Raw genomic sequence first — 568,175 nt, 5'->3', positions numbered from 1 at the left:
GGTGTGTTGAAAAAACAATCTTTCAGCTTTCAAGTAATTTACTTACCATCTGTGAGCTGTTTAGGCAATTTGCTTGTCTAGCTTTTTTAGCTTTCACCATTTAATTCTGCTATATGTGCCTTTTCTTTATTATGCCTCCTACATGTGCATCTGTACAGGCAAAGAGTAGTGCATGGGTGTGTAACTCAGATCTTCCAATGCATAGAAAACAATCCTCACCAATGTGCTTTGAGGGCAGGAGGGGATAATGCTGGCTTGCTGTAGCCCATGCATGGACTGTAGTCATTTTGCTGCAGTGACCCACAGTCCGTTCTTCCCAGCAAGGGATTTTAGACAGACACCAAGTGCAAAATGCATTACTAAATAGAGCTTTGTCCAATGAAACACTAACTTTGGTATCCGTACAGCTTCCTGGGTTTTGTTTTGTGCTTTGATGTACCACACTCAGTTTGCTGTCGCATTTCAGATTTCGAAGTGAACATATTAAGTTGTCCTTAGCTCACCTAGCTCAGGCTGAGCATTCTATCTCAGATGATTTGTAAGATTTCCCTGGAACCCAAGGGTGTATCATTGTCATGGCAAGGCACTGCGAGTTGAGTTAATTAATAGCATTCCAACATGTCCCAGCCTTTATTGGCTAATACTGAAGAATCCCAGAAGAAGGAAAGCACTGTAATTTTGCCAGATCCATCCTGCATTTCCTATAGTTTGGTTCTTGAATTAGTTTCGTATATAATATTGTCTCGATGCCAGCGCTCATAGTCTTTTAAATTAGAAGCATTCCCATAAAGGGGATTACAGGATTAAAAATATTACTCATAAAGAGCACATTGATCCTCACTGGGAGGAGGATAGACTTAGAAACATCACATTACTGATGTCACTAAATAAAATCAATTTAGGAAATAACAGTGCATTTTTAAAGCAAAACTAGGGGCGTGTTAGATTTACAAACTGCAAGAGCTTCCCTTCCCAGTGAGCTCGTTCTTCATTTATCATTTTACAATAAGAAAACCCCTTGCACTTAAAGTTAGTCTCGTACAGATGTCACTTGCTTGCCTCCTTGCTAATCCAGAGGAAATATTATCCTAGTGGTCCCTGAGGACCAATGTCTAGGTGTTGGATACATGATAAACTTACTTGAAGTGTTCTTGGTGAGATATAGTCCTCTGGAGACAGCTGTGGATTTAATTTTTCAAGCTTTAGTACAACCTAACCCTTTAAAAGTAAGATTTAAGTTTCCCTTGTCAGATCACTTAAGAGTTTCTTCTTTTATTTTACCCTTTCTGTTTTTTTCCCTCCTCAGCTACTTGCCCAGACTTCTAATCCCCAGCCTCTGGAGGAAAACATTAACCATCTCAAGCTTTTCATCTTGTGATTGTTTTTCAGTTCCAAAGGACAACACGCGCTCGTTTGTTGTTTGAGCAGTTTTAGTCTGTCAGCTCAGATAGAAAGTGTTTGTGCAAAGGTGAGAATTTCTGGTCTTCCCCTTTTTGGTTTCTATTTTCAATGCTGAAATTTTTGAAGCACACCTCTGTGCAGGAGCTGTTTCACAAGGTGTGTTTATAGTCCCCACAGTTCATAGTATTTATGCTGTCAAGGAATAGGACTCAATCTAGGTTTTTTTTGTTACCCCTTCACATTTATCACTTAGTCATCCAGAAACTGAGTTCAATGTTCCTAGGTGTGCACAAGATATAACTGCACGGTTCCTGCTATTGTGAAATCACACCCTGCTCAGAGATAGTTTAAGAACGAAGGCCATTCAAGCAGCAGAACTGCAGATACACTGAAATGCTGGGTTCAGTATACTCATAATGTAGTATACTGCTGATTCAGTATACTGCTGATGTAGTAAAAATGCTGCTTACAGCTGCTGCTGCTCTCTAATCTCCAGTTCCCTGGGTCTCCCTGGCTTTTGCCAGACGTACCTTAGGGACTAAAGGTAGAAGAGATGGTCAGATTTGTTCCCTGCTGTCAACTCTTTCTTTTCCCTTTCAGCTTGTCTTCCTTTGGCTTTCTCAGGAAATGAATTGTATCCTGTCTTTCCTATCCCTGCATTCATCAGGTCTCTTCTTCCTCCCGCTAACAACTTCTTGGCATACTGGCCAAGTGCAGTCACCACTGAAAGATGTGTATAGAGGCTGAAGGTTAATCGAGTTTCTTGAGGTTTGTGCGTTCTGGCTGCCAGGTAGATGGGAGTGACCCATGATAGGGACTGCACCGAGGGAGAGTGAAGCAGAGTTCAGCTGTTTGGCAGCAGTAAGAGGTCAGTCACTCTTTGCATAACAGCTAGACAGCACAAATGAATGGACTGGCCAAGCTGTCCTAGAGCAGCTCCAGAATGGCTGCAGCACAGGCAGTTTCATGTCCAGGATGTATCTTTCACAATGGATGGCCAGTGGGAGTTGGTATGGAGGTCAGTTCTGGTGGAAGCAGTGAGACACAGACATCACATGACTCTACAGTTGTTATACATTGTTATCCTTTACTTCCTCAGATTGGAGTTCCTGTATTTTCATGCTGAGGTGGGCTGTGTCTCCCCGTGGCATCACCATCCTTATGTCGCATCACATCACTGTAATGTGTTGTGTGCTCTGGTATTCCCACAACAGGATCCTCTGTGCCTGGGCTTCTAAGAGTTTAGGGAAGTGCTTGGTCTGGCTGTGAGGAAGCAGCATGTAGATGCTAAGGGTCAGACACCATATTTCTCAGCTAATGGGTTTAGGCTGCTTTTCCTAGGCACTGCTGCCATTTGTTGTTAGAGATGAGATAACCAGGCAGGCTGCTCTTTGGTCTGAGCAGATGGGTCATCTTATGCCTTAGGTAGGAAGGATCCAACTGAGAGGAAGTGGGAGAGGGTTTTTTTTCTGGCAGTGCTGTGTGCAGAAGGAGCTTTGATGGTGTGGTTTACTATCTTTTGCTTTGGGACTTAAAATAAAGCCTCTGAGAGACTTTTTAGCAAAGTGCTTCTGGCAGTTACATGGCAGAGCTGCAAGAGACTGTGTAGTTTATCTCCCACTTTCCCTGTTCTCCCACAGATTTTCCATATTGCTTTTCATACTGTTTCGTGAGTGTGCAACATCCTCTTTATCCCTGCTCACCAAACCACTGTGCCCTCCAGTCACTCCTTAGAACTCTCTCCTTATGTGCAGTCCACAGTCTCCAGACCTTTTTCCTCCCTGCTTGAAGAGCTGTGCCTGCATTCTGAAAGGAAAGAGCTCTGGGGGAAGTGAGCTATGCACGCACACACAAGGCTGCAGCTAACTTGATCCTGCATTTTCCAATTCCACAAGCTGTGCCACTCAGGCAGAAGAAGGTTTCTGTTAGCTTTTACCTAGAGAAAGAGCTTTATCTTGCACTCAAGCCAACAGAGGGCAATGTACACAAAATACAACATCAAGAAGAAATGCTTTTATAACATGACTGTAAGCAGCCCAGCCCTTACTGTATCTGGAGTCACATATCACAGTGAAAGGCGGCATTCCATGCTGGACCTAAAACCTTCTCAGGCTCCATCAATTAAACCACCACATATGGGGTGGAAGAGACTCAGCAAGGGACTCTCACTAGGGTTCAATGAAAACCAGATGTTGTGGGCACAGCTGTCATGCTTATCAAGAACAACAGAGCAGCCCCTGCTGAAGTTTCATCAGGAACTCTGCCCTTCCTTTCCTCTAGCCCCAGCATTACTGAGAGTCCCTAACCAGAACCAAATAAAATCCTCACAACCAAAGCATGCAGAAGTCCCCCCCAGATATTACTATTTATGTTAGCATACTGTTCTATCTGATCTTCAGATCAGGGCCCCACTGTGGCTGTTGCCATGTTGAGACAGGATGAGACAGGCTTCATGCCCACCTAACAGCAACTTCTCTCTTAAAAACATAATTTAGTGTTGGCTCCAGAGCTGAAAGGATTTGAGGGGAAGAACTGTATTCCCTCCATAGGGATAAATCTCTGGCCAGTTTCATTTACATGCGTTATAATGTATTTACCCATAGGGCTCACATGCTATGTTTTGTTGCTTTAGATGGAAGTCCAGATTGCTAAATTCCAATTGTATAAATGATAACAGATTGCTGCTGTCAATGTACCCATGAAAGGGCACGGGAATTGTGCAGAATATGCCCTGAAGGGCATGAGTCATCCTGACCTATAGTCAGTGAACTTTGCTTTGGAAATGTGATTCAAACAGAGGATTTTTCTTGAGAGAACACAAGTCCTACCCTAGGAATTGGGTCTTTGCCCAAGGACCTGTTTTGCTCTTCATTTCCTTGGGTCCTTTTGCTATAGAATGATTTTCTGAGATTGACTGGTCCGCTGAAGTCCACAGTCACCTGTAAAGTCAGACAGTCAGCTCATCCATTGTTAGAGTCCTGTTTGTCAGCTCTGTGCCCTCATGCTGACATACCCCATTGCTCTGAATCAGCCACTGGAGCTGCAGTCAGAACAGCTTTTCAGGCTGCAGCCAAGTCATTTGTAAAGGTTACCACCTGCAGTCCAACGTGCAGCTGTTCTTCACTGCCCTCAGAACTGCACGTGTGCTCTCTGCCTGTGCCTCCTCTGTCAACATGATCCTGTGGTTTTCAGGAACTTTTAAAAACTTGTTGTCAGAGATAAAACAAAAATTACTTGCTTTAACCACATTTATCCCTGACATCATATGCCAGCTGTGCGCATGAGGGAGAAGAATTAATATAAAGGCCTTTTTAAGACAAAGAGACATCCTACAACAATCCCGATGGCTCGTCTGTGTGGAAATCGCATTGCACACCAGGTGTTCTCTAAGCAGAACACAGTAATTTAAAGGCCAAATTGACCCTTTGTGACCTGTGTGATAAGTAGTGCTGGTGCACATGTTCTTCTGTGCAGCTGATGTGTTTCAGAAGGAAGCAAATACAGTTCAGATCTGCAGAGACTGCTACCTACTAATATAGAAGTCCAGCTTCTCCCTGATGCTCCAACAAACAGATCTGCATTGAATCATAAAGCGTCTGATAACTGGTTTTAAACCGGCTACCCTCAGGCAGAGACCATTTGCTGGTAAGAGAAGGTAAGAACTGTTTCTTCATTTTCAACTGTGAAGAACTTGATGTCCTTGGACTGCTTGATCTTACAGGGAGGAGGAAGATGACAGATGGAGAATTATTTGTTTACTCTCTTAAATACCAACACATTCTTATTTTAGACCAGAAGCTGTTCAAGACAATGACAGTTATGCATTACGGCAGCCTCTAATGTTATTTTAGCGTAGGGCTTCAGTTTACCCAAAGCTTTGGACTCTTAGTTGTCTCTGCTATTGACAGAAAGGTGGACTTTCTGCCTCAGAAAGCTTCAGAAAGAAGTCATAAAGGTCATAAAGGAAACCAAAATGGAAAGGGATGTCTCATATTCCAACAGTGACACTAGAAGCACTATGGGTGCCACTGTGCCTATATTAAACCTCCACTCTTCTTGCTAGCAGAGATGTAGGCTATATAATAATGCATTACATGTTTGCAGCTCCTAGATGGAGAAGATCTGTGGCACAGTGTTAAAAAGGGAGTTGTCCTGAAATATGCCCAGTTTCCCTTGTGTATGTATTGGCTAGATTCTTGGCGAGTGTAAATCCAGAGATCTGCAGTGGAGACACAGTTGCTGGAGCATTCTTTAGAAAGGAATTCAAATGTGTGGACCCAAAGGGAGAGTTAAGCCCTGTTTGTGCACAGAAGGCAGGAGAAGCAATGCCCTTCTCTGCTTTTGTACCTTACCTCCTCTTAGCAGATGCATATGGACCTCATGACTGTCAAATCTATGGGGAGCCCTAAGCCTGAAATCTCAGCGTGCTCAACTGTGCTGTCCTAGCACTTGATTTCCCCTAGGACACGCCAAGGCTTAGGTTACATGCTTGGAGTCTCTGCAGTCTCTAAGCAGAGAGGTCACTTTGCTACACAATGGGTATTGCCAAAATGGCAGCCATGCCAAATGTGAAGCATGATGTCAAATGTGGAGCAGGTGGGCTGGGCGTTTGTCGGGCTGTCTTTCATCAGTGACAACATGTGAGCTCTTTCCAGAGCTTTCATGTGTTGTCTTGACACATCCAATACTGTTGCATTAACTGAATGTGGCTGAAAATAGACAAGCTAAAAGAAAGGGCCAGATTTGTGAGAGAACCAAGAGAGATACCAGGATTTTGTCAGGAGCCGTTTATTACAAAATGGGTGGGAAGAGAGTCGTACAATTCACTAATAGAAGTCAGGGAAAACAGAATTTCCAAGGATGGGTATAGAACACAGTTCAGGGGAGGTCTGTGCTCTGCTGCACTACTGGCACCAGAGTGGATCTCTGCCATGATCCCACTCTCCCTACTCCATCCTCAGCTGCTTGTTTCTGCCTTTTGTTTTGTTGTTTTTTCTTTTTAATGTTTCTGGTAACTCTAATCTCTGCACTGAGCTTGTTCACGGTGCTGACCAGACAGAGAAGGTGAGCTGATATAGCAAGCTGAAATGGCACAGCAGAGACCGCAACAGAGGAAATTTAAGAGCAGGGAGGAATCAGACCATAGAAATGCATCTTCCAGTACTTTGATTGCATTTGGCTTTTAGACAACCAGATCCAGCACTCACCTGACAGGATACAAGGAGGAGAGCTGCGTTATTGCAAAGGTTGCTGTGTTTTGTGACTCTTTTGCCACTGCCATCACATAAGTGTTCCAGCCTCGTGTTGTAGCATATGACAAATTCCCTTGTGTCAGCTGAAGGCTGGAATGGGGAATTGATGCCACTTGAAAGAAAAGTGCATTTTTCTGAATTCGATTTCATTATATCTATTCACTGATCTGTTCGCCAACATGTTTGCATGATCAAATAGACTGGATAAATGGCAGAGCAATGTGCCAATGCATCTAGGTGAGAATGTGCACTGGGAATGTTAACTAAAGAAATAAAACAGGCAGTAGTACCCAGTTTAGATGCTTTGCTAAATGCTGCTTAGCATCATCTCATAAAGGCAGAGTCTCTTTAAAAAATACACTGGTGCAGCCAAATACTAGAGATTTTTCTTGGCAGAAGCTCCTTGCTCAGAAGCTTGATCAGACATTTGTTGGTAATTGCAGCACTGCTTAGGACATATGGTAGGAAGATTTTTGTGTTGCAAACATCCAGCTTTCTCACCATGCCTTGCTGTGTTGTAGTGTGCTTACACTGCAGAAACTGGAAGAAAAAGCTTGAAAGAGGAGACCCTCACAAGCACAATGCCTGGAGGTCAGTGCCATCAGCACAAAATCCTCATCCCCTTGGCAAGTACCTTTGCAGCTCCGCAGGCTTGAAGCTGCACCACACCAAGTGTCTGAACCACCAAGTGGCAAACAGCTTTTGAAGCAGAGCAGCCCTCCTTGTTGAGGGGCTGATCCTCCTCTGGGATGTAATGCACTTAGAGGATACAGCTCCCTTGTGCTGTGTTCCGTTCTCTATCCTAAAAGCATTTCAGCCTTTGCCTCTACTCCCTTTCATCTTACAGTTTTGCTGTTGTAATAGCCTGAACCATCCCTCTTTTTACTTTATACGTTTGTCTAAGTTAATAAATGGCCAGTTTATCTCTTTTTGTTGTTCTGTGTGTTTTGATAGCTAAAACAAAAATCTCTTACCCTTCCCTGGCTGTACCATCCCTCTGCTCCCAGACAGCAGGTTCTTGAAGCCAGCCTCTGTGGATGAGAGTTGCTCTGTACCATTTAATCAGATTGCATGAACTTGCACAGCCTGTAGTGCTAGAAAGTGGTTTGCCCTGCTGTCTACAATGGCAAAGAATGATGTTGAACCTTGTATAAATGTAGAACCACTGATTCACTTGGGGAGAGGACCTGGTCAGCCCTGGGAGCACAGGTGAAGTCAATGCAGCTGGGTGACTGCAAGGGGTGAGGCCTGGCTGCACCATTCTGAAACTTCATTTAAGGGCTGAATGCCATTGGAGAAGGATCTCTGGTTGGAGATCCCTCCATTGTGGAGGTTTTCCTGTGAGCCTCAATCTTCAGAGGTGGGTGAGCACTTTCCCTTTGCCCCAGTCCCTTTGTTATCACACCTCCTGTATTACCATTCCCGTGCGTTGATCTTTCTGATTGTTACAAGCCTACTGTTTCCTTGTTGCATGCAGTCATTCCAGCTTATTAGGGCACCAAACTTGTACAGAGACATATGCCTCATTTTGATCTTCTGGCCTTCCTCTTGGTTTCCCTTGGACTGAAGAATACTGAGGGAGAGACAGAGAAACAAAATTGCCTTGTGAGATTAAAGAGAGGTGGGAGACCCTGGATAATATCTGAATTTCTTTGAAGTGAAGGCTGCACAGATTAAGAAAAGTGTAATTGAACTAAAGGCGCTCTTTTTTGAAGTCGATATACTTTTACCCTGGCTAAGCAATTTCCTGGTCGTGGTTTTTATCACTTTCCAGCACCTGCTTGCTTCAGAGGGCGACACTCCAGGGATTACTCTGAGGGAAGTGCCAAGAGCCAGCGTTTCTCACTGCCCTCTCGCCCGCCTCCGCCCCCTGCACTGCTGCACACACACCCCAATATAGAATGACAGCACACTGCCACAGTTTAAATGACTCTGCCTCTTCAGAAGGACAGGCCCTTCAGACGACACCAACCACAACACTGCCTACCCTTGCAAGAAACATCATGGCATATAAAGCAGCACATCTGGCTTTTAAGTCCCGCTGGCACAAGACAGATGAAGAACTCTGTCGCCACAGCATGTCGTTTGACTTACATAAGGCAATCCAGAATGACTTCTTTCAGTGTTACCTTTATCTGCTGGAAACGCTTCCCCTGGGTGAGTAACTGGTGGGCAGAAGTGTTTGTGTGTGCGTTACCATGATCTGGAAGGACGTGTCGTATTAGATAGCTGGGTGCAGCACTTGTGACAATAAGTAGTAGTTTTGAGAAGCCCTGCTTGAGAGATTACAGTCTAGCTTAAACCATTTGTTACTCTCTCAGCTAACTCTAATTCAGTATCCTGTTTTACTTTTTTACTTAAATACTCCATAGATTGGGGTGGGGGAGGAATGAGAAAGACCTCAAGAGCTTAAGAAAGTTTGATTTTGGGGTGAGGATACTTTCACCTTTAAATAAAACATGAATTGACCTACTTGGAACTTGGAAGGAACAAACTGAAAGCAGCAGAGCTGTCAGGCCTTACTTTCTGTTGCTTGATATTCGTCCTCAGCTTTGTATTATGCACTGCTGTGGATAAAGGCTTGAAAAGTAATGACTGTTATTATTTTTTCTTAATCAAAAGTCTCTGTGATCCAGATCTCTGCAGCACGCTGTCCAGACCAGTGTTTGTTATCTGGGAGCAAAGTGCTTCCAAAATATTTCTTTACAGTCAAATATGTGTGAAAGATACAGGATGCCAAAATATTTCATGTGCAGGGCTCCTTCCTGACTGGAATATCCACATGGGTAGGTGGGTTATCTTACCTGATGCTGTGAGATTGTACAGACCCCGGTGAGTACCCTGCTCAGGATGCTAGAATTCATGAGTCTGCAGAGAGAGAAAGTATTTCCATGTTTTCTTAGTATTCTGATGTGGCTTTTCACATACGGTGATATCTGCAGCTATCTAAAATGAAACATGCAAGGTAAATACTCCTGTCCCTAGTGGTAGGTAGCTAGGAACGATGGAAAGAAAGGGAAAATGGAAAGGAAGGGAAGTTAATTATAGGTCAATGTAATCTCAAGAAGTCTATGACAATGTTATTCTTTCATTTATTTTGAAAATAAACACAACATATTAGGAACCGAGCAGGATTTCCTACAGTGTAACTGTTAGTGTAAGTACTGGTAGAATACTTTATGGCTAGAAGGTACTGTTACGAATATCTAGCTTAAAATTTCACATAAAAGTTTCTGGATCGTGCCTGTAATTTATGAGTGAGTCACAGTATATATTTATGAAGACAAAAATAACTTGGCTTAAAGGCTGCAAATGACTGAGAACTCATCAGTATGTAATTAAGCTGTTTCCAGGTCTAATTGCTTCACTCTCTTAAACCCATATTTTATTTCTGGTCTGAATTTTATTTGAATTTCCATTCTCAGCCAACAAGCTCTCTAAAATGTTTACCTGTTAGACTCAAGTGTCCCTTTGCCAAATGTTTAATGCTCTGAGTCATTATTACAACTTCTCTCAAGTTTTCCATTTTGTTGCCAGTGTATCCAAATCAGTAAGACCCCAAGGAAAAGGTACCGTGAGTCTGGCCTCCATGTGAACATGGAGTTTATGCGTACTGCCACAGAGTAAAAGGGTGCATGAGGACAGACACTGAGAGGTAGCTTGTATGCTGTGAAGGCACATCTGAGAATCCTCTCAGTGTGGTGTGGATGGGTGCATAACCAGACAGGTAATGACAGTTTGGTCATTGGGCTTAGAAAGTCAGGGTTAATGCATTGTACTTGGTCTTGAGATCACTGGTGTTCACAGGCAGCTCTCCTGTTTAACATCTTTATCAATGATTTGAAGAGCCAAGCTCTTCAACTGTGCTCAGATGACAAGAGATGATGGACATAAATTCAAACTGCAGAAGTTCAGAGTGACTGTAAGGAAAAGCTTTCTGTTTGTGGATTGTCAGGGCGCTGGAAAAGGTTGCCCAGGGAGGCTGTGCAGTTCTGCATTGCTGCAGGCTCTCAGAACTGACCTGAATAAAGTCCAGGGGAACCTCAATCTTGTCCCTGCTGCAAGCAGAGGTTTGAACCAGCAACCTCCCTAGGTGCCTTCTGGTCTGGACTGTCCTGTGTTCCTGTGCTCTCTGTGATGTAGAGCTGAATATGGCAAGCCTGAACATACCTGCAAAATGCCATTTTGAAGTTCAGCTCAGAGTGGAACTGAGCAGAAATTAACTGTATTTTCAAGATGAGATCCAGAGACCTCTTACACAGAGTTAACAGTGTTAAACTGCTAAAACAACACTAAGGCTGTGACCTAGCGGAGCACTTTACAGGGTGCTTAACCCTAAGTGTGATTAACACCAAAATCGGGCCTCACATTGAAACTTGCTGAAGTCCAGGATCAGCAAGGTACAAAATTGACTTCAGTGCAAGACCCCTCACCCTCCTTTCCTAGGTTCAGTGGTGGAAAATTTAGCCAAGTTTACCTATGAGCACAGCATATCTGGTATCACAGCCTGTTAAGAGAATCATGTAAAATTAGCAGACTGGTGTGATGTTTATAAATAAAAAGCATTTTATTTAGGCCTAAATTCAACAGTGTACTCAAATGCGTATGAAAGCTTCTAAGCTAAGTGGACTTTAACAGAACTACTCAGATACTGGAAATTATGCATGTGGTTCCAAGGGCTGAGGGACGTGGTGCCAAGAGGGTGAGATCTGCAGTGGAAGACTCAGATGATTAGTCCAAGAGCCAAATATTTCAATATGTGAGGCACATGTCTGTAAGTAAAGCCTGCTTTGGGGGTGTGCTGATGTTCAGCCTCTATAAAACAGTTCTTAGTCCATAGAAGAGAGGTGGATCTTGCTCTGCACCCAGATAACAATTTTTCAACTGATGCGCAAAGCAGATGTTGCATTTAAAAGGGATGCTTAGCCAAAATGGAATTAGTTCAGTATCTTGCAGAAAGCAGTCGGAGCCACAAAATAATGTTCACAAATAAAAAGTTCAAAAAAATTATTCGCAACATTTGTTTCTGCCAGGGAGATTTAGCTGAGCAAGCTGTGCAACCAAGAGCTGTAAAATAGCCTGCTGCAGGTTGGGGCTGTGCCTGATCCAATGCATTAAGGGATCCCATTGCATCAGAGATTTAGACCAGATGCAGCAAAACACAATTTTGAGCTGGTCCATTTAAAAAAAAAAAAGATAAGATTTGGGACTCTGGGGGGTAGAAGGGCCGAGGTGGATGTTGTGTATCTAGTCTAGGGGAAGGCATTCAGCTCTGTTTGGCATTCAGACTGTTTGCTGCGACTGAAGATTTCTAACACCTCCTGACTGGGGGTGACCTTTAGGCAGGCAGTGTCTGTGCTCAGCGTGCTTTGCCAGTGGGCTCACTTTAGCCTTTGCTGCTTGGGGGTCTTGCCAGCAAGTTCAGCTGAGAGACAAAGAGCACCACGATAGAAGGTTCTGCTTGCTTTGCTTGAGACACATTTCTAACCTATCTTAACACTGAAAGTCTTGCCTGTGGAAGCTGCTCCCTGTGAGAGACTTACACCTCCATCATCCTGTCCTGTCTATGCCCTACTTTGCAAAGTATGTTGGAATCGGGCTGTGTATCAGTAACAGATCTCACAAGTATTTCATTTCCTGATGCAGGACATAGTCCCACATGGACTGTGGATTGGGAAGATGCCTCTGGCTAGGCAGGTCCTGTGATGAGGGGCAGGCACACTGGAGCAGAGCTGCAACACTAACTGCCACCAAGGACGTGCGTCTCCTCACACTTTGCTTTTTGAGGTAGATTCCTGCAAGCTGGCAAAGCTCCTGCTCCCTCTGGTCCCGCTGCTGGAGCCTGCATGCCAGGCACAGCTGCGAGGCAGATCAGAGGTGAGCTTGATTGGTTGTGTCTGGAAAATTGGGTTGTGGGTTGGGAGAGTTGGCACAGTTGCAAATTCAGGAGAGGGAGGAGAAATACTTGAGGAAGCAAGAAGTGGAAGTCTATAGATCACATACAGTGTGCGTGAGACTGTCACTGTGACGGGCTTTGGGTACAGGTCCTGTGTCCTTGCATGCCCTCAGGTGAGGCACTTGCATAAAAAGATCTTTGCACGTTTTGATGGGTACAGAAAATGCTCTAGTGTTCAGAGTGGAGCTGGTTTCAAATGCCAGCATGTCAGGCAGGGCTGTGGGGCCCCAGCTGGCCAGGGAGGAGCCGAAGTCAGCTGGTGTGTGCATGCAAATCCCTGCAGGCATCCTGTGAGTCTGATCCAGGTTCTGAGTGAGAAATCTGAGAGCACACGCCACAGATCTGATATCCTGATCAGCAGCATATCGGCTCCATGTGTTGTCTTGGGTTCAGCTCATGTATGGAGTAGAAAGACCCTGAATATTTGTTGTTTGTGCTGCCAGCTGCCTGCAGCACCCTGACCTAGTGTGCAGACAGCCTGTAAGTGCCTCTCCTTTCAATCAAGTGGAACAGGATAAATCTCTGTCCCCTGGTAGTTCCATTAAACAAGCCCTAGTAATGATCACTGGGCTCTCATAAAGCAGAGCTTGTAAAGCAAGCATCCAGAGGTTCAGTTCTTTTCACCAGACAGGCTGGCATCTGAAACGGAGAAAAAAGAGACCTGGAGAAAATAAGCTGGTGCCACTCCCAGGGGAGGATGGAGATCGTTTACTGGAAGAATCTCCACTGCCAATGGAGTCTTTATTTCTCATGCTCTGGGAGCCTCCCTGGCCAAGTTGCACAGTGGATTGGCTGCTGCCCCCTTCATATTAATTTCTTCAGCTAAATGGTTTCTTCTGAGTATGTGAATATAATCAGTGGAGTGTGTAAAACTCCCAGGTTTTGACCCTTGCTGGGCTCAGTGCTTCTTGTGGTATAAATTTCTCAGGCATAACATAAATGTGTAATGGATTAAAGCTTTAATAGTATCCGTTCGGCAGTTGACTTAAGCAGGTGATGACAAGAGGGGCTGGTAATGCTGCTTTTGTTGGATGAAGGATATGCTGGGCATGCTGCTGATGTGTAACCCAATAGCACTATTCTGTTCTGAGTGGTCCTTGGTGGTAATTATTCCTCATCCTACTTCCTTTGTCCCCCCTCATTTGCCGCCAAAATGTCATTCTCCTGCTGGGGATGGGCAGGCATACACTTATCATTCCCTGCTGAGCTTGCTTGCCTTCCATAAATACATTCCAGGCTTGTGTTCAGGTCTCTGGCCTAACTCTCATCCTGTGCACGGAGGGCATCATTCCTTTTCTGCAGGCAGTGTGAGCAAGGCATGGCTTTGTCAGACCCTTTGCCAGCAGTGCTTCTGGGCAAGTCTGGAAGCTGAAAGGTGCAGTGCACAGAAGGTAGATGCTTAATAGCATCTGGGTGCAGCTCTCTGTCTGCACAGCCCACAGCGACATCTCCCTTTATTAACCAGAAAGCTGTTTGCTGCTTGCTCATTTTCAGTTCCTTAAGCATGCTGAACATCTGCAGTGGAGCTGGTCTCTCAATGCAGAATGGTGCTTGCAGACTTATTCCCATTGTGACTCCTTACTGCTCAGCTTTCACACGTGGGCTTGTAGTTGTGTTTTTGCTGGAAGGCCTGGCTGGGAATAACTGCACGTGTGGGGAAGCACCTGTATGCTTGTATGTGCATGAGACAGCAGGGGAGCTTGTTTCCAAACAAACCATTTCTTGTCTCTCTGAATCTGAACTTTGAGATACAACACATAACTACTTTTGATATGCCAATGCATTTCAAATATGGAAAAACTTACATGCAGTTCATAGATCTCAGTTCTTCAGAGACTGGGGAGAGATCATCTTTAACCATACAAAACATGTTTGGATTGAATTGAATGGTCTCAGACTTATGATTGCTATGTATTACCAGCAAAGCAGCAGAGCGATGAAAGGAAAGACCCAACCCCCTGGCACACAGGAGCTTTCAGATATGACACCCTCTGATTATCTTGACCCGTGACAGAAGAATATTTAGGGCTGTTTCTAAATTGTCTCCCCACTGTACAGCCACTTAGGCCTGAGATTGCCATCTGCTCCTTGGTTCAACTTACTTACAGTGCCGCAGACTTTACAGTGTCACTAAAAATAAACCAAAGCAAGTGCCTCATTCATTCAGACTCCTCTTGTTGCTCTCTCTGTGCAGCTGTTGATGGCTAGGAAGCATATATGGCAATCTGCAGGCTGTAAGGAGCTGTTAGGTTTGTGACAGCGGAAGTGGTGACTGCGAACAGCAATAAACACTGCCCACAGCTCTTCTGGGGGTAAACTAATCCCACTGCTCTCTTTGGTATTAATGTTCATCTTCAAACCTGGAATGATTTTGCACTGATGTGAAAGAATACTGGGTAATGACAAATGAGTTCTGAGTGTGGCAGGCACAGAATATACTCCGGGGTGCTGTGCCCCTTCAGAGCCTTGCAGGATTAAATCTAACACCTTTCCTTCCACCTCAGCTTTGGAAGCAGAGGTTTGTTAATTTGGAACCTCATCTTAGGTTCACTGATTTTCATCACCATACCTCCAGAACAATAACCCAGACATGTGTCATTAACAGGAAAATAATGATTTATCTGCTTGCAGTGAAACTTTACGCCTTAACAAGCCAAGTTATCAATGGGGAGATGCAGTTCTACGCCAGGGCCAAACACTTCTACCAGGAGGTACCAGCCACAGAAGAGGGCATGATGGGAGACTACATTGAGCTCTCCAATATAGACATTGAATCCTCCAGGGAGTTTCTCAGGAAGTTTGTTGGGGTGAGTCATTTAATCCCATTTTTGGCAAGAGATAGCGGTGATGTGTCATAAATGACATGCAGCGTGCCCAGTCACGTGTATTTTAAATGGCACTGCATGTCATATTTCATATGCATGAAGCTCATGATGCAATTGACTGTGATAGGGCCCAGGAACATACTATTTACATGTGTTCTACCAGCTCACGCATCATCATGAGTGCACGTTTTGCTTGGCTGTGTGGTGTTGTTTACCTGTTTTGCATCCTTTTCTTACACTCTCAAGCTGCAAAGAGAATTGTGCAAGGACAGCACAGTCTTAGCTGGGGTGGGAGATTAATTAGCACTGTGGGACTGAGGCTTTCCATGATAAAATCCTTGCTAGTTTTCAGAGGGAGATACTTCTGTGCAAATTCCTGCATTCTGTTTGGGAAAATGGCTGAGACAAGATGCCAAGGTTCTGTTTTGTCTATTTATAGATGTCTTTCTCTGAGAATGCTGCAAGAAAATCCAATCCTCCTTCCCCTCTCATTGTTAGCAGCATGCAGAATAAGTACCCGTGTGGAAAAACATGATTTCCTGATCGCTGCAGTATTATCGTTTACCTTTGAAGGCAGATCTAAAGGTCTGTAAGGATCTTCAAAGGTTTGCTTTGACTTGGGGTGCAAAGAGATGCAAAGTGGGATTTTAGCAGTGATTAGAATAGCAGTTTCACTTTTGGCATTTGGGTTTCTATAAAACCCATTGATGCCTAAATGTGTTGTTAGGAATCTAATTTGTTTTAAAGTTTGGCCCAATAGTTTTCCAACTGCCTCTTTCTCTTCTTGTGGGATGAGAAGCCTGCTAAATTAGCTCAACAACTATATTAGATGCTAAGGAACCCACAAAGTTACAGGGAACTGTATTTCATAAGTTTTCCTACTCACAAAATTACAAGTTCTACATAATGCTACCATACAGCTTTCATTTTCTACTCAAATGTACAAATTTTGCTTAACTAGATGACTTTTTTTTTTTAGCCTTAATGACCTATTGTGGAAAAAATCTCAATAAGTTAATGGGATGTTGTGTGTAAAAAAAAAAAAAAATATGGGCACAGTTTAAATGGATTTGGATGAAAAATAAGTGTGGTTTAACAACAGATAGAAATCCTGGCTAGCAGCAAAGAGCAACTGATGGCAAAATTCACTGTATGTGCCAGACTCTAACACACAGTTACCTAAGTGAACAGCTACTTTATTTCTATTAACAGGCTTTTGTATTAATGGCTTCACAGCATTTTAAGGCCTCGCTGAGTCTGTGGGATTTTTGTAAAGCAGTTTCACTACATCTCAAAGCCTCACTGTATTCAGTTGTTTACAAAATAAGAAAACAGAAAGGAAATTCAGAAGATGAAGGATAGTAAAGTGGTACTTTCAGTAAAAACTAAACGTAACTTGTAAACTCAGAGCCAGCCCCAGGCTTATCCCTTACATCTTACATGTCTTATTTTAAGGATATTTGGAATTCACGTGGTGGACAAGCCTGTCCTCAGGGAAAGATTTCACACTTCCTAGACATCACACAGATTCAGTTTCCTGAACAGCGAGTTTATATCACACGGTTAAGCTTTCTCATCTCCAAGACCCAAAAAGGAAAGAAGTGCAGTCTGTAGCAGAGTTTCACATGCCAAAGAGAAATCATACCCAATGCATCAGGTGCGATGACAGATACAAAATACTCCAGAGCAGAGCTTCTGCTTCTACTATTAGCCAGGGATAGAAAGGATATTCTGAATGGCCAAGATCAAACAAGAAAAAAAATAAGAGAGAAAGGAATCTGCGTGTTTTGCTAATTCTGATTTAGTTTATTAGAGCCTGTCCTCTCTCAAGATCCAGTCAATTAGTTGTGTTACTTATGGTTTATTTTCCTTCCTTGCTACTGCAATTTGAATCCGACTTGATCAGATAAAGATATTTCCAGGCTTTCTGTAGTAGTGACCTTGTTGTACACATAATCTGAGACACATCTTCCCAAATTTACATATCTGAAGATTTTTTTTACCAATAAGGCGATCAAAGTAGAAGAAAACAATTTGCTGACCCAAATGTAAGCTATGCTTATAAACACAGTTCAACGAAATCAGAAAATTAGTCTCAGATCAACCGAACATATTGAATTTAGGTTGTTGATTTTTCGCCCTCTGATTTTTCCTGTTTTCTTAAGATAATGTCAGTTCCAAACTAAAAAATGCTGTTTAGAAATGAGAAGTTGACAAGTTATTTTCTTTCCTTGAACGCAGTCAAAAAGAAATATCTTAACATTTTCAACATTCTTTCCCATGTTTCTTGGCTAAAACTGCTCTCTAGATTTGAGGTATTGATATCACAGGGTTTTTTTCCTTCCAAAACCTTTTTTTTTTCTCTGGCAAAAGTTGTGCTCCTTAAAAAACAGTTGCCCAGTTCCACTCAAATTACCCTTCAGTTAGTTTGGCTGGTGTGGAAATGCCACACAGTGACATTTCCCTTCTATGACTGATGTTGCGTACCTTCTTGTATGGCATTTCTTAACATGTTTTTTAGCACCACTGTAAACTGAGCTATAGATTTCCTTACCATGGGAGAGTTTATCTTGCCTGGGTACATGGAAGGAATTACAGAAAGGCAGTAGAAAACTAAGGACTTCACTTATATTTTAGCCTGTCTCCTGCCCAGGTGAGTCAAACTGAGTTAAAAGTGCCACTGTGCTCAAGTTAAGAGGTTTTACGTGTGTGTGGGCAGAACTCGAACCAAGAGCAACATTTGAGTTAGAACATGAGCCAACAGTGCTATATAGACAAGCTATAGGTTGTCTTCAGTGCAGTCATACTTGAAGGGTTATCAGCAGAGCTGTACCATTGCAATGTATTCAGGCCAGTTCAAGCTTTGATGTCCATATAGACACTGTGTTTTCAAGTGCCTAATCCAGAGGTAATCTTTTAAAAAAAACAACAACAACAACAAAGAACCATTAATTGAAGAACATTCATGATCTATAGGTGGGTGAAATAGTACAGATGGGGATTGTATTGTTCCTTTCTACCCCCCCAAAACCTATCTTCCTTTCTGCCCTGTCTTTGGTTCAGCCTTCTAAATGGAAACCTGCTGAATGAAGAACTTCTGGAAAGTGATTTTTCTTCTGTTTGATCAGGGAGATGGAAGAGATTTTGTTCAAAACCTGATATTTGTATAAAGAAAGAAAATTACTGTTTTTTTTAAACTATATATTGAACTGTAATTTCTTTCCTTTCCCTTCATATCTAAACTGCCTTCCTGCCTTTCCAAGACCTGAAGTAGCAGCATCAAAAACATGCCACAGATCTTTTATACCTAATGAACTTTCGTGAGTGCCCTATTCAGTTCCACAGCAGAGCACATGGGTGTGTACATGTCCTCAATGACAGTGATTCAGAGCAACAGGAAGCATGTAAGCAGAGAAGCAGTCAATCTTAAATTTTGAAGGCTGCTCTGGCTTAAAATTTTCACTTACACTATTTCTTTAAATAAGAAGTCTAGTTTTCAACTCAATTAGGCTTTTGGGAAAATGATTGCCTTCCAAAGAAAATGTTAATACCCTGTCAAAGCTCTGAGCACTCCCAAACTGAAAATATATTAGCTGAACATGGAATTATGTCAACATTTTCATTGCAGACAGAGCTGTGGTGCTTTGCAGGGCTTCTTGTCTGACTGCCTGGTACTCTCGCTCCCTGTCAGTAAGTGTGGGATTGAGCCTCAGCTCCCATAGTTGTTTCCTTTCCTCCTTGATGACAAATGGAGATGTGTCATCACAGGTCCTTGCTGTGACACATCTCATGGGAGATGAACTCACAGTTTTTGGTAAGGTACTGTGACTATAGGTTCTCTGAAACACTGGTATCAAAGCCAGAGAAGTCATGTGGCTTTTAGGCTAATTTCTCTAGCTTTTTTGCTAAACAATTCCTGCTTTCTCACCAGCAGCTCTCTTGAAGTGTTTTACTTAATCACGTCAGCTTCGGCCTATGTGTATCTACTATCAAACAGTATGGAAATTGACCTCGTAAAGGTCTGAGACAAAGTTCCTTCTCTTTTCATGGACTCTGTTACAGCTTAGTCTGGTCCTCAGTAAAAGCCACATGCTCCTAGTGCAGCCTGTGAATGAAGAATAGCTCACATTTTCTGGCTAACTACAAACAGGTCGTCTCCAGAGTCCAATAAGGTTGGAGGCTTGTGGATTCTTGCACATATCAGGAGATTAATCTTCCTGGGTATACAAATTGGGACCAGCAGCTCCAGAGGCTGGTGAGAGCCTTTCGGGTCCTTGTGCTCTTTCTACTGTTACTCCGTGTAACTGTAGATGTTCAGCTGAGCTATTCATAGTCATGTCATTGACAGTACTGTCCTTTGACCTTAATAATTTCCTGAATTACCCACTGAAGCAAGGCCAAAAAAGCAGTGAGTTATGTGATTTATGCTTAATCATTACATGGGGGGTGGGGTTGGGGGGGTCTCCCAGTAAGCAGAAAGAGCTAGGCTCTTCCTGGCCTTATTTCATTTAAAAGCAGTGGAGTTGCGGCAGGGACTTTGGCCCATAGGTTTTGCTTCAGCTCTCACTTCCAGGGACAGGGAAAAGCTGTTTACATTTGCTTTTAATATATTTGTTTAACAGATAACTTTGGCCAGGGGAGCTCCAATTCCACAGCCACCGCCTGTACAGACTTATAATTTCTGTTTTACACAACAGCAGCACGCTCTTAAGAGCCTTTTTATAGCTAGAATGGAAGCTTTAGGAGTGAAATACAGCTTTCATTATGAAGATCCCTTTACAGTAACTCATTATTTTCTCACAGGCATATCCTTTGTGCCACAATTTTTTCTTGTCTGATCTCTATCCAGAGATGATATTTAGGAATAAAAAGAAAAAGAGAAGTTGGGCAAAGTCTACTCAGTCATCTTGCTTGTTTCTATGTTTAAAGAAGAAATTCTGAATATGCTCCAGTCCAAACTTTTGTGTTGTCATAAGTTAGCTAAATCTCCAAGATCTTTGTTCAAACACAACTTGTTTTGAAATCTGCACTCAGATCACAAGGACACTGTCTCTGCAGATATGTCCATGGATACCTTAGATGTTCTGTGCTCTGTAGTGTTTAGTATGTGCTTATTCTTTTGTTTGGTCTGGGCTCAGAATTTAATAAGACTGACCTAGCCATGCAGTTGGCTGTGAGATAAGGGTACATGGCTAATGGAGTTGTAAGGACATTATGAAGACCAGCAGCGGTTTTGAGAAAGCTGGGAATTTGTGCATCAAGCAAAAGCAGCAATAAATACAGGACTGCAATGGAGAAATCCCATCATCTTTTTAGACTGTGTTTTGCAGCTCCAAGTGCATGGTGTCTATTGGAGATCTGGGGTGCAGGGTGTTGAGGAGGAGAACTTGATGCAGACAATGTCAAGTCATAGGGGTGGGAAAAAGTGTGCCAGCTGGAGCACGAGAGGAGGTTTATCTTCACTCCTCTTACTGGCTTGGACACTTGGTGTGATGTTCTACAGGTCACTGGATTCCACTCCCAGCTGGGGAAAGTAATTATGGAGGAAAAAATGCATCTAGGTATTATCTGGGAATGCAGCATAGCTGCTTAATAGCTATCCAGAGGTGTACTGACAGCGTCCAAAGTTCTCACCAATCTTGTAACTGCTCTGAACAAGCAAAGAGACAAGATGCTAGGCTAGGTGGACAGAAGGCCGTAGCTGGTAACACAGTTGCTGTGATCTTTCAGGTAGTATTTTTAAGATTTCAAATGATTTTCTTGTGTTTCACAGGGGGTGGGGAAAGCTGGCACCAACCGCGCCCTGGACTGTGGCTCTGGGATAGGTCGGATCAGCAAGCATGTCCTGTTACCAATTTTCAAGAGTGTGGAACTGGTGGATATGATGGAAAATTTCCTGGCTGAGGTCCCGAACTACCTGCAGGGCGAGGAGGACAGAGTAGAAATGTATTATTGCAAAAGCCTCCAGGAATTCACTCCAGCCCCACAAAGATATGATGTCATCTGGATTCAGTGGGTTTCAGGTTAGTTCAGCGCTGTTCATCCAGCCCAGTGCCACAGAACTACGCAGCCTGTGCTGAAATTACTATTAAAAGAATGGTGCAGATGTAAAAAGAGATTTGATGTAAAAAAAGTTTTGATGATGCCAGGCCAAGACTGACAAGTGCTGGAAGCACAAAGTGCTGCCTTCATTCAGTTCCACTGCCTGATCCCATAGCAGCCAGGACAAGCAAGTAGGAAACAAAACAAAAAACTCCTGCAGTACTGTAGCTTTACTATGGAGTCAGTCAGTCCCCACAGCCCATATCTTCTCAAACTTGTCATCTTTCCCTGTAAAACTAGGGGGAAAAGAAAAACCTGCAGTGGTCTTATGAGAGTTCTCCCAGCCACATGCCCAGTGGCTACAGATCAGCTTACTTTTTTTTAGGCCATGTTCTGGAAAAAAGTACATGTACCAGGAGCAGTTTGCATACTATAGTGCAACTGGGCAGTAGGTCGTATATGTGGGCCTTATATATTGAGCAGGAATCCATCCTCCCTCATAGTTACCAATAATGCAGACAGATAGAGTTGGTTGACCATCTGTGTACAGTGATCTGTCAACACCTCTGCATCTGGCATGTGGTGGGAGAAAAGACTGTAACACCGTGGCAGTACCAATATGTGAGGATCAAGCTTGGCTACCTGAAAAAAAAAGCATATGAGAGAATTGTATGACCCTCATTCTTGGCCTCTTGAATATTGGCCAGTTTTGGACACCCCTTTGCCCATGAGTCATCAGGTGTTCTAGACATCCACACAGTCTCACAAGGAGAAAGAACCCTTTTGAGACATCTGTGCCCCTTTGCAGATAGGGCAGCCCCAGTATTTGGATGCAGAATGTGTGGTAGAGTTTTTTGCTTACAAGATTGACAGTACCCGCATTTAAGGATAGCTTCCTTTGGTCCTCTGCCAAAAGTCACTTTCCACCCAGGATTCACCACTTATGCATTGCAGCTTGGCATCCTGTTGGACGTTCCCAGCAAAGATCTTGTGGGAGTTACTGGCATGTCATATACCCGTCACACATAGAACACGTTAGGCTAAGTGCCCCTTCAGGGATATCCCTTTAGTCCTTTCTTCGCTCTGCCAGTGGGTGTCCCTCCTTCATACTGATGTTCCCAGGTGCATTTCTGAATCCGATGATCATTTATTGATACCCGGGAATGATTTAGGAAACAAGCTTTGAAAAAAACATGGTGAAATCACCAAAACCTATCTGCAGATGGCTGTGTCTGTTACATGCACTAATGCTTATCAAACAGGTTCACAAAGCAACTCCTCCACAAATAACAAATATCTGCTTCCTCTCCTCCATTCACCCCAGTGAGTGCACTGTAGCAGTAAGAGCAGCTGACAAGCAATTAGACAGTGTGGGTTCTGTTCCTTGCTCCATTTTTCCCCCCTTCTACCTAAAGCAATGGTATGAGAATTAATTACTTCCGTAAAGTGTGCAGTGATCCATGCATGAAAAGCGTTGTAAGGCTGTAAGTGAACAGAATATTCGTACAGCTACAAGAGAAGTGAATTGAAAGTGTTCTGGAAAGTCAACTTTTCATTCTCCTGTCTCAATCAGTCAGAAATACCATTTTTAATAGATATTTTTCCACGCTGTTTTTTTTAAAAACCTCTACCGCTGCAAAATGTCCTTTGTGCAGTTCCAGTGGGCAGGACTCATTATTCTAAAGCAGAAGAGGAGGCCTAAACAGCTCCATGTTAAAACCCTGGAAAAATCCTTTCTTGCTGGGCCAGGGCAGAAAGATTAATACAGGAGATCTTAAGAGCTGTCACTTTATACATAGTCTTAAAAAGTAATGAGATTGGTTTTAGCATAGGCTGTTCCTCTATAGCTATACAAGCAAGTTGCTTCAGAACAGTATCATTTTCCTTTGTACTTATGTTCTTTTCGAACAGCCAACCATTGCTCCTGCCTCATTGCATGAACAAACCCATCGCAACGTGAGGCAGAATGAATGAAGATGTGACTGAAGCTGTGCTTATTACTTGTGTGTTATCAATGACAAAAGCAGCACATGCCTTTAGGCTAGCAGATCTGGATCTCCTTCCACCTTTCAGCCATCAATTGCATGACTTAAATAGTGGTCTTAAGTATTAACCAAGTTTCTACCACCACCTTGAATTTGGATAAAAATGCCAACAAGCTCAATGCTTTTTGGTGGAATGGAGCAGTTAGCAACACAAGGAAGATCATCTCATTTTTGGAGGAGGAAACTGGGCTAAAAATTAGGCTAAGAGCAGCAAAATGCTTCAAAGAATCTAACCCATGCAATCCTGATTTGTCTTACATATACGTAATGAAATCAGCTCAGGTTCTTTCTTTTTAAAGGAGTAAAAATGAAAGTTTAAATTTCAAACTGAAACTGCAAATTTGGAAGGTATTCAGCTTTTTGGTTCTGAGTCTTTCTCGTTAGTGAGAGGGAAGTAGTTAAAATAAAACAAAACCAACTGACAAGCTATATCAAAATGTGGTTTTGAAATGACAGCTTGCATTTATAAAAGTTTAGGACTACCATGAAGAAAACTAAATATTTTGACTAGAAATTAGAAGCAACTTTTTGGAGTTTTTCATTCAGTTTTTGACCACCTGCCCTTGTTAATTCATTTTAAATAGCTTTCATATGTGAGAGTTCTCACTTTGCTCTTCTCTGAGCCCCCTCTTCTGATGTTAACAGGAATTATTGGTCTTTGAGAAGGAAGGGTACAAAATCTCAATAACATGTTAAAAAATACTGTATTTAAATGTTATATGCAGAAATCAGAACAGTATGGAGTAATATAGAGGGTTTATTTGGCAGTTTGGTTGTAATCCACGGCTGCTTTGATGGATGCATATAGAAATTTGTAGCATACAAAGCCAGAAGTTACTGTAGGTTATCAAATTTGGCCTATTTTATATCACTTGCCATTGTTTTACCCTTGTACTGAATGGTTTGTGTTCATTTAAATGTTAACTTGAGAAAGTCAGCTACACTGGATTTGAGGGCTTCAAGAGGTGGTAAATCCACCGCTTGTGTTGCTAGTTTCCAATTGGTAGCTACTTACACTGTTAAAACAGTTGTCTCTTATTTCCAGTTTGAATTTCTTTGGTTCCAGCTTCCTGCCAGTGATTCTTATTATGACTTTAACCACCAGATTAAAGAACCCTTCAGCACCCACTATTTTCTCTGCTATCCCCATTGACTTCTGTCTACATCTGTTGCTGCTGCTAATATGGATCATAAATATCAATTTGAGTTTGTAACCGTTGATCTTATTGATTTGCCCAGGTTTTCATTCTGAAGTCTGGCAGATCTGTAACTATTCCAGCAATGAAATGGTGAATCAAATCAAGGCACTGTTATGATATGTTCAGAGGAAGTCTGTGTGAGTGGTTAATAGTGATCTGTCTTCCATCTTTTCACCTGTAGGATATCTGACAGATAAAGATCTCCTGAAATTTCTCATCCGGTGCCAGAAAGGCTTGAAAGATAACGGTGTTATCATTCTCAAGGACAATGTAGCCAGGGAGGGCTGTATCCTGGATTGCCTGGACAGTAGTGTGATCCGAGACCTGAACATCCTCCGCAGCCTCATTGAAATGAGTGGACTCGTCATCCTGCAAGAGGAGAGGCAGGAAGGGTTCCCTGAGCAGTGTGTCCCTGTCTGGATGTTGGCCATGCAAAAACGTCCTGCCCATTCCTGATGGCAGTGGAGGATGGACTACAGATGAATGACAGAGCTGGGAAGGACAAAGGGGAAGAAAAGCACCTGCTAGAATACTACTAGCTATGTACTGCTACCACTGTAATTGTAAGGCAGCGACTTATGAAGGATCAAGAGAGAATTGAGCCAGCCTCTCCCGGCAAAAGTCTGCTTCTAAATCCTGCCTGCGTCACCATTTGTAAAAGACTTTCTGACTGCTCCTTGTCAGATTTCTCTTTCATTAAAGAGCCAATATTAAGACAAAACTCAACTAAGTAGAGTTTTTTGAGGGGTTAACAAATAAGGCTGATTTTCACTGTGGCATCTGTATTTTCCTGGAAGTTCATAAGAATCTGTCAGATCACTGAAGCTGAATACTCAAATAACTTCTGGAAAACCTAACATGCCTTGCTTATGTTTCTGCTGTATAACAGTAGTGGCGCATAAGGATATTCTTGCTCCAGGGAAAAGATTATAAGACATATAAGCATGTTTGCATTGAAAATCTGTGAAAAGATTACCCCACAATCCACTTTCTGGAAAATGTTTCTTCAAAATGTTCACAGTGGAAACCACTTGAAAGCATCTCTTTATTATTCATACCACTGTAAATTTCTTTCTTTCCCACATTCAGAGCAAATCTGGCACCATATGCAGAGCTAATGGGATTTCATGGGGTGTTAATCGTAAGACTGCAAGAAGAACTAATACAGTATTGTATTAATTAACAACTGTACTAAATTGCAGAGGGTGTTAGTAACCCAAAAGCATCTATGATTTATATTCAAACAGCAGCTGTATAAGCCTGCATTTGACAATACTAACACGCATACCGGCTCCTTAGAGCTCACAGAAATTGCACATTGAGATTCTTGTCCCTTTCATACAGGCACAGAAAGCACTTTGAGAGGACAGAGTTCCTTTTGCGAAGGACAAGTGCAAGAGGAGGCAGTTTTGAAATTCTCTGTAAACGAAGAACAGTCGTAGTCCTAATGAGAAATATGGATGGAATCAAACGTTTCCTTTGCATTAAAATAATTTGCTTTTTAAATATTTGTTATTATAATGCAGCAAAAATTGTAAATGAGATGAAATGTAAATATGGCTTGTTCAAAATGGACTGCTCTGACTCTTTCAGGATTATTGTCTTGTTTTATTCACCTGCCATCCTGGAACAACTCAATGGGCTTTTTGGAGAGTTGCATTATGACAGATGTCCATGTTCAGATGGAAAGGGTTCTATGAAGCATCCTCCACATGGCTGTATGCACAATTGTCTTTGTCAAATATTGTCATCTGTGTTAGATTAACTCGCATAGAAGCCCAACGATAACAAGACTGGGGAACTTCTCAGTTGTGTTTTAGTTCTTTTAGCCATCCTTCAATAACAAATCTCCAGTTTTGATTTAATTGTGTAGCTCATCTTCTCTGGCAATATGATAGCACACGTTGAGAGTTTCCAATTTATGGCATAGGGCTTCCTGCCATCAAATCTTACCCAGTAATTGTTGTTTTTTGTTTTTTTTAATGTGCCGTTACTAATTGTAGCATTAATGAAAACAGCTCTGGTGATTTGGTGAATATTCTGTCATGTCATGTAACATAGGAACCTATGGTTCCCATGACACAAATGCGTCTAGAATATCTTGGTTAATTCTTCTGTTTGAATCAGCTGGTAATGATTGTAAATGTAACATGCAGTGATAAAACACTAGGTGACAATTTTTGTTCCGGAATTGTCCCTTGGGATAAGGGCTTTTAATTCCCATTCAACCACTAGAATTCTTTCATTCCATTTTAGCACCAATTAAAAGCTGGTGCTATGATTGAGTGAATATGTGCAGAAATTCGAAGGAAAACCATTCATTTGTTTTGCAGGACAGACGTATCAGTCCTATAGTTAGCTACACTCATTAGCAATAACAAATATTTAAAAGTCCTAGGTATGCATTACGAATTAATTGGTTCTAAATCATTTTTTTCTTCCAGCCAGAAACTTCTGTCATGGCGCATGTTATAGTCTGGGGACTACTGGAAATCCTCATGTCTGTGCCAGGCTTATCTGAATGATCTTGGTCACTTCAATGGCAAGAGAACAGCACTGTGGAAATAGGGAGGTAAATAATTTTATACGACTCTAAGTTGTAGCTGCCAGCTATTACTTTATAGAATACATCAGCTCTTCACTTACGCGCTGGAGAGGTGCTGTCCCAAGGTGGACTTTCATGAGGACTACCTCATGAAAAGGGGTTAGAACGAAAGGTAGAATATAAATGTCTGCTATCACTATCAGTGAAATAGATTTTTCAAAGTAAAAGTTCTTTCTGAATTTTGTATGTCTTTCTTATTTTAATTTCTAGACTATACATGTGTAAACATGTAATGAAAATTAGTTATTTTAACTATGTTAATAGTTAATGGGGAATGGAGCCAAGTCAATTCTTAATTTAGTAGAAAAACGCATATTTCATGGTTACCACATTCCTGAAAATTAATGTTTCATGGCTATGTTGCTTCCACAGTAAAATATTAAAGCTTTTCTGGTGACATAATGAACCTCAAGAGTAAAGAAACACAAGCCCCCCAGGGGCACAGATGCATGGGATTGCTTATGACAGAATAATATTTTGTTTTCCTCCTTTTCCAAGTATATTTTAATTTAAAAATTCACAGTTAACCACCATAGGCAGTGTTACACTCTTACAAAAGTTCATGAATTTGGGTAAGGGCCATTCTTGGTTTAAAAGTTCTGGCCTCTCTGGACTTTACTGTAGAATGTAATAATAATAATAATGAATCACAAATTTCAAACAGAGGATCTTGCTTAGAAACCATGCATGCATCAGTTGCTCTTTGTTGTTCAAAGACTGAATAAGAACTCAGTTGCTCTGCCTCAACTTCCAGATTATTTCAAACATGCATTTAAATCTTTAGCTTATCAGTTTGCCAGTGGAATTTAATCCAATATCAGTACCCTAGCTGAAGCAAGTTTCACAGAACAAGCTCGAACCATCATTTACCACTGACAGGTAATTAACAAATTAACAAAATAGTCCTTCAATCAGATATTACTCCCAGGCAAACAGTACTTAAGCATTCTCTTAGCTAGAGCTCACCTCTGCCGTGCCACTGCCAAAGCTCTTCATAATGTCTGGTTGTCCCATATCAGGCCTGATGCTTATTTTCTACACGACTGAAAGCTGGTGTCATTTAATGTATGAATGAGGAATGTAACATAAGGAACAAGAGATTCCTTGCCAAAGAGATCCCTTAGCCCTGACAGTAGCCCCTATGTGCTACTGGAACCAAAACACAATACAGAACCAATTGTAACAGCAGTCTGAATAGCAATCCCAACTGTGAAGCTCCTGCAACCATCACAGCTCAAGCTATTTGTGTTCAGAAAGCAACTCAGACATTACAGATGTCTTCTAATTGGAAGGGAGAGCCATCGTTTTGAAACATGTTGCTGAATGGATATTCTAAAATATTTTGTTTCAGAAATGATCATATCAAAATTCTTAGTTTGACTTCCTTGTTTGGATATTTATATAATTTAATCTAAACTTAAAGGCTATGTGAGATGATATTTTAAATATTACATGATATAGTGTTGTAATAGTTGAAGTGAAGCATTAGTTTCCTACAAAATAATAAATTCCATACATTTCCTGGCCCCGAATTTAGTGAAACAATTCAGCAATTTCCAGAGGAAAGTAATTTCAAGCACTGTGCTGTCAAGAAGTATTTGCATGAGCTGTTTTTCTTCAGGTGTATTGCATCATTTCAGGCATCTTCGCTGTGCCTGGCCTAGGGAAAAGCCACCTTAGGCTCTTTGACAGGCAGGAAAATTGGCATCTCCAGAGCAATTCAGACCACCTCAGAGTGAACTGGCTTGAAGTAAGAGAGTATCCTCTCTCTTCAGTTGCTGTAGGAATGAAAGCACATCCTTATAACTGAGTTAGTAACTTCTTTATCAATGATAAGCAGAAGTGCAGTGTGACCTGCGGAGCTGTGTCTGTTGAAACCAGCCAAGAGTGTGGGCGTGGGTATTGAAACACCCATTAAAAGTCAGTTGTGGTACTGGGGCACAACATTAAAGTGAGGAATGTTATCATACTACCGTAATCAGTTGACATAGTGGCAACTGATAAAAGATGGATCAGTTACACCTCAAAGTGATCTGAGCACCTTTATACCATTTTCTTGTTTGTTTTCCATTCCCTTTATCCAGGTCTCCAGAGTGTTTAGGATGGCATATCAGACAGTAGGCCTGTCCAGAGGAACTTGACTGTTACGTGTAACTAAATTCAGTTGTCTTGCATCCCATTCTTCTTCTCTTCCTTTGATGTTTCTTCTAACTTGCCAAGGCATTCCTCCTCCACTTGTCAAAAGTGATTTGTTCTCTGTGGACATTGCCGCATCTCACTGAAATAAAATGAATTACCTTTGATTTTAAGAGGAGGTAATTCTGTTTATCTGGGAGCAATAACAACACACTGTATTTCAAATATGGGCGTTAATACCCATCTTTTTCAGTTGATGTCAAGTAGGCATTCCCAGACCTTTGTACAAAGCTCACATTCTCATCATCACCATAAATAACAATATTTGGTTGACAATGTACATCCCTGGACCTTGAAGCATATGTTGTCATTGTGACTTGGATGAGGAAACTGAGGCACAGAAGAGTGAGCTGGGCTGCATTACAGTTCTCTGTAAGTGGGAGCTGTGAGTGATTAACACCTCCACGAATTAGGCCACTACAGGAACTACGGAGTGTTTTGCAGGCAGACATGAACTTACTCTGTTTGTGCTCAGAGCAGATTGAAACAGCGTGTCTGTGGTTAGCCTGCTTACTGGGCCAACCTGGTATGTCCTGCAGAGAGGACTTAGGCTGAACATTGTGCTCACGAACATGTACAGCTTCTGATCGTGCTGAAGCATTAGTACAACCTGGTGTACACCTGCAGCAAAAATAAAACCAGAAAATCAGTGGAGCATCTCTCTTCCATGTGTCCTTTGGAGAAACGTTGAATTTTCAGGCTTTTTGAACCAGCCTGGTATTTTCAAGCTCCTAAGATTAAGGTTTTTGGAGATATTTGAAGGAATCTTATAAGTGCACTTAATGGACACTTGCTGGTCAGTGGATTCTTATAGGTCTCTGAAGATCTGGCTTCTAAGAACCTAAGCTTCATGCAAGAATAAGCTTACAGAATTATCTGGGAGACCAGATTTGGAAGCCCTTAAGTGCTTAAGTGGAGGTAGGAAGATACGTATTTGTGTGTGCACACAGTTAACAGTCTTACAGATGTGTTGCATATATGTTGAATAGACAGCTTGTATTTACTAGGGTGACCTGTGGTCCTTGAAATATATGTGGCTTGTCAGCTTTTAATGGATCATCAGCTGCAGAAGGATGGTGACTGTTGTGTAATCTGGATCCTCCAGCACACAAATAAATAGTCCAGCAGGGTTTGCCAAGAATATTTCCAGATCTGCATTGGATGTCATTTGCTGAACTTGGCTCCATCCCAGCACCCTGTGGCAGGATCTCCTGAGGGACACCTGGCATGTCTTACTTCCATGTGGGGCTACCCTAGTGTCTCTGAAGTACGGTGCCCAAATCTTACACCTCTCAATCATGAGGATTTGTGATGTGGTACGTAGGATCACCTAAGATGACCTAATGGCCTTGGGGCTAAAAGTTTCTACTGAGGACCAAAGTGAAGATTCTAGGTAGTACGCTGGGGTTTTATTTATGAATCAGTGCATGTGTGCATTGCTAAATAAACAAGTGGCTTCTCCTGAAATTAGGGTACCGTTGCAAACTCTTAAAAACACAACCCATAAAATAAACAGACTCCAGGAGTTACCTGTGATTCTTGCCACTGCAGAAACTTCAAGGTAACAAGAAGTCAATAAACCCCCATCAACAAAATCCCCACTGGGATCCAGCAGCAGAGAGTCTGAAGCAGCAGTCATCAAGAGAAACTAAGTGATTCAGTAAAACATTTATGTTCCCAGAGGAACCATTTTGGGGCTGCCTTGATTTGGTGAGAGGGGCAACTCTGACCGGTTATCAAAGGCAAAACAGGCCATTGGAAAGACTTCTCTTTGGGTGCTATCAGACTTGCCCCCTACTCTGGGATTAGGCTATATAACCCCCCTACCTTGCTGGATGCCAGGGTAGAGGGACTTGAGCAAAGAAGCACTTTCTCACCCTCCAATAAGTTTTTTCACTGCTCAGGTAGGATTCAGTCTTCGTCTTTCTGTCCCCCTTAATCTTTGCAGATCTCCTTAATGATGTCTGAAACAACCTTTAGTTCACAGCGTGCAGCAATTATGATTCAGTGGGCAGAGCAAACCCTGCCTGTTCCCTAACGTAGCTGAGATTAGTAACTGATTATTTCTTCTGGGCTCCTTCAACACAGGCAGTTTTGTCCTGTCATCCCCAGCAGACTTCATTCTCTACACAAAATACAAGTAGTGTCTCACAAAAGATGTGTGAGCACATCGTTCTGGTGACCTGAACCAGCCATGTAACAGGGAGTACAGGTACATGTACCAAACCATAAGGATTTAGGAATCAGTAGACTCATTTCCTTGATTGCCTTCTTGAGTAGTCGGATCTGCTATCAGTCAGGACTGTATGGCCTCCAGCATTCCAGCATCAGAGCATGTTGTAATAATTAGCAACAGAATCCTTTCCATCCCCCACAGTCAGATAGGGAAGGACTAGTTAGCTTCACTGCATATATAGGAAGCCCAGAAAGCAGACTTACATTCATCTCATTTTACTTGAGCTGCTTAGTCCAACTGGTTCTTACCGCTGCCTAGTAATCAGGGAAGTGAGGCCAGTACTGCTTGCAAGGCTTTCCAGTCTATCTGATGCTGATGGACAAATCTGTCATTGGGCAGATCCTGTCTCTGTTAACCAGCAATTTGGCATACACCTCATGTTAACAAGTTGAATCTCACACTGAGGGGAGGAGAGCCCTGGAGTGTTCTGTTCTGCACACTGGAGCAGAGAACAGAACTCAGCTCTCCTTAGTCACAGCAGTGTGCTCACACCACTGAGCCATTTTCTCTCTTATTTATGTAAACTGAGGGAGTTTTGTTTTCCAGCATGGTAAACAAAGATTTAACTACTTCCTCTCTCCATATAACTTTCTCTGAATGAACGTGGTAAATAGAACCCTGCTGCAGAAAAGCCTTTTCACTTGGTGTTGTTTCTGCAACCAATTCTCTTCTGGAAAACAAACACATTTCTACTAAAAGCAATCTAAGGGAACGTCTCAACAAAAATATTACAAGCTGCCTCACATACCCCTCTCCACTAGGTCCTGCGGCAAACAAGTGGACAAGCACCTGCAGATGGGTTAATTATCCTGTGAGATACAGAAAATCTAAGACAGCTGGCAGCATGAAGTGCCAGCTTCATGCCATTTGTCAGACAGAAGCAGACAGTGCTGTGCATAGTGCCCAGTATTGGGGACTAGAAACAAACTGTGACCTTATGGTAGGCATGTGCGAGTTGCAAAGGTAGTAGCTGTAGAGGAGAGAGATGGTTGGCATATAAGGCAGGAGAGCTGGCAGGCTAAAGTATTTTCTTCCTCACGGTCCCCACTGTGAGAATGACTTTCAGATAATGACATTTTAGGAAAATATAATCTTGTGTTTGTAGTTAACACCTATTAAGACTTAATTGAATTGTGAGAGGTTAGAAAATAGGTTTGTTTTTTTTCAAAATGAAAGTTTCCACATCAACAGAGGATACAGGAGTGGGTCCAACCTGGCTTTGCAGATTGTGTTTTTCTTCTCTGTCCCATAATGAGTGCACATAAATACTCTAATGTAATTTTTTGTTACTTTCAATCCATGGAATTGCAGTGGCAGAAATCTGAGATCAGGACAGAGGACTACGGAGGTGTTGTCATAGAAAGGAGAAAAAAGAGAGAATGTGCTGCCACTCCCTTTGAATGGGGAACAGCAAGAAACTTGCTGCCCATTGCAGTCTAGCAGGATGTACTGGGACTGCTCCTCCTAAATGCTTTTACTTGTGATTAGGCCTAAATGTAGAAACCAGTTTACAGCATTTTCATTCCTAGGATTTACTTTTCAGGGAAAAACATATGCTAATCTCTACTGAAGAAGGGTAGCAGTAGCCCAGAGCATTGAATCACCAAGTCAGGAAGTACATCTGTATCAGTCCTGTTTCTGGACAAACTTGTCACTTCCCTGCAAGTATAACAGGTACGTTTTTCACAGGCTGGATCTTGGTTTTCTTTGGCATGCCACATACCATAGTTACCAAGGGAGCTGGGAATTACAGTCCAACCAGTCCTCAGCCAGGGCCCCACTGCTAGAGGCAGAGCAGGGTCTGCAAGAGGAGTGTCTCAGTACGGTAGGACAGACGTTCCAGCCAGGACAGCTGAGGTGAAAATCCAGCCACAAATCCATATGAGACACCCTTGCAGCTCAAGACATCCATCAGCTAATCCTGCCTTTGGCAATTTCCCCACTTATTCCTTCCATCAAAGGAGCTTGGATTACAACGGCTGTTGACTTAATGAGTGAGACTTCGAAGGAAGCTGGTTTTTACAGTACAAAAATAAAGTACTTTGCGCTCTCTGGATCACCTTGCCTCTCAGAAGAAACAGGCATTTAACACGGTGTTACTGAGCCTCAGGAGGGAGTCAAGAACTAACCCAGAGTGCTGTGCACACAGATGAGTTGGGACTGAGAGAAGCTAATTGCTTTGCTCCATGCCACAAAGCAGTCCTGACCAGAACTGGGCACAGGATCTGCATGTCCCACCTTGCAAATTTTTGGGCAGATTGTGATGCCAAGGCCCTGGCCATTGGTTGTCATTACTGGCCAAGAGGTGTTTTTTGGCAGAGGAAAGGTGTTAACTCTCCTTTCCTGGCCGCACTACAGTTTGGCTGACTAGATTGTTGCTTTCCTAAGCTTCTGTCCAACATACCCAACCATGTTTGACTTTATCTGATTCCCAGAACCACTTGTTGCCCTTGGTTATGACACGGCCCCTTTTTCATGCTGGAACACCATGCGTTGTGTTGCTTAAATGATCTCAGGTTCTAAAGTTATCTACCATGACATATGCTGTTGTGAAGAAGCATGAGTGCAAGATGGGCTTTTTTCCTCCTTCCTTTCCAATCCACGGAAATGTGACTGTCACAGGAGAGGTGATGGAATAGGGTGGTCTTATGTGCAGTTGCAGAGCTGTTGTGCTTCGAGAGGATTTTCCAGTTTCTCAGTTCCCCTGTAACTATTGGAACAAACTGACTGTGCCCCTCTAATCAAAGAAATGTGAAGCTAGAAAGAGGCCCCAAATACATTTCCTGGCAACAAGACAAAAGTAAGTCTACTGAGAAGTTTATGCAAAGAGAATATTTCTAGTATATACAGTTCTGTCTTGTACTCAGATGCCCATACCAAAGCAATTACTATATGGGAGATGCCGACTGGCTGGAAGAACCTGCTCATTCTGGATCTGCGAGGAGCTTAGCTTCCTGGTGTGGAAGAAGGTGAGTGTGTGTAAGGAAGGGAGGCTGGGACTTGTTTATTTGGGAGGGCAACCTTTCTGGGCTGAAAGCCTGCTTTTTAATTTATTTGGTGGTCCAGAGAAATTCGTCACATCACATTCTCCAGCTCCTATTTCCAGAGGCGATTACATCACCCCAGAGCCTTAGCTAGCCAACAGGGAGGCAGCTGTATAAAGCACAGGCTGGCCATTCCATGATGGCAGCAATGCAGATTGTCCCTACGACAAAGATCCACAGGAGAGGTAGAATTCTGGATCCAGACAGAGAAATGCAGATCCACGGCCAACTTGGAACTCTGAGCCAGCTCATAGATCCTTTTTTCCATGTCTCCTCTTACCCCACCCTTGAGCTCCTTGCATCAGATTCAGGGATACACGTGGCCGCTATGTTCTTGTAAGCACGAGGGCTGCTGTTTCTGGGTTCCTGGGAGAAAAGCCTAGGGCAGGTGCCAGGGCTTTCTGAGGGATGAACAGTCTGAGCAGCATTTTACTGGGCTGGAGTTGCAGGGCATCTCAGCTACTTGACAACAGTATGTTTTGGAAAACAAGGATTAGTTCAAGGCCTGCAGGAGGTGAGGTGAGGGCTGGGACTCAGGGTTGTGGCAAAGCAAAGTGCTGAGAGCTGAGGAAGGCAGAAGAGCAGAATCCTGGGGTGTGAGGCTTCAACAGTAGAAAATCCATGGCTCTACCACTCATGTACTGGGTTTTTGGTGTCATCTCCCACCCAAGCATGCATAGAATAGGAAAGCTCAGCATCTGCTGGGTCACAGCAACTTGCTGTGGATTGCCTGGGTTTAAACTCAGCGTTCAAAGCGTCGCATGGGTATTTACTCACAGAGTCTCACAGCACCTCTGAGAGGTGTCCGAGTACACCAGCAGTCCTTCACTGGCAGCAGTATTAACACAGTGAGGGGCATTGCCTTTCACAGCCAGACAGTGAGGCCAGCATACAGCTGGGGGTTGCCTGGTGCTCAATGCATTGTGTTTTCCTCCAGAAGCCTCTGCTTCCTCTGGAGAATTCTGGGTTGATTTCTGAGCCCTGTGTCTCATATTTCCAGTCCATCTTTGCACCAAAATCTTAACAGTGATTTAAAGCTGGCATAGTTTATTTTGGTCAAATACGTCTCTAAGCTCTTGTGGGTAAGGGCTCTGTTTTCAAGAGCCGGCCTGTTTCTCCTGCAACGCAATGCAGCCACACTCTCAGGGAGTTAATAAATCCACGCGTGCCCTTTAAAAGAAGGAATCAGGAGGATTTTTTAGACATTTTTAGGCAAAGGTTCTTTTTTGCTTGCTTTCTTTCTTTCTTTTTTTTTTTTTTTTTATGAAGCCTCCTTGGTAACCATTTAAAACAAATTCCTCCAGACTGTAAACTAGAGATAATGGAGTTCGCCTTTAATCTCAGTTGCTGCAGATCAAGTTACCTCTTAGAAATTACTTATCCTGGCCAAGCAAATGAATTGGAATTGATGTTCTTAATTGTTTTCTAAATTGCTGTTCCCCACTCCCTTCCTCCCCTTCTCGGCACACAGCTGTTTTGCATCAGAGTCTTGTCTAATGGGTACTGTCACTCACACGAGGGGGTGAAGTCATGTGGTCATAAAAGGGAGAGATTGAGGGAAGAGAGGGAAATACCACCCAGTGCATTATCTGGCTGTGACACACACAAATTGAATAGAAATAATTCCTCCTGGGGGGCTAGTCCCAACAATGGACACAGTTTTGTCTTGGGCTAGAAAAATGTGGAGGCTCACTTTGTTCTCTAATACTCATTTCTCAGAGAAGGAGGATGATTAAGGTGTTATTTTGGGGTGCAAGAAACCTGGATTGAAACTGACTCTGCTGCAGCCTCCTTTGTCAGTTTTTGTCCAAGCTACTTTCTTTATGCTGCTTTAATGCCTGCGTTTGTAATGCATAAATAATGCAGCTCTCCTCCTTTCTCCTTGGGGCACCAATGGCATTTCATGGGAGTTGATTGGATGGCCTTCAGAGGTCCCTTCCCACTCTAAGGATTCTGTGATTAGCTGTATCTTGCAAAACGCTTAACCTGCTCTCCATTTCCAAAAAAGTGCATCAGCACTGCCTGTGTTTATATATATTAGTCTCTAGCTCACGTGGACCTTGAGTTGCAGAGGCTTTGGGAACATCAGGCCAGGCCTTAACACTGTAATCCCTTCCCTCTGCATCTTCTAAAGTAGAGATGGATCCCAAGTCTTAAGCAGGAACCAGCTCCTGAGGGTATTTTGCTCATGTAAAAATCATTTTTGCATGTGAAGTATAGATAAACAATTGCACGAATGTCTATGTCCTCCCACCCTATAAATGATCCATTCTCCCAGTTTTACAGCCAGCAGTTTTCCAGATCTCAGCTGTTCCCTTTCAAACCCTGTATTTTCACAGACTGGCAACTGTTTTCTGCTCCAATGTCCATTCAGAATAACTGTGAAGAGCAGAGGTTATCCTCATCCTAACCTTACCCAGAAGGTCTTTCTTGACAAAAAAACCAGTTAGTGTCATTTATTCTCGTTACATTGTTGTGAGAGACCAGGGAAACAGAATTTTCTACCCACGTAAAATCTTGAAATGCCTGCTGGAAAAGCAGCAGACTCTTGGATGGTTTGTAATATCTGAGAATGCCACGTGGAACTGAATCCAAGAAAGAATGGGAGGAAAGAAGGAATATTATGCAAAACGAGGTAAAAAATCATGCTAACTGCTGGAAGTGGGAAGGGAAGCCAACAATATCATAAGCGTGGAGATTTTTTTCTCCTTTTCAGTAAGGGGAAAATGGACTGTTTGGGCTTACTGCAGCACAGCACGCAACTGTCGTGTACCAGATCATTGTTGGCACTAGCAAAATCATGCACATGTATTCTGCAATCATCTGTCCTGGGGGAGCTACACAGTTGGTGTTCTTCAGGACTGGAAGAAGACTGATGTTAGCTGGCCTGTCCTTGCAGACACGGCTATTCTGGTTTAGCAGCCTTGTTTATTAGGAAGCGTAGTGCAAATAGTTCTGGTGGTTAATGTAAACATCGCAGTGCAGATATCATTGGCTTCCTGGATAAAGGACAAGGAAAAGAAAATCTACCTGACAAATACAGTTATGTGGTAGAGTGGTGGTTGTGATGTAGTTATGATTTCCAAGCCAAGTCAATCGGGTGCTTCTAACTATCTAAATTTGTGATTCATCCTGCTGCCTTTCTGCTGATAGACAGACAGACAGATAGATAGATAGATAGATAGATAGATAGATAGATAGATAGATAAGTTTCAAATAGTTTTCAGAGATCTCCCACAGGTCATTGTGGTGAGGTAGGCAGTTCATGAGTACGCCAGCCTGCTCATCACAGGCACTGTGTTAGAAAGCTTGTTGCCTCTGTCAGTAATCTCAGGAGTAGCCCTTTATCTTAAACTGGTCCTTGGCTTGGTCGAACTGATCCAGAACAGTGAATAGTTAGTATTTCAGTGACTTAGTGTCATGATGGCTTGCAGGAGGATGGCTTCTGGGACATGGCTACAAAAAGATGCAAGTGGGCAGTAACGCCTTTCTTCTGCTTTCACGTGAGGGCACTGTTTTCTGATCTGGGAGGGAAAACAGACAGAAAGTGATTAGAACAGGGCTCAGGAGGGAACCCTGACTTTCTCACCGTAGCTTCCTTTTATCACTGAATGATTTTTTTAGCTGTCAGGGCTATAAACTGAGCTCCTGCTCTTTTTGCTTCTTAGCTTATTACCAGTAAGGGTCTGCAACTGAAGTTTTGCTGAAGAGATGCCAGGAAGAAGGGAACCCAATGTGCTTTTGCTGTAGCTGTGTGTGCTAATAGCAGAAAGGAGAAAAAATAATTTGTGTCAGTGAAGCGAACAGATGTGACCCTTAGATGGTGCTACCCTTGCTGACATTAGGTGCTTGATGACTCCCTGAATAGCCCCATTCAAATGGGTCTAACTGCTCTTGGAGCAGGTTTTGCTCAGCATTAATGAAGATGTCAGAATCTGGCCCACAGGGAATAAATGTGTTGAGCAAGAACGGGCTCTTTTATAACCTCTTTCCTAGAACATGCTTGGAGTTCTTGCTAGGAGGCCTGCATTTGCAGCTGGTTCCTATCTCAAGGCTGGGCCAAACCAAGCTCCCCTCACCAGAAGATGCAAGCGTGCCCAGACTTCTGGAAGCTCAGCTCCAGATCCAAACTTTAGGTCTGATCTGAAGTTGAGAGACTCCCACTGACCTTAACAGACATTTGGACCAAGCCTTTGTGACTTGGAGCAGCCCTGACACAAAGCTAAACCAGTACTGCTGGAATGACTGGGCCCATGCTTGTCAGAATTCGGCCTGTTCTTCTTCTTTTTTTTTTTTTCCTCCTGCTTTTTAAACTTTTTTAGAGGAGGGATTGGTCTCAAGGAGGCATAAACTCCCTTCTTTTCCATCCCTGATTGAGTATCAAACTCCTTCGCTGAGATTTCTCCATGGAGACATTGGGTTTTCCTGGCAGGCAGGGTTGCAAACTACTCAGCGGAATGTCTACAGCTCTGCAGCTCCAGAGGAGCCAGGAGGCTGGGCATCCCAGCCAAGGGAAATACTGCTCTCGTCCCAAGAACACTTTCATGGAGACTGAGGTGCATACTGGATTAGAGACGGCTAAGCTGGGTTCTTGGGGTTTTTCGGTTGGTTTCTTTTTCCCCTTCGAAAATCTAAAGCATGGAGAAGAGAAATCCACAGACGAGAAATCTGGGGATCCTTATGGCTGTTGCAAAATGTGGTTTGTTAATGGATCTTTTTACTTCTGGTACTTCTGGCTTGTTCAACACACGCGCACATACACACATACAGAGAATAACTTGGCAAGCTCATGTTTTCGTGGCACAGCACCAGGAAATGGGAGTTCCCCTCCCAACAGAGAAGATCAGGGCAATGAGGCAAAGGTGGGGAATCAGACCCAGCCTGAGTCTCAGTGGAACGCTGGCCCGGACAACTCTTACACAAATAATCTCCAGGAGCTCTGAACCCGTACTTCATTGTGGACACAGACAGTGCTGTAGAAAAAACAGACTGAAATTGCTTCTCTTTCATGGCATCTGTAGTGTAAAAACGGTTTTCGTCCAAGACATTTGTGGTCGGAAAATCCTGACACCTCATAAATTATCTTAGAGGCGCAACAAAGCTTCAAAAAGATGAAACTCAATGCTGAGGTCAGCAGGAATTTTTTCGCATCTTCTGCAGTGGAGGAACGTTTTCAGTCTCAGGAAACCACCACAAAAAAAGGCAGCAAGAAGAGAGAATATTTCTTGGCGTGAGATCCTCAGCGTTCAGGGGAGCGAGGAGTCTTATATATTTATTTTTGGCCACCTCTGTGTTCGCACATCATCAGAACACGATCCAAATGACCAGAGGCAGCCTGATGGTGAGGTGGCTGCTGCAGTTAGGTGACACTTCAGGTCCACCCAAACACTCGGGGTAATTGCTCCTGCATAGTGCTGGGGGCTACTTGGGCCGTGAGCTTCCCAGGATTGGTCTGACAGTACTTTATAGGGAAGCTGGGCTTTGCGGTACTGCAAAACCACAGCATCTCTTGCTCTCTTCTTGGACATTTCTTCTTTAATATATAGAAGGCAATGTCCTTCTTCTAGATAAGAGGAAAGTGGGGAAGAGGACCCTAAGGTTGGTCCCATGCACAGGCTGTTATAACACAAGAACTTCTGCAGGTCCCCACTCACAGTCTTTTGCAGCAGATTAAGTCCTGTGTTGGTCAAACCAGAGAGACACTGGGATAATTCTTGGAAGGAGAATTAGGCACCTGGTATCCAGAATGATCTGCAGTCCCTGTGTTGTGGTGTGGAGTGGGAAGGACCCAGCCAGAGCCGGTTAGTTCAGAAAGGAAGGTTTTTTCAGGGGATGAAAAATCAAAGTGATGTTTCTGAGAAGGCAGACACAAAATTCCTGTGTCCTGTATCAGCCTCTGCTGCTAATCCTGGCGGTCTGAGACGTAGGTAAGCCTTGCCATGTCAAGCTGTGCCAGCCCTTGCCCTGCAGCACTGGTGGCAGGGGAGCTGCGTGCTGCGTGTGTGCTGGAGCTGTGCCTGCAGCCTGGCAAGGGCTCAAGGGCTGCCAAGGAAGGTGATGGCCATGCTGTGGCAGCCAGCCCGGCTGCAGGCTCCCCATGCAAGCAGGGTGCTGCCTCTCAAAGCCAGTTTCACAGGGACCCTCGGAACAAGCTCTGGGCTTCAGGGTTGTTATTTGTTCTCTTTGCTGAGTGATCATCAAAATGGTTCTGTTTTAATCTGTAGCACTGCCTGTTGCTTTCATGCGTCTTTCTTTGGAGAGTGAAGTTACAGGGTAAGATGTGAGCTGCTTTCCGTTCCTGTTCGAAACTTTCAGGTTTGAAACTTCTCTCCATATGTTCAGCCCTCTGAGTCCCTAGCAGGATCTGACCTCCCTGCCCACTTACTAAATCAATGGCTTCTAAGGCATGTAGAACTGATTTTATGGCAGCAAGATGCATTTCACTAGATTTATGTTATTAAACTGGAGGGGGGGAAGCCTCCTTTTATTTGGGGCAGTCCTTGAGTTTTACAGGCTTGTTTAAGTAAGTAATTATTTTGGTAATGCTGAGGCCTCCTTTATTGAATCGTAAATGCATCCTGAACAGCTCTCTGAATAACAAGAGGACCTTTCCCCTAAGTCTATGTGTTGCACTGATTAGCAAATCTGAACATTAGCAGTTTACTCTGCGATTAGCTTTGCTGCTGAGAGCTGCCTTGGTTCACTTCTCTGGGGCCACTCGAAAGATTAAGCCTGTATGTAAATGTTTGCAGGATCAGTGCCACAAAGGGAAAAAAACAACCCCAAGGCCCTTTCTTTGGAAACATCCTCTCTGACCATGTTAGGGAAAAGGATCAGATAATTGGGATCTTTATGATGCTTATTATAAAAAATGTTCTGGAACTAGTTCAAGCACCAATCAGAAACCACATTGTTCCACTAAATCACTTTCAGATGCCATTTCAGATACAGAATACAATTACTCCTCGTTTAAAAATATAAATGTTCCCTTCATAAAACACACACACACACACAAAACTATTTTAATTTATTTTATTTTTATCTGTCTTGGCTGGAGTTCAGGCCTTCCACAGATAATCTATCATCAGATTTTGTACCGTTTCTATCTGCTTGGTGTTGTGCAGAGCCCACTGTACAGTACAAGAGAGCTTTAGGACACGGACGTTGGGGCTTCACATGCAAAAGAGCCCTTGCACAAGCCAAGAGGCTGGAGGCCCCGGCTCAGATGTGTGTATGCTTAAGAAATCAGCTCAAAGCAAAACCTGGAACAAAGATTTTGCCCGCATGTTGCATTAAAAAGCCACCCGAAATGCCTGGAGGGCTTCTTGGCCTGTCTTTTTTTTTGTTGTTGGACAGCTATGGGTTTCGGGAAGCAAGCTCCCTTCCCTGTGTGCTGCCCACGTGCTGTCCTTGTTGTTAGGAGAGAGAACATGGAGGCCATTTGCCAACTCAAGCAATGAGCCTGGCCCTGCTGGTAATGGGGGACTCACCCACTCAAGGAGGCCCCACTCAGCTTGGCACAGCACAGGCCTGTTGGTTGAGGCACTTGGGGTTGGGAGATCCTTTTTGTACAGTTTTGGGTGCCACAGTACAAAAAGGACATAAAACTCTTAGACGGTGTCCAAAGGAGGGCTGTACAGATGGGGAAGGGTCTGAAGGGGAAGACTGTGATGAGTTGCTGAGCAAACTGGGTCTGTTCAGCCCTGAGCATAGGCTGAGGAGAGGCATCGTGGTGGCTTCAGCTCCTCACAGGGAGTAGTGGGGCAGCACAAAGTTCTGCTGTCTGGTCTGATTTTTGGGTGGTCCTGTGAGAAGCCGAGAGTTGGACTCCATGATCCTCATGGGTCCCTTCCAACTCAGGATATGCTGTGAACCTATGATAGCTAACCCCTGCGGTTCAGGGGGCAATCAGTAAGATGGTTGGAAGGGGTCCAGTCTGCCCTGTGGACAGGCTGAGGGCTGATTCCCAAGCCTCATGCTTTCACCATCTCACCACTGGACTTCTCCACCTCACTGGAGGACCATGCTGCCTCCAGGTTGGGACGTTTCTAATGGAAAGCTTTCCTCATCGTTAGGAAATTGTCCTTCGTCATTGCTGAAATCCTTCTCAGAGCCGTTCTGTTTTGGTGAGCTGCCACCCGGCCCCAGCCACGAGTCTGCGGGAGCACAGCCTGCTCTCCTGCCAGCGGCTGCCTTCTTTGGGGCCCCTGTGCTCTGCTCAGTCCTGCTGCGGGACAGAAAACCCACAGACACCCAGAGCGTTGCCCCAGAATCCGCACAACCCCCCCAGAGATTCTAGACCCCCGACAAGCTGGCACAAAGCCCTGGGAACCTGGATCAGAACGGGGCTAGCAAGAATTAGCTTTCTGCCCCAAGGCTAGGGATGTTTGAGGATGCTGCCATCTTTCAGGCGCTCTGCGGGTCGTCTTTCTTTTTTTTTCTCTTTCTGGTGCAAGCAGAGGGATTTCTCAGCATCGGGGCAACGTGAGAATCCTGAGGGCTGCATTTTGGAGAGAAAAAAAATTATATGGAAACATTTTCATGTTTTCCAAAACAAAAGATGCTAAGGGGTTTGTTACTAAGGGAAAATTCCTGCATCAGTTTCGCAAAGCCTGGGATTTCTGAGTTTTCTTAGCGCAGCTCATGGCTTCTTTAGGAGGACTGTAGTCATGACACTGAGAAGAATGGCCTTTGAACTCAGTGGTAGCATAAGTATTCGTGAAATCCTTGCCCCAAAGAAACTAGTGAACTCCCAATGGCTCATCCCAGCAGCCATGGTGAAATCTGGAACTTGGACATGGTCTGTTAGCTGGCGTTGCTTGGGCCTCATGGTGGAATGAGGGATCTGCTCTGAACCAAGCTCCCAGCTGGATGGGCAAAACCCGCTCTGCTCTTCCGTCTCAGATTGCTGGGAAGCAAAGTTAGAATGGAGAACAGGGCCGCTTCTGAAGAACCATCAGAACAATTATTCATTATTCTGAAGAATAAATGTTTAGGCTGACGCGCAGATTGAAGAGGCGTTTTATAACAGACCAAACTAAATCTTAGAAAGGGGACTTTCAGAAGCACAGGATATTCTTCTCACCACCAGTGACTGATGGTACAGTGGGAGCAGAGTCAGGCTGACTCAAGGTGTCTGCGGAAATTTGACCGTCGGTGCTCAGGGTTTTTAGTGTTTCTGGCCAGAAGACTGGAGCCCTTGCTGAGATGTGATTATTTCTGTGATGTTTTGTTGTTACAATAGAGTCACAGAGCCTTGTTCAAAGGCCAGGACCCCCTGTGCTCTGCCACGTCTCTAAATAACGTTCCAGAGACTTCCAGTCCAACCGGGCAGTGCTCAACTGTAGTCAAGAACGATTCACAATCCCTCGCAATATGTATTTTTTGACTATTTCTAATTAATGTCATTAATCACTTTGGTTTTAAGCCAGACGGCCATGACCCTTGTTACAACACGCTGATTCCTATTTAGAAGAGAAGCTGTTAACAAACATTTCACTACCCTTGCATTACAGCGTGCTTCCTACCTTAGAGATGCAAGCTTGCTGTGCAAACAGGAAACAACTTTCACTGATGAGGTGAGGAAATGTTATGTATCTTGATGTGGCTAACTAGAGGTTAGGGGCTATTCCTGAGGTGCTAGTCATTGGTGGTATGTGATTTTTCAAACCTCTGAGGTTTTCTGTTTTTCAACATTATATTTTTAGCCCTTATGGTTATAGAAAAATGTCTAGCTCAATAAGGCAACTATGCCTGAAAGCCTAAAAGAACTTAGAGAACCATTAGATTTGTTTTATATTTCTTGTCTATTACTCTTCCTTTCTTCTCTTTGTCTTTCCTCCTGACTTTTCATACAGAGATTCGTCAGCGTAGAAAACTACGATGGGAAGAGATCTGAGATTGTTTGTGCAGATGGATTTAAGCTCTGATATCAAAGGTGCAGCTCCAGTATCAGACCTAATTTTCATCGGAATTTGCTTTCTGTTCACACTGGTGGTTGAGTTTGAGCTCTGCACAACAAAGAAAGCTTAATTTACCTATACGGAGGTGTGGAAAACCAAGCGTCAGTAGTTATTAGCAGCAGTGGGACAAGTGTCATGTTTGTAGGTATGCGTCTCTTCTGAGGCTCACTCCTCATTCCATTGTAACACTGAAAAGGCCAGAGGAAGCAGAAGCAGCAGGAGCAGAGGTAATGGGCTCAGGATGGTGCCAGAATGCCACGGGTAAGTTTCCTTGCAAGCTGCCCATAGAGAGGGCCTGTCAGCATGCACGAACACAGCCATATTTCATCTGTGCAAAAGAACCCGGGATTGTCCTGGGAGGCTGCGTAAGAAATGAGGCTCCATGGTTGGTGCTAAACCAATAACAAATACTGCATTCCCCCCTGCCAAGAGATCAGAGCACAGCAGGCTGCCTGCAGCAGAGGAAAGCTGGGACAAGCGCACAGCAGCAAGGATGTTTGTTAGTTCTTCATTGTATCTCTTACTAAACATAACTAAACTCACCACCATCAATAGGGATTGTGACCATGGAATGAACCCAACTCTGGGACCTGCGGGGCATTTTTCATCAGAATGGTTTTAAACAAGACATGGTATTTTTCAGGCAGACATTAGAAATTACCTGTCTTTAATGTGTTTTGGAGAAAAGAAAAGCAAAGAAAACACAGCTTTTTACAAAGCGAAACATTTTTGTAATGCCAAAATGTTCTGCTTCTATAGTTGTTGAGTGTTAATTTTGTATTTTCCTGTGTATGTGGGGTTTGTTGTTGTTGTTTTTAATGTTTCAGAAAATCGGTGTCCAAATAGAAGGCAGGTGTGCTCGTGTATCAGTATAGTTTGGCTGACTGTTAGGAGCTTATTTTCAGTATTGACTTCTCACCAATATCAGATGTTTTTATCTACATTGCAAGAGCATGATGTGGAGAGGAAGAACATGGCTGGCAGGTGACAATGAAGAGAACTCAAGGAAAGGACTTTTGCAAGAATACAGGAGGATTTTAATGAGGACCCATCAAGGTTAAAAATGGGGGAAAAGCAGAATGAAACAGCTTGCAGGGTACATTGCTAGGTAGGGGTATGTCCTGCGTAAAGGGAAAGATTATCCACTGGATATGAACAAAGCTCAAGAAGTTGTGCAGCAATAGTGACAGAAAGGAGGGTGCTGATGCGCTGAACATTGCATTGCGGTAAAAAGTATCAGTGCTAAAACACTTTGCAATGCTCTCACATCACGGGCTTTGACTGTCAGGTGGCACTGAAGACATGACCCCTAACTTTGAGCTCCATGGCTGCAGAGTGGAGATGTGTGCTTTCATTACTGGGGTGAGCAGAGCAGAGAGGCCCGGAGGCCTGGTTTCCACTGTGCGGTGACAGGATGTGAGGGGGAGGCCACCAAAGGCGGCCGCGCTGTAGGCTTAGGAAACCTAAAGAGCACTGTGTCTGTATGCTGCTGGGAGCCTGGAGATTGTCCAGAAGATGGGCAGAGCCTGGCAGGCAGCACGGCTGCTTCTCCATGGCCAAGATGGAAGAGGATGAAGATGGAAGTGCTTTATTTCCAGCACCTCTCTGGCAAACAGGCAAACCTGTCCCACTGGGCACATTTTGCCGAGCCAGCTGCAGCCATCCCCTCAGCTAAATAAGCACACAGCGTGGGGGGTTTGGAGGTTTTCAGGGGCCTTCAGGACCACATCTTGGGTGTGCTCCAATTCTGAGTAAACACTCCAAGGACACCACCAAGGTCCTCTGCCTCTCAGGAAGCACAAGCCAAAGTGATAAAAACTGAAATAACCCCCCCCCCCCCCTCCCCAGAAAAAAGACAGGAAAGAGGGAAAAGAGGTTATGAGGCCCACAGGGCAAAGGATGTGGGTACTGCTGGGCTTAATTGTCTTCTTCCTTGCTCTGTGAGGAGGAATTCTGCTGGGACTGTCGCTGTCTTTTGGATTGTTATTGACTTTTTATTTTTAATATAGTTTTTTTTCCCCAAAGCAAACAGGCAAGTGACATAAAGCAAATGGAATTGTGGTTCTCAAGACAGCAGACTCAGAGATGATCCCAGGCTGCAAAATCCAGATCGGGATGTTGAGCTCCCTGTTGCCTAAGGCCTGCAGGTCTTTAGCTAGTTTGGGTCTGTAGCCTGGAAAGGGGGGGCAAGGTGCCAACTTCAGTGTCAGGTTCAGGCTTGAGTTCTGAAACAAACCTCCCTCACTGAAAGTTTAGCATTGTTCGTGGAGGCTCAGAGGGGGGAAGCACTGATTCCAGCTCTTCTCCTCTAACAAGGTTTGGACTTACTGTATCAATTCATCTGGGCCTCTAACCAGGAAAGCTGTCTGTTTTGTGATGACAGTTGAACATGTGCTCAGGCTCATTTCTCAAGGGTTTGTATTATAGAGTAACTTACAATTATTTCTGTGCCGTGGGAGGACTGTTGAGTTGAAGCAGGTAGATGTCTTCTCACAACCTGTGACCTTGTTTCTGTTATCAGCTTGAAGTCTATTGCCATTGATTTGTTCTACAGGGCTGTGAGGTGCTGGAAACATCTGGGAGTGAGACATAAAACAGGCTTTGAGCTTCAATGATCACTGCAAATCTGTGGTTACTCCCTGGATTGAAAGCTGCCATTCTCCCCGAATTCATGAGCTGATTGTACAGTCCATTGGATAATGGGAGAGAAAATGGTTACAATTTGATCAATATTTAAAAAAAAACAGCGGAGTTAATTAAAAGTGAGCTCAGATTGCATATTCATATTGTGGGGCAGGTCAGCCACAAAAAAGGCTGAAAAGTTGATCATGCCTCCTTGTCCCCCTGGCCTTTGTGGGCAAGAAGTCGAAGGGCAATTCAGGGAGATGGAGCTGGCATTCACAAAGTAACCCAGAGTCTGTGATTGACTCAGGATGGTGAAAGAGGAATAAAGGGAGTGCAGTTACTGCATAGGAAATAGGGTCTGTGAAGCTTACAGGGATTTCAGACACTGGGATTTTTTGCAGCATTTATTGGAACAGACAGGCTAAGAGCGCTAAGGGATAAAGGATCCCAAATCAAACAGCCTAATTGGTCTCAAATGGAGTGACTAAGGAACTCTCTCCCTTCCAAAATGGGTCAAATTGCATTTTAGAAAGGGATCTCTGAAATTTGAGTGGGAGGCCTCGATAGAAAAACGAATGGATGAACTCATAATTGACATGGATTCCATTATGGCTAATACCAATGTCAGAGCTGCCACCGAATATGTCCTGCAAATCCAGTCTGGGAGAATTCCCTTCAGAGATGTGACCCAGGTGAAGCAAACTATTTGCCATGAGCCTGTGAGGAACTGAGACTTTAATTGCAAACATATGGCTGGGTAACTTTCCAGCAAGTGAAACCTGGGGGATAGACAGAGACCTGCTCTGAAACTGATGATCCAGAAGAGCTTTCACTACCCCTGATCCTCACAGTCCTGAAAAGGGAATAGATTGCTGTGCTCTCATATCATTTTATGCTGACCAGAAAAGAGCAAAGAAAGGGAAGATGATGTCAAAATATAGTGTTGGCACAAAGAGTCCATTGATTTTAGGGAAGAAAAAAAAAATGAGGGTGAAATGAAGTTCCCTATAACTTTATTTGAAGATGATTGATGCCTTGTTTGTGTTTTCTTTTTAAAGGCAGTGGTCTGATCTTCAGCATCCTCCTGTCCTGATGCATTATGTCATGGACAGCTCTGCCTGGGGTCATTTGTGAAGAGATATCTTGGAGAACAGTATCATCACCAACTGGGGACCAGAGTGGCTGCTTGAATTGTCCATCCTAGTCTTTGCCAATAAGAGTAAGTGCATTGGTTCCAGCTCCTGGCTCTGATTGCTGAGGCAAAGACCAAAGGCAAGGGCCTGAGCTTTAAGGCAGCTCCCAGGTGAAATGGGTAAAGAATCCTGCAGAAGCTTCTCATGCTTTTTCATATTGTTTTTCACTGCAGTCTGTTTCTAGCTTTCAGTGGTACTGGCTGGTCTCTGTGACAGGCAGCTAAACACCAAGGAAGAAGCCCTGACAAGTCCAGCCCCTTGTTTTATCTTGTTTGTCATTATCTCTTTGAACTCTCCTTAAGATTTGTGGAGAAGAGTTTCCCATGAATATCTTGAATACTAGGCAGTCAGTGTGCATCTGTGCTTTCCTCTGGGACCTGGAAACACATCCCTGTGCATAACGAGGAGTTATAACTGTCCTGGGTGATTGGGAAAGAGGAAAGGGGAATGTGGGCTAACAACCTGAAGTGGTGAGCTCAGGGGAGTTTTCTTTTCAGAAATGTTTTTATTTGTTGGGTGGCCTTGACAGGACAAGAACTTAGCATTTCAAAGCAAGAATGGGTCTGAGTGAGCTGAGTTTCGTTAGGGTTGCTTCTATGTACTGGTATGTGCATGAAGTACTGGTTGGTCCATGGGGAACTTTGGACCTTCCCAGCAGTGGAGCTGTGATGACTCCTGAATGTCAGAGGCTCAAGATCTGTAGTGAATTGACCAGGGTCTGTACTTAAGGTGGAGAAAGAAGATTCCCTTTCTTGAGGAGGCATACAGGTAAGGCAAAAAGCGCATACCCAGTATCAGCTGGGCATTTAATTTGTGGAGAACCAAAGATGAGCTGGAACAAATGCGAGAGCCTGTGAGTACCACTTTTGTTTCCTACACTGATCCACGTGACCTAAATATTAAAGTGTAAAGAGGCGACGATTGTAAGGAACTTGCAGTGTAATTGGTGCTTTGTGATGATATTCAGTAGTTCACACAAGCCAAAGCACCAATTTTGGTCTGGATTATTTCTTAAAGAGCAGCATCTGGGACATCTGCGGCAAAGGCTCTTGTTATACTGAGTAGTCTTGAGAACGAAACCCAGAAAAGTTGGGTCTGCATAAACGGAGGCATTTAACAGTAAATATTCCCTAAACCAGTGACCACATGTCTGAAAAGGGAGATTTATGTGAAATGGGAAGTTTCATAACAGCGCTCTTTCATAAAATAACAACAGTGACGTATGCACACATGTACACACACTCATTCCAGATAAGATCAAATATCTAACACTCCAGAGATGAAATGCTTCTGTGTTTATTTTTCTCCTTCTGATTTTTAAATATAATTTCTCTGGGACCGACAGTTACAGGTGGAAATGCTGCAGAGAAGTCTTCCAGCCACTGCTGGAAGTGATCTCTCTCCCTTACATGTAAGGGAACATGTACACCTGACCACTGCTACCCATAACACTGCCTGTGTATTCCAATATTCCAGCCCCTCCAGTCCTGCTCTCTTTGCTATATATCCCTTTCCACAGCTCTGGAATGCATCTCTGCTAGGTGTTCCGTTGTTGGTGATTTTAGCAGATATGGTAGCAGTAGGGATAGGAGTGTTGCCATCAGAAGAGTATTTGGATCTGTTGGAAGGGATGAGATGCAGAAAGGAGAGTGAAGATAGGGTAAAAACATAGAGGGATGGAAGATGGAAGATGTGGGAATGAAAAGGTGGAGATGGAAGAAAAAGGATAGAAAAGGCAAGGATCCCAGAGGACAGATTCTTCTTCTGAGGAACATTAAATACTGCATAAATTACAGTAAATTGAAATACTGTTAATCTATAAAGGCTGTATTGTTCTCTTTTTCTCTTGCCCAACTACTGCTGACGTAAGGAGGAACTCTTCTCTAGGCTGAAGAAGCCTAAAGCCTAGCAAGCAAGCCTGGCGCCCAGACTAGGGCTGGAAGTGGGATTTGGCCTCTGCTATACAGAAAGACTTTGAGGATTCAGACTTAGAGGAACCCAGGGAATGTTAGGCTGCTGGGCAAGCTTCAGATAGAAGCATTTAGTCAGCGTTTCTTCTACAAAGACTAATAAAAATACATCTTTCAGTCTTTTCCAGGAAGATGTCAGAGCCCTTCTGTGGAGTTAGCATGCTTCACATGGACACCAGCTTAGTCATTAGAGAATAAAACAAAGGGGTTTAAATCCTGCAAGAAATTCATATATCCTGCAAGGCTATTTGGGGAGACGCCGCTGACTCCATGATGTGTATAAATGTATGTGTGTATACGTGTATGTGTATGTGTGTATCACTGGGTATAAACAGATGCAGCTCTCTGTTTTCTTCTAATAATTCCATAATTCTGCCTTCGGCTTTGCAGACTCCAGGATCCTGGCCAGCTGGAGCCAGAGAGGCTGCCAAGTCCGTCAGGTTGATGGAGCCAGCAGGCTGTTCCACCTGACTGTCTGGAAACATTCTTTTGCTCTCTTGAGAGTTTCCCAACGCGTCTCCATTTCCTTTGAAAGAAGGTTCACCCATGATTGCCAGTGTCTATGTCAGGTCTTCTTTGCATGGGTGCTGAGACTGCAAAACCCAGAGACCCGTGGCCCCTCTCAGCACTGTTTTAGCTATCTTCCAGCTGCACAGGCACTGAAAAGCTCCAAAAAATATCTAATGAGGCAGTTGAAAAGACACAGGCTCAGGCTCTTGGCTAGCGCTATAGCTGCTTTATATTGATAGAGAGGAGGATAGCAAGAATTCTTCATATCTCACAACCTGATGAGGTCAGTTACAACCCTGATTTTTCTGCACTCCTAAAGCAAAAGAGCTTCCTTGTCGACAGCTGAGAAGACCCTGAAGAATCCAAGGTGCGTGCGGAGGTAACAAGGGGACAGCTGAAATTTATGTTTTTCAAGTTTTTGTGCTTATCTCAAGAATGATATGCTGGGAAAGTAAATCCTTTGCAAACACTCATGAATCTCTGGTATTCAGGTGCCCTGCAGGAGAGATGCAGAGACACAGAAAAGATTTTTACCAGTTGATCTCACCATGTGGCTCTCATCTGGTGCTCTGTTCTGCCTACTTGCTTGGGATAGTGTTCAAAACAAATGGGGTTTTCAGAAGTGCTCCATATAAGGGACGCTAAGAAAATTAGTGTTTCTCCCCTCTGGTCAGTCTAAATCGCTTTATCCAACTACACCTCCCCCTTCTGGGTCCTCCTCCTAAGTACAGGTGAAGGTTTATTCCTCACAAAACTTGGAAACAGAGACAAACTTTCACATCACCTATTCTGACAGTCATGTTATCCATCTATAGTCATGGTGAGCCACTGGGCTGCCTAATGGTAGCATGGTCCATGCCTATGCTTCAGTCTGGTTTTGCCTTTGTAAGTCCTATCATCTGAGTGTACACAGCAGTGATGTGCAGTCCAAGAAGCGGAGAGAGGGAGAGTGGAGTTAAAGGAAAGGTGGGGGGAAAAAAGCATCAGCAAAATGCTGGGAAGTTCAATGAATCCCTATAGCAATACCATTAGGGCGTGCTTCTGAAATGAGGTGAAATATGTAAGATGTAGCAAAATGCAGCCTTACTGGTTCTGTCTGACTTGCACAGTAGGTTTCTTTTATGTGTTTTTAATGTGAGACCTGCCCTCTCAGTTAAGGAATTGTCACTTTTTGTTCAGCTCACTGTGGCTTTTCATGCATAGAAAAGACATGCAGCTCTATGCACTTTCTCTCTTCCTTAACAGAGGTTCCAAACCATGGTGGTGATCCCTGCCAACCTTCTTTATGTCTTTTGGAGCACTTACACTTTTATTGTTCAGCTTTGAATAGAGAGTCTTCGAGAAGCGTTATTATCCAGACCAGCTACAGACATTTCTAACCTCACCAACCATAACGTTGTTATGGGTAAGAAGTACTATTTTGGCCAGGAAGGTGCCATTTCCAAGGATCTCATTCTTTTCCCTTTGATTCTTGAAAATCAACGCATTCTGGTGAAGAAATCCATGTGAAATATGGAGCTGAGGATTAACAAAGAAGCAAAGAGAAGGTCTTTGTTTTTGCTTGCATGGAAAGGAAGACAAAATCTAACGGCTGCTTGTGGAAACATGGAAAGTCTCCAGTATAATGAATAATAAGAATAATTTCAACTATATTTTCAGAGATTTGAACAGTATTTATATGCAAATGCTATCTCAGAAGGTAGTGGAAAAAATCAATTTTCCTAACATTGGCTGGAAAACAGAATTTGCAGTTCTGGAAGAGTTGAGATTTCAATAGGAACTAAATGAGATGAAGTAGAAAGACTTAACAGAGGTGATTAAAAAGTATTTTGTGCTGAAAACAAGCTTTATAGCTGAATGACATACATAACATTGAAGGGAGCAAATGGCCTTTCTGGTAGGTTTAAAAAACCATGCCTGTATCTACCCCTTAGTAACTCTGTGTAAGAAGGCCTTGGAAAGCTGAGAGCTAGAATGCAGAGCACAACCTTGGGGGAACCACAGGCACATCTTTAGGGTGGCACGCTGAGCTGGTGTAAATCAAGCTTAAGCCCTCTGAATTTGAGGATCATGCTGATGTTGGTATGCACACAAAAGAAGCCTAACTTAGTAAATACGGAGAAGACCTTCACTGTTTTGCCTTGTTCTGAATTAAGGTTGGAGGTCATTGGAGTGGGCAGAATGCTTCATCCACACTATCTGATGTTTGGGAATTTTAGTGACAGAAATAATTATGGATGATAGCCTGCATTAAGGACTTGCCTCGTTTTGTGCTTTGTTTGGGCTTTTTTAGTAGTAGTGATTTTGTTGTTTCTATACTCACCTTCCCAGAGAACAGAGACATCACAAACAAGCAGGCTATTTCCTCTGCAGGACTATTTCCGTTTTCTTTTATTAGTGAGCCAGGGAAAGCTTTGATCTACACTCCAGCTTGATATCTAATGAGATATTTTCATCAAACTCTGCTCCTTATTGAACTCATGTTAATCTCAGCAAGATTCATGTAGACAGATGTTCTTATGTTTGTGGGCAGTGGAATGGGATCTTGCAGTTAGATCTTGCTGGTACGAGTTCAGGGGACACCATTGCAGGGACAGAGATCTTCCTATAGAGAATTCATTGTGGGATGGGGGCATAAGAGCAAATGCATTTGGCCTGAAGCGTGATTAATTAATGCATGGTTAAAGGTTGCATATATGTGTTGGTCCTTCTCCCACTGAAGTTGATGGCAAAACTCCCATGAAGTTCAGCAAAGCAGGATGGGATCTATACAGAAAGTATTTTTCCCAGAACAACTTTGCAATAACCAGTGGATTTGCAAACTCCTCTCTCTGACACATTGAAACAATTTGGGACTTTCATTCCATTTTGCTTTAATTGGACTTACGCTACATCTGAGTCTTCCTAAGTGGGTTGCTCTGCCTAAAATATGTGCAGGCATGTTTGCATTCTCTGAGGGAACGTGGAGGTTAAACTAGAAGGCGAGGTTATGTTAGCAAGGATATTTTCTTTTTATTCTGCTTCCAAAGGCAACCCTGTTCTGGGCTCACCACTCTGGCTTGACCGCTCTGTGCCTCTCCATACCAAATCATGCTGGGATTTGATGATAAAGCACATCCTCTTTCCAGGAGCCAAGCCAACCCCTACATCCTAACTCACTGGTGTTCTGGTACCTTAGGCACTTTGTGGTCACAAGGCAGACTGCAAATGTGGGTATGAGCTGTGGTGATGCTGGAATGTCCAAACCCTTTGTAGGAAGTTTGTTACAGAGCCGCTGTTGCCCATTCGATTGCCAATTCCTTTGTTTTTATGTTTCTCCAATGGTGCCAAGCTGAGACGGCTCTGAGCTGGATCCCAGTGCTTGCAGGGCTTGATTTGGTTCACATCTTCCATAAAAGTTTTCCATCTCTGACCAAGGAATTTCAGATCAGGGTAAAACTGTGAGTAAATCAGAGCTGGCACATATCCCAGACATATCAATTCCCCTAAATTCCCTTTTTCCTGTGGCTTTGAGACAATCAAAATAGGGAATGTTTCCATTGCTATACCTTTATGAAAGTACAAGATGTGAACGCTATATCCTGAGTGCATCTAGTGTGTTTCCTTACCTTGGTTGTTACCAACTGCACAGATTTCTCTGGCAATTATGTGAAACGGAGCACTGCAATAGAGTAAATCTATTGGCAGGGTTTGGCTCCGGGGAAGATCAAACCCTCCAACGTGACAGTTAATGAAACAAGGAGAAAGAAGAGGTAAACTATCAGTCCCAGCCAGCCAACACTAACAGACTCCTAAGGCAGCTGGAGGTGTCAAGGTATCTGCTTGCAAGGCTGGGAGAGAGCTGTGGGGGGTCAGACTGGGGGCCGCACCAAGGCTGGTTTCCTTCTGCTTTGGGTGACCAGGGAGCAGGGGAGAGAAGTCATCCTCTCCAAGACTTGTTATGACTGCTCTTTGCTAATGGACGTTGAATACATACTGTCATTTTTAGGATACAGAACAAGCTGGCATTATTCTGCATCCCTTAAGCAGCGGTACTTTGCCCTGGGACTGACCTGGCTGGAGTACCTGGATTGGATCCGGGGATACAAACTAAACGCACAGTAATGGCAAGGACAGGACAGCATGAAGTGAATGATGTGGAGCACATGGTCCCCAGGAAACGCAATCAGTGTCCCTCAGTGGGCATCATCAAAGAGTTAATGTGGCATTCTGCTGCAACACCAGCCACAAAGCAGAGCAGGGAGAGGAGCCGCCGGTAAGGAGCCCATTTATCTCTAAACCAGCATTTCCCAGAGTGTGATGCATGGCCCTTTGGTGATTTATAAAACATCCAGTGGGGGCTCGTGGAACAATAGTAAACCTTCTCTCTCCTCCCCTCCAATGGCCACAGAAGCAAGCACACAAGTTAAATGGGAGAAAAGAAAAGCTACTATAGATCAACTTTCAAATTGAAGTCTTTTGTTTATTTGAATTAATATACGAAAAATATACAAGTTGGTCTTTGGATTTTTATTATTATTTTTTTTTCTGAAAAAGGTTAATCCTCGAACTTGGGAAGATTAAGAAATGTGGCTCTGAGGGTGCTATTTTGGAGCCAATTACAACAGCACTGAAATGTTGAAAGATTCCTTTTGTTTGTTGAAAGATTAGGCTGAAGCCCTTCAGCCTATAAAAGAATAATAAACTTTAGTGGGATAAAATACTTCATTGCAGCGAAGATACAAAAGCCACCTCCAAGTGGTAAGTGGCTGGGAAGGAGGCATGATGCTGGCAATGAGAATTGCTGGAAGTATCTATGCCCAGAAAAGAAACGCTGTGAGCTCTTGCTTCATTTGAGTCGTATGTCACCCTCCACCTCCTGCCACGATCTAGAGCTGTGCAGGGTGTGTGAGAAGCACTGCCATCTGATTTGGCAGCACGTGCTAAACAATATGTGCGTGTAAAGCGTCCCCAGTTCCTCCTGGTTTCCTTCAATCTTGTATAATTTACTCTGAAAGAAGATTTGTTAGAATTGAAGGATTGGCACATTCACATCTCATGAAATCTTGGATTGAAAATGAGCTCTGAGTGACCTTTTCTTCCGTGCCAGTATTGTCATCTGGGATATCTGTGTTCGGAGGACCAGGCAGCGTGCATCTTGCAACTGTGCACTGTTGGCTTTGGATCCCATTTTGCAAAGCAGAGTTTCTGGGTTCCTTGTGAACTGCCATGCGGTTTGCTAGTAGTGAGGGTTGCATAGCCATGTCCTGCCTCTGGTTTTGTGCTGCCTGCAGGTACAGCTCACTGGGTGCATGGCTGATCTGAGGACTTTTCTCAAGGAAAGCTTTGAAGGGTTGCAGGCAGCCCAAGGCACAGAGGTTGCACAAGGGGATGGAGCTGGAGGGGAACAGGCTGGCACAGCTTTGTCTGGTCTGCTTGAAGCACTGGGCTTTCAGCAGTGAAAATGGTTTAAAGCACCTCGGGTGTGTGAGAGATAGAAGCAGCATGTGCCAGTGGTGTCCCATGGTTAGGGACTAAGTGCCCTTACATCCACCGGTAGCAAGAACCTCACAGCCCCAACCACGGTGGGTGCTGTTCTCCGACACCACCCAAACAAGTGGGCAGCAGTGGGGCCGTGCCTCACATTCCCACCCAGCCTGCTGCTTCTGGAGGTTGTGCCCAGCTCTTCCCCCTGCACTGAGCCCAGACTATGTCTCCCAGCCCCTTCTCATGGGGTACCTTCACACAGAGCTCTGAGCAGAGCCTGATGGAAATCACATGGTGCCTTTCCCCATTGTCTTCGCCAAGTTTCAGTGTGATTAATCACACCATTCCTGCCTAAACGTCCCCTCATTCACCACAGTTTTAATTCCTTTCATTTCTTTCCTGGCTAGTGTGTTATGTTGAGCAACGCTGTTCTCATGTGTTATAAGCTCTCTTCTACCCCATAAAGTGCCCCCTCTCCATAGCAATTGGAGGGGATTCCCCTGTGTCTCTTATTTCTTCCCAGGGCCATGGTGAGGATTAATAAGCAAACTTCTGCAAAGCACTTTGTGATCCTCTGATTAAAGGGTTTACACAGGGGTGAAATGTTGCCCTTAATACACCTTTTGCAGTGGACCAGGAGGTCAGACTGCAGCTGTGAGCGCCTTTCGGGCTGCAAACGGGTACAGCGTGTTACAAGCACAAAAGAGGAAGCTGTCCTCATTCCCCAGCCTGACCCGAGCCCGAATTATCTCACATGTCCTTGGACAGAAAACTGAGCCTGTGGCGCATTCAGTTGTAGCAAACCTGTCTCACATGGGATGCAGGGTGGAAGGAAATCTGCCCACCCTCAGTGTCTTCAGTTGGACAGCAGGGCAGAGTTGGGCCTCTGGGAGTGTCTGAGAAAGAACTCTAAAAGACTGATTTCTACCCCGTGCATCAATTCCAGAAGAAAGAAAGAAAAAGAGTCCAATCAGAAAGGTCCGTGAAGCAGACAAACCTCATAGGTCTCATAGGCATAATGCTGCAGCTCACACGATGCTGTGCCTTCTGTTGGGGTTAGGTTTTTCTTGTGTGACCCAGGCAGCTCCTGGCAGACTCTTAGTCCCATCTCGAGGAGCTTCGGACAGGAGTAAGAGTGATACAGCAAGGCCTAATCCACACCTATTGAGTTGGTTTTGAAACTTGGCCTCCTCTCCACACTGAAACAGAGCTATAAAAGCAAGTGGGTCTGTGAAATCAATGAAACCAGCTTTGCTGCGTCTACCTCCTGGTGTCTAATAAAAGTGAGGTTATTTGTCTTCCCTTTGCTTGGGCCCCCAGGTTGGATCTGTCTCCCCTGCAAGGGAATTTTGTTGTCATTAACTTACTTCTGCTGAGGTGCCTGCTTTTGTGACCAGATCAAAAGTGGGCAACTAGTTCAAAACTGGTAAGGGAGCAGATAGTTGTTTCCTTGGGTTGTTCCTTGGGTTGTTCCTTGTTGTTGTCTCCTTAGGAAACTTGCTTGAAAACTGCCCCATCCATCAGTTCCCACTTTCTCTGTTTTGGCTTTGTTTCAGCTTCCTGGCACTGAAGCCCCTTCCCTACCATGCACAGTCCTTCCAAATTAATTGCAGAAAGGCAGCCTTCATGGCAGCAGGAGAGGGCAGTCACACTTGATAATGCTTTGGCTTCAGCTTTTCTAGGAAGCTGCAGCCTGGAAGACTTCTTTTCTCTGCCAAATGAGAGCCAGCACAGTGGCACCCTTCCCTCAGGCCTCTACCCTCTGTAATGCAATGATGAGGAATGATGATGCTGTTGTGTGCCACATGCTAACTCTGCAGCTGCTGGAGCAGCCTTTCCATGTTGGATCCCTGCCACCCCAACAGCAATACTCCTGCAACCACAGCTCTGCCCACCACCCCAGAGAGATGGGATGAAGTGTTGAGCTCAGATCAAACCTTGACTCCCAAAATCCACGGCCGTGCTCAAGGCAGCAGAAAAGAGTGGGACGTGTATCTCCACAGTTCATATCTGTTCTCTAAGCTTGTAGCTGCTGAGCTCTGAGCTTGCACAGAAAGGCCCCTGCCTTTCCCACCACCCTCTTTCTTCCCCTATTGCCTGCCACGTCCTTTTTATCACTGCAGTGGGTCTGGGCTGTGCAGATTGAACTGGGAGTCTGCTCGGAATTAAAACCACCCTGTGGAGGTTGCAGCTCAGCCCCCGGCACACGCGGGCTTGCATGGCAGTGGAGATTAAATATACCTCCTGGGGCTTCTAGAGACACAAGCAACCAGCCAGGTGTTCCTGCCAAAAGGTGGGAGATCCACACGCCAGCATGGTTGTCCTCGCAGCTCCTGCCCAGAGGCTGTGAGGAGCCAGAGGTGGAGGTGCCTCTCCAGCGCCAGAGAAGCATTGCTTGATGCCACATGCCACATGTCTTGAATTTCCTTACTCTGCCCCCTTAGGGAGCTGAGGAGTGGCCTGGGAGCTGTTTTTCTGCTTCCCCCAAAGGGCAGCTCTGCTTGCTGATCCTCCTGCTTCATTTTAAAAGAAGTCCCTCTCTGAGGCACTCTGGGCATATGAGAATAATGTAGAGCCCACAGCGGTGGCTGAGCACTACATGACTACTGTGCGAGCCCGGCACAAACAAATCGGACTCATTTGTGACCACTGCCCCATGGAGAGCTCCACAAAGCACCACGGAGAGCTGGCTGCCGCCGCTCACCCCGCACACTGCTCAGGAGGAGCTGGCTGACATTCATCGTGTGCCATCCATCACGCCAGAGGACAGGCAGCAATGTCATTGTGGGCATTCCTGGCGTGTCACCACCGCCGGGATTCATTCCGTGTGGCTTCTCGGGTATAGCTTGGAGCCCATTGCAAGGAGTGGTGAGGGTGGGAGCTGCCCCCAGCAATGCTTGTGATGAGTCAAATAGGACTAGATGATCTTAGCAGTCTTTCTTACCTTAACGATTCTATGATTCTAAGTGCTGCATCCAAGCAGGACCTCTGGCAGCCCTCCAGGCATGAGTAGAGATTAGCATCAGCTTAGAGCACAAGCTTTGAGACCCTGTCTCTCCATCAGACCCCCTTTGTGCCTTATGCCATGCTTGTCCAAGCAGCGTTGCTCTCCTTGCTCACCAGTGGATGCCGCCAAGAAGTGAAGCACAGGCTCTGAGCAGGAGCCTCCTGCAGCGCGAAAGGGTTAAGCCGTGTTGTTCATTGTCACATGGTGCTGGGAATGCAGAGGCAGCGAGAGGCTGGGGAGCACATCTTGACTGCACATGTGGCCTCTACCACAAACACTTCAAAGTGCTTCCCTCAGACTGACGGAACAGCCTGACGCCGACTGTAAATGCCCTTGACACGCAGAGTGGAAAATATCAAACGCTTCGGCGGTCCCCCCGAAATGCAGCCTGTTTTCACTGGGGAAGGCCTTAATGAACCTGTGCGGGAGAGGAGGAGGAGGAGGGCCAGGCGGACGGTGGTGGGACGGGTGGTTCTCATTTAGCTCATGTATGGGTAAGCGCCAGCCTGGGCAACTGGACTTAATCGGAGGTGAAGCCAAGTGCTCTGGGATATTTTGAGTGGGGCTGGGATGTCGACTGCAGGCAGTTCCGTGTCAGGACCCCGCCATACTTACCCCCACTCACCCCATCACCTGAACACCACTGAACAATTAGGAACAAAGGGTCATCCAGGCTGGAGGATTTTCCCTTTCTTTCAGAAGTCTTCACCTCCTTCACCCTCAGCTGTGAAATGTCCTCCCCAGCCAGGTGCTCTGTGACACCAGTATCATGTCCAGCTCCAGAGGAAGCCGGACTCGCAAGGGACATCCTCACCTCAGGGAGTGAAGATCCATCCACCTTGGGCTGTGGAATGGGCAGGCCATGGTAGCATTGGACAGGGAATATTTGAAATGGACATAAGAAAGAAGTTTTTTACAATAAGGATGCTGAAGCACTGGCACAAGCTGCCCAGGGAGGTGGTGGTGCCCTGTGCCTGCAGACAGCCAAGGTCAGGCTGGATGGGCTCTGAACACCTGGTGGAGCTGTAGGTGTCCCTGTTCAGTGCAGGGAAGTTGGACCAGATGGCCTTTAATGTTTCCTTCCAACTCAAATGATTCTATGATTCCGTGACTGGGGACACACTTTATGAAGAAGGTGTCCCGCCTTGGTGACCCAGACCATCTTGTGTCACTGACAGCTGGTTTTGAGTAGATTTTACCCTTGCTGCATGAAAATGTTATGCTAAGTTATGGGCAGAAGGCATGGGCCTGTTCTGGTGGAAGAGATGCCAGGCACTAACATGTGGCTCTTGAGCACCTCTTAACCATGAATTACCGTCAAGACCACTAAAACCCTCCCCCATGACCCTTGTTGAGTTGGATCTTCATGAGTGGTGGCTGATAGGACATGACCTGTGACAGAGGAGGGGACAGCAAAGCAGCAGGCCTGCACGCGGTCTGCCTTGCTCTGGCATAGCTCACATTGCCGCACGGCTGAACAGCGCTTGGCTGGCTGCAGGCAGGGATCCATCACTTATGACACATTTGGCATGAGTGAAATTGCCTCATAAAATGCTTCTCAGATCAGCAACAACTTGAGGGACCTCAGGAGGGAAGAGAAAAAGTGGAAAGTTCAGATGTTCAGCTGCGAGGTCCCATACCTCTTGGTATGGGAGCAAACAGGGAGGGAGACCACCAAGGGGCAAAAGGTGTAATGAAGGGGTAAAGCAGAGGTGTTATAGCTCACAAAGCTTCATCAATGCTTTCGGAGGGAGCACAAAAGTTGGACCACCTCCATCTCCTTGGGAGAGCAACCAGTATTCCAGATAACAACAAGGTAGAGCAGTTAAGAGGGCTTTAATGGAGCATCTTTGGGGAACAATAATAAGAGGGTAAACAGAAGACGTAGGCGCCACCATAAACTGCTGACTGCTGGCAGCACGGATGTGAAAAAGCAAACCTGGAAGCCTGGGCAGTAAACAACAGGAGGTAGGAATAGCCACCAGTGGAGAAAAAATAATAATAAAAACGAGTTGGTATTTCAGAAACTACGTGGGAAGGTTCAGCCGTGGTTGGATTTCCCAGCACCGCTCTGTTTGGAGGAGATGTTGCTGCCTTCTTTAGGGTTACAGCTTTGGTGCTGGGGGCAGGGCTGGGGCGCAGGGTCCTGGCGTGCTGACGGCTGAAGATGGATGGATGGCCGAGCTGCAGATGGATGGCTGCTGTCAGCTGGTGGCCGGCCTCGCCAGCCCGGGAAGGGAAGCAGACTCCATGCCCAGTCCTTTTAAAGGCTTTTGCCTCGGGTTATGATTTATTGTTAGAAAACAAAGGATGTTTAAGAAAAAAAAAAAAAAAAAAACGAAAGAAAAGAAAAGAAAAGAAAGAAAGAAAGAAAAAAAAAAAAAAGGCAACACAAAATAAAACATCTCAATTGATGAAAGCTGTCTTCAGTCCCTAGTGGCTTTTCCCCCTCTTGTTGAGCCTGGGAGCCGAGGAGGGTTGCATCCCCCCACAAATCACTGCTCCTCCTGCCTTCTGGGCTTGTATCTCTCCAGCCTGGTTGATGAGCAGGGACTGCGTAACCTATCCCCAGGCTGTCAGTGTGCCAGCGAGCATGACACCATGCATGAGCTCCAACCACTACTATTTATATGCAGCGAGGGACCAGATTTTTAAAAGCACAGAGGTGCCCAGCTCTAGGCCCTAGCTCTGGAAAAAAAAAAAAAAAAGAAAGAACAACTTCCCTAGGCTGGAAATAGTTAGAAGCAAAATTAGGAGTGGAAAGAATTGTTTAAACAAACAAAAAAATGTAGAACAGCTGATAATGGGGAAGCGTTTAAGGCTGTTTTGTGAGATGCTCTCAGATAACTGCTATTCTGGGAGCCTTGGCACTGTTTTACATAAACAAGTCCCAGCTAAGTGAGAAGGTGGAACAGCGTTACTGTGGGTTTAACATACGTGCATGCTTAGATACAGCATAAATATGTGGCACCAATGTGCATGTGTGTTAATCTAATGCCTAATGTCTAATGTCAATGTTTTAATGATAATGGTCAATAAATGTGAGAAATCTGCAGTGGGTGTATGCAGGCACCTGGGAAGAGAACCCAAAGGCAGGAGTGGAAAATCTGTTGCTGCTGGGGTTAACGATAATAAGAAATTGTTACCATGTACTGAGAGAAGCCAAATCCTATAATGAGATCCCAGACAAGACTAGGAAAATATTCAGCCTGCGTGTAGAAAAGTGATTTGTTCAACATTTATTTTCTCTTTGGAAAGAAGTAGGATGACACACTCGTGCTTTAAGGAGATAATGAAATACTCCGTAGTCTGTCGGTGACGAAGCCATGTGTTAAACGGCAGTGATTAAAGTTAGACATTCTGCAGGATCAGATATCTTGCATCAAAGGGTAAACAAATTGGCCCAAGAGCTCTCTGAACCATTAGTGTTGATTTTTAAACAAATCTGGGAACGCTGGGGAAGTTCCAGGGAACTGGAAAAAAATGTAACGCTGAGCTAATGCAGCAGTAAACAAGGTGACCCAGGGAAACAAGGCGTGCTTGGCAGGACATGGGTCCAGAAAGACTGATTGTAAGGAAAGCCCTTGTGGGACCATCCATGTGGACTCACAGCATGGGAGTCAATCAGCTGCAGTTTGCAGGAAATGGGTCCATTGTGAAGCTGAAGATGTTGTGTTGTGGGGTTGTTCTTCATGGGACCTTGCAGAAGGCTATAAAATGTGGGAAACCGCTGGGAAAACAGACACTCCAGGTGTCCAGCTCCTTTGAGCTGTCTGCCAGATCTTGTGTTCTGGTCCCTGAGGAGCAAGGAGACATTGCAGTGCTCCAGCACTCCCATCTGGGTTCCCTTTGTGTGCAAACTGGGGCTCTGGGGTTGCTGGTGCGTACCCAATGCAGAGCTGGGACACAGCCAAAGCATGCCTCCAGACCGAAGATTTGGGAAGCATTCTAGAATAACCTCATCAAGGCACAGCTTGGTTCTCTTGGCCAGGATGACTCCCCTCAACAGGGCACGCTTTGGCCCAGCTGCATGCAGGGTCCTCCACAGTTTGAAGGTTTGGTCACCATTCAATTCTGGAAGCCTCAGAGCAATGCAACTCTGCAATCCTCCTGGGCTTGTGAGAAATGGGATTTCTCAGCCAGCAGAAAGGTACCTGTGATGTCAAGCGTTGCGTGTCCTTCCCGGAGCTGTCCCACATATTCAAATACAGCTGTTTGCAATCATGCCTGTTTATTCTTTCAAGTCGCGATAGTGATCATCTCAGCTTTGGTGTGTGTGATATTCTGTCAATTCCCTCCAGCCAAGTTTCCACAACAGCAGTATTTACAATCAGATGCTTGCATGGGCTGAAGTGCCAGGATGAACACTCATGGAAGCTGAAACCCCAACTATTCTGAGTATGCTGTCTTATACCTAGTATGCTTTCTGGAGTCCAAAATATTTTTCTTGAGCATTAGAGACCCCTGCCCCTTTTAGAAAAGCTTTACATGTGGATACATGCTGAGCACATATGAATGTTCTGTCCTTACTACAAGCTGCTGGGACACAGCCTGCAGTTCCATGGTTTAGAAAATAGAATTCCTGATCCTGCAGAGCATGGAGGAGATAAAAGAAGGCAGTAGCTCAGGTTGTGCATGATGCATCTTAGCCTGGGAGCTTCGAGATGTTTGACTTTGCAGAAGGTCTGCTCCAGGAATTGCTGGGATGCATCTGCCCAAGATGAGAAACAAAGACGTGTGGAAAGTTGTGTAGGCAGGTGGTGACCAATGCAGCTCTGCAGCATCTCCCCAGGGGCAGCCCCTTCCCCTGAGCAATGTTTTGATCCTCTGTGGTTTCATTAGTGATGGCTGTTGGGATGGCCATGAACGTATGTGTGTATGGTGTATTGGTGGGGTCAGCAGGACACAGCACGAAATTCTCTTTCCCTTGCAAGCTGTGTGCTCCATCACTCAGGAATGTGAACGGCCACATGTTTGGCTGAAAAATGATCGTCTTCAGGAAGGGAACAGGTCTATCAGGCTAAAGGAAGGGAGCAACTCAAAGCAGGAATGACAGGCAGGAATGACACCTCAGGGCTTCAAATTTGTTCCCCATCAATGAGGAGGAAGAAAATTGACCTCAACGCCATTGGGGTTGACAGATCTTAAATTTAATCTCCTCTAAAGGCAAGACATGACCCCGTTGCTGGGTGTTGTGCAGCTGCAGCTGTTTTACCCATTGGCTTTTCCTACTCTCTGGCCACCTCGCAACATCTCCAACAGAGCAGAGACGTATTCCTGCCTGCACATTGGCTGTCAAACACGAACTTCAGCAGGATTTCCTGCGTACATTTGCAGCTAGGACAGCTCATATCAACATTGGCACTGGGGAGGTGAGCGCAGCCCCCAACCCCTTTTCCTCAAATCAGGTATTTTTCTTCCTCTTTCGGTTTTCCTGGAGTCCTAAACCAGGGCTTTTTTGAGGGGTTGCTTTCTCTGCCATTGCTGTTTTTGCCTGTTTCTTCCTCTTTGTTTTGCATCATCAGGCAATTCCAATTTGTGGTCCTGGCAAGACTGGAAAACCAAACTGGTTAGAACCTGGGCAGTCTGTAGGACACAGGGTCTGGCTGGGGCTCCCACCCCAGTTGCTCCAGGAACTGAGGCTACCTGGATCGCATGTCTGAATAACTGTGGGGTTTTTTGTTCTACCTGTGGAGCCAAAGCAATGAAAGAAGAAAAGGTCCTGCCAAGTCAGCAGAACACATCCATCTTCCCAGTGAGACAAACAAAAAAGGATTTCAGGTTAATTGATCTACCCCAAACAAAATGTTTTGGTTTGGCCTCCTTCACTTCCCGGTCTCCTCCTCCATTCTCCTTTTGCGACTGTTTGGATTTAGGATCTGCTGAATTCAACCCAAAGCCACAGATGGGTCCAGTCCACTTGAATTAGTGCTTCCCAGCAGACAAAATCCGTATCTGAGAACTTGTGCAATTTTTAGGTTCAGTAATTTTCCCGATCACAAATTCCCTTTTTTGACCTTGGTCCAAATGCTCAAGCTCTGCGGGACCCTTGTTTATTTGTGTGAGATGCTCTTCTCTTTCAGCACTGGTTGTTCCTCAAGGCCAGCACTATATTTAAGCTGCACTCTGTGTTTACGCAGTTGGCTGGTGCGGTGTTGTGAAACCATTGCCTGAAGCCTACTTGAAGATGGAGGGCACTCAGTGCGGATGGGCTTTTTGCTCCATCAATCTGCCAAACTCCAGCCAACCCCTGCTATTTCGGAGGCTCGTGATCTGACCAACTACGGCGGCTGTCACAAGGATGGAGAAAGGCCCATCTCTTCACTCAGGGGACACTTTTTGCCAAGCCTCCAGGCAGTGCTGCTTCTCAGTAAAATGGTTGTAATAATGTTTTAACATGGGCATAAGAAAAAGGAAAAAAAAAAAAAAAAAAAAAAAAAAAAAGACCTCCCTAAACCTTGTTCAAAGGGCTGGTGGAAATGGAGTCATGGAAATTTTTGACAAATACAAAACAAAACACGGCCAGAGGCAGAAACCCAGCATGGAAAATTGGAGCCCGGTTAAAGTCTGGCAAAATTGTAAGTGGAGAAACATCTAGTCTATTCTCTTCTGTTCTGATCCTAAAAAGCTGCCTGATGTTTCTTCTCCTCTGGGAGAAGAGCTCTGAGGTGGATATTCTCCTCAGTGCATGACTGGGAGGTGTTTGCATTGGCTGTAGGGATGGTGGTGCGAGAGCCATGGAAGACAGTAGAGCATGACATAGTCATGGGGCGTTGAAGGCCTCATGGGAAGGGGAACTGAGGAAATGGTGTCCAGGCTCTGGTTCAGCCACTGATCCCGTGGTAGCAAGGGAAATGTCAGAGTTGACATCCTTAGTGCTTCAGGAAGGGAGCGTGGGGACAGAGAACTGAGTAAGGGTGGTGGCAGAGGGGAAATGCTTAGTAAGGCAGGGGGAAATGTGTTCATGGGGAGAATGAGAGACCAAGACCCTTTTCCTGCCAGGATCTTCATTCCTGTGCCCTGTACAACATCCCGGCATGCAGCCAGCAGGAAGGGATATTAACTATGACAATGCTTGCCCAGGGCCAGCCTGGCCACATCCAGCTTTCTCCATCTGGGATGTCTCCAGCTGATGACTCAGAGCCTGAGGAATGTGTGTTGGAGCCACTTCCCCTCGGCCATCTACAGAGCAGCCTCTCCCAAGAATCGTCTGGCCACTGCATCCAGTGAGACCATGCACATGGCATCTGCCTGAGTTCTGTCCTTGCACCTGGACCTGGGAGCTCCTGGGCTGCTCTTCCATCCTTCTGCAAAGAGGCTTCAGTCACTATCCCAAAGCTGGGCACAGGGGTCAGTCACAGTAGTGTGTCACTTGGGACAAGGCCATGGCATGTCCCAGACCTCAGTGCTTAAAGATGAGAGCCAGTGGGATTTCCAGAAGTTTCCAGGCACCAGACTGTGCTAGGGAAGCTGGGGAAGCAGGGAGGGGGTTGCTTTCTCTGGTGGGTACTCAGACGGGTCAGCAGGACATGCTGTTGCTGTAAGGGGTCAAAATGAACCCACTTGGGGTGCAGAAAAAATCTAATGTGTGCCTTTTCATGTACCACTTGTGTTCAATTTTCATAGAATGGCTGGGTTGGAAGGGGCCTCTAAGACCATCTACTCCAAACTCCATGCCATGGGTTGGTTGCCACCCACCAGATCAGGCAGCAAAAGTTCACGTTCACATAACCTTGTGCTGGAGCCAGCACATTACCAGTTGAGCTGTGTATGAAGGGGAAATGAACTTCATCTCCTGATTGTTTAAGCCTTTGCCACAAAAGGAATGAAACTAGGAGCTCCTACCTGCAGCCTTGCTCTGCTTTAAGATACCAAGACTCAGATCCAAAGTTACATTGGAATCTTATCACCCATGGGAGCCTTCATAGACTCCTCTGATCCAGGAATAACCTCCTGCTTCTTCATTTGCTGATTTGAGACATGTATTTAGGGCAGTCCCAAACTATCAAACCAGACTTGTTCTTGGTCTTTACTTGACAAAAGCCATGGTTTAGGCTGAGGTCCTCACTGGATGCTGCTGCCTGCAGACAGACCACAAAATGCTGTACCTGGTCTGGGCTGAAAGGGGACAAACCACCAGCTCCAGCGCCGGCACAGCCACGCCGCACCACGTGCGGTTAGAGCCAGCCCAGTGCTTAGACGGCAATGGTATTGAATGTGCTTGCAGCAGACAGACTGGTGCTAAAGCACTTACTGAGAACATTAATAAACCCTGGACCACCCTTCCTCATCATGTGATGTGGTTCTGTCTATAGGCAAGATATGTAAAAACAATTTAAAATTAATTTAGCTTTTAAACCTTCTAAAAACATATTAAAAAAAGACTCAACCTTTTGATATAGGATTGGGCTGTTTTTCCAAGTGGGAAAATGTTCACATCGGGATTGATTTAATTTCTTCTTTTTTTCCCCCCCTTTTAAATCATAAACAGTCCCGGTACAAGAAACAGTAGCTGTTATTGATTAAAAGTTCATTTGCCTTGTCTTTGCCGATGATTGATATTTGGGAAGGAGGGATAGAAGAAGGGAAGGGTGTTGTACTTTGGAGAGAAAAGGAAAACGTGTCACATGTTACCTGCATCTTAGAATAATGTTAGTTTTGGAAGGAGTGTGGCTTGCGAAAAATAATAATTGTTTTAAGGTTCAGCAGATCCCGGCGCTTTCCGCGCGTGCTTCAATGCTCTAGACGGGCCCCCTTGAAATAGCAGAGTGGTGCAGGAGGGGAGCAAGGCAATTGCATTTCCAAATGGGATTTTTATGGCCCGTTGAAGGAAAGCAGCTACCCACTGGATAGCGGCGCGCGGTTCCCAGCAGCGGTTTTTAAAATGCTTCCTTTTGCCAGCACGTGTGCTGCGCTGCCGAGCCGGAGCTGCTTCTAGGGTTGTACTACAGGCGCAAAGCCTCTGGAATTATCTGGGGTTCTCAAACCCCTGCAACAAGCTGGGGGTGCAGGATACAGACAGGGGTGAGATGGGCAGTGGTGGTATTTTGTCGGCATGGGCACCCATTGCCTACTCTGCCTTTACATTGTCAGCCTTCAGGATTTGCAAAACGTCTGACCTCCTGGAGGGCTCTGTCTTCAGCTGATTGACATGGAAACCGCACTGGCTTGCTGGAGGTGGGGGTCTCATAGGCTGCATGGTGTTCAAAGCAGCCAGGCTTAATGGGGCACGAAGGGCGTTTCTCAACCGGAACATGTTAGTGGGCATGGTGGGGACTGGATGGTGGTTGGACTGGATGGTCTTAGTGGTATTTTCCAACCATACCGACTCTATGATTCTGTGATTTTCTGGGTGAACAGGATGGATTTGGGAAAGGTAAAATTCTGTGAGTTTTTCCCCATTCCCCAAATTGTTGAAATGGAGAACACGATGAACAGGGAAACATTTTGCTTAGATGTTTTCAAAGTTTTTGTCTTGGCCCAGTCTTTGGCTTTGAAACCTCCTTTAGTTTCAGTAAGAAACAAAAATCTTAAAAAACAAAACAAAAAAAAACCAAACCTTAAAGCATCTGTCAAAACAGAAACTTCTCAGTAGAACTGAAATCTGCTTTTTCCAAGCCTTCACAATTTGCTGAAAATATTTGTGGCAGAATTTCTTCCCAGCTCATTCCTGGTGCAAAACTCTCCTGAAGCACTGGGGAAGGAACACGCCGGGATCTGCAGAGCTCATGGGTGCCTCATCTCAGCTCTGTTCTGGAGGTCCCTCAGCACCAGGGGAAACTGTAGCAAAAAAACCCAACAACTTTCCCCAAGGAGAGAAGTTAAGATTGCATTGTATGTGTCTTTAGACTGCTTTAATAGAAGTGCGTGGCACTGGTTTACATCTTGGCATGATGGAAACTAAACTTATGCTGGCCCAGAGGGAGGCACTAGGTTCCCACCTAAAAGGGCAGAGTTAAGGGTATCTCGGCCTTGGGCTGGTAACCTTGACTTCAGCTGATTCAGTAGACATTATCCAAAAATGATTATGTCCATAAGGCAGAGGCATCTGGCATTTTATTGCATTTTCTGATGTTTCAAATTGATCTGAAAGGAGGAGAGAGGAAGGGAAAGGCACCAGTGTCTGACACGTATGGCTGCTCTCCTGTTCTGCTACCTGTGTAAGGTCAGGTGTTTTTGTGTCCTCCTGACTTTATTGCTGACTTTCCCATAAACAACATGCCCTGCCTACTATTCCCTTACTTCCCATCACATCCTGCTCCTCTGAAGCACTTTATCCTTGGGAGAAGCAGAATCCAGAAAAGCCACAGATCCTGAGCAGGGTCCCCCTGCCCTGCTCAACTGCGCTGAACTCACAGGGAATGGGCTCAGCCCATAGCCCCTCCAGCTCATTTGTGTCTTGTGTTAATTATCATTAACCCTTTGCTTGGCCTGATGTCATCCCTACTGCCTCTCATGTCTCAGCACCAGGGTTGCATCCACATTGCTGCAGACCACCAGTGAAACAAGGCATAGGGGTGAAATCCCAGCCAGCAGTAGGTCCTGTATGGGGACAGGGGACAAGTGATGCAGAAGGGTCATCTCCCTGCCAAGTGTCACCCCATGGAGCTGGCACCAGCCCTGACCCTACAGGACTTCCCCTGCTCCAGAGGGGATGGAGTTTCTGGGCTTTGCAGCACACACACCCATGCCAAATCCCCTCTCCAATGCAGGCGTTCCTAATCATGCATAAATATGGCAGTGGATATAGCCGTCTGTGTTGCTCCAGAGAGAGCCTTTGATCCTGGATTGAGAGCTCATGTTTCAGGTGTTTGGGCAAATCAAAAGTACAAAATAGAAACTCCAAATTGCCTTGTAATTTTTAAGAGGCAGATCAGGAAGACACTGCTGGCTGGATGGGGAACAGATGTCTCCCCATCGGCTGCGCTGCTGTCCAGAGCTGAGAGGCAATGTGGATGCTGATGGTTTGAAGAACATCTCAGAGCTTATGGATCCTGTATGGGAAGGACAGCAACCCCCATCCTTTGTCTTTTCAAACACCAGCTCAGAGCTAGCCCTGACCCTCCTGCTCCTTGTCACCTGTGGAGAACCACCTCTTCACAGGGAGTGAAGGAAGCACTGGCCACAGGTGTGCCAGCAGCAGAAATGCTCCCTGAGCTGATGGAGCCACCTGGGGAACACTGGACCCTATAAAAGGGGGGCCAGGAAGGTTTGCCCTCCTCTTAGTACCGCCAGAAGCAGGATATGGAGGAGAATGAAGAGAGGAGGATGGAGAGCTTCCAGCTTGGGGAGTTTGGAGATTATTTCATGTTGCCTTGTTTGGAGAAGTTTTGGTACACCTTGTTGGGAAGCAAGTATGTAAAGGAATATGACACTTAGGGTGTCCATGAGGGGAGCCCCAAGGAGGACAGTTTGTGCTGGCTGGGTGCTTGGTGCATGTGATGCCCAGCTCCCCTTGGGTGGATGCTTTGGCTGACGCTCCAAACCACTTGAAAGGGGCTGGGTCTTGTTCTTGCCTCTGAGTCAGCGGAGCCTTGAGGTTAGGGCAGGGCTCTGAGTCATGGATGCTGGAGCTGCAGGGTGCCAAGATGTTTTCTGATGGAGCTGGCTTAAAACTGCCCTTGGCACTGAGAGAGAACCTGAGCAGGAACAGGCCAGGAGTCTGATTCAGGGATGGAAGGGGCAGCATGTTCTCAGTCCTAAAGCTGGTGGCTTAGGGACTTCCTGGTGCTTGTCTGGTCCTCAGTGTCCTGATGCTGGCTTGTCTCCAAAATATCCCTAATTAGAGGATTCCAGATAGAGGCTCCTGAGCTGGGCTAGAGGAGCTCCTTGTCCCCAGCATGGTGTTCTCTGCTAGACATGTTGGGTCCATCTTACCAGTCCACAACACAGCTCCTCCTCACCCTGTGCCTACCCACAGCCCCTGAACTGAGCTATGTGTCATCTCTATGGCCCCTTGGCATGGGATGCAGCTGCTCATGCCTTGGCCTGCACCACTGGTGATTGATGCTGCAGCAGGAGGCTGTCACTGAGCATGGCTTGGCCACCAGCCCTGGGTTGGATGCAGAGCTTCAGCACCTCTGCTCTTCAGTGCTATGTTTCCCTAAATCTCCTTGAGCCCAGGGAGGCATGCGGGGTGTGATGGGACAGCTGCTGCAAGTTAGTCCTTACTGCTAAATTGCCTCTGTGCCCTCCCCCGCTCCCTGAAAAGCAAGCTACAAACCCCTCTGAGTTTATGATCTGCGAGTTCAAGCAGCCTCCATTAATTTTATGAGTAGATTTTCCTATATCTGATCTCATATATCAGCTGCAGGAGCAGGAGGTGGAAGGGGGAGGGAGATGTGATGTAAGCCTGGGCTAGGATGTAGTGCTGCTGGCAGGGCAGGCATGTGAATGGTTGGCCTTGGGGCCATTGCTTCTTCAGCTTGTGGGGTTGCTTTGGGCCTCCCCAGGCAGCAAGGACTTTTGAAGCCCCCAGATTTGGTGCTCTATGGTGTGGGTTTATAATTGGAGAATCACAGTGATTCATGTTGGAGAAGCGTGAAGATCATTGGATAAACACCAGAAGTCTGTCAGTGCCACATCTCTCTAAATACCTCCAGGGATGGGGACTATATTGCTTCCCTGGGCAGCCCATTTCAATGCCTAGCTCCAATTTGCATGGAATTCTTCCTGACATCTGGTTGAAACAGAATCATTCAGGTTGGAAAAGACTCTAAAGATCATCAAGTAATTGTCCCATACCATCCCACCAAGAATCATCCCATCCTGCAGGATGGATTGCAAAACCATGACACCAGGGAAACCTGGTCAAATTGGGATAAGAACTGAGGATGTGGCCAGTATAGCCTAAATAGCCAAAGAGGTGGGAACCTGACAAGGCTCTGAGTCCTTGGTTGTATGCATGAAGTTGAGGGGGAGCTGGGGAGTCCATTTTCCAAGGAGGGAAGGAGCCTGGAGCTGGGGAGAGCTTTGTGGGCAGGGTGTAGGGCACCAGACTGGAAATGCTGACACCATCTCATGCTCATTTAATGAATGATGGCCTCAAGTTGGGCCAGGGAATGTTCAGGTTGAGTATTATGAACATTTCTTCTCGGGAAGAAAAGGTTGGGCACTGGCAGAGGCTGCCCAGGGAGGTGATGAGGTCAGTGTTCCCAGAGGTGTTTAAGAACCATGGAGATGTGGCACTGAGGGGGGTGGGATGGGGTTGGACCTGATGTTCCTAGAGGTCTTTCCAACCTCTATGATTCTGTTCCATTTCTTCTTTCCATCCTGTGGGCTCCAGCCCAGGTGCGATTTGTCCCCAAGGGATGTGGGCAGTGTTGCAGAGATGCTGCCTGGAGCAGGCCCTGCTCCCTGCCCTAACGTTTGTCTGAAGCTCTCCTAGGTTTTATTTATTTTTCCAGCAGTGCTTTGTTTCCACTGATTACCAGGGTCGTTTTTTTGATGATCTGGTCATTCCTTTTGAATTAAACCTGATGATTTTTATTCGCCTTGCCAGCGCTTTGTATTTGTTTCCCAACTGGCAGCACTTAGGAATTTTTTAGCAGCTTTATGTTGAAATACTTTGGGGATTTTTATTATTATTTTTTTTCTCCCAGGATCAATTTTGCAGTGGAAAAATCCCATTTTTCAGCTATCTCTGTGCATTGACTCCGACAGAGCGCCCTGTCCCAAACCAACAGTAACCAAACCGCAGAAATTGTTCTCAAAGAAGCGATCAAAAAGAAGAGGAAAAAGGAACCAACTAGAATTTCTTTTTTCTTTCTATATTCTGAGAAAGCATGTGAATTGTCCTGCTTTCAATTCTTCCCAGAACATCGTAGTGATGTTACAAATTTAGTCATAAAGCTGCGGTTGAATTATAGTTATCATTGTAAAACAATAATAACTATGCAGATACTTATTATGGTGAATTAAGTTACAATGATAGTAAATCTGTCATAATAACCATGGCAACTCTCTTAGCCACGCAGTAGGAATCCTGAGATGTTATTGATAAAATCTGCTGAACTCTGCTGTCTTACCCTCCGCAGAGCCGCTGCAGCGTTTTATTGTAAATGGTGATTAAATGATGCAAACCATATCTCCCCCAGCAGTCATTTGTTCTCTTCCTTTGCATGAAGGTCTGAGTCGGACCCATTAAATGCTCTATGATTTAGCAGGCGGGACTGGGGACTGCAGGTGGGATGTGGGCTTAGAATTAAAGAAAGGGTTTGGTTGGTGTATTGGGATGGCTGGTGTTGGATTGGACTGGAAATGGGGAGTCCTGGGTTTGGTTGGTGTATTGGAATGGCTGGCATCGGGTTGGACTGCACAGGAAGAGTACCCCCAAAATGTTTGGTGTTGAGGATGCTGAGCCCTCCTTAGGGCTGGAGGTGGCTGGTGGGGCTGAGGCTGGAGCATGTTGGTGACAATGGTGTGGTGATGCTCGGTCCTTTATGGCCCCGCATCACTTACCACTGGCCCCGCCCAGCCCCGCTAGTGCCAGGATAACCCACAAGAGAAGCTGTTCCCATGAATTTCCCAAACTTGTTTTCAGGATGAGGGAAAATCACACTTCTCCAGATGCCTCCAGGAGCCAAACCACAGCAGCTCCTTCCTAGTTTCCACCAACCTCATGGATGTGTAACCTTATGTGTGGATGGAGTAATGCTGGGGAAGGTGTCACGCTGCCCAGGCAGGGATGCACACAGAGGCATCCTGCCCCATCTCCATGGGCTGTGACAGTTCAGGGACCACCACCTGCGGCCTCCATCCCATTACAGAGTAGAGCAGCCTTGTCATCTCAGGCAGGCTTCAGCCTTAGCCTGGGGGATGGTGAGCAGAGATAGCAGCCAGCTGAGAAGCCCCAGGGCTTTGTGGCTGAGGCAGGCTCCAGCTCCATCACACCCGTCGTCCTCCCTGCCAGCGTTGCCAAAAATGGGTATGTTTCTCCTTTTGTCATTTTTCCATTGTAACGCTTTCACGCTGCTTCAGGAAAAAAGGCTAATAATTTATCACCATAATGAGGATTTTCTGGCTGGAGAAAAGCACATTAATGTCTCGCTGAGTATAGGAACCAAAGTTCTGTTGTGAGTGTTTATATTTTCTAATTACTCACAGATGACTCCAATTGTGTCAGTGTGCAGCTGGGTATTAGACTGTGAGCCCTCGCTGTTTTATGCCCCATTTGCTTACTGGCTACTCCACTGCAGCCTACCAAGCTCAGAAAGTCCAAGTTTTTGGAAAGTAGAGGTGCTGAGAAGTGCCAGGCTGCCCTGGTGCCACCTGGCTGAGTGTGCTGCTTCTGCAGGATGCTTTGGTGTTGGCCCATTTAATCAGGCCAGGGAAGGGGCTGTGAGGGTCAGCTGCTGCCCCAGAGCACAGCTGGTGTAGGCTGGGGAGGCTGTGATGGAGCCCGAGGGGAACCTCAGCAGTGTATTTCTGGAGTAAAAATGCTGTTTATTTTTCACATTTGAGAGCATTTTGGAATCTAATAACATTCAACAAGGCCAAATGCAAGGAGCTGAGTTTGTGTCGAGGCAATCATAGGTACACGTATAGACTGGGAGATGGACTTGGGGGGTCTAGGGGATGAAAAGCTGGACATGAGCCAGTAGTGTGCTCTTGCAGCCTGGACAGACTTTCTTTATTCACTGCTGATTGGAAACTTATCTATCAGTGTAATTACACAAACATGTTTTATAGGTTATGTATTAGCACTTTAAATGGCAATCTGGTATTTACTTTAAGTTATATTAACTGTTACTGATTACTTTTACAACAAATGCTGACAATTATTGAATGAAGCCCATTTTTAACTGTGAGCTCCCTATATAAGTCACTGTGCAGTGCTTTTCTCTCTGCCTTAACTGAGCAAAGTGTCTCCAAGTACCCAGACTCCTTGGTGCGCTGATGTGGCTAAAAGCACCATGGGTTTCATATGGAGTCCCTGTCCTTGGGGGTGTTCAAGAACTGTGGAGATGCGGTACTGAGGCACATGGTCAGTAGGGATAGAATGGAATTCTATCACCATGATACCATGATTCTGTATTGCAAAATGTGAATTTAAAAAGCGTATTCCTCCAGATTGCTTCTTCTGCTCAGTGCCTTTCTTCCTACTTACCTTGTACACCAAGAAACCCCAATATCCAGCACACCATTCACAGTGCCTGAACTCATCCAATACTGTATGGTTTGGGGGCTTTTTTTCCCCAAGGTTGCAGATGCTGAAAGACTATGGGCAAGGAAATGTCCTCATCCTGCTGTTCCCATGGCATTGTCCAGAGAGAGGCACTAGGGTTGCCACTAAGGGGAAGCTGTGAGGCTGCTAGGTTCAGTGTCACATCTGCTGCTCTGCATGGGGGCTGGTGGAGGACTGCATGCACCCTGAGAGCAGACACATTTGGGAGCATGTTGAATCAAGGAAGAATGTTGGCTTTATGAAGAGGAGCTCTAAAGGACTCAGGATGCAATGTAAGTTCTGTTTCCATTTATGTAGACTGAGTTACACTTCAGGTTGTGGAGGGAGTAAAATTTTGTGCCACTGGTCTGGTGTATGTCCACGTAGGGAATGGGCCTTTCTCCTGCCTGGGGATGAGCTGTGGTGCTGGAGCTCTTTGGTCTCTGCTCCACCCATTCATGGGATGGCAGCAGTACAGCTTCTGAGGGCTGCTTGTGGAGCAATGTGCTTTGGATATAGAGCACCTGGGAGCATTAACTGATGACTTAAACACTGGGCTTTATGAAAGTAAAGGCTCATTTTGTCTTGGATATAGCTCAACAAATGGAAGTGATCATCTCTTAGCTCTCTGGAGGGGTGAGAAGCAGGGGCTTCACCCCACCGTGTGCTTCCAGGTCTGACCTATGTGTATTGGGGAGCAGCAGAGGGGCTTGGGGCAGCCCAGACCCTCCCTGTACTTGTTTTGGTGGGGATGCAAATCCAGGATGTGGGGAGGAATCAGGAAGGCCAGCAGGTTTGGAGCTCACCTGGCACGTGGTGACACCATGAAGGAGATGGGTCCCTAAGCAAGGCACAGCCTATGGCCAGGAGGGTGGCAAGATGCTGAGCTCTGTTTCTGGCGTCCCTCTGGGTGGATTTATTTTCAGTATGGGCAGTGCTTGGTGACAGTGGGGTGCGGGGCCACCCCGTACCTGTTTGATCTTCCGGCGCAAAGATGTGTGTGCTGTGAGCGTGCGATCAAGTTGCTGTGATAACATGGTGACAATGCAACAGCTCCCAGCCCTGCTCTGGGATGCAGATGTTGGCTGTGCAAGGGATGCTCCCGGCAGTGCCTGTGGGAATATCGGGGGACTTGGTTCCTTTCCAATGGGAAATGGCATTGGTAATACTCTCTCTGCAGGGAATTGGAGCTGGGTTGTCACAGCACAACATCCGTGGTCCTGCATCCATCCCATCCATAGGAGCTGAGATGACAACGGGTAGGTTCTGGCTACTGCTCGCTTGCTGGAGGAGCAGAACCTTTGCTAAAAGTTTGGATCCCTTTGAACAGGCTGAGGGCTTTCCTTCAAACATTGTCTCTGTTCCACCACAATGACTGGGGACACCACTGCATTGGGCAATGCTGCCAGGCAGCCAGAGCTGTCCTCGCTCATTACCAGTCTGATGGCAGTTCCACTCCTAATAAGTTAATCTGATGGGCTTTGTCATGAGCGAAACAAGAAATCACATTTTTAATAATAATAATAAAAAGGGTCCTGCATCTTGTTAACATCTGGAGTTCAATCATTTCTGTGCTCAAAACTGTGGAATGCTTCAGCACGACATAAATCTTGCCACTTGCCGTACATGGGCTCCAGATGGGGAGGCAGCGGCTGTGCTTGCCTGCAGCCTGCATGGTGCCGTTGGGCAGGGCCACTGGCACCCCCAGGGGCTGCTGCTTTCACCCAAATTGTGGGGAAACACCTTAAATCCTGAAGGCGAGTTGGGGATGCCCTGACTATTGGGTTCCAGTTATTGCTGTTCCTGCCTGTCCTCACACCTGCTGCACAATTCCCTTCATGGTCTCCTGAGCTGGACTTGATGGAAACCTGAGTGTGGCCATTGTGGGTGTTGTTAGCAAGAGTTTGTTCTCTAAGTTTTCTTTCATCTTTTTCGTAAGCCTGAAAATCATGTTTTTATTTAAACCCAAGATTTTGCAGCTGGGGACTGAAATTTGAGCTTTTTGCCAGGCAGATCTTCATAAATGTTTTCTGATTTTGTTTTTGGTATTTATCATTGAAAATTGCATTTGAACTGAGAAATCCTTGGCTCCAAACTGCTATGGTGGGTGTTTCCATCTCCTGAAGGCAGGGCATTGCTGTGAGACACTCCGTAGCTGACGTGTGGGGATGGAAGACTTTGGGAGCTGTTTGTTGGCATGATAGGTTTGGCTTCTATGGATTGTAGGCACTTTTGGTTAGATATCTCTGGCTGATCCTAGGTGGGAGGCTGGGGATGCTCAAGAAGCATCTTTCCCATTCAAACTCTTGTGAGCACAAATATGAGCTCTGTTATCAGCTGGTGCCTAGGGCTTATCTGCAGGCATTCAGATGGCTTTAAACCAAGGAGCAAATGTTCCCTTCCCAGTGCATTCAAAGAGAGTTATGTATGTGCCTGCCCACGTTCCTCAATAGTGATGCTCTCAGTCTGCCTGTGACTGATGATGGGCTGCCCCATTGCACCATCCCCAGCTACCAGAGCTGCCATGTTTGTGAGGAAATGTGGGCTTGTGGCATAAGAAAATCACTTTTTGCCACTATGGATTTGGGTGGGGAAATGAAGCCACTGGTATGGGAGCTCAGTACTGCCCACAGTATGGGCAGCAGCAGCGGCACAAAGCAAGGACTCACAAATTCCTTTTTCCTCCCCAGAATGCTTGGCTTGTGCTGAGTAAATTCCCATATAGGGTGTCTGTCTTCTTCTTGGAGAACTCTGTTTTTAACTGGAAAGCAAAAAGGAGTTGAACTGGAAGTTGAAATATTTGAGCTGGGAAGCGTCAGATTGCCAAAAATTAAACAAAAAAAATCAGGGATAACTGTTCTGCTTCCTGTTCCCATCTTTTCCCTCTGGAATCCCATCTATCCATTGCTCTCCAGAGGAAGGAAGAGACAGACAAAATAAACACAATGTAAACTGATCTGGGGGGAATATTCCTTCCTGGCCCTAAAACCTAAGGTGTGCCCAGCCTCAAATATCAGTGGGTGCTGAAGCCCTCCCAGGATGTAGCAGGGAGAGGATGGTTGGAAGCCATCCTGTGTTTGAGAACCCACTGGGTCTGAGCAGGCACTTGGGTTTGCCCTTGGTTCCCCCCAGTCTGGGTTTGCTGTCACTGACCAGCAATGGGAAGGAGAGCTCGTGTCCTCTTCCTTGCCTCTTGCAGAAGAGGTGCTGGATGCTCAGCGTGTTGCCTATGGCTGAATGTTGCTGATGCTGTTTGCTAAACAAGAGTGCCGGTGGCAGAGGAATTAGAAGAAATCCCTTCTTAATTGGAAACAGTGAGTTTGTGTATTTTTTCAGTTGTCTATTTTGGGCCTTGTAAAATTAAAGTTATTAACTGTAATGCAGCGGTTTCCAGATTCCCACAGCCCTTTACAATAGTGGGGAAATTCATCCCAGGTCACTGGGAGCCTTTAATGAATACATTAAGACTTATTATTAAAATAAAGTACTTGCAGCTTTATGGGAGACATCTGGCGAGGATGCGCGGCTCCTGCAGGCAGCACAGCTCTGGGTGTCTCCTCCCAGCGTGCCCTGTGGTGCTGTGGGCTCGCTGCCACTGTGCCCACATGTGGGTTGGGGACAACGAGGGGACCTCAGGTGGTGATGGGAAGCATCAGGGCTGGGTTATGGAATCATTAAGGATGGGAAAAAAACACTGAGATCATCTAGTCCAACCATTGTGCCCGCTAGCTGTGTCCCTTTGCTCCTATGCATGCAGGATGCTTGGCACAGGGGATGCTGTTGACCAGCATCTTCATGGGGTAGGCTTGGGCTGAGTGCAGGAGCTGCCCTGGGTGCAGGCAGGTGGGTGTTCAGCCAGATGTTGGCACAGAAGTGCTGAGGTTTTGTGGAGCTCAGGGCAGCAGGGGTCCTGCAGTCCCAGCATGCCCATAGGATAGGCTCAGCTTCTGTCTCCACGGGCAGCGTGGTCGGCAGCAGCAGGCAGTCTTATCGCTGCTTTATCTCTATCCAGGCTTGATCTGTGCAGAAAGCAGAGCCACGTGGCAGTAATTGCATTAGGAAAACAAACTAATCTCTGAAGGGACAGAGAACAGCTGTTGGGCTATCGGAGGAGATGGAAGTGGCCTGCCAGCCTGCAGAGCTGGGGGAATAAAGTGGATTTTGGGCACAGGATTGATAGAATGGGGGAGAGCCAGGCTTGACACGCTTGTCTGAGTTTCTTTGGTTGTGTTGATTTGGGGCACAAAGCACCAGGAGGTGGACACCCTGAAAAGGAGACCGCCAAGCCCTGGCTGTGAGCACCTTTGGCCAATGGAAATGAGAAGGTCAGGGTTGCACCAGCCAGGAAGGCTGAATCCAGAGCCGAGTGCCTGGCCAGGTCCCAAAGCAAACATAGCTGTTGTTTCTGGATTATGTAGTTTAACAGAAAAGAAAATCCTATCGCTAATTCCGTGAGATACACGCTCGTGTCTTGTATTCTGTCCTATGAACTTTATTAAGGCTTGTGTAGAGAGGGATTATATAAAAAGAAATAAGGCCAGAATTATGCAGCTCCCAAAAGTTTTCCTAAAAATAAAGTTTTGCCATGTTCTTCCACAGCAGTTAATTATGGCTTCTATTAAATGCTGACAGGCGCTTGATAATGTTATATATTGCAGCAGGCTCTGTTCGTAGCGTTAAAATGATAGCAGTAAAACAGTTTCCATTAGAGTTGTTTTCACAGGCTAATAACTTCTGCAAACATTCATGTCTCAGGTTGAAGGTTTTGCATGCCTGGTCTTTGCCTGGTGGCAAACTCCTTGGAAACGTTCAGACATCTCATCCTTTGAGTTATGGAAGTGGGGGGGAGAAAGAAACAAGCAATTTCTCTTCAGCAGTAGATGGATGGCAGAGGCACGTGACACCAGAAACTCGCTTCAGAAAGCAGCGGGGCAGTTGTAAAATTGTAGCATCATCAAGGTAGGAGAAGATCTCCAAGGTCATCCCATCCAACCTATAACCAATATTCCCCACTAAACCATGTCCCTCAGTACAACACTTAAATGTTTCTAGAACACAAACTCTTTAGAGGTGCTCTCAGCTCTTGCCTATCTGTAACAACTGCTGGTCTGACTCTGTTAGCTTAGAGCCGGGGAATGTCCCACTCACTAAAATCTTCTCTGTCTTCAAAGCATTGATAAACTCAATGGCGGAGCCTCAAGGGAGTCCAGCTGCCATCTATGAGACATGACTGGTGGTCTCAGGTTAAAAATAGATGCTGGTAATTAATAACTTTTTCCTTCTGTTGGTGTTTTTCGAGATGCTGACAGTATTTCTCTCATGGAGATGAAGAGTCCCAAGAAATGTAGAAACCAAAAAACAAAAGGTTAAGAAATTACTTGGTCAATGAAAATATTGTTTTTTGATAATTTCAAGCTTCCTGTTGTGATTATTTTTTTTTTCCCTACAAGCAGCCTAACCATGCAGAGAAAAGACCTTTTCAATTAGAAACCCTGGGATGTGTCACTGATGGAAATACAGAAGCCAAATGTTTGGACAGTTTGGAAATGCGTGCCAATTTTTTCCCAAGATGAAACAAGTGTTTGAGCTCCCCTTGCCAGCAAGAAGCTCCACAAGCATTTTCCCACCAGCCCACTGCACTGGCAGCTATTCAGCTGGATCCCATTGGCAAGCTGCGGCCAAGGGGCAAATGAACCACGCTGACCTCTCGCTGCACTCTTTGTTGTTTCAGGGACAAATCCAGGTAAACAGGTGCTGAGCCAGTAACAGCATGGGACCAGCTCCCCTTCCTTGGGGATCGTCAAAGTTCAGCATCCTTTGTGGCTTCCAACACTGAGGTCCTGCAGGTATGACTTTGCTTCATGTGGGTCTCCCAGGTTGTTAAAGATGTTAATAGTGAACCTCTACTGCGGGGTCCGAAATCATCCAGGATGATGGCAGATCTTTCACAAATACTGCTCAGGCCAGGAAGGGCCTGCAGGGACAAAGCAGGAAGAAGCAAGAAGGATGCTTGTCCCATGCCCTACCCAACTACCTTCTCTGGAGTGGCTTTGAGGGGCCCCAAAGGTGGAAGAAATGGAAATCTGGCTCCAGGTGGCAGTCCTGATGTGCACGCCCACTCTTTGGAGCTCCCAGGCACATCCTTAGGCATTTGACTTGATCACGGGTAGTGGAGTACTGAGCCATGCTGGAGCCTCGCTTGCTATTGTAGCTGCAGCATGCTCTGGGGAGAAAAATAGGGAAGGGGGAGGCTCATATCCCCTTGGAAAAAGCTGGGGTGTGCATTTGGCTTTCTCCTCTGAGTATTCATGTGTTTTGCCTCTGAGCCGCCCCCTCCTCATGCATTCCTGCACAAACCCCCTTTGTTTGCTGCCCTCAGCCAGCATCCAGGCAGCAACAGCAGCCCAGATGTTCCCTATCAAACTCAGAGCCATGCCAACAAACTTTGGCACACATGAAAGTGTGCTGAGGAATGGGCCTCCGCAAATACCATTTTTTTTCCCCTCTTCCCATTCCTGCGAGTATTTTTAAATGTTAATGGCTTCCATGCTGCAACAGCCCATGGGGGGCTGTGAATTAGTGGTGAGGGGCAAATCTGCCTTGACTTGAAACCCTGCCCCTCGTTCCTGTGGTGTGGCTTTCCCATAGGTGATGGTGCTTGGAGGGAGCTCAGCCTGCGGAGGGGAAATCCCAGTGAAACTGGATGATTGCATGAGTCCAGTGGGTAGTCTCTGCCCATTGGTGCTGATGTTCCTTTCCCACCTCCCCACAGAGACAGGCTAAGGAGTGATGAATGAGGGTGAAGAACCCCTCACCTTTGTTCAGAGATGATCTCCTTGAAGAATGCATCCAGGTTTCCATCCTGGAACAGGACCCTTCTCTTTTTGCGCATGAAGGGATGGTGTGAGCCATAGGTCCTTATCTCAGACACGGCTGTGGAGATAAATGGAACCTTGAGGAAAATATGAAGTAAAGAGGCAAGAAAAGAAAAAGCAGTTTGAGCTGATGAAAGCTGCTTTCTTGCTCTGGAGAATGGGGAGGTGAGATTATGGATATTCACAACAGGTTTGCAGGGACTGCTTCTAGAAAGCAGAAGCTGAGCACCAGCCCTTGGTTCCCTTCATTAAGGAGGGAAGGCAGTACACTAAATTTGCCAGTAAAATAGTAATAATAATAATAATAATAATAAAAACCTTAGCCCTTAAACTATCCTGTTTAAAAATAATAAAAATTAAAAGGTACTTGCTATTTCGCAACGTCTGGTTTAGCTGCAGGGAGCAACGTGGCCCCTGAGAGCTAACCTGCTGGAGCAGATCCCCACTGTGTTCAAAGGCAGCAAGGAGACCTGAGTTTGCTTTCAGGCTGGGGCTGCTGAGGGTTTTGAAGCCCTGAGCAAGTTTTCAAAGATCTCTTTTTTTTTTTCCATGCCCGAGCAGTCTGAGTTAAAATATATTGCTGGGTTGGCATGAAGGGGAAGATCCAGATGCTCCCTGGGTTATGTTGTGGCTTCTGCAGAAACACTGTGATCTTGGGGGCTCTCTATAAAACCTGGAGGACAAAGGTCCTGTCTGTGAGCACAGTCAGTCTGCTTCCCTAAGTGAGGCCGATTCCAACAGTTGATCTTCATTTAATGCTCCCAAGCCAGATGAAAAAAAAATACAGGCAATCTCAACATGTGTATGTAAGAGGGTTTCTAGTTGCTGGTGCACAGGTGTTGCTACACAGATGATGTGGAAGTACCCTGATTCATGCTGGCTAAATAATCCTGCTTTTCCAAGCTAATCGCATTGGATTATAAGATAGTGCTGTCTTGGTCTCAGCTGCAAAGCTCAGGATATCAGTTTGTCCTCTTCAATCCATCTTCAGTCTGTTTGGGAGTGCATTGCTACACTGAGCACGCAGACAGGAATTGCGGAGTCTTTCCTCCTGCTAGGAGAGGAATCTGGAAACGATTACAAGCTGCTCATGCTTAATCATTGGGTGAATCTTAAATGCCTGGCTTAATATTTTGCAGGACCGAAGATGGCATCTGAATTTTTGTGGTGTGCAGGTTACATGGCAGAGCACGCGGGCTTGGGAGGTTTTGCTGTGTGTGTTTGAGGAGCGGCTGGTCCTGAGGACCATGTGCTTCCTCTGAAGTCCAGGTACAATTTCAAAGGAAACCCAAAATAGGGGGGGAGAAGAGGGGAGGGTAATGGAACAGTTTTTTTGCCTGATATTTGTGCAGACTGGCAGCTCAACCATGTTCTCATGAGCTTTACAGAGTCTGGTCATTTGTACTTCAAACTGAATTAGTAGAGAGCGTTACATGAGTTGGAAAATGAAATCTCCTGGGAAAACGAAGGCAACCAAAATAACTCCCAACCCTGGGCTGGAGTCAGTCAACGACGAGGCAAAACAATAGACGTCCTTCTTTCCTTCTTTAAATATCAGAATGCTTTGCATCAGCATTCTCAGGCTGAAGCCCTTTGCTTCACTGAAGATCACTGAGTTTTAAGGCAGGTTTTCTTCATTTTTTAGATGGACCTTAATTTAAAAGAAAAAAAAGTTGTGGGTTTCGGTTTGACTTTTTTTAAAGGATAAATAGGCTCTTTTGCTACTGGTCAGGCAGAATATTTCTCCTGGACCCAAAGTGAAATGAGTTTTTGATTGTACTAAAAATACTTCGCCTTCACCTTGGCTCCAAAACCAGGATTTTCCACCAATGCTTTTACTTTGGCGACCAGAAGAAACCCATCATCCTTGTTTTCACCTTACTGCTGCGGTAGTAAAGGGTCTAATTTTGGTTGCCCCTATTTTAATTGGAGCATTCCTTACTGAAGTGATAATTTATTGCCAGCTGAGATCTAGACATCCATGTTCACAGCCAGGGCGTGGTACAGATCTCTCTCCAGCGATCTTGGATTCCTCATCAAAGAGCTGCTAAGCTTCCCTGGCCTTCAGCCTGCTTATTTACAGACTTTATAGCTCAGGCTCAGAACTTGCAGTTGATGCTAACTAACGAAGATTTGGAAATCTTCATTAACACATGTGGCCCTGGTAAGCCTTGGGGGTGTCAGTCGGGCCTGTGGTTGTGCCAGGAATTAACTAAAGAAAACGCTGCCCTTGGTGAAACTGCTGTAAAGCAGCTTCTACCAGAATGATTTGGAAGGCAGCTCCTGCCCTGGAGGGATGATTTTTCAAAGCAATAAGAGGAAGTTGCCTTCTAGAGCCTTGAGTTTGGCTTCTAGAGCCATCAAGGTTTGGCATTGGGCATGTAACCTTAGCTGGCATCTTCAGTCCTTTCTTGCTAGGGCATGGGGAACTGCCCAGACCTTGGATGGAGCTGCTCATTTGAGTGTTCTTTCAGCCCCGCAGGCCAAAAATGAGCCAAAGCAGTGCAAGATGATTAATTGCTACATTTATGTACACCAGCAGCAGAGGTATCTTTTGGGCATACAGCAGGATGGGAGCAGGGCCCCGCATTGCTCTTTGAGAGCTACCACCACCTTACCTGCAAGTGGCAGTTGTGTAAACCCTGGTTGCTAAGTTATGATGGTGTCAGGCTGTGAGAGATGAGGAGACTGCATCCTCCAAGATGTGTAACTGAAAGTGGCCCTAACTCATTTTGGACTTGGTGGTCACGAGTGGGCATTCTGCAAGTAGTCAGAGGGCACTGAGGAAGCTATTTGGGGTGATCTTCACATTACATCATATAAAGGTCTACTGCTGGCTTTGGGTTAGGCGAACATCCATCCCTTCTGTCTTGCCATTAGAAGGGGTTGATTTCCCATGCTGACTGTTGTAAAGCTGGCTGCCACCAGGGATGGCACGGCCATGTCTGTGAGTGGAGTGACAAGGCTGTGACAGCTGAGGGACGAGGTGGGAATGATTTGGGAAGCATCCTGGTCGTGGGAACAAGACTGATTTCCAGTGGGCTGGCATAGAGAGGTCAGCATTTTTGTACAGCAGCCTGGACTCATGGGGCATCTATGGATCTGCATCTCCCCTAGAGTTTGGGTGGGGATCCACACATCTGAAACCACTGAAAACCACATCTTGTTATCCCAGGACTGCAGTGACCTCTGCTCTGTCTTGCCCAACAGATGTTTATTCTTAAAAATATCTGGTGGTGGAGACCCCGTGCTCTTCTAAAGCCAATTCTTCAACATTTTGCTGCCCTAAGTGCTGGGAAGTGCTTCCTCACATCCAGCTTTCTTCTCCCCTTCTCCACCCCGGACTTCTTTACAGCTGCGTTTTGTATGTTTAAAAGCTACTCTCATATCTTCTTCCCTGTAATTGTCTCTCATTGAGACTAAACAACCGCAACTTGTTCACCTGAGCGTGTAACAACAATCGCTTTGCTTGATGGAATTCAATTCTCTTAGCATAGTGGTTCTAATAACTCATTCTGTGCCAAAACAAACAAAGGTTTCACAATTTTCTCTTCAAATCTCTAGTTTTATCAATTGTTTTGACAATTAAGATTACAATTTTTAACACAAGTGGTTAAAATGAAAGCAATTGCTTTCTAACTTTACCATATAAGTGTTTGAATTATGACATCCATTGAGCGATGCAGTTAGGAAAATTAAAGAACCATCATGAAATATTTAACGTGGCTTTTAAAAAGTATTCATTTTGGACATTTATAGATATAATAATACCTCTTTTAGCCTATCCCGGAGCTGAGATCCTGTAATGCAGTGATTATCTTATGTGATTATCTTATGGCACATGGAGCCTCATCCTGCCATTTGCTGAGCTCCAAGTTCCCAGTGCTGGATTAGGGGTGTGTAAGTGCTGGGCCAAGTGTCTTGGCACTGCCCTGGTGAGGCTTGGTTAAAGGCTGTGGCTCTAGCACATGGCTGAGGTTAAGCACAGGCTCGCATGCTGGTTTGGATCAGGGGCTGGGGCTCAGTGAGACTGATTTCCACCTTTGTTTCTGCATCTGGTATTCCTTAATTGAGTTTTTGGGGTATTTAGCCAGTTAAAAATAATTTAAAAATAATAATAAAAAGCTGAACGCAGAGGCCAGTGTTGATGCTATGCTCTCAGTGGTCTAATCCACAGCCTGCTGGGTCATGGGAAAATCCCAATTTACCTTCACTGGGCTGCAGAGGAGGAGGGCCTCAAGTGCTCTCTTGTTTTCAGTGCCATGCTGAGAAGTTAATTACCCAAATTAATTACTCATCTTGGGTTCAGAACCTTCCTGAGAATCAGCAAAAGAAACTTCCCTGGCATGAATGTCAAAAGCATCCTTCAAAGGCAAAATTAATTCTCAAACATGAACATGAACAGCCTCCATTTTCTGAATCTGCTGCTGGTAAATGCCCTGTGAAATGACTTCACTGGGTTATAATTGTTCCTGGAGAAGGCTGGCCCAACTGCTGGTAATTAATCCTTTGGCTGATGGAAACTGTTAAAGTGGATTGCTGCTTTGCCTATAGCATTGTAGTTAACAACTCAAAAGTCTTTATACTTTTCCTATAAAACACATGGGAGTTTTATGCCTGGAATATCTGCTGCAATAAAGAGAATATGGTGCTTCATTTTTGTTTGCAGCATTAAAACTTGGAAGAGAAGAAAGAACTAAGGTTCAGGAATGAGGTCTGGAGTTGGTGCTTCATGGGGCTCGTTCAGTTGGTACCTGTGGTTTCAGCACAGCCCATGGCAGGGATTTAGGTATCAAGACGGATTTAGATTCCTGATTCCAATACAGGCATCTATGGAGGAATTAAGTGTCCTATGAGTCTGGCCAACACTGATGCATTGTAAAATTCCAGTTGACGCCTGGTTCTGCTATCTGGGTTTCATGGATTTTGAGGGCATGGGAGTCAAGGCAAAATTATGGTTCTCATTCAGTCTCTTCTGTGCTTGGTAAAGTTTCCCAGAGCAAGCTGTAATCCAGCCCGAGGGGCCACCCTGCACCCTCAAGCCCATGGCTGGTGATGACCATGAACAGACACAGTGATGTCTATGACAGAATGGAGATAAACATGCTCTGCTTCTTCTCCACTGGATATCTGCCATGTCTCTGTTTCACCCTGGCCCACAATCAAGCTGCTGGTGAAAAATAGTGATGTTTCTACTCCCCAAAGGCTAAATCCCAGCAGAGATGTTTGAAACCTGCCTGCAAGCAGCAGTCCAGGACTCCATCTCCTCTGAGCAGGGCTGGTATTTATGAGATGTTAGTCACACAGGAGCACTTAGAAGTGCTGCTGCAATGAATTGTGAACATGGCCATCAAATAATGAGTTTTTTCTAGGTGACAGCAATTCTTCAGAGCTTGACTAGTCCCTCACACATTGAAAACCATGAGGGATGTTGTTAGGCACTGAAAAACATCCCTCTTTTATTGCTGATGATGTATTTAAGCCTCCAGCCCACTGGACTGCTTCAGCTAAGACTGAGGCTTGTGTGTTCCACCTGATGTTCTCCCAAAGGGAGGTAGGCTCATCTGCAAGACCTGTGATAGGCTTCAAGCAGCCACCAGAGTTTGGGCTGGCTGCTAAACGTGCATGTTTTCATGGCTAGAGGGAGAATATTGCCTCATCAGGCTCTCATCCCTCCCAGAAAGGGATACCTGACTTTGTTAGCAGTGAAATAATCACTTCTCACATTTAACACCACATTTTGTTGTTATTTTGTGTAGGCTGGGTCTCTGCAATTCTTTGGCAGAGAACACATGCCCTGGGCTCACATCTCCCTTACTGAACAGGTTCCAGAAATGTGCTTTCTGTTCACAGTTCTAAGATGCTGCGGAGAAAATATCGCACTGAAACTGCATAACTACGGTCTATAAATGTCCAGGGCACCACGGTGTTGCCACTTTGATTCTGGAGGTGTCCCATAATTAAGGAGTCCCGCAGACGGGGCCCTGGACCTACCCTCCGCGGCCTACTTCTCGCATCCCTTAAGGCCGCCATCTTGCTCCATCGCGTCGCCATGGAAACTCAAAGCCCCCCCCCCCTCCCCCCCATTGCGTCGCCATGGAAACGGGAACCCTCATGGCGTCGCCATGGTAGCTCGAAGGCCCCCTCGCTGCCGGCCGGGGCTGTCCGCAGCGTTCGCCTGACGCGGGCGGTGCGGCGGTGTCGGGGCAGCCTCGGCCCGTGAGCGGAAGGAGGAAGCGCCATGGCCGGCGCTGAGGCCTGGGCCGGTTTCACACAGGAGGAGCTGCGGCGCCTGCAGCGAGGTACGGGTGCGGTTTGTTTGGCCATTTACAGCCTGTGTTTGATCTTCAGACCTTCCTTTCATTCTTTCTCTCCCTCCTCCCTTGGTAGATTTATCTGAGCCCTCGGAGCGGCCACGTCGTCCTCACCCTGCAAATAAGAATCGGAAGCAAGTTCAGCGAGCACAGGCTGTGCAGCAGCAATGGCAGCAGCTGGGCCTGCAGGGCGGAGCAGCCCCGGTGCCTCCTGAGCAGCTGCTGTCTGTGCCAGCACATAAACCTTGTGACCCCCAGCAGCCCGTGCCAACACCGCGTCATAACCCAGCAGATCAAAGGCAGCACGACAGCAGGGATGAGCAGAAGGAGCCAGTGCCAGCAGGGCCGTGTAATGGCAGTGACAGCACCCGGAATGTCACCGCAAAGACGAGCACCAAAGTGGAGAAAAAGAAAGTGGAATTGTTAGTAAGTCGGTACAATTGGGGGGTTGGTTTTAGTCTGTGTGGGTTTATTTTGTTCTACAGTGAAATGAAACTGAATATTGAACTTTATCTAATAGGGAGGTTTGAGAGATAATGTTTTCTTCCTCTGCTTTGAGCCTTTGCTTTTCATCTCTAGTCAGTTGGGTTAGAAGTGATTCACTACCAAATTCTGGCATGTAATCCATGCAGAAAAGCACCATGACAATTTCCTATAGCAGTGGGACTGTGGATGGAGGAGGTCTGTCTTAATGTTTTGTGAAGATCTAATCTCAGCCGGATCGTGTTGCATAGACATGCCAGCATCCACAACAGAGAGCAGCTGTACCTTTGGAAAGTAGATATATTGTGAATGGGAACTTACATAAATCACAGTGTTACTGTAGATTTATTAATATCTCCTGGTAAGGAGATAAAAACGTCCATTTTAAAGAGTTTTGTATCTTTGACAATTCAAGTTCTCGCGGTTTATCAGCCCATAGTGGGGTGTCTGTCTCTCTCCAAAGCATCAGACTGGTACCTGTGTGAGAGAGAAAGGAAAAAAGGATCTTAGAGGGGACTTCTGTGTGGGCTCAGAAAGTAGTTGAATCATAGCAGAGAAGCTTTTTGCTGTGTAAGGAGCAAATGACATCTAGCTGCCACAGCCACACACAAATCTGCTGAAGTTCTCCAAGTCTGTGCAGGTCAATTTAAATCTTGTCCAACATTTTTCTCAGTGTGTGGTTTTAGGAGTAGAATGGTGAGAAATCTGATGAGAGATTCTTGTGCAGAAATGGTTTTTAAAGTAAACAGAGCTGAGTTACTTTGGCATTGTTAAACCGAGCAAGGCCTTGGAACAGAGACTTCTTAGGAGAATGCATGAGGGATGGGAAAGCAAGATGGGAAAGCAACAAAGCAGGTTTTGTTTCCCCTTAATCCCACAAAGTTGTGTTCACACAGGTTGTCCCCTCCCACCAAGAACCTTGCCTTCCATCCTCTGAGATCAGTCATATCTCTCAGTAGTTGTTGTGCCCTAGGAGATGGAAGCCATGTAACTCTTTCCACAGTGATAAAAGGAAATTCTTGTTTTCCTCATTAATCAATTTCATTGTAATTTTTATCAGCTCTTCTTTCTATCAGTTTAATTGTCTGAGTGCTCTGGTATAAAGCAGACAGAGTGTCTGTCTGATAAGAAAAAGCAGCTGCAGTGGCGAATGGAACAGATAACTTATAGCAGCCAGTAAGAAATCTGGAGTTGCTTCTACCAGTGACAAAGCACGACCTTTAGATGAAAACTCCTACCCAATTCTGTGTTGAATGCTCTTTCTTTCAGCAATCATGGAGCCAGCAGCATGTTTGCATGTGGAGGTTTGTTTTCTGATCAGCATGTTTCATCTGAAGATGTTTATTGGTCTCAGTGACTCCTTGCAGAAACTTTTTTATTGTTCCTTTTTGGAGTTTGCTCCAGGAAACACGGTGTTTAATATCAATGTTGTGTGGAGGACAGGGAGCAAAATTGAACTTGCTATCAATTCTGATCTCTTTGTCAATGAGCAGGCAGGAAAAATCACGGTGGGAGATCCTCCAGCAAGAGCAGCGGCTGATAGAAGAGAAGAATAAACGCAAGAAGGCACTTCTGGCCAAAGCTATTGCTGAGAGGTAAGGGGCTGTCCTGCACTGTGGGCTGAGGCTGAGAAAGAGGTTTTCAATCTGCAACCAATTACATATCTTCTTTTAAGATCTCCTTTCCTCCTCTCTTTGCTATCCACGTTCAGCTCCACAAATTAGCAGCTGTGACATACGGTTCTCTGTGATTACTTACTTGCCACAAGTGATTAAGCATCTTGAGTCTGATTTTCTAGTATGTGAAAAGTGTTGGAAGGAGAAAACCATCAAACATTAAGAAGTTTTTTACACTTGGCTGATTAAAATACATAGAAATTCATGTGTTCTCAAAGTTGTTAGCTCTTGTTCATCCCATGACCAGACTTGAAGACAGTGTTGCCCAGCAAGATAGATAAGACTGCAAGTAAGGCAAGGTTTGTGAAGAAGAGCATTGGGGCAGCTGATAGCAGTGAGTCAAGGAAGGTGACGCACAGCTTTCTGGCTCACAGTCCTCTCCCAGGAACATGTCATGTTGTGCCCATTGAAGCTCTTGAGAAGCAAAGATGAATTAATATCAGTACTGTGCAGAAGATTCTCTTTGACGTCCTGAAGATTTAATTTTCTTTTGCCAGGCAGAGATAAGCAACAAGTAAGTCTGGTGTGAGTCACTGTGGGATGGTGCCACCAGGCTGGCATAAGGAGAGGGAGGAAGACGTGGAAGGTGGTAGACAAGAAGCTACATCTGAGATTTAAAGGCCTTCAGGCTCTAAGTAGTACTGAAAGATGTCTGTTTCTGTCCACCTGCATCAGCTGATGAAATGAGAGGTGGTGTCACTTTGTACCCCTGCTTTGGGATGAAGCAGTGGCTGAATAGCACGGTTTTGCTGGTGAGAAAGAATGACAGCGGCAAAGCGACCTGGTGTGAAATCTTGTTGGAAATTGCTTAGTTTGCCTGAGAGTGAAATCCACTGAAGCTTGCTGCCCTTAGCAGCATTCAGTGTTCAGAACTTGAGAATAAATAGTCTGGGTTGCATATGACTTGGTTGCAGTCCTTTGTATTTGAGATAAAACTTTCCATTGACTTCATTGGGATTTGGCCAGGACTTTTGGGAATGGTTTTACAAAAGGGAAATCAAGCTTAGGTTAGGTGGCTTTTTGGCCACTTCTAGCTGGACTTCTTTGAAAGGGGATATTTGTAGGACTAAATACCCTTCTCCCTCTTACCCCCCAAGCCTTTTCCTGTTTTCTTATGCTGAAAGCTACTTATTTGCAGCAACTTCTTCTGTGTTTCCTCAGTGAAGAAACACAATCCATTTTAGGCGCTTCCATTATAGTCATTACATAATTTTGCTGTAGTCCTTTAATAGCAGACATTTTAGATCCCTGTGGATATTAAGATCAGAGGTCTTAAACCATAAAGGAGTAGCCTTCTGAGTAGCTCTTAAAGACAGTAGTTGCTTTGCAAATGTAATGAAGCCCATTATGTCTAGAAAAGAGACCTGTGAAGGAGAAAAACCCATCTTCCTTTTTGCAGATCCAAAAGAACTCAAGCTGAAACAGTGAAGCTAAAAAGGATTCAGAAGGAGTTACAAGCTTTAGATGACATGGTGTCTGCTGACATCGGCATCCTAAGGAACCGCATTGATCAAGCCAGCTTGGACTACTCCTATGCCCGGTAAGTGCAGGGAGGAGGAGGGAACAGCCTTGTCTGAGTGGGGGGAGAAAATGCTGTTTCTACTCACTGAAGCAGTAATGGAGTTAGGTCGTTGTGATAGTGTGTATTTAAAGCTTCTCGGACTGTCTGCTTAGAAACCTTGAGGTAAAAGCATGCTTTTTATTTCCTCGTTTTTTCCTTTGGAATCTGGAAGCTGGGGTGGGTTTTCTGACTGCAGACTGTGCTTTCCAACTTCATGCTGTCATGAGGTGTACTTACTGCTTTAACTGTGCTGTTGTCCTTAAGCCCTGCTTTATTGTTTCAAGGTTGTTTATTTCTTCTTAGGGAAAAGCGGGCTTTTTATACAATCCTGAATTAAAGCCCATTTCAGGGAAACTTGCCTTCTGATGACAGGTCTGGTCCTGCTACAATCTATGGGACCAATTAAGCTTAAAACAGATTTCTGCTGAAGTACTCTTGGAACTGGAATGAAAAATGGAAGGAAAAAGTGAGCTTTTCCCCCCTTCACAATGTGCCTTTAATCACTGCGGTTTTGATGAGTTCCTTAAGTGCAAGAAATTAATTGGAACACCCTATTAGCTGTGGGTAAACCACAACATCAGTAGATAAACATCAGCTTGTTTATGTAGCCGTTTAATAAAATGGAAATGTTTGGTTGTGGTTTTTGGTTCAAGATTCAGTGTGTGAAACCCCTATTTCCACTTAAGGATTCTACTGTATATTGAGCACAGGCTAATAAGTGTGATTGGCCCTCAAGAAAATAGCTGTAGTAGCTGAAAAACAAGGATTTGGGTTGCAGAATTATCATTTGAAATATCAAAGGTTAACTGCAGTTTCAGTAGCTGAGTGCAAATGGGTGCTGAATTTCATATCCTGGAGAGGGAAACATTTCATTGTATTTTTGGCTTAACTCTGCTTTCTGAAACTGCTGAACGCTCTTGCAAATGTCCTTATCCAAATTTTCTAATAATGTGTCTCTTTGAAGTGCTAAATAGCAAAAGAGAAAGCAACAGTCAGCTCCGGCTTTTGGAAGGCAGTTTATGGTGAGGATAACAGAGGGGATATTGGTTGGGCAAAGGAGATGAAATTCTGGAGCAGTGATTTCAGTGGACTTAGTAAGTCTTTTTGTGAGGGAGCGATTTGGAAGTGTGAGTTAAATAATTGCAGTGCTGTAGTTTTTGTGCAGTGAGCCAAAGCTGATGTACTTCTGAGTGGTGGCTTTGAAAGCAATTTTTTTTCAGTCCTTGGCTTCTATTTTTGGGCTAAAATCCAGTCTTTTTCAGTGGGTCAAGAAGTGCAGTGTAAAGTAATTCTGAACACGTGGTTAATGGCATCTGGCAGTTACCGTGGAATGGAATCTTAATAATTATGATGTGGAGAAGATACGTGATTTTGGCCCAAATGTTTGACTGTGCAGAAGCTTCCAGCATAGTGTTGGCTCTTCCATTTTGGATACCTGGCCCAGGGAAATCTTGACTTTCTTGTCTTGTTCTCATTCCTGATGAGCAAGATTGCATCTCTCTCTCTAATAATTAAGCAGAATTAATATACAGTTTCAGTGAATATAGTTGAAGATGCATCACTGACATGGACACCAGCCATTAGAGAGCTACATATCCGGGATACGTCAACCCCAATAAATATTTGGAATATTTCCTCTTGGCTATATTTGCCATGACAGGAAACACAGATTGGCAGGAGGTATGTGCTGGGGGAATGCTTACAATGAAATTCTACATCTGTTGCCACACAAAAGTTGTGATCGCTATTGATGTCAGATGCTATGTCGATCTGTGGAGCTCAGAATGTGTATCTGGGTGGCCAGAAGAGTTTGCTTCTAGATGGGATCCAAGTGTAATTATGTATAGCACCATGGTAGCATCTGTATCTGTTGTGCTGATGGTTGGACTAGAAAAACACAAAACTGCTTTACAGTGTTGCAGTTTGATGGATGTTGTTCATTGGAAGTGTGAAAACACTGCAACTACTGATGGTTTCTTTGTCCTGCTAGTGTTGCATCTCTTAAAACAGGCAGTAAAAACGCTTGCTTAACAATTCAATCTTTGTATTTCAGACAAGCAAATTAACTCTTGCAATGTAGCAGCACTGTAGGCTGATGTGTCAAGAGAATATGGTTTAAAGCATTCATGCTTGGTTGGTTGTTTTCTCCCCCCCCTCCTTTAACTAAGGTAGCAGCATATCATGAAATAGCAGGCATAATGCATTCAGACCATGTTGCATTTCATGGATGCTTAAAGCATCTGTCCATGTGTCAGATTGCAAAGTGCTTTGAGAACTAACCCACAAGTAATGACACTGATTTTGCAGGAAGCGGTACGATAAGGCTGAGTCAGAGTACGTGGCAGCCAAGCTGGACCTCCAACACAAGACAGAGATCAAGGAGCACCTCACAGAGCACCTGTGCACGATCATACAGCAGAATGAGCTCCGCAAGGCCAGGAAGCTGGAGGAGTTAATGCAGCAGCTGGAAGTGGAGGCAGATGAGGAAAATCTGGAACTTGAGATAGAGGTGGAGCGGATGCTGCAGCAGCAGGAGGCAGAAGCAGGGAGACAAGCCAGCCAGTCGCACAGTCGTGCTGGGACAGCTAAAGAAAACTCAGCTCCCACTGTTACAACAAAGGAGAGTGAGCATGCTAACCATGCTGCTGCCTCTCCTGCTCCCTCTGAACAGTTGGTGCTGTCTGAAAACTCTGCGACCAAATCCTTCTCCAATATGGACAACCAGACTCAGGCAGTAAATGTGACTCCAGGAGACTCCCCAGCTCGCTCTGATACATGACTACTATTTTCAGACAAGCCAGCTGGTTATGGATGCAATACTCTGCAGGCTTCTGCGGTGCCAGTAATATGCACTTCATTTTAGAGGAATTTTTACTTATTTTTTTATTTTTATTTTTTGAGAAAGACCTCTTTTGGGGCTCACCATCTGTCCTTCTCGTTCTATTCTCTTAGGTTCACATTCTAATGCCCAGCTCTTCATGAGGCTTTATACCTTCCACATACAACACTCGGAGGCAAACAGTAGGGTTTTTCCAAAGGCTTTTCTGCATACCATTATCACAGATACCTGTTCCAAACCTTGTGCAAGAGATATGTATCTATAGGAGAAGGCTTTGCCACTTACGCTGCTTCTAAACACATTCTGTCCCCTGACAGATGCTTTGTATCCATAAGGGATAAGTTTTCAACAGTTTTTAATCCAGTGAAACCAAAGTGTATATTTTAATTATCTTCATAGCCTACGCTATTTCCTGTACCTGCTTTAAGGGATATTCATATATTGGGGGAAACTGCAAAGTTAATTGTAGTATTTCCTTTCTATTGCTTCCTGTTTCTTTCAGATCAGCTAAATCATGCAAAGCTCGTTATTGATAATAATAAATATATAATAAATAAGCTCATGAATGAGTTCATGAGCTCACAGCAGCTATGATTTAACTGAAATAATGGGTGCCAATTTAAGACGTGGCTGAATGTATGATGCAAAAATAGAAAAAAGAAAACAGTTATGATTAAAACTGTTCCATTATAAACATTTTCTTCTATCATCGTTGCCTCAGAATGCTCATAATCAGCAGGGACGTTGTGATGAATAATTCCCACAGCATATTGGAGTTGAGCCCATTTTCCTGTAATGATCAGCGCATTCTGTTGCCTGAAGAGTGGGTTTGTACCCCACAAGAAGTTGAGCTGTTTCCCTCTGTTGCTGTTGAAAGGCTTTAGTAACTCCTCCAGGTGGAGAAAGTCTCAGGAATTAAAACAGAGGATGTATGAAAGCCTCCAGTAGAGACTGATGCAGCTGCAAACCTTGGGGACATTGTGGGTATACACTTTGTAACACAGGGAAGCTGCTTTCGTTGTGGCGGTGTTTTCTGTTAATACCTGACCTGAATATGTCAGAGTTTGTGAATGAGTTACAGAATGATGCCATCAAGTGTGTAAATGGGACACCAATTGTCTCAATAGCTTTAATAGTGGAAACAAATATGTCACTACATTTCATTTTTATTCTATTAATAAATCAATGCATCTTCTTCGTGGTGTGTTTGCCTTCAGTTTTGATATCTGATACTAACTCCCATATCCAAGGCTGTTTTTCCACAGGAGGTGATAAATGACAGAATCAGATACGTCCCTTGGCGAGTTTCCTCTGTGTGAGAGTAAAACCTTGAAGAAGGCCGTTCCTAAGTATAAAAATGCATGGGGCAAAGCCATGGCAGGGGACGACTTGGCATGTCATTTTGTCTTCTAGCTGTGGTCTGAGACAGCAGTGACAAATCTCTGCTGGTGCCTCCCATACACAGGAGACAGGAGGATAAATATTTCTAGAGAAATCTTTCATGGTTATAACTGACTGAAGTTAGAAAAGTCCAAACCAACCTTTTTGATGCACATTAAGCACTGCTGTGTCGCTGATAGACTTCTTTCCCTGATGTTTTGCTGAACAAAAGTTGGCCTAACAACCAAATATTTGATTGCATTTTGAAATACAAAAACAAAATGGTGACGGGCTTCCTTTGCCCTGTCTGCAATTGCAGAGCAGCTTGTCACAACCTGATTGTGGTTTTCAAAGCTGGTTACTGGTAAGTGCAATAATAATTTAATCGTACTGTTCTTGTTTCCATCCTCTGCAGCTGTCCCTATTTGCTCCTCAAGAAAATCCTGAGTCTTACTGGGTAAGTCTGTTCCTCGTTACGGTTATATTCAGCTCATTGAGGGGCATAAAGAAGAGCATCTGATGGAAGATTGGAATTGTGATGGTGTTTACAAGGTACAAATACATACGCTTTGGCTTTGGAACTTGAGGGTCTATGGTAGGCTGACATGTTGAAATGGACCTACTGATTGCACCTTGTTGTTATTACCAACGTGGTTATTATTGCCTGAATCCCTCAAACCAAAAGAGGTGGAAAACTGGAAATCTGAAGATCTTTTTGACAGCTCCTCTGGAATATGAGTGTTCTAAAATGGAGCAAGCTTATAGAAAGGCTTATAAGGTGGAAAATCCTCATGCACCACGCCAATAGTGCTGGTGCTGTTTCTGCCTCTAGGGAAAAGCGTTCGAATCAGCAGTTTCTGCTCTCTCACTGGTCTCTCATCGAAGTTCTGGCCAGTTCTCTCTGTATTTAACTTCTGAGCTTGCAAAATGAACCAACTGGCTGCACGCCATATGAAACAGCCACGTGAAACAACAATAGGCAGCCCAACGTTTCGTTGCTCTCTGTAGGCAGGAAGCCGAAGGGTTAAATTGTTTGATCTGAGTTATGAAGCCTTTCTCTGACGTGTGATATAAACCACTACCGTGGTGTCAGTTCCACTTTGGAAATTTGCAAATGTTTTGATGGGTGCCAGTGTGCCGGTTTAACATTCCCCTTATGCCGGAGCCAAGCAGTCCAGTCATAATTGTAACAACATGTGTGCTGGTCAGAAATGCCAGGAGATGATTTTGGTGCAGCAGAGGAGTTGGTTTTTTTCTCGATTATTACTATTTTTTTCTTTCCTTGAAGGAAACAGAACAGTTGGAATTGAGGCTCTTCAAACAAAAGCCTTTTCTACCTTCGTAGCGGTCAACAGGTTTTATCTCACATTTGGCTCTGCTGTTGTTGGAAAGCACCAAAGGCAGGTGCGCTGCCCACCCAGCACGTTGCATCTCTTCAGCAAAGAGAACTGCAAAATTCAGCTGAAGCCAAGAGCAGGTAGGCAGGTTTTTGAGTGAGGGCCCCTTGCTTGTACAGGTAGAAGTCTGAATATGAAACATGCTGGGATTGAGCACTGTGGAAATGGAGTGATATCTAACAGCAGCACTGCAGGGCTCAGCGCTGGGGATTTGGTTTCTCCTCTGGCAGTGCAGCCATTTCTGTGTTGGGCTACAGCATTTCTGCTATGGGAAGAAGCGGAAAACACCAACGTATGCCACTGTGAGGGTGTTAAAAGAGTACAATATAATTGCCCATGTTGCAGTTTGGCCAGGATGTTGGGATTACTGCTCCTTCCTCTGTCAAGAAATGTTTAAATGAGCACAGATGGTCATGGCTCAGACAAAACTGCATTAACTCCAGCAGTCTAGGGTTCCCATGGATGTCTAGTGTGTGGTGTAAAACACTTGGACGGTCCCCAGTTTGATTGTATATCCAGCCAGCTAAGTTGAGCTCTTGAGAGGCTTCATCTTAGGGTAGCTGCCCAGTAGAGATTTAAGTTCTCAGTCAGCCATGTTTCTCCCTGATACCTTCTGCAACATTCTGAAGTCTTTGCTTTGAGCCCGTATCCCACCTAAAGAGGATGGGACACCTAAATAGACTAGGATAGACTAGCAAGAGTAGTTGGGGTCCTGCATTTCCTACAAGCAGTTTCAGCAACATGCTAGATGGGACTGCTGATAGGAAAGTCATCCTATTCAGGAGAAGCTGTAGATCCAGTGATGGGACAGAGCGCTTCCAAATTGCTCTCCAGGCTGGGACCCACTGTTTTGCATTTTTTGCTTAGGACTGTAGGATCTGCATGAGTTTCCATTCTCTGTAAAGGTTCAAACTTGAATGAAAACCCCCACAATATGGATTGTCCCAGCCTGAGGCCTGTTACTTTATCAGCCTCGCCTTGTGTGGGATCTGTGAGTGGTTCTTGTCTTAGTTTAGTACATGAGTGCAATGCTGTGTAGACACAGAGGCTTGGGGTAATACTAGCTGAGACATCTCTGTGCTCTGCTCCAATGCGTGCCACTGCTGTGTGTAAAGGTTCCTACGATGGCTGAGAACTAGATAAACTTTTTATGCAGGCCTGATTCAGCCCAGAGATTTTATGTTTGACACTTTGGTGTTGTGTCACGGTCCCTTTCCTAATGCTGTGCATACAGACAGGTGTGGGTACAAGGGACAAAGGGTTTTGGCAGTGGCAATGCAGGCAGAGTGTAGAGATGTGGGCTGGTATAATGGAAACCACATGCTTGTTAAGTGCCCTATTTAGGCTTGTCTGCGTGGTCCTATTAAAGCGAGTGTTGTTGGCTCCTTTGATGGGGCACGAGACTGGTTTCCTTCATCATTTACCCTGATTTATGTCCCAGCAGCAAACCTGTACCTCAGTGGGGAAAGACCAAGTAAGGAGAGAGGTTAGCCCAGCCTCACCCCCTCGGCATGACAGAACATCAGATCCTTCAAATCCTTGCCTTTGGCAGCCTGTTAGTTGCAGGGTTTAAATCATGCCTTTTAAGATGCAGGTAGAGACAGTAAAAAGCTTGGGCCTTTCTGAATTAGGGCCTGGATTGTGTAGTTAGAGTCATTTTCTCAATTAGCCAGGCATAAATCAATATAACGAGGCACTCGGGAGCATTGGGCAGTTTTAGTACCTTGTCTCTCCTGCCTCTGTCCTTACTGCTCCCACCTGGTTATTTGGCTGATCTGCTGGTGATTTTATTTTTCCACGCTGCCAGAGCTAAGCAGTGAGTTTTAGTGTCTGTGCTGGTTCTCACACCTGGCGCGTGTGTGAGAAGTGATAACTGGGAGAAATGGGTCTTAGACAGTAAGATCTATGTGGCATCATCCTTCAGGGAGTGGGGGCAGCGTCTTGTTGAGTAGGAAATGATGGTTGGTGGCACAAGCACAAAAAATATGACAGCAGTGTCCAGCACCATGTTTGTGCTCTCCAAGCCATAACTCCCTTTCCAGGCCTACACCATGGAAGAGCTGTGCTGCTTTCCAGAGATTGTTGGATATGAAAAATTCAGTGTGAAAGCTGCAGTGCTAGGGATACCTCCTCAGTCTCTTGCATCTTTCAGAGTGGGAGAGAGGATGTGCAAAGATAGCTGAATAAAGGAGCAGGATGCTGTTCACCCAGCCCAAGCATGGCCTGAAGTAATGGCTTTCCCTGAGTGGTGGAGCTGAAAAACACCCAAACCAACCTTGATTGCTTTGTGTAATAGAGGTGAAACTGAGGTCTGACTTTCCCCAGGGAGGAATCCTTGCTCTGTGCTGAAGCAGTGCTGGTGATGCGTTTGAACAAGTGATCATCTGATGCAGTCCTCTCGTGTTATCACTGCTGAATCTGACCCTTCTAATATCTCTTTAGCATTTCTTTTGTCAGTGAGAGCAGCAATGGGTCTTGGCTCTGATTCGCGAATGTTTTGGAGAGTGTAGGCAGTGTATAACAGCAGCTTGCTGTTGGTGTGATTCCTTCTCCAAGGGATGGAGCAGGTATCCTGCAGGTGCTACCTGAGCAAGGCATGCTGTCTTGCCTCTTTATTGTTTTATCATGCAGAAGTGTAACCCCTAGGCTATCCATCCCCAGGAGGTGGTGAGCCATCAGCCCAGCAAGGGGTGCCCTGCTAGTAATGTTTGGCTGCATCTGGTATGACTGAAGAGTCACAATCTGGCTGATCTGGCTGTCCCCCAGACTGTCAGTGTGGGCAACAAGCCCCATAAGCTCTCTGCAGACCCACGCTGTGAGCCTGCGCTCAGTGTTCTCACTGTGTTTGCAACATGAGCTAGTGTGAAACAGTCGTGTCTTTGCAGGCTCGAGTGACTTTTGCAGTACAGACAGATCTTTTCTCCCAAGGATGGGTTAATAGAATTCAGGCATCATGGTTTGGGGAGTTCTGTAGCTGCTGAAGTGTTGGCTCTTATTGCTGAATGTGCATATTCTGTGCTGGTGGTGTCCTAGAGGTTGTATCTCTGTCTTCACTATCACATGAGCTGCAGCTGGTCCCGCATCTTGGTGGTTAGTTTCACGGCAGAGAAGATAATACTGTTTGGCGTAAGGATGTGCTCATGAAGAACTTGGTCCATTCCAACATTTTTCTAGCATGCTTCTCTGATCCTCCAAGAAGAACATCTTGCAGCTGTTTAAAAAGTCAGGCCTGGTTCTCTGCAGGATTTTCTTCTTGCATCCAGATCTTCTTTCTTTCTTTTTTTTTTTTTTTTTAACGTCTGCTAAAATACCACTTGTTTTCTTTTCTGCTCTCCTCAAGTCAAAATATTTAGCCATGTACTTTTCTCTGTGACATCCTACTGCATCCCCCCCTAACTACTGTGGTGTGTCCATCAACCTCTCTGATGCTAAACAGGTCTGCAGGAAGCCCAGCACTGCCAAGCAGGCAGGCTCTCACTCCTGGCCTTGCTCAGCAATCTGGTATTCTCAGTGACACAGACCCTTTGTGAGTCTTTTGGGGGTGATGCTCTTCCTTTCAGAACCCAAGAAGCTATAGGAGGATTGTTTCTTTGACCTGGAATTTGCAGGATGTCATGCTTGGACGCTTATGATGCTTCAGGCCTCGGCATCCACAAAGCTAAATCTACTTTTTGTACAGGGGAATCATGCTTTGCTTTTCAGGTACCTCATCTGTCTCCTCTGTGCATATTGCTCACAACGCTGGAATTTTTCATTACTCAAACCTTTCCAAGCCACCAGGTTTTCTCCTTCAACCTCCTTTGCTTTCTCTTTCCAGCAGCTCCTGAGAAGCTTTCTGGACCCGTCTGCCTGGCAGGCCAGGCATCTAACCAGGGCTCAGAGCTGAGCAGAAGGCTGGGTGAGCATGTGATGCTATTGCAAGTGCTTTGATTCACAAAATTAATACTCAATAGAATTAAACTCAGAGGCAGATTCAGCAGCCCAGATTCCTGTTCTTCCCACTTGTAGGCTTTCAGGCTACCCACGTTTCACTGTTACACCCTTGCTCTCAGTAATCTTTCCTCTCGCTTCCACGTCTGTGATTCCTAAGAAAGCTGTTTTGAGTTGGTTACCTCCAGAGAGATGACAGATCACAATCCATCTGGGCAACCCTGGAGAGAGCCAAGGGGAGACTTCCTGGTGGGGGTGAGGCCTGGAGAAGGCATTTGGGATGGCTGCCATCCACAAACACATCAAAGGTGCAAATGGCTTTTATCAAGAGGCAATAAAACTTTAATCCAAAGCCCACTTTAATATATTTGCCACATATTTAAAAGGGAACTGATTTCACAAAATGCTTTTGTGAGTTTTATAAATTCTCTGGACCTGTGTCTTACAAGCGTCTACTCTGGAAACCTGAGTCTTTTGTTTGGGGATCCCAGATGTTCAGGACTGGTGACTAAGGAGAGAATGAGAACTAAAACCATTTCAAAACCTCTTTGAAACCTGGGCACAAGCAGTGTTGGTTTTTGGGTTTGTTGTTGTTTTTAGCTCTGGGCCTCTGTTATCTTTGCTGTTTGTTTGGCTTTAGCAGATAACATCTTCTCAGACAGAGAGCGAGACATCCTCCATTCAGCTGTCAGAAGTCCCCCAGTTCCAGCTCTAAGGCTACAAGGCACTGGCTTTTTGACCTGCTGGGATGCTTGCCTCTATAGGCCAGTCCTGTTTTACTGGAGGAAATCTCTTGCTGTCCCCACTAAAGGTAGAAATTCCCTTGCAAGATGAGGGGAATTGTAGGCTTTCTTTCCCCCACCGCCCCTTTCTCTTCTTCAGTGGAGAGTATAAAGATCACTGCTTTCATTTGGAAAGGGCAAGTGACTTTCCCATGCTGTAATACCCAGCAAGTGTTGAGAGAATGTGGTTACATAAAACCATATTTTTAATACAACCGACAGACTGTCTTGAGAGCTAAGTGTTTTTTGACAGTTTTTATGCACCTGTTAATTCAAAGCTCTTAACATGTGCCAGTTAAAAAGAGCTAGGCACTAAAACATCCAGCCTGTGGACTGCAGGGGCTCAGCTGCACACCAGAGCACCAGGATTCTGAGCAAGGTAGAAACTTTGCTTCTCTTACAGGACAGGCTGGTATACAACTAATTCAACTCGGAGCTTTTGTTTCCCACTCCTGCTTGGCCTTGAAGATTCCTGCTTCTCCTTCGGACCTGAAGAACAGCTGATGTTTCTTTGGGTTTCTTCACTTTCCCACCTATTGCAGTTACCAGAACTAGACAGCTAAGAAGATAGAAGAGAGGCACTGACAATAGCTCCCCAGGCTCCTCTGTGTGAGACCAAGAGCAGGGGTTCATCTGCTGCTCAGAGCTGTTGGCTGGGACTCTTCTGTTAGATAGTTCTGTGAAATGGTGCTGAGCATCAACGTTGTTTCGTGCATCTCTGCCAGGAGGCGTAAATCCCTTTCCTTACAAATTAGGTTTGAACATACAGATTGGTTACTCGAAAGTGGAAAAATTCATCAGGGGGAACTTCTTGGAATTTCATTAGTGTCTGTGAAGGGTGCATGTGAGCTTCAACCAGCATGAAGTTTGTTTGGGCTTCTTTTAAGCAGGAAATACTGGGTGGGGGCTTGACAGCCAAGCATCTGAGAGGGCGATAGATGGGGTTAGGATTCCCACATCATTAACACTCATTCCATGTCTTGCAAAATTACCTGACAGGACAAATATGATCCAGATCAGGTGTGTGCACACTGTTGCTTTGTGTTGAATTAGTTAGGACACGCTATATAGTATTTATATTGGCTTCATCTTGTACATTGACTGCAGGAAGACATATGATATTCCATCTGGCATAAATTCTGTTAGACTGAAGTTACCTCCTAACAAGTCAGAGGATAAATTTGATGAGGAAAGGGGTATATACGGCATCAGTGTTTGCTGCATGAATTCACAGCAGTTCCTGTCCTCGGTGCCATCAAATAAAACTTGCTGTCTTGTGTAGTTACTATGCGTGACACGGGGATGCTTCCATGAAGAAATGTGAATTCTGATTGTATTGGTGTAATGGTGATTTCTTAGATTGCTCCTTCAGTAATTGCTCTATGTGTACTTAACTGATAGACTGTTTTCTCAGGGTACACATTCAATGCCAAGCAAGACTGAGGTACCAAGCAGGGTGACCTCCTATTGTGGAACCACAAAGTGAGGAAAAGATCTCTAGATGTCCTCTAGCTGATAATCAAGTGCACTTCCATTCTTCCTGTCAGACAATTGTCCAGTAGTTCATGCACGCTGTGGTGATGGAAGACGTGTCTTTGAGCATTTTACCTCAATGTCTAACTTGAGTCTGCATCACTGCAGTTTAAACCCGAGTCTTCTTGCCCCATTAACTGAGTTTGAGAAGAACAGTTATTTCTCTTCTCCAAAGCACAACCATTTCTCCATGTAGCATTTGCACAGCATGCTCTACAGTGAGGCAGAAAGCAAAGCATGCATGGTGGGAAGCATCCAAAACCCCTTCGGTTCTGCACTAATTGAGCCATCTGTGACTCATCTTCATGCTTGTGCGTCAACTCATGCAGATAACTTCAGAGCAAGTAGAGCTCTGAATCACTGCACACACGCATGGGAGACAGCAGCAGGTTCCCTCATTGTTGTGCTCATGAGGGCACAGAGCTGTGGTGCACCAAACGTTCATAAGAAAAGTATGCTGGTTGTTCAGTGCTGTGTTCAAACTATGAAGCATGCTTGATTTGCAACTGCAAACAAATGAGAAGACTCATCATCCCTGCAGAGAGCCCAGATACTTTTGAAAACAAGTTTTCTCCCTTTCCATCTGATTTGAATTTGAGAGCCGCTCCATGTCCCAAAGCTGTGATTTTATCACCTCTTTGCCAGCCAGAGTACATGATGACAGATTTCTCCATCAAACTGAAGGGTAACTTTTCTGAAAGATCTCCTGGTTTTCACCCATCTGAGATGCTCTGGCGTTTGCTTAGCAGCCACTTGTCCTTTACTGCAGAGGTGCCTTGCTCAAAGTGCAGAACAGCTCTCTAGAGTCACAAGACAGCCTCCAGATCAAGCTTGGAGGTTCTTTTGAGAGCTTCTCAAAAAGCCTTTTCCTGTGGGGGTGATCTTACAGCCAGAAAGCACTTGGCAGAAAGGTAATGTGAATGTGACCTTAAACATCAGAAAGCAGCGAAGTACTTGAATGCCAAATGCACTTCTCCCAGCTGCTGCTGACAACTTCATTCCCAGGGCAGATGCTGTAGCTGATCTCTTGGACAGTTTTTCCTTCCCACAGCCACATGCAATGATGACAACAGCAATGTGCGGTGATTCCCTCTGCCCAAGAGTATGTTCTGTTGCAGATTTCATTCTCCTCACTCCAGCTCTCTCTGAGTCAAAGCTGGAAAGCACGTTGAGGATATGGCTTGGTCTTGGGCTGGAATTTCTCACCATCAGCTTTTGAAGAACAGTTAACTCAGATCTGGAATGGGCTTCTGCACAATAGCAATTGCCCACCTCAGAAGGAAACTGAATAGCCAGACCTGCAGGAAGGGCTGTACTCATCTGCTCCTTAAGGTTTCTGGCCAGTCATGTGCTGGGGTGAGTGATTGCAACCCTGGTGGGCAAAAGATGCTTTGTACCATGGTCATGTTCAGATACCTGGGGACAAAGGAAAGAGGCAGTTCACTTAGTTTTGGACCAACACAGAATTTAAAAAAAAAAAATAATAATAATAAAAAAATAAAAATAAAAAAAGAAAAGAAAAAGAAAGAAAGAAAAGGAAAAAAAAGAAAGAAAAAGAAGAAAAACAGAAATATTGAGTCAACCTAGGACATGGTGTCTAATCTGAAATGCAGTGTTCCATTTTACAGTTTCCTTTTTTTTTTTCTGGAGTCAGGTTTTTCAATGAAACCTCCAAAAGGCTCGTTTCAGAAACACCTACATGAAGTCAACCTCTTTCTTTTGAAAACACTTTGAAATGAAATGTTTTGAAGTTTAAAAAAGAGCCTCCTGTGTTAGGGTTGTTGGTTTTGTTTGTTTTTTTGGCAAAAGGTGCTTGTCCGGTTCAACCCAACTTTGGGAATGGTTTATGTCCCTCCAAATTGAAGCTCTGGTCTAAGTTACTGCACAAATTCACCCGCTGTGTCAGTGAATCTGCTGAGGGCAGAACAGAGCCTGTGACTGAGCCCGGAGCTGTTCCACCTCCTTGGAACCAGGGAGGAGAACCCGGGCCGTCCTCATAAAGGAAGCAATTCAGCTCTGGGTAATCAAAACCCAAGCCCTGCTTCCTTTCCAAGGGGATACGGAGTCCCCTTGCTGAGCATAGCCAAAATTCCCATTATCTCCATCAGGAGTTAATGCACACCCTGACACCAAATGAAAAAAAAATACAAGAGCAAGGGTTGAAATGGTCCCATTCCCTTTATCCCCTTTTACCGATCCGCTTCCAAGAACAAAAAGGAGCAAAAAGGCATGAGGTTTCCTTTCAGGCGCTCCCTAATGATGGCCGCGATGATCCAACCAAGCCACTGCGAGCAGCCAGCGGAGCGCTCTGCTCTGGAAGGGCAGAGGAGGATCTGCCAATGCAGCAGCTCTGCAGACGTGTGAGGCTGCTAAGCTCCTAATCCCACGTCTTATTTTTATGAATTTTCACACTAGTTGGGATATAACGAACGTTGAGCCCAAAGACGTTAATTACCCGGGTCCTTTTTTTTTCTTCTTTCATTATTTTTTTGGAGAGGCATTTCGATGGAGTGTAACGTTTTAAATTACAAGGTGTGAAATAAACCCTACAAAACTTACAGCTTTAGTGGAGGAACTCCAAAATCAAATAAAAATGCAAAACCGCCGATGAAGTCCAATTTACTGTAAAATGCTCTGGATCGTGGTGTTCCAGTAACTTTTTTTTTCCCCCTACATACTTTGGTTAAAATAATTTATATCCGCTGCAGTGTTTATGTACCTTAAGCTTTATTTATTAAAGGATATGTATATTTCAAGGCCAGTTTTAATGAGACATGCTGAAATCTGTAAGGTACAGTGCGACTTTTGTTCTAATCAGCACTAAATCTCTTCTCTTTACTTCTTCTGTGTTGAAAACATTCACGTTAGGAGGAAAGAGCCGTGTGCATGTGCATGCGTATATATTTCAGATGCGTATGAATATATATGTAAAGTAGCAAGCAAGATTTATTTATTGTTCTCTATCATCGGGGCAAATGCATCGGTCATTCTGAGCCCTAGTAATCACAAATGGATTTTTTCCCCTAAAGCAGTACAATTGCTTTCTTCATTTTTAGGCAAGTTATTCATCTGCTGGAGGTTGTGCTTGAGGTTGTCTAGAAAATGATTGTGGGTTCATATCAGCTTCAAGGAAAGGAAGAAGAAATCCAAGTGTTTGAGATTTCATATTGAAACAGCACCCGTAAACTAAAGCTAAATTAATGACAAAAATACTCTGAAAATTTAAAAGCTCCTTAAAATTGTGAATTAAGTGGTGCCTTAGGGATGGGATGTTCCTTGGAGGAGCTGCTTTGAAACTGTCTTCCTGGGTTTTCATTCTTGCAAGGCAATAGAAATTATTTCCACTCAGGTAGATGATTTTGAACACTGTGATTGTTGCAGCCATTTCGAAACAGTGTTAGGAGAAAGTTCTAAAAATTTTGTTAGGTATTAGGAATTTACTTGATCCCAAGCCCTGTTTTCAACACGCTGTAGAAAGCCTGGCTTTCCTTGACTCCTCAGGATAAGATAAAGGGTATTTAAGTGCTCAACCTTTACTGATATTATTGGGATACAGAGAAAAAATTGGTTGTGCTGATGCCCCTTTTAGTGCCTAGACTGCTTTTGAAAATGGTACATAGGTTCCTAAATCCCTGTTAGCACACTTTCCTTACAAAGATGGTTTTGATGAAAGATCCACTGCAGCCATTTTTTTTGTTTCTATTTGATGAAAGAATAAAATAGAAAATCCATTAAAGGTGCCCACTGCAAAGAGGGCAAAGTAAAATTTCAACTCTTTTTGGAGAAGGGAAAAATGGAAAATGCTGGGGACAGAGAGGGACGCTTGCCTCTGTTTCGTGGAAAATGTTTGCTGTAAATGTTGATATCTTTCTCGAAAGTGAACCCCAGCAATGGCCAAACAAGGAATGTAAAGGGGAAGTGCTCGAAGTCAGGGAGCAGAGTAATAAAGCACAGGTTTGTTCTGTAACAAATTCCAGCACTTGTGCGACTTTTTAGACATATGGGAGTCCATTTAGGAGGCAAATTGGTTGCAGCCGCCAATTCAGAACCTATTGGAATCAGTGGAAATATTCCCATAGTCTTCTGTCCTAGAGAAATGCTGTTTCTGTCCTTCCTTCCATCCCTAGCCCATGCTCTCTCTGTGAGCCATATGGAATTCATCTCCCTCCAAGACAGGTAAGGGAAGAGGCTTCGGCTGCTTAACGGTACGATGTAGCTATGTGGACAGGAACAGTTGATTTCTGCTTGGTTGGCCACAAATCAGGTAACCACCACATTGGGTTGGAGCTGCTGGCTTTGCAGGAGCTATCTCCTCTTCCTATGTCAGGGCTGAGTGTGGTTTTAATCACCTCAGCACACTAATTGTGTCGCTCAAAAAGAGCTTGGAAAAATGAGGGTCTGTGTTTCGACAATCATCGGATTTCTTTATTGAGCAAGGAAAGAGAGGGATACTCACAAGCACTCTTATTTCTCATAGAAGATTCATTGCCCATCCTTATGATGAAGACAGAAGTGCAGCCATCAGGCTGAGGACAGAGGGCTCCAGCTCAGTTTCCTAGAAAGGCTTGGGTTGGAAGGGACCTCAAGGATCATTAAGCCCCCTGTTCTCTTCCTTCCCTCTCCTTCATGTTTGCCTTGCCCCTCCGATGCTCTGAGTCCCTTGAGATGTGACCCCCTGTCTCCTCCTCCAGTTGGTGGTGGCAGCCCCAGGGCCACCATCACCTCCAGCAGAAGAACAAGAGCCGACAGGAAAACCTCCCCTGACAGTGCTGTGCTATCAGTGGCTCTGTCCCCTTCTCTGCTGAGCAGCAAGTTTCAAGGCAATCTTCTCCGAGTGTTCTGGACAATGAATGTGTTTCTTGCCATGTAATTAAATTATCCACTTTAGAAAGAAAAAGATGTGGTTTTGTTCCTATTACAAAAACAAACAAACAAGGACTGATATTTATTACAGGCCGATGCTACTCAACAAGTGTTTTCTGGAGCTCTAATAAATTGCTGAAGAAAGTTTACAGCTGAGCCCTAAAGATGGTTTAGTTTTCCAAGTGGCTGGGGCATATTTATTTCCCATTTTGTTAACCCACAGCATGGAGAACAGCTCAACGTGCTCTTGCCTGGGTTCAGACGGTGTCAAACTCACGCTCTTCACCCCGAAACAGTTAATGGCTTTTTAATTAAAACCACACCAATTATTCATTTTCAAGTTTTGCATTTATTTTTCCCCTCCATTGCGCCATCTGCTCTCTGCTTTTTCTTCTGCTTCATTAGAATGGCTTCCAAGAAAATATTAATAATAATAATAATTAAAAAGCAACCAAAAGACCTCAGCCACGCACCCAGAAAGCAAACAAGGTTCAAGGGCATGTGTGAGAAGTGAAGGACAGGGCAGGTTGGCAGCGATCCTTCTTGGTGGCATCTGGAGAGTAGTGGGCACAAGGAAGAGGCGCAGGAAACCCTGAGGACATCCATCTTAAGGCTCTCAGGGCTGCAGAAGGAGAGATCAGCCCCCATCAGGGAACCCATGTATAGCAATGTTGGAGTTCCCACTGCATTTTGGTCACGTTGCCCAAGCAGTAAGAAATTCAACAGCTCAGCAATCAGGTCTAGGAAACCTCATCTTCTAAGAGATTGAGAGCAGCCTTCATTTTAAACATGTCATCTGTGCATGAAGATGAGTGTGGACAGATGTCCCCAGGGAACTTAAGTGCAAGTTGTTGTTGAGCACATGCTTAAATATTTGGCTGGATTACCGAGCTGGTATTGAAGCGTTTGCTTTTGGAGAGAGATCCTCAAACACGAGAAAGCTGACTGTTTTCAGCTCATTACTGGATGCCAGTGACATCATTCGTTTGCAAGATGAGAAAAAGTGTTTAAACGAGATTAAAAAAAAAATAATAAAAAATTAAACAAGATGCAATTTTAATGACCACTTACAAAGGAGATTTATGGGCATGCATAAAGCTGCTTTCCACAGGAGAGGGACTAAGCTTTTAACAGTTACCTTCCTTTGCATTTTCCCCCCCTCTTGCAATGTAATACCCACAAATATTTGTGAGTTGTGACTGTGCTCCGAAGGGTTAGTCCTCTTCCAGGAGGGAGAAAAGCAGAAAAGAGTGGTGCCAATTTGTCTGCCCAGACTCTGATTGTGGGAGGGTTTTTTTTTTTCTTTTCCTGCAGGGGAGAGAAGCTGATGGGACTCTTTCTCTCTGCGGGGTTAGGGATATCTGATATCCAGCCCGAGTGCAGCGCTGCAGACTGAACTTTCATCTCCAGCAGCGAGGGACTTACCAAAAAGAAAGAAGAGTTTGTGGATAAAGGTCTTTGCTAAATTTGTGGGAGATCTCAGAGTTTCTGCTGGGGAAATGAGGGCTGTTCGAGTGTCTGATTGTAAAGAGCACAGACTTTTATAATGTGCACTGAGAGGGGGAGAGAGAGAGAGGCGATGGTTTGGAAGAGCGGAGGTGGTTTCAATACATCTATTTATTTATTTGAGTGCCCTGGGCTCTGCCCTCAGCCCGGCTGGGCCAGGTATCCAGTGACCCTTGGTGCTGATTAAAGTTCCCGGGTGACCTCTGAGTGCTTTTGTTACCCTGCCTGGTAATAAAACCCCGCTTAAACGCCTGGCTTATCCAAACCCGTGGCTCCTTCTGCAGGGAGCTCCACAGACAGCTCCACTCAGCCCCTGGGAACGCTCAGCTTAGCCTGGGTTAGCAAGCCCTGTTTAACTGGCCAGGAGGAGACCCTGGTGGCCATCTCAGTGTTCCCAAATAGCCATGTGGGTTGGGTGGATGACCTGAAGGTACCACCGCCTGCTTGTGCTGCTGTAGTGTTCTGTGTTGTTCTCATTGCTGGCAACCATAAGAAGAGCAAAGGCACGGCATGAAGAGCTGCCTCCAGCTCAGATCCACAGTCCTTGCAGGCTGGAAATGAGGATGTTCCCTCTCCCCCAGCCTCACTTCCACTTGGTGGAAAGCTTGCAGAAGAAAAATAGGAAATGAGTTCTCTCCATTGCCAGCTGGTAGATTTGCTTGTCATCTCTGATGAAAGTGAGGTGGCAGCAGCTGAAGCTCAATCTGCCTTTTAATCTGAAAACTGAGTGTTGTACAAAGAAACAAATGAGCAAATCTCCACTTTGCCTGCCTCCTCATCCTCCTCTGCTTTCTAAATGATGAGGCAAGGCCAGAGTCTTGTCCCAGCCTGGCTATGGGAGGTTTGGGCAGGGCAGATTTTACAAAGCAAAGAGCCCTTCCCATGGAAACAATAGCCCAGGTGCTTGTGCACTTTAATCGTGTACAGTGCCAATGTTGCGATCCCTAAGCAAGTTCCCAAAGCCTGATGGTTATCACCACTGTGCACCAGTAACAAGCCACCTCAGTCTGGCTGGAGATGTGATAGTCCTTCCAGGAATGATTGTGTCTGATGTGAACTCAGCCCTTGATTCAAAATATTATGCAGAGGAATAATAAATCTTGGTTTTAAATTGCTGCCCCACTTAAGCTTTGATTAGACTCTGATGGTCTGTTCACCCTGGAGCTGCTGGTATTAATCTGCATGCTAAACCCTAATTATAAACTGCTTGTGGCATTTCCAGATGATATCAAGATGTTTGGGATTAAAAGAAACCATGATGTTGACTTTACAGCTTAAAATGACCGTCGACTACCTGGTCCCCACAGATCTAATAACACAGGTCTGTGTGGGGAGGAGAGGGAGAAAAGAGGGAGATTTGGCCCAAGTGTGTAGCAGGGGTCTTGTGGGGGAGAGGGCTGCCTGCAGGCTGGCAATGTGTGCACACACTCGTGTAAGTCGATACACCTACACATATACGTCCTTGTGCAGGTGCCCTTTGTTTCCAGCTCAGCCTTGTTCTCATCCATCCCTAAACAGTGCTACAAAGAGGGTTTCATAGCTGCAGAGTTGTGCTTTGGCTCCTTGGCACTGGGGTATTGGCAGAAGAGAACTCAAGCAGTGGTGATATTGCTGGGAATGGGATGGGATAGGATGGGGTGGGGTGGCATGGGATGCAATGGGATGGGATGCAATGGGTTGGGATGGCATGGCACGGCATGGCATTTTGGTCTGGGTATGCTCCAGCTGCTTGTCTGCTCTGGGTATTTTTTGTGGGCTGCAAGACCTGTTGGAAGGTTGTCAGACAGGTTTTTAGGCAGGGTTCTGGGTGGTGAGCATGGGACCCAATTGGGGTTATGAGAACCCAGTTGGGGTTATGAGAACTGCTGTATCCTGTCACCTCTCTTTGGGTCTGCTGCCAAGGATAAACTGCCTGTGCACCAGTTTCCCCACCTGACAATGAGACGAGATGTGCTGAGATCTCTGGAACACAGCAGATTGAAATGTGTCTGTGCTTATTTATCCAGCACAAATGCATGAGTTGGCCATTGGACACTCAGAAAGGATGAAACTGAAGTATCTGAGTTGGGTAGCAAATACCTGATCCTCTTCTCCTGGAGAGGGACAAGGAGGTGATTTCCTTGAGAATTCACATAAGGTGACAAGCTTTGAATCAAGTAAAAAGAAATGGCTGATGAGGGGATGTTTCACGCTCATCCTGTGGAGATTATCCTACTCCTGTTGTAATAGCAGTGTGAGATCTGCAGTATTTCACTCAGGAGCTCAGAACATGTCTTCCATTCATTCCCTGTCCTCATCTCTCTGATTGTTTGTCTTTTGCTTGTGGTCTTCTGGGGCTGCTTTGGTCCATCACAGGATGAGTCTGGTAAGGAAATACTTCCTGCATGTCTGATCTTATCCGGGTTATGATCCCTGCCATGCTCTGAACATAGAGATAAAACAGCTGGACAAAGTAGCCTCAGGTGGGTTCTTTGAAAGCCTGGTCTCATAGGCCACAAAATGATGGGCATCAAACCCTCTAGGTGCTTGCAGCACCCTACCATCTCCTAGTGGGATTTCTTCCCATAAATGAAAGCTCCTGGAGCAGGATGCACTAATCCTGGCTTTGAGCTGCTGCTACGTCTATGTTGCTCTTCTGTGGAGGCTGTGCTTATGGGGAGCATCATGACTCATCTCAGGGTATCAGCTCAGAGCTGAGCCCCTCGTGGACTTGCCGGAGAAGCTCTGTCTTTGTAGTAGATGCATACGTGTTCATGTGGATATGAGGAACAATCTCTTCTCAGAAGGAGCAGTAGCAGGGGCTGCCAAGGGAGATGGTGGAGGGACATGGTCAGTGGGGATGGGCTGGGGTTGGACTTGAGGATCTTAGTGATCTTTTCCAACATCAAAGGTTGTATGATATGGAGACCCACAGTACCCACATGCTAAGTCATGGCCTGAAGCAGTGGCTGAGCACCTGGTGGGAAGGCAGGGCCAACCCAGGGGAGCTCAGGTGTATGCAGCGTACCTCAGTGACTGGAAGGGGTAGAGCCGGGATCCACCCCTTCCCTGACCTCACTTAAGGGTTGGCAGTGGAGGTGAGGGCATCGCTTGTTGGATATCCCTGTGTATCCTAGGCCTTCTAAGAGTAAGCAGCTCTTCTCCTTCGTTTCTGTATCTGCGGCTGCTGCATTTGGGCTCCTACTTGTTTGCTGTAATCAAAGACTTTGCCACTCTGCTATTATCATCCCACTGCAGCATTACACCAGTGCAAAGGGGATGGATGTTGTTCAGGCTCCCCAGCACAGCTGTCAGGTCAGCTGTAAAACTGATTAGAAGGAGAATGAGAAGAAAGAGGGTAAAAACTGTTTGAGAAGTGGTCCCTTACATTAATACCCACCCCAAAATGGGACACGCTGATATGCAGTGAGGCACTGCTGCTTGCACAAAGATGCATGTGCAGTATTTTGGGTGTAAGTATGCCCACATGTGTGCATACAGCTTTGCCCCACTGTCTGCCCTGGGTAGCTTTACTCTGCCCTAAGCTGAGCACAGCAGAGCCCCGCCACACTCTTTTGGGTCTTTGAGACTGCAAAGGGTAAACTGGGACTGGAGTGGGGGCCTGAAAGCAAACTAATGATGAAACTGTCTCCTCCATGCCTGTGCCTTAATTAAATGCATGGAGAGGCTCGGGGAAGCACATCTGTTTTCAATCTGGAGCTCTTTGATGGCATCAAATGTTCTTTCCCCAGATCAGGGGGGATGGAAATTCTGGGCTGGCTGTGGCAGCGCTGAGCCCAGGCTGCAGCCATTGGGATGTGGGGGTCTTGGGGGCCTGGTAGGAGTGTGCCAGCACCCGCACCCCTCTCTGCACCCACCGGGCTGCCTTCAGGCCCACTGAAAAGGCTGAGCACCGCCTGTCCTGCTTGTCTGCATCGCCAGGACCTGCTGGGACCTTGGCTCACTGGCTGCAGAGCCCTGAGGGGTCCTTCTCTTATCTTTCAGTCTCCTTTGCTCTTTTGGTTTTTTGTTCTGGCTGTTGTTGGATTTTTTGCTTCAATTTCCCATTTTTTCCCCCCTCCCTTTCCTACTTCTTGCTTTTCTTGTTTCTTAGTTCTGTTGTGCTTTTTCTTCCTCTCTACTTTATCCCCTTCTCTTTCCCATTTCTATCACATTTTTTCATCCTTATTTCTCATTTTGACCCTTTTTTTTTTTTTTTTTTTTTTGCTCCCAGCAGGGCCGTACCCACCCTTTTCCCACTGACCATACCCCCACCCTCACACCCCTCTAAAGGGGCCTGAGAGCCGCTTCTCCTCAACCCGGGGGTGGGGGGCTGACCGGTGCCCACCGTATCCGCCTCTCATCCCGGCCGGGGGTGGGGGGCCCCGCTCCGGTGCCACGTCCCGGCAGGGCCGCCCTCCCCGGGTACCCGGCGGGGCCGCCCCCGCCGTTTGAAGTGCGGCCCGGAGGGGCGGAGGGAGGAGAAGAAGGGAGGGGAGCGGAGCGGCCGGGCGGGGAGGCGGAGGGACGGGGCGCACCCGCCCCAGCCGCCCCACAGCCACCGTTCTCCTCCCGGCCGGCGGCAGCTCCCGGCGCCCCGAGCCGGCCTCTCTCTCCCCTCCGGCATGTTTTAAGGCCGGCCATAGCCGCTCTCCTTTGGGCTTTCCTTCCAGTCGCCTCACCGCCGTCGGGTCCCCGTTCCCCCCGCCCTCGGACCGTGAGCTTCCCCCTCGAAGGGCCGGCGGCTGGGGGGGGAGCGGGGGCGGTGGGCGCCGGGGGGGGGGCGAGGGCAGAAAAGCCCCCGCTCGGCACCATGGCGTCCAGCTATGCCCACGCTATGGAGAGGCAGGCCCTGCTGCCAGCCCGCCTCGACGGCCCCGCCGGCCTGGACAATTTACAAGCCAAGAAGAACTTTTCCGTGAGTCACCTGCTGGACCTGGAGGAGGCGGGCGACATGGTGGCCGCGCAGGGGGACGAGGGCGGCGGCGAGCCCGGCCGGAGCTTGTTGGAGTCCCCCGGGCTGACCAGCGGCAGCGATACTCCGCAGCAGGACAGTAAGTGCGGGGACAGCCCGCTGCCGTTCGTGGAGCGGAGCGGGGTCGGGGCAGAGCGCGGGGCTGAGCGGGACGGGGTCGGGGCAGAACATCCGTCATCCCTCCCTCTCATCCTCCGTCCATCTGTGCCGCCGTCCGTCCACCCGTCACCCGTCTATCCGTCCATCTATCGCCCGTCCCGTCGGAGCCGGCCGCAGCTTGGAGCTCTGCGCGCAGCCCCGAGCTTTCGTGCGGGGTCGCAAAGCCGAGCTCTGCTTCTCCCGGCGCCGTTTGCTTTGGGCCCCTGCAACCCAACCCAACCCACCCCCCGGGCGTGGGGCATCGGACAGTACAGGGCATCCCGTCTTAAAGTGCCGCAATAGAGCAGTGGGGAAGGCGCACGGGCTTGCGCGGTGTTTTCCAAGCGCGGCGCTGTGCGACGGGCGTGTCGCGGAGGACTGTGGTGAGGTAGGTGAGCAAGTGTCTCTGCCTTTCCACTTCACTCCTCGTTTGGGTTAAAAATGCCCCCCAGACTCGGTTTTCGTTGTGGGGCGGGTCTGGCGGCAGCCGCTGCGGAGAGCGGAGCGCAGCCAAGAACACGGGGTCCCTTCCGAGGGCTCCTGTGAGCACCCCCCCCCCTCCTCCCCGGGATCGGCCGTTCCGCCAGCGAGAGGCGAACAAAACGAGAAAAACGAAAATAGCCACTTTCGTTCCTTTTCGTTTTTTTCGCCTTTCTCTGGCGGCCGCCATAAATAAACGAGCGGCACCGCCGCGGTGCCAACATGGACCGGGGCAGCGGGACCGCCACCCATCCACGGCTGCAAGGAACCCTTCGAACCCTTCCCCTGTGCCCCCTGCCCTATCGCGGACTTTCCGCTGTGTTCTCGGAGCCGGCCCGCACCTCGCAGCACCCGCCGCCGCCCCGACCCGGCTTTGCTCGGCTTCCCCCGGCGGGGCTGACAAAAGGGTATCGCTCCCAAAAAGCGGCGATTTTCTCCCACCGTGAGACCCCCGAGCTTCAGCGCGGTGATCGAACGCTTCTGTCCGGCGGAGAGGCAGCGTCCCGGGGCGGCTTTTCTTTTGCGGTGGAAACGGGAGCGAATCGAACGCCGCAGGGAAACTGCTTTAAAAACGTCCCTTCCTGGGAGCCGCCGAAATGAATTTTCGGGCCCTAAAAGTGTGCGTTCAGTGGGTCGGGGAGGCTGCGATCGCCGTTGCCCCGTGGTTCGGCTCCTGTGCCTCCAGGCTGCGGCCGGGCAGCCCCCGAGATAAGCAACGAGTTCTGCCGACAGCTCTTTTTTCCCTGTTTGTTTTTGCCCCCAATTTCCTTGATGGTTTTTAACTGGGCCCCCGGTGGTTCTGCCCGCTGCTGAGCTCAGCCCGGAGCAGAGGGGCTGCATTCTCTCACTGCCCACGTTGCTCTCAGGGCATTGAACGCTTCATGTCCCGGTCCAGGGACGTGTTGCCCAACCAGCAATGCCGAGCAGGGGGAAACTGCCCCTTGAAGTCAGTCAGGGGTTCTCCAAATGCCTTAAAATCTTGGATCCCGTTGTGGTGAATTAGGAAGTTTTCGAAGTGTTTCAAAGCAAGCTGAAAAGAATAGCGAGGATAAATCCTCTCTGTCTCCGAGGGCAGAGCTGTCATCCGTGCCGTGTGGCTGTTTCACTGATGTGTTTAGCAGCCCCGGTGTGGTTCCGTGCCTCAGTTTCCCCACCTGCAGAGTGTCCTGCTGTGTGTGTATCTGAAAAGGCAGCACCCGAGCACAAAATGAGAGCTGATTCAGCGGGACAGCAAACATAGGGCTGTTGTTCTTTGTTACTGAGGGTGAGAAGAGAAAAGCTGCTTGGAGAAATCGTGGGATGTCTGCGGAGTAATGAAAACGTTCTTCTAATCTGGAGGAAAGTCGGCCTGCTGCTGTTCTCTGCCCCAACCTGCACCAAACCAAAGCGTTGGGTGACACCGATGATGAAGTCTTATCCAGACTTGTGAGACTGGAGGAATTACGTTACCATTAATTCATTGTAAAGGGGTTGAGGAGAAAGCTTTTTTCCTATTGGAAAAAAGAAGGGAAAACAGCATCTGTGAGAATAGCTCAGATCGTAATACGTGCGGGGAGAGCTGTCAGTGTGTAACAGGATTTCATCAGCGATGCTGCAAAACCATCACTGCGCTGAGTTCAAATCGCAGCTCTGCAAACATGAAAATCTGAATGGTGAGCATTGGTATCGCTGTCTTGCAGGCAGGAGCTGAGTTCCTCTTTGTTGCAAAACCACCTGATAGATACATCCGTGCTGTGTTTGCACTGAGGCCAACTGAAACTGGGATGGAAACACCATCCCAGTTCAGCAGGGAGGGCTCCCAAGTCTTCCCAGCAAAAGGATGTGGTGCCCTTTGGTAGTAGCAGGAGCCCGATGGTGGGTTCCCAAAGCTCGTGATGCTGAGCAGGGTCAGTCCTCTGAGCACAAAGCAGCAGAGCTCACAGCTTATTTTGGAGATGGCATTTTTGCCATCTGCTTTTTTTGTTTGCTTGTTTGAGTGTGACTGTTGACGGCTCGTAAAACACTGTGGAGAGTGAGCAGCAGAATTAAAATTGGTAGTGCTCTCAGTTCTCTTGTGAGGAAGGAATAAACCCCACTTTGATCCAGGACGTGCTCAACTTCTGCATGTTGGGGTTATTACTATCCCTTGATTTCTCTTGGATACGAGGGGGTGGCAGCCTGGGGCTGTGCTTCTCTCCCAGCCCAGGTTGGGCTGCTGGGGCTGGGCTGTGTTTAGGCAGCTCACCCGGTATGGGGATGGAGGGATGAACCAGGGCAGGGATGATTCCATTGCTGCCTGGGCTCCTGCCTGCCACCTCCATGTCTCATTGCTGGCTGTGGCAGGCAGGACCCCAAGCTGTGGGACACACGGCCGCTGTTTGTGCTGTTCTTCACTCCTTTTCACTTATAGCAAGTGCAGGTGCTGCGGGAAGATAAAATGATTTGTGTATATATTGAATTGTTTCTCCTTTTCTTGCTGATCTGGTGTTGTGGTGCCTCCCCACCCCGTGCAAAAAAAAAAAAAAAAATGACCAAAGCCATACTGTAGGTATGGTATTGTTGTAAAGAGAGGAAGAGCTCTGCCACTGCTTTGTAATGGGAAGAGCAATTCGGGCGCTGACGAGGTATGTGGGGAGAAAGCAGCAGGGCTGTGGGGTTTTTTTTCACAGACTTGTTTTCTCTTGAAGCTCCAAGGGACTCTTTCATTTGTGAAATGCAGCCTTTATTCACAGAAGTTGTTCAGACCGGGATGGGCGAAGAATGGGCAGGAGGCAGGAGCTCGTCTCACAACGAGAGAAGCGAAGCCTTAACCCCATGGCAGCTGTGAGCATCCATCCACGGTGCTGCCGGGAATGAGTTTCCCAAACCCAGCCTTCCCCTCCCAGCCACTCACACAAAAACTGGGGATGGGTGCTTGTTCTGAGGCGCTCCTTTGGGCCGTCTGCTTGGAAGAAATAGAGCAGCTCACTGCTTTGTGCAGGACTGATCTTGGTGCACACCAGCAGTGCGGCGAGCGTCCTGGAGCCTGCCTGCTTTGTCATTTTGCTCTCAGGCTGGTTGGTGTGTGATTGTTTGATGAAGCATTGCCCACTGTTTGATATTTCTCTTGCATCCTTGAATGCTGTGATTTGAAATTGGAAAAGCATTTGTTTTTCACATAGATTTCTCCATCTTCTGCCTTCCTGCAAAGAGGCGCGAGGGTGACCGTCGCAAGCATAGAGTGCTGAAGAGAAATAAAAAGGAAGCAAAGAATGGACAAAAATGGGCATCTTACTGTTTTTAATGGGGGGGGGGGGGGGGGGGGGGGAGGCTGTGTGAATGTGAAGGAGGGAGCTGAGTGGGTCTGAGGGTGCCGATCACGCTGCCCTCCTTTAGATGGACGAAGCCAGGCTTTTATTTGTGCCTTTCACTTTGTTTTATCGCGATCAGATTTGCTTCCTGGTTCTCATGGTCTCCTAATTTGCTGATGGCGTTTGTGTTTGCAGTCCATCCGCAAATGCTTCCAGCTCCTTAATTTGAACAAGGTTTTGCTGAAGGTTTTTACTTCTTTTTGTTTTAATTCCCCCCTTCCCCTGACGTAATGAAAACAGTGCCATGGAAATGAGATTCTGAAACGTCTCGTGAAAAAAGAAGCTGCAGAGTTTGGTCTAAACTTCCAGCAGGCTTTGAACGAATAGCCGCTTTCTGTCATCTGTGCTGAGTTTCCAACATTAGCCACTCCATTTTCTGTCCTTTTGGTGATATATGGAACAGTGATCATATGGGAAAATATTATCTCAGGGTTAATTTGGGCAGTCCCTACTCACACGAGTCATTGCATGCGATTCAGTGGGCTGCCTATGTCTATGCCAATTGATGACTATTAGTATTTAGAGGCTTGACCAGCAGCCTTGAGTCATGCAAAAAAAACCCCTCTCTTGAGGCCGGTGGAATATTTCTGTGCAGGGATGAGGCGTTGCTGTCTGTACTCAGGGGCACCATCCTTGTGCATTTTGGCATTGGTGTAGCACGCACCCAAATAAATAGTGATGGTAGGAAGCCTGAGTGCTCTGACAAGGCAGGCATGGAATTACAGCGTTGTAATTCCTTCGAGATGATGGTCTTTCTTTTTTTCCTTTCTTATTTTTCCCCCCCGGTAACTGAATATGTTCCTATAGTTTTTTGAGATCACCGAAATGGCTTGATGGGATTATAGGTGTTTATTCCTGGTTGCAAGTTGTTTATGGTATATTTAATCGTTTTGGAAAGCCGTATGAAGTAGCCCTGAGGGAGCTGTGCTCCTGCTGAGCCTCCGTTGCATAATGAAGCACATCACGAGTATGACCAAGTGTCACAATATCCCAGCCTCAGGCCTCTGTTTCTGGGGAGGATGAATCACTGCCTTTTGGTTCCCCACCCTGCTCCCTTTCTCTGCAGTGAAGTGAAAATCCCCACCGCCTGGCAGAGGAGCTGCTGTCCAGGGCTGTGTTCTGCCTTTGTCTGGACTGTCCTTGCAGCTTTACGCTCGGAACGCAGAGGTTTCAAACTCTGCATGGGTGGCAGAGCACAGAACATAGGTTTACAGTCTGGTTCTTTCAAGGAGGGTGCATTGCATGTTTTTTGTATGTGGGGTGTGATATCTGGAGCTGGTGAGGAGAGTCACCATCTCCGAGGGATGTGAGATGCCCTCAGTCCCAGTGATGCTTCCCTGAGGGGAAGGAGTATGAATTCAACCTCTCATGGGCCACGCAGGAAAGTCCTTCTGAACAGAACTAAGTTATAGACTCCATGGTTTGAAGCCCGTGTATATGGACCTCATTGCCACCCACTCTGCAGCACAGGGCTGCAGGGGTTTGTGCTGTCACCCTGTGCTGTGACAGCTGAGGGTCTGAGGTCTTTCAGCACCTCAGTTTGCTGCTTTGTCCCTTGGTACATCGGTGTGTGACGTGCCTGTCCTGCCATTTCCCTTCCTGCCTGGCTCTGCTCTACCATACAGCCACAGAAGGCATCATTTCTCTTAATGCGCTTTCTGCTGGGCCCCCTCCCTTATGGAAGGTGCCCTGAGGTGGGGATAGAGGTTACTGCACATCCATTGGGACCACTGCAGCATTGCTCACAGACAAGTTTCCCCAGAATGAGAACATTCCCAGGACGCTGACTGGGCTGGGAGCAGAGCAGCAGTGCTGGAGCTGGGATGGCCTCCCGCAGCGGAACGCCTGGCGTCTGCAGAGCCGAAGCCGGGAGGAGAGCTTGATGAGCAAGCCAGCTTTCATCTGTCTCAGCTTACGTAGCTTTCTGGGCTTCTCTCTCACTGCACAGGCTAAGGAAAGGCTACGGCAGCGCTTAGAGCACTGTCCCAGACAGTCTGGATTTGCTGTGCCCGGGACCTCCTGGTGCCGTGTGTTCCTGGAAGGGAAGGAGAGAGGAGAGGTGAGGGGAGCCAGCTGTGCTGTTAACAAGTCACTACATCCTATCGTGGCATCCAGTTCATATTCCACCCAAATTTTCCCAGCCCTGTCTTGTAGCCCATGTAGGTGCCAGACCAGTCATGACCGTGCAGGGGTTTTAGCTCATGGGAAGCTTTGTTAGTCTGAGTTTTGTTCTTGTTTCCGTCGTGTTGGAGGGTGGTGAGCTGGCAAAGCTGTAAAGACCTGCTCAGCGCTTCTGGAAATCATCTGCTTTTTGGAAGCTTCACTGATACAACCTGTATTTAGGAAAAAGAACCGTGGTTGCAGCTTTTGAAGATCTGCTGCTTCTTAGTGTCATCTCAGCTGCAGGGCTCTGCAGGGATGGATTTGACTTGGGTAGGAGAAGGTGCCTGTAATGGCTCTGCATGGCACCTTACTGGCTGTCTCCGATGAAGGGAGTAGCACAGAAGTGTGTGAACCCAGCATCAAGTCCTTTCTTGGGGTGGATGACTCTCGTGCTGACCATGCTGGAAGGAACTCGTGGATATTCTGAATCTCTTCCCTGAGCGTACTTACTCCATTTTGCCTCTGGGAAGTCCATCTCCACACCCAGGCTGGTAGCGCAGCCTATCTGGTCCAAGGTGCTTGAGGATGTTGGCAAAGGTGGCAGAGATTTTGCAGGAGGAAAAGCTTTCAGGACAGGGTTGGAACTGATCTCTGCATCTTACTTCCTTCACCTGAGTGCTGGTGGGATTCTGCACTCTGGGGACCTAAGGTGGTGGAACCACAGGTTTGGATTTTGTGCTCACATGAAAGAGAGCCCTTTAGGGAAGGTGGTGTTCTGCTCTGTGCACTCCCCAGGCTGCATGGGACTGATATGCATGGGGTGTTTGTAAGGTGCAGACTTTGTGCTGGATTTACACCCAAAATTTAAATAGAAAATGGTTTTTGGTGTGATTCTTCCTTCCCGGTGTCAGTAGATGTGACCCAGTTTTTTGTCGCTCCAAAATTCCTTAGTGCAATATTTATGTCATTTTTCCTGTGTTCTTGCTGCAGTAACTTGGCAAAGTTCACCTGGCTGTGCCTCAGTTTCTCTGCCCATGTAAGTAGGCCATGATCCCAACTCCTTAATAAGGGGCACTGAGATCTGTGGGATAGTTGGTATATAAGAGGTTGGGTTTAACGATTTGGGAATATTCTCCTCCCTCTGCATCCTCTCCCCAGCCAGTTGTTATTTAATTTCCCTCCATCTTTGCAGCTGACCACCTTCCTTCTTAATTAGCTGATTAGCTACAAGGAGATTCCCTTTCTATGAACCAGAGCAACTTCCAGCAAGTTCATTCTTGCAGGGAGCCCTCTCTGAGCCCAGCCACACCTGAACCCACCCCACTCCTTGTGCTCAGGTCTGCTGAACACCATGAGATGGTTGGGCTCTCCATGAGCCCAGAGGATGCAAAGAAGACCTGGTATCCAACAGAAATTGCCAGCAGCCCATTGGGATGATCATGCTCTTTTTCTTGGCTATTGCCTGGTCTGGAATGTTGGGCCAAAAAGATCTTTGCTTACATTTTGTTTCATTTGGACATTGATGTGTCTCATGGAAACTAAGGAAATTGCTCCGGAATAAGAGCTTGCTGTGTGTTGCTTGTTTGTGATTTGGTTTTCATTGTTTCTCCTTAAAAAAAAAAACAAAAAACAACAAAAAAAATGATAATAATAGAAAAAATCCCACAAAGAAACAGCTAATCAGTGAAGAGAAACAATCACCTGTGATTTAAGAGAGGGATCTCACTGTAAATAATAAATTAGTGTCAGGAGACCAGGCAGACAGAATGGTTGATGAATATCCTGCGGGCTGAAAGTTGTTTATCAAGCCTGTTTGAAGGCTTATGACTAACAAGCTCATTTACAGAGTTTGGAGCCTGTTCGTGAACTGTTCTCCAGCTGGGAGGATGTGAGAATCATCAGAAATTGTATTCACAAGTTACTTGATCATTGAAAAAAAAATGATCAAACAAACAAAAGACTGCTCTTTGGAATGGAACTGTGAATTCCTCTTCCTCCCCACTGGGTTTTCTGAGGCATTCCCCTCAGGAAAACGAGGGGCCTGGAGAAGAATGCAGAACCCCACGTTGCTCACTGATAGCTTCTTTGGTGTGAACCCTTCCTCTGCGTGGCACAGGATGCTCATTGTTGTATGTGGGGTGAGGTCTGGTTGTGATGCTGGATTGGTCCCATCCACACCAGTGGCTCCTAGCCAGTGACTGGCGCTCACCCCAAAGGAAAGCAATCACTCTTGTTTCTCTGCTAGGCTTATGGAGCAGATGTCTCCTCCAAACCATGGCCAAAGCCTTTCTGCGTGGTGCCCTGTAAGAAGGCAGTGAGGGAACTATCAACCTGCTGCTTCTATGGAGGGGGATGAATCTGGCCTAAGGAGTGCTGTAGCTCTGTACCCTTTGCAAATCATTAGGCCAACTCTCTAGCTCAATGCAAGAACTGCACCTTTGTGAGGAGAGGCAGATGTTTTTCACCCCCTGGTATCACCTGTAGTTCTGCTTCGCTTACAGTGTGTCCTCTCGTGCTTGGCTCCACTTCTGCTTGCTGAATGTCAAAGGCACCAACTGTGTGAAAAGCCCAGAGATAGAAAGCAGCAAGGAGAGCTGCAGAACCCATGGAGTCTAGGAGGAAAGAGAGCAGAAGATGACAGGAGAACAGCCTTCAAATATGCTCAAGGCAGATAAAGACTGATCTCCATGTGTATGTACTTGTGTTGCAGCAGGGGAGGTCCTTCCAGCTCTAGTCAGGGTGAGGAAGCCCTGGGAGAGATGATGGGAGTGTTCAGTGGAGACCCCAGCTGAAGATCTGATGAAGACAGACGTCTGAAGGAGTGAATATCATATAGCTGATCCTGCCTTAGGATCTCTTAGATGTCCCTGCCCCATGTTACAGTGACATTGGGACTTCAGTAGGCAACCTCCCGTGTTCTTAACCTGGTGCTCTGCCTGTCCTGGGCAACAAAGCTGCAGTGTTCATTGCAGGACTGGGTGCAGAGCTGTGGCTTCCTCGCAGTCCTGGGCTTCCCATGTCCCTGCCCCTCTGGTCACAGGCTGCCTCTATATAGGGCTTTGCTCTCCACTGGCTTTCTCCATTCCTGCTGGGTTTTGCTTGTGTTACATATCCCTTTCCCTCTCACTCAGTGCGTTGACGAGCCATTCCAGACACTTGCTATGCTGGGTTTGAATCCCTCTTTCTGTGACTCTCTAGGAATAGTTCTTTGTTTTCTCTTTAATCTATCAGAGGAAGGTAGAACAAGAGCCAAGGGGCTGTGAGCAAAAGCCAGATGAGCATTCAAAGAAGGCAGGAAACACATTTATTTTTTTACAGTGTGATATAGTCACTAGAACTAAGGAGGGTGTTGGCTTCTCCAACCACAAAGGCCTGGAAGCCCTTTTGGAAGATGCAAGTCACTGATCTTGCAATTGGGTAACCGGGTGAGATGCTGTGGCTGGGTTGCAGACCCCAATGGGCTGAGCAGCTCCGTTCTGGCTGGGAGATGGAGGGATGTGCTGCAGCATTCCTGTGTGATTCCATGTCAAGGATATTCCTGCCAGGAAATCAGCTCGCAGGACCAGATGGAGAATGCAGATCCATGCAGTGCAAAACTGTTTACAGGTTTGGAGCAAAACATAGTGAGAAACAAAAGGAAAAATGTGTCCTCATCACCAATTGTAACTCAAGCTCTTATGTGAAGCAGCTGCCACGCTCATTTGTAGGTCAGTCTCCTTTCCAAAATCCCACTGTTCCAAGTAGCAGAGGTAGGAAAACCTCTGCGGAGATACAAAGGGTGAATATTGGGCATGGAAGGGGCCTGACTTGATCTTGTATTTTGGGACCTCTTCAGACTTTACTGAGACTCTAAAGAAAATAGGCAGTTGCAGAAGATTTCTGGTATTTCTGGCCAAATTGGAGAGTCTGTGTGAGCAGCGTCGCTCATAATTGCAACAAGGTTGGCTTTGGGTGAAATGAGGAAAACAGGGAGAACTGCAAATCTAATCAGTGGGATGGGGGATAAGCGCACTCAATATCATCCAGGGACAGAGGGGCTCTGAATAGGTGGGCTGAGCAACCTGGAAGGGTCAGAGAGAGCACAGGGCTGGCACTGAGCACAGGGAGCAGTGGTGACAGCTGTCAGAGCCATCCCTCGCTGCTCACTTCTCTCCATTTTGTGTTTGCTTGTTGCCAGCCAGGGAGGAGCTCACTGAAACCAGGAATTACCAGAGAACAGCGGAGAGGTGGGTGGCTGGGCAGCGTTCACAGTGCATGGCCCTACCTCCCACCCTTTGCCTCACCATCCATCCCTCCATCCAGCCCGTAGGGACCAGAGCCATCCCTAACCAGTAGGTATTGCCCAGTGCTTACATCTGTGTGCTGCTGGACAAGGGGAATTCAGGCACAGTGGTTTCCAAATGTGTTCCTAAAAGTATCAGTAAGTAAAAGGTGCTGAGAAATGGTTTGGGAGATAGTTTGGAGGAACTGCACTTCCCTGGGATATGATTGATAGCAGGGAGAGGGGAAAGGTCAAATTAATCAAACTCCTCTTACGTTAATGGACTGAGTTCCAAAGTAAGTCCTGGGTGTGAAGAGTTGGAAGGTCTCTGAGTTTCTCCCAGATCTTCGGGGCACCCTATGTATGCAAAGGAGGCAGGTCTGTCCTAGGGGAAAGTGCCCAGCCATCAGGATCTGGTACCACTGCCCGTTCTGCACTCGGAGATACTGTCGCTGGTAATTGAAGAACCGGAGGGGCTTTGCTGTTATTCTGGTGCCATCTACTGGTGTGAGCCTACAGGAATGTGCCGAGGCAGCAGGAAAAGGGGAGGAAATGTTAGCGGATGGAGTCGATTGCAGGAGCCGGGTGCATCGTATCTCGTTGTTTGTACCAGGCTATCGGATTTTGGAAACTGTAGGAGTTACCTTTGCAGTTCGTGTTGTTTTCAAACTGTGGTTGAAGTTGGCCAATGACTCCCAAGACATCGAGGCAATTAGGGACTTAACACACGTTGCATCACAAATAATTGCTTAGGAAACCCAGGTGAAGGCAGCCGGAGCAGCTGGGCTGCCCTTTTGGAAGGCATCTCAAAGGGATTCAGTGTCAGAGCTCAGCTGGGAGGCATCTGCCTCTCCCCCACCACACTTTGGCTTTGCTGTTCTAGAGGTGGGGGCCAGGCTTACACAATGCATCCCCAAGGAGGTGTCCACTGCCTATTCTGGGCAGTGCTAGTGGGTGGTTGGGGTGGTTTGGGCACCCGTCATTGGGTGTTGCCGTGAGCAAGAGCTATGTGGATAACCCAAAATGGAAAGAGATGTTGGGGCTCAGACTTAGGCTGTAACCAGGGAAAGATGCAGTTTGTTCCCAAGAGGGAGGAGGTGATTTGAGAGGCTGAGAGACCTGGGGCTGTTGAGCCTGCAGAAAATAGGGTGGGGATCTGATCAGTGCTTACCAATGTCTGTATGGTGGGTGTCAGGTGGATGGGGCCAGGCTCTTTTTGGTGGTGCCCAACAACAGGACAAGGGGCAATGGCCACGAAGTGGAACACAGCAGAACATGAGAAAGAGCTTCTTCGCTTTGAGGGTGACAGAGCCCTGGGACAGGCTGCCCCGGGAAGTTGTGGTGTCTCATTTGGAGATATTCAAGACCCACGTGAGTGCTTTCCTATGCAACCTGCTGTAGGCAACCTGCTTTAGCAGGGGGTTTGAACTAGATGGCCTCCAGAGGTCCCTTCCAAGCCCTACAATTCTGTGATTTAATGTAAATGACGATCGCTGGGAGCATTCTGCCTCCCCTGTTCATGTAACGCAAGATCAGAGTGCTGTAAGCCAGAATGAAATGTACTATTTGTTTTAGCGACCCATCCATCCTTCAGCGGGGATGAGATGAATTCTCCAACTTAATAGGAGCTTTTCATCTGCTGCTCTTAGAGTCCTCCTAATGCTGGGAGCAGATTTAGTCGGAATATTTCTTGGGTTTAATTTATGTGATTACTTGAGCTGGGTGTTTTTTTCCTCTTGCTTTTGATTTATGAAAGCATCTCTTTTCATCAGGGGCACTTAAACTACCTGCAGAGTAAAAGCAGTGTCTGTGTAGGGAGCAATCCCTGTGTCCTTGGTGTTCTGCTGGCACTCACTCTGATACAACAAGCCCATGGCAGTGGGTGACGTGCAGCTTGATGCATTTCTTCCCTTTCAAATGCTGGAAGAGATTCCAATGCAATCATTAGGCAGTATTGGCCTGCAACTCTTGGGAGAGAAAATCTGAATGATTTTTTGTCTGATGAAAGGGGAGGAGAGGGCTCCCGAATCAGAAATGCTTTATGGGAGGGCTGTCACTTATGAGTGCCATAATGGTTCAGTGAGGCCCAAGTATGCTCTCCCTCTCATGGCTCTTGATTCTTTATTTCACCTATTTAGGTTGCAGATCCTGGGAGCATCCAGCTTGCTGCCTATGAACTTTTAGGTTGGTTGTGTTGTGACCATTTCCACTCTATGTGAGCAATACTGGGTGGTACCTGGGGCCAACTGAGGCCAGCTCCTCAACCCCAACTCAGAGCGGACTCACGGGCTCTCCTTCATCTCAAGCCAAGTGATAGCTCCTAGTTGGAAGGAGCACAGGAGCAGGGGTTAGTCAGAAGGCTGCAGGCACCACAGTGCTGGGCAGCACATGGCCTGCCCCATCCCATGGGCTGCAGCAATGCAAAAGGTTTTATTTCCCCTTCTCACGCATAAACCTGGTGAATGGTAAATACCGTGCCAGAGCAAGGTAAACTAGGGGCTTTTGCCCAATAAAACCCTGTCTTTGTATGTCTGCTGTAGCTGCACTGGGGAAGGAAGCAGTAAAGTTCCCGCAGAGCACAGGTCGGCAGTGCTTCAAAGCTCACTGAGTGGGCTCTGGGCTCACAGCAAGAGCACTGACTTTGGCTAAACTGTGCAGAGTTCACTCTGAAAGCTGGTGTGGGAACTTATTTTGAACCTATAGGCTCTGTCACTTTCTCTGGGCTAATTCCTTAGCACTAAGCTGCTGGGGGACAGTCGCCCTCTCGCCTCAGCAATGGGGCTCTCCTGCTTCCTACCGCAAGTGCCACATGGTGACCGGGTGACCCATTCATTCAGTTCCATGTCCTTGGACCTGCCATGCTGTTGACTTGAGCTGTGGCTTAGAGATTCTTCCCAGCCTGACCAGAGTTGCTTCCCCATCAGTTTTGCTGGTCCTCATGGAAATCAACGTGCAGTGCCTTGAGTCTGGTGGATGAACTCAGCAGCCCAATAAGGTTTGGGGACAGGGGTTCTCTGCCCTAAAACTGGTGGCATCCTCCTGAGCAGGGGCAGGACGCTCCTAGTGCCTTGCTGAACTGGCAGCTTGCACTGAGCATCGTAGCCAGGCACATTCATGGTGTTTTATAGGGCACAGTCTGTTGTCATCGAAGCTGATAGCAAATTCTGTACTTTCTGCAGCCGACGTTAAATGGATCTTTTGAAGGTTGTAATTTCTTGTTTAACCGATGCCAGCTGCAAATACTTTGTGCTGAGGAATAACCCCTTTGTGCCAAATAAAATACGGTGGAAGTCTGTGGCATGTTTTTCAGCATATTGTTAGTTACGGCCCTCCTGACAGAGCACATTCTATGCTGAAGATAAATGCTCGGCAGCCTTTTGCCAATTTATGTCCAAAAGGGCTTTTCTTGGATGTCCCCTTCTCAGTGGAAAATGCTTTTCTGTTTTTCCAGCAAACATTTAACGAGCTGCGTTCACAAGAAAAAAGAGAACTTATTGCAGGATCTTTTGCATCGTGTGTTAGCTCTCTCTGAGCTGGATCTGTAGCTCTTTGGATGCTGTGATCTTTGTTACGGTCCACACAACCAGTCCCATCTCAACGTTATCAGCATGAGCCTGGGACCTGGTCTGGCAGGAGGTGGCCTGGGCTGTGGCCTCCATCCTAGTGCCCCTTTCCAGGAGCTGTATGGAGAGCTGCATGAGGAGGAAGCCATGCGCTGATGTGTTTATTCCTGCAACTGGGTGGAGGCTGCCCAAGCAAAGTCAAAGGCTCTTGATGTTTCTGGGAGCAGCTGAGCTTTCTTGCCTCATGGTGGGGTGGCTTCAGAAGGCCTTCTTCAGGGATGCAGTTGATGAAGCAGAGTGGGAAGCTCATCCCTCAGCTGCTTGTCTGCATCATCACCGAAAGATGAGCTGCTGTGTGCAAGTACAAAACGGTAGTTTTGATCATGATTGTGATCACAATTGTGATATGACCAATTTCTGGTTTATTCTGAGGTGACTTCCTTGTTGTCCACACCCCTGTAAGTGCTGTGAATGAAGTGCCAGAATATATCCTCAGAGAGCAGTATATTAGATATATCCTAAATGGATGGGGGAAGCAAAGCAAGGAGGGAAATGGAGGCAGAGTCCCAACATGTGTTTCTCTAGCTCGTAAGGGCCTCTGGTGATGAATAAATCGGTTTAACATACTCTAATGACCTTCAAGAACTTAAATCTGGCTGAAAGTAATTTACTGATTACTGACTTCAGTAGGGCTCCAGCATGGAGCAGAAGCCCTCATCCCATTGTCATTGGGAGTCATCGGGAGAGAGGCTGGAGGGCGGTGGTCTTCAACCTGCCTCTAAGTGCTGTGTTGAGTGGGGGCCTGAGGGCATGGAAAACATTGTCTGACTCCCAGTGGTTTTCTTCAGTATTTTTTTATTACTTGGACAACTTTTTTTTCAGGTTTCTGTTGCAATTTATAGATGAATTCTGAAGTGTTTTGGCTTAAGAATGCTTTCTACAAGACTTATTTTATTTTTACATTAATTGTTAGCGAAAATAAGCGTAGCAAAATAACCAGCAAATGGTTTTGCCAGTGGGTTGATCGAAAAAATGTTTTTTCTAGGGGAAAGAATTCTGTTTAAGAATTTCTCAGTTAAAGTCATTGGCGTTTCTGGACATGAGTGACATGAGGGAGTATGGAAAAATGCCGGTGCTAACAGGCTGGGGGATGGGAATTTGTGTCTCTGACAGGCTGTATACAAGAAGGATGCAGCCCTGCAAATTCAGCTTCACAGCTTTGCCAATGTGTCTAGACAGCCCATCTCCATGGGGGAGAGGGAAGCTTATTTCCTGGACCCACTCCAGCTCTGGCTGCTCTGATGAGACATGGCCACATCCTTCTCTCCTTTACCAATGGAGACCACATCTTGTAGCATGGGGGTAGTGCTAAGCTTGCTCAGCCATAGTTGCTGATGACCAGTGTGGTGCTCCCACAGCGATGGGATGCAGTGGCTGGAGCAGGAGGTGGGACACACAACGAGTGCGTGGTTGTGTTAATTGTGTGCCCCTTTGGGTGGGCTATCAAATCTTATTTGGGGCGAGTTAATCCTCTGCTAGACAGGGATTGGTTGGCTGTAGGGTAAGTAAAAATGATGGATGCAATTAATTATCTAGAACCTCTAAAAACCCTTAGATTGTGTTAAATTAGGCTGGAAAAACAGCATTTGTCTGCTAGCCCTGCAGCAGGCTGAGAACAGCAACTTATGGCAGAAATATCCTGTGTTTCCATATGGCTTCCCTAAATCGTCTGATCCTCAAGGTTAGCATATCTGACTTTGCAGCGTGATGAAGGGCAGCAATAAGCAAAAATCTGCTAATATATTCATCACCTGGAGGCAAAGGTTATTAGTCCATGTTAGGGAGCACGGTTTCCAGCACATCACTCATTTGCCCCAATTCGCAGGAGCTCTGACAACAGTCATTCTGCCTCCTCTGCTGGGAGTTGGGCTTTTCAAACTGCAGTGAACTTTGTGGAAAGACAGAGGTTTCCATTTTTCAGCCTTTTGATTTAAAATCTCTAGATGATTGTTTGACTCTGGCAGGGAACCATTCAAAACACATTCCGAAATATTCATCATTCCAGCAGGCTAGGAAACATAAGATGTAGCAATTTATTAGCTAATGTGAAATGCATTTGCTGCCCAGAAGGGGCTGGGGATGGATGTGGGGCACAGCCCAGTTTCTCTTGGCGTGGCACAGAGAGGGAGCATGGGGCTCATGGGAGCCCTTGGAGCATCTCCTCCATGGTCCTGTTCTGCAGAATGCTGCTCTGTCAAGAAAGCTGCACTCTGAAATAGCTGTAAGGGCTTCAATGGCTTTGCCTCCTCGAGCAGTGTGGGATATAAAGGCCCTTTATCCCCACCCGAGGAATGTGTTCCCTGTCAGGATGCTCAGAAGAGGCAGGTGGGCTGGATTCTGACAGCCGGGCTTGTGTTCTGTTATTTCTGGACCTCTCATGTCATCGTTTTTCCAGTCGTGATCAAGAGGGACCCATAAAATGCATTAGTGGTCAAAATCTGGATTTCTGTGCGGAGCTCTGCAGCGGCTCCGCTCTGATTTGTGTGTTACCTGGTGGCCTGATCTGGTCAAAACCCATTTGTTCTTGGATGCTAATGAAAGGGGAGCACAGCCTTTGGGGAGCCGGTTTCCATGCTCTCGCCGTGCTCTGTGCCTTCCTTTCTTGTTGGTGCTCTGGGCTCCAGCAGCGGCCCTGGCCACCATGTGAGGTGAGGTGGAGCCCCGCTCTGCCATGCAGCTCCAAGGTCTGCTTGTCTGGATGACAAACAGATGAAATATCCATTGAGAACAGCGTTTCTATGCACCGCCAGGGCCAGCTGGCATGCATCCCACAGGTCGTTGTCTGCTTGCGCGGGTCCTATGTACAAAGCCCGCATCCAAGTGAATTTCCAGACCCGACTGGGGTAGGGCTGTGTGATAATGGCCCTGCTCAGCACAGTGGGGACCCAGCATGCTCAGATACTCATTGGGCAGGTGAGCCCGAGTTGAGCTTTGCCAATGTGGGTTGGTGGGCTCTGGTAATGTTTGCAGACTCTTGCAGTGGCTGCGGCATGTGGAAATGATCTGTCTGCCCCAAATGCCAATTAGCTCATTTGTAATCTGTATATGGTCTGGAAAGAAAAACAACCCAACAAACAAAATCCAAAGCAGCTCTTCCCTGCAGCTCTTCCCTGCCTCAGCAAAAGCATTTTTTTTTCCTTAATGCTTTAACTTTCCCTATTAGTAAGTGTCATTGGCTGAAATTCGTGGGGACTTTTGCCACCTTTTTTTTTTTTAAATACAGGAGAAAATGAATAATGAAAGCAGTGTTGCCCAGAGTTTGTGTGGGTGCTGGATGGGGGGAATGGTTTGAGGGGGGGCTGCAGGGCCACAGCTTCATGGCTTCTGCAGCCTCTTGAATGAGTACAAACACGGAGGCTCAGCACACTGAACCCACGGCCATCAGGAGAAGGAGGTTAAGTTGTTTTTGTCGACTCTTCCCTTCTGTGATGGGATGTGTACAAAAAGCAACCAAATTACCTGGCCGTGTCAGGCTCTGGTGGCAGCTTATAGTCACAGCCTTGAAGGCAGTTGGTGATGTCCAGGAGGATGTGGACACTTATGCTGGGCTGCTCCTGCCTGGAAGTGCTGGATAAGCATGTGGCCTGTCTGTAAGAGCAGCCTGGATTCTTAAGAGGGGCATTCTTTGTAATTGTGTGCATGTGGATGTACCACATGTGCGCAATGGGGTTAAAAGAGGCAGAGATACCTGGCTATACATGGCTGAGCTTCTGAGCTTCTTCAGAAAGGCCAAGAAAGGGTGCTGAGAAGATGGAAAGACGGATGTTATCTGGAATGAACTAGGGCAGGGAGGGGCTTTGGAAATGAGAAAATACCGACGGAGCAGGGCGGAGGTTGGGAAGTTTGATTTTGGCTGCACGAGTGCCGTTTCTAAGTTGAAACATCAGGACACATGGCATGGGAAGGGGAGCTGATGGGAAGAGGATGTGGGCGTTGGAAGCCATACCCTGACCTTGCAAAGGCATGACTTCATGTCCAGCCCTGCCCAACGCACCCCTTCCAGGTCTGACCCCAAAATGAGCTGGGAGCTGGGAAGGCGCAACCTCTTCAGGGTGCCATGGGTTCCGTGCCTTGTATATGGCAGTGGGGTTTGGCTGGAGAAGTCATGCGATTGTGTTTCTTCTCCTCGGTCTCAGGTCCAGTGTGCCTGTGGCATTGGGCTGCCCTAATGAGGGGCTCGGGGGTCCACAGCCCTGCTGGATCCTATCCCCACCCTGCCTGGCAAACCCACCCTGCTGGATCCCAGCCACGATCTGGTGGTTTGGTCTCTTTGTCAGTTACAAAATGCAGTCTCACAGAACATGATTTGCCGCTGGCAGGCTTTTAAACTATGTGTTTGCTTTTGATTATCTTTTTTTTTTTTTTTTTTTAAATTAATTTTCCAAGGATCAATGTGGTAATGCATATAAAAATTACAATATGTAAAACAAAGTATAAAAGCATACGACGAATTCCAAACACATAACATACTGTGCCTTGGAGCTTATGAGATCCATACAGCGCTTATTGTATTATGGGAACACTCTGACCCCAAGACCCGGTGGAAAGGCTTGTTAGAGGAGCTGGGCTAAGCCGTGAGCTGTAGGATGCCCAGGAGGAAAACCCTAGGAAATATCAAAGCAGAGCTGTTAGAGCAGAACTCAGGCTTGTCTCTGGGATCTAAGGGGACTCTCAGTGGCTCTGTACCAAATTCTGGAGAAGGATGTATACTTCCTCCCCCGCAAATATTGTTCTCCTAGTAATAAGCACTTAGCGTCATGCCTTTCTAGGAAGAATGTCTGGATTCCCATTGGGTCACAATTGCAAGTTTTTTGTCCAACTTCATTGCTGCTACTAAGTCAAGCTCCAAGCAGGAGCACTGACATGGGCAGGGAGAAGGCACATCTTATGGGTTTGCAACCGCAGGAGGCACAACCTATGGGCTCTGAGATTCCCTCTGGACGAGAGGCAGAGCACCAGCGCTGAAACCATCTCAAAGAGGAGTGCTGTCTTCCAGCTGGGATAGGACTCATGGTGCCCTGGTGAAGGGCTGTGCAGCACCTCAGCAAGTTCCCAGCCTGGAAGCAGAGCTGTGAGGCTGGAGGCACGCAATGCATGCAAGAGCTATTCACAGCTCCGTAATGATATGTAATTGTTTGTATGCGGTCAGCTAGAAATTACCCTGATAAGTTCCACATTGCAGACACTTTGGAGAGAAACTGCTGTCGTCTCCTGGGTAATGCTGAAAACGCACACGCTTTTCTATTTAATATTAAAACTTGGTTTTGATGTGAAAAATTCAGTATTGCCTTTCTGAAGTCCCACAGCCCATTCACAAAATTGCCGTTTTTTTTCTTGTGAATTTGACTAGTCCATGAGATCATCAAACCCGAAGATGTTTTAAAAAACGCAGCATCTGTTTCTTTCTATTTTCTTTTTTCCTTCTTGTGTTCCTGGTGATCCAAACAAGAGAGTTTCACATACTGTGATTTTCTGTGTAACTGAAATAATTTGAGGTCTTGTGTATGGGTGATGCATCTCATACCTGTGTCACCGTCCCATGGACACCTATCAGGACACAGGGGAAGGAGAATTAGCTTTGATTAAACCTTTCTAGCTCTTTTTTCCCTTCCTTTTCCTGTGTTGATTCCCTAGGAATGACAGTATTTTGGATGGAGGTAAGGAACTGAAAGCAAAGGAGAAAGCGGATAAAACTGCAAAGTGCGCCTGCGGTGGTCTTAAAATTCAACTTCAAACCCAAGCAAAAGATTTTTCCTCTCCCTTCTGTTCTCTATTTTTCTTTCTTCCCCACTACTCCAAGTAAAACCTTCTTCTTTTTTTTTTTTTACTTTTGGCTTGCAAGATTTTTTTCAACCTTAAAAGAGTTATCAGTTGCTGGGTTTTTAGTTTCTAGATTTGTTTTCTCCCGTGAAATAGATTTGTTTTGGTTTTCTTTAATCCATATTCAAACTCTGGTGGTAACTTCTTGTTTTTCAGGCTGTGATTACAGCGTGATTCCTTTTTTTTTTTTTCCTGGAATCCTTCCTCAGTTTACAGTTTATATAACCGATGTGACAAATCTGCCTTTCCTTACTGTAAGTGATTTGTGGCTGGACGTCTCAGCCTCTTGTTTAATGAGACCCAATTGTTGACTTTCAGTTCAGATCTGATACATGCTCTCTAACCTCTGCTTCAAGACTTCATAGAACCGGTCAAAACTTTTCAAAACTGCCCACACAATGTAAACCCCATCTGGAAATTTGTTTTTATTCTGACCTGGAATGAAAGCAAGTATGTACAGGCATTCCTACAAACTGGAAATCCAAAATATGTTGCGGTTGCACGTACTGTTGGAAAAAAATACTGGTCTTGTAACTTACATGTAGGCATTCAGTTCGGAGCTCTGGTTTGGTTTGTGGTTGGTTATGTTTTCAATATGATGTCCCAACAGACCCATCTGATGATACTCCAGTGACTGTCCCTGACATGAAGACAGCGGCTCTGCCCTGTTGCATGGGGAGACATGATGAGCGAGGAGGAAAGGATAGGACACTGTGTTATTTGGGAGCAATTAGAAGTGCTCTGGAGCATCCTAGAAGTGTGTTTGGGTTTGCAAGTAGTGCATGAACATAGAGCTTGTACAGGAAAAGCACGTATATGGAAACAGGAAACAAAATCCCCCCCAGTGCAGCGTGAAACATTGGGATTTGGAAATGAACTTCTCAGAATATCCAGCACCGGTTCCAGAGCAGAGGAACGTGCATCTCTATCTCCCTAGGGGCTGTGCTTGTGAGAAGTGGGGCTTTGGAGAATGCTGTTTGTAATAATTCTGATTAAAAGAATGTTGATGAAAGGCTCCTGACCCATCTCAAGAACTTTAGAGCTCATTTCCTCTTCACTCTGTTTCTGCTGACTCCAGGCATTGGTGCTGTCAACATAATTTAGGGGTACCATTTGTCAGGGCTCCTTCCTGATAAGGAAAAACGAGACTTGAAGGTCTTTTCTAACCTGAGCAATTCTGTTTCTGTGACTGGTGTAAAAAATAGTCTGCCAACATGTCAAAGGCTGCCCTAAGAACTGTGAGCAAGGTGTCATTTGCAGACACATGGGGTTTAGTGCCTGCATTTCCTTGTTAGTGGATTTTAGTTGTCCTGTGGTGTGTCAATTAGGCAAGGAGTTCCAGCAAGGCTGATTATCAGCCCAGCTCTGGGCTCACACTGCTATTCTGTAGTTTTTTTCCTCCTGCCCACGTCTCTTGGATCCAGCTGTGCTGCGCCGTTCCAGATGTGCAGCAAAGAGAGACCTCAAAGCCGTGTCCCGCAGTGCAGGCTGAGCTGTGCTGCTTGGTGCCGGGACAGTGACTCACATCCCTGCCTGGTGGCAGCCGGGGCTGGAGGTGACCTGGCCCTGAGTCACTGTGGCAATGCCAGCATCCTTCCGCTGCTCAGCCTGGTGGTTAGGAGGTGAGCTGTGAATCACCGCTGTCTTGCTTTGCTCTGGGAGGAAACCAGGCAAATGGTGTTAACGTGCTTGGCAGGAGGGGTCCTTGTTCCCCAGCCTTGTACAGCCTTTGGCTTGCTCACTTCTCATCCCTCAGGGCGTTGTGCTCACGTTTCTTCTTATGGAAGCATCACACAGGATCTGAGCAACAGTCAGGCAGCCCTGAGTGCCTTACACTGGGCTGGAGAGGATCTTGAAATGCCTGGGGGGCTCCCGGCAACCTCCCAAGGCTTTCAGTGATTTGTTCATCTGATCTGCATGCACAGGGTTTAGATCCAAAAGGAGAATTGAATGGAGAGCTCAGAAGGAAGAACAATGTCCAGGTTGACATTGATCTTGATAGCAGCTGCTGATTTTGCAGCATTTGTGCAGTTTGGAGGGGTGATGGTGGTTCTCTGTTTGCTGGGTTTCATGGTGCACAGCTGCCAGCACCTCACTGAATTGGAATGAAACGTTTCCCCAACATCTTGCCTAAGTCTCCTCTCTTTTAGTGTAAAGCCATTCCCCCTTGTCCACCACTGTCAGACCATGTAAAGTCAGTCACCCTCCTGCTTGCAAGCTCCCTTCAAGTTCTGGAAGGCTGCAATGAGGCCTCTTGGAGCTTTCTCAGAATTACTACATGTATTTATTTTCTTTGCATATCCCATTGCAAGTCCCTTCCTGGCTCATCTCCAAACACTTCCTTTCAGATACAAGAGAGCTGTGGGTGTATCTCTACACCCAGGAATCCCCAGGCTGGAGAGGAGCCTGATGAGGGTTGTCAGGCTGCTGGAGAGGGGATGGAAGGGCTGTAAACCTGCAGGAATTTGAAAAAGCTCCTTTAATTTAAGAGGAATGTCCTTTTGTTCCCAAATGGACGGGCGCTGTTCCAAAGGCGCTCAGGTGTGGTAACTATAACCAGATGGGCTGTGAAAAGCAGCACAGACAGGTGGTGAGGACAATAGCTGTGGATTTTAATTTCCTTGTCAGCATCTCTGTGAGTCTTACCTACCCTCTCAAGAACAGGAAGATTAGGAGAGCTGTCACATTTCTTTATGGCAAAAGGAATGACGTTCGGGGGGTTATTCTGCAACTGCATAGCAGTGGTACTGTCTTCTGAGCCCAGGTGCATATTAATTAACATCAAGTGTAATTCACTATGTGTTTTGTAGATACAGTAATTGATGTGTTTTAACGTGTGTTTATACATATATTAGCTGTGGCTCTTCTAGGTTTAGCTACTGTTCTTCTACATCAGGCAGCGGGACCTCTCCAGCATTGCCCACCTGCTGTGCTTGGCAGCATGGAAAGCCATGCTGGTTTTGGTGGGACCCATCATGTGTTAAGTCTTGAACTGTGGGGACTGGGGCCCTTATAGATGTACAAGTGCAAAGCAAAGGCTTATGAGCATACAAGCAAAAGTAGCTTTTATGCTTGTCTCTTGTTTAGCCCTGGCACCTCTTTGTTAACATCTCCCCATCTCTGCTCAAACTGGTGTCTCTTATCTGGGTGCAGAAAAAGTGCAGTTCTCATTTAAGCCAAACAGAGTTGCTTACAGAAAGTGGCACTGCCTTGGCTATCATCAGTCCCAGAGTAGAAGTTGGCTCCTTACTTTTCCTTATGTAGAGATGAGTATGCTGTGCACTAGTAAGAGCAGGCATGGAATTCATACTTACCCCCCAGGGATCTGTTTCATTTCTCTAAGGGCAGTCCTTGGAAATTAGAAGCCCAAAGAGGAGCAGTTGGTGATTCTTCATACTCAGAAAAGTCTCTGATGTTGTCAGAATGGGGTAGGAAGGTGAACTGGGTTTGTGTGCATGTGTAGGTTCTCCATCTATGAGAAACATCTTCTGCAAGCAAATGCTCTCAGGGAAGCTGGGGTGAAGACCAGCATGTGAGGTCTGTGCATATGTAAGAGATGCGTACAAGTCAGATGAGAGCAAGGGAGTGCAGGAGGAGAATCTTTCTCCAAAGTGGACAGGAAATGATGTCAAACCTTCCAGCTGGCCCCCAAGGGCAATATCTGAGCATGCCTAGATGGCAAATCAAAGAACGCTTTGGAGATGGCAAGACAGTGAGGGTGGTGGCATACTGGAACTTTTGTCCACCCTGACCCTTCTTAACGTTCACATCACAACATTGCTATGGGTTCTGAAACTTCTAGCCTTTCATATCTCCACTTGTCTCTCCTAGATGATCAGCTGAATTCAGAAGAGAAGAAGAAAAGAAAGCAGAGAAGGAACAGGACTACCTTCAACAGCAGCCAGCTCCAGGCACTAGAGAGGGTCTTTGAGAGGACACACTACCCCGATGCCTTTGTACGGGAAGACCTTGCACGCAGAGTCAACCTCACTGAAGCCAGAGTTCAGGTAATTCTCACCGCTTGTGTATAGGCACACCTCATCTAGGTGGTGGTATCATCAGGCTATTCAGTATGGCAATAGATATCATTGAAGTCCCCATGGAACGGTAGGGTCACCAAACTCTCGGTTCATCCCATATTGCATTCCCAAGGATGCCTTGTCTATGGAAGACTGCCAGGCCTGATCTGCCTCCATACGTGCTATCTGCTCATTCAGATGTATTCATAGAGCCTTTTGAAGGCTTGGATGTTGGATGCTTTTTGCTCAGGTTGCTCATGTTAATTTGAGCTGCTCAGCATTTAGCTTGTAAACCTGCACCTTCTGAAGGTGAAAGTATATTGGGGGGTACACTATGGGTCTTGCAGCACAGAACAGATCCAGTCCCACAGGGACCTCACTGAGTCAGTTTATTACACAAGAGCTCTACCAGGGTGGACTTATAGATTGTCTTGTCATTAGGGTTTCCAGTGACAGAGAACTCGCTTTTGCAGAGCACCATCTTGCCCAGCAGGGTTGGGGTAGTATGGTGAAGAAGTGAGCATCTCAGCAGTGCAGGTTGTGGTGGATGATTGGTCTGTGTGTTTCCCATCCCAGGTGTGGTTCCAGAACCGGAGAGCCAAGTTTCGCCGGAATGAGAGGGCCATGCTGGCCAGCAAGAATGCCTCTCTGCTCAAATCCTACTCAGGGGATGTGACCGCCGTGGAGCAGCCCATAGTACCTCGCCCAGCTCCAAGACCCACCGACTATCTCTCCTGGGGTACCGCCTCGCCTTACAGGTGAGTCAGCAACCCCTCTGGGGCTGACTGGTTGCTGGTATGATTCAGGGCAGCCTGAGTGTGGCTCTCAGCTGCATTTGTTTTCAATTGCTCTAAAGGGCTGTTTATGCTCGCATGGGGCAGCTGGAGGTACAGCAGTTTCACTGTCCCACTGGTTTTCCTTACATATTCCCATCCCACTCCATCTCACAGCCAGGCTTGCAGAGTGGGCTTGGTAGAGCATTGGTGTGGCTCCCCAGAGCTGCTTCCAAGGGAGGCTGCACATTCTCTGCAGTTCAGGAAGTTTTGAAAGAGGATCAAGAAGGAGTACCTGGAAGCAGAAGGGGTCACACTTCTCTTGTGCATCTAGTTTGAAGCAAGGAGGAAATGTTTCCATGAGTCACTGATCTGCTCAATGGAACTGGGATGTCCACACAAATCACAGGTCTCCCTGCTCTCTTCTGTCCTCTCCACAATCTAGTGGGAACTGACTGTGAATGCAAGATACACTGGGTATGTTTGTTTGCAGGGATCCAGCTGACATACAGGCAATTAAAAATGAGGTTGGTGGGTGTTTTTTTAGCATAGCAACCTCATTGCTGGTCAAGTTCTTGTAGCCCTTGGCTGAATTTCTTCCTGTTCACCTGGCTTTGATGCAGCCAGCTTCCCACTGGCCTGTAGGAGTTACACCAAACCCAGGTCCTTCCTTCTTTAGCCATTTTGGCCTCCTTCATTTACCCCAAACATTGCTGGCAGGGTGAGGTCTGGAAGCATTTTGCTGCCTGGGTAGTTTGTTGCTTCAGTGCCATGGGGTCACCCTTGCATACACAGTAGCTCCAGAAGAACAAGTCTTAGGTTCATCCACTGCAGGTACTGCAAAAGATGCTTCTGATGACTACTGGTTTGGTCTTAGAGAAGGCTCTTATCTTACCCTCTGGATTTTATCTGAAGACTAGTGACTGGCAAATCCCCCATTAGAGGTTAAGGCTTTCTCTCTGTGAAGTGTTGCATCATAAGGAGGAGTTTGGGTGGCAAGTTTAGGGGAGAAAAGCACGAGTCCTTCCCCACCCTGCTAAGTCTGTTCTGGTCACAGCACCAGATCTCTGCTGAACACCCATGGCTCATTTCTACCTCTCACACTTTTAAAAATAGATCATCCCTCCCAAGATGTTATTTACACAAGGGGCTTCATAACGGCTTCTAGGAGAAGACCCTGCAAAGGTGACTTCAGGGTCACACTGGGAAGGGCTGTCTGGGGCTGCTCTGGGCAAGGGGAAGCCCAGCACATCAGGGGCGTGCAAACAAATAGAGCAAGGGAGAAGGAAGAGTCTTGGGAAGATTTTTTTCCCCCTGAGGTGAGATCCAGACCTGACAGTGCCTCTCCATGGTGAGAAGGCACTTCCCTGATGTCTTGTCTTCTTACTCCTGTTTATAGCCAAAGCATTTCAGGAAAGGCATTTTCAGCTTGCAGCCATTCCCACTAATACACCAAACCAGGACAGGTCTTCTCCCATTGCCCCTGCAGTGGGGTGGGAGGCGTTGGCAGAGGAACAGAGCAGTTGGTTTCCCAGCATGGAGTGGTCGTGACCCTTAAGACACTTTCCGCTCCCTAGCTTTCTAATTCTGCCGGGCATCACTTAAATCATATTCATTTTAATGGGCACCTGGGCCAGGTTGTCAGAGCCTCATAAAGGCTTTGAACTCAGTAGGGTTATTAAAATATTGGATGCTTGGTGAAAAAACAGCCGTGCAGAGTGTTTGCATGGCCCTCTGCCCCCTCCCCACCTCCTCAGGCTGCCCCAGCAGCCTCTGATTCACAGCTGCTCCATAGTAGGGCTGAGAGCTGCGTGGCCAGTGCTGTTTTTACTGTTAGATGTGGGGCGAGTTTTCAATCAGTGTGTTTATTCTCCAAATACATTCAGCTACAGGTCAACCAAAGCTATTTGCAGATCTGCGTTGCATAGATAGCCAAGTAGATACTATTATTTTTTGAAGCTGAAATGTTTTGGTTAGACATATTTTAGTGTAGGTTCCTAAGAAAACAAGACTAGCAGTCGCGCTGTCAGCCTGCACTTCCCACTCCAACAACCTTTGCCTCCGTAGTCCATTGAAAACCATATTTGAAAGGAGGATTTTAGGACTCAGAAACACGATGTTCCTCTGTGTTTCATGAACATAGGCAGCTGAGGAGAGGACAGAGCCTGGCTTTTGCATCTGAACAGAGTGATGGGGGGACTGCAGGGTGATGTCAACCTTTAGACCTTGGAGAGGCTCTGGAACGACTGCTCAAAGCAGAGCAGTGTTAAGAGAAGCCTTTGCGTGTGTTGCTCCTGACAGAGTAACTTGCTAAAGGAGAGTGTTTCTGTACATTTTTGCTTTGGCAGGGATTTCATGGGCCAGCAGCAATTTCCCCCAGGCCTTTGGGGAGCAGGAGGCTCCTTGGAGTTGTAAGCAGGACTTGGGCAGCAATTATATATGGTTTTTGGATGCCAAAAAAAATAAAAATAATCTTGTGGAAGAGGGAGGAGAGGAGGAAACCTGAGTCTCAATAAGGGAGATAGTGGAGTAGTCATAAATACAGCCAAATTTATGAATGTCAGCAAAAGAATGGGGACGGTCTTCACCCGAGGCTGAAAATTCCTGTTTTGTCTAAGCTAGAGCTTCAGCCTCACCTCATTTCTTCTAGCACTAAACCACAGGGAAGATGTACCTGTGGGAAAGGCTTCTCTATGCCCACCAGCTCTCCATACACAATGGGAAGCTTCAAGCAGCAAAGATCTCCTCTTATTGCTGCTGCTACACGGGGCAGAGGGTGGTCAACAGTCCAGGGGCAGACATGGGGAACGAACTGATGGAAGTTCATGGAAGAACTGGAGCATCCGTGAGCCCCTGGGGTTATGTGGAAGCTCTGCAGCTCTCCCCACAGCTCTTGCCCTTGGGGCTGCTGGAGGGGCTGAAATTTATACTGTTCTTCTGGAGGAATATAGGAAGAAAAGGTGTGCTTTAGTATGTGTATTTCAGTTTCTTACCTCCACATTAGAAACACTGGAAGTGTCTTGAGTGTTTTCTCTCCTGCAAGAGGTTTTGTGCTGTTCAAAGGGTGTAAGCAGTTGTATGTCCATGGCCCATAGCAACCATTTCCATGGGTGTGAGCTGTTCTGTTTCCATGCAGATGTAGCATTCCTCCCAGAAGTTCTTTTCCCTGCTTACAAAATGAGAAATATCATCTAAGGTGGGACCTTCCAATAGCACTTGTCTGGATCTCCTGGCACCTGGAGAGTTCAAGCAGTGCTGAACTGGGTTTAAACTGCTGGCAGCTCTGCCCCACAGTGTCTGAGGCAGTGTTGGTGCACTGGGATGAGCGTGCAGCCACAGCTTGGATCTGTGTATGCAGCAAACCCCACGGCCCTCCAGGAAGCTTTGCTGTTGCAAAAACTCCTCGGGTTATGGAAGTCAGTGCTGGAAGGAAAAGGGGTGTGGGGGTCAGTGTCCCTAGAAGTGTTCAAGAAGCATGGAGATGTGGCCCATGGGCTTGGTGGGGTGGGTTGATGGTTGGTCTAGATGATCTCAGAGGAATTTACAACCTTAATGATTCTACGATTCCATGGTTCTATGGGTAGAGGAGACTATTTCCCATAACCTCAGACATGAGCCACCCAGGAAGGTGATTTGGGAGGCTGAGTACCACCAGCACCATTTGGGGTTTCCTCCTAAATGCACTGACCGTATTGAATTGGCGTCTCTGGTTCACTCAGTGTTTGTCTGTGGACCCCCATAAAGATACTCACCACATCAGATATTTTGCTGGCTTTTAGGGTGGGTTCTTTTTTGCAGAAGCCTGGGATGCATGAGTTAAACAAGTTTTCTAGTGGTCTGGAAAGCAGATTTGCAAATTTTTTGGTAGGATAAGAAAGGACTCTGACATCTTTGTTCAGTCTCCACTGCCAAAAGTGCTGTTTTTCACGAACAAAGACGTGATTTGAAAGTAGCAAAAATGTGTTTTTGTTTTTGTTTTCGTCTCAGCCTTTAAGGCATGTCCTATATGATTGGTGAAGTTTTGAGGGGGAAAAAAATGTGGAATTTTGCCTTCCAAGATTCTGCATCTGACAGGCATCGCAATTGTTGAAATGGGTTTTTCCCGGAGCACTTCTTTGAAGTAACATGTGTCTCAGAAGTGACGTGTTTTCTCAAGCAGTAAAAGCAAAACTTGGTCTCATCAAAAGGACTTTGCTTCCAGTGGGAATAGTTTTAAGGACAATGGTCTAGTTGGCAAGCCGGGCACCCTGACCTCATTGCAAACCTCTTGGTTTAGTGAATAGGAAGTGGAAAATTTCCTCTTGCCTTGAAGAACTCTGGCCTTGGCTGTCCCTCAGCAAGTGGGCTGCAGCGCAGAGATTTCCAAGGGTGTTCAATGAAGGGCTGTGACAATCCCATGCTCATGTAAGAAACGCATCCCACAGGGATGGAAACCCCAGGGTTTAACCTCTGCAGTGCAGAGCTGTGTGCCGCGGTGCAGGGACCCCGCTGTGACCCAATGTTTCTCTCTTTCTCCCCCTCCCCGCAGTGCCATGGCCACCTACTCCACTACGTGTACCAACGCCAGCCCGGCGCAGGGCATGAATATGGCCAACAGCATTGCCAACCTGAGACTGAAGGCAAAAGAATATAGTTTACAGAGGAATCAAGTGCCCACAGTCAATTAATGACTGGAGGCAGCTGCTTCGCAGAAGGAGAAAATACGACAGCACCCGTCATGCTTCGCAACTTCTGTGCTGAAATTTAAAATAAAAAATATATATCTATTAAAAAATATTAAAAAAAGAAAAAAAAAAAAAAAGGGAAAAAAAAAAAAAGCCAACCCCAACCCAGAACTGAACATTGGGACCAAAGCGGGAGCAAACTGAACCGCTCGAGTGACAAGGTTCCTCCTTCCTTTTGGGATAATGCCACCATTTTTTTTCTTGTTATTGTCAGGTTTATTGCTTCTGCTCAGTATACTACGAGCTTCTTCAGTTAAGGACAGTCTCACCCTTGTTGTTTTCCATTTTTGTATGGGACTGCAAAAAGAAACCTTCGCTGATCTCAGCCTGCAGCCGCCTCCCACCCAACACCGCGCTGAGGCACAAAGCTTGCTCCCTTGCCCCAGCTCACCCTAGAAGAAGAAATTGTTTGGTCACCGCTTTCCGTTGTATCCACCTGACATTCCGTCCCCTCCCACATTCCGTGTGCCACAGTGGCAATGCTGTTGATGTTGACTGCAAGAAGCCCATTGGCGCTGTGGGCTGGGAGCATCCTTGCCGGGTCGCCTGGACCACGACACAAGGAAGATCTCTGTGGGCTTCACACACTTTGTCGGTGCCTCGAAAAGCCAAAAGAGAGAAAAGCCAATGTGTGTTTGTGAGTGGGGGGGAGGATGGAGAAGGGTTCGCTCTGTAGTGCCAAGAATAGGACTGTTAGGACACTCCTTTCCATGCCTTATGGCTTGTGCCACAGGGAGAGGTATTGTCCAGATGCATTTGTTTTATATATACTGTATATATTTATATATATAAGATATACTTGCAAGCTTGGTTGGTGTTTTTTATTAAACGAAATAAAATCCATTGAAAATGCTTGGGATGTCTGTGCTGCATCCAGGTTCCTGGAGCTGTGTGTTGAAATTCCAGCCACAACCTCACATCCTTGTCAGACCCTTCCCCACAGCCTCCTGCAGCACTCACAGTGGCTCTCCTCTTCCCACAGCAGTGGGGCTGGAGGGAAGATATGTTTGTATGCAGATTTTTCTCTAGGGCATTTGCATCCAGATAGGCAGGTAAGATCCTCATCTTATTCTATCTGACTAGATAGGTTCGTGTGATTGGGAATGCACAAGGACATCCCAGTGGAAAATCTCCACCAGTCCCTCAGAGGATGGGTAATATCTCAGCAGGGAGAACACACAGACCTATCATTACCACCTGCCCTCTGGCCTTCACCACTCTCCTTTTCTCTCCCCACCTGCTCCCCTCCCTCCTCTGGAGAGCCAATTAGGACCTAATTTCCTCCCCTCCTTGAAAAGCAGATGAGATACAACCTGAAAGGAGTGTCTTCTATGCAAGCAAAGATCTTAGGATCTTTCATGTTGCTTGTTGTGTCTGCCTCTTGGAAACCTTGGGTGAGGAAGGGGCTTACTTATAGCAGATAGAGCTTCTCCAATGGAGGGGGCTTGACCCTGGAGCTGCCCTACTGAATTCAGCAGAGCTGATCTGTGGTCCATGCACGGATGTGGGGAGGAGAATGAAACTCAGCCATGAGTGGTACTCCGTAAGTATGAGGTCTCCATGCTTGGTGTTTGCTGCCTTGGGCACGTGCAGATGTCTGATACAGGGGTTTGGTAGTCTAAAATAGCACATTGCAGGAAATGAGAAATAAATCTCTTAAAGTGAAGGTGAAAATTAAACTGGCAGAGTATGAATGGAAGTCCAGATGAGGTATCTGAGCTACGCTGGAAACAAAGCCCCAAATCCAAACTGGTGTGAGTTGTGCTGATGATTGCATACATGATCGCTTGCTGACTTTTTTTTCTTCCTGCATAGGTATTTTTGGTAAAAGAAGAAATCCACTTTTGGGTAGGACTTACAGCTAAACAGAACACAAAGCAAAGAAAGCAACGCTGAACAGGGATTTTAAGAAATCCCTGATGTTCTGTTTTGGCCCCTTTCTGATCTCTAATTTTGTGATGTAAAATGTACAGTGTTTGCACTAGAATAGAAATGATCATTTTCAATAAAAGGTGGGGGGAAGGCTCCCAGTCCTTTCAGTCAGCTGCCCCACGTGTGATGTGTTGCTGCCCTGAGGTCCTACAGCTGGTCATGGGAAGATCCGGGAGCGTGGTGAGGCTGGGGCTTGGGCATCATTACAGGGGGGTGCTGGTGGGCTGGCAAGCAGGGGTGGGAGGTGAGGAAACCACAAAAGGAAAAGTGCTTTGTCTCACTGCCTGGATGGGGAACAAAAGGGGATCAGCTGAATAGGCAAAAGGCAACACTGCCAAACAAGGGAGGGGCTCAGAGGCTAATGAGGGCTAATCAGTGCTGTCAGATGTTAAAATAAGAGTGGGCAGGTGCTGGGGTAGAGCTTTTTTCTTCGTGGAGGAAGGCACCAAGCTTGGTTGGATTTGTTGAGCTGTGCTTCAGGGATACAGCAACTGTTCTTGTGGGGATTCCTGAGTATGATTTGGTTGCCTTCCTGCTTCCCTTCTCAGCTCTTGACCACCGAGTTAGGGTAGATGGGCTGAAAGTCTGGAGCAATTGGTGTCTAGGAGCCCGCTATGGGAAAGAAGGGCATCTGCTGAGCCTCTGCAGTTACCTACCTTGAGCTAAGCTGCTCCTCTGAAATGATAGCATCAGCTCATTGCATGCTATTGCCTGGCTGTCTAAAGAAGCAGAACTGCAAATGGTGTAGCTTCCAAGCCAACCACAGGACTGAAGTTGTTTGGGTTCCACAGCAAGATGTGGGAACCTGCTTTAGGGAGGAACACCAGCAGAGCTGAGGAACTTGCTCAGTAAATGTGCCCAGTAGGTTTCTGGCTGCAGCTGTTGGTCCAGGGGGTTTTCTCAGCTCTACATCATCTGCTGCATGAATGTAGAGGAAGAGAAAACCAGAACTGAACATCCAACCATATTCACAATAGGGAGTGAGGGCATCCTGGCTCCTTCTGTGGGGCTGGAGCTCCTGTGCTTCCCACCATCAGCTCCCTGGGGGACAAAGCCCTCCTGGGTCACATCAGGCCCTTATCTGTGGTGTGAGTGCAGCCCTCCATGTTGGCAGCACATCCATCACCACGTCTGAGGGCTGTATCTAACACTGACTGAAAAATTGAGTTTCTTTTCCTGTGGCAGAGTCCAAGATTTCACATTTTTGACTTCATCCCAAATCGAGCTGAGGAGTGGAAATCTCTAAAAATACTGTAATGAAAATGCAAATATGCACAGGCATGGCCGGGATACTGACACAATAGATTTTCCAGCCTTACCGAAATGGAACACACAGAGCCTTTGAAAAATAAACTCCCAGGAAAGCTGTTATGTGTCTGCCACAGCCACGCATCATCAGGGCTCAAGTGAGACATCTGAGCAGGATGTTCTGTGTCCAGAGCTTGGCAGGATGAAGGCTGTTTTCTTCAGCAAGTAGTTCTAGGGGTCTCCTCTATGAGCCTTGTGGTCAGTATGGCTCTTCATGTTTACATAATGGCACATGGACGCGTTGTGGTGAGGTGGGGGTTGGCCTCTTTTCCCAGGTAACAGCAATAGGATGAGAGAGAATGGTTTTAGGTTGTGCCAGGGGGGGTTCAGGTTGGATATTAGAAAGCGCCTCAGAAAGAGCGGTGGTGAATTGGCACAGGCTGCCAGGGGGGTGGTGGTGTCACTGTTCCCGGAGGTGCTCAAGAACCATGGAGATGTGACACTGAGGGATGTGGTCAGTGGGCAATATTGTTAGTTAGTGGATGGTTGGACCTGATGATCTTAGTAGTCTTATTCAGTCTTTACAATTCTGTGATTTGTAGGCTCCAGAGTATAACCAGGGTCCTGCTTCATCCTCATCATCCAGTTTGTTTAGGGCTATGAAGGTCCCATGCTGCCATCCCAGCTGAGACGTGTCAGAGCTGATGAAGAATGGGTTGGGTCAAAATGACAAGGACTGCCTTGGTAGTCAATGGGCATTTTTTTCCTCAAGATGAGGTTTTGGATCTAACACAAATGGCCACGAAGGATTTCAGAAGTAAGCAGTGGTAATCCACCCAGGGTGATGACTTGCTGAAGGTGCTTGGCATGTGGTACATCCCTCACACCTACAGGTCCATCTCAGACTTCACCAAGGAGAGCACACTCACCCAGTGTGGCAGCCTCAAGCTATAGATAATAATCTGTCTTTAATTTCCCCTCTCTCTTCTTGGTGATGAATGGCTCTCGGCGAGGAGAAGCAGCTGTTGACGGGGAGCAGGGTGGCTTCTCTGGGGTTTATTGTTTTAATCATGGCCTGAGCGAAAGTGACAGCCTGAAGATGAAATATCTGCTGAAAGGAAATCATAATTCTGGGTGACTCCACTTAGCTCTGTGACAGGCGAGGTTGTATTTTAGTTGGACACAGTGAATGGTGATCTCAGTGGAGCTTTTGCTGGAACCCTCCTTCTGCTGTTGGGTTTGTAGGATCCCCAGTGCTGCATGGGAGCTCCCTACAGCCTTGTGTTGGAGCTGACCTGCTGGCCTTGGCAGGTCTGGTTTCTGGGGAGATCTGAAGATGTGAAACCACAATGCTGAATGGGGCTTTGTAACCCCAAAGGAGACAAGGTGGACAAGGCAGTGAGCATGCGGTCTGCTGATCAGGAAAGAGAAGGACCTTCCCATTGAGGGTGAAGGATGCCAAAAGAGGAGGAAAGGCTGTTAAGCTGTAAATGAATAAACAGCAAGAATCCAACCTACAAGGGGTTGGATGGCCACTCCACCACACATCTGGCCCCCGGGATCTCTGAGTGCCCCATTGTTTGGCTCTAATGGGTTAAATGGTGCACGTGGCTGCAAAGTGTTTGAGCTGGCGCATCTCTGAGCACCATAAGCATGGGGGAGAACAGTTTCTAAAATAGCATCTTTCATGTTCCCGAAAAAATGTTCTCATGTGCTCTGCTGGCTGAAACCACTGTTACGAAACAAAATGCTTCCCATCAGCAGTCATTAGGGCTTGAGCCTGGGCTGGGGCGCTGCTTGATACAATGAGAGCAGTTAACGAGAGTAGAACAAGACCAGAACAGAAAAGTCAGCAAAGTTGTTATTTTCCTAATTAAAAAAACACATCCTAAACCACTAACGGTGCCAGAACACTCACACTCCTTCTGTTGGATGGGAGCCCTGGCAGCGCCTTCATGCAGAGCTCAACCTCCAGCCCCCATGTGAGGACAGGGGTGACACAGAGGGGACAATCACAGCTGTCCCCATTGCAGCTGCATGTGTCCCCACCTGCAGAGCTGCATGGGCTGCACGCTTGAGGATGGCTCGTTCTGCAGATTTTCTCTTCGATGATGGAGCTGCTGCATGTGTGTAAGTCAATTTCATCACATGTGTTGAGTTTATTAATGCAAACAGGGAGAAGCGTGGGCTGTACAGGAGCAAGAAGGTGCCTGTGCCCAAAAACATCTGGGAAATGCGCATTGCATGTGCCATACACATGCAACTGATATTTGTTTGTGCTGTACAAACGCACGCAGCCATATTCTTGAGCTACAGCTGTAGGTGTGGGGGCTGGAAGGGACTCTCTGGAGCCCACCAAGCCCAGCCCCCTGCTAAAAAAGGTTCTGTACAGCAGATTGAGCAGGAAAACATCCAGGTTTTGAGTATCTCCAGTCAAGAGAGCAATGGTGGGTCCAGGCGCTGCTCCCCCATCCGTGTTTTCCACTGAACGCGAACAGGTAACACAGACCCACCCCCACCCCCCAGGGGCAGCAAATATGATGAAGAAAGAGAAAGGCAGAGAGGAGGTAGGTGCTGGGGGGAACCGAAGAAGGGTATGAAGCGCTTTGGGACTGAGACAAGGCCTTGTGTCCCCCTGTCCAGCTACTGCTGTGGGGCTTCCATCCCCAGTGTCCTTTGTTGGAATGGATGGGTTTGCACAGTGTGGCTGAAAAGCTGCTTCCCCAGCACCCTTCTGGCTGTTGTTCACCTCACATCCTATTCCACAAAGAAAGGGATTGGAGGGAGTTGGTTAAAGGAAAAAAAAACAGCTCACTCATTGTTTGTCCTGGCCAAACTCTACCTTGCACAACCAAATCTGCAATCTGACGACCCCCTCCAGAAGTTTATGCACTTAAGCGTCACTTTCAGCAAGTTCTAAAGTCTGTGGTTTATTTGACACCGAGTGACTCTGCTCGTGCTTGTTTTTGCTGGGATGCCTTCAAGGTACGACTCATTAAACAACCACTGCTTGAAGGTGCCAGCATGCTGGCCATGTCCCGTTATGGGTGAGTAATGAGGAAATGAGCACTTGCTGATTAACAGCGATTCCCATGTTAACGATGAACACGATGGAGAAGGAGCCAGGATTTGAAGCTCAGCATTCCAACTCAGTCCCCGATGTGGGGACCTCTGTTTCCATCCAGTGCCAAACATGCTCAGAGAGATCAATTAAAAGCCAGCCATCAGCTCCAGCTCAAGATGCTCAAGATCAAGATGCTCAGCATCCAGTAGATGCTCAAGATGCTGCTGCCTGCTTGAAGCATGAAGCTGTTGTGGCCTATGCTTGCATCACAGGGATGTTTTCTTTGAGTGGCAGCTCTGCTGGGCTCTTCCCATGGAGAAGGAGAGAAGGAGATGGGTATCAGCTCCTTCCTGAGGCTGGGTTGTGATGGGTTCCCATCTCTTTGATGGAGGAAAGGAACCATGTTGCAAATGCTTTCTGTCACCAGGCAGCTCCCTTAGACTTTGTTTCATTTAATTATGTCATGGTTAGCAGAGCAATACATCAGTGAGTGCCAGGACATGGTGTCCTCAGGGACTTGTCTTCCAGCAGTCAGACCCTATGCTCAGTGTTTCACAGGTGGATCCTCTTGAAACTCAACCTCTGGCGTCTGTGTAAATCTCTCAGATCTCTGCTAGGACATAAATTTCCCCCAAAACGCAATGATTACCAAGCGTTATCTCCTGATTGAGACATAAATCCTGCATCAGTCTTGTGAAACATCTGTGGCTATCAAGTTAACCAAGTCAAGACAGCTCTTTAACTATTCCCAAACATCAGCTTATGAAGATACAGACAAGGAGCAGCCCATCTGAAATGCTTTTGTAGCAGCCGTTCATCACGTTTGTACAAGTCATAAACAGGTTCTATGGCTTCTTGTCTCTGCCTTGAGCTTCGGGGAACAGCAATGTGTGGGGGTCTCCTTGATTCTCAGTCTTTGCTTTTTCTTACATTGAAGGATATTCTTTGCTCCCTGAAGTGCAGGTGAGGCTGTGATTGTGCTCCATCCCTTGGAGCTTCTATCATGCCTGGCAGCATCTCAGGGCTGGTTGGTGCCTGAGCTGAGCCTCCGTGCAACTGCCCAGGGAGATCTCCCAGCAGGAGAATGAATCAGCCCTGCAGGCAGCTGCAGCAGCCCAATGACGTGAGGTCAGTGGCTGGGCAGGGGAAGATTTAAAGCCCCTTCTCTCCAGGGCATGAACCCCTATGATTTGGCTGTTTCAGCAGCTGTTACAGTCCTTGATGGCGTGAAATGTCAGCGATGGACTTTGCCCAACATTTATGTAAACTCTGAACTGTGTGCAGCTGTGGGGCCAAGCTATAAATCTTGCAGAAGGAGCAAGGTTGCAGAGCCTTCCAGGGCAAGCTGAAGTTGGAAGCAGAGGGAGGCTGAATGTGTCTCTTTTCTCCCCATGGCCCTGGATGCAGCATCAGAGTGGATGCCATCCTTGGAGAGCCTCCAACACCTACCTGTCTGGAGACCTGAGTACTTGGCCCTGCCCTGTGCTTTTCAAGGGTCACCTACTGCTCATGTTTCCTCTCTTCTATAGAGGGTCTTGGGCTCGTCAGAGGGATGCTCTATCTTGGTGTCCCCAGATGTGAGGGCATGGCACTAAGGGACATGTGCTGTTGACAGGACTCTGTAGGTCAAGTTAGTGATTGGAGTTGATGACCTTGAAGATCTTTTCCAAACAAGCTGGTTCTGTGATGCTACATTTGAACGGCTCAGCTGTACTTTCGGCTGGCACAGAAGATTTGCTCCCCATTGCCTCTTTCAGCTCGTGGCTAAAGCAACATATCTTATTTGGTCACGTCACAGTAGCTCCTCCTCAGCTCAGCCCTCCAGCCTTACCAGCAACACTTATGCCCTGTTCCAGTTCTCCCCTGCAGGCAGAAATCAGATCAAGGTATGTTCTCCAGCTCTCCACCAAATTTTCAGACTGCTGAGTAGCAGCACTTTAAAAATTGCAATATAGAAATTGCCCAGAGCAAAGTTGTTGTTCTTGGGGGGTTGTTGTTCTCAAGTACAAATTGCTTTTGAAATTGGAAGTTTGGCATCTGTGAAAAGCAGCCTGGCATTGGGCAAAGGGCAGTAGTGGAGGTGCTGAGAATGGTGTTTATTGTAATTACTGGTAAAAGGGTGCAAGTGAAAAGGAAAGAACTCCACTATCAGAACTGCACTAAGTTAATTTTGTGGGTCATGTTGTTGATATCAGCATTAATATGAATTTCAGACTTGTTCACTCAGATTTAGAGGATATGAAAGCAAGTTCTTTTATGTGTCTTCAAATGGTAAGAAAATGGTAAGAAAAGCACCCCATGATCCCCAAAGTGTTTGTTAAAAGGAGAATCACACTGCCCTGTGGCTTTTTCACAGCAGATGTCTGGCCCAGGTGACTGGGACCATACCCCATCCCTGAGGTATTATCCACATCCTGTTGTGTGCATGTGGGGCTGGACCTGCATCCCTGAGGGGAGGAAAAGCCCAGTGTGGGGAATGTCAGCAAATTAACAGATCGAGCCATTTCTCCTCCAAAACTCTGCTGGCTTCTTCCCATCCAGCTGTGCTTTACCCCAGGGGCTTGACCCTTTTTCTTGGGGCTGGAGTTCAAGTGACCTACATCTAATTTCTCACTGCCTTCTGATGAGTATTTTCATAACACTTTTCTCTTTCCCATCTTTGGGTACCTGCCAGTGCTTGGCCAAAGCTGAAACCCTTCTGCTCTTTGACACAGCGGCTGCTCTCTGCAGGATGCTTCCTGCAGACTCATGGAGGCAGGAAGCAAGCAGAAATCAGGGCTGATGATGTTGTGTCATGGTCTTACAAGTGGTTGGAAAGCACCAGGATTAGCCTGGGACCATGCCAAGGGATGGTGACTGATGGTGATGCAGCTGGTTGGTCCCTTTCTGAGGGGCTGCGGTGTAAGAAGGGGGGAAGGTGTGTGTAGGAAGGGAGGAACTGATGGATGCTTCACAGCACAGAGGCTGGTGCTGGAGCTGTGGCTCTGTGTCACCAAAGGCTGGATGGGGGTGGTGGTTTGGGATTGGGGATGGTAATGGTAATGGAGCTGGGAAAGGGGATGGAGGAATGGACCTGGGTCTGAGCCCCTGGAAGTGGGCAGCAGAAGTGGGAAACTGCGCTGGGAATTGCACTGGTGACTCAATGAGAAAATGTTGACTTACCCACTAGAGGGTGGAATATCATGCATGGAAAAGGAGGCGTTGCTCCTGATTGCCACCCATGTCCAGCTCCATCAGCCAAGTACATAGTATGCGGGAATCACCTGACCTTTGGTGGGATGGGGAAGCTGTCATGTGTGCCTCAGGTCCAGCAGCCATGGATTTGGGGATGCCTGTGGGCCCCGGTACATGCAGAGGAGCCATCTGTTGATGCCTCCACTTTCTGGACGTCTCTGCAGCCTGATGCTCATCTCATGTATGAGAGCCTGTGCTGGTGCCAGCAATGCTGCACTCTGACACGGGAGTGGCGAAACGCTGGGTTTAGCCTCCTGATCTTACTTTCATGTGCTGTGGTGCTGCCCCAGCTCTCACTATTCCCCAGAGCAGACCCACCCCCCCACCCTCTCTCAGTAGCCATGAGAAACATCCTCCCTGTGGTGTTTCCAAAAGGGAAAAATGCCTTCGGCTGCTGTAAATAGCGCAAGGAAATGATTTCTCATGGTCCATCGAGGACCAGCATTTCTGCTGCTTGAGCCTCACAAGCTCGCTGGGCAGATGTCAGTGGAGAAAGCCCTCCTCCATGGCCAGGCAGTTCCCATGCTGCTGACTCCATTAAGGCTTTGGGGGGCTCCCAGGAGCCCAAGTGACTGAAGTGCTGGAAGAATTGAGAAGATTTGAGGAAATGTGGATGTGCTCACCTTGCACGTGGCCAAAGGAAGCTTGGAGAGGCTCACTGACCTCAAGCTGCTGGGTAATGTGGCGCTGAACCTGTGGGTGTTGGTATGGAACGTGGTGGGGTCACCATCCCTGGAGGTGTTCAAGATGTGGCACTGAGGGACGTGGTCAGTGGTCACAGCGTGGAGGGGGGAGAGGGTAGGGGGCTGTTCTTGATGATCTTTGTGTTTTTATCCAATCTGAACGATTCTATACATGCAAAATGGGCAATAGGAGAAGGAGGGCATTTCATATAGGGAAAGAAGCCAGACCATAGGAAAAGAAGCAGGACCTGCACTCCTGCTCCCTTGCATCAGCCCTGTTGTGGCCATGTGAGTGAGATCTGCCGTATGAAAGCCTCAGCCCCATAGTCAAATGTTATTTTAAAGCTAATGACAAACACCATCTATTTCTGAAGTGGTCTTGTTGAAAATATTTCCCCTTAATACTCTCAAAATAGCAGTAATTGAAAACGGTTCTTTGAAACGCCAGTGCATACTTCTTTAATTATATCTCACGCCGCCTGTTTCCAATGGAAGAGCCCTATATCTGTTTGCACTTACCGGCCCTTATGAAAAACAGGCTTGGGCCCAAGTCGGCTTGAACCGAAAGGAGGAACGTTTCCCATCGGAGGCATCATCGGAGCTAATTAACTTGAATCACGGCACAAACATCTCATCCCGTACCGCCAGGGAGCGCTGAGCGGCCGCGAACGGCTGCCGGCAATGGGGCGGAGCGGTGGATGCGGGCGGAGGATGCTCACAGAGCCATAAAGAGCCGGATGAAGCAAAGCGATTCTGCACTGCTTGGACTCCAGAAGCCAGGGGAGAGTCAATATCCAGCAAGTTAACTGATGTTTTAATCCAAATGTCCGTTGTCCTGGAGGAGAGGCAAACCCCACATGGGAACTCTGAGCAGACACCACAGCCCCTGTAATATCATTAAAGGATTGACATGGCTAAGAGATTACTAACGGTCAGAGCCCAAGGACAAGCTGTGGGTTCCAGGATCATGTTTGAGTTGGAAGGAACCCTTAAAGGCCATCTGGTCCAACTCCCTGCACTGAACAGGGACACCTACAGCTCCATCAGGTACTCAGGGACCACCCAGCCTGACCACGAGTATCTGCAGGGACAGGGCGTCCACCAGTCAACCAAAATGGAGAACATGATGTTTGCACGGCTCTTTGCTGGGGCAACTCAAAGTAGCTGGTCCACATGGGGAGGTTTATTGGTTGGCAGCAGAAGAGCAGATCTAGATCTAGTTTCAGATTCTGTGTAAATGAGTGGTAATTGTGGTTAATGGTTGTCCTGAAGCTCATAATTTTCTTACCAGTATGACAGCAATAAAAATATGATTTAGTTACATCCCTGCAGCATGAAAGGAGATCAGACTGAGCTGTCTGGAGCTCGGGATGGGCTCGTTGGAATTGCCCATTGACCTGAGCACAGGGGGGTGCTGGGGCAGGCAGCTGGCACACAGGGGAGTGAGGGTCTTAAAGGAGAAAGGGCTGTGTGACTTAGGTTGCTGCTCAAAGCCATTGGCTGTGCACAATGAGCAGTTGGATGGTTTGACTTCAAAACCAGTCTGACTTCCAGCACTGCCCCAGAGTGGGGCATGGGAAACATATGAGTTACCTGTAAGGTAAACAGGATGAAGAATACAAGCATAAAGGTGTTCTAGCAGTAGCGGGATTGATCCTGAATACATGATATGAGGAAGTTATTAAAGGTAAAACCTCCCACAGGTATATGGCAGGTAACTAAATACAGTGTGAAGAAAGCAATATGCAGGGCAAACAAAGCCAGGCCAGAAGTTTGGGCTGAGGCAGCTCCTTCAGGCTGACCCTGTGGAACAGCAGTGGTTCAGTATCCCATAAGGGCAGAGCTGGCTGCGATGTGAGAATGGATGTGAAAACCAGGGTGTAAGTTGGGCTTCTTCAGCTCTCACTGAGGCTGATGCCTCATGAATGACCATGTTGTAACAAGTTTATGTACAAGGAGGAGAAAATGACCCGCCCAGTGCTGTGCGAATGGGCTGCTGCACCCAGAGATCATCCCCAGGGCTGGTGTTGTCCTTCAGTGAGTAGAGAGGGACATTGTCTTCTTTGGCTGGGTTTCTTGTAACTGGTAATTAACAGTCCTAAAACCATAATGAGGCAATTTGATTCCTTGCTGCTGGGGAGCAGCTGTGATCTGCAAAGAGAAAAGGGATCTTGTGCAATGCCCTGGGGCGACAGCCAAGCATGAGGGTGTGAGCAAATGTCCTGCTCTGCTTTGGGGGAAGCAGCTGGAGGTGTCCAGCTTGCAGGAGCCCCTCTCCTCCAGCTGCTGGGCACCACTTCATCCTGTTGGCTTGCAGCTTTACTTATCTATGCTGATGGGACAGGAGGGGCGAGGGCAAGGTGTAGGAGTATAGTCGCTGCCATCCTGCTCCTGAGTGGCTGACCCAGATGCCTTCTGTAGAGGTATGTCCCTAAAAGGACAAAAGGGGTATGGTTAATTAGCAGGAATTATGTAATGATTAAATGCACAAAAGCTGTTTCAGGCAGGCTTGGTCACAGAGTGTTCTGTGCTGAGACATGAGCCCCTTAGTCTGGTTCTGTGTTTGAGGGCTGCATTTGTTCCTCCTTGGTAATTCCTCCACAATCTGCAAAAAGTGAAGCTGGGGATGGACGTTTGGGATGAATCACAAAATGGCTCGGGTTGGTAGGGACATCAAAGATCACCCAGTTCCAACCCCCTGCTGTGGGCTGGCTGCCCCCTACCAGGTCAGACTGCCCAGAGCCCCATCCAGTGATGGGGCTCTGGCCTTGACCACCTCCGGGGATGGGGCAGCTACAGCTTCTCTTCCCATACATGGACCAAACCCAATGGGTTGTCCATAATCATGGTGTCTCTGGCCTTAGCAGCTGTTATGAGGGTGGCAGCAGTCCCCTTAGTGTCACTGACAGGAGCAGGGCTTTACTCATGCGATAGCAAAGGCATGTCCCTGGGTCCTCCACTCCTCCTGCCAGGTTATGTAAGAATTAAAGTAACACAGAAGCCAGGTAAACATTGGGAGCCATTTTTGCCAGGTGATTGCTCAAGAGAAGGACAATATCATATAAAGTGCCAGGTGCTTCTGGGCATTCACCCTTCAGCCCTGAGCTGTCAGTCTCTGGCAGCTGCACTGGAGCTGAGAGTTGGGTGTGAGAGACAATGGAGTGGATAAGGTTTCACCTGATGCTCTCAGCTATTCCTCAGTGCTCTGAGGATGCTGCCTACATCCAGACAGCACCCCTGGAGATAAAGTCAAGAACAGAGATAATCTGCCAATGGATTGAAGACTAGGAGAGGGAGGGTCTACAGGGCACCAATGCTGGGTGGTGGTGTGGGGGTTAGAGGAGAGTTTTTACCAGGGATGGATGTATTTGAAACTAACACAGCTATACCTGGAAAAGATTTCATGGACTTTTGGGGCTCTTTGGCCCTCTCTGAAGTGCTTTGGGTTGCACTTGCAGAAGAGAAAAGGTCCAGGGGGCTTCTGGACAGGAGCTGTCCCAGGTCAGGGCTGAGAAAGGAGAGTTAAGAAGGCATGCCTTGGATTTCAGCTAATGGGTAGAGCAACACAAGGTCCTGCAGCCCTTTCCTGTAAGGATTTTGCTCACAAACAATAATGAAGAGGAGGGATGTGGAGAAGGAAATTAAAAATATGTCATTAACCACTCCTCCAAAAACAAGAGGGATGCAATTAGTGCCAATGGGAGGTGGGTGCTCCCCATTGCAGTCCGCCTCACTGCGATGCCAGCTGCTGATTTATTGTCCCTGCGCAGGACTGCTGGGATGGTTCCCATTTGGCACTTCAAAGAGGGCAAACAATGGGGCTGTGCTTCAAAGAGTGAGGGCTGAGGGAAGAGAGGGGCCCTGCAAGGCAGCCGCGGTGCCTCTGGAAGCTTTGCTCATCTCTTGCTGCCTACAGCACTAGGAGCTCATCCACGCCTTTGTGGTTTCAATGAGTTCTGTGCTCCCCAGCAGTTCCCCAGTGGGCATAAAGCATCCTTTCTGACCTGCCCATCTGCTGATGTTCATCCTTCAGCTTTCACACCTCAGCTGCTGCACAGTGCCTGCTCAAATCCACTTCCAGCCTAAGCTGTACACTGTTAGTGAAAGAGAGCTTTGGGCTGGAAAAGTAGGTTCCTCTAAGTGAGACCACTTTTCCCCCATCTGCTGTTGCTCTTCTAGAGGTTGAGAGCTCCTCTCTGCTGCTTCTTTCCTGTAGCGCTTGTTGAAATATCAATTAGGAGTTTGCAGATGTTGGGCAGAGCCACCTTTGGTGCCATTAGAAATGATTTTAAATGATTTTTATTATATTTTTACAGACTTCTGCATGCCTTAACTTCTCTTCCTTTGTATTCCCATATCTGCAGCCTTTTCCTTCTCTTTTTCTTCCTTTTCTAGAGGAAAAAAATGGAAGAAAATATCCAAATTCTTCATTTTTAGTACAGTGGCACTGGGGAAATGATGAGTCAAGAGGTCCTCATTGATAGGTCTTTAAACTAGGAACGAAGGGGGAAGGGGGCAAAATAAGGGCTACTGGGGTTGAACGGTACATTCGAGGGATTGTACCAAACTCTGTGGGCAAAGATTGCAGAGTGCAAAAGGAGGGAGTAGGGCAGGGGGATGCTGGGGATGCCGCTGTTCTAGTGGATCCTGGATCGCTTATGAAGGTGGTGAGACGGACAGCCCGGCTGAAGTGCCTTTATACTAATGCACGGAGCCTGAGTAACAAGCAGGAGGAACTGGAAACTGTGATGCACTCTGAAAATTATGACATTGTTGCTATCACAGAAACATGGTGGGATGACTCCCACAATTGGGATACTACCATCGATGGCTATAGGCTCTTTAGGAGAGATAGGCAAGGTAGGAAGGGTGGGGGAGTCGCCCTTTATGTCAGAGATTGGATAAACTGTGAGGAGCTCCCCATGAGAAACAGTCAAGAACAGGTTGAGAGCCTGTGGGTTAGGATTAGAGATGGGACTAATAAAGGTCAGCTGGTATTAGGGGTATACTACAGGCCACCTGATCAAGGGGAGGCTGCTGATGAGGCTTTCTTGCTCCAGATGCGTGAGGCGTCTGGCTCACGGGCTCTTGTCCTGGTGGGGGACTTCAACCATCCTGACATCTGTTGGGAAAACCACACGGCGAGCTGCAAGAGCTCCAGAAGGCTCTTGGAATCCATTGATGATAGCTTTCTGGTTCAGGTATTGGACAGACCGACCAGAGGTCAAGCGTTGCTGGACCTGCTGCTCACCAACGCTGAGGAGATCATCAAAGGCATCAAGGTTGGAGGCTGCCTGGGCTCCAGCGATCATGCCCTGGTTGAGTTTGTGATCTCAAGCGATGTGGGCCTGACAAAGAGCAGGACCAGGATGCTCAACTTTAGAAGAGCAGACTTCAAGCTACTCAATGGAATGCTGGCCAAGATCCCCTGGCGCGCTGCCCTCAAAGATAAGGACGTTGAGGAGAGCTGGCTACTGTTCAAGGATGCCCTCCTGGCAGCACAAGAGGTCTCCATTCCCCTGATTAAGAAAGTGGGCAGGAGAGGTAGAAAACCGGCATGGCTCAGCAAGGACCTGCTAAGAGAACTGAGGGTGAAGAAAGGGGTGTACAAGCTCTGGAAACAAGGCTGTGTCACCCGGGAAGAATACAGGGATGCCGTCCGAACTTGCAGATGTGGGATCAGGAAAGCCAAGGCGCAGGCAGAACTGAACTTGGCGAGGGATGTGAAAAACAACAAGAAAACCTTCTACAGGTACATTGGCCAGAAGAGACAGGCCAAAATGGACGTGCCTACTCTGGTAAATTTAAAAGGAGAAATGGCTTCAACAGATGAAGAGAAAGCTGAGGTGCTGAATGAGTTCTTCACCTCGGTCTTCACTGGTGGCCAGGATTCTAGTCTTTTTCACATCCCTAAGTCTTGCACCCCCATACCTCCATGTGGGGACCAAGGAGGTAAATCCCTCCCCACTGTAAGGGTAGAGCAAGTCCGAGAGTGCCTCCTTAGACTGAATGAGTATAAGTCTATGGGGCCAGATGGCGTGCATCCCAGGGTCCTGAAGGAGCTGGCTGAGGTGGTTGCTGAGCCGCTCTCCATCATATTTGAGAAGTCGTGGCTGTCAGGTGAGGTCCCGGATGATTGGAGGAAGGGTCACGTCACTCCCATTTACAAGAAGGGGAGCAGGGACGACCCGGGTAACTACAGGCCGGTGAGTCTCACCTCTGTGCCTGGGAAGATTATGGAACAGATCCTCCTGGACAACATGCTTGATCACATAAAGAACAAGCATGTGATCCGAGACAGCCAGCATGGCTTCACCAGGGGAAGGTCATGCTTAACTAATCTTGTGGCCTTCTATGATGGAGTGACGGCGTTGGTGGATGAAGGGAAGGCGACCGATGTTATTTACCTGGACCTGAGCAAGGCCTTTGACATGGTCCCCCATCACATCCTCATCTCCAAATTGGAGGGAGGTGGATTTGATGGGTGGACAACTAGATGGATAAGCAATTGGTTGAAAGGCCGCAGACAGAGGGTGGTGGTCAATGGCTCTATGTCCAGGTGGAGGCCGGTAACGAGCGGCGTCCCTCAAGGGTCTGTCTTGGGACCGGTGCTCTTTAACATCTTTATTAATGACATCGACGAGGGAATGGAGTGCACCCTCAGCAAGTTTGCTGATGACACCAAGCTGAGTGGTGCAGTCGATACGGTGGAGGGAACAGATGCCATTCAGAGGGACCTTGACAGGCTGGAAAGCTGGGCTCGGGTGAACCTAATGAGGTTCAACACGGCAAAGTGCAAGGTTTTGCACTTGGGCCGGAAGAACCCCAGGCACCTGTACAGGCTGGGAGGAGTTGTCCTTGAGAGCAGCTCAGCTGAAAAAGACCTAGGGGTCCTGATAGATGAGAAACTTAACATGAGCCAGCAGTGCGCTCTGGCAGCCCGGAAAGCAAATGGGATCCTGGGCTCCATCAGGAGAGGGGTGGTCAGCAGGGATAGGGAGGTGATTGTCCCTCTCTACTCTGCTCTTGTGAGGCCCCATCTGGAGTACTGTGTCCAGGTGTGGAGTCCTCAGTACAAAAAAGATATGGAGATTTTGGAAAGGGTCCAGAGGAGGGCCACAAAGATGATCAGGGGGCTGGAGCACCTCCCCTATGAGGACAGGCTGAGGGAGTTGGGTTTGTTCAGCCTGGAGAAGAGAAGGTTGCGGGGTGACCTCATTGCAGCCTTTCAATACCTGAAGGGAACTTACTCCCAGGAGGGGAGTAAACTCTTCGAAAGGGCTGATAATAGCAGGACTAGGGGAAATGGTTTTAAGTTGAAGGAGGGAAGATTTAGGTTGGATGTTAGGGGAAAGTTCTTTACTAGAAGGGTGGTTAGGTCCTGGAACAGGCTGCCCAGTGAGGTTGTGGATCCACACGGCCCTGGGCAACCTGATCTAGTAAATGTGTATGTTTGGTGGCCCTGCTAGGCAGGGGGGTTGGAACTACATGATCCTTGAGGTCCCTTCCAACCCGGGTAATTCTGTGATTCTGTGATTCTGTGATTCTGTCCTTGACCTTCTTGTCTCTGATGCTTGGCAGCTGTGTCACTAGGTAATGATTGACTCCTCCTGCACTCCTGCTGCACTCTTCCTGCCATCCTCATGCCAGGCAAGGGACAGGCACTGCCCTCCTCTCCTTGGTCCCAACTGTCTTTTTCTAACAAATGTCTTAATTTGCAGCAGTTGTCCTCCTGCAGGTTGTGCCCTTCTGGAGTCATGAGGATGAACCACACATCTTCAGGGCTGGCAATCCAAAAAGCCAGCTTGGCAGGTTATGTGCATTAAGTCCACTTAATCACAACTCCATTACTGTCCCCTTGAAACCCAAACCAATTTGTCAGGCAGCGGAAAAATAAATTGTTGTTTGTTTGTTTGGTTGGTTGGTAGGTTGCTCAACCATTTTGCTGGCATTCTCCATTCTGTTTTATTCGAAGTGGAGGCCAGGAATTGATGGATGGGCTTGCAGTGAGGCAAAGATGGAGAGCACAGAGTTGGATTTGGGGCTGCAAACAGAAATCTCTGTTCTTGCCTGTGTTTTGTCCTTTTGCAGACACCACTCGAGGGCCTCGATGTCTTTTTTGTAGTGAAGAGCCTAGAACTGAACACAGAACTCAATGTGCAGCCTCACCAGAGCCTGACCTGCTCTCAGTGAGTCAGGCATTGCCTTGCTGCTTTGCAGAGGTGCTGGGGGCAGCTGCTGAGTGTCCTTGACCTCTTGCTTGGAAATAATTCCAGCCCAAAGCACTGATTTCCTAACTCAGGAGCTCTGAGCCCACAGCTCCTCACATTGCAGCTGTGGGACTGCTAAAGTCCACCCAGCAGAAGGCAGCCATCCAAACTGCTGCAGGGCTCTGGCCCTGCCTCCAGTGCCGCACCAGATAAAAGCTTTGCCCTTGGCAGGAAACGCCTCAAAGCTGCGGATCCTCTTCTCCCACAGCTCCCACTCTAAGCTCTGAAGCAACACAGGCTGCACAGGTAAGCGAAGATAGATGAAAAAGCTCCAGGTGTTGCATGGGGCCAGACTGGTCCTAGGAGTGCAACATGGTGCCATGACGGCCGCTCTCCCACCTGCAGGACATCATGGTGCGACGCGTGGCTGTGGTGGGTGCAGGCATCAGCGGGTTGGCAGCCACCAAGTGCTGTCTGGAAGAGGGGCTGGAACCCACCTGCTTTGAGCAGAGCGAGGACATCGGGGGGCTCTGGCGCTACACGGTGAGGGGTTGCGTGGTCTTCTGGCAATCTGGGGCTAGGGGAGAGACGGGGGGAGAGACGGGGGGCGGGGGTGACTGCAAGAGCTGCTCAAGTGGGGGAAATGACCGCGTTAAAACTTATGGTAGAGGGCTGAAGACATCAGGTTAGCTCTGGGTGATGGCTAATCAGCTCTTAAGTGCCTGGGGTGTGCCCTCCTCACGGCTGCTCAAGGCACATTTTCACTCACAGGGGTCACTTGGCTACACCTGATGGCTTTGGGGTGTTCTTCTGGGCCCTGCCTGGGGTCACCTACCGATTCTATCACTAGAAACCTGTGGAATTGGTTTAAGTTTTAACCCAGAATATTTTTGGAACGTAAAAGCACTGTGGAGCAATTTCAGCAAGACTTGATCTGGGCTTGCTGATTCTAGGATCAGCTGGAGCACTGACACCTCCAGCCCCAGCGAGACTCTTATTTTGACAAGAGTGTAATAAAACACTTAAGAGTTTAGAGTTTGGTGGGGGTTTCTTCCTTTTCTTTTTCTTTCTTTCTTCTTTTGTATTGTTCTGATGCAAATAACTTTCTGTTCTTCAGTTTCCTTCAAGCTCCCTCGGGTGTGTCTTTAAGCAAATTTTAACGGCAGAAAATACAAAGTTTTCTGGCAGTTCTGCTTGGGTGAAATGTCTTATTAATGACCCCTTTGGCTAGTTAAAGATGTGGTAAATGTTGTACATCTGCCCTGTGCTGCCTACTGAGCAGGTGAACCCCCAGTGAGGTGGCCACCTAAAATTTGCTGTTCCCTTGCTACAGGTGTGTCCAACCCTTAACACCATCTGGGCAAAGCTGGGGACATAAATCCCAACCAGAAAAGTCAACGTGCTTTGAATGTCCTGGTGTCCAGACAACAGTGTTGGATCATCTTGTACATCTGAGGTTTTGGCAGGGATGTGCCCCTTGCTGTGTCACAAGCTTCTTGGCCAGCAGATCAGATGCATGGAAAGCAGATTGAGGGCAGTTTCACAAAGTATTTATCTTTGCTGCTGATGGTGCCTGGATTTTTTTTCCATTGTGAGCAATAAGCCTGCAATGTCCCCTGTGTGCCCCAGCTAAGCAGAGGGAAATATCACTTTGAGCTCTGCAAGTGATGTTTATAAGAAACAAGGCTTGAAGTGGAAAATAGCAGCTGTGCTTTTGCCCAGGGTTAAGCCTAGACAACAAGAGAGCTGACCTTTCTACAAGGAAGATGTTATGCCAAGTAAAGGACTCTGAGGTTATTGCAGGGATGTACTGTGTATGGCTCTTTGGGATGAGCCCACAAAGCCTGTGAGCACATGAGGAAGGTAAGCATTGGGCTGGGGATGACCCTCTGGGGTGATCAGTGCCCTTGTTTCTGGGCTTGGTTGGTGAAGCTGAGTGGAAGGACAGGCTGAGAATTACATGGCCAGGCAAGGAAGGCATAGGAAGCATGGAAGGAAGTGGGTTACAGGTGGAGACGTTGCTCTGAGAGCCAGACACTGTGGTTCAGGTCCCCAAAACTGAGGTTCTCCTAGTAGTCATGACATTGGGTGAGGTCATCTGCAGGTTGGCTTAGCATTTTCTTGCCTATGGCTCATGAATTTCTGGGGTGCCCATGACTGACCCCTCTAATTGAAGACCTCCCCTCTACTCTCCCTCCAGGAAAAGCCAGAGGAAGGCAGAGCTAGCATCTACCGCACTGTCTTCACCAATTCTTGCAAGGAAATGATGTGCTACCCTGACTTCCCTTTCCCCGATGACTACCCCAACTACATACACAACACACGGCTCCATAAGTACATCCGTGACTATGCACAGCATTTTGACCTTCTCCGGCACATCCGCTTCAAGGTAGGCGGGATGGACATTGCTGCTGCATCTCAGAGAAAATCCTGTGGTGTACATCCTGGGGAGAAAGCTTGCTGGTTTTGTTAAATTGGGTCTCATCAGCTGTTGGTTAGGTAGTGTCAAAGGACCATTCATGGAGAAACCATTGCTTCTGGGGGTGGAAAATCACATGGAATGGGAGTACACCAGTGGGTTTTCTCTATCCAAAATAATTGCCATGTCTGTGAACCTTGTGTCTGGTGGGGACAATGACTGCAGTGGGTCTCCCAGAGCACTTCTTACACCCTTATCCCTTTCCTTTAAGACCTTGGTCACCAAGATAAGGAAGCGTCCTGACTTCAGTGCTACGGGGCAGTGGGAGGTGGTTACACGGAAAGACGGGAAGGAAGAGGCAGAGGTTTTTGATGCTGTTATGGTTTGCTCTGGGCACCATGTCTACCCAAACCTCCCCCTTGCCCACTTCCCAGGTAAGCTATCTGAACGTGATTCAGCCATCACATAGCCAGGTGTGCACTTTACATTCAAATGTTGGAGTCTTTTTTTTCAGCATCAAAGATTGGTTTTAGGGGTGAGCTCTGTTCAGGAAATCAAAACTTTTTTGAGACAAAAGATTGTATCCAAACCATGTCTAAGCAGGGACATTTTTACTGGAGGCAGTGCTAATATTTCCTGGAAAAATCATTGCAGGGTGTTTCCATGTAATAGAAGCTTTTTCACTAAAGGGTTTCATAAAGCATTTCTTCTGGCACTTTTTCCATGGTTTCTAGGACAAATGCTTGTGTGCAAACTTTGCCTCTGCTTACAGGATCAGCAGTGGCAAAACCTCCTATGATGAGAAGTATTTGGTGCTGGGGGTCTGTTTGGGGGGGTGAGGTCTTGGGACACTGACTGGCTAGGAATACTCCCATTGTGTCCCTTGTCACCTTCTGTTTTAGAAATTAAATTTGCTTTCCCATCGCTTACTGGTACAAAGTCACAAAGACACACCAAGTGGGTGGACCATGGCTGGTCTGGTGTCTCAGGGCGATGCTGGGTTGTACCTTTAAGGCACACAAAAGCCACACAAAGTTATTCTGTTCTCACATGCTGGGGCTCCTCTCTGTTTAAATATTAAATGAATCCAGAGACAAACAACCCATCTACAGGTTTGCAGCAACCCTCTGCTGTGAGCAACTCCCAGACATGCTCTGGAAGCACCTGCAGGAATGGGAGCAGCCAAGGTTAACACAGCCACGCTTCTTCACTGATGACTTATAACCCTTTTTGCCTTCCTGCTTCCAGGGATAGAGAAGTTTAAAGGCTGCTACTTACACAGCCGGGAGTACAAGGGGCCGGAAAAGTTCAGAGGGAAGAAGGTGCTGGTGGTCGGCTTGGGCAACTCTGGCTGTGACATTGCTGTGGAGCTCAGCACCGTGGCCTCACAGGTATGGGGACCTGAACCAGGGCTGGATGGAGCTGGTGGCCACCACAGGGGTGGCTCAACCCTGCCTCACCATCCCTCAGGTTTACCTGAGCTCCAGAAGGGGCTCTTGGGTGATGAGTCGTGTCTGGAACTTTGGCTACCCCTGGGACATGCTGCTCATCACCCGCTTCTGGACGTGGCTGGACAACTTTATCCCCAAGGCAGTCAGTGACTGGCTCTATGTCAGGAACATGAACCAGCAGTACAAACATGAGGACTTTGGGCTCATGCCAGTGGATGGGTAAGCGTGAGGCCATCTGTTCCCAAAGACACCAAAGTCCCAGGCTGTGGGGCATCAAGCTTGTCCAGGGCCAGCAAAGAAGCCAACTTAGGCTTTTTCCTTGCAGAACATCCCGCAGGGAACCAGTGTTGAATGATGACATCCTCAGCCGCATCACGTGTGGTGTGGTGCTGATAAAGCCAAGTGTGAAGGAATTCAGAGAAACGTCAGTCTTGTTTCAAGATGGGACTGTGCAGGACGACCTTGATGCGGTTATCTTTGCCACTGGTTACTCTCACTCCTTTCCTTTCATGGAGGACAAATCCATCATTAAAAGCAGGGAACATGAGATTTCCCTCTACAAATGCATTGTTCCTCCTCAGCTGGAGAAGCCAACCATGGCAGTCATTGGGATGGTCCAGTCCTTTGGGTCTGCCATCCCAACAGCAGACGTCCAGTGCCGCTGGGCAGTCAAGGTGTTTCAGGGTAGGTGAATGAGCTAAGGTCCTTGAATAGGAAGAAGTGTTTCCCATCAGCAATATACAGGTTCAAAATAATATGAGGGCAGTGTGTGTGTGCTGGAAATACCAGTAACAGGTTCTCCCTGGGATGGGCTGCCTTGCACCGTGGGGAACAGGTCACTTATCAACCAGCTGCATATGTCAGTAAGGTCCAAGTGATGGGGCTACCTGGGCACCACCACACGTCCTAAAGGACAGAGGGATCTATTTTATCACAACCCCAAAGCCCAAGTTTGATCCAAACTCAGATCTTCACAGAATCACCAAGGTTGGAAAAGACCTAAAAGATCATCCAGTCCAACCATTCACCTATTTCCAATAGCTCCCACTAAACCATGTCACTCAGCACAACATCCCATCTTTCCTTGAACACCCCCAGGGTCGGTGACTCCACCACCTCCCTGGGCAGTCCATTCCAGTGCCTGACCACCCTTTCTGAGAGGTAATATTTCCTAATGTCCAGCCTGAATCTCCCCTGACATTTTCCCTTGACACCAAAGGGAAGAGAAGTACCCAAGGATTCAGCTACAGACCCCACTTGCTGGAGGAGGGATCTAATGGGCATTGTCAGCCTTTGTTGACACTCTTCCTGCTCTTTCCAGGGCTCTGCAAGCTCCCCTCAGTCAGCGAGATGCTGGAGGAGATAGAAGAGAGGAAGAGTTATAGGATCAAATGGTAGGTGCAGCTCATGGGACACTGCCCAGGACAAAAAGCCTTGCTGTCATCTCAGCCTTGGTGGGCTGGATGGGAAGGGCTGCAGCAGGGGCAAGCTCTGTGCAAGGAAACCCTTCTTAACTGCTCCATTTGTGTCCCAGATGAGCAAACCCACTGGGACCAACAGAGTAAGGTCCTACACAGCTTCCTTAGTGTCCGTTCTCAGGTTTCCACTTGCCCCAGGGCGACTGAATTGGGCAAATCTGCACAGGAAATCTGTGATGGTGAGATTCCCTGTCTAAAAATGCTGCTTTGCTGCATTTGTAGAATGTTATCACTCCAAAAAAAGTGTTTCTCACACAAAAAGTGAGGCCCCAGCAAAAGCATTCCCTAATTCCCTCATTCAGTAACATTTTTTTTTGTTTCACAAAGTACACAGAGGTCTTGTTTACCCCCCTCTTTGCACGTATCTCATATTATAGTGAAGCAATACTTTGCAAATATCAATACGGTCAAAGCTGAATCTGGCCCAAGCAATGTTTTCTGTTGTTTTCAGAAACTGTTGCATTGCAGGAAGTTCCAAAGCACAGCGCTGCAGAGGGAGCCAGATCCCTTCACCAGCAGCAGCAGCAGTGATGTGTGGCTGTGCCCCAGCCCAGCACTGCTCCCCAGTTTTGGGGGACAGTGGGGACAGGTGCCACCTTCCCCATCTTGACAAGGGGCACATCATACCCTTCTCAAGTCTCTGTGGGAGAGCAGATTTCCTGTCCCTTGCCTTAATGTCATGGGAAAAGACAGCTGCCGAGCACAGAGAGCTGTCTGTGTTGTCTGCCAAATCCCTGCGCTATTTTGACCCTACACTGAATGTGTCTGAATTTAAGGAGGATTTCCTCCCTGCCCATCCTGGCTGCTGCTACGGGGTCCCCTCAAGCAGCAGGAACAAAAGGTGATGTCATGACGAGAGAAATAAAGGAGATCTAAAGCAGTCCCTCTCTTCCTCTGCTCTGTCTCAAAGGTTCGGGACAAGCAACACGCTGCAGATGGATTACATCACCTACATGAATGAGCTGACCTCAGACATCGGTGCAAAGCCCAACGTACTCAAGCTCCTGTTGACAGACCCACTACTGGCCCTGAAGGTCTTCTTTGGCCCCTGCAGCCCCTACCAGTTCCGCCTGACAGGGCCAGGGAAGTGGAGTGGAGCCAGGAGAGCCATCTTCACCCAGTGGGACCGGACGCTGAAGCCCACGAGGACACGTGAAGCCCCCCCTGCCAGCAGTACAGTCCCCAGTCTGCTGGTGGTAGGGATACTCTTTCTCCCGCTTCTCCTTCTCCTCACTGTTCTCTATTGGTAGGGGGGTGGGGAGGGCTGCAGGCGTACCGAGTAGCTTCTGTGTACGGGATGCTTTCTGCTGACCACCGTTTGTGCTGCTGCCTGACTCCTTGCCCAGCTAATTCATTGAGAGCTCCCCTATATATAATATACAGCTATGTAAACTGGTGTAACCTCGGTGCCTTGTGAATTTGGGACCTTTCACAGCTGTGGCTATGACAAAGTATAAAAGTGTCAGCTGGTGATTTTATCTCTAAATGCATGTTCAGTGTGTGGTGCAATTGCTTCAATTCCACCTTTCTACAGACTTTTCCTATAGTGGAGAAATGGCGATCACACATTTGCCTGTTCAGTAAATGTTTTGGTGTAAAGCATATGCTCTGGGCTAAACAAGCTTGCCTGCACTGGCCCTTCTGAGCAGACAGAGGTACCTGGGCTGGGTGACATCCCAACCCGCTGCTGTGGCTTTAGCAGAGCAGGGATGTGCCCTGTGACAGAAATGTCTTTGGCTCTGTGCAGCACTGCTCAACAGCAGCTAAAACATCCCTGAGTTACCAGTGCTAGTTTCCTTCTAAAGCCAAAACACAGCATCATACCAAATACTATGAAGAAAAAATCAATTCTGTCCCAGCTGAAATGTGGATATGCTCATCATTTCAGATAAGAGGACAAGTGATTTTACTCTTCATTTAGCATTGTGAATTGTATTGCATTTTGTGATCAATACGTGCTATGGGCTGCAGGCTGAGCCAGGCATCAGGCTTGATGTGGGAAATAACTCTAAACTGAGCATTAATAGCAAAATGCTTAAACTAACTGCTATGGATAATAAAAACAGAAGTAGCCATTCAGTTGTGAATTCCAGACAGCCCTTACTTCTTTCTTTATTGCTGTACCTAGAAAGTAAGGGCTGGTTATGACATCTCCATGGGCACAGTGCTTTCCTCAAGGGTGAAACCTGGAATAAAACATCAGAATGCACACTTGATGAGCAAAAAGATGGACTGGTGGTTTCATCATGAGGACCATGGCCAGGTCCCGCACTCTGGGTGATTTTGAGTGCAGGGTATGGAGTAGCTGATTCCTGGACAGAAGAGATGAGTCTTGGCTCCAGTCCTGCCTGACCTGTTCTTTACTCTGCTTAGACTTGCTCACAGCAAACACATCTAAATGCCTGTGCACAGACAGGTCTGAAGTCCAGCAGGCTCAGCCTGGCTTACCCTTGCCTGGTTAAAAGGCTTTCAAGATGCAATCAGCAACAGTTTTTGTGTGTCTCCTGCTGAGGGTGGGTAGTTTTCCCCCTCAATACATTGGGTGAGGCGAGGTTATGCCTTGAGAGCCTGTGTAAAAACTGAAGGAAGAGGCTTGGAGGCTGGTGTGAGGAGGGTGTGGATGGGGCTGGGAGCTGGGCAGAGGGTTGCAGAAGGGCAGGGGGATGGAGAGCTTCATCCCAGGGGACAGGTAATGTGTCTGGAGCAGGAACACCTGTTGCTGGTGGGTCCAACCTCAGGTACCTCCTGTAATTCTGCCCTGAAGGTGCAGAAAGCAACCCAACAGCTGGGCTATATTCCTTCCAGACAAATTGAAAAGAAAAAAAAAAAAAAGGGTTTTGTTGGTTGGTTGGTTGGTTGGGATTGTGTGGGTTTTTTTTGTCATGTGTTGCACAATTTCACTGATTTTGCAATCTGAACAAACCTACAGGAACCTTCCAGCAAGGGTGACTACCCTGCTGCAAGGAAGCACAACAAAGCATTGCTTTAGCAAAAGAATACTTTAGCAAAGGTGACCAGACTGAGGATTTTACTGCTCAAGAACCATGGGGATGTGGCCCTGAGGGACGTGGGCAGTGGGCATGGTGGACTTGGGTGGCTGGACTTAGTGGTGTTAGAGGTCTTTTCCAACCTTAGTGATTCTATGACTCGAGTGCACAGAGACCAGCAGGTTGCCTAGTCTTCAGGTTTTTGTCCTTACCAAGAATTTCATTCTAGGAATCAACACAGCAGGTGCTCCTGGGTGGGAGCTGAGGTGGTGTACGAGCTCATCCCTGTAGGATGTGGAGCACTGCTATGTCTCTGTGCCAGGGTTTGGGACAGAATCAAGCACAGCATACCTATGATGGTATGTTCAATACCTGTGCTTAAGGTGCTCTTGGAGTACTTGGAGGAATTGAAAGCATTTAAACACTGAGCTCAGGAGGAAGGTCATTGTTTACAGAATGTGACCAACTGTGTTGACAAAACTCTTTGAAACACTTGAGGAGAGGGGTAGAGGTAGGAAGGTGCTCCGTGTTTGGGGTCTGCTTTGTGTCCTGATGAAAAGCCATGGCGAACAAAGGAGAGAGCATGCATCCATCAGGTCTGATCTTGAGAAGATTTTTAAGTCATCATCTGATGGAAACACTTCAATGTACAGACAGAAACCTCCGAACACAAGAAGCTAAGGGCAGCTCCTTTCCTGCCTCCACTGACACAATGGGAGGCAGCAGGTTTAACAAAGACAACAGCTTCACCATGACGAAGTCCACAGCCTGCACAATGGAAAACACAGAACTTCTTATTAAATCAGGTTAAATTTTGCCAGGTGTGTCACAGTAAAGCACTTGTGCCCTGCTCACAAGCCCATGTCTGCCCTGGCACATCCTTTGGGTCTCCACTGTGGCATCTCTTGTGAGAGCTGAAGGTATTGAACACACCTGGTTTGGACAAAATGAAACATAAACGTGCTGCTGGTGTTTGCTGCTGATTGCTTTAGGGTCTTTTTTACTGCTCCCAGCACAAAGTAAACAGGAAAACAGCCCCTGCTGCTTGGGGTAGTGGGTTTGTGTTTTTAGCAGGACAGTTGCCTTTTGACCTGGGGCCATCCCTCCTGCTTCAATGCACAAGCAATTTAGCAGGTTTTTTTCAGGGCCAAAATCCAGTTCTAAAAAATAGGGGCATGTTGTCACCAGCAGCTGCTCACAGCCCCCTCTGTCCCCACACGCCCCTCCTCTACCCTCCCCTCCCTGGGCAATGGGAGAACAGGATTTCAGCCTTCTGCTCAGTGCTGAGAGGCATCTCAAGCACCTCGGTGAGAGGACAAGAAGCCTACATAGCTGAGCCTGCAAAGGGCAGTTTGGTTTCTCCCAGTCCTCACTTTCCAGTACGCAGAACCCAGATAGAGATGTCCCACTGACTGAAAGCAGCTGAGAATCCAGGCTGGGGAGTCCAGGGAACCAGAAGCATGTGAACAACATGTTTTCCCTTGTGGATTCTCTATTTTCTCTTGCCAAGTTCTAGCAAATACTTCTTCAGGTGCAAGGTCGGGCATGTGTGGGAAGGCAGGGCAGAGACCCCCATGGTCTCTCCTTAAACCTTAGCAGTCCTAAAGCCACAGTCCTCCCCCAACAGTCTCTGCATGACCTCTGTGTCCCGTCCCCCCCCACCCATTTGCAGGGGTTTAACGTTTTCATTTCAAGTCACTCCTAAACACACTGAGTAGCTGCAGCCACTCTTTCTCCCTTATCTTCATGATAATTCACCCCTGGGAGATGTCTGGATGAGAGCTACATGTTACACTGATATTTTGGAAAGTATTTCCACTTTTTTTTGTGCCCTCGGGACCTTGCTGTGCTGGTGGTTATTTCACCTTCTCCAAGTTTGCTGGGCACCAACATCCAAATGAACCTGGGACGCCTCTGGATCACACCAGACCATCCCACCACCACAGTCCCTTTGGCCATAGATGCACGGTGGTCACCACCACCCAGGCAGCCTGGTGCCAGGTGCCAACACTCCTCCTACAGCAAACCCAGCTTGTGCAACCAACACAGGAGCAGCCAGTCCCACAGTAGCTCCATGTGTTCCCTATAAATTGAGGTGGGGCTGCTCTGCCTGCAGTAGTGAGTGTGGTGCTGGGAGGTAAGGAGGTAGGCAGACGTTTCCAAGGGCTCCCAGTGTTCTGAGCAGTGAGTTGAACACTTTGCTTTCCCCACCATGTTTCTGGGGTTAGCTGCTATAGGGAGAGCACAGGAGTGTGGCAGTTCTTGCCATGGGGCAAGCAGGGGCATGGGGTCCTGGGTGTTATCTCTGGCTTCTCCGCTATAGGGTAGGAAATGAAATGCCATGCATAGCTGAGATGTTTGTCATGCAAGTTAACTCCTGACATGCAAGGGGGGGGGGGGGAGGGGGAAAAGCAGTGAATAAATAAACAGCCTGTGCTTGTGGGTTCTTTCTTTAACCTGACAAAGTCCAGTTTTCATTTAGAACTTGGAAAGCCAAGAGTTTTGAAGGTTTTACTGAAAGCTGAAATTGTTCATAGGAAATTGGGTGTTTCATAGAAATTTGTTTGATCCCACTTTTCTGCTGAAAGCTACTTGCTGCTTTTTGTGCCCTAATGTGCCACTGTCCCCCAGCAGCCAGAAGCATCCCAGGGTTGAGGAGCTGGTGCTGCTTGGCCACTGTGCCACCAGGCTGGTGACCGTGCTGGGATCAGACTAGGCTTTGCAGCAACACTGCAGCCATCTATCTGTCTGTCTTGCACTTCTTCAACAGGAAGGCTTTGGAAGGCAGAAGCAAAGCATTGCTAAAGCTGTAGTGTTACAGCTGCAGCAGTGGCAAGGCGGGGGCAGCAAACAAGAAAGGGCTTGGAGCAGCCCCATGCACATTTGACTCTGTTTTCTTAAGATAGGCAGTGGCAGAGCTCCAAAGATTAGACACAAATATTTGCAAGGCCAATAAAGGGGGGTAGTTCAAACATGATTGCAAGAAAAATTGGCAGTGGTTTGTCCCTGAGCTGCAGACTCATAAAGAGAGTTTCCAGGGCAACTGCAGGGCTTTGTGAGCAGCTGGCTGGTATGCAGAAAGGGGATGGGTTTCTTTATTGGGGAAAGAAAAAAGAGAGAGAGAGGATTAAATGGCCTTAAATGTTCATCTAGTTTGTAAATTAAGAGTCCAGGTAAAGGGAGTGAAAGGTTTGCTTGCTGTGCAGAGATGTGAAAGATCTCAGTCTGTGAGGGAAGCACTAATTCTGTGTGTGTGGGATGGAGGGCTGGGCCTCCCTGAGTCTTCACTGCCCATCAATTGCAGCTCTTCTGTCTTGCCACCTGGATTGATCTTGCAGAACTTGACCCTATAAATGTCACAGGTGCTCAAAGTAATTAAGGCTGATGCTTTCCTAGCTAGCAGTACAAACAGCCCGGTGGATTTAAAGGGAATCCTGTCCTTGTGGTTGGCATGGGAGGGAACATCAGGGCGGAGGTCAGCTGTGTGGCCGTGGGGGTACCACCACCAATGGAGAAGATGAAATGTGATGGTCTCAGATTGTACCAGTGGAGGTTCAGGTTGTGTATTAGGAAAAACTTCTTGTTCAGGAAGAGTGTTTGGGCACTGGCACAGGCTGCCAAGGGAAGTGGTATGGTCACCATCCCCCAGGGTTTTCAAGAACTGTGGAGGTGTGGCACTGAGGGACGGTCAATGGGCATGGTGGGGGCAGGCTGGGGTTGGACTCAATGATCTCAGTGGTCTTTTGGAGTCATAATGGTTCTATGCTGGAGGTATTGTTGAAGGACAGCTCAATTGTCTTCCACAATTGCCCTGAAAAGGAGCTCAAAAGGCAGGATTTGGTGCTTCTTAAAAGGCAGGTGTTTTGTCCCCAGTGAACACCGGAGGAGAGGAAAAGGTGGAGGTGAGTTCATCTCTGAGTGCGTTGGCAGAACAAGCACTGTTGAGCTAAATACAGGTAATGATACTTCCCTGTCCTCCAGGGCAAAGGCTTCCTACATTTGCTATTGCAGAATGAGACCATTTGTCTCTTCTCCTAGAAGTTAAACTCCCCAAGATGCCCTCGTTTGTTTCCCAGGATTCTGTCAGCTTCCTCCACGCTCTATGATGGGGAAGGAAATAAAAGAGAAGATGACAGAAAACAGCATATGCTGCTCTCTGCATCAACAGCAGAGGCTGGAAAATATAAGTCCCTGTATCCAGACATTTATTTGCTTGTGCTGAGCTGATGTAACCTGTATTTTGACACTGATATTTTGCATGTTGAGGGTGGGAAGGTATTGATTCAAAGTAATTGAGACTGAGGCTTGCTTGGGGAGCTGGGGAATCTGCCATGATCCTGAGACAAAATGGCAGAGAAATTAATGGTAATATATGCAAATTTATTCAGCAGAATTAAAAAAAAAAATAGGAGGAAAGAAGATCAAAATAGAGAATGGATCAGAGTAACTGCTGTCTAATATAGAACTGTGTAATGTGGTTATTTTATATATTGTATTATATGTTATCATATATTTTATATATTTATATATTGTGCATTCCACCGGGTAAGTGAGCTGGAAGCAACCTTCTGAATCACTGTGCTTCCCTGCAGCGTACAGTGGAAATGAGCTCAAGAGGAAGCTAGAGGGTGCTGCTCCCTTTCTCACACAGCACGTGATGCCTCTATGGAGAGCAAAGGCAAAGCTAGTTAAAAATAAACTTAAACAAACAAACTCCACAACTGAACAAGCTCAAAAAACCTTGTTTTAATAAGGTAGATTGGAAAAGGTCCACCAGGGGCCTTGAGCTGAGGAAGCGTCTTTACTCACTGGGACAGGACCTTGCAGCCAAACAAGACATGAGTCCTCATCACCTCCTCCAGTGACAGTGGCTCATCTCTATTGGTGGAGATTTCACTGTGCAGCACGCAGTAGCCTACATCCCCCAGGCCAGCAGGTGGGCACAGGGAGCCTGGTGGCCCAGTGCCCCAGTGATGGGGCAGGATGCAGGGGTCCCCAGGCACAGACATGACCCCAGTGGCATGGGTGGAAGTCCCTTCAAGCATGCTGCCTTGGGGATTAAGGTCCATGTCTTTGCTGTGTACGTATTCAAGCAGCAGCAGTGGAGTGAGCATGGGTATAAAGGTCGGTGGTGCAGCAGTCAGGGCAGAATTCCATCTCGCCCTTAAATCCATGCTTGGAGAAGCTCCAAGTGAAGATCAGATGAGCCCAAAGCAGCGAAGGCACAGTGAAAGTTTGCTCTGAATTCCTTTCTGGCTGCATTTTGCATGTTGGCAAGACAGCCGGCCAGAGGGACTGGCATCCAGGTGGGTGAGTCTGGGGGCTTTATGGAGTTGTGACTGGCTGAAAGGCACACTCACTTTGCTACACGGGGTTTGTGCCTGTCCCTGTAGCCTGGGGAGCTGCAGCTGGATGGGAGCATCTGCGGGTGTACTCGGGTCCCTTGCTTATCCCAGCTGCTTTTCTCTGGATTTCTGCACTATTCTCCAGGTCCTATGTAAATTAACTTAATCTTTGACATAAATTTGGTTGAAAACATGTTATAAATGAATCTTTATTGAGACTTTGTGGGAGAAGTGCTTGTTATCTAGTAGGAGTCTGCACAGACTTAATTCTCTTCATTTCTCTACGCTGGTTTCAGCGTATCCCAGTTTACACAGCTGAGCTTGCACTTCCTCCCCCTGACCCTTGCCTTGCCTGGGTTTCTCTCTTTGCATGTTTTGTAACATAAGCAGCACTTTCTCAATGCTGCACAGCTTCTGAATTGCTGCTTCATGCCCCCACCCCATCAGGAATCGTGGTAGTTTTTTCCCTAAAGTGTTTTTCTCTCCTACTTAATGGAAATTAAATATGAAAACACAAAAAGCAGCCACGGAGGTGTGAGTGTGCCCCGGTGGCGCAGTGGTTAAAGACGCCGCCTTGCAACACTGGGGCCCGGAGTTCGAATCCCCCCTGTGGCGCAAGTGGTAGAAGTGCCGCTCTGCTACACAGAGGCTCGAATTCCGGGGGCTGGACTCGATGATCTCTAAGGTCCCTTCCAACCCGCACGAAACTATGAAACTATGAAAAGCACTGTGTTTTTGCTGATCCCTGCACTCCACATTCCCTTCTTGGTCACTCTTCATCCCCTTGCTGCCCACAGGACACCATGGTGCGTCGAGTGGCCGTCATTGGGGCTGGCATCAGCGGGCTGGCGGCCACCAAGTGCTGCCTGGAAGAGGGGCTGGAGCCCATCTGCTTTGAGAGCAGTGAGGACATCGGGGGGCTATGGCGCATTGCAGTGAGTGAGCTCTGCCTGCTTTTCTCCTTCCCCTGTGCTCCCACAACAGCCCTGCTTGCTTCTCACAGGACAGCACAGACTGCAGAAGGGTCAGCGTGTACCACTCCATCATCAGCAACACCTCCAAGGAGATGTCCTGCTTCAGCGACTTCCCCTTCCCAGAGGATTTCCCCTCTTTCCTCACTCACAGCCTCTTCTTGGAGTATTTGCGCATGTACGCTCAGCACTTCCAGCTTCTGAAGCACATCCGCTTCAAGGTGAGCTGGGACAAAAAGCAGAAGGGCCTCAGGGGCTGCAGGAGCTGCCATCAAGCAGGTGGGATGGGACAGTGTTGGGTGCGAAGCCCATGAGCTCTGCTCTCCCTGGGCATGCACAATTCAGCCTTTTTGGCTCCATCTTTTAACTGAGGCTGCTTGAGCATGGGCTGCCTTGTGCCCCCATCCTATGCCACGTGCAGGGGGAGGGTGTAGGTTTATCTTATCAGTTCAGATGTGAAAGGAAGGCCCAGCAGCCCCAGTCCTTTGTAAGCAGCACCTTTCTGAAACACAGCACAGTCTCCAACGATTATGTTGTTGGGCTTTTCAAGACAACAGTCATCAGTGTGAGGAAGCGCCCGGATTTTGCCATCTCGGGCCAATGGGATGTGGTCACTGAGACAGAGGGCATCCAGGAGTCCCACGTCTTTGATGCTGTCATGGTCTGCACAGGAAACTTCCAGACGCCCCACCTACCCTTGGCTTCTTTCCCAGGTGAGTCCTGCCCCTGCAGTAGGGTGGGCTGTGGTTGTCCTTCTGCTCCACAAAGTTCACCAGCCTGCACAACTGAGACTTGCCCCATGAAAATGGATGTGGGAATATCCAGAAATGGATAAACCACCTCATGAAGATGCAACAGTGCTGTTCCAGGAGGATTTTCTGAGCAGGACCATTACAAGGTTACTCAAGAAGGTGGGAGAAGGTGAAAGCATCACCTCTAGTAGAGCTGAGAGTTCTGTGGGCTTTTAAGCTCTGAGCTTGGCTGCAAGGAGAGGGGGGAAGCAGCAGGACCAGGGCTTGGCATGAAGTCGGAGCAAATGTGTGGTGACAGGAGACACTTCTCACTCTCTGCACAGGTATTGAGACCTGCTTCAGAGGTCAGTACTTCCACAGCCTAGAATACAAAGATGTAGCTGCTTTCCGAGGAAAGCGGGTCCTCGTGGTCGGCCTTGGGAATACCGCCTGTGATATTGCTGTGGATATGAGTCATGTGGCTGCAAAGGTACAGCATCATGGGACAAGGGACAAGGGACAAGCAGGAGGGAGGGTAAAACCAGGTTTTCTCTCAAAGCCAAGGTTAGCAAGTACAGCTCTATCTTTGCCTCTCAGTATCCACAGAAACACGCAATTTCACTCTCCAAGAGTTTCCTCTCACTTGCCCATTTGATTTCTCAACAAACAAGCCTTAAATTGAGGCCAATTGAATGAGATTTGCAATTTCTGGAAAATCTGGTCTATCTAGGAACTTCACAAAATCCACCATGATCTGGTTGGTTCATCTGGACGCAGGTTACCTTTGTTGGGACTTTGCTCCCAAGCACAGGAGTTGGGATTTGCTGTGTCAGGCTTCTGGGCAGGAGGCCCTCAGACCTGCCTTCTCTGCCAGGTGTTTCTCAGTGCCAGGAGCAGCACGTGGATATTCAGCCGGCTGGCAAACCATGGCTTCCCCTGGGACATGGTCACCAACACTCGCTTTAAGCATCTTCTTGAATGGTTTCTCCCATCAGCCGTTATGAGAAAGATCAAGATTTGGAAGCTGAATTCATGGTTTAACCACGAGATCTACAGCTTGGCTTCTGCTAGAAGGTTTTTGTTCCTTTTTTCTTGGTTAGAATGTATTTTTTAATAGTGTGAAATCATCTTTCATTTCAAAGGATATCTGCAGAATAGCAAACCATCAGAGAGGATTTTCTTTCTTTTTTTCATTGATAATGCATTAATATGGCTTCATGCTCTTGGTGCCTGTTTGTAGCCCCAGTGGGTTCTGGGGACTCAGTGATGTCCAGGTCCTAGTAACAACTCAACCCCACATCAGGGTGGTTTGCAATGGCTAATCAAACCACAGGGGTCAGAGACCCAAGGCACACGCCCCTTGCATCCCTCCCAAGCACCACTTTGGTAAGAAAGGCCACAAAAGATGTATTGTGTTTCCCCTGGGTGCTAACATTTCTCTCCTTTTTTTTCCACATGAAAGTTCCAATTTTAATTTCATTATCAATGAAGAGCTGCCATTTTGCTTGCTCTCTGGAACCATCGTGCTGAAGTCAAATGTGAAGGAGTTCACTGAAACTTCAGCCATTTTTGAAGACGGAACAACTGAAGAGAACATTGACGTGGTGATCTTTGCCACAGGCTACAACTTCTCATTTCCCTTCCTTGAAGAGTCGGTTCGCAACTCACTCAAAAGCAATAGTACCCTCTATAAATGCGTCTTCCCACCCCAGCTGGAAAGGCCAACTCTAGCTGTCATCGGTTTGATCAAACTGACTGGCTCAGTGATGGTGGGAGCAGAAATCCAGGCTCGCTGGGCAGCAGGAGTCTTTGCAGGTGAGAGAGGGACTGCAGGGATAGGGAGGTGCTGGGGAGGGGTGCAGGTCAACTTGCTGCGCTTGGCATTGTCCTGAGCGTCACCATGCTCGGTGCTTTTGGTGAAGGTGCTGGGAGCATGGAATGGGTTTAAGGACCACTAACTGCTCTGCTCATAGAATCACAGAATCACAGAATTGTATAGTGCTCATAGTGCTGTGCATGATCTCTGGTCTCTTTACTCTTCTCAGGCGCATGCAAGCTCCCTCCTAGCAGTAAGATGATGGCTGAAGTCTCAAAAAACCAGCTGCCAGTCAAAAGGTGCGTGATGCTCCTGTACTTGGGCTATAGTGTGATATGCTTTTGTTTTTCATAAGCAAATCAAGCTGAACAAAGTTGATTCCCTTTCTTGCCAAAACCCTTTCTGCTGATCCATGCTGAGCTCTGGGATGAAGCAAACCCTCAGCAATGGGGGGAGGGAGCAGCACAGCACTCATGACCTGCAGGTCCCACTGTGGGTCCTCCAAAACCCACCTTCTCTCACAGCACCTGGGCACGGAGTTTTCTTTTCCCCTAGACAGAGGGTGCCATCTCGTGGCTACTCCCTCCCCAGTCTAGGACATGGGCAGTATGGGCTGGTCACCACATCCCACCCCCAAAGCTCACTGGAGCTGTGTTTAGGAGCAGTTTCCTAGCTCAGGCCACTCTGTGGGTTGTATTTCAGAGGCCACAAGCAGGTTATGGAGAAAGAGCCTCTTCCCTGCACTAGGGCAGCTGCTGATAACCCACACGAAGGCTCTTTGGGCGCCTTTAGGTCCCTTCATGTCACCCTACAGCAGGGCAGGAGCTCAGCTAACGTGTTCCTTACAACATGGTGGCTCTTGCAAGCCTAGTGCTGTGAACCAAGGTGGGAACATACTGTTTGACTTTCTGTATTGATTCTATCCCCCATGGAAGGAATCCGTCTGCGAAGCAGGTCTTGAGGTTCAATTTCATTAGTTACACCAGTGAGATCGCTTCGTATGCCGGCGTGAAGCCCAACATGCTGTGGCTGCTCCTGACCGACCCCCGGCTGGCGCTGGCTGTCTTCTTCGGGCCCTGCACATCCTACCAGTACCGCCTGACGGGACGGGGGCAATGGAGTGGGGCCAGGGCTGCCATCTTGACACAATGGCAGCGGGTCTTGAAACCTTTGAGAACTCGGGTGTTGGAGGACGGTGCCTCCTCACACTCCTGGTGCTGGCTGGGCCTCCTCGCCCTGCCCACAGTGCTGGTGGTAGGGTTCCTGCTCTCCAAACGTCCCCGGCTGGGGTGGGCTCCCCAAGGACTTCTATTCTAGCAGAGCTCCAATGAGGATGGTGCCATGGGGGGGCCTACAGGGCTGTGCTTGTGGGTGCAGCGTGTGTGGGATCTCACCTCTCTGTCCCTATCCGTGGTTGTAATGCAGCAGGACGGGGCTGTGGGAGCTGTGGAATGAGGCTGAGGGGGGTGGACATGGCACAGGGCTCCTCGGGGAGCGGCAAGTGTGGAAGTAGTTGTGTTCATATGGCAGCTTCTGGGAGGGGCCAGCCGGAAATAAACCTCAGTGAGCTTCTAATGGCGCTACTCGTGGTGGGGTCCATGTTTTTACCAACGCGCTGACTAATCGGCGGTGTGTGCTGGCTGAGGTGGGCTCCCAGCTCCGTACCGCGGCCCTGCAGCACCGCACGGCGCCGGCACAGCCCGCACACAGCCCCGGGCGGCGCCTCCACCGCGCAGCGCCACTTCCGACCGCCAGGGGGCGCCCGTGTGCTCAGCGCGGTCCCGGACTGCGGCACGGCGTGGCGTCACGTGGGAGGCGGCGCGAGGGGCGGTGCGCGCGCGGCGCGGTGAGGTCAGACGTCGTTGGCGCCGGCTTGGCCGCCCGCCATCTTGGCCCCTGTGTGGAAGCGGCTGAGGCGGCGTCGCGGCGCCGGGAGCGGCAGCGGCCTCGTCGAGTCCGGGAGCCCCGGGGAGCGGGGGGGGGGAGGCCGGAGCGCCGGCCCGCCGCGCTGCGCGCCAGGTGAGCGCGACCGCTTCTCTTCTCCCGCGGCTCCTCGCCGGCCGGCGGTAAGGAACCGGGCGCCCGGAGGAGCGGGCGGCCTGCGCCGCATGGCCTCGGGCGGGGGCGGCTTCCGCCCGGCCTGCGGCGGTGCTGAGCGGCCTGACGGGGAGCGGAGAGCCCGTGGGGGCTGCGGCCGGGCGGCGGGAGGGAGAGCGGAAGGGAAGGAAGGAAGGAGGGAGGGAGGCGGCGCTGGGCCTTGCGGCGGGCCGGGCCGCCCCGCGCTGCTGGGCCTCGCCGCATCGCAGCGCATCGCATCGCCGTCTGTGGCCGCGCCCCGCAGCGGGCACAGCGCCGGGCCTCGCCCCACGGCTGGGCTGAGGGGCCGCTTCCCGGTCCCCAATTCCACGTTTCTCATCCTTCTTCCCCGTTTCCCACCCATTTCTACCTTCCTTTCAGTTCTATCCCCTCCCTTTCTGAACATCTCCGTGCCTCTCTAGGGAGATCCCCAGTGTTCGTGCTCTCTTTGTGGCAGTAATTCTTCCTCCCGAGATGCCCCGGGAGGAGGTTTATCCTGCGGCACGGTGGGCACTGCGGTTTGCTTTTCTAACTCTGAAATATTCATCCACGGTTCTGGAGGTGCACGGTAAAGGAGCGCTGCTGGGTTCTTTCTCTTAGATGTGATTGGAGCGCCTTTGGGGAAGGTATTGTGGCTTCTGCTCTCAGGGATGAGGTTTGTAGGAACGGGGTGGAGAGGGCCATGGCGGGGTTTTGGCAATGAAACCATGATGTGAGCATCGTTAGATGACACGGCTAAAATTCAGGCAGGTGGTCACATAAAGCAGTGAGCATAAAGGGAGCCATCACACAGGTACAAATTGAAGTTTCGGGGCTAGTTTCCAGCTCTGTCCAGCCTTATGGGGGAATCAGAGCATGCTTGAGAGAGAGCCTGATGCTGGGAGTTGTAGGAGACGCCATGTGGTTTTGCCATTTCTTTCCCTTTTGTGTCTTGGGCATTCATTTTGTAAGCTTGGCCCTTTGTGAAAGGTTTCGAATCCTTTCTCAATGGAAAAGGGCTGTTTTTCCTTATCGCTCTTTGGTTACTGGAGTCAACTGAGTGAGCTATTAGAAGCGTTATTTTAAGGAGGAGTTGGGTTTTTTGTGTTTTTTTTTTTTTTAAATCAATTTGTTTCTAGTGCTGTGGGATATCAGGCCTACCCATTGTCCAGCCTTAAGAGCTGTGCTTGGACAAGAAACTGCATTTTAATAGGGGAGGAAATGGGGCGTGATCTCATCTGTCCATCAGGAAGAAAGGAAAGGATGGCCTTCTAATACTGAGTGCCAAGGGATGAATGGTTCTCAAATTCCTTTGAATCATAAAACACAGAGAATTCTTCTTCATTATTAATACTGGGACACTTCCTTGGGACTAAGGAAGCTTTGAGTTTTGAGAGCTCTTTGGATTTAGAGTTCAATGAAGAGGCATTTGGTCACTCAGTATTGGGCTCAGTGTGTGAGGTTATGGCTGCTGTAATGCAGGTGTGTTAATAAAAGGCCATGTGAGCTGAACTGGGGGGTGGCATAGGCAGGTGCTTGTGTATGGCCTGCAAGTCTGCATGTCACCTGCACCACCACCTTACTGCATATGCATTTTCTACATTACGTACTGCTTTGGTAAGGAATAGCTTGTAAAATGCGTGTAAATCGATATGTAGACATCTCGGTGAGTCCTCAAGTCTGCTAGAGAAGGAACAGGGAAAAAAATGATGCTTTCGTCTAAAGATGATGAGAGAGCTCTCACTCTGTCTGAATGAATTTCTTAGATGGATAAAATGAAAGAATGGAAGCCAAAGGAGCGGGTGTGTTGGTGGGGTTGACTCACACCAGGTGTCTTGGGTTACACAAAGTGCACACCCCATATTCTGGAGTATTTCCCTTGTCAGCTGTGGGAGTGATATGAAAGTGGAGTGAGGGTGAAAAACAGCCTAAATACCATATAAGGGTAATGTGGATAAGAGGCTTAGATGTGGAGACAGAAAGGAAAAGGCAGCTCTCACAGGAGGGTTGAAGCCATAGACAGTGTGCTTTTGCAGAGGAACAAACCCTTGTATAAGTGCATTTTGGATAGTGATAGGACAAAGAGGAATGATTTTATACTGAGATAGGAGAGGTTTAGGTTGGATCTTAGGAGTAAGTTTTTCACACCCAGAGGGTGGTGACGCACTGGAACAGGTCACCCAAGGAGGCTGTGGATGCCCCATCCCTGCAGGCATTCAAGGCCAGGCTGGATGTGGCTCTGGGCAGCCTGGGCTGCTGGTTGGTGACCCTGCACACAGCAGGGGGTTTGAAACTAGATGATCATTGTGGTCCTTTTCAACCCAGGCCATTGTGTGATTCATTGGAGGTAGGAGTGAGGAAGACAGATGTTCCTTCGTAGTCAATGAAGGCAGAGGCCAATTATAGTAATGAAGGATTTGGAGGGGGGAAAAAAAACCTCCACCCTGAAAACTCAGCACCTTTCCACTAGTTGGAGATGGATGCTGGGCCTGTAATGACGGGACGGCAAGTGGTATTTTACTGGTAGAACCAGTTGTTCATCTTCAGTAGTGAATTTTTTCTTCACTCGGTTTCATGCCCTCATTTGTGGGTTGTTGGTGTGCTGTTTTTTTTCAGGCCCAGGTTTCACAAAACCTTGTGGAAACTTTCCATGGGTAAAAGCAGGTGTAAAAAGAAATGCTGAGATTAGTGTGAGGAGCTGGGGGGAGATGATACAGTGTGCATGTGTTTGTGAAGTGCAGATGGGGTGGACAGAAGACTTAATGCATAAAGAGCAGAGGAATATGAAGTCCTAATAAAAATCAGCTGAAGACAGCTTTTATGTCCATGGAGAACAGGCTGACAGAAATAGACTGTTTTTATTACAAATACCTCAGCCATTACATAACATTCTAACTGAACAGTAAGGAACGAGTCTACTACAGATTGCACCTCTATTAGAGGGAGAAGCTTTGTATCATCCTATTGTTTTCCTGTATCTGATAACATCTTGATTAGTGGTTAAATTATAGCGCAGAATTGCGTTGTGTATCTTCTATCTCAAGTACAATGGTGGTAAGTTTTAGCCGATGTGTTTTTGAAGATAACTTGAGATTCATTTTTAGGGGTTTGCAACATCAGAGACAGAAATTACTGCATTTGAAATTTGGGTGCATCAGCTGTGAAAGTATTGGATGAAGAACTGTGGAATCACCCAGTGTCAGGTAACTGAGAGAACATGATCTTAGATATCTCTTAAATTCAGTGCACAACTGGCTTCTCAGTACAGGACAGATTTACTCCACGTTTGTGGAGCTGGGATGGAAGTTGTAGCTCAGCATGCTTGGAGGTACCAAATGGATTTCCATAGTAAAACTCTAGTGTCTATGTTGCCTTTTTTTGCTGCTGTGCTTGCTTCTGTTAGCACATCAAACTTCTCTGCTTAGAAAAGCAGTTTCAGGCTGTCCTCGTTCAATCTCATATGCAGTGTCAGTTTATTTTTAGTATCAGTGTTTCTGTAAGCATGTGACCTTCATATTTCCAGATTTTAGTTTGTAAGCTTTTAAAATTATAGATGTACTTATAAATGGTATGCACGTGTATATAGTTTATTATAATTTTCATATGAAACATCTGTAAGCTGTCTTTCTTTATTCAGCTTATTGAACTGCTTTGGATCTTCAGGCTGGGTGCAACTTTGGGAATGTTTTCCTCTTCCCAGAAGAATAACTTTGTTTCAGAAACCAGTGATATTTCTTTCAGCTTGTCTTCAGTGACAGGACCTGGGTGTTTCTTCCATTTCAAAGTAACCATCTATTCCACCATGAGAGAGCTTGATGTCTTGGGATCAGTGCACTGATGCTTTCATTTATTCAAAACCATGTTCCTATGTTTACATGTCTTGGTTTATAGCACTGTTTAAAACAGCTTGTGTTTCCTATACGAGTGTATCTAAACGTGCATTTGTGTGTACATCAGCAATATTCTGAGGTAGAGCAGTAATACATTTTCTTTTGCAAATAAGAATAAATACTCTGCAGGAAAAATGCATTCTATTAAGAGAAACTTTCCTTTGGCTCCTGGTATGGCTATGTGATCAATTTACTTGGTTAGGAAATGTTTTTTATGCCACATATCAAGGGACAAAACTTTGTAGCATGCACTTAGCTGTGGATTAGAAGTGGTTTAGCTGTGGCTTTGGTAGTGTATTGAGACTTGTTGACTGTTTGCCTGCTTTTGAAAACAGCATCAAGGGATTGTGGAGCTGGTTTTTGTAAACAAAGAACCAAGAGCAACTGAAAGCGTTCGGCTTAAGCTGGTGTGATTTGACAGATGAAAAGTTGACTTCCTTACTTGGATTCATTCTGTAATGATGAAAGTCATATACATTAGGTATGCTGATGAGGCTTTTCTCATCTTTTCTAATTTAGCTCATCATTTTTATTTTTAAATAATGAACTTGGTCTAAAGCAAAGGGCTGAAGCTGACCCTTAATTAACCAGGATTGTCTGCTTGTTGGTGTGATTTTCACAGTTGCTTCTCTTACATAACGAGCATTGCTTTCATTGCTTTAGATACAGGGTGGAGATGGTTTCTGCTAAAAGAAATTAGCATGTCATCAGCAACAGCCACATAAGCAGAGATAAAGGGCATAAGAGGCTGCATTGGTAATGCATTGGACTGGACCAAGGCTTGTGAAGGAGCAAATTCTTCTGCCTCTTTATGCAGAGAAGTTTTCTTTATTGATAATGGAGATGGTAATCTGTGGGCTGTTGGCATCCCTGACTCTAGCTGTCACAGTGGGAACTTGTCTTAGATTGTATTAAAGACAAATATGATGTAACGTCTCCTAATACAGAGGAGAGGTTGTGGTTGTAGCTATATAAACCAATTTAGAGATTTGGAGTATTATGGTTACAGAGATTTGGAGTATTATGGTTGGACTTGGAAATTGTACTGAAGGAGGAAGAAATTGACACCTGGAAAAAAGATTTTTGGTCTGGATTACCGACAGTAAGGAACAGCTTGGCTTTGCTTTTATCTCTTTATCTATCCTGCCCTGTTCTGTTTCAATGTGGGGTGAGTGAGAAGGGTAGAAAATATGTTGGAGGTCTCATTTGGCTTTTAGAAATCACCGACAGAGACTTCCTTATTTGACCTAGGCAATAGCTGATGCATACTGGAGAGGCAAATGAGTGCCACTAGTTTAAATGGCGTTGTTTCAGAGCCTGTAACAAAGCACAAGGGTGCTTGCAGTAGGAATATTAGATCAAAGGAAGAAAATAAAATAGTAGAGAGATGGGTGACTTTATAGGGCTTCTACTTCCTGTGCTCATTTGAGTTAAGAATCTGGTCCGTTGTCATGTACCTACCAATTACCTTTCAGCAGCTTCCTAAAAGAAGATATTTTGCACCTGTCTGTGTGGCTGCCTTAAGGAGCTGACCCTTGTGCAACCTGGCTCTTGTTTCAGGTAACTTATCCCAGCCAGGCCTCTGCCGAGGAAAACATCCTGTGTGCTGTTAAGTCTGCATCTGGAGTCAAAGCTGCTGGAGTGCAGCTGGAACAGAAACCATGCCTTGCTTCCTGTGCATGTTTAGAAATCTGGAGGAATCCAGTAACATGTGTAGACTTCTTGTTTGTACCTTTTTACTGCAGGGTGCAGGCAGTTTTTGTTTTAATTATTCTTGCAAATTGATCCTCAAACCCCCCAGTATCACTAGTTTTCCTTAGTCTCTGTGTTTTTTCATACGTTGAAATTTAAGCAGAGTGGTGCTGACCATCTGAGCGCTTTCAGCACTCATTTGAATAGTCACAGGGATGGCTGTCTGTCATCAGTAGTCTTGCTTTTCCAGCAGATTAGACGCTGGCTTCCCATTTGCCCCTCTGTTATCAGACATGCTGTTCTCAGCAAGCAGAACAGTGCTACTTTGGTGACACTAAGGAGACTCCCCATGTTGCCCTTGCTATGCCTGAGGACAACGGCCATGCCAGGAGTTTGGCCTTCCCAGGCTTGTGCTGTATGGTGTGATGCAGTTGAGCAGGAAACAAAGTGATACTTGTGACAGCATGCTAAGTGCTGGTGTAATTTAATGGACCGTTTGTGATCTTAAACATTAACAGATGCCTTTGCAAAAAGCAGCTGTGGTCAGAATAAACTGACCTGAATTAGTTTGTGAGAAGCCTCGTGTACAGTTCAACTTTCTTTTTCAATTAAAGATAACTGATAGGTAAGACAGGTTATGTTCATTCTCTTTATTCAGAGAAACTTGCTGCCTACTAAACTACTACTTGAGTGCTCTTTAATAGCAGGTATACGGATTGTTTCTGCGATAATTTGCCTTACTTTATTCACTTATCTTTTTCCATATAGTCAGCAGATCAGTCCAAGGGCTTTGAAGTATTCTCATTCTTCTAAATAATGGAAATTTGGTTAATAAACTCTTGGAAATCTTGAAAATAAAAATCTCATTTGGCATCTGTGAGTTGCAAAGCTAGTTGGGTGAAAAGCTCACATTGTTCTGCTCCCAGAAGTAATGAGAATGCATCTCATTATGATGTTCTCCTTAATTGTATAGAAGCTGTTCTTACATTTATTTTTTCTCCTGGTCCTGGCTTCCTTCCAGCACTTGAGAAGTCCTGCTGCAATTAAAAATGGACCATTTGGAAAAGTTCCTTAGCAAACTGCGTGAAACTGGGAAAGCAAAAATCTGTCTTGCAAAAAAATGTGCTCTGATATTTAGTGGCAGAGAACTAAAGACTCAAGAAGGTTAGTCGGGCTAACTAGGAGCGCAGTAGCTTGCCTTAAAATTGAACTCTAAAGAGATTTTGGATTACAGATTTACGGAAACATAGTTTGGAATATATTTGGTAATCCTGCAGAGCAGTTAGACTATTCTAATTTCTGTTTGAGGTTTATCAGAAAGAGGCAAGAATAGCTTCGTGGTGTTGGTGCCTGAGCTGCATGTTGTGCTAGTTCTGCCTTATGTGTGGCACGCACTGTCAGTCTTCACAGGAATCTCTTGAAATAACATTCTGGCGAAGAAGCTGCTTCAATGTACTTTGGTAATTTGAAAACATGGTACTTGTAGGAAAACTGGTGTTAATACAGTACTGGTTAATCGCTGTCATTGAGTTGTGGTGATATTGCTTGAGTGCTGGAACAGGAAGGTGTTTTTAGAACTCTTAAGAGTGGAATTTTTGGAAAAGGTAGGTCCTGCTTACAGCCTTTGTCATCATTTGACTTCAGGTAGGTGTAAGAATCACTTTCTGCTGCTGTTCTGAAGTTCTGGAAACAGTTTTGGATGTGACAGTCATGAGTGAAAGCTTTGGAGTTCTAAGTTTAACCTCTAATTGGGTTGAGGATGCGACTTTTATTTAGGGATGTTTATGAAGTTGATCTTGTTGATGTAGTACTTGACCTTGCTACTTTAAAAAATAATAATAATAATAATAACTGTGGATGTGTCTTTAAAAAAGAATTTTTTTTTCTTTTTTTTTTTTTCCTTTTTATTTTTTTTTCTTTTTTTCCTATATAGAGAATTTAAATAGATCAGCACACAGACTAGAAAGAGTGAAATCTTCAATGGAGAGACAGAGGAGTGTTAGTCTGAGATGTTTTCTTGCTGGTTTTGAGCCACGCATACATCTAATGCTAGTGAACAGGGCTTTGTGCTCCAGACTCCCTTGGCTGCCTGTTGCTTGGGAGCATCACTTGCTCTCTTAGGAGTCCTGCTCTGTGGGGACTTGCTGCCTACATCCCTGTGGTTTTTGTTCTCTGAGAGGTGGCAGTGCTACCTCGGAACAACCTGCTTTTCGTTAGGAGCTACAAAGTACAATTAGCTGCATTGCTGGCAGTTGGTATGTTTTGGAACTGTAACAGTGAAACACTAAGAAGTTACTGACAGTCTGAGCTAGTTTGATTCCTAGGGTGAGATCTGAAGTCTTAATTCTGTTTGTGTAAGAACTCACTTCCTGTTACGGTCAGTGGAAATTAGATGCCTAGAGGTATTTGGAAGATCATGGCTTTCATGTGAAATGTAAGCAGAAATTTAATGTTGGTTATCAGCCTTTTCCAGTGAGAGAAGTGATACCAGTGCTTTGCTCTTACAGCTTTTTTCTTCGAAAGGAGGGTTGGTTTTGTTTGTTCGTTATAGAACCTCTACTTAACTGTCTTTATTCTTCCTAAATGGAGCTGATTTCAGGTCTTGAATATTACTGCAGCCATAACAATTTTCTTCAGAATTTGAGAGCCTTATTTTTCATTTTGAGAGTAGTTACACTGATTCCATGTGTGCCCATCTCTTTGAAAGGGTGACAGTGAAAGAGTTCAGCAGTTTTTGGGCCTTGCTTTGGTACTGTAGCAACCTTTAGAGGTTGAGTGCATCTCAAAAGCATGGCTGAGGTGTGTTGTTTTGTGGCTTCTGAGGACAGTCTTATACTACTTAAGTGCCTCACTGATAGCACTTTGTATGTTTTTAGATTTGAAACTTCTTGTGATAGAACTTGCTTTGCATCTCAGTTATGGAAGAATCTGTAGCCTGAGGCGTTCCTGTGCAGTTGTAAAGCTAACATAGGCAGAAGTATTAAATCTTCTGCATGTAGAATAGATAAGAGCTGAATAAATTTTTAGTGAGGTGCTTAACTTCATTATTTTGGTTATGAGAATGGTTACATTCATATTTTAAGTGCCTCTTTGCATTATCTCCTTCCTTTTAGAAGGTAAAAATATAACTGTTGTGCTGATGAACAGCTTCTTATATTAATGAGTAAAACATGGAAAAAAGGGATGTAATTACTGAAAGTACTGAAGCCCAAAGGAGGTGATACTGTTTTAGTTAATATTTAGATGGTGTTTGTTAAAGTAATGAACAGCTTCATATGAAACTCTAAACATGCAGAAAATTATCCTCAAACTAAACAAAATGAAAAACTGTCCCTTTTCCTTTCTCTCCTCAGATATCTTATGCAGCTGTACTGGCATCGTTCTGCCTGTGAGGGGGCAGGACCATGAACTCTCCATGCCCTGGGTAAAATTCAGAAGGAAAAGAGTTCATAAAGAGTACAATTATTATTAATTACTGTTTCTAGACAAAAATAGCCTTGTGATACATGGAAGTATTTGATGTGGTTTTGACAGTTTTATTACCAGTGAGAACTGTTAAGGGAGTTGTTCATGCACATACCCTTAAATATTTATTCAGATCTGTGAGCAGAGACAGGCTGGAGGTTTGCATGGCTGCCATTGTTTCTATCTCTGGCTTTTGACTCCAGCCAGCCCTCTTAACTCATTTTTCCTTTTGTTCTTTACAATGCTCTGATAAAAAGAAGTAGAAATAAGTCTGTTTTAATTCCTTGTAGCCTTTCTCTGCTGCAGGATATGTCCTGAAAGTTGATTTTCAGAAGTGTTTGTCACCTTTACTAGTGCCATCTTATATTTGAGAGAACCTAATGAAGGTTCCCTTCGTACCTGTGGCTTGATGCTGGTTATGCTGTTGTAAGGCCGTGTTCAAGGCGACACTGTTTCTCACAAGACAGTTGAACAAGCTGCCTTACAGTTTAAGGCAGCAGAAGTTTTGCTTGCTCTACAGATCTGTAGTTTGAACTAAAATATGATTTGCAGAACACTTGGTTATCACATACAGCTTTTATAAGTGCCTAATTTTGGTTCTCATTGCTTGTCGTAGTAGCTCTGTTTTAAAATGTACATCTTTGCCTCAAAACTAATGCAGGCATATTTGTGGATGCTCATTTCTGGCATCTACAGACTGTATGTTTTTTAAGATGCATAAGATGGGATAATGTCCTCAGGTGACTGTCTGCTGTTGTGAACTGCTCTCCACCCAGCATGTAGTTAGTTCTGGTAGATTTTTTTTCCGAAACATTAGTAGGCTTTGAAGGTGAGTAATTTGAAGAGCTAGCAGGGCCTGCTTTGCTTCATCTTCATCTTAGAGAATGCCTTGGTTCTAAGGAGATCAAGTCCTTGATATTTCCATTTGAGGTCATTCGCAGCACTTCTCTCCTGCATGCCCAGTGCTTAGGGGATTGGCCTGTGCTGCAGTTCCTCCTCAGAGGTGATGGCTGCAGAAGAGATGGTATTTAAAGGCTTTTCTTTTGTACTTGGACACTAACTTTCACAGAGTTTGTAACCTGTGTGACCTGTGCATTGTGCACTCCTCAGGCTTGCCTGAAAAGCAGAGAGCACAAAATCTAGACATGTGGAAGAGAAGTGAGGATCAGTAATTACACAGCAGTGCTCATTTGTAAAATAATATGTTCCTTTTACATGGTTTGCTATAGATAAGGCATGAGGAGAGCTTTCTTGGGATCCTGTTACATAGAATCCAGCATCCTTTGTTGTGCTGTTTTGATTTCACTTTGCTCTAAATGGTCTGGTGACTGTTTTTCAGGGTATCCTATAAATGTTCAGAACATACTGTCTAACTGCAGGTAATGCTTTTTGCACATGTGAGGCAGCTGCCTTGAAATAAAAACCCTTTCTTTGTAGCTGAAGTTTTTGATGCCATGTTATCTGTGGGTGTCGAGTGCAGGTCTTACTGAGATATCAGGGGTGCTCTTTCAAAATTAGAAATAATGAATTTGGGAAATCTGCCTCTTAATATGCATTTATTGCATATGGCAAGAAAGATTTGGGTTTATTTACGTTGTATTTATTTTTAGTTTCAAAACTTACCAGAACCACATACTTCAGTGTGCCCTAAATAGAGCCATCCTAAAAAACACAGTTAAAAACAGATTCAAGTGACAAATTTGTATGTGAGGCTTTTTGCTCCTTAACCACTTTTTTAGTGTGCTTAAGATCAGAGAAAGATGCTACAAAAAGTCTTCCTGGATTTGTTTCTTGTTTTCTGCCTTGAGAGTTGCAAACATGGCCTGGTTATGAATAAACTTTCATATCACGTGTGGGGTTTTTGTTTTTGTTTTTTGTTTTGTTTAAAGTTTCCTACTTCACAGATGGATATTTGAGGCACCGAGAATTTCAGTTCTGAGGAAACATGTGGAAGGTTTGTCTTAAATTATGTGCCTCATCTTATGTCATTGCAGCTCATCCTTTCCAGTTCAGCCAAAATACGTCGTTGGAGTGAAAGTGATGGGATGAACTATTCTGAGTTAAATAGGGAATGAGGGGATGCTGCTGCTGTTTAGTTAATGTTTTTGGAACTTCCAAATTAGGTATAGTTTATGCACAAATTGCCTGTGGTAAGTGCCTGAGTGCATGAAGGCTGAACTGAACTGGGGGGAGGATGTCCTGAGCTGATTGGACTGTATTTTTATAACTGTAGTCTTGCTGTAGAAGTCTCCTGACATGTTATGCTTATGTTGAAACAACAACTAAAACAACAAAAAAGAAACAAAAGACTTTGCTTAGAAGTTGACAAGTGGGAGTGCATAAAATACAGTTTAGATGTTTTCCTGCAGCCATCCGTGCTTACCTCAGCTAGAATGGGATGCCTGGAAAACAGAGAGAATAGGAATCTTTCCCCCAGAAATGAGGGATGGTGTGTGTTGTACCTCAGACATGGACAGGGTTCCTCAGGAGTCTGTAACAAAGCAAATGAACTTGGTCCCCTTGGCAGAGTTGATCTACCTCTTGCCAACAACTTTTTACTGAAGGCTTTACATAACTCTGTTCCCTTTAGAGGTGCCTGTGTGTATTTATTCGTGGAGATAACAAAATGTCATAACTTAGACAAAATGCTTGTCTGTATTGAAATGGAATTTTGTAAAACTTTTTAATACGTATAATAAAACCACAGAACGCTGACATGGACATGGTGCAAGAGAGAGAAGGAAACCAGACAACAGCAGCTGCTGAGTTATGTTAAATGTTTTCAACTCCTTACCAACTCCTTACCATTCCAGTCCTAGAAAAGTGACCTCAGAAATCTTGTTTAAGCGCAGAAGAACACTTTTCCAAAGTGAAATTAAGATCTTTCCTGGTATGCGGCTTATCCTAATCAAAGACTTTGTCAGGTGCGCAGAGATGTGAATCATCACTATTCTAAATAACTTGTTTAGGGGGAATCTGAAATGATCAGAGCAGATGAGGAGCTTGGTGGGAAAGGTCTGTGTGGTGTCAGATTTTCCTGTTTGCTGTTCTATGTTAATATACTGCATTCAATTTGTTTTTCTACTGACTGTGAGTATCTCAGAGGGTCCAAGTAAATGTTCCTTAACAGTGGGTTTCGGGAATCAGTGGGCATAGTGATGACTACTTGCTGTGCTGATTTCTGTAGACGTACTTGAGTTCATTGCAGGATCTAATAAATAAGCCAACAGACTGCAGTCTGAAAAAAAGTCTCATAAAGAAATTACAGTAATAATTTTAATATGCAGGTCTTCAGGCCACAGCAAAGGTCATTTGTGTTACTTGATAATGTTACTAAGTGTCCGAAAGGTAATCTTTGCTGCAGGAGTTTAGGAGCACTAGACCTTTAATTATCCATGGAGTAACTGTAGTCCTTAAAAATGAATCACTGATTTGCGTAAGTTTCTTGGTTGTGCACTAAACCCTGCCAGCTGCTCGTGTTACTTTTGCTGCTGCCCGTCCCGTTTGCTGCCATGGGAATGATTTCATTCGTGGAAGTGTTTTTTTTTATGTTGCTGCTGTTCAGAGCTATACAGCTATTGATGTGTTTTTGTTGTTAAAGGTTTGATTAACAGAGTTAAGACTAATTGCTACCTTACCAGTAACAAAATTTATTTCACTGATTTCTGTAAATTTGACATTAAAAAAGTATTATTTTTTTTGGACAGATGGTGGGCTGATGTCACCCTACTTCCAGCCTGTTTTTCAAGTCTCTGAATGATGTAAAGATACTGACCAGTCTAGCAAAAATATCTGGGAGTTGCTTTCTCCTTGTAGGAGTGCAAAATGTATTTCTTAACCACGCATGTGGCCCAGTACAAAGCTGAAGACTGTCCTCTTGCAAGAGTCTGCATGTGCTCTAATGGAATAGCATCTGGCCTGAATCCTGCTGAAGCTGAAAGCCACACTAAGGCTGTTCACATCTCCATTTCCTCATCTTTTTGTTGGTGGCTTGTAAATGGAAGTAGAAGGCAGAGTGGGGTGGGAATCCTTCTTATATCTATATCTATATATATGAGACTTACTCGGTCTTTTGCCATTGGTTTATGTCATCATGACCAACCAAGGATATATTCTTTCAGCTGCATATCCGTACAGTCTCTTAATAGTGTGTGAGTGCCTTGCATGCAAATTGAGTTCCTCTCGAAGGTCTTTGGAGACTGAGTTTGACCATGAAGTTAGTTATCACCAAAGAGTTTGAGCAGGTTGGACAGCTGTGTCTTGCTTCCTGCTGTCTGGTCCTAGAGTAAAAGCAAAAATATTCAAGCATTCATAGCTTTTGGAATTGACATGGCAGTATGTGAAAAATGTTTATTCTGGTGGCTGCAATGATATTTTTCCCAGTAGTGTTAAGATTTAAACAGAATATTATTGTCTAGTCAGTTTAATGAATGCCTGCTTGTGCTCCTAGCTGATGATGAGCGGAAACTCTGTCAAGTTCCTTCTAAGAACAAGAGAAACATCAGTGATAATTACTGGGTGGCTCTTCTGAAGATCTGTTAGACTGGGGAAAGAAGGGAGGAGAGAAGACCTTCTCTAGCAGCCCTGCGATTTACTGTTACAAGAATAGCATAGCTTTTAATTCAAGCAATTGTTTACCTATATGTCTGAACATATCATGTTTCTAGTTTTGATAATTAGGCTTCAGATTTGGTTGTATTTCATTTCTCTAGCTGCTGAGTTTATGGTGGTTTTAATTGAAAAAAGCAAATTCCAGAAATATTGTGTCGCAGTTTGTGATATCTGAGCACTTGGCTGACAGGAGGGATGAGGTCATTGTGCTTCCCCAGTGGGGAACTGGTTGCTGGTGGAAACTCTGCTTGTTGTTTTTTTGGTTTTTTTTTTAATATTTGGGTTTTTTTTGTGTGTGTGTTTTCTTTTTTTGTAAATTTGAGATTATAGACAGTACTGAGAGTTTGGTGCTGTTTAAATGCTGACCCTCCTGATTTTGTGATGACATATTGTTTCAGAACATAAACTGTTCCTTGGTCTAACATATTCTAATGCATCTTCAGTTTGCTTAAATGAAGTGATGCTTAATAGTATTAAATATGCTGTAAAGTGTCATTTTATGACTACTGTCTCAAGTTCTGGCTTACATTCAAGTTGATTTATCTCTCTGGTGTTCTTGTTTTCAGGCTGATTTTAAGGAGTGAGCGGGCGGTACCAGACTCGATGAGTTTCCATCGAAATGTCGGAAAAGTCAGGCCAGAGTACAAAAGCAAAGGATGGAAAAACGAAGTATGCAACGCTCAGTCTCTTTAATACCTACAAAGGAAAGTCACTGGAAACTCAGAAAACCACAGGTAAATTAAACTGCCTTCGTTTAGGCATTTTTGTTTCACCTTCACTGTTGTAAAGCTAATTAAGAGGATGATGGGATCGTTAACCACAGCAAAGTTTTTGAGCTGCTTCATACAATAGTTAAATGGAAGAACTGTGAAACGCAGTTTTGGTTTCAGTTGCTGGTTACGTGTTAGCTTCAAGTTCAGGGAGAAGACAGCATTTTCAGTTCAGTAGGATGCAAGTAAAAGAATTGTTTTATGGCTGCAGTTTCCACGTGTTATCAGTGTATGAGATGCTGTTCCCCAGATGTGCTTTTTGTTGTATTTCTGAAGACAGCAGTACTTATGCTACTGGAGTATGTTCTGAGATCAGAAAAATTGAGACAGACACGTGGGAATTCCTGGACCCATTAAAGCGTGATAAACCCCCAAGTGGAGTGAGAAAATAGAACATCGTAGAAGGTAGCAAGACATTAGTGTCATACTTAAAATGTCTTCTCCAACCTTCTGTGAGAGAGCATTATATACAAAGCAGAGTGAACATATATCTTTATTTGCTTCTGGAATAAATTAACCATAGCAACTCAATATTCAAAGTGTTCAGCTTCTCCCAAATAAAGTACTTAAAATTCCTTTTTTTTTTTTTTTTTTTTTTAAATTAAACAACAAAAAGAAATTGATTTTCTAATCCTTATATTCTTAAATTTTCTTCCCTTCCCTTCCCTTCCCTTCCCTTCCCTTCCCTTCCCTTCCCTTCCCTTCCCTTCCCTTCCCTTCCCTTCCCTTCCCTTCCCTTCCCTTCCCTTCCCTTCCCTTCCCTTCCCTCCTTCACATTTTCACTGGTTTCTGCAGCTTTGCAGGAGCACTGCCTGCTAAACAGCATTGCTAACTTGCACTTTGTTTTGGTATGCAGTTGCCACACGCCATGGATTACAAAGTCTTGGAAAAGTTGCTATTTCAAGGAGGATGCCTCCCCCAGCCAACCTCCCTAGTCTCAAAGCAGAGAACAAAGGCAATGATCCCAATGTGAACATTGTGCCTAAGGATGGCACAGGATGGGCTTCAAAACAAGAACAGCACGAAGAAGAGAAGTAAGTGAGCAGTGAAATCAGGGTTGTTTTGTTGCAGTATTTCTCTCAAGTTTTCTAAAACTCACAATGGATGGGAAATGGGAAGGAATTTGTTAGGCTTAGTAATCCTCTAGGGAGATACTAGAGAGGAAATAGCACCTCAAATATTAATATTATTAATTTTTGTAAGGAATAATCTTGCTGTTGGGGGAGAAGAGGGAGGAACAACAACAAAGAAAATACCAACAAAAAAGTGCTGCTTAGGTTGAAGGCAGTATGTTTATAAATCTGGTGTAAGAGGGCACTGGACATGGCTACCTTTCTTTAAGTCTTGGTGGCTCCTTACATGAAATCCTGTAGTATATTCTTATACAAGGTGGTATAATCACCTTAAATTCCTTTTGAAACTAAGAGAAGTCCTTGAGTACATTGCAGCTAAGTTAAATTTAACTTGAGAATTGGTGAGTATGCAAAAAATCTGATTTAGTGTGGTTTTCCTGATGTATGTCAGGAAAAACTTAAAAACTCTTTATTTTGTATGCATTAGTTTGAATTTCTACTTTATTTTTCTATCTGTTCATAATACACATTTGTGTTTAGCTTTTATCTTCGGTTTGGGAAACCTATGTACAATATTCTGCCCAATGTTTTGTATGGTAGTTCCTGTACCCCAGAGGTCATTTCCATTTGATCTAGTTAAATTGGTGTGGAGCTCAATAGCTTGTTTAATAAAAACACACTTTCATTTACACCTTTCCTGCTACATATGCTAGAAGCATGTTCCATTAGTTGATTGTGTTTCTAAATAAATAGCTGTCCTTTGTGTTCAACTACTTTTTGTAGTTACTGCTGTAGTTCTCCGTTTTTCAGTGCATTTATAAATGTTTCATTTTATGTATAAAGCTTTCTGATACTTGTTTCAAGTATAAATCCTTTTTTTCCCCCTATTGTGTCACTGCTTAGTTTTTCCAGGCTGTTATTTCACCAGTTATCTCTTCACTGGGTTAATAAAGTGGTTCTAGACTATTAGACTTCCCCTGTGAATAAAAAATAAAGATGCTCAGGAGCTGGAGGTCTTACAGGCTCTGATGCTTTGAAGTCTCAAGTTATATGCAGATTTCAGAAATGTCTAGATTAAAAATATCTTCCATTAGAATGCAGTCACCTTTTAGATTGTACGGAATGAGGTGTTATTTTAAATGTCTGAGACTGTATTTGATCTTCATAAAGGTAAATTTTCCTATTCTGATTCCTGGTGCCCCCAAATTTCTTCATGGTGTCTCAGGCCTTACCAATGCCTGTATGTAGTAAGTTCTGACATGCGTAATTGTCTTTCCCTCCATTCATGGTGATCTGTTTTTAAAGTGCTTTCCACTCCCAACCCAAGAGCATTACTCTGAATTATTCCCTTCCATAGTTGTAAATTGGTTTCAGATGGTCCGATAAGCTGCTTGGAAAGTTATAATTCTGTTCATGACTGACTGTGTTTTCTGCCCCTTTGTTTTCATTCATCCCTCTCCACTTTTCATCTTTTTCAAAAGAATTAGCTAATTTATTCCAATTTTAACTTTACTGTTACAGCTCCTTTTATGTAAGAAAATGCTTTTTTCACAGAGAAGTTATTGGCTCTTCAGCTGCATAGTTATCTCCTTTCATTCACTTGTTTGCAGCAGTAATCCTGACAATCTTGCATTCATGAGCTCTTTTCCTCTAACTCCACAGACAGCCAGAGGTGCCGCAGACACAGCCAAAACCTGCTGTTCCTGCTCCTCCAGAAGCAGCTCCTGTTGCCAAATCGTGGGCCAACACCAAGCCAGGTGGACAGGATGGTAAGTGATGTTAAAGGTACTGAGGTTCTTGGCCGTGAATGCTCAGCAGCCCATTCAGCAGCCTTTTGAGTCCTGAGCAGAACAGCACCAACTGAGAAGGCTGTGGAAGAAGCTTTCATGGCCTGTAAGAGAGGTTGTCCTGTCACTTGAGTAAACTCCAGCCCAGTTTAGCAGCAGGTCTGACTGCCTTTTAAAGGACCTGCATAGCCTCTATTTTTATTTTTTATTGCCACAGAAGTAATGACCTGAGCATGAGGTCTTGAGAAAAGTCTCAGCCTCATACTGTAACACCTACAATTTTTTTGCATAAGAACCATAAACAGTTGTTAGCGGTCAATTTGGTCATAACTTCAGATCGTTTTGTGCTACATGTGTATAGTCTCATTTCTGTTTAAATGTGTGCTACCACCATAGTTTCCCTTTTATAGATTATTTTGTTTTCAAAGTGGTAGTGTTCAAGCAAGTTGTTGTTCGAGCGTTATTGTTTTTTTTTTGGCTCAGGATAAGCATTGAGGGTGTATTTGGTTGTTTTACATAATTGTTCTCAGTCCTTACACACAATTTCCACAATTGTGGATCGCAGGTTGAGTGTTTTCATGACAGGTGTGAGGTCAAATTGAATCTTTAGCAGAGCTTAAGAACTGATCATAGAGTTAAGAGTTTACTCAGAGTTTCCACGTAGCCATTATGGAAAATAACATATGACATGTTTTATTCCTTAAATTGAAGACTTGCGACTGAAAAAAGGGAATTTTGGCTTCCTTATTGGGAACGAGTCAGCTCTCTACAGATATCTGAGAATAGTGAAATTGAAATGATATGGAGGTAGCTTTTAAGGCTGTGTTTGGAGTTTGTTAAAATCACATATCTAATAACTTTGCCATTTCTTGCTGTGAGTGGTAGAAGTGGCAATTTGATATCCTGCGTTTCTTGCTCTCCTGTGATAGTGCTCAGTGCTTTCTTGTTCTCAGATGAAGAATCTCTCTCCATATAGCTCTTGCAGGAGTATTGTGTAATAACAGGTTTTCTTTTAAAATGGATTTAACACTGGAATGCAGATAATTTTGCATCAGCCTTTCTACATAAGCTGATAAAATCATCTCTGATGATTTGAAATAATGATTCAGCTCAGTGGCTTCAGAATGCATTTAGCTAACTATTTTATGGTTACCATGGCAGCTTGCGTGCCAAGCCCAGATGGCATCCTCATTTCATTCAATTAATGCAGTAGTGGGTTTGCTGTTTCCAGAAGAAATAAGAGAATTGGCTTCAGCTGCTTGCCATCATCCATAGTTAGAAAGTTGGGATACACCTGTTGTGTTCATAGTTTCCCGATCTCCAGTCTGCTAGTGGAACTTGTACTTCTTCCAGATGCCTTGTACATGTTTCAGCAGTCGTTTAGCCAGCTGCTTTGGATAAGACGTCAGCTGAGTGGGGATAAACTGAATCCTTCTCGGATGCTATTGATAACCATGCAGGAAAAAAATAATTGCAAAATCTGATGGGGGGTGTGTATTTCTTTTGCTCATGTGTTGGTTAGGAGTTGGGGGTTAATTGCCACCATATTAAATTTGAAGTCTTTAACAGCTGTTGTTGGCTGAAGATGTGTCTGAGGCTGATAGCTTAGGTGATGTTAGGCTGCTAACTGAGGATACTATTGTTTTGCAAGTGAAACATTGTTGCTGCATAAGCTTGAGCAGAAAACATGTTTTGAGACTGGTGAAACTTAACCTGCTTCAGGCCCTCCAAAATGGTTCCCATGCCTGGCAGGCCATTTACTTAGTGTGGCTGTAGTTTTGCCTTAAACTGCTGGATGTGGCTGCTTAGGACCATGAAGCGTTTGATGCCCGGTAACAAAAAACAAGTTAACGTGACCTGTAGTAGGTGAAGTTGGAAGATTGAATGCTTTTAAGCTGATCTGTGGGCATAGAGGTTATTATTGTGGTATTTGCTGTCATCATATTACAAAGAAAGTGAAAAGAGAGGAGTTTATGTTGTGCTTAACATTTAACCCTTAAAAAAGAAAGAACAAAACTAGATCCTTGTCTTTCATGCTGTGTTGTTACTGCTGTGATCCATGATCCTTTCTGGGATCAGAGATGATAGCTCTTATAGCTGCTGGCTTAAAAAATAGTTTATAATAGAGGTTGGGTTTTTTTTTTTTTAACTGCTTATTTTTTTTGTCAGTTTACCTTGTAGCCATTCAGCAGCTTTAATAGTGAATATAAATGTTTGTGGGGAGTATTCCTGGCTCGCAGATCCTATTGCCATTAAACTAATGCCTTTATGCCTTATTTTTTAAGGATGATCAGGCTTATAAGAGCACTGTCTGAACTGCTTTGATTACAGAAAATTTGTGACTCTGGATATCTTATTTTGTAGGCCCAGCTCTTCCAGTAAATAGTTATTTCCAGCAAGAGTTTCCCAGTCTGCCGGCAGCTGGGGATCAAGAAAAGTCAGGCAAAGAGAAAGATGCATCTGAAGAGGTCCATGGACCGAGCTTGAGACCACAAAGTAAGTATATGGTAGAAATTTTAGTGAAACTGCATGCAGTTGTTTGGAATGCGTATTTGCTCCCCTTACGGAAGAAATGTATGAGTTCTATTTTAAAGATTTGCTATTGCAATAAATAAACACCTACTAACAGTCCACCTACCTGAAAATCTTGTAACTGTCTTTTCTGTTATATGGTTCCATTGCTTGAGAGCTTGTTATAAAGATTTTTGTGTTTGGTTCCTTTTTTGCTTTACTGTGTTCCTGGTGTGGAAAACAGGTATTTAATCGTATCCTACAGTTCACTTCATATTTGCCCAGGCTGATGCTCTGAGGAGTGTTTGCTGCACACTATTGGTCTTCTCTTCCATCTGCTAGATGCTGTGACAGCTAGAATGTATATTCAAGAACTATCCTTATAACCAATAAAATACAACCCTCATCACTTCTATTGCATCCTTTATAAGAGATACAAGCCAATATCTGGATATTCTTTACTTTGAATTGTAATGCACAAATATTTCATTTTGAACCCCTTGAGGAGTTTGTGATAGTCCTCTTAAGCTTGATCTTTCCATTGGCAGCATCTGTGCATCAAACCAGTAGTGGTTTATCACAGCTCAAACTCTTCTCTATCTTGTACTATTATGAGTATCCTTTCTAAATGGCATTGTGTTTTAGGAGGTAGAGAAAAGCAGCTAGAGCTGTCTATAAAGATAACTCTTACCATTTGGGATCACAGTTGGATGGTAGGGCTGAAGGGTATTAGAAAACCTCTGTTTTCTTAGTAGCAGATGTCCATCTGCACAGATAGCTATGTCACTGAAGACTGCCTAGGAAGATCAAGTATGGACTTCTTTTACTGATTCTGTCTACTCAGATGGAGAGAAGGTGGTAATAACAATTCACTCAATTCTCCAACAGATCAAGAAGCTAAGGCTCTTGGGCAGGAAGATGGCAATGCTACTTCAGCAGAACAAAGCGATGGCCAGAAGGCAGCAGAGAAGAGGGATGCGCGGTTACCACAGATCCCACAGCCCAAGATGAATGGTCAGCAGCAGCCACCCATCTCATCTCAGTACAGGGCAATGATGCCACCTTACGTAAGTAAAGGTTACACAAAGTTTTAAGCAGCAGGGATTGGTTATTGACTACTGTGATTCCTTTATGCCTTTTTTATCCTTCTTCCATGGAATGCTTAGTAGTTTTGCAGGAAGCTGGGATCACAGCCAGCTCCTCAAAGGATGTGGTTCCATGTTGCCACTCCTGCTGCACTAAGCTTCAGCTTGTCAGGGGTTGCTGAGCACTTGTAATCATTCCACCTTTGGTAACACAGTTGTCATTAGATCAGACTTGAGTAAAAAACCTTGCTTTACTTCCATTATGATTCCACTGTTCTCAGTATGTCTATTACGGTGATAATTATAACGTATGGCTTCTGTTTTAAACTTTTCTTAGATGTTTAATCAGTATCCTAGAATGGCATATCCTCCTTCCATGCAAGGCCCAACAAGGTTTCCGAATTCTGAGCCTAGTAGGTAAGGTACAAATGTTCTTATTCTGTGATTATGAACTCTGCATCCCCCTGTGAAAGGGAAAAATTAAAAACAAAAATATTGCGGTGATTACAACTGTACACTGTCACTAGTTAGTCATGTCTTTGGCTTGTGTGGAGCACTGCTGTATAGTGCTTGACAACTCGACTGCAAAACTAATAGAATCGTGCATGATATAGAGCTTTTTAATGGAAAAAGCAGGAGAGGGGGACACGTTTGTGATTTTGAGCAGCACTTTATCTTTAAAAGGACTGTTGCTCCAGTGTCGCAATGAAAGTAATTGATTTCTGGTTCACAACTCCACTGCTCTTCAATTAAAGTAGAACTGTAATCCTTTTTAAAAATAGTCTTCTTCCTATGTGATGGTGTGGCAGTAATTATTTGAACTGCAGCAGTCTTGTGTGTGATATATAACAAGTATACTGATGTGAGGAAATAGTACTGGGTACTTGAAATGAGTGTCTTGCAACTTGACATTCTGTCTAGTCATTTTACTGAAAAACATAGTGATGGTGGCTTTTGTTTCTCTTTCTCTTCTAGAGGGCCAAGGGGAAGAGGACCACCTTCGTGGTGTTCAGAACCTATTGAGCGCCCATCCATTCTTAGTGCTAGTGAACTTAAAGAACTTGATAAATTTGATAACCTAGATGCTGAGGCTGATGAAGGCTGGGCGGGTAAGAATCTCAGATTAATGATTTCTTGTCTTTGTATATTTAATTTTTCTGAAGGATTAATTGAGTATTTGCTTGTGTGTCAGGTGCTCAGAGTGAAGTGGATTACACTGAGCAGCTGAATTTCAGTGATGACGATGAGCAAGGAAGTAGTCAAAAGGAGAAGGAAAGTGGGTGAGTTGGAGCTGCTCGTTGTGTGTGAAGGCTACACAGCTAGCTTAACTTTTGGGAAACTTGAATGAAGTGAGTGTGTGAAGTGCTTACTCCAGTAATACTTATTTCAGTAATTAAGTACTGGTTTAAGCTGCGTAACTGCCTGCAGCCTGTGGGGCCATGAAGTCGAAGTGATTTTTCTTGTGAGGATCTTTCACTCTTGCTTAGAGATGTTGAGGATGGAAGATAAATCACCAAAGAACAGTATTGAATACTCCTTCCACTTTTCTTGTCTCTTTGCACAGTGATGAGCAAACACCATCAAAAGATTCTCAGAGCCCCGATGGCCAGAAAGAAGCAGAAGAACAGACAAATGCTAAGTCTGCCACCCAGACTTCTGCAGCAGCAACCAAAGGATCTTATGGCAAAAGTTCTCAGCTTGACCAGGTTTGCATTTTCTTCTCTTTAGCTCTTCCCACCCTACTTCTTGTGAAACTGTCAGGCAGATTAAGGGTTATGAAGCATTATCTTCTGGTCCCAAATTAAAATAACATGCCTTTGTCTAGTGTGTTCTAACCTGCAGTTGTGAGAGATGAGAACTCTTATGTCAGTTACTGTTGCTCAATTGACAGACTTTAATTATTTTGTCTGTCCATTGCTGTGGCAGTGGATAAAGCCATTCTGGTGTCCATCATATTTTGTAGAGGCACAGAGAAATAGTGCCATGTTGACCCACACACTTTCCTTATTTTCTTTTTTTTAAAATCATAACCTGGTTTTCTTCAGTACAGCTTTGCAGTAGTGTGCTAGTTTATTTCTTCTCAGGCAGATGGATTTCTCTATAGACATCATGGAATGCATCGGTTCAGCCATTTTGGTTTTTGGATTATCCTGTAGTAGAGGAAGAGTGACAACCATCTCAGCTTATGCCTGCTTCAGCTTGGTGGGGGTTTTTTTCCCCATGAGAGCTGCTGTTGGTGTTGAGTGAAAATTTCCTGACACCAGGAACCCCCATGAAAATGGGGGATCCTGAATTTGGCTTTTTGCTCTTTTTCTCAGTAGAAAGATAGTGTCATTTTCCAAGGTTTGATGCTACACTGAATCTGAAGAAAAACACTGCAGTGAATTAAACTGCAAGACTTTGATGCTTTTTAAGTACTTGTTCAGCTGCAATGAAGATGTTCTTGCCCTCTTTGCATAGTAATCTGTATCCTATGCAAGATACTTCACTAGATAGAGTATTTTAATGTAGCAGGAAAAAGTATACCGAAAAATTACCAGCTTTACTCTTGTTACAACTTATTTACTCTGGTACTGTGTTTGATTGAATAGGATCGGGGTCCAGCACAGCCCTCTATACATGAAAGAGGTGGTCCTCCTGTTCATCCCAAATCTATTCTACCACCGGTAAGAAAGATCAGCATTGTCCTTATTTTCTTGAGTTAAATTCCTTAATGCAGTGATGGAAGAAATTAAACTTGGAAAAGTGATGGCTTCACATAGTGTTTAGCCTTTTTCTGTGACAATTAAAATGATTGTAGTACTTGGGGTCAGTAAGAATGAGACCTCAATGCAGCCATGATGCTAATTGTTTTTGTAAATTGTGTGAATCTTGTCATGTGAAATGCCTTAAATGGGACTAGATAGGAGAGGGACATGAGAAAGGTGTTTAAGGGCTGAGTGTGGCTTAATATTGGCTGCATGCCCAGGCAAGCAGGGAAATCAAGTTCCAAGTCAAATGTGTAGGTAGTAGCTGCTTACCAATTTTCAGCAGTGCTCATTAAAATCTTGGTTAGCTTAAGATAACCATGAATTTCTTTGCCTACTTGGACTTTCTGTCTGAGATCTGCCAGAGCAAACTGTAACCAAATCTAAAAGGCATTTGTCATCTTTGTGGCCACTTTGCATTAAGCAGCAGTAAGAAGTGACACAAGCTCAACTGAATCTTCTGCCTTTGAGTTCAGGTTGCATGGAAGATGTCTTTCAAACCTTACTTTGTAAAAATGCCATCCAAATCCATTAGTAGGCAAACAGTTAAAATGTTGTATTTCAGCTAGTTTGTTTTATGCAATCATGCCATAGCTGACTCACTGATTTTAATACTACAGCATCCTCCTCCTCCTGATCGCCAACTAGGACCTGGAAGGCAGGGACCCTTTCCTCCTAAACCAGTACCAGATGAAGATGAAATCTGGAAACAGAGGAGAAGACAGCAGTCAGAGATATCTGCTGCAGTTGAGCGAGCCCGTAAACGCCGTGAGGAGGAAGAAAGAAGAATGGAAGAACAAAGAAAAGCAGCCTGTGCAGAAAAGCTGAAACGGTTAAATGAGAAATTTGGCTGTATGACAAAACCCTCCCGGGAAGACCCTCTGAAAGAGAGAGAGAGAGAAAGAGAAAGAGAAAGAGAAAGGGAGAGAGAAAGGGAAAGGGAGAGGGAGAGGGAACGGGAGAGAGAGCGGGAAAGAGAAAAGGAGAGGGAAAGGGAAAAAGAAAAAGAGAGGGAGCGGGAAAGGGAAAAAGAAGAAAAAGAAAAACTGGAGAAAGCAAAAGAGCAAGAAAGGGAAAAAGAGAAAGAAAATGAGAGGGAGAAGGAAGAAAAAGAGAAGGAGAAGGAGAAAGAAGAGGAGAAACCAGTACATGAAGCTCCTGAGCCTGTGGAACCTGTGGTTACACCTGTAGTAGAAAAACAGGAAAGTGAAAGCAGGAATAACAAGGAAGAAAAAGGTATGCTTGCATGCAAGTTGTCTTTCTTGAAGCTGAGCCACAGAGTGTAGTACTAATCTAGAAGTCTGCTTTCCATACCTGATTAACTTTGTGCATCCATATCATGTTTTCCTGGCACACCACAGCTGCTGACTCTGTCATTTGAGCTAGACCTGTCTGGCCAGCTCATCAAAGTGTTAAAGGAAAAATTGAGTTCTGTCATTTAAGCAGAGAGTGGAAGAATACAGAAAAAGTAAAAGACTTTTCTTGCTAAGAGAGTCAGTGATTCATACTGCCAAAAAACAACATAAATTAGTTCAGCTGTTCTGTTCTTTAAGCAAGCCTAGAGAAGTAGACACAGAGTGCATGTTTATACTTAATGCATATTTTTGCAGTGGAGCTTGAATGCCTCTGTTAGACTATTCTTAATGGTGTCATCCCTTAAATGGATAAAAATGATTGTAAAACTGAAGTTTGGTTCGTAAAGAAATTGATTAAAATTCGATGCAGTAACATTTCTTAAATGACACAATAGTTGCAGTGTTAACTGAGCAAGCGTTTATGATTATTTGAGTTTAAAGGGAACTCTGAGAAATAATGTTTTGAGATGCTCTTCTTTTAGTCTGTGTGTTTTGGGAACTAGAACTGTGAGGTTAGAGAAAGCAGGTTTGCTTTCATTTTAGAAAGATATTCCTTTTCTGTCTTTCTGGTTAATGTGAAATCATTAGCTTTACAGTGCACTCTTTTCTTCTACATCTGTTTTTTCAGAAGATCAAGCAGTGTTTACCCGACAAGACAGTGGTCGGAATGAAAAGGAGATTTCACAGGTGACTCATGAGAGCGAACCAGAATCAGGATCTCAACCTCGTCCTGCTGTTTCCTCAGGATATTCTAAGCAGTTCCAGAAATCATTACCACCGAGATTTCAGAGGCAGCAGGTAAGCAGCTAGTTTGCTTAAAAAGAAGAATGACACAATGTCTTCTGATTCATTCTGAATAAGAATGTGACCATTTTGGGGGGGGAAGAAGTCCAAGTTACTGGTTTCCAGCTTCTGTAATATCTGTTGTATTGGCAGAATTGGTTTTGTAAGAAGCACTTCCGTCACTTTCAAAGTACACAAGTGAGCAAAAGACAAGAGAGGCTTTTAAAACTGTCTGCTTTTGGCATTGGTTACCAGAAGTGGAGCATTACCCTGTGGATACTTGTGCAGTCAGATGATTGTTGTTTCTGCAGCTTTACATTAAAGGCCAAGGCAGTCACAGATATATTTTCCATCCAGTTCCTAAGGTCTGAAGAGCACTGGTGATTTACAGCATGAACAAAGTATAGATTGTTCTGTATGTCAGCTTGAACACTAGCCAAACTTTAGCTATTCTAAATTGTACAGTTTTCTCCTGACACCTCCCCCTTTTCTTCTCGTTCATTTTGATTTATGATTTATTTTCAGAATGTTTAGTATCACAGAGGTGACTGCAATTCTTGTTGATTTAATTCTGCTCAAGTCTTCATCTTAACGTAATGTCCTATAATGCTTTTTTCTATTACGCAGGAGCAAATGAAACAGCAGCAGTGGCAGCAACAGCAGCAAGGTGTAATTCCGCAGTCTGCTCCCTCACAGCCTTCTAGTGGCCCTGTCCCTCCTCCCCAGCACAGACCGCTTTACCAACCAATGCAACCACATCCACAGCATTTGGCTTCAATGGGTTTTGATCCACGGTGGCTTATGATGCAGTCTTACATGGACCCACGAATGATGTCAGGAAGGCCTGCAATGGATATGCCTCCTATTCATCCAGGTAAAATCTGGCAACTCTTACAACTGCTGAACTTTCTTTGGTTTGAAATAAATGTGTTTTCTTAACCACATTATATATAGTAAATGAGTTTTAGTTGTTGGGTTATTTTAGGTATCATTTTAGGTATCATTTTAAAGTATGATTTGGGGTTAAGTAAATAGTAATGATACTGTGAGATATACTGATACATGACAGTCTCAATATCTACGTAGTAATATCTACTACGTACTACGTAGTAAAATCAGCTTTCTCTTGTATCACAAGCAAGTTACTAACAGCAGGGCTGTATTCAAAATGTCAATATAAGCCCTACTTGCTTATGGTTATAATTGGCATGAGTTAGAATGCTATGCTATAAAAACTGGGTATTTGCAGTTCATCGTTCATTATATGTTAGCTCTTGGTATTGCTTCAGTTATTTTAAATAAAAAATGAGGATTTGTTATTTTTATCTTACGTGCTAGCACTCCTGGAGTCTTGCTGAATTCCTTTTTCCAAATTCTTGGCACTAAAAAGTCCTTTTAAACTTTTGGAATGGCTATCTGATTTGAGATTAGGAAAGCTAATGCGCATAAATAGGGCTGGACTGGCAGATAATGTAGTGGAGAGACCACGGAGTCAGAAGGAGCAGGGCACAAGAGAATGCATCTCTTGAGAGGAACATAGAGATTGAATGTAAAAAATGGTAACCTGTGCAAAAAAATGATGAAAACCATGACACTGCTATTAGAACGTTAACAAAATAGGACCTAAAGTCTTAATAAGAGTGCTAAAAACCATCTGTATACATTGATCTTGCCTTTCGCCATTCATATCTTAGAGCAGTATCTTTATTCTCACGTTTACAGGTCTACAGGCCTGGTTCTTTCTGTTATGGTGGAAATGGATAGCTTTTGCTGTTGTTGGTATAAAGGGTGGTGGATGTGTCTTAATCATTCTGGGGTCGGTTGACAGTGAAGAGACATTAGGTTCAGTAAGAGAAGGTACAGAGGAAAAGCAGGAGGACAGAGAATAGGGCTTTTCAGGACCTCGTGTTATACTTTGTATGTCATGAGCTAAATCTCTTTGCTAATTCAGCTGTTCAACTTAAACTTGTAACAGGAATTATGCCTCCCAAACCACTAATGAGAAGAGACCAGCTGGAAGGATCAGCGACTAGTTCAGATTCATTTGAACATATAGCTCGCTCAGCAAGAGAGCATGCTGTTCCTTTGTCAGAGCCCCGCATAATGTGGGGGTCAGATCCATACCCCCATGCAGAGCCTCAGCAAGCCAGTTCTCCTCCCAAAGTGTTAGAAGAGCCTGACAATTTGAGGTAAGCCTGAGTTACATATTCTTTCTGGTCTGTTGCTGCTGAGCCATGCCTGCTTAAACATTTAGCTGTGTTAATTGTGCTGTAAAACATGTTTTAAACCGTAAATTCAAACCAGGTTAATGCTGCTTTTCACACAAAACATTAAAAGGAGTTGTGGCTAAAGGGAATGTGCTTGGCACTGTTGTATAAGCAAGACCTGCCTGCTGCATAGTAGGGCACAGGAGAACAATTTACCCATTGTTTAGGATCCTTAGCCTGGTTTGATGAATGGTGATTGTGATAGTGTTATGAATTTCCAGTTCTGTAGAATGCTACTGCAGTGTTGTGTCCTTTGTCTGCTCACCATCTTCCCCATATTAGTGAGCTTCTGCCTGGTGTACATCTGTTTCAAGAGTGACGTGTTAAGTGCAAATGGCTTGAACTAAGACAGTTGCCTCAGACATCTTTAAAGTACCTTAAAGTTTCTTTTTTCCTCTAGCATTGATCTGTGTAATACTTGCTTGACAGCCTGCTAACCTGAAGGTTCCATTTAAAATACATATGTAGCCATTAATGTTAATGGATTCCTAAAATCATCTGTACATTCGACACTGAATTTTTAACCAAAGTGGCATAAAATGGATCTCTATATAACTGTCAGGCACTGTGAAAATTGATAGTTTTTTCCTGGATCTGACAGAGATCCCATACAAACAAAATCATTTGGGTAAATATTTATGAATGAGAATTTTATCCCCCCCATAATGTTCTTAATCATTGTTTCTTAGATCTGAGGCACACTTGGAGCAAGAACGAGTTGCTGTTCCCAGTGCAGCTTATCCTGTAGAACACAACCAGCTGGACTCTCATCCAAAGACAGACTTTTTCAGAGAACCAGGAGAGATGGAAGTACAAAAGTTTCCAAGCAGGCCTTTGGAAGATGCCCAGCCTCTCCAAACTGACATATCTAACACTAAAGTTAATTTTGAAGGAATTGATGAGAATGTTTCACGCAGCTCTGCAGAAGAACTCATGCCTGTTGGGGAAAGTCACTCTTCATTAAAGAGAAGCATTTCCCATGGCTCAAGTCATTCTCTCAAATCGGAAGAGCAGAGGAATGAGGCAACAGCAAATATCCCTAAAATAAGTAGCAGGTCTGTTGAGTCAAAGGAGACAATTGAGAGAATTGAAATTAAGCCAAAAAAAGAAGTTTTGATCAATAATAGAACATCCGAAGGACCTAAACTTGAGAAAACATTTAAACCTAAGTCTGAAACAAGATGGGGTCCTAGGCCAGGTTACGGCAGGAGAGAGGAAGGCAGTGACAGACCAATAAGAAGATCAGGTCCTATTAAAAAACCTGTGCTTAGAGATATGAAAGAGGAGCGTGAACAGAGAGAAGAGCGCGAACAGAGGAAGGAGAAGGAAGGAGAAAAGATAGCTAGTGAAAAACCAAGCAAGTCTGAAAAAAGCGACAAAAAGGAAGCACCTCAAGTGCCAGTGCCTCAGACTGAGCCAGAGACATCCACCTCTAGCGGTGCTCCTTTGGCTAAGAAGATAGTCCAAGATGCTGCTCCAACACCAGCAGTCTCTGAGAGCACTCAGGCTGAGGCTGCAGCTAAAGTTCCAGTTCAGCCACCCACTCCTCCAGTATCGCAGCAGCTACCACCTGCACAGCCTGCTGTTCCACAGCTTCCCCCTGCGGTACTGCAGCAACCACTGACTCAGCCTGCAGCACAGCAGCAGCCACAAGCACAGCAGCCGGTTACCACGGTGAAGGAAGAAAAGCAGGCAGAGAAGGTAGTTAACAAGGAAGTTGTAGAGAAACCACGCTTAGAAACCAGACCAGTAAAAAGAGAGCCTGGCTTACCACCTAGGACTTACTGGAAAGAGGCTAGGGACAGAGACTGGTTCCCAGATCAGGGCTACAGAGGCAGAGGTCGTGGGGAGTATTATTCTAGAGGTCGTAGCTACAGGGGTTCTTATGGAGGACGTGGTCGGGGCAGCAGAGGCCATAATAGGGAGTATCCACACTACAGGGATACTAAGCCTAGAACAGACCATGTGCCTTCTGGGCCGGTTAGACAAAGAGAAGAGAGTGAAACTCGCAGCGAGAGTTCAGATTTTGAAGTGATTCCAAAACGACGGCGTCAGCATGGTTCAGAGACTGATTCTGACAGTGAAGTCCATGAAAGTGCAAGCGACACTCTGCTTTCAGACAAAGACAGTCTCATTAAAGGCAAACACCCAAAAAGAGAAGAGAGAGCTGACAGCAAGAAACCCACAAAGCCGCTGTCATTCAAACCTGAAAACAATATCAGAGTGGACAATAGATCTCTGGAAAAAACATATGTAAGAGATGATGAGAATAAACCTAAACCAGGGTTTCTTCCTAAAGGAGAACCTTCTAGACGAGGCAGAGGGGGAATGTATAGACGTGGTGGAAGAGATCCTGGTGGGCGTCCTCCACGACCATCCACAATAAGGAGACCAGCCTACAGAGACAATCAGTGGAACCCCAGGCAAACAGAGATTATTAAGCCAGAAGATGGGGAGCCTCCACGGAGAAATGAGCATTATGGTCCTATGCCAGTTGATAAAAGACCTCCAAAATTTGAGAGGAAGTTTGATCCAACTAGAGAGAGACCACGAAGACAACGGCCTGCTCGGCCTCCAAGGCAAGATAAGCCACCGCGCTTCAGGCGCCTAAAAGAGAGAGAGGCTGCATCAAAGATAAATGAGGCAGTAACCAGCTCATCAACTACTGCTGCGGTCACTAATGCAGTTCCTGAGCCCTCCAACACAGCTCTGGATGTTTCAGGAAGTAAGACACCAGATTTGTCTAATCAGAATTCTTCAGACCAGGCAAATGAGGAGTGGGAAACGGCCTCTGAGAGCAGCGATTTTAATGAAAGGCGTGAGAGGGATGAGAAGAAAACAGCAGATATAGCAGCACAGGTGGCTGCAAAAGCAGGAGAAAACACTGGAGCTCCAAAAAGGGAAATAGCTAAGAGAAGTTTTTCTAGCCAGCGGCCTGGAATAGACCGTCAAAACAGACGTGGTAACAGTGGGCCAGCTAAACCAGGAAGGACCTTCTCAGGGCCCAGGAGTGACAGGCGGAGCGGTCCTCCACCCAGAAGTGGAAAAAGAGGGTGAGTACCAGATTCAGTTAGGAAGCAGGCATAGATATGGTCACGAGTCATCCTTTTTGTGGTTTGGAGTCATTAATAATTGTTTTAGATTTGTAGTGACTGATAGACAAATGCAGAGATACGTGCACCAGTATCTCTGTGTTTTCTGTTTTTTTGGTTTGTGTGTGTAATCCAGAAAATTGACTGAAGTGCATAGTGTCTTACATTGGATGCACAGTGTTAATTAGCCTGATTTCAAAAGAAAAGTGATGAATTTTCTCAGTTATGTTTCCTAAGATCTGGATGCAAGCTGAAGGGTTAATGTGGGTGCTTTTGCAGTGTAATACATAGATAGCTGTGTTTCATTTGGCCACTCATCTAACAGAAAAGCATGCTGAGACATGCTTGCCACTGAGAATAAATTTTTCTTCTCTATATGTTAAATTTTATTAGAACTTGATAATTATCATAGTGTTACTGTTATCCCACTGTTTTGTAGCCGCGGTGCTTACTAGTCTAATAGGCAGGAAGCAGGGCAAACCATTTCTTCTTGATTTCCTACCTCTCTTGTTCTTGTAGGTGGTTGTGTATTGAGTTCACATTTTGCTTGGACTTAAAAACTTAAATTCAGTGCTCTAATCTCTGAATTAAAAATACTAAGGCTTTCTTTGATAAGTCAGTTAAATATGATTTTGAAACAAAGGCTGGGTTTTCCAGGTTCCACAGCAAAGCCAGAATGTTTCAAGTCTCTGACTCTGATGGCTGCAGAGAGCTTCTGGCAAGGGAGCCTGTGAAACATTTCGTACTGTAAGCTTCCATTTCTGTGTGTGCTTGTTTGTTTGTTTCTCTGCAGAAGGCTTTACTAGAGTTTTGAACTGCAGACCTGCTGAGTTTTGCTGTGTCTTAACTACATAGAGTGAGACAGAAAATCGTGCACTTTTTTTCTCTTTGTGATTACTTCTGACAGCAGTGCATTGGATATGTCACCAAAACAGCTTTTTCTGTTTAGTTTCTGCTCACTGAGGAGCTGAAAGTAAATGTCTGGAACCTACCAAGATGTTGCACATTAAATGCTCTCAGTCCTATAATACGATTTGCATTTAGTTAGTTCCTTCCTTCCTATGCTCTGTTAATGTTAATTAATTTCCTTAATATAACTTTTTTTTCTAATATAGGCCATTTGAAGAACAGACAGCAAGCGTGCCTGGTGTTGATCCCAGCAACAATAACTCTTTGCATCAGGAAGAAGGTGTTAATGCAGCAGGACAGAAGAGCACCAAGGATGCAAGTGGCAAAAAGAGAGAGGAACCTAAAGCAGGTCCAAAGAAGCCTAAGGAAAAAGTGGACGCTTTGTCCCAATTTGATCTTAATAATTATGCAAGTATGTGTTGATAAGATACCGTGCTAACAAAAATTTGTAACTCTGCAGCTTTGCTGGATGTATTGCTAGATGTTTGAAAACGTAAAAAAGATGATGATTTTTTTAAAAATCTATGTTGAATAAATGTATATTTCCGTATTGCTGCTTTTGTCATGTTTAATTAATTTTTTCACATACTAAGTTTTCAGTTCTAGTTCACCTGCAATGCACTTAGCAAGCAAAGTCTTAGCTTTTATCAAGGCCATCATCTGTATCTTCTTATTGGGAAACTGCTTCTACCTAAAGCAGTTTGTTCTTAATGAATTTTATTGTGCGCTGCATCTGAAGCTGTTAAAACAGCAGCATCTGTATCTTTCCTCTTACAATAGGTGTTGTGATCATTGATGATCACCCTGAAGTCACAGTAGTTGAAGACTCCCAGTCTAACTTGAATGATGATGGTTTCACTGAAGTGGTGTCTAAGAAACAGCAGAAACGCTTGCAAGATGAAGAGCGCAGAAAGAAGGAGGAACAAACAGTGCAGGTACAAGACTGCATTTGTGTCAGGCGTTTGTGGTGGGGAAGAGCTCCTTGTAATACTGGGAATGTCATGAGATGTGCAGTATCTTCATTTCAAAAAGCTATATTTTCACCTCTTAAATGTGACTAGATAGTTGTATTAATTTTGAGTTCAGAATTAGTAGATTAAACTAATTTTCACTTGGACATCTTAGTCCAAGTGGTAAGTACTGAATCCTGTCAGCTGCAAGAGTGAAAATTGGCTTCCACTTGCAGGTTTGGACCAAGAAAGGATCAAGTGAAAAAGGTCGAGGTCAAAATTCCAAACTCCCACCCAGATTTGCCAAAAAGCAGCAGCAACAGGCAGCAGCTGCAGCTGCACAGCAGGCACAAGCTCAGGCACAGACTCCATGTACAACACAGACTCCAGGTCAGCCACCAGCTTCTGTTCAGCCTCAAAATCAGGCTGCAGGAGTGGCGACAGCCAGCACAGAGTTCACGGTGTCGGGCAAAGTCTTGCAGAACACCCAGGCTCACAATGGTCTAGGAACTGAACTATGGGAAAACAAGGTGCCTCCTACAGCAGTTCTGAATGACATCTCCAAAAAGTGTAAGTAGTGTCTTCTGGATTCTTTTTTTGTGTTGGGAGGGGCAAGTATTGTAGTTAGAGAGCACTGGTTGTCAGCTCTTATGTTTACATGTGCAAGTGTATTTTGCACAGGGGTTAGAGGGCAACACTGTAATATGTTAACCTATGAATATTCCTTCAAAAGACTTTTTGCAGTGTGATGTTACTCAATTTTTTTTGTTGTTGCCATACTCTTATTTACAAAAAAAAAAAAAAAAAAAAAGGATATCACTCTCTTTAGAAATCTGTCTTGTTGGGTTTGGTTGAGTTTCCAAATGTGATGATAAACCCTCTTAAAAACAGCTAAATATGAATAATGTCATATAATAAATAATAACTTCTGAACCAGAACTTGAATTAATCAACACATCTGTGGTCTGATTTTCCTCAGTCAGTTGGTAACCTTAGTCAAATACATTTAGCAACTTAGTTTTTTTGGTGGTGTTTTGGTATTAACTCTTTTCTTACTTGTCAGTGGGACCTATTAGTCCACCTCAGCCACCTTCAGTGAGTGCTTGGAACAAACCTTTGACATCTTTTGGATCAGCTACATCTCCAGAGGTGAGGATGAAGGGAAAAACAGCTTACTCAAATTGTTTATTGTGTGGAGATTGGGTCTGTTTATTCAGATGTGGCCATACATAAAAACTGGTGTGTGCAGAACTTCATGAAGTAGGGAGGTAGTACAGAAAGGCACAGGCTAATACTCTTATTAACTGCAAAACAGAGGAACTCTGTTCTCTGTGAATCAAATTTCAGATTTCACAGATTTTTATTGATAACTGCTGTTCATTATATGGTTTTTTGCCTAGTTTGTGAATGCTTGTGTCCAGCTTAGCAATGCAGACAGAAACAAGATGCCTTCTCTTACGACACCATTTCAGATGGCATAAGGAGTTCTGTAAATCTTTTTTAGTTTTTAGTTATTTTTCTTGAATGCTAATTTTGAAGTTTCAGGGAAATAACATGAACTCAAATCTAGATGTTTTTATATTGTATTTCTCTTCCCTTTTCAGTACCACATCTTTTTCATGATCTCATTTATGTATTTCTTCACTACTTTTACTTCTGTCCCCCTTGAGCTCTTATAGATGGTAGGAAGCTGAGGAGAAAATAGGATACTTTCATATGTTGTTTACTACTTGCAAATTTGTTGCAATCACAAATAAGGCTTTTCCTGGCAGAAGGTAGAAGTGTGCTTATAGTGTTCAAGTTTCAGTGTACTTTATGCTCTTATAATCTGATGGCAATGTACTGAGTATGTGTCTTTTGAAATGTGTTAAATGCTTGCTTTTTAAATAGGGAACAAAGCCTGGGCAAGAAGGTGGAGTCGAGCTTGGTATAGAAACTATTCAGTTTGGAGCTCCTGCTTCCAGTGGTAGTGATAATGAAGTTGGCCCTGTACTTTCTGAGAAGTCGACTGACAAGCTACCAGAACCAAAAGAGCAAAGACAGAAACAGCCTCGGGCTGGACCCATCAAAGCACAAAAGGTAAAACATCGTACCTTTTAAACTTAAAAAGCACATTCAGTCAAAAAGAAGTTGGAAATAATTGACTGAAAACTAGAATGCTAATTTAAATAGGACTAGGCCTATAAATATTGCATTCCATATTTGTATTTTGTAAAATAATACGTGGTTCTTGGAGAGAAAATGGGGATTCACTTAAAGAAGTGTAAGTACACAGCATCCTAATGCAACAGAGTATGGAGGAGTATGGATTTTGTAGGGTGATTTTGTTTTTAATTTTTGGTGTACACCAGTGCTTATGTTGCTCAGCTCATCTTGAGGCAGGCTATATATCTATATCTATAGATCTATATGCCTCATATCTCCAATTTCAGTTCTTCTGCCACCATGTCTGCCTTTCTCTCCCACACCACCATCTGCAGCCATTGACACCTGGTGCCTTGCAGTTTTGTACCTAGGCTTATCAAGTCATACAAAGTTGCAGGGAAGTGTTTGAAGGAAAGGGGAGAATGTTAGAGTCCACTGATAAGAAGTCTTAAAAGCACAGACATCTAGATAGTTATCTTTTGTAATTAATCTGGGAAAAGCGAGTAGGTAATAACAATTAAAATATGTTTCTCATTCTTCTCAGGAGATTTAGGGGTTCCAGTTAACCGTTATCAGTTTGTATTTTCATTGTTACCACTCACAAGGAGTAACACTTCCTCCCATCATTCAGATTACGTTTAGTGATCTTTCAGGTTAATGAAACTTGCTTTCCTGTTGTTTTCTCCTTCAGTGTGTACTTATTTCTGCATTGCTGGCACTCAGCACCAGCTCCTTACTTGAAGGAAGAGGTAGCTCTGACAAATATGCTTTGCTCATAAGTTACTAAACCAGTTAACGCAGTCTCTCTTGTCTGAGATTTGGCAGTGGTCCTGACATACTTAAAGCCCTTTTTGTCTTTCTACAAGACAGGTGCTTTCTTTTTTTTTTCCCAGTAAACCCTTGGAATCTGAAATTGCAGTTATACGCAGAGTGAATTTATTGAGGCATTCATTGGCTCTGCTGCAGCTGATGGTTTTCATTGCAAAGTATAAAACTCTTACATCAGAGAAATGTACAGTAACTAATCATGCTGGTGAATTGTAGTAACACAGCATGTTCAGAAACCAGTGTCATGCCTAGAAGTGCCCCCATGAAATCACCTCGATACTAAACTCCTAAAATGGTCTGTTTTACAGTAGAGGTTTCTTTTCTTTTTCCTGCTTGGCTATAACTGTTAAGATTCCTGAAGGTTTTGTTGAAGGACATGTGCGACTAAATGGTAAACTCATTGAAGATGACCACTTTGAGCTTTTCTGATCAAGGGTTGCAATCCTATAACCCTCCTGATGGAGAAGGAAAAGTGGAGGGAAAAATAATCCCACACACCCCCCACCATGACGGTATGCACTATGAAGCCTAGATATTAGCTTGTGCAATGTCTGCAGGCAACATGAGAGGACTGTATTTGAAACAAAGCCATTTACCTCTCAGAGTGTGACCTTAAATTGTCTGGAGGAATAGCTTCTGTTAGTTGTTAGAAGAAAATGTATTTAAGGTGGGCTTGATGATCCTGTTTGCTGCATTGCAGAGCTTAGGCACTCAATTGCAAGGTGCTTTCATCTTTCCCTTTCAAGACGTTTTCCAGTCTATACTGGCCTCTTGAGTAGACACTGGGAAAACTCCAGCCCTCCCCACAGGCATTCTGTTATAAGGGGTCTTCATCTATTTGTGAAACAGATGGTTTGTGTTTATAGAGACATACCATCGGCTTCTGGTTTTCTACTATCAAAGCTTAAGCAATAGATTTTCAGAGACTGCCTTTAAAGAATTTTTGTGCTGCTCTGTAGTAAGGTGGGCTGAGCCAGGAAGGATATGCTTCTTTAAACAGAACATTCATGTTCCCTGAGGCCCTTCCTTCTTTAATTCAGTTGTACAAAAAGGAACTACTGAATTACAGCAGCTACTCCAGTTCTAGTCTCTACAGTATAAGGCAGTGCATGAATGTGAGTAGGGTTTTTTTTGTTTTTTATTTCCTGGATATCCCTTTTGTGCTCAGTCACTAGAAAAAATGTTGCCAACATTGAGATATCAACAAATGAAGGGAGTCCTTTTCTAGTTTCCTGGTCTCCTGGAACTCTAAAATCAGAATTAGGTCTTATTTTAATTGTATTTTATATAGTATGTCTCGCTTGACAACAGTGCTTACATGCTTGAAGTCCAGACTGGATGCATTTTGAATACTTGCCACTAATTTAGTCTCGATTGATTTATATATTAGAGAATGTTTAGTTTTGAGAAAGGCTTTGTTAGATTTAAACAGATTTGTTCTAAGCATGTTAAAATATTGTTTTATGGGCAACCTGTGGGGGAAAGACAACTGACAAGTTAACACTAACTTAGCTTCCAGACTTGAGTCCAGTAGAAAACAAAGAGTATAAACCCGGTCCTATTGGGAAAGAGCGTTCTTTAAAGAACAGAAAGGTGAAGGATGCCCAACAGGGAGAGCCTGAGGGACAGGAGAAGTCGTCTCCCACTTCTGTGAGAAGTCCAGAGCCTGTCACTGTAAAGGAAACCAAAGCAACAAGTGAACTGAGTACGGAAATAGGAACAATGATATCTGTGTCTGCTCCAGAGTTCGGAACAAGCACAAAGGTAAGAAAAATGTTGAAATATTATAGAGCACTATATGTAAAATAATAGAACATTGATGTAATTAACGTTTGGTTGCCTGCTGATGCTAGTTATCTGGACAGCAGAGCTTACTGATTATCAGATTTGAAACAGATAGTTACTGCTTGAACTTAAATAGTTCTCTGGAAGTGGTATGGAGGTGTGCTGTCACAATCCTTGCAGAGGTCAGCTTGAAGACTTGTAAAGTCTTCCACTGCCTTAGGAGGAAAACTATCCAGAGTCTTACCTTCTGTGGAGAGTGGCACTAAAGCCTGATACAGATTGCATGAACTCGTGTCTTGAGTGTGTTTGTGGTGTATGTAAGATGAGACCTTGACTTTCAGCAGAAAGCTACATAAATGTGCTCAGTGGTTGTTTGAGAGCGTGGATGTCCTGAAGCTGTGAGTTAAGAATTCTGTGGGGGAGGGCTGGAGGAGGGAAATCAATCTGTAAACTAGGAAAATGCTAAAACATTGGATAAGGCTTGGTCAGTTTAGCTAAAGGTTCTGTCTGTCAGGTTTGGGATATAGTCAAGGTACATCCACTTGAAGAATTCAGGACTCATCGCAGTTGTCAGCATGGAGCTCCCCTGACTTCCACTGAGGTGGTGACTAACTGTCAGCCTTCGCTGTTTTGTAGCTCAGTTCTTGGTTGTTATGCACTGAAAGCACTGAATTGTTGAAAAACATCTATGGACTGACTCTTCTGTTTGTGTAATGGCCCATGTAGGAGCTGTCTTCTCTTCTGTCAGTTACATGTCTGAAGCAAGAACTATGAGTGTTCTTAAATGGAGAGAAGCCTCACAGGATTCAGTAGGTGCTAGTTCAGAAGTTATGCCTGCTTTAGTAATAGGGAAGTTTGCAAAGCAGTTGTGTGAGTTTAGACTCAAGTTTGTTGCATGCTGTCTCATTCTGTTTTCCTAATCTTAAGAAGAAACATTCTGATGCCTCTTAGGAAAACCATTTCTCTGCAGGAGTTTCACTAATAGTTGAAGAATCTGAAATGCAGATCAGTTCCAGTGTTTAAGCCTGCTGTTGGGGGTGGGGGGGCAGTCCTAGCAGGCATTTGTCAAGCAGAAGATGCTGTTGTGATGAAATCTTGTTCCAGAGCAAATGTTAAGGGACAGACGGTTCCCAGCTATCAGCTGCAAACTTGATTTTTAAGTGGAATGACAAACGTGTGAAAATTCAGAACTGGGATTTCTCATCCTTCCTAGCAGTTTTTGTATTGTGTAGTAGATGTGAATGGTTTCTGTTGACACCAGAACTGGATGAAGTGTTCCTCTTTTTTACGCAGAGGTGCAGAACCATAAACATCAAACTGTTCTATGCTAAGGAGGTTGTTCTTTGTGTGCTGTGTTCTTTCTCACCATCTCTCAAACTTATTTGACTAGCACTCGAGGAAGCTCCTTTTCTAACCCTTTAGAGTAAACATCTTTGATTACTAGACTGACTTGCTGGTGGCTCTGGTGAAGTAAATCGGTACCATGTCCTCTCTATACACGTGTTCTAAAAGAATGAGATCTTCAAAAGGGAAGTCTGTGTTTTGGAAGTCTGTATTTTGTGCCTTTCTGGCCCTAGTTAAAAGCAGATTGTCAGTATTCTTTGAACTACCACAGTACTGAAGTGTCAAACCTCTGTCTTCTGAAGGGAAGAGCAAATTGAAAGGAAAACTGAAAGTTTCTGCTGGACATGCCAGTTTCCAACAGTTTCTTCATTGCTTGAAGTGGTTTCTTTTAGGAGCATTTAATATTTGATATAAATAGCCCTCAAAACACCTATTTCAGCGGTTCTAGATTTGCCTTTGAATTCCTTTTGTCATGTAGAGTTCCATGGGCATCAGTAGTAGGTTTTCTAGGAAACAAATGGCCATATTTTATATGGAAACTTCTATGGAAATTGAACGTGCAGGTCTATTAGGGAAGGTAAGCTTCATCTGGATTTCACAGAAATAAACCAGTCTTGGTACTTTTTAAGTGTCTTTAAATACTGATTTAAATAACTAATGATTAGTGTCTTTAAATGTCCCAGTCTTGCAGTTTCTGTACTGGTTAACATTACAGCTGCTTTTTCCTGTTTGTGTAACATTGTCTTCGCTCATTATGAGCTGTTTATCAGGAACGTATCAGCGTGATGCTCTGAAGCATTTTCAGCTGCTTCTCTTGGGTTTTGTAGTATTTCTGGAGTGAATGCAATTTCTTGCGTAGGTCTCTGAGCCAGGTGGGATGTCTTTAGCTTTCTTCCATTTGAACATCTCCAGGTAAAGATCTGAAGCTTTCTAATTGCAGGAATGATCAGTACGTAGTGGAAGTGGCAACAGTTTTGGATGAGTGCTTGATAAAAGCTGTATGTTGCAGAGGTGAAGTCAAAAAGGAGACATACTTTTATATAGAACTGATTTCTGAAAGGGTTCAGTATTTGACAAGTGCTCTGGTTTGAATTAATTCCACATCTCAGGAATAAATCACGTGTTCAACACCTTAATTAATTGTAGGCCCTCACTCCCTTGTAGCTAGGTCAGCTCTGAGGTGTGCTGTATCCTTCTGTTCGTAAAGTCACTTCAGGTTTTGGGAGCTCTTTTGAGCAAATTAAACAGTTGTAAAAAGTTAACCTGTTTTCTGTTCAGATATAAGTACCCTATATATAACTTTAGAACTTACTGCTGATGCTATTATTAGTTATTAGTTTATAGTAAAGTGTTTGGTTTATTCAGTAAAACAGTTGTTCTGAAGATTCACTTTAATTGAGCTACAAAGGTATCTACGAGTGGTATCTATATATAAAAGACTCCTAGACTTTTTTTCTATCAGTAAATGGAAGGTGATGTTTAACCAAGCCATAATATCTGCAGTGCTGTTAATGCATTGTCTTCTGTGCATGTTTAGCACATAACTTATTTGATTTAATTTATTTTGTGACGAACTGTAGTGTGGAGAACATATAAGATTAGGTCTAAGCCTTGAAGGCATTTTGATAATGTTACTTTAAAACTTCCTATGATAAAGGATCTTTAAAAAACAAGAAGCCATTCAGTTACACTTCCTTAGAAGGATCTCATGATTAAAGCAGCTTTGTGTGCTTGCTTTTTTCTACATATATAACCTATAGCCCACCTAAGATTATGTGAGATCTGGAACTTATATCCCACCAAGTCAACGAGTGAGAATAACTACATGGTGAAGCAGCTTCTTTCTGTCTCCATTGTAAATGCATAAGTGTGTACATTCTTGCCCTTATAGTTGGACTCTTTGTTCTGGTCTTTTACCACAATAAGCTTATCCTTAAGGATGGCTCTTTGTTACTTGTTGATTAGTATCTTAATGCTTCAGTTAATATTTTAGGAGACACTGTTATAGACTTGAGCAGTGAATTCAATAAACTTATTCATAGTTTATCATCATACTGGTTGAGTGTGGTTGAGTTAAACAAGTATAATCTTGGTGCCTTCGGAGGCATTGTGTTGGCACATCCAAAAGCTTGTCAACAGGTAATTTATGCTTCAGATACTTCTTGGCTCTGCAAAAATGATGGAGTTTATTCTGGGCTTTCAGCATTTGCTGGTGAATTAATGAATCTCAGCTGATTCAGGAGTATATGGTCACACCATTTATCTGATAGTCTTAAAATATTTATTTTAATGCTTGTTTGCCTGGAATACTCTGGTTAAAATATCTAGTGACAAAGACTAAGAACAGTGCTAAATTTTGGTTCAGAGAGATGCTGCTGTCCTCTGTGTTCATTGTAGATCATTCTGTAGGGAGCTGGCAGTGCCAGCAATTACATGCAGGGATTTTAGACCTACAGCTGCAGTAGTCACTGGCTACAGTTAAGTCCATGAAAGTGAGCTTGATTCATGGAGCACAGTATGGCTTACCTAACTGTGAGGATAAATAAGCTGCAAGGAAAGCCTTGGGGTAGTCTTGTGCTTCCACCCCTTTTCTTTCTTGATGTCACTGCCCAGTGCGGAAATTGGGAGGCAAACTGTAACTGTCCAGAGGTACTGTCTTAGGGTTTGAGACAGGGCTTTAGGAAAATTGCTCTGTTAAATAGCACCCTGGGTTCTCTTATTTTTTTTAACTGGAAGGCCTTGCTTGTTTCAGATTTACCCAAGACATTCCTGTTTGTATAAAGCTACGGAAAGATTTCAGCTAATGCATTATTACTTTTCAAATGAATTGGACTAAAAGTGCCTGCAAACATTTAAAGCATCTTGGGTAACCAATGAGTGCCTACACCACCACAGTTCCATGTGTTTAACGTCCAAATGTGACATCACCCGCTTTAAAGACTGTATTTTGACTTGTCTCAAGTCACGCTTGTGAGATCATGAGGCCAACTGTAGTCTCCCCAAAATAGTTTTGACTTCAATAGCAGTTCAGCAACAAGGATTGCTGAACAAGGATGTGCCTACCATGCAAAGAAAGCCTTTGGGAGATCAGATTCAGTGGTGTGGTTTCTTCCTGTGGAAAGGCTGAGCTTTGTCCAAGAAACTTAAAATCAGATTTAGGTAAGGTGAGATATTTTAATGGAATTATTTTTCTTCACAGGAGTCTGTAACAGACTACACTACACCTTCTCATCCTAACACAGTGGCTACTAGCAGTACAAAAATGGAGGAGACTTTGGTGACGAACGTAAGTCTATTGCAGTGAATCGACTTGACTTTGAAGACAAGAAAATTTTCACACTTCCTTAAAGCACAAAATACTGCCTTAAGTTCCAAGTCACTGGAGTTTCTTCATATTGGCTAGCTGTGCACTACCCAGTGATCTTACTCTGAAGGACAGGTGTTGTTTCAGTTAGTATCTGTCCTGGAATTCCTCAGATATTTCCTCATTTTTCAATGACCTGCAGAGCAGAGAAAGTGTGAAAGTGTTTGTAGGGACAATTCTAAAATATACAAAGACAAGTAAAATGAACACATTCTCAGTAGTTGGCTGGACCTTGAACCTGGTGCCAAGGTCTGTAGGTGAGTTTGAAGAAAGGCTTCTAAAAAGAAAGCAGTTTTGGACTGTAGCCTGAAGTCAGTGACTGTGTGCAAAGGGAGCAGCTTAATGGCCTTTGAAAGAGTGTGGCAGGATTTCACATTCAGTAGAGATGTAACGTACAGTCCTCACAAAGCCAGTGATCCTGACTGTGTGTGGTGTTCTGATTGAGAAGACCAACAGGATTATGTTGTGGAGTCAAGTTTGTCTCGAGTTTGCTGGGATACCAGGTTGGAAACACGGATCTTGTTATTTTTGTTTGAGTAGCTGAAGTATAATTAGCTCAGGGTTGAGTCACTTGTTGGTTGGGGAAGGGAAGAATTCATGCAGTAGTGTCTCAGGTTTTTGCTGATGTCTCGTGGAATGCTTTTCAGCTTTACTGCAGCATCCTTTAATGCAGTCTTGAAGCAATATTGGCCAAGCTTACTCTTCTGTTGGATTTTTCTGGTGTTGTTGTGGTTTGTGCCGTTGGTGGTTAGTGTAGGAAACTGACTGCTTTTGTGTAAATGGTGGTAGTGTATGCTCCAGTGTGGCACGTTGGAGTTGGATTTGCAGCACAGGATCCTGGCCACAAAGGATCTGTGGTATCACCTGCTTCAAAGCTCTCAGTATCTGTATCTTTGGATTAGCCTCATCTCATCAATGGCTGGAATTCCATTCGCTGTGGTCTGTGGGAGGAGAAGGATGGAGAAGGAACTAGTCAGAAAGGAGTAGACTGGCCACTGCATTATTTTTTGTACATTGTTTAGAATATGAAGGAAATTATTAGCATTTTCTTCAGTAAAGATAGAAATAGCTTTTTGTCAACTTCATTTCCCTAGGTTTGACATCTTTAATCTTTTGAAAGAGAAGATAACTGAATTTGGTTACTGGATGGCAAATCTGTTTTGGTTTGTTTCATGGTCCTGTGACTCTGAAGGTTCATAGCTTCCTCTCTTCAGAAATTGGATCTCAGAACTCAAGAGGTCACTATCCCCCATGTACTGTATTGGTACAGAATGGGCATATCAGTAAAGTAAAATGGTACTTCAAAGTATATCCCAAAGCAGAAAATTGGTATTTGTTTATGCAGAAGACCCGAACCCTTCAGAACCCCAGTCTTCAGCCTCTTTTTATTAAGAGAGTTGAGAAGCATCTCAGCACCTGCTGAATGACCTTTTCCCACCTGCCATATTTTCACCTTATTTTATCAGAATCTCCCTGCCAAATGCTCAAGCCTGGATGAGGTTGTAGCTCACTGAATAAAGCTTGAGCTTTGCTTTTTCTGGGGCTTTCATAATAGACGTAGTTAGAATGTGATGTGTGTTGCCTGCCTTTCAGGTGCCCCTGCCCCACACCCTTCCCCTCCCTAGGAGGGAGACTCTACAACAGAGCTCCAGCCTAACTCCAGTTTCTCCCGCTACCGTCGACCTCACCCTCAAGGTATGTACCACATCCCTCTAAGGGTTGTTTTCTTGCATGCAGGGGAAAGTTAATGGAGAACTTGCTGGTAAACCTTTTTTTAGAGCCTTCCTTTGTTTCCTCTGCTGACTTGCTTCTGCATATAAACGGATGGCTGAAACACAAGACTATCAAAGGATGCATTTAAATTCTAAATCTCTAACCCCATTTTGCATTAACACTTGGCATCAACCAGTCTTGGCTCCCACTGCCCTGAAAAAGGATCCTAGCATTTTAGCGTTCTACCATTGTGTTCATGACAAACCATCAGAATCTGACTGATTTTTTAAGTTTTTTTTGGTTTTGTTTTGTATGTAGCATAAAGCAAGTTGCTTAGTTGGGTATTAAAGGCTGCAAGGAGTTGCTTAGTAAGGCAAGCTTGATTTTCTTAGCAGTAAGATTTTGGTGCAGTGATACTGTGCTTTGAGTTGGATGGCTGAAGTTTCAAGAAGTACTGAGTAGGTGGAGTGTCGGTGACTGTAAGGCAGTTCTATTAGCTAGTCAGAACATGCTTTGTTGTGTTAAAAATATTCTGTGTTCTGCTCATCAGTGTAGAGCAGGCGTATAGAATATATTGAGTGGCATTTTGCCATTTGGATGGATTTTGGATTGTGTGTCTTGTATAACTCACTAACATAGTATTGGTCTCTGTTTTGCTACTGTACCTTTAGAAGTTATTTTGTTCTTTCTGGTGTGCGAGATCTGCTTTGCTATTGTGGCTGCAGGTGATTGAACTAGTAGAAATGGTGTTCCTACTTCTAGTGTGAGGAGTCATGTTTGAAATTAGTTTCTGTAAGTTACCTTAAAAAAACCAAACACTTGAAACCAGGGATTAGGTGCAGAACTAACACTGGAGAAAGTCATTTGTCAGTCCTGGTGAGACTTCAGTCTTGCTGGCATGGTTTGACAGCTGCTTGCTTGTGTTCTCTATGGATGACAGTTATTAATGGTCTCTTGTTGTGTCTGCTTTTCTTTTGTTAACAATTTTTTTTTTTTTCCTGGGGAGAGAAATGAAAAAAAATAACATTGTAGTCACTTGGGCCAGCAAAATGGGGAGAGGGCCTGAGGAGGGACACGTAAATTAACAAAACTCTGATTTTCAGTTGCATTCTTGTGTAACAAATTACCATAATCTGACTTTCTGGCGCCTGAAAGCACTTTTCTGAAGTAGCAGTCTCTAACTGTTTAACAACTGGATATCTGATCCGCATGTAATACAGGTAGGATTGTTACTACAGCACAGATCCACAAAGAATGTGATGCTGCTCAGCCACAGAGCAGACTGCAGTGTTCGTTTGTCCACTTCATCCTGCAGTTTCTTATTCTCTAGTTCTGGTGTCAGTGGTTTGACTCATTTCTCAGCGGATGATAAATCCTGGATGTGTGGTAATGCAGTACATCGAAGATCCATGTTTTTAAGGCTACCTTGAAGTACACTGATTAAAATCTGAATAGAAGGATGTTTGGAAACAGCTTTATCTCCATGTTCTCTGTTCCAGCTGCTGGAGCACTGCATCCTTCTTCCAAATGCTGAAGGCAACAAGCTTGTTTTGAAGCGCACACTGTGAGGCTATCGCTTCCACAAAAGGCTTTCTGGCTCAGGCAGTGCAGAGCTGCTTGCTCTTACCCTGTCTCTTGTCATCTTTGCTTTTATGAAAGTGTCTTAAAAGCAACAGAAAACAAAGCAGTTCCTTCCCTCCCTTGGGGCAATGTTACAAGGCTCTGCCTCCTTCCTCTAGCCACACCTGCTCCTAATACTGTATATCATTCTGCAGGAGCATAGGTGCAAAAGGTGCTAGTCTGAGAAAAGATTGAGAACTTTTTCCTTGTACCAACTTTACTAAAGCCACCCTTCCCGAGGCAATAATCCTCAAAGGACTTGTCTGATATGGCTATTTCTAGCTAAAGAGCTGAGCAGAAGAAAGCCAAAGTCATCTCAAGCTGAACTGCTTGGCCTGTTTCCATGTTGCAGGGTTCAACATGAAATTCTGATGTAGTCACCTGAGTCTGGAGTCTGGCAGCTTTAGAATTTCTTTTGTCTGTCACCTAAACTTTGACATAAAGAAGAATGTGCACATAGATATTGTCTCCAGTTAAGTTTGTAGGTAGTAAGTACTGGACTTTGAATTCAGTGTTGTTCACCCAGTGGGTGAACAGTGAAGAAGCCTTGAGCAGCCGGGATCTTCAACCTGTGCTCTCCTTTTCCCATGACTGAACAGTAAGCAAAGTCACAGCATCTTCCCAAGTCTCGCTCAATTTAGAGCTACTTCCTCCTTTGCATCTGATCTGTAGATGTTGCTGTGTGGGTACTTGTAGAATATCAGTGCCTCTTTTATTCAGACATTGTTGAGGAGGTCTCTAAAAGCTCAGATCTCTGTTAAATGCCCTTTGCAGCAATTCCATAGGGATATGGAATGACTTGAGAAATCTCTGTAGTGTCTAGGTTTGGAAGACAAAATTCCGTATGTAGACTCCAGCTCTCATTGTCACTAGTTTCTTCAGGACATCATGAAACATGGTGAATGTAGTGGAAGCTTCTGTGTGTTCTCTGTTCAGACATCTACAGGCACTTACCTCATTTTCTCATAATACCAGCGCAGTGTTCCACCTTATACAAAATCCAGCAGATTTATAATAATTCTTTATTTTCCTCCACTTTGGAGGACAGTGTTGAAGTGGGAAAACTAAACATAAGTGCATGATGATGATGATGGTCTCAAAAAGGAAGATGGATAAGTCACCTGTCTTCAAATGATTTAAGGTGCAACAAAGTTTGTTTCCCTCTGCTTTTTTTTTCTTGAAGAATACAGAGCTCTGGCTACTTTCCTTATGGATGTGTATCAGTTGTCAGCCACTTTTTTTGTGTGTACTGCTTTGCTTTTTTTTTTTTTTTTTTAAAATCACTTTTGAAGCATCTAGCCAAATAATCCAAGTTCTTTTGGCTGTCCAGGCTCTGCCTAATGCATTTAAAGCAGGGTGGTTGAAAGCGTGACTTTGAGAGGCTGCAGATCCCAGTTAGGGTGCTCTACTGATCCAGGCAGCGAGGCTGGTGAGGATGTATTTGAACCTTTGCAAATACCTTTAAATACAGCATCTGTCCTTGAGAAGCTTGGAATCCTATAGATGAGGGATTTTAGCCTCTGGCGTCCAGCTGTGCACACAGTCTTTCCACTTCAACCCCCAGCTCTCCTCAGTTGTAGAGAGAAGTCTGTGGACTTGAAGCATTTATATTTCTGGATGTGGTCTGAACTTAAATATGTTTGGTAGTCCCTCAAAAGTGGCTCAGTTCAAAGATACAGCCTTCAGAACCTGTTCTAGCAATGATAAGATTGTTGTTGACTGCAATGGAACAGTAGTTCTTCTCACTCTTGGTGGAAGAGGGTTGTGCCTAAAACTTTTAGACTGAAGTTTCAAGTTGCTTTGCAGTGGTGAAACTCATTGTAGAAAGAGGAGCATGTAGCATCTTTAGTTTTGGCGTAAAGCAGAATGCACAAGTTGTGTCAGCTTTGATCGCATTTTGAACAGCAGTTGATTTGGAAATGTGCATTTGAGTGCTCTTGTGTTTTCTAAAACGTATGTTAGATTTGGTGGTCACTCAAAATATATGACTTAGCAAGAAAGCAAGGAGCTACTTTGTTTAAAAGGTTCAATTAACTTATAAGAAAAAGTCTTCCTGGAAATACTTGGATTCTTTTGTAGCTTTCTTTTGCTTCCTGTGTCATTTGCTCTCCGTGTCAAATAAAAGTAAGCCAGATTAGTGTGAGTGAACTCTTTTGAGTACTCAGCATTAAGATGAACTGTGCACGCGTGCAGTTGGAACAGATAAGGAGCTCCAACTTCAGGCCGTATGCTTTTTGCATGAACAAAGTTGCACGATTACGGCAGTTTTTTTAAGAGGCTCGCATGAAGCCTGAGTTGCCTTTTGAACTAAAAATAACTGTTAAAAGAGAGAGGCTGTTGGGGCTGGTTGAATTTCCTAATAGATAAGGAAATTTGTTTTCTTTTTGAATAGATGGAGTCTGCACGCAAAGCATGGGAGAATTCCCCAAACATGGGGGAGAAGAGTTCACCGGTGACCTCAGCAGCATCTCCCATAGCTGGTGGCAGCAGCAGCAACAGCAGCAGCAGCAACGCTGTGCCAAGCAGTGGTACTTACAGCTCCTTCTCCAGTGCATCAATGCCTCCTATTCCTGTGGCTTCAGTGACACCAACAACTTCACTATCAGGTACTGGATGTCAAGATTGCAGTGTCCTATTATATTGCTCTTTGTTATGTGTTCCAACAAAATTAAGTTCCCTATGGAAATACATTTAATACAGAGCTGACAAATTCTGTGCAGTTGTGAAATGTCATATCTGAACAGTAGCTTCCCAGATACCTCAATAATTAACAGAGATCCTTCCCCTATTGCACTTGAGTCAGCTAAAAGGAATACTGAGAAGACATCTTTCTGCTTATGCTACATATAAGGACTTGAAAGAGGATGTAAGCTTCTGTTGGCTGACATGTTAGTTTCATTCTGTTTATCTGAGTGAAGGGAGGCAAGTGAGATTTTTTTTGGAACAGATGTCAGTTGTGGCAGCCACTCAGTTCCAGCAAGCAGGTTTGCCTTCCTGCAAACTCTTCATCCAGCTAGTTGCAGCTTTAATTTCATTTGTAGATTTACTTTTAGAGCCAAGGCTTCAACAGCTTATACCAGGACTCCCTTGTATTAGGGAGAGCAGATGCCCAACTGCTCTTCATGAACAATGCTTGTTCCCACCCTTGATATGTCAGAACCAAAAAATGCTGTGCCTAATTAAGTCTTCACATCTAGGAAAGTTAAAATGTATGTCAAAACCTCAGCTGTTTAAAAAGACCTTTCTTTGGAGCCAGACTTTTGGTCTTGAGAGGCACAATCATAGTACATTGTAGTATTTTTAACTGAGATAACTACTTTGATTTCATGTCCTCCTGCACTTGAGAAGGGAAGAAATATTATTGTTGTAGCTCTTCCTGTAGTGAACCTAATAGAATTGTTCTATCTACTCTCCATCTGCATTACAGTGATGGAAATAGCTGCAGTAGATTTCAGTTTTCATTACTGATAGTGGCTGTGCTTGCATAGTCATAGCAAAAACTCTGAGCACTGAAAGAGAAGAGGCTTTGGAGTGTCTTCAACTGGTTGATGATACGCCACTTGCTTCTCTCCTCCTAGGAGCTGGAACATACACGACCTCTTCACTGAGTACAAAGACTGCAAGCACCTCGGACCCTCCCAATATATGTAAAGTGAAACCACAGCAGTTGCAGACAAGCAGCCTAGCTTCTGCAAGTCACTTTTCCCAGCTGAGCTGTATGCCATCCCTCATTGCCCAGCAACAGCAGAGTCCCCAGGTCTATGTGTCTCAGTCTGCAGCAGGTAATGGTGTTTGACTGAGAAACCACGTGTCTGCTTTTTTGGCTTTCTGAAGCTTGAGAATTGAATTTCACTCTGAATTTATCTGTAGTAAAGGCAGAACGATGGAGAAGCTTTTATAAGCAAATACTTACTAATCATCTTATTCTACATATGCAAGTTATATCAATAATGCTGTGTTGTTAGCTTAGTGAGGAAAGTGAGTTTCTTGCTCTTTGATATACTGTTTTTCTGTTCCAGAATTTTAAATTGCTATTTAAGATCAAGAATGACTTGGTGTTGGTGATTTTAGTGAGGTGCCACTGTAGTTTATGGTCGTGGCATTTTTCTTCAAAGAAACTCCTACATGTAGTTAACCTAAATTACATGAAGCGTGTTCTTTCCCTTACTTCATCTGACCTGCTTTGGCCAGAATCTGTTTTGTCCCCAGAGAATAACATAGGTATGCAAAACTGATAGATTCTAATAGGGGTGAATTGATACCAAAGAAAAAATAACACGCTTATTATGCACCCAGCTGTTGCGTTCAAACTCTGGTAGTTGTACTGGGAAGTACTGACGGTGGCTGTATCTCTAACTTGGTGAAAATTCATCTAGCAAGGGAATGCCTGGAAGTTGATACTAATTGTATTTCTCTTCTTGAGGTACTGCAGCTCAAATTCCAACTTTTTATATGGATACAAGTCACCTGTTCAACACCCAACATGCACGTTTGGCACCACCTTCTTTGGCCCAACAACAAGGTTTTCAACCAGGACTTTCTCAGGTATTTGGGGGTTTCTTTTTTCTTCCTTTCTCCTCCATCCCAGCTCTGCTGATCGTCACATACGGGCAAGCAAGAGTGGGAAGATTCTGCAAAAAACACAGTCATGTCTATTTCTTTCTGCTCCATACTGATGCTTATGGATGGTATTCAATCTCTCCTGCCCCTCTGGATTCAAAACATTTGTCATAAAAAGCTTTCACTCATGGTATACTTAATGTGAAAGTGCATATTCACAAGGTGGTTGTATAATCATGTTAAGACAGGTTTATTCAATTTAACGGCTGCTTATTTTTGCAGCCTGCTTCAGTGCAGCAGATCCCCATTCCCATCTATGCACCTCTGCAAGGGCAGCATCAAGCTCAGCTGAGTTTAGGAGCAGCACCAGCTGTGTCACAAGCCCAAGAGTTGTTCAACTCCTCTTTACAGCCTTACAGGTAAGTAACATATGTGAATTCATTTGCTTTTTGGGTGGCAGAATTCACAGAACCCACTTCCTTGCAGATACATTCTGTGCTCAGTGGCTACTTCATTTTTCTATCTTTCCCTCCCAAAATCTTTAATCTGTTAATCTGTTAATTTGCATAAGAACTCCATAAACAGATTAGCCAGTTTGCACATACAAGTGGAGCTGCGAAATTCTGGGTTCAGAAGTTCAGTGATATTTATAACTCAAGGAAACAAGGCTGAAAACATAATCAGTCTTAAATACTTAATAAAATTTATAAAAGTGGTGCATGAGGGGGAGGATTCTGACCCTTTAATTCAGCATTTTGTTTATTTTCTGGTCAAACTAACACTGGAATCTGGAAACACTTTGAAATCCTAATTTGAACCCCATGGGTAACCCCAGATGCATTGGGAATAGTAGGTCATGTTTTAGAATAAATATTTTCGGTTTGCTGCAAAAGATAATCAGAAGATCAGCGTATCTCAGGTGGCATTGAATTTGTCTGTGTGTAAATCTGCATACAATTTTCCACTGTAAACTATTCCAGAGTTTCCGTGCTGTTCCCATCAAAATTTATTCACAGTGGTACTGACTTACGGACATGCCACTCTTATTTGATTCTCCGGTGTGAAGATGGCAATTGAGCTGACTTAAGGGAGTGGTTTGAAGAAGTATTTCCTGGTGGACTAAAACAACCTCTGTTGCAGTGCTTTGCTGTTCTGTTTTTGGTCTTTGTGTTTTAAACTGCAAATTTCCTATAGTGATGACAAAGCAACTGAATATCTAGTTAGAATTAAAGGCTTTGGTGTCTGTCTGTGTTCCAATTGTGAAGCCAGAGCATTCATTTAGAAACTACAATTGTCAACATCCAGTAACTTAGCTTGTAAGTACTAAAGGTCAGACATTTGACTCCATAGATCTCCAGAGTACAAAAGCAATTTGCCTTATGACTAAATGGAACTGTTAATGTGATGCTTTCGCACTGACCTGCCTTATAGTGCGTGAACTAAGAGCTAGTAGTTGGCGTATATTACAATTTGGTCAAATTATGAAAAAATACTGTAGCTTGGTGTGTATAAGGGTATGATAAAAAAGCCTGGTTATTTTTCATGTGGTCTTTAGTATCTATTGTTTTGCTGCCTGTAGGATAAATATATATATATATATCTTTCTCTAGTAAAAATTTGGCCAATCAGACTTTCTAATTATGTTTAAACAATATAACTCAAGGTTTTAATTTTCTGATGGTTCATTGTTGAACTCTTAGTTTATATACATAATGCTCCAATCTATTGCAGGTCCCAGCAAGCTTTTATGCAGAGTGGTTTGTCTCAGCCATCACCAGTAGTTCTGTCTGGTACAGCCTTACACAACTTTCCCACAGTACAACACCAGGAGCTTGCAAAAGCACAGTCAAGCCTGGCATTTCAGCAGACATCTAATACACAACCTATTCCAATCTTATATGAACATCAACTTAGTCAAGCTTCAGGACTGGGAGGCTCTCAGCTTCTTGATACACACATTCTCCAGGTAGGAAATACTCAGAAAATGCAAAACTTCTTCAGTGATCTGATTTAAAAAAAGAAATATTGCCTATTTCTATAACAGCTACATGACAGTTGAGGTGGCAGAAAGCTTCAGACACTTGGAAGATAATGTTCTTTTAGTTTCATAAACATACATTAGAATAATCTCTTTAATTGAGGGTTGTTTTCCAGAATGTATCACTATTGAAGCTTTTTGTCTGGTTTCTTTTACTGTAGATGGCAAAGGGCTATTCCACTATTTGCAAATAAGAGCTTTATTACAGTCTGAAACATTCAGGTTTTCATATTTCTGTGCTGTTCTTTCTACTGTACTACTATGTCACACTGTCTCAGTTTCAAGAATTAAGTATTATCTTAATCATTGTATTATCAAGTATTGTGGAATTAAGTATTCCTTATGTTGTTTTTCACTCCTCCTAGGCCAGAGCTACACTCACCCAGGCTTCAAATCTGTATTCTGGGCAAGTTCAACAACCTGGCCAGAGCAATTTCTACAACACTGCCCAATCTCCCAGTGCTCTCCAGCAGGTAAACTATGGCATGGTAAATTCCCTAAGTTGTATTCTTCTAAAAAGCATGTTGTTGGTGATGGGAGAGGAGGTTTCAGAGAATCCTTAATTCTTCTAAACTGCAAGAATTAAAAACTGATAGCGATGGGGAGTTACTGCAGCAGCACTGCAAAACTGAGTTACTGAGAAGCTTCTCTTAAATAGTTCTCTTTCCAATGACAAGCAAAGATGTAGTTCGCACAGTGCTGTTGCTAATTGGTTGAGGCATGTGCTACCTTCCTGGGTTCAAGTATTGGTTGGTGGTGGAAAGAGACAAGTAAACTTAAGGGTGCTTTGTGCAGCCCAGTTGTTAACACCCAAGTTTCACTGAGTTGAAAATCAGACCTGCCACATGTCAGAGATGAAACATGTAGAAAGCAACTGAGAAGTGGATAGATCAAACAAGCAAAATAGGACAGCCAGGTCAGTAACATGTGTCAGGAGATTTGTAGAATAGCTCCAGTGGAATTCTTTTGTGAAAGATCAGTTAATTTGCTATGTGTAGGTATTGTTATATTTACAGCATGCTGTCTAGAGGCTTCCATCTTCTGATTGAAATTTTAAGTGGCTTTGAAGGAGGGGGGGAGGAGGTAAATCTATAGTAGTCTCCTTAGTACGTGAGAAGTTACCAAAACAGATGTCTAGAAAAGGGTATTGAAAGATTGGGTCTCATCTGTTGAAAATAGAGTGTGGTTTTAAGGACCTCCTGGAAATGTTCATGTTTTTAATGTGTTCAAATATGACTGTCTCTGTACTTGAAATATTTTATCATTCAGAGCAGAACCTTTTTAAGTCTTTCCCATCTGGAGAATATCTTCCCATACATAGTCTTGAAGTCGAACAATATATTTTTTTTTTCAGGTTTGAGAATGGCGGTCTAACTACTAAATACAATTATTCCTGCCACTCAGGTCACTGTGGTATTTTCACATGTTTACCCACTGATCTTTAAGATCCCTTCTAAACCAAACTGCTCTATGATTCCACAAGAAACTAAGCCATTTACCCTGTATGTGACTGGAATCACGAACTAGTAAAGGAAGTTAAATGATGGCCCTGTGTATATGTTACTGGTGATTCTATACTTCTTTTTTTCCCTCCAGGTAACAGTACCTTTACCGGGATCACAACTTTCTTTGCCCAACTTTGGATCCACAGCACAGCCACTTATTGCCCTACCCCAGTCTTTACAGCCACCACTACAGCACACACCACCACAAGCACAGGCTCAAAATTTAAGCAGACCTGCACAAGTAACCCAGCCTTTCAGAGGATTAATCCCAGCAGGAACTCAGCACAGCATGATAGCTGCGACTGGAAAGGTATTCATATGGATAAATCTACAGTACCAAAATTAATATGAAGCATTACTATCTGCTGTTTTGTAGAACCATTGTGGCAACCTGCAGTGACACTTGCATTTAAAAAAAAAACATTTCTTGACCTTAAAAGTTAGAGAGGGGAAAACAGGAAAGCCAGCCAAGATGAGTTCCTTAGTGACTGAGAGTTTGCATCTTGTGAAGTCTTAGCTGAGTGTCATTTGTGGTTGGCTTGCTCCTAGTCAAATTGTGCTGCAGGAACACTTTGTTTGATAATGGCTTTGTGGACTAGTAGAATATTTCATGTAGGGCACCATGTAGAAAACTGTACAGGAGGAATTGTTAAAACATCATCACAGTATCAGAGCTGTGATTCTATCTGTCAGTGTCTGTTTTTAGTTCTTTTCTTTGCTGGAGTAAATGGAGATTACATTTGTGCTTCCAAACTGGCACATACATTGAATGCATTTGTAATGCTGCCACCTGCTGCATGAATTTGCTCTTGTTGTGCACCCATTGCTCTAACAGGATAGATGTGATCTTTACTGATACTGTCTTGTTCTCCATGTATCCCAGAGAATTCCTGTCAGGTAGTTGTGGTGAAAAGCATCACAAGAGAAGCATGTATATCTGTGTGTTAATAATTTTAGGGTTGGGAAGTTATCCCTTCTACTTTTGTAAGGACATTAAAATCTCTTCTGCCCTTGAATGTGAATCTAAGAGTGAATGGCATGGAAACTAGTCTTTCTGATGCAATGGACTGGAGTTTTGGGGACTTCAATGTACGTTGTATTATCCATGACCTTAAAACAGAGCTAAATTCTTCTGCTCTTTGAGATTCTGCTTTTCTGAATAGTACCATAAAGTGCATAATGAGAACACAGAACATTGTGTGTGATGGCTGGTCTTACAGCAGAAGAAAACTGGCCTTGAGTGACAGCTCTAGCAAGGAAGTAACACTGAAACAGTTCTGGAAATTTTCTCCTTATGTGGAGCCTCGGTGGCACCTGCTAATGAAGAGAGGTGTAGATTTGCCATCCCATCATGACATTTTGTCTGCAAATCTGAAATTGCATCTACATGGGATTTTTGGATAGTTTACAGCACCACACACTTGCGACACTTTCAGGTAGCCCTGATAACACTGTGCATGAGCACAGCCAAGCTTTCTGTCAGGTGCAAGAAGGTCTTTCCCTGGAGCAGGAATACATGTGGCTCTAGAGCTACGCTTGAAATACTTAGAGCTCTGGTGGCCTGGATTTCAAGGTGCAGTCACTATTGCGTCAATAAGAAATGAGAAAGCTAATGTGGGATGTTTCCATAGGTGCCTTTGCTGTTCTGTTAGGGGCTCCATCATCTTCCTGCTAAAGGTAGCCAAATGAAACCAAAGCTCGCTTTACATTTGACTTTGTGTTGTTATTATGCTAAACAGCTGTGTGTGGAAGGATGCTGTGCCAGAGACCAATTTCTATTGACTTTATCTGCAAAATAACATGCAAGACTCATTGCTCCATTTAGAATCTGAGGAATTTAAGTGCGAATGATTTCTTGGCTGTGCTTTTGCTTTTGTTTGTTTTAGAACTTGCTTATTTTATTCAGCTCTTCCTTTCGGCGTTTTTCAGTATTGTAGTTAAGTATTTCCATGTGGTATCTGAGGTGGGAAGGAAAACTTGAACTCTAAGCTGTTTAAATTTTCTTTACTCTTACTGAATTAACATGAGAATTGCTGTGCTTTTCAGATATCAGAAATGGAACTGAAGGCGTTTGGAGGCAGTATTGATGTTAAACCTGGAACACCACCAGTGTCTGGCAGAAGCACTACTCCAACATCCAGTCCCTTCCGGTAAATCTCTTTTCAAGCTGGAGATTCTTGAAATCAGATCTGGAAAATTCACCTGGTCATACATGAGCAGCCAGCTCTGAAAAGTGTGGGATGAAGGGCTATTAATGCAAAATGCAGTGTTTAATCTGAACTTAAGAGGAGCGTGCTCTTAAGGTGTATGGCATCAGATCCCCACTGCATTCAGCCAGAAAAATAAAGCTCTGAAATAAGGCATGAAAAATATTTTGGAATCAAATGGAACTAAACAGATCATCTAAAAATGAGCAAAAAACTGGAAACTGGGCAGAGAAGATAAACTTTGGAGTAAAACTATCAAGGCTGTTTAACTTCCCTGAGCGTAATAGTAACTGCAGTGTTGAAACTTTAAAAAGCAAAACAAAAAGCACTTGAGCAGTAGTTCTTAGAGCAGTTCTGCTATAGATCCCACACCTTTGTTTCCTGAGCTTCTTGTGATGGAAATGAAGCAGTTGGCGGATTTACTTGGTTAACTGACAAAATGGATTGAATTCTCATATGCAGAATGTACCTCTTAGTGAACTTACCGAGGTGCTTGTGGGTGAAGTTGAGTGGGCTGAAGGAACTTTGGAGCTAGACAGTTTTGTTCTTGAAAACTGCATGGTGACTGCATTGCATTGACTTTCAGTGTAGCAGGCTGAAAGCATTCAGGCTTTTCTAGTGAAGCAGAAATTAGTTTGAACTCCTGCATGTGATCCTGAATTCTTGCCTGCAACACTTCACGTAAGATCTCTTATCATAAGATAAGAGAAAAATAAAGGAGTGAGGAAGATGGTCTGTGTCCTGTAGAGATACTCTTGTGTAGAATCTCTGAGATGCAGCTGAAGCAGGATGGTGCCATAAGCTTTGGTGTTGTGAAGGTACTGGGAAGATGCAGAAAGATGTAATAGAGCTCAAAAGTCCCAAGTAAAAACTAAACAGAAGCTTGTGAAAGGTTGTGTGTGCTGAGTTTAGCTGCCTTCCTCATCATTGCTGTCCTGCTGCTCATTTTATGTTGTGTTTTGCCCACACACTCTGCATGAGAGCTCTCTACAGGTCAGCCTCCATTTCTAAAGAAGGCTGCTCACTCTTTCCTCCTCTGAGAGCTGCTGAGTGCCCTTCCCCCAAATAATCTTTCAAGCTTCGTTTAATTCATGGTGATTCCTCACATCCTAGAAGTTATAATGGGGGGACATGCAAACAAACAAAATACAAGAGAGCATTTTCTGTAGAACTCTGGAAATTTGCTCAAACGCATCTTTAAGACATTTGCCAGCAGGTCAGAGTGGAAGGAGCTGCACAGTGCAGTTAAATGCCTGTTGTGATAAGCTCAGGGCCTAAAAACCGTGTAAAGAGAAAAGGTAGCAGAAATGGGAAAGAGTACACACTTTATTAGTACCTGTATTGTAGTACTTTGAGGAGAGGTCTTTTGTACAGATGTTACTCTATAGCCTTTCCATATCCCAAGTGTTTCTCTTATGTTTTCTTAGTGTTCTTAATAGCCTTTAAGTTCTGGGTTTGTTTCAGTTTGAACTGACAGTACATCCAGAAAAATCTGGTACCAGCTTCTCTAAGAGATTTCCCCCACTCCAAGCTGCCTTTTAAGTTGCAACTAGCAATAGAAACATGCTTCGATTGAGAGTGATGTGACTCTTAACTGTTGTTTTTCTTCAGGGCCAGTTCTACAAGTCCTAACAATCAGTCCAATAAAATGAACAGCATTGTCTACCAGAAGCAGTTCCAGTCAGCAGCTGCTGCTGTGAGAATGACCCAGCCGTTTCCTGCACAGTTTGCACCACAGGTAGGCAGCTGGTGGCTTCCTGCAGGCGAATCTTGTTCTGTATAACTGAGTGACTTCTCAACCTTGCTGTGTTTCTTCAGGTTTTATCACAGGGAGATGCACAATGAAATCCTTTTTAAAATAAAGAAATGTGTGAAGAAACTGATTTCAAGGTCAAGGCAAAAATAGCTTCGGGTCTTGCTAACTTGTAGTGCAGATTTTGTGGTGGGTTTAATTGGAGAGTTCTGTGTGTGCCCGGGAATCTGTCAGTAGCTGAATGAGGTCAGTTCTTGTGCTGGCTGTCCAGGGAGTGCAGCTTTACAAGGGTGCTGCGTCCCAGTTGTGGGTGACTGTAGCCAGGCTGCCAGGGAGATGGAGCCTCTGTTAAAACATAGGATTACATGTAAACATTCTCTTTAGGCTTTAACACTGGAGTGTCTGACTGCAGAGCATAAGGTTTGATTTTGATATTTTTTTGGATTGCAACTAGCAGAAACTACGTAGACTTTTCAGCACTGCCTTTCTCTATGACTCCTCCACCACCCTGCCTGGGTCTTCTCCCTTATTATTTACAGTGTCTAAGTTGTCAGCAGCACTTGAAGGCACAGCAGCACTGTAGTGCTGTTTTGTCCTGGAATTTAAGCATGGCCTCTCAGCATAAAAGCCTGTTTTCTTGACATCAGTTTGACAGCAGAGCAGGCACTTTTTTACTTTTTTTTTCCCCTATAAGATGATGCCAACATGCAATCTAGTTGGCAGTTTTCTAATTGTTAAATGTCTCTTTTTGTTGTTTTTCCCCCACTTAGATCCTCTCTCAGCCTAACCTGCTCCCTCCATTGGTAAGAGCCCCATATACTAACACCTTCCCAGCGCCTGTTCAGAGGCTGCCAATAGTACTGCATAGTCAGATGCCGTCTCAGATGATCACAGGCCTTATGAGCCACCCTCGCTTACCGCATGTGGCCAGAGGTCTTTGTGGATCAGTGTCTGGAGCCAGAGGCAGTCAGGCCCAGGCTGCGATGAAGGCTGAACAAGACATGAAGGTTAGTATTTGAACTGCGGTGCTGCTAACACCAGTTCAGTCTTGACGGCTTGTAGGGCAGGAATGTGTCTGCGGATCATGTCTTAATTCAAATGCCTCTGGAGCTGAAGCCAGTAGCCGGGCCTCCAACAGCTGAACATAGACGTTTTCTAAACCTCGTTTTGTATTTTGTTTTTCTATTAATACGAACCTGAGACTGAAAGAATGATTAGGGAGCTTCCTTTCTCAAGTGCTCCTGTGGTGAGTGGCTGTGAAGCAGCTGCCGCTGCCTAAGGCAATCTGACAACTGGATTTTTGAAGGAGTGATGAAGCCCATGAACTTGAGCGCTGGCTGTCATTTCACATCTCCCCCAACTCTGAGCAGTGGTATGAACCCTCGTGTCCCAGCCAGACTTGCTTCTAGCTTATTCTAGTAATTCTTTTCCTGGTGAGTTGCAGTGCCTGTGATAAGTCTCTGACAGAACGCAGTGTGATGTGGTATGCTCTGCAGAAGAGGTGGCTGCATTTTGGTAGCAGGTAATGAGTCATCATGTATCTTGTTAGAGTGCTTTGGGACCCTTAAGGATGAGACAAGCTCTTATAAGGCGTAGATTGCAGTACAGGGATTCTGCATAGAGACACTGTACGCTTAGCTCATCTAGCTGCTTTCTGCAGAATAAGCTGCTTTTGCGGATGGATGGTGACAAGGAGCTCCCTTAAGTGCTATCATTGGCCACAACTCATCTGGAGAGGAATAAAGTAAAAGAGTATGCTTTTCCCGATGACTTCTGGTTGTAGGAGTTGATTACCCCCATTTAAATAGGCCAAACCTCTGGAATTTTTCTACCACCAGTTGATGCCATCTGGAGACCCAACAGATGATGTTTTAAGGGTATTGTCTCGAGTCTGTATTACAAACTGGATCTAACCTGTCAAAGCAAATACAGACATGCAATCCTGGCTTTCCGAATTTCCCTGCAAGTGCTGTTCAGAAGAATTTAAGTTATTTTGTCATGCTTGGTTGCCTGTGATCAAATCATCCAGCTTTTTACCCTTAACCTCAGGGGATATCTGAAGTTACACAAAGGATTTCAGGTGTCTGTCTGGCTTCAGTAAAACCAGGCTGTAGTTGCAGTTTGGCATGCCAGAGTTCACAGATTTGTTTTCTGTTCTGTTACTGGTTTTGGCTACTTGAAGCAACTGGATGTTTTCGAAACTAAGACATCATGTTCTGGGCTTTGGCTATTTTTTTTTTGTCTCCAACTTCCTGTAAAGTACTTAACATCCAGAGAGGTGTGTGGGTTCTGGATGTCTGTGTTGTGGTTGGGGTTCCTTGTATAAAGTAGGTCTTATTTATAAGAGGCATTTAACTGCTTCCAGACAGTTGAACTGGCAGTGCAGCTCCTGCTTTACCCACATCTGGGATGGGGAGGAGGGCCAGGTGTTTGGTCAGAAGCATCTGGTGTGCACAGCTCTTCACTGACATGTGGAAGGTCCAGCATAAGATGCAGCTTTAACACTTGGTCGTGAAGGCTGAACTTAAGTGCAAGTCGAGGTTACTGGGTGGGGTCAGGAGGGATTTGAAGAAAGCCTGGCAGTCATTTGTGCTTCCCAGGATGAGAACTTGCTTTGAGTTAGAAGCAGATACAGCATCAGCTACATGTAGCACAGATTTGGGTTCAGCTGCAGTGGCACTGCAGGCTCCAAAGTCTGTGTCCAGAGCAACAGGAGGAAAATTTGGCTGCTGAGACTGCTTCTCTCCCGCTGCCCCATGCTCTGAGCTTCCTGGGTGCAGGGGCTGGATGAAGGGCAGCTGGTGTGGATGGGTAGTGTCAGAGCTCAAATGTGTTCTGGTCCTGTCTGACACTGTGCAATGGAACTTGAGTTTGTTTGTACTCTTTCAGGGCTGTTTGTACTTTTGGGTTCTGTAATGCTAGTTAGAAACATAAAAAGACGTGAGATGATGATTGAAACTTGTTCTTGGTTCTTCTCTCTTGTGGATGTGAGGATTGTGAAGAGCAAGGGAAGCCGAGGCACACTGTGCTGAGGAGCCAAGTGCCCTGATGTGTTGGTACCTGGGAAGGAGCTGGACAGACTCTGCCCTTGTGGCAAAGCCTGGCCAAGGTGGTCAGTCCTTTCATTTGGGAATTACTTTTGGGAAGTCGCTTTTATTCCTGTCCCCATCTCTTCAGTAAATGTGTTTTCTTCCTTTCTTAAGGCAAAGCAGAGAGCAGAGGTACTTCAGTCCACCCAGAGATTCTTTTCTGAGCAGCAGCAGAGCAAACCGATAGGAGGCAAAGCGCAGAAAGTGGATGAGAACGGGAGCAAACCCTCCGAGGCCATCGCTGACTCTTCAGGGGTCTGCCAGGACAAAGCAGAGGAGAAGCCTGCCCCCGCACCTCCTGCAGCTACAAAGCCTGTTAGAACTGGACCAATCAAACCTCAGGCAATCAAAACCGAAGAAACAAAATCTTAGAGGCTGTATTTCCTTGGAGGTTGGGGGGGGAAGGGGAGGACGGGGGAGATGGCGGTGGCAGCATGAATTTGTAGCCCCAAGGATGAGATGGCAGTCCTCTCTCCCTGCAGGGCTCTTAACTACATAAAGGGACATAGAAGCTGTCAGCAGTTATGAATTGAAACTGCTGTGTATCCAGCTGAGCTTCTGGGCTCTTTGGGCTTATTATTTCCTGTGACAGCATGAAGAACCGCTTTTGGTAGTGTGCACGTTTCACACGTGTGCGCATGTTCTGGCTTACACACCTGTTTGCTTCCCAGCCTGAGAGCTGAGGCATAGCACAGCGAGGAAGGCGGTTGGGGAGGCATGTTCCTAGCTGACGAGATGAATACTCTCACTTTCTTCTGATCTCCAGCTGCTATTTATCTTTTTATAAACTCATGAGTATGAGAACACGCAGATCTGAAAATGGTGCTGGGCCAAGTAACGTGCATTAAGTTTGTAGTGACTTAAGGAGCTCCCGTGTTGTATTAAACAGAGGGATTCCCATAGCTGGCAGAATCACCTTTACTGCCTGCCACGTAACGTAGCACAAAGGGTAACGTGGCAGTGTGGAACTCCCTCTGAAGGCAGTGCTTTGCTGGCTGCTGCTTCTTGGATGACAATATACTGTATCTAAGATCACAATATGAAAATGCTACTTGGCCACCCGTGTTCTCTACACCCACCCCCTCAGTCGTTCACCTCTGGAGTTGAAAGGTTAATTGCATCCATATCCCAGTTCCTCCATACACCTCTGTCCAGCTGTCTTTATATGAAGCGAGTGATCTTTAAACGGTTTCCAGCTTATGTCTGTATACAGCGATGAGCACTTAGAGCTGTGCCACCAGAATAAAACAAACCTTGTTGGATCAAAGAGAATCCTCTATAAAGGTGCATTCTTTCTATCGGAGCTGCGTCGCACCGCTTCCCCGCCCACGGTGAGCTGGAACGTAGAATCAAGTCAGATAATGCCTTTTTAATTGTATCCTCTAGTATTATAGCTGTAGGACAGTACTGTATGATACTTCTGTGAATGTAAGATATCCCGTACCTGCTTATGATATGTAGTAGTGACTGTGCTATACTGGAGCTGTTTTTAATAATGTTATTCTAGAGGTTTTTTTGTTTTTTTTTTTCCAGACGATGATTGCAAAGCTAATAAAGCACCAGGTACCACATCAGTAGCAGAACTTGGTTTTTTTCTGGGATTTTTGTTGTTGTTGTTGTTCCTTTGGTGTGGTTTCTCTTTTTGTTTTGGAAAGCGGAGTGAGTTGGAAGCCTGATGTGTATAATTCTGTCGGGGTGACTGCAGAAGCTGGAGAGGCCGTTGCTGCTATTGATGCCTCGTGAATCGCTCTTGGTTCTCTTTTTATATAAATATATATATATATAATTTGAATTTTTGGAAACTTGAGCTGTGATGTCAACTCCAGACAAAGACAAGGAGATTTCCCACTCGTGGTGTGAGTTGGCATTGTACAGAGATTAACAGCCATATTGGTCTAGAAATGTTAAACTGCAGTTCTTTTTTTTTTTTTTTCCTCCTTCCCATTTGTACAGGGGTAACGCACTGTATTAAATATGTACGGTCTTATTTACATGGGTTTGATTACAGAAACTAATAAAGTATTCTCTAAATAAAGCACCCTGGTAATCTCGTGATTCACAGTGTGCCGCAGGATGCCAGGAGAGCACCCAGACGTGAAGAATGTGAAGAGTGTGCTGCAGCCTGGGAAAGGAGAAGGGCCGGAGAGAGAAATTGAGTTTGGAGCGGCTCTTTTGGTGGCTTCCCTCTGCTCCTGTTCTCCATGAAGATCTTGAGTGCCTGCAAAGAGCACTCTGCTGCTTGTACCCATTGGATGTGATGTTGCTGGTGAGCTGCTCGGTGTTGGAGACTCGCGATGCTTCGCTTGGAGAAGAGCTGCTGGTCGTGGGAGACCTGGATCCATCCAGCTGGATGCTCTCACCTCTGACAGCAAGATGTGCCTGTTTCTTTTGGGAGCACTTCCCTTGCAGGAGCAGGGAGCTTCCCTCTGCTGCTCAGACCTCCTGCAATGCTCCATTCCCAACTCACCGTTTCGTGGCCAGAAGGGAAGAAGGAAATGGCCGAGCCCCCAATGCACCCACCACTTCACACCGTGCAGTTACTGACCTTTTTCTCTCCTCGCTCACCCTGAAGCACAGATCGTAGTGAGGGGTTGAAAACCTCAGCAGCCCTTCAGCTGCAGGTGATGCCGAGCAGAGCAGCTGGAGGCTGTACCAGGGGAAGGCAGCTGCTCCCTGCGGCCACCAGAGGGTGTGCTGCTCATAGCAGACGTCCAGCACCTTTTCTTCCCATTTCTGTCTTGGGGCAGAGAAACAATTCTGCCCTGGGAAAAGAAGGAGCCGGCTTTGCTATATCCCTCTGTAGGGCAGACATGGGAAGAGCTGTGCTGCTGTCGGGCAGGCTGGGGCTGTGCTCTGGGGGCAGTGAAGGAGCTGAAGCCCTGTGCTGCTGGGGTCGGTGCTTCCAGGGGCTTAAACTACAGCAGTGTGGGTCAGATGGAGGTGCTGTAACCTGGAGCTGGAGCCATTGCAGAAGTGACTCCTGAGTAGGTAAGGCTGCAGGTAAAGTGCTGCTTGTATGGGAGAAGGACAAGCACGGCTACAGTGAGCACCTGGGAGCATGAGGAAGAAGGTGGGAGAAATGAATGCCTGTTTTCTGCTGGTTTGTTTTTGAGGGACTCTCAAACTTTCCTGCTGGGCTTTGGGAGGGGAGGGAATCTCTGGGCTGACTTTGAGCAGCCCGCTAAGTCAGTCTGTGTATTTACTGCTGTTCAGTTTAAGCCCAGCTTTCTGGAAATCCTGTGTATCTTGGCTTGTCTTCCTTTATTTTCTCAGTCAATTAAATGACGGACTTCCCAGCCTGAAAAGCCCCCGGTGCTGGCAGGGAAGGGGAGCTGTGAATTCCTGGGCTCTGTCGGTCTGGTCCTCGTGCAGCTCCCTGAGCTCCACAGTGCACGAAACAAACCGTCCCTTCATCCCCAGTGGGGAGGAGCTGACACACGTGGGCCCCTCCACCCCAGTTCTGTGGCCTTGGGCTCCCGCAATGCCTCTCACCTCAGCTCTGGGGACATCAGGTGGTGCCCTGTCCCTGCAGACAGACAAGGTCAGGCTGGGTGGGCTCTGAGCACCTGATGGAGCTGTGGGTGTCCCCATTCATCACAGGGGAGTGGGACCAGGTGGCCTTTAAGGGTCCCTTCCACCTCAATTCTCTCTCCACTGAACCGTTCACCCCCAGGGTGGGTTTCAGAGTGAGGCAGCAGGTCGGCTGCCCTATGGCCACAGACAGCAGTTCCCCAGGGCCAGGAGTGCTGTGCTGGACTGAAGTTTATTGCTGGCAGCTGTGCCTGCACTGCGTCCCCTCACCCTGCAGGCCCAGCTCTCGGCCCTCGTACAGCGCCCAGCAGGTGTGCAGGGAGGGCATGGGGCTGCGGTCGATGGCCGGGTTGTTGCACTGAGATGCTGGCAGCCATGGGAAGGCCTCAGCCCTGGGCTCAGCCTCCCTCATGGTGGCACTGGGCTGCTCCTTGACGCGGGCCTGCACGTGGAGCTGGGTGCCCCGCAGTGTGCAGGTGTTGCAGGCCCGGCAGCACTCGGGATCCATGGAGGGGACACTGGAGGGTCCCAGCTCCTCCCACCGTTCCTCTCGCAGCTCCAGCTCCTCATCCCTGGAGAAGACGGCGTGGCTGACGGAGACCGGGGGGTTGTGCTGCCGGTCCACCTCGCCGTAGTCCTGCAGTGGAGCGGCTGCCAGCTGCGGGGTGACACAGAGGTGGCAGCAGCTGCAGGACACGGCCTCCCCAGGCCTGGGCACGGTGCAGAAGGTGCTGAGGCATCTCAGTGCCACGGAGGCTCGGTGCGGGTCACGGGCACATCTACCGACAGGTTTCACCATGGTGATGATGTGGGCACATCACTGCTGGGGGGACACCTCTGCCTGTGCTGCTCTGCTGTGCACCAGGCCTGCGGGAGGAGAAGGGAGCTCAGAGCCTCCAGGAGCCACAGGGCAGTGAGTGCTGACACTTGTACCCCATCCCTTGTCCACCCCCACTTAAAGCAGAGCCCCCCCAGCCCTCCAGACTCACTGGCATTGCAGGATGTGTGTGCTGCCTGCTTCTAGGACTCACGTTGCCTTGGTGCCTGTGGCATCCCCTTGTCCACTGCCATTCTAGAATGGGACTGTGCCTTTGTATCCCACCCTGGGGGTTGCAGATGGCCAGCACTGCTCAGCAAGGACAGGACACGGCACGCTCCCATCCCCCAAACCTGCCTCCCACCAGTCCCAAACTCACTCCCTGAACCTTGTAATAATATGTTTATTAAGCAAATCTCCAGTGTTTCAGCGGTTGAAACTCAGATGTTTGTTCTGATTTAATACTGCAGCATTTATTGGGGTGTCTCCCCCCCAAGCTGAGGGGTTAGCGAGACTCCTACAGCCTTTCTACAATAAATAGTGATAACTGCGGGCTCTGGAAGCAGCATGGGAGAGCTGCTGGAAAGGCAAAGTGAGAGAAGGTCAGATGGGATAGGAGCAGTGCAGGGCCAGCATGGCTGAAGGTGCCCCCTCACCAGTCCCAGCAGGAAGGCAATGGGCATTGGGCAAGCAACCTGCCCATCTGAACCCTGCCGCTCCCATCTCTGCGCTATGAGGATGCTGGAGCAGGGCTGGGAACCACCAGCACCCACTCAGACCCTCAAGGGCCAGACAGGGACACATCCACCGGCACAGCTCAGCCCTGGAGAAGCGCTTTGTTTTGAGGAGCACAACGGGATTTCATTGCAGGATCATCAGCAGGAGGCCGGGCGCCGGGCAGCGCTCAGGCATGGACGAGGCGCACAGGGTAGGCCACCATGTTGTAGCTGTCCCAGGCGAAGAGCCGCCGCTCTGCCGGGTTGTAGTCCACCATGCTGAGGTACTGGAAGCGGTTCTCAAAGGGGATGCTGAGGCTGCGGCTGGTGCCGGTGGCCGTGTCGTAGGCAAAGTTGATGGTGGCGTTGGGCGCGGAGTAGCTGCTGACGGTGTACAGGGTCCCGCAGATGATGAAGGAGTTGGCCACCGACTGCTTGCGGATGTTGGTCTCCCAGGTGCGCCGGATCTCCAGCGTCTCGGGGTCCAGCTTGGAGAGGACGATGGCGCCCTTGGCCTTCTCGGTGCTGTACACCACCCACAGCCCCGTCTCATCCACCGCCAGGTCGATGTCGGTGTAGCCGCCCCACGAGTAGGGGAACTGCCCGTGGTACCCGGCGCCCGGCAGCTCCCGCTCTGCAGAGATGGCCTCAGCCCGCAGGTCGTAGCGGGCCAAGGCGCGGGAGCGGCGCGGCTGGAAGAAGAGCCCGCCCCGGTACACGACGGCGCCGGTGCTCTCCAGGGGCCGCGGCAGGACGTGCACCTTGGCGGGGTACCCCCGGGCCAGCTGCTCGGCCGCCTCGTACTGGAACAGCTGCCGCACCTCCGTGCCCACCGTGTCCACGCGCCACGTGGTCTCCCGCGTGAAGGGGGCCACGGGCTCGGGGTCCTTCATCCACACACCGTATTTACCGGCGATGGTGTCGGCCCGGCCCAGCACCACCGGTTCCCCCACCCACGCCAGCTCTCCGCAGCCTGTGGGGACAGCGGGAAGGACGCGTCAGTGCCGGGGCTGTGGTCACGCAGGGCCCCGGGGCTCCCCCGGCCCCACTTCTCCTCGATTCCCCACGCCGCCACCCCAATGCCCCCAGCCCATCCCGGGGCTGTACCCGAGTCCTCGGCTCGCGGGCGGCCGAGCGCCGTCTCCTCCATCAGCCGGGACGCCGGGAGCTCCGTCCTCTCCGACTGCAGCTCCTGGTAGCTGAGGGGCTCCGGCTCCCACCTGGGGGCTATGGGGGGGGAGGGGGGCAGGCAGCCGGGTGAGCCCCAACACCGAGCCCACCCCCCCCCCAAATGCTGAACCTCTATCTTGGGAGCCTGGTGACATCGGTGACCCAGGGCTGGGGGACACTGCTGACCCCGCTGTTCACTTCCCACGAGTTTAATTCCCCGTGGGCAGAGCCCCGTGGCTCCCCACATTAGTGTGCTCCATCCCACGCCGATGTGGCTGGCAAACAGCCCGGGTATGGAGATGGGGAGAGGGCTTGAGGGTCCCCATGCTGGGTCCTCGCAGTGGGTAGGCGCTATTCTAAGGGGCAAAGGCAGGTGGCCCAGGTGGGGGCACAGAATGCAGGGTGTAGGGGAGGACAGAGGGACCCGATAGCGCGGGGAGGATGTAGGACTCGGGGCGCAGAGGATGCCCGCAGATTCCCACCCCCAGCACTGACCTTTGCTGGCGGAGCGCAGGGTGTCGCGGCCGGGCACCCCCCCCGTTCCGGAGGGACATTGCGCGGCCCTGAGCCGGGCGATCTCCCGGGCGCTGCTCTCCAGCCGCCGGCCCAGCTCCTCTTTCTCCCTCTCCAACCTGCCCTTCTCCTCCTCCAGCCGCTCCTTGGCCCGCTGCAGCTCTTCGCACCCCCCCGGGGCCGCTCGCTGGGGGCCCCGCGACCACACTCCGCTCACATCAGCGCCCCTCGGCCCCGAGCCCCCCATTCCCCCCACACCTCCCGCTCCCTCCAGGCGGCTCAGACGGGCGGTGAGCGCGGCCAGCTCGTCTCTCAGCTGCGCTACGGCACCGGCCTCGGGGCAGCTGGCCTCGCCGGGACTGGCCACCGTGAAGCTGTAGGTGCATCGCCCGCTGCCGTCGTTCTCTCTCCGCAGCAGAGCGGCGGGGTCCCCGCGGGCGCTGGGGGCGATGCCCCCCGCCAGCAGCAGCAGCGACAGCCAAGCGCCCGGCATGGTCCCTATGGGCACCCCGCTCTGCCGCCCGCCTTTATAGGGCCGCGGGAACCTTCCAGACCGCCCGGCCCCCCCGTGCCGCCCGCTGGCAAAGCTCCGGCACCGCGGGGTGGCCCAGGCCAAACTATTCGCGGCCGCGGGCCAGGGCTGCGGCGGGAGGAGATGGACGGGACGGGCAGGAGGGGACCCCATGGGAACACGGGTGTCGTAACGGGGGACTCAGCGCCGCGACAGCCCGCAGCGCAGGGGGGGCTGCCCGCGGTGCTGCCCCAGAGCTGCCTTCCATCAGCTCGGGGCTGTACAGCTGCCAGGTACGGGGGTCCCATAGCACTTATTGGGGGGGGTGGATAAAGCAGGTGGAGCAGCGCCGGGACGTGGAAATTCCCCGCCGCAGACACCGGCTGCTCGTGGGCATCGCAGCCCCCGTCGGGCCGCCCGCCCATATACAGACCCCGCCCATACACAGACCCCGCCCATATACAGACCGCGGTGGATCGGGTGGATCGCTCGGCGCTCGTTGGATCGCAGAGCGGCTCGATGGCTCTGCCCGGTTCCGGTGCTGGAGGCCATTTGCCGGCCCGGCCCGCTGCCCGCTGAGGGGCCGTGTCCGTCCTCCCGGTTCCGGTTCCCCCGCAGGGATCATGCCGCCCAAGTTCAAGCGGCACCTGAACGATGACGAGGTGACGGGCTCGGTGAAGAGCGAGCGGGTGAGTGCGGCCGGGCCGGGCCCGCTGTGCTGCAGCTCGGCCTGAGGGGCGGCAGGGCCGGCAAACACCGCTGGGTGCTGTGACAGCACACACAGCTCACAGGGTACAGCAGCACAGCTCCCGTACCTGGGAGGCAGCGCTGATGGTCTCCCATGAGGGCTCAGCACCGCCCTGTGCTCTGAAGGTGCTGGTGGTGTCATGTGAAGAGGCTGACACTGATGGTGTTTTGCTTTGTTCACAGAGGAACCTTTTGGAGGAGGATTCAGATGAAGAGGAGGACTTCTTCTTGTGAGTTTCTGAGCAGACACGGGGTGTGTGATGTTTGAACCGCCTGGAGCTCTAAGGCTGGGAATGCTGATACCAAGAGCTGCTCCCTGCCCTATTGTGTATCTTTAGGTCTTTGATTTAAACACATGTTTTCATTGCATCTGCTATTGTAATTCCTGTCCTTTTCTGCTGCAGGAGGGGACCTTCCGGACCGAGGTTTGGACCCAGAAATGACAAGATCAGGCAGTAAGTTCATGTTCCTCTGCATCGCTCACATAATATTTTATGCTGATGTTACAGGCTCCTGCTGCTCTGTTAGCAGACTGTTTTTCTGTAGTTCTGATCAGTGGCTCGTGCTTTGTTTCATCTGATTGTAATTTCACAGCCCGTAAAGGAAAATCAAATTTGTTTCACGTTATCAAGGAGCTGTGCTTTAATAGCAGAAGAGGGGTAGAACTTTATCACAGTGTCATGGTGGAGTTTCCAAAGCCTGTGGTATATTTCAGTGATAATGAGGTAGAGGTGACCTGGAGATGAGCAGTGACTCAGTGGGGTCGAAGCAGCTGGAGAAACAGGAGCCCTGTACAGCTGGAGCAGGATCATTGGCTGTAACAGGGCGAGAAGAAGGAAGGAAGGGACACTGAGTCCTCCAAGTGAGTCATTTCCTGGGTGATGCTTATTCTAGGCTCTGATTAGCCCTGCTCCTTCCAATTAGAGAAGTGATGGTGACACTTAATGGGAAGGACGGGGTGCTCAGAGACCTCTGTGTTAAGTTGTGCTGTTGTATTTGCTGGCATCCACGAGGCAGAACAGAAGTCAGAGACCAATGACTGGACGTTAATCAGGCCGTATTGTTTTGTGTGCAGCCTTGGGGTTACTCTTCATTAGGAATGTTTTCTTCATGCCTTGAATCAGCCAGTGCATCTCTGAGATGAGTCATTGGGAGCTAGTGTCAAAGAGGCTCTTCTAGGTGAGACTTAATTAGGGACAATTCTGACTTTTCCAAGTCCATGGTGAAGTGATTTAATAATGGTATTTTAGGAGTTTGTGGAGTTGAATTGAAATTCCTAACCAAAGGAGGCAAAAGGATCTTTTCAGTCCAGAAAGCGAAGTTATTTAGGTCTAAGCAGGTTGGTTTGGCAGGGTTTGTTAGCGCAAACATGTGAGTAGGGGTTGTTGTGTTGTTGTTGTTTTCTTTATGTGGAAATGGGCAGCTAATAAAATCCATCTTGGCTCCTTCCGTTCATATTCTCTGCCCATAAAGTTCATTCATGGTCACTGGAGAGCAGCGTGACTGAGAGGCTGGTGGTGTGTTTGGGATCTTCTTTGGAATTTCTACACACTATTTAGTTTTCTGACCCTCTTTATTTAGTTTCTGACCTTCCTTGACTTTCTTTGGTCTTCTCTGAGCTGGACTTCAGTAAGGCTTTTGTCATCGTCCCCCATAACAGCCTCATAAACAGGTTGTTGTTGCTGTGGGATGGATGGGTGGACTGTGGGGCTGGGCCAGTTGACCTCCACAGCTCAGCCATTCTCTGGCTTAGTGACTCAGTGACAGCTGTAGGCAGTGCTGAGCTGTGTGCCTGCTCACTGCGTTATCTTGAGAGGCAAAGTGCATTTGAGTTATGCAGGAGGGTGGATTGGCTGCTGTGTCCTGTGTTTTCAGTGGGCCTGTGCTCTCTCTCGGGCATCAAGATGCTGCTGGTAGAGAAGTTCAGGTTGTGGCAGGAAGGCAATGTGGATACAGCCTTCGTTGTGTGGTGCTGTACTGGTCTGAAGTCAGTGAGGATGACAGTTGTAAGTGGTGTCAGCTCTGTAAAGGTTATGGGAGTTAATGCTGGCCTCTCTATCCTCCTCTGCTGGAGGGAAATTGCAGAGGGTCTTCCCTCTGCATAGCAGAGAGGGGCAGGAGCTCTTCCCTTCCCATGTGTTGGTGAGACAGAAGGGCCATGGGAGCTTGCAGGGAGCTGAAGGAGAGCACTGCAGCTGTGAAGGGGAAGAAAAAAGAAAGAATTCACCAAGGAGCTGTTGGGTTTATAGCTGGACACCAGTCATACCATGACATATACAGGGGCGCAAGGCTGCTTGTCTGGTGAAACAGGAGCAATTTGAGTGTTGGGAGAGCTGAGGCTTAGCTGGGCAAAGCCAGAGAGACTGGAGTAGTGTGTTGCTGGAGGGAACAAAGTGTGAAGATGTGTGTAAAATGAAACTGGTAAAATGGGCAAAGGAAAAAGTAACGGGCTCACGGGAGCAATGGTGGAGAACATGGTGAATGTAATGGGCGAGACTGGAAACTACCTATCTGTCCTTGGCAATGAAGGGATGTGGGTCAGTGTGGAGGGTCTGGCAGCAGAGACCCTTGAACCTGACTTGGCTGCAGAAGGAGATGTTGGGGAGCACTGCAAATCTTGTAGGGGAGGAGTGCTCATAGGGTTCACTGGGAGCTGGGTGCTGGTCCCTGTGGTTTTCCCATTGTGCTGACAGGAATGACCAGCATCTTTGGCTCTGGGACTGCACCCCATAGGCTCTGTCTGGCTACAAGCCCAGTGTCACCTCCTGAAGAGGGAAGAATATGGGGATTGGCCCGATGGCAGCAGCTGGCAGGAGCTGCCCAGGGCCTGGCTGTTGTCACAGGTGGATGGATGTGTGATAGGCCCCATCCATAATGCAGACTTTCAATGAAGGTAACACCTAAGACCTTGTTGTCATGCCTCCTTTCAAGGCTTCAGAGAGGCATCAACCACTTTGTTCCTTGCAGCTGTGCTGAAGGAGCAGCTTGGAAGCAGCCATTTGTGGCGCAGTTCTGTGCTGACACCCCGTGCTGAGCACAGCTGAGATCTGTGGGCAGCTGTGCCTTGCTGAGCACAGCCTCCTGCCTCGGCCCTGCCTGCACTGCTTGCTCCTGTTGCCTTTTCCTGGGGTTACAGCCACAACAGGGGGGTGTTCGGGTATAATTTGCACCACAGTACGCAACACTATTAATACCACCACATCGCCTGGGGTGGAAAATAGAAGTGTGTCATGCTGGCTGTAAACAGCCAACTTAGAGACAACAAGTGGCCTTGAACAGCCCATCCTGTGGTGTGTGCATGGCCTGTTTACCATGTCTGAAGAATGCAGCACTGTTGTTCAATCACCATGACTGGCCTACAGAGTTGTTCAGTAGCTGACTTGATGTGTCCACAAAGGAAAGACTTCTGCTGCCCACTTTGGCCCAGGCCAAGCACAAGTAGAATGTGAGCCCAGCTGAGCACTGGTGGATCTCTTCCTGCTGCTCCAACAGCATGCACTTGTTATCCTTGTTAAAGGCGTATTTGCAGTCATTGGCCAGAGATCCTTGATGCTGTTGTCTTGCTCTCTCTCCTGGCAGATGTTTAGTCTGCTTTATTTCTATTGGAAATCTAGCAGGAATTAGATACATGAAATGTGTCAAAAGCCAACAGCTCCTGAACAGGAAATACACTTTATATTAGACTATTCGTTCTTTCTTGCCAAATAAAACAAGAAAATATTTTCCAATTGATGTGAGTTGAGTTCTGAACCTCAGGCGTATCAGACTAATGTGAACTGATGTGTAGGTCGTGCATCTTTCAGCCCCTTCGTGGAGAGGCTTCTCTTGTTGTGGTGATGGGTGGGAGAGGGGTGAAAAGCAGGAACGGGCTGCTGGTGGTTGAGGCACCTGGTGGGACTCAAAGTTTCATTCCCTGCTGTAGCATCAGATATCTGACAGTATCAGGGTGCTCAAACATGTCTGCTTTCCATGGAGAAAAACTATATACATCAATGAAAGTTTAGGCTTTGATTTCTGTCTCTCTGTTCCCCATCTGTGAGATGTCGTATTTCTGTTAGCAGCGTAGCTGGGCTGTGGCACACAGTGAAGCACGCAGTGAAGGCACACAGCAGTTTCCCAGCAGCTCGGGTCAGAAGTGGTGTGATGCTGAGATGTAGCTTGGCATAGGGGTCTGAGCCCCATCAACTTCTTTGAGGTGCTGGTGCACAGCAGGGTGGTTTAGCTCACAGCCCTGCCCTGCAGAGCACAGGTGGCACCATGCTGCACGTTCCTGTGTGCATCGTACCCCGGTGTGCTCCTGCCTGCTGCTTGTAGCAGGACAGCTTGCCTACAAATCTGCTGTGGGAGGAAATCCCTTTATTTTGAATCCAGTAAGTGTTTTCAGAAATATTTACATACTGAAAATGTAGTCTTCTGCCCGTGAAACTATGTTTAAGTCCTCAGAGTTCTTGCCAAGTTGGCTTGCTTGGGGTAGCAGATGTTTCTTCTTCCCTCTCTCACCCCAGGCTCTGTCAGGGTTGCTTACAGCTCTAACCTGGGGCTTCCCCTCGTGCCAAAGGGAAGAAGTTCCCTTCCAGAACGTGCTTCCTGTCTTGTCACCTGCTGCCCCAGAACAGGCTGCAGCGTTGTGCATCCCTGTGTGGGCTGGACACTGTGACATGAGCTTTGTGCCCACGTGCTCAGTGCCACCTGTGCATAGTGCTGGCTCTGCTGCCTGCCTTTCACAATGGGTGCTTAGGATGGGCTCAGGACAGGGATCTGCTGGGGATTTTCTGTGCCTTTTCCTTCCAGGTGGGAAACTCCAAAAGGGAGGCAAGAGCTGCTGCTGTGTGCCATAGGAAAGGAACCTGCCTTCCCCATTAGGTGGATGCAGGGACAGACGCTGTGATACTGCATGGGGAAGGCAGGTTTCTTTCCTGTGGTGTCCTGACTACAGCAAGGTTCTTAGGTGTGCTTTGAAATCCAGCACGTGCTCTATTGTGGGCTGATGCGTCAGAATTTGGCTTCACCAGGTTCCCTGCCTGTTCCAACTGCAGAAGCTGCAGTGCAGAGGTGCAGCGAAGCCTGACCTGCAATGCTAAGGCACGAAGCCCCTTTATAGTGCTGTTTGCAGCTCTGTGGAGCTTGTCGTGGAGAAAAGAACACCTTTTCTTTTAGTGATTTTCCTTGCCTGTTTTTGGAAGGATAAGCAAATGTATGCTTTCCCATTGAAGCTTCTATGGTGTGTTGTAGCTGCTCCTTGTGCATCTCAGCGCAAACATCTCCTTGGTGAGAGGCACATAGCTGCCAGGGAGACAAGAGAATTAGGTCAGTGTGAACCAGAACTCAATGTCTTTCAATTAGAGACACAGCAGCTTCTGTTTAGATTGAGCGTTGGCTGAGGCTCAGGAGCGGGGCCCTGCTCCTTGTTCTACAGGGCCCCAGCCTCGGTCATGCTGCTCTGGATCTCCTCTGGCTGCATTTCTCCAGGCCATGGTGCACATTATGCTGTTCTTTTCTTCCCAGGTGCTCTGAGACTAGACATCATGCAATTGCTCTATGAGTGTTGGCATTGAGTCTGGTGCTGCTGAATAAAACAACAAAATAAATAATAATTACAAATCCACCCTGCTTTGGCAAATAATGCCTTAAAATTTTCATATCTGAAAGATAGTGGTGAGGAGGAAATGGTTTCCAGTGGCTCAAAGAAGGAGGATATGGGTGCAAATGCTGAAGTGGTGGTGTCCCCAAAGGGCAGACCTGCCAGTGGTGCGTACTTGCTAAACACTCAGTGCATTTTTAATATATTTCAGTACTTTAAAATCACTGTAACTCAAAGAGTGGAGTGTGAGGCTTCGTGCAGAGCGAGTGATCCGGAGCTATTCCTGTTTTGTTGCCTTGTGTGTGGGGTTGCCTCCAAGACGCTGCTGTTCCCTCTTACTCTGTGGGATCGGTATGTCTCCAACGTACCCTGCTGTCTCCCCAGGGCCCTGAGAAATCTCTTATTTCTATCTCCAGGAAAATACAAGTCTATCAGCTCCAAAATACAAACCGGACTGTAGCAGTATTTTTCCACCGGGAGAATTTTTCTCTCTCACCAATGTGGCTTTTTTATGGAGTGAATAAATGCATTTATAATAACCCTGCGGGTATGATTTAGGCTACTGCTCACTGAAAGGACTACCCGCGAGTTGTGTAACTGTGAGGAGATGGTTGTAATGAGTTGGTTCAGTTCACGGCAGCCATTTCTTTTCTATCCTCTTGCTGCCCCTGGCAGAGTGGGTTTCATTTAGCAGCTCTGCTTCTGGCCTTTGATTTTGCTCCAGGTTATTTAGCGAAGGTGCAGTGCTGAGTTGTGTGAAGTCTGCAGAGACCAGGTGTGATTATTTTCTGTGTTTTTCCCCTCTTTGATGTGAACTGCTCTACAGCAGAGACACCCGCCCACAGCAATCAGTGCCGTTTCTCACTGCATTTGTGCATGACAGGTTTCCACCAGTCCAACTGCAAAGCATTTGGATGTTCCAGCGCTGCACTGAAGCTGTTCAGTTTAAATTCACAGACAGATGAGTACTTGTGAAGGTGGCTTCTGCACACATCGTGTGTTTGGATTGCCGTGCCTGCCCTTGATGGGAAGGTACCCCACTTGTGCTGTCTTTCTAGGACTCTGTTACAGCCTCCTGCATTCCTCTGCACTGTCTGGGGTTGCCAGACACCCACCCCACACAATGCCATGCCTCTGAATTTTCTCAGCATCCCATCAGCTTCCCTGCAGTGTTGTCCCCTTGGATTTTTGCCAGAGCTTCCCATACCCCATCACGTGCAACTCAGAGCGAGGGCTGGTGCTGCACAGCACAGCTGGTGGGACGTGCTTCCTGATGCTCTTGCTGGTTTTGCTTTTCTCTGCTCTAGTGTCCAGAACCAGGTGGATGAAGTCATTGATGTTATGCAGGAGAACATCACAAAGGTGATTGAAAGAGGCGAGCGGCTGGATGACCTGCAGGATAAATCAGGTGTGGTGTTAAATGCTCTGCTGTATCTATGCTTTTCCCTGCACCTCTTCCCCACTGCTGGGCCAGGCTGCTTGGTTTCAGCTCAGAAAGTGTCCAGTGACAGATGTACGCTTTGTATTTCTTTACTGCCTGGGAATAGTTTCCCAGCCTTGGGCTGCAGAACTAATTTTATGCCTCCATTTTCTTCTTTCCACCTTCTGCTGCTGCCCTTCACAGCCCCAGCCCACACTACTGATGTCTGTTGGTCATCCACTGGTACCTCACCCTGGTGTGGTTGGTTGCTCAGCAGCCTTTGTGTAAGGCTCTAACTGCCCCTTGGGAGTCAGTTCCTCCTCTCTCATTGCCGCTGCACGTTGGTCTCCTTTTGCAGTGACGTGAAATCAGCCTTGGAAAAGATCTAGGCATGGAAATGTCCGGGCTTTAGTTTGGAAGCATTTGGATGCTGTGACCTAGTTGTTCCTTCAAGCTAATGTAGGTTTGTCTGTCTCATGTCAGCCATGAGCATTTCAGCCATCTGCTGCTTGCTGCCTTGCAAAATGAATTCCTGCCCTCAGAGGGCAGCCAGGACAAAGGGGGCTCAGTGGGACAGTGGGTCTGTGTGCCCCCTAGCAAGGGGTGTCCTGTTGGCATCCCCTGTGGCTGTGCTGCATCACTCTGCAGTTGGTCTTCTCCCTAACTGCCAAGTTTGTTGCTTGAAACTAAGTGGGGTTTGTGGGGTGAGTGATAGGCTGTGTGCACTACTGAATTGCCTCTATTTTTTCCTTCAACAGAGAGTTTATCAGACAATGCAACAGCATTTAGCAACAGAGCCAAACAGCTTCGAAGGCAGATGTGGTGGCGAGGCTGCAAGGTGAGCAAGAACTGGAATGTTTTCCTTCACTCAAGTCCTTAGCCCCTGAGCCAAGCAGCAGGGTCAGTTTGTGTGCCAGGAGCACCGCAAGGGAGCAGTTTAAGCTAGAAGGAGTCCCTGTCCTGTTGGTTTGTTGTAATAGTGTTAGCAGTGCAGGCTTGAGTGGCTTGGAGGCACACATGGAGGTGGTGCAGCTGGTATAGGAGCCATCTGGAGTTATCTCTCATGCTTGCTCTCTGGGGAACTTGGGTTCAGTTAGCCAGGCTGGATGCTGGCCCTGTGAGACGAGTAAGGATGTGAGATGTGGTGTCCCTGGCAAGATTTGAAGCCATCCTCCCTCCTGAGCTGTCTGCTCATGCTTTGAATTGGCTCCTTCTCCCTATCTCTTCTGATGGAGACAGGTCTGCCCAGGCCAAGGCATCCCTTCTCCTCTGCAGTGTCAGGAAAGCATCATACGGGGGCTTTCTGCTGAGTGTGTGTACAGCAATCTCCAGATGTATTTCTCAGCAGAAATTCTGGCTGCTTGAAAGTGGGTACTGGTGGAAAAAGGAGTTTCAGCATTTTTCTAGCTAAAGAGATGTAGGAGGAGCTACACAGGGTGCCAAGTGTAACATGCATCTGTGCTCCTCTTGCAGATGAAGGCGATCATTGCACTGGTGGCTGTCGTCCTCCTGCTCGTGATCATCAGTGAGTAGCTCCAGGTCACCCCACCCGTTCTAGCACTGAAATGTTCGTTGCACTGTACACTGAGTGACACTGTTACTGTTCTCCCTGGGGGTAGAGCACCTGAGGGCACTCCCATTGGGCTTCACTCTGTTCAGCGGTTATTAGTTGTGTCTGTAGCCCACACCATGCTTCCCTTCTGCAAAGTGTAAGTGTACATGCAGTGGAGCAAGCTCAAGCCAAGTCCTATGGACTATTGCTGGTATTGCGTTGCCAACATTGTACTGATGGAGGGTTAGCACAGGTCAGTCCCCAGGCTGTCTGGCTGGTAAGAGTAGGTAGAAGGGCTTCAGACCAGTCTTCCAAACACCTCTCCATGTCTGTCAGCTGTTTTGCAATAGATCTACTTCCAGAAAATGCTCCTTCCCAAAGGAGCTGGGCTGCTTGGTTTTCTGCAAGTAGCTTTTCCCATGGAACGGGTAATAACCAAAGCATGTTTCTTCTGGAGATGGGGGATGGAGGGTGATTCAGCACTCTGCGTGCTGATTGACATGCTACATGGGTTCCGGCAGCCCTGCACAGTAGTGCAGCTTTTCTGTGCCAGTGGATCTGGAGGGTTTTCCTCCCATTGACTTGCTGGAGGCATCTCTGTAGCAGTTCTTGTGCTGCCCTTCAGCAACATTTTCGTGGCCTGTTGTCCTGCTGATGCACAGTGAGGAGCAGGAGAAGCAGAACTGGCAGCAATGTGGGAGCGCTGGAGAGAGAGAGAAAGTGACTGATGGAAAATCCCATCTGGTTTAATTTTGGGAAGCTGGAAGGAGATGAAGGTGGCAGGAAATGTTGTCTAGCATGTGTGCTGGCAGCTGCTTGCATTGGCTTGAGCTTGAAGACACACTTTCCCTTGTGGCTGCTTGGTGTTTGTCACCACAGAGATGAGGGGGTTCTCTCTGTCAGTGTCACCGTTGCACATGAAGGTGTCTGGCTGAAAGCCTGTTTGTGTTCTGTTTTCCAGTCCCCATAGTCCTGAAGTACCACACCTGATGGTGGCTCAGCTGGAGGCTTCGGTGGAGCTGGCTGTGGGATAAACAAACTGCTGTGTAACTTAAGTGAGATATCTGTATATAGCTTTGAAGTTGTTTTTCTCCAAGGAGCAAGGAGGCGGCGGCGGCAAGTGGCCAGTTCTAACAGAGCATTTTGAGAACTGACAACTGATCCCTTATTTCTTTTGTTGGTCAAGTACCTGCTCCGGCTGTCAGACTTTTATAAAGAAGATTCAGTTCCCAAACCGCCTGTTTTGTGGAATGCTGGGTCTCTGATTTGGAGCCATCTCCTTGCCATTGCAGTTTTCTGTATATATGATTGAGTTGTAAACATACTTAAGGTTTGAGCAGTTCCTTGCTTCCTGCTGTGGAAGGCAGAGGGGACTCATTATCATTTCATCGGGGCGAAGGAGGAGAAAACTATCTAGGGAAACACACCATTATGTTCCAGGAGACCGACCCTTCTGCGGAGAGCTGTAAGGGGATTGTTTTTCTCGTATTACAAAAGGAAAAAAAATACTAGTTGAGTTTTACAATCCATGGGAATGCACAAGCTCAGTGTTATCAGTATTGCTGCTTACAGGTGTGACTAAAGACATTCCAGTAAACCTATTTTTGACTGTACATTGTGAAGTTACTGCACTTTCCTTCTCTCAGCTACTGGGAATCCCCAGGAAAGGAGCTGTGTTGGTGTTCTCATAACTAGAGGGAAGAAGCATGTAAAAGCCAGCTGTTATCCCAGTGATACAAGACACAGCAGAAAGATGGCAACTGTCCTTATATCAGACCAGAATAAACCAAGCCCACTTTATACTCAGAGACCTTCACCTTGGTGCTGTCAGTGGTGGTGGCTGTGAATGGCAGCTTGTTTTGCTTCCTTGCAGCTGAGTGGGCTGAGGGCTGTCCAGGCCAGGTAACTTGGTGTGGGGTTGTAGTGCTGGACTAAATGGGAGTGGATGTCCTCCATCCACAGGTAGAACTGATGTGTTTTGGCAAAGCCATGAGTCCCCTTCTGGTTGACTGCAAGTTGGTATCAGGCACTGGTGGCATTTCTGTCTGCACTTTATTTTGGGGCCCTAGTTCCTTTTATGCACTGAGCCTAGGACTTAAGCTTGAAATCAGGCTCTCCTGTTTGTTCTCTCTCATGGTTCTTATGCTGTTTCTTTTCTGCTGATTAGAGGAACATTGTTCTGCTCAATCTGTGAAGGAATTTTACTGGGGCAGGAAGAGAAACAGTGCCCCAGAGAATTCCTCCTGCCACCCAGCCTGCTCTTGTGGACAAGCTCCCAGGACCTCGTGCACAGTTTCCACCTGAGTGGTGGTGCTGCTCCATGCAGAGAAGAGGATTAGAAGTGAGCACAGCAGGCTGGAGTGCTAGATGTGATTACAAGCTCTACTTGCTCTGCTTGTGTGTAAATAGAGCTTTTCCCCTTTGTGGGTCTTGTTCGCTCCAGGTGGGAATCAGAAAGCCAAGCTGGGTTTTTCCTCCTAACACATTTCCACGTTTTTTAGACCCTGAGGGCAAAATCATGCATTGAATGGAAGGGATAACAATCACCCGGCCTATGCTTTTGGCTGCTCTCCAGCTGCAAAAGATTGAGAGGGTGGATGAAGGGGGATTCTGTCTGTCTTCAGCAGGGCTGCAGGTCTCACTAGAGTATTGGGGGCCTTTTGTTGGCAGCTGGAAAGTGAGTCAGCAGCACTGTGAGCCCATGGAATGACTGCTTTGCCTGCTTTTCTGCTGCATGTGAGGGCAGGTTTTACTCCTGCTGCTGGGGGCCCTGCTGGCACCTCTGGCATTCTCTTCTGGATTTATCATGTGCCTGCTGCTGCTGCTACCCACAGAAGGAACGAAATGCCGCAAGAACTGTAACCTGTCAGAACTTCACACCCATACTGAGCTGGATCTTGGAAAATGGATACCGATTATGCTGGTTGCATGAAGGCGCCTTTGTGATCCTGCTGTATTAAATGATTGCTACTAGCTGCCAAACCTAGGAGCTGCTACTACATCCTTCTCTCTTGCCTGCTACTCTGAGCCAAGGAGCAGCTACAGCTTGGCTCCTGCCTGGTGCAGGTGTTGCTTTGGAGGGACAAGATGGATGTGAACTGCAAGAATGACAAAGCCACCTGTGGAGAGCTGTGTCCTTGTTGGATTTGGTGGATATCTGCCAGCAGTTTGTCCGTAGAGTTTCCAGTTTGCATTAAATGATCCCAGTAAGCACGAGTGTACCGCTCTGAGAACAGCTGTCCTTAGCCTGCTCACAGTAGTGTGCCCTGGTCTTTATGGTGCAGCCCTACCAGGGCCTGACTGCAGGGAGAGCTGCAGCGATAGGGGAGGGCTGTTATTCCTAGTGGAGCTGGGAAGAAGCTGCCTGCATGCTTTGGGCTTGGTTTTCAATTAGGAGATGTTATGAAGGAGATTTCACAACAAAAACAACTCCACCCAAGTGTAGTGTCTGTTGTATCCATTTCCTCTTTGCCCTGACCTCCTCATTAGCTGCTGTTTTCCACACGATCGGTTTTCATGGGGAGTGGTGTGCCTTGGCTGCTGCTTTACGTTCCTCCTGTGGAGCTGCTTCTCCTGGCCCTGCTCTTACACGAAGAGAGGGTTCTCCCCTGTGAAGCCCTTTGTAAAACAGAACTTCAGGGACAGCAGAGCGTGTGGAGGGGTGCTGGGTTCTGTGGTGGCATCCCAGAGTCCTGCGGCCTTCCAGTATTTGAAGGGAGCGTATAAACAAGAGGGGAAATGGCTGTTTGTGAGAGTGGGCAGTGATAGGACAGAGAGGAGTGATTTTAAACTGAGACGGGGGAGGTTTAGGTTGGATCTTAGGAGGAAGTTTTTCACACACAGAGGGTGGTGACGCACTGGCACAGGTTGCCCAAGGAGGCTGTGGATGCCCCATCCCTGCAGGCATTCAAGGCCAGGCTGGATGTGGCTCTGGGCTGGTGGTTGGTGACCCTGCACACAGCAGGGGGTTGGAGCTGGATGATCATTGTGGTCCTTTTCAACACAGGCCGTTCTGTGATAGCTGCAGGGCTCAGCTCCGCTCAGTGCTACAGTCAGCACAGAGCTCAGTCAGAGCGACCCTTCTGGGGAGGATTTACTTTGTTTTTGTCCATATTAAAGGAGCACGGCCCACAGGGGAGCATCCTTTGTCTGCCGCAGCTCCCCTGTTTGTATGAGGGCCCAGCTGCTCCGGCAGGTGCGTTCAGCACGATGCAGTCCGATCGCTCCCACGTCCCAGTGAGCGGTCACGGAGCGCACGGGCTTTGCCAGGGCTTGGAGTAAACAAACACTGCAGCGCGGCCCGGCCCCAGCGCCACCATGTCCGGCAAACAGCGCACGGACAGCCGGGCGTGTCCGCCACATGCTGCTCCTTCCCGCGCATGCGCACCCGCTAAGGCAGCGCGCCCCCTCGCGGCAGCTCGGCCGCTCCCATTGGCCGGCGGAACCGAGGGCGGCGGATCCGCGGCTGCTGGTTGGCTGCTGGGCGCAGGCGCGGGGCATCATGGCGGCGCCGGTGCGGAGGAGCGTGGTGTTCGTGACGGGCAACGCCAAGAAGCTGGAGGAGGTGCGGCTGCTGCCTCGGGGCCTGCGGGCACCGGTCCGACAGCGGGTCTGACGGCCGTGCTTCCCCATTGCCTCCCGCAGGTCACTCAGATCCTCGGGGACTCCTCTCCGTACACGCTGGTGGCGAAGAAGATTGACCGTAAGTTGGCGGGGGAGGGGGGACCCGGCCCGGCCCGGCCCGGCCGCCTCCTCAACGACCGCCCGTGTGTGTCCCCAGTGCCCGAGTACCAGGGGGAGCCGGACGAGATCTCCGTGCAGAAGTGCCGTGAGGCCGCCCGGCAGGTCAGCTGTGAGCTCTGCCCATCCTGCCCCGTGAGAGCAGCTCTGCCACTGCTCAGCCCCTGCTGGGAGGCACTGCGCTTGGCTGTGCACGGAGGGCTGGCATGGAACGGAGGGCTTATAGCTGCTGTTTTGTTCTTGTTGTGTTGGGTGCGTGAGACCAGGACTGAGATAAATTAGTCTGATAGTACCTTCCTTGAAGCTCGATATTGCTTTCACTGCAGATTCGGGGTCCTGTTATTGTAGAGGACACCTGCTTGTGCTTCAATGCCCTGGGGGGACTTCCAGGACCGTACATGTAAGTAGATGGAAACCTGCCTCACCTTTCTTGTTCCAGAGTGATTCATACAGCTTGGTAGGGTGTACTTCATGGGGAACACTCCATGCACTGGGAGCAGTAGTGTCAGGGAGGTGCTCTGTGTCCTCTGTTTCATTCTGCATCATGTGGGCAGGACATGAAGAGTGCAGTCATGCACAGTACAGGACAGGAGGGACAGATCTGAACTGTTGCCTCATGTTCCCCATCTTGGATGCAGCCAGCTTGGGAGCCCCGCACAGAGCACTGAGACACCAGGTGTGTCAGGAGAGCTCTTGCATGAGTATCCTCTAGATTCTCCCAAGAGCCTGTTTTAATCCTGCAGATGTTGATGCTTATGAGTGAGAGCTAGGTTATTTACACCGAACTTAAGATTAAATACCCCACCGTTGTTTTCCCTGTCTCCCATTTAGTTTAAGAGCTTGGTTTGTCTTTAATTGTAAATAGCCCAGAATGAGGTGATTTGACAGTATGTTTAAGAGGGATTCAGAGAGCTGTGAAAACAGGCAACAGTGCTTCGAGGATGGTTGTGTTTCTGAGTAACATTAGCAAAAATTTGTCTTTCCTCCTTTTTTCCCCCTTCAGAAAATGGTTCCTGGAAAAGCTCAAGCCAGAAGGTACTGCCTCGTGTAGCACTGTCTGTGTGTAATTCTGTTCTTTCCACTCTTGGGCTTCAGGGCTCAAATGTGCCATGGGAAATGAATTCCTGCCTGTGCTGGGTGCTGCTGTGTGTGCTCCCCCATCTGGCTGCCTGCTTTATTGCTGGTTCCTTTGTCTCCAGCCCTGTCCCTCTCTGCTCTCTCTTTGAGGCTGTTCTGCTCCCTTCCTCACTGGATGCTGTTTCCCCCAGGAGCTTTGGCATCATCCTTGCGTTGCTGGGTTCCCAGACTTCTGCCCTGGGCTGGTGGCAGGGCCTGTGGGAGTTGTCTGTCACAGAGGTAACCTGGACGACCTGTGATTTCTGGCTTCTGTACTGGCATCGTGAGCAGGAGTGTTACTGATTGACAAGGAGCTTTAGTCCTTCTCTGATGCAACACACTAATTTGTTTCTGCTCCCAAATTCATTTTGGAGCCCTGCAGCTCAGGGATAGGAGGGATCCGGCCAGAAGCATCTGTTCAGCTTAGCTTTGTTACTGCCTGTGGTTCTTCCTTACCCTCGTCCATGTGAATGCAGAGTACTCCCTGGATCCGTCTCTAGGTGGGTGTGTTGTGCTCTGCTGGAATCACACTGACACCAGCATCCTCTCTGTGTTGCTCAGGCCTGTACAAGCTGCTGGCTGGCTTTGAGGACAAATCTGCCTATGCTCTTTGCACCTTTGCGTTCAGTACTGGAAACCCAGAGGAGCCCGTGAAGCTGTTCAAAGGCCAGACGCATGTAGGTGGGGTTGTAATGTGCATTTTGTAATAGCATTGGCTCTGTTAAGAACAGTGTTAGCAGGGGAGGTCACTGACACTACCTTGTTTTGCAGTTGTCAGTTCTCTTAGTCTAGGAGGTGTGGAGGGTAGTGAAGGGGCTGCCAGCAAACAGCCCCCTGATGGAGCACTGCTGATTTTGGTCATGTTTTGGGGGAGTGCTGAGCAATGAGGGCAGCATTAAGTTGGATATATAACATAGTTGGATGTTAGGGGAAAGTTCTTTACTAGAAGGGTGGTTAGGTCCTGGAACAGGCTGCCCAGTGAGGTTGTGGATGCCCCGTCCTTGGAGGTGTTCAAGACCAGGTTGGACGGGGCCCTGGGCAACCTGATCTAGTAAAGGTGTATGTTTGGTGGCCCTGCTAGGCAGGGGGGTTGGAACTACATGATCCTTGAGGTCCCTTCCAACCCGGGTCATTCTGTGACTCTGTGATTCTGTGATTAAGGCTTTGGTGGGTGGCCACAACCTGGCTGAGTGCCACTTTGCAGACATGGCTGCAGCAGCACTGCTGAGGAACCACAATTGATGGGGCTCTTTGGCTTTTTCATGGTAGGGGGTGATTGTTGAGCCCAGAGGGCCTCGAGATTTCGGCTGGGATCCTTGCTTTCAGCCTGACGGCTACGACCAGACGTAAGTGGCTTTTTACCTACAGTCCTTCATGGGAATTTTAAGGAAAGGGAGGGGATGGGGGCTGTGTTTTTTCTGTATGGAGAGGAGCCGCATACAAGCAGTGCTGGCAAGGAGGAAACACTGTTCTGGCTCTGAAAGGGGTTACAAAGAAACCCGCCATCAGTATGTTGGTTTTGCCATCATGTATCACTGCCAGCACCCCCGCTGTGGTTGGGCAGCAGAGCACAAGGGAGGTTTGGGGACACGCTGTGGCAATGCAGATGCTGAGGACCGTTGTATTTTCTTCCCACTGCAGCTATGCGGAGCTGCCCAAGGCTGTGAAGAATTCCATCTCACACCGGTACCGCGCACTGAGCGAGCTCTCGGCCTTCTTCCTTCAGAGCAACCCCACAGAGCCCCCCTCCGTTCCCAGCTAACATCCCCTGCCTGCAGGCACTGGATGCTGTACTCTTCATACACAGCCCTGCGAGATCTCGGTTCGGTCGTGTGCTCATATTAAAGTTACTCCCAATGACGCCACGAATACTGCTTTTTTTTTTTTGCTTTTTCCCCCTATTTGCGTTGCTTCAGAGCTGTCTGCAGGTCCCAGGCACACGTTAATGGAGGCGCTGAGGTCGCTGTATGTTTGTGCCTTAAGCTGTTACATCTGGGACCTGCCACCATCTTCACGCAGGTTTTAGTACCGCCCTTCCTGAGTGCAAACCAATAGGAAGCGGCCGAGGCTGCGCTCAGTGGGCGCGCCGCGCACTGGGATGCCGTCAGAAGGGGCGCGGTACGGGAACACGTGTTCGGGACCGGCCCCGGTACCAACCGAACCGCCGGACCGGGGCCATGGATCTGCTGCCCCGCAGCCCCGCGGAGTTCGGCTCGGCGCGGTACTGGGATCGGTTCTTCCGGCAGCGCGGGCAGCGGCCCTTCGAGTGGTACGGGGCGTTCCCGGAGCTGTGCCCCGTGCTGCTCAAGTACGTTCGGCCCCGCGACAAGGTGAGGCCCCGGTTCTCCGCCCTCGGTTCGGTTCGGCGCGCTCCATCGCGCTCTGCCGTGCAGATCCTGGTTCCGCCCGGGCTGCGCTCCATATCTGAGCTCTGTTTGTAACCCCCCTGCCTCGCAACTGGGTTGATTTGCTTGCACCGCAGCCGTGCTCCTACAGACCGTGTAGTTTCAACTGGCCCCTTCCGAGCCCATTAGCAGCACAGTGAGGTTTGGCTCAATGAAGGGAAAGAGGCAGCAACGCGGTGCTCCATAGTCAGCTCTTGGCACAAGAAATGTGATGTTTCCAGCAAGAAATCAGAAGACACCTACATGTTGTTCCACCATGGGGTTAAATCACCCCGATAATCCCCAAAACAGGCAATGTGGGCACTTCAGTGACCGTGTGCCTTTATGGGATTGTTATGTTAGGGCTGCGGGGAGGATCTGGAGGTGCAATGGATGTGGTTCTTGCTGAGGGCTCCTGGTTAATGTCACATTGTTGGGCTGTAAAATGCTTTGAGGTGTGTATGCAGGGCAACCTCACCATCACTGCTGCTCTTGTTCTGCTTCCCAGGTTCTCGTGGTCGGCTGTGGGAACTCGGAGCTGAGTGAGCAGATGTACGACACGGGGATGTGTGAGGACATTGTGAACATTGACATCAGTGATGCTGTGATCCGTCAGATGCAGGAGCGGAGTGTCAGCAAGAGGCCAAAGATGAGCTACCTGCAGATGGACATGCTTCACATGGACTTCCCGGATGCCCACTTCCAAGTGGCCCTAGACAAAGGCACGCTGGATGCCATACTCAGTGATGACGAGGAGGTCACTCTATCTAAGGTGGACAGGATGTTTGCTGAGATCAGCCGGGTTCTGCAGGTGGGAGGGCGCTACCTCTGCGTCTCCTTGGCTCAATCCCACGTGCTGAAGAAAGCAGTGGAATACTTCTCCCAGGAGGGCTGGGGGGTGCGTGTTCATGAGGTGGCCACCAGCGGGGACAAGCAGCAGTTTGTCTTGCCGGTCTTTGTCTACGTGATGACAAAGTTCAGGAAGATCCCTGGCTCTGCACTGCAGATCCTGGAGATCTGCCCCGAGGAGCAGGACAAGCCACTGCGACTGGAGAGCACAGAGCGGCTGGTGGAGGCTGTGAAGGACAGGCAGCACTACGCCCTGCTCTGCAGCCAGCTCAGCAAAGCCCCCTGCGGGGAGCAGCTTTCCCTGGATCTGTGTGATAAAGCCAGTGGCAGACCGCGCTATACGCTGCATGTAGTCGACAGCCCTGCAGTGAAACTCTCCCGTGACAATCGCTTCGCCATCTTCATCAGTGAGTACAGCCTTTCCTGCCTGCAAAGAGACAGCGCTCCAGGAGCTGCTATAGCAGCGGTGGTCCTGGCCTGCTGGAATTGGAGCTGAAGAAGGAAATCATCAGTCCCTGTGGGGTTTGGTTTGGGTTTTACTCTCAGAGATTTGTTGAGCTCTGTCAGAAGCTCTGTTAGCTTCCTGTGTGCCTGCAGAGCCTGAGGCTCAGCACAAACCACAGACGAGTTTTGGGGCTATTGGACACCCCTTTATCATGAGATGTGGCCCCTATATGAGCCTGCCCAATTTGAGAAAGATCCTTCTGATCACTGTTTGTGCAGCCTAGCTCTGGGCATAAGGCTGTGTCACACAGTGCTGCCTCCTTGTGAAATCTCTGCATCCTTCGGTTCCTCTCCAGGGTGGTTGTGCAGGGGCCAGCACCTGCCTGGGGCTCTCCTGACCACAGCCCCCATCTGCAGTCCCACAGGGCAGAGAAACCGAGTGGCTCTTTGGGACGGAGGAAGGGCGGAAGCAGCTGGCTGCCAGCGCGGGCTTTGGGCGCCTGGTCACTGTAGCCCTGCACAGGGAGCAGCACTATGAGGGCATGGCAAGCATCCAGGCAGAGCTGTCGGGGAAGGTGATGGAGCTGGCCCCGCCGGGCCTCCCTGCCCGGCAGCAGGTGAGCCCACTCACTTGGCTTTCCCATTGCCTGGGCCAACCCCAGAATGCCAAACACACACACACACACACACACACACACACACACACACAAAAAGGCTGTCCCAAAAACTTGAGATCAGTGTTCTCACCTTTAACTCCTCCTACCTCTTCTGTCTTCTCTTTCTTGCTCTAACTTCCTAAGCCCTCCTTGTAAAAGGCCTTTGGTTGCCTGCTCCCTGTATCCCAGCATAGAGCAGGGTGAGCCCAGTGTCCTGTGCACTGCCTGCAGCTCATCCTGCTGCTTCCCAGATGTGTCAGCTTCATCCCAGCCCTCCAGTCACAATCAAGACAGGGCCAGTGCCTGTCCCTATAGCCTAGATGGCATGAATCTCTGTCCTCCCTGCAGGTACCCTTCCTGTCTGCAGGAGGGGACATCGGGGTGCGGACAGTATGGCACTGTGACACCAGCCCCCTGAGTGGGGAGTTCGTTGTGGAGGATGTCAAGGGGGACAATGCATGCTACTTCCGTCGCCTTGTTTTCCTCAGCAACAGGAACGTGGTGCAGTCAGAGGCCCGGCTCCTGGCCCCTGCACCTCCCCCAGGTACACTGAGAAGATGGTTGGGGATGGGGCAGGGCTGAGGGTGACTCTGGGTGGTAGGGAGTGAGATGAATGTGAAGAAGGAGATAAAATGTCATGCTGGGACCTGTCTGTCTTGTCTCAGTGCAGATGTGAGTGGGGTTTTGCTCTGCATTGTTGGTGGGACTTGGGTTTGGGGTGGTCAGTCCCCAGAAAGCACCCCTGGCTGCAGCCCCACCTTACCTCCTATCTTTCAGGCCAGAAGAAATGGAGGAAAGGCAAGAAGAAGCCTGGCCCTGCTGAGCCTCCTATGGCAATTGACAAGAGCTACCTGTGCTGCGAGCACCACAAGGCCATGGTGGCGGGGCTCTGCCTGCTGGGCAGCTCCGGCCCCCTACCAGGTGATGGGGTGGGAAATGGTTTTCCATGCTGTGGAGCCTCAGTGCCTTGCTAGAAACAGCTTGGGGCAGGTGGGTGGCATGGGCAGAGGGAGCATGGCAGTCCTGGCAGCTCACCTGGGCTCTATCCCTTGGCAGGAACTCCGATTGCAGTGCTGGTGGTGGGACTTGGTGGTGGCAGCCTGCCCCTCTTTGTCCACGACTACTTCCCACAGGCTCACGTGGCCGTGGTGGAAATCGACCCCTCCATGCTAGAGGTGGCCACACGATGGTTTGGCTTCTCCCAGGATGACCGGATGCAGGTGCACATTGCTGATGGCCTGGACCATGTGGACAAACTGGCAGCTGAAGGTACTATCTTGCAAAGCTTTAATTCTACTTCCTGTCCTGCCCTCCTACTGGTTTCCAGCTCTGTCTCGTCTCTCCCTGTGCTATCCTGTCCCTCCACAGAAGCCATGCTGTGGGATGGTGTTCCCCATGTTTCTCTTGCATCTCCTGCCATGTGTCACAAGCTCCAGCCTTGACAGGTCCCTGCAGCGAGCAGGCTTATCCTTGTCATTGTGTGCAGGGGACCTCTATTTGCTGTCTTTCCCCAGTTCAGAAGGTGCTGTCACAGAAGCACCTGAAAGTGACAGAGGGGGGAGCCTGGCCACCATGTTTGCTGCTTCCCCATGCAGTGTTTCTCATCCCTTTGCAACAGGATAATGAGTCTGTGTTTTCTCCTGCAGCCCCAGCTCAGTACGATGCCATCATGTTTGATGTGGACAGCAAAGACCTCACAGTTGGGATGAGCTGTCCGCCCCCAGCATTCGTGGAGAAGCCCTTCCTGGAGAAAGTTAAAACCATTCTCAAGCCGGAAGGTACGACGTGGGCTCTGGTGGTGGTGCCCCTGCAGGTAGCAGGGCTGGTCTGGCTGGTCCTGGATGTGGTTTGGGTGGTGGGTTCCTCATCCTGGAAAGCAGTGGCTGTGCTGTTGTGACTGATGTGTAGCAGCTGCCTTTCCCAGCAGATCCCAGCTCCCAGTGATGTGGAGCTGGGCCAAGGGCTCTCATTGTGCTGCGCAGAGCTACATGTGAGATGGAGCTTGTTGCACCAGTGGTACTGATACAGCCATGTATTGTGTAGAGAGGGGGTGAGCAGGGAGGCGTGTGCAGGTTGCCAGGCTCTCAGGTGGCTGTCCTGAACCCCTCTTGTTCCACTGCAGGGGTCTTCGTGCTCAACCTGGTGTGCCGTGACACTCAGCTGAAGGAAACTGTTCTGGCCATCCTCAGGGAAGTATTTCCCCAGCTCTACACACGCCACATCGATGGGGAGGTCAACGAGATCTTGTTCTGCCAGCCCAGCCCCAAGAGCCGGCGGGACCCTGTGGAGCTCACAGTACTTGCCCAGGCACTGGAGAGGTCAATGCAGCAGCTGGGGCGCTCCTGGGACAGCTCGTATGCACTGGCAGACATGCTGCAGGCCGTCACCATCCTCTGAGAGGAGCCCTGATGCCACTTGAGCAAAAGGAGTGCCTGCACGGTGCTGCAGCTGGGATGTTGTTTACCCCACAGGGAGCCATTGCTGGCCTGGTGCCTGCCTGAAGGATGCAGCTGGCATGGAGAGGGGCTCCCTACAGCAGGAGGGAGCCCAGTGTGCCTCCTGCAGCGTTGAGGCTCTGCTCGTTGCATACAGCAGGGCTGGGGAAGAATGCTGGGAGAACAGGGAGCTGTGCTGCGCATGGGACAGTGTTGGGGGTGGCAAGAGGAAAAAGGTGCTCCAGGGCTGGCAGGGCTGTGTTTGCATATGTCCTCACTGCTTTCCTGTTGTGGTTAAATGTCACTCTGACCATCCTCTTCCCTTCCAACACTGCCCCTTCCCCATGTTCTGCTTTCTTCCACACCTTCAGGAGCTCTGCTTGTTGGCAGCTCTGCCCCAAGGCTGGTAGCAGATGTGTGTAGATGGGCTGAGTGCTTTGAGAATAAAGCTCAGGACTGCTCTTGAGGTTCACAGTGCTCCACCAGGTTCATCTCTCACTAGCAGTGATGGGACACCGCAGTCCCTTTGGTGCCTGATGCCCCTGCTGCTCTGGGGCATGCCAGGTCCTGCCAGGCTGTGAAGGGAGTTGCTTAGATCCCATGTCCATTGCTGTCTGCATTATTCTTCATGCAGTGGGACAGGTTGGTGCCCCACTTTCTCCTTTGGCTGCCCTGCTTCTGTGCAGGGGGAGCAGATGCTTTCTTTTTTTGCAAAGTGCTTCTGATCCTCCCCAGGCACTCGGAGCACTCACGAGTGTCAGCACTCAGATTTGGGCTGCCCAGCTCCCCACTGCAGACTGATAAGCTGTGACAGCTCTGTGCTCTGCCCGGGGCTGCACGCAGTTGCTGGTCACTGGCAGGGGCAAGGCTGGAGCTCAGCTGTGCAGCAATCAGTCCACCCTGTGCAGTTCTTTTCTAAATCTCTGTAGTCATTGGTACCTTTATTTGAAGGATGTCTGTTATCCATCCAGTTCAGCGACGGCAAATTTCTCAGCTCTTATCAGAAGTGCTGCATTCAGTCTATTTTTAACTCAGTTTCCAATTCTCAACATAATTGCAATGACACAGATTAGCGTGCAATGCCCTTTAATTTATCTAAACCGTTTCATTTCTTCCCCGGCAGCTCACACAAAGGGTGTGTTCATCCCTCCTTTGTCCAGTTCTGCATTTCTGCTGCATTTCCTAATTGCTGTGTAATGCCACATCCTGTTGGAGAAACAAAAGGCATCTATTGGAAAGAAAGTGGTGATGAGACTTCAGTCCATTGCAGCTGTTCTTGCAGTCACTGACAGCCCTGCAGTGTTGGTCAAGAAATATATTTCAGCCTGAAAACCAGCAAGTATTTAATGAGTGCTGCAGTTACCTGAAATTCTCTGCAGGTGAAAGAGGAAGAATTGATCAGTAGAAATTATCTCCCAGGGCAGCAAAAAGGGGGTAGATAACGTGTATGTTTGACAGCTGTTTCTGCTGAGTGTTTTGGCAGCGTATACTATGTTTGTATCCTTTTCTCTTCATTTCCTTCCTTTACAGCGTGGGCACATTGTAAACAGGGGAGCTAGAAGCAAGCGCTCCTGTCACTTAGCAACCTCCGATGGTCTCAGAGATGCTGACATCTTTCCTTTCTGGATTTCCCAGCACAAAAAGAAAGCACTGTGTAAACTGGGGCATGGCTCAGCCCTGAGTCTGCAGCCATCCCTAGCTGCTGGGGGCTCATCCTGAGCTGATTTCCTTCAGATCTGTGCACATTAAGCCTGGCTTTGCTGGCTGGGGACACAGGATGCGTACTGTCAGGCTGCAGCAAGGGGCTGCTGCTGCTTCCCAGGTGCCCTAAGTGGGAGACTGCAGGGAAACCTCTCTGCAGGCTGCAGTGCAGCACAGCTCTTTTTCTACTTTCAGTCTCTTTTGCAGTCTCGTGGTCTCTTTTCTGAGCTCTCCTCGCTGCCAGATGCACTGTGTGATGCTGGCTGGCATGATAATGCCAGCGCTGCAAACCTGCAGAGCCAGGCACTAGTGGAAACCTGGGAGCACCCCTTGCAGTGAAGGCACCAACCCCGTGCCTCCTGCTTCATGCAGATCAGCTGTATAAAAAGCTCCGCAAGACCTTGGGTTTGGAGCTGAGCCAAGGAGATGTGAGGAAGGTCCCTGGAGAGATGGGAAAATCATGCGTGAAGGAGCGTGCCTCTTCTGAATGTGGCCCAGGGGAGGACACAACCTTGGCTGTGCTCTGCTGGCGGGGAGAGCGTGCCTGGCTGCTCATTGCAGGCATCTGCGTCTCCTCTGTGGCAGCTCCTATATAACACGTACTCCATGAAGGGAATTGTGTTGGCGTGCATTTATAAAGCAGCCTGGGGACCTGAACTGAACGTCCCGTTTTAACGTCACGCTGCCTGGTTTGAAAGAGCTGTTAGCAGGTAAGGAGCAGTGACAGCTGTGCCCTGAAACCAGGCTCTTCTCCCCATTTATTTTGCTGTGAGTCAGGGCAGGACATTCTTGCTATCCATAGTCTTTATCTGAAATGCACTGGAGGCTCCTGCTGGTTCCATGAGCCTGGGGACCTGAGCAGGTAGTGCTGGAGCTGGTGACATCCAGAAGTGCCACCCCTCTTCCCACTGTACTGGGAGAGCTGGGGCTGTGAAAGTCTCATCTCCTTCCTGAGCCCAACATATGACAAAAGGAAGTGACAACAAGCGTGGGGCACTGAAGCCTTGTGCTCCTTGGGAAAACAGGGACCTGGAGGTGCCTTCTCTCTGGCATCTCAGAGCTGTTAGAACATGTGCATCCTTGGCACACCATGTGCATCCATCATGTTTGTGCTTTTGGTGAAGTGGGAAGGTTGTATTCTCACCGCTTGTGGCATGTTTTGAGAGGGCAGATGTTTCTAAGTGATGGGGTCCCAGGGTGAGCATGGTCAGCTTAGCCAGAAACAGTGGAAACTGCCTAGACTTGAGGCAATAATTTAATCTTTTTCTATGAGTTGATGTTTTCTCGCTTATTTTTAATAAGGGGAAGGAAACAAAGATAATTGTAAAGCTACTGTAAAAGACAGGTACTGGGGTTATCAGTTTCAGGGTAGCACAGCGTTGCCCCCTAGATCCTGCCATATCCAGTGCTCATTTCTCTCTGGCACTGAGGGGGTCCTGGTGCCAGGCTGCTCCTTTCCTGACTGTAATGATTTCATAAGTGATGGGAAATGTGCCTACACTTGTGCTGGGAGGGTTTTGCCAAAATGTGATGCTGTTGTTCCTGACTCCCAGCCTTGGTAGAAACCCATTGGCTGGAAGGAGGCCAAAAAGCTCCTCTGATTCTTCCTGGCACAGGCTGCTCAGTTGGGAGCGTGAAAAAAATTCATGCTGTTAATTGGCACAATTATGCCAATAACCCCAGGCTCCATCTAGATAGAAAGGACCGCAAGGCTTTTCCCAGAAGGGCAGAGACAGAGTAATAATAACTCCTTAGTCTGAACTAAACACAGTTCTTCCTGCTTGGATGCCAGGCAGCATCTTCCCTTGCCATGAGGACAAGTTCAGCTCTTTACCCTTTGCATGGAGAGGGGCTTCATGATGGGCTGGAGCCATGGCCGTGCTGGTGGTGTGTCCTCAGCCCCAGCTGTAGTGCAAGGATGGGTCGGGGCCTTGTGCTGGGGCTCAGCTCCTCCTGTGTCTCTGTTGGTAGCTGTTTGTGCCCCGGGTTAGATGCAGTCCTGCTGTGGGGATTCACTTCTTATGCTTGTTGTCAGCTCTGGCCAAGCTGTTCTGCTCACATTGCAGACCGTCAGTGCCTGTCAGCCACTTGGATGCCCGCAGCTCCCTGTTGTTTTGCTATTCATGCTGAGCAAGCCCCGCGTCTGGCTCAGCACAGAGGATGACTTCCATCACTGCAGGCCTCCACAGCCTGTCTGGGCTGTCTGCGTTGTGATGGCTGAGAGTAATCACAGCTAAATCTCACCATTATGTGCTGCACCTCCAGCTTGGCCTCTCCGTGCAGCTTACACTGACCCAACACACCTCTTGCCCTGTGATGCCAAGGCAGCCTGCTCCCAAACTCAAGGCTCTCAGCTGCGCTATGAGGTACCATTACCCCTTATAGCCCCTATGAGGTACCGTTACACCTTATAACCCCATGAGGTACCGTTACCCCTTATAGCCCCTATGAGGTACCGTTACACCTTATAGCCCCTATGAGGTACCGTTACACCTTATAGCCCCTATGAGGTACCGTTACACCTTATAACCCCTATGAGGTACCATTACCCCTTATAACCCCTATGAGGTACTGTTACACCTTATAGCCCCTATGAGGTACCGTTACACCTTATAACCCCATGAGGTACCGTTACCCCTTATAGCCCCTATGAGGTACCGTTACACCTTATAACCCCTATGAGGTACCGTTACACCTTATAACCCCTATGAGGTACCGTTACACCTTATAGCCCCCATGAGGTACCGTTACACCTTATAGCCCCTATGAGGTACCGTTACACCTTATAACCCCTATGAGGTACCGTTACACCTTATAGCCCCTATGAGGTACCGTTACACCTTATAACCCCTATGAGCGTTCTCTGTACGCTCCGTGGGCCTCAGACTCCCGCCACCAGCCGGGGGCCGTGCCCTGTCAGCCGAGGCCCCGCCCACCAGCCGGCAGCGAGGCGCGTGCGCAGTGCTGCGGCCGTTACCTGTCAGCGGAGGCGGCGGGCGGAGGAGGAGGCGGCGGGATGGAGGGGCTCATCCCGCTCGTCAACCGGCTGCAGGACGCCTTCGCGGCGCTGGGCCAGAACTGCCTGCTCGACCTGCCGCAGATCGCGGTGGTGGGAGGGCAGAGCGCCGGGAAAAGCTCCGTGCTGGAGAACTGCGTCTCCAGGTAAGACGGCGGCCGCCCCCTCCGCACCCCGGCCCTCCCCTGTGTGTGTGTGTGTGTAGTGGGGGAGGTCGCTGTGGCGGTGGCTGTGGCTGTGGTGATGGCTGTGGTGATAGCCGTGGTGATGGTGCGGGCTGGTGGCTGCCCCTGCATCCCGCCGTGCTGTTGGAAGGATGAGCTGCTGCTCTGTACTGGGAGGTGCTTCTCACTGCCGCCCTGCCAGAGGGCTCTGCTGTGCCTGAGCTGCAGGCTGAGCTGTTCTGTGAGTAACTCTAGACACAGAATCACCCGGTCTGTTGCACCTCCGTACCTGCATCTTGAAGTCTTTTGCAGTAGTCAATATCAAAAAGCCTTATTTCAGACCTATTTCCACAAGGTTGAAGTGAGTATGTTTTACTCTTGCCTTTTCTCCGTACTGGGTGAGCACGTGTGTTCAGCAGATGTGTGGTTACTTGTTAGGCTGTGACTGTGAACCCTCAGAACCAGATGGGCAAATATCTGTGAGGCTGAAGAGTGTTTCTGGTCGGCAGAGCAGCAGGTAAAAAGCTCTTCTTAGTAATAGAAAACTCCTGTCTTTACATGATGACAAAGCTCTGGAAAATGAGTTTGTTGTATCTCAGCAGCCCATAGCCATTGGGCTGACATGTTGGCTTTAGTGTCCTTTGCTTGTGATCTTGTGAAGATGACTTTATTTTCCCATGCAGGCAGAGAAACCACTTGCAGGTGGTAAAGTTAGATCTTCCTTATGCAGCTTAACTCTTTACATTCCCCAGCGTCCAGTTAATATCTCACAGGTCTGACTGACCTCAGTGCTCGCGTGCAGCAGAGCTGTGTGTGTGTTTGCTTCTGCAGGAATTGTGTGACAGCCAGAGCTACGTGTTCCCTCGGGGTTGGTGTGGGACAGGGCTGCAGCAGGGCAGCATCAAGGCTCCCAATGCAGCAGTTAGCTTTGTTATATGGGTTCACATCCTTCGTGTATTTGGAGGGTTTCCTCATCATTTATTTCTCTTCTCTGTGCAATGAGGTCTACCTTTTTTTGATAGTTAAACTGTTTGAAGTCCTTGGATGTTACGTTGAGATGAACACAAGAGGCTCTGGGGAACAGCTGAGGACAGCAGCGTTTACATGTTAAACCTTCATATGTTCCTAATGAGCCCGTGGTGCTCATTGGAGGAAATGGAATTGTCTGAAGAGTACGGGAAGAACAAATGTTCACACTGCCTGCTCCTCTTTGCAGCAAGAACAAATGTGCCCATACAGTGCTGGGGCAGTGCTTAAAGCAAAGCTGCTGGGAGAGAGCCTGGGAAGCACAAAGGGAATCCAAGCTCCAGCCCCTTGGTGGGAGCAGGGTGCAGGATTGTGACCCGATGTGGTGTTTGTGCTTCTTGGATGAGGATGACTTGCTTTTGGTAACAACGAGGTTCTCTATAAGGAAATTAGGGGCAGGAGGTGATCCTTGCGATTTGGATCTGGGTAGAGAGTTTCCCTGTTATTTCATATGTCAAGATGGACTTCCAAGATCGCTTGTTATCTTCACCTGTGCCTATCTTGTCAGGGCCTCATTTAATTCTTCCAAATAGTGAGAAATTAATAATTGGATTTCCAAGCTGAAAGCTCTTTACTTCCTTCCCTGCTTAATGTAATATCAAATGGACACGGCCGAATAATGATTTTATAAGAGATGTGAAGTCCCGATTGTAACCCTGGCAGTCACAGCCCTAGAACTGCTTTCATTTTAAGAGCCCGAGGTCTGCTTTTGTCATACAGCTTTGCAGCTTTTTGATCTGAGCTGTGTTGGATAATCTTAGGGCCCCTACGTGGTGTGCAGTTATTTGTTATGAAAGATGTGCTGCTCTCTGCCTTTTGCATTGCCTTTCTTTGTGTGCTCGGCTCATCCCTGTTCCAGGTGATGGTGGATGTGACCTGTTAGGCATTAAGGGAAGAGAAGGGGGCTTCAATCCAGCCTCTGGAGTAGAGCGTTTCTCCCAGCAGGCTGTGGGCATCCTGGGGAGATGGCTCACATTGCTGCAGAGATCTTATTCTTTCAGTTTGCCGTCACTGACAGAGGCACTTCTCTTTACAGGAAATTCACCTCTTACATGAAACAGGCATGGAAAAGCCAAGTGGCAGGAGATGCAGGAATCTCTGTGGTGCTCTGTGTTCTTTTATTAATCTTAGGGACCTTCTGGAAATGAGAACCAACCCCTCCTTTTCCTGACTAATTAAGCCATTGTACGGCTGTATTGAGGGTATCAGTGTTGCTATCAAAACACTCTGGTGTGCTGAAAGCAAGGATTGTTTCTGGGGATTCCATTAAATGGAAACAGTAGCAAATGAGACAGAGGCTCCTTTTGGTTCCTTCCCCAAATAGTTTTATAGATGTAAAGGTTGTTAAACAAACGTGGCTATTTAGAAGTGATGTAGATGGCCCAGTTTTGTCCTTAAAGAAGAATCTGATGTGAATGGGAAGTTCAGTTTTACCCCAGGTCCTGAGAATCACTATGTGCCAAGTAAAACGGGAGTGTAAACAAAGATGCTCATTAGCTTTCTCAAATGTAAGGTAAGCATTTTCTTTTAAGTATGAGTATGACCCACGTCTCTTAGTTCTGGCACTTAAAATTTGTGCTTAACAGGTTTAGCCTGTTGTTAAGAAGAGCTGTGCTCAGTAACGAGGCAGAGCACTGGGAGCCCTGGCTCACGTCCTGGCATGGAAGTTCAGCTTATCAAGGGCTTTACAGAGATGTTAATCAGTGAGTAATTCTTACCTCAGCTGGAAAGTGTCTCTAGCAGATACGTATGGTCTTAATACGTAAACAGATAGTTGAATGCATGTTAACTGTGTAACTGTTTGGACATGCACCTGTAAACACAGGGAGTGAATTGCTACAGGTTACAGCAGAGAAGCAGTTGAGAGGATGCTGTGCTTTTCTCTGCCTCTGCTTTATGGCATGACCTCACGCATCTTTAAATGTAACCTCTATCCTCATGCATGCGCCTCAGGTCTTTACTCTGTAGGTAGGTTTATGATTTTGATTTAAAGTTATTTTTATCTTCCATCTATTTTTAAAGGAAAATGTGAGTGTATAATCTTAATGTCTGTATGGAATAACTGCAGCTGTGGCCTAAAGCTTGCTGTGACACATTTCTCTGCTTTGTGGAATGGCTGCTTTAGATCCCACATGACACTAAGGCAGGACATTGGGTTCTGCTTGCAGTAGCTGAGATGCAGCAGGGTTCTGCTTTCCATAAAGGCCCCTTGGCAGTGCTCAGTTTAGTCCCTCAGAGAGATCACATTGTGCCTTGGGATCCGTCTGTTAATCATGGAACAAACTGATATTTTTTCTGGGTTGCAAGCACTGAGGGGCAAAATCCATCTCTGCTTTTTCTGTTTTTTTAAGCAGTGCATGACAAAGCAAGGCCTTCTGGTAACTGGAAGCTGTGAACTCCCCGTGCTTGCTGTCCCCATGTGCAGAGATTTACTGGGAGGCTCTTTAATGCCGTGTGTCTGCAGTGTAAATATGCTGAGAGCAGGAAGTGAGCATTATTTTACTGTGACCTTGCATCTTTTTTCTTCAGCAAGTTGCAGTAAGGTGAACAAGGCAGCGTTATTGAACTTGAGAGGAGCAAATCCCATTTAACTGCTTGCTGGGCTTTGATGTACTGCCAAGTGCTGTTGTCGGTGATAGCCTCTGGGATGCAGAGGAGACTGTAGCTGGAGATAAGAGAAGTTTTCAACTGAAGCATCTAGTGATAATGTCAGCTTTTGTAATTTGTGTGACGAAGTTGTGCTTAAATCAATACCTAGCAGACTATTTCTGCATCCTAACTCCTGTGCAAGATTCCACCCTTCACAGACATAGGAGTTCTACTACTTGCTGTAATGCAGCAGCTAGATTTCTGCCTTCACAGCTGATAAAATCAAAGCTGGATCCCTCTTAAGCACTCAGTGCCTTGTTTCCTACGTAGATACCTACAAATAAACATGTATTCAGTAGTGCTTGTCTATGTAGGATGCACTAGAATGACCAGTGTGTAGATTCACCTACAGAGAGCAGGCAGGGCTCTGTGGCAAGCGCAAGAACAACTAGGAGGTACCTGCAGCCTCTTCCAGCTGAGGTGGGGTCTGCTGAAAGCAGTTATAGCATCAACCATCAGAGGCAATGCTGTGCCCTGATGTGCCCACCTTGGTTCACATGGACAGAAGGTCCCCAGCATCCATCATTTCTGGGAGGTTGCTCCCTCCCACCACCTCCTCCTGTTGTCTTTCTGTCTATAAATTCAGGCTTTATGCTGCAGTGCCCTTTCTGTTCTCCCTCCATGCGTTTTTGAAAGGAGCAGAAACAACCGAGTCTAGGCACCTTTCAGCTTTGCAAAAGGATCTTTGCTGGCTTGTCTAGTACAAAGAAAGGTGGCTTCACCAATTCACGTGTTCATTGCAAAAGAAAGAAATGCATTGTCACAGTGCATCTGGTTTTTTTGCTCATGGTCTTCGTGATAGCTGAAGATTGCGTCCTGTACCTCTGCTTAATGGCTCAGTGTGGATGGATCTGAGCTCAGCACAGTGTGATTTGGGAGGAAAGAGTTGACAATAGCAGGACACGGGGAAATGGATCCAAGTTGAAGGAGGGAAGATTTAGGTTGGATGTTAGGGGGAAGTTCTTTACTAGGAGAGTGGTTAGGCCCTGGAACAGATGGCCCAGGGAGGTTGTGGATGCCCCGTCCTTGGAGGTGTTCAAGGCCAGGCTGGACGGGGTCCTGGGCCACCTGATCTAGTAAAGGTGTATGTTTGGTGGCCCTGCTATGCAGGGGGGTTGGAACTACATGATCCTTGTGGTCCCTTCCAACCCGGGTCATTCTGTGATTCTGTGAAGGGCTGAAGCTTTTTTTGTCTGAGATTTGCGGTATCTAAAAGTTTTGTTGTGGCAGGATGATCTAGAGGTGAGTTGTGTGCTAAATGCGTGCCTTAATAAAGCATGGAGCTTCATGCAGCTGGGAACACGCTGCCTACTGCCCCATCCTCCCAGCCAGCACATTTCTGTTTGTCTGATCGTATGGCAGAGGAAAATCTTCCTCAAATGTTTCTTTTGAAGAAAAAGAAACAAGTCACCAACACAGTTAATAGTGTTTGGCAGCTATAAGTTCAAAAGAAGAAAAGCAGCCTAACAGCTCACCTTGTGTTTAATGCGCTGACAACAATTTGAGGCAAGGAAAGAACCTTTGCTGTTCATTTCCTGTATGGAAGTAGCAAACCTTGCTGCATTAGTATTCATCCTGAGAATGGATGGCCTTTCATGCACTTACAGCACATGTAAATTAGCCCTTTCCTAAAAGCAAACACATCTGATTAGGGAGAATACAGTTGTGCTGAGAGGTCAATCCCCCCCATTGGAATTGATGGAGAGCACCACTGGGCAGGAAGTAGTGGAAGCTTTTGTTGCATCTTAAAAGAGAGAGGAAAAGGGGCATTTTCACAAATGGAATTAGGATGATGCAGCAGAGTTTTGGATGCCTGCCAGTGAGGACAGACGCACGGTGCATACAGTGCCTTGCCTACGAGGCTGCACATTGGCAGCTTCCTGATCTGTTAGTACAGCAAGCCCACAGCCCCGGCATAATCACTGCAAACAGAGCACCGCTCAGCTCAGCGCTCGTGTGTGTTTGCCTGGCAGCTTTTCATAGCTGAGTATGGCAAATTTTCAGTCCTATGAACATTACCCAGGCTTTACAACTTTCTATTATGTAGCAGATTATATTTTTAAATAGTAGAAAGCACATGCTTTTTATTTGCTACAGTGAACAAGCTTGTCCTTTTCTGTGCGGAACTGCAATGTAGGGTGCTCTCGTTGCTGTCAGAATGTGATGTTGTGGAAATGTGATGGTCAGTACTTTCTGTCCAGTCATGTTTAATGGAAAACTTCACCACAGGGGCTGGGATCCTGGTCTCTGACTCCTGAGGGCCTGCCCAGCTGTGTAGGCTGCAGTGCGTGGTTACTGCTCTTGGGTATTGGAGTGCATCTCAGTGCAGCAATGTAACTGATCTCTCAGCTGAAGGAAGCCTTACCGTGAGAGAATGGCTACTACAAATGTACTTAAGAGATCCCAAACTAAGTGCTGGAGTGCGGTGGTAGAGTTGGCAGCAGCTCTGGTTTACAAAAAATCCCTGGAAGAACTGGTATAAATCTGTAAGAGCTGTTACAGCAAACGTCATTACGTATCCACAGCTTCTTAATGCATTTAGCTTGCCTGGCAGGTAGGTATCATTCATCTTCAATAAGGAGGCTTAGTTATTCTGTACGTCTTTATGTAAGCCCCGTTTAGTTAGGCTGAGATTTTGCATCATTTGAGTGATGCTGTGGGAGATTTCCTTGATTGACAGACAGGCCCAAACAGAAGCACATTCACTATTCTGTAACTAATGAGAGGAGGTGAGGGATCAAGTGGTCGCTGATAAGAAGAATTGGTCTCTGTGCTTTGAGTTAATGAGGAAGAACACGTAGCCAAATAGCAGTGTGTTGTGAAAGTGATGTATGCTGCTCAATTAGTGAATAACAGTTTGTGGTTCAGAATGCCAAAGCACAACAGAGGTACTGCCCTGCAGCTTCTAGAACTTCTTGCAATGTTTCCCTGTACTGTTTGTAGTGCTGTTTGAAGGGCAGAGGAGCTGTGCTTCCAGAGCCACAGGGGAACAATAAATACAGCAACATCCAGTGCACATCTTCAGATGGACACTTTGAGTGTTAAGAGTTCTTTAGTTATACATCAACCAGGTTTGGTTTGTGGGTTTGAAAAAGTGAGCCTGAGGAAAGATGCTAACAAATATTAATGGGTCTCTCTGTAGTTTTCCACTGGGCCACGCTTTTTCTGTTTTGTTGTGGTGTAGCACTGAGCTTTAAGGCTAAGATGTGACAAATGCAAGCAAATGAAAGCAATTTATGCTCCTACAGTACAGCGTATGCATGTTGCAGACACAGGAGGTGATGGGCATGTGGTCATATGTTGTTCACCATGAAGTGCTGCCTTCCTGTGCACAACAGACCTGCACTCCTGGTGTGCCCGGCTGGAGCTGTGTAGAACAATGAATGTGTGCTGGAGAACTGCCCAGGACAACTATTGACTTTTGCCTTTAAGAAACATTGTATTTTGTAGATGTTCTGGGAGAAAGTGAGGGTTTGGGGCCATTCTTAATACATCAGTGGTTGTTTTTTTTCCTATGCTGCTAACAAACCCTATGGAGAATGCTTTCGAAATTGTGGGGATGGGGAAGCACCTGCATCCTGTCCTGTAGGTTTCAAAGCAGGATTTCTGCAGGAGCAATACTACAGTACTTGATGTGATTCTTCTACTGCTGGAGTTGTAAGGTAGTACTATGTTGCTTTTCCTTATAAAAAGTGAAGATATGGTTTAACTTGCATTTCTTCTTGTGTCTGAAGAATTGCCTATTTTATTTATTAATTAATTTATTTTTTCCTAGTAGGAGTGCTATGCATTTATGTGTTCCTCACCAAGCAGGACCTCAGCCACTCATCAGCTCTCTGCTCCTGCTTGCTTGAACAGACCATGAACTTTTCCACAGTAGGAAGGGTTACCAACTGCAGCCTGTTGTTATTGTTAGAGAGGGTTATCAAACGCAGCCTACTGTGAACATGGAAAGAGAATGTTCTGAAGGTTGTTGGCTTATGCTTCTCTGTAATTTTGCTGCTGAGGGACAGTCAGCATTGTACAACTAGGAATTGTGTGAATACAGTGTTCTTTATCTCTGGATGTGCTTAGTCTAAAAACTGATAAGTATTTTTAACCTTTGACTATTGCAAGAAGGGCTTTAGGGCCTTGTATGGTGTTTCAGACTGCACCAATTTGCTCTGGCTGGTCAGCTTGTTATTCATTTTAGCTGCTGAAATGGAGGAGAAAAAAAAGAGAATTAAAGCCTGAAATTATCATCTTGGTAGGCATTTTCTACACCCTAGGTTACTGTAATTTCAGTACATAGAAGAAAGGAATATGTTTTTCTTAAAATGTTCACATTTTCACCACGAGAATTTGTCAGCAGCTGGCACTTTGCTGTGAGACAGGCATCTTTCAGTAGGAAAAGAAGTTGTAATAGACCTTTTGAAACCTTTGATATCTCTTTAAGCTGCTTCTTTGATCCTTCTGCTGTCTCAAATGTTGCAAAGCATCACAGCAGGTAAAAATCAATATTTGTGGTGCTTTTTGCATTATCTTTGCTTTAAAGAGCGTGTATTCATATGACTGTATTCTCTATGTATCTTCAAGTGGAGTATAGGGTGTTATACATGATGATTATGAGGAAATAGAAGTGGTAATTAATGTTTACTACATATTTGTCTATTGATCTATTGCTAGCTCGAATCAAAATTGACAGCCCAAATTCATAGTACATTTTGAGGTGTATCTGTCCCCACCAAACTTCCACTTTCATGGCAGCTTTAAGGTTCCAAATTAGTTCAGTGTCTTATGTAACCAAACAGTCCTTTCTGGGTTGTAACTTCTTCTTTATTATTGTTCCTAGGGATTTTCTTCCACGAGGTTCTGGGATTGTAACGAGACGGCCATTGGTGTTGCAACTTGTCACTGCCAAAACAGGTAACCTCTCTTTCTTCTGGGTACGTTACCTGGACAAAATGCTGTTGTGTACTTCAACTGGAAGAAATTAAAAATCCAAGCAAAGAAAGGTGCAACTGCGCTGCCTAGAACAAGGGCCAGCTGCTTCAAAACTGCATGCTCAAGACCATCTAAGCTCATTCACAGAATCACAGAATGACCTGGGTTGGAAGGGACCTCAAGGATCATGAAGCTCCAACCCCCCTGCCTGGCAGGGCCACCAGACTTCCATGTTTACTAGATCAGGTTGCCCAGGGCCCCATCCAACCTGGCCTTGAACACCATGGGGCATCCATAACGTTCCTGGGCAGCCTGTCCCAGGACCTCACCATTCTCCTAGTAAAGAACTTCCCCGTAACATCCAAACTAACTCTTCCCTCTTTTAACTTAAAACCATTTTCATAGTTTCATAATTTCGTGCGGGTTGGAAGGGACCTTAGAGATCATCGAGTCCAGCCCTTGGAATTCGAGCCTCTGTGTAGCAGAGCGGCACTTCTACCACTTGCGCCACAGGGGGGATTCGAACTCCGGGCCCCAGTGTTGCAAGGTGGCGTCTTTAACCACTGCGCCACCGGGGCACACACATTTCCCCTTGTCTTACTATTATCAGCCTTTTCAAAGAGTTTATACCCCTTCTGATTATTGGTACCCTTCAGGTACTGAAAGGCTTCAATGAGGTCACCACGCAGCCTTCTTTTCTCCAGGCTGAACAATAGGGCAGGTGCTCCAGCCCCCTGACCATCCTCATGGTCCTCCTCTGGACCCTTTCCAACAGCTCCATGTCTTTCTTGTACTGAGGGCTCCACACCTGGACACAGTACTCCAGATGGGACCTCACAAGAGCAGAGTAGAGAGGGATAATCACCTCCCTATCCCTGCTGGCCACCCCTCTCCTGATGGTGCCCAAGATTCCATTTGCTTTCTGAGCTGCAAGAGCGAGCACACTGCTGGCTTATGTTAAGTTTCTCATCCACCAGGACCCCCAGGTCCTACTCTGCCGAGCTGCTCTCAAGGACAACTCCTCCCAGTCTGTACAGGTGCCTGGGGTTCTTCCGGCCCAAGTGCAAAACCTTGCACTTTGCCGTGTTGAACCTCATTAGGTTCACCTGAGCCCACCTTTCAAGCCTGTCAAGGTCCCTCTGAATGGACCCTCATTGTCCTGTCTGGTAAAATAATGCAATCTAAATCCTAGAGAGCATAGTCAATTTGATCCAAGATCAAACTCGTGGCAGAGGAGAAAAGAATTATTACATGCAAATTGTCTCAGAAATTAATTTTGATTTTGCATTTCTTAATGAGCTTGGCAGTTGTATTAGTTAACACATCAAAATTAAGGTACTTCTCTCTTCAGCTCTTGCTCCAGTGCACATGGATTTGGTTTCACACAGCTTGTTTTCGTGACTTGTCTTTTTAGGTTGGGCTCACTGTACTAAGTAGAGCAGAAGGTGGACTTTGTGAGAATGAGACTCCTGTGTATTTGTCTGGTCAAAAATGAAAACACTGCACGTGTGTACCACTGACCTATGTGAGATATTGTGACCTTTCATCAGAATTTACCCCTTGGTACTCTTCCAAGTGACGTGTCATCTGCTGTCAAGTAGCTCCGTTCTCTGACATGTTTAAAACCTGTTCCCTGTTTTTCACTCTTTTTGTCATTCTAAACCAACATAAGGTATAAAATCATTGATTTTCTGTTGACATCTTCTTAAGTGAGTGAAAAGAAATTGCATCCAAAATAAATAGCGTTTAAGAAGAAATTCTCTTTAAATTGTGAAACACCATGAAGCTGGGGAAGCAATGAAGTTCAAACTGCCTGTAGAACTTAAGTCTGTCTCTGTGTGTGAGTTGTAATTAATTTTTGGGTACATTTTTTCTCTAGAATGTCCTTTTATCATTCAGCAAGAAGGTGGGCTTCATTCTGCCTGCACTCTACATTTTTCTGCTTGTAAAACATGTTCATGTTTTCAATACATCTCTGAAATTTTCTGTAGTTTTATACTATGAAAGAGTAAGGAAAGATTGTAGAATCTAGTGTTTCTGTATGCACAACTTATACCTCAGGGATTGGAAGTATGTAACACATAGTGTTTTATACTTTTTAAAAGATCAAGTTAATTTAGGTTAGGACTATGAACACTGGTCAAATCTGCCTGTCTGTCTTTAGGATGTGAAATGTGGAAATCAAACCAAATGTGGAAAATCTTGATATACTTTTCCCTGCACCATGTAGGAGCAGGGGAAAGAAGAGAATGGAGCTGGCATTCCTGACAAAACAACTGAACTGTGGGGGAAGTAGGAAGCAAACTCTTATACTCTAAGGCGGTTAAAGACTTCTTCCTTGACATCCATCCTAAACTTACCTTGCCTGATCTGTATTGCTTTCTTTTGTAAAGTCATTTTCTCTTTGGTTAAGGTCAATGAAATGATTCTTTTCTTGATGTTTTCCCTATTAATATATTCTTGTAATGTTTCCAGCCTTAGGTAGGCATCTACAGCTTTGTCTGGATGCCTGTTTTGCTGTGAAGTAGTTTTTTCCATTATAGCTTAACAACAACAAAAATTCGGAAGCAATAAGCTCCTGCCTGGTGCATTGTTTCCTAGATGTTTTCCTTTGGGAAATGCTGTGTATTTCTTGCTTGGGATCAGATGTCTGCACCTTTGGACATGTAGGCTTTGATTATTTCGTAACTTTCTTTAAACCATTTCATTATTTGATTTTGGTGGTGTTGGTGGTGAATTTAAAAAGATTAAGGTGGCTCCAAATACCTTTATCTTTCAGAACTAATTTTAAATGAGGAAAAAAAAGAAAGCTGCTTAGAGAAGCACAGTGTTCTTTCACAGGAAGCAGATGCTGGATTGATTTTTATCAAGTTCATAATTATTATCTAAGCTGTTTCAGAAAGTAGTTAGAGGATATTATTGGGTTCCTGCTACTATAGCAAGTTCAACTGGTTTCTAATCCTAGAGCCTTTTTCAACTCTTTTACAAGATTAAGAATAGCTATTTTTAATATTCTGGGGAGGGGGAACAGAGCACTTTCCATATACTATATGCTGTAACATATAAGCATGCAGAATTGACTGTCGGGTATTTTAGAAATGTTTTCAACTGAGGATCTTCTTGAAAGATGAATTGGGCTGATGGAAGAGGTTCAGACTTTCTTTGGCTTTCAGTTGTGGCGCTAAGGGTTGAAGGTTGGCAGCTGAGGCATTTGTGCACACTTGAGTAAGAGGAAACTTTGGTTGCTCACTGTTAGGCTGGGAGGTGTCATGGAAGGATGCAGCAGGGTTTGTCTGGGAGGCATTACCTGGGATCTCCAACATCTGAAAGGATCTGATATGTCTGGTAATGAGCTGATATCTTTGTGCCTTAACAATGAGAATATGCAAGTGGTAATGTGAGACAATCCAGTACTAAGAAATGTATCTCATATGAGACAGTATTTTAGGAGTTTTGTCTACGTCTTTTTAGAAATTTCTGTGTAATTAGTGCAAAGCTGTTTTGCAGGGATCTGTTGACTTTCTCTAATCATAGTAACATGTTTTTTGTTGTTAGATGTGGCTTTGTGCCATCTGCATTGCCATATCCATGCAAGCACTGTACTCTGCTGAAATCTTGGAGACAAAGACAGAGGCTTTAGTTATTACAGCTGACATGACAGTCATCAGTGGTTGTGCCTATTTTCTTTTGAGTCTGATAATGAGAGAAGTATGCAGTAGCATGGAATTAGTCATAGTATGGATGTTAAAAGTGATTGTATAGTCCTGCAAACAACTCTCTTTTGTTCTCGACTGTACTACTTGGGGCTCTTCTTGGGTCCCCTTGAGTTTCTTCTTCAAATGAAATAGTAAATGTGGCCTGCATTCAGTAAAACACTGTAGCAGCTACAGGAGAAGAACAAGATCTCCATCCTGTAAATCTCCAAGGTGGCTCGCTTGTGGTAGTCACAGTTAGGTACCCAGTGCTTGTCCTAGAGCTGTTCATCAGCAGTCCTGAAGGTAGGAGCACAGTATTGCATGCTTAGTTTTCATCTCGTGTCTTAAATTCTCTTGTTTCTCTGTTGTTGAAGAAAGATGGCGTATGTGAGGTTTTGCTGACATTGAGCCAAATAGCATGAAGTCATTGTTCTGTAATAAACAAATACTGGTGATGCAGCTTTGTTTGCCACACAGAATTCACAACTGAGAGAGCTCCCATCTTACATGGAGCTTTTGGAACGATCCAGATGCAGCTTGATGTTGTGCGGTCACTGCACTTGACCCTGGGCAGTTATGCAGCATTGAGAATGTCTGGTGCCAGGTCCAGGACTCTTGCTCTTGGGTGCTTTGTTGCTAGGCTTTGAAGGAACTCAGAGTAGAGAATATAGGAGAAAGCAGTCCCACTGGAGAGGACCCACTTCAGTGAGGTTTTTAGAAGTCACAGGTGTGGTGCTTTTAGCTGGCAGCTGCTGTGCTGGTGACCTTTGGGTTTTTGCAGGACAAGCAGGATAATTGTAATAAATGAGCTGAGGCATTTGGGTGCTGTTTGTGGGAGTGACTCCATCTCCCTTCTGGGTGAGAAGTTGGGTGTGAGAGCAGTTGGCTTTGTGAGTCTGATATCCAAACTGAACAAAAGACTTGCACGTTCTTCAAGCGTTTCTCTGGTGCTTCATAAGATGCAGGAAACTCATTTGTTCCAACCAGAAAGCATTTGTTCTAAATGCTAAACAGTTGTGATGTTTCAGCAGTTACCAGTGCTGCTGAAGTGAATGGAGTGCTGCTCTCATCCTCCCTTACTCGAGATTCCTTTTCAGGAGGAGGGATGCAACTACAGAATCCTATAGTTATGCTCCTGGAAGTATTTCTGTGTGTATCTTTAGGATATAAGTGTTAGCACACGGGGTGAGCTGGGACAGGAGCTTTAAGGGCTAGGGTTACTGTTCACTTGTCTTGGAGAAGCATAACTGAAGTCTGCATCAGGTACCTTACTTTCATTTCAACTCTTACTCTTCTGTCTGAAAATGTTACTGGTAAGCATGCTAACTTACAGTGATTTGCTCTCTGTTGTCAGCATTCCTTAAAGGAAGGCTTGAGATTTTCTCCCATTCACTTGACGTGCCTTCATTTATGCATTAAAACCTATTTTGTAAACATAATTGTATTGCGGCATCCCTATGACCCTTTGGCAATCTGTTCTTTTTGATATATTTTCTCCTGCTTGTGATGTAGTGAAATAATTGTCTAGATTCCTTCAGAATTCATTATCTAGGTTCCTTGAGACTGGGTACTTTTTAAACTGTCACAGCAGCAAAAGGATGTTCTCTGGATTTGGGTGACGCTCTTGCTGTAGGTCTTAGATAGCCAGTGAAGCACTGTAACAAATATAAATTGGCTGTTTAACTGTTAAAATTCTGTGGCATAGAAGGGTTGTTTTCCTCATGTTGATAACTATTTCTTTATGAGTTCAGAATTTCTTTCATGGTCAGTCCTTTGATTTCTCTGCTAAAGAAATGTCAGGCTAACAGATTTGGAGAAGCGTTACTGAGCTGGCTGTTTTTAGATGAACGTTCCACATATACAATACCCACATTTGTTTCAGCTCTGCCAATTAGAACATGAAGTGGAAAGTAAATCACGGTAAGGTTCAAAAACATTATGATTTTTTTTTTCCCTCAAATCTTGCAGATGCTTTTTTCTTTTGAAGTTGCTGAGCTTTAATGCAAGTATCATGTGTTTCGAGGCTTTACTCCTTAGGCATCTCCATCTTTTATTGCCATCTGGTGGCAAAAACATCCGTAAGAGAAAATGAAAAAAATTGTTGAAAGAATGTAGGCTGCTTAATTCACTTACCGCCAATGATGTCACAGGCTTCATCAGCAGGAATGGGGCAGCAAAAGAGCCACCATCCAAGCATGGCTAATGAGCTCTAAGGATAGCGCCATTAGTGCAAGGCTGCAGGCACCCCTGTCTCACTTACTGGTGTGTGTGTGTGTGAGCTGACTGACAGCAGCATTCATATTTCATCATTTACAGAGCACAAACCACTGATGTCATGCTCTTGTAACACACAGAAGTAAATGTTGTACAAGGTACATTAACAGAAATACAGCCTTAAAAAGGTGAGTTGCATAGAAAGCATGAGCTCTAGAACAAGGCTGAAAGAACAGAGATCACTCTTTGTTTCCCAGAAGCAAAAACTGTCAAGGATGCACCAGACTAGTTCAGTGAAAAGTATACATTGCTTTTCCTCCCCCTATGTATGAATGTGGCAGCTAGGAAGGCAAATGGGATCCTGGGCTCCATCAGGAGAGGGGTGGCCAGCAGGGACAGAGGTGATTCTCCCTCTTTACTCTGCTCTTGAGAGGCCCCATCTGGAGTACTGTGTCCAGGTGTGGAGCCCTCAGTACAAGAAAGATGTGGAGCTGTTGGAAAGGGTCCACGAAGATGATCAGGGGGCTGGAGCACCTCCCCTATGAAGACAGGCTGACGGAGCTGGGCTTGTTCAGCCTGGAGAAAAGAATGCTGCGGGGTGACCTCATTGCAGCCTTTCAGTACCTGAAGGGAACCTACAATCAGAAGGGGAGTAAACTCTTCAAAAAGGACTGATAATACCATGATTCTATGATTAGAATTAAAGCAATTAATTGGTTCCTAAGTCTATGACCTAGTATTTTATGCTGGTCAGATCTGTGCTCTTTTCAGTGTTTTTAAGCTTTTTTGTTATGATATTCTTGTCATTCTGTGCATTAACAGGGACACTGCTTCAGCAAACAACTGTACTTCTTGTAGGCTGGCTGTTTGAAGGTTAGCACTGGAAGACCTGAATCTTATTTTCATCGTGCCAGCAAAGCTAGAGCAATAGAGAATTAAAAGGAGTTACAGACTGGATGAGACAACAAGGGTTTTTGATACTGCCTCTCTCTCCTATTAAAAAATACTGAATGATTTTTGAAGTCTAAGTAGATCAACTGCATTTACTTTGTTCAGAAAAAGCTGATCCATCACCAAAGAAAAGGTGCTGGCTGTTAACTCGTGAAGTCTGGCTCTTTTGAAAAGTGCCCTGAGGCTGGTGGAATATTAGCTGAAGCTTGCGAAAATGTCAATGATTGGGTGAGGTTTTCTCCCTAAAGGATTTGGTTGATAGAAAATGTGGCCACAGAAGGTATTCCCCCTCTGCAAGATGTGCTTCAAATGTTTGCTATAGAGCTCTGATTTAATGTGTCATCTTTTTTAAACTCCAAGCTGGAGTGTTATCTCCTCTGAGATAAGTGGGAATAATTCTTGCTGAAATCAGATGTGGAGGAATTGAATTTCAGTCTCGTCTCAGTGGTAAATTCCTGACCTCCAGGAGGTGGTTCCGTTAGGGTAATGTTTTAGAGCTGTGTCGGACTGTGAGGGGTCATGGGTTCAGACTGATGGACATCAGGGGCATTTTCCATAAGCCTTTAATGTATTTCTAAGGCCTATTTCTTATCTTGTCTCATAGCATACCTAACTTGGCTTTCTTTATCTGGTGTGTGACAGTGAGTGAGTGGGTGGTCTGGAAACAGCAGTAGCTGTTTGTTGTTTGTAACAGTTATTCCAGTTTAATATGGAAAACACATCATTGAACACTGTTAGGCAAGATCATGCCTTCTGTCCAACCCTGTGTCTGTTCCCACAAGAAGTTTAAGTGTTAATGTGTTCCCCTCTGCGTGAAGGTTGAAAACTGAGGGTTGCAGTTTGTTTTATCCTAGAAGCACTCAGGCAAAAATTACATCTAGTTTTGACTATTTCATTTTTGTAACAACACGGTCAGCAGCAGTAGTAAAATGACATAAGGGAAACCTGAGGAACAGACTGAATGCTGACAGATAAGGCCATCTATCAATTTTCATTCTCTGATTTGCTTTCTTGGTACTCAAACAGCAGCAGCTCGAGCAATTTCCTGGCACTCAAGACATTTCTATCAGAAACGCTTCCTGCAGAAGAAACACCAAAATTGAACTGTGAGATCAAGCTTTGACTGCAGAACACTTTGACTTTGACTTTTGAATTTGACTTGTGCTTGCAGTCTTTTGTCCAACCTTTCTCTATCCTACTGCTTAGACCCTGTACGAACAGGATGTGAGCTCATATCTGTCGTCATTATCGTTCATGTCACAGCTTTCCAGAACTTCTATGTTTGCCCTCTTTTAAAGGATGAAACTCCACTTTTAAAATCCTGAGATGTGTTATTGGCTGTACACCATGAGGGCCGGAAATTCTGAGGAATACAAAAAGTAGAAGCAGTGCTTGGATACAAGTATCAAAATAAGGACCTAGTGACATGTTGGAGTCGGTGTCTGATAGCAAAACGATTCCTGGTTGATACCCTTGTAAGCTAAGAGGACAAGCTGCGTGATGAGTGGAGACTCAGAAAAATTGGTGTTCTGCCACTTCAGTGAAATCACAGTTACACCTGTAAAAGCTTCTACAGACTTTTTAAGCATGGTTTGGATTTAGACTATGGAAAGTCTTTAGGAAGTGAGGAGTTGTATTTGAAAACACTGAAGTGTTTTAAGTGCTCTTATTTTCATGAACAACTTGTAAAAATGTAGAAAACTCCCTTGCTAAGATCATCCAAAACGTGGGCTGTTAATTTCTGAAAACAAAGGCCTATCTTTCATGATACAGAACTTGAATTACTTTTTTTCAGTTTAGTGATGTGTCATGAGCAAAAGTAATGGGGTGAAAAGTCAGAATCTGAGTTCAGACCTGTTCTTTATTCTGTAAACGTGTGCGGTATTTATCTGAATCTTTCGGGTTGTTTCAAAAGATGAAATGCTAATGATAAAAGCAGTAAATCGTTTTCACTCGACCTGACTTTTTAAACAAACTCTTTCACCTGTGCCACCATGTTAACTGCATGTGCTCATATATAATGTTTTCTTGATGTACACAATGATGTGCTTTTTTGGGTACTCTTCATTTAAGAGTACTAGGGGCTTGAAAATAGTGAAGCCTGTTATGAACTTGTGAAATACAGAGATACTATTGATATTCTCCACAGAGTATGCTGAATTTCTACACTGCAAAGGAAGAAAGTTTACAGATTTTGATGAAGTTCGTCAGGAAATTGAAGTAGAAACAGACAGAATAACAGGAGTGAACAAAGGGATTTCTTCAATTCCTATTAATTTAAGAATATATTCTCCACATGGTAAGTGAGATGATTCAACTGTATATTCCTGTGATGTAATATATTACATAGCTCTGTCTGTTTAGTTCTCTCTTTTTCATGCCTTCTCATTGCTTGATTAGTAGTCTTCTGGGATGCAAAGATTTCCACAAGAAGTGGATATACCTGTGTAAGGATATTCAGCATCTGCTGCATTATGAAACCACTTTACTGCAGAGAGCTGTTGCTTCTAGAGTTGAGCAGAACATGGGCTTTATCCCATTTAATGTTCTCATGATTTTTAAATATTCCCTCTCTACATCAGGGAGAAGCCAGTTCCTCTCCCAGCACATATACGAGCTCACCAGTAAATCTTTGTTAAAGACACATAGGATGTAGCAGATGAAGTGGCAAAACCCTTTCTTTCTACTCACATGGATTTCTCAGATTGGTGATCTAGAAAGTCATTATGTCTCATTGCCCTATTGGATTTTTCTTATTCCCTGTCACTGAGAACATACTTAGGCAATACAGATGTTTAAATCTGCATTGTGTTATAGACCCCCAATATAGATCAAAGTTAGGTTTCCTGGTTGCCATCTGCTCTATTTAATGAAGGCAGTCTAGAGGAAATGTTTTGCATTGAATTCAGCCTGGATGTTGGGGAAAAGTGGTGAGTCTGGCTGAGGCATTTATCTAACCACTTCATCCAATGCCTTGATTGTGAATCAAAGGACATGAGAATTAAAATAAGAGGAGAGGTAATTAAAGAGATGCTGATCCTCCCTTTGATATGCCATGAGAAGCCTTGGCTCTAAATGTGTGCCCCTGAGCCCTGTTGCTGCTATGCAGATGTGGCATAGCAAACAGGAGAGCAACTGAACTAAGTGCTCTACCTCACTGCATGCTTCCTGAACATGCTGGCAACAGGAGAGTATGAACATTTTCTACCTAATGCTCTTAATTTGTTTTATGGATCAGTCTTTTAGTGCAGCAACTGTTATCTGTATTGGACAGACACCAAATGTATTTCCAGGTATTTCCTTTCTAGGAATCCTAATTTTCTCATTTGTCTAAATTCTGTTACTGTATTAGATGAACAAGCTGATGCTTCTGGGTGGTCTGTGGATTGAAGTATGAAATATGAATGGCCTATTAACTTTTTGATGGAAAAAGCTCAGAAAGCCATATCCATTTGCCTAAGAGCCTTCAGTGGTATTCCATATAAGTATCATTTGCTTATACCGGTTGTAATGTTTAAAATATTAAGTATAGTACTCTTAAATCCAAATGAGGGACCAATAGGGAACAACTATGGTAACAAGTATACTTTTCAGACTATCATGTGTTTTATTTGAACCACTGGTAACTGATTTTATAAGTATATTAATATTGTACAAGATTTGATGTGACTAAAATCTGTCTACATCCATTCATGTATAGATCTCTTTAGATGTGTCTGGCGTGCTAACCAGTGTTGTGATTCTGTGTTCTCTGTACAGTACTAAGCCTAACTCTTATTGACTTGCCGGGAATCACTAAAGTGCCAGTAGGGGATCAGCCTCCAGATATCGAGCAACAGATAAGAGACATGATAATGCAGTTCATCTCTCGAGAAAACTGTTTGATATTGGCTGTGACTCCAGCTAACACTGATCTGGCCAATTCAGATGCTCTGAAGCTAGCTAAAGAAGTAGACCCTCAAGGTAAGCATGATTGAACATAGCTACTGAGCCTTGTTAAACAAATTTCAGGAATATATTTCAGCACTGCCAACGACGACCCCTTCGTTTCCAATCATACGTTTACTTGCATCTGTGGTGGTTGTTGCATGATAAATTTTTAAGATGATCATGTTTTTAATAATTACTATGGAACTGTAGGATGTATTTTTTTTTTTCTTCTGAGCATAGATGATTTTTTCACTATTACTTTTTTCCTCATCTCTGACTTGATTAGGCCTTAGGACCATTGGTGTGATCACAAAATTGGATCTGATGGATGAAGGAACAGATGCAAGGGACGTTCTAGAAAATAAACTACTTCCTCTTCGTAGAGGTAAAAACGTTCAATTGCCTCTGTTCTTTGGCTTTGCTAATGGTAGTGTTTGAGAGTTCTGGAGATGAATGAAGGGTTATTCTGGACCTGATAAGTTCCTATCTTTTATTATATTTCGTTCAGCAAACATAGAAGGGGGATGTGCTAAAAATATTCTATAAGTAAAATAATTTATCCTGGACCTGGAAAATACACCGCTTATTCCTGAGGAAACAAGAAATGTCAATATTATTTATTAGCCAGTTTTCTTTTTCTGTGCCAGGTTGCTGTCCCTTTCAACAAAAGTCTTTTCTTCTTATATATGACAGAAACCAGCATCAGTGCTTCTTGCTATTAATTTGAATTTGACCTCTCATGGAAGCTTTCTATTTGATTGTTCCAACAGCTACTGTTACAGTCACTTTCACTGTTAACAATATCAGTAATTTTGTTTCTAGTTATACTTGGCTTATGAGGCCACCATCTCCTTCCAGTATATGAGCACAGCAAACAATTTATGAACATACTCCTCTAGCAGGCATTAAGAAATAACTCATTTTTCCTGTATTTTGTTAGTGCTGTGTCGTTTACTTATCCTGACTTATTAGGTCTTTTCTTTGTTGTTCATTTTTGGTACTTTAACTTTGTCTCTATTTGAAGTGACTTCTTTGGAGTGCACTAAAGTTTGAATTAGTAATGTAAAAAGAAGTGCATCTATTTCACATGAATAGAATGAACAAATTGGATGTTAAGTTCATTTACAATGCTTGTAAATGGTACCTGAAATACCTTAATTGGAAATTTGTTTGGATTGAGGCAGTGTAGTTCAATTTAATACGAATCCAGTTGTGCAGAGAATACCTGCATTAACATGCCTATTGGTTTGGGATTGTTTCAGGTTATATTGGTGTTGTGAACAGAAGCCAGAAAGACATCGATGGAAAGAAGGACATAAAGGCAGCTCTTCTAGCAGAAAGGAAATTCTTTCTTTCCCACCCAGCGTACAGGCACATGGCAGATCGGATGGGAACACCATATCTTCAGAAAGTTCTAAACCAGGTAAAACCTGAGTTCTATGTGCTATTATAGTGAATAGGACCAATACAAAATCTTCACTAAAATGAACCTTATTGATTCTTTTCTGCCTTTTACTTTTTACAGTGTAATTAACAAAGTAGCATATTAAAAACAGCACTTAGAAATGTACTGTGGGAAACAGAGGGCCTAATTTGTAGGCACTTGTTAGTATTCATAAGCCTACAGTAATTAAGATTGTTAATTACAGACAGTTTTATTGTCGATAACATATAATGTTCAATCTTGATTTTCTTCCAAGAGATCATAACTTTATTTTTTATCTTTTACTCAAAAACTTACTCAGGTTGGTACCTCCTGCACTCAAACGTAAGCTAATAGTGGTACTCTTTGATTATGTAGTTTTCCAAATTTGGAAATTCTGTGATATTTTATTCCACTTTATTAATTTGTAAAAATCTAGTGTAGCTTCTCTTAGCTCTGTCTATATTACTTAAGGTTGCAGTTTAAGCTGTAATATTAATTACAAATGCAGTAAAATAATGTGGACATACCCCTACAATCTTTATGAAGATACTTGGGGAGTACAGAGCCATTTAATGGACTTTTTTTTTCTCTTTTTTTCTCTGGGGCCGTGCACAGCAGCACATAGTTGTAACCTACAGTCTTCTTTCAAGCTGGCCTGTGCACTGTATGGATGAACAGAGTAATTCTGAGGGAGACTGTATAGAACCAAGCTGGTTTTTTGCCATTGAAGAGTACAAGATGTTCTCTGTTACCTTGGGGAAGACTTCGCGTTCCTTGCAAAAACTTTTGCTCCAGCAAAGCAAAATTGTATGCACTCGATCTACAAAACTGGAAGTGTAGTTAAAGGAGATGGAAAACAAAGGTGACAATTCTAAGTGACCCTGGAGCACTGGGATTCTGACATCTTCCAATGTCAGGAGGCTCTTACATCTGCTCCCGATTGCTTTTCATGCTTAGGATAAATTCCCTCTTACTTAGATGTGTGCAGAACCTTTTGTCATTTTTATTTTTCCTGATAATAATGCAGTTTTTGACTTTTACTAACAGTTCTTTGCTTCCCTATTCTCTTGAGCACTGAATATGAGCGTACATAGAAAGTAAAATTCTCTCTTCCTGGATGCTTCTCCAAGTACACTGTCCTATTCTGTAATTATCACGTGTCTCTTATCATGTATCATCATTATCTCTTTAAGTGCACTGAAAGAGAAATACCTTATGTCTTAGTTTTGAAACTAAACCGACCCAGTTTTATATTCCTTTAAACTCAGTGACATATAATACAGTTTATATATCAGTAATATTTTTGAGCATTTTTCCTTTTAGTTTATCTATTTCAGTATTAACTGTTAGTCTTCTGTTGCTGTTACTGTATGTAGAATACTACATGAGAAGATGCGTGCCAGAATTGTCCCGAAGTTATTAGTGCATTAGTGTTTGTGGTTCCAGGTAGTATTTAAATTATTCTGTATCCACAAGGTGGTGCTCCAGGGAAACTCCAGTGCTTGATAATGTGTCTCTCAGGCTGGCTGAACAGCTTTGGGGCTCAGTTTGCTTACTTTGGTATTTGATGTTCTTTGTTTATACTTGTGTGCTTGGGAAGATCAGCAATATAGTGCAAAAAGTCCATTTTAGTTTAAATCAAGGGGTGGATATAATGCATGGGAAGCTTGCTGTACAGCTGCCAGTGATGTCCAAACACATTACAACATATATGTGCAGAAGTAACTGAGATAAGAACTTTTCTAAGATTACTTCTACTCCAGTTTATTTTTCAGTAGTTTTAGGTATATTTTCATAAATGAAAACCAGTACTCTGGTACTAGTACCAGTAAAGTACGCTTTATATAAAGATTTTCACAAAATATTTAAGTGTTGTAATCATTAATAAAAATATTATTTAAATTTAATTATTAATTTAATTATCTATTAAATTTAAAGGCCTAAATCTCCTTAGTATTTTCCTTAGTTATTTTCCTTAGTATTCTGCACACAACAAAGTAGAAGTGCTAAGTAGATACCCTTTATGCCTATACTTCCTTCTGTCACTGTTCTCAAGTGCTTTTGGAAGTGCTCAGAATCAGTGAAATGGATGTTGGCAACAAAATGCTGAGCTCTTATGAGAGATCATTTCAAATTAAAGTAATTTTTTAGTGTTTAGCTAAACAACTGTGTCATATTGCGCCTCACTGAGTGGAAAAAGTCAAGAAGTTTTTCAAACCTCCATAATTATATGTATGTGGAAGAGATGTTGTGGTATTCTTTATCCATCTCCATTGCTTCAAAGATCAAAAGGAATTACACTAGTAAACTTGTGCAGGCGACCCTGATATGTTTGGCAGTCTGAAGGAAATGGCTATGCTCTTGCTTTCATCTTTATTAACAGTATTAAAAGACTTCTGTTTGCTTTTTAGCAACTTACCAATCATATTCGGGATACCCTGCCAGCATTCAGGAGCAAACTCCAGAGCCAGCTGCTTTCTATAGAACATGAAGTAGAGGTATACAAAAACTTCAGACCAGAGGATCCAACCAGAAAAACAAAAGCTTTGTTGCAGTGAGTGTCGTCTTTAACTGCTTTTCCATTGTCTATAGGTTTGCTTTGTTTTGCTTGATTTTTTTTTTCCCCCTCATGAATATAAATGTTAGGATATGGAAAAAGATTCTTTATGCAATCTCTGAAGGAGATTGGAGCTTGGTATTTCAGAACACTTGCATATTTCAGCAAGGTTTTCCCTAAATTAGTATTAGCAATCATAAAAAGAGAGAAGGCAGAGCAGGAAAAGGTACAAAGATGAGTAACATACATGATCTTAAGGTAAGAAATTGCTTCAGATCGTAGGGACACATTGCAGCCTGTCAGAAAGATTACCTCAAGCAAAGGGAGGAGATTGTGTTAGAGCTTTATAAGATGAGAAGCATAAAAGGAGAATAGGAATGTTGGGTTTTTTTGTTTGTTTTGTTTTTTTTTTACGATATGAAAACTTGGCCATCCAAAAGAACTTGAAAATGGTAAGAACAAAATTAATTATTGATGGTAGTCCTTCATGTGGTATGCACCAAAGTTACAGAGCTCCTTACTGAAGGAGCTGATTCTAATAGTTGGTTTGTAAACTGCAGTTAAGCAGGCTCTTGGGGATAGGGAAAATATTCAAGTTTGGTGAGTATGGAGTTATATCTCTGCTGTTTGGGACACATGAACAGCGAATGACTCTAAGGCTGGAATTCAGAAAGAAAAATGGTCACCTGAGCTCTCAAGATTTTACTGATCCAGCTGCAGGCTTTGATTTACTCCTTGATTTTTGCAACAACTGTGTCAAAAGAGTAGAGATAATTCTGTCCCTTGGAACTCAAGATGTTTTGATTGAAAGGAAAACTTTGGGACATAGCCTAGGACTATTCTATGAGAGTACAACATGGGTTATTTTTTTGGTCCTTATATCTGGTCGTTAATCTGAGAGGCGCCTATATATATGCATCTTCCATAACTATAGGAATTATTGTGCACTCTTCTAAATGCTGCTCATGTGCAAGTCTAAGCATAATCAAGTAAACTGGAGTTTGTGGTACTGAGAGCTGACACATTAGTATTGCATCCTGGGTGAGCTTTTGGGCTTGGAAAAGTTACTTGGCCAGCACTGGATCAGCTTAATGACTTGATGTGTGCTGTGCTATTGAAACATCAAAGGGTCATTGCAGAGCAGTGAGCCTTCAACAAGTGTTACCTCCTTGCTATATGGCTTGTGGTCTGTCCAATGAGCTCCGTTGTTTCTGTAATAACATCTCAATATGGATGGGCTTTTTCATTCAAGTACAGTCTATAAATATCAAGACTTATGTTTGCTTATCCCACTACAAAGATTGCTATTGTTTTTCTAAATAAATAAATAAATTGATGTGATAAATAGTGATAACATTTACAGTGAAACAGGAATGTAGCCTGGTGCCCTGATGTATTTGCAGCTGACTTTAATATATGGCTTAATAAGCTGTTTTTATTTTTAAAGACAACATTCATGGTAAAAAAGGAGATATTATATGAGCTACATCCTATAAGGAAGAAGTGTGGGGGATGCGTGTGTGTATGTAAGAATGGATTTACAAGTATAGCTCCCTGATAGGCAGCCTGGGTGAATGATTTGTTGTAGAAACTTTTGTCAGTTCCTAAACCCATTTTAATGTCAATAGTACTGACGTAGTGCTGAAGTAATAGTTGATAGTTTATACGCTTAAGTTAATCTTCTTCCCTCTCTTTGAAATTTAGGATGGTACAGCAGTTTTCAGTGGACTTTGAAAAAAGAATTGAAGGATCGGGAGATCAGGTCGATACACTCGAGCTTTCAGGTGGTGCCAAAATCAATCGTATTTTCCATGAACGTTTCCCTTTCGAACTAGTGAAGGTATTTATCCATCTTCATGATGTTATTTTTGTCTTATTTATGTATTCCTATTAAAATACCAACAGCACTAAAGCAAAGATAAAGCTTGATGTGAAGAACGTGATCTTTACTGTGGAAGAGATTACGTTAGATGATTATTAAGGCATTTACCTTCGTTTCTAGTTATGGGGACTGAGATAGACAAAAGATTCTGAAAAACTGTAATAATAATAATAATGTGATTATAGTCCCAGTTCCTATTATTTTTTTGTGCTTTTTATTGTTTTCTCACTAATGGCATTTTCATTCTGATTAGGGGCAAAGAAGGAAAGCACTATCACTGGCAAATTGAAGTTGCTGTGGTCAAGTAGCTGGTACCCGTTAGAACTACAGAAATGAAATATGTGCATTTTATAGCTTATCTTCCTGTTTTGAGAGCATAAGACAAAGCTGATTTTCTGTCCTATGGTTTCATAGTGGAAAGGGGAGAGGGAGTGGAACAGATTCAAATTTGGTGTTTAGAGAGAGAACGTTTTTTCCCTCTTGAGACATCTCTTGCTTACCCACCCTCTGAGTAAAAGAACAAACTATAGTGGTCTGTGAACTAAGAAGTGGTTAACTGAATTTATGTTGTATTCTTTTACCTTTTCTTTCACTGCAGTGACTTTAGCTTCCCCTGTACATGAGCCATGCTGTATTTCCATCTGTTTTCTTTGATGCTTTTCCTAAGCTTCCTTTCCATGTATTTAAGTTTGGCTTCCTCAGTAATCATCTAGCTTTCAGTTGGGTGAGAACCACACAGGTTTTAGCTAGTTCTGAGGTTTAAATATGCTGTGCCAACTAGCACTCCTAGAGAACAGGTTATAGTTAGGCTTAGATAGGTATCTTCACTTGAGACAATACTAACATTGTTCAGTGTTAATGGTTTACGGGCTGGTTCAGCCTGGTTCTGTGACTGGGGCAGAGGGATCTTAAATTTGGTTGAAAAACAATAGGGTGGGAAATTGAGGATAAACAGAGAACATGCTGGTAGAGGTTGTACCACTTCATGAAACTTTAAAATAAAATAAAAAAAAAAAGTGAGTTCCAAATGTCGTTTTTGGCTTTCTCCACCAACTCTTGTCTTTTGTGGGATGTTCTGCAAAATCATTTCAGCTCTTTGGTATACTGGGAACAGAAGGGTGTGTAATTCCCAGCAGTCCTTACTGTTGCCTGTAGCCTTAGTATTAAAACATCTTATAATACTTACCTTTTGTTTAGCATAATTAGAGATTAATGTTACAATAGTTGATCTTGCCTGTCTTCCAGATATATCAGAAAAAATATTTTCTATTTCATTTCAAATTTTCCCCTAATATGATCTCAAATGCTTTTGTTCATCTAGATGGAGTTCAATGAGAAAGAGCTGCGGAGAGAAATAAGTTATGCAATCAAGAACATACATGGTATCAGGCAAGTGCTCCCCTGTTTTCAAGGCTGATCGCGTTGCAGAAGGTGTGGTCGTCTTGACCTGTGGACGTGCTGACTGGTTGCTAGACCACATTTCTAATGCACTGCTCCCAACAGCTGATGTTTCTTCTACTCCTTCATACTTCTGTTTTTCAGGTAGCTATTTTGGGCTACCTGGTGATGTTTAGTTTACTTGGAAATCTGGGAAAATTATTTTACAGAGAAAATAATTTACTTTTTTTTTTTTCCCCTGGTACTGCAAACTGGAATGTATTACTATAATTTTCAATATAACGTAAGATTTCTAGTGCATAAAGGCTGTTGGAATTGGTGTAACTGGTTGTAACTATACATTCAAAGGGGAGAAATTTCTACTTGTCCCTTTTCTGCTATTATTTAATCGCCTTTCCAGGTAAATTCAGTATCAGAAATGTTGTATGAAATTTTTGATGCGTGACTGACATCACCATAGGAGAGCAAAACGTTTATGGAAGTCATATTCTTGGTGGCAGAATCTGGTAGAGTGGCTCACGTGAATAGTTTGGCAGTCTAGAATGTAGGGAAGACTTTTTTCCTTTCTGAAAATGATATGAAGCTATGAAGCAATGCAGTTTTGCACACACACTCACTATAGAAAAACTAGAAACCTCTAGAAAGCACATGATGAAAGCATAAGCTCAGAGGCTAGGTATGATGCTGTCTGGCACTTGACATATCAGCAGATTGAAGGTACTGCTGGGACCTGGGAATGTTGAGACTGTCACAGCTGAGTGAAGCTGCTCTTCAAAGGATGTCTCTTAAATGCAGTCATTCAATGGCCAAAAATGTAAGTGTGAGATTTGTTCGACACATCAAAAAAATTCTCAAATAAATGCTGCAGTACTCAATTGTATTTGCATAGTATTAGGGGCTTAATCGGTAACTCTCTTTACTTCATGATATCTTTGGCTTCTTCCTGGTATGCTGCCATGGTATGTATGTTCAGATACTAAACAGACTTTACCTCAGATATTTTCTGCCCATCCTTCATCCTACACTTCCTAGCCATTTTGGGATTCATTATCAAGGTTGTAGTTTTTTTTTTTACTGAAGAGCTATTACTTAGGCTTTTCTGCCTTTTTGCTTCAGAATTGGTACCAGAAATAATTCTAGCTGCCTATTTTAAGAAAGCAAATTTCTGTTAACACTTGTCAAGTAATGGTGATAGAGCCAAATCCATTGTAGCTTTCACAAACTCAATTGAATAAAGCAAGAAGAGACTAAGAATCTAAATGTGACGTGCATCAATAACGGTCCATAAAGTAAATGAATGAAATGTGGAAATTCTTAATATCTGCCTTGTTTCTGACAGATGAAGACTTGCAACTCCACTCTTCTCTGTTACTACTTTACTGATTAAATTGTTCCCTGCATCTCCACATTTAGAGATGTTGTAGTCTTATAACATAGAAAAGAATGTGTCATGCAGAAAAAGTGGTCATGCAGGTCAACTTGCACTGTGTGGGATGAATGTTTTCTAGTGAATGTTATAATCTACAAACATATGGTTATGTAATATCAGCTACTATAAGCCTAACAAAAGGCTTTTTGTTTAGGGCTAAAATAAGATTTCCAGCTTCTTCATTGCAGTCTTATGTACCAGAATCTGAAAGCAGCATGTTACCTTAAGCAATCTAATGGTATACAATTTTCTTCCCCTCTTGTGTTGCTTGTCTCAGTTACCTGATGTGGATTCATCTTTTGGTGCAAGGCATTTAGAAATCAAGCAAATCAAAGCTCTTAAGGCTGTTCTAGCACTGTGCAGTGCTGGTAGTTTTGTTCTTCTTAAATTGGTGACAATTAATCTCAAACATCCCACAATTAGGGGTTGTGTTACCTAGCATAGGAAGATGACTTCTAATTATTTTTGATGAAGAAGCTGACAAAGCTGGGAAGTTGATTGTTCCTTGTTGTGCTCCATCTCCATTTAAATGGACAGCACTCTGGCAGGCAGCAACTCCTGAAAGTTCAGTGTTATTGTGAAATCTTTTTCAAGAATTTGGCCTTATTGGTGGCAAGATCTTGGGAAAAAAAATAAAATAAAATAAAAATTATGGTGACAAACTAATAGTTCAGGGCATGTCTTTATAATTTGTGTCTTTTTAAAATGCAACTTATGTTGTATCAAGCTAAATCTTGCAAGCAGTGCTTGAAAGAGAACAAAGGCTGTTTGTTTAGAACTGGTTCTGCATGGTACCTTTCTGTATAAGGTTCCTGTATGCTGCAGTGACAAACTGAATTTCTGCACGTAGGACCCTGAGTAGTACAACTGTCTTTACAGTTGTGATTGAAGAGGAAAAATGCGTCTGTGTAAATCTTATTGGTTTGTTATGGCAGTGGCTGTACATAGTGTGCTGCTGCTTCCATTCCTCTCTCAGGTTTGGTGCGCTAGGATTACTAGCGCAACGACACATCATCAGTAGGGTAAAACTAACCTGTCTCACGACGGTCTAATCCCAGCTCATGTTCCCTATTAGTGGGTGAACAATCCAACGCTTGGTGAATTCTGCTTCACAATGATTGAAGGATCAAAAAGCGACGTGGCTATGAACGCTTGAAGAAGCTTCACAATATTATTCCAACACTTTTTAGAGTTTTCATAGTCATCTTCAAGAAATAAGCATGTTTAAACTTTTGTGTTCTTGCAATACAGTGACAGTCTTTAAAGAGAAAGGAGACAATCTATGGAAGGCTGTATAGGGTTGCTGTTCTAATTCAGCTTCATGTTTCTGAAAAGGCAGATGAACAATCGGGTTAAAAAAAAATAAACTTCCTTGCATGATATTTTGTATTGCTATCTCACATATTCTTTCATGTCCACAGGACAGGTTTATTTACTCCAGATATGGCGTTTGAAGCGATTGTTAAGAAGCAGATAGTCAAGCTGAAAGGACCTTGCTTAAAAAGCGTGGATCTAGTGATGCAGGAGTTAATCAACACTGTCAAGAAGTGCACTAAAAAGGTAACTTACAAATAGATCTGGTAATGTAAGTAGTAGCAGTAGTAGTCTTCCTTGCATTTTAGGGTATTATAAAAGATTACTGAGCTTGTTATTTTATCTAAAGAGCAAGACTCTAAATAGTTACAACTTGTGCCTAACTCTAAAAGAGTAATGGTGAAAATAGTAGCCAAAAGTTACAAGTTTTTGAGCAGGTCTGTGGTGTGAGTATTGATGCACTGAAATTGTTGAGAAACATCCTGTCTTGTTCTTCAGAGGGATGTAAAGAACACAACTTTTTGTACCAATGAGGAGATGAATGAACTATTTCTTAAGACAAGGAAGGTTGATCATCTTTTGGTGAAGATAGTATGGAAGTGTGGGAAGGATTTACCATGATATTCTGAGCTGAATTTGGAGGATATCATTTGAATTAATTGCACAGATTCTTTCCCATTGTTGTTGGCTGTGATTACTCTTGCATCTTACCGATCACATTTTAAAGTACCATTACTGAGGTGTAAAGATGTAAAACGTTGCCACAAGGTGGAGCCTTTAAAGAACAAGAAACTTGGAAAATATTGAGAATACTGCTCTGGAATTACATGCAGAGGAAGAGCGAAGTGTGGAGACATGTCACTTCAAGGCTGATAAACTGCTTTGTCAGTTGGTAGTAGGAGCTCTACCCTGCTCACTTGTTCATGAGTAAGCACATTTGCAGCATATTAGAACTTTTAGAGTGTGCTCAATGATTAAATGCCATATACAAGCTTTTGTTTTGCTTTCTATCCTTTTAGTTTGTTTTTTGGATTATTCAAATATACATCGTGCTACTGCAGCTAAAACTTGTTAATATTTTGTTGTCTACTTTGTGATAATAGTCAAGGAAATAAGATAGTCCATCATGGAAGCTTGTTTCTCAAAGCTGTGATTTCTGAGCAGTCAGATAGAAGTACACTTTCCTCTTGGAATGGTTGATGACTTGTGTTTTAGCTGCTGAAGCTTTGTTGCAGTGTTCTTGTACATGTCCATTCAGAATCTGTATATTGAGGAAGACAACCTTTACCCAGTGCCTTCCCATTATCTTCTGTGGAGCTTTGTGTCAGATGTAGGATGTATTCAAAGGATATGCAATTAGTTAATAGTGAAATGCTACATTGTAAAACTGCCAACCCTTTCTAACCTATTATCCCACATCTGCATTTGGAGCCATCCCATACCTCTGGGATTGGTTGGATTGTTGGAAGTGTTTAGATTTCAGTGATACAGTTACTTTTATTCCAAATAATTGTCTCTTCCTCATTGTTCTATGGAGCAAAAAACACAGAAAAAAAGTCTAAGGGTTTACGTCCCTACAGCTTCTCTGGAAGATCACTATTAATAGCAAGGGAGGCTTGCCTTTGCCAAACCATTTATTGCTTTCCTCCAAAAAAGAAAATTGAAGTTTTTCTGTTTATACGTTATTGAAGCTACCCTGCAGATATGAATTTCTATTATTTCTGCTCTTCAGTTGGCAACCTATCCAAGATTATGTGAGGAAACAGAAAGAATTGTTGCTGGGTACATTCGTGAAAGAGAAGAGAAGACCAAGGATCAGGTGAGAATACACAGGAGTTCAGTGTTCAGGGAAATGTGTGGAGGAAGGAAGCTATTACACGTAAAATAAAATAACAGAAGATGTTTTTTGTAGCAGCAGGCTACACACTTGAGAATAACTTAGAAATTGCTCTTCTACCATTGAGCTTTGACATACGAGACTAAGTTGCTACAGAAAATCCTCATCTGGTCTTTCAAGGTAAGTAGAAGTGGCAAGCAAAGGTGCTGGCAGTACAGTTCCAGCATCAGACATCCTTCCTGTCAATGCCAATGGAAACTGTGACCCAGGAGGGAGGGTGATGTCCTGATTGTTAATGGTTTTGTTTTCCCTAGTGAGAATTAAACAATGTAATTTTAGAGTTAGCCTTATATTCCCCTACTTTATGGTGAGCACCTGAGTCCTTTGTTGTACATTCATCATCTTCCTCCTTATTGTGCTTCTTGTGTGCTTTTAGAAGCAAACATGTTCCTTTCACAGAGAAGTAACAGAAGATGAAAATGCAATGAAAGAAATTGCTGTTTGCTTTATTAACACAATGACTATAATGCTTCTGTCCCTCTTGATGAAAATCTAGGCATAAATTTCTGAAAATCACTATAAAATAAAAAAGGAGAGTCAGTTAATCATTATCATAGATTAACTCAGGACAGGCTTTAGACTGACTAATTCTCTCCATGTGCAAGCTAGTAAGCTGTGCAGTGTATTCTGCTTCTTTACAATTGCAGAACAATTTAAGTGAAGTCCTAAATATTTTTTAAAAACATGGTGGGCTTGTGCTTGCAAGGTGTTGTAGCTGACTCATCTGTTTTCTTCAGAATTTGGTAGAAGATACAAATGACTTAGAATAAGAAGTCTCTCTCTTCCTTCCCCTCCCCCCCCCCCCCAATTCTTCATTATGTGCATATACCTGTCAATTTCCCTGAACAATGTACAAAATACCATCTTTCTGTATAAGCCAAGAGTTCGCCAAATACATTATCGACACAGTCACATCATTGTTTATGCTGATAGCTGCTTATCACGATGAAATCAAATTTCTAGTGAGGATATTTTTGGAGGAAAGAGTTAGACTCAAATCCCAGCTATGTTTTGCTGTTTGTGAGGCTCTAAATGTCTTCTAGAAATGATGGAGAGTTCAGGAGTGATACTATGTTTGTAGAGCCGTGCAGAAATAACTCTGCTCTTAAAGGAATATAAAAGGATCCAGGTGGAGTTATTCGTAGTGCTGAGATCTTACTCATAAGCACAGTAGTGCAATGCTGCGATAGAACACCGTAAAGCATTGGGGAAAAAACTAGATGGGACTTATTTGTTAGATAAAGAGAGCCTGGTATTCTAATGAAGTGGTCATTAATTCAGTATTTTATAAAAGTAAAACTTTTACTTTATTTTCACTGCTGAAGCTTATCCATCCATGCATTGTCGTTTCAGTCTGATTATGACATTTACTGATAAGTCAATGACTCTAAGGCACGACTATGGCAATGGGTAATTATGCAATTATAAATTATTAGTCCTGGTTGTGAAACTTTGAATGGGAGGAAGGAGAAGACACTAAAGGCTCCCTCTTTCATGTTCAGCAAGATTCTATATAAAGTGTTGGGAATTCTCTGGTAGCAGTATGTTTCTTCTGTACTTCCTGCTGATAAATGGAAATCTGGAAAGATGAAGGGAAAGTATAGCTATGGTTCCCTTTGCTCTCATATCTGTTCAAGAAGCTGTCCAAGGGTGGAATTGAGTTTTCTCCTGTCTTATTAAACTCTTTGCCTGGGTAGATAACTAAGTTTGATTCAAGTTTGCATCTAAAAGGACTAGCAAGTAGTAAGTTGAAATTTTTCTCTTTCACAAATCATTTGTTCCATTATTTCATTGATTAGCTTATCTCTTGAGCGTGGTGGTATTATTAAGCTCTTTCTGACAATGTGCAGTTGATCTTAAGGAACCGAGCAGAGTCCAAGTTAATGAAAATTATGTCTGTCAGGAGGGGGCAAGGGGGGGAAATAGAGGGAAGTGTTAAGCTCTCCTATAGTCTAGCTTATTAACCAAGCATATAAACAGAAGTGGTAGGACTTAAAAAACAGTGTTTCTTTTTGCTTGAACAATTATGAAAGAAATATTGAGAAAATGTGGAGAAAACTGGAAGTGTTGTTCTTTTCTCCCTTTTTCTCAGTCTCACTCTTCAAATTCACCCACCTTCTTTTTTGGTCTCCTGTTTTCCCTAACAGGTGCTGCTGCTGATTGATATCCAGGTTTCTTACATCAACACCAACCATGAAGACTTCATTGGCTTTGCAAAGTATGTACTTATAGATACTTTGCTATAAAGACACTGTTGGAGTGGGGCTTTTTTTCTTATTTTTAATGAGTTCAACACACGCCTTCTATTGTGACAATGGGGATGGAAGCTGCAAAGTCTCAAACATGCAGGAGCGTTCTCTTTTTCATTATACACTTCTAGTGGATTCTTTACCCTAGTTCCGAAGTCTGATTTCACTGAAGATTTTATCTTGGTCTGGAATCACACCAATTTTTATGAGAGAGCTTTGGCAAAGCTTTTGATGTATCCATTTTAGGGACACAGAAATGTACACTATTGGTGGTCTCTCCTTGTTGCTAATGCTTGTTTTGGGAGCTGTGACTCCATGTAAAACAGTTTTGCTTGGAGTTAAACGTATCACTGAATTTAAGCATTACACATTTAAGTGTACCTGCTGTTTGGCTGTAGAGAACAACGGCAGAATAATCTCTAGATCCTGCTTTGACTTTCTTCTTGCTTAATGGAAAAGATTGAGAGTATTCTCTGGAACGTTCTCTCTCAGCTCCTAGCAAGTTGTTTTTTTTTTTTGTCAGATTTCATACCAACTCCTTGACACTAGTTAAAATGTTCAAGAGGTCTTTTACTTTGAAGAATAAATGTTTCTTCAGTCTTATTAATTTTCTATAAAGGTGTTTGGAATTGTAACAGGTTTCATCTACATGTGGTGTTGGAAACAAAGTTTGGCACCGCTGTACATGTTATATTATGGCCTATTCTACTTAGCACTGAAAAGGAGGGTCTACAGCTTGGGTAGCATGTCTTGGAGATTTAATAGAGGATTCAAAAAGCTGAGAATGGAAAAGGCAAAGTGAGGCACCGTGTTTGTGTTTGGCTTGAGCAACTTTCTCTGATATTGTTTTCAGGTCCTGGATATCTTTATCATTTCTCTTAACAAATGACAGGATGTTGTAGGAATGGTAGCTGGCCTTCTAGAGGTCAAGACAAGAACCTTCCTGCTATGTGCTTCACTTCATCCTCTTCTGACAGGAAAAAGCCTGCTGAAAACACTCTGTTGTATGGTAACGGTGTGTGTTGTGACCTTGGGAAGTCACATAGAGAAACAATGTTGAGTTCAGACCAGTTTGCTCAGGAATTTGTCCTGAGATTGTCCAGGAAAAAAAAACAAAACAACAAACAACTAGATTCTCCAGATTCTCTGTGCAGTTTATCCCAATGACTGCTTCTCCTCACTGTAAAAGATGTTTCCTTGTGTCAGACTCCTATGTTTTATGGCCTTGGATTCTGGAGTGCCAGTTATATTTGGAGCCACTTCATGTCTCTTCCCTGGAAAAATCCTGCTCAGGGATGCCGTTTCTAGAGTCTGTAGTTCAGTCTGTGGACTTCATTGCTACACCCTTTTCCAAGTGGTTGCAATGTCCAAGTTCAGTTTCTTGGCAAAGCTTCTTTAGTCAACTGAGAGCTGGAAGTTCCAGCCCCTTCGTGAAGGGCATGAACAGGTAACAAATGGCTCCAGACTTAGGTTTACTAATAACTGTAAGTTTGAGCAAGTCTGAATGGGAGTTGAAATTCATATCTAGACAAATGTTTTTGTTGTCTCGTGGTCAACTAGAAGAGAAAACTTGGTTAATTACGTGAAATTTAAAATGTAAAATTTATTTATGAGTCGAATAGTAGAAAATATACATTTTAGTCTATAATCATGTTATTGTTTTAGCAATTATGCTAAAACTTGAACATGGAATCATTATTGAGGGGTGGAGGGGGTAGCATGCAAACTTCTTCAGTATCTAAACATCCTGGAGTGTAGCTTCCTCAGATTTCCTACTGTTTCCTTTTGATTGCTGAGTCTTCTAGCCAGCTGTCTCCTGTGACTGCATTATTTCATAAGTGTAAGTCCTGTGAACTTTCTTCATATGAATGGGAGCTCAAGGCATTTCAAACTGTTTTGCAGCGTTATAGGATTTACGGTGGTTACAGCGCAATGTGAATTGGCTTCAGAATGCTTTGAAAGTGCCAGTATTTAGAACAACTTTATGTAATTATGAAGAAATGTATTTATATTGGGAAAATCTTAGAATGTTAATACTTGCCTCGTTTAACAGAATGAGTAGTAGAATGTTGGGACTGGGTTTGTTTCCAGTTGGTGTAACTCAAACATAACTACATGCTTCATCCTGTGCGAAGAGGAATTTGTATTTAGAACAGTAGATAAAGAACCGATTGCTGGGTTACTGCTAAGAGATGAGGATTTCTTAGAATGATATTGTCTGTTTAATTGTCTTCCCTAAGACAATTAATTAAAAGAATGAAAACAGCAGCAATCACTGTAAGAATGGCAATCAGGTTTTGTAAAGCTTTATTGTGCTTCTTGAGCAACAGATTGGATCTGGTGAGGAATTATTGCTCTGATTTCTACATCCAGGTTATTTAATCATAATTTGTGCACCAAAGTTATGATGCATGGGAAACACAGACTGTTTTGACCAAAAATATCAAGAAGTAAGCCCAGCAAGCAGACACATCATTGTGGATCTTCTCTCCAACAGTGTGTGGATTGCTGGTTTGGTTATGGCCCCTAAAGTCATGATCAGAGTTGGAAGAGAGCTGAGTTTTGATGCTCCAGCAATTCTTAGGATCAGTATCTTTACATAAAATGATTTCAGCTTTGGGGCCTTTAGTTGTGACCTAAGCACATCTATCTTACTTTTTCAGAGTGATGTTGATAGCTCTCTAAATCCATGCTTTTTTTTTTTTTTTTTTTTTTTTCTGTCATTTTGTCAATGCCTGCTGAAACAGTATAATGTAATCTAAAGAAAACTTGCTGTCACCAGTGGCTGCTCTGGTGCTGAAGCAGCAGAAACCTACTGTTAGAACACTTGTGTTCTATTTCCAGCATACAGTTGTATGGCCTACCGTGTAGAAGCTGCATAATGCAAAGGGTCTTAAAATTAATGGCAACTTGTGTATTTGAGAAAGGAATGTGTTCTGTTTCAGGAACTGGGACTGCCAGAGTCCAAGAATTAGGAAAACTATTTTAAATATGCTTTAATTTTAAGTGTGTTCCGCTCTTATGAGCTTCTAGGTTTCTGAACCAACTTCATGGCAGCTTCTGAACCAACTTCATGGCAATTGGTTAAATTTACACCCTCAAAGTGCATATAAATATTAGAATAATATTCAATACAAACAGACAAGACAAAGCTATTAAGAAGCCTCCAGCAGGGGAGGATTCTGTTGTAGCACTCTAAATAACAGAAATAGCTCATTTTTTGACTGTTTTAAGCTGTTATTTCTTTCTGTTTTTAGTAACTTCTACCTGTGTAAGTAGAACATTTTTGCAAAGGAGATGATTGGTAGGGGCTGTCTGTGCTAAGCAGGCATCTCTCTTCTGTGCTAAGCAGGCAAATATTCCTATGAAACTAAATAGGTTGTAGTGAAAAAGAAGAAAAAAACACAGTGAAAGATGCACGTGTATATGCAGTGGTTTTGCTGTGTTTCTTTGTTATGCTAGCTTTATGTGCTGGAACCATAGGTAACTATTATTACTAAAATCTGCTGCTCAGGAACTGGTTTAGTTTTTGAGTTTCTTCAGTATAATTTTTTTCCTCTGCTTTCCTTAGTGCCCAACAAAGAAGCAGTCAGGTTAACAAAAGTGCAGTGGGAAATCAGGTAGGCACCTTAATGGAGAATGGATAATGGCATGTGCAAGTTAATCCAAGCTGTCTGGTGTACTTGGCTGCATCTATTTTTTTGTGGATCTGTAATTTACCATTTCTGCATGAAACAAATAAAATGCATCATCATCTCCTTGTTTTACTGATGTTTTCAGAGCCACATGAATTTTGTTGTTACCATCATTAATTGTTTAAAAATCTGCTACTTGCTTGCCCTTCTGGTTAGTGCCTCCCCTCCTTTGCCAATTAATGCATTAAGTCTTTCATGTTACACACAAATGCATTTTTCCACTAACTGCCAACTTGTGAATCTCAGAATCCAAAACACTGGTGAGTACTTGCTTGTGTGTGCTTTGTCATACAGTTCTTTTTACTTGTGTGCTCACAGCTTAATAGAAGCGAAGGGGCAATTCAGCAAGCAAAAACAGATTTGCCTTTACCTCCATTGAAAATTTTCAGTTAACTTCTTGAAGATGTTGACTGTGTACCATCATTTTCTCTCGACCTAAACAAAGAATAAGTGCTGATCTCAGTTAAATTAGCATTGTCACTGAGATTCATTACTAAAATCTGTTGGCTGTTTGTTTTTTATCCCATAATGATATGGAGTCAATTCTGCAAGGTGCAAAGTGCTGCTGAGCTTTGCTTCTGTGCTTTTGTGTGGGCCATGGGTGCTTGGTACTTCACAGGATCACTCCTAGTTTAATGGTTTAATGTTAAATGAAAATAATGAAAATGCTGCTGAGGATTTCTGCTTGCTTTGAGGGTTTTGCAAAGTCTTGAACTGGGGGGGTGGGAGGGGGGGGAAGAGTATTGTGGAAGTAGTACATACTTCAATGGGTTTCTGAAAATTCTACTAAAAAGCCAGTCAGATTCTGTATAAGTAATTATCCACATTGAACATCTTCCTGATGGTTTTGCGAGCAATGTGGTCAAAGGTGAAAGGCTAAAGTTCTCAAATGTGGCCACCGAGTGTAGATCCCTCGAGTACTAAACCTGAGGTTTCAGAAAGTCTCAGTCTGTGCTGTCATAAGTAAGAGGTTATAGGATTATTATTATTATTAATTTTGAAAACTCCGTTGTCTTTCTGAAGATAGAAATCCAATCTTGTTCTCACACCAAGAAATTGGAAGTTATTTTATTAAGACATTGGTCAAAATAACTCCATTAACTTCTTGAATGTGATGCTCCCCCGGAGCCTGAGTGGGGTGAGTGACATTTTTGGTGTAATATATGGTTTGGACTAAAATGAAAAAAGTTGAAAGGTCCAAACACTGAAAAAGCTTCAAAGACTTGTCTCTCCCCTCTGAGGAGAGATTTCCTTCTTATCTAGCTGTGCTGGAACATGTGTCAAACACAACAACTGTCATCACTTTGGAGTGCCCCATAAAAGGAAAATCAGCCAGTTATCTGACTCTTCAAAAATACACAAATGAAACGAATGATTTTTTAATTAAGTGAATATTCTCTCTCTAAAGAAGTGGAGATGAAGCTGGGAGTTCTATATTGCGTGTTGCAACTCACTTATTGGTATGAAGGGCTTTGCTGAACCTTTTATTTTAAAGATAACAAACAGATGTCTGTAAGTTAATTGAAAAGAATGAGAAATGTTTCTAAAATAAAACTTCATTTTTGTAATTTGCTATTTCAGGGAACCAATCTACCGCCTTCAAGGCAAATTGTACGAGCTAAGTTCTGTAAGCTTTATTGTTGCTTTTTCATTTAGCTTCTCAGAAGAAAAGTTTGTCTCTAACCCATTGAGTTTTTTTTAATACTCGCTACTAAGCTACTTAATGTTAAGCTATTTTGTTTGTAACCCTTCCTCAACAAAGTATAATTGCAGTTCATCACTTAACTGCCACTAATGTGCTGTTACAAGTATGAACCTAGCATAACTCAAAATGTTATAGAAAACTTTGGATAAAATTAATATTTTTGTAGTTTACCAAGTTTCTCAGACTAAAACGACTAATTGATGTTTTTTATATCATTGGAAAGCAGTATTTATCTTGTATGAGTGCCTCTATTTATAGTAAACCTTTTCAGCTGTATTGGTTTAAAGGGTGTTTTAATAGTTTTTGGTAATCCCCAAAAGCTCAGCTATTGTGGAAATGAACACGCTATTTATGGCTGCAGGTACTGTGACTGGCATTTGGTTTGTTTATACAAAGGAATTACCTCCAGTAGAAGAAATAAAAATATCTAAAGCCCTTTCAGCGTTCTTTTCAAAGCTTCTGAAGGATCAGTGTATCATGGACAGGTTCCTTTCTAATCCTTCCATCTCATGAATAAATTAAAATGTGAATGCATTTAATATTACTAATTAGAATTAATTGTCTAAACGGCAGGCAATTTTATAACAAGGTACTTCTGGTTCAGTGATGGTTAGGTGTAAGAAGTATATTTGAAACATGTGCATTATCTGATAGTATCTATGCTGCAAATATACACATTTTTCCAGTTTGGTGCCATATCTTTAAACTGTATTTATCCTTGTTTGAAATTCTACGTTGGGTAAAGAAAAAAAACAAAGGGCTGAGCAGCACCGATCCTAAAGGCAGTGCAACTGAATCTGTCAGGAGATCAAGATCATGCAGTTTTCCTGAAATTTTTGGAGTGCTTCTTTGCAATCACGTTGCTTTTCTTTTTTGTGACATGCTTTGAACCGGTATGATGTAAGTAGCTATTGACTGTCTTTGTGTATCTCAGAAATATGTTGGGCAATGTTGTATTTTAGGAAAAAAATGTAATGCCAGTTCCTCTTAACATGTTTTTGCTCCTTTTTCCCCTGCTACTAATTTATCCACTCATGCTCAATCTTTGGCCTCTCTTGTTTTTTTCTTTTCTTTGCTGCCGCCTGAGGTTTTGACCTGACTCCACAAAGTTTCTTTTTAAGCCGCAGGTTAGTTTGTCTTCTAATTTGCTTGAAATAATCAATACAGAGCTTGATTTTACACAGCACACTAACAAGATCTGGGTCCTGGTGACTGGTCTGTGCTTAGCTGTTGTATTATGCATGTTGAGATTTGCATTTGCTTTTGTTTAAAACTTCCCTTCCTGATAAACTTCAGAAGATGAGGATATTGTGGTCTGTGTGTCTTGTCAATATCACTGTGTGTGCGAATGCAAATGGCTCTAATTAAAGATGATTAAATTTCATTTCATTAAAAATTCCACTTTGTGCTGCTCTTCTCCAAGTTGCCCTTGTAATTGGAGGAGGAAGTTAATGTCAGGGTCAGTGATTCAGAGGTTTTGGTATAAAGATGTTGTTTGACCTGCCTTGTTTTCAACGAGACACCCAGAATCTGATTCACTTTCTCTGAACACAAGTAGCATTTAGACCCTATCAGCTGGTCTCAGCTGTTGTGCTAAGTAGCTTTTTTTCACTAGCACTATCTTCTCTTCCTTTCCTTTCTTTTAATTAATCATGTTTCATTAACACAGTCCTGTCTTCAAATACACTTGAATCATGTTACCTTGAATGACCTGGAAGAAAAATATTTACAGATTTTTATTTTACAGTGACTGGATGGAAATGGAAACGTGTGCCACACTCAGCAAAGTGGTCAAAAAAAGTCCTGACAGTGCAGTTCTGTTGAGATGTGCCAATGTTTATGTGAGGGATTCTAGAAGTGGAGCTCAAAAACAGTAGCATAATGCTCACCTTTTCAGTCTCCTTGAACGAGTCATGCTGCTGTTGAAGTTTCACCTTACTGGGAGTAGGGTTGTATTGCTGTTCCAAATGGTGCTTATTGATAGTTATTTTTAGATTATCGTTGTGTTGTGATTGATTTAATAGCCTCAGTGTTTGAAGAATGACATTTGAAAGCATATTTCAGTTTTCTGCTGCTGAGTGTTAGTAGTTAGTAGTATGTTTTTTAAATTAGATGTGTGAACTTGGTCACTTCTGTCTTTATTCTTCTGAGAGTGATGTGGTATATTGTGCAGTGATCTCAGGGAAACAGTGTCATTTCAAAGTGCATTCTGATGCTGAATTCAGACAAAATGCACAATGTGATCAGTTTATATTCTGTAAGTTAGCAAATTACAGCAAAATACTGCGTAAGTACAGCAGTACTAATTGTAGTGCAACAGTCTTTGTAGTTGGACCCAGAGGATGCCTGAGTAGTTCCCACAGGTTGTTCTTTTCCTCAGAGTCCTCATTGCTTGGCAATGCGTGCTGTGTCACAGTGGTTACAAGATGGAGTGGAGCTGTGTTGGGACTAGAGTTCTAAGTTCAGTGATATTTCAATGGACTTACTTTACTTAACTTCAGTAGAAGGCTATGTTAATTCAACATGATGCTGTGTTGTATGGTTGCTCAGGTAGGCAGTCTTATGATTTTCACACTTGTATTTCTGTCTGCCCAGCCCATGTTCCTTGTCCTGCTTTAAATCACCTTTCAAATACTTCTTTAAAAAGAAGAGGAATGCTTACCAAGTCTCTCATGTATTTATTTCACAAATATCTTTTTTGATTTAAAGGAATGAGTAAGTCAAACAGCAATCCCTAAAAAGCACTTAGTGCATACAATACTGCTTTCCTGTTTAGCCCTGAAATGGTGGCGTATAAGCACAGACGTGATTTGGGTTTTGTACAGCAGAGCTGTCAGAGAACAACTTCCTTCTGGCTCATTCATGTGCCTTTGTACCCTCTAAGCTTCATCTTTCAGACACCCAGATTAGATATCAGGATCCTGAAGGAAGGAACTGTGTCATCTCTTGTTCATCCTGTACATGGAGTCTGACTACCGGTCAGAATATTGTCTTTGCTTGCTGCTGGCAGTACTCACATTTTTCACCTTCCTGAGGCTCATAAATCATGTCATGACTATCCGGTCTGTGCAGAGTGACATTTAGAAATCAACACAGAATATTGAAGTGGATCTCCTAAGTACAAACCAACCAGAAGATGGGCTGTGAAAACAGTAATGAAAAACACAACTTTAATTTTCTATGCCAAGCGGTTAAGTACTTGTACAAAATAGCTAAGGTGATCAAAAACAGATAAACAAATGAGACATGATTGGAGTTCCTAACTTCAGAAATCTCTTTAAAGGTCTTTGCTGCTGATTGTCCATGGAAGGACATCTTTAAAATGCAGCTTGGTTTATCTTTTGAGAAATTGGCTGGAGCTTAAGGTGTAACTCAACTCTTCTGGAAATTAAAACTGTGTTGCTTAAGCTTGCTTTGTTTTACATTTACACCTTTATCTGACACTTCCCTTTCCCCAACCCCAACACTGAGTATTTTGAAAGTGTAGCTGTTTTATGTTTAAAAAAATGATTAAAAGTATATGGGGAAATGTGAACAATTCGGTGGAAAGAACATGAGGTTCCACTCTTGCTTTTTGGATAATGCAGTGCACCAAGATCATATGCACTGCCATGATGTACCCTGGAATGGCTTTCAAGGATTTTCTATAGTTATGTTCTGCTGTAGAGATCAGGAGGCAATACCCTATTTTTAAAATGGATTACATATAAGGCAGTTCTAGCAATTTGCACATGATAAACATGCACCCAAGGCATTGCTATAGTTTAGTGCCCCGCTTTTCATGCCACATTGTGTGCCTTATCCTCAGCACAAGAGATTCTTGAGGAAATAACTGTCAAATTCTTTTGTTTACAAGACAGTAACCAGTGTTTGTATTAGCAAGTTGGCTTGTTTCTGTCCCCACTCAGTGATGGTGAAATGTGCCAGACTGGAGCAGAGGGGTCTTCTGGAGCTATTGAGACAGTCTTTATATGAGGAAGGAAGTATTAAAAGCTTCATTGCTTCTTAAGTGTCTTGTATAGGTTAAATTTTAAAATCTTACCATTTTAGTCTGTGCTGAGACCTCTACTGCAAATTTATTCTTATCAAATTGAGAAAAAACTGTCTTAACATTCTGCAAAGTCTGTCTTAATGTTGAATGAAAGCTTTGATTGGAATATGCAGATTACTATGTCTCATCCATTTTAAGTATTCATTACCTGCAAGGGGCTTAATCCCGCTTCTCAGGCGTTTCTCACAAGTTTACTTCTGAAAACCACCCTTCTATTTCTACTGTGGCATCCATCTTTAAATCACTTACCATCTCTAAGGTTTGTATCCAGAACAATTTGCAGTACTCTGCTGGCCTTGGTTACCTGTGCTTCCCATATGTGACGTGTTCTATACTGGAAACAAAACAGCAAGTTAAGCTGTGGACTGCATGCTTCAACAGTGTCCTGTCTTATCTCCTCTTAAGTGAGTTTCATATAACATGAGGTTACCTGCCTTTGAGCATTTGCTGTGAGGTACAGGTATAGCTCACTTTGTTGAGAGGCAAAGTTCAGGTAGTTAGAAATCATTATTTGTCTAAAGTTTGACTAAAATTTCTTCCACAAAGCTGCATTTATGTAGTTCAGTGAAAATAAAGAAATTAATTAGAAATAAAGTTCTACAACTTAGTCTGTGGGAGGTACCTGAAGGCCACTGTGCTTGTTTGAATATATTTGTATTGCTTGTTCCCTGTTAAGGCTTTACTTCATTAAACAACCAAAAGTAAAATGAAGATTTGATGGGTAATCAAATTCTTACCAGTGTGGATCCTTTAACTTGCACTCTGGTGGGGAAAAAACTGATACTCTCAGAACACGTGCAGTACCAATATTTTTACCAGTTGGATACAACTTCTAATCTCTTTTTTGCTTGGTTAGTTGGTCCTTTGCTCAGTGCAGTACCCAAAGTGCTCAATGTCATGCTGAATGGAAGGGAATTCTGACCCTAAAACTTCATATATGTCAAGGAGAAGGTGATCAACACTGGATGTTTTTCTTGAACTGCCTCTTGACTTTGGACTTTTTAGTCTCATTAAGTTCTATGAGCGGAGTGTTGCATTCCCACATTTTCTATAGCGCTGGAGGAACCTTAGGTTTGGTCACACAAGCCCACACTTGTGGGACTTACTGAGGGAATTCTGGAGGGCTTCTATGTGCTTTATTTTTTATTTATTTTTTTAATTTAATTTTTAATAAATTAATTTTTAATAAATTATTTTTATTTTTTTGTTTTGCTTTGGATTTTTTTTTTTCCATTCCATCTCAGTAGCTTGTAGGCAAGGAAAGTTCTTCTGTTGGGAAGAACAGGGTGTTCTGGGGTTGCCTCTATCCATGAGATGAGCTGAGTTCCATTTGCTTATTCCAAATACGATAGGAAGGAACATTTATTTATTCACGCATGTAACGGAAGAAAGTAAAAGTTCCAATAAAATTCAAAGTTTCCATCCGTATGATCCATAAACTAGTTCTCATGGCTGGTCTCTCTTCTGATTCATCTCTGTAGTTCTCATACCTCCTATTCTTCCTTTTGTCCCTCTTTCTCTGTAGAAGATGGCCTTCTGGCCCTACTGCACTTTCCTTTCTGTTCAACTGTTTTTGAGTCGTATCTGTTTTCTCCAAGTTCTGCCTTACTCATTTCTTCAGTCACCTTTTTTGCCTTGTTAATTTTTCATTTTATTTTTCGTTTCTTCTTTTTACCTTATGAGAGAACAACTTCATATTCCTGTTAAATTTCCTGTTTAATATTCCTATTAAATTTTGAAGAAAGAGGACTCTGAACTGCATAAAAATCTTTCAGCTTCTGAATGTTCCCCAAGCACGCCAGAAGCTGTCTGCTTCTCCAGAAAGGTGCTATTTTGAGTTTCCGTGTTAACAAATGATCTTAAAGATTATACTATAACTGTCAGTATAGTCCTATGTAAAGTTTGATGGACTTCTGCTCTGTGCTGCTATGTAAATAAAAGCTGGCATTATCCTTAGTTCGTTCGTATTTGCTGTAAATTCAGTGTGATAATTTTTAGGTTTCTTTCTTTCTACAGCTTTTTGTCTGAATGTCAGGAACCTGAAAAACAGTTTTGAATTAACTGGTCTGAAAAGAATACAATCTTGTTTTATCAACAGTTCTTCATTTAAAAGTATGAATACAGCAATGGAATTATGTTAAATGAATAATGAACTTAATTTGTACCTGACTGCACCTCTGCACAGGTCATCCGGAAGGGCTGGCTGACCATCAACAATATTGGCATCATGAAAGGAGGATCCAAGGAATACTGGTTTGTTCTAACTGCAGAAAGCCTGTCCTGGTATAAAGATGATGAGGTAAGAAATTAGTAAATGACATCTACTAGAAGAACAATATTCATTCAGTCTTTTGAAATCAGCTTAAAATATGAAATTAACATGTACTAATCTGAAAGAATGATTTAAGCTTTCACCTGAGTTGGTTTAAATTCCTGGTTTTGATTTATGAAGAATGCTGACCCTCTAGGACTTCTATCAAAATGCTGGTGACAAATAGAGGGTGTTGGTGGTGGATTTATTTTGTTTTACTTTTATTTATTTATTTACTTTTTAAACTTCTCTTCCTGTGGTTTCACAGAGAGGTCTAAAAAAAAGAAAAAAACTATTTTGGAGTGGTCTGTTTATTTTTCTGTGTTTGTTTGGGCTGCTCTTTTATGTCTACTGTAAGTTGATCATAAATTTTTTAGGTACAGTTACTCCGAGAAGTAACTGCAGCAGTTGATTTAGTGATAATGATTGTTGTCTGGCCTTGTGTTCTGAGAGGCTGAAAAGCCTGGCTGTGGCGTTCTGTAGCCAAATGCAGTGGGTTTGCTACTGGAAAGCCAGAAAAGGCACCTTGTTAAGAAATGTTGCTGCTAATTGTTAAATCTGAGGTGGGTAACAAGAGAACTGGAAAAAGTATTTCTATGATAAACAAGATGTTCGTGTTCCTTACTTTATCAACCATGAGTATGTTGTTAGGCTACTTTGGGAACCATTTTTTTACTGATCTGTTCACAATCACATATCTGTTCACATATGTACACAATCACTTTTTTTTTTTTTTTTTTTTTTTTCCCCCGATTATCATTGGAAAATTGGGCATGGGTAAAAAGAGAGTATTCATGAGTATTTATGAGTAGTAGTTACACCGGTAATACTGCTGATGGTGGAAATCATGCTGATCAGCAGAATAGTTTCCCTGTGTCTGTTGCCATTTTGGAATCTTAAGTAGATGGTAGGTTATGCCCCTCACCCCCTGATTTAGAGTTAATAGGGATTTGAATGTACAGAATATAACAAGAAAATGATTAAACTTTCAGTCAGAGATGTGCTAGGTAAAAACAGTGAATTTAATTCTATGATCCCTAAAATATAATTACTTGTGACATCATTTAAAAAAAAATGTGAAGTTGCCTCCTATGAATGTGAAAACTTGTCTTTGTTTATGAAATGCCTTGAAGAACTTACTGTCTTAGACTAGGTACAAGTAACTGACTACAGGTAAGTGATGTGCTACTACAATCTACATTCCTTCTACTTTCCATCTCAAGCACTTGGAGAAGCATCTAAGATGTGATGTGGCAACTTCTGTGGTAGTTTTGAGTTGGTTTTTTTGAGTCCTATCTTTATTTAGTGGGAAACATAAAAATTCCTCAAAATATTTATGGAATGCCCTCTGCTATGCAACTTGAAAATAACTGGTTTGTTTTTGTAGTGTGCTGGAGACAGTCACTTGGGAATCTCTGAACAGTATGTGGAGAGAATTGGCTGCTGTCTGATTTCCAGATGTGTATTTTAGTTTTATGAAGTTTCTTAGTAACCAACCAGGTGTGTTTGAGGGTCATGGAAGTATGTGGAGTTCATTCAATCTGATATGGTAGATCACTCAGGAATCCCTTACAATAGTAAGAAGATAGCAGAATCATGGAATCACCAGGGACCTCCATGGACCATGGTATCAGTCCATCATGGACCATGGTATCAATCATGGAATCACCAAAAGACCTCCAAGATCATCTGGTCCAACCATCCTATCACCAATATTTCCCACTAAACCATGTCCCTCAGTACAACATCTAGATGTTTCTTGAGCACCTCCAGGGGCAGTGACTCCACCGCCTTCCTTGGCAGCCTATTAACTGCGCAGTATTCCACATTTTGCCGGTGGAAGAAGTTCCCGGTTAAGTACAATTTTGCTGTGTAATTAGAGTATTCTGTTCTGCAGAATAGTTCACAAAGCTGTGTTGGATTTCAGAGCCTTTCCCAGTAGGCCTCAAAAAATTAGCGAGATCTGTTTTAGACATATTGTGAAAATGGTCAAAGCCACAGCTTGACCATTTGGTTAATCAACAGACCAGGGGCTTGTTTCAGAAACATGACTACTGGCTTCTGAAAATAAAGCAGCAAATATTTGCTCTCCTGGCTGAATTCCAATTTGTAAAATTATATTTGGTGTCCTTAAAATGTTCTCCTCACTTTCAGCTTCGTTTGGTAGTTGTCACATCCTGTTCTTGGATCGTTATAGAAAAGGCTGCATGCTGCTGTGTCTCCACCCCAGGAGGATATGTGGCGCTTGGCGACGTGTGAAGCGATACTCATGTTTACGTGTCTGCCCTGTGCCCAGCGCTGCACGGGTGTGTGTTCTGGGAGGTCACAGGGAGTTCAGGTCCCCCGTGTCCCCGCTGGGGCTCCTCCCTGGCAGTGGGAGCATCTCCTTGCAACTGGGGGAGATGTAGCAGCTCTGTTCTCCCCTTTGTTCTCCCAAGCGCAGCAGTGAGTTCATTCCCTTGTGCCTCTACCCCTAAGCGAGGACGGCTGTTGCTTCTGTGCATCAGAGAGCTCTAACAATGTGCTGCACAAAGCCACAGCCTTTGCTGGGACCTCTGGGGCTGTGTACCCCCTCTGGTGTAAGCTGAGCCTGTTCTGTATAGTCTGGAATTTGCTCTGGGATGAAAATCGCTCTCTGAATGTGAGCAATTGCTTGCTGGTGCCATTAGGAGGATGCAGATTATTTCTTCTACTTGTAAATTGTGGCTTTTGGAGAAGAGAGCGCAGTGGAATGCGTTTTGAAGTAAAGCATTTCAAAATTTGTTCCGTGGTATCAATATTGGAAGAAGAAAAAAAAGGGACCAGTGGTATCTTTAGCTCATTATTGATGCGGTTTTGCTGCTGTTCAAACATGCAAGGGGACTTTAGTGCTAGATGAGATGAGAATCAGTGCCTGAGAGTACTTTTCGATCTTATAGTTATGGATCAGTGTGGATACAGTGGATATGCTATTAGGTATGTGTACACTCATCTGAATTAGTTTCTGGCCCTGCATACAGTTGTCTGTGTTCATAAACTTGCTGCATGACTGTGACTTCGTGCTTTTCCATGAGCTTAAGATTAAGCGTGGAAAATGTTGTGTACTGCTTTGAGACTATTGTAAATAAGTGCAAAATTAGCACATTCATATAGCTCACACGTGCAGTTTTCTTAAGTACCCTGTGTGATACTAGCTGAAGCATTACAAGATGCATCTCCTACAAACATATATATACATTTGAAATATAAACATTTCAGCTCTCAGTTGTTACTGCTTTCACAAACACAAAAGGCTGTAACATTTGATGCTAAGGTTCATTTAGAAGCCAGCCTGCAAATCTGAAGTTTCAGAATTAGCAGTTTCTATGTTGGGACAGTACGGGCTTTGGGAATGTGGGACGTCATTCCAGTGGCTCAAAAGCTCCCTCATGAACAGGAAGACACCATCAGTAAAGCAGCGAAGCATCTTTACAGAGCATGGTCAGATAACTTAATTTATTATTCTTTCCAAACCATTCAGAGGCCTCAGAGGAGACCAAAGGATGCCATGCTGGGGCTAGGATAAGAACTTGTAAAAATGTGACATTTTTGTTAATTTGAAAAATCTTTTTAATTCTGATTTCCAAATCAAATATTTCCTTTTTCCTTTAATACCAAAGCGCAGTATCCAGTGATATAACTTCATCTAATTTCAGTTTATTCCCAATTGTAAAGTTCAGTGAGGTTTGGGAGAGAGGTAAGAAAATGAGAGGGGGGGGTGGGTAAGAATGCAAAAAGGGCAGAAATTCCTCTGGGGTCTGACATTGTGTGTGCTTCTAGGATTAAGTTGCCACACAGCAAGCTGTGCTCACTTCTATGGCTAACAGCAACATTGGTGGTTATTTACAGCAGCGTTCTAAGAGCGCGAGTTGCTCGGGTTTTATGGATGAGAACTCTTTCCTCCCATTTACTGTGGTGCTGCAGAGCTGCACGTAAATAAAACCTGTCATTAGTGAGTTAATGAGAACAACTAGGAAAAGAGTACTATAGAAAGCACAGTAAAAATTTCAGCAGTGGGTTTTATTGTATTTTATAGGCACTGTTGGTTTGACTCTAGGTGGGTTGCAGGATGCGGCTTGGTTACTGACCGACCATCTGAGATCCAGAGCGACTCGTGGCTGCAGCTCTTGCTGAAGATGCTCTGGGGTGTCAGAGCCGGCTGTCACTCAGGCTGGGTTGTCATGTGACTGCCTGTCTGTGCCTGCTGTACAGGTGAGAGGATGTTCTGCACAGCAAGTGTAGACAGGCAGACACATGACAACTCCGTCCAGCCAGTCCCTTGGAGCCATCACCGCTGGTGGGGATCACTTTGTACCCATCCGCTTTGGGGGACTTTGTTGGGGGGAGCACACATAACAGAATTAAACTTTAAAGCATTGTGAGCTGTAGGACGAGAACGTCATTTGATTTTATTCAGAAAATAAGCCTTTTGGTACATCAGTTGGCATTATACTGACGTGGATCAGAGATATGAGTTCAACACATGGAACACTCTAAAAAAAACAAAAAAAAGACTTGAAACCGTAATTTATTTTATATGCAGCTCACACAGGCGTCTGCCTCTGTATTGCACTCACACGTAGTAACATAACCAGATGGTTTAACTCTTCTAGGAAGCACAGAAATACTGAAGTTCAAGATAAAGGATATGTTTACACAGTACATATTTTCTAGGAGCAGATAAGTACAATAATCTTGCATGTTAAAAATAAATAGAAATCTTCCTGTACAAATGGAGACAACAACTTGCACATTAACCCAGCGGACGGGGATGTGCTGGAAAGGAAACCAGTTATATTTTATATCACTTATGGTAATATGTGAGAGCTATCCCCTTACCATAATCATATCTCTTTAGTATTTTGCTTTGCATGTTATTTCAATTTAGCTTTCTCTCAAAATCCGTAATTGGTTAGAAAACAAATTTATTGAGCTTCCGTCAGTTTTTCAGATTGATATTTACTGAAAAGAAAAAGTGAGCAGCGTCATTGACATCGCAAGATGTGAATGTAATCCAATTTTTCAATGACGTTTACACCATTGTTGAGGCATTGTTTCGAAAAGTATAAACCCATGGGCACATAAAAGAGGTAGGAGGTAAATAGTTGTATCACTTTTCTGTACAGATGGAATAATTCTGTTTCATGATGGTGTTCTTATATCCCTTTTGCTCACTAGTGCCTCCATAGGTAAGCAGCAAGCCTTTAAACCAATGGTAGGTGTATCCCATACAGAAGAGGAGCACTGAAGCTCTGGTCTTGAGAGCAGATTATAAAAGGGATATATTTACCAAAGGGCTGATGGTGTGGATAGTCCAGTAATAAATTAATACATGCTAATTTTTTGCATTTTAGCAATAATAAGTATTTTGACTTAAAATTAAGGACACTTTAGCTAATAAACAAGTCGAATAATACAATTAAGGACCTCAATTACGTCAATAAAGATATCAATTTTCCTTAAAACAAGCAAAATGAAGTAATGTCTCTTAAAAATCTAATCAAACATGAAGTACAACTAGCTAATTTAGACACAATACATTAATTCCAAGACATTAAATATGCTCCCTTTAGTTTTGTGATACGCTTGCTTAAAATTTTACTTAGAACTCCAGAAATAAGACCGGGCTCTAATATGGCATAGCATGCCTTCCTGCCCACTTGGCTATTTTAGAGCAAAATGTGACAAATGAAAAGTAATTTTAATAATGCACGTATAGCAAACTGCTTCTTTTATATATAATGTCTGAATTGAGTTGCCAAATAAATCAGTGGTTTGGGAGAAAATTAGGTCTCAGTTTCTGTGCTGTGGCTCTTTGGAGGAATTGTACGGTAAAAATCAATGGCAAATGATAGTAAAAAAAAAAATGAACTAGAACAACAAAAACATGCCTTGTAATTTATAGGTTTCCTATTAGCAGCTATCAGGGAACTCATGAGTAGTTGCACATGAAAGATTGTGCTGTCTTTCTAATAACTGTGCACAAGGAGAATTCATCAAGCAATCAGCAAATGGCTGTGCTTGTTATGACTGGAGCACATTCATTTTGCCTTTAGAGAACTCGCTGGGACCGCTCATGGTACTGCAGTGTCTCCACTTGAGTCTTATTTAAAAGCAGATATTCCTTCAAAGTTGGATTCTAGTTGGTTTGACAAAAGGGCAAAGTGTTTGTGTGCTCCGTCTGGTTCATTCATTATATCAGGAAAGGGCTTAAGAGTATTTTAGAGTCCTTGAAACAAAGTCCTATGATTTCCATTATTATTTTTACAGGAACCTATAGGGAGGATTTGGCTTTAAATATAGGGAGTTTGGAGATCAAATTGAGACTTATATTCAGTCCAGCTGTGATCAGGGAAGGCTGTTGTTTTTAGATGCTGTTTTGCAATACAGCATAAAATGCAGCACAGAAGTACAATAGCATTATTCAGGGAAATTGCATTCTAAACTCTGCAGTTTCCTGTCATCTTCTAGGTTTAACCCAATCCTTAATATTATTTTAATTAGTTTTTGTTAAAATAAAGTGCAGCTCGGGAAGCAAAGCCTTCTGCAAGTAAAAGTTAATTTATGTCCTCAGTAAGATCTAAATAATAAAATAATAATGAAAAAGAAGAAGGAGGGGAAAAATAACCAACCCTATCCAGCCTAAGATTTACGTTTTTACATTTTCCAGCCTGCTCAGCATCTTTTGGTGTAACGGTGATCATCACTTAATTCCCTGTTGGGGAGTTCAGAATTGTTTGTGAGTCTTTTGCTCTTTGGGTCATCCCATTTTGCACCCAGCGATGGCACTTGGGTGGTCTGCAGCAGTGCCTGTGGACACGCAGTGATGGTGCAGGGAGGGGGGCAAGGAGCATGGGGAGCAGAGCAGTGTCCTTCCTGCACATGCAGCCGTGTTGCACAGCGCTGGTAACTGCAATGCAGAAGGCAACGAGTGACTTAATGCCATTTGTTAAAGTGACTTTTTTGCCCTGGGACGCTCGCTTGCTCTGTATCTCTGTATTTTTGTAGACTTCTGTGGCTTCCCCTCTCCTTTTTTTTTTTTTTTCTCTTAAAAAAATAAAGATAAAAATTATATATATATATATACTTTGAAATATTTTTTTCCTCTTCCCTATTTATTTATTTTTTGTTGTACTAAAAAATAAGACTCGTTTAAAGATAACAGTTCAATATATTGAAACCCTGACCTCTTCAACTGCTCTCAGCTTTCATTTGCTTTTCTAGATTTGGTGCATTCTATAATAACTTGAGCTGTATCCTTTAACTCCTAATACAGATTTAAGCTTTGGTATCCATCCAGTTGCACAGAGATCTCTCTGTGATTTATTACATATTGGGACTTGCTCATACACACACACACATATATGTGTGTATGTATATATATATATATATATATATATAAATATTCTTTGCAAATAGCAATGATTTTTTCTGCTCATGAAAAAATTGTATACGGCTGCCTTGTGTTTATTGTCATGCCTATTTAAAACCTCTATTTAATAGCTTTGAAAGTCTTTTCTGTATTATTATAATCAGCTAGAACTTTTCCTAGCTAAAACAGCACCGTGTGAAGAACCAGAGAATCACTTAATTCACTTTGGAAATGTTTTGATTGCTGAGCTGAAGTAGATATACTTCCTTATTCATTGCTAACAATACAGGCTTTCTTCCCGTATCTGCTGCTTTGTGCACAGCCCCCCCTTCCCAAGCCCCAAGTGAAGGGGCCTCCTAGCTCCCGGCCCTGCAGGCTAAAAATGTAACTTTGAGCAGTCATGGGTGTATGGGAGGGGAATCACTTCCTAAATCCAGAAAGGCCGTTTAAAATAAAGATTAACACAAATAGCGGGCTAGAGATAAGAGAAATATCCGTTCTGTATGTATTCATGCTCTTTGCTTATTTAGCCAACATTGATGTAAGCTATCTCATAACAGGGTTTTTCTAACAGTTAACATTACGTTCTTAATTTCTAGATCAGAATTCTCAAACAAGCAAACAAACAGTAAAAGTGGATGTGCAAATAAGCAAGAGATAGAAAATATACTTGCGAGCGATCATGTTTCCCCTGGAAGTGTAACAAAGCGTGTTTCTTAATGCAAATTGAAGCCATTTTCCTACCGCTATGACAAAAAGTCATAAAACTTATCAGATTTTCTTTATGCCTAGAAGAGCAATCAATCTTAAAGATTGAGAAATATTAATGCAAGCCCGAATCTCCTTCCATTTCTTTAATACCTGCCTATCTCTTCAGCTTGGCTATTTAACTTGCTTGTAATTTCACTTTAAAGTAGAATGAGAGTAAAAATTCCTTCAGACTACGAAGGATGAAAACCCACTAATTTAACACTGAAGATAATCTTTGGTGAAATAAGGGAAGAGAGGGTGGACAACCTGGCAGTGCATCTACAATTACAAGAAATAATCATTCTTTAAGTCAAATTGCAAAAGCTTTTTTGGGAGGGTAAGGGAAATGACAGTGCTTGTTGCTTTGCAGGCTGTAAGGCAAGCAGTATAAGTACAGTCACACTAATGCTACACGGCCATGTCTTCCCAATAGGACTTCTATTGATTACTGAAGGAGCAGTGAGAAAGGTAATGATAATATACATATTTTTAACAATTGCACAGCGTCAAGGCTGTCTGGAATATAATACACATTATGCATAATCGCCAGCTAATTGTACTAATGGCTGCTTATTTCTGCTAATTCTTTTTATAGTGCAGCTATTGCAAGCCTTCCTGGCCATAATGAGCACCATATAGGTGGGTTTTTTTTATTTTCTTTAAATTTTTTTTATTTTTTTCTTTTTTTTCTGGTTGCAGTAGTTTGTTACTAGTGCTAACTTTAGGGGAGCTGACTCTGGAGTTCAGCTGGTATCAGATTGCAGCCCAGACTTTTTGTATTATTCTGTCCGTGGGGATTTCATTCAGCCTGAGGGTTTTTTTCCCCTACCAGGACAGCTGGAAATTCACCAAAGCAAACTTCTGCATTCGTTTACAAATTCCTTTTCTATCAGTGGGATTTAGGACAAAGTAACTTATCATTTTGTTAGAAGATGTTAGATTGTTAGAAGAAATATCAGCAAAGCAAACTATACATCAGCGGTAACAATCAATCGGTGCCGATCGCTTATAAGCAATAGCCAGGCAGGTATGGGGCGGAAAGCTGTTTGTTCTGTTTTATTTATTGATTGATTTGGATTACTTTTCCCCATTACATCCTGCACTTTCAGAGGTAATTTTTCCTAAACAATCAAATATTTTGTATGCTACATGGCAGAAGCAAAGCATAGAGTAGTCATATATTCCCTATGGGATCCCTCCCAGTTTTCATTAGTACACAGAGCATAGATTACTTGCAAAGAAGTTTCAGTTGCATAGAAAATCAAAGTACAGTTATCCCAACAGCGATATATTTTACAATAATTTAAAATAATATTCATGCATTCATTTATATTACTTTATTACTTTAAGAGAAAGTATTTTCTTAAAATTGATCTTCAGATTAATAGTTCATAACGAGAGCTATTCAGAATACATACTAGCAAGCCTCTTCTGCATTAAAAGAAAGCAATATACTCCTTAGATATTTATACTGATTGCTACAAGTAAAAAAAATATTAAATTTACCTTTTGAGTTTGTGGGCAAAAGTAAACTTTATTTTAAATTTAAAAAAAAAAAAAAAGAAAAGAAAAAAGAAAAAAATGACCGACTTCAACTATGCTCTTGTACACTTCTCTAAGTAGTACACATCTAGGTAGTATACCTCGCTCATTTCTTGCATAGGTTTTAGTAAATCATCAGAGCTCCATCTTTCTTGCAGTGATGACTGGAGGAAGGGGGGGGGGAGTCACCTAGGTTTGCCAGGTCATAGGCCAGGTGTTCTTCCAAAGTAGGCCTTACCAGAATGTCTTCCCCGCATTATTCTGCAGTCCTCCTTTTTCACAGTGTCCCTTAGCGTTTCTTATTCCCTAGTGTGCAAAACCTGTGAAGAAAAATACTGTATATGAGATCTGAAAGGAGCAATAACTGTCTTCTCCTTGGCAAGAGCAACTGGCGTCCCCAATAGTCCATGTCGCTGCTTTCCCTTGCCCAGTCTAACCAATGTGCAGACTACTGTACAACAGCATTGTCCTGAACAGGTAGTCTGAACACTGGGGCGACGGAGCAGGATCTCCGGACGCTTCTATTTATTTATTTTAAATCCTCTTTTAGTCTTTGGGAAAAACTGCCTTCCTGCATCACGGGTTGTGCTCGGCTCTCCCTCACACTCTGCAGCACTCACTGAAACACACTGAAGTGCTGTGATTTCCAGTCTTGACGTGGCACATTTGCAGCAGACTGGGGATCTGGCAATGAATTTAGGACCAGGAAAAGGGGGAGGGCTGGGCCTGAGAGTCCATATATGGGATGATGTCACCCTAGGGAGGTTTGGGTATGCACTGTGCCGCTGGTGAGACCGCTAGAATTGCCTGCTCTCAGACATGGGTCTGTGTATAAAATGGTACCAGATGTTTTAGTGTAATGTTAAGCAGTCATTTCATCTTCAGGCCAGATTTTTTTCTTCAACCGGGCAGGAAGTGGGCCCCAGTATGGAAAAGCTGTAAAAAGTCAAGATGTACAGTTTCACTGCAGCCAACGGAGAGCAAGTTAATGTAGGCAGAATTTGCTGTTTTCTGCAGGCTGAAAAACTGAACTTATAAAAAGAATTCAGCTTGAGAATCTTCCTCAAGAAGCCAGGGCTTATTTTGTTTCTTTTTAATGCCTCCAGTTGCGCTTTTATATTTTGGCATTTCAGACCAAGAAAAGGGCAAATAGGTTCATTTTTTCTTGGAACTGTCAGCGGCATGCAGGCTGCCGAGACTTGAACAGTAATTAGAGTTACTTCCTGAAAGTGAAGCCCCCATGAAAAGTCTGGAGAAATGTTCTTTGTCATAGCCTCTACATGAGTAATTAGTTCCACATGTGGCCTTCCTATTTCCCTTCAGCTATTTTGGCTGGCTGGCTGAATACTTTGCTATAGCTCAAGACTTAAAGAAGCTTTAAAGTTTTCATTTCAAGCATCCACTGTGAAAATAGCTATTTCTGGTGTCATAATAAATTGCTTCTGGTAGATCAGTGCTATTAGGCCTGGCATTGTTTTTCACTGGTAACCCTGCTGGTCCCATTTTTCTTTTAATGGTGCTTGGTGGAATTATCCTGCTAAATTTTATCTTTGATGTTTACCAGATCTATTGAATTTTGCCAAGTATGACTTTACCGTAGATTGTAAGATATTCTCCCTACAGGCATCTATCCTTTCCTCTCCTGTAGACTTTTTTTTTCCCGCTTTGTTAGTTCTGCTGTTCATTCGAAGTGTTGTGCCTTTATTTTATTTTATTTTAAATGTTTAACCTGCCTTCGCTTGTGGCCTAAAACAAAGGGATACTTACCAGGTAAGCTCTTTGGAAGTCAGAACTGGCGGTGACTTTATATAGAATGTGCACTTTATGGAATTGTTGCCAGTAGCTCTTTTTCTGCCTGGAAGTTTGAGTGCTGGGACTTGGTTCTGAAAGGTACATATCCACCAACTTCCAGAACATCTTTGGAAAGAACTACATACATAAATCTAAATGTGTCCTAAATAACTTTGACGTGATATGGTTCTTCCTAGGTGATGGCAAATGCTCTGAGAGCCGTAGCTTTTAGAGGCACACACAGGACAGGTTGCAGAGCCCTAACTTCAGCAAGCATTAATACAATGAACTTGGACATCAGGGAAGGTGGTTTCAGAGTCTCCAGACAACAGGAAGGAAAAGTGACCTGCAGACTGTTTTGTTGTGGTAGCACACCAAGTGTTGTCTAGCTCAGATTGTGCATGCAGTTCCACCATTTGGATTACAGTAGGCTGATGTGCATCTAAGCAGTGGAGAGATTTTTTAATTAGCAAAGGTTTGGAAATGCTATAAAAGGAGGCCCAGGGTGCAGAGTGCTTGACTTTCTTAGACAAGTGTGTAAGAGAAAGTAAACTGATGCATGAGAGCTTTTAGAGGTAAGGCTGTCACTGCAAACAAAGTAGGAAACACTGTGGACAAGCCCAGAGGGCTCCTTGTCTGCATAACACAGCAATTGTAGGAACTGGCCTTCTTACTGTATAACCATTTAGCACTTGCCTTGTGGCAGAAGAACATAATTTGGGAAAGAGTGAGTAGTGAGAGACTTCTGTAACTGGGACCCTAAGTGTAGTGGGTCAGATTTTCTGCAGTGAGGAACCATCAGAGATGAAGAGCAAGGATTGGTTACGCTGTCAGGAAAAGGCCAAGTTCCAGGGATCCTCTTTCTGTACCAGGAGAAGGAGATGCTCTGACACCTCAGCCCCTGCAGTACAGGTTGCAGAGATCCCAAACAAAACAAGAGGTAGTGCATTAAAGACCCAAGCAGGTTTAGGATCCGAGGAGTGTGAAATTTTGAATTTTCCTGCTGACTGCTGCAGCATTAGTCTGTGAATTTTTCACAAGATGGTTAAATAGAAGCAGAATGGCTCATTGCACTGCGGCCTGGAAATTCTCCCTCTCTAAGCTTGTTTCCTGGCAAAAGTTGAGCTCTGGAGGAATGGAGTACATGGGGTTTGGGCTTGTTCTGGGTGCCCAGAAGGATGCTAAAGCCTTATCAAGGAGAGCTTCTAATACTGTACAAAGTCATTCAGACCTCTTAGGTATGTGTCTCTTTTCCTTCATAGATTCTGCTTGGCTAGTTACACATGTCTGTGTTAAGCATTTAGATCCAGCCCCTTCTTTTTCACTTGATCTCTGTTTGGGAGGGTGTAGGCCTGAAAAGAAATGGGCATTTTGATTCATTCTGATATGTGATACCTGTAATATTTAAAATCTTCTACTGAATGGCTCCCCAGATATCCTGTTGGTTTTAAAAGTGCTTCTGACGAAATGCATGCGCTTCTCAGGCTTTTGCTTAGACGTAGTACTGAAGCGGCAGGTTGCTTTCATGGCTGCAGTAACCTTGACTCAGAGTGTTTCTATCAGTAATAAATTGCTACCAGGGCTCATCATATGTGCCTTCCAAACATGCAGATAATTTTTCATTTTTCATGAGTTTTTCATTCTGACATTTCTGACATGCCCACGAACTCAGCCCAGTGGTCAAATTCTTCTCCACAAGCCTAAAATATTATTTTATTATTTTTATTTTATTTTAACTTTGGTGAAACAAAGGATTTTGCAAAGTCCAGTTTCTTTCTTCTTCACTGACACTTACTTGGAAGACCACCATGAAAAAGAAAGTAGCTGTATTTCTGTTGGGTTATTTCCTTTTACTGGCAGGACTGCACTACAGTGCCAGGCCCCTCTGCATGCTGGACAGGACAGGCTGCTTTTAAATGATGTTGGTGCGCAGCTTGTGTGGGAGCTACATACTTCTTGTTGTTTGTAAAGATTTCTAGGCTGTATTTACACTGTAGAAGTGGATGAGCTGCTGCTAACGCACATTTTTACATTAAAAAATTATTCTAGCAAGTGTCTGGACAATTGTAAATTTTGTATCTTTAGTTTCCAAAAGCTCTAGATATGATCCAGGGAACTACAGGACAGTAAGCTGGATGTCTGCAGCTGATAAATTAGTTGAATAATAGCAGACAATTGAACATAGTTATTTCTGAAATCTGCAAAAGAAAGTCGTCTGCCATAATTTGTTCTGAAGTTTTTGCACATCCAGCAGGAATGATTAACCCTTTTAAGCACTCAAGAAGCTAAACAGTACCTTAAGAGGCTGAGAAAAAGGTAGGCATGGAACAAAGGGAACAGAACGGATATGCTTTTTCATCTTAACAAAAAGAAAAAAACCAAAAAACCCAAACCACCATACAACTGCATACTTTCAGGGGTCTGATTTTGTCACCAGAGTTGATACCAAATAGTTATAAAAGGGCGATTGGTAATGGTAATAATGTGGGCAGGGGACAGGTGAGGGCTGAGGAAGCATCTTCATGTGAGGAGAGTGTCCCTGCTACTTGCTTTGTTAGCATTTGTCACCCATTAATGGACTGATATTGCTGATGTCATGGTAAAGTCTGATGTAGCCTTGCACTCCTGCTGTTTATTAATGCACTACTGCAACTTGACCCACTCATTTGTTTTTATTTTTATTCGAGTGTGCTCCCCAGCAATTTTGTTGCTTCTGGCAAGTGCATGTAGGAATTACCTGTGCTTGCAGGTAACTGTGTCCATGGCTGTAGGAAAGAATGAAGAAGTTGTAATCTGGATAACCTTCCACCTGTGTTGGGGTGCTCTGCAAGTAAAGCCCCTAAACACCAAGTTCCTGGTCCTTTTCCCTTTTCTGACTTCTCTTTCACTTGTTCCTTCATGCCTGCTTTCTCTCTTCCCCAGACATACCTTGGATGCCTCAGCATATTTGCTGTTTCACCTTCTCTGTTATGCTGTTTTCCTTTCCCCTGTGTCACTTCTCTGCTCTGCTTGTGCTTTGCCTCCACCTTTGCTGGAGTTTGCAAGAAAGAAATGAATGGGGAGAAAGTAAAGGTGGGGGGAGGGGTCACGCCCTCTACTTTGGGCACCTAACAGAGTTTTGGAGCTTGTATTCCCTGTGTCTTCAGTGAGCAGGGGACAGCTCTGTGCCAATGAGTTGGGAACTTGTAGTTAGTTAGCATCAGCATCCACCCTTGTGTATTGAGGAAATAAACAGTAACGAGAGGTTCACTACTGATGCCACTTATTTTATTTTTTCCCTCGTTAGCAGTCTGGTTATTTTCACCCTGGTTATGATGTGTGTGTCGTTTTGTGGTCTTGTATTGTTCAGTATTTTTGTTGCCTTAGAGCCAGTGGTCTAATTTTACTGATGTATAACCAGAAATGTTTGAAAATAATTGAAGTACCGTAGATAAGGAGTCCTCATGGCTGGGCGGCTTTCTGCTCCCTGTGTATTTTCCAGCTTCATTTTTGTGTATGGCTGTGTATCTGGACATCTGACCTAGGTTTTGGGCAGCAAATTGTTTTTGTGTATGGCTGTGTAAGTTCAGCGCGGTAGTAAAAAGTGATCGTAATGACCAAGTGGCAGCGTTTAGTTTGCATAAAGGTTATTTCATTCTTGCTAAAATAAATATCTGCCTTGTTGAATTGTTGTGGCCTAATGGGGGAGGTGTCCTCTGTGCCTGTCATGTTTTTCTTCAGGAAAAGGACAGGATATGGAATAGCTTTGACATTTCCTGAGTCACTGCTTACTCATACACAACACACAATTAGTAGAGATGCAAAATTAGCTGAGCTAAGTTAATTTTCAGAGTAGTGGTGAAGAGCATGATATGCCCTGGATTTACACTGTCTTCTTTCTTGCCTGCTGTGATCTCCTCAGACTTTGCTTTAGCTCAGCAGCACGTTAGTGTTAAGCCTTTATAAGACCCAGATGTTCAACTGAATGAAGTGTTCTTTCTCCCCACTCAGACTCACATGATTCACTCAGGTTACCACATCACTTAAAGATCATTGTGTCTCAGAGAAGATGTCACTTCAGTTGCAAAGTAATTGTAGTATTCAGCAAAGCAAAATAATGGGATGATAAAAGGGGATAAAGCATCTCCGTGAGTGTAGGCGGGTGTTATTTATCGCTTAGCAGGAGCAAAGATACATCATGGATAAACTTGCCATGGTTTTCTTGGTTGATTATTATTCTTTTCCAGAAAAAGAAGATAAAACCTTTCGCAAATAGAACTTTTGGGATGATTAAAAAAAAAAGAAAAAAAAAAAGTGTATTATTTGTAGAAGTTTCTAGTTAAAAATCCCATGTTAAATACTTTGCCCTGTTGTGTTTAGACTGTTGGTTTTGGCTCATTAGAATTTGGGGTTTGATTTACCCCTCAAACATATTTTTATGAGCATTCTTTCTGCTGCCCAGCTGAGAGGCAGTTTGTTGTTACTTTTGTGTTGGTGTTTCTTTTTTTCTTTCCTGGCAAAATGTTGTCTTGCAGCTATTTCTATGTTTCAGAAATATAATACACTCTGGGGGCAGATCTTGGAGATCTTTGACTCTAATGAATACCAGTCACGTGAGAGCAGATACATGATTTATTACTTGAGCGTATTTTCGATAGTAACGCCTGGAGAATTTTGTAGTGGTGCGGAAAAGAGATCAAGAAAGAAGGGTGCAGTTGAAAGAAACTAGTGGCAAGGTGATGTTAGCTCTCACCTCAGTTCAAGGCTGTGGTTAGTAATGCCAGCATTGTGAATGAGCCCAAAACAAAAACATTCATCCTTTTCACATTTAAGAACAGTTTCCAGGGAATAGCGTTGTAGAAGCAGATCTTAAAATGAACACCAGCAATATTGCTTAGGGCCTCTAAAACTAAAAGACATTTCTTCTAGTATTTATTGTCTTTGGCAGAACTGTTATCCTCTCTTTATATTAACTGCTGCATGAAATGTCGTCATTGTCTTGCCAAAACTTCTGTTCATAATGTAATTTTTTTCTTAGGTTGTCTTGCTTTTGATAAAGTCTTAACAGTAATGAATCAGACTTTTGAATGTGAAACTGAGTTCCTTTCCTGAGGCTGAATGTAGGAAGCAGTCACTGGTTCTAGATGTGCATTCTAAGAAGAGGCGACTGTCAAAGAGACTCAGGGAGCTCTATTGCTCCTCTCCATGGAACACCTCAACGGTACCCACACAACAGAAGCATCCATTCTGTGTGAAACAGAGGAGTTAATGTATCAACACAAAGTCCCTTGTGTATTTTTTCAGTATCCCTGATATTTGGAGTTGCTCTTTGTCTCGGTGTCTCCTAAGATGAAAGGTTTCCAAATAGCTCATTGTTACTCCCCTTGATTTTCCGATTTAAAAGAATAAGATTTTTTTTGCGTGTCATTTGAGCGAGCTTCCACTGCCAACAATAAGTAGTGCTCTGCTTGTCTGCAAGTGTTTTGCTTGTCAGTGAACTAGGGTGTGACTTAACTCTGTTGAAGCCCCTTATGTTTGTGGAAGAGTTTCCTTTTCTTGAATTATTATGTGTAGTTTCAAAGAAACTGATTAACTTACTAAGATAGGCTGAGAGGTGGAGCCATAGAGAAAGGCTTATGAAGAACTTTTTGAGGGCATTTTGCTTTAATTCCCTTTCCTTATGTGCCTTCTTTATCAGGGTGGATAGTGTAAAAATGTCCTTTGGGTTGTGCTGTACTCACAACAAACACCTAAACTGATACCCCATGACTATGCCCTCTTCAGAGGTCAAAAAGTTGAGGGTTTTTTCCCCTTATTACTGATTAACCGGTTGCAATATTAAAACCTGAATATGGAGTAGGAATTTTTTCTTTGAAGTCCCACTTTCTACTTCAGTGTTTTTTTCATATGAGGTCTATCATGACCTTCTCCCTCGTTCCATGGTCTTCCTTTGCTGATCTATGTGCTATCTTCTCTCAGTGGTAGGAACCTTCATTGTGTGTTGATCTGTTCTTTTTGTAGTGGTCACTACAGCTCCATTCCAGGCCTCCCTTTTGCTTGTGAGGCTGTGCATACAGAATTACCTGCTCTGCTCTTATCCTAAGAGAGCAAATAGCTTCAACTGAACCTTTTATGAGTGGTGCTTATTCTCTTGAGGATCTGATCATGATTTAAAACAAACCAAAACAACAACACAGACCTCTTCAGGTAGTGCTATAATAGAATTTTTTTTACAAGGTAAACTTGCATGTAACTTTGCTCACATTTCACACAGCTGAAGTGGTTTCCTTTGTTGTTGTACTGCTGCTCATCCAATAGGTGAATCTTAGCATATTCTGAAGATTGGCTAAAATTTAAGGATGAAGTAGATAACTCTGCTTTTGATTCCCTACTGAACCTTCTCTCATGTGTGGAGAAAAAGGAAATTAATCAGAAATTGGTTAAAAACATAGATTCCTCATGAGAACCAAAGGCCCCTACAGACTGTACCATCTTTTACTCCTAAACATAAAGGTATGTTTAGCCACTGTGTCTTTTCCTAGAGCCTGAAAAAGCATTTTTGATTAAACAGTAAACCAAAACGTTCCCTTGCAGATAATGCAGAACATGCAGAAAAAGCAACAGTGTTTAATGGGTATTGATGTATGTTTCACAACAGTTAGTGGATAAATTCAAGAGAGATCCAAGAATGTGATGAGGATAGGTCTATTGGTCCCTGAGGTATTATGGATGCTGAGGTACACTTCTGAAGAGCTCTGTAAGCCAAGCAGGTTTCAGGATCTGAGCATCTTTTCTGCTGAAAAATCTCACCAAACTGGTCATGGTATAAAAAATAATAGACTTCATAGTACAACATTATCACCCACTGGGTTATTACTCTGCTCTTCTTTGACTTAATTGAACAAGTCTTTCAGTTGTTATGAAATATGTTAGTATGGCCTATAATTTGTTTATCCATATATTTATGATTATATTGAAGAAATCAGAAGATGTTGCCCTGTCTGCTGTATTCATTTGTAAGCAAAGCACCTTGTGCAGTTATAGCTTTCTTTGTTCTGTTCCAGAAATCAATTTACTATGACCTTAGCAGGAACTAGAGTATCAAGGAGCTGTGTCACGTACTTGTGCACAAAAAGATTCAGGTTGTATCCTTCATAGACCAGGACTGGCTGAAAAATACTGGCGACAGGTCCTAGGTTAACCTGTAACCCATAACTCCTCCACAGATGAGTGTATATTCTTCTTGGAACTGGAGATCACTGGATTTTTACTCAAAATAGATAGACAAAAAGAAAACATTTGATGGTAGGTAGCAGTGAGCAAATGGAAAAGAGTTGCCAGGTGTCTGAAAATCCTCTGAAAGCAAATTGATAATTTTAACTTGGGAAGTTAAACAACACAAGCTGATTAGAGGAAAAGGTGGGGGGAGAAGTAATCAGAGCAGAAGGGAATTAGTGATGGAAAAGTTTGTTCATTCCAGTTTGACTTTCCTGGAAGCAAATTTCGTGTGAAGATTGAGAGACTGGAAGCTGTTACCTAAGACCTCAAAAATGTGCTCCTTTTTCAGCAGCCTGACCTGGTCTGGTCTCTGGGTCAATAGTTAAGAATGCCAGGATCAGCTGCTAGCATGAATGCAATTATTGACTTCTATGGAGATAACAGGTGTCTTACTAGATTTTAGAGCACATGAGCAAGTTTTCTACTGACTGCTTCATTCCCTAGGTATGTTTTTCATTTTCGAGTGTATAAATATAAGGAAACATAGAATCGGCAAAACTTCCTTAACTTTCTTTTCATTTTTTACGTCAGCAAGTGTCCATTAAAAGTAGACCAGCATAACAGGTAACCTTTGTGCTGTACTGAAGAGACAGAAATTCACAAGTTCTAAATTTAAACCAAAGGTGATGTCTGCAACCAAGCGATGAACACATCTTCCTGGCTGACAAACATTTTCTCTAGGACACAGCATTAACACACATGTTTTCCAAGGTCTTGCTAGAATTCTCTTTCTTTTTTTTTTCATCTGAATGTTTGTGACGTGGAAGCGTCTTGGATTTTCAGGGACCTGTGCTGTGTCATTCCGATCTGCTAACCAAATCATGCTTATTGAAAACATTGCCTTCTCCACATGCATGCTCTCCTTCTTGGACTTTTACCTTGAAGAGGAAAAAAGGAAGGTGCTCCAAGGTCTTCTATTTCATTTCTGCATCCCATCCAAGACCCCCTCAGAGCTGCTCTCTAAAGAGGAGGAGATCCAGACAATTGTTAGCTAATGGCAACCACAGCAGCAGCTGACAATCAGCATCTTATCCTTCCTACTCTTCCACTGACATGTAAGCCCCCTGAGAGTGTCTAGGGAAACCAGGAGTTTACTGCTTTTGTAAACCTCCTGTGGTGTCTGGTAGAAACAAGGCACGCTTACTTTGGTATTCATATGTCATCAAGAATTGCTGAAAGCAAGAGAGAAAAGATTAGTTCTGGCTATGAGAAATAGGAGGAAAAGATGCATTATATGTAAACAAAGTCAGAAGGACCTTGTAAATAATTGTTGAAATCAGCTAGAGAAAGCTGATGGAATGTAATAGTTCTGAAGTCTTCTTGGCAGGAGTAGTATTTATTGGCTGGATTTAGTATAGTACTGAGCATGTCAACTAGGTATAAAGTTGTTAGCGCTGGAAAACTGTGTTGTGAAAAGGCATAAAATGCAATAAGCTATGTGGTGTGGACACAAACATAGTATGCCAGGAAACAGAGAACTCTACAGCAGGTCAACGTGGATACAGCCAGCTTCATCTGAGCATGCATATTTTATACATACTCATTTATTAGGCACATCCAGTGGTGCTTTTTAGGAAAGGTTCACCCTAACAGATGAAGCAAAGATGTATCACAGCATTTTCATGCACTGAGAGTTGTCTCCTAACTCCAGTGCTGACAAAATTCTGCAAGTGGGCTTCAAGTCTGGATTTGTGGGAGGGATTTCTGAGTTGACTGTCTATGAAGCTGTGCATGAAGGAAAATGGAAACCATATGCAATTCACTACACAGATCTGTTTTTCATTTAAATCTTTTCCTGTATTATATTTTTTTGCTGGTAAGAGAGAGAAACAAACTGCTAGATGAATAATATGGAGCTTAAAATAAAAGGCAGTGCATTTTTTAAAGCTGAAGAAAGAAATGTTGTTTGACCGGTACTGTAATTTTGCCTAGGATTCTGTAGGGATGGGACAATTTGTATATAATATGCTGGAACATCTGTTGTTGTAAGAGTTAGTGAGTTGAATCAACAGAACTGCAAGGTTGCTGCATTAAGAGAGCCATGCCACTCTGGCGGTGGCAGCACAGAATAGATTTTTTATGAACATTTTAGCTTCGGATGCAGATTCAGTAGTTCCTAATATTGTTTTAAAAAAAAAAATAAATCCTTAAGCCGGTGTGGAGTTATGGAAAATTTCACCATCTCTGAAAACAGTCCAGTGGATTTATTCAGTCTCAGGGTTTGGGCTTTTTTTTTTCCCTAGCTTTGAACAGAAGTTCACTTCTACAAAGTTTGCTGAGAGCCCTTAGTGCCAAGGCAGTCCTGGGATTTTGCACACAGCCTGGGAAAAGAAGGACAAGTAAACCTGAGTTTTTAAAAAGGTGAATATTTGAATGTATTGGATATGCTGTGCTTCAAGTTCTGCCTGTGAATGAAAGGCTGAAAGATCCTCTGCATCTTTTGGAAACTGCACAGGATGGAGAAGTTGGGTCAGAATTGCCAGGTGCTCAGCAGTACGTGTGTGGGAGTGGTAAACACCTCCATTTGTGCAGTGATTTCAGGCTGCTGAAAGTGCTACCCAGAAATGTAAACAGCGTGGTAAGGAACGAATCTCTTTCATTCGATCAGGGTGGCGGTGAAAATGAAGCAAAGGAAAGTGATCCCTAGATGCAGTTTCTTTAGATTTCCCTGGAAAACATTGTCTAAATCTGCTTGAAAAATAGCAACGCTGTCAGAAAGGAACATTCAGAAGTTTTCTGTGCCTCCTGTTGACTGCGCCTATGAAGGCTGAAGGGCCAGGTTCAGTTGCTCCTTAAGCAGGCATTCAGTATTTTTATGTAAATACAATAAGTATGTGGAAGTAACTTCTGAGCATGAGAAATGCACTGAATAAAAGGTCGTGCATGTTTCATGCAATGAAGGGCTGCACAAAGATCCACTAAGCTTGCAAAAGTAACAAGAGGGACTTTGAGAAACCCTCAGCAGATTGCGTGCTGATGACACTGCTGTTACACTGTTGGTGGAAATCTGGTTTGATTTAATTAACAACAAAGACCTGAAGGTACACAATGGCATAACCAAAGAGCAAGTCAGAGAAGCTGTTGAATGCTTTTGCAGTCCTGTCAGTGTCATACCACTCGCAGGTTCTCTCAGAGTATTTGAATTCCAAACAGTAAAAGAAATGGAAATGTAATTCAGGGGAATGTAGTACTGAATTCTTGCCTTTTTCTGTTAACATTAAATACGAGAGAGAGTTGTTCTCCTTCATTCTTTGGGGGAAGGTGTTAATGAGGTATATTTAATTCTAGAATTCAATCAGTTGTAGAAATGCATTGAGATTCGTGCCCTATGAGAGTAGGTACAGTGTAATTTGGGACTGGTATAGACAAAGCTTCCTAGCAAATGGTGTGAGATTTCATTTATAAAAAGAAGGGAAAAGGACAGATCTGTATGTAGTACTAAGATGCTGAGTGGACAGAAGATGTAATCATTGTATCCCTGTGCCTTACTGACAAAATGTGTAAGTTCCATTTTGAATCACGATAGAATATTTTGTAAACATTTCATCCCTCAAAAATCCAAATGAACTAACAAAATGATGTGAATCCTTTTAAAATATATTATATATATTAAAAGATATCCCAGTCCTGCTCCATGCTCTCTGCTTGTGTTTCTGAGCTGTACGCACATCAAAGTATCGATCGCCTCTGTATGCATCCAAATCTGAGTGTAAAAGCTGCGGATCTGAGTTATGGCATTTGGATCCTGCTATGACAGGAATGGTTACTGCACATAACACTAACATTTGGCTTGTGCTTTGTTTCACAAAGTATCATTTGGTTTTAGAAGTTAAATTAATTTTGGAAGGAAAGGGAAATATTTTGTTTTTCAGGCTGGATAAATCATAATGCTGTCTTTGGTCTGAAGCTTTCCAGTTAGTTAGAGAGAAACATGTTTTTCTGTGGAAAATTTAGCTGTTTGAATGTATTTGAATTATCTGAAATTTTATTTATATACTTTCCACCTGTTGAGAAATATCTGTGGCGTCCTTTGAGCTTTCAGCATTGATTCAAGGCCCTGTTTTGAAACTTCATATTTGGCGTACTCAGAGGTATTGACATTGTACTGCCCTGACTGGGAAAAACAGTCATGGGCATTTAAAACAACCTCCTTTGTGCTGTCTCTCCCTTCTTCACTATGAAGATTCACCAAGGGTTTAAATACGTCCAGTCAATATGCTGCTGTTTTAGAAGCCGCGGATGGGTTGAAAGATGATGCACATTCCATTCCATATCCAGTAGTGTTTTCATCTTTTAGAAAAGGGATGGTAGAAAATTTCCTGCGGAAGACAGTGAGCTTGAGTAAATCTCAATGTGATGTGAATATCTAATGACTGCAGTTCAAAGTCTGTTTATTACATCATTAGCCTTTGCTTTAAAAAAGGAGAACACTGTGCCTCTTGCATTTGTAATAGAATCATAGTTTAGGAGCTGAAAATAGGTATGTGAGATCATCAGTGTTAGGAGAGAGCTGCTAGTACATAAAGGCAATATAGCATTACTTTAAATAGGATGACCGTGTCACGATGTGACAGGTTGCACAGATCGCCCTGTGGCTACAGTGCCTCCATCCTCCCAGCAACATCATCGTCGGCCCTTCAGATCAGCTTATTCTGAGCGAGTCATCTCAAAACAAGTTGGGAAAATCGGTATAGAAATCAGGTGCTTCATAATTCACTGGTGTTGGAAGTGCTTAGAGGAAATGAATGTATTTATAGTGATGATGCTGGGAATAAATGTATGTTTGGAGAGAAAGGCCGGAGATCAGGATTTTTGCCCTTATGTGTCGCCTATTGTGTGGCCTTGGACAAATTCTTTCTGCTTTGGGGTCTTTCTCTTCTCTGTAAAACCTTCAGTGCAGGCCATGATGCAAAGTGCTTGTCTGGAGCTGCAGTGAAACAGTGACAAAAACAGATAGTAGAGAATGTTTGAAGCTCTGCAAGAGATGCTGGTTAGGTATGCAATGGGGGATGGATTGCGTACACATAGTTGTGCTTTTTAGGCTCTGTGATTGATTTCTATCTCATGAGGTCTCCTGCAGTGTCCCTTTTATGATGCCTTGTGGAAGTCATGCATTTGAAAAACCAGAAAAACAATTCTTCGTATAATATTTTGTCTTTGGAGAAGGTGATGTTTTGATGCAGCCTCTTATATATATCTGGGATATAGCCTGCCAGCTAGTGTTTCTGTGTCATTATGCCTGTGAAATTTGGCTGGAATTGCTTTGGACTACAATGAATTGGATTCAAATTGGAATTTCAGCAGTGTCTCCTTTGTCACGTGGCCCTAAGGCCATATATTTGAATCTGTATTTTTGAAAACATTTCATCTGTTGCATCCCCCAAAGAGGCTCTTACATTGATTCCCAGTCCTCCCAGGGCCCTGCAGCTCATCCCCCCCAGCAACTTCCTCTCTTTGTCCGTCTTATCTACAGGCTGCAGACTCCTCATTCTAGGAGGTGTAATACTGCAGATCTTTCTGCATCCAGTCCCCTTCTTGCTCAGAACCATTCTAGTCCCACTTTTCTTTGGTCTGCTTGATGTTGTGTCTGCTTTTGATGCACTTGGGTACTCTGCCAGAGACCTGGTTTTTAGTTTTCTTTTTGTTTTGTTGCTTTGCACTCAACTGATAATACAGATTGTTACTTTGTAGCCAAGCTGTCCTCATGTGAGACCTTGTAATAGCAGGTTGGGTTTGGAAAGAACATCCTCTAGGAGAGGAGTCTGTGGAAGTTGTGCCCAGTTCATTCACCTAATTGCATCTGCAGCCCAGAAGTTCTTTCTGCATAGATATTATGTTTATCTTCACTCCCTATCATAATTTCAGCATTTAAAAATAATTAATAAAGACATCTGGTGAAGGCCAAATACCTAATGGTAAATTCCTTTTACATGGGGTATGTGAATATAATGAAAGAAAAACATTCTCCAGAGCCAGAAAGTCAGAAATGAGGCCTTGCTTTATGGTATCTGAAGGTAACATCAGGGAGAGCTATTAAACACATGCCCAATTTATGGTATTCTGTGCAGAATCTGATATTTCACACCATGCTACGCTCTTCATATGTTTATGAAGGTGTTGGTGATTCATTCTCTTAGCATAACTCTGCTCCTATCTATGGATTTTTTGACTGAGTCTGGAGTAAAAACAAAAAGCTTCTTCACTGATCTTTGGTGAGATTAACCACAACTCATTTGTATGGTTGTCACAACTGTGTTGCATTCCCTTGCTGTGTTTGACCATTTTGCCAGAGTTAATCTGTGACTTGATTTGCAATGATAGTAATATATCTGATAAATAAAAGTCAGAAGTAACACCAGTCTGCATTCAGGGACATCCCTAGGAAACCTTCAAACATCCGGATACCTAAACATACTTTTATCACCTCCGCCTACGCAGATATTCCTGCAAGTGTGAAGTGATTCCAACCGAGGTTTGTTTCTTTCCCTAGAAAGGGAATTTAGGTTTTATTTTGTTTTGTTTTCCCCAGGAAAATTGGATTTGATAAGCTATTTATAAATCTAAATGTTTTCAGAAGTGCTTGTAAACACACTTAAAAAATTCTGCCAAGAATTTTTCCAGATCCCAAGAGAAGGCAATTAAAGTTTTTCAGTGTGTCTCATGAACGTAAATGTTACTGAATTAACTTCATCTTGTGGATAACCTCCAGGTTGTTCTGTGGGCTTTGGAATATGTTTGTGAAAAAAAGTGGAGCCTGTGCCAGTACAGCAGAAGAAAAACTGCTGAATGCTGTCAGGTGGAAGGAGATTGGAGAAGGGAGGACAGCAAGGCTGGCATTTAGAGGGAGCAACAAAGATCTTATTCCCAGCAGACCAAGAGGTATCTGAATAATACAGACAGCCTCCAGAAAGCTCCATGTGACAGTCATATGGCTAATGGTAAAAACTAAGTTGGCCTATAGCATTGAGTCTCTCTGAGGCTTTGTGACACAAATGCCAGTGTTAGACTCCGAAAGAGTATCCAAGGATTGCAGTAGGTATGCCTGGAGACCTTGTTAGCTAATTAAGAAATGAAGAAGTTGATATTCCATTAATAACTGCAGTCTTAGCCAGGTGGCTTCTTACAAATGGACTAGTTCTCTCTTGTCTGGAAGTACAGATCACCAAATCATGTGTCCATTGTACCTGAAAATGTTTACCTGGATCTGGTTTGAGCATGTGAGGGACAGGGGAAATACAAGTAAGCCTTAAGAAGCTCTTCCTTTGTATTCATTACTTGCTGTTCAACCTGGTTTGGTAATTTTTTTCTGAACAATATTTGTTGTGATTCAAGGATGTTGCTCTGATATTCACATGGGGAAAGAGCCCTACTTTCTTGTTCTATAATCATCTCATATGATTGCTGAAAATGAATGGCCCTGTTTGTACTTTTCAGCATAGGTAATATGTATTGTGGCCATTGCTGAAGCATGGTTATGTATATGAACTGGAATCTAGACCTGCTTCCATACTGTTTGTATTATACAGTGACATTTTACCTAGAAGTACTGCATTCTGGTTTCCATCTCCATTTAGATAATTTGCAAGCTGTTATGGAAATTCCAGAATGCATTGCAGTACTGGAGACCTGACTGTCTGTTTCCCATATTTGTTTTTGATGGTTGGACTAAATGATCTTGTAGGTCCTTTCCAATCTTGTGATTTTATGATTCTATGAGTCAGTAGAAATGACAGCTGCACTTTACCTGAAAAGTTTGGTCCTTTCTGTGGAATAACAAATTTGCTGAAGACTTTCTCAGCCTCTTCCCAGTGTCAAAAGGAAAGTTTAGGAATTCCTGCAAATGCTGAATGGCATAAAAGCAACTAGAAATAGGCAGATATTCAGGGAGATGTCGTATCTCTGTGTTCGCCCTCTGTGGACTTACTGAAGGTCCAGATTCACTGTTCTTCTCGCTGCCTTGCTCGGCCTAGACGACTAGGAGAGAGTAAAGCAGAAGCAGTAGTTTGCTGTGTTCTCTTTGCTTCCACCCAGCCCTCACAGTTAAAGGAGCTGAATGTAGGTGAGTACCTGAGGCTGCAAGATGTGCACTGATTCTGGAGATGTGGCAGATATCCCATGCTGAGTTGTCCTCCAGGAGCTCTCAAAGTAGGATCAGTGAGACCCGGTAATATGGGAACCCTCCAAATTACGTTGTTTGTTTTTCAAAGCAGAGCCACATTTTGCTAATTGGTTTTCTTAAGAATTCTATTTGAGGATTATGCAGTATTGAATCTGTATTAATCCAGTGCCACCTGCTGAGGCAGCAACTGCATTATGTACTATGTCTTTTCTGACAGTGGAGGCAAGCAGATGCTCAGATAATCTTACCTAGGTAGAAAAGCTGCTGCCTTTGTAGAGGTGTTTCTAGAAATGCGTAAGGAACTTTCTGTTATCCTTTTAAGTTCTGTTTAATAAGATTTGTGCTCTCTCCTGTAGCACAGTTCTCATCATTTACTAGAAAGCACCTTCCTTCATCATCAGTTGCACATCAGTCTCCATTAGGAGATCAGGGTTTATTTTACTTATTTTTTTTTTAATTATTTTTTAATTTTTCTAAGAGTTCAATTCAAACACTGTTTACTATAGGTTGCCCTCCAACCTCCACCCCCACCCTTCTTAATTGTTTACTTAGAGCTTGGAGAATACAGTTCATTGTTAGGAAGAAAGAGAATAATTCAGACAACTTGGCCAATCAGGGTACAGCTTGTTTTAATTTTTATACTGCCTCTATTGTCTGGAAAATATGACTTTTATAAGCACGATAGTGCAAGCATGAAATGAGTTTTTGAAAATGTTACATCCGTAAAATGAGAGGGTCTCAGCAACTGATTACGTGCTCTAAGAGAATGCTGTGATGTTGCAGCGCTCTTTAGGTGTGAGCTGTACAAATACAGCAACCAAAAATCTATGTGAAAGGAACATTATTTGCAAAGTCAAGTACTCTGAAGCTAGGAAATGCGGGATTTATGGTTGTTTGTGCAAATATAATTCTCCGCGCTTGTATGTGCTTTCTGCACACTGGATGAGGCAGGAATCCCAGGGAAAAGTAGTATGCAATCACGCAATTAGATACTTAATCACAATGCATCCGCATAGGGAGTGCAAACCGAGCTGTATGTGCAGCCATAAATCTGACATTCCCTGGCTCTCAGGTACTCGATGTTGAAAGAATTTCATTTAAGTTGCAGCATTTGTTGGTTTTAGGTACGATTTCTCGACTTTAGGGAGGAAAAGGCTCAAATACAGAACGCAACTGTTAAGGTTGGATGCAACTCTAATGATGGAAGTTCAGGGTGAGGGGCTGAACTTCCCAGCTGGCTCGATTCTCAAGTAACACAGCACAAGCTGCTATAGACACAAGCAGTGTGATGCTGGGGACATGAGATATGCTTGCCCTGGTGATTAACCCAATGCAACTGTGAACACTCTGCCTGCATTTCAGGCCATATCTCTTCAGCACTGCAATGCAAGTCATTGCCAGAGGAGTTGTAGGAATTAACCGTGGTGGCTGGCAGGAGAAGAAAATTGTCTCTGTGCAGAGGGGATTAATTGCTAGATTCAGGTATTTGGGGCATGAGGCATGCCAAACTTAATCTGTTTTACTTCTTGGTCAAGAGAAGTGGAACAGTTTCATGTGATGGAGAAGAGGGAAAAAAAGAAATAAAGCAAAAAAGTTCCTGGCTCAAGGAATGCTTTTATTCTGCCATGTTTTATCATGAGCCTTCTACAAACAGCACAGATTTGAGAGATCTGCAAATATAAATCCCCAAGATGGATTAATAATAGGAAATGTGAGGGAGTTAAAATATTCTGGAGTTCTGTTATTGCCTAAATTCAGAATGGCGTGTCCATTACAGTACATCAGGAGTTTTGGAAAAGAATAGGTGGTTGTAAGAAGTTATCGGATCAATTTATCTTCAGTAAATAGCCTGTCAACCCTGATGGATAATTGTTCAAAAGTGTAGCAGCCATCTCACACCGAAGAAAAGCCAACGCAAGTCCCAGAACAACCTACAGCTATCCAAATATTCCTGCCAGCAGCTAACTGCTTTGGGGGAAGCTTTGTGAGCTGGGCACAGCTCAGCTCGCTCATCACCCTGCTGCCTCGACAGCTATATCGTAACACAGATCTGACTGTGCCATGGGACTGCGAGTGGGATTTGTGCACAGATAGCCATGTTTTGGGGCTGGAAAGCCTGCAGTGAAGTGAGTAGATTCTTGGCCTTCGACCCTTTGCTTTTTAATACATCACCTACATTCTGTAGCTCTCATGTGGAACTGCACTGATCAGAAGTGTAATGTGAAACTGATTTTGCAAAACAATAAATTGCAGAGAGCTTGAGGAAACAGGTGGTTTTAGTTAGTAAATTGCAATAAAATACAAAACATCAGTAAATTGAAGGCTTGGCCCCAGGAGAGGAGAAGCTGTGTTTAGCCCCCTTGCTCTCCCTGTTCTGGTGATTGGTTTAAGCTCACTTGCCTTTGGCCCCGAGGGGGGCTGTTCTAGCTGCCTAGAATAGCCAGCAAACAGCAGAGCTCCAGTCACAACCTTCCTGTGAGCGTTTGGTGAGGGCTGTAAATAGCAAGTTAAAGCGGCAAGGAATCTGAGCTTCGCTTGGGAATACCTTTCACATGGGGATTTCCCAAACTGCTGTATTTGCCAGCTCTGGGGACCCTGTTAGCAGCCAGAGTGGAACAGTCTGCTCCATCGCCTGGACTCCGCGGGGGCTGGAGGGTGCCTCCGTTCTTTGTGACCTCTTGTCGTTCTCAAAGACAAATGAAGTCATACACAGAAAAAACACCCTTCTTTTGCAAAACTGAATGACTCTATGAGGCTCAAACTAGCTGCCGTAATGTTGTTCAGTTTAGATTGAATTAATCTTACCAATTTGCTTCATGTGGTAAGGATGATGGTTGCTTCAATTTGTGCAGTGCCGAAGATGTATGGATGCAAACTGTACTTTCTGAGCTGAATCTCTCTTTAATGTTGACTTCTAGCTGCATTGCTGCTAAACCCGTGCCCAGATCCAAGACTGCAGACACTCACACACAATTAATCTCACAAATTTATGAATGCCAGAGCATGGAGCAAAATGAAAACAACTGGAGGAATGTATAAGGGGAATAATTGGACTGTATCCAGATGTGCATGTGTAAAACATCACCAATTGACTCCTCCCCCATATCCTGTCTGAAGAAAGGAATTTTTTTCAAAAATAAACTGGGGTTATTTGAAAGAAGTTGTGGTGTCTGAATGAAATCTAATAGGCATGATCAGTGGTAATTAGGTACATTCTTTGCTCCTTGTTTTTTGCTTTGTTTTGTTTTGTTTTTTAACTCTCTTTGTGTCGTTGCATTTAACAGGCTCACTGCCACTTTCAGCATTACCACTGGAGCTCTTTCTTATGCATATTTGAGCTGCGGGATAGAAAAAGAGAATCATGAGGATTAAATGAGTGTGCATGCTGTACACTGCAAGTGTTCTGAGAAGCAGAGGGCATTTGTTGTGTTATCAGGGTACTTGGTGGTGAAGGCACAGAAGGGGCAGTTGAAAGGGTTTTGTAGAGAGCGACTTTATTAAGCTGAGAAAGAAACATTCCTACCAATGTCTTGTTTGCAGACTGGAATAGGAACGAGGGTTGTGCAGATGTTAAATCCCTGACTTTCAGTGAAGGAGGACTAATGCCATGAGAGCAGTGAAGACCAATGTCTTTTCTGCCACCACTGCCGTTTGCTTTCTGACAGAACAGTAGCTGCAGTGGGGCTGGGAGGAGAGGAAAAGTGGAGGGAAGGAGAAAAGTCCAGAGTGGAAAAAAGATCAGCTTCGTTGCTTTGTTGATTAAAAATCTGTCGTTCTCCTCATTATTTTAATTCACTCTACGTACTTTCTCTTTAATAAACTGCATTGGCCACCTTTAAATGCTTATGTGCTTTCTCAGCACAAACTTTTCCTAGACATTTTATAACACTTATTTTCCTCCCCAAATTAAAATAGCAGAGACATTGGCAGCATTTCACAAAACACCCTCTCAGACTTGCTCTACTGTCTTTTGTTTACTTTGGTTCTATACCCAAATAGGTTGAGAAAAAGAAAGAAATAGCACTGAATCTTCTTAAAAGCTGCAATTGATACTTACTGCGGGGAAGACTTGTAATGTTCTGATTCTTTTTCTAGTCCTTGCTCACACAGCAATATTCCTGAGTCCAAGGACATGAAAATAAAACAAAACAAAACAAAACAAAAAACCTTTGGGGTTTGGACCACGAGGCTCTGGCCACCTCCCTCCACAAAAGCCTTTATCACACAAGCACTCTGTGCCGCTTTCTTTTCACAACATCTTGTTTTGGATTCAACCTTCATTTTAGCTCTGCTTAAGATGGAGTTGAAGGCTCCTGTTGAAGGGATGGGGAAGAACTTAGGCTTTTTGTGCTTCAAGGAGTTTGTTGGGTTTTTGCTTTTTTTTCCCCTAATGGAAAAGGACATGCTAAGCTGTCCAGGAAGGCTTGTATTGTTGCCAGAGATATAAAATTCTTGCACTTAAACTGAATGAGCACAGAGGCACGATAATGTTTTTATTCCAGGTATAAAATTGCCAGACACAAATCTGATTTAACAGAATATGGTTTTTGAACTTTGCATCAAAATGTTTCCACTAGAATACAGCAAAAGGTATTTTCAAGCAATAGTGGTAGCCTTCGGATAAAGGGTCCCAGAGGTTCATCTGCAAATGCTTTATAGTTGGAAAGACTCTTTAAGAAAAAAATAAAATAATTCAAGGTTGCCACAGCTCGTCCTGTTGATCCAGTGAAGTCGCAGCAGCTGTTGAGGTGAGATGGAGTTGCCTGGGCAACAGCACATATTGTATAACAATACTGCACCACCTTCAAACCAGTGAGGTGAGAAGTAGTTTAAAAGCATTACTAAATTTTTATGATACGTCTGCTATATTTTCAACCTTGTGGTTGGCTGAGTTTACCCCAGCTTAGCCTCGTTGGAGCCCGAAAAGCTCAGCTGCTGGATACTGTTTGAAAAGAAGGGGGGAAACCCAATCTGTGTGTTTTAAAATGTTGAAGTTAAGCTGTCTCTACATAACCATTCTTGTTGATTGTGCCCATGCTCTTATCCAGAGTTACAGCTGCATGTGAATGCATTTCTCTCTACTTTTCGTACCTTCTTTTACAGGAAGACTGACTTTCTGACACTGCTTTAGATGATAAAAACAGAAGAGATTTGCAAAGAAAACAAAACAAAAAACCCCAACACATTAAAACTTTGATAGGTAGAAGCCCTTTGATTTGGCTTCACTTTGTGGTCACATTTAAAGTTTGGATGAAATCCTTAGAGTGCACAAGTAGCGAGGTTTCCATCTTTTGCGGCAGCACCCATGTATTGTGCTTTCTTTCACAGAATCACCGAACGGGTGAGGCTAGGATGGAACTCTGGATGTCCTCTGGTCCAACCGCCCTGCCCAGGCAGGGACACCAATCTTTGTGCTTTCCACAGCTGCTTTAACAGAACGTATAATCGCTTCCAACCACATTATTCACAAGAGGTATCTGTTTGAGTGCTCCACCCTCTATATTGTACTTCCAGCTAGAGAAACTCACATATTTTATTTTACCAGTGTAATGGCCTCCAAAAGATCTTTAAGCATCTTTTTGACCTTTTTTTTTTGGTTGTTGTTAACAAGCACATGTTGGTGATTAATCATGTAAACTTATTACCTACTTCTACTATTAATTCACTAAATTTTGATCTACTTTGACAAAGATTTGGAACGCTTTGAGTCCTACACTGGGCTGTAGTATTTAGGCAGCTTTGATTAAGCAGTGAAATGAGCGAGCGTTGTGAAAGTCCTGCAAATCACAACCACCTGGTTATAGTAGCGAGTCCCATGTAACTTAAAGAACTAACTTCAGTTGCAGTGTCCAAAAACAAACGTTCACGATGCTGACCAAAGCGCTAGTTAATAATTATTGCGCACAGCTTGGAGTCAGCCCAGATTCTACAGTGCTGTTGGATCCTCTCATGTGTTCATGCATACCATAGTGATTATTGAATCTTTTTTGAAGGTCTATTGTGTGGTATTTCTCATGGGATTTGGTGCCTCTAGTGTTGAGCTGTGGAAGTGTTGAACAAAGCTGCACCTCCAGTAGGTATGGGAATGTATCTGTTCTCTAGTCATCTGTTGGTCACTGTGACTTCAGTTGATGGAAGCATTCTGTACAGATCAGAGTAGGGTGATGTCTTATGCCCATAAGATGATCTACCTACTGAATATTTTGTACAGTTTATCCATAGTATTTAGTGTTGTTCAAGTCTCCTGCTTCTGTTTTGGAGAATCAGAGGACATTCAGAAGACAACTCAGCTGGATTTCTGGGAACCAGCTTTCACATTCAGTGGTTTGCTCCTTGCTGAAAGTGTGCTCTCAGGTACAGATCAGTTCAGAGCCACACTGTTGGCACTGGCAGCTGGGCTTTATCCTCTAACACCTCTTATTGAGTGAGCTTACAACCATTCTGAAGCTGAAAGGACTGCTCTCATGTCTGCACAAGTACCTGTGCTGGTAAGCCTGTTAAAACTCAGAGCTCTCTAATCTTGGAGCAGCCCACTGGAAACAGGGTAAAGATAACTTGGCTGGGCTTCCTGCACCTTGTTCTTTTGTGTCCTTAACACAGGTGATGCTGTGTCCTCTGTTCTAGTACTGCTTGGTCTCACAAAGGACTTTTACAGTACCAGATTCCTAGGTGCTCCCACAATGTATGTGTTGATGATTTTCTTCCAGTCTTGAATACAGCAGTATATGGAGATTACCTGAATTCCTCAGACCTTCTTCTACTTGCATCTCCTGTCATAGTCTTACTGTTTTTACTTGTAATCAGAACACATTGACTTCTACTGAGACATCCCTCCTTATTAACACAAGTAATAGAACCAATAAGTATGGCATTTTTTTGGCTGACACATTGTTAATTGCTCTTTTAAGCTGTCTGGGTGAATGACCATCTTGCTAGCTTATTAAATCTTGATTTTTGGAAGCTAGTTTCTATTAACCATGACAAAGAAATTATTGCATTGGTACTTGAAGCAAAGCATATGAGCAAACACTATTAGGAAGAGAATCAGAAAACAGATTAATATGACAGGCTGTGTCATGAAGGTTCCTATGCTCTGCACAGGAGAAACCTTTCACCCAATCCCTCCAGCTTTGGAGTTTTAACCTGCTTGCTGTAGAGAGAAATTGGTAGGGCACCAAGTCATTATATCATCTACTAGCTCTCTTGTGTTTCAAGTCCTTCTCGCTCTCTGCATGCATACAGACTCATCTACACCACTAGAATTAGTATTCTCTTGTTGCAGAAGTAAATATCTGCTGTCTGTGGCATGATGGATTTTATTGTGATGGCCATCATTCTGATCCACATTTGGATCAGAAAGAGAACATTCCTGATGCCTCACCTCTGTGAAGCTTAACACTCTTTGTGACCCCACGCTGAAGCTTCTTTAGGTGCAAGCAGGATGCTCCAGGCAAGTGCCAGAGCACATTGTGTGGGACTGGTAGCTTTGGCCTCGTGTCAGCCTTGGAGCATGGAGGACTCTGCAAATCCTGAGTGAGTGGCCATGGCCCTTCTTTTCCAGTTAGGAATGTTTTTCATAGAAACTTCTGGGAAAGTGTTGTTGTGTGGTGCCTTAGCTCAAGCACATCTATTTTCCTGTTTGCTCAAATGTGGGCCTTCAACAAAACTAAAACACTAATGCATAAACTTAAGTATGAATTTTTGCTCACATTGGTTAAAGCGAAGTTTGCTTTTCTCTATCCATAAAGTCAGTTAACAAGCCAGAGAGACTGGAAGTGTTTTGGTTGTTGTAAAAAGCATCAGTGTAAGAGATGACCATGACTAATCTGAACATAAGAGCTGCACAAATAGGAATGTTGTGTGATTTAGTAGTGTATGGGCTGGTATTATGGGACTGGAAACACCGTCTCTTCTTTACTACTTTTTATCTAAATGCTAGACTATCCTTGTCTATTGATAAAGGTCCTAAAAATGGCAAGTTACTTTCATAGGATGTGAGCGGCTTTTATATCTTGAGATATAACCCAAGTTGCTAATCCTAAACTTACCTAGTGCTCTATTTCCTTATCTAAAATTTTTCCTTATGGTTTCCTACTTCTGTACTACCATGCAATACTGTCCAAGCTAACAAGGGAGAGATAAAGTCAATGTAATGGTTTTAAACGTTTTGCAAGAACAGTCTTGTAACTAAAACATAGGATGAATTAAAAGCTTTGATTCAGTTCATACTCACAGTTCATCTCATTGTTGGTGATGTCGCCCTGAGGAGGTATTGCCAAGGACACCTTCAGACTTCAGTCAGTAATTTTGTTATCTGATGGATGCAAGCAAATCTTTTGAAAAAGCCAGGAAGAAAAAAACCTACAACTCTGCTTTAGCCACTTTGCATTTGACAGTACTTTGAAATGTAGCTATTCCTATCCTGAAGCAGGTCCATGTTTTGTCTGCATGTTTGTATGTGAAGGCAGGAAATGCCATATGCTGTAGACCCTACAGTGTAGAGGATCTAAATCTAATGGAAGAAATTTACCCACAGTCCCCAGAGCAGACACTTGGGTAGCATTTGGCTCTCTCCCTGGAACTATGAAGCCCTCTTTTCTTTGCTTTAATTGCTCAATTCTGTGCTTGTTGGTAGGAAAGGATTCCTGCAATCACTGTGAATTCTTAGTCTCAGAGATGCTTGGCATCCATGGAGTCCATAGCTTAAGTATGTGCTTTGTTTAAATAAACTGCTGTTTATCAGTTTTCACAGAGGAAATGCAAAAGTCAGTCACTTGTTTGATTTCATCTTCTGTTTATGCTGGAGCATACAATAGTCACAGATACAGAAAACTGATTATAAATCTTCAAAATAGAGCTTGGAATGGTAGCGAGAGCCTTACACTACTGACTGTAGTTGTGTTTTGGTTCGGTTTAAATTAAAACAGCACGTTAATCTCCCTTTGATTGCAAAAACTGTCTCATCTATAAAATAATTGTACACCTTCCATTTAAGAGTTAATTTTAATAGCTGATGCTTATAGAGGGCACTTAATCTATTATGCAGTGCAAGAAGGGCAAAACCTAAATGTTGCTTGAGCATTTAAATGTCAGTTTTAGTGCTGTTGGGCGTCTTAATGCTCAACAATGGGTTAAAAATACTGCACATTTTTGCTAACCTTAGAAGCCCCCAATGGGTGGAGTATGGCAATGGGCGGTTTGCTGTAGATGGGCTTACTAACCCTTTACTGTATAGCTAAAATACAGAATGGCCTGCATGAGATTGGATTTTCATAAAGGAATGATTAAGTCTGCTTGAATATCTCTTCCTCTTAAAAGAGAGTTGGTGTGTTCTGCTGCAGTAAGAGCAATGATTTTAACCACTTACTAGTCACTAGCTTTTTTTCCCCCTAAATACTATAGGAAAAGCATTGCAGGAACAGCTTTAAAGAGTTAGGAAAGCTCATTAGCAACTGGTTGCCAAAATATTTATTTCTGCATACTCCACCCATGATAGAATAATAATATTAAATGAAAGATGGTTTTTACACGTGGTTTTGAATCTGGAAATTAGTTGATACTCGCAGCAATTCACTGGACAGTTTAATTGCTGTAATAAATCTGCAGTAAACCTTACAGAAACAATACTTTCTTTTTTTTTTTGCTGTGAGGATGGGTACATCCTTATGTAAATAGAAGGCTGCTTGCTCCTTTGTCTGGCTGTTAATAACTGTAAAATTTCATTTTTCTAATTGATAACCACACACAAGAGATCTCAACTGTATGAAAAAGTATGGAAAGCATAAACATCCACAGAGATGAGATGGTCAACAAGCTGTATTTCTAACAGCAGAGATGAGATTCAAGCAGAGATTATGATGCTTTTCAAAAATAGCCTCTGAAGATCACACATGGGTGCTTTGTGGGAGGGCGTTCCAGACTGTGGGAGCAGAACGAGTGCCGTTAGGCAGTTGAGGTCAAAATGTGAACAAGGACTTAAGACATTTATGGTTGCATTTCTCCTTGCTTATGAAAAGATTTATCTCAACGGTTCAGGGATAGTTTATATAGCAAGCTTAATTTGAGGCTAAGCAACATTTTATTGGCACAAGCTATGTGAAACCTTAAATTTTAAGTTCTCTGGTATTTTTGTAATGATCTTCTTTGCAGTATACAGTGCATATTTTCCTATAGCTTTCATTTAAGTGCGTGAAATAATGCTTTTCTGTAAATGATTTGCCACTGAGGTTACCAGGCAACACCCTGCTCTACCAAGAGGGAAAGATAACTCCTGCATGGGGCTAGGACCCAGCCAGGAGAGGATGAAGGGATGTGTGATGTATAATTTCCCAGTCTTGATCCCTTCATTCTTGGAACAGAACCAGATGTTTACCTCTTCTACAAACAATGAAAGTGTCCATGTAGATTGAGTCTCTTGCTCATCAGGTCTTGTCATGGTGTGGTGGAGAGCAGGTGCTCCGTATCTCCAGGTTTGGTTTGTACTGGAGTGAATATTGGAGATTTCTCAGCAGTGCCTATTAACAGGTGATGGTGATGCACACTGCTTGTTCCTTAGGGTGCCCTCAAAACGTTCAGAATATCTCTCCCCATGTTTAGTGTAAGCTCCACATGATACATTTGTTCTTGATATGAAAGGTGATACCTTCCTAGGTAGTTTCTGTCTGACTGCCTGAACGAGAATATGAAGAGATGTCAGTGTGCCGTATAATGCAATTACTGCACCAGGTCTCTGTTAGATCAATTAAGTCATAATTTTGATTTTGTATTGAGATTTTATCCTCCCCTATTTACTTTGTGTGCCGGTAGTAAGTCATTCCACTGATGTTTGAGATACCTGGGTACCAGTTTCTTCTATGACAACTTCCTAACTTTACTCTCTCCTCTACAGCCTCTTGTCCAGGTCAGCACATGCTGTACTTATCAGCAGATATCTCTATACTCTCGTTTTCATCTTTGTAATGGTCTGAACTGCTTTAAGATTGCCCTCTCTGTATTCTTCTCCCCAGCACCCCGTCCTCCCTTTTAGTAATGAGTAAGTGAGAAACGGGAACTGTAATTCTGCAAGTGACTTCTTCATAAGCAGTGCCATTTCTGTAAAGATGCACACATGTGGGGGGCAGTGAGGATTTTCTTTCAGCTGCAGGAGAAGCCAAGAATGAGTAGGTTAATTCAAATTAATTAGAAATGTCATCTTCATGAAGCTCAGCACCTGAGATCACACTGCAGTTCTAGTAATAGAATCATGCAGGTCTTTTTAACTGCACTGTTTAAGAGCAGATAATCTCCGCTGTAATTATTTTTGATTCAGGGGTGTGTGATGGCATAAAACTCCTTTCCAGTGAGTGTAAGAAGAATTCCATGCACTGGAGATCTCTACAACATGGTCAGGTGTCTCAGTGCTCAGATTCTGGGACTTAGTTTCTGTCTCCTGAAAATATTGGAGGTCACTGCATTCCATCTTCATTATGCTCAGAATTAGATGTGGAAACAGAAATACACTTTTCCTCTGCCTGAAATAGGTTCTCCCCCACCTCATTCCAAACTGCAATCTTAAGTTGTATTGAAATGTATATGAAGTGTTCTTTTCCCATTAGGGAGCATGAACCTCTTCTCACTGTAACGTTTCCAGGTTGACAGTGCCCAGTTTGTGGTGGGTTTAATGGCGATGGTTCTGTAGTTCTTGTTTAATTACATCTATTGTTGTGTACTCCTTGCTGTGAATGGCTCGTCATTATGTAGTTTGGTAATTTGTTAGTATAAAAGCCTCATTATTTCAAACTAGTTCTGTGTAATGTGTTATTAGACATTTAAAACAAATTTAGGCTGCCACACAATGTAGTTTTAATAACCTTAGGGAAATTCTCATAGGGGAGTAGAATGTTATTTCAGCAAAATGAATGAATTGAGAAAATAATTAAAATATGCATTACATTTGGGTAATGTAAACTTAAAGAAAATGGATTACAGAACATCACATTGCTTAACTGGATGTTTAATTCAGGATGCCTTGGAATGATCCTAATGAACATTTCACTTCAACATTTTGTTTCAATACATTTGAAGCTTTTGGCTGATGGGAGGATTTTTCTTTGATTTGCATTTTTTGTTGTTTTGCTTTTAAGTTTCTATTTCTAAACAAGTTTGTGGCATGAATGGCTTTGCAATGAGCTGCCCTCCCTGCTTTGCATCTCTGAGTGTCTTGAAAACAAAACGAGTGAACAAATGCTTGTCTAAAATGTTGTTCTTTGTCCCATTAGAACACATTACAAGATCATCTCTGTTGATTTCACACACTGATTCCTAATATCAGCTCACTGATCGCTAATTAGATGGTTTACGCTGCTAAGGCTTGGTAGAATGAAATCAGTTTACAAAGCAAGTGCTGGGATTATTTTGTATCTGGAAGAGGATCAGCCTGGGGAGGAAGGGGGGTGGGTGGGGAGGGGTTACTACTTGATGGTTTATTTCACTTATGGATTCCTTGCTGAAATTTCAGTTTGTACTGCTATTAGTAAAGGAGTTATTTCCTTTTAACTTGCTTTTTTTTTTGTTGCCTCCTTCATGTTAAAACAGTTTCAGTATGTCAGTGTTAGAAAAGAGCTGTAATGTATTTTTTCCAGCAGCAGTTCCTTGTTGGTTGCAGTGTCTGTAAAAAGCTTACGACATTAAGGAGTAATGGAGTATATCTTTCAAAGCACAAGGAACGAGCAGTCAGAGTGTTTTGACATAGTGTTTAAAGAAAGAAAATCATGGAATTTGGTTTCCTGCCCAGAACTTTGACTGCCTGTCTGGGAATTCAGCGCTGCATGTCGGCGTGATGTAGAATTAGTGATGTGCTTTGGAGTGTTTCTTTACAAATACAGTTGTGTCCTGCAAGTTGAAGGCCAGTGTATTAGTGATTTACACTATTGTCTCCCAGTACTGATGAAGACCTACATTCTTGAGGAAGCGCTATCTTTCCAAATAAATGATTCTCTTTCTTCTAGAAAAGCAGAGACATTATCTGTCTCATCTGTAATGTGATGGTGTACTATGAAAGGTCATTGTTCTTGTAGACTTGAATCAGCTTTCAGCACACCATTTTAACTGTATTTCTGTGTTTGCAATGAAGTCGCTACCTCTTGCACTGACCTTAATTGTTGTTCTGAAACTGCTGGGGGCTCTCAAAGACACTGCATTTTCCATAGGTTCTTTGAGACAGCTGGCATCAAGCACCCATAGGCAGCTCTGCTGGTGCAAAAGTTGACACATTCTTTGTTGAGTTTTTAGAGTCTTGGTTTTTTTAAGATCAGTACAACTATCAACCCAAGCTGAAAGTTGCACATTTTTAATGTGATGACAATAGTTCTTAAAATTATTTTGCTCATTAATTGTGTTCCTGGGGAGTCAAACTGCAAGTATCCTAACAGAGATGATGAAGTGGATGCAGGTGTTTACGTCTTAACGCAACCTCTAGTCTGCACAATGGAATATTCAGTTACTTTCTTCCTCCCTAAATGGCGAGGAATAAAAGTGTGTTTGATATGATTCAGAGTAATGCTTGGCTATAGGAATTCAGGCAAGGGTGTTATTTTGAGATGGTAAAAAGATGCAATTGCAAGAGTCTTAATCTGGCAGTTACTGAAGACTTTGTGAACCATCCAGAAGCAGGAAAATCCCTCCTCCTCTGAGCTGCTGAGACACTGAGATGCACTGAGTGTTGCTTGCAGCAGTGATGGCTGAGCCTCTGGTTGTCTGAGTTTTTGTGGCTGCTTAGGTGGAAATGGAGCTGTCACAGGTTGCCTCCTCAGCAGCCCACCTTCCTGGGGAGCCTCTTGCCTGGTGCAGCAACAGCCCTCCCGCTCACATCCCTTGGCTATAGCAGTGCTCCTTCAGCCTCTTACAGCACAAATTTCGAGCTGTCACCTCTAATGAAGTGAAATGAATACCACAGGGCAGACTATTTGCTTCAGGTTAAAGCTTGTATGTTTCTTAGCCTGTTTTCTTAGCTATGAGTGCTGTTCTGCCTGGCTGCAAAGTGCAGCTTTGGACAGTTGGACACAATTGTTGTCTGCTCAGGACTGCATAGCTGAGCCTACAGGGAGCTGCTTTCAATGCCAAGTATTTGACAGCTCTCAAATCTGGTGTTTGGATATTATCTTGTCACTCTGTTTCAGCAAGGGCACAAAGGTGAGCACATATGGAATTGACAAAGACGATCTGTCAATAAATGTGTTCTGCAGTCACACAGAAGGGCAGCGATGACAGCTGAGCAGTTATGGCTATTTCTGTTGGAGGAAGCCTCTTTCCTTCCAGAGGTGCTGCTGTAGGCATTTCCAGGCTTGGTACTCCCTGCTGAGTTCTGTCTCAATTCACCATCTGCCTCGGTATTTAAAGGGAGCGTGCAGCCACTGCAGTAGGAGTTGTGCTTACTTTTCAGTTGTGTTACTGGGGTACACTGAAAGCCCCACGTGCTTTCCCTTATGGTGATAGCGGAACAGGTCCTGTTCTCTGTTTTCTCCTGACAAGCAGCACAATCAGAACAGCTAGCAGTGTGGTGTTGCCTTTGTTGTACACACTTTCCCATGTATGAAAACAACGAGTTGTTATCAGGAAAGAATTTTTTGTGGGTGAGCAGCTCTGGGACAGTAGTATTTAATGTGCAGGGTTTGCAGTTTCAAAACTATCACGTATGCCCAGCTCTCGTGTACTTCCATACAGCCTGGAGCTCTGACATGACACCTTCCACAGCCTTCCAGTTGTGTGTTTTGGGTATATGTTTTTTTGTTTAGTAACAGTAACTTCAAGGAATGCTTTGATGTCGTTTCCTTCGCTGCTCACCTCCTGCTCCTAACTGGTCAAATGTAATTTTTTCACAGCATCTCGGATGCTCTAGCATCCTTTTTTTTTCATGTTTCCATGCCCATGTGTGTCAGGTTCCTTCCTCAGAGTTCAGCTATTGTTCTGTGTTTGCTATGAGAAAGTCTGCAGTCCCCTCTCGTGTTCAAGTTCCTGCTGGGCCAGATGATGCTGAGAACTCTGTCTGTGGACAGTTACAGTCAAAGATGACCTGAGGTCAGTTTGAGGAACAATTTGGCTCTGCACTTCAAGAGCATTTCTGTTTGGGTTCGTTTCCTGATGACTTTTTTCTAAGAGGCTTCAGTCTAACAGACATTAATTTAAAGGGACAGAGATTTTCTTACACATCAACATCATTATTTTGGGATATCTTTTTTTTTGTTTTTTTCTCAAATTCTAAAAGATGATGTATCCCTTTTCTTTGTGTGTCTAATACAGAAATAGTCCCAGAGCTACTTAAAAAATCAATATGAATGTTGTAATAGAGGAATAAGAATGTGGTTTCTTCACTCTTTTGTTATCATTCAATAACATCTTCAAACTTGATGAAATTTAGAAGCTGGTGTGCACTTCTGCATATTACATAGAGCAAAGCAGGAGATACCTTTGGACAGTTGTGTCTCAGAAGTGTGTTTTCCATGACCCAAGTATCTTGGTTTTCTTTATTTAAAAAAATAATAGTTTAAAAAAAAAAAAAAAAAAAAAAAGAATGAAAAAAGGAGGGAGGAGCTGAAATACAGCTTCTGAAAATGCTGCTATAACAGAGAGAAGAAAATAAGGTGGAGGGGGGAGGAGAAAGGAGAAAAAGGAGGGAGTGGGTGGGGGAAGACTTGACACCAGAAGCTCTGTCATACCAGAGTTTCTCTTGAATGTCTGGAAAAAGTCTTATGCTTCTGGGATACTTTCCAAAATATTTTCAGTGACCATTGCCACAGGCGTGAACTTCTTAATGCATTTTGCAGTAATCTCCACTGCAGTGAAATTGATTACTGTCTGAAAGCTTTTAGTGATAACAAGCAAGTAGGGCAGCATAAATACCATGAGCTAATTTGCATGTGTGTGTATTTTGTTGCATCTTCAGGAGCCCAGGAGAGACAGATGCATTGCCTCAGGAAAATCCTGCTTTTTTATTATTATTACATAATTATATTATTGCATATTTCTATTTCAGTAGGAGGAATTCTTTTCACATATGTGCAAAAATGCTTGTGTGCCTATGTGCATACAAAGGATCTGGAAGCTGTCTTTCTCTTGGATATTTCAACTGGTACCTGAGGAAATTATACCTTGGCTTCCTGAGCTGAAGTTTCAATAGGATTCATTTTAAAGAAACTGAAGTGCATTCAAAAGCCAGAAGCAGTTTTAACAAATGAAATTCCAGTGGGAAAAAAAAGAGTACTACAGCAAAGATGGATCTTCTTCATGTACCCACAGAGAATTTCAGGAGGCTTATACTTGTAGGGCCATCTTCATGAGGAAGACGAGGGAGCTAAAGAAGCTGGAAAGTCATACTCAACAGAAAAGTCAGATCTCACAGTCAGTCACTGGTATGTCCCTGTCACCGTGCCCTCTGCCAGCACGCACATGCTGCAGCAGAGCCCTCCAGCCTGTGCTATTGCTCACCCAAAGCACTGTGACTGATGGATGGTCTGCAGTAGACGAGGAGAGAAAAATACGAACTTGAGCACCAGTAGAGAAAAACAAGCTGTCACAAGCAGGCTTCATTACAAGGGATAGAAAGGTCAGCATATTCTTCCCCGCCCCCCCTTCTGAGCAGTCACTAAGACACATCCAAGCAGAATTTTTCCAGACTGTTAACTGGTTCATCAGTCGGGGCTTCCTCTCAATTTGAAATGCCAGCACCACTTCAGTGCAGAGGAATTGCTGGCTTCTTTCCCAGACAAGATTTCCCAAATTCAAAATGACCTTTCAAGATTCTAACTAATATGAGCTAAACAGAGATTTCCTCTTCATCAGGCGCTTTCTTGGATTGATCCTTTCACTGAGAGCACATTACCTGCCACAGACCAGTGAAAGACCTTCCACCTGTGAGAACAAACACCTCTTTTGAAGAGCAGCAATCTTGAATCATGTTGAAGTTGTTCCGTATTCCCAAAACTGTTATACTTGTGTTGGATGCACTGATTATGGGAAGGCACAGGGAGTACCAGTGAAAGAACTGCAATTTTTATTTTCGATCCAGCCATTCAGGGTCTGCATCAATAGAAAGGGATGCAGTTACCCTCCATAGGGGATAAGGGGAGGGATGAGAAGAATGGCAGAAGAACTCTAGAGCTGGGAATTAGGCTGCTGGGAGGATGGTTGTATGCCATGCTAGCAGTCTGGATGGGCTGAACTTTTAGTGTCCAGAGAGGGCTTTTAGTGTGTTGCTGCATTGCAGCATGTGCTGGGGCTTATGGTCCCTCGGGACAGCAAGATATTCACCCTGTGGGGGAGATCAGGTTTGTAGGAAGAGGGCTGGAGGAGACAGAGCAAGCGGGATCATCCAGAGGTCATTCTGCTCACTTCAGTTGTGGTCTTCTGATGATAAAGAGTTTCACAAAAGTTTCATAAACTCTTGAGCACTATTCATGCAAGTGTCTCCTGGTGTTATTGGCACAGAGGAGTGGAGGTGCAGTGGCTCGAACTGATGCCTGCTTTCTATTGTACAGTTACATCTTTTCCTCAAGTATGTGGAAGTTTTCTAATACTCAGTTATTCATGTCAGTGTAGATACAGGTGGTAATATTGCTCTCTACATAAGGTACATCCATTGTGGTGTGGCAAAGTTAGAGAGTCCCCAGGCACACACTGCCATCAGAATGGGCATGGGAACAGTCTGCCTGCCTGCAGAGGGGTCTGGAAGGCAGCGGGGAGGGGTTGGAGGGTGGGATGAGAGGAGATGCATGAACTGTTTTTCATTTTTTGCCTGAAAACTTCTGCTTGAGCACTTAGGGAATCATTCGTATATATATGATAATGCTTCTTGATGCCTGGGCGGCTGACATCATTGAAGAATTGGGATCTATGGGGGCAAACTCTCAGCAGCTGCAACAGGAAATTTAAAAGAAAAAACATCCTTTTATTCAACAGAAGTCAGCTGGCTGTGTCGAAAATGCTGCTAAGTATGTGGTTCTTTCTTGGAAAAGATGATCTGCATGGTGGTTAAAACCGATCTGGTTTCAGTGGTCAAAGGAAAGAAAATGTTGGAGAAGTACTTGATTTCAGTGCTTTATCATCAATCTCTAAAACCATGTAGGGGCTGAGTGTGGAAGGCTGCAGGGAGGAGTGCATAGGTAGAAGGAACACGGTTTTATCATCTGCAGTTCACTAAGTGTTCTTTTGCTGTGTTTTCTGTAACTATGGTAGAAAATTTATGGATGCTTTGCTCTTCTGTTCAAGAAGCTCCTTCTTTGTTTTATAGACACTTCAGAGTTACGTTTCCTACAGCTGTATCTTATAAGAAGTATCTTATACTTCATTTTTCAGGGCATGCTGTAAAGCCAAGTGTGGTCAAGCAAAGATGTTGTGAAGATGCGGTATGGCTTATTAAACTGAGAAAAATAAACTGAAACAGAAGGACAGTAAAATGCTCTTGGGGATAGTTAATGTTAGAATGCAGGTAACTCCTGGAAATAGATTTAAATTCTGTGAAAGTTGCTTTGAAACTCTTAGTTTGCATTCTTATCAAATCACTCAGAGTGCTCCTTTCTGTGCTGGCAATGTGTGCATCTCCTATATATGTAAATAAGTCTCTGCCATTTCAAGATTACGTAGGTGTATTTTCAGCACATCACCAGCATTTCCTTGCACTTTTTTTGTTCATATTTGTTCTTTAATACAGATCACCCTGGCACAGCAGGTTCACTAGCCACCACTTCTTGTGCCTGTTCCTGTCTGTAAAGTGGGGTAATGATCCAGCTATCCAAGAGTACAGTGCTGTAGAACATAATTTAGCTGTTCTTTTGTGTCTCTGCTGCTTAACTGCTTTGCCAAGCAGTTGCTTGGCCTTGGTGTTCACCGAGATGCATTAGCACCCTGCTTACAGGATTCCTTAATCATGGCCTGCCATCACCAGCTGCTCCTAAAGACCATGACCACGAGGTCAGGTGAGAGGTAGGTGTGATATGCTGAGGGAGAACCTAATGCAGAGAGCAGTGCAGTGCTGGTGGGGTAAACCAAATACAAGCATTGACCATTTTGTCTGCTGCTCACAGACCTCCATTCAAATCTGTCCTTCCTCAGTTTATGAGTTTAAGCCACTGTAAGACAGGGAGTGTGTTTTGTCCTGCACACTGTTGTGTAGTAACCATCCTGAAGTGAGAAATGATAATGCACTTTGATAACTGGAAGATGAGGAAGTAAATCAATATCTGTGAAAATTGCATCCAAGGTTTCTTCTGCTGGTCTGACAGAACCTACAAAGCTGCAGAAGCAGAAATGCGGGGGAATGCAGTTGTGCATCATTTGTGTCTCCGGCTGAAAAGAAAATGAAGTTCATTAGGTGGGAAGTACTGGCTGGAATATGGCTGGGGGAGGGGAGCTGCTTTAGTATTTTTTGCATCCCTTGTGCCATCTTGGACTTCAGCAGTATTTATTTTTAGTACATTTAAACACTGGAGAAGGAAGGGGCAGTTGTAATATGGCATATTTACATCATGCTGTCAGTTCCTGGCAGCCTATTTGCCTGTCAGAGTGCAGGAGAGAACCAGTCCATTAAGGACGTGAGTGCTACTTATGCCCAAGGGTGGTGAAACATGGTCTCAAGAGTCGGAAGGCCTTGCAGGCTTGCAGGTTGGTTTGTTTTTCTAAGGTGCATTATAGGCTTTTTTCTTTTTTTTTAATGTCAGAGAGACAGGAATGGGCTGTGCTGCCTCCCACTTTTTCCCTCTGCTCCTCTACACTGTATAGGAAAAAGAGAAGCAAAGCCTGTACATGAGATCAGCATGTGCTGGTTTTTCCCTTCATGTCACGCTTCATTTTTCCCCTCATGTCATGCTTAAGTTCTCTGCCCCATTATAAAAATAAAAATCTATAAATAAAGAAGAACAAATGCTGAGGGGACAAACTGGACCCACAGCTATGTGCATGTCGTCACTTGTAGAAGTGTGCCTAGCCCCATTCCTCTCTGGTTTCGTACATTCCCTATTTTCTATGCTGTCAGCTTCACAGATACAGTCCTGGCTGGAGATTTTTGGCCTTCCGTAACACAGTATTAATTGAGCTGAGGCTGAAATGTTGTTATATTCATCTTACATTAAATTAGCTCACACAGTTTTATACAGATACATTTCTAAATGTTTAGGAAAAAAAAAAAAAAAAAAAAAAGCTTTGAGTTTTGCTGCCATGCCTGAATATTGCAGTAATACTCTCCTGGAATTAGGCAACATTTAGGTCTGATCTCTCATGTGTGACATACTGTCTCTGTTAGAATTCCAGGCACAGGCACCCTATGATTTCCCTTTCTTGGAAACTGCTCTGTCTCAGCATGTGGGTAGGAGGCCATGTAAATAAATACCAACCACTTCTTAGCCTTCAATAGGCATTTCCTTTTTCCTGGTGGCGACAGAACAAACACTTTCTCACAGTTTGGCACCAAACATTTATAAAACTTTCCTACTTCTGAATAGACAATCCGATTCTTGGTGTAGTTTTTTCACTGGGTGCTATTTTTACTCATCTGTTGCTTGGTTTATCAGTAAATAGTGTCTGTCTGAACAAGCTCTTCATCTAAAGCATTCACATTTCTGGTAATAGAATCATAAGTGATTTGTAGAGTCATAGAATAGTTTGGGTTGGAAGTGACTTTGAGGGTCATCCAGTTCCAACCCAGTCATGTTGCCCGTGGCCCCATCCAACCTGGCCTTGAACCCCTCCAGGGTCAGAGCATCCACAGCCTCTCTGGGCAGTCTGTTCCAGCACCTCGCCACTTATATTACAATTTAGTCCAGGTTTCAATGGAAAGCTATGATTTGTTTTTAATTCACAGGTTAATACGGCTTCTCCTGAATTTATAAGCTAGGACAGTTGTATGCCACCATATCATAACTAACAGTTGGGCTAATGGAATGGCTAATGCACCATTACATGTGAAATGCTACCAAGAGGTAGATTTATAATGTCAAAACAGGTCACGCAAATCAAAATCAATGGTAGAGGACGGTGCTCTTCTCCTTTTTATCCACACATACTTTAAGTTCCAGATTTAGTTGTATTTACTACTTATTTCCTTTTTTTTTTTTTTTTAAATTATTTTTAATTAGCAAATTGCTAATGTGCTTTGCTTAGTTCTGTTTATCTCAGTGATAACATTTAATGGATGTGTGACACTATCCTCTCCCTTCAATTTCCTTACCCAAACGTGCACAGTATGTAATCGAATCTAAGCAGGATATAGATATGAACACTGATGTATGATGATGATATGAACAGCTATAGAGAACAGAACTAAAGAGTCTTTCACTATAATTCACATTAGATAGGAGAGTGTAGAATATGCTAGATGTGATCTTTAGTTGGGTACACTTTTTAAGATGGCTGATCTAAACACAGTTTGAAGATGCATCAGATAACTTTTATGTAACGCTTCCACTCTGGATTTGACAGAACAGGAGTAGCCAAGCTTTGCCAGAAGGACCTTTGAAAATATGCATTTTTCCTCTACTGAGGCCTGTTATAAAGCTGTCTAGGAAAGTGAGCCGTCGTTGGATACGTCCCTGTAATATTTTTATAGTTTCACTTGTAGATGCATTCCCATCCAATTTAGTTTTGCAATCTGCTGAAGCTTAGCCAAGTGTTATTGCTTCTGCCCTCCCAGCACACACATTGCAGAACAGCTAGAACTTCTTCCAGTCCTTTGCATGGAAGTTACAGTTGTATATTTCTTATGGAAGTGACCAGGGAATATGTACAAAGAAAAAACAATTGCTAGCTGAATTTTACTGTTTTGCAGCACAATAAACTGTTGTCACATGGATGTTTCTTACTGAGCAGTGTCCTGTTCAGTTCTTCAGCAAATGCAATGGGTGCTAGATTTCACAGCTAATTCTAATGATGGTCATATGGATGCCAGGCAGTCTTAGTCCATGATGCCAGGTAAGAAACTATGAAGGAATCCTCAGTTTTCTTCCTTTGGTGATTAACTGAACTTCTTCCATAGGGTTATTGAATAACCAAGTTCAGGAGAATACCATTGGTATTCACTGCACGAGTTCAAGTGCATAAATCCTCTGATGCAGGTGATGCCCCTCTTGTCTTTAAATGACATCTACTTAGCATGAACTGTATTAGCAGAGGAGAACAGAGAGTTTTGCCCTGGTTTCTCTATCAATAACAGGACTTCAACAAAGCTAAACACAACAGGAATTGTTCACAATCTTAGAACTTTATTGTTCAGACATTGTAAATTAGCTTGTTAGTGTTACTAGTCCTTGATTTAGAGTGACTAGAACCCAGAAACTTAGAAAAGGTGAAATTGTACCAACTCTGCTGTAAATGAGACTGTGCTGCTAATGAGGGTGCGAAACACAAGAGAATAAATAAGAGTTCACAACAGCAGGAGAGAGCAGATAATGCCTATTGTATGGATAGTGGTTAGAGTGGAGTCCAGTTTTGTCTGTGTGAAATGTATATATTTGATTTTCTGTGATTTTGTATGCTTGACTAGCAGAAAGAAATTCTGTCCCAGGGATCATGAAATGTCGGCCAAATTAACAGTACTTCTAAATAGATGAATTTAGTATCACAGCTTACTCCAGTTGCTACACGGACGCGGTAGGAGTGTTCTGTATTAGAATCTCGTTAGATTCCTTTTGGTCAAATCTGCGTCTTTTTAGAGTTCAGAAGGGAGAAGAATAAATGTAGATGCGTATTTATTTCCGGTGGACTTTTTTGGTTTTGTTAGGAAACTTTTTAATAGGATCAGAGAAAAACAACTGTGTCTGACATCTCATTTTTTTGGTGGTTATGTCTGTGAAATATAGCCAGACATTTTAGATATACTCTTATAATAAATGTACTAAAAGACCCTGCTGACTGAACAGAGCATGTTGGTATCAGACGTCTTTGAGTCTTCTTACACAGTGATGGTATGATCTGTTTTTTCCTAGGAAAAAGAGAAGAAGTACATGCTTCCTCTGGACAACTTGAAAGTGCGTGATGTTGAAAAGAGCTTCATGTCTAGCAAACATATCTTTGCATTGTTTAACACAGAGCAGAGGTAAGAGAATGTGCTTTTTGGCAGATAATTACATTAAGGTGTATCTGACTGAGCATTTTAATAACTGGGACTGCAGTTCTACTATTTCCACTGTGTTGAGTGATCAAAACGTTGATCCTTTTGATTTATCTGCTTTTTTGCTGTTGCATAATGATGAGTTGAAAGGTTAGTATCCCTCCTCCTGGCCACTCGTGGGGTGAAATGCTCCATGATTCGTCATTTAGTTTTTCTGTATGGCTGAATAATCATCTCCTGATCTTATTTGTGTTTTGTTTGGCAGTCTCCTAGGCTTACCAAAACATTCATGACTTCTGTACCTTGTGACCAGATTCTACTGGTGTAAATCACCAAAGTGTCATTGCTTTCCACTTTCTCCAGTGGAAAAACTTGCTTGTCTGTAATCTTGAGAGTCATTTCATTGTTTGTTTGGGTTTAAATAGAGCTGAATGGAGAACAAATGAAAATCCTCTTCATTTTCAGTTCACTGGAGTCTTTCCTTTGTAGTGTTTTGCTTCAGACTTTTCTTTCAGACTCTGCCCTCTGATTTGAGGGATTGGTCACTCTGAGGAAGCCCACTAAGAGGGCAGAGCCAATTCAGATAACTGCACAACTAAGTCCAGATAACATGAGGCCACCTGAAGGCATACAAATGGCCTGTATTTTCATTAATTTATTGACAGATTCAATACTGCATTTGCAGTTAGATAAGTGGAATTGCACTGCAGCAGATGAAATGCAAGTTCTGTAATTTCTTCAGGAAAATTAGTAAAATGTCTTCTAGTGATAGCATTCATCAGTGCCATTGTTTTCTTCTTTTCTGCTGAGTCCCTTCACCTCCAATCCCCCTCCAGTCACTAAAGCTAGGCAATACATTCAGATGTTCAAGATGATGAAGGCTGGATGTGGCTCCCTACAGAGCCAGCTGTTGTTGCTCCTGAACTGGCCAGAAATAGTTCTTTCAGAAGCAAGGAGTGCCCCTCCCTCCTGCAAAGCAAAAGCAAAGCACAGGATTTCTGGGCTGTCAAGTTTCTGCTGGCTCCAGAAACATGAGGACGCAATGTGAGTCTCGCTCTGAACTGCCCCAAGGAGGCTTTGCCTGCATTTGCTGACATCTCAGCTAACCCACATGTGGACATTGTTTGCCAGGAGATGTCCTTTGAAAGCATGTCTCTGAAATCTTATTCCCAGCAAGCATTTCTGGAGCACAGATACAAACTTTGCAAAACTTTTCATCTTGTCTCTTCAAATGCTGGGAATTAATGTATTTATGATTTTCTGCTATAGATGTGTGACTCGTCCGTCGTCCCATCATTGCCCTGACATACTTGAGTCAGGAAGGGTAGCTGTCATGGTGGCTTGATGTCAGCCTTCCATAGGAAATCTGTGAAGTTTAGCCTCATTGTTTCTCTTTTGTTTGACTAACATTTGAATGCTGTCATCATCTTAAATAACAATCACTGAACTGCCATGAAAATTGAAGATAAGCAAGCATTTCCTTTGGCAATTATGGGATTTATTTGAGCATTGCACATTTACATTTTCATGCATCTTCATGCACACCAGACAGCAAAGATCTCAAAGTCAGATGTCTAAAATGTTTGCCATGTCTGTAATAACCGTGCCCATTTGGGCTGCAAGTAGAGCCTCCAGCATATGCAGGCTGCTCTAAAAACACCCGTATGTCTATATGGGCATGCTGAGACTTGACAGCAGAGTGATAAGATGACAAAATAACTGCCTTGGGAGAGGCTGTTTACAAAGGTGGTCCTCCGGCTTAAAAGGAGGTAGAACTTGTTCTTGAAGAGATGTTTACTGAACTCTAATTACAACAGCAGCCCCTCAGTTATTGTGCAGCAACTGATTTTTGTCATATTTCCCCAAATTTGCCTTCTGGCACAAGTCAGTCAAACCAAGCTGAGTATCAGTTTGCTTTTCAGTGTCTCCTAAATTCATAGATTGTTTCAGCAGAAGGTGGGATGCTGCGAGTTGAGCAAAGCTATCCAGCCCTCAGCTGGACACCATGTTCCCTTTCCCAGTTTCCTGGGGAAACTGAAACAAGAAAGTGGTAAAAATATGTTGAAATGAGGAGTTTCCTTGTTGTTTTATTTTATGCCGATACATTGATCTGCTTTCTGAGAGTAGAGGGCACCAAATATTGTTTGCTTTGTCAAAATTCATGTAACGATTAACTTAGTTTCTACTTTCTTTCTAAAACCTTGTAATTGGGAAAGAAATCAGTTTTCTGAGTTTGCCCACGGAGGGTTCTGGTTATGGAAACATTTTACTATTTAAGATGTGGATCATTAAAGAACAAAGGCAAAATCATCTGTTCCAGACTGACTGACGATAGCATGGAGATTATTCCGTATCTCCTTTTTCCATAATCCGTAGGGTGTTTGTTTGTTTGTTTTTCCTTGATTTTGTGAGTTTTCTGAATGTCCTCTGAAAATACTTTAATTTTCAAAGAATATCTGTTTAGGAGAGGAATTTTAATCAGCTTGTTCTCATTTTCCTTCCCAGCCCCTCACTGCATAGGTATTTTGCTACAGCCATATGTTTCTGATACTGTACATTTCAATAGTTTCCTGGATTATGCATTGCATTTTTTCCATTTATGAAAACCTTTCCAGTTCTGAAATACAGTTACCAGGAAAACGCTCATTTCACTGTGTAGAAGGAAAAACCATCTTGAGTTAGGAGTTTAGGGGATAGAGCAGAAGGAAACTTAACAGTATTTGTCATTTTGATTTACTGCAGGAGTCAACAGTTCTCTGACAGGAATCAAATGTGACTTGGTAATGTATAGTAAATGGAGACTGTGACGATTGATTTCACAGTGAAGATAAATTCTCATGAAATGTACATGATTGTGCAGCTATGAAAAGCCGGCATTGTGAAATAATTAAATTCTTTTCTCGTTACTTTCTAATTAAAGTCAAATATATATATATATATATAAGAAAAAAGAAAAAAGGAAAAAGAAAACCCTTTGTGCAAAATAGATAGAGTGTCGCTTAAGTAACAAGGTTGTGCAATGTCAGAGTTATGCTTTTCAGCAAGCTTAATGATTTATTCAAAGTTTTTGAGTGGGCCCATGTACTTAATTTATTAAGGTCATGGAAGACCTTAGTAGATGGGCTTCTCTAGCTTACTTACCTTAGCTGCACTGGATACTAGAGCCAGGTACATTAGAGAAAGTGTCCTTTGACTTCAGAATCACTGTAGGCAGTGTCTGTCTATGTGAATCTGCATCTTAAGAAACTGAGATGGGGCCGCAGGATTGAGCAGTATGTGTCTAAGGCTCTCAAGAAAGCGAGTGCTATTTTATGTAGGCCATCCTTTTCTCCTTTCTTCCTATCTCCACAGTACTTTTGCTCACTCTTATAAGAAGGAGAGTGATAGTGAATGTAATTGTGCTCTAAGAACGGTGATTATTAGCAAATGTTGTGAAGGACTTGAGTTCTGGATGGTCTTCACTATGCAGAGAGGTACACCATGATGCTGCTTGTGAGTTCTGCCCAGTATTCCCAGAGGGACGAAGCTCAAGGATTGGAGTCAGCTTTTGATTCTCTTGAAAACACAATGTAAGGCTTTTCCTCCTGGTATGAGGAGATGAAGCGCTAGCAAAGTTGTGTAGACATAGCTGCTGATTGACTTGATGAAGCAGAGCTAAGAATGGAGGAAATTCTTGTCATTACATGTGCTCATACAGATTCACCTTTGCTGTCAAAACTGATGGATGTGTGAGAGTTGGATGATGGATCTGTGCAGAGTTCAAGAACAAACAAATGCTTCCCATTGCAGGGAATTTCCTTTCCTTTTGGGATTTCAGTTCAGATCCTTTGCCTATTCCTCGTGTATAAAAATTTACCAATTTGCATTTTATTAAAGTACTGGGGTTTGGGACAAGAACTGTAGTTTTAAATGTGCCTTCCTTCAGGATCATTTGCCTTTCTTATGCAGGAATCTTTGTTCCTCTTCAGACCCAGTTCTTTCTTTGGGGCCAAAGAAGTAGAACCAGCTTATTTCCTTCCAGTCGGGATCCTGACGAGAAATATAACCTGTTACGTTCCTTCACTCTGTGGTTCTGTATACCAGGAGGATGTGAGAAATGAATGCAAAGCATTTAAACCACTGTTCTGTTTATCTTCAGTAGAATAGTTTCCTGTGACTGAAATGCTCCTCAGTATTTGTGAAGCAGTGTGACAAAGCTAACATCTCTGCATGAGGGCTGACTGTCTGGGGCAGTTTTATTGGAGAAACAAATCCTTAATCTGAGAAACAGATGAATACAAAGAGGAGAGTCGTCAAAAGAAAATGTGGAGGGAACACAACAGGACTGGAAATAGAGCTGTTGTGTCTTGAGCACACTCTTACTGTCAGGAATTGTATTGCCCAAGAAATGGTACTGCCTTGTAGGACCCAGGGAAGAATGCTGTGTTTACTAAGTGAAAGGTACAGCAGTATATTTTGTGTGCCTGTTGTTGGCGAAGTTTTGCTCTAGAAGGGGATAGAGCATAATTCTTCTCTAGATGCATTAGAACCTTAAGTGCTGAATTCTTTCTTACAAACAACAAATGGTTAACTGCAATCCATATATAGGGGAAATTGGGAAACAGCCAAAGTAAAGGCAACTAGTGAAAGGAGACCGGGTCAGAGGGGCTGTTGGATGGAAGCCAGGCTGAAGGAGAAAGCCTATGGTGAGATGTATGTTAGTTACTGTTTTTGAATTGCTAAGAAAACTAAGCCCCAGGAAGAGCTGGACTGTAAGCTATTCACAGTCCTCTCTGTTAGAAAAGTAAGAAATAAAATCCATTTAATTAAAAATATATATATCTAAAAGCAACACACACACACACACACAGCTGCTGGGATTTGTAAACAAGCTATAAGCTGCTGGTGAGTACAATGTCTAAGAATGGGAAAAATATACAAACACAAAGGATAGCTACTCTTAGTGCCCCACCTACATTCCATTAAAATAATAATAATAATTCTGGGATATTTCATTTTTGTCGTTACTGACAAGAATTCTTTGCACAATATTTATCTTACAGGATGGTAGACAGGTGGTCTGAAACTGGCATTAAGGAGCAAAAAGGGGCTCTCGGGGAAAGAATCTTAAATGGCAAACCCATATCTTATATGTGAGTTACACTCCAAGAAAATTCCGTGAGAGATTGTGTAGGATCTTCCAGCAGAAAGACAGGTGCTGTAAGCACGGGCCAACTCATGGCTGGTGAACTTGACTCAGCTTGCAGGATAAGTTCTCCTTCCTTTCTCAGTGTGACCCAGAATGTGCATCAGTGCCACATCTGTGGAAGCAGAGGTATGTGGTGGGGCTCTGACAGCTGGGAGCTGCTTTTGCATCTGTGTGGCCCTCAAGGCAGGTTCCGAATCAGCCTTTCATCCCCTACTACAAAAATGATCAAGCCTTCTTGTCTATGGAGTTATGGAGTATTTTTGTGCCATTTACTGTTACCACGGCAGATGTTGCCCTTCATGGTGCTAGCTCTGGCCACATTTCTCTTCTGTTTTTCATATAGAAATTGAGACATTTGATTGTTAAGGATTGGCTGTATGCTAATCAGCACATCTTCGATCCATTTTCACCTTAAATTCATTTGTGTCTGTATTTGGGTGTGTGAACTTGAAGACATGGCTGTACTTTTGGGAGATCACTTCTATGAGTTAATGGTAAAATCCTTCAATGCTGTTATTTCTCGACATTGTCTCAGAGATGGTCTCTTTGGCTTTTCTGGATATTAAGAAAAACATCTTCAGAGACATGTGTAATTAATTTTAATTAACATTCACATTGTGCTGATCTGGAATGGCATGCCTTGATAGAAAATGTTAGTCACTGCAGTTAACTCATAGCAGATGGTCAGCTTCATTTCTTTAAAATATATGATTTATGGGGCCTTTAGTAGAGCTTTCTTATAAGAAAAATAGTGCATATAGTCAAGCCAGACGTTGTGGAATTGTAAGTGTTTAAAATGGCAAACTAAGAGTAGGTCAAAGAAGCAGAATATATCCAGTGGAGCTGCAGGTTGAATAAGCAGGGGATATCTGTGGAGTTTTATTCAAGGTTGTCTTTGTCATGCATGTGTGTTTGGTGTGTCTGGATTCTGTTATTTTCTCCTTATTTTAAGTCATTAAATATGAAGCTTATTTTCAAAGATACCTCAGAATTCATTCTTTTGCATTTATTGTGGAATAAAATCAGGCCGATTTGCATTTGGCTCCACATTTTGTGTTTGTTTTCCCTTCTGTTTTCATGTTCCTAAAAAGACAAGAAGTTCAGCAATGCAGTCATTTCAGGTGTTTGAAATGCCTGTAAAGGAAGACAGCCCTTTATTCGTCAGTAGTTCCACTTGCTTCCGTGTCACTATTTAAGTTCCATGTGCTTTGTGTTCTTTGCATGATCAAATTGTCCGATAAGCACAATCCTAAAATTTCAGTGATATTCTCTAATTTCTATTCTGTCTCCTCCTATAAATATATAGGGAGGTTTAGGGGAAAGAATAAGTGCTTTTGCATTTAATCTTGGTTTGTATTTTTTTTCTCTCTCTCTCAAAAAAAGAAAAAAAAGAAAAAAAAACCCAACACCTGCACATACAGTACAGCTTTGTCTACTGAAATGTTCCAGATCCAACTCAGTCTAAAAAGCTGTCTGTGCATACAGTTAATGTGTGGACATGCATTTATTTATATGCTTGCGTATCAACAGGATTTGTAATGTATATAGACTGGTTACCTTTAACATCTTTCCAAGCTTGTCGGAGATAAATATTTAACCTTATATTGGTGTTAAGGAGTTGCAAGAACTGCTGTATGTCTTGAGATACAGCACTTGTCCGGATAGCAAGCAGTTTCATCATGCAGCTGCTGTGGAGGGAACTCTGTTGGTACTGCTTCCACTACAGCAGGTATCCAGAAAGTTCTTTGTGATTTTCAGTCCTTATTGTTATTGCACTGTTGAGCCTGGTTCCGCTAGCTCTGTTGCACAGACGGTGGAACTCTCCATGTGCAATGCTGACAAGTCAAAGCTGGAACTGGTGGGACAGGAATCTCACAACTGGGCTCACTCTTCAGTCTTACTGACACTGCTTGGTTTCCTATTGAGTGCTTTCAAATCCCTTAATCCATTACTGTATTTTCTTACTACAACTCTTCTGCGGTGGGAGAGGTTAAAGGGGTGAAGGCTGCCATGTGGCCTTACTTGGAACACTGCATTTGGTTTGGGCACCTTTAGTCCAATTGGTTGTTCATCACCATGGGCAGTTCTGCTTTGATTTTTCTGGAATGTATATCTGGAGGTATATGTATTTAGAGTGTGACAAAACCTGCAGATAATAAATTGTAATCTTATATTTTTCCCTCTTGGGATCTATTTTTCAAGTACTACTCAGGATATTTAGTTATGAACTCTGCAGAAGGAAGTAGTATGGTTAGATGTGGTACATGCATGTAGCTTTGCACACAGCTCCCTTGTTTGCGTGCTCAAACTTAAACAATGTTAAATATCCAAGGGAAATGTGGCATGCAAATTTTACTGCTAGGCATATTCCATTTATTGTATTGTATCTGTTTCTACAGGCCCTTAAAGTTGCCTGAATAACAACAAGACTTGTATTTTTTAGAGTTCATTTTTGCTTCTTGGTATCCTGTATTATATCACTCTTTAAAGTATTTATCTGCTATGGAGATGACAGTAAGAGCATGATCTCATTGTATTCCATATGGAGTAAGTAGGTAAGGATTGAGTAGTAACTGTTTCTGCGCCATTATCTTCAGCAGTTTTTAAAAGTGGAAGAGAGAACAAAACAGAAAATTTGAATGGTTTTCAAGAATGTTTTTACAGCTCTCTATGAGATGCCAGTGGATTCCTAATGAGTAAAACATGTTAATGGTATGGGTCTTTTTGGTAAGATTCTGCTAGTAAAAGGACAAACTCTCTTCAGGAGTTGCTTTGGCTTTTTAATTTTTTTTCCTTTGAAATGCTTCTGTGCCTGTCAGCCTTTCTGGAAGAAAAACAGGCAAAGAAGGCTAATGGCAGGGAGGCTGGTTTGGGTGTCACGTGTCCAGTTACCTGTGCTAAGGGGAGCAGAAACCTGTGTTCCTCTTTAGTGGTCATGGAGCGCTCAGTGAGAGGCCTCAGGAGGCCAGAGACATCCAGCAGCTTGCTCATCAGGTGCCCCTAAGCCTAGGAAGGGTCTTCATATGATGACAGGAGTGCTGGACTACCAGCTCCCAGCTGTTCAAAGCGGCCAGCTAAAATTCCCTCTCACACAGCTATGCTTAGTGTAGTAAGTCACAGAATGCCAAGAAGTTTAATATATATCATAACAATCCAGAAGAAATGTTTTCACAAGCTGGTGTCATGTTGTTTTGCTCTCGCAGATAAGTATTTTTGGAACTTCCCTATCTCGCTATATTTTACAGTCTTTATGTGCTCTATTGTTATTTTTAGTCATCTTTTCTGAGGCTACCCTGTTACCATTTCAGCTTCCCTTCCCTTCAGAGTTAGAGCTGCTTAGTTATCTCAGCCAAAAAACTTATCTTGGTTTCTAAAAACAATCAATTAAGGCACTTCTTCTTTAGTGATTTCATATTGCTCTTTTTTTGTTTGTTTATTCGTTTTCCTTCAGTCTTTTACTCTGTAAATGTTGACTCAGTTCCACAGATTCAGGTGTCTAACAGCATCTGAAGAGGTTGTCCAGGCCATCCTTTGCATTAAGGCAGAGTAAGTGCATTTGGAGCCAAAGAAGTAAATGGTTTAACTTCTGATTTCTAGTCAGCAAAAGATACGTGGAGCTTTCAATCATTCCTTCTGCCAGTGGATGTGCCTGAGCTGTGGGATGTGACACGTTAGTGCCTCTTCGTGCTCTGTCTGGTTCCCCTAGGAGGGAGACTGCAGGCATCCTGCCCTGCCTGGCACTGAGAGGTGCCTGAGGCTGTCTCTGGTCTGAGTTAGCAGTACATCTTCAGGTGTATTCCAGAAACGTGAAGATGAAATCCCACCAGCCCCTGCATGTTACAGAAATCTGTCCAGGCAGTGATGATAATAATCCCCAAGCTCTATAGGGTGTTCACTCTTTTTTCCCCCTCAAAATATGTGGCAGGAAGGACATCTTTAGTTGCGTAATGGAGCTATGAGAACCCCTTGTCACCGCTCGCTTTGAAGCTTAAATAATCTCTGAGTCCTTCGTGGTGCCCTTCGCTCCCCCCTCTCTATAGCTTGCTAAGGAAAGAAAACACTCTGGTTGCAATGGAAGATCGATTCCTGTGCAGCTTTTAAGATCTGGCAAAATGTGGTTTCATAACCTTTGTCAGCGAAGCTTGTGGCCTTTCCTAAAAAGGCTGTTGGCTGACAAATTTATAGCAATCTGGTCTGTATATAGACTATGAATTCAGAAACTAATGGCTAAACCGTAAGGGGAAAATCTGTTCTATTTACTGGAGAATTTACAAGTACCACCTTCCTAATATTATGTATTTTTCCTTCTTTCTCTTTTCTTCCATTATGTGATTCCCTATTCATAATGCTTGTATTTATCTAGTTACATTAATTACCTGCAGCAGGTATTATTTAAGCACATCTTGGTTCTCTTACAACTATGGAAGACGTTGGAGGAATTCCTAAAAAGCTCTAATTGTCACTGTATTTTTTCCCATTTTACTGACGGTGTCTGAAGTCAAAAGGATCCATCAGAAGGACCTAAAATGGGAAAAAGCTGCATCCTTAGTTATTCTGATATGTATTGGTTACAGCAACAATCAGATTCAAAATATACATGTTGAAATGTCTTACGTTTCTCCTCTGTATCAAAACAGTTTCACTTTTCCTAAATGTGCCCCATTTGGGGAAAAAAATATATCTGGAAAATGGATTTGAAGCAGTTTCACGGTGCTTTCAGATCATTGTTATTTCCAGAGCTGGGATGTAGCGTTGTAAGATATTTTTAAGTACTCCATGTAATTATTAAACAAGCACCTGTCTCATAAATGCTATTGTCCAAAACAATTACCAAGTTCTTTCAGTTCCCAAAGGATTTTTCATTTAAAATGCTGTGCACGTGATGCAAAGTAGTAAAATTCTGGTTTTACAGTGTGTTGCTCTTTGTTCTAGGAATGTTTACAAGGATTACCGTTTCCTTGAACTAGCCTGTGACTCCCAAGAGGAGGTGGATAGCTGGAAGGCATCCCTGCTGCGAGCTGGTGTCTATCCTGATAAATCCTCAGTAAGTTTCAGTAGCTGCTCTGTTTGAGTCAGAAAAACAATTGTGGCATTTGGGAGAACACGACGTCTGCAGATACCTCGCAAAACTGTAGACTTTTCATTGGCTTCTGATGTGGTAATCATTGAATATTCATAACGAAATAATTGATGGTTAATCTGTGCATCAAGCATCAATTAAAAATAATAAAAAAAAGAAGTTCCAAAATGTTATTCATTGGAACAGTTTAGGAAGAACGTTTAGCAAAGTGAGGATTTCTGAGCTTCACTGCTTCTCTGAGCATCTTCTAAAGAAAGGAGCTTATTCCTGCAAGCTCTGTGTTACAGAACTGACAGAAACATTCCAGGCAATTACGTATATTTATTTTACTGAATCATTGCATGTTTTCATGTTTTTGTGTATGGAACACGTGCTAAGCCTTTCCAAAGACAGTTTTACTGTGCTAATCATGTAATCATGTGAAAAAAATTGAACAGGAAGCAGCCAAAAGGAAAAAAAAAAAAAAAAAAAAAAAAAAAAAAGAGCCTCTAAATGAAACAGAAGAGACAGTAAAAGGAACACATTGGGAAATGGAATATGCCCAACTCCCATTTTGTACTTTTTGGACTTGGTCATTTAGTGTTTTCTCATTTACATAAGTCTGGAATGAGGGAGTTGGCTCGGTCCCTGAAGTCCAGCTCCTTCAGTTGCCTGCATAGCTGAGGCCGTGGCAGTGTGGACGGTAACATCAGAACCAGAACAAAACCTTGGTCCTGAGCAGTGAGGCTGCTTAAAGACCATTCGAGTTCTGGCTACTCCATTTTACAGATAAGGTTTTGATTTTAAAAGGCCTTTATTAGCCATGGCAAACCTACAGAAACCACAGCTTTTTCTCAAAAGTGCCACAACTCCCATGGGATTCAGTCAGTATCAGGGTTCTCTCTGCATCTCTTCCTGCAGCTATTTACGCACACAGGCAATACTCATTGTACTCTATAGAAAAGAGTATCAAGGCTACCAACAAAAGCTAAGTCAGAGTAGTTCAACTCTGGGCTTCTCCAGTTATTGTAGAAATGACCAGTGATTATGATAACAGTGTTGGGTTTTTTTAAGCAGATCAGACACAAGTTAAGCAGGAAACCTACCAAATATCTGACACTCTATTTTATTCTGAATGACTTTTTGGTAGGATGCCCGTCCCTGTAGATTAGCTCTTATCTAAGACCACCAGAAGTCATTTTGCAAGGATTAGTTACAAGAGGTTATCTATTAAAACACTACATTCAAAATACTGCATTGTTTTGATTTCTTTCTCAGGTTGTGGTGTCAAACCAGCCAACTGAATCTTGTGTTCTTTGTCACATTTGCCATATTCGTATATCTGATGCTTTATTGATAAAAAGGGCACGCTAGCTGGATTTCTAAACTTATGTTCTGCCCCTTTGTTTTTCCTTCATGCTACCCTTATCCTTTTTTCCTCGTACATGACTGTAGGTTCAAATGTGTAATGAAAGTCTGTTGTTAAAGTTCTGAATTTTGTAAAGCAAAAGCTTCAACACCCTCGTACACTGGGGAACTTCGACAGAACTTTCATTAAAATCATATGCACACTCCTCAGTTCTGCACCTTTGCTTGGTAATATAGAATAGTTTTAGAGATGCCCACCAGTCTTTTCTTCAAAGCTTCAGAGACCCCATTTTCATGCAAGAAATGCTGTTAGGAAATGGCAGCAAGTTGTGTTTGCTTCAGTCCTTCCTCACAGCTTTGCAGTCCCAGAGTTAAAAACGCAAAGAGGTACCCCAGCCCCTTCACAGGATGACCTTCTTGTTCTTTTTCATGCAAAAGCTGCAGCTGGTAACTTTGAATATCCAAGATTTTGGCACCAGAAGTAAAAAAAAAACTGCTGCTTGGAAATGAAAAATAGATTAATAGTGCTGTAAACCTGGAGTGCTGCAGTGGTGAGGCTGGCCTGCTTTCTGTAACTGCCAGAGCAGTGTGCACCGCCTGGAATCTGAAGTTAAGCTGTGTGCTTTCATTTACAGCTCTGCTGTTCGCATACGGGAATGCTGATATAAAGCCCAGCGCATTGGCCCCTAGTTGGGTTCTTTCTGCAGTGAAAGGAAAAGTAGGAATTTGTCACTGAATTAAAGAGATTTGTTTCAGGTTCTCACCAGGAGCAAATCTCTCAACTAAGAATATTTGTTTTTCTGTTGTTTTTCTAGTAGTGCTACTTAAAATTGAATGATGGCAGTGGTTATTGGGCTTGGTACTTAGCACTGCTGCAATGAAGACTCTAGTACTAGTTTAATATCCTAAGTAAAGTCTAAGGTTGTTATTTTATTTTTGTGTCTAAACAAAACTCATTATAATATTGAAAATTAAACACCATCTAACACCCCGTTCCTCCATTTTCTTGCTTCCTTTTGCCTGTGTTTCCCGTCCCTCTGTGTGTGCAGATGTATATTCACGTATTCATTCACTTGTTAACTATCTTTAACCAGCCTTCAAAGTTTTTCTTTGAGCTCCTGAATTCTTTTGCACTTTTCCAGGTCACCTCTCTCTCCAGAGGTTTGCATTTGTCAGGACATGAGCTTTGACAGCCACCCGGATAGCAATGAATCAGTGTTTTTAGTTTTCCAACCCATATGCAAGGCAGCTTGCTTGATATAAATCACACTGTGGCCAATTCACTTTGAAACAGGATATCCATTTACCAGCTGACTTTACTGCTGGGTTTCTGTATTGAGGCATCCAAACCTCCTTTTCTAAGAAATGGCTACAACTTTGTGACTAACCTCTCCAGACTGTATTTCTCAACTCTGGGCTGGAGTTTATTTTGGCCAACTTCCCTCTGTATAATGTACACTGTTCATGCCAGCTCATGGCAAAACTCGCAATTTAAAAGAAAAGAAAAAAGAAAAGAAAGCACAGATGTTCATCACAAGTTGTTCAGCGCACTTTACCTGGCTGTCACCATCCATTCCCTTTCCCCTCTCCCCTACTGCCATCTCCTCCTTACTTTCATTACTAATCTAAATGTACAATATTTGCTTTTTAAAAGCATTGGATCGTGAAACTTTCCATTCATTGGCATGTTTCAGGGAGTGGCTGTCATGAAAGGGTATGCAGACATATTTAGTGGTTCCTTTGCGTACTGGAAGCTCAGTATTACCAATGCACGAAAATCCCTCTGGCTTTGGTCCCATCCCTAGATCATTCTGAGCCTCGTTTCCCTGGCCCTTGTTTTAGTGTCCACCAACTTCCCCAGAGCTGCTCCTAATTTACACAGGAGGAAGCAAAAGTGGAACCTGGGTGTTTGTGTAGAGAGCAAATTTTGAAAAGCAGTGTGAATTTGCAGCTTTGCTGACCATTTCAAGTCCTTTGTGAATGTCCTGTGCTCCCTTGGAAGCTGCCTGACTAAAGGATTCGGTACTTTGAGTCAGTTCATTTGGTTTGAGCTTCTTCCAGAACTGTACAAGTCAGGCTGAATGTATGTAAAATATATGTATCTAATATTTCTTTTTTTCCTCTTTCCTCTCTGCTGCATCTTGCATAGGGGAACAACAAAGTAAGTTCTTTGTCCTTTTACAAAATCCTTCTGTATCCTGTCTAAAGAGTTTTGTCATAAGAATCACTTTATCTTTTGTTTCACACAGTTGTTGCCTGCATACTCCTAAGAGGAAACTGCTAGCTTCTTACTAATAAGAAATGTAGGTGCAAAAATGTATTCTATGAAGCTATGAACAGATCTTTGTATTTTAATTTTGTGGAAGGCGATATGTTAAGTGATGCCAAGTGTTGTTTTTAAGGCAGTTCAGTGGGAATGATACTATAAAACAGTATTGGGACCGAAGATTATGAAGGTATAGCAATAAAGACCTTCTGAGGAAAGGTTGCTACAGTCTGATGAAACTCATTACAGCTGGATTTTTTGACCATACATCAAAGCTTGTATTAATGGGCAGTTATAAAAACCCGGCACTAAAGTCTTAAATAACAGATTTGCTGGCGTTGTTGGCTAAGCTGAACTAGATCAGTGTAGTGGCTTTGAAGGTGCCTTAAAATGGATGGAGGAGGGTGGGGTCAACATTTGACTTGGCTTCTAGACCCTTGATGGGTTCCAGCTGGACAGCAGCAGAAGGGTGTGGGGTGTGGAGAGAGAGAACCGAAATATGCATGGTAGGTTTTCTGAAACTGAGCAGCACATGAAAAGATAGTTCTTCTGATGTTGATCTGATAAACTCATAATCAAGTAGTTCCCATGGTGTGTACTTTTTCTGCCATTTTTACTAAGCTTAAGAATGGAAATTTCACATCTCACACTTTGGAACACGATGCAAAGGGAGTTTGTCATGCTACAGAAAGAATTTACACAGCTTTTGCATATTTTTTTTTTTTCTTTCCCGTTTTGACATTAACCCTTAGGAGGATGTATCTGGAGCATCATAGGATGCTTCATAGCAAATGGTGAAACTGTCCCCTGAAATATTGCTTGTAGCATCTCAGTGTGAGCTTCTAGCATTTCTGGGCTATTTGGGAAAGACCCGGGTGCACTTAAAATGGTCTGAAGATCTGAGAGTTTGTCTGCTTTTAATTTTGTTATTTGTATCACTTTTTGTCTGCAACTGTCTCCATATTAACTGGGCTCAGAAGCACACAAACTGTTGTATTTTATTGGCTTGCCTGTCGGGTGGTGAAGGGTTAAGAATTGGTGGCATAGAGAGAGGGACTTTATGCAGGAGGTGGTGTGAAATGTAAATGTTAACTGTGTACACTGAAATATCAAGGTAATGTTTATAATGTTGCTTTACGATATGCTGACTTAAGGCTTTGCTGCTATGTTGGATACGGAGCTGATCTCCTGATGAGAGGAGTTAGACTGTAGATGCTCTGTCAAGTGAGATGGGGCACCAGAGATCTCTCGGGGCTACCAGAAACAGGGGTCAGGATGCATGTGGACAAGCGCTGTTCTCCAGTGACCTGAGCTGTGGGGCACTTCCAGGGAGGGAGGACCAGTAGTAGTATCTGACGTTGAGTTAAATTGCTAGCAAAAGATAGGATAGATTTAAGCATGTATAGGAGAAACCTGTGAAATCTGAGGCTTGTTGGATCTGTTAGCTCTCCTTCTGCCATGAGCAATGGGTGATTTTTGCTGTACGTTCACAGATATTCCACCTCTGGCCATGGGATGCCAGCCAGAAGGTAATTCCAAAACAAATCTCCATGACAGCCACGCTCATCTTAATCTTGGAACACAGATCCTTGTGGGGATCACTGTATCCTCATCTGCGTCCCCTCCCTTCTTTCACATGAGTTGCTCATACTCAGGGGGGCTGGGACTCGATGATCTTAAAGGTCCCATCTGGCCCAAGCCATTATATGATTCTGTGTCTCTGTGAGGTTATGAATCCCAGTTAGGCAGGCAGAACTAACCTGCAGCTGCCTGCAGTGGCTCAAAGCCTACAGACATCTTTGAGATTTCTGTACCTAGCTGTATGGGACATGGGTACACCTGAGAGGTGGTAAGATAATCTGAGGTGGGGCTGGGAGAAGAGAGGACCTGCAGACTGTGGATCATGGTGGTTTTCAAAGCTGCAGAATCCTTCCTTACTGTCCTGGTATGCATTTACTTGGTTACCTAGCAAGGCTTTAAAACTCCTATTATTATTACCTGCTAGGGCTTTCACACTGTCTCATATCATGTGGAAAGATTCCGTAACCACCCGCACAACCTGAATGGGTACTGCCCTTAGCTTTGCCTCTTAAATTTGCAAAGTAAAAATAAACATTGGAGTAATGAGGTCTTAAGAAAAAGCAGGGGGAGGAAAAAGAACAGGGTTTATGGTCATCAGTGGACTACTAATCATTTTTATTTTTACTTTTTATTGTTGCACAATCATTACTGTAGGTGAGATTTCTCACGTGGTTAAAAATAAATATATCTTCAAACACTTTGTTGGATAAGATCTGTAAAAGGGGTCGTTCAGAATGAGGTAATGGAGACCTACCTCATTCAGCAAGCACATGTTGGCAAGCCATGTCTTCCTAAAGTTAAAATGGAGCTCTGCTCTGCAGTCCTGTGCAGAGGCAGGATGAGTAGAGCGTTGTGCCAAGCTGTACAGAGCACTGGGAAGCTGCTTGTAGCTTTGGTCCAGATGCTGAAGACACTGAGTCAGTGTCTTAATCCATTTCTGTGAATTTGCTTCCTCCCCTGTGCATTTTCATCACCCTTGTTTAAAAACAAAAGCATAAAACACCGACTCTCCAGAGCCTGCTGTTTGAAAATAACAACAGCGACAAAGCCTACAACATTCTCATGTAGGCAGTTTTCATTACATGCCCAACACTGTTAGGGTAGAAGATTAACTTAGATGCCATGTCCTACTGAAATTCTCATCCCAAACCCCATGGGACAAACTAGCAAAAATAAAACATACACACACACAAAAAAAAGCCCCAAAAACCCAAAGTAGCTCTCTTTACATTAAAGAGCTCGCCCTTTTTATCATCCTTGAACCCTGAATTATCCAATCGCTTCTGCTTAATTTGAACTATCAAGCACTTTGAAACGGAGATCATTCTTGTGAAATTTCAACCAAGGCAAATAGAAGATCTGATTAAACTGTGTTTTGTGGGCAAGGTTTTCCTAACTATTTTGTGTTGCCGTGCTTGCTATACCCTTTACAAAGCACATAGAACTGACTCGTCTAAATAATGCATTTGCATCCTGGTTAGTGGAATTGTCTTAGCGTGGATAACACTGAGCATATGAGCATTCACCTAACACAAAGTCACTTAGTATAATTTAGCTGAATTTTCTCCTGAGAAAAACAGTATTTCCTTTGAAAAGAAAAGGAAAATAATCTTGCTGCCAGGTCAGTTTGCATGTTATTGCTTAAAATACTTCTTGGTGACATATTAATTGCTTAGTTTCAAGTCTCTTTTTCGGGAGGGGGAGGGGGAAACGGGTGGGAGTAGTTTTACTGAAGTCGGATTCCAGATCAGCTACTTCATTAAGAAGACCAGATGTCCTACTCCCTCTTGAGACAGCCTTGGAAAGTGGGAACTTAGGGTGAGTGGAGTCAAGGTACTCATCCTACCTAGGTGTATGACAACAGCTCTCTCAGTTCATCTATTTCACACTTGGCTATTGAAATTTCTATGCAGATGCTACACCAGAAGCCATGTGCCTCTTTGCACAGGGCTATGATGCTTTCTTTACCAAATCCAGCTGTGTTTCTGAAGTGTCTGCACTTACCTGGTCATCACGCTCTGACTCAGGCCGTGGTGACGTTCCCAGCCAGGCTCAAACTGAGAGTCAGTGCCTCTGCTCCAGGACTGCAAGACTGCTGAGGTTGGTGTTGGAGTTAAGGTCCTGAGCTAAACTAAGTAAAGTCTTGCTTGTGTTTGTTGTGCAGCAGTAAGCTGAACAGTGTCAGAGGGAATGCAGTGTAGATGGAAATGAAAACTGTGCATTTTCTGTTTTTTGTTGTTTTTTTTTTTTAACTTAGAAAAAACAACACCCAGACAACTATATTCTAGGAAAGGAAGGCACTGAATTCTAGGAAAAGAATCCACTTCAGTTATGACTAAAATTGGCTCCAGGCCAAGGAGGTTTAAAAATAACTTTCAAATGAAGAAGTGTTACAATAATTTTTTAAAGTGGGACAAATGCCATAATTTTATAGACGGTACTTCAGACATTGCTTCAAGCAGATGAATTGAGTTGTGCAATGAAGTGACGGTGTAACGGAGCGGAGCGAGTGTGCGTGCATGCGCTGGGTCAGCAGCAGTCCAAAGCAGAGGGAGAAAAGGAAATGGCTGTTTGTCAGTGCCTTCCGTGCTGCCTTACGCTTTCATGAATGTGAAAACGCTTCCATAAAATTCATCCTTCTAAATATTTACTACTTCGACCAAACCTGGAGGCTGTTCCCTGAAAAACAGAGCAGCCCACTTGTATGTTCTCTAAGAGTAAAATAATTGTTGGCACAGGAGAGTTAATAATGTAGAAGGGAGAAAGAGATCCAGAGCACCGCATCAGTTGTACTGACTGTAACAAAACGCAGCCTTGCGAACTGAAGGATTCAAAACCAGTCCCAGCAAACTGGTAACTGCCTGTGTCAGGGGTCAGCCGTTCAATAGCTGTCATGGTTTTACATTTCTGCTATTAAATGAACCTGCTGACATTAAGCAAGCTCCAGGAAATTTAGAAACGAGCAGATATTTTTAATTATTATTATTTTTGCACTGTCTTCGTGGTGGGCTCTTTGCTTTCCACAAGGCATCTGCACATGGAAAATATGTTTAAATTCTTCGTGTTTTATGGTGCAGCTCATTTTTGCACCGCTTCCACTCTAATGAAGGATTTTATTGAAGCTGTAGTGAAAGGTGAAAACTTTCTGGCTGTGAAATTTCCAGTGTAGGCCTTGTTCTGGACGTGAATTCCTATTGAAAAGAGAGTGAGATCTGCCCCGGGGAAGGCAGTAAAGAAAGCCAGCTCCTGCAGATCCTTTCCTAGAACTGGTCAATGAGTGCTAATTGTTGGCTGGTATTGCAGAGCGCTTCTGGGCTGCACTGAACCACTCAGACCTACAGAGTTCTTTGAGACTCCAGGCTGGGTGACTGTGCCCCCAGGATGGCCATGACTGGAAGGTCACGTTGCCTTCATAGCCCTTTAGTGCAGCACCACTGTGTCACCCATGTGCAGAACCGAACAGAAAGGGAAATGCACTCAGATATCACAAGACCAGAACTACTTTTTTGTTGTTCTCCAAGTCAGTTCCTGTGCAAAAATCTGCTCCTGAGTAGCAGCAGCTTTTTAAAAAAGTAGTTGGGTCTAAATACAAATGTGAGTTTTTTTCTGCCAAGAATGTCACCGAACTCACTTCCATAGCATTTACAGTCTAACAGGAAATGTAGTCATTGGACAGGAGGGTGGAGGGCAGCTGGTGAACAGCCAGGTCCTTCTTTTTCTCTCATTTGTAAGAGAAAAGAAGACGATCAAGAGAAACTGAATGCTGTTTTCTGTCATTCTGTTTTGGACAAAAGCAAAGATACGCAGTGTCTTTTCTGATGCACAGTTTTGTCCTGGATTTGTTCAGCCTATCCCATCTTTCTTTTGATAGAGGTAGGGTTATAATTACTGTCCGGTGGAGTGAATTTCACACAATGCTTTGTGTGTGAAACTCCCTGTTCCGAAACTGCATTCTTGTCTCATGTAACTCATGATGTCATTTGTTCCTGTTCTGTGGTCACTCCTGCATCACCTCTGTCCCAGTTCCATTGTGGCCTTTCACTGACCAGGGTGTTCTCTGCCTTTCCCCGTTAGATGGATTCATAGGACATTTGCTATTCCAACTGTGCTGCTTCTGAAGAACTGAGTTTTGCCCCTAGGAAAAGCTGGCTCTGGACACTGTGGTGTTTGGTTTGTGGTTCTCTTTCACTTTGGTGCCTTGCTTACTGTTGTTCCTGGTCCCAAAGTAATCTTTATTGGCTCACCTTTACCTTTTCTTTTCTTTTCTTTTTTTTTTTTTTAAATCCTAACATCTCCTAATCAAATTATTTGCAATTAAAAGAGAAAATGACACATCACTGAATATTCCACTAAGCTCAGATTAAGTATGTGAAATTATCTGTCTGGATTTGTACATGAGTCAACGTATGCCCCTGTACATAAGTAAGTAACCAGTGTCCCATGTGAAATAAAATGCTTCCCTTTACCTGTCAGTCAGGTTACTTTTCTTCTAGATCAGTGGCTTCCAATTCAGGGCTCATTGCTAATTTTGATGTTAAAACTTAGGAAGCTAACCAAGAGCAAAATGCATTGTTGTGTGCAGTCCTCAACAGTGTGTTGCCCTTGGTGTGGTGGAAATCATGGCCCTTGCTTTCGGATGCTTGTCATCTCCAAGAGTTTGAAAACATAACTGTTTTTCTCTGTGGTCTCTGCTATATACTGCTGTGCAGAATATCTATACCTCTTAAACCAGTGAGTGGAGGCATATGCTCAGAAACAAACTGCAACCAGCACTGGTTGTGAAAAGACTGGAACATGGGTGAAATAGTGGGCACAATGAAGTCAATTGTAAAACTCCCATCAGTGTCTGGAGGGTTAGCATTTTGTCTGCACTGACTGAATGTCTTCTGCTTTGTTCTGTAAGTTTCCAGTGGACCGTTGATTTTTTGCTGCTTGCTGTAGTCTGGTGAGTGTTCTGCTAGAATCCTCCTTTCCTAGAACCAGTTCTGGCATTGTCCAACTGGGGCTGTGATTTCTGCCCCATATTACATTTCTCTTATTTAGTTCCATCTTATTTGTGCAGTTTCTTTTGTAAGTCACAGCATGATGCCTCTCTAGCAGCTGTTGTTAATATTGTGAATAGATACTATTTGTCTAGAAGCTGCAGTTGTGGACCCAGATCCCATTTTACAAATGTAAAATAAAAACATGGTTCCTGGCTTGTAATGCTTACGGTCAAAGAATGACATGAGGGAATCAGTGGGTAATTACTGAACTTTGACCAGTCTGCATTTTGGGTTGGAGTTTTGTCACTAGCCATTGAGATCTGTGGAAATTGATTGTCTCAGAGCAAACTACCTGTTTGTTGCTGGTCTGACCAGCAGGCAATGTAGGCTTTAGGATTATTATATTATGAATGAATTCTGTAAAGAAGCAGCATAATTTCTTTGTACAGGAGTTGCTTCTTCAAGCCTGAGAAGGCAGTATTTCTGGTGTTTGGAGCAGGTTTGACAAGACATCTTCATTTTGGCCCTTTAAAAATACCTCATTTCTACATCATCTGTGTATACAGTGATGAATTTAAGAATCAGCGACAATGGATTAATCCTAGTTTGATTTCAGTTAATCTGAGCATCCCCTTAGCTGGAGAACCAGATGCATCACCAGAAGCTTAAAGTAAGATTGGAAATTTGCTCAGGTGGTTTTGTTGGGTCACTTGTTGAAGTATGTAAAGCCAGTAATTGTTATTAACTAACCTAGATATGTACAAGGCTCTTCATCCTTTTGCTGGTTTAGTGAAGGGCAGAAAGAAAAACTGTGGGGAATTGCTGGAAACGATTTTACTCAAGACAAGAGTGTGTGTGTGTGTGTCTATGCATCCTGAGGCGTTTGGTGTGTTTGCTCATATATGCTGAATGCATTTGCTTTACGCATACAAGTACCAACATTTTCTTATTGCAATTTAGATCTTTTCAGATGTTACCTCACTGGGGAACTGCATGCATTTCTAGGTGTCTGTGTCTAGAGTAATCTGTGATTATTCCTTCCGTGTCTGGATCTCTTGGCTGCTGATATCTGTGTGCCAGGTAATTGTTAAGGTTCCTGGTTAATTGTCTCCCAGCACTGTGAGAGTAAAGCAACAGAATTCAGATTTATGATGGAGCACTTAAGTACACATCTTTCCACTCCATGTGAGATGAAAGGATGCAGCACTTCTCAGTGTCACCTTAAAGTGGGATCACTTTAGTGAGTTTTGAGAAAAAGTCCTTTCCACCTGTGTTCTTTCTGGTTGAATCTTCCCTTTTGGATTATGGAATGGTTTATTGGGACTAAAAGATGCTCCTTTTTACAAGAGTTCCTTTTATCTTGCATCTGCATTTTCTCTGTGCAAAGCTTGTGCTTTGTCAGTACTGATAGCCTCTAGGCTGATCCTTCATAGCCTTTAAAAAATATATTTCCTCATAGATTTCTTCACACAGAAGAGCATTATGCTGTCTCCTAGAACTTACAGTTAGACACAGATACCTGAAAGGTGGTCACAATTACCCTATTAGTTCCAAGCTCAACCTCCTGCTGACATGGAAAATTACAATTCAGATATCAGTGAAGCTACCTCTTTTGTTTCTGCGCATTTTGGTAAAAACACTCCTTTACTATGGTAACTCCACAGCCCCATGGGAATTACCCTGTAATGCTTCCAACCTTCCTTATTTTTTTTTTTTCTTGATGAGTTTCTGGCTATATACTGGAAAACTTCTGGAGTCTGCTATGGATCTATAGCAGCTGAAAATATGGGAGCAGCATAACCTGAAATAAAATCCATAAGGAAATTTTACATTGGGCAGGGGAAGCTTGCAGTGCAAACCAAAATGTCCACATTCACACTCAATAAGCTAAAAACTCATTAAAGGGAGAGGTAAAATGAGTCTGTCCTGGGCATCTGCAACAATTAAGAAGCTTTGCTACAGAGTGTGAGCTCTTCTTGACACAGAATATATGTGCTTTAGTTAATGTTCCTACCTGGAATCTCCAACAGTAGTTCATAGTCAGTCCAAATTCAGGCGGCACAGCGTTCAGCTCTGATCATTTGTTTGTAAACCATTGAAATCTCTCTTATTTTTCTGAGTCTACATTGAGTTACTTTAAAATCTCTTTGCTGGAAGATACGCTTAAAAACATGTAACACGCTGCCAAAATGTTGTGATAATTAATAATAATATCAATAAAAATACAAAAAAAAATGCTCATAGCCAAAGAAGTTGTACATTGGAAGTGAAATCCATCCATCCAGACTTTCTCTTGCTAGAGTACTACTTATTGCAAAGCCTGCTACGTGTCTGATAACATATTCCAGACAGGCTGTGCATGCAGAGAGCTTTTCATTCAGTTTCTTTGGGCGTAGTACAGCAAGATATTTCGGTCCAAAGCACTTAGTTATAAAAGATGCAGAATGTACTGAAATCCAGGCATTTATGTATCTTGAGAGCACAACTGCGTGCAGTCGATGGAGAAGCGCTCTCCAAAGCTGTAAGGAAAAGCATTCTTTTCACGTTTCTTCCCAGTTTGCATTGGACAACTCATACAAGAGCTAGAATATGAGACAGATTTTGCAAGGAGCCACAGCTGTTCTTACTGGTTTTTGGGTTTCCCGAAGAGATCTGTGCTCGGTAGGTTGTTTTGCTGCCAGAGGTTTTATCATGTGGACCAAGTATCGTAAGGGAACAGACAACACCATCTTCATGTGTTTTTAGACACGTTATTTACTGGGGTTTCCCTGAAGAAAGCTTAGAAATTCTTTCCTTATGACTCACTGACCAAGGGGTTGTTTTTATATAAACTTTCCTTCAGCTGGCTAGAGTTGGAACACAGTGTCTTCTGCTCCTTCTGGGGTCTGACTTTGCTCTTAATTTCTTTTAATGGATGTTCATGCAGCCAACAGCATGGTTTGAACCTTGTGGCCTTCCCCTTCACCCCGAGTCCCTTAGTCTGTAAAATCACCAGTCCAGCCAGCCGGTGAAAGTGCTGGTGGCAACAACTGCTTCTCTATCATTCTGCTTTACAGCTTTTTGCCTTGTAGGGTTTTTTCAGCTCCACACCTTCCTTGTAGCTTAGGGAGAGCATGCTGTTGACATTAGCTGAAACGAAGTTTGTATTTTACGCGCTGAAATTAAAACAAAAAGTTGATGTTTGACTTCAGGGCGTAAAGGTTAAAAGCTGGAAAGCACTGCTTTTCCATAATGGAAATCACTGAAGCTGGAGAGACACATGCCTTCTCTTACATACCCCTGAATCCTTTCCCACCCTCCTTCAGTGGCTGCAGTGGAGTCTTCTTTTGCCAGGAGAGTGGTATAGAGTCACTTTTAATTACCTCCTTCCACTGCTTTTGATTTCAAGCCCAACTGATGGCGCCAGGGGCTGAACCGCAGGGAGATCTCCAAGCAAGTCCAGCGTGTGTCAGGCAGCCTTGCCAGGCAGATTCTGTACAGCCCACTGCACTTCCTTGCGGTGTTTTTGTTATTACATTTTAATTTTTGTAGCCCGAGACGGGAACGATGTTAAAATCTATCAACTCTGTGAAGCTCTTACAGAGAAATTCCAGGTTACGGTCACCAACTTATCTTCCACACTTTGTATCCAGTATAGGTATATATCTCACTTCAGCTATGGATATTCTGTGTGCGCTTGTGTGCAACTGTATGTGTTTCATTAAGCAGGTAAAATACCCCATGCATACATGGCATTGTTTTAAGCCAATAAACATGCATAGTTCTTTGAGTCTTTTTCATAGCCCAGGATTGGATTTCTTTATTTTTACAGGAACATGAATGGCTTAGCTGGAACGAAAACGTTCATTCCACTGCATCATTAGCTACAGGCAGTCTTCAGCTGAAGCCTTTCCCATTTTTCATGTTAAAGCTGTAATAGTTTGACTATTAATCAACATGTAGGATGAATTTCTGGGGCTGAAAGAGCTTGCCTGCATGCCTGTAATTTAAGATGGACTTTTTTTTTTTTCCCAGTGAAAGGAAGGTAGCCAGAAAATAAATTATATTTTAAGGAGTTCACCTCTCTCTCACCCCTTTCTACTATTCCTCTTCTGATAAACACCCCAAAAGTTGTCCCTGGGCACATACAGAGAGTTAGCTGGAGTAGCAGATTCTCAAGAGTGTCATTTGATCCTCTAATAACTCTATGGCATCCTTCTGCTACGTGAGATTAGCTGTTGATATGTTGATTACATCATACCTGATGTTCATTACTGATGTTCATTACCCAACGTGCTTGTAGCAATTTGAAAGTTAATTTTAGGGTCTCACATGAAGTTTTTTCTCCCCTCCTCCATTGCAAGAAAGCTGTAACCAACAACCCACATGGTCATGGTAGCATTAACATCTTTCACCAGCTGTTTAGCTGCCTACTCAGCAGTCTGCTATTCTCTCACAAGCAACATGGGCTCTTATCAAGTGGGGTTAAGGCTTAGGAAGGGTGACAAGGACCTTGTGGGGGAGGAAGAAAAAAGGCTATACGGTTCATACAAGATGCAGAACTATCTCAGTTTAACTGTCTGCTTAGCACTCTTGAAAACTGCAGTGCTTTATCATATGGATTCTGAAAATCAGCTTCAAATGCAATTGCAACAAAATCCTCTTGTTCCGGCCACACAATTTCATTTGTCTATAAGTGAAGTAGTGCAGCAGCTCTGGACCAGGGAGATCTAAAACATTATATAACCTCCTCTGTCAGTGATCCCGAGACAATCACACCTGTACTGTAAAAAAGGATGTTTCCACTATTGGACCCACATTGCTCATAACAGAGGCAAACGTGTTCAGTCTTTTTGTGGCCACATTATACTAGCGCCTTAGAATTGCCTGACGTTTTGTTAGATGTGAACGGTATTTCTTTTATTACTGCTAGCTGATGAACCTCAGTCCAGTGCAGCAGCTGTCATTGGTCTGTCAATGTATAACTTGTATTTAATCCTGCTTCTGTTTTTCAGTCCTTGATGCTACTGAGTCCTGCAGGACACTTTTGTATTGTCCGCTGTATTGACAGTACTTCACAGTTTTGTGTTATGGGCAGAAACAACATTAACTTCCAAGTTCACACTATTTTGTTCCAGCTAGGCTGTCTGTTGGGCACTTTGATGATGACACCCTTTGATGCTGCTACTTCTTCCTCCCATCCTGCCATGTACTTATCTATTACTTCATGACTACCATTCTTTTCATTAATACCCATCTTTACAAACTTAATTAACAGACTTCTAAGGGTATCACTTATAACTTTGCTGAAACTAAGATCTTTGAAGTTTCAAAGATGTCAGTTAACTGATTGAATCTGACATGCTCTGACATCTTCCTTGTTTCTTTGTTTATTTTAGTATGCCTGTCTTTAGAAATGTGTTCCAAAGCTTTGCAGCCTGTATTTCCTTGCACTATGGATTGTGTTTCACCTGGGACAACTGGTAGAAGAATACAACAGCTTGAGAGACAAAATACTTTCCTTTGAGGAACTCAATGGAAATCCTCTTGATCTATAGCAATATTCGGGGCTGATGACTCAGATTTTCGCTTGCTCTGGTCTAGATAGGAAGAAACTGCCAATGGCAACAATGAGGAGCTGAAAGCAGTAATTCACACTCTTGTGACATTGCAGCGTTTTTAACTTTGATCTCATCAGTAAGTTGCACCCTGAAATTCAGCCTGTGGTTCCAGACCATGGGCTTTCCTCTGTGCCTTATCTGCTTCTTGCCTGGCCATGGTTCTGTTTTCTTTCACATCTTTGCATTTCTGTATGACTGTGTTCCATTCTTCTTCCAGCACTTCCAACCATACAACCATGTTCCCTCAGGTTGCTTTTTCTATTAGTGCATGTTTCATAAAAGCCTTCACTTTCTTCAACCGTGGTTTAGGAGTTGATATCCTTGAAGGTTTTCCTCCCCATAACCGTTACCTGTGCACATATGTATGTTATCTCTGCGGGGGTTTCATGAAGCGTTTGTAGACTTCTGGGAATTTAACATGTTCTAGTGTATGCTGAGATACATTTCTCTCTAATTCTAGCGACTAGTAGGCACAAATGAGAATTGTTTAATTTGGAGTATGTAATTATCAATTGAAAAACCTGCACCCTATAGGATGCCTTGTCAACACCTCACATCTTAAAATGCGTAGTATCCAGAAAACTGTGTTGTTAACCTTTTCATGGGCAAAAATCAGTACTTTTTCTGTGTTTGCATGGGTCTTTGCTTGCAGTGATTAATGGTCCACTAACAGTGTCCAATACAGTGCAGTGTACAAAGCGCCTTTGATGCCAGACATTCTACAGTGCTGTGCAGAAACTAAAGCTAATAGTGGTAAGCCTGAGAGGACTGGAATGTTTTCAATTTACTTTTAAACAAATGACTTTATTGTGCCGTTCTCACATGGGAGTAAATTCCATGGCCTTGGAGCCACATTAGACAAAACATTTTTACCTGCTGGTTTCTGTTTATACTGGGAGAAAAGAAATTAACCTTAGTTAGGAACAGGGGTGGAAATAGGACATGACTATTAAACTTGGTGGGAATTGTTCCAAGAGCTTCACTGAGAGCAGAGTTGGATGCAGTCATATAGGATGTAACTGCAGGATGGTCTGTGGTGCAGAGGGGAGTTAAGGAATTCTGTATTCCTGGAAATCAAACTCAAGAAGGGCACCTATAGGAAACACTTTAAAAATGGTTCTGCCTTTCCTGCAGCGTAATGCAGCTCTTGTTGTAGTCTGATTAAATGCTGGTGGTGTTCAGGAGGAAGATGCCTAGTGACTTCAGCTGGAGGTAAATGAGGCCAAATTCCTGAAGGTAACAATTCTCAAATAAGAAATGGGAATCAGTGGGGAAATACGAATGATGTCCCTTGAGCTATAAAAGCAAAAGTAACTAACAGTGCATCACTTTGTTGTGGCAAAGGTTTTCAGGAGGACATGAATGAATGAGTCTTTAATGCTTACAGGATGACATAGTACCATGGATTTACATGGATGTACATTCTTTACATGGATTTGTAAAAAAATATGCAGGTATTCCTTAAGTAAAGGAACACGGATCCCTTCAGAGCTGCTCTGAGTGGGAGAACCTCTGAAACTGATATGTGCATCATAGTCTACTAATAACACAGATTGCATTTCAGAAGGACCTTTTTGATCGAAACCCAAGAGTACATGAATTACTAACAGAACCAGTAACACTAGATTGTTTTTTATAAGGCACTCTAGGTCCTTTTGTATTAACCCTTATTTTTTATTACTAGGTGTTGTTTGGTGAACACTGGGGTGTTCATTGCTTTACAAATGCATAAGCAATCAAGAAAAAAATTAAGTTTTGACTAATGTTTTTATTTTCACATTGGCCATCTCCAATTCATTAGCATTTTATGTTCAGCCATTACCTGGAAGTCTGAATGGAAAAAAATAAAAGGCAGGTTTAGGTGATACTTTGATGAATGCAACTGCACAATTAGACAAGTCAATGTACTCAATTGAAAGTGGCTCTCAGGGCCTTTTGTCATTCTCTGATGCTCCAAACCTCCTTCTGGTCTCTTCCAAAAATAATACATCTCTTTTGCTCACCACCATGCCACAGATTCCTGTAAAGCCTTTCTTCATTTACAAAATGGATGGTGTAAGTGGTGCACACTATTTTGCAGTGTCCTGGGAACCCTGATGTCTTTACTGCCTTTGCTTGGGCCTCAAGATTAGTTGCACCTTCCAGAGGAAGACACTGCAAATTTTTTGTAGACCGTCACAAAGGATAGAGAAGAGGGTATCAGAGGCATTTCTATTTTGACTTGTAAGGCATGGAAATTCTGTCCGGTTTGTTCCTCCTCAGTGATAGCTTTTGTCCTTTCCTAAAAAGATATAGTGTATGTCTATTGTGACTAGAAAGAAACCAGTGTGTGTGTAGGGAGCAGCAGCTTTCCCATAGTCAAGTGATGCTATGAATCAGACTGGGATCAGGAGCATCACTTGGCAGTGCTGAGAAGCTCATGGGGCAAAGGCAGCACCTTTGCCTTTACCTTTCTCAGGTAATGCCTGTGAGGAGTTGATGTCACTGGGCCAGGCTGTGCTAGCTCTCCAGGTTGGGCAGAGTAAGGAGAAATCCTGGTGCTTTTGTCTCATGTTCCTCAAGTTATCTGCTTGCTTCCTGCCCATCTGGAAGCACAGGCCTCTGGCTCGCAAAACGTTGTGGGAAAAGAGAGGAAGAGCAAGGGAGTACACTGCTAGGGAAGCATCCGATCCCCTTTGTCTCCCAAGTACCTGCAGGCATGGGAATATGTGTGTGCTTAAAGGCTGCTCCCCGGGGGGCCCCATTTTGGCAGCACACCAGTAGGGAGCACGTGTGCTGAAGCCAGAGAGTGTCTCAAATGAAATGCTGTTTGAGTCTCACCGTGCAGGTCTTAATAACCCATGAGCTTTAATATGGCCGTAAGACTATAAATTCAGGGATTTTGACCTCAGAGTTTTTGCGTGTGTTTAAAAATAGCTCACCCATCCTCATTTTATCACTTCATATACTCTGACACAATTTTGGAACCTGACTCCATTCCATCCAGCACAGGGGAGTGCTATAATTAAGAATCAGTTTTGAAAGGCTGTTCCCTCCTTGCTTAAGGCAGAATAAGGCTGTGTGTATTTTGCAGGAGATTATAAACAATTCATCAGCTAAAACTAGCAGTAAAAAGGGAGCCCCACTTCTTTCCTGTGCTGTGGTTTGTACCACAAAGACTCAGTGTTTTTAAATCACGACAGAGCTCTCAAAAAACCTTGAAAGCGTATTGTGTGTGCATCACTTTGGCTCCGTTCGGAATAGTCTCACCTCTAAGGCAGAAGGTCATGGATTCGAGTTCCTTGCCCGCCCTTGGATTTAGCTGTCTCACAGTAATTTTTTTTGCAGAAAACATTTTAAAATAGAATCATGAGGGGAGAAGAGTGAAGCTTTGTGTCTGTAGCTGTATTGCAAGATGTTCAGTTATGAGGGTGATGTGATAAACCACTGCTTGGACTGCCCATCTCTGCTCAGCAGGCAGCAGCCCTCCAAGCAGAGAGGAGAGCCGTAGTGTTGTGGCAGCTGTTTTTACCTCTTGACAAAAGGATTCCTAGTCTATACATCTGAGTGCGAGTGGCTGCTCCATGTCTGAAGGAAGTCTGCCTTTTCATCGTGCTGCCACAGGACGGGGTTCTTTGTGTGTGTGGTGCAGTGCAACAGCCAAACAATCAGAGAAGTCAGGTGATTTTACTGTACCTTTTGCTGCTGATCAGCAAGGCCACTTCAAAGCTGATTTGCAGAAACAGATGTCTGAAGCAGTAGGTTAAGGTTGTTGTAGCACCAATAAATCCAGGGGATCTCAGCTGTACAGATCAGCTCCATCCTGTGTCTGCTTGGCCCTTGGGGCAGGTTGCTGTCTCTGGTGCCCTGAAACTTCCCCAAGTAAAGAAGATAAAACTGATTTAAGGTTTAAACTTTACAGTTTATTGTTGTTTTTTTGTTTTGTTTTGTTTTTGTTTTTTGTTTTGTTTTGTTTTGTTTTTGCCAACAAGAGTATGACCTTATGAAGTATTTGTTGTATTAACTTACTGGAATCTCACTGGCTCTTAAATGCAATTTGATTCTCTTTTAGGAAGAAAGGAAAAAAACAATCTTTTACTTTCTACTAGTTTTATAGAATACTCAGAAAGATTTGGGCTTATTTATACATAATGGAAGCCACGTAAGGAAGGAGCATCTAATTTAATTTGATCAAGGGTTCTAGGTAGCATAGTTGCTCACGACTCCGTTCTTCTCTTGAGAATAATTTTGCCCAGTAATGTTCAGTTTCTGTTCCTGTCATATGAAATGCAAATGCTCCTTTATGGGTGAATTTCTTTTGTTGAGTGATATTTGTTATACCTCAGTAAAGCTCTCTGTGTTTTCATATTCCTCTCCTGTTCTGCTGCAAGGCAGTTCTGCCACAGGAATGTTGCAGCTCAAATTTTCAAAGTTAAAGGACTTCTTAAACGGGGAGTTTACATGGTGGGGATCAGTGGTGCCAGGACTTGTAGGACCACTGTGACTTTGCCTGACAGTGCTTATGGAAAACTCATTCCTAGGACCCAAGTTATCAAACTGAATCTTTTGAGCAGAACTTTGGCCAAGATACCTCTGGCTAACATCCGACTGACATCTGGGAAAGGTAGATCTGTCCGTGTAAGATTCTGGTTCTTCTTGTATGTTCACTTGCCAATTAGATTAAATACCTACCTGCTCTTGATTATTATTTTTTTCAGATGGCCAATTAGTGTGGGTTCTACAGAGACTATGAAACTTGGGGTGAGAAACAGGGGATAATCCATCTTGTCATGGCAGGAATGTTGATCCTTTTAGTCACATCTGGGATTCCGGTGGGGTGGTCTGTGCAAAGCCTGAGTTGGTAATAGTCTGTCAAAACCAGGGGTAATAGCTGGGCTAGCCAGCTAGCCTGGGAGGGAGGTGTCTGCTTGACAGATTTCCCTACTAAGATGTGGTCTATTCTGGGAGAAAAAGATTGAGAATCCTTCCCATAGAGTCTGGCTTAGTAATATTGACTGAATGCAAGGCAGAGGGGAAAGGAAATGGTGCTGCTCTGGAGCACAGTTATCCAACTGTGTGAAATCAGTGTGGGTGCTATTAAAATGCCATCTTCCTCTCCCTTCCCCTTTCCTTCCTCCCTTCCTCCCCCCTCTGCTGTCAGCCTGGCTGAGGAAAAGTCGAATAACGTACGACTGTGTTCCTTGGCATCACAACTGCAATTTCCCTTTAGGGGCTTCAAACTTGAGAATGAGAGGTTTTAAATCTTGCTGATTCGTGCTATTCCAGCAAGCATATGTGTGAGGAGAAGGAACAATAATAGTTCAAAACAGAAATCACAAGTGAGAAATCATTGCCACTAACTCAGGTGTTGCAGAGGCCAGTGGAAAAAATCAGACTCTAAGAAAAGTAGGAAATAGCTTTGTTTAGAGCTGGGAAAGTTAATGAGAATGAATTAGAAAGTGCTCTGTGTGTTTTCAGCCTCCAAGGATTTGAGCAAAGTTAGAGGAATTTATTTACTGATTATCCAGACTATACAACTGGCAATAAGATTAAGTGAGGAATTTTGGAACATGCTGACACTTCTTATTTGCATCATTTACTATGGAGATCATTTGTCGGTACTGCACCAGGTCTGTTGTGAAGCAAGGCTTAGTCTGGCCCAGTGGAGACAGCTCTGGTACTTCTCATGACTTGGGGGACATGGGGGTGAAAACAGTTCAACATCCTCTTTTGCCTCTCAGAGCGGAAACACCAATGTTGTCTAGGTGCTTATCAGTGGGGAGTTTCAGAATATTTTACTAGACATCATCAATTATGGAAAACAGTGCAGTTCTAGGTGACACATTGCATGAGATCAGCTAAAAATGAAAGGCGAGGCTGTAATTAATAGAGTCCCTGCACTGGACACTGTACAGAGCTCCTCCACTGCGAGGCCTCCCCCAAGTCCTTCCCTTCCAGGATGCAAGGAGATACACGTTCTGCCCTGCTCCTCTCTGTATTCAGATTCATTTAAACCAGCCTGGGAATCTGGAAGAAATGAAGGAAGACCATAGAACAGGATCTCAGTACAAGATCTAGGAATAAAATTGTGATTTTTATTCTGATTTTTCTCCCTTCTACCTCTAAAATGACCACATCTGTGAAAAGCACACAACTCTTCTTTATACATAGGCACAAGAAGTCATAAGCTATGTTTTAAATGCATAACTTTGGGCACATTATTTTTCAAGATCTGCCCTCACCAATGCACCATCCACACACCGCACACTTATTGTGCCTTATTCTAACCCCATGAGGTAGTGCACTCCTCCAGCCAAAGCTGATGCACTGTTGCTGGAAAAAGGAAAGCTCCCTTAGTCACCCTGTGTTGCGTGGATACTGCTAAGCAAAAGACTTCAGTATCAATAATTTCTGCCAATGTTCTGAAGAACTGTCATTTAAGAACAGTTTTGGTAAGGAGGAAAATAACAAAGCTGAATGGCAAGGTGTTATTTCAGTCTTCATGGGGACTCTTTCTACTCCCCTGAGCAGCACTGTCAGTGCCATCTTCTCTGGTAGAAGCTGCAAGACATCTATTTGTTTCTGTTTCCAGGGGAACTACAAACCACCACCAGCAGCCCTAATCCTCATGTCTGGCTGATGATGGCACCCCCTGGTTACCTTCTCCAACATCAATCTCTCTTGATTCTGCTCTTTTTACAGATAATGTCCACTGCTGCTTTAGGCTATTGTCTCTGGGGTTTGCTTCATGTGCCATGTTACAAAAGTACAGTTACATCTTCTGAACTGATGATCACACTCGGAGTCTTCATCATCATGATCTGAATTCCCGGGTAACTGAACCACCATTCAAGACTTCACAAGGCCCACTGAGCTTCTTCTGCACTAAAATAATGGCAGATGCTACATCAGTGATATCTCCCGTCTATGGATTTCTTTTCCAGTGTTCTCCCATAAATATGAGACACTTCATCTGTTGTTATGACAAGGAAATTCTTTGACTGAAAAGTTTGCAAATTCCAAAGTTGTATTTGTTTTATAAACAAAGGTGCTGTTTTCCTTATGCCAGCCTCTTTCTGGTTTTGCTTGTCCAGCAGCCTGTTCTGAAAGGCATGAGGCAGCTGTTGGCCTGGAATCAAAACTTGCAGTGCAGGGAGGGTTATGTAAAAGTTCTTTGTGTTAGAGATGTACATGGCAGCAAATGCTGAAATCAGAGCACAGATTCTTTGAGGGGAGATTGCTATTAGCGGTGATGTCTGAGCTTTTCACTCTTTATTTATTCAATTTTTGTAAAGAACAGACAGTAGGGTAGAAGATATTGCTGTTGTTTTTTTCTATTATCAGAAATGCTCTTTCTTGTTGTAGCGTTGCCAGCTCATAATGTCGTGCTGCTTTGCACCTCCTGTCACCCAATGGATGGCAGGGTTGCAAGAGGTTGTCCAGCTCTTTCCCCTGCTCCAATGCAAGATCTCTGCTCCTCTGTTTCCTCCGATCGCTCTTAAAATTTGCTGTGAATTTCCGATACTGTAACAACTGAACTTGGATATATAGTACTGATTTCATAATAGCAAGACATTGTTGACTAATATTCTGTTTATATTCCACTGCAGATGCAGCTCCCTTTCTGCGGAAGAGCTACTTAAGTGGCCATTCTCATGCTGAGTGTTTATAACTGATTTATTCCTAAGTCAAATATTTTCTATTCATAATGGGTTTCATTTAGATTTTAAGCTGTTTCTCTAGGTCGTTGTGAATTCTGGTCCTGTCATCTCACACATGCTCATTCCCTTGAGTTTCTTCTCATCTGTAAGCGTAATAAGCATAGGCTGTAACCCACCATCCTGAGCATTACAGCATTAATAACCACATTAACTAACACATCCCATATGAAGTCCCCTTTATAAACTTTTCCAGTTTGACAGTGAGCCACTGACAGCTTCTCTATGGAAATGTTCACCCAAACCAGTAATTGCAAAGGGAGCACACTTCCTTTTATGAAAACGTCATTTGAGATGGTGTCAAAAAGCTTTGCTGAAGTCTGAAATATGTGGCATCTGATTTTATACCCACAAGATCCAAATCTCTGCTCTAAAAGGAAATGGGACCGAGTTGACGTGATTACTTGACATCCTCGTTGGTCGTTCCTTGCCTCTTTTTGTTGAGTACTTTGTTTCACAGTCTTACCAGAAGCAGACATGCCTTCATTCCCTGCCTCTTGTTTTTTAAGCCTAGAAGAACTTCCTTGAGCTGCACTGAGCTGAAAAAAGGCTCAAGTTTACAAAAACTGCCCTAAAGGCTTGCAAACTGGAAGACAAAAGTTACTCCAAACGTGTCATAGTTCTGGTAATATATCATTCCTTTCAGTATCATAGTTTCACATCAGATTCTTGATTGAAGGAGTCAGGGAGAGAGCCTAGCATAGATTCTGAATGTTTGGGATCACTGAAGTTATGTAAATATCTGGGGACCAGCATGTGGATTCAGCAGAATGTTTCAGCTCGTGGTCTGTGCTATACAGTGTCTGCAACCACAAAGAAGAATCCAAGTAGATGGTTTAAGCTAATCCGGATACTCAAATGCTTCTAAATCAAATTGAGCTCTGTCGATCTTCTGCATGGGTGTGAAGTGAGACAGACCAGGTACAGGGGAAACCTGGATGGTAACCTGCATGTAGAACAGTGAATGAAAGCAGTGCTGCTGGAAGGGGCAGCCTGTGGGTAGGACAGGAAAGGCAGCAGCAACTCACAGTCAGGAGATGCTGAAAGCATGAAGAGAGTGGCAGTTACACTCTCTGAGGGGAAAGGACGGCTTCCAAGCTACCCAGGAGATGTTCTTTTTCTGCTGCTTGCTTTGTTGTACATACACAACAGCAGTGTATTGTCATTTACTTGTGGTTCCTTCCAGTAAGAAAACCTCCCTCCATGAAGCTGTCATGTGGTTTCAGAAGCCCTCTGGCAAAAGACACACTGTGTGCAGCTGAGGGCACATTAGCTATATTGCATATACAGCATCAGGCTGCACTGAGGAGAGAATATCAAGACTCAGTTGAAAAGACTTAGGAGAAAGCAGGGGGCTTTAGGACAAGTGTGACTTTCTGAGTGGTGCTGCATTAATGAAAAATCCTGCTTGGACAGGAGAAGATAAAAGCAGATTTTGTGTTCAGCAGCTGTGAATTCAAGTGTAAATATGAACTGGTGGGAATAACTCATTTTCAGGTGGTTGTTGTTACAAACTCGCATCTCTAAATGAAAGATATGAATGCTGTTTCTAAAGGATTGGTTTCTCACAGTAGCCGTGGCTTCATTTCGTAGCATGCGGAGCACTGCTTTGCTGCTGCTTTGGCTTTCACCCTTTCATCAGTCACCTTCCAGCCTGCTTCCCCTAAGTCATATTTAATTGAATGCCTTTTTGATTACACAGAATTGGTTGATACAGTGTTCTAATGAAAATGCTAGACAAATGCTCCTTCTTGGAACTGACATCAGGAATGTTATACAAGACATTCTTAAATATGCTGGCAGCTGCCCTGAATGTAATGAAATCATGGAAATTAGAAGTATTGCTCTCTGTGTGGCCAGCTCAGGACTGTTTTCAGTGCATTATCCCACTTTACTGTGAATTTCAGAAGGAATTTGTTCTCTTGGATATTTCTTGAGACACTCTTCACCAGCCTTATGATTCCCCCAATCAGAACAATTATCCTGTTGTTCCGAGGTACTGTTCCTTTGTTTGGATTGCATATAATTTCTCGTGCCTCCTTCCCTTTGCACCACATTCAGTCTTTCCACTTGCACCAAGGAGTTTACAGTCCTGAGAAGACTGGTAACTTTTCTGGTCAAAATGCATCCGTAGGCTGAAATCCTTTTCCCACTGCAGCTAACAGTAAAATTCCAAACTTAAGGGGTTTGAATTTCACATGCAGATTTTAGTTATCTCTCGTGTGATGTTTTTAGCATAGAGGAGTGGTTGTAATACAGTAGCATGCTGTGGATTTGGTGTTTTGCTAGCAGCTTGTCCTGCATGGCAGCTAATGAATGGCGAGGCCTTCTGCAGAGCTGAAGGAAGACAGATTATTTTCATTCCTTCAAATATAGAGAACTTAGAAAGGAAGGACCATCTCTTTACTCTCTGTGGCAATGTGTCCTATATGTAAATTAAAGCACCATCCTGGCTCCCACATTACCTTCTTCTGTATATTTTTTCTCCTATTTCTTACATCTAGTTTTGTGTATTTTCATCTGATATTCAATTTAACTTTCCACAAAATAAAAATCATTTTATTTACCTGATTTTTAGCTCTCATTTATTCCATAATTTCTTTGCTGTAGACTTCAAAAAGCTCCTAAACTGACTGCAGTTGTGTTGGTTTGAATTAAAAATATTCTGTTCCTGACAAAAGTTGTTAGCAGTACTAAGAGTCAATCAAACAAAACCAGCCCAGGTTCATACACTGAAACCTAATGCTTTCCTATTGGGATTAGCAAATTGTGGCTCAGGATGAAGAGCACTGAAGGGGGACAGTGGTTGCCCTCCCTCTTGGGAATAGTGGCACTTAAACCATTTGCTGGCTTCTTCCTTTCCTGCTCAGCATGCTGATATCTCTTGGCTTCCATTCCAGCTTCTGCCAGCACATTCTGCAATGTGTGCAAAACACTGCTGTGTTTTCAGAATGCAGAGTGGCAGGCACTGGGCTGAAGGATGTCTGGAACTGGAGTCTCTAACTCCACTTAGAGACTGGAGTCAGAGTCATTGTGATGCTCCGGCAGAAAACCAGCATTTCTGAGACAATGAATGAAATTCTGAAAGAGGGAATGAAGATGGAATGGGGTGCGTCCATCACTTGTATCTTGTTCTGATGCCCAGCATTAACAGGCAACCTCATAATCAAGTGTTGGTCTTGGCACAGAGAAAAGCTCAATGATTTTCATAGGCATACTGCAGTAACAGGGAAAGCTGTTAGAAGCAAACATCTCTGTTGTGTGTAGTGCGATGTCAACACTTGCATCAAAGTGCTTGCTGGCACGAAAAGCCTTCAGTTGGGGTGGTAGGTCAGGAGCTTTTGTAATAAATTACCATAAAGTCATGTAGATCAATCTCTTTAATTTTTAGAGGAAGTACATCAACAGTATGAAATCAGCTCTGTTATGGTTTCAAACAAGAAGTATGATCCACTTTCTGTAAATATCACCTGTGTGCTTGTACATAAAAGGTTAAATGTTTGCAGACATATCGCTCTTTGCCTTTAAGATCAGAGACAAATTACTACTTTTACTTTACATTCTCTTGATGAGGATAATGACAAACATCTGTCACTTTGCTGCTTAGCCAGCTAAGAATCTTACTGCAATCTGTAATTTAAACAGAGAGAAAGAAAGAAAAGGTTAAAGAAAAACACAGCAGCAGCAGAAATAAGAATACATGGACAAACTGTGCTGGGTATACGCAGCAAGGTACTCCAAGTCAGGTTCAGGGTAATTGTGGCTCAGCAAGGAGAGGCCTCTTTGGTGCCATTTGCTTATCCAGCTCCAATGGGCTTTTGCTAACAGACTGGCTACCAATTCCAACTGATCGAGGAGTCTGTAAAGGACTGGTGACGTGCAAATTTTAGCCCAGTGCTATGTTGTCAAAGGAATTGTGCTGGTAGTCATGTCTGGCTGGTATATTACTAGTTTTTATTAGTACTTTATTAATTTTTGCAAATAATTACTGTTGTCCCATGCTGTCCACAGAACAGGTTTAGATTTTAGTTTATGCTAGCATGGCTAAAGTGCTTGTTGCCTTAGTTTTCAGGGAGAAGTATTATGTGTCAGAGTTTGTGGAAAGGACATTGCCCTTTTACTTCACAGGTTGAAATTCCATTCTTTTGGTGTCTTTTAGCCTCAGAAAACAGTTTGATTATTGTCAAAGTGTTACTGTTCTTTTAAGTTTTCCTGGGTTTGTACAGGCTAGACCAAAGCAAAGCTTTTAGCTTCCAGTTAAAGTTCCTCATATTCTTTTTAATTGGGTCACCTATTTACATACAAAGACTTTTTGTTTTTTTCTGTCTGGTGGTAAAGAGATCTCTAATATATAAACCAGCTTATGTTATGAGCATTGGAACCAATGGTGTTTTTGCTGTTATCCTTCATAAATCCTTAGCTTCGATAGGTGCTATTCACATCTAACAAGTCTGAGGCTGAAATGCAGAATTTGTCACAATTGAGTCAGCTCTGGGTAGCAGGGAAGTTTTTTCCCCATAGGAGGGTAAAATTCAATATCCAGACTTACAGCACTGCTTTACTGCGTGAGTCAGACTGGCTGGGTGTGGATGGTAAAAGATTTGACATTGAATATCGCAGGCGGTGATCTGAAATAGTTTCTTGGGGTTTCATTTACCTTCGCACATCTTCATCCAAAGACCTCCAGACATCCTTTGTATGAGTTGTGTTACTGGTTTACTACAGTGTCAGTCCATTTCTTTTCCCCAATATATTTCCAGTTTACTGTAATTGGGAATATTTGATTTTTCCTTTCTTCTTCCATGCAGACTGAAAATGATGAGAATGGCCAAGCGGACAATTTTTCGATGGACCCCCAGTTGGAGAGACAGGTGGAGACGATTCGAAATCTGGTGGACTCCTACATGTCTATTATCAACAAATGTATCCGAGATTTGATACCGAAAACAATCATGCACCTTATGATCAATAATGTAAGTACCAAACATGGTTTTAAACTGTTTTAATGCCTGTCAAATCTCTTTGCACGTGTACAAACATACCTCTTGAACAGCGCAGCAACAGCAGTACAAACTGAGGAGAAGAACACGATCCCATACATGTCACGCTCCAAAACAAAATGCTCCATTCTTCTTTAGTAGCACAAAGTCCTGCAGCCTTCTGAAAGTCTGGCACGGTGCTAATTCCAGCATGCTGAAGGTTGAATTCATGTCTTAATCAGAATATGTTATTATTTAAAGGTAAATCAAGGGTCTTTTTTTTTTCCCCTTCCCTGTTACTGATATGGCAGGAAAAAGGGGATCGGGAGCTCCATCTCCATCTAGGCAGTCTGCAAAAGGAGTGGAGGAGTGCCTCCTTGATTTTCAGTCTGTAGTCCTTTGTCACAGTTTCTTAAAGCAGTTCTTATATTATTTGTGTTTCTTTATATTTTTGGAATACCATTTTCAAAGAGTAAATCTGGAAGCCTTCTACACTGCTGTTTAGATAAGCAGATGTGGTTGTTTGATTTATTGCGTGTGTCTTTCTTAGATCTGAAGATTATTTGGTTAAAGAAATGGCTTTGAGATATCATTGTTATTCCACTGTGCTAGAATCTCAGCCTTTCCTTTTTGGCAGAGTACTGAATGGACCTTGTTGAACTGAGCTGGCTATTAGAGCCATTGCTGCCATAAGAATTAATGTGGAGCGCACGGTTCCTGCTAGTTATGGGCAGTATCTTTGCCAATCAATTGTTACAAATACGAGTGTGTTGTAACACAAATCTGGTAAGAAAGGATTGTTTACTTTAGACTTGAAGTCACCTCTGTTTTTATGCTGATTAATTTCATTAGCCCTGTAGAATTTGTGTTTCACCTAAGAGGTAAGTGGCTGGACAGGAAATTTCGTTGGCCGTTCCAGAGACATGCAATATGAGTAGAATTTTTGGAGGAGGGTAAGAGATACTCTGTCAAATGCTTGTAAGTTTATGGAAGTCAGACTCCAAATTATGTTCCAGTCATGGCTGAGTTTTTGCAGAAGAGCACAGGAACAATGGAGCTGCCTTTTTTTTTCCTCCACCTGAAATCAGACGTGGTCTGGAATTTATAAGGTGAGCATATTCCCTCTGCTCTTTCCAGGTCATAGCTAGCAACTTGCTTCTTCCTCTTTGCACAACTTCAGCGCCTTTTAAAAGCCCTTTTTTTTCAGCTCTCATTTCATGAACTGCAGAGTTGTTGAGCAGCTCCTTTTGGAAGTTTACATTAAATTTTCTGCCACTCACCTCCTCATATGGAATAGTTTAAGGGTCTCTGAAGTGCCTGCTTTGCTCAGAAGGTTCTGTACTTGCAATCTCATCAACTGCTAGAGTGGTAGAAGACTGCCATGTTGGCTGACAGTGGCGCATAGAAACAGCGTACTTACCACATCATTCACCTTTCAGTTGACCTCATAGCCCATGGATGTGTTTGGACTTGTGAGTGATCTGACAACTGTGCCTCAATCCTAGAATTTAAATTCATGGCAAAGAGTCAAAACTTTTTAAAAGACTGTAAAGAACGAGACTGAAAACTTTAATGCACTTTTTTTTCTTTGCAGCATAGGCAGTAAATACCATATTAAATATAATAAATAGGATTTTTTCAAAAACTAGAGCTATTAAAAAGGGAAATAAATGCTTGAATTAAGATTGCTAAAGCATGTCAAAAAGTTGTTCAAAGACCTGGAAAGTAGTAGAGCTGTGAGGGAAGGTGGGTCCCATTAAGTAGTGCATGTGTTCTTTGGAGTCTTTAGCAGTGCAACCTACTCGCTAGGAGTTAAGTGAAAATATCTTCCCTTCCTGTAGCTGATCATAGTCTGCACTTTCTGTTGCCTTTAAAAGTCTGGAAACAGATTGATCCCAAGGAATTTGTTTCCATGACAATTGTTACCTCCCAAGTCCTCCTAGAACTTCCTTTCCATTTTGTGGGCCTGTAAATGAGTGCTTTTAATTCAGAGGAAGTATCAAATTCAAACTCAGCATACAGAAAATAATTAGACGCTGTCCCTAAGCATGTTTTGAGGCCTAAACCTAGACTGTTGTATTCCAAATGCATCCTTTATTCTTCCCTTAGGGGTGGATTACCTTAGAAGAAAATACATTTACCACATGGAATTGCATTGAGTTACCATTAGAAATTCAAACATGCACAAACAAAACACACATTTCAGAGTTCTCAGCATCAGTTCTTGATGCCTTGGTATCGCAGATTATTCAAGAGGGGTGGTCTTGGAGCAGGTACTGTATGCTCCATAACCAGCATAATTCACCTCAGCTGAGTAGAAAAACTCAGAAGTACTTGCTACTACCTACCTGAAGGAGTTAATTGTCTGAGGTTTTTCTGCTGCTTATAGTCTGCCCACTGATAGATCAGAGTTCTTTGCAAGCCCACCTTACCCCATTCTCATTCTGCAGGGACAGGGCAAGCTTTGCAGTATGGGTGTTCTGAATGCTGGCTGTGATTCACGCTTGACTGCAGGCCTGAAGTCTGTAAGGAAAAACATTTTAAAACACTGTGGTGAATGTTTCTGTTTTCTAAAAAGGTGAAGGCTCGTAAGTGTCACTTTGTCTTCCTTTCCCAAGCCAGAGAAAGTGACTATTTAGGAAGACCTTCCTCTATCAAGTAAGGGAAGGAGACTGACTCAAGAACCATTCTTAATATGATAGTCTTCCTTTACAGAAGAGTGCAGGGAGCTTCTTGAGTCTGTGCGGGTGGCAGGCAGGGATCTCATGATAAACATCACAGGATTGTTTTACTTTTTTCCAAAGAGATACTTGTGGTTTAGAAAAGCTTTTACAATCAGCTCTGGCCTTAATCTAATTTTAGGACTTCTTTTTTTTTTTTTTTTTTTTTTTTTTAAGTGTTGCCATTAAAACGCTCATTTCATCAAGTAGAATGTGATGCTGTTTAACTGTGATATCTGTTTTTAATGTGGAGTCTTTGGCAATCATGAGGAAAGTAGTGCACTCTGGCTCTTGATCAGTACCATCTACTGAAAAATAGCATGAGACTCATGGAAAATTTTTGCAGGCTCTGCTAAGACTTTGAGCATCCCCTGTCATACATGAATGGGAAATGACAGCCAAGCTCAGTCAATATGGGTTTGTTTCCCCATAAGATCTGTCCTGACCTGCTCACTGTTTTGCATGATTTGCACAGCTCGACTGCCCTTGCTGGCCTTGTCTGAATGCAAACATTGCCATAGACTCATCAGGATGTACATTGTTGTAGCTGACTAGCATAGACCCACGTGCAAATTGGGCTCAGGTTTATGTAATCAGAATCGTGGGAGTATATTATTCGAAGTAGGATCTCCAGCACAAAAAATATCTTTAGAGAGCATGAAACCAAATGACAAATAGATCAGAACAGCAACACAGGGCTCTACTACAAGGATTTAGTAGGCCAGCAGTTGGTCTGTTTATCAGTCTTATTTAATCAGAACACCTCTGGCTTTTTATCTTTCCTAATGTGGCCCAGGTTTCCATAACCAGGGCAGGCATAGCAGGAAATCAGTATATTGAATCAGATTACTTGGAGTCTTCTTCCTTCAGCTTGAACGTGTATGGATGGGATATTTAGAATCTGGCAAAGTTGCTGGAGATGAAAGGCATCATTTATAGCAAGGTACTCCATTGCTAAGATAATAATAATTGACAGAGATGCTGTAAAGCCTTAAAGTTCCCATTCTCAAGGGAATTTAGTATCTGGTGTTTTTGCTAATGGCTGTCATTTACCTCTGGGTAAGCCATTTAGAATTACAGCAAAATACCAGCTAACTTCTGGGAGCCCTGGAAATTAATTGTAAACACAAGTTTCACCTTAGAGACAAAGACCAGCGTTAACTCCAGCCATGTCTGATGTCTAAAAGACAGAAAAAGTCTGCAGTCCACTGTGGAGGGGCTGCACAAAACTGTCTTATTCTCAGATGTGAATAGTGATTTCAGAATGTAACTTTGTCATTGCTTTAAACCCATCTATGTGTAGACAGCTGCTAAAATGTCCAGTCCATCCCTTTCCAGCTGCTCTGCCCAGCTGTATGCCAGCCTTTCCTTGGATCTCAGTTCCCCCCCAGGCTGCTGCACCATCAGATCATTCTGAGTTCAGCATTTTCGAGTCCCTCATTGGATCTAACAAAAAGCTGCACAACCAAGAATTGATGTAAACTAAGCAGCAGGAAAAACAGATTCCATTGAGATAAGCCTGTCTCCTGGTTCTGTGGATCACCCGCTATCCTTGTTCAAAGCTCCATTTTCAGTTTTTATTGTTGTTTATTTGTGCATTTGTTTTGCTCATGAAATAGGTGAAAGAATTTATCAATGCTGAGCTCCTGGCTCACCTGTATTCTTCTGAGGACCAAAATACTCTAATGGAGGAATCGGCTGAACAGGCACAGAGGCGAGATGAAATGCTCCGCATGTACCAAGCTCTAAAGGAAGCCCTAGCGATCATTGGCGATATTAGCACTAGCACTGTGTCAACCCCTGCTCCACCTCCTGTAGACGATTCTTGGCTTCAGCAGGCCCGCAGGTAAGGTTCTTCATTTGCGTTGCAATGAGATTTAGGACAGACAAACAATATGTATAGAAATACCAGACAAGATGTGTCTGTTAGAATACCTTCATTGGATTTACAGCTTGTCTGATGCTTCAGATAGCAGCCACTTCTGCCACCAAATAGTTTTGATTCCTTCACTGCAGAAATCCCACCTGTCTCTGCAAAGTAACCCCAACTGTGTATCCACAAGGCTTTTTCTTGTGATCTTTTATTAAACTTCAGACCTTCAGGCTTCATGTCCCAGCAAATCCTTTTCATGCTCTTTGACTGTATCTCTGCTTTTTCTATCTCAGAGCATGCTGTCTATGGGAATGGTACATGTTAGATATAAATATAGGTCTGGAACTAGCAGCAAAGGGGATACAAAGTTTTCACCTCTTTATTTTTATTTTTATTTTTATTTTTATTTTTATTTTTATTTTTATTTTTAATAAATGAAATATTCGCACTATATCAAACATCTTCAATCTCTGGTATTTCACTAGATCACCTCCTCCAAGTCCCTCAACTCAGAGGAGGCCAACACTGAATAATCCCCCCACAAGACCTTTATCTGGCCGAGGACCTGCTCCTGCAATCCCATCTCCAGGCCCTCAGTCAGGGGCTCCCCCAGTCCCGTTCCGCCCAGGACCGTTGCCACCATTTCCAAGTGGTGGTGAAGCCCATGGAGGACCTCCCCAAGTTCCTTCTCGGCCTACGCGGGCTCCTCCCAGTGTCCCAAGGTAAGATGTCTCGGCTTCCTGCTGGTGGGCATGGTTATCTTCCCGTAGCATAACAGACAGATGCTGTGCGACCCAAGAAAGTCGAGCACTATTATTGAGTGACTCCTGTAAGAAAGCACAGCCGTGTATTCCTTGCAGAGAGTCAAAGGTGTTCTGAGGGACTGATTACTAGCACAAATAAGACTTTTTGGATAGTTAGATACTTTTATTCATGGCAAAAACCATTTTCCTGTCAGTCAGTTTGAAGAAACCAGATTCCAGTACATTAAAACCCCCTGTTCTGGTTACGTGGTATTGTGAATACAGGAGTTGTTCTCAGAGACAAGTCCTCTAGACCTCCACCAGAACATGGGCAGTGGTGCAACAAATGGCTCTCTTTCAGCATTTTGAGTGCTCACCAAAGGAAAGAGCAGATCTTTAGGGAAAGAACCAGAGCAAGGCCTTGTGGAATTGGTGGAACAAACTGATGGGAGTCTGATTTTTATTCCACAAGGCAAATAATTTACAGCCAGTTGAAAACAGTTTGCAGCTGTCTAACAGCGCAGGTCACACAGCACAATGTTTAGTTAAGGAACAGGATTTTAATGATCACATTGTTTCCTTTCCTTCTAACAAATTTGCATTTATCAGTGCTTTTAAAAGTAGCTTTTCATGTTTTATAATTTGGTGTGGCATTAACCACTTTTTTAATATAAGTTATATGAAAAACATGTCCTTAGTATTTATTTTCACTATGACATAATGCACCTAATCACTCCTATATGAAAAGCTCTAACTCCTAGAGCTTCAGTAACTTCCCACATTACGAGAGGCATGAGCACATTAGGCAATGCTGGAACAAAGGGCTTTCTCCAATTTTAATAAATTAACTGTTATATTAGGCTTAGTCACAGTTTGGAGAAAAGCAAACAAAAAAATCGAGTTAAACAGAAACAAAAAGAAAATGTGTACATTCTCAATCCTAGAAATAGTAATGAAAAATAAAACTGTAATCTGCTTTTGGAGAAAAAATACTAAATACTTTCTTTTGAATAAGTGAGATTGGTTGTAGCTGTCAGCGACTCAAATGTGAGGCCCAGTTTTTCTAACATCATCATTTATATATTATACAACACAGAGATGCATATCACGCTGTTTGAGGGCAATTGCTAGTTCTGAAGTTGAGCACTTATATGTCATTATGATCATTATAATATGAAAAATAAATCAGTTAGAGAGGGTATATCAAATGAATGAAGCATTCTTATCTATTTTCTATGAAAAAGGAGTTGCACTGCCTAATTGTGAAAGTCATTCTTTCATCTTAGCGGATACTCCATAGCTTGCAGTAGGGAGAAACACCCTTTCTGGGTACTAAACTTCACACTGGAAAGAAAGAACCCCAGGTGGGGTTCCCCACTGGGAGAGCTCGAAGAGATGTTCCCACTGTGCCACAGATGATGTAGACAGGAGGTCCGGCGTTTCATCAGTTGTCCTACTGGAAAGAACCATAGCTCTTCGGTGTCTCTCACCTTGCATTGTGTCCGTTGTCCTGCCTGGCTGTGATTCTGCATGAGCATTGCTTTCCTGAGGTGGCTTGCCAAGAGCATGTCTGATGGTCATCTCTTTATGCTGAAGTGATAGGTGGAATGGAGGCCAGAAAGGAATTTCCAAGCTCACAAAGACACTCGGGTAAGCAGCCTGCAAACAACTCAATTCACGACAGCCACTGGTGGCAGGCAAAGCAGGGCCTGATAAAGGAGGTCAGTGCTTTTAAAATGCTGTAGCTGGATGCATAATTGAATGTACGAGTGCCTGACATTTTTGTGGAAAAAAATATCTGCAATACACATCTTCTGGACTGGATCCTAGTGCTCTTTTTTGAGGGCTGAAAGCCTCAGACATAAAAATCTCAGATACAAAGGAATGCAGGAAGGGTTTGCTGTTGTGCTGAAACTTCAGGTTTCTCCTGCTGACTAAACTCCAGGGGAGGAAATCCCAGGGAAGGGGCTGCAGGGGAAATCACCTGAGGGCGACAGTGTGGCAGGCTCCTGCACCTATTAAAAGTTCTTTTGAGCCCTGGAATTTCTGCTATGCTTGGTCTGGTTTCAATAACAGCCTTTGCAGGATCATAGGAAATTGACTCAGAAAATGGGTCTGAGATATTAAAAGGAAGAGTCCTTGAGGAAACTTCAGCTTTCTTTGTGATTTGTTTCTGAGCCGAGGCTCTGTGCTCTGATTGTGCTGCCACTGTTTGCTGCAGTGATTCCTTCAAGTGTCGGGATCTGTCACATCCAGGGAATAGGTCAGCTCCATGAACAGAAAGGCATATATTTAATCTTCATCCACCTTTCTATGGGAGCTTTTTGGTTGCAGTCCTATCACTGTCATATTGAGCTGAAAATCCTGACACGCAAAGAAATATAAGCATTCTATTTTCTCATGTTCCACCTTAAGATAAATAGGTCATTTCCAGGGATAAGATTCAGACCATCCTTGTTCCAATGAGAGGCTGAACACACATTTAGTTTGGAGAATTTGCTACTTTCCAGCGAGATATTGCCCATGCCTTTAAAGAAATAATAATACAACCAAGCCCCCTTCCCCCACCTTCCCCTCCAGCTTTTCATAGCATTTATTCAAAGGAATTGTACAGAAACTGTGAGCTTTCTGCATTTTCTCACTATTCTTTGCATACTGCATAGGGAAAGGAAAGCAGTTAGGGGAGCAGGAAATAATTTTCTTCCTTGCTTCGCTCTGATTCTAAAGCTGTTTTGGGTTATGTGCTCTGAATATTTCTGTAAGGAAACAAACTATTTGCATGATACATGCCTCTTTTAATTAATCCCACTTGAGGTGGGTGGATCTCTCCCAGCAAAGCCTGTGAGTAAAGGCCCCTAGCTTTGTTAAGGGCTTGATGCCAAAGCATATACGATTTGTGAAATATTCCCTGCTGCCAGAATTTAGATTATTCCCTCTCTCTCTTAAAAGGCTGCAGTCGTATTTTGAAAGAAACTGCAGCTGTGCACTCACTTGGATAAGACTGCTCGAAGCAGGCACTGGAGCCTCTGTAGTTACCACGATATGTGTTTGCCTGCCTGTTTGGGAAGCCTGATCTTGATCAATTTAGTTCTACTGTGGGATGCTTTGATTTATGACTTTTAAATGTCCTAAATGGGAATCTCAGCTTTGCCACAGGGAGAACAATTGAATTGGAAATGTTTTTCTCCTGGCAGCAGAGCCCCTGGTGTCAGTGAGGGTGGGATGGTGCTCCCCTTTCCTCTCCATCTCCTGCTCGGCAGCGCCCCTATGGCTTCATGAAAGCTTTCCCAACAAAGAACCGAAGATTAAGACTCACTTTGCCATTCAAAACCTGCTTGATGTGGACCTGCTTCAATGGAGGTCTTGAAGGGCTTCAGTGTCCATTCAAACAGACAGGACCATGCATACTTTTAAGCTCCTTGTCGTGCTCAGGGCTGCTGGTGCACGGCCCCTGGGGTTGGGGATAATCTTTACATGTGAGGCAAGCAGAGCAGAGAGAGAATTCATACCACACCATTCAGCAGTTGTCTGGTAATCTCCCGGCCACATCTTTTAGCTGTCTTCATACAATTGACTTCAATCCGCAGTCAACCAGCACAGAAGATGCTATTGTACATCTGTGTTTTATTGTTTCACTAATTGTATGACCTGTTGTGTTTGTAGCTAATCTGCATTGTTAGCCATCATTATGTACTTCTGCCAACCCACCATTTAAAAAAGTGCTTATACTTGATAGTAATTACAGTCAGAGAATTCCAGACAAAGCCAGAGGCACTGCAGAAAGTATCAGTGCCTGACATTTCCTGGTTTGTAGTCTCTGAACTCAGCTCTTTGCCAAACATCAACCATTAAGTCCGTTTCCCGGGACAGATTTTATGAATTTATGATCTTTCAAAACATTTAACATTAACACTGAACACTGCGCATTGAACAATAAGAGGATCCACTGCAAAAATTGCATTTGAATCCTCTTATTAAAGTCTCTCATAATGCATAGGCTAATAAGGCCAGAAGGGTTATCCTACATTAGCCTGGGCATCTTCTTCTTGCAGCTCTAAAAGCCTACTGCTATTTTTTTAATGGAATATAAATAATAATCAAATAGCCGTTGCTTCAAACTCTTATGGCAGGGTGAATAGGTGCTAATTTAAAAGTAATTGCATGCTGAGTTGGATGATCTTAGTCTGAATACCCACATGGAAGAGTACAGCTTTGTCCTACAGTAGAATTCATTTGTCCTCTCTGATTGTACCTTCAGTGAAGATGGTTCACAAGACATAACTGGTAATTGGGAATGTTTCTTGCACAGAAAGGGACAAAACTGTTATCTGAAGGGATTTCAAAATTCTGCTGAATTTGAAGGGCAAGTGGAAGTCAAAGCATAACTACTTCAGTTCTGCATTTTATGTCTGTGGTCAGAAGCATATTACAGCTACATGGGTGATGCAAAGCCAGAGCCCATCGCAGGAGGGAACATTGCTCTTCTGTAGTCAGTATGTTTCCAACTCTGCCTGTCCAAAGAGCCCCATATCACAAGACTTATGAGAATGTCAGTTATTCTTTCTGGGATTTCTGCCCTATGGGAAGACTTCCCTGTGCAATTTGTTACCGGTCTCATTTACAGTCCTTGTTGAAAGGCACACCCAGGAATACGCTCCTTTTGCTGTTGGTTGCTTTCAGCTGCAGATTATATTTCCCCTTATCTATTTGAAAGCAGCTAGCTCTGCTTCCCCCCACCCCTCCTCCACTGACTCCTTTATCACTATTTTGTTTTCCCCTTTTTCTGCACATCCCTTGCTGTCCCTTTCTTGACCATCCTGTTCTACTTCTTCTTTCACCTTCTCCCTTCACTTGGTTTCCTGCCTAGAACGTTTGTCTTCAATCCCCACATATTCCCTCCTTTCCTTCTCACTGTCTTCCGTTGGTTTCTTTCCAACTTATCTCTTCCCTGGCACCTTAGTAAATCTGTCTCCTGCTCCTTGTATTTCTGTCTTCTTTTAAAGCTTTTCATCCAGTTTTCAAACCATAAAATGCAATACCTGGCAATCTTTTCTAAGAGCAGCTCGATGTTAGTGGCTGTGACAACCTCTAGAAACTCTAGCTACACTGCTTACAGTAGCCGTACTGCGTGGCAAAAAGTGATTGAGGAGTATGGTCACCTCGCAGCTTCAGTCTTAACAGAATCAATGAAAGAAGTACTGTTTTGAATGAGGATAAACATTGGATGAGTTGGCCAGAAAGTAGGTCGCAGAAGCTTTTAAAAACATGTGACATATCACAATATAACAACTCCTGTGGTTTCATTATAATTCTTCAATGCTGTTCTTGTGAGAAATCTGGAGCAGTATTGGACAGAAGGGATTCTTCAGCAGCCTGTACTGAACGCCGTCAGAAACAGGAGTGTCCCTGAGTTTGCTCCAGGAGCTGCAGCGACGATGGCTAAGAGGATGGCTGACTCCTAGACTAGCAAAAGCATTTTGCTCACCACCTTCCTCCATGTGCTCCTCCTCCAGATGACTGTCCTGAAGACCAGCTAAAACGAAGTTCATGGGATGGCAGACACTGCAGCCTTGGTACTATATCTGCTGCCACTGAATCTCACTTCCATCGTCATCTCTCATCAGCCAAAGGCCCTCCACTTTGCATGCTGGAATTTTATTATGTGCTGTGTCTGGCAGTGCACCAGGGCAGTTGAACAAATGTTTGAAGAGTTGCTTGTTAGGTTTGATCTGTTTTTTGTAACTAACTGGGATAGTTTTGATGGTCTTTAGTAGCTCCTGAGCTACTTGCTCCAGAAAACTTTTTCAACAAAAACTGTTTTTAAAATCAGGTGAATAAGGAGAGATCCATTTTGTTTGGGACTGTTGTGAGTTACTTTTACAATTCAGCTATAAGAGGATCAGGCTGAAACGACTCTTCATTACAGAATCACAGAATCACAGAATTGTAGGGGTTGGAAAGGACCTCTAGAGATCATCGAGTCCAACCCCCCTGCCAAAGCAGGCACCCTACACCATGTCACACAGGTAGGCGTCCAGGCGGGTCTTAAATATCTCCAGAGAAGGAGACTCCACCACCTCCCTGGGCAGCCTGTTCCAGTGCTCTTAGCATAGACCAGTCCCGCGTGATGGAGAAGGGCAATAAAAAATTATGCAGGAGAGACGTAGACAGAGAAATAAGTAACGTAAAGAGAGCTTTAAGAAGTCATTCTGGGATAAAGCTGATCTTGTGAGTGCCGTCCCCAACCAAATACAGCTGAAGTCAGCTTTGAGATTGTCAGCAGATGAACTGCATGAATGAGTAATTTATTCAGTTAGGTGTTTTCAGTAGAAGTTTTTGGTTTGTTTGCTTTTTGTTTTTGCCTCCTTAGCTTTTTCTCTATCAATATGCTATTAATAGAAGGAAGTGGATTTTATTTTTAGCATCTCTCAACTTGAAAAAGAAAAGTAGAATCAAACAATAGCAAATGCTGCGTGCCAGAAATACAGACAGGAATCCAAAGATGTGCTTTGGTCTCAGTTATTCAGTCTCATAAAAGAGTAATTTAACAACATGAAGGTTATATGGGATTAAAGCAAGGGTGTTGAACAGGAAATTTTTGCCGTATTTGAAAGAGTGGATTGAATAGTAGTACATTCCTAGCCTTCCTTATGCTGCAAGAAAAAATGTATGATGTACTTTTAAAAAGAAAGCAATGATGATTTGAACCTCCTGAACCTGCAGGTATTTTGAAAAAGCTCTCCTTGAAGCTCTCCTGTGCCCACAAGCTGCATTGGATCATTAGTGAAAAACAGGGCACTCGACAGCTGCATTAACAAGATTGATATGGATAACATTAGTTGTTGTCATCATGGACAAGGAGAGGTGCTAGTCCAGCTGGAGGTAATAGCTGGGATGCTTGTCCTCTTTCTTGCCCTAAGGTAAGTAAAGGGGAGACAGACAAACGGGGAAAGGAAGGAGAAGTGTGAGTAGGAAGAATGAACAAAGTGAGCAGAAGTAGCTATGGCCTTCAAAGACATCCTATATGATGTACACTGACATGGGACCATGCAGCTGAATGCAGACCAGTACACAAGATTTAAGCTACTACATAAAGATCAGATGTTCCTCCTCCAGATTTTATGACCCTTCTGTTGTCTTCATCTGCTGCAAACGGACAAAGGAAGAGCTGCATTCGGAATGTATCACTCAGAACTCCTAAATCTCTCTTCTTCCACGTGGATTTTTGATCCTCTTCACCATCCTGACCTTGGATTTACAACAAGTTGGGACAGACCTCCTCTAATGTTTAGCAAGCTTGCTTACTTGATGTGTTTCCTGCTGACAGGCAAACAGGAACACGCTGTTTAGAATAATAGTCTTTTTTGGTTGCTCTGTTGAATTATTATTTTTGCTTATTCAAGCTCTTTTTTTCCATATGACACGTTTATTCCCTAAAATGACTAATTCCAAAATGCAGCGTGCTCTTAAATATACAAACCAGTTTGTGTCTGTGATAGATGTCAATTTGTGATGGTCAGATAGAAAATGCAGTTTGATTTGCAAAGAAGTTAATTTAGAGGAGCATCATCTTTTGACTTCTTTGCCTCTGAAAGGAATACCCGTATTACTTAAAACCACACGCTTTGGAACCAGAGTGATCTCAATGGTTTGGAATGGTGTTAGCATTTGCATTAATGGAGATTTGGATTGCTACTTTACGGTGCCTAGTGGAAGGACACATCCTTCCATTTGCTCGGTTTTTTTCCTTCACTGAAGAGAAATAGGCATCAGAGAAAAACACTTGCTCTAACTACTTGAACTTGCTCACACTAAACACAAAAAGTCCACTGGCAGAGTGTTGTATGGGTCGTCTGAAATAGTGAGTTTCAGCTATGCAAGTATTGGCAGTAGGGTCACAGCATGCTCTCTGTGTTTGTGGAGCCTGATACATACATGTTCCATTGGAGAGCGGCTTCAGAACTAGTAGTCACCTCTAATAGCATGCTGTGCATCTCAGTTCTCCCTTTGCTGACTTGCCCTCCAACAGGAATCCTCTGGGCATGCTTACTAGCAATGCTTCATGTTTGATACTGAAAATAACAGTTTTCAGTAGAGAAACAAATGAGAACTTTCAGTCTCTTGGACCCTTATGTTGAGGTAAGGAACCATCACACACAGGCGTTCCCCTATTACTTTCTCCTTTTGTCACCACTGAGGGCTGTTTCTCATTTCTGCCATAACATCTCTTACTGATTTCTGTCCGTGGCTCCTGCTGAACCACTCTTACTGTCATCCTTTCTCTGCTTTTCCTGTTTTCTTGTGACCTGGCACTAGTATTAAGTTGTTTTCCTCTTCATGATTTTTCCGCTTCTACTCAAGGTCTTACTGAAACAGAGAAAGTCATATAGAAGTCAGACGAGTCAAGGCACTATTACTCTCCCAAAGACAGGCCTAGGAAACGGGCTGCCTGTATCTCTGAATAATCACACCGATGAGAATTGATGTTTATTTCTCACCTGAAATAAGCCACTTCTCTGTTCTGGAATGACTCACATCCAGATTTTTATTGTCACCTCAATTAGAATCTGCCTGCAGTCAGACCTAGAGCCACTTAGAGATTTTTTAAAGACTGTTTTCTTGTTAGATTCTGCAAAAACAATAAGTGTCACATAACAGGGTATCTGAGGGGCCTGCGTTACAGGGAAACCGGGACTGTGGAGAAGGCAGAGAATAATGGACTTTTGTTTACAGCTTCAGATCTATAGGAATGTAGCATAAAATACAGCTATGTGCATGCCTTCCGCAAGTGTTCTCTGGTGGTCACAAGCAAACAAGAATGTAAAACGTAAGTGGAAACGAAAGCCTTTTATTTAGAAGCATGCGAGCTGTGCTATGAGAAGAGAAGCCATCTTCTGAGAACGGGGCCTCCCATGGTAATTACAGCTCTGCTTTACTGAAAGCATATTTTGTGGACTCTGTGTGGGGAGTGATAGTGCTCTGCAGAAGGCAAATGCTTGAAGAGCTCCCATATGTTTCTGATCGCATTTTAAGTCTAGACTTGCTTTATTTAGTTTTGTTTGCTCTGTATTTGCCTCGCTGAAGCTTTTGGGGACTTCTTTTAAAACTAAAAAAAAAACAAACAACCAGGGTGTGCTGCTTAGGTTAGAAATAAATAGAAAACTTTTCCTTTTAAAACAGTTTTTGCGTGGGGGTAAGAGTTACCCTCTGTTCAAAACCCCACTGAGCTGTTCAAAGGAGGAGTCTCTGCAGCAACATCAGGGAGTTATTAAATACATACTTAGTCCACAATTTTCATTGGTAAATTCTTTATGTCTGCTTCATGTGCGCTAGTTAGAAGAACTGATTCTTTCTGCAGACTCGTTTACTCAACCCTGGGGACCTGTGATCCCCTGCCCCTTTAGCACTAACTTTTACAAACACTGCTTCCCGTTTTGGTGTTTTCCCCCCCTAAAAATAAAGGGGGGGGAGCGGGGCAGGGGGGGCTTGGGGGGGGGGAAGGCAGGCAACTGAACAGAGTGGTAAAGGAGCCAGGCAGTGAGGCTTAGCCCCATAACTACAACACACAGTGAAAATGCTTGAGACGATACGCAAACAGGAATTAGTGCATTAGTGCCGTTTTTATAAGACAGAACTTTCTATGAATCCAGAACAGCCCTTTGCAGCCTGGGAGCGAGCAGCTCAGTGCTGCTGAAGGAATCACTCTGATAACACAGAGAAAATGCGCTCTGTGCTGTCTCACTGTGTCTCATCTTTTGGCTCCAGACTAAACATTTAATTGGGCTTAGTCACATATTTCCTCGCTGCCATGGCAGCCAGTGCAGCCGGACCTGTGGGGGGCTTGCTGTGCTGCGCCTGCCCAGCTGCACGTCCATGGGCAGGCTGCAGCTCCCTCTGCTGCTCTGCTTGCCGGCCTCTGCATGGCTGCCATTTGAAGAGGCAGGTAGTACACATTTATTTAAGCTTTGCTCAACTCCAGGCTCAGATAGCAGTTGTGCCAAAGCCAGGCCAGCCTTTCTCAGGTCTGTGCTTCGGGAGGTGCCCACTCTGTTATCCTGGGGTGGCAGTTTGCGTGCCAGGCCCTGCACCGCTCCATCACAGCCAGCCGTGATGGAGAGAGAGGCAGAGCCATAGGGGCAGGCTTCTTCAGCCCCTGGGGCTGACTTTTCTTGTGAGACAGACAGTTTTTGGGCTTGTCTGTTCCCTCAGTTTTTGCCTGGAGTTCCAGCTCATGCCATCATGACTGTGTGCTGGTTGCTAATGAAGACTGGGTCTCTTCCCAAGCTGCAGCTCTGTGCTGGGCCATGCCTGGGGCAGTGGACCGTGGCCCATCTTGTTGCATGACAGGCACGCAGACCCATAGGCTGCTCAGCAGACTGTGAATGGTGCTTTTTCAGGTCTCGCAAGCCTTGCCTCTTCCCAAAGGCTGCCCATGCAGGTGGTGGAGTCACTGCTCCTGGAGGTGTTCAGGAGTCATGGAGATGTGGCACTGAGGACATGGGCAGTGGGCATGGTGCGGGTGGGCTGACGGTTGGACCAGGAGATCTGAGTGTTCTTTTCCATCCTTAAGATTCCACAATTTCATTCTATGGAATATCTGCCACTCCTCTGGAGGGTGCTTCTGACTTACAGAGGGCACATCCTGCTCCACCAGCCACGCTGGGATCGAGGAAGCAGAAGGAAGCTCAGAGTAGCGCCGTTATGGGATGGAGAAGAGGAATGGGGGCTGAGGAGGTCTGTGCCTCACTGCATCCCTGTATGTTTTTGAACAGTTTTGGATTGGGCTTGAAGGAAAATAAAACATAATTGCCCAGGTGCAGCGGCAGCGCTGGGTCAAGGAGAAAAGAAGGCTCAGACCTGATTTTGATTCAGGTTTGGTTTGGGTGATTAAATGCAGGATAACCTCCCCCTGTGCCCTCCAGTTTCTGATCCAGCTGGGCTAAATAGCAATTTGACCAAATTACATTATTTGAACTCATTGTGCTGCATTCAACCTCATATTAAAATGCATGCTTTGGCCTGTAACTTTTGAATTTGATATGAAGACAGCTGTATGCATTTTCCCTTGTTTGTAAATTGTATACATATGATATGATGTTTTCAGTAAGCGCTAAACAATGCAATGTGAGGCATTTCAACAAAGGAATAATTTAATGCAACCCAGCAGAAAGGCAGAGCCTTAGAAGTGGTTCTTTATGAAACTACAAGTTTTGGAAATGGGTCCAGAAGACCTACACTGGAGCAACACAAGAAACAATAGTTAACACAGCAGCATTTTTTCTGTAAGAAAAATACACCATGAAGAAATTACATTTTGCCTATTTTGTTTAAGCTTGCTGATTTAGTTGAGCACTTGGGTTGGCATATTTTCTGTTTGCTGCATGTTAGGAATTAAAATTCTCCTTTCTTCACCAAAAGACAATATTGTCATGCAAGATACACTTTAAGCCAAGCAAGATTTTTTTGGGTCAAGTGTAAATTTGTCTCATGTATTCTGTTCCAGTTCAAAGAAAATTAACACATTGTTGTATTCTTTTCATCTTCTATTTAGTTTTAACAGAATGAGACAGATTTTCTTTGCATGTTCTTCAAAGACAGGCAGTTCCTATGTTGACAGGTAGAGGACAGAGTAGGAGAGGGCTCTGTGGTTTGCCAGGGTCACTGACAGAGTCTGCCAAAGCTGGATTAGAACTAAAGAGCCCTTGGCTCTCCCTTGTTCAGATCACAAGCTCAGATTTATGCTCTCATGGTGATCTTTGTCAATTTAAGGAACAGATAAATCATTTGTACTTCCCATCAAAGAAAGCAGGGGGCAAAAACAGTGATGGAATGGAATATTTTGGAGCAGTAGATTGCTGCTGGAGAGAGCTGAATACTAGCTAAGGGAACAAAGTGGCCAGGAGATACAGAACAAGGCAGCACGAGGCAGGGGTGTCTGAACCAGTGCTTGAGCTAAAGGCCAAACAGGTACGTACCTCTCAGATCCTGTGCAGCTCTGCATGGCAGAGGGGTGTTTTAGCCCAGAAGGAATGGAATATTTACAAAAGCACTCCTCCTAACCAAGCTGATTTATTTCAGTGCCATGCTGATGTGGACCGTGTACCCTAAATGTAAGCAGAAATGTAAGAGGCAGTTGTGTTGTGACCAAAGATAAATTAATCTGCAGTGTTAGTAGAGTCGGTGTGTCCCCTTTAACAGACCGAAGGAGGACCAGTTCTGTGCCACCACTTCTCTGTGCTGTGGTCCCAGTAAGACCAACTGTGTAAGAAGCTGCATTTTTCTTCTGCATACAGCAGCCTAAGTTGCTGCAGGCTGCTTTTGTGAAGGCATCTGACAACCCTCACATGTGCCCATAAGTCCATTCTGTGGCTGGCCAGGCTGGGATGACCCCTGAGAAAATGGGAGTAATGACCATCCACTGCTGATTTCTCTGGCAGAAGAGAGTGGCTGTGATCAGAGGTTAAGCAGACTGTGAGCTGGAGAAGAGAGCTGTCAAATACGTGGGAGAACTGATGCACGGCATGCATGCTGCAAACCCTTCGCTTTCTTCCTTGTGGGTGCCAGTATATGTGGAAGTAAGATGGTTGTGTTTAGGTGCATGTGCAGGTTCATGTAGCAATCACAAAAGGTGCAGAGTTTGCTCTTAATGTTTGTGCTTACTGTTTCTTCTCTCTTTTTCTCCAGTCGAAGACCACCCCCCTCACCTACTCGGCCCACTGTAATTCGTCCATTAGATTCATCCCTGTTAGACTAAATGAAGTTTCTGGCATGCCACTCATTGTTAACCAAATATGTGGAAGCAAATTGCTTGATAACTGTTGCAATAACCAATGTATAGTCGCATGTATGGACGTCTGTAGGCAAGTAACCAATTTTACTGATATATCTCTGTCCATTCTGCATTGTTTATGAACTCTTCAATGTTTTGGGAAGGTCTGTGCTGTCTTGACTTTTCCTTCTGCAATAGCCGATGTTAGCTAACGTACTGACACACTTGTTCACCCAGGCACCCATGCTCACAGTCCTATACAGCGCAAGGAGGACTTGAATCATTGAGCACATGCTGATTTTAGCTGCTTCTTTTTCTCTTACCTGCCGAAATGTTGATTTTATTTGTACCTTTCACGTTTTCTATCACGCGGCGTTTTGCAGTTGTGCCCACTTTCTTTGTTAATGGCTAAACCGGGCAGAGAAAAACACGGTTTATTATCAAGCTCTTCTGAAGGCCTCGCTGTTTCATCTCTCTTGCAAGAAGCTTGCTGGAACACTGCTTCTCCTATAATTTTCTCTTATTTGAAGCTAAGTTTATAAGGAATGTCGCTAAACTAGAAGGGTGTGTGTGGGACACTGTGTGCTTTACTTTCCTTCCTCTCTGCTGACTGATAGGCAGAGCTGGTTGGGTGGCTGGTAAGTCCTCCCACTAAACTCATGGGAAGCCTTATGTATAAGTGAGAGCATGTAATATGTATATATATGCTGCGTGGCAGGGTCCAGAGAACTGAGAGATGTATATATGTATAAATATATGCACAGTTGTAAATGGGCTACCAGTCCTCTGCCCGCTGTGGGAGCTAGTTCAGAGCAATGGCCTAGATCTGCATCTGAGCTTTCCAAGGGATCCCATTTGGGTTTGAGATATTTGCTCATGACAGTCAATAAAGTTCCATGACGTCCACTAAGTATTTTCCCTTTGTGTCTCGTGACATCCTACTCACCTCAGAGTAGGAGCAATTTTATCCAAATACTTGCTGAGAAATGCTCAGCTCTGCATCCTGGCCATACTTTTTGGTTTTTAGCAGATGTTCAGAAGTTCTCTGCCTGTTGTTTTACATCGTGTATTAATGTAATATAAAAACATGTTGTCCTATCTGCGTTACTTAACTTTAAACACTTAGGTCAGCATAGGTCACCACTGTAGTTTAAAACTTCTTGAGTTGACAGGATTAACACAGAGATGAATTTCACCTTGTGTAGTCAGAAAATATTAATTGCAATTATGGTTACAGATCCCCAGGCAAAGCGATTGGTGGTTTCAAAGTCCCCCACTATAATCAGTCTAATAAATTCACTTATTGAAGCTGTATGTAGGGCTCCCGTATGCTGCAGCCTCGTGGTTAGGAAGAATCCAATCAAGGAGCCACAACCAGTGGGGATTTTGCCCATTAAATATTCCCAGGCTGCTGTTGGAATAACAGTTATATTCACTACCGAAGCAAATAATGTTTCTGCTTGTAGAAGAGAAACAAGTCTGGGAAAGCATCATGAGTTGTATGTTAGCCCAGCTTTAATTTCCTGTCAGCCATGTACTTGTGACACACACCTGGGCAGCTGAGGTCAGCATCTAAAGCATGGGGAAACTTGTCAGAGCACCGGCATCCAGGTGAGCTCAGGAGATTGCTTAAATGGCTGCTGTTTGTTTGGGGAGGAGGCTTCGATCTTCCACACCGAGCACACAGGATCAGCTTTCAAGGAAAAAGTGGTTGTAAACTCAGCTACATTATTCCACCTCAGCCACAGAAAGTCACTTTAATTCCAGGTGTTGGTATTTGTTCAGTGCTATGGCGAGCCTGTGGGCCATGTTTATCCCACCTTATCCTAAGCGCTAGGCTGAGTTGTCCAAGGGCTCCCATTTGTTCTGTGGAAAGAAAAGGGATGATTCAAGCTGGTGTAACTGCTTGGGAGATGAGTGTGGCAATGCCGGTAAGTTAGAAGCCTCGATTAAATGACACAAGTCTCAACGTAAAAAGACGTGTTTAAATCCTCTGTACTTGAGACTCCTTAATTTACTTTGATACCCCTTTTTGTCAAGCGTAAGGAAATATCACAGCTCAGTGCAGTGGCCCCAGTGTCAGCAGCAGTGCATTCTGTGCTCAGTTTTGAGCTCGTGGGACACAGAGAGAAGCTGCACAGCCTTCCCATCCTCTGCATCTCCATCACATCTAAATCCAAACCTGCTCCTGAAATACAGAGCTTTGAGATGTGCAAGGTAATAATTGGTGTTGAGCACCGATCCATAGACTGATGAGTTCACCTCGAATGTATTGCAGATACTCTTTTTAGAATAAACTATGTAGAACTGTTCCTAGGAAAAATGCTAATTGCTTCCCAAGAAATTGCCACTTGCAATTGACTCCATACTCTCCTCCCTAGCTTTGACCCATTTTCCTCGTGCTGTACAGTGCCTGGAATGTGTTTGTTTGTCCTGCTGGCTCCTGATTCTGCTAAGCTGTGTCTCTTCCATCCCTTGTTCTCAGAGGAGCAAGTGGCAGTAGCTTGCTCTGTGCCTGAAGGACAGGAGGAAGAGCTCACCAGTATATTCTCAGGAATCTGCTAGGGGGGCTGGCTGGCTGGGACTGGCCCCAGCCCCTCTGCAGGCACCCTCACCCAGGGACAGCTGAGCCTGGGCTCCCATAACAGAGAAGCACGGGTCGCTCTCCATTTGTTTGATTCCCTCAGGCAAAGGGAAGATTGCCAGGGAGCAATGGAGACTCCCATTAAGCAACAGCAGGGTTTGCAAGCTTAGTGAGCTGGATGACGTGAGTAGCAGAGTTCCAGGAGGGTGCTTATCTAGTAATGCATGTAGGCTAAGCCCGGGTCTGTACCCAGAGAACACATTCCACCTCACCTCCATATGGCTGACCAGCAGCTGAGGAGCTTGCTCATGTTGTAAATAGCTCTTGGCCTTTAACCTCCAGGGATCTTTGTGTTAGGATTAAAATGATTGTATGCTTGAAGAAAAAGCTTTTGTACATAGTTAACGTATGTTTGTTTTATTGCCAATCTCGTTGCACTTTCTGAGTAAGCCTCATAAAAGTAGATAATTATATTAAAGGAGATACATTAGAGGTTATAGCAGTTCATGTTAAAGCATAACATAGAAGATATTACGTTCTGTGTTGCAGATAGCTACACTTCACAATGTGTACAGCATATTAAGATTACTGCCTAGTTCTGTCTTAAAATAGCCCAGACCTCCCAAATTCAAGGCAGAGCAGTTTTGCACACATGGCACTGGGGAGGCATCGGCTCCATGCTGTGCTCATGGCGCGCTTCCTCCCGCGGTGGCGTTGATCCTCCCCCCTGGGCTCCAGCAGAACAACTCCCTTGTGTCAATGAATGTTACTCTGCCTGTCTCTCCTCTTGCTTTGTCTGCAGGCGAGCTGATACCGATGGCTCCTCCCGTCCAGACAGCCCTCCACTCTTGCTTGATATATGATTTGTCCCGTCTTGCTGGCCGTTTGCTTTACTTCCTGTCTCTTTACTTTTCCGGGATGGTGTAAACAATGACTTCTTTTTGTAAGAAGCACACGCTTAATTTCTTACTGAATTTTGCTCTGTATGTTAATGCCCTACTTCATATGAACCAAGACAGCTTTGATTTCGTAGTCTGTAAATGGTATCTGGTGTTGATCTTTCAGCACGACGAGTCGGTTCTCGAAACCACAGTCATTACTGAGCATTGCATACACCTACTGTAAACGTGTTATGCTGCATTTCTGAACCTGAAATAAACTGTAACTCTTGATGGGCTTTTATTATTACTTTGCGATGCGCACGAGCGATCTCCAATCTGGCACTCTGCACTCTGTCTCTGTTGGGACCACAGTGCTGCAGCTCAGATCATAGAGGTGTCATGGAAAGGGCAGACAGGAGAGGAGCAGCCCATGGGAAGCATTCAGCGTGCTGCCCTGCCAGGGGCTTGCAGCGCTGCAGGGGTATTTTGCCGAGTGAATGTGTGTCAGGCAGTATGTGCTGTTTGTTTCATTGCTGGGAGGAGTGTGTCTGGGGGGGGGGGATTGAAAGCTGAGCACAGGGCCAGACCGACTCCTCAGGAGTTGGACTAAAGCTGTGCATATGGACATGTCCTGCCTGGAAAGGATTTCCCCAAAAAGCGGTTGTATGTGAACATGCAGCTGCCTCAAAATGCCTTGATTACTCAGTTCCTCCTTCAGGTTAGTGTGAGCCAAGTAAGTGAAATCGGTGCTCAGAGATTATCTGCATGGCACAGTTGTAACAGCACAACAGCAGGGGGCATTTCCCCACCAACCATCACTGTGCTGCTCCTCAGGTTTTGGGAAAGGAGGAACAAGAGGTGGGATGAGCAAAGCACTCATGTCCCCGTTGTATTCACAGCAAATCTGGGAATGTTTTCTTTGTCATAGGCTCTAATGGATATGCCTGGGGCAGTCTGTGCAGCCTCTCAGTAAGCAGCCATGTCACGTGCACGGTTCTGCCTGGAGTATGTTCCGTCCCGCTGTATGAGCTGCTTCCTGCCATGCTGGCCAGCAGCACACTGTTTGTTGTATGCTGGAAATGGGATGAGCAGCCCCTCCTCTCCAACCAGGGCACTGAGCCACCTGCTGCCAGGGGTCACCCCTGCTCGTGTTAGCAGCACATTCATGGCACTGACATCACTCAAGCTTTTCTCTTCCTGAGCAATTCCCCCTCTCCAGATACATGAACAAACAGATCCATCTTGTTTTATCACTCCTGATCTCATCAGAATCTCACTTGTGAAAGTGAGAATGGCGTTTGAAGCATACAGCGATGCAGATTTTAAGGCTGGCTGGGGGAAGGCTCTTTTGGAGCATATTATTTCCTCCAAGAAAAGTAGGAAGCTTCTGAGCAGCAACGCACTTGCAATGTGATTGTCCAGTGTGACTGCCCCAGCTCTCTGGTGCTGGGATGTCAGATGGGAAGCAGTGGGGATGGCAGCTGAGGCTGTGCTGATACCCAGCTGATTCTAATCTCGTTCTTGCCCTTTTCCTCACTGTGCATGGTCTGTGCCTTTTCCTCTTAACCCATTTAATTAAGATCATTTTGTATATGAGCCATTTGATTGTATCGTGACCTTTTGTTTTAAATCTCTTCTTCCCCTCCCCACAAATTTTGGGTCACTTTCTGTCTTTTTCCTAGGCGACCTCCTCCAGCCGTTCCAGGAAGATCAGCCTAACACACACTGTTGTTGTTGTTGTTGTTGTTGTTACATGCAATCTGTCTGCTTTTGGTCCAACTTTAATTTGCACTAGTCTATTTGTAAATGAAAGATTTTATTTTCAGATGTCAATGATGAGCTTGGGTATAAAGAAAATAAAATCCTGGCTACAAAATGAACGCGTGCTGGTTTTCAGTGGGAAGCTCTATCTATTCTTTCTCAAAAGGAGCCATTAGTGCTCCATGAACCCCCCCCCCCGATATCCGAGGTGTTGAAAGGGAGGGATGTGCTGCTGGGTTTCCATCATCATGTCTGAATTCATTGACCACCAGGACTGTTGATGCCTTTGACTCAGCATCAGCAGGAACAACTTCCAACTTTCAGAACAGCAGAGATTGCAGAAGGTTCCTGTAAGGTGTCTGACGCACCAGCAGCACCTGACTTTGTGCTGAGTGGAAAACCTAAGAAGATTGCAGCAGTGATGAATCTGCACAATGCAAACATGTTGCAGCTGCTCTGACAACTTTTTTCAAGCTAAACCTCTGAATTCTCTGCAAGGTAACTTCACTGGAGCATCTGAGCTCAAGTATCTGTAAGTGGTTACCTCTGGATTTCAGGTAAGTCTGACCCTGTGGTGATGAGTGAAAGATAAGATCTGGAATTTAATGTTCAGAAGACCTGCGTGTCTTGTTTGCTGGAGGAGGATAAACAATAAGTCTTGAACAAAAAGTTTAAGTTGAAGGTTTTATTGTTTATTATTATTATTTTTTTTTCCACGTGAGAACAGTGGAGGGACATCTCACAAACTATAGTGATTAATCAGAGGGAACTGCACAGCCATGAGCTGGAGGTACAGTGCAGCATCAGGATTGCAGCCTGTTCTTTGAAAGGTACGAACAAAACATTTCTTTGTAGTAGAAAGGCTGCAGTAAGAGCAAGGTGCTACAGTGCTGCTCTGAAAACAGATTCTATGCTGTTTCCATTCTGCACTGGCATATACTCTGCGGGTAGGTGGTGAAGGTGGAAAGTGCTGCACCCCAGCTGGTGTTGTTATGCATCCTAGGTTGTTTCTCAAAGGATGATTTCAGACCAAAACCCAGTTTTGATTTCTTGCTCACTCTGCTTGTAGCTGTGGCCTCTCACAGCATGAACCTATGTGACATGCAGAGAAAAGCCTAGTGATTAGTCTGGGAACTGAAGAGATAAAAAGATCTTACCTTCAAAGACTAAAGCTTCACTGTTTCCAGGCTTTCCAGATGCTGTACTCCCACGAGGAGGAGGACAGAGGCCCCTGACAGCCTGTTGTGGCTGCTGTGGGTGGCTGACGCTTGCCTTTCCCTGCTGCAGATGCTGTAGATGGAGGCAGCAGACAGCATGCATCAGCGACTCCCCCAGAAGCATGGCTCAGCCCTGGTCATGTACAATTACTTGCATTTGGGCCAGATTCAAATCAAAAGAAAATGTCCCGCTGAGATACTGTATCTCAGTGGACTTGGGAATGGCAACTTTGGATAAGGAAACTGCTCTATTTTTGTAATGCAAAGTGATGTTGAACTCTTTAGTGTTGGTTGATGGTGATCCAGTCGCATGCAGACCAAGATGGACCTATTTCTTTGTTTGGCCTCATCATAGGCAGCAGCCAAACCAGAGAGCCGTACACTCAGGTACCAGATGCTAACAGGGCATACAATTTTACTGATGAGTTGAACTGTAAGTTGAGGTAGTTTTGTTCTGTAGGGCATATTCTGACCCATTGGGTTCCAGCTGTGGTTGAGGTGACCGTGGCACAGACACCACTTGCCACAGCTGGCCTCCACTTGCCCCACAGGTCTCCATCAGCTTGAGGCGCTGTCTCCTCCTCCTCCTGGACATGACCTGTCCACATCAGACCAGGGAACCTGTCTGTCCCAGTGTGTGCTGGATTGCTGTGCACTGAGCAGCACTGGGACAGCAGCTCCAGGCAAGCAGAGAATCCCAGTGAAGGTAAAAGCACAGCATCTGGATCACTGAGTCCTTCTCAGGGTCTGAGATGAACCTTTGTTGGGGCAGCAACAAAGAGACGCTGCTTCTCTGCTACTTCATGTGTTTCTAGCTCCCTTATTGCCCAGAGCCATGTTAGTCTGTGCCCATTGCCACATGGAATCATACCTGGATAAGTGATGTTTGCACTTTTCCTAATCCAGAGCTATTTTTAAGAGTCTGGATTTGAGAAGAGTATTTTTTAGGAAACATTTCACTCTGGATGAATGGGTCTAGCAGAAACTACGCTTTCTTGTAGTCGATAAATCCAGGCTCCAAACAAGAACTCCAAGGCTACCTTGCCCCAGTTGCATTAGCCTAATGAACCACCAGATCACTGCAACCTCCTTGGGCCACTGACAAGGGACAGCTGCCTCCCCAGCCTCATGTGCTGTGCCTGAAATGAAACAACTCCTGTGCACACTCCATTTTGTCACTGTTAGCCTGGATACTGCATATTCAAAATGGAGTCAGGGCTGTGCTACGTCTGAGATGCAGCAACTGGTAACTGCAAAGGTTTAGGACAGCAGTTAACAACAGTTTAAGGACAGAGGTGTTTGTGCAGCAACAGCTTCAAGTAAACCTGACTGCAGATAGCATGGCCTCTTCCAGGAGGGACATTAACTGCAGGAGCCGGGCAAGCTACATTTCATTTGCTTCTTTGACAAACTGTTACTTGACTTCTTAATGTGATACAAGCACACCAAAGCCTTGTCCAGAGATGGACTCTGTGAACTGCTGTGGATGGTAGTGTTACGGTAGCATGAATCTGACAGATTGGGGCATCCTGGTCACCAGCACCTGACTGACTTTCTTGGAAACCTCCTCATGAAGAAATAATCTTTTAGAAGAACTGAAAAATGTCATCTTGATCGTCAGTATCCAGCTGCTTTGCACTCCCTGTGGGCCTGGAGCACATACTCTAAACCTCTGCAGGTTTTCTTTAATTAAAAACAAAATGAGATCTAGTCATCTCCATGACAGCAACAGCAACATTTAGAACTTGGCAAGTTGTCATAACAAAGCACCAGAGGTGTTGGGGGCTCTGCAGCGTGCTGCTCATTTCCTAAGAAGCTCACGGAGCCAGAGGCTGCTTGCTGGTGAGACAACAGTGCTCTGCAGGAGCTGTGTGCCTGCAAAACCCCTCCACACTCGATGGATTCAATCAATGGGTTCAAACCTGCACTTCTGCAGCAGAAGAGCACCTTGCCCCTGTAAACTTTCGCCATCCCTCAGTGCGCAGGCACAGCTGGTGCCACGTCTTACTGGAGAAACTGGTTGGCTGTTTTAAACCTCCTTGTGCTGCCTCCAGAGCAGGAGGGATCTGACTCACTCTGTCTTTCACTTTGAAAGGAGCAGTGCTTCCTCTTATCTTAACGCTAGGGATAAATACTGCAGGAATGAGCAGCTGTGGTCCCACAGTCTGCAGAGATGCTGCTGTATGCAGATGGACATGGCAGTGTGGCTGTGCATGTGAGATATGTGTGAGTGTACTCAGGTCTGTGAGTCTCCTGCCCAGCACCAGGAAGGCTCTGGTGAGACCAGAAAGCCTGGGGTGCTGCAACTTTGGCCAAGTTCATGCTCTGCTGAACCACTTGCCTCTGGAAAACAACAGCACAGCAGGGCTGGCTCATCTGGAGATGCCCTCCAGTTTGACTTTTTGGCTTAGAGGACCCTCTGTTGTGGGGTGCATGGAGTCAGACACTGGACTGTTCCAGGAAGGACCAGCATGGCTCCCATTACAGCTGCAGCACCCTGCGGCTGGGCGGCCACCACAGGAAAGCAGAGAGACTTTGCTTTGTGCCTCTGGTTCGGTGGCTGGACAAAAATACTGCCATGGGTCTGCCAGCACCTCCCTGCTCACCCACAGCCCAACGCAGTCACAACACACACAGATGCACTCCCTGCTAGAGCGCAAGTCTTTATTGGGTTAGGTGTCCCCTTGGAGCTGAGTCCCAAAGAGGCCCCTCACAGCAGAGGGCACTGCTTCCCCCTGGCCAGGCCTACATGAGGAACCTGGACAGGTCCTCCTTGATTTCAGCCTCATCCCACGGCCCATGGATGTTGTCCTTGAGCAGCTGGAGCCGGATAAGGCAATAAGGGCAGAGGCAGGAGATGGAGAGCAGCAGTGAGGCAAAGAGCACAGCACCCACGCTGGAGACGCTCGCCAGCCCCACAAGGGCCAGCAGTGCGAACAGCACCGTCACCCCCACGTAGCAGTACGGTGTCTGGGCCTTCAGCTTCTTCTGCAGCATGGGCCAGAGGGCGAAGATCTGCATGGCGAAGGTGACCATGACAAAGGTGTGGAGGGAGCGAGGCAGGCGGGAGGCCAGGCACACCGAGGCAAAGATGGCCATGTTGAGGGACAGCGTGCTGGACACGATGGCGGCGTTGGCGCCGTAGTTGAAGAATATGAGGTGGCCGAGGAGCATGAAGGCTGACATGGCATAGATGGTGTCTGTGCTAATGGACTCTGTCAGCGTCTTCAGCACCGGTGAGAAGCCATAGGTGAAGGCAGTGAACACCAGCGTGCTTTTCAGGTCTGCCCACCGCGTCCGCCCACTCTCCTGCCGCCCGACCCCGGCGTCGATGGCATCAAAGAGGATGTAGCCAAGCAGAGAAGTGAGCAGGGCCGCCCCAAACAGCCCCTGCGGGCTCAGCACCCCGGCGTCCATGTACCACCAGGTCACAACAAAGACGCACACGCTGCAGAGCTGCTGCACCACCACCCCCGACTCGAAGACCACATTCCAGTACTGGTACTGCCGGGCGTGGATGTTCTTCCGCAGCTCTTCCAGGAACCGCTGGTCCACGTAGTTATCGGGGAAGGGCTGCCGCTCGTACAGCACCTTCTGCCAGCACCGCCTCGGGCTCGTCTCTACCTGCGCACAGACCATCCTCCCAGGGCCGGCCAAGAGGAGGCCGGCACAGCGCCCCGCTCCTCCGCTCACAGCCTGGGGCTGCTCTCAGGGCCCTGGGAAAGAGCGAGGTGCGGGTTAACCGCGATGTGAGCTCCAGCCGCGAGCACGGGGCGCACCCCCCCCCCAGCTCCCAACCCGCCGCCCCGCTCCCGCCGTTTCCGCCGGGCCCGGCGCGGCGCAATGGACGCCGGGGCTCTCGGAGCCGCCCCCTGGCGGAGCAGCCCGGCCGCACAGCGCGGCGCTGCCCGCGGGTGTCGCTGCCTCCGGGGCCGGAGCGAGAAGGAGAAGGGCCGGGAGGGGCGGCGTGCGGGGAGGTGACTGTAATCAGTCTCGTACTTGTTGGGGAATAAGGTCGCTTCCGAGCCGACAACATGTAGTTAACTCTTCGGGGTGGGCCGGGAGCGATGGGCTCCCCCTGCCACCCATCGTGCACTGACGCTGCTTCCTGCTCGCGTTCCTCTCGGCTCACCGCCCACTGCTGCCTGCAGCTGCATCACAGCACGATGGGGCGCCTTCCCCTGGGACTGCTGTGAGTGACCGCAGCGCCTCGGCAATGGGGAGATGCGGCACCTATTGCTGCCATGGTGCATTCGTGCCCCGCTGGACAACTCTCTGCCCGAGGTCTAAAGGGCAGCTCAGCCCTCCAGGTCTCCTAGGCTCTGCGGGGAATGAATCACCTGCACAGCAGACCTGTGACTATGGGACCGGCCACGTCACCGCCTGTCCCTGCCAGTCGAGGGAACACGTGCAGTCACCCCTCAGCCCACCCGAGGTGACGTGGCCTTGGCAGGGACAGCAGAGCAGCTGGGAGAGGGACGGTCCGTCACACCCGAGTGGTGCCAGAGGTCAAGGATGAGAACTGCTTTGTGTGTGTCTTCATCCCATGCAACAGGATCTCCCTCACCAGCTGCAGGGGGGGGATGTGGACCCCAGACTGGCCCAGCCCTCATACAGTGAAACACTGGGTGCTGCTACCCATGCTACCCATCCTGCCCCACAGTCAGCACTGTGAAGCACTTGTTGCCATAACCTCAGCTCTGGGGGACCTGACTACTTCCCCACCCACCCCACCTGCATTTCAGACCCACTCAGAGCTCACTGTTGGCCAGTGTGTTGCACAACTGACCCCACTGCAGACGTGTTTATTTCCTGCAGGGCTCCTGCGCTGCAATATGCTGCTAAAAGCTGTTTGGAAGCCATGCTGGAAAAGGTGACAGGCTGGGATTTAAATAGCTGTGACTGATCTAGGCCTCTGCTGGAGGTATTTGAATACCAAAGGATTCAGAGCACGGGGCTCCTGGGCTGCCAAACTCCCCTGGCAGCCATGATGGGAGAAGAACAAGGTGGAACTGCTGGGATTCCCAGTCAGCTTGAGGGCAAGGGACAACTGGTTCCTGTTCTGAAGATGTCTGTGCAGTGATGGTGGTGGGAAAGCTTTTGCTTTTTCATTAGCTTTTCTGTATGATTTTTTTTTTTTTCTTTTGCAGTCCCTAGGAAATTGCCTCCAAGAATGATGCCAAAGCTGTGCCCTGCCAGCTGTGAGCTGGGCAGCGCCTGGTGTGAGGAAGCCAAGAGTCAGCTGCCCAGGTTACTTCAGCTCAGCCCACACTGTACGTGGCACATCTGTAGCACACAGGGAGGAAAACAGGTCTCCATGATAGGTCTATCCCTATGCTGGGATGCAGAAGCATGTGGAGGCCCCTCTGGACACCCTAGCATTACCTCTGCCCAAGCACAAGTGAATCAGGACTTTAGGAGCTCTGGGACCGTGCCACAGTCTACCTATGCCAAACATCAAGGCTGTAGATGAGGGCCGGCTGGCCAGAGATGAAAGCAGTCACTCTCCCACACAGGGTCACGCAGTCCCTGCCAAACATCACCAGTTGCAGTCCCCTCCCCATCTGCCCAGGAGAGCTTCCCACCACCCTCAGTGTGGCCGCACACCCAGATGAGGGTCATTTCTTCCCTGCAAAGCAGAAACAGTACAAAATCATGCAGGCGTGGGGGGCTGCTTGGGGGCAAATGTAACTGCGGGGACAGGTTTGTGTTCAGAGTGAGGGGATGGCTCACTGCTCCATCTCAGGGTAACAACCTGTGAGCATCCCTTAGGATCAAATAGGACCACACCAGGAAGCCACTGCTCTCAAGTCACGGTGGTCAGGCAGGGTCCCTGTGAGTGGTGCAGGGGCTGAGGAGATGAAACAAGTGATGGAACAAGCCGTGCTCAGCGCTGCCCTGCATTAAGTAAACATAACGAGGCTCTGCACACTGTGCCTCTCGGTGACCCTACCCCGCTGTATCTGCCCTTTAATCAGGGTCACTGTGACCACTGCCTCACATCCAGGAGTCTGGAAGCCCAGCAGCACAATGTGCCATGCTACAAGCTTGAAGCAAGAGGACAGCTATGGGAAACGGGCATGCATGCACATTTGGGATCATATCAGAACACAGAACCAGTGCTACTGATAGGCACAGGCCCCATGCCATGGTGACATCCCCCTAACAAAAGCCTCAGGGTGAAACAGCAGTTACCAGCTGTGCTGGAGGCAGAGTTTCTCCTGTTTAGCTCTGCAAGGAAAAAGATTCCAATCTCACTTCTTGCACAGCTCATTCCCCCTCACTGTGAGCCCTGGTGGAAGGTTTTGGCTACCCAGATATTTCAGGATTGCTTTTAAAGGTTTTACAGTGTTTTGCTGGATTCTCCCCTGGCGGGGGGAGCAGTTCAGCTGAAGTTAGAGGAAGCTATCTGAAGGGATCTTGCAATTTATAGCTCTTCCTTCACTAAGTAAGAAACGGTCAGGAAATTAAACAGGAAATTGCATCTGGAAGGAAAACTCAGACAAAAGTTGCGTTGTCAGAACAGGCTTAGGAGAGATTTGTTTTATTTTAACTGGTAAGGGGCCAAGATTCATAATCAGAAAAGGAAAGAGCCTCGTGCAAATTAAATCACACATTAAGAAAGGAGAAACACTTGGGGAAAAAAAAGATACCTTTGTGAAGAGGAAAGTGTGGGTATTCTATGATTAATCGGGCTTAGCATTTTCACCAAACAAATGCTTGGAACTGCTGAAACACCACAGCCCCAGCTGAGAGCTGCATCTCAGCATGGCAGCCCAGCTCTTAGCACTACCCTCTCTCCACATGATCTTCTCCGTGTGAGAGAAGGGACAGCCACCAAGTGCTGGGCACGATGCAGCTGCAGTGATCCTCCCAGCCACCGACATCCAGCAAAAGCAACCGAGATGATGGGAAGAGAAGATGCGGCTGTGGGCACTGCTCAACCTCCTGCAGCACTTCTTTAAGACTCCCAAGCAAATATTTGCTCCTGGATCACCTATGTACATTGTTCTGAGTTAATTACAGGCTCCAGCAGGGAGATTGAGTAATCCGCCTTGTTTTTTTTACCATTACATTCCTCATCTTATCATTGTTTGAGATGCACACTTAGTGAGTGCTGAGCCATGTCAGGGCTGATGACCTGCAGCCTCTGCCTGCCTAATGGCATCGAAGATCTTTGGGCACACATTGTGCCTCGTGGGGAGTGACTGCAGAAAGGATCCTGTCATCCTGCTCAGTGTCATGATTCCCTGAGCTGATCTGTCCTCCCTGACTGCTCTTTAATTGTGTTTGGTCTAAGCTGCATGTGATTAATGCCCTGCTGATAAGCGGACTGTAACGCATGTGGGGCTCAGCTGGAGGACTGCAGGTTGGGTTTACCCAAAGGAAGAACTTGATACACATTTCCAAGGGGGCATTACAATAAAGGGCCCCCTCCTCTTAGAAATGCTGCTGTCTGACTTGGCAGCACGTCTTGCAGGTTGGTGCTGTTCTCCTGCCATTTGCCCTTTGCAGGAGGAGGCTGAGTCGTCGTGCTGCAGTGAGGTCACCCGCTGTGTTATCTCCGGTCCCTGCAGGAAGGTGTGACAGCACAGCAGAGCTGGCAGCACGAAACCAAGGTCGGAAACGTGGGTTTCCATCTAAAGTGCGTTTCCAGCACGGCGCTCGTGACTCATTCCCCTGTGTGTGTCAGGCCCTTTCCCGTGTGTGATCACCTCAGAAGGGACAAACACGGGGAAACCCATCGCCATCACAAGGTGTGTCCACCCTTACTCTTTATTTAGTGATTAAACATTTAACAGCTGTTAACGTTTCTGTGGCACTCTCTGTGCCCGCACACCCCCCGGCTGTCAGCACTGAGGCCCAGCCCCCCCTCAGTCTCCCCGGGCTCAATGGCGCCCGCAGCAAAATGGCCGCCGGCCCCTCGCGCCCCCCGCGGGGCAACCGCGTCCCGCCGGAACTACATCTCCCAGCATCCCTCGCGCCGCCCCGCACGGCCTGCCGGGAATTGGAGTGCTCCGACCTGGCGGTTTTCCTGCCGGGGTCCTCAGTGAGCACCAATCAGCGCTCGGCTCGGCGGGGCGGCTGGTAGAAATGCCTGATAGAAAAGATGACAAAGAAACAGCCGGCTCAGAGCAGAGCTCCGCTCCTTAACGCGCCCCTCGCCCCGGTGGTAGCGGTGCTTCTCGTTCCTCGCTGGTTTCCCACCAGCCGCCCCTTGTGGCAGCGGCGTCTCGCTGTACAACGGCCCGGCCTGCGCGGACACCTCAGAGGGGCCCTCAGGGGGGCGGGGTAATGAGGGCCGCTCTGGAAGGAGGAGCCAATCCGCGCCAGCAGCGCGCTGCGTGGGGGCGGGGCCTACGCCGTGCGCGCAGGCGATTGGTGGCGGCGGTGCGTGCAGCGTGACGCGTATCCTTCCAGCTCAGCGCGTGAGGGGCAGAGGGGGAGGGGCCGCCGGGCGGTAACGGCCGCGGCGGAGCTGAGCGAACAACGGCCCGCGCTGCCAACGGCGGGAGGATGCGCCGCCCGGCCCCGGCCGCGGCAGGGAGAGCGGGGAGACCATGACGGAGCCGCCCCGACGGCTCCTGGCCCTGGGCTCCTGCCTCTTCCTCTGCGCCCTGCTCTGGTGAGTCCCGGCCCGGCCTGAGCGCGGCCACGGGGGTGGGGGAAGGAGAAGAAGCGGCTGCGGGGTACGGGGCCGCGCCGTGCTGCCCGGTATCGGCTTCTTTCCCTTCAGACCCAACTTCGCACGCCCCGTTCTTCACGGCGCTTTTCTGTGTCCGCTTTGAGTCGCGCTGTGTTGAGAAGCTCCGTTCGTTTTTCATATTGGTTGTGTTTGGAGCTGTTTTCCTCGGTCTCCTCACAACATCCCGTGTGCTTTGTTTCTGTGTACCCTTAAGAAACGACGTTTACTACAACGCGATAATAGGAGAATATAGCCGTGAGATCCTTAAACTGGGGCCTGCTTTGAGCAATGTGAGGTGGAGCAGTGCTGAGCAGTGTGCACGCAGCAGGTGTGAGCAGCTGCTGGATGGCTGATGGATCATGTTAAAGCTTCTATGCACTGTTTGAATGCTCTGCTATAGAGTAATGCTGAAGGGCTCTTGAAGCTTGTGGCTGTGGCAGCCCAGCCACCTGTCTGTGTGTCCTCAGCTGGTTGCAAAACTCCCACTGCCACTTGCATGAGTGTGTTGTCCAGCTCCTGGTTTGTATCATCACTGTGCTTCTGGTTTCAGGAGACAAGCAGCAAGTATGAAAGCAACCTTGAAAAACTCAGTTTTCTTGCTTGTGTATTTAGTGAAGCTTAAAAAGAAACAAAATCTTATGGATAAAGGAATATCACGTGTAGCCAGCTCTTTAAATGAGACGGTGAGGTTACAACTCGAGTTCTCTGGTCTGTTGCACAAATGCTGATTCACGTGAGATACTTTAAGGTTCTATTTGCAGGGTGATAGTGCAGCTGTGCTTCAGGAGCCACGTCAGGTGCACAGTTGGAAAGTGTCAAAGTCTCCCAGTCTTGCGTTGTTGCTGAGCTACGTAACTGTGATAAGTGCCTTTCTCTTTTTCCCAAGTAGAAGATGGTCACTTTTATTTATGTGAGCCCAATAGTGCTCATTCACTTTTAAAACATGCTTTGTTTCATAGTTAGAGGGAGCTGAGTACGTGGAAGAGATGCAGAAGCTCCTATTTGGAGCTGTGTGAGACCAGCCCTGCCAGCTGTTGGAGCAGGATCCTGTGCACATTGTTCTGACATCAGCTTTTGCCTACTGTCAGCATTCGTTTACCACATTAGCGCGTGCTAATTTGCCTTTCTGTGCTTCATTCTGTTCTGGAAAGTGCTTTGACATCCAGATCCAGGCACAGAAACGTGCCTGCAGTCCCAGTGGGTCAGGCTGGGTGCAGCAGGGCCAGGGCTGGTGCTGATACACACCTACACCTCAGTGTTACATGGGGTTCCTCCCTGTAGCGGTTTAAATGTGAGGATTCAGGCAAATCTTAATGGAAGAGAGTGGCTTTGGTGTCTTAAATTAATACGTGTCTCCGTTATTTACCCTCATTGATGTTCAAAGCGTTTGGGAAATACTTTTATGCCACATCTTCTGGAAGCTTTGTCCTAGAAACTTCAAGTTAGTTTGCTTGTTATACAAGCAATAAGCAACCTGCCACGTGCTGTGCTCCCTGCGAGGTGGCTGTGTAACGTGCCTGGCTTTGATACTTAGGCACATCAGAAGGAGATGAAACTTGCTCTAACCTGTTCCTAGTTCTTCACTTTACCATTCTTGCTGTTCTCTGTATTTTCCAGAGTGCTTTTTCAGCATCTTTTGGGGTGGGACTCCTGCCTGCTGTCCCACTTTGTGCCCCACAACATGGGGTACCTGGGGACCAGGGAGGGAGGAGGAGCTCTCCTTAGCACGTGGCCCAGCTGCAGCCTGCCCTTACATGCTCATACATTGAAGGAATGAGATAACAATACTTTAAACTGCAGAAAGTGACATTTCATTTTTTGAAGTTGAGGAATTTAGCATTGTCAGAAGTGTGTTTGTGTTGGGCTCTTCTTGTAGGTGAAGTAACTCTTGTGTTTTGTGTAGTTAAAGGACACTTGGGAGAGCACATTGCTTACAAAGAGTAGCCAAGATCCTCTATTAACTGCAGTCCTCTATTAAGTTCAAAAGAACAACATGATGAGTAAAGGCTTTGCAAAAAGCTCTGCTTTCAGGTAGTTGTCAGCACATGAACCTGGGATGTGAGGATGCTGTTGAGTTGGTGGATAGTGATAGGAAAAGGGCTGGTGTCGGTGCCTTTCTGGCAGCGTCTGCGCTTGGTCTGTGTGCTCTTATCAAGAAGGTGGGCTGTGCAGCCAGCAGATGGGCACCTTTCCCCCTTGTCTGTCCTGCTCTGACAATCAGAAGCCTTGGCTAGTTGATATTGCACTAAGTGCCCCCTGCCGTTCCCACAGGGCTGAGCAGACCTCTGCTTCTACAGAGAGCTGCAGTGTGTGCCTGCCATGCAAAGAGTCAAGAGCTTTTTTACCCTGTGTGTTTGGGCTTGCAGCTTTTGCACCTATCAAACTGAAAAGCTCATGGCATGTTAATGGAAATAGCTTTTAAATACATTAAGGATAATCCTAAAAGTCTCGTGTTTAAATTTCTTTGTTTCACTTAGCTTTTCATATTCATTTTTTGGGAGGACTTAAGGAAAGCTTGACAGTGGCACTGTGTTATGTGCAGTTGTGAGAATGTACCTTGTGTTTAAGATGCTGATTCCAAGACAGCTGTAACTTTGCTTTTCTATGGTAAGGGGCTTAATATTGATGTGTGCAGTCTTCTAAAGATCCCCACTGCCCCCTTAGGATAAGCAAAATAGGAAATAACATTGGTGTGTGTGCATAACAAAGGGCTGCAGCGAGCTATCACGTTTCCTTTATAATTGTTTGTCTTTACCTTGTGTTTTTATGAAGAAATAGGGAGTTGCCATAGTCAGAATGGGAGTTTGGTGATTCAGAAATTAAAAGCTTGAGGATTTTCTCCAAAAGTAAGAGACTCCAAGTATCAGCAAGTGTATCTCCAAGTATTCTATGATCAGTCTAACTATCCTTTCCATGTGAAGGCTTGGAAATCACACCAAGAAAGGCCACAAAGTATAATGTTGACCTTAATACAAACAAGTAACTACATGATGGGAATTGAAGCCTCAGTTCCTGTTGTGCTATTCCCTGGCAGAGTGCTGTGGCACCTGCCTGCTGCTTCCTCTGGAAGTGAAACAGTGGGTTTATATCAGCAAGAGAAGCCTGCTTTTGTGATTGCCTGCAGCCTGAAGATACAGTGCTCTGTACGGCTGCGTTTATGTAGGAGGAATCTATGCAGCATCTACTTCCCAATAAAGATGATCTCCAAGCTGTTGAGGCAGGTGGTAATTCAGATTCTAAACACTAGGCTCATGTGTAATGTAAGCAATGCTGACCTGTTAATATTGTTTCTGTTACGACTGCCTTAATGCTATGTTTAGCTTTCAAATCTTGTGTCAGAACGTTGCTGTATGTAGTTTTCTTATGCTTAAAGATCTGCAGGCCTGTGTCTCTTCTTTGTTGTTTGTGTTTGTTTTTAGGGTGTGCAGTGGTTTGTGTGGGGTCATAAGGAGCACCTGGCCATCATGTTGGACACTTCACCATTTCCTGGACCGTTGTTTGCTTTAGCGTAGCAGGGGACTCCAGTGTTGGAGTACAGCTAAAATCACACACAGTGTTACATCTCTCTAATATTTCTCTCCAATTCCAAGTCTGTGCAGACTTTTTTGGCCTTTGGGCCTCCAAGTGTAGATGAGAGCAGAGGAGAATTTTCTCAGGTGTAACTTGTACAGGGAAGCAAGGAGCTCTCTTCTTAAATGTTGGCCCTAGCTTTTCCTTAGTAATCACTGCTAAATATTTCTTTACTGTATGGCTAATTCTTTCTATCTTGCAGTAACTTGCATTAGCTTCTACTTTGCGACGTGTATCTGTTTTGCTGATACTTTTGTCTTCTGCAAGTAGTAAATATGGAGTGTGCTTGCAATTAATTTCTTCTCATTAGTCCTCCAGTAGCATTGGTACATGAATATTTACAAACTGCATGTGGGTATTTTTCTGTTTTAGGCAACAACAAAGAAGGGAGATGATGCTGAGGGAATACTAAGATATTTATTCATTCGAAATCAGGTTTTTGACCTTGTCTTTTTCTCTTTTAACAGGCTTCCTGTTTGGCACGTCTTGTGTAAAGACAACCTTTTATCCACAGTGCAATATGCTTCAAGTGATGCTTGTGTCTTGGCAAATGATGGTGAAAATATCCAGGAAAAGGTATGCTAACTGGCTGCTTAGTCTGATTTGATATTTCAACAAGTAAAACTGATCCATGTGTTTCAATTCACGGTCATCTTGGTTGAAATGTTTAATGTACACGCTTCGTCTGTGAGAGGGGATGAAGGGTGAGAGGGTTTTGCTTTCCTTTTCTCTGTTGGTAATGCAGCTTGATGGTCTGTGTGCTGGAGGCAAACAAATAGTAAAGGTGTCAGTGGTGGCCCAGTGTTCTTTTATCTGCATCATCTTGATGCATTGTCTTGAGCATTCTACTTGGCTCAAGGAGAGAGCTGGCTGGTTAGGAAAAGTTATATTTAATGCTGTCTGTTGAATTTCAATGCATTTCAACATCTAGGGCAGCAGTGTTTTATTATCTTGTCAACTCATGCATCCAAACAGCATTCAGTCCTATTCTTATAGCTGCCTGGATTTGGCAGGCAAGCTGTGGTTTTAAAGCCATAAGAACATGCAATGTGCAGGTTGTTTGTCCTACTCAGGTTCAGTGGCTAATGTAATAAGCGTGGAAGGATAAAGTGAGCTTTGAGACTGGGAAACTGCTCATGTGAATTTTCCTGTTCTTTTTGCAGTATTCTTCCCTTCATTCCATTAACATCACTGCATTATTAAGCAGATTTCTCTGCATAAGAGCAGACCATGACACTGACAATTAAACTGTATTGTTTTAACATGCTGTAGCCTTTGTACTGATGAACATTTAAACATATGCGGGCAGTGGCTCTGAAGATTCATGTAGTTTAACTTCTTGGCAATGTTTTTGGTAGTTAGAAAGATAATATTATTCAGTTGCTACCAAGGCTAATTCCTCTTTCAGTAATAAAAGGCTTTTGTTACTGCATATTTACTGTTATTCCCCTTTTAATATACTAGGGGAAGGAGGCTGGTGCCGGGCTGGAGCCAGAGCATGCAGATTCAAGCACACAAACCTACTCCACAGAAGAGCTACTTGATGACTTTATAAAATCTGAGCAGGCAAGTCTATTATTTCATTCACTGTTTCCATACAGTCTTCAAATACCTCCTGCATTTCTGTCTTTGCTTTGGGTTGTTTAAGGCCCTTGGAAAACATCTCACGTTTCACTTACTTGTAAGGTTACTGCCAGATTCACGTTTCTGTTGTAGGAGAAAACCTGTGGACCAGCAAATCTTGCATTTCCCATGTACATAAAGAATTGTAATTTAACGTTGTATGTCCTGACTAAATATTTCCAAGGTCAATTAAAATTTGGTGTTGTAGGTTGAATGCCTCAAAATACTTATTTGAATAAAAAACAAACACCCTTCTCATAGAAGTCTTTTATGTAGGTCAGACTTGGTGGTTGTAGCAGTTGTGCTTAGCTTTGATCTGCTGTGGCTTTTATCAGTTTTATTTCCTTCGTTTAAAACAGAAACACTTTCCAAGGAGTTGTTTCCATTATATGCACAATTGATAACAGTAAGTCAGTACTGAGGTGTTAGATGTTACAAAGCTGCTGTTACCCATCTTTTATTGGGTACGTATTTCTGGTCTGTAGGTTACAAGGTAACATAAGCAGAGAACCTACTTCTGAATGTGCACTGCATGTTTTAAATGTGTAACTGAGTTGTTTAAACCTCCTCTGGAAGGCTCTTCATGTCTAGTTAGCTGACTCAGAGCAATCCTGGTATTGACAAAAGGCTCTTGTTTGAAGAGGCTGTGTACTCTTCTGGATTCAGAAGTACGTGTTTTGATAGTCTAACTAGTGCAAGTGCTTATAAAATCTGAAGAACAAGTATAACTCAAGATTACTAGACTCTCAGAAGTGCCAAATGATGACTCCCTTTGCATCAGTTACAACTCAGTAGACTTCTGAATGCATTTCTGACCTCCATTCGTGTATTGAAAAGGGGAAGCCTTCCCACAATTAGCTGAGGATGGAAAGAGTTCGTATAAATAATACCATATTGTCGCGAGTCAGCAACACAACACAGGGTTCTTGTGCCAGGAAGATTTCTTTATTGCTGCAATGATCATGATCATAATGCTGCGTATATATCCCATATATATTCTATTCATATATATTCTCCCTCTCATTTTCTAAGCAGGCCTTTTTATACTCTAACACGCGTACTCAGTACATTTCCACTAACAATCCATTGGTTAGAAAGCAAGCAAATTCCATAACAAGTCTTAATAATCAGCAGAGAGTTTATCTTATGCCTAGGTACAAGGCATCCCTGTTTGTTCAGACCTTCTATCTCCTTTCCAGAGCCTCATTATCAGCGAGTCAGTAAACGACAAGGCTGAGCTGGCCTCTCCATGTCCCACACTGTATTGGAGCATGCAAATAGAACTCCTTGCTTCAGTTACTGAAATATTCAGGCTTTTTTCTTATTGCATATGCATTTCCAATTAATATTTTTGTGTTTTTATTCTTGTAGAATATAACAATGTTTTAACTGCTCTGAAGTAGCATGGAATGTCAGCTAGATTTATGAAAAAAGAACTTGTTTCTGAACTGTTTTGCTGTTCAGATTCATTGTTGACAGAAATGTTAGCTACCGACCTGTTAATTTTCATACTAGATGTTCTTGTATGAATGCTTTCTCTATGCAAGTTTTGAAAAACTTAGTTTGTCTGCGTTGCTTTCACAGGCTGCTGAAGTGAGTGAAACGAGCCTGCCTGAAGCTCAGCCTCCACCTTCAGTAGATGTAAATGAAGCTTCGTCTAGCATAGTTGCAAGCACTGAAAATAATTCCAGTTCACCTACCTCAGAGATATCTACAGTCTCACAGCCTGAGTAAGCTTTTCTATTTTACTGGTTTAATTTTAGACAGAGTGCTACTTGTTCTGAGGCTGTTTAAAGGGATTCCTGTTTAGATTAAGTACGGATGAGAAACTGTTCTTCCCTAGACAGCCGCATGCTGTGTTTTTTTTTGCAGTGCCTTTGTTTATGGTGTTGTGCTAATGTAATATGCCATCACTTACTCAGTTTTTGGAATAAGAGTTGCGTATTTGGTGAAGTATAATACTATTGCTGTTAACAGTTCCAAGCTGCTGCTTTTAGAGAGGAAAATACATCTCATGCTACAGTCTGTACTATAAAAGCCTCCAGGCCTTTAGCATTGGGATTTGTGCTCCTCACAGATTCTCAAGTGTCCCGGCTGCCTGACTGATGGCTTCTGCTTTCAGTTAAGGATTAGCTTTGGAGGAATTTGCTCTAAGACTTGCAATAGGACAGTCTTAAGTTGAGTTATTAAAAGGCCAACAATAAACTAACAAATTTTAGTTTTAAGACAACCAGGGTTGTTTGTACTGGTACTTAGTAGTGCAGTGCAGAGCTGCTGCTGCTACAGACAGACTCCTATTAGACTCCTTTAAGAGCTCATTTCCCTACTTTTGTTTCCATCCTTCTGTGGCATGCTGTGCAATCAAGTGTGAGTGGTGGCTTAGAAATCCACATGTACATACTTGTAGGTGCTTTCACAAAATTCTCCTAGTCTATTAAACATGTGCTAAATTGAATCTTTTCCTGTGCTTATCTGCTGATAAAGATGTAGTATTTTAACAGATAAAAATTATCCCACTGGAAATGAAGTAGATTTCTCTTGTTCTTTTTTTTTGTTTTAAGGTTCTGTTGGTTTAGTAGAAGTCTTCTATTGTGAGTCTTGGAAAATCACACTCCCAAAACTTACCATTTCCGTAAACCAAAACTGGAATGTAATTCCCGTTTCTTCTTATAGCTTTTGTTAACTGCTGTATTGACTTGCTGGTATAGCTAGATGCAGGCTATGTGCTTGTCAGGTCTTGGAAGGAGATTCAGGATTTGTGTTTTAAAAAACCCCAAACATTAGCTTGGTATCTTGTCATTGTTGAAAACAGACTTGTGGAGTACTAGGGGGGTCAACTGTGAAGACTCAAATTAGCAAGCAAATGAGTATTGAAACTTGTTTTGAAGCACCTGATTTATTAGTTTGTGCTGGGGAGTAGCGCTCTGGTTCTAGTACCAGTAACAGGAAGAGGAGGCAGGATGAATATAGGGTACAGATGTACTTATAGGTGGGTTTCGTTGTTTTCAAATTTCAGTTTGGCTTTAAATAGTAGTAGGGAAATCTGTTTTCATGCGGGTAACTCAGTATTGAAAGAAGGTGTAGTCTGACTTCATTGTTAAACAAGATTTTTTAAAAGGTTCAATTTCATCTGTTACCATTAGACATCAGTTGTCTTGTTTTAGGTGCTGGTTACAGAATGTGGCTCCCTTAGGTATTAACTTGTCTGATTTTGCAACAGGATTTGGCTACAGAATAGTTCAGCTGATTTTATTCCAAACTATTTCATGATAAATCCTTCTAGGACAGCATGGGGTCTGTAGCTTATCTATGCATACCTAATTTGGGGAAAGCTTATTGGAAAATGATCTGAGCTCCTCTTGTGGCTGTAAGGGTCAGCAGCTGCAGTGCATAGTGAGCTTGGTAATGCGCTTCAGAAATGATGGCAAGGATGTAAGCAATTGAAATTGCCTGAAGCAGAGGGGATGCTGCAGCTTTTAGCTCGTGTTATTTGCCTTCTGCCAGAATTACTTAAGGCTGGTCAGGTACGCCCTTATATACAGATATATATCTAAGTTCCTACTTGTTCTATATTTTATTCAGTTTGTACTGTTGTCTGTGCACAAAGATCAAGAATATCTGGAACCTTTTACTGCTGAGTGCAGTGGTTAATTACTCATTAGGTGTGGAGCTCATCTGTGTATCTTGGATGTCTGCAAAACCAAAAGGCTTGCCATTCAAAATGCTGACATGTTTGTGTTTTTGCAGTTCTCTGTGCTTTGGTTGAAATGTAGGAGGCAGAATAAAGGCTTTTGCACAGCTGAGAATGCAGTCCCACAAATAAGCTTAATTCCCCTTCTATTGATTTATTTTTATTTTTTATTGTTTCTCAAACTGTTTTTCTTTCTTTTTCTTTTTTTTCTTTTAACTTTGGAATATCTTTAGTTGATGTAGTTCGTTAGCAGGATTACTTGTATTATCCAGAAGGGTAAAAAGCATGTTATTTTTTTCCCTTCAGTGCAATAGAAAATACCCGTGCTGATATCCCTGTAGTCAGCTCTATTGAAGCTGAGCAGTCAGAACCTGACTGTGATATTGGTGGGACACTTGAGGCTGACCCTCAGAGTGAGCCTTCCTCTTTTGTCAGTCCACAAGAGAGGTGAGTATTGAAGTAGGTTGTGAGTCTGAATAATTTAACAGTAACTGTTTCTTCTGTCCTGGCCTTGCAGCAAAGATTTGCATGTGCTTGCTTATCTCCGTGTGTCTGTTTAATACTGGATATGACTGAAAGTGGGATGATTTTATATGTCCTAATGCTCTTAAAATTTCAGCCTTTCAGGCCAACTTATAGAGAACATATCATCTTCTCATGGCAAAGGAAAGAAGACAAAATCTGAGTTCGAATCAAAAGTTGAAGCAGCTGAAAAGGGGGCAGATCAAAAATCTGCTCTGAATGCCTCTGAGAACTTAAAAAGGGAGGTAAGCAGTACTGAAATCATCTGTTCAACACACGTAGGGGCATAATGACTTCTGTTGGGTTATCAGTGTTAAAGATGAGTAAGCTCCATCACTTTTCTGACTGCCACTGTATAAATGTGCAGCTCTCACATCATGAGTGCTGTATGCACATCTAGTGTTGCTCTCAATATAGTTAAAATGAAAGAACAGGGCAGTGAGGTTGCTAGTTTGTCATAGCTTTAATTTTTCTGAGCTGAGTCTTTTCATACACATGATTAAAGAATAGAAATCAAATAAAGCTGTCTGGAGAAGAATCCAGAAGGACTTTTCTCTCTGTAACGTAAGTTACGTTAACGGTAGTTAAGTAGGGGCTTTCTGCAGGATGCTTACTTTCTTTACATAGGTTAAAAGAGAAAAAAGAAAAGGGGGAGGAATTGTAGATCAGACCACATAAGCCTGTAGAAGTTAGTTTTGATTCTTGATTGAGTCAGGGAGTTCCTGAGTAGCAAGCAGATGGCTAGAGGTAAAGATGGCAGTTAGAGGACAAATAAAACATTTGATGTGTTTTTATTATTTCCTGAGTATCTTATTTGGCACTTGTTAGAATTGGGACATTTGGCTAGACAGGACTTTGTGTGAACTGTGTGACTGTTTTTATGTCCTTACTGCGAGGCATTTCCTAAAGCTTACTGGTTTTATATAGACAAGGAATGTCCATGGCCACAGTAGTGCTGTATTTTTCTATTTTAGGATCACATTTAGATTGTCCCTGCTAACTTGAATATTCTTCTTTAATATGTAGTCTTTCTGTGGATTTTTTTTTTTTCTAAAGGTATTGAACAGGGCGCAGTGTGCCGTAAAATAGTTACGTGCAGAGAACAGAGTCTTCCAGAAGACTTACTGCCAGAAAATTAGTGTGAACTTATTTTAAAAGTTCATTAACCTCATATTTTAGTGGCTGTGATGTAAATAATCATTGCTTTGGCCTGATGGCGGAGTTATGCAGAAGCATTATTGAATCAGTCAGGTTTTCTTTGACTGACTGCTAATTTCCATATAGTGGAAGGTAGATGATGCGTTTCTGAAATTAAGAAGACAGAGTTTTGGTTCTCTCATTTTAAGTTATGTGTACACACATATCTAGATAAGCCAGATCTAAAGTTCTGTTGCACCGTGAGTTATGTGAAGAATCCCATTGTGTTACTTTTTATGTAAATAAGCATTTATACTCTTTTCTTGAGGGCTTTCAGCTATAGAAATTTGTGACAGTTCTTGCTCTAAGCACAAAGAAAATGTAAACCTTCAGAGCTGTTCTGAAAACTGTTCTTCTGTAGCCAATATTTTACCGTACTTCAGTGCTTGAAATGTCCAGCAAAAGGCCTTGGCACATATGATGTGCTAGGAGTGAGTCTGTACTAAGGAGAGGTTGAGGTATAGCCTGTGGTTAGCTAAAAAGGGTCACTACTTCGACAAGTCCAAAGCAATGTTATTATTTTTTAATATTAAATAACATGTTTTCAGCTACCACCTAATTTTTCTGTTAATTTTTTGTGGTATTCAGAAACTCCAGAGAACCTCTGGAATTCTGTTATGATCAGCATTTCTGTTTGAAGTTTTGTATTCCAGGGGATCATTTGTTTCCTTAGGGAGAAAAGCAGAAATCATGAAGACATAGCAGTTGTTTTATTAGATAGAATGCTTACGTTGTACTTGAAATGTATTAGTTCAGCCACAAAAATTATCACCATCTCAATCCAAGTCTGTGATTCTGGGAGGAAACTGTTGCATGTTTATTTGGCTTGTGAGAATACCTAGGCTTTACATTTCCAACATGAGTTCAGATGATGGACTTGCTTTTGGCTTGACGTATATTATAAGGTTGGATTTTGTTTCAGTGTTTGTATTGGAAAATTATTTACAATCTGCGGCATGTTCCCCCCCCCCCCTCCTTCCAGAAAGACTATAAGAAAACAGGAGAAATTGACCCTACATCTGTCATAACTCCTAAGGATCCTGGAGACATTCCAACATTTGATGAGTGGAAGAAGAAAGTCATGGAGGTAGAGAAAGAAAAGAGTAAGTTCAGGATTTGTTTTCTTCAAATACAGACCACTTTGATCTTAAATTTGCATAGTGAAACCGACTGAATTCAGAATGCACCCAAGAAGTTTTCTTTCCTACTAAAATGATATGAGTGGTAGCATTCATTACATAAAAGCCTCAAGCAGCTGTTTCCTGAAAGGGAAAAGTTATTGTGTGAGCATTACAGTACTGAAGTTTTCTTGTTCCTAGGTCAATCAATGCACCCTTCTGCTGCTGGTGGACAGCATTCCACAAAAAAGGTCCAGAAAAATAGAAATAACTATGCCTCTGTTGAGTGTGGTGCCAAAATTCTGGCAGCCAACCCAGAGGCAAAGGTAAGCGCTCACCAGTTCATCATGTGCATTACTTCAGTTTGCTTACTCTCATGCAAGTAGTAAAGCAAAGTATCGTTACGTGAAACTGAACACTGGCTTCTGAAGTAATCTTTTATTTCTTGAGCTTATCCTCTATTCTTATAAGCACAAAGATCACAGTAAAGTATGATCTGTGTTCCTTAAACAAAAGGGATTACTATAGCGAAGAGTTTCTTTGATGGAAATATTTGGAAGAGGGAACAGAGTCTACGCCATGTAGCAATTGCATGAGGCCGTGTTAGCTCACCATAGCAAATAAGCTGTGATTGCGCAAAACTAGTCTGGTATGCTGTCTCCTGTAAATTATCATGCTTTGACTGTTATGTTGCTTTGTATTAGTCTATAGAATTAATATCAAATTCATTTCTGGGAAGAGTAGGAAAAGTGTTGTCATCGTCTACTAGAAATACTAATTGTCCTCTTCTTTATACAGAGCACTTCAGCTATTTTGATGGAAAACATGGACCTTTATATGTTAAATCCATGCAGCACAAAAATCTGGTAAGTTGCTGAGGTTTGCTTGTATGCAAAGGGTAATTCTAGTTTCCCATCATGTTGGGCGTGTGCAGTGGTTCCGTAGTGTTCTTTTATAGCTAGGGAAGGATCCAGAAACAAAGTAAAGGGCTGAGGAGTGTAATCAGAAAGATGAAGTGCTTTTATTAATGTTTCCTTTTTGTCTAAAAGGTTTGTTATTGAGCTTTGTGAACCAGTCCAAGTGAAACAGCTCGACATTGCAAATCATGAGTTATTCTCTTCCACTCCTAAAGACTTTCTGGTGTCCATTAGCGACAGGTATGTTATCCAGACTAACTCCGCTGACTGAATAATTAAATAATTACTAAATGGATGGCTTCTTGTGTATGTTGTTTAATTTTGCAAATCAAAATGTGTTGTGGTATGACAGGGATTTTGCTTTGTGTATGTGATCTTTCTTTATCTTTCTTTATCTGATTATATAGATTTTTTTAAAAATTTTTTTTTCCAGGTATCCAACAAACAAGTGGATTAAACTGGGTACTTTCCATGCCAGAGATGAGAGGAATGTCCAAAGCTTTCCTCTGGATGAACAGATGTATGCCAAATATGTTAAGGTAATGTAATGCTGCCAAAGCACTCATGCTTTTCAGGGGATTAAGTGTTGGTATTACCTGTTGTAACAGCATGCAGAGACATATGTTATCAAAGCACATTTTACCATTATATGCACTAGTTTTGTTAATGTCCCTAAGGGCCACATATTAGACCCTTATTTCACAGTCACAAGTGTGTTTCTTCCTGAAATAGTAACTGAGTGTGTGTGTTGGAAAATAACTGTTACCTGGTGTCTAAGAACACGATGCAGTCAGGCAATTGCTAAAGTAGGCGTTGATGCAGCATGCAACTGAATCTCAAAGGTGAGATTGTAGTCTGGTTAAATAATAGGACCTGTTTCCTTCCTGTGTTACTGGAGCAGTTAGCAGAACTGAAGCGGGAAGCAGTTGCTTTCCCATGGTAGCTGCCGAAGTTATGTTTGTCCTATTGGTAAATGTGATACAGGAATCTTTCCATGATCTTTGCTCTATCTAAATAACTTGCAGCAAGCTGTTTTTGTACAGAGGATTTAACCAGAATAAAATCCCATGAGTGATGTGGTACTTGGGTTGGGTTTAAGGCTTTAGTGAAAATACTGGGATGTAGTGGAGCTGTAATTCAAAGAGAATGCAGACTGAGGGCCTAAAATCCACCCTGTAGTGATAGTGCTTGGAAGAAATAAAAATTGGATTGTGCTACTGACTTAAGATATGTGCTCTTTTCAAGAGGTACCTGGGAATTATAAGTTACCTGTTGGACTTCTGTATGCACTAATTCTGCATGAGTTAGATAAAGACTTAGTGTATTTTAAATTCTGCTTTCTGGCTGAATTAATGCCTTAACGTAGCTGGAATATTTTGTTTGTTGCTGAAGTTCCAGGGTTAGCAGTGGATGCTTCAGCACTTAATCCCCTGGAGGGTACAGTGTTTTGCCTCGATTCACATAGCATGGTGAAGCTTCAAAAGGATTGTTAATGCGATCTTTGTATTTCATAGCATGAAATAGAAGTGCGTTTTAAGCGTGCTTAATCTACAAGAGGAGAGTCCAGGAATTTGGAGCAAGTTTGATTGATCTCACATGTAAATTAGTACAGCTCTTTATTGGGAACATCTACATGGTGTTTTAATAAGTGCATTGTACGCTTCTAAATTTAACTGAGACGAAATATCAGTGTGTAGCCAAGTTCTCCCTAGGTATAAACTGGTAAAAGCTTTGAAATAAGGTGCACTGTGCATCATCTTCCAGTAGTTTCCGAGTGTAGAATGCATGCTATGGTGTTTGTTCTTTTGGGTCACTTTCTGTAATCTGTGCTCTTTAAGGGGAAAACCTACATAGTGAACTTACTTCATTGCTCTGTCTGGCATCAGAAAAATTGAATAACTTGACGTTTGTGTTGCATGTTACCTCCTATCTGCAAGGTGTGAAGACTAAATCTTGCTACCTAAGGCAGATAAAGTAGTATTGCAACTTCATCCTCCATTACTTGTCTTAGGCATTATTGAACTGAATTAAAAGCAGTAAAGCTCTGTAGTTGCCTGTAGCATGTGTTCAGCCTTTGTACTGACATCTGTTTTTTTTTTGTTTTTTTTTTTTTCTTTTCCTTTCTCTTGCTTCAGATGTTCATCAAGTACATAAAGGTTAGCAACCTCTTCTTTTGGAATGCTGAATGTATAGGGCTTGGGGTGTTCTCTGCTGCGGCTCAGCACGTAAATGCATGGCAAGAATAAAGCTTTTGGCCTTTTCTGTTCTGGGCAAATCTGCAAATCCCCTGTAAACAAGACTACCTTAAATGGACTCTTAACTCTATGGGTCTTTGGTCTTTTGTTTGAAGTACCTTTCATTCTTTAGGTGGAGCTGATATCACACTTTGGATCAGAACATTTTTGTCCCTTAAGTCTTATAAGGTAACATCTTTACATGTTTTGCTTTATTTAGTTTTCAGTATATTTTAACTAGCCAGAAATAGTGCAAATTAAAGTAACTGCCTAAGTTGGCCTGCTGTACAATGTGCTGCTTCACATGTGTTTAAGGAAGTCATGAATCTTTTAATTTAGTTTCCTGCTGAGTTAGGGATATTTGCAGGGAGGGTGGGGGACAGGAGCACGAGCAGCCTCTGAGCAGGGTGTGTATGTTTCAAGGCTAACTAAGCAAAGCAAGGCACAAGTGCATGCCAAAAAGGGCAGGTGTGGTGAGTGCTGCTGGGAAGCTGCTGTGTTACGACTGCCCAGGTGTTTACTGCTGACTGTAGTCAGTCATACCCGAAGCACCTAAATCAGAGCAGCTCTATCTGTAGCTCACAGAATAATCACCTGTGCTGTTCCTGAGAACTGCTTTTAGTTCTTCTGTTAAAGTTGTGCCTGGATTTGAACCTGAGAAACTAGCATCGTAAACAAAATATTTCTGTCAGTAATAGTGCTTTAAATTGGGTTTAAGTTGATTTCGGCAGAGTAGGTAAAGAATATAGCACCCAAAATCAAGTAGTTAAGAGGATGTTCTTAAAGGTTGTTGAAGGTAAAGGAGATATTTTTGTCTTGAGCTCCACACAAGCTCTTGGAATTATTGCAATTAGGAACTTCTCTGGTTTTGTACAGCACTTGAGACGTGCAACAAACTGGATAGGAGTCTGAGAAATATATTTATTTCTAAATGAAGGCAGCTATTGCTTATCTGATGTGTTTGTTGCACATTATGTGACATTAATGTTCATGTAGTTGTCTGTCCATCATGTCAAGTAATCACACAACTAATAGACTTTATTTCTGAAACTGTTTGTAGGGTATTTGGTACCAGCATGGTTGAGGAGTATGAAGAAATAGCTGATTCCCAGTATCAGTCTGAACGACAGGAGCTTTTTGATGAAGATTATGGTAGGCAAATAATTTCTGCTTTTTTTTTTTTTTCCCCTCAGCCATTCAAGCATGCCTTGTGCTAGTCTGACTTGAAGGATCTGACTGTTGAATTTACTTGTTCGATAGCATTTAAGCATTTCTGGGTTTACCCAAGCATCATTTTAAGTTTTAAACTGTTGTAACTATTTTGGAGGGTTGCTTTCAAACACCAGTAATAAACCTCAATTTCTTCTGGTGGGCTACACAACGGTATCTTCATATACTGCCAGCTGCAAAAGATAATGATGGTAATCAAAGTAGCTCACACAAAGAACTTTATCTGTAGTGACTGTTGGTTGGTTGGTGCCCCAAACAATTGGGGAGGGCTTACATTGGCCAGCAGACTTTGTAAAAGATGTAGGAAAACATCCTCCCCTTGTTGTCCAGCCGTCTTGAGGAGGAAACCCTATGTAAGCACAGTGAGCTGTTGGCTGTGTATTTCTGAGTGCGGGGAAAACTGAGGATTGAACTGTGAATGTCTGTATTTCTTGTTGCATTGAGCTTGTTATTTCAGTATGGCATCTCTGACCTTTAACTCTATTTCTGTAGCTTTCTTTTTATGCTGTCAAGCCAGCAGTGTTGAATGATACATTAAACCTTGAGGTTTATTTTCATTTTTCACAACATATAATTTAATAGTAATAAGTGTTCTTTTTTACATAGATTATCCATTGGATTACAATACAGGGGAAGAAAAATCTTCAAAAAATCTCCTTGGTTCTGCTACAAGTAAGTATGACTTAGATGAACTGTGCTGAAATGAAGTGAGCTGTTTCACAGTGGAATGATATTTCTGCCTGCAATGGCTATGACTTTCTCTGTGATTTTTCTGCTGAAACCATTTGTCATGTTTCTTATTTAGTGACATAGGAGTAAATTGTAGCACTTAGAAGCTGGGTTGTCATTCTTGAAATTTTCTAGAAGTTCAACTTTTTGTTTTTTAGATTATTTTCTTTTAGGAAGCTTTATTTTCTGTGCTTTAAGATACCGAGCACTTTAAACACTCTGGATTTTACATGGGGCTGTAAGCAACCAGTACTACCGTGCAGTCACACCTTAATTATTCAAAACTTGGAAATCCAGGCATAATTAAGGTCCCTTATTTATAGGAGGCCGTCTGAACAGAGGGGATGGAGGATGCTTTCTGAGAAGTGTGCTTGTGCAAATTTTGTAGCTTCTGTGTCCTTCATAAGAGCTGTGTGATTTTTTTGGACAGAACTAATGGGTCTTGGCTGTCTCTTGTCACTTTCCCCTTGGAAAGCTGCCAGATGCAGGCGTTGTTTGGCTAAGTATACTTGAACGTTCCATTTTAATGGTATTCTTAAACTTCTAAATTATTTAGGATGATATCAGCTGCCTCACACTCTCTTGTACAGTGCTCTTACCCTGTGCCGCTCTTCTTTCTGGCACAGCTAGTGAAGGTTTGTTGCTACCATGTGACTGTACATGTACATGAATGTTGTTCAGATTCAAGACAGCTTGTTTAAGGGCTCAGGCTTCTCTTTTGTTCCCTGGTGCATCAGATCTGCAGGGTTCTTTGCTGTTTCTGATAATCATTGTTGCTTTAAGAGGTCCTGGCTCTGTTTGGTGCACTTTTGAAAGGGGCATTAGTGGAAAAGGCAGTTTATTTCTAAATTCCTTCCTCTCACAGGTGCTAGGAAGCAGGATGCTCTTCAATGACAGTGCTTAGCTTTACCTGTGCCTGAAATCAATATTTCAGGATGGTTTTCAAGTTGTAGCCACATACCCTATTCACAGCTGTTATATTCCAAATGTTTTGTTCACAGTCTGAAAAAATGAATGACTGTTGTAGAATGTGTTTGTTTGTTTTTAAGTGGACTTAAGACTGTGATGAAAAGATTTGGAGTGCCTCATCAAGCTCTGTTTGTGCTTTATCAGCACAGCCGAGCACCATTGCTGTGGTAATTACTTAATCCTGGCTGATATATCTTGGTGTTTTTTTAAGAATATGGAGTTTGTTTGGGGGATTTGTGTGTGATTGCTTAGACAAACAAGACAGACATCTGTCTGCATTGTCTTAATATGGGCTGATATGCAGTGAGGGAGAGGGATCATGGAGAAGGTGGCTGTAGTGAGCTTTTTCTGTGAGGGAGTTTTGTATGAGGAGGAGGTATTTCCTTTCAGCAGGAGTTGCCAAAGCTAATACAGGGAAGCTACATCTAGAGTACAGTGTAAGGCAGTGTTTAGAGATGTGTAGTGATGTGTGCACAGTCAGCTCTTTGGAGTTACTGGGGGAACTTTGGTTAGCTGCTGGAGCCAGCTTTAGCTGAGTACCTACAGAGAGTGTCACTGTGTATTGAGATGTTGTTGTTGTTCAGAGTTTGTATCCTGTTTGTCATGTAAACTTTATTTTAGCTGCCTGGAAGCCAATTGAAAGAGAGTCTTCTTTGTCAGTTAGTCTACTAAGATAGCAGTTTTAAAATAAAGTCTCTATCTTTTAAACAGAAATCTCCTGGCCTTAAAAAATGGCATAGCATTCAGTACAGTAGAATGACTGTTTCGTTTGTTTTAATGTATTGCGGTTTGTGCCAGGTGTTCGTAACAGCAAGTAGTGCTGTGGTGCAGTCTCTGAGCCCTCTGGTTATGTCCTTATTGATCACTTGGTTTCCATTTCAGATGCTATCCTCAACATGGTGAACATTGCTGCTAATATGCTCGGAGCTAAAACTGAAGAAACTTCTGAAGCTGAAGGTATTTTTTACTTTTTTCATATTAAAAGCATTCCAGGTAGTCTCATATGATGGAGCTGTAGGTGATGTCCCAGTTCATTGCAGATGAGTTGGACTAGGTGACCTTTGAAAGTCCCATCCAGTTCAAACGATTCATTGATTTCTTCTGGGGCTTTCTTTTGTTCGCTTGCTTGAATTTTCTGTGAGGAGTTGGATGGTCTGCAGTTAAGTGACTGTTCTTCGCCCTCTAAGGCACATGTAATTGATGTTGTGGAGTACTACCTTGTTGACAGTGAAAGTTTAATTTGCTGAGAAGGGAACGAAGATACCATATACTTGTTCAGCCATGTTCTGATTTCTTACTCTGTGTTACCCAGTTCTAGTTGCAGAATCTAATTCCTTCCTGGAAATATTTAAGGCTGTCCATAACATCTTACACATAAATTGTTGCTAGTACTTTCAATGAACTGGCACTTTAATGACCTGCAGTTGTTGCTGGAGAAGCGTTAACATCCAGTGCATGCATTCCCACTCCAAAATGCAGAAAACAAATGTGGTTCTTGAATCTTTGTCCTATTCTTTCCTCCATCCTGCAACAGGGAATGAAAGTATATCTGAAAATGTCACTGTCACTACTCCTGCAAGTTCAACAGCTGCACCAAGACTGATTGAACCAACTCCTGTTCCTTTACCAGAGTAAGTTGCATGTTCTTCAGTGTGCTCCTAGCGCAGACTAGCCCATACTAGTCAGGAATCTTTGGTAGTAGTATACTCACGATATGGCTTGCTGCCTAAAACAAGTAAAAATAAAATAGTGGTGAAGCAGGGGAAGCTACTAACCAGGCAAAATGTATTGTTTTAGTAACTACTTACAGCTCTTTCCATTATATGCTTTAGCACTTGATTAATATCAAAAAGCTTCCATAATGTTTTCAATTATTTGTATTATTTTGTTTGAAAGAAATAAGAGGAGCTGTTCTTTTAAGTCATGAGAATAAACTTTGCAGCCTTCTAGAGCAGGCATGTAAAACTGTTGAAGTAACATCCTGTGTTTAACTCTCTCCTTGTAGGCTTACTACAACAGATATTCCACAGATAGATAAAGACCAATTACACGTGGATTTGACAAAAGAAAGTCCTATTGTTCAGCTAGTACAAGAGTATGAAGAAGATACAAGCCAGTCAACAGTAACCTTGCTGTCTAGTGATGATCAGGAAGAAGAAAAATCTGCATGGTTTGAACTTGAGACAGGCCTGTATTGCTATGACTTGGCTACCGTTTGTTGCATTTCTACTTTCACAGAATATCTGTTTAAATGGTGTTCAGTTGCAGTAGCCATCCATCGGCAACATATTAAAACTGAATGGAAACAAGAGCAAGATAACGCTGCTCATGCTCAGCCACCGCAGGTAGTTCTGCCTCAGCCTGTCCCTGTGTCAGTAGATGAACCTCTGCCTGAGCAATTAGACAGCAAAGCTGACAAAGTACCTGGCTCTGCTGTGGCAGTTGATTTTAGCAGTGCGGTCCATGAGATCATCAGTAATGAGACTACAGCTACTATTGAACTGGAACCAAGCCATCCTCAAACTGTCTCTCAGTCTCTGCTCTTAGAAGTTACCTCAGAAGTTAAACCTTTGCCAACAACAGAGATGGTGGAGCCTTCACAAGAAGATGCAGGCCAGGAAGCACCAGGGATCACTCCTCAGGTGGATTCAGCCGAGATCAGTACAGCAACAGAGAAGGCTGAGAGCTCTGTTGCAGAAGAAGCTGTTGTAGTTTCTGAAACCAGTATGATCACTGAAGTAAAGGAGACGAGCGCCAGGGAGACTACTGCTACTCCAGTGATTTCAAAACCTGCAGAGACTGTTGTGCAGCCTGAATATACAGTAGGCATCCTAGCCAGCGATGCTGGGGAAGGAAAGGAAAGCACTCCAGAAGTGCAGAAACCTGTTTTGTCTCCTGTTGAGTCTTCTGTATCTGTTGAAACGAAAGAGGATGATCAGGCAACCGAGGAAGCTTTTATGTCGATTCCGGTCTCTGGAGGTCCACAGAGAACAGCTACAGACTTCTATGCTGAGCTGCAGAATTCAACAGATCTAGGCTATGCAAATGGAAATCTTGTTCATGGGTCTAATCAAAAAGAGTCCGTCTTCATGCGCCTTAATAACCGCATAAAAGCCCTGGAAGTAAATATGTCTCTCAGCAGCCGTTATTTAGAAGAACTGAGCCAGAGGTAAGTCTGCAAAAGGCTGGGGTAAGGTCTGCGTTCTGTAATTGTGATTCTAGCCAACTATTCTAAGGTATTATTTTATATTCGTTGCAAAGGGTTATGTGGAAGTTATTACAGTGGGAAGCTTTATGGAAAACTGAGGTAACTAGCTGATCTTAAAAAGCTATCAGAGACCTAGACGTGTGTGAGTAGCTGGGATGCCCTTCCTTTATTTTCAGCTACAATCACCTTTGTTTTGTGTTGAAAAATATGGAGTGTTGGGTGGTGGTGGTGGAGTTTTTTGTCATCGTCTTTTTTATTTTTTAATAAAGGATGAAGTGATGCCAGCTTCAAGTACTGATCTTTTTCATAATTCCTCCTACGAGAGGGTGTGCCCTCCTGCTGCTGTTAGGTTCAGTAACACAGACCTGCAGTGCCTTTTACTGGATTATTGAGTTGCTTGCTTAGAATGAAGTCACACAGACTAGGAAGAGCTGACACTGTATTTGTCTGAAACTGGAAAAGGAATTCCACTTGAATTTTAAATAAGCTGCTTTGGATAAAAACAGTTTCTTCTTGCATAGTGGCACTTTTTGAAGACAAACCTAATGCTGAGGGGTTGTATGAACTAATGTGTCAGGTCTCTGCACTTTTTGTTTTAGGTACCGAAAGCAAATGGAAGAAATGCAGAAGGCTTTCAATAAAACAATAATAAAACTTCAGAACACCTCAAGGATAGCAGAAGAGCAGGTAAGATTTGTTGAAGTAATTTCCTAGTTAGGAAATGCTGCTTCTGAGAGTGTTACAAAAAGGTACTGAAATCGCTTTGCTGCTGAAGATTTTTCTTAGCTGCATATCTGCATCCCCAAGTTCCCCAATTTTTATATTTGGGGAAATGTTGTGGTTTAACTCAACAGGTGGCTCAGCACCCCACAGTCATTTGCTTACTCCCCTGCCTCGCACTGTGATGGGGGGAGAACTGGAGGGGGGGAAGGGAGGAAAGAGGTAGAATGCATGGGTAGAGATAAAACTACTTAATGAGATAAAGGGGAAAGGATAATTATTATGACACACACATATATGATGCACAAGCAATTGCTCAGCACCCCCAGCTGATGCCCAGAGAGTGAGAGAACTCCCACTTCCTTCAGAACTCCTTCCACACGATATCATATGGTATGGGATATCCCTTTGGCCAGCTTAAGTTAGTTGTTCTAATTCTGTTCCCTCCCAACTCCTTGGGTCCTGAGCTGAGAATGGCCTTGGCTCTGTACAACACTGTGTAAGCTACATCTATAAACATCAGTGTATTATCTACATTGCTATTCTCCTAGAACCAAACCCTAGCATCACACCAGACACAAAGGAAAACAGTTCAGTCCCAGCTGAGACTAAGACGAGGAAAAAAAATCAGTTGTCAGATATTAGTGGCTGACAGTCTTTAAATGTCTATGGGTTATCCATATCACTTCTGTTTCTTGCAGTCAAGCCATACATTTTTAAAGTTTGCTTTTTTTTGCAACTCTGATATTAAGTATGGATAGGCGGTTATCCAGAACTTACTGAAGAGTCCTAAACTCTGGAAAGGGAAGAGAGATCCAGAAATGATTTAAGCTAGATTTGCAATTGAGGCGGTGCTGCATGTAAGCAGAAGTTTTAGTTCAGTATTGAAAATGTGATTAAAGGATGTGGGAGCTGTAGTAGAGGTTTTTTTTCCCCCTGTTTTCCTGCACTGCTATCCTAGCTTTCATGAGCAGCTTTCAACTACAGCATTAACTATGTGCTGAATAATCATAAAAGCACTTGCGCACGTCACAGCAAGTTTAATCAGAAACTCTCTGACAATCTCTGAAGTGCCACGTCAGGCCTGTAGTTTGCTTCTCTGTCAAAAGCAAAGAAAACTGCAACTTTCCTGAGTTGACATGCATGCTCTTTTTTGCTTGTTTTGAATATTATCAAATGCTGATCAGTCTGAGGGCTCTCTTCTTGGTTAACCTCCCTGATAACTCTGTTGAGATTTCCCACTTTCTCATAAGATGAAAGATCTTGTAAGGGTGTTCTGCAGGAGAGGGTATCTTCAAAGGGCTTATTCCTGGCTGGCTTGGGCTCCAGCTGTTAAGTGGCTGGCCATTTGATTGCAGAGCAGAAGCAGTGTTTCAGCCTTTAGATTTTAGCTTTGTCTGGTGATCTGCACGTGTTTTGGAATGTGACAGTACTTGGCTTCCTGATTGTCATTGCGCAGAGCTAACTACTAATTCTGCCTTTAATGAAGGTAGTAGTAGTCACTGTAATGAAAAACACTAGGCATAATGTTACAAAACACTGTTTGTTGTTTAAAAATGTTGATGTTCTGAAGTCTTTCTATGGTTAATGTTACATAAACAGTTTCAAATGTTAAGTGAAAGTTTTGTTGGAAACGTGCTAAAAGGATCACATGGATACATCATGCCTGGCTCTGTCAGATAGAATGCTGATGTGCATGAGTACGGGATAGTGGAACCCTGACAACTAAATAGCATGGGCATGACTCTCCTCAATACAGGATCAGCGGCAGACAGAAGCAATCCAGCTGTTACAAGCACAGCTCACCAACATGACGCAGCTAGTTTCCAATCTGTCAACAACCGTGGCGGAATTAAAACGTGAGGTAACTATAAATCAGGAGTGTGGTGCAAGATCTTGAGTGAGGGAAATAGATGCATAAAAATATCTCAGTTTGAAAGGGCATGGAGTCTTTAAGCAAAGCTTTTCAGTCGTTGCTTCCAGCCTGCTTCGGCAACTGGCCAAGGGAGGAAGAGAAAGGCTGAGTATTTTGGGCTGTCCTGTGCACAGCAAAATTGGTAATAATTTTTACTACAGCCCTGCTAGTCCTGTAATAGTAATCACAGCTCGTGGTAAAAGAAAGAACTTCCTTGGAATAACTGAATATCTCAGCCTTCCTGTAGTGCGTTACAGTTGATACAGTCCTGTAAAATAACTCAGTGAAATTAGAAAGCTAAACTCTGAGTTCACAATGGCAGCAGTAGGATTAGTTACACACAGTGTTTGAAACATGATGGGGTGGGGGGATGATGTGTTCTCTTCTTCAAGAACTTCCTTGGCATCTAACACGTTGCATAACAAATTGTATTGCATGGCTTTATCTGTTTCTCAGCTTCAGTAAAATGGGGTGCTTTACATTTCCAGCACTCGTATTTATATCTTGAATATTAACAGTCTTGCAATAGGATATCTAGGCTGTAATAATAGATGAGTGTGTGGAGTGTTGTTCTTACCTCTCCCGAGCAGCAGACTAGCATGTCTAAAACCCCTTCTTTCCTCTCTGGCTATCGTGATCTCTGGAGATGAGGGGAATCTTGGCACCAATACTAGGAACGTGTTCTTTCAAATGTTTACGTTCCTCAGCCTGGGATTTCAAGCCATATTTTAAGTATGATTCTTCTTGTGCATGTTGCCAAATGTGTCCTGAGCTGTTTTCTAGCACTTAGTGACACCCTCATTGGCACCTAATTGGCTGACCACCCGTTAATGAGTGCTGTGCTTTTAAATAGGATTTGACCATGGTGATCATCAGGGTATGACAGACCCTGGGGGGTCCATACTATGAGACCCATACTATGACAGTATCCTGGGGTTTGAATATATACTTTCTCTAACTACCTGAGTCAACTTGTCTGAGACATTTCATCAGAACAAGATGGAAAACACCAGGAACATTGCTTTCTGAAGTCTTTGTCTTCTCATCCCTTAGTGCACCTGAGGTAGATTGTAATAGGACAGTGCTGTTTATTTTGGAATGTAATTTGCAAAATACCACTGAATTTCGGCTTCTTTGTAATTCTAATAAGCATCTGTGGATGTTCGTAAATGAACATACTGGAAAGAGCATCCTAGGATGTGAAATTGAATGGTCTGGAAGATGAAACCCATTAAATCAAGTGATTGTAGTTGGAATTCATTGGGTACTACAGTGTCAACTGATGAAACACAAAATATTGACATACTACGTATCAAAAGTAAATGAGAAGTTAAATTTCTACACTGGGCTGTGGGAAGTATATCACTTTCAGATAGGCTTCCATATTGGTTATAGGGGGCAGCTGCTTCTTCAAGCAGCAGTGGTACCATAGTCAGTAGAATCTTGTCCCATGTTATCAGATAGTGGTTTTCAGTCTTTAGTCCTCAAGTGCTGCATAGCATTGTGCTAAATCAAACTCCTGGGAAAATACTCCAACTTGAATGTCGGTGTGAAGTGGAAAATTAGGGAAGGTGACTTGAAAACATAACAGTTGTGTTCTTTTGAAGTTCTCGTGTTGAAAGCAAAGTAATGATACCATTGCATTGCTGGTTAGTCTTTAACAGCTGTATCACATTCTTCCAGGTTTCTGATCGACAAACCTACCTTGTGATCTCTCTGGTTCTCTGTGTCATTCTGGGCTTGGTGCTTTGTGTGCAGCGGTGCAGAAGCACATCTCAGTTCTGTGAAGGTTACCTCTCCCAGATTCCTAAAAGTAATCACTACCCTAGCCCCAAAAGGTAATGTATTTGAAATTTAACTGTTCTTGCAGCTTTTGTTGTTGTTTCCTGTATCTACTGGGGCTGGCAGATCTGCTTTAATCCCAAGTTTACTTTCTGCGTATTTGAAATTGATTGTAAAGCACAGTTGCTGCTCTGTAGCAATTGTGGAGACAGTAAACTTGAGGTGCCTTGGTAGTACATTGTAAGTGCTGTGTCTGTTTGCCTGTCCTTCTTGGGCACCTGGATGAATGATTGAATCTGTTCTTCTGACAAAAATGCTTCTTAATGGAAAAATGCGCGATCCTGAGAAAAACATGCTTAAAAAAGCTTTATGTTTTGCATTGCTCTAGGTGTTTTTCCTCTTATGACGATATGAATTTGAAAAGAAGAACTTCTCTCCCGCTGGTCAGATCACAGTCTTTCCAGCTGTCTGGTAAAGAAGGTATGATCTACCTATAACACCAGTATTACACTCTGGGCACTGTATATTGTGTGTTTTATTTCAAGCGTCTATGAAAATGGCATCATGGGTTAATGTCAAAGTATGCTGAACTATAGTAGTTCACTAACACATTCTATATGGCAGGGCGGTTCGTTAATGTTACCCTCCCAGAACTGTGCTAGATTAGGCTAAAACACTAAATCCATTCTTAGCATTTTGTAGAGCGTAAATGATATCCTTCTTGAGGTTGGTAACAATTGGTGCAAGCCTGCAAAGCTTGTAGAAAGTGACATTATTTTTAATGCCAGAAACCAAGTCCTAAGTAGTCAATCTTGAAACTCAGCAGGTATGTATGTATCAACTGTATTAAGAAAAATTAGATCATTAGTCTTGGTTTGACTAAGAGGAACGATCTCACTTCAGTGTTTGTGTTAGATTCAGTTCCTTCGGCCATCGTTGTCACACAGAAACAAAAGTGGTGCAGCATTATAATGACAGTAACTACTGGGTCTGCCACTGGTGCTGTCCTTCCAGGTGCAACAAACCAGCTCGCTCCACAGTTATTGTACAGTGAATAAAACTGCATGGAAATTCATTACATGAATTGGAAACGCTGCAGTAGAGATGAGCAAGGGCTTAAGTTATTTTTTCAGTTGTGTTTTTCCAGTTGTATTTGCTGCTTAGGCTCAGAAGGAAAATGTTCAAAACACTGATGGAGGAAGGCCAGACTGATGTCACATCAGTCTGAGTATCTGTCCTGTTGATAGGTGCTTTTGCTTCTAGGTGCATGTTAAGTGCTGTTAGATTGTTAGCAGTTTGTACATTAGAAGCTCATTTCTGCCAACCACTCATTCCTTTTCCCAAAGGATGTTCAGTGCTCTGCTCTTATGGCCTCATCTGTCAGAACGTGAGATGTTTTCTGTCACTGACAGCTGCCATGTCAGCAAAGGGGACTTCCTCAGCATTGTCTTCACCTCCATGTACTTGTGTTGTATGCCCATAAGTTAATAATTGCAGCAAAAATGTGTGAGAAATGGACTATTTTTATCCTGTTTAGTTAGAATGGTGTTGTTTTGGAGCTGGCATTGTCAGTGAGAACTGCTGAATGTGTGTGTGCCCTTTCTTACAGTGGATCCCGAGGACCTGTACATTGTAGAACCCCTGAAGTTCTCCCCAGAGAAGAAGGTACAGTAGGTGCAGGGATGCAGGCTGAGCACAGTTCTGCCTGCAGGTGGTGCGTGTCTCAGCTGCTCTCTGCTGCCCTGCTCTCCAGGGCTGGGTCTTAGCCTTGCTTCCCTTTCAGAAGCTCACTGTTTCTCTTTTTACTTGTGATTTCAGAAGAAGCGTTGCAAATACAAAAGTGAAAAGATAGAGACTATCAAACCAACGGCAGATCCTCCCCATCCCGTAGCCAATGGGGAAATAAAAGGAAGGAAGCCGTTTACAAACCAGAGGGACTTCTCTAACATTGGGGAAGTTTATCACTCTTCATATAAAGGTCCTCCATCTGAAGGAAGCTCAGAAACGTCATCACAATCTGAGGAGTCCTATTTCTGTGGCATTTCAGCTTGTACGAGTTTGTGCAATGGACAAACCCAAAAGACAAAAACTGAGAAGAGGGCTATAAAACGAAGACGGTCGAAAGTTTCAGACCAAGGGAAGCTCATAAAAACTCTAATACAGACTAAGTCAGGGTCAATGCCAAGCCTGCATGACATAATCAAAGGAAACAAAGATATAACAGTGGGAACACTTGGTGTCACGGCAGTTTCTGGACACATCTAAATCTAGCTGAACTTCTCAAACAGGAGATTGTTTGTTCATTTGAGAACAGCCTGTGGTATTCTGTGGGAGGATGGTGGGAGACGAAGAGCTCAACTATTTGGAAAGTATTCAGAAATTTGGTTTCTACCTTTTTAAATGGATGGGATTGTGTCAATCTTGGCTATAAGCTGCAGCTTTACAAGGCTGAAAATTTCCTATGAGAACAGCATGGGGGGGAGGGAGGGCAGGGGGTTCGTTTTTTTTAGAGGTTTTTTTTCTCCACAGTTCCTGGGGCAGAGATTTTTTGAAACCCAGTTTGTTGGGTGGAATAGGGATAAAAGCCTAATCCTCTTCCTTCAGCTTTTTTCCTATTTCTTGCACCTTCCCATATTTATGTGCCTTTTGTCTATTTATAATGCCACTGGAAGAGGGGAGATACGATTGTTTGTCGTTTGATTTATTTTGTAATTTCTCTAGTTTTTTTGTTTTTGTTTGTTTGAAGATGCAACACTACAGTGCTGTAAAGGGACGTGTTGGCTTTCAGCTGGACTCAGTAACATGGACTGGATACTGTAAAAATACTAACGGATGGACTTACCTGACTGGACTCTGGTTTTGCAAAATCAATTGAGAAAAAAATCTCCCTGGGAATGGTGGTAGTTAGGTTCATTTTCACCAACAGGTACAGATTGGAGCCGTGGTCTGATGAGCTGAACAAATGACAGTTGCTCTTTATTATTTCTTGAGAACGATGGCATCTTGTGACAATGAATGCTTTTGTTATCAATATCGACTGCTGTAGTTTTCCCAAGGAGCTGAATGGAGGGCACTCCACTTGTTTCTGTGCTGAGAGCTGAGGTCAAAGCTCAGCTGGAGAGCACAAGGGTTCTCCAAGGCAGCCCTGGGTGTGCTGTGTTTGCAAAGCCTTGAAGTCTGACCAGTCCGGTTGGTTCCAAGTGGGTGTTTCCATAGCGCTTGCTTTTGTATTGGCTAACAAATGTGCAGTGTTTTGTATGGTTGATATTTTCGTACAGGAGTTTTTTTGTTCTTTTTGACTGTGACTGTATATTTGGATACTCTAGGATGTGTGACTGGGAAAACGTTGTGTGTATCTGAGTGAGTGGAACAAAAGGTGATTCTTTTTGACAGATGTTACAGGTTCACATTGTAAAAAAAGAAGTTAACTTATTGAGCACTTTTATTGGTACCCTTTTTAACAGATCTTAAGCCTTTCCTGGGTATTGTATGTAATGTGACTTATTTAAAGCCTTTGTTTTTGGTGTTTTGTTCTGTTTCTTTTTTTTTGCTGCTTTCTTGTTATTTTATGAATACTTTAAGGTGATGTACTTTTGGATTTGATCTGCACAATTAGCCAGTCAGAGCACGTGAACCAGACTTGTTGAACACGGACTTAAGAGTTTTAAACCTGGATGAGGAAAATGCGTACCTGAGTGCAGCATACGTTGTTGTGGAAAAAGAGTATGTAACTACAGAGCTGTAGTGCCATTAGAAACTGTGAATTTCCAAATAAATCTGAACACTTTGTCTTTAATTTAGTGGCACGTTTCCTTTGCAAATCTTATCTTATGGCTTAAATGCATCTCCAAGAAGGAGTGATCTTTTGATTTCAGTGTGAGGCCAGAACAACTTAGCTGTAGTGAGCCTACCTGCACTGTGTGCAGCCAAATCCATTGGCATTCCAGTCCTATACTCCTCAAATGTGATCTCCCCAGTGCTGGTTTCTCTCGTGAAAGTCTTTAGTTTCATCATGGGAACTGCTTTGATTAAAAAAGGAAAGGAATTGCCAAGTGCAGGAGGGGCTGCTCTGGGGGTGTGTGGCTTTTTTGTTGTGTGGGTTTTCTGTTTCAGTTTGCCTTCCTTCCTCTTGATGCGTCACATGTAGGAAGTTTGCTTTTCTGTCTTGGTTGTAACTGAGCTGTTTTTCCCATCAGTGAAGTGAAGCCGCATGGACATGACTGAATTCTTAGAAAAGCCCATCTTTACTGTCGTGAGCTGAAACCTCAGATTGAGAGGTGTGGAAAGAGGCCAGATGACTGATGATGCGATATGCAGGTGTCAAATGCATCTCTCTCTCTCACATTTCTTTCAAACAGTCCTGTATTCCCTACTATCTATTGATTTTTAAACCTGGATGGGGCTTAGGATCCTAAGGAGTGGTTGCATTGGGTATAAAGAAAGTAATACCAGCAATAAAGTTTTAAGTAATGAACATGTAGGGAGCCTTTCTTGAAGGCTCCTTTTTTTTTTTTTTCCTAAGAAATGCTGCTTCTGGGCTCTGGATGTACAGGAACTTTGGTGTTTTCAGTATCTGACTAACAGAAGCCTGGACATACAGTGAGAGCCGGCAGCCTAAGAGCCCTGTTGTGCTGTTTAATGGAAGTTTATGTTAGCACTAATGTCTCCTGTAAATAAAACGTGTCTGTAGTAGGATCACTGTTGGTGCATGTCAGCTGAGGAGCAACTGTCCACATTATTATTACCAAACATTTCAGCTATGTCTTGGTCTCAACTTTCCAACCAACCACATCATGCTTCAACTGCTGGGAAAGCTCCTTTGGGAGGAGCCTGCTGGGTTGCTCTGTGTTTGCTTCTGGCATGGATGGAACTGAACCACAGCTTCCTCTTGCTGTGCTTGATGCTTTTAATTATTTATAACCACTTTTTTTTTTTAAATCTTCTTTTTCAAAAAAGCTCCTAAAATCACATTCTCATTTGCTTAACGTTATCCTTTCATGTGGCCTCTTGAGTAATTTTTAGCTTCCTATTTCACTTTTATTAATATCACACTGACTAACCTGATTTCTTTGATGAAATAAAGGCACTTCTAAATTGGTTACGCTCTAGAGAGACGGTACTTTCTCATGAAGGTGGTTTATAAAGCTTGACGAATTGCTGGGTGGTGTGGATGCTTCACAGAGGGGCCTGGTCCATCCTGTGCTATGTTTTGTGGTGTAAAATGCCAACCAACTGGTTGTTAAGTGGAATCGGCCTCCTGGCTTTCGTTGCTAATTTCTGGAGTCTTTGAGTTACGCTGTGCCGATCTGATTTATTATATTGCTTAAAACAAAACCAGGTTGGAACAGCCATGAGGAAGTTGCTTTTGCATTAAAGCATTTCTCAGTGTAAACAAGCTGTCGACTTTGGCAACAGCCCGTATAGTGAGAAACCTGGCTGCTTAATGATGTGTAAACCAAGGGTCTTGTCTTTTAGGACGTGGATGTAATGTAGTACATCTGTGGAGGTGATGGCAGGGAGGGAGCCCTGAGCAGGATGCTGCTGGGAGATCGATCTGTGGAGCTGTTTGAGCTCCTGGATCTCTGCCACCGTGTCAGTGTGCTGGGGTGGTTGCACTGACAAACCACAGCACTCAGCTAATAGGGCAGGCGATCACCGTGAGGAGCCTGTTGGTGCAGAGAGCTGTTGTTTCCTGTTGCAAAAAGCTGTCGCACACAGAAGCACTTGGAGCACTTTCATCATCCCTTCGTGCAAGTCTAGGGACACCAGATTTTTAAGCAACGTGAGTTTTTAGCAAAAAAGGGATAATCACAAGCATATGCATCATATAAAAGTATCGCCAGCCATGTTTGCTGAAATAAGACGTTTTGCTTATATGCATTAAGCATCAGAGAGGAAATGCAGTTTGTTTTAAATATGTAAACTCCCCTTGCTGTGTGGTATTGGGAGAGAGAACTGGAGTGTAAGGTGGCTTCTGCCTTTGTCAACATGCAGCATGAGATGGGATGGAACAGTTGAACGTGCTTCACTATGGTACGAATGTTCCACTGCATTTGGAACACAGCGCAGAGCTCTGACCACAAAGTGCTGCGGGTAGGCAGCTATTAAGCAGTGTCTCATCGTGTGGAAACCCTGAGTGTCAAACAGCATCAGGTGTTGCTGAAGAAAAGAAGCTGACTGGGGTTTGTGGCAGCTTGAGAAGAGATTGTATTTCCAGGCTTCTTTCAGATAACATGGGTTAGCAAATGGATAGGAAAATAGATAATGAACAGGACCTCTTTGTGAATGTGAACATCTTTCTCGGGAGCTGTTGGTACCGACACACATCCCAGCACATGCCTCGTGTTTCTAGTGAAGGGGTGACTTTGGAGGGAAGCAGAAAGTATCACCTTTGCCTGGGAAAAGTGAACTGTTAAAACATGTAATTAAGAACCATTGTCCTTTGTGCAGCCCAGTGGGCTTTCAAGAGTTGTTTTGTAGCATTTCTGCTAGTTGTTGTAACAGGAAATATCTTCAGATACGTGTTTTACTGTGTCCAGAACCTAATAAGTCTTTGTCCTACACAGCATCTTTCTTAATTGTTTTTTAAACAACTAAATGGAGAGTGTGACAGCAGGCAGCAATGGCAGAGAGTGCTGGGAAGGGAGAAGTCTCTGAAAGCATGTTGTGAACTGCGATGGATTCTTTGATGGTAAAATAACCCTGGTTTTTGGTTTGCCGCAATGCGTGGTATTAGAGGGCTCTTGATCTGAATAGAGAAGATGCAGCAGGAACAGCTGAAACAAGGCTTTCATGGGCTTACCCACAGATCACAAAAATACGTCTGCATCTTTGTGAAAATAGAAAGCAGTGGGTCAGCGACAGGCACACCGGATTCTGGTGTTCAAGGTCAAAACCTGTGTGCTGGGGCTTCTTTCTTCAGCCACGTAAGAGACAACAGTTCTGTTTGTTCTTGCGTTAAATGTGTCGTTTTTTAAACGCTGCCCTCCCCCAAATACACTACTTTCATTATGCCAGTGAAATGGAAGAGCAAATAGCTATGGACATATGGATAGTCTTCTGTATAAATTCATATGAAAGCTCCTTGCCAATACTTAGAAATCTGTGGCCAATGGAGACTTAAATACATTGAAAAATCTCAGTTTCTCATGATTCTCTGTCCTCATGATTGAGCAGAGCCTTTAAGAGTGCTGGGCCCTACGCTGTGCCTGGACTCTGGATTCTTCCTCCAAAGGTGAGGAAGTTGTACCAGGATGAGCAGTGCAGTGTCTAATCAGTCACCCAGCCAGGTGAGGTCCTGCTGCAGCACCCACCATTGTTCTGAGGAAGACTGAAAAACAAGAACTGCCCTTTCTAACATTCCTCAAGTTGGAAGAAGACAGGAGGCAGCAGGAAGTAATTTGTCCTTTGCAAAATGAAGTGCCTACTGATGTAATTGACATCTTTATACTAATGCTAAGGGGAAAACACGGCTCTGCCTCTCACCTCTCATGCAGGATGCCAGAAGCAGAAGAGTCTGTTATTCCCCCTGCTTGTGGTGCAGGACACCGCAGTGGAAAAGCAGCTGTCTCTGCCTGTGTGGGCTGCTGGAAAGGGTGGCTGGCTTGTGGGTGTGTGTGATTACTCAGCCCCTGCCTGACGTGCTAGCACGGTGCTGCTCTGCTCTGTGCATCTCCTTCCTGGGGCTGTTGCTGTTTGAGTGCAGCCTGCCACCAGCTCTGTCCAACTGCATTTGCGTGCTGCTGCAGCGTGGGAGGAGCAGGAGGGTGCCCTGAACTTGCAGCAGAGGGCGGAAGCTTTTTGGGGTTTGCTGCTCGAGGCTTTCATAGAGTTGCAGCATCTGAGCTGGACGATTGCAGCTGGAGTGATGATGCAGGCACACAGAAGCAGATCTGGGTCTTCCCCCAGGGCTCAGTCTGGGGCAGCCTCGGCAGTTTTTGGCTGCCACATGGATGATCACACAAAGCGTGTCCAGCCCATCCCACTCCCAGCCCTGCAGCAGAATTTGAACTATATGTACCCACAGATCTTCTGGGTGGATGGCTGTGCTGATGCCAGCGCCTCCTGCCATCCAGCATCCCCTGTCGCTCCCTTCCCACCACCAGTACCTGATCGGAGGAAAAAACCAAAGAGCAACAGAGAAAGGAGCAGCGTCAGCTTCCTGGTGATCTTCTTGCTGATCCTGCTGGCGCTCACTGGAGTGGGGCTGAGCATGTTTCAGATCTTCCACCTGGAAAAGGAGCTGGCTGAACTCAGAGAGGTAAAGTCTGCCTGCTGGCCACACAGGCCGTGGGGAGAAACTGGTGGCAGTGACGTGTGCCATGCCAGTGTGCGTGGGGCTGTTGGTTACTGTGAAGGACTGATCTGTTGGTGCCTGTGGTAAATATCTGGATGTCCTGATGTCTGGGTGCTGCAGGCTCTTCCTCCCTGTACACTTAAACTCGCAGCTCTGCATAAGCACCCAGAATAGCCATTGTTGAGATAGCCTGGTCGCATCTAGATGGTGCCCTTATGTTCTCACGCTGCTGAGAGAACTTGTCACTCTTCTTCTTTTAACAGTCTGTCAGCACTGAACACATCCCTCCAGCTCTGGAGAAGCTCATAGGTGAGTTGATGTACATAGAGAAACTCTCCCTTGCCAGCATGTGTGAATGCTTCTGCCAAATCCTTCCCTCCCCTTGTCTGGTGCAGAGGCAGGGCTGCAGCTCTGGAAGCGCTTCTTGCACTTGCTTGGTCTGAAGAAGAGTGTGGCAAAAGGGCGTCCTGCATCCTGCTTGCTGGAATGCTCAGTTGTGTCAGTTGGGACAGTTTGCTTCTGCTTTAGGGCCTCAGTGTCCTGAGACACTGCAACAGCGTGCACAGAAGGAGGAGAGTGGATAATCAAGATGTACGCTGCATGTTTTAGGACTTTTTCTCTTTGCTCTTTTAAGTTTTTGGGATGACATAGAAAATTTTGTTTTCATTGGGAGTGGGAGATCCGCACACTATTATCCCTCTCCTAAAACCTGAGCAAAAATCCTCTTCTTGAGTTCACCTGTGGAGCCATTTTAAGATGAAAACTTTCCTTTCTCACTTGTTTTTTCCCTTTGCTTTGGATCACATCCGATCCTTTGCTTCAGCTCTTACTTTCTAACTCTCTCTAATGTTCTGTAGCATTTGGCTGAGCATCTTTCTATTTCTTCACAGCAAGCCATGGTGCCTATGTGCCCTTTGCTGCTGGGAATCTACCCCTCTTTAGCCTCGCAGATACCTCTGTTCTTCTCAATGGACTGGCTTCTCCATGGAGCATGTGGCTACAGTCTCCTCTGTTTTCATGCAGGGCAGGAGAACAAGCCAGTGAAAAAGGAAGCAAGGAAGGCAGCACACTTAACAGGTACGTGCTGAGGGACCAGCAGGATTTGGGAGCAGAGAACAGGGCAGATGTTACTGGGATGAAAGAGCAACCTGGCTGTCGTTGTAAGGAGCTGCACTGACTTTCTCATTTTCCTTTAGAAATGTGTGTGCTTTGGCAACTTGAAGGTGCCCCACTGCTAAAATATTCCTCTCATTCAAGCTTTTTAATGAGAGCTCTATTTTTTTCCTTTGGTTTTTGTTTCTGTTAGTGATGTGCTTTCAATGGCAGCTCAACACCAATTAGAGCACATGGAAGGTGTGAGCTCCCACCTCCGTGAGGCTGGGGTAAACTTCTTATGTTGCAGTCAAGGACATGGAGAACAGGTGCCTTGTTTGTGACCTGGGGTGTAACTGAAGGGAAAACATGTTAACGCTTGTGCTTACTGCTCCTCTCTCATTCTGGCTTCCAGGGAACCCCACACAGCAGAACCTTCCATTGGAGTGGGAGTCCATCTCTGGTCATGCCTTCACCAGCGGCGTTCAGTACCGTGCTCAGGGCCTTGTGATCAATGAGACCGGTCTGTACTTTGTGTACTCCAATGTGCTGTTCCGGGGAAGGCGCTGTGACAACGAGGTATTGACCCATGTTGTCTACAAGAGAAACCCAGCTTCACCAGGCAGCCATGTGCTGATGGAGGACAAGCGCATCAATTACTGTACAAAAGAGAAAATGTGGGCCCGGAAAAGCTACCTGGGAGCTTTATTCAAGCTCAGGGAGAGGGACAGTCTGTATGTCAATGTTTCTAAAATTGATCTGGTTAACTTTGAGGAATCCAAGACATTCTTTGGGTTATTTAAGCTTTAAGTGATGCTGTTGGAGTGTGGCTGGCAGCACCCTACGCACAGGGATATGAAGGGCGCAAGGGCCACTTGAGAGGCAGCAGTCCAGTGTTTCCAACACCAAAGCAGGGTCTCACTCAAGGAAACCCATCAAGAAACCATATCTCAGCCTTCTGCGTGAGCAGGCTCCAGAAACTGGTGAAGGGTTAAAAGCAGACCTCTGGGAAGCACCTGGGCTGTCCTGTGGCTACCTGAAGAGAATCACACGCTTTCTTCCTCTGAATAAAACAGCCACTCTGAAATGTAGAGCATCAAAGACCCTGTTGAAACTCACTACTTGCTCAAGAAGACTCTGCTACCTGAGAAAGTGCCAGGGCCTCAGTGGCACTGGCCCACAAATGCTGTTGTGCCCCTGGTGAGCTCAGGCCATTTGGGGACAGCTGGTCTGTGTCCAGGAGGCTGCTCAGTCTGAGCTGTGCTGTGCCACACCATGGGCAGCAATGTGGGAGTAAGCTCAAGCTGCTTTCCCTGAGCAATTGTCTGCCCATCCTAGCTGGACACTTGGCACTGTCACTTGTCTGAAAGGCACCCACCTATCAGCTGGCTTGTTAAGCATGGTAGGTTTGTTTTGTGTTAAATTATCGACTGTTCCCTTCCCAGAAAATATCCCCACCTTTTATTTAACTCACCTTGCAAGGAATGTGCTGGAAGTGGCAATGCCATGAGGGGTCCTGGCCCTGTGAAGAAAACAAGGTCTTGCTGAATCCTCCACATGCAATGATGGTGGGTATAGCAGGAAGGGTCCAGGTACCCTTCTTGCTGATAGGACCCGAGCAAACCAGCCCTGGCTGAGCATGGGATGCTCTCTCCTGGGCAAAACACAGATGGCAAATAAAGGTATAGTTTTCTAGAAAATGGCCCTGTACTCTCCTTATGTGGGGCAGAATGCTTTTGCAATGGCCAAGCCCGGGACGCTTTTGGTCAGTGGACAGGACCCTGCTCTACCTCTAGCAATGTGCCAGAATTTGCTCCCTGACTGGTGAGGGAGGCGCTGGGTCCCTGCCACGGAGCTTTCAGGCAACACTAATTGTTGAGAGCTGGGGATGAGGGAGGTGTGAGATAGACAGCTCAGACTGGGCAGCTAAAGCTCTGTTTGACCCTCAGGAAGGGGACTGATCTAGAACTGCAGAGTTAAGCTCACGTAGAAAGGAATATTGGTGGGAAGTTTTGGAGAGCCCCCGTGCTTTGTAAATGCTGCTCTGGGTGTGATTTGTGAGCTCTGGTTTGGATGTGGGTGGCTGGGAGCTCCCCCCTGCATGTTGCAGGTAGTGATGCTTGGAGCTGGACACAAGCTTTTCTCCCCAGCCCCAGGTCATGGCTGGGTGTTGATTTGCTTTCAGGGTGCTGTCCCTGAAAGCACCACGCTGCTCTCAGTGCCTGCCATACACAGCAGCACTTCACATAACAGTCTGAAGGGTAAAGAGGGGAAGTCATGCTTAGTGTTAATAACATTTGCACACTCCAGCACTGGTCCACAACGCTTCTTCCTTGCAACGGTTAACTTCAACTTGCCACGTTGTCACTAGGCAGTACAAAAAGGCTGCACTGCATTATTTTTGCCTGTGGTCCAGGCTTCTTGTAATTCAAACAGCGGCTCTCTAGCAGTGTGTGGTATTTATTTCCTTTTCTCTGGTGCTGTCCTCTGCTCTGTGGTGTGTGGCCTGTGGTTGTTGCTTTGTGGAAACATGTTTCTTTGAAATCCAGGAGTGGACAGGCCATTGGTGCAGTCAGGTGCGGTGAACACTATGTCTCTGCTCACACAACTGGCCCTGCTGCATGCGGAGCTTTCCATTGCCTTTCTCAGGAAGGAAAGTGCCTCTAAAAGTCAATGGTTAGGAATCTTTTTGCTTAGCTGCTGCCTTCCCTCTGCACCCATCTCCTGCCAAAAGAGGGGCAAACCACTTAGAGCAGATACAGCGGTGTTGGACTGAAACTTTTCAGAAGGTGCTGGAAGCTTCTTCCCTTTTCTGGTTGCTGTTTGTGCTGTGTTGCTTTCTAGACATCTATCTGAAGAGTGACTGTGCATCTCTTTACACATCTGTAAGCAGCAATTTCTGAGCATGTTGTGCGCTTCCTTTCTTTGCTGGTGATAAACAGCTTAGAGAGATGGAGAGCATTCAGCACCCAAAGGAAACTGATGCCGAGATTATGCACTCTACCAGTGCTGTATTAGCTGAGCTTGTGGGCCATGACTAAAGATCCAAAGTAAGGTTGTGACAGAAGCATGCAATTTTAAACTGTACAGAGTTGATTCACAGACTGCTTGTGGAACAGCTCTATTAAAGCCATTGGTTGAATTGGCTCCTGTCTCCTGATGGAAGAGCCTGGGCCATGTGTGGAGGTACTGCAGGGCTTGGGCAGTGTTTAATAACACTCCAGGGAGCTTCTCCTCTGATCTGAGAAGTGATGAGTCCAGAGCAACTCCTGTGAAGCACCTTCTGGTCAGCTCCTAGTGCCTGGGGGTCTTCTCTTTCTTCCTAGGCACAGGCATTCTTTTCCTATGTGATCCAGCAAGTCCATTGCAGGCACAACAACTCTCACAGTCAGCTGGATCCTTTCCAGGCAATGCCTGCATGTCTGGAGTGTGCAGCTGGCCAAGCCTGCATGACATAAAAACACTCATGCTGCACAGCAAGCTGCTTGAGAGAGATGGGCTCTTTTGTGGTTGATGCATATCAGATACTGCATCCTATATATCTACCCTGGTAGAGTAAATAGCGCAGCTTCTACAGAAGAAGTGCAGGAAGCCAGAGGAGGTTTGACAGTCTCTGAGAGGCAGAGTGTAAGTATAAGGGGTAGGATGAGTAACAAGCAAGGCTGGGGTTGGGTGCTGCTCCTCACAGACCCATGGAGATGAGAGGTGCCATGATGGCAAGCAGCCCCAGCAGCTTCTGTTGCAGGCAGCTTTCCCCTAGCAGAGAAAACCACCTTCAGAGAAGCAGAAATGGCCCCTAATAGCTATGGCCAGTGTCTCTCATATCTTTCCTATTAATACTGCACCTGTGTCTTCTGATTTTTTACCAGCCTGTGGTTACTTGTGTTGCAGAGGAAGGTCACTGGCACGCAGTGAAGGCCGGAAGGGCTCTTGTAATGCAGGAGTGAAAGAAGCCACTGTTGGTCAACAAATGCAGCAGTATCAGAGACATGAAATGGAGCTCCAACCTGGGCTGGCTCTCAGCAGGCTCACCCAGATCCACACTGCACAGATTAGTTGTAGTTAGCTGATATGGGTTATATATGACTCCTTTTGTAGCCCTCCAAGAGAGAAAAGAGAGCACAAAAATGGAAGAACTGGTCTGTTTTTAATCCGTTCTCAAAGCCTGTGAGTTAAGAAGCAATCTTCATTCTATTGGATCAGACAAGCTTCATTGGTGCTGATCTTTTTCCTTTTCTATTTAATTATCGTTCCCCAAAAGGCAGCCTTAATGTTTCCAAGTTTTGGTTACTGTGTCTTGTGGGATTACTTCTAGGTCCTGGAGCTTAAAGAACATATGAACCACGTTGTGTAGGAGGAGAGGGAAGCTTAAATATTACTCCTATTTTTCTAGCACTCAGAAGAAGAGGCGCGTTACGTCATGGTTACAAAAGTGCAGTTTTAGGCATGACTAAGTGACTGAGGTTTAATGCAAAGGAATGAGGTGAGTAAAAAGAGAGGAGGAGCTGTTCTGCAAGGTGAGGGAAGTGACATGTGAATTTCTCAATTTTATTTTAAAGATGAGGAAGAAAAGCATGACAATTTGTTGCCAACTCATCTCTCGAGGTAATGTGAGATTCAGATATTCCACTCCCAGCACATAACCCAAGCCCTGATGCACGAGAAGTGGGACCACTTGTTGTGGTGGACCTCCTGCCCTGTCCTTGTCGGGCAGAGGGAGGGGACCGAAGAGATGGGGAGGAATGGAAACAAGTCTCAGCTCAGCGTCACAGGCAAACCCTCTTCCTACCTACCTTAATTCCCCACAGAATATCTGCAATGAAGAAGGGGTATCCAAGAACTGGCTTCTGAAAGAGGAATCCAAGTCATAGAAAATTAAGAATGCTTAAGCAACGAAAGAGGATGTTATTTGCTCTAATTCCCCTGCTTGGTTTCAAAAGGACAGTACCCAGAGAAATTCAGCATATATAGTAAATAAGTCCCACTGCTGTCCTTAGCTTGGGCAAGGGCAGGTTATCAGGCTTGTTCTCAAATCAGCAGCATGCTGTTGCAGCCTTTGTGGTGGTCCTTGCTTTTGTGCTCTAAAATTGATCCTGCACATTCTTGCTGCTGAGCAGCCCACCAGGTTGTGTGTGGCTTTGCAAGTGTGTTTCTTTGCTGCTGCTATGAAGAGCAGGAGGTAATTGTTGTTAGTGAGCTACTGTCTGTAAGCTGAGCTCTTCGACCCCTGCAAACATGAAAGCTGTTGAAGTTTGTTTTTTTGGGGGGTCTGGGTGTATATCTGCCTCCTGCCCACAGCTGCGTTTCTGTGTTTATCTGAGCTTACAAGAATTTGAGTCAGGCTCATCTGCTGCCCTGCTTACCCTGAATTTTAGCACGCGTGGGGGACAATCATTTTCAAGGTTTGCTTGGAACTCCCCACTTGCATCCTGTGCAGACCCTGCTTGCTGTGCTGGAGAATGTGAGTCAGGAGAGGCTGCTGAAGGAGAGAAGGACTGGTAACTGCCTGATCCAGCTGGGACCACATTAGGTATCATTGGTCTGCACGTGGAGCCTGTGTCTCATTCTTCCCCGCTCTTGAAGTATTTATGATGTGTTTATATGCATTCCCTTCTGCACAGGGCAGAGCTCATGGGCAAGAAGTGGTACGATCCATCCAGCAGTAAATGTATCCATACATCCAGTGCTCTCCCAGCTTTGTAGTTCAGATGTTCAGTACCTGTTGAGATCATCTAGACCGTGGTACAACAGAAATAACCGGTGCTGTGTGCTGCGCCTTCAGATGTGTGAGTCGCGTTTTGATGCTAATAACTTGCTGGCCTGACTGTTCCTGGTTCCCAGAATGCACGTATGATAGTAAAGATACAGTGATGGGTGCCCAGTCTGTGATAAAAGCCTGAGGCAGCTCCAGCAAGTATCAGGCATTGAGCCTGCCTAGGAGAACAAGTAAAGCCATCCCACACAACTCCCACCTCTGTATTTTGCTAGGAAACCTCATTAAAAACCTTTATAAGGCCTGTAAGTAGCAGAACCACAGGTCTTTTAGAAGTTTTGTAATTTCCACCCTTCTAGCTCATCTGTCAGATTGGGAAACAGAAAGCATCAGAGAACCTGAAAAGGGGCTTGGAACCTTGTACTGATGCCCCCAGCAGCATTCATTCCCTCTGGTACCAGGTACCACCAAAGGATACAGGCTGTACGAGGTGATGTGAGTCTCTGTGTGCCAGTCCTGCAGGACACTGGCCTTTAAAGATCTAGGTGCCATGTCAGCACACCAACACCATCCTTAGACTTCATAGAGCGCTAAGTGGACACCAACTCAGCACTGCTCATAGGAGGGAGCTCGATGTGCTGGGGAGATGGGTGGGATGGTGATGACTGCAGCAGACCACAAGGCTGCTGTTTATAACTGTTAGGGGTAAATGAAGAGCATACCAGGAGCTGTACAACCACTGAACTCTGTGAAAAGTCCTGAAGTGGGCATTTTGGTAGCAGCGGTTTCATTTCTGTATTTCAGCTGATTGCCCGTAAACCACGTTTAGCGTGTAACTTTATAGGACACTGTGAAGAAAAGTGTGGTTAAGTTTTCTGCAGTTCTCATAGTGGAGTTACACCAAGAATCAAAAGAGACTCAGGAAACTGGGCCAGTTGTGAGTCTTGCCTCTTTACCCACCCAGGGCCAGGACAAGCAAGTACACCTGGCTATTCAGAAGGAGAGAATAAGGTCATGGCTTAGAGAGAATAAACCAGTGTTTATCTTAAATTGTTGACTTCTAGTATCTTCAATCGTACAGCAAGTGCTGCTGCACAAACCTTCGAGAAACTTGACACTAGTTTCTTGTGATCAAGTTGCTATCTTCTGCTATCTTGGGACTGTTTTCTAGTGATCTGCACCTTTTGCAAGACTGGTCCTGCTGCTTAACACTTTGCTTTTGCTCCTTAGGGGTATGAAAACCTTTCACAGAATTGCTGCATTGCCAGTTAGCAATATGCCTTGCGTAACTGGTTTGTCAGTTTGGTCTTTCTTTCACTGCTTTGACTCTTCTCATTCTTCACCTTTGATTTCCTTGGGGGGAGGAGTGGTTGGGGGGTGGAGGAGAAAGAAAACAAAGCTACATTGACCCTGCAGCTCTGCTTTCTAGAAGTGCCATTTCCTGTGGTCTTAAAAAGCATGCTGAATAGGTTCTTCTACATGCTGCTTCTCTTGCTGAGTGTAAGTAGGTAAGTGGAGCCCTGTGCTGACCCAGAACCCCGAACGGAGCTGTTGAGTCAGTTTGACAGCATCTGCTGGGAATCCCTCCTCTAAACCATTGAATAGGGTTATGGTTTCCTTTGGCCCTGTCAGCACTGCTGACCTGTCTCCATCACAGACAAAGCCTGCTTTCCCTCTCTATACCCTTGAGTGCTGAACAGGGATAGATACCTCTTTGTGGAGAAGCAAGACTGAGCCATGTTGAAAGTTCTGGCTCCAGTACCCACCCAGCTGCTCCAATTCAACAGGCTTGGGGGAGAAAATAAATGGAAAACTTGCAGGCCAGGGAAAATGAACTTTCTGCCTGTTAAAACAGACTTGGAGAGTGAAAAGCAAAACAAAATACACAACATCTCTTCCCAATCCAGGCACTGTTCAGCTTTGCCCTTTCCCTTGTGCCTCCCCTACCTGGTGGGGCAGTGGGATGGCAGCAAATGGAAGGATCTGGAACTATTGCTAATGGGAAGAAATGCTGTCTCACAGGTGCGGTCAGAATATTAAAAAACAAGCAGTTCCAGTCCCAGGGGGAAGGACAGTGACCTGGAAGCAGGGGTACAGATCTGAGTCTTGTGAGGTGGCCATGTCTGTCTCAGGCACCTGCCACTGTACCACAGCAGTCTGTAACAAGTGAGATGCTCCTGTGAGCACTTGTGGCTGGAAAGAAGAGCTTGAATAGAAACAAACAAAATGCTCGCTTTTAGTAAGAGACCACTCAGAGCAAGGAGGGAGAACGAAACTGAAGTGTTTGCCTGCAGCACTCCCCACGGCCACTCAGTCCTGTCAGCCCCAAAGCTTATCCTTGTGCTGCAGGCTGGGAATCCTCTCTCTGCCCCTGCAACAAAGAAGGGGCACTTTCCCCCATCCAGGCTCTGCACCTCCCTCAGGATGGGGCAGGTTTCCTCCTGCTCTCCTCTTAAAAGCGGATGATAAATGGCGAATGCACAAAGCCAGATGCAGCTAGTAGGTGCCTTGGCAGTGGGTGCCTGCCTTCAGTCTCACCACTGGGCTGGAAAATGTGAATTTATCATCACAGTAATGATGCTAAAATCATTTAGCATGATATGGGGGAAGAGTTTTGCAGGGCACACTGTTGTGCTCACTGGCTTCCTGGGGAGAAGCCTGAAAGCTGGTCTGTCAACCTGAAAGAATCAACACCACCAAGAGTGTTGGTTCTTTCAGGTTGACAGACCAGCTTTCACCACCACCAACCTCCCTTGTATGAGGCTTTGCGGAGACTTGGAGGTGCCGAGTCTACAGAAATTTAGTCTAACAGCAGAGAACAGCCAGTGAGCAGTATATAAGGTCCATCCCTCCCAAGGGCACAGGGCCTTCAGAATGCTTGCTCTCTGAAAAGAGCAAGGCAGAGCCCTCAAACATGGGGCAGCCAGCAAGTAACTCTCCGAGGTGTCTTATTTTCATGCTCCAGGCTGGTGTCAAGCACCAAGGTATGATAACTGTGAGCTACAGACTTGTTGGGTGCGACATCCAAAATGGCTCCAGCAGCTGTATGAGGCTGCAGACTGGGAAGACAGTTGTAGCCAAAACAGATGCTGCTTCACGGAGACCTGCTAGAAAGTACATTTCCCAACTACCACATAGAATCTTGCAACCCCTTTTTGTGGCCTGATATCTCAGGAATGCTCTGACACATCCTGAAACTAAACTCATGCATTAGGAACAGGCAGGGGCTTCAGAGCTTGACTGCAGGTGTAAAAGCATGAGAGGACTGTTTAGATATGCTTTAATTTTTTCTGGGCCTTCTCTGTCACAGCCAATGTTCTCTCTGAAATTAGAAAACTGTGAAACCTAAAGTAATTTTTTTTTTTTGCCTTTGGCTCACAGCTATTATCTGAAAGTATGTTTTGTGCTCTGCATCATATTTTTCTTTGCTCTTTACCTTTGGTTGCTTATTTATTTATTTATTTATTAATTTACGATGCCTTTCCAGGTGACATATGATTCTTGTTTTTATCCTCTTTGATGATTTGCTAGGAGTTGTGCTTTTGGTGAGAAAGGAAGCTGAGGTTAAAAGTGATCCTTTCCGGGCTGCAGAGAGAAACCCCTGTCCTCGGAAGAAAGCAGCCGGCTGAAGTCACTCTTTCTTGGCTATGGACTTGGAGGAGTCCGCTCTTGTCAGAGTACTGAGAAGTGCAATTCGAGCGGCTCTGTGGCAGCTGAAAACTATCACTATTTATCTTAGAAATAAATCATGTTCTCTCATAAATATCACTCTTGATCAAACTTTCTTCCCAAAATACTGCATTTCGTCACCAAGAGACATTTTCTAAACAAAATTCCTATTTTAAGCACAATACGACAATTTCTCCACAAAATACATATTTTTGTCTCCAAAATATGACTATTTCTCCCTTTAATATCAATTTATGTCAAAATTTAGACAATTTTCCACCAAATATAAATATTTATCCCAGAAATAAAATATTCTCACTTAAGTATCTGCATTTACGGGGGAAGACCTGCTGGAGAGGAGCTCCACTGAGACGGACCTGGGCGTCCAGGTGGACAACAGGTTGACCATGAGCCAGCAGTGCTCCCTTGTAGCCAAACAGGCCAATGGCAGAGTGAGGTGCATTAAAAAGAGTGTGTCCAGCAGGTCGAAGGAGGTGATCCTCCCCCTCTACTCTGCCCTGGTGAGGCCTCATCTGGAATATTGTGTCCAGTTCTGGGCTGCTCAGTACAAAAAAGACAGGGCTCTCTTGGAAAGAGTTCAGCGGAGGGCCACAAAGATGGTGAAGGGCCTGGAGCATCTCCCCTATGAGGAGAGACTAAGCGAACTGGGTCTTTTTAACCTTGAGAAAAGAATGCTGAGAGGGGATTTGATCCAGGTTTATAAATACCTGAGGTGTGGGGCCATAGTGGTGAGGCCGGTCTCTTTTCAGTAGTGCGCAGGGATAGGACTAGGGGTAACGGGATGAAAGTACAGCATAGGAAGTTCTGCACAAATGTGCGGAAGAACTTCTTTGCGGTGAGGGTGACGGAGCACTGGAACAGGCTGCCCAGGGAGGTGGTGGAGTCTCCTTCTCTGGAGATATTCAAGACCCGCCTGGATGCCTACCTGTGTGACGTGGTGTAGGGAGCCTGCTTTGGCAGGAGAGTTGGAATCGATGATCTCTAGAGGTCCCCTCCAACCCCTACAATTCTGTGATTATCCCAGCAAAAAGATATTTTCTACATCAAATACTTAATTTCATCCCCAAAAGAAGACATTTTCTACACAAAATTCTTCTTTGAAACACAACATGATGCTTTATCCCCAAAATACACTTTTTTTTTCTTTGTCTGAAAATACATCAATTTCTCATCAGAATATCAATTTATGTCATTATCCGCTGTGGAGAAAGGTGTGCCTGAGGGAAGCAGCTCTTCAGGAGGTGATGTGTAATACTGACAAAAAAGGGGAGACGCAGATTGGCTGTTGGGAGGCAACTGTTGATTCTGAGGGCGGAGATGACCTGGAATAGGTTGCCCAGGACCACCGCCATCTTGCTTGGGAACCTGGGAGCCACCCCGCCCTGCAGGGGGTAACTGCGATGTCACAGTGGGTGGCGGGGAGCGGCCATTGTGACCCGCGGGGCTGGGAGAAGAGCAAAGGCTGCCGGGCCCAGAGCGTGCGTCAGTGCAGCCTGGTGAGGTGCAGAGAGCAGAGACTCTCCGAGTGCTCACCGTCGATGCGCGACATGTCCGAGAATAGGAAGAGGAAGGCCCCCGAGTCTGGGGAGCGAGGTGAGAGGAAAGGATCCCTACGCGCAGCTCCCCGCTGCCGGGCAGAGGGCTGCTGTGGGGTCTGCCAGCGGTTAAGAGGGAAGGAAGGGGTGGGCAGGGTCTCCCCATCTGCTGCTGGGCACGGCCCCTCTGCTCCTCAGCGAGGGGCCCAGCCTGGGCTGTGGCTGCCCGCTGCCATCGTTGGGCCTGCAATATCCCCTCCTCCTCCACCTTCTCCAGCCCTGCCCCATAGCCAGCACAGCAAGCAAAGAGCATGGCCCTGGGAACAGTCCTCAGGGACACCTGGCCCGGCAAGATGCTCACTGCTGCTCATCTTTGCTCTCTCCTCTCCAGTGTGCATGCTGTGCCGCCAGGCGGATGTTGACCCCAACATCTGCGGGCGCACCTTTGCCCAGAGTGGCCTCTATGTGCATGAGTTCTGCTTGGTGAGTTCCAACGCTCAATGGCTCCTTCCACCTTCCTGCCAGGGATGCTCCCTTCCTTTCTGTCCTAATGAGATCCTGCTCTGCTCTTTCCTCTGCTGCAGCATTTTGCCAACATCTTCTTTGAAGGAATCCACCCCTGGGAGGAAACTGTGCGCCTCCCCATTGGTGCCATCAGAGGCAAAATCAAGCAGGCGGACCAGAAGGTAAGAGCCTGAACGGAGTGGTCAGTTTTGTGCCAGGAGAGGCTCACGCCACCTTAGTCTGCACTCGAGGAAAGCAATCGCAGCCTTTCCAACAGGCTCCAGGGCAAAGTCCTGCCATAGCAGATGAGCCCCATCTGCCAGGCGGCTCTGCAGAGTGTGAGACCCAGCAGCTCCCACAGCCTGTGCCCTGCCCGGAGGTGTGGGGCCAGCAGTGGAGGCCCTGAGTCTGCTGCTGATTGGGGCCGCCATGTTCTTTTCAGCAATGCTTTGTCTGTGGTGAGAGAGGAGCTGCCATCAGCTGCGCAGAGAGAGGCTGTACACGCAGCTTCCACCTGCCCTGCGCCACGGACGGTGAATGCGTGACTCAGTTCTTTGGGCAGTACAGGTAAGGGCTGTCAGCAACAGCCAAGCCAGGGAGGAACCTGCAGTGACAGCTCCCGGCAGCCGGCCAGAGCCTGGGGCTCCTGCCTGCTGCTCTGCCCTCCCTGCGGTGCTTCTCACCGCGCCCATCACTTGCATCTTCCCCCAGATCCCTGTGCTGCCAGCATCGCCCACAACAGTCAGTGGAGGCAGCTCCATCCCCTGACACTGACTGTGTCATCTGCCTGGAGCCCCTGGGGGGCAGCACGCCCTACCAGACCCTGAGGTGCCCAGCGTGCAAGAACACTTGGTTCCACCGCAGCTGTGTCCAAGTAGGAGCCCTCCCCTCACCCTGCGGCCACCACTGGCGCAGCAGCACCAGGCCCTGCTAACGCTCACGCTGCTTCTGCTTCTCTGGCAGGGACAGGCCACGAACGCTGGCACCATGTGCTTCCAGTGCCCCATCTGTCAAGACAAGGACCGGTTCCGTATGGAAATGTCCACTCTAGGGATCCAAATCCCAGTCAGGTTGGTGTCCTTCTCCCCAGCTCTGCAGATGTGAAGGTGCAAGCACTGGGTCTGCCCAGGGACTGTCCCGGCAGGCCTGGGCCTTTGCTGTCTCACGAGCGTAGGTCTCAGCTTGGTGGAGAATCTGGGAATGGGGCTGCCTTGGATGAACGGGGATACTCTGGATCACACGCAGGGAGCCTCAGGGGCTCATTGCATTTCCTCCCTTCTCTTGTAGGAGACCATCTTGGTGGGATGACAACACCTACCCATCACTTCTACAGAGGCACGGGCGCTGCGACGTCAGAAAGTGCCTCTACCCAGGAGGCAGGGAGCAGGAAGAGGCGGATGGGTGAGTTACCTCAGCAGCTCTGCAGGCTTCTGCAGGGGATCTCAGTCTGAACACAGGATGAGGGAACGAGGGCTGAGCACTGCAGATGTGCTGGCCACTGCTTGGTTTGGCCCGCTTTGTCCTCACAGTCACAACCCGTTTGCTTCCCCAGGCCCTGGCAGCTGCTGCTCTGCAGTTCCTGTGCTGCAGAAGGGACCCACCGGCAATGCTCCTACCTGAGCAACAGAGTTGGCAGCTGGGAGTGTGACAGCTGTGCTGGCATAGGCACTGGTAAGATGCAAACAGTGGTGGTTCCTTAGGCAGGGGCCGGGCAATGCCTGGCAGTGGGTGCTGCTTACCAGACTCTTTCTGCCTCAGGAAGGAGGGCAGTCCGTTTCAACTCAAGGCTGCAGCTTCATCCCAATGACCTTTCTGCCTCCCCTTACAGCCTCCAGCAGCAACGTGGAGCGTGCCGGCCCCAGTACTTCCAGCCAAGGGGCTCAGGAGCCGGCCCGTGGCTCCCAGGGGCCAGAGAACAGCCGCCTGCCCAGTGAGCGTGGGGCACGGCAGAGGGCAATCCGTCCACGTCTCCATGAAGACCAGGAGACATCTCAGCAGCGCCGAGGATGCCGTGGACGTGCACGTACAACAGCCCCACGCACCAACAGCATCTCCCGCAGATCCACCCAGCAGAGGTCATCTTGGTCCTCCAGAGGTTCCCCGGTGGTTGCACCCAGGAGGAGTCTCAGGCTGCAGGGGACGGGCCGGGAACGAAGCCGCTCTCCACTACATCGGGCTTCACGTTCCCAGAGCCAGCCCAGAAGCCGTGGCAGCAGACAGATGCCACGCCAAGCTGCACAGAGCAGCACGCTCGGCTCAGCCAGCCCAGGAACATCAGGGCCCTCGGGAGATTCCGTAGTGCGGGAACACAGAAGACCCTCCAGGCAGCAAGGGAGGTCCCGTCCTTGAAGCCGTTCCACAGCAGGATGTCAGGCTGCGACTTCCATCAGAGACCCAAACACGCCGTGGCAGCCTGTCCAGACAGTGGCAGCCAGCCTGAGTACAAAGCTGCTCCCAGGTCCATCTGCAGAACCATACTCCCCACAGCCAGACCCTCAGTCTGCATAGGAGCAGCCATGTGCCAATGACACATGCTCTACCTGGTCAGCAACAGCCAGCATCAAGAAATCCCACTCATTTCCATCAGCTTCATTCTTCCCATCTCAAGACAAAAAATCCCCCTCATTTACATTGGCTTTATTCTTCCAATATCAAAACAATAAATCCCACCCATTAACACCAGCTTCGTTCTTCTTGTCTTTTTCTTGACGTTCTCAGAGTTCAGACCTTGCCCACAGGGTTGTCTCCTCCCCAGCAGCTGAGCACAGAACCATAGAATGGCTTATGCTGGAGGGGATTTTAAATATCATCCAGTTCCAACCCCCTGCCAAGAGCAGGTTTGCACACCACCAGATCAGGATGCCCTGGATCCCATCTGACCCAGCCTCAAATGCCTCCAGAGATGGGGGATCCAGAATTCCTCTGGGCAGAACCTCGCCGTTCCAGTGCCTTGCCACTCACTGAGTAAACAACTTCTTCCTAACGCCTAACCTATATCATTCCTCTTTTAGTTTAGTGTCATTCTCCCTTTTCCTATCCCTATCAGACTGCATAAAAAGTCAGTCCTCCTTCAGCTTGGCAGGACCCTTCAAGCACTAGAAGGCTGCAATGTGGTTTCCCTGGAGCCTTCTGTTTTGAAAGCTAAACGAACCCAATTCCCTCAACCTGCCTTCTTAGGTGAGGGGCACCAGTCCTTGTTTCATGTTTGTGGCTCTCTATGTCAGGGAATGCTTTCATGCTACAGAGTTTGTGACTGGGGATGATGTGGTTGGATTTGGGTGAGACTGATGATATTTTTGGGGGGTGATGATGATATTTTTGGGGGGTGACCCTGGGGTGATATTAGGGAATGACATTGGGTGCGATGAGGTATCACTGGGTGGGTGACCTCAGGGAGTGACGCTGACTTATTGATGTTGGGGGGTTGCACTGGGGTGACACTGGGATGACCTTGGATGACAACAGGGAGTGAAGCTGGGGTCTTGATATTCATGTTTCTCTTGGGGGTTGCGCCAGCCTGCTCACTACATTATGCACGCTCCAGTTCGACACATCACTCTGCATGCACCTTTGTTTGCACCGCGCTGCACATGCCCGATTTCTGCGCAGCAATGCACATGCGTCAGTCTCTGCACCCATGCAGTTTGGTTTCTGCAGGGCCAAATACAGACGGATGCAGTTTTGCGATGTGGCCACACGGTTGCAGCAGAGACTGCGGAAAGGACTTGGTTGGACTCGCCGACTCGTGGCACTGTCCGTGACCATCCGTTCCGTCATGCTGACAGAGGAGAAACACAAAGTTAGACGGAGAAGGGAAGGATCGGAAACAAAACAAAAACAACAATAACAACAACAAAAAAAACCCTTAAGAAAAACAAGGAACACTTCTTCAAACCCAGAAAACCTTTGCTAAGTGCTTGTGAATATCTGTAAATAAGTAAATAATCATCCAATTGATGCTTTTATGTGTTTTGTGGTTGTTGTTTTGTTGTTGTTTTCCCCTTCCTCACAGCATCTTCTAGGTGTCCCTTCACCCCTTCAGATATGTCCTCTCCCTCAGTTTGAGGTGCCCCTCTGCAGCGTTTGAGGCACAGACTCAGATGTGAACGATCCAAATCGTTTATTACAAGTTCTCACATCCCTTATGTACCTTCACAAGTTTTTGTTTTCTAACTTTCCCATCCGCCCTTACAACTTTCCCAACCACCTTTACATGTCAAGAATGCATTGTACAAACACTTTTCAACTGTCCATGCAGGCACATATCCAATCAGAGCTGTGAGTCCCTTCTTCTCCTTCCAGAAGTGTCCTTGGTTCTCATGCTGTTTATCTTGCTCCACAGCTGCTGCTCTGAACAGCTTTTCTTGTATTCCCACACCCCTCCACCCATTTCAAGGTGCCTCATGACAAATTTTCTACCCTGTTTCAAGGTCTGCTGCCTACACTGTGCCTCTGTGAGGTGTTCTGCTCCACAGAACGTTCCAGCAAGGTCTCCTGCTCCACTGTGATGAAGTCTTCTTCCCCATGGAAAACCCTGTGATCCACATAGCCCCTTACATCCATGTGCTGGATCTTCAAAAGTGTGCAACGTGGTCTCCCTGGAGCCTTCTGTTTTGAAAGCTAAACGAACCCAATTCCCTCAACCTGCCTTCTTAGGTGAGGTGGTCCAGTCCTTGTTTCATGTTTGTGGCCCTCCTCTGGACCTGGTCCAACAGCTCCACATCCCTCCTGTGCCTGGCACCCCAGGCTTGGGCACAGTATTCCAGATGGGGCCTCACAAGGGCAGAGTAGAGAGGGACAATGACGGCCCTGCCCTGCTGGACACTTTTCTCAGGTCTTCTGGGACACAGGCACACACTGCCGGCTCATCACCAGCTTGCTGGCCATTACGATTCCCAGGTTCTTCTCCACAGGGCTACTCTCTATGTGTTCTCCTCCCAGGCTCTACCCTCTATCTGCAATTGCTTCAACTCAGTCCCACTGTCTATGTCCTTGATAAAAATGTTCAAGAGCTCTATTCCCAGGAAAGACACCTGGGTGCCTGGTCTCCACCTGGACAGAGAGCTGCTGACTACAGCCCTTGGGCTGCGATCATCCAAACAATCTACATCCACCTATCTGTCCAGCACTCAAATGCACATCTCTTCAATTTAGAGATAAGGAGGTGCTGCGGGACCATGTCAAAGGCCTTGCAGGAGTCCAGGCAGAAGACATCAGTTTCCCTTCCTTTGTCCATCGATGCCGTTGCTCCATCACCAAAGGCCTGCAGATCGGCCTTATAACGAGCCTGGGCAGAGCTTCTCTCCACTCTCATGGGGATGGCAAAATTAGGGATAAAACTCAATTGACATCAGTATATAGCTGCACTGTCTCCACAGCACGCGATGCGGTCTCTGGGGAGCGTTCTGCTCCTCAGATGTGTTGCGATCTTACAGCACGGATCCTACCCGTCCTTCTGAAACCTCATGACAAAGAAGACTCGACATGCATTCCCCTTCCCATGTCCTCACAGCTCCAAATCACCTGCCAAGCTGTGGACTTCTATTGCTCTGTCAGTGTCATATCACCTGGACTGCCTCTAGATTTAATGCAGGGTAACCCCAAACTGTTTCAGGGCCAAATGTAGCTTCACCGAACTGGACACAAAGGAGGCAGCTGCTGCTCTTTACTGGCACGGCCTAATGTGGCTGAATGCTCCGGGTCTGCAACATCACCTCCATGCATGGTGAGTGTTCAGCAACCGTGGCAACAGCACCCAGATGTGTCACCCTGGTCACCAACCAGCCTGGTCACCTCCTGCGAGTAATTTATAAAGAAAGATTCAGTAGTACAAAAAGATACATAACCGTTCCTCCTGAACTCACAACCTGCAAGGGAGCGGCAAGACTGTACATGTGGATTACAGAAACCTGACCGTACACAGAACATGTACTCCAAACTTTCAATTACCCCAGCATCCAGAGAGAAGCTGTCTTTGACAAACATGAATTTAAATGACGATGCAGGAAGAGATGTTCTGCTCTGAGTATGTCACTGCCCTGGAATCACCTGTGCTGGAACCTCTGGAGTTATCCAATACATTTTGATTGAAGCCTAAGGCCAAAGGCTAAAATCAAAGCTTCCCCAGTCATATTTCAGATGAACTTGGTGAGCTGCTGAAAACCCTCATCCTACTAGACTGTCACTTGCCTCTTAATTTTATAAACGTGCGCTGCCTCCTAGAATCAGGCATTTCCTTGATCCATATCCCCCAATTACCACTGGACCTTGCCAGGCACATACAGGGAAGCGTCTGCCTGGCCTGGGCAGTCTAAGTCCCTGCTGTTGTGACAGAAAATCCATTAGTAATCTGGTTTCATAGTTTAATAGATCTGTAAGATAGAAATCTGTACTATACCTATGTAACTCTTTTAAGGCGTTACAGAATCAAAAGTCTAAGACTACACAGGGTATAAGATACATAAGTCAGTCTAAAAGAACTGAATCAGAATTGCTTCATTGCTTCCTGCTTTAAACTCCCGACACACCCGGGCACAGGCCCCAGAATTAGAAGCCTAAGTTAAAGCATTGTGCCATGAAGTTCAGAAGATCTTTTCTGATTCTTCTCCCTCTGAGAGCAAGGGTAGTCTATTCCCTTCTTACCACAAGCTGGCTCTGTAAATATCTCCCACTGCGCCGATCATCCTATATAAAAGCACAAGCACTCGATCAGCGTTGTCTTCTAGAATATCAATTTCCTCGTCTCTCTCTTCTCCCAACAGTGTGACTTTCCAAGATGGGATTAATGGATTATCTGACAGTTGAGACACAACTGTTTGGATTTTCCAGCTCTTACAAGCATAATTTGGGTGGGAACTCTCTTCATTACAGCCTTTGGAGTTCCCCGCTTTGTGGCAACAATGCTGATAACAGAAAGGACTGAGATCCAAACCATTACAAAACCAGTCACATGACACATGGCATCATTTCCTCTAAGAAAATGTTTTTTCCCTTGTCTTCCCCAAGCTTTTATTCCACTACACACAGTTTCAATGCTATGAATACGCATAGGGCACTCGTGCTATTGAAAGAGGTATCCCTGTATTACGCTTTAGAGTTTCACACTTGCTGTCCATAGTCATTTGTGGCAATGGGCTCTGGCTTCCAGAGGCTGTTCCAAATAGATTCCTATCAAACAGCATTTGGCAGTTAAGACGTGACACCGACAAAGTTCATCCAGTGTTCTGAGTAATTTTCAGGATTAACACATCTAATAATTGCCATGATACTGCCTAATCCAAGCCAAAACCTCATCTGGAATACTGTGTCCAGTTCTGGGCTGCTCAGTACAAAAAAGACAGGGCTCTCTTGGAAAGAGTTCAGCGGAGGGCCACAAAGATGGTGAAGGGCCTGGAGCATCTCCCCTATGAGGAGAGACTAAGCGAACTGGGTCTTTTTAACCTTGAGAAAAGAATGCTGAGAGGGGATTTGATCCAGGTTTATAAATACCTGAGGTGTGGGGCCATAGTGGTGAGGCCGGTCTCTTTTCAGTAGTGCGCAGGGATAGGACTAGGGGTAACGGGATGAAAGTACAGCATAGGAAGTTCTGCACAAATGTGCGGAAGAACTTCTTTGCGGTGAGGGTGACGGAGCACTGGAACAGGCTGCCCAGGGAGGTGGTGGAGTCTCCTTCTCTGGAGATATTCAAGACCCGCCTGGATGCCTACCTGTGTGACGTGGTGTAGGGAGCCTGCTTTGGCAGGAGAGTTGGAATCGATGATCTCTAGAGGTCCCCTCCAACCCCTACAATTCTGTGATTATCCCAGCAAAAAGATATTTTCTACATCAAATACTTAATTTCATCCCCAAAAGAAGACATTTTCTACACAAAATTCTTCTTTGAAACACAACATGATGCTTTATCCCCAAAATACACTTTTTTTTTCTTTGTCTGAAAATACATCAATTTCTCATCAGAATATCAATTTATGTCATTATCCGCTGTGGAGAAAGGTGTGCCTGAGGGAAGCAGCTCTTCAGGAGGTGATGTGTAATACTGACAAAAAAGGGGAGACGCAGATTGGCTGTTGGGAGGCAACTGTTGATTCTGAGGGCGGAGATGACCTGGAATAGGTTGCCCAGGACCACCGCCATCTTGCTTGGGAACCTGGGAGCCACCCCGCCCTGCAGGGGGTAACTGCGATGTCACAGTGGGTGGCGGGGAGCGGCCATTGTGACCCGCGGGGCTGGGAGAAGAGCAAAGGCTGCCGGGCCCAGAGCGTGCGTCAGTGCAGCCTGGTGAGGTGCAGAGAGCAGAGACTCTCCGAGTGCTCACCGTCGATGCGCGACATGTCCGAGAATAGGAAGAGGAAGGCCCCCGAGTCTGGGGAGCGAGGTGAGAGGAAAGGATCCCTACGCGCAGCTCCCCGCTGCCGGGCAGAGGGCTGCTGTGGGGTCTGCCAGCGGTTAAGAGGGAAGGAAGGGGTGGGCAGGGTCTCCCCATCTGCTGCTGGGCACGGCCCCTCTGCTCCTCAGCGAGGGGCCCAGCCTGGGCTGTGGCTGCCCGCTGCCATCGTTGGGCCTGCAATATCCCCTCCTCCTCCACCTTCTCCAGCCCTGCCCCATAGCCAGCACAGCAAGCAAAGAGCATGGCCCTGGGAACAGTCCTCAGGGACACCTGGCCCGGCAAGATGCTCACTGCTGCTCATCTTTGCTCTCTCCTCTCCAGTGTGCATGCTGTGCCGCCAGGCGGATGTTGACCCCAACATCTGCGGGCGCACCTTTGCCCAGAGTGGCCTCTATGTGCATGAGTTCTGCTTGGTGAGTTCCAACGCTCAATGGCTCCTTCCACCTTCCTGCCAGGGATGCTCCCTTCCTTTCTGTCCTAATGAGATCCTGCTCTGCTCTTTCCTCTGCTGCAGCATTTTGCCAACATCTTCTTTGAAGGAATCCACCCCTGGGAGGAAACTGTGCGCCTCCCCATTGGTGCCATCAGAGGCAAAATCAAGCAGGCGGACCAGAAGGTAAGAGCCTGAACGGAGTGGTCAGTTTTGTGCCAGGAGAGGCTCACGCCACCTTAGTCTGCACTCGAGGAAAGCAATCGCAGCCTTTCCAACAGGCTCCAGGGCAAAGTCCTGCCATAGCAGATGAGCCCCATCTGCCAGGCGGCTCTGCAGAGTGTGAGACCCAGCAGCTCCCACAGCCTGTGCCCTGCCCGGAGGTGTGGGGCCAGCAGTGGAGGCCCTGAGTCTGCTGCTGATTGGGGCCGCCATGTTCTTTTCAGCAATGCTTTGTCTGTGGTGAGAGAGGAGCTGCCATCAGCTGCGCAGAGAGAGGCTGTACACGCAGCTTCCACCTGCCCTGCGCCACGGACGGTGAATGCGTGACTCAGTTCTTTGGGCAGTACAGGTAAGGGCTGTCAGCAACAGCCAAGCCAGGGAGGAACCTGCAGTGACAGCTCCCGGCAGCCGGCCAGAGCCTGGGGCTCCTGCCTGCTGCTCTGCCCTCCCTGCGGTGCTTCTCACCGCGCCCATCACTTGCATCTTCCCCCAGATCCCTGTGCTGCCAGCATCGCCCACAACAGTCAGTGGAGGCAGCTCCATCCCCTGACACTGACTGTGTCATCTGCCTGGAGCCCCTGGGGGGCAGCACGCCCTACCAGACCCTGAGGTGCCCAGCGTGCAAGAACACTTGGTTCCACCGCAGCTGTGTCCAAGTAGGAGCCCTCCCCTCACCCTGCGGCCACCACTGGCGCAGCAGCACCAGGCCCTGCTAACGCTCACGCTGCTTCTGCTTCTCTGGCAGGGACAGGCCACGAACGCTGGCACCATGTGCTTCCAGTGCCCCATCTGTCAAGACAAGGACCGGTTCCGTATGGAAATGTCCACTCTAGGGATCCAAATCCCAGTCAGGTTGGTGTCCTTCTCCCCAGCTCTGCAGATGTGAAGGTGCAAGCACTGGGTCTGCCCAGGGACTGTCCCGGCAGGCCTGGGCCTTTGCTGTCTCACGAGCGTAGGTCTCAGCTTGGTGGAGAATCTGGGAATGGGGCTGCCTTGGATGAACGGGGATACTCTGGATCACACGCAGGGAGCCTCAGGGGCTCATTGCATTTCCTCCCTTCTCTTGTAGGAGACCATCTTGGTGGGATGACAACACCTACCCATCACTTCTACAGAGGCACGGGCGCTGCGACGTCAGAAAGTGCCTCTACCCAGGAGGCAGGGAGCAGGAAGAGGCGGATGGGTGAGTTACCTCAGCAGCTCTGCAGGCTTCTGCAGGGGATCTCAGTCTGAACACAGGATGAGGGAACGAGGGCTGAGCACTGCAGATGTGCTGGCCACTGCTTGGTTTGGCCCGCTTTGTCCTCACAGTCACAACCCGTTTGCTTCCCCAGGCCCTGGCAGCTGCTGCTCTGCAGTTCCTGTGCTGCAGAAGGGACCCACCGGCAATGCTCCTACCTGAGCAACAGAGTTGGCAGCTGGGAGTGTGACAGCTGTGCTGGCATAGGCACTGGTAAGATGCAAACAGTGGTGGTTCCTTAGGCAGGGGCCGGGCAATGCCTGGCAGTGGGTGCTGCTTACCAGACTCTTTCTGCCTCAGGAAGGAGGGCAGTCCGTTTCAACTCAAGGCTGCAGCTTCATCCCAATGACCTTTCTGCCTCCCCTTACAGCCTCCAGCAGCAACGTGGAGCGTGCCGGCCCCAGTACTTCCAGCCAAGGGGCTCAGGAGCCGGCCCGTGGCTCCCAGGGGCCAGAGAACAGCCGCCTGCCCAGTGAGCGTGGGGCACGGCAGAGGGCAATCCGTCCACGTCTCCATGAAGACCAGGAGACATCTCAGCAGCGCCGAGGATGCCGTGGACGTGCACGTACAACAGCCCCACGCACCAACAGCATCTCCCGCAGATCCACCCAGCAGAGGTCATCTTGGTCCTCCAGAGGTTCCCCGGTGGTTGCACCCAGGAGGAGTCTCAGGCTGCAGGGGACGGGCCGGGAACGAAGCCGCTCTCCACTACATCGGGCTTCACGTTCCCAGAGCCAGCCCAGAAGCCGTGGCAGCAGACAGATGCCACACCAAGCTGCACAGAGCAGCACGCTCGGCTCAGCCAGCCCAGGAACATCAGGGCCCTCGGGAGATTCCGTAGTGCGGGAACACAGAAGACCCTCCAGGCAACAAGGGAGGTCCCGTCCATGAAGCCGTTCCACAGCAGGATGTCAGGCTGCGACTTCCATCAGAGACCCAAACACGCCGTGGCAGCCTGTCCAGACAGTGGCAGCCAGCCTGAGTACAAAGCTGCTCCCAGGTCCATCTGCAGAACCATACTCCCCACAGCCAGACCCTCAGTCTGCATAGGAGCAGCTATGTGCCAATGACACATGCTCTACCTGGTCAGCAACAGCCAGCATCAAGACAAGAAATCCCACTCATTTCCATCAGCTTCATTCTTCCCATCTCAAGACAAAAAATCCCCCTCATTTACATCAGCTTTATTCTTCCAATATCAAAACAATAAATCCCACCCATTAACACCAGCTTCGTTCTTCTTGTCTTTTTCTTGGCGTTCTCAGAGTTCAGACCTTGCCCACAGGGTTGTCTCCTCCCCAGCAGCTGAGCACAGAACCATAGAATGGCTTAGGCTGGAGGGGATTTTAAATATCATCCAGTTCCAACCCCCTGCCAAGAGCAGGTTTGCACACCACCAGATCAGGATGCCCTGGATCCCATCTGACCCAGCCTCAAATGCCTCCAGAGATGGGGGATCCAGAATTCCTCTGGGCAGAACCTCGCCGTTCCAGTGCCTTGCCACTCACTGAGTAAACAACTTCTTCCTAACGCCTAACCTCTATCATTCCTCTTTTAGTTTAATGTCATTCTCCCTTTTCCTATCCCTATCAGACTGCATAAAATGTCAGTAATTTTCAGGATTAACACATCTAACAATTGCCATGATACTGCCTAATCCAAGACAAAACCACTTGGATCCCTTTCTATTTGCCTCAAGGTTGCAACCTATAGAAATCTTTTGTAGACGAAAAATCAAAATCTCCCCTCAGCCATCACTGGCTATACGCAATTCTGTTTATAATAAAAAGAAATTGAGTTATGATACTGAGTGATACTACTTATATCTCTTATCTGTTATGTCTATCTACACTTACCTTTGCTAGTTCATGGCAAGTTGATATAATCAACCTGCCACATTTCACTATATTCCTACTTTTGCCATCGCCTTTCCCCCCAGAGAGGTTACATCCTCTTGGCTTTTTTAACTATGGCACATGTTTCACAGTCATGAATATCCTGTGTAATAGTGTCCATAGTTATGTCCTTCCCTCTGTCTCTAGGCAACATGGCACTCCAGAAAGAAGTGAATCAGATAATGGGACTCATTTAGAAAATTATCTTGTAAATTCTTGGGCCAAAGATCATTGCATTAAGTGGATTTATCATATTGCCTGTCATGCACCAGCTTCTGGTAAAACTGAACAATATGATGGGTTGTTAAAAATCATGTTGAAGGGAATGAGTGGTGGAACATTTAAGCACTGGGAGAAGCATTTGGCAGAAGCCACCTAGTTTGTCAGTACTAGAGGATCTACTAATTGTGATGGTCCTACCCAATCCAGCCCCCTACATACTGTGGAGGGAGATAAAGTCCCTGTAGTGCATGTAAAGGACGTGTTGGGAAAAGTGGTTTGGGTCCTTCCAGCCTCTGGAAAGGGCAAACCTCTCCGTGGTACTGTTTTTGCCCAGGGACTTGTGTCCACTTGGTGGGTGATGGAGAAAGATCGGGGTGTTCAGTGTGTGCAACAAGGGAATTTGATGTTGGGGGAGTGCAGTCAGTAATTCTATCTATATGTATGTATATAGACATGTACATGACGCATTTTATTTTTTGTTTATTTGCATATATGTATATATAATAAGCATGATGCAGATGTAGTCATAGGGTAGAATGTAATGGTTTTGTAATTTTTGCTATTATGGTACATCATAAAATCATGTAAAGCACACGTAATTAAATAGTTAAAACTCCAGTTCTGTGGACTGACAACTTCCTGGGTATCTGCTTCTCAAAAGAGAAGAGCACCACATCCCAGGGAACCTCACAGTCAGAGAGGAAGATAGATCGTGGAAGTCATGGGATCATGATCTCGGATGGGAGCTCTCTCTCGCTGCCTGGCAGAGGGTGTGGGTGCGCATCCAAGCCATTTACCTTCAGTTCAAAGTAGGCCTTTTGGTTTTGGAACCATTATTTAATTGATTTATTAGCCTCAGTTTCAATTAGACTGTAATATGTGTTATTTTGCATTCTGATATCATAGTTAGTAAAATTTAATTTTCCTCCTTAAATTGTTGCCACTGTTCTGTCTTTGAGCCCAGCTCCCATCTCCCTGCCCTCTCCTTTTCCCTTTCCATTTTTGGGGGCCAGGGGGCCCACAAGCCTACTACCTCCCTATCACAGGCATAGATCGATCTAGATAACTCTATGGCAGAAAGGAAAAAAACCCATTATAAGGACCCGAGTCTTGCCTTGGCAAGTTGTTGGTAATGTCATATAATAAGTCTGCCGTAATGCTATTTCAGCTCTCATCCTCTTAACTGTAGAGGCCTTAACATCTTGGCATGTTTGATTGCAGTGGATCAAAGCCTTATTCTTGCTATAAACCTTTTATTCAAGACCTTGAAAACCAATACTTTAACATTTCTTTCGTGTCTTTTTGTGCAATAGGCATGTTCTAAGGGCTGCTATACTATTACAGAAACAATTCTTATGTATCAAATAAAGTAGTGATTTTTCTTTTATTTTACTCTGTGCTATTACAAAATCAGAAGAGTCTTAGAAAATTGACATGTTGATTAAATTTGAGTTTATTTTTTATATATTGTCCTATTAAAGAAATATGTGTTTTCAACTATTTCTTTGTTTCTTTGGATTGAAATAACTCAAGCAGCTTAAGCCTTCAAGATGAGTTCTGGATAGTACCTTTACTTTTCCTGCGGCTCACCCCTTCATCTGTAAGCACAGGTAAACTTTTACCTTAGTACAAAAGCTGTTATTCATCTGTGATTGACAGCTCTGGACTTGCCGATCAGTTTGTCCCTCTCCTAAATGTTAGTCCTTACTGTAGGGTACGTGTTATTTGTAAATGTGGTATTTTTTTCTGTTCCTCTAAAGTATGTTTCATTGTGTATTGAATGTCATACATTTTGGAAAGAAAACTTCCCCCAGGTTAGGAAGTATTACAGATAATAAAAAGAAGGTTTAAACTTCTTTTTCTTCTTTTTTTTTGTGAGAATAATTCAGTTTTTCTTTCTGTTTGTTTGTTTTTTAACTTTTTCCCCTCCTCTCTCACCATTGTAGAAGTTCATTAAATGGCTTATAAATTGTTAGCATTTCATTGAATTGATGTATTTTAAGGAATCTGGTATTCCAGATGATTTACAATATAGTTTGTGAGCCACATAGAGCATTGTTTGTGATTATTTGTCATTTTAAATTTCTCTATAAATAGCCCTTGTGAAAGTATATGTTTGTTAATTTTGAAGTGGTCTCTACTATTTACTTAGAACTGATGTACTTGGATCTAGTCTATCTCTCCATCAGCTTACTGATTTTTCCCACATTCTCTCAGTAAAATACATCCATAGAAATAACAATCATTTAACTGTATAAGTTCTCTTATTCAGTGCATTATATACTTTGGAAATTATTTGTCAGAATTAAAGCAGTCCTATTAATAAACTAATTGAGGACTTAAATACTTGAAGTTCTATCTTTCAATCTAGAAGGACTATTATTTTCTGCTATGACAAAACATTATATTGCTAACATTCTTGGCATGAAAATTAATCACGTATATGAAGAGTTATTGTGTTTGTACATTTTTCCATTTTGGGCCAGCACTTCACATACCAAGGTGCTCCTTGTAAATCCCAGTACGCTAATACACATAGTATGGAGAGTAAGCAATATGGGTTTGAGGTGTGTGTACTGTTTCAGGGCTATGATTTCATTGGGATAATGGAGACATGGTGGAATGGATCTCATAACTGGAGTGTTACATCTGAAGGATGCAGTCTCTTCAGGAGGGACAGGCAGGGGAAATGAGGATGAGGTGTCACCCTCTGTATCAAAGACTGCCTAAAGTGCATGAAAACCTGCTTGGGGGTTGAACAATGAGCTAACCGAGTTTAAGATATAGAACTAATGGGAGTACAGGGTTAGGTGACATTTTAGTGGGGGCCACCAGGTCTGGAAGAACAAGCCCTCTAAAGACAAATTGGAGCAGCCTCAAGTTTGCAGGTGCTGGCCCTCATGAAGGACTTCAACTACCTTATTCTGTTTGCATAAGCAAACCAAAAATGCACTGATGATGATTTTCTTCTCTGGGTAATAGAGGAGAACAAGGAGAGCTGTTGTTCTGGACCTCATACTCACCAAGAAGGAGGGACTTGTGGGAGTATGAAGGTCTGCCTTTACTGCAATGACTATGAAGAGCTGGAGTTAAAGGTCCTTAGAACAGTGAGAAATGTGCACCTAAATCTCAGAATTTTGGACATTAGGAAAACAGACTTTGGCCTTTTCAAGGATATGTTTGGTAGTCGTGTACAACAGGGCCCTGGAGGAAAGAGAGACCCAACAGTATCATAGATATGCCTACATGACCAGTCTCTTGTTTCTGCCAGCCCCAGAGGAGGGCAGGATATGACTGTTGGGTGTGTGTGTGGTGTGTGAATCTTGTGTGTGGGTGCTGGTGACAGCAGCTTTGTGTCTGTGTGACAGGCCATCAGTGTCCTGTGTGCTTGTGCCCATGTCTATGGGATACATGTGTAGCTTAGCTACCAGCTGAACATACAAACAAGAAAGCAGTGACATCCAACAGCCTCAGCTGAGATCCCTGCTTCCTGGGCTCTGAGCTGAAGAGGCCAGGGCTATAAGAGGATCTGGAGGAGGATGCCACATTCTCACATCCTTTAGCACTCATCAGCTGCCCATGGATGCTGTTTAAGGAATGGACAGTCTTTTAATAGGCAGTGCTAATATTCTTGTATTGCACCTCAATACAAAACAAAAAGAAGTATTTTAGATGCATCTGTATTTTGTTTTACATCTACCATCACACATGAGAATAGTGTCTTCTCCTCATTATTATTCAGATTTTCTCTCATAACGAAATGTAGTATCCAAAAATAATGTGGCAAATGGGGGCTTCAGTGCTTCTCAGCTCAGAGCCCCTACTTACTAACAACCTTTACCATTTTTAAGACCTTCACCTGCTTTTGGCAGCACTGCTTCTGAGTCAGGTCCTCAGTTCAACCGTCTTAACATCCCTTTCTGGTTGTGAATCACTATCTATACATTCTTCTATTTCCAGTCCCAGAGCTGCATATTTGTTAGTTATGTAGTCAAACTGTTATGTTTGTTCCAAACACATAATAGCATATTAATGGAGCTTCATGATTCCATCTATCTCTCTATATACCTAATAATGAAGTTATAGTAATACCCTTAAATAAGATCTTGTTACTACAAACAGCTGGCTGATGCTAGAAAAATCTTCTTATGAGAAAAAACATGTGTGCTGGGTCTTCTAGTAGTTTTAGCTGGAGATCTATTGTCCCTGTCAGTGGGAAATATCATTATTTTGACGTAGTCTAACTTTTTGTACATACATAAAAGAAAACTTGTATATATTTTAATATAATTTTATAAAATTTTATATAATTCTATAAAATTGTATAGAATTTTATATAATTTTATATATTTATATGTTTATATAATTATTATATAATTTTAAAATTTAATGTAATTTTATAAAGTTAAATATATTTTTTCTTTGAGGTAATGTAAGTTTATCATCTTTCTACTTCCTTTTCCTTGTTCTTTTCTGTCTCTTTTCATTAATATTTATTTCTCCATCAATTATTTTTAAATTGCAGCATCAGCATTTAGACCCTCAAGATTTTGTATCTGATTCTGGATTCATTGGGTTCAAAAATTGGGTTCACGTCAAGTTTTATTAATAAGTGCTTATAATAGAATTTACAGGCATTTGTTGTATCTCATGCACACTCTATTTTCTAATTTAACTGTGCTGATCCAACTCATAAAGGAATGATTATTTGAAATGTGGGCTGTTTGTTTTATTTTTCTGCACTTGAAAACTTTACTGAAAAAAATATGATAGAATCATAGAATGATTTGGGTTGTAAGGGACCTTTAAGACCATTTAGTTCCAACCACTTGCTATAGGCATGGACGCCTCCCACCAGACCAGGTTGCTCAAAGCCCCACCCAGCCTATCCTTGAGTACTTCAATATGGGGAGGGGGAGTCCACAACCTCACTGGGCAACCTGTTCCAGTGCATCACCACTCTCAAAACAAAGAATTTCTTCCTCTTCCAGTTTAAAACCTTTGTCCTGTTGCTACGCGCCCTTATAAAATGTCCCTCCTCAGCTTTTCTGGGAACATGTTTGTCAATAAAATTTTGTATGACCATGATATTTGAAAATAGTAATTTCAACTGTAATTAAATAACTTTATATCTTCAAAGCACCATTGAAACTTTAACTAATTAATCTTCATGACACCCCCAAGGAAATTAATGGCCTACACAAATGGTAATGAAGTATGCTCTTAAAAATCCCTAATGCTCATCATCTAGCATTTCTTGAATTAATAAACTGTTATCCAAAAGTCCTTAATTCTATAAATTTAATGACACAATTGCTCATTGTCTTCTAAGATCTATAGAACCTGAAGAAGAATGACAGGGGACTGAGGGACACGAAACCTTGCTTTGAGATGTTTTGAGAATGACAAACTTGAACAAAATAGGACAACTATTCAGGATCTCTTATTGGATTTCTTTTACAAATAATGAACTCTGAAAAGAATATCTGACATTCATCTCTCCTGAATTGGTTTAGTAAATTAAAGAGGAGACTGTTACTTGGATATAGTGAAAATGCCAAAGAATCAACTCACTTATCATGGCCTAAGTCTTATCACCCTATAATAATTCATGCTGTTAATTTTCACCTACAAAATGAACGAAGTGCAGTTTATTGAAGCCTGGTAATCTCAAAGTTCAAAATATTGCAAATAGGTACATTTGACTAAATTAATTACCATGCTTAATAATTCAGTACTTATCTGGCAGTGACCCTCCTGAATCAGACTTAAAAGTTCCAATGGGAAAAGCGTTCATTAGCAGACTCTGTCATTTATCAGCTATTTGCAGAAGGCATCCCTGGCCAACAGTCAAAATTTTTCAGAAAAGAAAACAGGAGAAATATGTGGGAAGAAAGTTAGAATTATGTCCTACTATTCTTTATTTATTTATACTTTATTTATTTTTGGTAGATATAGAGGTAGATGTGTATGCATAAGTAGATTCAGATGATGTATATGTGTACATAAGCAAAAGAGACAATAGAAATTCTCTTGCCAGGAAGATTACGCTGATTTTTGAAAATGGTCAAGAATGGTGAGTAGGAATGATGAATATGGGAGAGATTAGTGCTTAAAATGGCTAATAACATCAATTTGTTTATACCAGTCATTTTAGGACTCTTCTGTTGGCTGCAGGCTGAGGCTGACCTCATCAAGGTGATTCAGAAAGCTGAACATAACCTTTTAAACTCTATTTAGGGAGATCTCATTCTTTGATTTTCCTCTTTCTGACTATAGGGGGAAAGTTAGGAATGGAAGATTCATTAAGTTAATCTCTGTGAATTACTCATTCGCATCAGGTTTCAATTTAAAAACTTCTCTAATATTTCACATCTTTGGGAATTATTATGCTTTAAAGCATAAATGCATTCTGTATGGAAGGCAACTGCCTAGTCCCTTCAGAGCACATTTCAGTTGAGGAGTTTGCTAGAAGAAGAAGAACAGCAGGTGACAATCATTACCACAACTGTGCCCTTTCAGCAATATTGCACCAAGACTTCTTGATTCCCATCCATAAAATGATTCATCAGCTCGAAAGAAATTGGCAACACTCCCTCACCCTCTAACAGTCCCATATCACCCATGAGAAAGTCCAATAAAGTGTGGAGGCTAATGGTGGTAAACCCACGTAGTCCACTGCACAGTGTAAAGATATTACTGCCTGAGCAGAGAATATGTTTGTAAAAGTACATCACATAAATGCCCAATTACCCAAGAGTCAGGCCACTGATGGCTGGAAACATATCTCCTGTCACATGCCACTGCCTGATACACTCTTGAAAAGCAAGTCCTGAAATGATATGACACCTCAGAAAGAATAAAGTCAGATAACAGGACTCATTTTCAAAATGACCTCACAGGCACCTGGGCCAAACAGCATGGCACTGGCTTCTTGTTATCAAACTCCATTTTACACACCACACACCAGCCTCTGGGAAAATTAAATGATTCAGTGGACTGTTAAAGACTACACTAAGATCAGTGTACACTGGGACATTCAAACGCTGTGATATGCTTAGAAAAGGCATCTGCTTAGATAACACTTGGGGATCTGCAGTCAATCTGAATCTACTTATTCAAACTTCTTACATACTGCAGGAGTTAAAGTCCCTGTGATGCACACAAAAAAGATGAAGGGTAGAATGGTCTGAGTTATTCCTGCCTCAGGGAAAAGCAAGCCCATCTATGGGATTTCTTTTGCTCAAGGACATGGGTGTGCCTGGTGCGTAAGCTTGGTGCTATATCCTTTATCAATGGTATTGCTGCAAGAATTACACAGATTAAAGAGAAATGAATTCTGAAGGTACCAGAACTGGCTTCATCATGCAGTAATGCAACACTGTGCATCATCCTTCCTGTCCTGAATGAATGTTATAAAAGATGAAGCCCAAAGTTGTGAACTAAATGAACTGCATGGTCATTTTAGAGAGAGAGTTCATAGAGTACAGGAATAATATCAGTATGTATGTATCAAAAGGCAGGAAAGGTGATGGAAATTAGTTGAGATATATGGAAAAGTGTGGGACCTGAGCATGATATAAATGGTATGGGATAAGCAGGGGATATTGTTCTTTTTTTTTTTTTTTTAAATTTTACAAAGTTGCAATTAATACAGTCATGAGATTAACAAATAAACTGTAAAGAATCTAGTGCTAAATGTGTTCTGTTTGGAACCAGTTCCAATTTTCCCAAGTTATAAAGTCCTGCAGAGAGAGGAGACAAGAGCAAAGACACGCTGCTCAAAAACTGTAATTGTTTCTACTTACATGAACTGGATTATAAATGTTAAATATAATAAACTTTCGGCTCCCTAAAGAATCTGATTTCTTTCATTTAATCTATCTTCCTGGTTTTAATTAGTGTGATGGAAAACTCAATTACTTCTGAAATTATATCATTATAATTTGTAACCCAAAAGAATGGATTGTAATGTTTCTTCATTTCCATATCTCACTGAAAACAGGGCTTTAACGTTCAAAGCTGAAAGCTCTTGGGACAGGGAGGAGTTGCTATACTGGGTCTCATTCAGATGGCACTAACTTTCCCCACAGCAGCCAATACTGGGCTTTGCTCTGTATTTGTAGCACTGACATGAACCAGTGTTTTGTCTATAGCTGTACTATCACAGGTAGAGAATAACTGTTTTCTCCCTTTGGTTTTGATCTGCCTTTACTTGTTTTTGTATTTTCCTTTAATTAAACTGTTCTTATATCAACCTATGAGTCCTTTTCCTTTGTATCTTGCTTTCTTCCCCTGTTGTTTTGTGTAAGAGTGCAGTGTGGTAGAATTACCTGGACATCAGTGTGAACCCAATCTGCAACTTGTTCGATCACCTTCACTGTGTAATGTGTCAGAAATGGAAATTCTTGTTTAAAACACAAATATTCATTAATTTAATCAGGGTCAAGAGGATGATTAGAGGGCTAGACCACAGGTTTAGAGAGCTGGGGTTATTTTTCCCGAAGAAGAGAACACCTTGTAGTGCTTTCTAGGAGCACTACAGGGAGCCTACAGGAAAAATGGGAAAGGATGAACCTTGCAGTTGGTAAGATTGTGAATCATGGGCTCCCAGACTGGGAGGGTGCAGTAACTGCAGGGCTCTACAATGGGGATGTGCAGAGGAAAAGTAGCAGAAGGAAGAAAGAGGAAGGATTGGTAGAAAAAGGTACAAAAGAGCCAGTTGAGTCTGAAATGAGGCAGGTCAGTACACAGTCTGACGAAGTCCTGCACCTATCCTTTTATATTCATTTCTTCATTAAATATTTTCTTAACTATCTTTTTGCATATCCACATTCTCTTTCCCATGAACTGCAAGGAAACTCAGCAGCTACTGCTGATGCCTGGATTTGGGTGAGGGAAACTCAGTGCCAGTTACTTCAGCGAATGAGGGCGCTAATGCTAGTAGATGGAGGGCCCATTCCTCTGTATCTGAGATGGTCCTACAGACTTGGACTTCAAAGTGCAAGCTACTATGTAATCAGTGTGAGTGATCTGGGTGCTAGCTACTGGAGTCAGACTGAGGGTGTAGGTACCCCCAGCTTGTGGTGTTAAGCTCTGGAATGAGCTGGGTTCCCTTCTCCCTACTCCATGGCATAGCTACATCAGGAGAATGTGACAAGCTTCAGATTTTCTTGGCACTGTTGGCTTCCACAGTGGGTCTGAAAGTTGCATTCCAGCACACCATAATTTTTGTCACTGGAGGCCTTCACGGGTGGCAGGTAAGTAGTCCATCCTAACATCCTGGCACATATTTCCTACAGGTTCTGGTAACACCCTTCCATCAGGTAATGTTCCAAGGACCAAAACAAGGATCATAGATTGCTACTGTTTACATTGTCTTCCTGGTGATGTGCTTATCACTATTTGCACTGCATTCAGCTCTTGGTCAAAGCAAGGTCATCAAAATACCACATCAGCAGAGAACTTCACTAAAAAATCCTGTCTTCATGTAAGATGAGTGTTAGGAGAACCAGCAACAAGGACCTATCATAACACCATTATCCTGTAGATAAGAAGACAAAAAAGCAACTAGAAGTCATTGAAGAGTTTCACACTCTGTAATATAGACATACTTTCAAAACAAGCACATAGAACTGGAAAAAAAAAAATCAAGTAAGTTGTCACATGTTGACAACAGTAAATGTAATCAGATTTCTTTGCGGTCTCAAATGTTGGTTATTTAAGTATTCAGAGAGAGAACTGTCATTTACTGAAATTTATCTGAAATGTATGCACCAAAGTAGAACTGAGCCATTAAAATATTGCTATCCATTTTGTATGATGAATATTAGACAAGTTGTCTGACAGTATGTGGCTCTTGCCAAACTGAATTTCACAAACATGGCAATCAGACTCATTGTAGTTAAGTATTAGTTTGCATTTGAATGCATTTTTTTTTCTAATGTGTTTTAAAAAACTCTGTCAGAGCATTTATTTTTGGGTGGTGGTGACTATCAGTCCAGAATAATAATGTTTCATGGAGGACAAATCTAAATAAAATTATGACATAAATTTGGACAAAAATTAATAAGAACTGTCTTATATTCAACTTGCATAAAATTAATAGGAACTGTCTGACCCATTCATGACCCACCCTGAGTTTGAAGCTGTTTTCCTTTCCTTTATTCTTTAGTCTTTCAAACTTGTTCCATGACATTTTGCTAGCAACTGCAGGAACCTGTGGAGCTGATTATATAAATTGCTTGCTCATTTTATATTCACCTCACTTGTGTATCTTGAGGCAACAGGTGATATATCTGAAGATTAATGAATAAACAACCAGCTAGTACTGGCTGAGTAGCACGTTCTGTTATGGTTTTCATTGAGTCATTACAATAACTTCAAACAATTGAAAGATAACAAGACTAGGAAATTTATTTTATCAGAATTTTATTTTAGATATAAAGGATATTTAATGCAATGTAACATCATGTTAGCAATAAAAGCCGGGAGGAGAGCAGTGGATGTAGTCTACCTTGATTTCAGCAAGGTATTTGATACTGTCCCCCATGACATTCTTATAACAAAGCTGAGGAAGTGTGGGATGAGTGGACAGTGAAGTGGGTTGAGAACTGGCTGACTGGCAAAGTGCAGAGGGTCGTCATTGACGGTGAGGTGTCTGGTTGGAAACCTGTAAATTATAGTGTTCCTCTGGGGTCCAGCCTTGTTGAACATCTTCATCAATGACCTTGACGAGAGGATAGTGGCCAACCTCAGCAAGTTTGCTGATTATACGAAGTTGGGAGGATTGGCTGACACGCCTGAAGGCTGTGCTGCCATTCAGTAAGACCTGAGTGTATGCAACATGTGATGCATTTGATCGTTACCTTCTGACTCACTTGTTTGAATTTTCTTAATGTTACAAAATTATCTGAAGTGAACACTTAAAAATACCATAGTAAGTAAAAACATCTCTAGGTCTCAAAAGTCTGAAATTTCTGATAGTTAAATCATGAGATGTCTGTGTCTCCTGGGTCAGAGCTTCAAGTGCAGACAAAACTACCTGCAACTACTTGTCAACAAAAATTAAATCAAATTAAATTATATAAGAAGCCAGAGAATATAATCTGTTTGTTCTTACATATCAGATCCTAGTATAACATCTAGGACATCTGAATACTGCTATGATACATTAATACAGTAAAACGAAAGTATAGCACTAATAACACACAACAGCTACGTTCAGACTCAGACCTTACCCTTGATAACTTCTTGTCCTCAGATAACAGCCAGTGGCTGACATCCAGGTTAAAACAACATGTAGAATAATAGAGAAAACTTTTTGGAGTGACTCAGTAAAAGCACCTTGGCTCTTCTGGGAAGTGTTGCACATAACTTTTCATCAAGAAAGAGGAAATCTAAAGAAACAAAGCAAAACAGAGCAAAATACCCTCTACGAATATAGGTGTTTCAGTAGAATATCTGACAAAGAGCAAAAGATCACAGAATCACAGAATCACAGAATGACCCAGGTTGGAAGGGACCTCAAGGATCATGTAGTTCCAACCCCCCTGCCTAGCAGGGCCACCAAACATGGCAAGATGAACAAAGATGGATATAAATATTAATGCCTTTAATAGCTTCTCAAGACATTGAAGTCCTTAAAGATTTATGCTGATTCAAGGTTTAATTTAGATGCAACATGTTGGGGAAGAATAAAAAAAACAAACAGAAAAACAAAAAAACCAGAACAGATTTGTCCTCAGTTGCTTTCATATGTAAATCTATTTGTGATTTCTTCATGCCAGAAACTTTTCATCAATTCAGAGTTGTCATTTTCTGCGACTTCAAACTGACCACTTTCATTGGAGTTAACCTTTTGATGAGCATGGCATACTGAGAATTGAATCTCATGGAACAGACTGAAGATATACATCCTAAAGCTAAAATGGTATGTTGAAGAAGTGAAAGTTTAGAGCCAATTACATAGCACAGTAACTATAATTTGTTTCAAATAATGCAGCCTATGCATACTGTTCCATAAATTTCTTATAAATTGGAACTATAATTTAATTACATGACATAGCTGAATTATGCTTTTGCCTTGATTATCTCACTTACATTTCTGGTAATACCTACATCATCATAAGCAGAACTATTAAGCTAAAGAAGTGTAGAAAGGTAGACTTACAGTGGCACAAAGAAATCATTAGAGTAACAAAGGCATGCAAAAAGCTTGAAGACTTTATTTCCTTTGCAGGCAGGAAACCTACCTTAATTCTCCTTCAATAATTTGGAATGAGAAGAGAAAACTGAACTTGAAATAAGCAGCTTATTAGATTAGAATTTGTTACTTGGAAAGAGAAAATTGGTATTTCAGTACAGTGCTTTAGGAAAATAGAAAAAATAAATAGAAGGAAACCTGCACAGGATAGGAATGCTTCTACCTCATGCTCTCCTCATTATAAGCTGGGCATGTTTTGCTGACAAAGATGTACCAAAAAAGTGTGAAAAAGCTGTGCACTCTACCAACAAACAAAGTTTGCATAATACAACTTCTATGTTACCATAAATCTTTTATTTTCCTACACAGTGAAGGAGAGAAAGTCTCTCATTTGTGAAATGTCTTTATTGAAGAGGTGGATATGTTCTCAACCACAATATACATTACACCTTTAACAGAAGACTTTATTGTACATATATTTATAAAAAATAAAACCCAACTTTCACCTCTTGGTTGTCCAAGTTCAGACTGAAATAGAACTTAATTCTCATCCCTTCTAGGCAGGTAGCGCACAGTGAAAAAGGGCACTCAAATGCTTTGTAGTGCCCTCATTCTTCTACCAATTCCCCAGTTCATATAACTACCTGGTGTACCTTTATCAGTATTACAGATGCTCTCATCAGCCTTCATGAGCTGGAGAGCAAGTCAAGAAATTTTCAAAGAAACAATCTGAAGGCAAATTTGGAATGTCTTCTGAAGATATAGAAATGGGGCTTGATATTTTTCATAGAATAGTAGAATCATAGAATCACCAAGGTTGGAAAAGACCTATAAGATCATCCAGACCAACTGTTCATCTATTACCAATAGCTCCCTCTAAACCATGTCCCTCAACACAACATCCAGTCACTCCTTGAACACCCCCAGGGTCGATGACTCCACCACCTCCCTGGGCAGTCCATTCCAGTGCCTGACCACCCTTTCTGAGAAGTAATATTTCCTAATGTCCCTCCAGGCTACTTGCAGGCAGATCCACACTCCCAGACAATTTGGTGTTATCTGCAAACTTACTTTTGAAGTATTACTAAAAGCTTATGGTACTGTACAAGTTTATTCTAATTGTCTCTTGGGGTAGAGAAAATTAGAGGATCCAGAAGCAGGCCGATAAGTTAAAAAGAATGAGAGAAATATTAGCTTAGGCATCCTGACAGTTCTGAACTGCTCACTGTTTTAAATTACACCAGAACCACTACATGCTCAAGTTAAATACAATACATTTGTCTCCTCACTCAAATATCTTCTTCCAAATGCATTGTTCCATCAAGGGAATTTCTGTCATCTGATAGCCAGCTGGAATGCACTGATTAATTGTACTGTCAACTGCTCATATTACATATTATTTTGGAAATTAAAGCTGCCTTTTAAAAAACAAATTCATGGAACATTTATGTAGTCTTCTACTTCTATATATATTCATTTGTATTCATATTCACTCATAGACATGTATGAATGGATATCAGGTGGAAAAAAAGATCTTTCTTTCTCAAAGTTGGTGCCAATCTGGTGCAATAACTTACATTATGGTGTAAAATTAGTAGAAGTTCATCAGGTTCAACAGATTTTATTAAAAAACCCTCTGCTTAACTAAGTAACATCATTCAAAAGAACACCTTGATTCATGTAAATTTTCTCAGATGTGCCTCAATTGGAATGCATCACATTAAGGTCATGACACTCCTGCAATTTGGTTTCTACAGAAGGAGTTTTTGTTAAGAACAGGGTGATGATCTTATCTTTGAGATTTCTGATGTTACTGGTTTGTGATACAATTTTAATGGGATTTAAAACTTTTAAACAGGCTTTTCAGCTTTCTAATCTTTAAGCAGTGTTCTTAACATCTACATTTTCTTCCGTGGAAACTACCTGTAGTTCCTTACTCTTTCTTAATTACAAGTAAGAAATACTCCCTGACATCTCTCCAGGATTCCTTATGAGATGTAGTCATAAATTTTTCTATACTAGCAATATCATCTAGTTTCATTAGTATGCAGTTATCATTGGAAACAGATTTTGTAGCATTATACAAAATAGCATGTATTTAGCAAACTTACTAGAAAAAAAAAATATCCAAAGCAGCATAAGAGAATGTAACACTCTTCCAAAAAGTTAACATAGCTGCCAGCCCAGCCGGAGTGCCTCTATACCAATGCAAACAGCATGGGAAATGAGCAGGAAGAGATGGAAGCTATGGTGCAGTTAGAAGGTTTTGACCTAATTGCTAACATGGAAACATGGTGGGATGAATCACGCAACTGGAACACTAAGGTTGAGGACTACAAGCTTTTTTGAAGGCATAGGCAGGATAGGAGGCATATGGGGGTAGCTTTCTATGTTTGTAAGTGCATCTTTTCTGAAGAGCTACCTCTGAAAAAGCATCTATGACATCTGGTGGTTGGGGTCTACTACAGACTGATTCAGGGGAGCTTGTGGACCTTCTTGCTTCAATTACAAGAAGCATCATGTTTTCAGGTTCTCATCATAATGGGGGATTTCAACTACCTGGATGTTAACTGGAAAACAAAGCAAGTTGCAAACTTGGAGTCTGGTCCAGATATTCTAAAAACCAACCTGGGGTGAAGGATTATTGGACATGAGAGCATAAAGTATTCCCCAGCATAAGAACTCAAGCTGAGGAGGAAGAAAACTGGAATGGATAAACCTGCTGGTTAAACTGAAGGATAAGGAAATGTACAAGCAGTGAAAGCAGGTATGTATAGCCTCAAATGAATACAGGGATACTGTCTGGACATGCAGAGATGGGATCAGGAAAACCAGGAACAGATGGAACTCAACTTTATGAGGGATGTGAAAAATAACAAGAAGGCATTCTACGGCTTCATTGAGCAGAAGAGAAAGGAGAGTGTACTCCCTCTGACAAATGAGTAGAGAGAACTGGCTACAGCAGGAGAAGGCTGACATCTGCTGGTATAGTAGCTTGGTGAGCTGTAAGCAATCCAGGCTTCTGGAGTGCATCAAGGATAACTTCCTGAGCCAGGTAATAGACATTTCTACTGGGGGGATGCAATGCTGAACCATTTATTGTCCATCCCCCTAATCCTTACACAGAGGGTTCAACTACATCGTCCCTAACTGAAAAGTTTTACAGTCAATCCTCTCCCTTGCATTCATTGCAGTTCCTCCACCTTGTCTGCCCTGTCCCTTTCTCCTAAACAGTCTATAGTCCCCTATGCCAGCATTAATCAAGGGATTATTCCAAGTCTCAGTAATGCCAACAATGCTATAAGTCAGGGAATTAACCTGTTTCAATTTCTTCCTATTTATTTCACATGTTGCCTATGTTGATGTAAAGGCATTTCAGGCACATAAATCTTTGATGCTCTTTCAACCAGCTCACTTACCTACAGCTTTCCTGGTGGTATTCTCTTCCCTCGTCAAGCCCAGATTAAAGCCCTCTCTACCAGTACTGTTAGCTAATGGGCAAATAAATGTATTCTCCACATAGACAAGTGGATTTTGATGTGTCCCAGAAGACCTTATGTCTCTATGTCTCTAAGAATCTGCAATGAAGTGTTTCAGCAGGTGAAATCCCTTATTCTTAATCCAAAATTAAAGACAGAAAAGAAAATAGCATTTCACCATTTCTTTTTCTGAACGCAATTTGTTGCAGTTAACAAACACTTGCTATGTTCACAACTCAGAAATGAATCCTTAAATATTTTTAGATAAGACATTTTAATTTTTTTAGAAAAGGAAATATATTGGTTATCATTTTGTGAAACAAATGTAAAGAAAACAGGTGATCCTAGGATGAAAAGAATGACAATGTGACCTTAAGGACCACATTCTGTGACAAGAGCTGCTGCATTTCTATGCCCTCTCTGAATTATGTATGCAGAGTTATGAGAGAAGGGACACAATAAATTTAGGGTGGAGAACAACATGAAAAACAAGAAGAGTTCTAACAGAATAAATTCTGTAGCTGGAGCGCTACCTCTACATTTTCACTAGATTAGATGGGGAGGATGCAAGAACCTAAAGATCCTTGAATGTCTGTGGAAGTTCTCAAAGAAACCAATTATGATGATGCCTACTCATCCTTAGAAAATTTGTATAGGGACCTTTGCTATAAAAACTATAAAGATGGATGACTACTATCCATTCCTGCTTGTCACCTCCCTTGACCTGTCTGGACATACTTTTTTTTGATGCAGCCCAGGATTTTCAGCTTTCCTTGCACCGGCTTGCAGCACTGTTTCTGATAAACGCCAGGATGCCATTTACCTTCTTGGGTACCTGAGCACACTGCTGGCTCGTGTTCAGCTGAGTGTAGACTAGTAACCTCAGGCCCATTTCTTCTATACAGTCCTCCAGCCACTCTGCCTCAAGCCTGCAGCATTGCCTGGGGTTGTTGTTGTCAAAGTGCAGGACCCAGATTTCTTCCCATTGGCATCAGCCCAGTTATCCAGCCTGTTCAGATCCCTCTGTAGGGCCTTCCTACCTCCAGACACATCAACACATCATGCCAACCTGTTGCCATCTGCAAAGTTACTGATAGTGCATTCATTGCCATCATCCATATCAATAAAGATATTGAACGGGACATACTCCAGTACTGACCTCTGGGAATTACCACTCATGACCAGCTGGCTGTCACTTCATTCATTGCCACTCTCTGGACCCAGCCATCCTGCCAGTTCTTTACCCAGAAAAGAGTGCACCTATTTAAGCTATGGGCTGCCAGCTTCTGCAGGAGAATACTGTGGGAAACAGTGTCAAAGGCTTTGCTGAAGTCTATGTAGGCTTCTTCAAGACTAGGTAGACTATGTCAGGCTTTTAAGTTTCATGATATTCCACTATTTCACTGGTTGTTTTACTGTACAAGAAAAGTGATACGTTTCATAAAGTTGTAGAGCAGCTCAGGATGCTGTTGGCCTTCTTCGACACAAGGGTTCGCTAATAGCTCATGTTTAACTCACTCTCCATCCAACTGTTTCTCTGTCCAGATACTTTCAAGCTGATCATCATCCAGTGTGTCTTGGTACTTCGGGTTGTTCCTTCCCAAATGCAGAATACTGTGTTTTCCTCTGCTCAGCTTTGTGAGATTGTATCTGATCATTTGTTGTGGTTTATCCTAGCAGGCAGCTGAGCACCACACAGCCATTCATTCATTACCCCCCACGGTGGGATGGGAAAGGTAATCAAGGGGATAAAAGATAAAACATATGGGTTGAGATAAAGACAGATTAAAAGGATAGAAAAGGAAGGGAAAATAATAATAACGATAATGATAATGATAAAAGAATATACAGAACAAGTGATGCACAGTGAAATTTCTCACCACCCACTGACTGATGCACAGCCAGTCCCCAAGCAGCACCTGCCTGCCTCCCTCACCCCATCCATCTTCCATCAGTTTTATTCAACGTGACATCATATGGTATGAAGTAGCCTTTTGGAAAATTTAGGTCAGCTGTCCTGTTTTTGTCCCCTCTCAGTTCCGTTTGCACCCCATACCCTCCTTGCTGACAGGGTAGAAACTGGAAAGTATTTACCTTAGTATAAGCACTGTTCTGCTGAGCAACAGAATGCAATGATAACAGTGTGTTATCATTATAAAGTTATTAGGAGGTTGATGGCTCCCTGCCTCTTCTGCTTGATTTCTTCTGCTAGGAGATGGAGAGCCCTTGTGCTAAGTAAGGTGTCCTTAAAGAGCTGCCATCGCTGATCTGGAATCAATAAGTAAATAAATCCATTGTTTTCCCCTTGTTCACTCAGACAGACATTTTCTTGTAGAAGGCTCTCAAATCGATCAGATGATTTCCACTTCCTTAAACCTATGTTTATTAACTTACCAATCACATTCTTCTCCTCCATATGTTTGGTACTGGTTTCCAAGAAGGTTTTGAGCAGTCACCTTCCTAAGCATTGATGTGAGGCTGACAGGTATGTAGATCCTCCTTCTTAAAAACAGGAATGAAATCTTCTTTACTTCAGTCCTCAGAATCACCATAACCTTTCAAACATTATTGAGAGTAGCCTTACAGTAACACTAAGTTGCACTCTTAGCATCCATTTTATCAGGTCCTATGGACATCTATATGTCCAATTTTCATTCCTCTCAGGATCCTGAACTCCACCACCTCAGGATCACTGAATCTAAAGCTGAACTCCACATCCATGACAGGTTCTTCATTTTCTGTAATTGTTGGTGTCTGCTGCCATTGATTCATCGATTACCTTTTATTATTTATAAGCATCCTGCCCTACAGTGTTGTTTCATCAGTAGATAACAGGATGTTTAAGATCCTCCATGAAGATAAGATCTGGACCTGCAAACATGAGGCTTCTTACAGGTATCTGAAGACAGTCTCATCTGCTTCATTCTGATGAGGTAGTTTTGTGAATTTCTGAATGCCCCCTGTGCACCTTTCTGAACAATCTGCTGTACAAAATGGTAATATACAGACACAACATGACATGAACATAAACTTGTTACCATGAGAAATACATAACTGTTTTACAATTCTGTGCATTGTTTTTTTTTGTTTTTTTTTTGTTTTTTTTTTCCCTGGGATCTCTTAAATAGTTAAGAGATCTTAAATTACCAAGGACTAATATATCAGTAGGAATTGTTGATTTGCTTCAGAGTAGACAGGCTTGGTAGAGAGATCCTAAGAGACTGGATTACTGGGTAATCACCAACCACATGAAATTTAACAAGACCAAATACCAGAATCTTTAAGGGGCAAACCTGGATGTTTGTATATGATGGTGGACAAGCAGCTGTAGTGTGGTCCTGCAAAAAGGGATCTGAGGGTTTTGGTTGATGGTAAGGCGAATTGGAGTCAGATATTGTGCTCTGGCAGCCAAAAGGGCCAACCATATCCTGGGGCATGTGAAGCACAATCTTGCTAACTTGTGAGAAGATGCAGTTTTTCTACTATCAGTCAGCTTTGATGTGATCTCACCTTGAGTACTGTGTGCAGTTTTGGGTTCCACAACACAAGAAGGATATCACCTAAAAGAAGTTGACAAACATGGTGGAAGGGAGACCATGTTTTATGAGGAAAATACAACCTTGAATTTCAGCATGATATTGTCCTTCAGTGACAAAAGACATAAAACCCTCTATGATATGGTGAAATTATTTGAAAACCAATGGTGCTTAAAATAGGATCCACTAATATTACTCTAATTCTACCTCACAGAGTGTTGGGCAGCCTCTGCCACACTCCATGCTGGTAGTGGAATTGTGATATTTCAAGGCAGAAATTTATGAGGTAAATGACACATGATGAAATGGTAAATGACGAAGAAGTATTCAAAAGCTTCAAATCCATTTGCAAAAATATCTCACTCGGAGGTCAACATCAAAGGAAGCTGTTTTTAGTTTTACATAAAAACAATACTTCCTCAAGGCTAACATGATTCAGTAGCATGGGCACTGCTTCAGGAAAATTGTTCCCATTAAGACATCCCCATGAACATAAGCATTCCCTATGAACATAAACATTACACAATACAGAAGGTAGAACTGTCTCCAGACTGTATTTTTTAGAGCTAAGAACCGGAAAAAGTACCTTCAAAAGTGACTCTAAACTGCTCTTGTTTTTGTTTGCTATTACTGTTGTCGTTTTTAATTTGTTGTGAATCAGGCTTCATCTTCAGAAGAGTTGATGTCTATTTGATTTCAGGAATATCTGCATATGCTCAGTACTTATTAAAGCACAACTAAAAAACTGCAAATCAGAAAAGTCACTGAAAAACTTTTGAAGGATTTTAGCCTAAATATGTTAACCATTAAGGGTAGAAATTATTCTGCAGTGTTTTATTCTACATTTTTCTTCCTATCTTATCTTTTTAATTTTGGCGTAAAGGGAAAATGTCAATCTTGCTAAGGGAATTCAGTGATGTAGACTATACATTTATGTGCACAAACTTAGAGAAACTACAGTAATATTCATAATAAAGGAAAGATGGTAACATAAATAAATTAAAGCATAATGGTTGTGACAACTATTTTTTATTAGTAAGCAAATATGATATGACAATATAATTGCTTGCTAGTCATTGTAAATGTAATAGAGATGTAGTTATACTCTTCACAGCCACTACTTACAGATATTTTGTGTACTACAGAGTTCTGTATGTAATTCTGTATATAAGAATTCTATATGTAACACCAATGTCATTTTTCCTGTGTTATTTTCCAGGGTTTCACATTAGATGATCATGATTTTTAAGTGACTTTTCTGTCTCATGCTGTAATTACAGGAATCAAACCTGACTTGAAACCTTTAGATCAGGGCTGGTGTGTTAACATGGAGTGTAATGTATTCAAAAGGCCCGTAAGTCATTACAGTAAAGAAAATGAGCAGAATCATCTGCCAACACACTGCTAAGGAGTGCCTTACACTGCTGGTGTCTTTAATATGTTCAGAATGAGTAATTTTATCACATCACAGCCATTCTTGTAGCTGCAATGAATTGTTTCGATGCCCTTGTCTTTTTAATGATGTGCAGATCAATATTGTTTCAGCAAGATAAACTGTCTTCTATATTTAAAGTCAGATATTCATATCATTAAAATAGTATAATGAGATAAATAAAAGTGAGTTCTTGAATTCATTAAATGGCTTTCACTTATAAGACCCCCAAAATATTTAACTCTATTGTACAGAATGATATTGAGACATATACGTAAAAGTTTGATGGCTATTGTCAAAAGTGAGTCATATAGAGAATAAAATTAAAGTTCTGTCGAATTTCAGATTGAAGTGTAGCTTATTTCCCAACTGTTTCTTTATATGATCTTCTATCAGCATAATAAATTTGTATTTCTGAATGTTGAGTTTGAGCAAAATGGAAACAATCAGTGGAAGCATCTTCTAGATTTCACTTATATTTCAGAATGAAGCTTCCAATTTATCTTACTTTAAAGACTGATAAAAGTGGGTGAGCATATCACAGTAGCCTTACTTCTGAAAAGGAAGAAAGCACTCAGCCCTCAAAAATTGTTTTAGTAGGAAGAAAAAAAAGGCGATCAACATTCTTATTGAGATGTTCTGCATCAAAGTTGTGAGTAATGGTGTAGTTTTTTCTTTTATGAAATAATTATATATATATATATTAATTTTCATAAAACTCATGAGAATCAAGGATTTATATCTGGTGCTGACTGTTGCATATTAATTAAAATATAACTACTGGTGATGTTGTCACATATAATTAGCTGATGATCCATAATGCAACCTTTGTATTAGACACACAGGTAATATTATATAGAGAGTTCACAAATGTCTGCTTTCATTACATCTTCTGATATCACCTGCTTTACTCAGACTATTAAATATTTCAGTGTCACTCAGAGGAAAATGTTTCAGACTACTTTTGTTCTGGTAATGGGCCGCTGCCAGAGGTTGAAGGTTTCAAACTGGACAGTTTCCTGCCCTATGAATTAAAAATAATGTTTGTACTTCAAAAGCATTAGTAATAGATTTTCATTTGTATTGGTCAGGAAAGACACAGTCACACTTAGATAAGTGGAATGTAATGTGTTCTGTATGTATTAAGTAGAAAAGTACTACTGAAGGGGCACTGTTATCTCTTGTAATGAATACATTTTCCCATCCACCGAAGAGAAGACTTAGGTGAATTCTGTCCTTTTTAAATGATCTTTGTGAAATGATGGACATGTTTCAGATTTCCTTGGATGTGCATAAGACTACATATGCAAATAAAGAAAGAGATGTTATTTTCCTCTGAAAACTTTAATTACTTCTTAGTAGAGAATTTTCAGACAGACAATTTTACCATGCAAAAATGATGACCTATTCATTGTAATAACTGCAATGGTCTCTGCTATGTTATTGACAGGGGAAAATATAAACAGAGAAGGCAATGTAGCAGAATATGAATAGGTTTGAAGTAATAACTTTCCCATGTATCTTTCATTACAGATGAAGTCTCTTTAAGCAGTGACTACTTTTATTGGAAGAACTGATTTCAGTTTTAAATTATTTTTTTCAAATTTGATTTGTCATATTTGGTTAAATCCATACTTTAATGATATTATTATTATTATTATTATTATTATTATTATTATTATTATTATTATTATTATTATTAATTATATTTAACTAGGTCCATCTCCATGTAGATGCACATACCTTGTAATTGAGTAATCTTCATCATTTAATTCAATGGATGCATTTCTCTAGGTACACCTCCGAAACCTGCTAAAGATCAATAAACCCTTAAGTGTTGCTTGAGACAAACAGTCTGATAAAAGGCAGGTACAATATGAAAATAGAGATTTTTGTGTTTAGTTAATTTTCAAAGCAAAACAGACACTTGATAACCCAACCAGTAGGTTTGCTAGTCAAGTGAAAGATATACAGTTAGAGAAAGGAACACTCTACCATTTAGCCATTAATCCTGTGCAACTGTTGGTTTTTAATGGTAAAGGCATAATGAGAAAACCAAAATGCCTGTCATTTTCATGAATGTATCAGGACAAGCATCTCAACTGCACTTAAAGCTTGAAGACTAAGATATAGATTAAAACGATAGATTATGATAGTGAAACCTTAAGACTTACATTTTCAGCTTTCGAGGAGAAATACTGATTTGAAATATTGGCATTGATTAACATGACATCCTTTTAAAAAGAGTAATAAGGAAGTCCAAGCTAACTGCAGACCTATCAGTTTCACCTTTGTGCCCAAGAAGATCATGGAGCATGTCTTCCTGGGAACTATACTAAAGCACATGAAAAACAGAGATGTGACTGGAGACAGGCAATGTGGCTTTATTAGGGGCAACTCATGTGTCACTGTAATGCCATCTACCTGGGCTTGTGCAAAGCATTTTGCAATGTCCTGCATGATGTCTTTGTTTCTAAATTGGAGAGACATGGATTTGACACATGGACCACTCAATGGATAAGGAATTGGCAGGATGTTCATGCATCAAGAGTTTCAGTCAGCAGCTCAGTGTTCAGGTGTAGAACAGTGACAAGTGGTATTCTCAGAGATCGATACTGGGACCAGCATTATTTAACATCTTTGTTGGTGATAGTGACAGTGGGACAGAGTTCACTCTCACAAATTTAATGAATGATACCAAGCAGTGTACTGCAGCTGACACTCTGGAGGAAGGGGATAACATCCAGAAGGACCCTGATGGATGTGACATATGGGTTTGTATGAATGCCATGTAGTTCAACAAGGCCAAGTGCAAGGTCCTTCAACTGGGTCAGGGCAATCCCAAAGCACAAATTCAGGTTGGGTGGAGAATCAACTGAGAGTAGCCCCACAGAGAAGAACTTGGGGGTGTTATGAACTTACAGTCTATAGAGCCAACTGTATACTCTGCTGTATCAAAAGAAGTATGGGTTGAAGTGAACTGTGCTAAACTCTGGGACCCCCAACATGATAAGAGCACGGATATGTTGGAGTGAGTCCAGAGGAGGGCCACATAGATGCATAGAGAGCTGAAGTATCTCTTCTATGAAGAAAGGCAGAGAGTTGGGATTGTTCAGCCTGGAGAAGAGAAGGCTCAGGGAAGACCTTGTGGGCTTACAGTTACTGTTGGGGGCCTGTCAGGAAGCTGGGGTGGGACTCTTTATCAGGGAGTTGTGATAGGACAGTGGGTACTGGTTTTAAACTAAAAGAGGGTAGATTTATATTTAAGTCTAGAAGAAATTCATTACCATGAGCATGGTATGGCACTAGAAAATGCTGCCAAGAGAAGATGTGAATGCCCCACCCTGGAATTTGGCCAGGTTAGATAAGGCTTTGAACAACCTGATCTCATTGAAAAGGTGTCAGACAGGGAGGACAAATGGCTGGATTTAAAAGCTTTAAATTTCCTTCTAGCTCAACCTGTTCTATCACTTGCAGTGATTTTCACTTTAACCGTATTTTATACTGCATGTATTGAGTATATAAAACAAACTTTATTATGCAAGAAATAATAATCATGAGTTCTTATTACATTCTGGAATTAATATATGAAGAGAAGAGATAATTACTAAATACCTTTGTGCTTTTCCACATCATATAAAATAAGAGTTTTTGAATTTTGAATTGATTTTCACAATTTATCACAACATCCGCAAATAGGATCATTGTTCTCTAAAATAAAATTAACAATTTCAGGAGATAAGACAGTTCTATGCTTCACTTTTGCAGCATTTTAAAATGTGGTGAGAGCTCCTTTGATATATAAACACATACAACAAAAATACACTTTTATAGAAATGTATATGTATTGGTCACGCTAATGAACTTCATTTATAATGCCAAAAATTGGCAGCATTTATTCTGTGTTGTAGTAAGTTTTACATTTCACCGTAGAAAATCTTTTGTCCCTGAGGTGTTTATTGAAAGAGATAGAAGAAAATATAAGAACTAACACCTACTTAATCAAGGATAAAACATTCATGTTATCCCCCTAAGACTGAATCCCCATTCAGCCTTTCTTGTTTACTATGTAACAAGCTAAACAAAGACTTGAAAACACAATAGGTAGTAACTCCCTGACCTGGATTAATACAGTAAGATTGAATGTTAAACAGTTGCCATTAGTCTGCATTTAGCTTGAGGTTTGTTTCTTTTTTATGTTGAAAACTGATACTGGCTGAAGACTTTCCATTAGGTCTAGAAAAACCTGATAAAAGAGAAAAGCAGTGGTCAACATACTGGGCCTCTGAGTTGTGGTCACTGTGATAGATATGCAAATTACAGCAGCTCTAAAAGCATGAACATAAATCCCCAAAGATATTAATAGTGTTAAGGCCTAAAAATGACATCCATAAATGTATTCACCATATATCAGCAAAAACAGAAAGCAAGAATTATATTCAGTCACTGAGAATTTGGTGGAAGACTAGGGTACTAAGAAAAAAAAAAAATTAGTCAGATGGAGAAATCTGATAAACAAACATACAAAAAGAAATTCAAAATCAATTGAAAAATCTGAAAAATTAAAAAGAAAAAAATGTTATCAAAATGATCAGCTCAAGGATTAAAATTAGGGTATGAAAAGAAATCTGTTGCGATCTAAAAACCACAAATTGCTGCAATCCTCACACTGAGCTGCCCTTGTGAATCCTTTTTACCTTGAATCTTGACTCACATCATATACTAATTCATTGCCTTGCAGAAACACATTTCTTTCAGTAAAAACATACCCTGAGACAAGTCATTTTTTTTACCAGCAACTTATGACTCAAGCATCCAACTGCATTATTAGTTGTTTGTTTGATGCCAAAAGTGCCTCCAGGCCTTCAATGCTTTCTCAGGATGCCATATATATAAAAGAAATTCAAGGCTCACTGAGAAAGCTAGAACAGATGTACATCATTAATTACAACAGTGCTTGCAAGGAGGAGACCTGGATCCTACTCATTCCTCTGAAGACTGTTTATAAGCAAAAAGACATATGTAAAATGTGGGAACAGGACGAGAAAAGGAAATTCACTTATAAATGCTTTATCTCAAACTAGACAGTCAGCAAAGGAATAGTGTTTTGGCTGTACCTGTTTCTCTCTTGAAATGTGAAAATATCTCTATCCAAAATAAATGTCTTTCACATTTCCCATCCCAGTAAGACAAAGCATTGTAAAGAGCAGAGTGCATTTACAGTATTTCAGCTGGTGGTGGAAAGGAGATAGAAAAGCTGTGTCCTTCACTTATTTATCTTCATTTTAAACTTATTTCTCCCTATAGCTTGGGATTTAATGACAAACTATGACTTAGTGATAAACATGCTATTAAAGCACAAAAAAAAAAAAAAAAGGTACAGAGAGAGACACATAGTCATTATGATGAACATGCAGATGTTTTCTGCTTATAATATAGTATGAACTGCCATTAGGCACTCCTAATTATAGCTTGTATACTGAAATTCATGTGATTCTAGCCATTAACCTTCAACTGAATTACCAGCTTTTGCATAAGGTACATTGTCAGTGCAGTGCTCTATGTTTATTTGAGAGCACCACTATGTACAACAAAGAAAGATCTTTATAAATGTAGCTCATGGCATTTAGTTTTTAAACATAAAACAACTATAAAGAAACAAGAATAAAGGAAGGAAAAAGAACAGAAGGAAAAAAAAAAAAAGAGAGAAAATGAAAAAAAAAAAGAGGAAGATTCAGTGCTAACCTGAGCACATTTTTTAGCTGATTATAAGTAGAAACAAAATAAAACAAAGATTGTTGCACCAGTCATAAGGAGATTTTGAAGAATGCATTTGCTCAGACTGGACAAAATTACAAAGAAGATTGCAGGAACAATTTAACTATTTCAAATAGGATATGTTACTGCAGTGTATAGTTAAGTTCAAAGGTAATTTTAACAGAAGGGAAAACTGCACAGTGTAGTCCAGGAGTACATCATTTAACAAGTAAGCACCACTAGTTTGATTATTGTCCAACTGCTGATTAAGACAGTGATCAACATTTATAAAAACCTGAAGTGTGGGAGGACATTTCCTGAGGCCAGGATCTTCCCAGAGGTGTGTAGTGGTAGGGCAAGGAGCAGTGGCCAAAAACTGGAACATAGGGTGTTCTACACAAATATGCCGATGGAGCCCATATGGTCCCATGGACTTGACAGTGCAGGTGGAGTAGCAGTTCAGTAACTGTTTCCTCCTGAATTTTGGGAGGCAGGGGCATGTGGGGGGGTGTTATTCTGCTCCCCATCCTGGTCTTCCAGCTCAGATGCATAAGCATCCAATAAAAAACTGAGATTCTCCTTGGTCCTCCTTTTGTTTTTAATGTCTTTGTAAGAAATTTTTATGTTACCTTTTACAACAGTGGCCGGGTCAGTCTTCTTCCCTTCTCACCTTATAGCACAGTGGGACAACCTGGGTAAGTGTTGGGTAAGCTGGAGTCCTCACAAGAACAACAGTAAGCCATCATGTGACTTCTGCCAGCTGCTTAAAGAATACTTCATCCACCTCTTCAACCTGGTTAGCTGATCTATAACAGACTCCCCAGGATATTAGCCTTGTTGGCCTTCCTCTTGATCCTTACCCATAAGGAATCAACTCTATAATTACCAGTGTTGTGCTCTACAGCATCCAAACACTCCCTAGTACTGACAGTCACCTCACTGCTACTCCTTCCTTGTCTATTCCTTGTGAAAAGCTTATATCCCTCCATTACAGCATTCCAGTCATGTGAGCGATCCCATCATGACGGTGACTAAGTTCTAGTTTTTCTGCTGCACAGAGGCTTCTAGCTCCACCTGTTTGTTGCCCCATGATGCATGCATTGGTGCAGATATACTTCAGCTGAGCTATTGGTCTCACCCTCTCCAACTCTAGCATGCTACCCATGGGCTCATCTCTAGCAAGCTTGATTTTATCCTCTTTGCTACCAAGCCTAGTTTAAAGTCCTCTCAATGAACTCTACTGAATCCTGGGCTAGAATCCTTTCTTTCCTTAGATACAGGTGAATCTCATATGCCATCAGCAGGCCTGGTGCTATATAAACTGCTCCAGAAATAAATGCCAAGTCATACAAATGAGCCTACTTAAACATTTAGAACTGTTCTGTTCATTAAAAGCAAAAAGTGCCAAAATAGTTTAAAAAAATATACAATTTTTCAAGAATGTATTTAAAATCTAAGATGAATTTCAGTGTTGATGTGAAAGGAATAAATTTCCATCCACAATAGAACTATTTCAGAAGAAACATCCTTCAGTAAAACTCTAAGTCACTTTTATGTTACAGATATACCTGGGCTGTATTTCTATGTGCTTTGGTAGCTTGGTATCATGTGAAATCAAAGCAAAAATAAAACAAAACAAAAACAAGCAAAACAAACAAACAAAACACCCTATTGCCTTTACTGTTGTACATCTGTACTTTGTTTCTCTTATTCTAATTCTTACATCTAACGTAAATTCCACTCAATATGAATGACTCTGATTATGCTTATTTAACAACTGGCAAGTAAAAATAACTTTCTGAGCAATGTCGTGCACATGCTGGTATTTTCAGCTGAACAATGCATTTGACAAAAATCTACACACATACCCCCACTCCCATTTTACATGGGAAAGCAACATTCACTTAACAGCATTCTTGTACTGTCATTATTACAACAAAGACTGTCTAAATTAAATGTACTAAGTAACCAGCAGTATGAAGACTTGATGGTATGGAGTAACTGAAAAGTTTTGAGCTACAATTATTGTTATTATATTTTTTTAATGTAAAATGCATTAAACTGTCCAGTATTAGTTTGTCCATTCTTGTTGTTTAACCTGTCAGGCAGCTAAACATCACAAGGATGTTTGTTCATTCCCCACCCTCCCAGCGGGATGGGAGAGATAACTGGGAAAACGAATAGAACTTGTTGGACGAGAAAAAAAATATTTACTGAGATAGAAAAGGAAAGGAGAAATAATAACTCCTCCAAAAGTAATGCCTCTGGTTTTATTATGTTGACCCATGATGTCAGAGATGGTTGTAGGCTGGATGGCAGTAGAGGCTGAAGATTCTACCAGCATCCTGTTATATTCTGTTGCTGTGTGACAAATGGCAGGAGAGGAGCAGTTTGACAAAATGGCATCTGACATGAAAGTACGTGTAAATCACCTTCTGAAATCCTGAACTGAATTCCTCCATGCAGGAGAAACGGCACCCATTGACATTCATTGACATTTGCTGAATATTGATGGAGACCAAACAGTGGATGTGAGTGCAGTGAGGAGTGGCTGGTGCATCTCAGCAGTGGTGACAGTGATGTGAAAGACAAAACATGTACTGTATGGCTATGCATAACTGTCACATCATAAAATGAAGAGCATCTTGATCAATGCATCCATATGAATGGGCAGATTATGACCAGGGAACTGTGTATGGAGCTGAATTTTGGCTTCAATATGTTGGAAACAATGGTGGAAATGTTGGAATATTGTGAAGTTCTCATTTGGCGTCTCCCAGGAATGCTCACACAGGAACAGAACGAATACCAGGTGCCAGTTTTTCAGGACCTACTGAACAAATACGAGGTGACATTTTCCTGGATTGCATACCTGTGATAAGACCTGCTGTCACCACTGTGACCTGGGGTCAAAATGGCAGTCCGTGAAGAGACAGCATATGAATTCTCCATTGATGAAAAGATGGTTGTGTGGCAAATATAGATTAGTGGTGCACTGAACATCCTGATGCTGAATGAAAATCCTTGTAAAAATTAAAATAGATTAAGAGGATCCTTAAAACTGAAACTGTGTTTTCAGGTTAAGCACTCCCCAAAGCTGAATGAATTGAAAAAGTCATTTCTCCACAAGAAGAGTTTGACCTTTACACATGCAAAATAGTATAAATTTTCTTAAGAAGCAAATGTGCAACAAGAACAGAACATAATAAAATCCCAGCTGTTTTTTGGAGTGCTTTTTCTGTTCATTTGTTTGTTTATGTGGGTTTTTTATTGGTTGGTTTTGTGTGATTTCTTTCAACACCTAGATTTTTCTAGAAAATGTTGACTTCTGATGAATACATAAATACTTTCTTTACATGTATCAGCTTCAAAGCTTTGCTCAGTGTAAACAATAATTTCACTGGCACTGTAAGTCAAAGTTACAATGATGTTTGTGATATTTCTTTGATAACTCGGTTTTATTTGAGAACTTTTTGTAGTTATAGGCCAATTGCAAACATCTAAACATTTGAACTTCTGAAGTATTGTTTATATTCATCTGTTTGATGAATTGTGTAGTCATTTCATAGATCTTCAACTAAGTAATACTGAATGTTACTTAAATGTTCAATCTTGTCAGGTTTGATGATTTTTGGTTACAGGTATTCCACATCATAACATCATGTAGTGCACTGAGAGTTAAAGTGTTAATGCTCCAGATCCAGGTACCTGCTCGGAGGAGAAGAAGAACGACATTCCCCAGGGGTCTCTGTGGTCAGAGAGGAGATACAACTCCTGGCAAGGTCACCTGATTGGGCTTTTTGTCTCGGTGCTCCTCTCCTTCACCTCTCCTCACTGCTGCCCATCCTGACCGTGTGCATTGCTTCAGTATCAGTATAAGGCCTTCAACTGTTTGGACAGTCTCTCTCTCATTATATTTGATTTATTAGCTTTGATTCTAATTATATTGTATTATAGTGTGTTATCTTGCATTCCGATACCATATTTAGTAAATTAGTTTGTTTCTCCTCAGATTGTTGCTGCTGTTTTTAATTATTTTGGCGTCCCTGTTTCCCTTTACTGGAGGCGTGGATTTTGCGAAATCCCTCCGCTCCACTAGACATGGAACTAGGGAGTACCAGCCCATAAACCGCTCACAGATCTCACCACAATTATTCCATGTTTCTTTCCTTGGCAACAAAACTGGAAAAATATAAATAATTTATTCTTTACTGTGAAAAGTCCTACATACATATTATCACTTCCATTTAATGAGCACTTCTATTGGCACAAGAAGAAGAAGGACAGCATTAGAGATGGATTTTTATATATACTTATTTTATATATTATTTACATAACTATTTATATATTTGATTATTTTTGATGTGTTGCAGCAGGCAAAAGACTTATTTTGGACCCCATCATCAGGGATCGACATAAAACAAATATGAGAAAAAAGCTGGATGTTCAAGCAATGTGCACTTGTAGCCCAGAAACCCAACTGTATTCTCTCCATGTCAGAAGCTGTGTGGCGGATAGGAGTGGGAGGTGACTGTCCTCCTCCATGCTGGGTGAGCCCCCAACAGAAGTTGGCCTGGGGCACCCAGCACAGGTAAAACACAGAGCTGTTGGAGTAGATAGAGCGAAGGGCCATGGAGATGATCAAAGGGCTGGAGTACCTCTGCTGTGAAAAAAGGTTGAGAGAGCTGGTCTTGTTCATCCAGGAGAAGAGATCATTGTGACCTTTCAGTAGTTGAGGGGAACTTATAATCAAGGTGGAGAGTGACTTTTTACACGATCTATTAGTGATGGGAAAAGGGAGAACAGGTTTGAACTAATTGAGGGTTCATTTAAGCTAGATATTAGGAAGAAGTTCTTTAATCAAATAGCTCTGAGGCACTGGAACAAGTTGCCAAGAGAAGCTTTTGATGTAGGTGTTCAAGGTCAAGTTGGATAGGACCACTGGCAACTTAATATAAAGGGTGACAACCTGGTCACTCCTCTCCTGATGCAGCCTAGAATGCTGTTGGACTTTCGGGCTGTAAATACACACTGTTGGCTCATGTTAAGTTTTTCATCAGTCAGGATCCCCAAGTCTTTCTCAGTAGGGCTATCTCAAGGTGTTCTCCAGTCTGTAGGCATATCTGAGATTGCCCAACCCAAGCGCAAGACCTTGTTGAACCCTGTTAGCTTCACATGAACCCATCTTTTGAGCTTATCCCTTTCTTCTGTCATACCATCTGCACTACTTAGCTTGGTTTGGTCAGTAAACTTGCTGAAGGTACACTTGATCCCATCAACTATGTCACTGATAAAGATATTAAAGAGTACTGGGAGACACTACTTGTCACTAGCTTCTATCTGGACACAAAGGTGGACATCTGAACATTATCTTTCTACGGTCTAATATACCATAAATATATCTTATTAAAAATATATATAAAAACAATATATTTACATATGGATTAATTAGGAAGGCCATTACCACACAGATAAGGCACTCCAGTCCTTAAACAGAATTGGAATATATTAAGTTTTCAGGCATGTGGGATGTTGTATAGTAATAAAAAGAAAGGAATGTGCAAGATTTTACTCAGTAATGTGATTTATGCCTTTTTTTTGTTTTTCTTTTTTTCTTTTTTTCTTTTTTTCTGCAAAGGAAAAGGGCATTACAGTACCAACTACAGAGGAACAATCACTTCCCTAGTTCTGATTGCCACAGTATAGCTGAGGTAGACCAATATTTCGTTGGTCTGCTTGGTCACCTGGGCACACTGTTGGCTCATGTTCAGCCAGCTGTCAACAAGAACCTCTAAACTCTTTCTGTCAAGTAACTTTCCAGCTACACTTCCTGAAGTCTATACCTCTGTTGGGAGTATTTATTACACAAGTACAGGACTCAGCATTTAACCATGTGGAATGCCATAAAACTGAATGTTGCCCATCAGTGTAGCCTATCCAGAATCCTATGCAAAGCCTTCCCATCTTCAAGCATTTCAACACCCTAACCAATCTGGTGTTGTCTGCAAACTTACTGACATTGGCCTTGATCCCTGATCAATATAATTGATAGAAATATTAAAAATCTTGTCCCCAATACTGAGCTCTTGGGAATACTACTTGTGAGTTGATCTCTCCACATCTTCACAGGTGCCTTTGAATAGACTGATTTTTAGTCAATAATAATATAAACCAATGAACTTCATCAAACCAAAGTCAATACTGCTTTTTTTCTTAGTGCATTTATTATATTTTTTTCTTTCTTTTATTTTTTTTCTTTTTAAATTATTTTTCAACACTGCACAGAAGCTTGTCAATGCTGCTTTTGTATCACTGGCATGGAGTGTTTCTGAAATCTCAAGCGAAGCACTTCTCTCCGAAATTGATCTTGTGAAAGGTCTAGGTCTTGCTGGAATTTATAATCTCTGATTGAATGTTATTACAGTGAAACTCAGGAAGAATCATAATCAATAAGTCATATAAACTGCTTTGCACATACTTCAGTAGAAGACAGACTAATTAAAAATATAGATGCTATACAAGTCACTATTGGAAAGAAATTATAATGAAACATTGGTTTTACTTTTCAGAAACCTAGTATTTGTTCATTTAATATAAATTCTATAATGCAATATCACTTGTTCTTTGACAAGTCATTTCAGGAAGGACATGGATATATTTTCTGGTGTTAAATCTCATTTTGTAAGAGAGAAAGATAGTGGCAGAGAGAGGGATGCAATCAAACTGTAGCCGCAAATGCTAACGATATTGTCTTTATTAAAAAGTAAAATAACTAAATTATTACTATGAACATGTAATGACCTCCTTCTTGTATTGTTCTGTTAGCTATTTAAGTTCCTTTAGAACCTAGGAATTTTATTTATTCATTATTTAGGAAAGAACTCTTCCATATAAATTCTGTTCATTTCATTGCAAATTCTGTTCTTAGAACCTGTAAAGATATCTTCAGAAAATGAAAAAAATTTAGAAAAAGCCAACACAAAACATCAACAACAATCCGCAAAGCAGTGGATGCCAAAATTTGCTTTAAAAGCACAGAAATGTTTCTTCAAGTGAATTATTATTATTATTACTATTTTCAAACTCAGCACCTTAGAAAAATATATAGTTTAGCCAATTTAGAGAAATAATTCAATGACAGTGAGAATCAAAGGGTATCAGAATCCATCCCCTTGCCAGGTGTCAGCCCTACTGATACTCCTGGATTCATTTTTGAAGGAAAACTTTGTTCGGCATGAATGAAGCCTGTTTTAATGGTAGTCAGTGAGGAGAAGCATAATCATACAATAATCATGCTTTACAGTTTAGCTAGTAAGATCTCTGAGAAAACTGAAGTAGTATAGTCTTCCTTTATAGTAATTTTCATCCTGTATCTGTTCAAATACATGAAACTAGAGGATGCTGCTGCCTTATACCAGTAGGAACAGTAATCCAAACATAATTGTATCTGTTCTGTTAATAATTTCCTTGTATTTATGTCTAGGATTCGATGATAGCCCTGATGTCATTCAAGATGTCAGAAACAGACATACACAGTGAAATAATATACACTGGGGAGAAAAAATCTAACGAAACCCCAACAAACTTAGAGACTGAAACCTGTAGATTGGGAGACAATTTCATTCTTTTTCTTTTTAGCTTACAGCTACGTTCTCTACAAAATTCAGGAGCTCTTTTTGAACAGTGTGTCTACTTGAAAGACACATAGCTACAGCTTTCTACCTTTCTCCTTTCAGCTGACTGTTTGATAATGGAAGTTTAAACATATTACTGGTAGTGTGCTCATTCTGTACACACTCAGTGTGGTATGTTAAAAATTGATGACCTCAACAGCATATAAAAGTTGGATAATTGCTTAATCTTTTCTTAAATCATTTGGCAAATGAAGGTATGTGAAAACACATTGTACATCAAAAAATAGGGATTACTACAGAAGAATTTGCACTGCCTCATATGTTGTCAGTTACAGAACTCCATTAATTAATTCTCATCACTCTGCATTTAGGGTCTGTATCACAGCAAGCTAACTAAAATAGCCACTTCATCCATTCATTTTGTTTTCACCAAGTATATTCAGCTGAAAAGTTGAACTGAAAATTTTGTTCTTTACACAAGAACTGTGAGAAACAGTGAATTCACAGACAGATTTAATGATTTCCAGGGTGTAAAACACATAGGAATGTAGTAACTTTGTGGACAAGAATTTTTGCAGAAAATTAAGCTGACCTATCAGACACGGCTGATTAGACGCTTTCTTGAAGGCAGCTCTACTGCAGTCTAAACATGTATCTAAAGAAATACTGTGTGGTAACTTCTTATAATAACTAGACAAAGCAGCGTCACATTTATTGGTCAGGAAAATGCCAGAAGACAATTACTGCTTTTCCTGAGTTATTTTTGCTCATTTACTTTAAGCACATAAAAGTCCATCCAGTGTTCTAGCAGCAACCAGACCACTAAAGGAAGGTGACAGTGCTTACACAGAATTTTGCCATGATATATCCTCCTACAAGGTGCTTGATAGGAAGTTGTGCTCTTTGATAACGTCCTAATGCAACTTACAGGCTTTTAGATGAGTAAATTTGATTCCTATGAGCTTCTTTACAGTAACTGCCATTTAATTAAGGTTGCCCAATTATAGGCTAAATCAAATCCTATTCAGCCTGACATACTTTTTGAGGGTGAATATTTTGCTTCCACTTCCATTAGATCACAGAGGGAAATGTGATATTTGCTAAACCTGTGCCCAAGAAGACAGACACCACAGGGACCACAGTTTTGCACAACTTTCTCCACACTTGGATGATGGTATTGGTTAGTATATATTATATAAATGATAAGTATAATATATTGTTATCACTTTGTCTTATGACATCTTTTATATAAAAATAGCAGACTGGGCTCAAGGCCAATGTGGAATAAGTTAATATTCTACAATAGCTGAGACAACCAACAATGACCTAAAAGCAACCCTCAGAGTTGATAAACAGCAAGAGGTCATGTGAAAATGGGAACACAAGTAAATTGCCTCTAGCTTCTGCATGTAGCTGCAACAAACTTGCTTATGAGAAACTGCTCTGGAGCTGTAGCCAAGTACCCTTATTTTCTTGCTTATCCTGATATAGGATTCTTTATTGTCTCCTGCTGTTACATATGGCTGAAGAACTAAGGGGTGGTGTGGATGGTTTACCAGATGGCTGCCCTTGGAAACGTGTCTCTCTATTAAACTGATGACTAACTTGCCTCTGCTATACTTTCTTCACAGAAGGGCCAGCACTTTTGCATAACTGAGATTTTACATAAACAAATCTTTTAATCAAGTAAGTAATCAACAGAACGGCTGGCAACTATTAAATGTGTATAACACTGATAACAAATTACAAACAGATTTGTTTCCATGTACTCTGGTCAGGTCTATCTCAACTTTTTGAGCACCATGTTAGTCGTCAAAAAGGACAGTTATGGTTTAACCTGGCACGCAGCTAAGCATCCCACAGCAGTTCAGACACTTCCCACTAACAGTGGGATGCAAGAGAGAATTGGAGAAAGTAAAATTCATAGGTAAAGACAAATACAGTTGACTGGGAAAGAATGTTGGGAAAACAAGCAAGTAAGCAAACAATCAATACAGAAGATGAGTGATGCACTGCACAATTGCTTATTACCTGCCATCAAATGCTCATCCAGCTCTTGAGTAAAAAAAGTCCTCCCTGCCATCTTTTGCAGTTTTAATGCTCAGCATGATGACGTATGGTTTAGAATAGCTCTTTGGATGCTTTGGATGAGCTGTCCTGGTTCTGCTGTCTCCCAGCTTCTTGTGTACCCCCAGCCTCTACATTACAGGGCAACATGAGTAAAAGACAAGTCCTTGACTTCTTCTAAGCACTGCTCACTTACAACTGAAACATCAGTGTGTTCACAGCACTATATCAGTTACTGTGAAGAAAATTAACCCCCTCTAAGCCCAAAGTGGATTGAATTATGCGAGTAATAGCTTTACTCTTGTAAGATAGGATATATTTATAAGAACTCATTCTAAAAATTTAATCAATTTAGTCAATTGTAAACATGCTACAAGTGCAATGTTTAGTAGTTGTTTTATGTAGTTTAGTATTACCTGTAATGTTACATTATGTTAGACCGTGGCGTAATTCTTATTCCTTGCAATCAAAAATTAAATAGCAAGAAAAGTAATTTCTGTCAGAAATACTTAAAATGCTATAAAGGAGCTGGAGGTCTTCTGTGTGTTTACATGTGTCTCAAGTCATTGCTAAACTTTTTTGCTCATTAGCAAGATAATGACTTTCTTTATCCCACATCTCCCCCTTCTCCATTAACAGAAAAAGAAGCACAGTTCAGAAGCTTTCCTAAAAGTAGTTAAACTAACATTAACACACTGAAGTTACATATTCAGGACCAGAATTATGAAAGCCAGGCAGGTGCAGGTAGGATATACAGTTGTAAATATACACATTACATTCTTAAACACCAGAAGACATTTAGCCACTCAAGTTGGATTCCACAATCAAATAGGAGAAAGGTTCCTACATTTCCTACCTACTGCACATGAACACAAATCATTGTACATACATACTGTTTTCTAATTTAGAATGCAGACATAGCACAACTTTCAAACATACTTTCAATGTTGTTAGGCCTATTTTAGAATTTTCAGGAACACTGAACAACTGCTATAACAGCTAAAAGGTTCAGAAAAATATATTGCAACAATTCCAAAAGCTGGAATGAGTTATAGTCCATACACAAGCTGCTTTCCACAGCTCTTGATGCCGTGAGGTGACGATCACCAAGCCTGGAGGTTTGATCCTCCTCTCGCGGTGGTGAATGAGCCATAGGCTCAGGATCTGCAAGCTTGACTTCGAGTTGCCAAGCTCGGACAGCTTCTATTACAGCTCCTTTTGTTGAGCAAATTCCTTAGTAGTGGAATTCTTTACGGCATGAAGTCAGAGTTCGCATTTTCAATGGCTGGCTGTTGTACAAGAGCTCCTGCCTGCTCATTATCAATCTGTTTTTTCAGTGAGTTCTTAAGCCTATCCAGATGTAATATACAGTTCTTGCGACTGTTGCTTAGTACTAACACAAGACTGCCTTTACTTTCCAGCCTCTGGTACAGCCCGGAGGGCACTCATTGCTAAACGTTTAACTTGCTGTAACCCCTCCACAGCAATTAGCACCTGCAGAGCTGGGGTGGAGTAATCGCCATCCCCCATGAAGGCATTCACATCTACAGCCCAAGGTGAGGTTCCTCTGCAACAGCAACAAGTTTTCAGTTGCCTGAAACTGTGCCAAGCCCCTCCATTTCAATTCCCACACGGTGTCATGCAGGACGCTATACAACTTTTTACTTCCTTCTGAAAGTGCTAAATAGTATTGAATCGTGTTTGATAGGCACAAGCCAGAATCAAGCCCAGAGCAGTGAGTTGTATCTCTGCCTTTGGTAGGATCAGGTCATACCTTTTTAAAACATTCTGTCAGCATTTTAGGATTCCACACATTTCTCGACTGAGAAATGACTTCAAGAATCAGCACTATTTGAGTACTTTAGTGGTCTTTGAGCGACATAGAAATGACTTAAAAGGCTTGCACTTCACATTAGTTGTGAATGAAGATGTACATCCTGTACACAGCAACTAGGTTTATGTAGCTCAGATTGCTTGCAGAAGTTTAAATATCTTTAATTTCAATAGATCTTATTTGGTACTTACTGGTGTTTGATCTATAAAGATATTGCATAGAAGTGATTAAGGAAAGTTGGGTGTTATTACGTTTAGAGGAACAAATCAGTACGACACCAAATCCTTTTTGCTAATTAATGATCGCTTTCAGCTCCAACTGAGGGAAATGCTTTTTGTCTGTAATTCTGCTCGTCATGCAACAGCTGTGCTTTAATTTTGACAGGATGTTCACAGAAAATCATGTAATCAGTTAGGATATGTACACATTGGAATGTAAATATTCTTCTGTTTTGTTCATCATTATTTACGCTATTAAAGTACCAGGCTGACGAGCAGCTTTTGAGAGTGAATTACATAAATACATTTTACACATAAACCTCCTGGCCTAAACAAATCATTGTATCAAAACCTATAGCGTTAAGAACTTGGGGAGCTTTTACATAGCTATTTCCTTAAGTGCTTTACTTGTCCATCCTCAAAAACTGCTATGGATTCCTTCATCTTCCAAACCCCAAATATTCAATATCAAAGACAATTTCTGCTGCTGTCTTGTGAAAACTCAAGTGTATTTCTGACCATCACCTTAGTCTTTTCCTTTAGCTAATGTGTTCATTACTATGTTGTTTATTTTTTTTTCACACAACCAGCTACAATGTAACATTTGTATTTGATTTCTACTTTTTGCCATTCACTGCAAAATCCTAACATCTCTTGTGTAAATGACAGAGATCACGCATAAAAATTTCTATTAACTTGAAAAACTGAAACCCGTTCTGTCTGCTTTCATGTTCAATTTTGCATAAAAGAAACCCTCAGAATCAATAAAAGTCAGATGTCGTTCCTAACTGCGTTGATTCCATGCATTATTTTAAATAAAATTGAATTACATTTGAACAAAATCTTAAGCTATAAATTCTTATTTATCTTTACAGGAATTAAAGTAAACCTATACCGGTTTTATTTGTTTAATTTGAAACAGTTCTTAGAAATTTCAGGCAGTCTAACTTTTCACGTCTACAGAATAGCCTTTATGGTTCGATTTTGTAGAAACAGAAGAATCATTATGTTTTATCCCACTCTCTCTGAATATGAACATTTATTTTCTTTGCTCAGATCTGCTGCCACTGTGCTCTCTTTAGAGTGAGACTAGGATAAATAGTTTGTCAGAGCGTTTTTATTTTCTGCCCAAACTCATCATCTTTCCAACCTCTCAAAAGTAATCAGTGTTGTTTATCCCTATTGAGTATCCCTGATCTGGCTGACATTTCTCTATTATGCCTCCTACAATTTAATGGATTGAATCCTTTTTCTCATGTTTTACTTCTTATAAATTCAGACTTACTTGTATCTACTGTGCAATTCAGCTTGCTTCATAATATTCCCTCAGACTTACTCTGCCTTCCATAACATTCTCATTCTTCTCTTCCTCTTCTCACTTGTTTTGTCCTCGTTTTTTAGTCCTTGTGTCCACATTGGCAGAAACTCCAAAGTTACCACCTATTCCTCTAGGCTTAGGAATGGAACTTCTGTAAAGGAGTGTTTGGCTCGATTTATTTTTTATTTATATTTTCCTCAGAAACATGTGACCTTATACTTGTCAATTAATGGTTTGGAGTGGATGACCTACTGGACCGTTCTTCATAGCAAGTTTCAGTTTTCCACATATAAACAAATAGATACCACAACCTCTGACTGCTTTTTTGGAGTCAAAACCATGAACTGGATTCAACAAGATGCTAACATTTGTCATTTAAAAAGCATATAGAAGAACAATGAAACAAACAGCAACAACGAAAACAAAACAAGGTAACGAAAGAATTGCCCAGATATTTACTTAAGGCAGATTACTTTAAACCAAAATAAAGCATATTTGCTGTTACACCTCTAGTGTATTATTTTCTATGAATTGTATCTGTAGATTATGTTTTAATAGGATTGAAAGTGCATAAGCCGTAATAAAAGAAAAGGTTGCATATAAGGTTTTCTATTATTCTGATCACATTGAAAGCTCCTGGAAAACATCAAACAGTGTGTTTCATTCATTTTCATTAGCACAACTTCTCAGTTACTGTTTCACTTACAGATGTTATTTATGAATCTTCCCCTTGCTGCTTATACTTATCGTTTCTCAATTTTATATATATATATATATATTTGTTCAGAAAAACTAGGTAATTATTTCTTTTTTATAATTCATTAGAGTGTCCCAAAGACCTGGACATATTCCAGATCTATGTTTGGCTTCTCCACTTTTGGCAAAAGAAATAAAAAAGAGGAAAATTTATGCTGAAACAGTGCCAAGAGTAACCCATTCAATCAAAATCATGTCTTGATGCATAGACTATTAGTCACTCATATCCACATTCTACCCAAATAATTAACTTGTAACACAGAAATTCTATATTATTGGGATGTCCTTGAATATGTCCATGGGTTTTGATGTTCTCACAGACTCAAGCAAGTCCTATCTTTAAGCATTTCTGTGATACTACATACAGAAAATGTTGGTCCCTCAACAAAGGCCAACTCTACATACCAGAAGCACTTGCTTCACTGCAAAAACACAATCTACCTCCCACAATTTCAAGTTCTGTAATGATTAAAAATAAAAGTACCTTAGAATTAATTCTAGAAAGAAATGCAATGAAATTTTCATAGAATCATAGAATTACTCAGGTTGGAAAAGACCTCAAAGATTATCAAGTCCAACCTCAGCCTAATCATAGTACCCTAACTCTAAAAACCCTCTGCTAAATCATATCTCTGAGCACCTCATCCAAATGACTCTTAAATGCATCCAGAGACAGTGAATTGACCAACTCCCCAGGAAGCCGATTCCAGTGTTTAACATTATATAATCAGTATACCAAAGAAGGAGTAGATTAGAGTCCAGATGGAGGCCTGTAACTAGCTGTGTTCCCCTGTGTCCTGTTTTACTTTACATTTTCATCAACAAATAGGAATAGAGCCCACTCTCAGCAAGCTTGTTGATGATACAAAACTGGGAAGAGTGGCTGACATACCATTAGGCTGTGCTGCCATCCAGAGAGACCTGGGCAGGACGGAGAGATGGGCAAAGAGGAACCTGATGAGGTTCAACAGCAACCAGTGTAGAGACTTGCAGCTGGGGAAGAATAACTGCATGCATCAGTACAGGTTAGGGGATGGTCTGCTGGAGAGGAGCTCTGCAGAGAAGAACTTGGGTGTTCTGGTGGACAGCAGGTTGGCTATGAGTCAGCAGTGTGTACTTGTGTCCATTAAGTACAATGATATCGTGGTGTGCATCACAAACAGCATCGCCAGCAGGTTGAGGGAAGTGATCTTCCCCATCTACTCTGCCCTGGTGAGGCCACATGTGGAACACTATGTTCAGTTTTGGGCTCCCCAGTTCAAAAAAGACAGGGGTCTCCTGGAAAGAGCCCAGCGGAGGGTCACAAAGATGATAAAAGGCCTGGAGCATCTCCCATGTGAGAAAAAACTGAGAGAACTGAGTCTGTTCAGTTTGGAGAAGAGAAAGCTGAGAGGGGGTTTCATCACTGTTTTATATGCTGTTTTTGTGGATCCTCTTAGCTGCTTCTATGAAAAGAAGTTCACTTCAGGTTTAGGAAATGCTGTTTAATGAAATTCCTAAGCAGTTATTCTCTGCCAGTATCTTACTTAAGCAGATAAGTGTTTCTTAATGAAAACAATGCCACTGCACAAAGTGATTAATTAACTCATTAAATCGGAGTGTAATGAATAACCAGAATGACTTTGTTCTGTTTTTGTTTCATGGAAAAGATAACTCTCACTGCCTTGCTAATCTGTGTCTGTGTACCTATTTGGTGATCTACATTTGTATATGCATCTCTCTGTCACACCAAAACACAGAGTTACAGAACGGTTAAGGTTGGGAGGAATGTCTGTATGTCTTCTTTTTCAGCACCCCTTGTAACAGTCTGATCTGGGGAGACATCCCGTAATTCTAAAAAAAGAATTGCACTGCAGCTGTATGCGCATCTCTAACAAATTGCTTTTATTCTAAAATCTGTATCATTGTATTTATAAAGCTTTATCTATTTATGATGAAAAATTCCAGTAATGTGTTACTCAATAATGTATTTATGTATCACTTTTCTGATTTTAAGGACACAGTTTAATTAACATACATGTATTTTTGTGATCATCCCCAAACTGCAAATAGATTACAAAAAACTAAAACTCTGTTCGGTGACATAGACCATAGCAATTATCTTATGAGAAGAAATGTTTTCATACAGTCTCTGAGGAGGCTTAAATGACTCATAACAAACTTAGCTCTAGTTGATAATTTATGTACTTTGATTAAATTGTCTGTTTGGGCACATATATGATATTACATGGAGAAAATTGTCTAGAAAGGTGTACTTTGAATCAAGTTTGTAGTTAACATTGATAAATCTCCTTCAGTGATGATGCATAAATACATGATTTTCACTGCCAGGGCTCCACACTTAAGTGATCTGTGGTTAAATTTTAAAATTAAAAAAGTTTTCCTATATTATCTTAAAGTAAAATCGAAGTCAAAATCCCTTTTAATAATTTATGCTGATTAGGTTATATTTAGCATTGCATATCCTAGTTCACATATGCACATTAAATTATATTTTTATCAATTCTTACAAATATAATTGTTTTTAATTCTGGTAATTTAGTTTTTACTTTTGTCTTCTTAATATTTCTGTGCCACAGTGCCATCTTGAGGATGCTGTTAGCATCTGAAAGGGCACAAGACATGTGTCACGGGTTACTCAGATTTAGCTATGCCCGTGACAGGGGAAGCCACCCCGTGGGCCCCCCTGGGGCCCGGAAAGGAGGGGGAAAAGGGGAATGGGATAAAAACAGCGACAATCTAAGGAGGAAAAACTTATTTTACTAAATATGATATCGAAATACAAGATAACACAATATAATATAATTGAGGCTAACAAATCGAACAAACAGAGAGAGAGAGTCCCCGAAAACCAAGAGGCCTACTGTGAACTCTAGGCGACACGGCTGGAACGCTTCCCACTCTCTGAGAAGTTCGAGAGAAGAAGGAGGGCACTCCAGCATGGGAACGAGATTATATAGCGTCCTGGTCCCGTGACTTATCATTACCCCTGTTGTTCTCTGGGATATGTAGTCTTCTTCTGTGGACTGCACATTCAATAGAAGTATCCATACTTTACATGATGTTATGATGTGGAATACTGATAGCAAAATTACAAAATTACAAAACCATGACAACATGCATTTTTTTTTTTTTTTTGAGAAAGTAAGATTTTCACTTTTCTGTATTATTTAGGATTCTGAGACTGAAAGTAATTGAAATTTGATTCTCTATATCACAGCTGATGGTATGTCTACAAGAACTCTTGAAAGTATTTAACTCATGAAAATTAATATTTAGGTCCATGTCATGGTTTTGTAATTTTGTAATTTTGCTATCAGTATTCCACATCATAACATCATATAAAGCATGGATAATTTTACCGAATGTGCAGTTCACAGAAGAAGACTACATATCCCAGAGAACATCACGGTCAGAGATAAGTCACGGGACCAGGACACTATATAATCTCACTCCCAGGCTGGACTGTGCTCTCTTGAATCTTGGCATCCAGGGGAGAGCGTGTGGGAGCCTTCCAGCTGTTTCGCCTAGAGTTACAGTAGGCCTCTTGGTTTTGGGACTCATTCTTTCTCCTATTTTGCTTGATTCGTTAAACTTAATTTCAATTATATTGTATTATATTGTGTTATCCTATATTTCGATATAGCATTTAGTAAATAAGTGTGCCTCCTTAGATAGTTGCCACTGTTTGCTTTTCTAATTTCCCTTTTTTATTCCTTTTCCTTTTGGGCAGTGGTTCTGTGGGCCACTTAACCCGTGACAGTCAATTAATTCTGTTCTCTTTTTGTCAAAGATGTAAACTATCCACTTCAGCTGTAAGAGAGAAAAAATAATACATTTAGTGATATTACAGTGATTTAACAAAGCTTAATTATGAATAAGAAAGAGATTTAACAAGATATGTAATGACAGTGTTTGTACACTTGAGTATTTAGTGCATAGAGGATAGTAATAAACACACTCAACCATTGAGTGTCCCATTGAGTCCTGAAGTTCACAGAGGACTTCTTTGCTTTTCAAACTATTTGAACTGCAGAGGTAAGGACCCTCAGTGTGCCCGAATTCATTCCAAGTCTTAGATTTGGTCAACAATTTATGTCTGAGCAATTATAAGTTCACCGTCAATCCAAAATATTAATCTCAGCAAAGCTCAGAAAGCTTAAGAAACTATTATCCACTTACCAAGAATCAGTACCTGCAGTGGGCATAGGGAATATCTGAAGAAGTACCTTGGGAGTGTCCCCACTCAAGGGTAGATCCTGTTATACATCCTCCTGTTTTACAAGAGAGCTCAAATTGCTCTGGGGCTGTTTACAATTTATTTGATAAAATGATGCATAGTTATGTTGGATGCTGATAATATTAAGCTAAATGTCAGTTTCTCCAAAATATGGTTCTTATTTCTATGATGTAAAAATATGGATTTGAAGGATGGGTCATTAAGTACATAAAGAGTTGACTGGATGGCTGCAACCAGAGATTTGTGGCCAATGGCTTGACATCCGCATGGAGGCTGGTTACAAGTAGCGACCTTCATGGGTCCATCTTGGGACTGGTGCTGGTTTACATCTTTATCAGTGACAGATAGCCTGGGTATCCAAGAAGGTTAGTGGCATCCTGGCTTGTAGAAGTAGTGCTGCTAGCAGGAGCAAGAGGTAACCATCTCTCTGTACTGAGGCTTCACTTTGAGTGCTGTGTTCAGTTTTGGGCCCCTCACTACAAGACAGACACTGAGGCTCTGTAGCATGTCTAGTGAAGGTCAGTGGAGCTGTGATGGGTCTGGAGCACATGTCTTATGAGGAATGGCTGAGGGAACTGGTATGGCTCAGTCAGGAGGAGACTTAGGGGGTGACCTTATCACACTCTACAACTGCCTGAAAGGAGGTTGTGGGGAGGTAGAGTCTGGCCTGCTCTCTCATGTAATTAGTGATAGGATGAGAGGGAATGGCCTCAAGTTGCACCAGGGGATGTTCAGGCTGAACATTAGGATATTCAGGTTGGATATTATTTATTCTCTGAAAGAAAGGTCAGGTGATGTAAGGAGCTGCCAAGGGAGGTGGTTCAGTCTGTATCCCTGTAGGTGTTCAAGAAGCTTTTAGATGCTGTATTAAGGCACATAGTTAAGTGGTGAAATACTGGTGGCAGTTGGATGGCTGGATGAGATGATCTTGGAGAGGTTTCTTTCAATTGGTTCTATGTTTCTACACCACTCAGGTTTTAAGAGACCACTATCTCATAGTGATTTTAATGTGAAGAAGGAGCCCAAGTTCCTTGAACTAGTTAGTCTACTGAAGAGCTGCAGCTCTACTAGGAAGAATATTCTACAACAGTTAATTGGCAATTCAATTTTAAAATAGTTCTTTATGTGTGATTGCATACTGAGCACTTATTTATTTGGATATAATATGTTTCACCTTTTAGAAATAAATGAAGAGCTAAAAGATTAAATTGAAGAGGGAAAATGTTGATCTCTTGCAGTTCTCTAAGAAATCTCCATCAACATTTATCTGATACAGCCAGCCAGTATAGTGCACATACAAATGTAAAAATAAGCCAGTAAATAAAATAGATCTTTCTAAATCGTTTAAGGCAGTAATTCCAGAACAGCAAAGACTGCTGTGATTGGCTGAATCCAGGCTGAAATTCCCAACCTTCTTTCATATTGCAAACTTTAAAAAATCCTAGATTATCCATGGTAAATCCACACTTTCTTGAGGATGTGCACTCTCAGAAATACCAGTTATATCAGATACAAAATTGCTCTTTTCTATTCTCTGAGGACCTGTGTTACACTGATTGAAATTAAACAGGGTGTGAGAAAACTGATGTTTAGTACGAGGAAATTTCTGAGGTTACCATGCTTTATCTGTTCTATATACACACCAATAGCATCTACTGACAGTAGTGAGATTGGAATATATATATTGGACCAGGCATATCACCTTGTTCACCACAGAGAACTGCACGACACAAATACTTTACCTGTGGGAAGCGCAGCCTGCAAAGCATTGAAAGCATGGGTAAGCCTGGCTGTTCTTAGCTTCTCTTCACCAGCAGAAGTTCTACTTCACTAATCATCTCAGTTGGTCTTTACTGGATTCTCTCTAGTATGCCCATCTTTTCCTGTATTACCAACAGTGCAGAGCAGGGAAAGGGTCACTTTGCTCAGCTTGTTGATAAGTTCTACCCGACTGCAGCCAAATATGTTTTTACCCTCTTAAAACCAGACATCTTTGTTGGTTCATGATCAACATGTCTATCTTCAGGCTTTTTTTTCTGCCTAGCTCCTGTCCATGGAGCCATTTGGATTATTCCTTCCCATATGCAGGATTTTCAATTTTTTATTATTTTTTTTTCAGTTTAATCTACCTTTCTTACTGATTCAGAGTAAGCAATGTTTCATTAAAACATGTTTGAAGAAGCTGTTAAACTACAATACAGAAACTGTTTGTTTTCTTCAGATAATGCACCATTTGGACTCTTACATTCATACAGCTTCAACCCAGTATCACAGAAATGCTTAAAGATAGGACTTGCTTGAGTCTGTAGGAACAACAAAACCCATGGGCATATTCAAGGACATCCCAATAATATAGAATTTCTGTGTTACAAGTTAATTATTTGGGTAGAATGTGGATATGAGTGACTAATAGTCTATGCATCAAGACATGATTTTGATTGAATGGGTTACTCTTGGCACTGTTTCAGCATAAATTTTCCTCTTTTTTATTTCTTTTGCCAAAAGTGGAGAAGCCAAACATAGATCTGGAAAATGTCCAGGTCTTTGGGACCCTCTAATGAATTATAAAAAAGAAATAATTACCTAGTTTTTCTGAACAAATATATATATATATATATATAAAATTGAGAAATGATAAGTATAAGCAGCAAGGGGAAGATTCATAAATAACATCTGTAAGTGAAACAGTAACTGAGAAGACTAAAGCTGTGCTAATGAAAATACAACGTTTGATCTTTTCCAGGAGCTTTTAACACTGTCTTGGAAGGCAAAAACAGATAATATCCATTTACCAGGGTACTTTATTTGCATTAATCTATGCTTTGAAGATCAATGGTATTGGGAAACTTTAGTTCATGTACTTATTCAGCTTACATTTATAATATTAAAATAATATTAATAAAAACATTCTGCTGCAACTGAAAACATCTGCAGCCATGTATTTTTGCAAACTGCTTTTTTGGAGTTAGGTGGATACTTGGTAACAAGGAAATATGCAGTGAATATATGACCTGAAACTATACTCAGATTTTTTCTTTATTTCACCAGTTGCATGGTATTGCCAACCAGAAAAGTTAAGTGATGGTCCTGCTGTACTCTCTGCTGATGCAGCCTCAGCTTGAGTATTGTGTGCAGTTTTGGGTGCCGCAATACAAAAAAAGACATGAAACTATCAGAAAGCATACAAAGGAAGGCTATACAGAGAAGATTCTGGAGGGGATCCACAGGACCAGAGAATCCTTGGTATTGCTAGAGACTTTTAAAGGTCTACCAGTCCAACTCCCCTGCAATGAGTAGCAACATCCACAGCTCGATCAGGTTGCTCAGAGCCTGACCCAGCCTGGCCTTGAATGTCTACAGGGACAGGACACTTACCACCTCTGGTCCACCTGTGCCAGTGCCTTATCACCCTTACTGTAAAAAACTTCAGCCTTACATCACAGAATCAGAGAACCATAGAATCATAGGAGTTGGAAGGGACTTCCAGAGATCAAGCACAACCGCCCTGCCAAAGCAGGTTCCCTATACCAGGTCACACTGGTAGGTGTCCAGGTGGGTCTTGAATATCTCCAGAGAAGGAGACTCCACAACCACCCTGGGCAGCCTGTTCCAGTGCTCAGTCACCTTCACCGTAAAGTTCTTGCACACATTTGTGTGGAACTTCCTATGCTCCAGTTTCTGTCTGTTTCCCCTTGTCCCATCTCCACACACTGCTGAAAAGAGCCTGGCCTCTCCACTTTGCCCCCCACACCTCAGATATTTATAGACCTGGATCAGGTCCCCTCTCAGACCTCACTGCTCTCTATAACTTCCTGAAGGGAGGTTGTGGTGAGCTGGGGGTCGGCCTCTTCTCTTGTGTCATTAGTGATAGGGCCAGAGGGAATGGTTTCAAGCTACGGCAGGGGAGATTCAAGCTGGACATTAGGAAGTATTACTCCTCAGAAAGGGTGGTCAGGCACTGGAATGGACTGCCCAGGGAGGTGGTGGAGTCACCAACCCTGGGGGTATTCAAGGAAAGACTGGATGTTTTGTTGAGGGACATGGTTTAGTGGGAGTAATAAGTGAACGGTTGGACTGGATGATCTTTTAGGTCTTTTTCAACCTTGGTGATTCTATGAATCTATGATTCAATCATCTTTTCACAAGGCTTAACAGACCCAGTTCACTTAGCCTTTCTTCATAGACAAGATATTCCATTTCCTTCACCATCTTTGTGGCCCTCCGCTGGACTCATTCCAAGAGATCCCTGTCTTTTTTGTACTGGGGAGCCCAGAACTGTACACAGTATTCCAGATGAGGCCTTACCAGGGCAGAGTAGATGGGGAGGATCACCTCCCTCAACCTGCTGGACATGCTCTTTATTATGTTTTTCCCGTACCTCCCCTTTAGATACTGAAAGGCCGTTATCAGGTCTCCCTGGAGCCTTTTCCTCTCTATGCTGAACAGGCCCAGTTCTCTCAGTATGACTTTGTAGGAGAGGTGTTCTGTCCCTTGGATCATATTCATGGGACTCTTCTGCATGCACTCCAACAGGTCCACATCTCTTCTATACAGAGGACTCCACATCCACGCAGTACTCCAGGTGAGGCCTCACCAGCACAGAGTGGAGAGGAAGGATCTCCTTCCTCACCCTGCTGGCCGTATTTCCTTTGTTGCCACCCAGGATATGGTTGGCTTTCTGGGCTGCAAGGGCACTTTGCTGGATCGTGTACAGCTTCTGAACAATGAGCATCCCCTAGGAAGACAGTGATGAGTAGATTAAGTCCCTTGGTTTGCTCAGGAAGTCTCATGGTGACTTATAGCTTCCTAATGAAGGCAAGTGCTAATCATAGCATCACAGAAACACAGAATTGCAAGGAGTGGAAGAGATCATCGAGTCCAATCACACAGCAGCTAAAGCAAGTTCCCTACAATAGGTCACACATAAAGATGGATCTTAAATGCCTCCATAGAAGGAAACTTCACAACATCTCTGGGCGGTCTGTTCCAGTGTTTTGACTCCCTGACTATAAAGAAGTTCTTCCACATGTTAGTGGAAGTGTTCAAGTTTTAGGCCATTGCTTCTTGTACTATCACTACACACCACTGAGAAGGGCCTGTCTTTATCTATTTGCTTCCCACCTCTCTTCAGATATTTATAAACATTAATCAGTTCCCCTTTCTGTCTTCTTTTCCCCAGGTTGTACAGACCCAGGTTACTCAGCCTTTACTCACATGGGAGAATCTCCAGACCCTTCATCATCTCTGTGGTCCTCTGCTGGACTCTTTCCAAGAGATCCCTGTTGTTTTAGAACTGGGGAGCCCAGAAAAGGACACTTTAGTCTAAATGTGGTCTCAACAGGGCAGAGGAAAGGGGGAGAATCACCTCCCTTGTCCTGCTGGCCATGCTCTTTTTAATAAACTTGAGGATGCCATTGGTCTTCTTGGCCACAAAGGCAGACTCCTGGCTCATGGTCAGCCTGTTGCTTGGAATAAAGTGTAAGCATAAGGGAATACTATAAAGCAAGCTAAAGTGCACGGTAAAGACAAGTAAGTCTGAATTTATAAAATGTAGAACAAGAGAAAAAGGATTCAATCCATTAAATTGTAGGAGGCATAAGAGAGGAATGTCAGCCAGATCAATGATACTCAATAGGGAATATCAACGCATTACTTTAGAAAGGGTGGAAAGGTGATCTGTTTGAGCATGAAATAAAAATGTTCTGACAAAATATTTGTACTTGTCACATTCTAAAAAAAGCATGGTGAATATGGCAATATATCAGAGTAAAGAAAACAGATGTTTATTTTCAGTGAGAACTGTGATAAAACACAGTGATACTACTTCTTCTGTTTTGTGGAATCAACAGTTTGGAAAGACATCTGACTTTTATTGATTCTAAGGGTTTCCTATCATTTGGACATTTATCCAAAATTGAACATGAAAGCAGACAGAATGGGTTTCAGTTTTTAAAGTTAATAGAAATTTTTATGCGTGATCTCTGTCATTTACACAAGAGATGTTAGGATTTCGCAGTGAATGGCAAAAAGTAGAAATCAAATACAAATGTTACCTTGTAGCTGGTTGTGTGAAAAAAAACAAAACAACATAGTAATGAGCACATTAGCTAAAGGAAAAGACTAAGGTGATGGTCAGAAATACACTTGAGTTTTCACAAGACCGTCCACTGAGAAGGCTCTGTATTAATTTAGGATGACATGACATCAATGGTACTGCACTAAAATCAGTTGTGCAAGGGTATAGCTATGCAGCAGCAGAAATTGTCTTTGATATTGAATATTTGGGGTTTGGAAGATGAAGGAATCCATAGCAGTTTTTGAGGATGGACAAGTAAAGCACTTAAGGAAATAGCTATGTAAAAGCTCCCCAAATTCTTAACGCTATAGGTTTTGATACAATGATTTGTTTAGGCCAGGAGGTTTATGTGTAAAATGTATTTATGTAATTCACTCTCAAAAGCTGCTTGTCAGCCTGGTACTTTAATAGCGTAAATAATGATGAACAAAACAGAAGAATATTTACATTCCAATGTGTACATATCCTAACTGATTACATGATTTTCTGTGAACATCCTGTCAAAATTAAAGCACAGCTGTTGCATGACGAGCAGAATTACAGACAAAAAGCATTTCCCTCAGTTGGAGCTGAAAGCGATCATTAATTAGCAAAAAGGATTTGGTGTCGTACTGATTTGTTCCTCTAAACGTAATAACACCCAACTTTCCTTAATCACTTCTATGCAATATCTTTATAGATCAAACACCAGTAAGTACCAAATAAGATCTATTGAAATTAAAGATATTTAATCTTCTGCAAGCAATCTGAGCTACATAAACCTAGTTGCTGTGTACAGGATGTACATCTTCATTCACAACTAATGTGAAGTGCAAGCCTTTGAAGTCATTTCTATGTCGCTCAAAGACCGCTAAAGTACTCAAATAGTGCTGATTCTTGAAGTCATTTCTCAGTCGAGAAAAAGTGTGGAATCCTAAAATGCTGACAGAATGTTTTAAAAAGGTATGACCTGATCCTACCAAAGACAAAGAGATAGAGCTCACTGCTCTGGGCTGGATTCTGGCTTGTGCCTATCAAACACGATTCAATACTATTTAGCACCTTCAAAAGAAAATAAAAGCCTCTGGATCTGATCCAAACCTGTAGGCTCTGGGTCTGAACAAGAGAACCAATCTGTACCAGTATCCATCAGCCCTGTACATATGCAGAAATTATTGAAGCAAGTGTCCGTTTATTTAGTAAGGTAGGAAGAAGAGGATGCGGAAGGCTACTCCACAGCAGATCCATTGCAACAACAGGAAGAAGAGGTAGAGTTTATGAGTCAGTAACTGCCTGATGCCTTTCCCTAGGTAAGTTGTGAGACATGTGGAAAGAGTCATCATCCAAACAAGCACTTTGTCAGCTGGCTGCTCCAGTGCTGCAATAACAGGACCAACAGCCTGGATCTTGTAGAGATGAAAGACAAGCATCTGGGGTCCCTCTCCAGAGAAGGTAGCACTGACAATGCTGTTGCAAGAAATGGAAATCTCTCTTCTGCTAGGCACAACTCATGTTCATCTATGAAGGAAAGGTATCCCTACAGTTATATTGTCAGCCAGACAAGAGAACCTTTACGAGGTATCCCATGTCTGAGGGAATTAGCTGTGTTGGAGTTTTTGCATAATATTGGCAGGAACAATGGTTAATAACCCCAAATCCAGCGTCAGAGACACCAGAAGTGTTTTTCTCATTCAAGAGAGAAGATGCACTGGGTACACATTGCATTCCACTCTGAGCTATCTGACCACAGAGAGAACAAGATGAGGAAGTGGGATGAAAAATCCACCTTAACCCTCAATATGTGGAAATGTGAGTTGCAAGGAAAAAAAGAAATAGATGGTCTGATCTTATTTCTAAATTTGGTAACTAACCTTTCGGTTCACATCCAAGAGATGTAACAAATACAAAAAGCTGAACTAGTGGGGTGTGCCTTCAGCCAGGTGGAGGAAAGGGACAATTGGGTTTATTGGACTATGTGGATTTGATAGCCTGGCACATCAAAACCACAGGCATATAAGGCACTAGTGGGCATTGTTGCAAATTGTACTCTAATGCCTGGAGGGGAAACCTGAGTGCCAACTGTTTTGGTGGGTTCTGGTGTAGTGGCCTTGAAATGGGGGACATTCAGCAGCTATCTTGGCTGGTCTGTCTCCCAGAGGAACCTTTCTGTTGTGGGGCTGTTAAGAGTAGAAAACCTCACTAAGTATAAAAACTTCAGTTTCCTGGAAAAAGCAATACTTTAACAGATCTGAGCCTTCTAGGACATACACTATGCACTGTCATGAGGGCTTGACAAATTTCTTATTTAGATTTTTTCCCCCAGGTATGATACAATCAGGAAAGACATCATTAATTGTACTCCAAAGTCTCACCAGTCATCTCGTGATCTGGAACTTGACATCTGTTGTCTAAACAAGACTCTCACTCTCACACGAGCAGCTGGCTGGTGGCAGCTCTTTCCATTAGCCTGGTGTTTCTTCAGCTCAGGAAACCTTCCTGACCTCCATGATCAACTTCTCTTCCTCAGGACAATCTGGCACTTGAGTTTTGAATGATAAATACAAGCTTGGTATCTAATTAAAGAAATCTAGATGCATGGATCAATGGGAAGTCATGACCAATAACAACACAGTGCATGATGTGAACCATTAGTGAACCAGATCTGGTAGACAGTGCATAGCAGACTGCAGACTAAACCCCCTCTGTGATCCAGTCCTTGTAGTTAGATATGCTGAATAATATTTGTTCGTTTTTCACTGTTGATACATCATCACTTAAATGAAAAAACAGTTTATAGGAGCTAGAATGAAATCAAATTCAGCCTCTTAAAAAGAAAAAAACAAAAAACATCCATATAATTCATAGATCATTGGCCACTGGTAAACAAATTTTATAGTGGATTTTTGGTTGTTTGATTCCTTTCATTAATGCTCAAGTGATTAAAAAACCAAAGCACGTTTCACATGAGGAAAGACTGAGAGAGCTAGGATTGTTCAGGATGGAGAAAAGAAGGCCTAGGGGAGATCCCATCATAGAGAGTATAAAGAAATTTAGGCTAGTTTTTACTCATTGGTGTCCCACAGTAGGACAGGTAGTGATGGGTACATTGAAAACCATGAATATCTGTTGGAACATAAGAAAACATCTTTTTACTGTACAACTGATTGTACTGGAACATTATGCAAGTGTCCGAAAACATTATGCATTTTCCATCTTTTAAGATGTTCTAAACACAAGTGGGCAGTCTTGGACAAACAGCCCTTGATGACCCTGTTTGTACAAGAGAATTTGACTAGAAAATTTTCAGATATGCACTGCAATCTCAGCTATTCTGTATTTCTGTTTGATGCAATGCCATCAGTTTGGACATCAGTACACAGACATTAGTAGTCCTTGTGTCAGAAATACTAAGCTACCTTGAGAATGCCTTGCTCCTAGGCTGACCACACTGAAGAGGAAGAAAAACAGTCTAAAAAAATAGCCATGAAATTGCAAATAAACTTTTGATCTGTAGACGGCATCAGCTTTGATATCTGTAGAAATGAAACACGAATATTTGAAAGATATGGGAGAGATACTGAAGCAGAAATAGTAGACATCAAACTTGACACTGACAAATGTGTCCCCACTGTCATCATTAGCCCTGCCATGGCCAGGGAGAGCATCCTCCCTGCTCTGCAAGGGTGTGAAAAACCGGGAACCCAAAGTCCGAGGACAAAAGGTACGTGCTGGAAACACACACAGCCAGGGAGGGGATGATAGGTCTGTGTGTTTGTGGGGGAGTTGGAACTGTGAGGATTAGTTATAGGAGGATGTTAGGAACACTGCAATTCTTAATGTAAGTGTCTAGAATTGTTGTTTATCTGTTGTATTGCTGATAGTGATCATAGTTGCATAGTCCCCTGGTTGCTGGTTAATGGCGTGTCTCTACTAAATCAATAAATGACTTTTATTCTGATTTAGTTAAACCAGATGAATTGAGTCATCTTTTCTCTGCAACAGTCTGAAATCCTTAAAATTGACCAAAATAATGACACACTGGACAAGAGAAATTATTTGCTGAGGTAATACATGGGAAAAGGCATAGATTATACAGGAGCAACTGACAGGAAATAAGGGATCCCTGACCTTCAGTTTCCAAGATGCCAGAAGCTAGTGTGCATATTAACTTAGATAGGATGCAGTCATTAAATCTGCACCTGCCTGTGTTAGAGGCAAAATTCAAATTTTATCAGTGGTGAGATATTACCTGTTCGGATCTCAAGGCCTCATTAAGTAATTTATAACACCTTTCCCCAAAACATTACGGTGCTCTACATTTGGAAAGAAATTTTTTTGCACTATAAATTTAAAATAGAACAACTCTTTGAAAGCTGCTTCCATAATCCTACAAAGATTAAAAGATGGAGAAAACTACCATGTTGCAAACAAAGTAGGGAAGGTATATTTAGAATTAGATGTATAAAAGTCAGAAATGGAGATGCTTTTTTCCTTGTTTGTTGTGTTTTAAAATACTAATTGAGGCTACACTAGAATTTTGAGATAATTTTGAGTGAGACCGTCATGATGACTGAACATGAAATCTATTCAAGAAAGCTCAGACTGTTTAGGATAAAAGTACAGTATGAGTGCTGTGTTGCTCTAAAATGCTGAGCTGGATTTATTGGAGCTATTTTCAGGTAATGGAAGCAACTTATATATTGAGCATAGAGTCCAGATGATTAATATGCATGTTCTTCTCCATGGGTCTGTTAAACTTTCATAAGCCCTGGCTATATATTAAAATAGAAAAAATAGTAAATTAATATACACTGAGACCCATGCTCTGAGGAAATGTTTCCAAAGCCACAGGGGAGGCTGTAATATAAGGATGTCCTCGTATATGTAAAGAATGCTAAAATCTTCTTGGGAATGTAGTTTTCCTCATTCAGAACCTTGACGATTAACTATTAAATCTTGCTGGCTTCATCTTTATATTTCACAAAGAATTTTCACCAGGACATAAATTATTTGAGATAATATTTATTTCCCCACATTGAACTATTTTTATCTGAGACAGAAATAACCTGATTTATATTGGCCTATGAAAAAAGTCTATTGGGATAAGCATAAAAATCACAGGGTTAGGATGCTCATCTGTTATCATATTGGAAATTATTGAAATGCCGTGAAGAATACAATTAATTCAAAAGCCATTGAGTGCTTTCTGTGCATTAGAGGCTTGAGTCTATTAAACCTACATCAGTATCGGTCATTTATTAGGAATGAATTTCATAATTGTACAAACCCATTTTCTATATAAATAGCAGAAAGCACCAGACCAGATTAATGACTAAGCAATTGCTGGCCAAATTTCATGTTTAATTAAAACTCTGCCTTTTTCACTCTAAAAATGAGAAGAAAACTATCAGAAACTATTCAAAAGTTATTTTCATGCTGTGCAAAAAATAGCTTGCTTCAGATACTAATTGGAAACAATAATAAACTTACTCTTCATCAAGCATAAACTGTTTTTATAAGTATATTATTGTGTACAGTAGGATTTAAACCTCAGGCATCATCAATTAACATATAACATTTATTGATAAATAGAAGGCCTGTATATTATTTTTGTGTCATGTTATGTTATACTTTTTTTTTTTTTTTAGTAATGTTCTTTTACATTTCTTCATGTTACCTTACCTTATGTTTGTTATGCTATGTTAAAATACATCATTACTTTACATTAATTTGTTAATGCTCCACCCAAGCCAGGACTTCAATATTCCAGCAGCGCTGCGTAGATTTCTGAAATGCATCACTTTGCTAATGGCTTTACCATCTAAATCAAAGCAGATCTGTAGAAGCAATCTTAGTAACATTAATCTTATTCTATGGATATACACTTAAAAATGTGTCTGCATCCCAGCCTGACACACTGATCATTAGTGTATTAGCAGGACACAGATGGAAGAAAGAACTGCACATAGAAATGACAAAGACCAAATTCTTACAGAGAACACCGTTTTCAGAGGGGTTATCCCACCACAATGAAGGCCTCCTGCACTTAACTGTTTTCCCGTGTCAATAGAGTGAGACTACAAAAGTTTTAAAGGGAAGATGAATCCTGAACGTCTGTATTGAAATCAGGTATTTTGGGGAGAGTAAGGAAATTCTCAGAGAGTGGTCAGGCACTAGAATAGCCTGCCTAGGAAGGTGGTGGAGTCGCCATCACTGGCAGAGTTCAAGAAGTGTCTGGATAGGGAGCTAAGAGATGGTTTAGGGGTTTTTCTGTAGGTATGGTAAAGCGAGGACGGTTGGACTAGATGATCTTATAGGTCCTTTCCAACCTTGTGATTCTATGATTCTATGATTCTATGAAATGATGCAGTTCCCTGATTGCACCTATTTCACCGTGAAACTGTTTTAAAGAACTGAAGGCTCAGTCTGACTCCAATATGAAGATCCTCTTAATAATACAGTAGTTATAAGTAGATCTAGAAAGGACTCCAGGACATCATGTAAACTAGCCCCTTCTCATAGGACCTCTCTACAAAGCCTAGTCAGTTAGAGAAGACCTCCAGGAATAAGAGGAACAGAATCACTGCTAAGTGACTCCCATTCTGATCCTCCGCCTGTGTTTGGTTCAAATCCACTCTGGTCAAACTTCAGCATTTTAGCAGTATCTTCCAACGGAGTTCTGATACAGCTGTGGTGGTCCCAAGCAATGCATCCCCAGGAATGCAGGCAATAGGAAGTGTTCTTCATTCTTCAAAGTTCAACATGCTTTGACAAGAAGAGTAAAGTGTCAGTAAGATTTCTTAATGGCAGGAACTCTTCAGCACAGCTACAAAAATCTTCCAAACATTAAACAATTGCACAAGTGTGGAACAGAAAGAATACTTATTTTCTCACTCAGTCTGACCCCTTTTTCATCCTTCCTCCAAAATACATGCTGTAAATATTCAGCTGGACTACGGAAGTGTTTCAATGATGAAATATTTCCTGCTTTTTATCTTGGTGGATTAGTCCAATGGCATTTTCAGTTCCAAGGGAACAACCATTTATTCAAGCACATTAGACTTCAAGCGTTTGAAGATTCAGTGAATTTTTTTTACGTAAAACCACCCTTCACTACTACTGGTGAGTCTTCGTGAAGACTGCAGATAGTTTGTATTTATTAGTAACACATAATACTGGAACTACAGCTTTATGACAGTGTTTCAGTGGGATGAATCTTGTTGGCATGCAGAGCATAACTCCTGTTATTACAGGAAAATTTTCCTTGTCTCAATTAGCCACTCAGGTAGTTTCTCAAGAGTAGACTCAAACTTGCAAACACTCCAAGGCTTTCTAGGGTACAACTCAATTCTAGTTGTGATTATGACAATGCAACAAAGTCAGAAAAGCTTATGAATAAACTAATTCTCTCTTCAGAGATAACAAACAGTGAGCTGTTTAAAGTAATTAATGGATATTTTCCACAAGGAATTGTATATTAAAAAAAAAAAAAAAAAAGGCAGTGGGGATAGCAGGGGTGTGTTCTGTATATTACTCTAAACTTTTATCTTCATGACTTCATGACAAGGTTTATTAAGCTACTGCTATCCTGGTGACTGCAATCTGTGGGTCAGGAGAGACAACTGGCACTGCTGAAACATGTCCCTTCTCTTGCTGTCAGTAGCACTCTTGACACTCATTCATACATTATATAACAAATCAACACCAATTCAGTGTGTAGCTTCATGAGCTGCAGGCAGTATGCAACAGAACATGCATGCTGTACCAGCAGCATAGTAAAGTTATATGCTACTAATACATAACTCAGAATTTTTTCAACTCTGTGTATTACTGGTATTCAATGTAACCTTTAAAGTAGTTAGTATTGTGAACACACAATAACATCACTGGTTATCACAACTTCTAAAGAAGTTCACAACTAAATATGAGTTGGTAATCAGTCTTAGAAAAATGTCAGTATTAATTCCTACAGCAATTTTACATCTCTTCAAAATGCACAAGTTTTTAAATCATGAACTTTTATAGTGCACTAAAAAATGAACTAGATGGAGTTTGGATAGGAAGCCTGGATAATTTTTGTATACATGTGTTATATATTTTTTCTCTCTATATAACAAAATGTAACATAACATAATGCAGTGCTATGCAATGCAATGCAATGCAACGTAGTGTAAAAGTGCAGTGCAAAATATATTTCAATCAGTCTGGTTCTTTTCCAGCTACAGGTACAGTGCTCCAGGGCTCTTTACACTTTCCCAGTTACTTTTATGAGTGATAAAAGTTATTTCTGATTAGAATCCAAAGACAAGTCAAACTCCTTAAACAGAGGGAGTCACCCTCATCCCTCCTTTAGTTTTGTGGCAGAGTTTTGTTCATGTAGATTCTTTTCAGCAAAGGGAAATGACTTATTGTATACAGACTCTGTTACCACAGTTTTCTGGGTTAAAATATAAACTATAATAGCATTGTATGATTAATAGGTTTTTTGTTTGGTTTGTTATTTTAAGCAAGGTTATATTAGCTTGCTGTAAATTTAATATTAGCTGTATTTTCCCTTCTAATAAATATTTCACTTAATCTTTGCAGTCTTTAAATGTATAAAGCTGAAATGTGATTGAAGAACTACTTTGAGAGTTCAGTTAAGAATATAAATACTTACGCTAAAGTATATCACATTTAAAAATATTGAGCAACATGACAGACAACAGGTTGAGATAAGTGATCAGAAACATACAGGGATCCTCCATGGAGCAGAGCTGAGCCATGAGGAAAACCTTGTGTGTCACTAGGAGTGCAGATTCAGGAAGAGGGAAAACTGCTGTGCCACAGCAGCTGGAAGAGAGAAGTGCAAATGGGAGAGAAGCATCTTTGCAGGCACTGAGGTCAGTGCAGAAGGAAAGCAGGGTGTGCTCCATGCATAGAGCAGCAGCTCCTTGCAGCCCAGGAGAGGCCTGTGGAGGAGCAGGCTGTCCCCAGCAGCCTGTGGGCACCACAGGGAGCAGATCTCCCTTGCAGCCATGGAGCAGCCCAGGGGCAGTGTAGGATGAATGCAATAGTGTCGATCTGTTCAAAGACAAACGATTTGTAAAAATCTCTCAGTGTTGATGTTTTAAACCATACATTCACTATCATACATAAAAGTATTATGTTTTGGTTTGCGTCAGAAGAGAAAAGACAAAACTCTTTTATTTCACCTATCAAAAAGTGCTAAACCTTAAGTTAGAGTCTGCTAAAAGTAGGAGAGAACGTGTGTCATTTTGCCTATTGCATTATTAAGAACTTAAGAAAGGTTTCTTTAGTCTTCTGTCTCTGAAAATATATACTCTTCAATTTTCTTTTTGAAAAGTTGAACAAAAGTTCACAAAGAAGATGAACAGCCTAGAAAAATCTATGTTTAAAATTAAGCATTTCTTAAGTAGTTATTAAGTCTTTCAAGATCTATTTAATCTATAATAACAGTAATCAGAAACAGATGAGATACAATTTTTTATTGAGTAAACAATGGTATGCGGAAAGTTCTGTATCTTAACTTATGGTCTTGTTTATATAAGGTAGACCATAGAAAATTGACCAAGAAAACATACAAAAATAAAATTCTATATTAAATTTAAAATAGAAAGTGTAATATTGTAGATAATTGGTAGAAAATTGCAAAGTTTCTTTCCATTGAGCTCTAAGTTCAAACTCCCACATAGCATTGAAAATAGAAATCTGAATTTTCTGAATGTAGAAAAATTGTACCTCCTTTTCCATTTGAATAGCAATTTTTAATAAAAGGCATGCATGACTAAGCCCAAGTCTCAGTTAATGTAACTAAAATATAAAGGTAGTCTGCAGTTCTCATTTATTTCCAATGACAATTGGGTACATTCTTTAGACACTTTTAAAAGTACAGTCCTTTCACAATCTATACAACCTTCTTTCATCTTAATTCTACCAAAGTCTGCTAGAACTGGTTCAAACACAGCTGAAGTTAAAAGCTAGCAGCAGTTAGTATAATTTGCTGAGTACAGGTTTTATAGACTTTGATGTAGCAGAATGAGGCTGAGGAACATGGCAAACTGAGAGTTCTGGTCTCAACTACAGCAAATAGTCCGTAATCCCAGGGGTGACTTATAGCTTCATTTAAATCTCTACTGGTTTGTTTTGGTAATTAGAAGATGAAAATCTGCACTCTCGGTTGTGACCTCAGATATGGTGTAACTTATGTCACCAAATCGCACTCACAACTTATGTTCTTTTTCATCTTTCTATTGATATTATGTCAGGCTTGTACTATCTCAGGTTGGTTTGACTTCAGGTAGCAAAAAGAAGTCATCTGAGGTCAACAGTAGTCCCTAGATATAGTTGAGCAAATCACTGAAAACTATTTGACATAAATGTAGATCTAATAGTTCTATTAGATGGAAAATCATTTTCTAAGGATTTTTAGAGGGGTCATGAAAGGATGAGCAGGACTAGAAATCCAGCTGCCCCATGATCCACCAGCAGTTTAAACACGAAGAACCACAGCATGTATTGCTGGGTTTACTTTGAGGATTAACAGAATTGCCTCAGGGTCTGTTCTCCTTTTAAGTATATATAGAGAGAACTTCTATAATCAGTTTCGGCTCCTTTTGAACCACTTAGCAGATGCACAGACTGTGCTGGCTCCAGATCTTATCATCAATTGCCTCTCTCCCCCAAAGAGAGGACAAGCATCTTATTTCAGCCTCCATTAGTGACTATGACATAGTCATTACTTGTCCCAGTTTGTCAGCAATCCAGATTCCCTTCTGACTTGCTACTCTTTCCATTTAGTTTTGGATGAGTTTCACTCTTCTAATTTATAATGAATTATGCTGACAATAGTATATATATGTTAACAAAATAATGCATACGGGAATTAGAGGTAAGCCATATGCCAGATTCTGGCTATAATTCTTCAATATGGCATATTAGATGATATGCAGTCTCTTCTCCAGTCATTTAATATACTGTTTGATTTACGTTTTTTAGCCATTTTAGATATAGGGGGAAAAAAAAAGCATCTTAAATGAGTGGCGGAGAGAGAAAACAATCTTAAATATTTTATAACTTTAAAAATGTACTGTTCAATCCCTAACACTTATCTCGCTTACAACGGAAATTTATCTGTTTCTGTTGCTTTTTTAAATTATTATTTATTTATTTTTTATTAAGATCTATTTAGCTCTTGCAGGTATATTTTCCTGTAGTTATTTAATGAGTGTTCCAAGATGGTATTCTTTCAGAGAATATAGGATGTGAAAGCTGGAGATAAGTGATTGATTCTAAAAGTCGTAAAAGTACAAGATTTACTAAAAACACAAATATATTCTATGTCAACAGTAGACAAAAGCAGCACTTCTGGATATTGACCTACAGAAATATTTGGTCTTTAGTATCCTGTGGGAGCTATCAACCAATAAACTCAGTCTGTGAGTAGATGAATATGAAGCAACTACTCAAAGTACCATACTCATATTCCTTTAATATTGCACAATATTTTTTGTTGCTGTTTTTATAAAATCATTTTCCTGCACAGTATTTAAAATTCACTGGAGTGGTAGTGGTAGTCCTCTGGCTCTGGTCTTCTTTTGATCACATTCAATAAAAGAAAATGTCTGTCTGAGAGAGTAGCTCAACAGGCAGAGGCAAGAGCTGTGGTTCAATTTTAGTTGTTTCCAGGCATGAATACTTAAATTTAAAATTAATGGGCCAGTAAAGGGCTGATTTAACACTTGTGCTGGGAGGGAGAGGACAGAATTAACAATAAGGGACAATCATTTACAAGAAGTCATTCAACCATTTATTTCCTCTTGCCTGGATGCATAGGAAGAATTAGAATTTTTCCTTTTTTTCACAAACAGACAGAATGTTTTTAACATGGTTATTTTTGTCTGTAATCCTGGGAAAGAACCCCATTAAAAATCCATTAAAATTTTGACTATGAATCCAAATTTTTTATCTCAGGTATATTACTAGATATTATTATTTTAAAACAAAAACAAATGAGAAAACAAGCAAACAAAACCAAAACACAACAACTACAACACCAAAGACCCAAACTACCAAAATTCAACCTGACCTATCAAAAGTAAAGTCATCTAAAGAGATCTAAAACAACTGATGTGTTGCTCTACAAGATAGTATCTTCTTATTAAATCAGCTACCATTTTCTTAAAGGAAAATTTATATCTGAAGCATCTGACAAGAGAGACATCATAAAGACTAATAGAATTACTGGATGCCTCGTGATTTGAAGATTTTTAAAGCTACAATGAAAATGACATCTAAAAATAAATCAATATTCCAATATCTGTGTCATTTTCCATAATCTTTAGTATAGCCAGGTGAAATATAACTTTGTCTTAAAGTTTCTAAGTACAATAGTTAATAAAATATTATCTTTTCTAAGAGGAAAAGAGCCTGAGCTATAAAAACAACATTTATATTGGGATCTCCGTGCAGCTGTTGAAACCTACAATTTTTGTTTGTTTTCTTCCAAAAATTAGAGTCAGTTACAGATCCCTCAGCTCTACAAAAAATGCAGGTACATCCAAGCTGACAAATATTATTACAATCTTATTATTTTAAGTGGGTTGCTGATAAACTGAATGTTAAGAGAAAACTGAATATATACTAGGCCAAATTCTAACTTAAGCTCAAGAGTCTAATCTCAAATTTGAAAAGTGTTACAACCTATACTTTTGGTCTTGAGACATTTATTTTTTAACGGAATTCAAATCATGAGTCAACAATGTCTAGTTCATACCACTAGTGCATTCCACAGCCCCTGAGCTTGTGATGCTGATAGCACAAGGTAGTATGGTTAGGTTGTGGTTGGACTCAATAATCTTTAAGGTCTTTTCCAACCTGAGTGATTCTATGATTCTATGAGAATTAGAAGATCCAGTGACCAGCACAAGCAATCTAATTTCCCTTAGAATCATACAATCCTTCTGATTTAATCATATTTTGAGTTTGCTTCAAGCTTTTTCTTTAGTTTTCTTTTTTTACAATATTCATATCTGTTGTTTCACAGTCATGTGTTGCCAAAATTTTTTGGGCAATTCAGTAAATTACAGGGGTTGCTCCAAAGGTAATTCCTTTTATTCATTTTCATGGGAGCTGCAACGGATAGAAAGAATACAGTAACAATAATTGGTAGAGAAAATTCTCAGCAACAAAATACTCTTTTTCAGTATAGTTACCAGCACTGGCAATACAATTTCACCAGCAACGAACAGGAGGCTGCATGCCATGCTCCTAAAAATCTGCAGCAGTGGAGATGACCCACTTTTCCACAGCTGCTTTGATGGCATCATTGCTGAAACATGCTGTGCTCAGTTCTATGATTCTGTAATTCTATGAACAAACACTTCTTTACCATGAGAGTGATGGAGTAGGGCATAGCAGTGTTTGCCTGGAGAGGCTGTAGAGTCTCCCTCCTTGGAGATCTTCACAAGCTACCTAGACACAGTCCTCAGCAACCTGATCTAGGTGTTCCTGCTTAAGCATGAGATGATATTTAAGATCTCTTCTAAACTTGATCATTCTACGATTCTGTGAATTCAGTAAAATTAACAGTATGTTCTTGGCTAATACAAAGTATGGCAACACAGCATGAAAACAAACTTTTGTGGAAAATATTTATTTTATTTTTTCTCCTTTGTAATAATGGGACAGCTTAATTATCTAATCTATTGAAGTATTAAATACCAACAATTATTGGAGTCTTATTACATCAGATGATGTATTTCCCAGGTGTCTAAATGTTTGTGAGGTTGGAAGAAGTGTCTTCCTATAAGCATCGTTTTTTTGTTTTTTTTTTTTTTTTTTGTGCAATGCAAAGTACAGTTACCTTTTCCTGTACTATCAATATATTGGTAACAAAGCCATTGGTGGCATGATGCTATTAAGCTAATTTTCATCAGTGCACCACTTCGGAGAAATCTGCAGTCGGTACGTATTTTACAAATTAATGTTAGTTCTATTGAGACCAAAACAAACATGGATGCATTCCAGGAAAGCTATATCCTGTTTCCGCAGAGTGGATATTATTTACTGCTCCAGCACATCATACACAGAGGAGTAAATCTGCTTATTTATAGGAAGAATAATGGTA

The 568,175-nt window shown here is 43.8% G+C and overlaps 17 protein-coding genes, 2 long non-coding RNA genes and 1 pseudogene across 114 annotated transcripts; 14 read left to right on the top strand and 6 right to left on the bottom strand.

Annotated features, from left to right (window-relative positions):
* The first annotated feature begins 4,874 nt into the window (after positions 1-4,874).
* On the top strand, positions 4,875-29,634 carry NTMT2 (N-terminal Xaa-Pro-Lys N-methyltransferase 2). Of its 5 annotated transcripts, none has more exons than XR_014932952.1 (6): positions 4,876-5,056; positions 8,428-8,810; positions 15,241-15,416; positions 21,208-21,457; positions 24,902-26,438; positions 27,165-29,634. XR_014932952.1 is itself a non-coding variant. In XM_015869814.3 (5 exons), the coding sequence occupies exons 2-5, from the start codon at positions 8,555-8,557 to the stop codon at positions 25,174-25,176; spliced, it is 957 nt and encodes a 318-aa protein (XP_015725300.2). In that variant the 5' UTR covers positions 4,876-5,056; positions 8,428-8,554; the 3' UTR covers positions 25,177-29,634. The 5 variants fall into 5 exon arrangements, 3 of the variants coding, with proteins under 3 accessions (XP_085368124.1, XP_015725300.2, XP_015725301.2); XR_001556808.3 differs by having other exon boundaries at positions 24,902-27,292; positions 29,410-29,634; XM_015869814.3 differs by having other exon boundaries at positions 24,902-29,634.
* Positions 29,635-88,793: 59,159 nt separating this feature from the next.
* On the top strand, positions 88,794-96,642 carry GORAB (golgin, RAB6 interacting). Its single transcript, XM_015869797.2, has 5 exons — positions 88,794-88,876; positions 88,965-89,310; positions 90,865-90,966; positions 92,447-92,587; positions 94,916-96,642. The coding sequence occupies exons 1-5, from the start codon at positions 88,816-88,818 to the stop codon at positions 95,385-95,387; spliced, it is 1,122 nt and encodes a 373-aa protein (XP_015725283.2). The 5' UTR covers positions 88,794-88,815; the 3' UTR covers positions 95,388-96,642.
* A 15,552-nt stretch (positions 96,643-112,194) lies between these two features.
* Positions 112,195-145,914, top strand: PRRX1 (paired related homeobox 1). 2 transcript variants are annotated; one of them, XM_015869727.3, is made up of 4 exons: positions 112,195-115,871; positions 139,378-139,553; positions 140,142-140,323; positions 145,277-145,914. In XM_015869727.3, exons 1-4 carry the CDS (start codon positions 115,631-115,633, stop codon positions 145,317-145,319), a joined length of 642 nt encoding a protein of 213 aa, XP_015725213.1. In that variant the 5' UTR covers positions 112,195-115,630; the 3' UTR covers positions 145,320-145,914. The 2 variants fall into 2 exon arrangements, with proteins under 2 accessions (XP_015725213.1, XP_015725212.1); XM_015869726.3 differs by having other exon boundaries at positions 144,867-145,914.
* A 17,760-nt stretch (positions 145,915-163,674) lies between these two features.
* Positions 163,675-170,860, top strand: LOC107317260 (flavin-containing monooxygenase 3-like). Of its 2 annotated transcripts, XM_015869731.3 has the most exons (9): positions 163,675-163,739; positions 163,839-163,976; positions 165,634-165,822; positions 166,124-166,286; positions 167,101-167,243; positions 167,323-167,522; positions 167,629-167,987; positions 168,625-168,697; positions 169,692-170,860. In XM_015869731.3, exons 2-9 carry the CDS (start codon positions 163,845-163,847, stop codon positions 170,029-170,031), a joined length of 1,599 nt encoding a protein of 532 aa, XP_015725217.2. In that variant the 5' UTR covers positions 163,675-163,739; positions 163,839-163,844; the 3' UTR covers positions 170,032-170,860. The 2 variants fall into 2 exon arrangements, with proteins under 2 accessions (XP_015725217.2, XP_032302044.2); XM_032446153.2 differs by lacking the exon at positions 167,629-167,987.
* A 6,053-nt stretch (positions 170,861-176,913) lies between these two features.
* Positions 176,914-182,210, top strand: LOC107317258 (dimethylaniline monooxygenase [N-oxide-forming] 2-like). Of its 4 annotated transcripts, none has more exons than XM_015869728.3 (9): positions 176,914-177,074; positions 177,911-178,048; positions 178,117-178,305; positions 178,635-178,797; positions 179,160-179,305; positions 179,690-179,889; positions 180,278-180,630; positions 180,861-180,930; positions 181,567-182,210. In XM_015869728.3, exons 1-9 carry the CDS (start codon positions 177,036-177,038, stop codon positions 181,946-181,948), a joined length of 1,680 nt encoding a protein of 559 aa, XP_015725214.2. In that variant the 5' UTR covers positions 176,914-177,035; the 3' UTR covers positions 181,949-182,210. The 4 variants fall into 4 exon arrangements, with proteins under 4 accessions (XP_015725214.2, XP_015725215.2, XP_015725216.2 ...); XM_015869729.3 differs by having other exon boundaries at positions 176,946-177,078; XM_015869730.3 differs by lacking the exon at positions 176,914-177,074 and adding an exon at positions 177,423-177,645.
* A 263-nt stretch (positions 182,211-182,473) lies between these two features.
* On the top strand, positions 182,474-245,812 carry PRRC2C (proline rich coiled-coil 2C). 50 transcript variants are annotated; one of them, XM_085510855.1, is made up of 36 exons: positions 182,474-182,650; positions 196,911-197,078; positions 197,971-198,148; positions 199,850-199,956; positions 202,339-202,470; positions 203,374-203,552; positions 203,908-203,987; positions 204,546-204,679; positions 204,763-204,850; positions 205,135-205,276; positions 206,162-206,236; positions 206,938-207,553; positions 208,304-208,470; positions 209,083-209,329; positions 210,431-210,644; positions 211,412-213,775; positions 214,472-214,561; positions 214,930-215,135; positions 215,504-215,658; positions 215,910-216,243; positions 216,737-216,822; positions 217,564-217,752; positions 220,159-220,410; positions 224,975-225,061; positions 226,733-226,834; positions 230,865-231,078; positions 232,051-232,254; positions 232,896-233,017; positions 233,315-233,451; positions 234,764-234,998; positions 235,436-235,558; positions 236,667-236,885; positions 238,622-238,725; positions 240,394-240,520; positions 241,306-241,542; positions 243,739-245,659. In XM_085510855.1, the coding sequence occupies exons 2-36, from the start codon at positions 196,964-196,966 to the stop codon at positions 243,994-243,996; spliced, it is 8,319 nt and encodes a 2,772-aa protein (XP_085366981.1). In that variant the 5' UTR covers positions 182,474-182,650; positions 196,911-196,963; the 3' UTR covers positions 243,997-245,659. The 50 variants fall into 50 exon arrangements, with proteins under 50 accessions (XP_085366981.1, XP_085366986.1, XP_085366983.1 ...); XM_085510860.1 differs by having other exon boundaries at positions 208,301-208,470; positions 232,905-233,017; positions 235,436-235,543; XM_085510857.1 differs by having other exon boundaries at positions 208,301-208,470; positions 232,905-233,017.
* A 1,556-nt stretch (positions 245,813-247,368) lies between these two features.
* On the bottom strand, positions 247,369-248,221 carry LOC146758974 (uncharacterized). Its single transcript, XM_085510929.1, has 2 exons — positions 248,145-248,221; positions 247,369-248,022 (listed from the first exon to the last, which is right to left on the bottom strand). The coding sequence occupies exon 2, from the start codon at positions 247,952-247,954 to the stop codon at positions 247,388-247,390; it is 567 nt and encodes a 188-aa protein (XP_085367055.1). The 5' UTR covers positions 247,955-248,022; positions 248,145-248,221; the 3' UTR covers positions 247,369-247,387.
* Positions 248,222-248,355: 134 nt separating this feature from the next.
* Positions 248,356-251,305, bottom strand: MYOC (myocilin). Of its 2 annotated transcripts, XM_015869653.3 has the most exons (3): positions 250,354-251,305; positions 249,796-249,915; positions 248,356-249,661 (listed from the first exon to the last, which is right to left on the bottom strand). In XM_015869653.3, exons 1-3 carry the CDS (start codon positions 251,054-251,056, stop codon positions 248,877-248,879), a joined length of 1,608 nt encoding a protein of 535 aa, XP_015725139.2. In that variant the 5' UTR covers positions 251,057-251,305; the 3' UTR covers positions 248,356-248,876. The 2 variants fall into 2 exon arrangements, with proteins under 2 accessions (XP_015725139.2, XP_085367051.1); XM_085510925.1 differs by lacking the exon at positions 249,796-249,915 and having other exon boundaries at positions 250,354-251,169.
* A 78-nt stretch (positions 251,306-251,383) lies between these two features.
* Positions 251,384-261,990, top strand: VAMP4 (vesicle associated membrane protein 4). Its single transcript, XM_015869654.3, has 7 exons — positions 251,384-251,571; positions 251,813-251,859; positions 252,034-252,084; positions 258,518-258,618; positions 259,389-259,468; positions 260,104-260,155; positions 261,144-261,990. Exons 1-7 carry the CDS (start codon positions 251,506-251,508, stop codon positions 261,170-261,172), a joined length of 426 nt encoding a protein of 141 aa, XP_015725140.2. The 5' UTR covers positions 251,384-251,505; the 3' UTR covers positions 261,173-261,990.
* A 2,677-nt stretch (positions 261,991-264,667) lies between these two features.
* On the top strand, positions 264,668-267,907 carry ITPA (inosine triphosphatase). Of its 7 annotated transcripts, none has more exons than XR_014932551.1 (9): positions 264,668-264,746; positions 264,827-264,884; positions 264,963-265,027; positions 265,249-265,322; positions 265,926-265,957; positions 266,191-266,278; positions 266,600-266,715; positions 267,308-267,384; positions 267,680-267,907. XR_014932551.1 is itself a non-coding variant. In XM_015869671.2 (8 exons), the coding sequence occupies exons 1-8, from the start codon at positions 264,684-264,686 to the stop codon at positions 267,798-267,800; spliced, it is 606 nt and encodes a 201-aa protein (XP_015725157.2). In that variant the 5' UTR covers positions 264,668-264,683; the 3' UTR covers positions 267,801-267,907. The 7 variants fall into 7 exon arrangements, 2 of the variants coding, with proteins under 2 accessions (XP_015725157.2, XP_085367052.1); XR_014932549.1 differs by having other exon boundaries at positions 264,963-265,174; XR_014932552.1 differs by lacking the exon at positions 264,963-265,027.
* Positions 267,908-268,138: 231 nt separating this feature from the next.
* METTL13 (methyltransferase 13, eEF1A N-terminus and K55) lies at positions 268,139-273,278 on the top strand. Of its 2 annotated transcripts, none has more exons than XR_014932547.1 (8): positions 268,139-268,368; positions 268,931-269,678; positions 270,072-270,332; positions 270,720-270,915; positions 271,149-271,292; positions 271,428-271,640; positions 272,018-272,149; positions 272,494-273,278. XR_014932547.1 is itself a non-coding variant. In XM_015869669.2 (8 exons), exons 1-8 carry the CDS (start codon positions 268,216-268,218, stop codon positions 272,766-272,768), a joined length of 2,061 nt encoding a protein of 686 aa, XP_015725155.2. In that variant the 5' UTR covers positions 268,139-268,215; the 3' UTR covers positions 272,769-273,278. The 2 variants fall into 2 exon arrangements, 1 of the variants encoding a protein (XP_015725155.2); XM_015869669.2 differs by having other exon boundaries at positions 270,133-270,332.
* A 4,192-nt stretch (positions 273,279-277,470) lies between these two features.
* On the top strand, positions 277,471-435,078 carry DNM3 (dynamin 3). Of its 16 annotated transcripts, none has more exons than XR_014932543.1 (21): positions 277,471-277,669; positions 286,194-286,267; positions 295,295-295,444; positions 296,905-297,108; positions 297,362-297,460; positions 298,338-298,498; positions 300,913-301,055; positions 302,763-302,898; positions 304,262-304,329; positions 307,189-307,327; positions 308,814-308,900; positions 311,126-311,196; positions 314,799-314,847; positions 317,715-317,754; positions 322,864-322,977; positions 372,785-372,894; positions 383,030-383,141; positions 411,462-411,626; positions 415,972-416,198; positions 416,711-416,947; positions 429,653-430,647. XR_014932543.1 is itself a non-coding variant. In XM_085510916.1 (21 exons), the coding sequence occupies exons 1-21, from the start codon at positions 277,524-277,526 to the stop codon at positions 434,919-434,921; spliced, it is 2,559 nt and encodes an 852-aa protein (XP_085367042.1). In that variant the 5' UTR covers positions 277,471-277,523; the 3' UTR covers positions 434,922-435,078. The 16 variants fall into 16 exon arrangements, 9 of the variants coding, with proteins under 9 accessions (XP_085367042.1, XP_085367039.1, XP_085367038.1 ...); XM_085510916.1 differs by lacking the exons at positions 317,715-317,754; positions 429,653-430,647 and adding exons at positions 316,504-316,533; positions 434,885-435,078; XM_085510913.1 differs by having other exon boundaries at positions 317,737-317,754; positions 429,653-433,493.
* On the bottom strand, positions 319,288-322,958 carry LOC146758973 (uncharacterized). Of its 2 annotated transcripts, none has more exons than XR_014932556.1 (3): positions 322,844-322,958; positions 320,928-321,012; positions 319,288-319,768 (listed from the first exon to the last, which is right to left on the bottom strand). It is a non-coding gene; the product is annotated as an uncharacterized LOC146758973 (long non-coding RNA). The 2 variants fall into 2 exon arrangements; XR_014932555.1 differs by lacking the exon at positions 322,844-322,958 and adding an exon at positions 321,416-321,541 and having other exon boundaries at positions 319,630-319,768.
* Positions 327,007-333,152, bottom strand: LOC146758972 (uncharacterized). Its single transcript, XR_014932554.1, has 2 exons — positions 332,910-333,152; positions 327,007-327,500 (listed from the first exon to the last, which is right to left on the bottom strand). It is a non-coding gene; the product is annotated as an uncharacterized LOC146758972 (long non-coding RNA).
* Positions 435,079-438,830: 3,752 nt separating the features above from the next.
* Positions 438,831-440,348, bottom strand: PIGC (phosphatidylinositol glycan anchor biosynthesis class C). The gene is made up of 2 exons (XM_015869670.3): positions 440,180-440,348; positions 438,831-439,896 (listed from the first exon to the last, which is right to left on the bottom strand). Exon 2 carries the CDS (start codon positions 439,817-439,819, stop codon positions 438,926-438,928), a length of 894 nt encoding a protein of 297 aa, XP_015725156.1. The 5' UTR covers positions 439,820-439,896; positions 440,180-440,348; the 3' UTR covers positions 438,831-438,925.
* A 4,270-nt stretch (positions 440,349-444,618) lies between these two features.
* On the top strand, positions 444,619-474,087 carry SUCO (SUN domain containing ossification factor). 8 transcript variants are annotated; one of them, XM_015869732.3, is made up of 24 exons: positions 444,619-444,806; positions 448,904-449,012; positions 449,901-450,002; positions 451,644-451,789; positions 454,057-454,197; positions 454,370-454,517; positions 456,452-456,572; positions 456,789-456,913; positions 457,386-457,453; positions 457,637-457,744; positions 457,938-458,043; positions 459,640-459,660; positions 459,872-459,927; positions 460,799-460,890; positions 461,575-461,640; positions 463,549-463,623; positions 464,201-464,297; positions 464,672-465,835; positions 466,474-466,561; positions 468,354-468,458; positions 470,193-470,347; positions 470,680-470,771; positions 471,901-471,956; positions 472,110-474,087. In XM_015869732.3, the coding sequence occupies exons 1-24, from the start codon at positions 444,742-444,744 to the stop codon at positions 472,554-472,556; spliced, it is 3,753 nt and encodes a 1,250-aa protein (XP_015725218.2). In that variant the 5' UTR covers positions 444,619-444,741; the 3' UTR covers positions 472,557-474,087. The 8 variants fall into 8 exon arrangements, with proteins under 8 accessions (XP_015725218.2, XP_015725222.2, XP_015725220.2 ...); XM_015869736.3 differs by lacking the exon at positions 454,057-454,197; XM_015869734.3 differs by lacking the exon at positions 459,640-459,660.
* A 715-nt stretch (positions 474,088-474,802) lies between these two features.
* Positions 474,803-481,379, top strand: FASLG (Fas ligand). Of its 2 annotated transcripts, none has more exons than XM_085510927.1 (4): positions 474,803-478,551; positions 478,851-478,896; positions 479,611-479,664; positions 480,095-481,379. In XM_085510927.1, the coding sequence occupies exons 1-4, from the start codon at positions 478,159-478,161 to the stop codon at positions 480,487-480,489; spliced, it is 888 nt and encodes a 295-aa protein (XP_085367053.1). In that variant the 5' UTR covers positions 474,803-478,158; the 3' UTR covers positions 480,490-481,379. The 2 variants fall into 2 exon arrangements, with proteins under 2 accessions (XP_085367053.1, XP_085367054.1); XM_085510928.1 differs by having other exon boundaries at positions 479,478-479,664.
* An 8,965-nt stretch (positions 481,380-490,344) lies between these two features.
* Positions 490,345-493,802, top strand: LOC146758970 (E3 ubiquitin-protein ligase PHF7-like). Of its 4 annotated transcripts, XM_085510922.1 has the most exons (9): positions 490,348-490,675; positions 491,009-491,100; positions 491,202-491,303; positions 491,564-491,688; positions 491,833-491,995; positions 492,085-492,191; positions 492,409-492,522; positions 492,674-492,792; positions 492,950-493,802. In XM_085510922.1, the coding sequence occupies exons 1-9, from the start codon at positions 490,483-490,485 to the stop codon at positions 493,468-493,470; spliced, it is 1,536 nt and encodes a 511-aa protein (XP_085367048.1). In that variant the 5' UTR covers positions 490,348-490,482; the 3' UTR covers positions 493,471-493,802. The 4 variants fall into 4 exon arrangements, with proteins under 4 accessions (XP_085367047.1, XP_085367049.1, XP_085367048.1 ...); XM_085510921.1 differs by having other exon boundaries at positions 490,345-491,100; XM_085510924.1 differs by lacking the exons at positions 490,348-490,675; positions 491,009-491,100; positions 491,833-491,995 and having other exon boundaries at positions 491,203-491,303; positions 492,950-493,610.
* Positions 493,803-498,414: 4,612 nt separating this feature from the next.
* Positions 498,415-502,638, top strand: LOC107317310 (E3 ubiquitin-protein ligase PHF7-like). Of its 3 annotated transcripts, XM_085511996.1 has the most exons (9): positions 498,415-499,495; positions 499,829-499,920; positions 500,022-500,123; positions 500,384-500,508; positions 500,653-500,815; positions 500,905-501,011; positions 501,229-501,342; positions 501,494-501,612; positions 501,770-502,638. In XM_085511996.1, exons 1-9 carry the CDS (start codon positions 499,303-499,305, stop codon positions 502,288-502,290), a joined length of 1,536 nt encoding a protein of 511 aa, XP_085368122.1. In that variant the 5' UTR covers positions 498,415-499,302; the 3' UTR covers positions 502,291-502,638. The 3 variants fall into 3 exon arrangements, with proteins under 3 accessions (XP_085368122.1, XP_085368121.1, XP_085368123.1); XM_085511995.1 differs by having other exon boundaries at positions 498,415-499,920; XM_085511997.1 differs by lacking the exons at positions 498,415-499,495; positions 500,653-500,815 and having other exon boundaries at positions 499,780-500,123.
* Positions 502,639-552,928: 50,290 nt separating this feature from the next.
* LOC146758969 (uncharacterized) lies at positions 552,929-556,426 on the bottom strand (annotated as a pseudogene).
* Positions 556,427-568,175: the final 11,749 nt, after the last annotated feature.

The sequence above is a fragment of the Coturnix japonica genome, chromosome 11, assembly GCF_054131305.1.
Source record: "Coturnix japonica strain WE chromosome 11, WE-NBRP24, whole genome shotgun sequence".
Classification (NCBI taxonomy): Eukaryota; Metazoa; Chordata; class Aves; order Galliformes; family Phasianidae; genus Coturnix; species Coturnix japonica.
Note: the sequence above shows the minus strand (reverse complement) of the source record. Positions and strands in the feature narration are given on the sequence as shown.

Bases quoted from the DNA above. Each gene is read 5' to 3' on its own strand.
- FASLG (XM_085510927.1), top strand. From the start codon at position 478,159: ATGATGCAGGCACACAGAAGCAGATCTGGGTCTTCCCCCAGGGCTCAG. The intron at 478,552-478,850 runs GTAAAGTCTGCC...TTCTTTTAACAG, and splicing joins AGCTGGCTGAACTCAGAGAG to TCTGTCAGCACTGAACACAT. The intron at 478,897-479,610 runs GTGAGTTGATGT...GTTTTCATGCAG, and splicing joins AGCTCTGGAGAAGCTCATAG to GGCAGGAGAACAAGCCAGTG.
- PRRC2C (XM_015869636.3), top strand. From the start codon at position 196,964: ATGTCGGAAAAGTCAGGCCAGAGTACAAAAGCAAAGGATGGAAAAACG. The intron at 207,554-208,300 runs GTATGCTTGCAT...CTGTTTTTTCAG, and splicing joins GAATAACAAGGAAGAAAAAG to AAGATCAAGCAGTGTTTACC. The intron at 226,835-230,864 runs GTATGTACCACA...CTTTTTGAATAG, and splicing joins CCGTCGACCTCACCCTCAAG to ATGGAGTCTGCACGCAAAGC.
- METTL13 (XM_015869669.2), top strand. From the start codon at position 268,216: ATGGATCTGCTGCCCCGCAGCCCCGCGGAGTTCGGCTCGGCGCGGTAC. The intron at 269,679-270,132 runs GTGAGTACAGCC...CCCCATCTGCAG, and splicing joins TCGCTTCGCCATCTTCATCA to TCCCACAGGGCAGAGAAACC. The intron at 271,293-271,427 runs GTGATGGGGTGG...ATCCCTTGGCAG, and splicing joins CAGCTCCGGCCCCCTACCAG to GAACTCCGATTGCAGTGCTG.
- PIGC (XM_015869670.3), bottom strand. From the start codon at position 439,819: ATGGTCTGTGCGCAGGTAGAGACGAGCCCGAGGCGGTGCTGGCAGAAG.
- LOC107317310 (XM_085511995.1), top strand. From the start codon at position 499,303: ATGTCACAGTGGGTGGCGGGGAGCGGCCATTGTGACCCGCGGGGCTGG. The intron at 500,509-500,652 runs GTAAGGGCTGTC...ATCTTCCCCCAG, and splicing joins CAGTTCTTTGGGCAGTACAG to ATCCCTGTGCTGCCAGCATC. The intron at 501,012-501,228 runs GTTGGTGTCCTT...CTTCTCTTGTAG, and splicing joins GGGATCCAAATCCCAGTCAG to GAGACCATCTTGGTGGGATG.
- ITPA (XM_085510926.1), top strand. From the start codon at position 264,684: ATGGCGGCGCCGGTGCGGAGGAGCGTGGTGTTCGTGACGGGCAACGCC. The intron at 264,747-264,826 runs GTGCGGCTGCTG...TGCCTCCCGCAG, and splicing joins ACGCCAAGAAGCTGGAGGAG to GTCACTCAGATCCTCGGGGA. The intron at 265,323-265,925 runs GTAAGTAGATGG...TTCCCCCTTCAG, and splicing joins GGACTTCCAGGACCGTACAT to AAAATGGTTCCTGGAAAAGC.
- SUCO (XM_015869732.3), top strand. From the start codon at position 444,742: ATGACGGAGCCGCCCCGACGGCTCCTGGCCCTGGGCTCCTGCCTCTTC. The intron at 456,573-456,788 runs GTAAGTTCAGGA...TCTTGTTCCTAG, and splicing joins GGAGGTAGAGAAAGAAAAGA to GTCAATCAATGCACCCTTCT. The intron at 470,348-470,679 runs GTAATGTATTTG...GCATTGCTCTAG, and splicing joins CACTACCCTAGCCCCAAAAG to GTGTTTTTCCTCTTATGACG.
- VAMP4 (XM_015869654.3), top strand. From the start codon at position 251,506: ATGCCGCCCAAGTTCAAGCGGCACCTGAACGATGACGAGGTGACGGGC. The intron at 251,860-252,033 runs GTGAGTTTCTGA...TTTCTGCTGCAG, and splicing joins GAAGAGGAGGACTTCTTCTT to GAGGGGACCTTCCGGACCGA. The intron at 258,619-259,388 runs GTGTGGTGTTAA...TTCCTTCAACAG, and splicing joins TGACCTGCAGGATAAATCAG to AGAGTTTATCAGACAATGCA.
- MYOC (XM_015869653.3), bottom strand. From the start codon at position 251,056: ATGGGGTCCCCTCCTGCCCGTCCCGTCCATCTCCTCCCGCCGCAGCCC. The intron at 249,916-250,353 runs GTCAGTGCTGGG...CCCCCCCCATAG, and splicing joins CCTGCGCTCCGCCAGCAAAG to CCCCCAGGTGGGAGCCGGAG. The intron at 249,662-249,795 runs GTACAGCCCCGG...CTGTCCCCACAG, and splicing joins CCCGCGAGCCGAGGACTCGG to GCTGCGGAGAGCTGGCGTGG.
- DNM3 (XM_085510911.1), top strand. From the start codon at position 277,524: ATGGAGGGGCTCATCCCGCTCGTCAACCGGCTGCAGGACGCCTTCGCG. The intron at 277,670-286,193 runs GTAAGACGGCGG...TATTGTTCCTAG, and splicing joins CTGGAGAACTGCGTCTCCAG to GGATTTTCTTCCACGAGGTT. The intron at 314,848-316,503 runs GTAGGCACCTTA...TTGCTATTTCAG, and splicing joins AAAGTGCAGTGGGAAATCAG to GGAACCAATCTACCGCCTTC.
- LOC146758974 (XM_085510929.1), bottom strand. From the start codon at position 247,954: ATGGTGAAACCTGTCGGTAGATGTGCCCGTGACCCGCACCGAGCCTCC.
- GORAB (XM_015869797.2), top strand. From the start codon at position 88,816: ATGGCCGGCGCTGAGGCCTGGGCCGGTTTCACACAGGAGGAGCTGCGG. The intron at 90,967-92,446 runs GTAAGGGGCTGT...TCCTTTTTGCAG, and splicing joins GCCAAAGCTATTGCTGAGAG to ATCCAAAAGAACTCAAGCTG. The intron at 92,588-94,915 runs GTAAGTGCAGGG...CTGATTTTGCAG, and splicing joins TTGGACTACTCCTATGCCCG to GAAGCGGTACGATAAGGCTG.
- LOC107317258 (XM_015869728.3), top strand. From the start codon at position 177,036: ATGTTGGCAAGACAGCCGGCCAGAGGGACTGGCATCCAG. The intron at 177,075-177,910 runs GTGGGTGAGTCT...TGCTGCCCACAG, and splicing joins CCAGAGGGACTGGCATCCAG to GACACCATGGTGCGTCGAGT. The intron at 178,306-178,634 runs GTGAGCTGGGAC...GGGCTTTTCAAG, and splicing joins TGAAGCACATCCGCTTCAAG to ACAACAGTCATCAGTGTGAG.
- PRRX1 (XM_015869726.3), top strand. From the start codon at position 115,631: ATGGCGTCCAGCTATGCCCACGCTATGGAGAGGCAGGCCCTGCTGCCA. The intron at 139,554-140,141 runs GTAATTCTCACC...TTCCCATCCCAG, and splicing joins TCACTGAAGCCAGAGTTCAG to GTGTGGTTCCAGAACCGGAG. The intron at 140,324-144,866 runs GTGAGTCAGCAA...CCCTCCCCGCAG, and splicing joins GGTACCGCCTCGCCTTACAG to TGCCATGGCCACCTACTCCA.
- NTMT2 (XM_015869814.3), top strand. From the start codon at position 8,555: ATGACAGCACACTGCCACAGTTTAAATGACTCTGCCTCTTCAGAAGGA. The intron at 8,811-15,240 runs GTGAGTAACTGG...ATCTGCTTGCAG, and splicing joins GCTGGAAACGCTTCCCCTGG to TGAAACTTTACGCCTTAACA. The intron at 15,417-21,207 runs GTGAGTCATTTA...TGTGTTTCACAG, and splicing joins TTCTCAGGAAGTTTGTTGGG to GGGGTGGGGAAAGCTGGCAC.
- LOC146758970 (XM_085510921.1), top strand. From the start codon at position 490,483: ATGTCACAGTGGGTGGCGGGGAGCGGCCATTGTGACCCGCGGGGCTGG. The intron at 491,101-491,201 runs GTGAGTTCCAAC...CCTCTGCTGCAG, and splicing joins ATGTGCATGAGTTCTGCTTG to CATTTTGCCAACATCTTCTT. The intron at 492,523-492,673 runs GTGAGTTACCTC...TTGCTTCCCCAG, and splicing joins GAGCAGGAAGAGGCGGATGG to GCCCTGGCAGCTGCTGCTCT.
- LOC107317260 (XM_015869731.3), top strand. From the start codon at position 163,845: ATGGTGCGACGCGTGGCTGTGGTGGGTGCAGGCATCAGCGGGTTGGCA. The intron at 163,977-165,633 runs GTGAGGGGTTGC...CTCTCCCTCCAG, and splicing joins GGGGGCTCTGGCGCTACACG to GAAAAGCCAGAGGAAGGCAG. The intron at 167,523-167,628 runs GTAAGCGTGAGG...TTTTCCTTGCAG, and splicing joins GGGCTCATGCCAGTGGATGG to AACATCCCGCAGGGAACCAG.